We start from the raw sequence: 576,716 nt of genomic DNA on the forward strand, positions 1-576,716 counted from the left end.
GGGAAAGTCCCAGGTTGCAAAGATTGAATCACCTCTCTGGTAATTTCCTGTGATATCGCTTTATCTGATATATGCCTATTTGACTGCTTTGAACTGAGAAACTGGCCCTGTTACAGGTGCCACATAATACTTATTCTGCATTTGGAAGAAATCAATATTTTAGTGTGGCAGCACCAGCTCTTTGGAACTCCCTGCATATTGACACCAGGCAGGCACCTTCACTGTACTCTTTGGCACCTGCTAAAAACGTTTTTGTTTAGACAAGCCTATACAGACATGGAGAAGGCTGATGTTTTTAGCCTATTGATGATTTTACCCTTTGAATGTTTTAAAGAGTTACTGATCATTTCATTGTTTTCATTGCCTTGCATAGGCACACGCTCTCTGAAAGTTTGTTTCCGTTCATGTGAACCTGCTCAGGTTCTGAGATCTTGGGGAAGGCCCTTCTCTTGGTCTAGGGTGCTCTTGGGCACATTTGGTGGGGAAGCGGGAGAGGGTCTTCTTGGTGGCTGCTCCCAGGCAACTTGGGAACTCCCTCCCAAGAGAAGCTACTGGCTTCCACTGGCAGGTGACATCAATATCTTCCTCTTTCAAGAGACCTTGGATAACTGATTGCATTTAGTGAGGCTCCTGCTGCCATGCTGTTTTTGTTGTAATTACCCATATGTGTGTGTGTAATTTGTGCTTAATTGCTTGTTTCCCCCCTCTATGTTTAGCTGTTTTTATTTTATCTGTAAGCCACATTGAGCCCTAATCTGGTGAAAAAGCATTATTATTATTATTATTATTATTATTATTATTATTATTTCATTCTCTGTGTCAACCTCCTTGGGGCTTTAAAAAAAATAAATTTTATGAAATAAGTAAATGCTGCAAATAAATTTCCAGTGAGGCCTCAGCAGCTGGCCAGTTGTGTGCAGAGCCCAGGCAGCCCAGTTCTTCTACACACACCAGCCTCTGCCTGCTCTTGGAGACACGTCATGCCTTCATCAAGCAGCAGCTCTTCTCTGAGCTGCAGGGGCTCTGCGTGTCCTTCGCTAAAATCCCTGCTGACTCAACTGGGAGGACAGAGCAACACAGAGAGAGAGGCAATCGATAGCTGGGATGCAGCAAAAGATGGGCTTTGTTGTCCCATTTTTTGTAGGCCAAATTGTCTTGCTGAGGAAAGCGCTTGGGATTTGCCAAGGAGGGATGCAGACATCCTGCCAGGGTCACTGCTGCCATATCAACATCTCTTTTTTGTTAACACACTGTAAAATAAAATGAAATAAAACCTCTCCTTTCACTCTAGTACTTCTTATGTTGCTCATTCATATCCTGTAAACAAGTAAAATAATACAGGTAACAGTATTTTATTTTGTTTTAAGAGCAGAAAACATTAATGTCACTGTAGCAGAGGCACATTGCATCTCTGAAGCTAGGGACGGGGAACCTTTTCCAACCTGAGGGCCACCTTCCCTTCTAGGTGACTTTTTAAGGGCCACATGCTGGCAGTGGGAGGGGTCAGAGGCAAAAGTGGGTGGAGGAAAGAAGTATGCTCATTTCTACACACACGGTGGCATCCCTTTCTAGCCTCCACCCAGCAAGAAGCACAATCCGAGTTCCAGGACCCATTTATGCATGTGTCCTAGTGGCAGAGTGTCTGCCTTGCATGCTGAAGGTCTCGGGTTTAATCCCTGGTGTCTCCAGGTAGGGCTGGGGAAAGCTCCTGTTGGAAACCCTGGAAAGATTATGCCAGTCAGAGTAGACAGGACGGAGCAAAAGAGGCCTATGGTCTGACTTGGGACAGACAGCTTCCTGTGTTCCTATTCTAGCCAAGCAGCAACTCTCAGGAGAGTACATAGAGCAAGGCCAGGGAGGGGTCTAGCTTAGGAAGAGTCGTGAGCCAGATAGAAATGGGGGCACAGTTGAGTTTTCCATCAAGCCAATAAAGAGCCCCAACGTCATCAAAGAAGCCTGCTAAAGTTTTTCAGAGAACTTACATCTGTGTTAGTCTACTGCAGCGTCAAAGAATACCTTAACACCTGGTGGGGGGGTAATGCCAAGTTTGGGGACCTGATAATAAATCTGCATCTGATGAAGTAGACTGTAGTCCAGGGAAGCTGATGCCATAATAAATGTGCTAATCTTTAAAGTGCAACAATACGCCTGATGGTTTTTGCTGCCAGAATGAGTCTCTTGCCATTGGCCTGTATCTTAGCTTCACTTGATTGGCCCACAGGCTTGCCTTCAAAGTGAGAAGATGGAGGAATTTCTCTCTTGAGGAGCATTGTGGCCTCAGGTGGGAGCAGGATCTCAGAGTGAATTCATATGACCAGGTTGCGGTTCAGGGAATGATGCAACATGCACTGATAAATCTAGTTCTCTCTCATTTGCCCAGTTTGCCCAAGAGATGCCTTGCATGCTCCATACCTCCAACTGGAGCTTCTGAGACCCGCCTTGCACACCAGGCTGTGCCTTGACAGCACTTTAAGGTTTGTGCCACTTTTGCAAGAAATGTATACTTTTTGTGCATTCTGCAATTTCCATTTTGTGCTGTGCATGTCCCTGCGAGTTCCCCATGTTTTCTCCAACATGATCTAGGCTAGGTTAGAACTGGGTCACTAGACTCCCACCCCACTCACTGAGGATGCTTGCTCACCTCTGGGCCCAGCTTGTGACCACTTTCCATCAGATTTCACCATGGTTTTCCCTCCCCACTCTTTATTATCTTCTCTCTGGCATTGTGTGAGTTACACTTTTCTTTTTAAGAACATCTTGCTTTGTTTTTTCTCTTGTTTTAAGTAGTGATGCCATTTTTCCTTTCCTGAAGAAATCCATAGTCTTGAACACATGTTTCCTGGCTCTCTGCTCTCTGACTGCATATTTTCAGAGCTCCTGATGACTCAATTGATTCACCTGTAAAAGGCCTGACAAGAAATCAAACATAGTGCTTGTAAGTTTTTAGCAGGACTGCCTCTAGATCACCACCTTGCTTTAAGAAATCCTTTAAGTCCTCCCTCTCCTTTTCCCACCAAAGTGTGCATGAAGCAGGCAGAGTGCACTTGATTCCTCTTTCCTTTTGTTTCTAACTTAAAGCTTCTGAACTATTCCTTTGCAATGGATGCAGAAGCCAGTCCAAGAACTCTGCAACTGCACAGCAGCCTCCAAGAATTTTGCAGGACTCAACCCAATAGGTCTCATCCACCAGGCAGCTCTGGACAGAGTCTGTACCCCTTTTCTCAGTGTTCCCATCTTCTTTCTGCGGGATCCCCAATGACAATGTAGGTTCCTGTAGCTCAGTCTATTCTGCACGGACTGGCAGCAGCTCTTCAACCCCTCTAGGATATGCTGCTGGGCACTGCCCTGTCTGCAGGCAGGCAGGTGTTCAGCCACCAAGCTCTGCCCATGAGGTCTCCCATTCTTCTTTTCTCCACCTGGATAAACAAATGAACTCCATGGGTGAACATCCATGGCCCTGCCCTTTGTGACAAAGGCAAATAAGATGAAAAAGACTTTGCATGTGGGGAAGGCCTTTCCACAGATCTGTCTCTATCATCATCTATCATCTATCTCTATCATCTATCTATCATCTATCTATCATCTATCTATCTATCATCTATCTATATCTATATCTATATCTATATCTATATCTATATCTATATCTATATCTATATCTATATCTATATCTATATCTATATCTATATCTATATCTATCTATATCTATATCTCTATCTATCTATCATCTATCTATCCATCCAGCTTAGGCCAAAGCTATCTGAAAGACCGTATTCCCTCACACAAACCTGCCTAGGCACTGAGATTTGTTTGGGTTTTTTTTGGGGGGGGAGGCCCTTCTTTTAGCTCTGCCACTCTCTCAGGGATGCTCACAGGGGAGGACCTTCTTAGTGAGCTGCTCCTTCCTTCCCTCTTTGCTGTCCTTCTGCTGGCAGGGGAAGACCTTATTGTTCCAACAGGCTTTGGGGAATCAACTGCTTTTCAGGAAAGGGCTGCTGCAGTGCTGTTTTTGCTGTGATTACCTGTATCTTTTAAGCAGATTATATATCTATCTATTAATGTTTAATTGTTTTTTTAATGATTTTCCCCAGTGTTTTTAGTTGTTCTTATTTTATCTGTAAGCTGCCTTGAATCCCTGTCAGGAAAATGGTAGGGTATATTATATTTATTTGCCCTCATTTTTCCCCTTGATGGGACTCAAGGCAGCTTACAGAAAACAGCAAGAATCATTAAAAACATTTTTTAAAACCATTAAAGAACAATCAAACATTAATAGAATTAAAACTAGATATATCTGTTTAAAACATACAAATAATTACAACAACAACCTATCTATCTAGATATAATATCCCAATGCAAAAAAGGAACTGCCTTCTATCCGCCTTCTAGCCACTGCCACTAGCTCAATGCTCCAGCCAAGCGCTGGAGATGCATCCCTGGCTCACAGTACAAAGCCAGAGGAGAAACAGGTGAGCTGCCTTGTCCAGGTCCATCCTGATATTTTATGTGAAATATTAACACCTACACACAGGCAGAGTCTAAGGACCTGTGTTAGAAAACCTGTTTTTGATGCTAGATTTGTTGTTTTGTGAGGATACTTAGTGCCCATAGCAGAGCAAGAATTTTGGATTTCTCCTCCATGGATGCTTATGGACAACTATCACCTCCATCCCACAGAAGGGCAACCGAGGAGGGAAGGGGAGCCTGCAGGTGTGTGTTGGTCTAGCCATTCAGGTGCTAGCCAGCTTCATTTTTGGGTGACTTAAAGTTCTAGAAGGAATAATGGGGGGAGGGAGTCACAGATGGCAGTGTGTTGCACTTTAATCCACGAACCCCAGTATCCTGTCCCAGGGCCAGGAGGAGAGCACTCCACCCCCCCCCATACACTCTCAGACCTTTTCCGGTGCAGATGGACTTGTTAAAATGCTCAGTGGGTCACAAAGCAATCTTTAATAAAAATACATTTTAAAAAACAAAACAAAGGAATTTATAGCAGTGGTGTCTCTACTAAAAATCCAGACCAGAATTGCAACAAAGTCCTCGGACCAGGAGGTAGTGGGGGCTGGAGCAGGGAAAACACAAGAGTGACGGAGCCAGGGAAATGCCCTGGAAAAGCAGGATGGGCTCAGCTAATGTACTGAAAAGGATGCCAGCCATCTCCCAAGGAAAATGTCTTTCCACTCCCACCAAATGTAAATCTTTTACTGCCTCATTGGCTGGTTAATGTGTGCCTTTAACTCTTTAGTTGCCCTTAGCTGAGAAAATGCTAGATGAGGTTCGGAAGCTGCAGTAAGTAAATGTTTGGAAGAGAAGATTCGGGGAAGAGCTCACAAGCAAAAGCTCTTTGGGTCTTGCAGTTGGAGCCTCGCTGGTTCAGGCACCTGAGAGGGGACAAGAGTCCATGAAATACAGGGTGCCAATCTGAACCTTTTGCATAGCTTATTACAGCAGACCATGGCATTGGTACAGTTGGGATCATTCAATATAAAATGTACCCTTAAATGAACTGTCCTGACTCTGGCCTTATCTCACTGGAAGGCCTGGGAAAGACTTCCTGAGCTCCAAAGACTTTATGTAAAGATCAGCACAAGTAATCTGGTTACCAGCAAAATTTAATTAACACCTCCTGTAAAACCGTGGGTTCCACATATACAATAATAAGATAACCTTAAAACAAAGATAACCAGTTTACTTATTTCTCACTAGGATGAGATTTTTTCAACTCCCAATTCAGCAGAGCAAATGAAATGGGAAATACTCAGAAACCTGCAGAGACAGTAGAACAATAAAATTTACGTATTATAAACTACTTACTCATCTCAAAGGCCGGGGATGCCAACTTGAATAAAATATTGGAGGGGGGGCAATAAGCCCCGTTCCATAAAATCGATCACATGACATGGCATAGAAACACCATTTGAATACCAATGCCCATCAAGTGGGGAGGAATTGTCACTTCAATGGGGGGGGGGGGGCTGAAGGGACCTCCTGTGCCCTCTCCATTGGGATGCATTGGCTAAAATGAGTACACTCCCCAATGGCTCCTCCAGCAAGAAATTTCATTTACTCGAGTCCCTCAGGGGACCAACACACATTTACCACACAGGGCAGGTTCCCCTCCCTCTCTTTCTCACTTTGTTGTTAGTTTGGATTCTGTGCCAATATTGTCACACGCACTTTCTTTAGGCTTTGGGGAATAGATAGGAACTATTTTACTTTTTAGGTCAAAGCATGTTTCTGTTGTAAGATTTGCTGCCTGCTTATATTGTCATTTTGCTGTAAATCCAGGACTGCCCCTGGAAAATAGGAACATTTGGAGGGTCTGCTTCTGAGCTTGTGTGCAGGGCCTGTTCTTACAGGATCAGGATTTATCCCCTCCCCCCCCAAAAATAGCATATTTAAAAAAGAAGAAGAAGAAGAAACAAAAATATAATAGCCTGGTCCAGCATCCTGTTCTCACAGCAGCCAGCCAGATGCCTCAGTGGAAAACCTGCAAGCAGGACCCAAGAACATGAGCCTTCTCCCCTCCTGAAATTCCCAGGAACTGATAGGAAGGTAGGAAGAAATATTTTTGGGGGGGTTGGGGCTTTTTTTAAAGGGGGGATTATAGGGTTCAGGGACATTTCTAGGTTGTTTTGTGACAGGGCCGTGCTACAAATTTGCAAAAAGTTTGCATGTGTGAATTTATATGCATAGATGTCTCTCAGAAATTCAGATGGCACGTGTCTAAGGTCTGACTTGCTCTGTGTTTTGCATCCAGTTGCTCTATAAGGATAGGGTGTTGTGTTTTTGTTTTTTTAAAAAAGAATTTATGTTTCATAAAAGGAAGGAGGGCACGCAATCTGGAGCCCACCACAACATCATAAATAATATTAATTATTTTTATTGTTGCAAAGCCTACTGGTTTGACGTGGCCTTTGGAACTGGGGCTTCAGCTGAAGGAAAGGGTGGGGAATTTCATGGAGCCACATCCCTCCTTCCACTGCCTCCTTTAACAGCAACCTGACATGGAAAAGGATAAGAATTGGAAAGTGTGCCACCTGCTCTGTCATCTCTCCCACATGAACTCTCCCTTCTGTTCTTAATCAGCATCCATTTCCCTGAGCTTCAGCTGAATGTTGGAGGACTCAGGACAGAGAAAACAAAACCCTTCTTCAGACAACTGTGGAACTCGCTATAGTCTACAATCTTTGTGCTCCCACAGGAGGCAGGGATGGCCCCCCACCTGGATGGCTTTCAAAGAGGACTGGGCAAATACATGCAGGAGAAGGCAGTCAGTGGCTACTAGCCAGGCTGGCTGAGCTCTGCCTCAAGGATCACAGGAAGCAATGCTTCTGAACACCAGTTGCTGGAAACCACAGGAAGATGGGAGACTGCTCTTGTGATCAGGTCTTGCTTGCCGGTTTCCCACCATGCGCTTCTGCTGGGCCACCATGAGAAAACAGGGGGCTGCCTGGACTAGATGGGCCACTGGCCTGATCCACCAACCAGGCTCTTCTGATGTCACTTGCTGTTGACAAGAAGAAGAAGAAGAGGAGGAGGAGGAGGAGGAGGAGGAGGAGGAGGAGGAGTTTGGATTTGATATCCCGCTTTATCACTACCCTAAGTCTCAAAGCGGCTAACAATCTCCTTCCCTTCCTTCCCCACAACAAACACTCTTTGAGGGGAGAGACTTCAGAGAAGTGTGACTAGCCCAAGCTGCATGTGAAGGAGCAGAGACACAAACCTGGTTCACCAGATTACGAGTCCACTGCTCTTAACCACTACACCACTTGGTTCTTTTCTTTAAACTGTCCTCGGAAGTTCTGCTTCCTGATCTGGTACTACCACCCAGCACCTCACCCCACCCCCATCCTGTATTACTCATGTCAGTCTTTTCAAAATGCTGCTATGCTGCTTTGCCATACTAACAAGGGCATTACATTTGTAAAAAAGAAAATGAAAAGAAAGTTCCTGCCAAACCTTTGAAAAGCTGACATTTCTCCATACTGCTCAAGGGACACTGCAGAGCAGCTAAAGCACAATTAAACAGCTTCCACAGCCTGAGGATGTTGGAGGGTGACTGTACCCAACAGAATGACATTACAAGATACTGGAAATTGGCTTGCACCAATCTATAGCTTTTTATTTTGTTTTGTTTTATTATCACTTATCTCATTGTGACTGCCCCTCAGTTCTTTTTCCCATGCAGCTCATTACAACATGAACTAGCAGACCTGGCAAAAAAAAAAAAAAAAAAAAAAAGGAAAAGGAAAAGGAAAGAAAGACATGAGATGAAAACATAGGGACACAAAATTTCAGTTCCAAACTTGAGATTATACTATGAGGCATCCTGTCTGTGCTGGATAAAAGAATGGATAATCTTAAAGAATACTGACTTGCTAGATCTCGAAGGATACAGTAATAGATAGGGTTGGCATTCCTATCTGTGGCAAAACAAGGTGAAAATACATAAAGGTTTTACAAATCACATCTTTAGGGGTCCCGTATATGATGTATGGGACAAAAACAAATCTCTGCTAGAAAGAACCACACCCTGGTGGCTATCCCCGATAGATGTGTTAACAATAAAAAAATTAAATATGGAGGGAAAGAGAATAACCTATGAAGATATATTAGTGAAAACAGAACAAGGGTGGAAAATTAAACCATATGAGGAAATAAAAGATGGGCTCACAGGATGGTTACAGTACCATCAAATAAACGGTTTATTAAAAGAAGACACACAAAAAGGGATTTAGCGAGGAAAAATCTAAATTTCAAACAGATATTTTGGAAAGTAGATCAAAACTTTTATCCAAAATGTACAATTTCTTGCTGGAATGGGACACTAAGGATGAGATGGTTAAAGAAGTTATGATAAAGTGGGCAATCAATTTTGGCTACAATATCGATTACGATAAATGGGATAAATTGTGGAACAAAGGGATGAAATTTACAGTATGCTCCACCTTAAGAGAAAACCTAGAAAAAATGGTATACCGGTGGTATATTACCCCGGTCAAACTGGCCAAAATGTATAAACTGAAGAATAAAGCCTGCTGGAAATGTAAATCCAAAGAGGGGGATCTCTATCATATGTGGTGGGAGTGTGAAAAGATGAAAAAAAATTGGGAGTCAATATATAATGAATTAAAAAAACTTCTCAAGTATACATTTCCTAAAAAACCCGTAATCTTTTTATTAGGGATAATAGGGAAGGAAGTAAAAAAGGAAGATCATAAATTATTTCAATATGCTACTGCAGCAGCGAGAATACTCATGGCTCAAAAATGGAAACTAAAGGAGACTCCCACGGTAATGGAATGGCAGGCTAAATTTTTTGAATATACAGAATTAGCTAAAATGACATATAGAATAAGAGACCAAAAAGGGACAATGTTTGATGAAGAATGGTGTAAATTTATGGCATATATAGGAACAAACTGTAGAAGCTTAAAAACTATGGCAGGGTTAACATAATTCCTGTGATGTGCGTAGAAGGGGAATAAGAACCTACAGGAGGGGATATATCTCAAGAAAACCAAAGCAGGGAAGGAAGGAAGTCGAGGTGTGAGGACACGCAGTGTAAATATGATGACTTAAAATATTGATTGTAAAAGATTGCTTTCTTTTCTTGTTGTTTGTTTGTGAAAAACCCAATAAAAAAATAAAGAAAGAAAGAAAACATAGGGACACAGACTTAAAAATTAATATGAGTGACCCCATCTGCTGCAAGTGCATGTTGAGGACATCTTGCTGGATCACCTCGATCACTGTCTAACAGGCTACCAAACAAGACAAGGTCTGTGTTCTGGCTTGGTTGTTGGAAAATGGCTACATGTCAGGATTCTTCCTCCTGCTTTTTTGCTGAAGGACAGCAAAATTGCTGCCTGTCAGGGTGTTCTAGTGTCAATTTGCATATGGAGTTTGTTAAGAAGAGGTTGTGTGTGTGTGTGTGTGTGTGTGTGTGTGTGTGTGTGTGTAATGCAAGTTTTGTTAGGGAGTTGGGCCAACAGAGGCACACAGAAGCACCAGTCCCATTAGCAGCACATCTTCCTAACCTGCACATGTCCCTGGAAGGAGACATGGGTGCTTGGCGCCCTCTGTGACCTGCCCTGGAAGGGGATTTTAGAAATCTGGGATGTTTATCACAGTCAAACCAACAATTCATGTTTTGCCAGACAGGCACATGAAGGGGCTGAGGCTCACAGAACTTGCTAGAGAGAACTCTGTGAGATCACTTTCCTCATGTGTAAGAAAGAGGTGTAACTATCTATGCTCCTGCCGGTCTTATGAATCATAGAATCATAGAGTTGGAAGAGACCACAAGGGCCATCGAGTACAACCCCCTGCCAAGCAGGAAACACCATCAGAGCACTCCTGACATATGGTTGTCAAGCCTCTGCTTAAAGACCTCCAAAGAAGGAGACTCCACCACACTCCTTGGCAGCAAATTCCACTGTCGAACAGCCATTACTGTCAGGAAGTTCTTCCTAATGTTTAGGTGGAATCTTCGTTCTTGTAGTTTGGATCCATTGCTCCGTGTCCGCTTCTCTGGAGCAGCAGAAAACAACCTTTCTCCCTCCTCTATGTGACATCCTTTTATATATTTGAACATGGCTATCATATCACCCCTTAACCTCCTCTTCTCCAGGCTAAACATGCCCAGCTCCCTTAGCCGTTCCTCATAAGGCATCGTTTCCAGGCCTTTGACCATTTTGGTTGCCCTCCTCTGGACACGTTCCAGTTTGTCAGTGTCCTTCTTGAACTGTGGTGCCCAGAACTGGACACAGTACTCCAGGTGAGGTCTGACCAGAGCAGAATACAGTGGCACTATTACTTCCCTTGATCTAGATGCTATACTCCTATTGATGCAGCCCAGAATTGCATTGGCCAGAATTGCTACAAACATACCCATAAAAGCCTTTTTTGTTGCTTTTAACCTCTCTAGCAAGCCTAAGTTCATTCTGTGCTTTAGCTTTTCTGACTTTGTGTCTACACGTGCTGGCTATTTGTTTGAATTCCTCTTTCGTGGTTTCCCCCCTTTTCCATTTTTTGTACACATCCTTTTTTAATCTTAACTCAGTTAAAAGTTCTTTAGACAACCACTCTGGCTTCTTTAGGCACCTTCCATGTTTCCGTCTCATTGGTATTGCCTGAAGTTGTGCTTTTACTATCTCTCTCTTAACAAACTCCCAGCCATCATGAACTCCCTTTCCTTTTAGTATTACTGTCCATGGGATCTCACCCAGCACTTCCCTAAGTTTTATGAAGTCCGCTTTCTTAAAGTCAAGAAATTGAGTCCTAGTATGCTTGGCTGCTCCTTTCCGCTGTATAGTAAACTTCAGAAGAGCATGATCACTCGCGCCTAATGATCCTTCCACTTCTACCCCACTAACCAGGTCATCAACATTGGTTAGGACCAGATCTAAAATGGCTGTTCCTCTTGTTGCTTCTCCCACTTTCTGGACAATGAAGTTGTCTGCAAGGCCAGTGAGGAATCTGTTTGACCTTAGGCTCTTGGCTGAGTTTGACATCCAACAAATATCCGGGTAATTGAAGTCCCCCATTACTACTATCTCCCTTCCTTTTGCATGCTTGGCCATCTGTTTCAGGAAGGCATCATCTATGTCCTCCGTTTGGCTTGGGGATCTATAGTAAACTCCCACAATGAGGTCACTGTTATTCTTCTCTCCCTTAATTTTGACCCAAATGCTCTCACTTTGGCTTTGAGGTTCTAAATCTTGGATCTCTTCACAGGTATACAGATCCCTGACATATAATAATAAATAATAATAAAATTTTTTATTTATATCCCGCCCTCCCCAGCCAAAGCCAGGCTCAGGGCGGCTAACAACAATCAAATAATCAAACAATCAAATAATCCAACATTCTAAAACATTTCATTATAAAAATTAATTAAAATCAAATTAATGGCAACCTTTAAGCAAAATTCTGTGCAGGTTGCCAGAGGAGGGAGCCAGGCTGGGCCCTGACTAAAGGCCTGGTGGAACAACTCTGTCTTGTAGGCCTTGCGGAAAGATGTCAGGTCCCGCAGGGCCCTAGTCTCTTGTGACAGAGCGTTCCACCAGATTGGAGCCGCAGCCGAGAAAGCCCTGGCTCTAGTTGAGGCCAGCCTAACCTCTCTGAGGCCTGGGACCTTCAGGATGTTTTTATTTGCAGACCGTAGGTTCCTCTGTGGGGCATACCATAGAATCATAGAATCATAGAATCATAGAGTTGGAAGAGACCACAAGGGCCATCGAGTCCAACCCCGCTGCCCTGCAAACTCTGATAAGCTCCTCCCACAGCTAATCACCTGCCTCAACAGAAACCCTGCCCCCTCTGACCTTTGCACAGGAAGAACAGCTAATCAGCCACAAAGAAACACACACACACAAGAAAACCCTTTTTGCTCCTTCTTCAACTGCTGCCCTGCAACCAGGAGAGGCGGTCCCGTAGGTACGAGGGTCCTAGGCCGTATAGGGCTTTAAAGGTTAAAACCAGCACCTTAAACCTGACCCTGTACTCCACCGGGGGCCAGTGCAGCTGGTATAGTACCGGATGAATGTGACCCCATAAGGAGTCTCGCCGCGGCATTCTGCACCCGCTGGAGTTTCTGGGTCAGTCTCAAGGGCAGCCCCACGTAGAGCGAGTTACAATAATCCAGTCTGGAGGTGACCGTCGCGTGGATCACAGTGGCTAGGTCAGGGCGAGAGAGATAAGGGGCCAACTGCTTAGCTTGGCGGAGATGAAAAAATGCCACCTTTGTTATAGCTGTAATCTGTGCCTCCATAGAGAGGGAGGTATCGAAGATTACACCCAAACTCTTAACGGACGGTGCTGGCACTAATTGCACCCCCGCAAGAGATGGGAGTTGCCCCCCCAATCCCATATCGTCCCGTCCCAGCCAGAGGACCTCTGTCTTCGAAGGATTTAACTTCAACCGGCTTCCATGTAACCATCCAGCCACAGCTTCCAAACATCTGGTCAGAGTGTCTGGGGCCGAGTCAGGATGGCCATCCATCAACAGATAGAGTTGGGTGTCATCGGCATACTGATGGCAACCCAGCCCAAAACTCCGGACAAGCTGGGCGAGGGGGCGCATAAAGATGTTAAAAAGCATCGGGGAGAGTATTGCACCCTGAGGCACCCCACACACCAAGGAGTGGCGCGATGACAATTCCCCCCCAAGCGCCACCCTCTGTCCCCGACCAGAGAGAAACGAGTGCAGCCATTGAAGGACTGTGCCCTGGATCCCCACGTCGGCAAGGCGGTGGTCCAGGAGTTCGTGATCGACCATGACGAAGGCTGCTGACAGGTCTAGAAGAATCAGCAGCCCCGACCCGCCTCGATCCAGCTGCCTGCGGAGATCATCTGTTAGGGCGACCAGAGCCGTCTCGGTCCCATGACCAGCGCGGAAGCCGGACTGGAATGGATCCAGAGCCGATGTTTCATCCAGAAACCTACCAAGCTGTTCAGCAACCGCACTCTCAATCACCTTACCCAGGAATGGAAGATTCGAAACCGGGCGGTAATTGGATAGATCTAAGGGATCTAATGATGTTTTCTTTAAGAGTGGGCGCACCACTGCCTCCTTCAATTCCCCTGGAAATATCCCGGTGCCAAGGGACAAATTGATGATATCCCCCAGGGGGCCCCGCACCTCGTCTGGACACACTCTAATCAGCCAAGACGGGCACGGGTCAAGAGGACAGGTGGTGGGCTTTCCAGCTCGGAGGAGTCTGTCCACATCGGCTGGGGATGTCCGATCAAAGTGGTCCAATACTGGACCCGAGGACAGTCGAGGGGCCTCCAGTTCCTTTATTGCATCCAAATTGACAGGGAGGTCATGGCGGAGCAACAGGACCTTCTCCACAAAAAAGCTCGCAAATGCCTCACAGCTGTGTGTCAGATTGTTATTTAAATTTGGCTGTCTTTCAAGGGACGTTAAAGACCTAATTATACTAAATAATTGCACCGGGCGAGAGCTAGCGGATGCAATGGAGGCCGAGAAGTAAGACTTCTTAGCGGCCTTCACCGCCATCTCATAGGTTTTCATAAAAACCCTATAAGATGTTCTTGAGGCTCCGTCACGGGCACCCCGCCATACTCGCTCTAGCCGTCTGAGGTCCCACTTCATTTCCCGAAGCTCCTCGGTAAACCAGGGAGCCCGGTTTCTGCGGAGTCACAGAGGGCGCTTAGGTGCGATCTCATCTATGGCTGCCAGGAGCTGGATATTCTAGCCCTCAACAAGCTCAGTCAATGAGTCGCCAGGGGGAGCAAGGTCCCACAAGGCTTGACGGAATCTATCCGGGTCCATCAGCCTCTGCGGGCGAGCCCAAATCGGCTCGCCACCTAAGCAGGGTGGGGGTGGAAAGTCAATCCTGGCTTTCAGAGCGTAGTGATCAGACCATGGCACCTTAATTGAAGGAGACATGATCACATCTATACCTACGCCAAAGATCAAATCCAGCGTGTGGCCTGCTTGATGTGTGGGGCCTGAAACAAACTGGGAGAGCCCTAGTGTTGCCATGGAAGACACCAGGTCCAGAGCCTGTGAGGAGGGAGTGGCATCAGCATGGATGTTGAAGTCCCCCAATACCAATACGTTAGGAAACTCCAAGGCCCAGCCGGCCACCGCCTCCAGCAGGCCTGACAGGGTGGCTGCTGGTGCACTAGGTGGCCGGTACACCAGCCAGACAGCCAAGCTCACCTCAGAGCCCCACACTAGGCCAACACATTCAATGCCGGGGATCGATGGCGATGGTAGAGCCCTGAAAGAACAATCTTCCCGGATTAATAATGCCACCCCTCCCCCCCGGCCCACAGTCCGCGACTGGTGGAGGACGGAGAAACCCGGGGGCGCCATCTCTCGTAAGGTAACTGTTGCCCCTTCGCGTACCCAGGTCTCCGTCACACAAGCCAGGTCGACCCCCTGCGAGGTAAAGAAATATCGCAGAGTGGCGGTTTTGTTGCCTATAGACCTGGCATTGCACAACACCAGTAACGAAGGTGAGTAATCCTTGCTCACCCTACCCTCGTCTCTCGTGACGGGGCGCAGATTGGAACGGGTACGAGCATATCCGTATCTCGATCCCCTTTGTCTATAACATCTGCCCCCACCACCATACCTCCCTCGCCCCTCCACGGTAGCAATCCCAAGCCTCATACAAGCCTCCATTTACAAAATAGAAAAACAAAACAAACCAAAACAATTACACCTAAACAAAACCAATCCCCACCCCAAACCACAATAAAACGGAACAAAATAAAAATACATAGATAAAAACCACTGTTCATGGTGGTACAACAAAGTAAAAAGTAAAAACACCTTTAAAATACTTTAAAATATATAAAAACATTTTTAACATTTGCTGCAGCAGCACCAGTGTCCTTAAAACTGTAGCGGAGGTGAGTCTGGGCCCCGCCCCCTAGGCCAGGTGGAATTAGCCTGAGGAGGGAGCGGCCTTCCCCAACACTCACGGTGCAGCAGCAGCGATGTCCCAGTGCCTCAATGAGGCCTCTTAAAGCTGTGGCGAAGATGAGTCTGGGCCCCACCCCCTAGGCCAGGTGGAGTTAGCCTGAGGGGGGAGCGGCCTTCCCCAACACTTACGGTGCAGCAGCAGCCACTCCTCCTCCTTTCTTGTCTGGTCTGTTTCTCTGAAATAGATTGTATCCCTCCATTATTACATTCCAATCGTGGGACTTATCCCACCAGGTTTCAGTGATGCCTATTATGTCATATTTAGTTTGCTGTACCAAGAGCTCAAGCTCATCTTGTTTATTTCCCATGCTTTGTGCATTAGTGTACAGACACTGAAGTCCATTAATCATTCCCCCGTGTCTCTTATTTAAGGATTTTTTCCTCCCACCACTAGGTCTGCGTGCTGTTTGCTCCATTTGGTCTATGACATTTGGATGATCATCTTCATCAATTGATAGACTCCTACCTTCAGGAGCACTGTCTCCCTCCCCCACATTAGTCAGTTTAAAGCCCTCCTGATGAGGTTTCTGAGATTTTTGGCAAAAACATTTCTCCCAACCGTTGTGAGGTGCAGCCCATCGCTTGCCAGAAGTCCATCTTCAAGAAACTGCAGTCCGTGATCTAAGAATCCAAACCGTTCCTGTTTACACCATTTGCGAAGCCAGCTGTTCACTTCCACTATTTTCCCCTCTCTCCCTGGGCCACGTCGTTCAACTGGGAGGACAGATGAGATGACAATTTGTGCATTTAATTGCTTCAATTTCCTGCCCAGAGCCTCGTAGTCTCCTTTGATCTTCTGGAGGCTATTGCTTGCAGTGTCATTGGTTCCCACATGAACCAAGAGGAAGGGGTATTTGTCAGTGGGTTTTATGATTCCTTGCAGTCATTCAGTTACATCTTGGATCTTAGCCCCAGGGAGACAGCATCTTGGATCTTAGCTCCGAGACATCTTGTCAGGCCCACAGATCACTGCTTCTGTTCCCCTCAGTAGGGAATCCCCTATCACCACTACACGCCTCCTCTTAGGTTTGGTTGGGGTTCTTCCATGAGCTGTCCATTCCAAGGTCGCCTGCACATTCCCTGAGGACTGACTTTGCTGCTCGTCTTCATATACCTGATCGACTGTAATGAGGGAGAGATCCTCAAATGGAGTCTGCTCTTCGTCTTCCATGCTAGGGGAGAGGACCTCAAAGCGATTGTGTATTTCTAAACAATCAGAGCGAACCCTGGGCCTCCTACTTCTTTGAGTCACGTTTCTCCATATATCTGGCTCCTGTGTTGGTGAACTAGCGTCCTTCTCAGGGGAGTCCCCTGTCTCCTCCTTGGTGGAGACGGTGTGCTCTGTTGCTTCCAAGAAGAGCTCCAGCTCTCTAATTCTTTGGAGCGTAGCATGCAATTGCTGCAGGTAAAGCTGCCTGCAACCTTTGGCAAGATGGCAAACATTGCGCAGGAACCGCAGGCGACTGCAGCTGTTCCCTCCCCCTCCATCTTGAGAACGTGTCGTTGGGGGTGGCTACAGCGGTCGTCCATCATAAAAAGCGTGAAGACAGGACAAATAACTCCCCCCCACCCAAAAAAACCTAGGTCTCCCCCAACAAACGTTTGAGACTAGCTCCCCTAAATCTAAAAGATGGATCAAACTGCGCGCGCCGTTAGGCGTGCGCCGCTGCCCTGCAAGCTCTGATAAGCTCCTCCCACAGCTAATCACCTGCCTCAACAGAAACCCTGCCCCCTCTGACCTTTGCACAGGGGGAGCAGCTAATCAGCCACAAAGAAACACACACACACACACACACACACACACACACACACGAAAACCCTTTTTGCTCCTTCTTCAACTGCTGCCCTGCATTGCAGGGCGTTGGACTAGATGACCCCTTGCGATACCTTCCAACTCTACAAATCTATGATTCTATGAAATGCAGCAAAGCATCCAGGAAGAATAATCTTCTTCTCAGGGCTCTGCATTTGTGCTCTCAATCTCCCCTATTCCTGTACCCCAAATTCAGCAGGCCAAAATCCAGATATTCCACACTGAGGATAACATTTCTGCAGATTGGGAGCAATTAATTTAACACTCATTCTGATGCATGTTGAATTTGCACAATGGAGAGTTCTGCCTGCAAAACGCGGAACTGCCTCCATGATCAAGTGTGCCCTTTGGTGCACAAGTATTAACCCCATGTAGCCTGCTAGCAGGTTATGCTTAAAATTCTACAAGGAAGGCTCAAGCAGTATGTGGACCGAGAACTCCCAGAAGTGCAAGCTGGATTTAGAAAAGGCAGAGGAACCAGAGACCAAATTGCAAACATGCGCTGGATTATGGAGAAAGCTAGAGAGTTCCAGAAAGACATCTACTTCTGCTTCATTGACTATGCAAAAGCCTTTGACTGTGTCGACTACAGCAAACTATGGCAAGTTCTTAAAGAAATGGGAGTGCCTGATCACCTCATCTGTCTCCTGAGAAATCTCTATGTGGGACAAGAAGCTACAGTTAGAACTGGATATGGAACAACTGATTGGTTTAAAATTGGGAAAGGAGTACGGCAAGGCTGTATATTGTCTCCCTGCTTATTTAACTTATATGCAGAATTCATCATGCGAAAGGCTGGGCTGGATGAATCCCAAGCCGGAATTAAGATTGCCGGAAGAAATATCAACAACCTCAGATATGCAGATGACACAACCTTGATGGCAGAAAGTGAAGAGGAATTAAAGAACCTTTTAATGAGGGTGAAAGAGGAGAGCGCAAAATATGGTCTGAAGCTCAACATCAAAAAAACGAAGATCATGGCCACTGGGCCCATCACCTCCTGGCAAATAGAAGGGGAAGAAATGGAGGCAGTGAGAGATTTTACTTTCTTGGGCTCCATGATCACTGCAGATGGTGACAGCAGTCACGAAATTAAAAGACGCCTGCTCCTTGGGAGAAAGGCGATGGCAAACCTAGACAACATCTTAAAAAGCAGAGACATCACCTTGCCAACAAAGGTCCGTATAGTAAAAGCCATGGTTTTCCCAGTAGTGATGTATGGAAGTGAGAGCTGGACCATAAAGAAGGCTGATCGCCGAAGAATTGATGCTTTTGAATTATGGTGCTGGAGGAGACTCTTGAGAGTCCCATGGACTGCAAGAAGATCAAACGTATCCATTCTTAAGGAAATCAGCCCTGAGTGCTCACTGGAAGGACAGATCGTGAAGCTGAGGCTCCAATACTTTGGCCACCTCATGAGAAGAGAAGACTCCCTGGAAAAGACCCTGATGTTGGGAAAGATGGAGGGCACAAGGAGAAGGGGACGACAGAGAATGAGATGGTTGGATGGTGTTCTTGAAGCTACCAGCATGAGTTTGGCCAAACTGAGGGAGGCAGTGGAAGACAGAAGTGCCTGGCGTGCTCTGGTCCATGGGGTCACAAAGAGTCGGACACGACTAAACGACTAAACAACAACAACAAGCCTGCTAGCAGATTATTGCTCTGATGCATAGCTAAGCCCTGCAAGAGAGTCATGCAACCTCCGGCTGAGAACCACCGCCTCCCTCTGTGGGCTTTTCAGCCAGGTCCATGGTTGAAAGCAGCCTCCTCTCCTGAAGCGTGACTTTCTATGGTTGGCTGAGCCCACCCCCTGAAAGCCAACATTAGCAGTACATCCCTGAACACACTGAACAGAAAGCAAATTAAGGGTGAGACATTCCCCGCCCCCTCTTACAACTAGGCTAGAGGTTTAGTGCTGCTTCTTTCAGGCAAATTCAGGCTCTTGCAACTTTATTTGTTTATGTATAAGGTGTGTGTGTGTGTGTGTGTGTGTGTGTGTGTGTGTGTGTGGTTTTGGAGGTGTGAAAACAGCAGGCTCTGTGCTGCATCCATGGTTTGAAACTGGGACAAGCTGGGCTTTTGCTCTCCTCTTCTCTTTCTCCTCCTCGGTTTTCAAACACAAACTGGCAGCCGACCCACAAAGTCTTGGCTGATGTCTGTTCCTATTATCATGGGTTGTAAATCTCCCTGTTTAATGAAAAAGTGTGTTGTAGTGCCAATTTGAGGCGAAGTGCCTATATGAAGGAGACTGAAAGCATCAATTCCTTTTAGTAAAATGAGAAAGGGGGGAGGGGAAAGAAAGAATACATTGTTTTCAAGTGAAGCTGGCAAATCTATCAATTACTGCAGCAAGATACTAATATCTTTATGGAATTCTAAATTTGGGTTTGTTTCATCACTCAAGAAAGCTCTTGTAGAAATGTGCATGTTCCCTGCTCCCCTTTCCGTTGACATCCCCTGCTCCCCTTTCCGTTGACATCTCAGTAAATAACATTTCCCTGAGCCTTCCACTTGACTGAGTCTTCAGTGGTAAGGATGGAGGCAGTGGCCGTGGTGGTGATGGGGGGTTTCTCACAAAAAATGACTGTCTCTCTCTAGGTGTGACGCACACAGGCAGCACCAGCAGGCTGCTTTTGAATGCTGCCTTGTGTCTGGGGCTGCAAATGCAAGAGGACCACTCAGCAGTCCCACTGTTCCCATGGCAACCCCATCACTAGGCGAAATGGCAATTAAGAGGACATGCACCTGTCTTGGCATTGCGATGCAAACAAGCCATCTCTGTTGTTAAAACTAGGGCACCTTCCCCCATCTCCCCAGGCCCCCCTCACTGCTATTACTGTTATCTCTTTCATAGCACTAAGAAAACAACCACCACACAGGAATTGAGACAGAAGCAGGGTCTCTTCAATTGGAGGAGGGGAAAGAGAAGAGGGATGTGTTATTGTTTAGAAGAATCAAACAAGGGAGGGGATTTTGCTTTCTCTTTTCCTTCAGGGTTCCTTGATGGTGGAAAGGAGAAAAAGACCTGACCCTAGAACCGCAGGGCATCCTGAGAACCAAACCCAGTGGTGGGGCAGCCCCTGGCTTCATCTGCAATAATCCCCCCACCTTCCCATGGTTGCACAGATGGGTGGGGATCCAAAAGGGTGGTGAAGACAGCAGGTATTGACTATTTATTTATTTATTTGGAGAGACACTTTTCAAATAACTAAATATATTGACATCTCATTCGTTTTTGTTTTTAAAAATAAGCAGTCATATTCCACACACCTTCTCAGCCCACTTCTAAACTCCCACTTCCAGACAACAGACACTGTAATTGGGAATATTGTCAACATAAAATTGCTTTGACTCTGCCTCCTGATTTCAAAGTCTCTTTCCCAATCAAATATGACACTTTCAGGTGTGAGCAATTAATCCTGGTTGTGAGTCCTCATCCTCATCCTTGGGTGGAGAGAGGTGGGGGCTGTGAGTCCATCTTCCACAGAGTTCATTATATTCATTATCTACATGAACCATCACCAAACTGCAGATGCTTTGGACTACAGTTCTCATCAGCCACAGCCAGCATAGCCATGACTTCACTGGCTCTCCAGGGTTTCAGACATGCCACATTCCCAACCCTATTGGAAGAGAGGCAGTGTTGCATAGCGGTCAGAGTGTCAGACTCGGACCTGGGAGAAACCAGGGTTCCAACTTCCACTCAGCCATGAAGTTCCTGGGTGACCTTGGGCCTGTCACTGCCTTTCAACCTAACCTACCTCACAGGGATGTTGTGGGGATTAAATGATGAGGGGGAGAGCCATGTGTGTCACCTTCAGCTCCTTGGAGAAAAGGGTGAGATAGAAATGAATAAATAAAAAAAGTAAGATGCTTCTGGGAATTGATCCTGGGATCTGCATGCACAGCAGGTCCTCTGCCACTGACCTTTCCTCTTGCTGCCCGTGTCTTTCTCGACATTCAAAAAACATCTGTGTGGTAGGTACATTCACACACAGACACACACAACTCCTGCCTTCCCTTTCCCAGGTCTAAGCAGATAAAACAAACAGTGGCCTGGATTGCTTAATGCTACCCCAATATCTGAGCAGGGAGAGAGTGCAGGCTGCCTCAGCTTCGTTCTCCTTGGAATGAAGGCAGCAGACACTGTAGGGCTGGGAGGGGCCCAAAGGTTTCACTGGCCCAACCCTCTGCGCTGCAGCCAGGCAATCCTGCTTTGCCAAAGCAGGAGCCTCAAATCCAGCACAGAGCAAGACAGGCTTCTCTGTGTCCAGCTTCCAGCATCAGCCCAGACTTTCTCCCATACACAGCCCCCCACCCTTTACCTATTGCTCTCCATCAAAGGATGAGGTTGCATCCAGCCAGGGGAAGTGCAAAAAGGCCCACCCATTCCATAAACTCTATAGAGTTGGAAAGAACCCTGAGGGTCTTGTAGTTCAATGCTCTGTAATGGAGGCATCTCAACTACATCATACGTGACAGATGGCCAGCCAACCTGTTTATAAACCTCCAAGGAGGGAGAGTGCACAACTTCTCGTAGGAGTCTGCTCCACTGCTAAGCAGCTATTGCTATCAGAAAGTTCTTCCTGACGGCAAGAATGTTCTTTCTTGTAACTTGGAGCCATTGGTTTGATTCCTACCCTCCAGAGCAGGAGAAAACAAGCTTGTTCCTTCTTCCATGTGGCAGCCCTTGAGATATTTGAAGATGGCTCTTATATCTCTTCTTAGTCTCCTCTCTACCAGGCTAATCCTACCCAACTCCTTCAACCGCTCCTCATAAGGCAGACCTTTGATCATCTTGGTTCCCGTCCTTTGTGCACCTTCCAGCTTGTCAACATCCTTCTTAAATTGGGGTGCCCAGAATTGGACACAGGACTCCAGGTGTGGTCTGACAATGGCAGCAGAGCAACCTCTTTCTAAAGTTAAATTGCAGTTCTGTACTTAACTGGCTGGCCAAAGCCATTGCCTTCCAAAGAAACTTGTCCAAACAGTTCAGGGGCCTCTTCTGCTATATTCTAAGCCTCCTTGATACAGAATCACAAGCCACGACTAACCCCCACCCAAACTCATAATAATATTTTAAAAGGATCAGTCAAGAGCCGGTGCCACACATAAGCTGCAAGAGCCACACACACACACACACACACCCCTGCTGGGAGAGAGGTGCTAGGAATAGGGGGCTTCTGCTCTGTGGCAAGAAGGTGAACTCCTCCTGCTCTGGCAGTTGCAGCTCCTGCTCCTTTCTGCTCCGCAGCCAGCTAAGCCAGACTCCTCTGCACTTCAAATCCCCACACATCTATTCCCTTGTCCTTAAGAGCCCTTGACTCATAAGGCCAGGCTTGTAAGTCTCTATCCTGGGCTAAATCCCCTGGGCTTCTCTCTCTCTCCCGCCTCTCCTCCATTCATTCTTTCCTAGCAAAAGGAGTGTGGCGTGCCCATGTGTTCTTCTGCTGCTCTCCAACATTCACCTCAGGCAGCATTCACCTCAGGCAGTGGAAGTGCCAGAGGTGGCCCTCCAGTCGTCCCAGCCCACTGCTTCTGCTGCCGATGGTGAGAGGGAGGAATTCCAGTGCTCCATGTTGTTGTTTGTCTCCCTACCTCCTGGGCAGAGAAGCCAAGCCGCACTGCTTTGCCCAATGTCCTAGCTCTCATGGAGTTCCAGCAGCAGAAGTGTTGGGGGAGCAGGCAGTGGGGGCAGTGTGTGTGTTTGCAGTAGGTGGCAATTGCAGTTTTAGAGGTGAATTGGGATGGTTGCCCCTGGTTCACACCACACCCCTGTTGCATCTGTGAAAACAGCCTGTTGCCTTCAGAAACTGGTAGAACCACCACAAAATAGTTGGCAGCATTGATTGATTGATTGATTGATTGATTGATTGATTGATTGATTGCTTTTATAGCCCACCTTTTTCTCCAAGGAACTCAAGATGATGAACATGGTTTCTTCCCCTCCTTATTTAACCCCTCACAACAACCCTGGTTGGGTTAGGGCTGAGAGTGAGTGACTACCCGGTGAACGTCAGGGCTGAGGTATTCTTTGAAGCCTGGTCTCTCTCCCCAGTCCTAGTCTGACACTCTAACTGCTACCTCACACTGTCTAAAATGCACAACTGGGAGGAGATGAGATAGAGTCATAGAACTGAAAGAGCTCATGAGTATAACTGAACCCAACCCCTTGCAATGCAGGGATCTTTTGCCTAATGTTGGGCTTGAACCCATGACCCCTAGATTAAGAGTCTAATATCAGAGCACACTGATACTCTGCTTCCCAGGCATGCACCAGCATGGTTTGCTCAAACAGAGCCAAGCTACACCAAGGATCCAGGCAGTCGCCCTAGGAGTCAGCAGAGGGAACAGGAGGGAGCAGCAGCCAGAAGTGACCACTTTGCCAGGCCTCACCTGCACCAGACTTTCTGTCAAACAGGAAAAGGCAGCCTCAACCCAGAGCAGGAGAACCATGGCACGAGTCAGCCTGTGCCAGCAAATGGAATTGTGGAAGGGAAGGAGGGCTTCAGTGGAGTGTTTCTCAAGCAGGGTTGACCTGAAGTCTCCAAGTTTGCCTGGCCTCCCCAAGGGGGCAGGGAGAGTGCTTGAATCTCCAGGTGGGTGGTAGCATCTTATTCATTCATTCATTTTTTAAAAACAAAGAATGTGCACAACTTCTGAGCTTCAGCCTAACAATCTTTTGAAGTGGAGTGGAGATTGGAAGGGTCATTTCAGGGGGGAGTGGGGGAGGTTGCCTCGGTGGCAGAAAGGGAGGAAATGCTGAATTTGGACATTTCCCAATCGCCTTCCAGCACTTCCCTCATTCTGCCTCCAGGCAGCCCCCCTCACTCTTCCAACTGGGAACCCTAGGAATGAGAGCTCCTTCCCCACCCAGGCTCCCTAAGCAGGTGAGGATCTCGTTACTTCAGCAGGAACTGGGAGCACAACCTTTGGCCAAGGTTTCTCTCTTAATTTCCAGCCAGTGACACCATACCTTCCAACATTTCTCTGATAAAAATAGGGACGTCCTATTCCATCATCATCATCATCATCATCATCATGTTACTGGGTTGCCCCAGCCACTCTGGGCAGCTTCCAACACACCTTGATTGTCAAGCAGCTTGTCTCCTGAACAAATCGGTTTCCGAACATCGCAAACCCGGAAGTGAGTGTTCCGGTTTGCGAACATTTTTCAGAAGCCAAACATCCAACACAGCTTCTGCGGCTTCTGGTTGACTGCAGGAAGCTCGTGCAGCCAATCGGAAGCTGCGCTTTGGTTTTCAAACCACTCCAGAAGTCGAATGGACTCCTGGAATGGATTAAGTTTGACAACCAAGGTACCACTGTTTTAATTAAACATTAAAAAAAAATCCCTATACGGGATTGCCTTCAGACAGCTTGGGAGCTGAATAACTCCATACCCTTCCACATTTCTCCAATGAAAATAGGGACATTCTAAGGAAAAGCGGGACATTCTGGGATCAAATCAGAAACCAGGACAGCATCTCTAAATCAAGGACGTCCCTGGAAAATACGGATATTTGGAGGGTCTCTGACACATTAGCTCACTTGCTATACTATGTCCTTTCTGTTTGATTGACATGCTTAATGATATCAACAGGGACCACACCAAGGTCTAAGGATTGGGCCCTGAAATCTCAGGGTCTGGTCTGTTTCTGACCTGGCAACCTGAGTTCTGAGGCCACACTGCTTCCTGGAGTACATTTGTCCGAGACAGAAGAGAGGCCTTTGGATTCACTGCTGCACGCAGAGCCTCCCTCTGCTCAAGGTACCCTTTGCCAAACAGGGTGCCTTCCTGGGACTATAACTTCCACCAGTTTCTGCAGTCATGGAATGTCAGCCACTCTGCAGCCTCCAGGCCTTTGGACTTTGCGGCATCTTCTACATCTGGGAATTGATTGAGAAATGCAGGCTGCAGAACACACCAGGAGGAACAACCACAGACCCAAGCAGAGAATTTAATCACTTGCATTATCAGCTTAATTGTTCTGGCAAGTGAGCTGCTTCCAAAACCTCTGTGGTAATTGTCTGTAAAACAATCCTCCTCCTCCTCCTCCTCCTCCTCTTTTCTAAAAATATAGTTGCTCCAAGCAGGATGCCGTCATCCAAGTGTCCCTTTATGTGCGGCAGAGGGAGAAGCAGAAGGTTGGAATGACCGCGGAAGCAGTGGGGGAGGGCAGTGAACCTGAAGCTTCAGCAGGTGCTCCCAACAGGTTGGGGGCTCCCAATAGCACACCCAGGGTGGGTGTGCTTAGCTCAGGAACATAGCTCAGGGCTTCCCCTCCCAGCAGCCCCAGCAGTGCCAATGGTCAAAAGATTCTAGGAGTCATGGTTCACAACCTCTGTAGCCACAGGTTGCCCATCCCTATGGGGGGTCAGGGGACACTAGCCAGGCCCCCCAAGTCTAAGTATGTGCAGGGAGGGGTGGTCTTGTCAATCATGACACCAGAGGAAAATGGAAACCAAGCTCTGCCCACAAATAATTAGTGGGGTTGAAGGTGGCAATGGATACAACGTTAGAGTGTTGAACAAGTACCCAGGACAGACCAGGGTTCAAATTTCCCCTCAGCCATGAAGCTCACTGGGTGGCTGGGACCAGTGGCACCAGCTTGCCCCCATGACTGTGGGTGCCCAGGGTTGCACGCCTCAGGCCGTGACACACTTTGAGAATGCCTTGCCCCCTGATTCAAAATGTTGTGGGAGCCACAGCACACAGGGCCCCTGGGACCTGGCACCTATGGCTCGGACAGTCACTGCCTCTCAGCCTAACCTCCCTCACAGGGTTGTTGTGAGGATAAAAGGAGGGGAGGGACCATCATGGATGCCACCTCGAGCTCCATGGTTTTTAATATTATTATTAATGATAAATGTGTTTGAAAGCCAGGAGATTTCAGCATAAAGTCTTTGCACTTAAAAGTTGATGGCAGGTGTCATCACTCTATGTTTTATTGATTTATGGTTTTCACATATCCTGACAAAAGTGCAGGGCTGTCTTTACCCGGGGGTGCAAGGGGTGCAGGGCACCCCGACGTCGAATTCTGGGGCGCGCGGGGCGCCTGCCGCTGAAGCTGCCAAAGTGTATTGTATGAAGCTGCTATGCGGCCGCGGGGTCAGCGGCACCTTTGACACGACTGATCTCGCGCCGCCTGCCTGCCTGCCTGCCTGCCTTCTCCCATTCGGGGCAGGCGTCATGAGGTGCCGGCACGAGGGGGGGGGCTACTGGCTTCATTTTGGGGGAGCCTCTGATTTGGCCACCGGGAGGAGGAGGAGGCGCCGCTGCCTTTCTTTCCCTCCAGAATCTTGGAAGGAAAGGCGGCAGCGGCGGCGGCGGCAAGGGCGCCAGAGCGAGAGGGGCCGAGAGGCGGCCACCTGCTGAGGCTCGGCTTGCGCGTCTCCCCACCGAAGAGCAGCGCTATGGCTGGGGATGGGCTTGGCCGAGGCACTGGCAGTGGCGGCAGCAGCGGGAGCTCCCTGCAGCCCCGGCTTGCCCGCTGTTAGCCATGGCAGATGGCGGCGGTGGCTCCAGTATCTACTACTCAGGAGGAGGAGGAGGCGCCAGCAGCAACCTGAACGCGGACTTGTCCTCGGCGCCCGCCCAGGCGATCAATGCGGTCATCATCAACAACTAAATTTGGGGGCACTGGGCGGATCTTTGCACCCCGGCACCACATATGCTAAAAACGCCCCTGCAAAAGTGATGTGTGTCTTATCTCTGCTTTTGGTTTGACCAAGGCTCTTGGGAGGACGCAACATCCTTTCGCCTTTCTTGCTAGGAGTGCTGATCGGATGAGGGCGAGCAGCAGTAAGAAATCCAAAGGAGGCCTTTATTAGGCCAGCCATACTATGTGCAAGCTTTAAAATCCCCCAGGTAAGCAAGGCAGTGAGTCTTCTGCTTCCTATGCTTCCTATGACCAGCCCCGGGCCAAGAGTCTGGCTGCAGCTCTCTGAGCCCTTTTCAAAGGCAGTGCCATGTAAGGCAGGAACAGGTGCACTGGCACTCTAGCCTCACTTGTCCTCCTGGCCACTGCAGAAACTGGAGCATCCCCACTCAGGGCTGAGTCTAAGAGCACACCCAAACTGCAATCTTGTTTCTTCAGTACAGGCTGAATCTATTCTGACTGAGAACCTATGTCTTGTCTGGACTAATTTAAATGTCTCCACCCTCATCCAGTCCATTACTTTGGGTTAGAACTGGGACAGCTTCCTTGGATTCCTAGGCATGGCGTGAAGAAGGACTTTATTGTATCTTCCAACATTCAGCTTCATTGGATGGCCATGAGTTCCAGTGTTATGAGAGAGAGAAAACATTTTCTCTGTCCACTTTCTCCATGCCTATGCACAGCATTTTATAAAATTCTACCATGTCAGTCAGAAAAGCTGTCTGAGGTGTGGATGGAAGCTGCTCTTCATCACAGACTTCAGACTAAATGTGAGGGGAGACAGAAGACATTCAAATGAGCTCCATCAGACGGCCAATTTCATATGTTCAAAAAGACATGTCCCCATCCTTAGCCTAAAATCAAACAGGTTCCTTGGCAGGTAGAGAGCAAGAATAAGGAGAAACGAGGTGGTTTTTCTGTTAACAGAGCTGGAGATTAGTTTTAGATGGTGTGCTCCGTAATTAAACAAAGCCGCTAGAAGCCCAGTTGTGCTGCTGGTGGGGTTGTCTGTGTTTAATGCCTGTGTTTGGGAAACAGGATTTGGTGTTCAGCTATTAAGGTGCTGTTGAAAATCAAACCTTACATTTCTTTGCTTTCAAGCATGAAACCTACTGCAATTAATTTAAAGAACTGAAATAATTTGGGGGGAGGTGCAGGACAAGGAGAGAGATAGGCAAATTCTTCCCTGTCTTTCTCACAGGGGAAGAGTCCATCCCTCTGCATGCAGAAGGTTCCAGGGTCAATCTGTGGCACTTCTGGGTTTGTTTGTTTTTAAAAAAAGAAAAAGAAAAAAGGGCCAGGTAATGGGAAAGAGACTTCCGTTTGCCAGAAACCCCAAGAAACCACTCCTGATCAAAAGAGATAGGCAAATACTGTAAAATAGCAGCTTATAGAATCCTAGAGTTGGAAGGGATCCCCCAAGGGTCATCTCCCCTCCAATCTCCTCTTCACCCTTCAGGGGAGTCCATCTTGCAGTTAAATGGCTCTTACCATCAGAAAGTTCTTCCTAAAATTTAGTTGGAATCTCCTTTCTTTTAATTTGAATCCATTGGTTCAGGTCTCACTCTCTGCAGCAGCAGAAAACAAGGCGGCTCCATTGTGACAGCTATTATCTCACCCCTCAGTCTTCTCTAGGCTAAGCATCCCCTGTTCCCTCACATGTTCCTACTAAGGCTTGCTTTCCAGACCCTTGATCAACTTGGTCGCTTTCCTCTGCATCCATTCCAGCTTGTCAATATCCAGTGCCCACAGGACTTCAGGTGGGGTCTGACCAAGGGAGAAAAGTGTAGGACTATGACTTCCCTTGACACGGACACTGGACTTCTGTCTAGAATACCATTAGCTTTTCTTGCTGCTGTATTATACTCTTGAGTCATGTTAAGCTTATGGTCTACTGAGACCCCTAGATCCTTCCCAAATGGTCTGCTGTCAAGCTAGGGGTTCCCCATTAGGGGTTCCCCATTAGGGTTCAGGTTCGGGTTTGGGTAAGTCCTAGGAGAAGGGATAAATGGCAGATATGATGTGTATAAAAATTGAAAAAAATGTATTTTAAAAGGACTATATGTAGGCACTGAGTCCACCAAGAGAGCATGATAGGAGCTAATCAGGGTCCATTAATGCATGTAGTAGACTTGGACAGCATCCGTCATAGCAATATTTTCCAGGCTGGCTCAAGGGAACCTCCGTTCTAGATTTCGGGAGCCTGGAACCTGGTAGCATGTTACCTGAATTGAAATTGAAAGGACCGGAAATGTTCTCACTCCCACTAAGTACAGCCACATTTCATTTCCATTTTTCACCCCACTTTATCAATTGTGGCAGCACAGTTGCTAGGATCCAGGGGTAGCAGAAGAGTTCCCCCAAACAATCAAATCTAATAGACTGTGAACGAGGAGGCACTGTGTTGGGTGGGTCTTTCACAGTACTGAGCAAGGAAGACTGCAGCCCTGGATGAAAAATGCTCCTGGGAGACAGGGAGACAGGAAGCTGCCTTCTGCTGAGTCAGAACATTGACCCACCTAGTTCAGTATTGTCTACACACACTGTCTGGCAGCAACTTTCCAGTTTTCCAGGCAAGAGGCTCTGCTAGACCTACCTAGAGATGACAGAAATTGAACCTGAGCATTAAGAACATAAAATCAGGAGAGCCTGCTGGATCAGGCCAACAGCCCATCTAGTCCAGCATCCCGCTCTCACAGTGACCAACCAGATGCTCCTATGGGAAACTTGCAAGCACAAGAGCACACTCTCTCCCCAGTCCTTTGGGTTTGCATCAGCTGATATCCAGAAGCATGGCTGCCTCCAACTCTGGAGGCAGAGAAGAGGCCTCATGGCTAGTAGGCATCCATGGCCCTTTCCTCCTCCATGGATTTGTCTAATCCTCTCTCAAATCCATAAGGCTCCCATAGTAGAGCAGTAAGGCCCTTACTGGGATGCGGGTGGCGCTGTGGTCTAAACCACAGAGCCTAGGGCTTGCCGATCAGAAGGTTGGCGGTTCGAATCCCCATGACGGGGTGAGCTCCCGTTGCTCTGTCCCTGCTCCTGCTAACCTAGCAGTTTGAAAGTACGCCAAAGTGCAAGCAGATAAATAGGTACCACTCCGGTGGGAAGGTAAACCGCATTTCCATGCACTGCTCTGGTTTGCCAGAAGCAGCTTAGTCATGCTGGCCACATGACCTGGAAGGTGTCATAGAATCATAGAATCATAGAGTTGGAAGAGACCACAAGGGCCATCGAGTCCAACCCCCTGCCAAGCAGGAAACACCATCAGAGCACTCCGGACACATGGTTGTCAAGCCTCTGCTTAAAGACCTTCAAAGAAGGAGACTCCACCACACTCCTTGGCAGCAAATTCCACTGTCAAACAGCTCTTACTGTCAGGAAGTTCTTCCTAATGTTTAGGTGGAATCTTCTTTCTTGTAGTTTGGATCCATTGCTCCGTGTCCGCTTCTCTGGAGCAGCAGAAAACAACCTTTCTCCCTCCTCTATGTGACATCCTTTTATATATTTGAACATGGCTATCATATCACCCCTTAACCTCCTCTTCTCCAGGCTAAACATGCCCAGCTCCCTTAGCCGTTCCTCATAAGGCATCGTTTCCAGGCCTTTGACCATTTTGGTTGCCCTCCTCTGGACACGTTCCAGTTTGTCAGTGTCCTTCTTGAACTGTGGTGCCCAGAACTGGACACAGTACTCCAGGTGAGGTCTGACCAGAGCAGAAGACAGTGGCACTATTACTTCCCTTGATCTAGATGCTATACTCCTATTGATGAGGCCCAGAATTGCATTGGCTTTTTTAGCTGTCGCGTCACACTGTTGGCTCATGCCAAGTTTGTGGTCAACCAAGACTCCTAGATCCTTTTCACATGTACTGCTCTCAAGCCAGGTGTCCCCCATCTTGTATTTGTGCCTCTCATTTTTTTTGTCCAAGTGCAATACTTTACATTTCTCCCTGTTAAAATTCATCTTGTTTGTTTTGGCCCAGTTCTCTAATCTGTCAAGGTCGTTTTGAAGTGTGATCCTGTCCTCTGGGGTGTTAGCCACCCCTCCCAGTTTGGTGTCATCTGCAAATTTGATCAGGATGCCCTTGAGTCCATCATCCAAGTCGTTGATAAAGATGTTGAATAAGACCGGGCCCAAGACAGAACCCTGTGGCACCCCACTAGTCACTCTTCTCCAGGATGAAGAGGAACCATTGATGAGCACCCTTTGGGTTCGGTCAGTCAGCCAGTTACAAATCCACTGAGTGGTAGCATAGTCCAGACCGCATTTTACCAGCTTCTTTACAAGAATATCATGGGGCACCTTGTCAAATGCCTTGCTGAAATCAAGGTAGGCTACATCCACTGTGTTCCCTTCATCTACCAGGCTTGTAATTCTGTCAAAAAATGAGATCAGGTTAGTCTGACATGACTTATTTTTCAGAAATCCATGCTGACTATTGGTGATCACAGCATTCCTTTCCAGGTGCTCACAGAGTGTTTGCTTAATGATCTGCTCCAGAATCTTCCCTGGTATTGATGTCAGACTGACTGGGCGGTAATTATTTGAGTCCTCTCTTTTCCCCTTTTTGAAAATAGGGACAACATTTGCCCTCCTCCAGTCTGCTGGGACTTTGCCTGTTCTCCAGGAATTCTCAAAGATGACTGTCAGTGGTTCTGAGATCACATCTGCCAGTTCTTTTAATACTCTTGGATGCAGTTCATCTGGCCCTGGAGACTTGAATACATCTAAACTAGCCAAGTATTCTTGTACTATCACCTTAGTTATTCTGGGCTGTGTTTCCTTTGCTGAATCATTTGCTCCAAATTCTTCAGGTCGGGCATTGTTTTCTTTATCGGAGAAGACTGAGGCAAAGAAGGCATTGAGGAGTTCAGCCCTTTCTGTGTCCCCTGTTTGCATTTCACCATCTTCTCCTCTGAGTGACCCCACTGTTTCTTTGTTCTTCCTTTTGCTACAAACATACCCATAAAAGCCTTTTTTGTTGCTTTTAACCTCTCTAGCAAGCCTGAGTTCATTCTGTGCTTTAGCTTTTCTGACTTTGTGTCTACATGTGCTGGCTATTTGTTTGAATTCCTCTTTGGTGGTTTTCCCCCTTTTCCATTTTTTGTACACATCCTTTTTTAATCTTAACTCAGTTAAAAGTTCTTTAGATAGCCACCCTGGCTTCTTTAGGCACCTTCCATGTTTCCGTCTCATTGGTATTGCCTGAAGTTGTGCTTTTAGTATCTCCCTCTTAACAAACTCCCAGCCATCATGAACTCCCTTTCCTTTTAGTATTACTGTCCATGGGATCTCACCCAGCACTTCCCTAAGTTTTATGAAGTTGGCTTTCTTAAAACTTAGGGAAGTGATGGGTGAGATCCCATGGACAGTGTCTGCGGACAACGCCAGCTCCCTCGGCCTGTAAAGCGAGATGAGCGCCGCAACCCCAGAGTTGTCTGCAACTGGACTTAACGGTCAAGGGTCCCTTTTGTAAGGCCCTTATAGTAAGGGAAGGGTGGCGCTGTGGTCTAAAGGTACCCTAAGTCAGGGGTACCTTTACCTTTATCTTTAAGGCCCTTTTAATCTTCTCGCTTGGCTGCAGAGGGCTTCTGAAATGGACCTGGGCTGAGGGATCGGATCTTATTTTCAAGCTATGGAAAGGTGACTAATTTCTTTCCACTCTTGACTATGGTTCTTCCAATAACTATTGTGTGCAATTGCATTATATTGCAGTCATGCAGAAGTTGCCCACATGGAAGCCCTCTAGAGCCAGCCTGGCTAGGGCAATCCAGACACCTTCAGAAAGATTTCCAAAGGCTGTGCAGTGCAGACAGCCATTCCTTAGATCCATGCCGTATTAACTTAGCATGCAGATATACTGCTTCTGAACATGGGGAACTACTCCTGGATATTTCAGCCACCAACCACTGTTATTTTACTTGGGACTGACTTACTGATGGGCTTATCAAAATGACAATAGAGCTGCAGCCCTGAAATTTGGTATAAAATCTTGTCTCAATGACTTTCCTTTCATGTGTGGACCAGCAGGCATTGAGTCTTTTCTTTTTCTTTTTCTTTTTCAGTCTTTCAGTTATGTTACCTGCCATGATGCTTCCTCCATACACCTCCATATTCACAGCTTTTAAGATTAGTTTGCTGCCTTTTCAGGAAGGATGGTGTTTCCTAGTGGAGATAGTGATTAGAGTGTCAGACCCAGGGAGACCAGGGTTTGAATCCCCCCTCAGTCATGAAGCTCACTGGGTGAATTCACTGTCTCACAGTGCAACCTACCTCACAGGGAGGTTGATTGTTCGGGGAATTTAATGATCAACTGGAGCAAATGGAAACTCAAGTTTTCTCTGAATTGATATTTGGTCTGAATGAGCACTAGAGAGCAGGTTTTCCTTGGTTTAGTGGGGTTGAGTGGTTGAGTGGGACAAGAAGTAAACAACTCAGACCCATGTCTAGAAAGCATGGGGCAAGTGGGAAACAGATTGGACCTGTGCTTTCTAGGCTCAGGACAAGTGTGGATGAGCCCAAAGCTCTGACTTCATATAAGGTACCTTAACTTTCATCTAGGGTGGGGGTGTGGGGAGAGTGTTGGAGACTAATCTCCACTCAGTCGTTGGGCCACTCACTGACTCTCAGCCTAACGTCCCTCACAGAAGCTGCAGGGTCTCCATGCTAACATGGCTTTATTCCATCAGCCTGAATCACATGGCTCAGGGTCATTTGTGGGTTTGACCCCCACATTGGGCAAAGGATTCCTGCACTGCAGGCTGTTGGACTTGATGACCCTCGTCATCCCTTCCAAGTCTACAATCTATGATTCTAGGAATCATCTCTTGCCCAAGTCCTGCATATGTTCATTTTTACTTTGTGGCCTTTCCTACCACATCTTTTGATCTGGCCTGCTGGGAGCCTGAGGGCCCCATTCTCTCCACCTGGCCCAGGGTGGGGCCTAACAGGCTTCATAAGAAGTGCTGCTGCTGCTGCTGCTGCCCAGCAAGGACTGGGGTATTTTGGGGAAAGTTTTGTTGGGAGTTTTTGCTGTTACTGATATTAATTTTTTGTATCTTTATTTTTATGTGGAAATTGTTCAGTTTGGTTATGTAGCTTTTGATGTGTTTTATTTATTTTTATGACTACTTTGCTATGTTTGTAACTATGTACCGTAAATCTTTTCATATTGTAAGCCACCTTGAGCATTGTTTTAACTGTGGAAAGGCGGCAAACAAATAAAATGATGATGATGATCTTTTTCTGTCTTTTAATGCTATTCTTAACATTGCAAGCTCCATGACATGTTGTGTTGCTATTTGCACTTATGATGTTCCTGTTTCTCTGTTTCACAGTCCAGTTCTATGCTCCATGGCACATCACAGGCAATATGCACATATTGAACACTTTAGCTTTCAAATACAGTGGTACCTCTGGTTATGAACTTAATTAGTTCTGGAGGTCCTTTCTTAACCTGAAACCGTTCTTAACCTGAGGTACCACTTTAGCTAATTGGGTCTCCCACTGCTGCTGCACCACTGGCACGTGATTTCTGTTCTCATCCTGGGGCAAAGTTCTTAACCCGAGGTACTACTTCCAGGTTAGCAGAGTTTGTAACCTGAGGTGTTTGTAACCTGAGGTACCATTGTATAAGGAAATATTTTTATTATTATTATGAAGCTGGGTTTTCCTAAGGCAATAAATAAATAATGAATGAAAAAGGTTTTTGTTGTAAAGGGGAAAACGCAACAACAATGAATTTTTTTGGCTTTGTAAAGTGTATCAAGCAACCACTCGCTGGCTGGAGCTCTGCCAACAGGCAGGCAGTGCTGCAGACAGAAGCCAGGCACAGGACTAACTCTCTGTGATTTAAACAAAGCACATCACTGCTAAGCAAAGCCGGGCAATTTTTGTCTCAGTCAGAAATCCTTTGGTAAGAGGCCCTGGCTTGGCTCTGTTCCTCCCAGTGATGCTCATAGATACACACCGACCTTTCCCTTCACCTCATTGCTAAGCCCTGCTTTAATACATAGGACAGTGACAGATTACCTCATTAAGCCAGGTGTGTTGCATAGTGCAGGTACAAATGGCTTGGCAATTTCTTGCAGGCTTGGCAAGAATGATATGAGACGCATTTGCTTCTTGGAAAAGAACTGGGATTGCTCTGAGACATTGGTCATGGCTCATCCCCAGTCCTGGAGAGACAAAAATGGAAAACTCTCTTTCCAGCTGAACCATCTCCGCTTCCAGAGTTGCATCCTAAGTGGTTGAGGGACGCGGGTGGCACTGTGGTCTAAACCATGAGCCTCTTGGGCTTGCCAATTGGAAGGTGGGCAGTTTAAATCCCCACAACAGGGTGAGCTCTTGTTGCTCTGTCCCAGTTCCTGCCAACATAGCAGTTCGAAAGCATACCAGTGCAAGTAGATAAATAGGTACCTCTGTGACGGGAAGGTAAACAGTGTTTCCATGCGCTCTGGCAGTGTTTCCATCATGGCACTGGCAGAGGAAGAGGAGTGCGGGGGGAGCGCACCACCCCCGGCAGCGCAATCCTGGTGGGGTGCCATCGCGGATGCCCCCCTGCGCTGGGTGCCACACCCCCACAGCACGCCATGCCCCCAGGATGCGTGCCACCCCTGCACCAGCCCCGCCCCCGCCTGCTCTCCGCCCCCTGGAGCATGAAGCTCCGCCACTGTATCATGGTGTCCTGTTGTAGCAGAAGCGTCATGTTGGCCACATGACCCAGAAAGCTGTCTGTGGACAAATGCCAGCTCCCTCAGCCTGAAAAGCGAGATGAGCGCTGCACCGCATAGTCGCCCTTGACTGAACCATCCAGGGGTCCTTTACCTTTGCCTAAGTGGTTAGAAGTCTGAAATGATGAAATCACCTCCTCTTACCTTTAATGCACTTTCCAATAAGATGATCCCTGCTGGATCAGGCCTTCAAGTCCAGCACCCTGTTCTCACAGTGGCCAACCAGCTGCCCATTATGGGAAGATCACAAGCAGGATCTATTCACAACATCCCTCCTCACTCCTGCAGTGAGTGAATCTGGGATTCAGAAGCATCACTGCCTCCGACTGGAGGAGGCAGAGCAGAGCCATTGTGGCTAGTGACCATTGATCACCCTCACCACCATGAATTGGTGGCATAGCTTGGGTTGCCAGCATCTGGGGCCATGTGGAGGGCAGGTGGGAGGGAGGGAAACAGACGGAGTACGCATGTGCATTCAACTGCCCAGGAGACCACTGCCACATCATCCTTCTCAGAATCCATCCAAAGTTTTTTGGTGTCTCTCCAGCGGCTAACGAGATCCTGCTTCTTTCTAATATCAATATTTGGAGAGTCTTTTATCTTCTTCCAAATGTTTCAAAAAACAAAAGCTTTAGTTATATAGTATTATTATTTCCATGCAGTTTATATTTTCCCATTTCACTTGCTGTAAATATTGTAAACGGTTCTTTGGGGGGGGGGGGTTGTTAGGTATTATCGTAGTAGGAAAAAAAAGTTTTATTCCCCCTCCTTTCCATTACGTTCCAACATACCGGCTTAGATGTTATTCTTAGATGCTATCTTTCTTCCTCTCCGTCACTCTTGCAATCTCAGTGGCTGGCTTAATTGGAAGATTAAATCCAATTTTTTATCTTAAGAAATGGAACTTGGTGCGCTCACAGAGACAGCGTCCAGGAGATCCGAACTCCCTTGGGGGCTTTCCATCCAGTGCCCCCACCCCCTCCTTCTTTACGAACTCGGGGGTGGTTTGTTGGGCACCGCAGATGAGACTGCATCTTCCCTTCCACCTGGAAGAATTTGGGAGGCTGATTACTCCCATCTCAGCCTCTAAATTACTTCGTGGGAGCTGGAGAGATAGTATTGTCGGCCATCTCCCATGGCGCCCCTAGCGGAGCCACCGACCACTGGTGTTTTGTTGTTTTTGTTTTAATTATTTACTTGTGTTTTTATCTTGTATTTTATTCTGTGAACCACCCTGAGATCTTGTGATGAACAACAACAACAACAACAACAATTGGGTCTCTCTGGGGACAGTCTGAGCTCCCACTGGGCCACCATCTGTTTCAGGGTGACCAAGCTGAGAATTCAACAGAAAGTTATCTCGGGGCTCATCTACACCTCAGCTTAATGCAGAATATGTACTACCTAGTTATTTGTTTTATTACATTTACAGCTAACCTCCCAGCCCCTCCCAAGGAACTCAGGGCAGCCATCCTCAAATCTTGTGGCAGTGAGTTCCACAAATCTTGTGTTGCGTGAAGAAGGACCTGAGCGGTAAACTTTGGATAGGGAAACAATTTCCTTGCATAGCCTTGAGCTCCAGTATTATGGAGGGGAAGGGAGGTGGAAACAGAGCATCCCATGCACAACTTCTCCCACCCACCCACACCCCACCGGGGCTGACCCACCCACGAGGCAGGGTGAGGCAACTGCTCAAGCTGCAGGATCCACAGGGGCAGCAGATCTGGTCTCCCAGGAAGGCATCGCTTGCTGTTCCTTGGAAGCTTCCTTCCTCTGCAGTGGCCTCTTGGCAAATAGGAGTCGCTGCTGATCTCCTCCCACCCTTCATCCCCATGTAGATCTTTATTCCTCCCTTGTTCCTGATGTAGACCTTCTCTCACCCTTTCTTCCAGGGTGGCAGGGAGGCCCCATTTTGTGGTTTGCCTCGGGTGCCACAATATATTGGGCTGTCCCTATGCACCATACAATCCACATGCAATGGAGGTTCCTGGATGTGGGGATCCCTCCCGTGTCCTCTTCTGTTCACGCTGGTCCAACAGTCTTTGTGTTTTGGGATAGTGACAGCAAACAGCCCCTGCAATCCTATACAGTACCCACTTCACTGAGAAAGCCCCGTTGAACTCAATGATTCTTCCTTCCTCCAAGTAGATCTGCTCTGTTGATTTGCCTTTTTTGTTGGAAAGATAAACTCAACACACACACACAAACACACAGAGACTTTGCATCATAAAAGTGGTGGTTTAATGTCTACGTGCAGAACACTGTGAGGAGGAGATGGTGCTACCGTCTGCTTACTCGTGAGTAGCTCAGTCCCTCCAGATGGGTTGAAGACAGGAAAGGATGGGGCCTGGGAGTGGCTGCAGGCATGGACTGACCCAACAGGGACTTCTGGCTCTCTCTTCTGGCCTTGCTAATTCCATTGCCAGTGAGGCTTCTGGCCAAGCCAGTCTCTTAGCAATTCCTTCACACCATGTTCTTGTTCTATGATTAATTTTTTACATGGCCATCCTGGTTACACCAACACACTCCTTTATTACACAAGAACCGACACAACAGATTAGCATTGTCTTCCCTGTTGGCAGGCACAAGGAATGGAATATATATAATGTGTGTGTGATTAGATACAAGCACACAGATCTACACAGATCTGTAGATCTAAGAGCGGTGGTTAGGGTAAATCCAGGAAAAGGTGTTAAGAGGATATTGCAGCCTTCTCTTAGCCATCCACTGGGGTCTTACAAAGTGACTCCTAGTGAAGATGCTTCAGAGTATCTTACCAGGCTGTGCCTCCTGGCCAAACCACAGAGGGGTCTGTGAATGCGCCCCATTGACTTCCAATCTGGTCCCCTCTGGATCATAAGGCTGTGCTGCCTTGGGCTGATGGAGTTGTCCTTGCTCCAGACCTCTGGGAGGCACCAGCACCGGAGGCTTAATTTTAGTTCACAGCAATTCTTCATGTTCCCCTTAGGTTTTGGAACAAACCTTTCCAATGTGACCATCAGGGCATCTCTGCTTCTGGATGCAGATGCCACACCAATGCCAATGGCTCTCTGCCAGCTTTCTGTGTTGATTACAGATGTGGGCAAATAAGAGTGCAAATCTACTCCCCCCCCCTGCTTCCGTGCTTTGGATTGGGCCCCTGATTGAGTCGCTTCAGTGAGGGAGGGGCTCGCCTCATCCAAAGCAATAACTGGAAAAACAGTTCTTCTGTTGATGCACTGGGAAAGAAAGCAGGGAGCAAGGGAGGGAGGGAGGGAGGGAGGGAGGGAGGTAGAATCTTGCCTAGGCCAGAAATTCTGTTGTTCCACTCCCCTCCTACAAGTAGGATCCTTCTCCTGCTGGAACATCCACAGGCCTGTGTGACAGAATAACAATACATAAACTTCCCAGGCTGTTTCTCCTACACACTGCTGACAGGAAAGAGAGCAAGTGCAATTATTTCTATTTTTAAAAGCACAGGAGGCATCAGGGAGTATCTTGAACAAGTTCCTATAAACAAGGGAGTGTGCGGGTGGGACAGAGAGAAGAGTGGCAACTTGCTTTTGTGCGTGTGTCTCCCTTAATTGTGTAAGTGGATCCAGAGGGTCTGGAACACTATGAAAGGGAAGTCAGAAAAAAGACCGCAGCTGGTAGCTGTGTCAGCAGTGGTGAACCCATGAACCTCTCTAGTCTGGGGCCCTGAATGCAGCTCTCTGAGCCTCTTCATCTGGCTCTCAGACTCTTCCCAGTCTCATGGCTTGAAAGGCCGTCTAGAAGAAGGAACATGGAGCCCTGTTCTCTTGTATCACCCAAACAGGTGCCTCTCTCAGAATCCCTGTTTTTGCACAGGGGGTGGGGATCTCACTTGGCAGTAGAGGCCAAGTGCATCATCTTGAATTGTAGAGTTGAAGTCATCATCCAGCTCCCTGCAATGCAGAAACACAGCTAAATAATCTTGGAAGATGAAATATACTCAGAGTCGCAAAGTGATTTCATGCTCTTTATTCAGCTCATAGTGGTGAGGAGGAATGAATGAATGTCCCCTCAAAGTATCTGCTTTATACATTATTTACACAATGGGCTGCACATGATTGGCTAATTCCGGAATTCTACTGTAAGCCAATCAGGTTGTGGATTCACTTCTATCTGGAGCATGATTGGGTGGTTCCTGCCAACCAATCATACTGCTGCATTGTTCTAGGACCAATAAGACTGCTGCAGTTTGGATCCTATTCAACTCAGTACATAACACCCCTCCCCTCTAAGTTCCAGTCCTGCCCGGGAGGTCGCATTCATAGTCCTCAAGGTACGCCGGCGGCCTACGTATGCGTTGCGGCCTGGGGTGTTCCCTGGTCCGGGGTTCAGGTTCTGGCTCATGTTCCAAGGATGCTGGCTGTGATGGGGCTGTTTGGTCTGGCGCAACCGGCTTGCTCAATCGTGGTTCTGGTTCCGGTGTCCTTTCGGCCACGCGGGTCCTCTCTGTATTTACTGATTCTGCCTCTCCTGCTGGCCCCTCCTGTTCTATGGGCCTCACTGCCCCACTGTTCCCTTGGGACTCCTCTGACCTATCCTCCTCCTGGTTTTCTCCCAGGAATCGTCACCGTATCTGGACACAGTGGCGGCGCCAGCATTGCCCCCCATCCGTTAGCACCTCGTACGACACGGGGCCAGTGACCCTGGTGACTGTGGTGGGTACCCATGCTGGGCCTGCCCCAAAATTATTTGCGTACACTGGGTCCTGGTCCTCGAAGGTCCAGGGGTTCCTGTCTTCCCCCACCACTACCTCATCCTGAGCTCTATCGGGGTGAAGGCGGTCCAATCTGATTGCAAGGCATTAGTAGTTCAGCGGGGCTCCGGCCAGTCATAGAATCATAGAATTATAGAGTTGGAAGAGACCACAAGGGCCATTGAGTCCAACCCCCTGCCAAGCAGGAAACACCATCAGAGCACTCCTGACATATGGTTGTCAAGCCTCTGCTTAAAGACCTCCAAAGAAGGAGACTCCACCACACTCCTTGGCAGCAAATTCCACTGTCAAACAGCTCTTACTGTCAGGAAGTTCTTCCTAATGTTTAGGTGGAATCTTCTTTCTTGTAGTTTGGATCCATTGCTCTGTGTCCGCTTCTCTGGAGCAGCAGAAAACAACCTTTCTCCCTCCTCTATGTGACATCCTTTTATATATTTGAACATGGCTATCATATCACCCCTTGGGACTTCTGGGGAGGCGCCTCCGGCAATGGCTGGATTCCTCTGATCGGGAGGAATCAGCTCCGTGGAAATCTGGGTCTGGCCACCACGGCGAAGGCGGAGACCTGTTAAAAATCACAGGTGGGATAAGCCTGTGAGCGTGGGATTCAGCGGGCACCCTTTGCGCCTCCCCCACTCGCGGGGAAACCCGGTTTCAGGGATCCGGAGCGACGTGGGGTGAGCGGCGCGGTGCTTCGAATCATCTGCTTCTTCCATGGAGCGAAGCCGCATAGCTGTTGTCGGAGAGCGCTGACTTTTCCCTGTGGACAATTTGACTCTAAAGTAACTACCCGTGAGTAGAGCTTAATTGGGAAAATTGGATTTTTTAAAAAAACAACGTCTAATTTGGCATCTAAACGGGGAAGGTTCAATACAGGAAGTCCGCCTTCCCCTTTTGTAAATAGACTGAAGCAATGGAGGCTGCAAGCTGAAGTCTTGGAAAGCCTTTTGTAAAAGACTAAATTTCCATAAGTAAAGAATATAATCCCCCCCTTGGAGGCAGGAGAAGAGGGGGGAGGGAAGTTGTCAACTGAGTTTGCCTGCGGAAGAGACCAAGAGAGGTAAAACACCGCCGCTCGGACCCTGGGAACGGGCTGCTAGAAGGTCCGACGTTTTGGTGAGACGTTTATTGACAGTGCTTGGATCGTGTTGACAGCTAGCATAAGAGAAGATACATTGTTTCTACTGCTTCCAGCAGTGAAAATAACTGAAAATTGAAATTATTTTGGGGTCGTTTGAACTGTGCTTTAAGAGGATATTACTTATCAATACAAATAGAAACTGTTTCCCTCTAGTGGAAGTTCTTGAAACTGGTGGCAACCTAAGATCTGGGCTGGGAAATTTCCAGTTGTAAGATAAAAACCGTGAGACTGTGAGTTGACCTTGAACCTATTGAGTGTTATGGCAGATGCGAAAGACGGAATGTCGCCAGAAGAGGCCTTAGTGATTGTGCTAGTGAAAATAAATGATTCGCTGGAACAGCTTCACAAGAAAATGGATGTGATAAATATGAAAGTGGATGCTGCAAATATTAAAAATGATTTAATGGAAGAAAGTTTAAATAACCTGGGACAAAAGGTGAATATCAATACAGAAATCACCCAGAAATTGATACAGGAATCTATCCTGATACGGCAAACTGCGGATGAAGTTAAGGAGGAAACCCTCGCTGCTGAAGTTAAAGTAATTTAACTGGCGAGAGAGAGAGAGTCCCATCCATACAAGGATGATTTGATGAATATGAGCTGACACCTGATATGACTGAACTTAAAGAGAAACAGATGAAATTGAGGATCAGAGCCCTACCCGAGGAAAAGGAAACCCTGATAGAGTTTCAGGAGGAGATAGGACTAACATTGGTTGAGAAAGAGAGGTATTGGGGGGTTAGTATGACCTCCAGAAATGTGAATTTATTCAAGGGCAACTGTGAAGGACGCTGGCTTGAAGAGAAGGGGGATTTGGAAATAGGGCTAAATTGGAAGTTGCACTTCCGGAGGCGGCGCGAAACAGCAATGGCGGTCCTCCTCAGCTGCTGAAGAGGGGCTCCGCGGAAAAGGGTCGTGCGCTGCGGCACAGCGACGACCCATCCAGAAAAACCACGGGTAGAGTGAGCCCGTGGCCGTGGGACTCGGCGGGCACCAGGAGCGACCCCAGAAACGTTGAAGGGACCCCGTAAGGAGCCCTGGAACGTGGAAGGGGGAGCGGTGCTGTGAGTTCATCGCTCTTTCCGCGGAAGTGAAGCCGCGCGGCTGCTGCTGATGAGCGCTGTCCTTTCTTTCTGAAACATCAGGCTCCAAACTTCATACTCGTGAGTAAGGACCATAAGAATTTGGTTGGGACTAAAATATTAAAATTCGGCTGAAAACGGGAGACGAGAAACAGGAAGTCCGTCTCCCGACTCTGCTTAAAGATCAAAGCAAAGACTCTGCCAAGCGTGAAGCGCTTTGAAAGGGAGCTTAAAAAGAGGTTCTTTTCTTCGTGCAAAGCTCGAATTGGCTATCTAGAAGGGCAAAGAAATTGACTGGATTTGAACTGAAACCCCCCTCTACTGAGTGGATTATAAAAGTTTAAAATCCGAATCGCTGGCCTGCCGGGTTACTAAAGAACTGTCAAACTGTGGAAACTGTATCAGGTGGAGCAGTTACTTTGAGCGCTGGTGGATACAAGTAAGAAACTGTTACCTGCATCTTTATTGAAACTTTGTTTTATTTGGGGGAAACTTTGCAGCTTTAAAGGGACAAAGAAGGTTCCCCTGCAACTTTTTTTTTTTTTTTTGGATTGCTGGATTAATGGCGGAAAAAGTTCCTTCCTTTTCTTGAGCTACAGGGAAGCTCCCTCTAGTGGATTTGGGATTAATAAGTCTCTGGGAACTGTTTTTTATTTGGACTATCTATTTGGTGGTTGTTTACATTCTGGACTGTCTTTCCCATGGGATCTACAATTTGACCTTGACACATAGACAGCTGTGGAATGAGTGGCACAGGGAAAACAAGGGCTGCCAAGTCGAAAGCAAAACAAACCGTACAACAATTGATACAGACAACATTAACTGTTCAGCCACGTAGATCATCTGTCCCTACTGTTTTGACATTGCAAGAAAGAGAAACTGCTCAGCCAGCCCAAGAGCCAACTTCAGAGGATATGGCTTCAGGAGGGTCTGACGCAATTTCCAAACAAATTTTGGAACAGTTGGCAGCTTTAAATACAAAATTTGATCAAGTTACAACTACTATTAATAAACTGACTGAGCAGGTTTCCCAAAATACACAAGTAATTGGGAATCTTCAAACAACAACTTTAGAAAATCGCAAATTGGCTGAGCAAGCAAACCAAAAAGCAGAACAAGCTAACAAGAAGGCTGAGGAAGTACAAAAGGAAGTAAGGCCACTATGCAGGCAGATTAACGAACAGCAGGCCTATCTGTCTATGGTGGAATTGAAAAATCGGGAAAATAATCTTAGATTAAGAGCAATTCCAGAACTTGAAGGAGAAGATTTGATTGGTTATCTGACATCAGAACTATCAAAGTTCTGGGGTATAGAAGAAGATAAGGACTTTAAAATTGTCACCGCTTTCAGACTGGGAAGATTGGTGAGAAAAGACAGATCTAGAGATTGCCTGATCATTTTGAGATCCAGGCAAGAAAGAGACAAAATCCTAGGCCTACACTTTAAAAAACCACTGGTGATTCAGGACAAGAAGGCAGAAATCTACAGAGATATTCCGAAACAACTTTTGGACTTAAGAGCTACATATACAGATCTAGCAAGATTACTGAGAAACAACTCAATTCCCTATAGGTGGGAGTTTCCCCAAGGACTATCTTTTAACCTTAAAGGAAAGAAGGTTAAAATTAGAACACCAGAGGACCAGCAAAAGTTTTTACACGACTACGGAGAGGACCTTCAGAAGGGAATAGCAGGGGCTTGGCCGCCACCCCAGCCTGAATCAACACCTGTGCCAGCCCCGGACGAAAAGGAAGACACATCCCTATAGGACTTATAGATTAAACCAGGATGTCTCTGCAGCTCCTTAGTTGGAATATAAATGGCGGGAATTCCCCGGAAAAAAGAGGAAGGATCTTTCATATATTGAAAAAAGAACAATTGGACATTATTTGTTTGCAGGAAACACACGTGACTAGGCTCCACAGGAAAGTTTTAATCAACAAAAGACTAGGCCAAGAATTTATCTCATCAGACAAAGTCAAGAAGAGAGGCGTAGTGATCTATGCAAAGGAGAACCTGTCACCGAAATTTTTATTTAAAGATGAACAAGGAAGAATTTTGGCAATTGAAATACAAATACAAGGAGAAAATTTTTTGATATTAGGAATTTATGCACCAAATGAGGGGAAATCGGAATTTTATAAGAAGCTGCATGAGATAATGCTGGACTATCTGGACTATACCAACATCATTATGATGGGAGATATGAATGGGGTGGTCTCTACCTACATGGATAAGTCACAGAACCAAAATTTAACTAAGGATGGCAGACTACCTAAGACTTTCTTTGAACTAACTGACAGTATGGATTTGATTGACATTTGGAGGACAAAGAACCCCTTAGGTAAAGAAGGAACATTCTTCTCTGAGGCCCACCTGTCATGGACACGAATCGACCAAATATGGACAACTAGAGGGCTGGCTCCTAAGACTAGAAAAGTGGAAATCTGCCCAAAAACCTGCTCCGACCATAACGCTCTGAAAGTGGAATTGAGACTTACTCCAACCGGTTCCTTCAGATGGAAAATGAATGACACCCTACTAAGAGATCAGGAGATTGTAAAGAAGGCCCAAAAAACTTTAAAAGACTACTTTGAAATTAACCTGAACACTTCGGTGGAAAAGAGAACAATCTGGGACGCAAGCAAGGCAGTAATGAGAGGGTTTCTGATACAACAGAACACAATTAAGAAAAAACTCTGGAATGGAAAAAAGGATAAGATATTAGAGAAGATAAGAGAAGGTGAGAAAAAACTGAGGCTAAAACCAAAATCTAAAGAGATCTTAAGAGAAATTAAGTTTCATCAAGCACAGTATGCGAAATTGATAAATCAAGAAGTGGAATGGAAAATTAAACAAATGAAACAAAGATCATTTGAATCAGCGAATAAGTGTGGGAAACTGCTAGCATGGCAGTTGAAAAAAAGACAAAAATTGAACTTTGTTACCAACCTAGAGGTGGAAGGAAGAAACATCCAGAAACCAGAGGAAATTAGAAAGTGCTTCCAGAGATACTTCAAAAAACTTTATACGCAAGGGCCTCAGGAAGTGACTGAGATAGACCAATTTTTAAAAACTAATGGACTCCCCAAACTATCTCAGGAAAAGACAGCAATCTTGAATCACAGAATAACACAACAGGAAATTGAGGATGCCATTCAGAATATGCAACTTGGCAAATCTCCAGGCCCAGATGGACTTACCTCCAAGTACTATAAGACATTAAAAGACTATTTGATACAACCACTAATGGAGGTTTGTAATCAGATTATGGAGGGGAAGAGGGCACCGGAAACGTGGAAAGAAGCTTTCATCACATTGATACCTAAACTGGAAACTGAAAAGACTCAACTTAAGAACTACCGTCCCATCTCACTCTTAAATGTGGATTACAAAATTTTTGCAGATATTTTGGCAAGTAGATTTAAAAAAGTGTTAAATGAAATAATTCACAAGGACCAGGCAGGCTTTCTCCCAGGCAGACATTTGTTTGATAACACCAGGAACATTATTGACATTTTGGAACTTTTACAAACTAATATTAACACTAAGGCAGTGTTAATTTTCATTGACGCGGAGAAGGCCTTTGACAATATTTCTTGGAAGTTTATGAAGAAAAATTTGGAAGGGATGGGAGTGGGACGGGGGGTTGAAAATGGCATAGAAGCAATTTATTCAGAGCAAAAAGCTAAATTGATAGTGAACAATGTGGTGACAGAAGAGTTGAAAATTGAAAAAGGAACACGACAGGGGTGCCCCCTATCCCCTCTTTTATTTATTTCAGTCCTGGAGGTGTTTTTGAACATGATTAGGGAGGACTGGTTGGTACAAGGAATACAGGTCGGAGTGAAACAATATAAACTGAAAGCTTTTGCAGATGACTTGGTTTTAACATTACAGGAGCCAGAATCTAGTACAAAAAGAGTTTTAGAATTGATTCATGAGTTTGGTCGGGTGGCGGGATTTAAGTTGAATAAGCAAAAAACCAAGGTTTTGGGGAAAAACTTGACATCTTCAGAAACAGATGGGTTTCAGAAAGAGACAGAATTAAGTGTGGTAAAAAAAGTGAAATACCTAGGGGTTCACTTGTCTGCTAAAAATTTGAATTTATTTAAAGACAATTATGAAAAATGTTGGTCGGAAATCAAAAAAGATTTGGAAATTTGGTCAAGACTGAAACTTTCCTTGTTGGGTAGAATTGCAGCTATAAAAATGAATGTATTGCCGAAAATGTTATTTCTGTTTCAAACCCTACAGATTGTGGACAGAGTGGAATGTTTTGGAAAGTGGCAGAAGGATATATCCAAGTTTGTTTGGCAGGGCAAAAAGCCCCGGATAAAGTTTAAAATACTAACTGATTCGAAAGAAAGAGGGGGGTTTGCCCTGCCGGACCTGAGATTATATTATGAAGCTGCGCCCTTCTGCTGGATGAAGGATTGGTTACTTCTTGAGAACACTGATGTCCTAGATCTGGAAGGGTTTGACAATGCCTTTGGTTGGCATGCATATTTGTGGTACGACAAGGCAAAGGTTCATAAAATGTTCAAAAATCATATTGTCAGAAAATCAATATTTATGGTCTGGACAAAATACAAGGACTTATTAGAAGGTAAGACTGCGAGGTGGCTATCACCAGCAGAGGCCAAGGCCTGGAAAAAACCCAATATGGAGGTTGGTTGGCCGAAATATGGGGAAATTATAGAAAAAGTTGGAGAAACTTGGAGGCTGCAGAGTTATGAAAAATTAAAGAATAAGGTGCAAAATTGGTTTCACTATGCTCAAATTCAAGAGGTTTTTAAGTTGGACAAAAAAACAGGTTTCCAGGTGGAAAAATCGAAACTAGAGACAGAATTGTTGGAACCAAAGACCAAGGTACTTTCGAGAATGTATAACTTGCTGCTTAAATGGAACACTCAGGATGAGACAGTCAAATCAGCAATGATAAAATGGGCTCAGGACATTGGGTACAACATTATGTTTGAAGACTGGGAAAGGTTATGGACCACTGGCATGAAATTCACGGCATGTAATGCCTTGAAAGAGAATATTATGAAAATGATATACAGGTGATACATGACCCCAGTCAAGCTGGCTAAGATATATCATTTGTCTGATAATAAATGTTGGAAATGTAAGGAGGCTGAAGGGACATTCTTTCACCTCTGGTGGACTTGCCCAAAAGTGAAGGTCTTCTGGGAAATGATCTATAATGAGTTAAAAAAGGTGTTTAAGTACACCTTTCCCAAGAAACCAGAAGCCTTCCTCCTGGGCATTGTCGGCCAGAAGGTGTTAAAGAAAGACAGAACTTTTTTTATGTATGCAACGACAGCAGCAAGAATACTTATTGCAAAACACTGGAAGACACAAGATTTACCTACACTGGAAGAGTGGCAGACGCAATTGATGGATTATATGGAATTGGCTGAAATGACCGGCAGAATCCGAGATTTGGGAGAAGAAATAATGGAGGAGGATTGGAAAAAGTTCAAGGACTATTTACAAAAATATTATAAGTTATATGAATGTTAAGAATTTGCATGATTTGGAAAATCTAGCTTCAGCAACAAGATTCGGTGATATGGGAAATTAAGTTATAATTATGAAGGGACTAAGGTTTAAAATGACATTACATTTATATTAAGGCAAAAGTAAATTGACAATAAGTATTTTAAACCTAAAACATAACTATTTGAAAGTACAAAGGAATGCATGAAACAAGGTAATAATTTGTTGGTATTTTTATTATAAAGAATGCAGGGTGAGGGGGACGTGGGGAAGTCCGGTTGGTGATGAAAAAATGTCTTGGAAAGATGGATTTCTTTCTCTTTTTCTTTTTTCTTATTACTGTTATTTCTCTCATATATCTGACTTCATTTCTGTATCTGAGAAAAGCAATAAAAAATATTTAAAAAAAATAATTGGAAGTTGCTATTGTTGGGCCGAGTTGCTGTGGTGGGGACGAGGGTTGCGGTGAGGTCGGGGATGTTGCTTTTGTTTCAAACATTGCAAGTTTTGGATGGGAGGGATTGTTTCAGGAGGTGGCAGAGGGATGTCTCTAGATCTGTATGGCAGGGCAGGAAGCCTCGAGTAAAATTTAAGATATTAACGGATGCTAAAGAAGGAGGTGGACTTGCCCTGCCAGATCTCTAAATTTTGTTGTGAATCATCTGCTTTTTGCTGGCTAAGAGAATCGGCAGAATCCGAGACCAGGGAGAAGAGCTGGTGGAAGAAGACTGGAAGTTTAAAGACTATTTATAGAAATATTGCAAAATTAATGAATGTTAGAACAAAGTGGGAATGAAGTCATATGGCTTTAGCAGAAATGTTATAAGGAATTAAGTATAAATAGATTAATTGAGCATTAAAGGGAATAAAATAAGGTTAGAATGTGCTAAGATAATTATAGGATAGAAAACAGAGGAAGATGGAAAGGAATTGCTGAAATAATTAATTGATGTGGAATACAAAAAGGGAGGTGTGAGGAAGTTGTTGAAATAAGCTAATGAAAGATATGACATTGAAATTGTTTAAAATGGTCTTTGTTTTGTTTTATTTGTATTGCATTGTATTGTGTTGTTTTTTGTTTGTTGTTTCTTTTTGCTTCTTTGCTTGTTTAATTTTTTTTCTTTTTTTGTAACTTTTAAACTCTTAATAAATATTATTTTTTTTAAAAAAATCATATCACCCCTTAACCTCCTCTTCTCCAGGCTAAACATGCCCAGCTCCCTTAGCCGTTCCTCATAAGGCATCGTTTCCAGGCCTTTGACCATTTTGGTTGCCCTCCTCTGGACACGTTCCAGTTTGTCAGTGTCCTTCTTGAACTGTGGTGCCCAGAACTGGACACAGTACTCCAGGTGAGGTCTGACCAGAGCAGAAGACAGTGGCACTATTATTTCCCTTGATCTAGATGCTATACTCCTATTGATGAGGCCCAGAATTGCATTGGCTTTATTAGCTGCCGCGTCACACTGTTGGCTCATGTCAAGTTTGTGGTCAACCAAGACTCTAGATCCTTTTCACATGTACTGCTCTCAAGCCAGGTGTCATCCATCTTGTATTTGTGCCTCTCATTTTTTTTGCCCAAGTGCAATACTTTACATTTCTCCCTGTTAAAATTCATCTTGTTTGTTTTGGCCCAGTTCTCTAATCTGTCAAGGTCGTTTTGAAGTGTGATCCTATCCTCTGGGGTATTAGCCACCCCTCCCAGTTTGGTGTCATCTGCAAATTTGATCAGGATGCCCTTGAGTCCATCATCCAAGTCGTTGAGCTGGGGGTGCTGTGCTGTGCTAGAAGGAATGTGGCAAGGCGGTACTCCCAATCCCCTTGTGTCATGCGGCGAAGGGTGTCCTTGGTGGCCCGCACCATGCGTTCTGCTTGGCCTTTGGTAGCAGGGTGGAATGGCACCGAACGGATGTGGCGGATGGCGTTCTGCGCTGTGAAGGTTTGGAATTCTCCTGACGTAAATGCAGTCCCGTTGTCTGAGACAAGAGTGTCAGGGAGCCCGTGGGTTGCAAACAGCCTGCGTAGTACCCGGATGGCTGCGGATGTAGAAGTGGACGGTACCAGTGCGACTTCCAGCCATTTGGTGTAGGAGTCCACCACTATGAAGAATGTTTTCCCCTGAAAGGGGCCAGCGAAGTCCACATGCAGGCGTGACCATGGTGCTCGGGCGGACTCCCAGGACTGGACTGGGGCCCTTGGGGGATCTGGGCAGGATTCTTGACAGGCCTGGCAGTGTTTGACCCAGGCCTCTATCTCTCCGTCGATCCCCGGCCACCACACATAACTCCTGGCAAGGGCCTTCATTCTTACTACCCCAGGGTGTGTCTCGTGTAGGGCTGTGAGGACCCTTTTGCGGAGGGGCTGGGGAACCACGACCCTGCTTCCCCATAACAGGCACCCCTTGTGGGCCGACAGTTCATGTTTGCGGGTTGTGTAGCTGGCGAATTCTGGCCTGGGGCTGCTGCTGGGCCATCCCCTCCACACCCAGTCCAGGACCCGGGAGATGACCCTATCTTTCTTGGAATGGTGTGCAACTTCTTGTGCCTGAATGGGGTGGTCGGGAAGCAGCTCCAGGCTCATAACCTCTTGTGCAGGTGCTGGGTTGGGGCCTGTTTCCGGTAGTGGTAGCCTGCTGAGGGCGTCTGCATGGCCCGTCGCCTTCCCAGGGCGGTGAATCAGTGCGTACTGGTAGCTGGCAAGGAAAACTGACCACCTGAGGACGCGAGGAGACAGCACTTGGGGGGTTTGCTTTTTGGGGGCAAACAAGCCAAGCAACGGCTTGTGGTCAGTCACCACAGTGAAGGGCTGCCCGTACAAGAAATCATGGAATTTTTTTACTCCCTTCACGATTGTCAGCCCCCCTTGTCGATTTGCGAGTAGTTCCGCTCGGTTGCGTTGAGTGTCTGGGAAAAGTATGCCACTGGTACCTCTCTTCCATCCAGGAGTTGGTGTCCCAGGACAGCACCAATGCCATAGGGCGAGGCGTCGCATGCTAGCACCACCGGCAGCCTCTCGTCGAAGTGTGCCAAGACCAAGTTTGAGACAAGCAAGTCCTTGACTGCCTGGAATGCGGCCTCCTGGCGCTGGCCCCACACCCAAGGGGCCCGCTTGTCCAGGAGTCTGTGTAGGGGCTCCACTACCGCCGCCTTGTGGGGAAGGAAGGAATGGTAAAAGTTCAATAGTCCCAAGAAGGCCTGAAGTTCAGTCTTGCTCTTGGGCGCTGGGGCATCACAAATGGCCCGTACCTTGTCCCCAGTTGGGTGGACCCCTTCTGCGTCCACCATAAAACCCAGAAAGTCCACCTGAGGCACTCCTAGTAGACATTTTTCCTGCTTCACCTTGAGACCCGCCATCTGGAAATGGTGCAGAACGGTGCGGAGGCGGTCCTCAAACTCCTCTGGTGTGGGCCCGGCAATCAACACATCATCGAAGAAGGGGGTGACGCCAGGAATCCCTTTAAGGAGAGAGTCCATTAGATTCTGGAATATGCCTGGTGCCACACTGACACCGAATTGCAGCTGCTTTACCCTGAACGCTCCTCTGTGCGTCACAATCGTCTGTGCCTCTGCTGTGGCCGCATCTACTGGCAACTGTTGGCGGAGAGAGGTCACAAACCCAGTTATGGTTTCCCCAGGGGCTTGCCGCTTTGCGTAGAAGGCATTTCGACGAGCCACCACTGAGGGCTGCGGCGAAAAGTGCCCCTTTAGCTGTTCCTATTATTGTTTTGTATGGAACAGTAGCGACGTCTTCAGGCGCAAGGAGAGCCCAGGCGATTTCAAACATCTCCTTTCCGCAGACGCTGAAGAATATCGTCCTCTTCTTGGCGTCCTCTTCGTCGGTGACCCCTTTGGCTTCTAGGAGGAAGGTGAAACAGGAGGCATACTGTCAGAGCTGGCTCCAGGTCCCAGCTCACAGAGGACCAACGCTAGCCGGCAGTAATGTACAAAAGTCTTTATTGAAGTACAGTTTCCATTTTCAAGCCGCAGCGCCCCAGCTCTACGTCTAGGGGTTAGATCGGCGAAGCTCCATCTGAGTCTCCGCCCCCTGTACACCAGTTTAAGATTCTAGCCTTACTCCACCTCTTACGTCTCTCCTTTCTCCTCTGGGTCCTGCTACCCCCCGGGGTCCCTTCCTTCCTGGATTCTTCTGACGCTGACGTTGACCCCCCTGACTCCTCCCCCTCTTTTCGGCGGGCTTTGGGACCTGGCTCCCTATCCGGGCTGCCAACTGCGCCGCCCTCCTGTACATTTGAACTTGGCGCGCGCGCCCAGCCTTCAACCTTCCTCTCGACCGTTTCCTCGCTCCCCGATGGAGGCGTGGCCAATCCTGACTCATGTCCTCCCACTGGCAGTGCGCCGCCTGATCCCGATGCCTGGGACTCCTCCCCCCTACTGCACTCTGGTGTGGACGCTGGTCCTGATTTCCAACTGCTGCTCTCTGAGTCCCCTCTGGCCCCTTCTTCCTGGGGTGTCCCCCTCGGCACCCCCCTTGCTCTGACCATGGGAGCCCCTTTCTGTGAATCTTCCGATTCGCTGGAAAGACTCAGAGACCTCGGACCGCTGTCATCGCTAACATTTCCTTCGGACTCCTCCCCCTCGCTCTCTATTTCCTCCCTTTCCTGTGCCTCTGCTCCTGAACCCCTGACATCCATCCCCCCCTCGAAGCCCCCCCTTCCCCCCTCCCCTCCTTCAGGTGTGGGTACTGGGTGCTCCGTCGTTGTGGGGGTGAGTGCCGGATACAGTTCGTCCCCCGTGGCGTGCATCCAGCCGGATAAGTCCGGCTCGTCCTCCGTGCTCTCGCCGACCTCAATTTCCTCTGCTTCCATCTCTTTGCCGCCGTGCTCGAACCCAAGGTCCTCCCCCAACACGTCCATGTCCGTCTCTCCCCCGGTCTCCTCCGGGGACGTTGCCTGCCAAGGACCCCCCAGCCACTTCCTGCGCCACTGCTCCTCTGGTCGATTGTCCCACCAATAGGAACGGTCTGAGGCAGACCCCGAGGGTGATCCCTCCGGGGAACGTGTTTCTAGTGCCGGTTCCTCGTCCGAGGTGAACCCCTGGAATGTGCTAGCTGAAAATGTGGGTGTGAAAAGCCAGTTGTCGAAATACTCGGCTGGCATGGGCCTGTGTGGGAAAAGGGCATGAAACTCGTCCTTGAGAAGAGGTTCGTCCAAGGCATAGTCTGGCACCCAACTGTTGGCGCTGGCCGGGGTACCTTCTCTGGCGAGAAGATATTCTACTCCCTCTTCCCCCCATCTCGAGTCTAAAATCTCTGTGACTTCGTTGACGGGTTCCCGCCTTGGCGACCCCCCCCTTGTGGGCGTTTCCCTGAACGGGTCTGGTGCCGTGCCTGGCTCCTGAAATCTATGAGGTGCTTTGTAGGGCGTGAGCACTGATCTATGGAACACTGGGTGCATTCTGGATCCCTCCGGCAGTGTCAACCGGAAGGCCACTGGATTGACCTGTGCCTCGACTTGGTAGGGTCCTAGCTGCTTATGCCCTAGCTTCTTCTTCGCTAACGATCTGGCCGGCACTGCCTGGGCTGCTAACCAAACCCAGTCTCCCACCTGTATGTCTTCCCCAACCCTTCTGTGCTTGTCAGCCTGCAGTTTGTATGCGTGCTTTGCTAGTTCTAACTGCCTCCGAAGCTGTTCGTGAACCTCCTGCAACTCTGATGCTAAGGCTTCCGCTGCCTGTGGCTCCCCCTCCCCCGCTCTCGCTAATCCCGGGAAGGTTCTGGGATGCCTCCCGTTGTTGGCGAAGAACGGTGTCACCCCCGTGGACACGTGCTTCGTGTTGTTGTAGGCGAACTCAGCGAGCGGCAGGTAGTCCACCCATGTTGCCGGCTGCTGACTTGCGTAGCATCGCAGGTACTGCTGCATGATGGCGTTGACTCGCTCCGCTTGTCCGTTCATCTGCGGGTGTCTCGCCGACGCTAGGTTGATCTTGACGTTCAGGAAACCCATCAGCTTCTGCCAGAAGTTCGAGATGAACTGTCGCCCCCGGTCGGACAGGATAGACCGTGGCAGACCGTGAACCCTGAACACGTGGTCAATGAACAGTTTGGCGGTCTGTTCCGCCGTGGCCACCTTCGCGCACGGAATGAAGTGGGCCATTTTGGTGAACATGTCCACCACCACTAGCACTGCCGTCTTGCCCCTCGAGCTGGGTAGGTCCGTGACAAAGTCCAGGGCCACCCTCTCCCACGGTTCGAGCGGTGTCTGCAGCGGTTCGAGCAGTCCCGCCGGCGGTTTGTGCACTGACTTGGCCCTTTGGCAGGTGTCGCACCTCGAGACGTAATCCGCGACTTCCCCCCGCATCTTGGGCCACCAAAAATCTCTGGCTACTAATTCTACCGTCTTCTCTTTGCCAAAGTGCCCGGCGGTGGGTGCGTCGTGCAACTGCTGCAGTACTTTCGCGCGGAGGTCGTCTCCCGGTACGTAGAGGGCCCCTCTGCGGATGAGCAATCCGTCGCGTATCTGGAACTCGTCGTCCTCCGCCGTGCCCCTTTGCACCTCCTCCATCTTGGCTTGTGCGAAGGGGTCCTTCTGCAGTGCTCGACGTACAGCATCCAGGTCCACGGTTGCTGAAGCGCACGCCCACGCTTTCGGTGCGAAAATGTGCTTGGCCGCTGCTGGTGCCGCCTCCTCGAGGTATTGCGGCTTTCTGGACAGTGCATCCGCCATGATGTTGTTGTCGCCTGGGATGTACTCTATCCTGAAGTCGAAATCCGCAAAGAACTCCGCCCATCGTATGTGCCTCTGGTTCAGGAACCTTGCCGTGCGCCAGTACTCCAGGTTTTTATGGTCCGTGCGGACCTGCACTGTGTGTTTGGCTCCAATGAGGAAGTGCCGCCACGCCTTGAATGCTGCATGAATGGCCAGCAACTCCCTGTCCCAGATGGCGTAGTTCTGCTCTGACTTGCTGAGCTTCCTGGAGTAGAAGGCACACGGTCTCCAGTCCCCATGCGGGTCTTGCTGCAACAGTACTGCCCCCACGGCTCTGTCTGAGGCGTCCGTTTCAACCCTCATCGGTCTGCTGGGATTCACATGCAGTAGCTGCTCTTCGGACGAGAAGAGACGCTTGAGTTTCTGAAAGGACTGCTCCGCTTGCTCCGTCCAAATGAACTTCTTCTTCTTGGAGCTGAGCGTGTCGGTAATGGCCGCCGTCTGCATCGCGAACCCCTTGATGAACTTGCGGTAAAAGTTGGCGAAACCGACAAACCGCTGGACCTCCTTCCGATTGCGCGGGCTCTTCCAGTCCAACACTGAGCGAACCTTGGCGCTGTCCATGGCGAGCCCCTTGTCCGACAACTTGTAGCCCAGGAAATCTACCTCCTTCATGTCGAACTGGCACTTCTCCAGCTTGGCGTACAGCCTGTGCTCCTGCAGTCTCTGCAGAACTTCCTTGACGTCTCCCTCGTGGGTCTCCTCTGATTCTGAAAATATCAGGATGTCGTCCAGGAAGCAGACGCATTTCTTGTAGAGGAGACCCGCCAATACGTGATGCATGAAGGCTTGAAAACAGTGGGAGCCATTTTGTAATCCAAAGGGCATAACTCTGTATTCATAGGTGCCCAGGGGCGTGAACATGGCAGTCTTCCATTCGTCGCCCTCCCGTATGCGAATCAGGTTGTACGCCCCTCGCAGATCCAACTTTGTGAAAACGCGTCCTTTCCTCACCGTTGCGAGCAGGTCATCTATCTTGGGCATGGGAAAGGCTGTGGGCTTGGTTTTCGAGTTCAAAATTCTATAGTCCACCACAAGCCTTTTTTGGGGCGTGTCCTTCTTCTTCACAAAGAATACAGGACTGCCCCCCACTGCCTTCGACTCCTGGATGAAACCGCACTTCAAGTTGAGGTCTATGAACTCCCTGAGTTCCTGCAGCTCGTCTTCAGACATGGAATACAGTTTCCCGGTTGGCAGCGTCGCCCCTGGCAGGAGGTCAATCTTGCAGTCATAGGACCTGTGGGGAGGCAGCTTGTCCGCTTCCTTCTCGCAGAAAACCTCCAAAAACGCTGCGTACTTGAGTGGCACTGCTTGCAGCGTGCCTAATTGTAGCTGCGGGTCATCCTCTTCCCCTTCCGGGCTAGGCAGAATGCAATGTTCCGCACAGTATGAGGAGCCGAAGGTCAGTTGTCGCTGGTACCACGCCAATGCTGGGCTGTGCCTGTGCAGCCAACTCATGCCTAATACTATAGGCGTGTCCGACAGTTGGGTGACATTGAAGCTGATGACTTCTCGGTGATTCCCAATTTGCATCACCATCGGAGGCGTTTGCTGCACCACCTGCCCCCCCAGCAATTCCCTGCCATCCACCGTGACAACCTTCAGAGGCAGCGTGGCTGGCAGGAGTGCTATGTTGTGCTCTTGAATGAAATCCAGTCCTATGAAGTCTGCGTTACTACCAGAGTCAATGGTAATCGGCACTTCCATAGTGAGTCCATTGGGTAGTTGGAGCGATGCTGTGAGCTGCACCACTGGTTTGGGCGGGAGGGGGTCTGTGGGCTGCAAAATCTCTGGGGACGGCTTCATTGACTTGTCTGGCTGGGCCCCAGTGCCTCTTCCTCCAACCAGACTCTGTCGTTTCCCTGCTGTGGTTCTCTCTGCTGAGTTGCGTCTGTTACTGTTGCTGAGGCTGCAGTGTGCTTGTGGAGCCTCTGGGGACACTCTTTCGCCATGTGCTGAGCACTGTCGCAGATGTAGCACTTCCTGTTCCCTCTAGGAGGCTTCGCTTTGACTGCTCCCGGTGTTAGGGCTCTGGTTGCTGACTGAGCCCTGGCGCTTCCAATCTCCATCGGTTCCTCTCCCCCTCCCTGCGGAGGTGTGGATTGCGCACGCGCTGCATCCTTGGGAAAGAGGGGAGGTGCTCTCACTGGCGTACGTCCCCAACGTCCTTCTTCTCTGTTCCATGGACGTTCTTCCAGACGCACCCCAATTTGCAGCGCCCGCCGGACAACCTCCTGAGTGCTCTTTGGTCTCTCCCCCCTTGCAATCTCATCTTTCACATTTGCATTCAAGCCTTCCCAAAAAAGGTCTCTGGCTGGGGCAGAATCCTTCTCCCATCCCAGCGCATGGACTAACGCAAAAAAGCGGGAATGGTACTGCCTTACACTGGCTCTGCCTTGTTTGAGCCCATGTATGTCTTTTCTGGCGATATCAATGTCTATATTTGATAAAAAACACGAATCCATCGCTTTAATGAATGCATCCGCATTTTGGAGCGCCGGATCCTTATCTCTCCACAGATTGCGCAGCCACGCTTTAGCTTCCCCATGCAAATGGGACAAGATAAACCCCACCTTCTCTTGCTCATCTCTAAAGTCTTTATCCAGCAGTTCCAGCGCAAACAGCACGTCTGCTCGGAAGTTAGGGTACTGCTGCAAATTCCCATCGAAATGAGATACCAGGCTGCCTCCTCTTTTCGCCAGCCCAATCCCCTCTGATTTGGGTCCCGGTTGCCCCTGCTTAGCAAGCACTTCCAACCTGGCTTGGAGATCCCTGCAGGCGGCAGCCGCTTCCTCTTCCCTTTTCCTGGATGCGAGTACCTCCGCGTTGAGTTGTGTCACTGCATCTTGCAGGGCTGCTAGTTGCTGTTCTGTAGTCATCTTGCCTGACTTTTGTGAGCTCGCGAAGCACCAATCTTCTTCCCTCGCTGCGTCCACTCCCGTTACGAGGTTTTTGGTGCAAAACTTTTAGAGATGGAGCTTACTGTCAGAGCTGGCTCCAGGTCCCAGCTCACAGAGGACCAACGCTAGCCGGCAGTAATGTACAAAAGTCTTTATTGAAGTACAGTTTCCATTTTCAAGCCGCAGCGCCCCAGCTCTACGTCTAGGGGTTAGATCGGCGAAGCTCCATCTGAGTCTCCGCCCCCTGTACACCAGTTTAAGATTCTAGCCTTACTCCACCTCTTACGTCTCTCCTTTCTCCTCTGGGTCCTGCTACCCCCCGGGGTCCCTTCCTTCCTGGATTCTTCTGACGCTGACGTTGACCCCCCTGACTCCTCCCCCTCTTTTCGGCGGGCTTTGGGACCTGGCTCCCTATCCGGGCTGCCAACTGCGCCGCCCTCCTGTACATTTGAACTTGGCGCGCGCGCCCAGCCTTCAACCTTCCTCTCGACCGTTTCCTCGCTCCCCGATGGAGGCGTGGCCAATCCTGACTCATGTCCTCCCACTGGCAGTGCGCCGCCTGATCCCGATGCCTGGGACTCCTCCCCCCACTGCACTCTGGTGTGGACGCTGGTCCTGATTTCCAACTGCTGCTCTCTGAGTCCCCTCTGGCCCCTTCTTCCTGGGGTGTCCCACTCGGCACCCCCCTTGCTCTGACCATGGGAGCCCCTTTCTGTGAATCTTCCGATTCGCTGGAAAGACTCAGAGACCTCGGACCGCTGTCATCGCTAACATTTCCTTCGGACTCCTCCCCCTCGCTCTCTATTTCCTCCCTTTCCTGTGCCTCTGCTCCTGAACCCCTGACACATACGCTTCCCAGTCTCCAGATGCTGGGTTGAACAGCAAGAAGCTGCTGTTGGTTGCCATTCTGAGTTCCTTGTGTCCCGGAGCTGAAGCCTGGATACACGGTGCGAGGCAGCGGTGCGGCAGGTGGCGGTGCTGCGGTGCTGTGTGTGGCAGTCAGCTCAGCGGGATCCCACCTTCTTCGCCAGTGAAATATACTCAGAGTCGCAAAGTGATTTCATGCTCTTTATTCAGCTCATAGTGGTGAGGAGGAATGAATGAATGTCCTCTCAAAGTATCTGCTTTATATACATTATTTAAACAATGGGCTGCACATGATTGGCTAATTCCGGAATTCTACTGTAAGCCAATCAGGTTGTGGATTCACTTCTATATGGAGCAGGATTGGGTGGTTCCTGCCAACCAATCATACTGCTGCATTGTTCTAGGACCAATAAGACTGCTGCAGTTTGGATCCTATTCAACTCAGTACATAACAGAAGATATGAAGCAGCAATGCAGGACAGAGTTTCTCTGAGCATACGCCAAGTCCTACTTCTTTTTTCTTGGTAGCCAACCCTCATCCTCCAGGCATCTGCCAAGTTAACTTGAAGGAAGTTTCTGTGTCACTTGATCCATCCATCAAGGGAGACCTTGAACCACAGCAGTCATGCCAAATCCCACATGTGGAGAGGAGGCATTTTTGCAAATTCCCGTACCAGGATAAATTTCATTTCATTTCATTTTCCTCAAGGGAGGGGTGAGAAATGCCAAATCTGCCTCCACCTCTCTGAAATGGGTTGGCCCAAACAATGCCAGCTGCAATCAATACACTCAGTTTCTCCACTTGCAAATTGCATTATTTGTTCTGAAGAAATGTGCTTACAATAGCAAAAAGTGATTCAATTAATTGAAAGCACAGCCAGCATCTTAATACAGCCAGCTATAAAGAGGATGTAAATACGCACATTTAAAAAGGGAGTGGGAAGTTTCATCTTGGGAGAATGGCTTTGTGCTGCTCACAATTGGGTAGAGTGACTCTTGAACACACCAAGCAGATACAAGCCTGGTGCTGCCCATCAGATGAAAGGTCCACCCACAGAGACCAGGCAGGTCTAGGATGCCCTCATGCCAGGCTTGTTTGTCAACAGAAGCTGCTATTCAGAGACAGGCTGAGCCAGCCCACCCAGGAGGCAAAGTGAGGTGACTGCCTTGGGGAGCAGGATCCACAGGGGCATCAGATCCAGCTGTGGTCACCTCTTTGGAAGCCGGGTCTGGTTCCTCCTTATTAAATACAATTGTTCAATTGACATTGAAAGTAGCTTTGCGCAATTGAATGTTTATTGACATGGGTTTTTTCCATTATAGCATCCTGAAGCTCTCTCTGAGCTTCCACAGGTTGTTGCTGCTCTCTGCTCCATTGGTTGCCTGACTCAGATCACATGAAAGAGATAGGATCACACGCTATGCACATGTTAATCTGTGGGTCTCCATTTTGTGTGAGTTAAGTCTTTTTTCTCAAGCAACCAAACACAAAGGATGTGACAATGAGCCTTTCTTGGAGTAAATGGCCTTGGTCTGGAAGGCAGGCTAAGGGCATCTGTGTGTGGAGAGAGAGATCTCTGCCTTTCAGTCTCTTAGATTATTTCATAATTTGTAGAAAGCTGAGCCTGTGCTGGACACACACAAGATGTTGTATGTGACTGTTTTGGATGTATCACTATTGTTTTTGTTCTGTTTTGAAGGAAGTAAAGTTTTGAAAAACATGTATGGGTCTGGACAATTTTTGTTCCAAAAGGAGTCTGATGCATCTGATTGCTTCATGCTGTGAAATATTAATATTGGCAATGCTCCTCAGCCCTGCCCCCAATGCTGCCTCCACAGTGGCCTCTTGGTGCTGTTGGCTCTTCTCACCCTTGCTCCTGACGTACACCTTCACTCTTCTTCCCTGGTGGAGGGGTAGGAAGGCGAGGTAGGCAGTACCATTTTGTGGTTCACCTCAGATATCAATATGTCTTGATCCAGCCATGGAGGCAGATAGGGGCACCTGACAATTTCATGTTCCCCTGCACACCCAATTTTGTGCATTGTCCCATCCTATGGTTGGCAACAACTGTATCTTGTGGGAGCAAGTTTAACTATGTGCTGTGCAAAGAAGTTCTTTCTTTTGTCGGTCCTGAATTGTCCAACACTCCAACAGCTGCCCTGAGGTGTCCCTGAATTCTCACATCATCAAAAAGGGAAAAAAACTTTTCTCTATCCAGTTGTTCTGCACCATGCATCATTGTATACACTTCTACCATGTTCCTCTTAAAGGTAAAGTTAAGGGACCCCTGACCATTAGGTCCAGATGTGACTGACTCTGGGGTTGCGGCGTTCATCTCGCTTTATTGGCCAAGGGAGCCGGCGTACAGCTTCCGGGTCATGTGGCCAGCATGACTAAGCCGCTTCTGGAGAAACCAGAGCAGCGCACGGAAATACCGTTTATCTTCCTGCCGGACTTGTACTTTGAGGTGCTTTCGAACTGCTAGTTGGCAGGAGCAGGGACCGAGCAATGGCAGCTCACCCCGTCGCGAGGATTCGAACCGCTGACCTTCTGATCGGCAAGTCCTAGGCTTTGTGGTTTAACCCACAGTCCCACCCACGTCCCATATGTTCCTCTTACCTTTTCTCTTAAATAAAATCCCCCCAAACTCTTTCTCATAGGAGAGTTGCTCCATTCGCTTGATCCTTTTGGCTGCTCTTTTTTGACTCTTTTCCAGCTACACAATATCCTTTTTGAGATGAAGTGACCAGAGCTGCACACAGTATTCCAAACACTACAGATTTAATGACATTATTCTATTGGCAATTTTATTCTCAATTCCTTTCATAATCATCCCTAGCATGGAATTTACCTTCCTCATAGCTGTTGCACACAGGGGACCACAGACCCCACAAGTGTTTATGTGAAATTAAGATTTTTTTCTCCTGATGTGCATCACTTTACAAGGAATTGTGCTTGCCATTGTGCTTGGAAAGATTCGTTTGAAACTCTTTGCCAGCCTCTTTTCATTTTAACACTTTTGCTTATAAAATTTGGGCTGCAGGATTGAAGTTCCCCATTCCTGCCTTAGACCCAAGATTTTTGGCCCTGGGATTTTTTGACCCAGAGGGGCGCCATTGAGGCTACCAGCCTGCATGTGTGTACACAATGGGTGTGGGACTTTGACTGGGCCTTTGACCTGGGTGAAAATGAGCCTCGTTTCACCCCTGCCTTATGAACCAAAGGAAGGTGCTTTTCAGTTTTGTTAGGTGCCAAGTATTTGTATAACTGAAAAGCTTACGTGTCCAAAGGATGGTGAGAAAACCTGCCCCCATGACTTCATAACAGTCTGGTCAGACTTATTGGGGACCAGCTGGATGGATTACTAGCAAAGGAAAAAGAGATATAACCAAAAGGTGGATGGCAAGATCCAGAGGTCTTTTGCTTAAGCCCTTCTCCCAGGCTAAACTCCCTTAGAATCCACATTGGCAGAGCAGATCACTCCAGAGGATTTAGCTGGATCAAGGAGCTTGGTTAATTTATATTTTTTAAGTCATATCGCATCTGGACTAATTTGTTATTCAAATCTGTGGCATTAATACCCTCTGGCTTTGTCTGTGTCTCTGCAGCACCAGATGGGAATGGTGAGGGGCTTAGATGCTGCCGTCCCCTTGCAGACAGCTTGATGCTGGGCTCAAGCGGGTTGTGGGTGTGCGGATGGCAAGAAAGGGAGAGGGCAAAGTTGTCCAGATCATTTCCAGTGAGGGCAGCAACAGCCACAGCAAAAGCCTAGACATGTCTACTCACAAGTAAATTCCACACCTAATTATATTTAATTATTTAATGGTTAGATTAAATTAATTTTAAAAACTGAACTGATTAAAAATAAATTTAAAATTAATCAAGCAGCAGGCCTTCCATGTCATCTGATGTGCTTGAGCCGGTTGTGATTGCCTACTTAGCTTTTCACAAAGTACCTCAGCAAAGACTCCTGAGTAAGCTTAACAGCTTCTCACAGGAGAAGAAAAGAGGCATCATCATCATCATCATCATTTATATACCCCACCCACCTGTGATTTGGTAACTGGTTAGGAAACAGGGAGCAGAGAGCAGGAATAAATGGGCCGTTCTCCCAATGGAAGTGGGTATTTGTTCACAAATGAGCCGGAGTTAAGGGTAAGCAGTAGGTGGCCAAGTCTGCTGAGGACGTCCAATTGTTTGGGGTGATGAAGACAAAAAGGGATTGTGAAGAGCTGAAAAACATCTTTCTAGCTGAGTATATGGGCAATAAAATGAAATTCAGCAGCAACAAGTGTAAAAGGATGCACATGGCAGGGTAGGGAACCTAAATTTCAAGGAGCTCTTTTGGCCAGCTGGGACCCAGAAAAGCAGGAGCTGAAGGAGAGCCCCCACTGCAGCAAACAGGGAGCCAGAAGAGCCAGACCAGGAGGCAGTGAAGGCAGAGCAGAGAGAGATAAGAAAGTTAGACCCCGCCTGGTTCTGGCTGGGAGCTTGAGAGTAATTTGCAGCAGGAGTGGAGCTAAGCAAACAGAAGAAGGAGTGGGCCAGAAGCCCACCATTTAGACATTTCTGGACAAAAGCTTCAAAGCAAATTCACAAATGGATTGGTGTCATTTCTGGACCACCTTTCCTTTCCTATGCTTGGTACAGCAGGACACTTATTGACAGGCTGGTGAGGGTCCCCACCCGGAGGGGCTTTTTTCTGCAGAGGCAAGTGGTGTAGAAGCTGTGCTGAAGAAACTTTAAAAAATCATGTGGACAATATTGGAGTAGAGGGCCTACCAGGATCTTGTAGCTTGCAGCCTCCCAACCTGAAGATGATGCCTCTCCTGCTCACCCACCAGCCAATTCCACGTACAGAAGCTAACTGGATTGGTGGTTGAATCTGACTTCAGCACTGGTAAGAAGACTAGAAAAGCCTGCTGGATCTGGCCAATGGCCCATTTAGTCCAGTATCCTGTGAGAAACCTGCAAGCAGGATTTGAGTACAAGAACCTGCAGTTCCTCCTGCTTCCCTGTGGCCAACCAGATGCCTCCTCTGGGAAGCCAACAATGAGGCTCTGAGTGCTCTCTCTCACTGTGGTTCCCCAGCAGCTGGTATTGAGAAGCATAAATAAACAAGGTCATGTTCTGGGGGTGTTCACTCCCAGGTACTGCTGCTCACCAAGTTTCCCTGCATGACTTCTCCAAGGGAGCTCTGGCTCCATCCTCCTCACCTGTACCTTGGAGAAGGCAGGCAACAAAATGGAAGACATGAGCAGGATCCAGAGGATCCAGAGACTGGGCAGTGGGACCTCTGCAGGAGTGGGTGCCATGGCAGATGCCAGGTGATGCCGACTGACTATGAGGATGCAAGTGGTCATTTGTAAAATTTGCTGTTAGCAGCAAGATTCCTTTGGGATGAGCCACCGTCTGCTTCAACGGAATTTATAGAACATCCTGCAGAGCTGGGAGCTTTCCAAAGAAGAAACCAGTTCTCTGATGGACATTCTCTGAAAGTGAATCCATTGCAGACAAGCATGGTCCTTAAAGGTGTTAATTAATTAGAAATTTGGCAGGCTCCAGTAGCTGGCCTTTTATTTTTCAGTCTGATGGGGGTGACATTTCACATCTCTGACGTGTCTGCCTTCCTGGACCTGGAGTGTGAATCATGATGGAGACTGTTATGTGATTAATTACATTCTTCCTTCTTCTTTTTATATATTTTTATTTGATTTTCAAAAATAAAGAAAAGAACAAATAAGAGAAGAAATAAAGTTACAGCAAAATATAATAAAAACTCCACATGTCAAGATTACTCTGAATCTCCTGACTTCCCCCATCCCATCCATGGGTCCTATTGATTCATTTTTCAACTGCATGTCAATATTTCTCTAATTTTTCATATTCCTAAATTATCTATACTTTCTGTTACATTACAAGTGTATTTAGAATCCTGCTAATGTTTTGACCTGTTTACAATGATTTTGTAAAGGTAAAGGTAAAGGGACCCCTGACCATTAGGTCCAGTCGTGACCGACTCTGGGGTTGCGGCGCTCATCTCGCTTTATTGGCCGAGGGAGCTGGCGTTTGTCCGCAGAAAGCTTCTGGGTCATATGGCCAGCATGACTAAGCCGCTTCTGGTGAACCAGAGCAGTGCACGGAAACGCTGTTTACCTTCCCGCTGGAGCGGTACCTATTTATCTACTTGCACTTTGACATGCTTTCAAACTGCTAGGTTGGCAGGAGCAGGGACCAAGCAATGGGAGCTCACCCCGTCGTGGGGATTCGAACCTCTGACCTTCTGATCGGCAAGTCCTAGGCTCTGTGGTTTAACCCACAGCGCCGTACAAATGATTTTGTACATACGTAATAAACATTTCCCATTCTTTTTTTTTTTGAATAATTTTTATTAAGGTTTCAATCAAAAATTAAACAGAAAAAAACATAAAAAAGATACACAAATACACAATGCAAATCCCAGAAAAAAAGAAAAAAAAAGAAAAAAAACGAAAAGCAAGAATCAACAATAAAAAAAGAAACATAACAATTAAAAACAATATCTCTTTTCCATTTCCGTATTTGAATTTACTTATTTTCTGGACTTCCTCATACCTCCCTCTTTTGTATTCCAATCCAAATTGTTTGTCCAGCAATTTCTTTTCCACTTTTTTAATCCCAATCTTTAATCTTAATATAATATGTAACACTTAGACTTCTTTAATCCTAATCTTTAATCTTAATGTAATATAACATTAAATTTTTACCTCTTAAGTACCAAATTTCCATTTCCTTAAACATCTTTAATCCTAATCTTTAATCTTAATCTATCAATAACTTTAACCTGTACAACTGGAAACCACTTATTTTCAATCCAACATCACTCTAACATTCCTTAATTTTGCAATGTTTCTGAAGATAATCTTTGAATTTCTTCCAATCTTCCTCCACCAACTCTTCTCCCTGGTCACGGATTCTGCCAGTCATTTCCGCCAGTTCCATATAGTCCATCAGTTTCATCTGCCATTCTTCCAGTGTGGGTAGGTCTTGTGTCTTCCAATACTTTGCGATGAGTATTCTTGCTGCTGTTGTTGCATACATAGAGAAAGTTCTATCCTTTTTTAACACCATTTGGCCGACTATGCCCAGGAGAAAGGCCTCTGGTTTCTTAGGGAAGGTATACTTAAATACCTTTTTTAATTCATTATATATCATTTCCCAGAAAGCCTTAATCTTTGGGCACGTCCACCAAAGGTGAAAAAATGTACCTTCAGTTTCTTTACATTTCCAACATTTATTATCGGGCAAATGATAGATTTTTGCAAGCTTGACTGGGGTTATGTACCACCTGTATATCATTTTCATAATATTCTCTCTTAAGGCATTACATGCCGTAAATTTCATACCTGTGGTCCATAACTGTTCCCAGTCAGCAAACATAATGTTATGTCCAACATCCTGTGCCCATTTAATCATAGCCGATTTTACCGTTTCATCCTGAGTATTCCATTTCAGCAGCAAGTTATACATTCTTGACAAATTCTTAGTTTTGGGTTCTAACAGTTCTGTTTCTAATTTTGATCTTTCCACCTGGAAGCCAATTTTCTTGTCCAATTTAAATGCCTCCATTATCTGATAATAATGAAGCCAGTCTCGCACTTTGTTTTTTAATTTTTCAAAACTCTGCAATTTCAGTCTATCTCCATCTTGTTCCAAAATTTCCCAATATTTCGGCCATTTGACCTCCATATTGACTTTTCTCAAGGCTTTCGCTTCCATTGGTGACAGCCACCTTGGGGTTTTGTTTTCTAACAGATCCTTATATCTTATCCAAACATTAAATAGCGCTTTCCTGACAATGTGGTTTCTAAATGCTTTATGTGCTTTGACCTTATCATACCACAAATATGCATGCCATCCAAATACATTGTTAAACCCTTCCAAGTCCAAAATGTCAGTGTTTTCAAGAAGTAGCCATTCTTTCAACCAGCAAAAGGCTGCTGATTCATAGTAAAGTTTGAGGTCTGGCAGGGCAAATCCGCCTCTTTCCTTTGCATCCGTTAAAATTTTAAATTTTATTCTGGGCTTCTTGCCCTGCCAGACAAATTTAGAAATATCTTTCTGCCACCTCTTGAAACAATCCATTTTGTCAACAATCTTCAAAGTTTGAAACAAAAACAACATTCTAGGCAATACATTCATTTTTATCGCAGCAATACGGCCTAGCAGTGAAAGCTTCAAATTTGACCAAATTTCTAAGTCTTTTTTCACTTCAGACAAACATTTTTCATAATTATCTTTAAATAAATTCCCATTTTTTGCTGTCATGTTAGTCCCCAAGTATTTAACTTTCTTAACCACTGTTAAACCTGTCTCATTCTGAAACCTCTCTCTTTCAAACGGTGTTAAATTTTTCTCTAAAACCTTGGTTTTTGACTTGTTCAATTTAAACATTTCCCATTCTTTTTTGAATTTATTGTCTGCGATTCTTCTTCTTTCTGACTGGGTCCAGATACCACACTGGCTGACAGTATTAGCATCCATGAATGTAGGGACAGGATATTGTGACTTCTGTAAGTCACTCTGGGTTAATTTTCATTAAAAAATAAAAAAGAAAGAAGAGCAACTAATACGTGTAAATAATACTAGACCCACTCACTAACCTACCAAATTTGCAGGTACTAAATGAGATGGGGAAAATTTAAAAAATAATGAAGGAGACAAATGAAGGTCCTAAAAGAAACAGAGAATAACAAAATCCCTGTATTTCCATTGTTATGAGAATTATAAGGTCTAAGACATAAAATAAATGTTCATAAATGTACCAGGTAAACATATACATAAATATATACATAAATAAATATATAAACCACATCGAATCATAGAATCATAGAATCATAGAGTTGGAAGAGACCACAAGGGCCATCGAGTCCAACCCCCTGCCAAGCAGGAAACACCATCAGAGCACTCCTGACATATGGTTGTCAAGCCTCTGCTTAAAGACCTCCAAAGAAGGAGACTCCACCACACTCCTTGGCAGCAAATTCCACTGTCGAACAGCTCTTACTGTCAGGAAGTTCTTCCTAATGTTTAGGTGGAATCTTCTTTCTTGTAGTTTGGATCCATTGCTCCGTGTCCACTTCTCTGGAGCAGCAGAAAACAACCTTTCTCCCTCCTCTATGTGACATCCTTTTATATATTTGAACATGGCTATCATATCACCCCTTAACCTCCTCTTCTCCAGGCTAAACATGCCCAGCTCCCTTAGCCGTTCCTCATAAGGCATCGATTCCAGGCCTTTGACCATTTTGGTTGCCCTCCTCTGGACACGTTCCAGTTTGTCAGTGTCCTTCTTGAACTGTGGTGCCCAGAACTGGACACAGTACTCCAGGTGAGGTCTGACCAGAGCAGAATACAGTGGCACTATTACTTCCCTTGATCTAGATGCTATACTCCTATTGATGCAGCCCAGAATTGCATTGGCTTTTTTAGCTGCCGCGTCACACTGTTGGCTCATGTCAAGTTTGTGGTCAACCAAGACTCCTAGATCCTTTTCACATGTACTGCTCTCAAGCCAGGTGTCCCCCATCTTGTATTTGTGCCTCTCATTTTTTTTGCCCAAGTGCAATACTTTACATTTCTCCCTGTTCAAATTCATCTTGTTTGTTTTGGCCCAGTTCTCTAATCTGTCAAGGTCGTTTTGAAGTGTGATCCTGTCCTCTGGGGTGTTAGCCACCCCTCCCAGTTTGGTGTCATCTGCAAATTTGATCAGGATGCCCTTGAGTCCATCATCCAAGTCGTTGATAAAGATGTTGAATAAGACCGGGCCCAAGACAGAACCCTGTGGCACCCCACTAGTCACTCTTCTCCAGGATGAAGAGGAACCACCCTTTGGGTTCGGTCAGTCAGCCAGTTACAAATCCACTGAGTGGTAGCATAGTCAAGACCGCATTTTACCAGCTTCTTTACAAGAATCTCATGGGGCACCTTGTCAAATGCCTTGCTGAAATCAAGGTAGGCTACATCCACTGCGTTCCCTTCATCTACCAGGCTTGTAATTCTCTCAAAAAACCTGTGGAGCCCCCTGAATATTTAAATACAATACACTTATCTTGGGGGTATTTTTTAAAAAAACCTAACTACACTGTTAGTGGTAATGATGTATGTAAATGAATATAATATAAAATCAGGAATGACATCTGATTTTGTCGTCAAAACACACATCCTTAAATATGCAGAAGTTTTAAAGAAATGGTGCTTCTGCATCCCTGGAGACTGTTATCTTACAAGACACTGTTCCATCGATGTGACAGGGAAGGTGAGATGCCTCTTCTGAGCTGCTGACTGCCTCTTTTATTCGAAGTACTTACAATGATGGGTTGCTTTTAAAAAAATACATGTGCTGACCAATAAATCTGGAGCGTTTTATAATAAATAAAAAAAATGCAATTGGTTCTTCTCACCAATTCTCATTGACTAAACATCCTCACCCTATTTTGTTTTTATATCTTGGCCTCTGTTTACCCATCAGGCAATCGCCATCCCTCTCAGCCTTGATTTATTCCTCTCACCCAGAGCTTTGATCAGGTCCTTTGATGTTTTATGTAACATCCTCTGTGTTGCCAGAGAAATGAGCAGAGACTATTTAAAGTTTAATCAGATTATATTGGCTTTCCCAGCTCAGGGCCATGGATCAATCAACTTAACAAGGTCTACCACTAGGGGCTCTTGCGATGGGTGCTCATGCAAAAAAATAAAAATAAAATAAATTCCTGGCCATTGGCACCAGCTCATATTTTGAGAGAACTTTGCACAGCACAGAGCACACCAGGAACCAATCTGTTGCTCCCAAATGACAACTGATATGGCAAAGATATACAGGGGGAGATGGATGTGAAAGCATTTGAGGTTACTAGACAGCAAATGCCAAGGGAAAGGAAGTTTGTTTGGCTCACAGCCATATTAACGATGTCAATGTCATTGGCCTGAGGGCGTTAGAGGTGCAGCAAGGCACATGCCCACAGACAGGAAATCCTACAACAGATGCCCTGTCCTCTGCTTAGGAACTAAGCCAGGGAAGAACACACAAGTTGGCATCAAGGAAGTGCTTAAGGCATCAAGGACATTTCTTTTTAGATTATATGGGCAAGTCACAATCCATAGATTTGAGACGCAGACTCATAATATTATTATTTCAAAATTGTTGTTCATGTTTCAATAGGTGAAGATGATGGTTTAGCATATACATGTTGGGAAAAGAGTTGCCTCAGGAGATGGCATAATGGCCCCTGCTTCCTCCCTGCACCCCACCCTGGGGCACATTTTCCACATAGCTCTTGACACATCTTCTTAGGCTGCAATCCTATATCCATTTTACTGACCCACTGCCACTGGGGAAAGGGGTTAAACAGGGCTGTTTGTTAGCGCCGTTCCTCTTTAATTTCTATATAAATGACATTGTTCAACATATGGCAAAGTATAAGTCATCAGCTCCTGCCCTGGAAGGCAAACACCTGAATATATTACTATATGCTGATGACATGGCTGTCATGGCACTTACTCGAAGGGGCCTACATAGCATGCTGGAGGGGCTCGCAGCTTATTGTTCCCAAAACTCTCTAAAGATAAATTATGACAAAACAAAAATTGTGGTATTTACTAGAGCTCGCCACACATTTAGATGGTCTTTAGATGAACACAAAATTGAACAGTGTCTTTTTTTAAAATATCTTGGTATCACTTTCCAAGCTACATCTAGCTGGCTTGCCCACTTCAAGACTGTAGCCCTTCTAACACGTAGGACAATCGGTGCTCTGCTCAGCTTTTTTTATTCGAGGGGAGGGCAACTGGTGATCCCGGCACTAAAAGCTTTTGTTGGAAAAGTGATTCCCCAGATGCTATATGGAGTAGAACTCTGGGGATGGAATCAGAAGCTGTTAGAACGGCTTGAAATCTTCCAAAATTTTTACCTCAGAAGAATTCTAGGCCTCCCTCAGAGTACTCCGGCAGCTCTCCTAAGAGTGGAAGTAGGATTACCTTCTGTGTCTGCCAGGGCCCACTTAAGATTCCTGCGTTTTTTCACCAACCTCACAGATGCCCCGAACACCTTATTGGCTAAACAAGCCTTTGTATCATTACAAAATAATACTACTTGGCATAAAAACCTACTAGATATCCTATCCAGATACAATCTACCTGAGTTTAATACCCTTAAATTGTGGAGCCCTGATAAAGTTCGGGAATGGATCTTTGAAAAAGACGCCTTTTTGGACTCCACAAAGATAAAAAACTCTGGGTTTTCCTACTGGTTTCCCCGAGTAAAAGCAGTCAAAATCTGTGCCAACTACTTGGTGGAGATCACTGATCCCACCCTTCGGAGAGCTTTCACTATGGCACGGTTTCAAACACTGCCAACTGCATATCTGACCGGTAGATTCACAAAAACCCCAGTAGAACATCGTTTATGCCCTTGCCTTATGAAAATTAAAGAGGATCTTACACATTACCTCCTCTATTGCCCCATCTACTCGGGCTTTAGAGACGCATTGCTGCAAATTATACCCAACTCTATAACCAATCCTGAAGATAGAGTAAAATTTTTGTTAGTTGATGCAAACCCACGTATTACCCATGTGGTAGCGGTTTTTGTGATGAAGGCCATGAAAGCCAGGGAAAGATTTATGGATGACAATGTAAAGACCCCTTCATCGTCTGTTTAACTCGTTGCTTGTTTTCCCTCTCTTTCTATTTTGTGGAATGAAGGTTTTGTTGGCGTAGTATGTAATGAATTTTAATATTTTTTAACTATTGTTGTGTTAATGTTTGTGTACAGGCATGGTCCTCACAATAAACGGATTTGAGATCTATATCCATTTTCCTGGGAGCAGAACCCACTGAACACAAAGAGACCTTCTTCTGAGTCTCAGTGTATATGATTGTTTTAGAAGTGCCAAAGCTGGGATCATTCAGTTTGTAATGGAACGGTTAATTCTGTATGTTTCTTGCGAGTAGGCCTGTATACACTGCCTATGTAAATAATAAGAATAATAGTATTTCCTGCTTATTCAAAAAATATGTTTCACTCAGGCTGTAGGTTTAAGAATACCACCATCATATTATCAGATGATGCATTCTGTGTCCTTGTCCATGAATAGACTATTCAGCCAATTGCTCAAGTGATGTACAGCAAAGTCCTAATCTGCATAATGCCCATATGTCCTTCTGAAAACAAGTGTCACAGGGACTGCTGCTGTCACTGTTTGTGGCCTGGCCTGATTCTTGCTTTTGCTCCAGCTGCTGGTGTCTTGCTTCCAGGGGAAATGCTTTAGGGCATCCACAACCTCAGTCCTGAAAAGAGCCCCATAAGCTCAACTAAAGGATGCCTCTCCACTGGTCCCTGGAATCAGAACAGCAGCAAAGGTGGGCCTGAACAGATGCCCTGCTTTTCTCAGTGCTCTGGATTTAGTGAGCTTCTTGAGAAATCCCAGGTATGCTTTTGCTGCTGCTCTAATGCCAACAGAATTGCTGCAGCCCTGCCACTGCAAGATGGATCCGTCCATCCCACCCCCCACCCCACCCCCGCCAGTTCTGCCAAGCTGAGCTTCTGGAAGCCTCTCCCTGCTGCAATGTATTTTCTTATTCAATCCAACTGGAGCAATATTCTGGCCTGATGTGTATGGGATCAGCAGGCAATTGTTCTTCTGCAGAGAGAAAAAGCAAAAGAAAGGGAAGCAGAATTCTCCAGCGAGTCAGGGTGATGGATTGATCTACTGACAAACACACTTGTGTGTGTGTTATAATGCCGCAGTAAGCAATGAAACACACACACAGGTTGCAACATTTCAGCAGGACTACAAATCAGGATGGTCCAATGAGGAAGCAGCATTATACTGAATAAAACCATCTAACTCAGTATTATCAACACTGACTGGCAGCAGCTCTCCAAAGGTTTCAGGCAGGGGGCCTCTCCCAGCCATGCCTGAAGATGACAGCCCAAGGATCTCACCTGTGCCCATCTGCAGGTAAAGCAGGTGAGCTGCAGCCCTTCTGCCATCTTCTTCCTGTATTTGAACTCCTCCAGTCCTTCATTCTCTGGCCACTTGTCCCCCCACCCCACCCCACCCCACCCCTGCCCCCCCCACCCCACCCCTGCCACCACCAACTTCATCCCTCCCACCCTTAACTGCCATATTTCTATCATGAGCATCCAGCAACCATAACCCTCCGATTACGAGCTTTCATTTAAAAAAACCACGTAGGTTTCTAGCAGTTGCAAGACCTGAAATATGGGGCAAAAGGTACAGGCATTCTTCATTCTGTTATGAGAAACCAACCAACTCCCAACCCCCATCCCGACCTGCCCCACTCCTACCAGAAAGATTCCTCTGTAAGGTAGATCTAAGCCCCGCTGAATAAGAAGGGCATTTCTCTGGGGCCCCTGACAGTCGGTAAAGAAGGTAAAGGACCTCTGGACAGTTAGGCCCAGTCAAACTCATCTCGCTTCAGCCCGAGGGAGGCGGCATTTGTCCACAAACAGCTTTCGGGGTCATGTGGCCAGCATGACTAAAGTGCTTCTGGCGCAATGAGACACCTTGACGAGTGCCAGAGAGCATGGAAATCTATTTATCTACTTGCACTGGCAGGTTTTCAAACTGCTAGGTTGGCAGGATCTGGGACAGAGCAACGGGAGCTCACCCCGTTGCACGGACTTGCACTGCTGACTTTCTGATCAGCAAGCCCCAGAAGCTCAGTGGTTTGGACCACAGCGCCACCCGCTCCAGTAGCGGGCACTGGCTGGTGATGCAGGTCTGTTGCTCACTGGCAGAACATCTGCTTTACCTGCAGAAGCTCCCAGGTTCAATCTCCAGCATTTCCAGGAAGAGCTGGGCAAGAACCCTGCCTGGCACCTTGCACAGCTGCTGACAGTCAGTGTGGGCAATACTGAACTAGATGGACCAGTGGCCCGACTCAGTATAATGCAGTTGCCTAGGTTTCTATCACGTCATGTCCATGGTTGGCTCTTCCTAATCCCAATAGGATTTTTCAGAGCATGAAGGGTTCCCTGAAGCCATCTTGAGCACAGACAGGAAAGAGGGAGGAGGAAAAACTCAGATGCAAGAAGCAAAATGTTTTATTTTGTATAAATCAAAGAGATAGCACAGCCCGCTTCTCTTACATACACATGTGTTGTTGTGCCTTGTTGGGTTAGGAAACTCAGGTGCCTCCAAAGCAGGTGGGGAAGCCAGAGCCTGGAACCGACAAGGATGCCTGGATGGTGATGATTCAGACAAAAGCTTGGCTCCTGGAGAGGGGAAGGAGAGGGGGAGGGAGGGGGGAATGTAGATACCAGAAATACTGAATTGAAATTTATTCACATTTGCCAGCACCTCTTTCTAATTTAAAGACTCAGTTTCCTCCCTGTTTCTGTCCATCTCATTTTGAAAATCTGATCTCCCACCTTCATTGGGATTCAGACCTAATGTTGCAATCATCATCATAGGTGAGCTTACCAAGATGTGCGCTTCCACAAGAAAAGCCAAATGTTCAAAGCCATCTCAGGTCCCCTGTAAACATCACACAACTTGCATTTAAATAAAAACATTTGCAAAAATCTGAGCTGCTCAGATTTAATTTCTTAACTGGCTCTTAATGAGCTCATCTGCCAGCAAGCTAAGGAGACGAAACTACAATTGATATTAGGAATATTAAAGCATGGCAGATGGAACAAATCATCTCATCTCAGCAAAGTGGATGCCAGCTTCACCAACCAGGTGCCCTCCAGATGTTTTTGACATCAGCCCCAGCCAGCAATGATTTTGACATAGTGGACAGATCACTAGCAGTCATACTCCTGTCCTGTCAAGTTTTGGGCATCACATTTCAAGAAGAACAGTGACCAACCCAGATGTATCAAGAGGTGGGATGCCAGAAGGTGGAGAGTCTGGAAACCAAGTCCCATGAAAGAGCTGTGCAGGTTGCTTAATAGTATGAGCAGCTGGAGAGTGTGTGAGCCAATGGCAGATGGCCTTAAGTATATGAAGGGCTGTCACAAGGAGGAGGGAGCAGGCTTGTTCTGAGTGGAAATTGCAGCAAGGAAGCTGATTTCTTCTAGGCATGAGGAAAACTTGCTAACAGGAGGAGTTTCTTGGCAGAGTAAGAACCTTCACATGCATTTAAGCAGAGGCCAAGCAGCCATCTGTCAAGCGGGTTGAGCTGGATAACCTCCTAAGGTCCCACCCAGTTCCAAAATGCTATGGAGGCGGGTGGCTGAAACTATTTTAAAGATACCCACTCCAGTTGCCTTGCTTTTCACATTTCATCCGGGGTGAATGCAAAGGACACAGGGGCTGCATCGTCCAGACTAGAATGGAGGGAGCTTACAATAGCTGGTGGGTTTGAATCACTGCCTAAAGCCAGCTTTGTGTGCTGTATTGTGCTATCTCACTCATAAGACCTGCTGTTCTGCCCCCCCCCAATATTTGTAGATTCTTCAGAGCTTCTGTAACAAGGATCAGAAGCACCGTAGTTACGGGGTGGGGGACATTGCAAAATGTACATTCCAACTTCACTTGTATATTTTGTTTTGCATTTTTTTAAAAAAGAAAAATCCCTCCACAACTGCTTTGGGCTGCCCTTTCCATCTTTACACTTTTGGGGCAACAGATTCCAGGGATGAGAGTAAGTTTCCATCTCCTCCCCACTAAAACCCCAGTTCCCTGCAACTGACTTCAAACAAAAGTCACACACACACAAACACGGCTCTTTCAGTTATGTAGACGGTGTTTCCTATAAAGAAATGTTTTACTAACACATCCAAGCTGCCTGGTGTTGCTTCAGCAGTTTTGATCACAGCAGGACCTGTGAAAATGTCCTCCAAAGGCAGCCTCCTCGCAAAATGTTTTCTAATGTGTTTTAAGCACTTAACTGCAGCAGTGGGGTGTCCATCCATCTGGGAGCTGGAGCTTCAACCGAAGTTGGAGAAATAAATCCTCATGGCAGACATGACCAAGAAATGGAAACATTTGGAGCTGGTGGACACTTTGAGCAAAAAAACCCAACCAACTCCAATGTGTGTGATGCGACACCTCTAGAGCTTGCTTTCCCATATAAAGCTTTGTGTGTACAGAAGAGTACTGTACTTCTATTTATGTGCACATTGACTTATATGGCCACCCCCACCCCAGTCTTTGGGCCTGCAGGGAAGAGCTATAAAAATGCAAATTTTGAAACTAAGTCAAAACTTCCCATGGAACTGCATCCACACAAAAAGTATAAAAGTATAAGAACATAAGTAGAGCCCGCTGGATCAGGCCAGTGGGGGCCCATGTGGCCCAACATCCCCTTCTCACAGGCAAAAGAGCCCTTTCCCACCCTGGGGGCCCCAGCAACCGGCAGTCAGAAACATCGCTGCCTTCAACTGTGGAGGAAGAGCATAGACTCCTTTGGGACCTTCAATAGTCCTCTCCTCCTCCATCCATTTGTCCAATCCTCTTTTAAAGCCGTCTAGGTTGGGAGACATCACGGCCTCCTATGGGAGAGAGTTTCCTAGTTTAACTATATACCGTGTGAATAAGTACTTTCTTTTTCCCTGTCTTAATCTTCAAACGTTCAGCTTCATTAACATTAAAAAATTCAGGCCAAACCAGAAGATCTTGCAACACTTCTTAGAAAATGCTCCGGCGGTGGAGCTGTGGAGAAACTACTGAGACTATGGCTGGGTACACACTCATTCAAAGCACGTTCTTTCTATCAAAGAATCCCAGGCACTGTAGTTTGTTGTGTGGTTGTGGGAATTGCAGCTATGTGAGGGGTAAATTACAGTGCCCATAATTCTTTGAAAGGAAGAAGGTGCTTTGAATAATGGCATCGTGTGGATGCAGCCGTTGCCCCCTTGCTGCACAGATGGTGCAGGCCAAGAAAATCACTCTGTAAAGAACGCAATTGGGCACATGAATCCCTGCCTAAGTATGAAGGACCTGGAGATATTTGGTAAAAGCTAAAGGTAAAGGGACCCCTGACCATTAAGTCCAGTCGTGACCGACTCTGGGGTTGCGGCACTCATCTCGCTTGATTGGCCAAGGGAGCCAGCGTACAGCTTCTGGGTCATGTGGCCAGCAGGACTAAGCCGCTTCTGGCGAACCAGAGCAGCGCGCAATAGTTGCACCAATATTGGTATTGGCACAAGTCAACACTTATTAGAAAGGAAAACTGGTGACCAGAATCCACTCATCTCTCCTTTACTAAAAGGACAGAGGAATGCAAACCTGCATGCAAACCAACTTCCTGGCTGGAAGTTGTTTGGAAAAGTCTACAAAAAGAAAACCTATAGAAAGACTCTAAAGTAATCCAGTAGAAGTCTGCTTCCTCAGTGAGGAAGTGCAAAGAAGGGAGAAAGAGCCTTGCCTCCCCAACCTCAACCAAGCCCAGCTGAGCAAGTAGCCTCTCCTAGGGCAGAACTGTAAGAACAGCAGAAGCAGCTGGGAAGGGGAAAGGGGGAAATAGTTTTGTGGGTCTTTGTTGCTCAATTTGTGCTATTTTATGCATTGTGGTATTTTATGCATTGTGACTTGCAGTCATTTTTATTTATCATAGTTTAGTAATCATTTATTGTAATGGTTAAGAGTGAATTTCTGTTTAATTATTATTTGCTGGTGGTTTGAGAGTTAATTTTATTGTGTACTATTTTAACAGATTGTTGAATATTACTTTATTTGATATAAGTCATTCTATTTTAAAGTTATGTTTTACTGTGACTTTTTGTATTGGATCAGATTATTATAAGGTGTGTTCCTTATATATCGCTCTAAACTGCCTTGTGTATAGTAATATAGAAAGAAATTAAAAGTGAAATGAAAAAAATGAAATGAAAGATGCCAGCACTTTACCTTAGTCTTTTCCTAGGTATTTCATCATGATACTGTTTACATCATCTTCCTTCCCCTCGGCTTCAGACCGCCAGTCATCTTTCGCGCCCTCCGGGCTTCTTTTCCCAATGCATCCTTCCCCTTCCAGCCTTGGGATCCTTGGCCGACTCTTGATGCTGTCAGCACTTTTGAAAGATACAACTGAGCCAGAAGACGAAGACGAGTCAGAGAGGTTTCCAGGGTCCTCTTGGGGTTTTGGACTTGGTGATAAAGTGGCCTTTATCTCAGAGAGGAAAGTGTGGCTGGGCGAGACTTGGTCTTCAAAACGGACACTCATGGGCCTCTGGCCTTCTCTCCTCTCTTTGGGACCTCTGGCCAGGCTGCTGGTTGACTGGCCTTTCCGGACGGCTGGAAGGAAGTCATCTGAATCATTATTCGTTTTCCTCTCATAGCTCAGAGTTGGTATTTTCCAAGAGAGTGGATCAGTTTCCTTTCCCTCACTTGGAACATCACCAAATCTTCTGTTCTGAAAGACCAGAGGTTCTTTTCCTAGATCTGTGTCTGTCGTTTCTTCCAGGGATGCCTCCAGGCAACTTCTCCATGGTTTAAGTCGCAAAGTGCTGAACATTTCTCCACCCAGGGCTGGGGAGCTGAGCTTTGAGTAGGTGTCATCTATGTTCTGAATGAGAGAGTCATAGGACCCAAACTTGGAGACCCTTTTCAGAGCTGGGGAGAGGTTTGGCCGTGCCATGCTCTCAGATGATATGCTCCTCAAACTAGAGGAGCGGACCAGGCCAGCTCGAGAACTTTCACCAATTCCCTCCAGAGTTACTGGGAGATCTTCATCATCCTTCAAAGTCTTGCATCTTCTAAGGGATGAGGCTCCTGTTGTTTGGTAAATAGGCATAGAGGAGACATCATCTAACACTAAGTTCCCTGGCTCTTTGTCCTTCAGTCTTTTTCTTCGCAGCTCTTCAACATATTCAGAAAGTGCAGAGGAGGAGCGTGACAACTTGTCTTCTGCTGAAGGGGACACCCTTCTGAGCACAGAAGGGGACAAAGGACTTGATAACATCTCTTCTGCCACTGCTGGAGAGGACATCCTTCTCGTAATGGATGGAGACACAGCTCCTAACTTTTGGAGAGTGAAAAACTCATTTGAAATGGGTTTCCCATAATCTGGTCTTTGGGTACCGAAGGAAGGGCTTTGATTAGCTTTGTCAAAATCAGCACCCCCTGCACTCCTTCCATATCCCCTTCGTTCTGCACCTAAGGGAGACAGCTGCTGGCTTGTTTCTTGATCCTTGTTTATCCTGGGACAAAAGGTGAAACAACAGCCACTGAGTAAAGCATTACATGGGACAACAGACTTCAACATCCATCATTTATTTTTAAAACTAAAAAAGAAAAGAAGTCTTTATTGAATGGCTTCATATCACATTTACAAATTCACTATGGAGTGGTCCAGACTTAGTCCGGTAACTTAAGGCCTACTGATTTCAGTAGGTCTACTATGAGTTATGTAAGTCTGAATCCAACCCTATGATTTCAAGAAAAGCAAACAGGAATGCAAATACAGTAATTGATTCCTATGGATAGTGTCCCAATTTAACCTTTCATATTAGATTTTCAAAAGGTCCATAGACCAGGGGTGAAGTGGAGCCCTTGTCAGCCCAAGGGTTTTAGCTCCTCCCAGGAGCCACGTGTTGGTGATGTGCAGGGCTGGAGGGCAAAAGTGGGTGGGGCCAATGGCAAGCAGTGGGCGGGCAGCAGATGTATCTCATGCAGTAGGTGATATTGGAAGCATGCAAAAACCAGAGGTTTTTAAGCACAGCAAGACATTCCCTGCACCTCCATCCAAGAGACATATAAATTTAGTTTCTACATGAACCAAGCAGTGCTAGCCATTTCCACAATGTTCTTGTGGAAAGTGGGCACAAAATCCTGGTTTTGCCAAGTGTTTTTTAGAGAATTAATTTGATTAAGTGCTGGTCATGTGTTCTGCGTTTTATGATTCTATGATATGTAAATGATTTTACTCAGTGCTTTTGTTCTTTTAGGAAAAAAGGTGCCGGTACTCTCCATTAAGTTGTTACCGTAAGTGTCACACTTTAAACATTTGGGGGCAGGAGAGGTCCTGGTACTACATACCCTTGAGCAATCCCAGAAAAACGCACTGCACACACCCATAATATATTTTTTTCAAACAAGTTGGTGGTTTAAACAATCTCTTATAAACAATCAAACATTATTCAAGGACACATTCAAGGCAGACAAAAACTGCTCAAGGAGCACAGAAAATAGTTTGGGCTGGGAAGAGTCCTGAAAGGCTCGAAATCTTCCACCACCTGGGTATAACTGTTTCAGAATTGTACAAACTCCAGTTTTTCCTGAAAGATTTCTGCAGAATTATTCCTACCTTCCCAGAAAACTGTCAGTTTGGTTTGGTTTCTCAAAAAAGAAAAGGGGAAACAAATAACTTTAAAGGGAAACTGAGGCAACAGAGAGACTCAGAAGGTTGGGCATCAGGAAGTCCTGATCATCCTCAACAGCAGCAGTGCAATCCGACTCAGTATATCAGCCCAATATAACTCATTATTTGGGGATACTCATAAGTGATGCATGCCCCCAGCAAATGTTCCCCTTCCTCTTTTGAATTGGACACTTCAGGTACAAAAAAATAACAATTCTTCTGAGGGCGACAACAGCCAGTTATTTTGTGTTTTGTGTGTTATTATAAGCCAATCCTTTTCTGTCGTTTTGTTCATACCTTCCCTTTCCCAGCTTTGTTTCACATATTCATTGTAGCTATTAATATTTTCTATACTTTTTACATAAATACTCCACCCCCCCTTCTGACAACCTTTTTGAAAGATCTCAGCAGCCCATTGATATCTGTTCCTCTTGTAAGACTTTGAATGTAGCTGCTGAGCATCAGAACAGCCCGGCAGTAGGATCAGGCCAAAAGTGCCTCATCTAGTCCAGCACCTTGTATCTCGATTTCCTGAAGGCTTTTGACAAAGTCCCCCATGATATTCTTGTGGAGAAGCTAGCAAAATGCAGGGTGGATGAGGCAGCTGTTGGGTGGATTTGTTCCTGGTTGACTGACTGAACCCAAAGAGTACTCACTAGTAGCGGTTCCTCATTATCCTGGAAAAAAGTAGCAAGTCCTGCCCTGGGCCTGTTGTTCAGAGTCTTTATAAACAACCTGAACCAATGGATTCACATTACAAGGAAAGAAATTTCAACTAAACACGAGGATGAACTTTCTGATGGTAGGGGTTGTTCGACAGACTCCCTTGGAAGGAAGGTGGTGGACTCTCCTTTCTCGGAGGTTTCTAGGCAAAGGTTGGATGGCCATCTGTCAGGGATTCTTTAGCTGTGATTCCTGCATTGCAGGGGGTTGGACTGGATGGCCCTTGGGGGTCCCTTCCAACTCTACAGTTCTGTTATTCTATGATTCTACGGTTGTCCAAGTTGGTGTCCGTCAAAATACCTTGAGATTTGCAAGTAATGAACACTACCCCTTTTGTATCACTTGGTCATATAATAGAATTTTACTTTGAGATAAACTTTTAAAAAAGATTTGGCAATACCTCCTCTTATCCAGCAACTGAAAATTTCTCTCACACACACTCTCTGAAAACCCATTTATTTCTGATGCTAGAAGTGAGATGGCTGAGGCTAAGGCTATCCTGTCAATTCTGGCTACTATCTCTCCAATCTCTCCAAATTCCGCCACACTCCTGATGGCTGCCCTACGTCCCATCTGAGAATGGCATGCCTGCCCCAGGAGTGGGGAGCCTCAGCCTTCGCAGCCTGTCTATCCAGCCTCCAGGACTCTTGCTTAGTGGTGCCCACTGTGCAGGGCACATGCCTCCTCCCCAGCTGTGCGGTGCATCCACCTCCAGAACCTTTGACTCACTGGGATGTGTCCTTGAACTTGCTTGTCTGGAAGGAGAGAGGTGTGAGTGGGGTCTTCACAAAACCCTCCAGCTTTTGTGTGGACAGAAGGTGTCTCATTGCACAGAGCTCCGCATTACATGCACTGATCCACCTACTTTTCCCTGTGACCACACCCTCCATTGGCCTCTGGCAGAGACCCTTCGGCTGGTTGAAGGGGATATGCTGAAAGGAGCCTCTCCCACCCCTTCCTTTGTCCAACTGCAACACAACAGCCCTGCAGTGCTGCCAGTGGGCTTTACTCTCTGGTAGTGGCTGCAGCCCAGACGGGAGGGAACCCGAGATGAACATGAAAAACCATTGAACAAACGGCACCGTGGTTGATAGCTGAGTGCTACATTTGGTGAGGCTATCCTACCTCTGAATGCTTTCAGTGCTTTGAATCCTCACAATCCAAGTACATGTACAGAATTCTCAGAGGAAGCCTAATATTTAAATTTAATATTTACATTGGAAATGGCTCTCGGTGTCTGCAGTTTGTTCCTTGTGTTGTAGAAAGTAATTTCTAACATCATTAAGCTAATCACAAATGGCTGAATTATTTATTTGACATATTTATATCCTGCCTTAATCTTAATCTTCAATTAGAATAGCTATGAAAAAGAGTGCCAGAGTTGGAGAAAACGCCTCCCGTCCCCTGTGGGCATTTTATTTATTAAAAATGTGCCTCCTTTTCAAGTCTCAAGGAATATTGTATTCTAAAAAAACACACCCAGCTAAGCAATTTTTTTAAAAAAAAATTCTTTACCGCTTTATATTTTTTTAAAAAACCTCAAAGCGGTGTACAGCATATTAAATCAATAAATCAATAAAACAATAGCTGGGCAATGTTCCTCTGGCCTCATGAGGAGCCTCTTCAGTAGGGCTGGTGAGTCTGGGCCTCGCCTCCTAGGCCAGGCGGAAAGGGCCTTGCAGGCAGCGGCCCCCATGCCTCACAAAACCAACAAGAAGGTAAAACACTGACCATCTGTCAAGGGGTTTGTGACCAAGTCAGTGACCAACTCAGAGAAGCCTCAGAAAGTGAATGGAAACAGGAGCATCCTGCAGAACTCATGGAAGAAGATGACAGACATTTGTGGGCAGAGATGGGGAAGATATTGGGTTTGGTTTGCTGACTTGCTCTTCCTGAAGCAGTATGTGAACCAAAACATGACTAGGCTTCAAAATTCCCAACTCTCTGAATTTTCAGATGCAATTCTCCTGATGCAATGTAGCTTGTACACAAATGTGTATAAAACTGGAAATATTAGTGGAAGTTACATAAAAAATGAATTGTATTAGGATAACCTGCTTGCATGTATACATGTATTAGTTAAAATTGCATACAACATACAACAAATTTCAAGAGGACTTTTTAAAAAAATTGCAACAGACTGCTAGTAATTAGGAAGCAATTCCTTCCTTCCACTTGCCAATTCTGTATGTGAACCCCTCAGATTTATGAAAAATTGTGTAACTGTTTCATCTTCTCTTGATGAGTCTTATGTTGCATCTGATTTTAGTGCTTCTTTGTTATTTTATTTGTATGGAAATGTTTCTCTTTCTGGCCATCTTTTTTTTTTATGCAACCTGATGCAAAATAACAACAACAACAACAACAACAACAACAACAACAACAATAATAATAATAATAATGTTATTTATATCCCGCCCTCCCCAGCCGAAGCTGGGCTCAGGGCGGCTAACAACAATCAAAATAATCCAACGTTCTAAAAACATTTCATTATAAAAATTAATTAAAATCAAATTGGTGGCAACCATTAAGCAAAATTCTGTGCAGATTGCCAGAAGGGGGGGCGGGTCAGGCTGTGCCCTGACCAAAGGCCTGGTGGAACAGCTCTGTCTTGCAGGCCCTGCAGAAAGATGTCAGGTCCCGCAGGGCCCTAGTCTCTTGTGATAGAGCGTTCCACCAGATTGGAGCTGCGGCCGAGAAAGCCCTGGCTCTAGTTGAGGCCAGCCTAACCTCTCTGTGGCCTGGGATCTTCAGGATGTTTTCATTTGCAGACCGTAAGTTCTTCTGTGGGACATACCAGGAGAGGCGGTCCCGTAGGTACGAGGGTCTAGGCCGTATAGGGCTTTAAAGGTTAAAACCAGCACCTTAAACCTGATCCTGTACTCCACCGGGAGCCAGTGCAGCTGGTATAGTACCGGATGAATGTGGGACTTCCGGGGGCGGCGCGAACGGCAATGGTGGTCCTCTTCTGACCGGGAGAGGAGGCTCCGCAGACACCGGGTCGTCCGCTACGGCGAAGCGGAGACCCACTCCGGAAAACCACAGGCGGCAAGAGCCTGTGGTCTTGAGGCTCGGTGGGCGCCTAAAGCGACCCTCCAAACGTCAAAGGAACCCCGTAAGGGGCTCCGGAGCGTGGAGGGGGGTTGCGGCGCTGTGAGCCGTTTCGCAATCTGCGGAGCGAAGCCGCGCTGCTGCTGCCGGTGAGCGCTGATCCCTTTTCCTGTCAAATTCGGATTCGGAACTAAAATCAACTTACTCGTGAGTAAAGACTGAATCACTTGAAATTAGAGACTTTAAATTAAAAGATTTGAACTTGGCTGAACTTGGCTGAGAGCGGAGAGACGTGGAAACAGGAAGTCCGTCTTCCGCTGCCATTGAACTTGAAAAAGCGAATACCTGGAGGAGTGGAGGCTGAAAAAAGAGCCTTTAAACTTTACGGATCTAAGCATCCACTGAACCTGCAATCTAAAGTAAAGATTCTAAGTTAAAGATTTGGAATTATTATTTGTATTTGACCTTCCTCCTTTTATTGGATTATAATTAAAAGGTGAAACCCAGGGTCCGGAGCTGCCTGAGCTTTGAGAGACTGAGCTGTCAGTACTGCAGATTTGGATACTGTATATTGGAACTTGCAACAATCTGAGGGTATTGAGACCTTCTAACTTGAAACATTTCTTTGGAGACAAGTAAGCACTGCTTGTAACAAAGTGATTATTAATATCAACTCTGCTAAATATTTGTATCTGAAGGTTCCTGGATATTAAATTAGACTCTGAAAGACATTTTAAGCTCCCTCTAGAGGATTGGATTAAAACAGTGACTTTACATTTACTTTCGATTCCCTGGTTGTTTGCTTTCTCTGGGCCTTTCTATTCCCATGGGAATAACTCAGTGTGACCTTGACTGATAGATAACGTTGGAATGAGTGGCACAAGAAGAAGAGGAAGAGTTAGACAAACAACTTTGACAACTCTAACCTCAGCCTCACAGACACGCAGATCATCTGTACCTACTTTGCCTTCAGAAGTAGAAGTAGAAGAAGTTGCCTCGTCACAGGCAAAAGAGGGAGAGGGAGAAATAGAGCAGTTACAATTGGAAGATATGGCCTCAGGAGCATCTGCTTCTGTTTTAGACAAAATTTTTGAAAAATTGGAAGCTTTGGACAAGAAAGCAGATGAGCAATCAGCAAAGATTGACAAAAATACAGAATGCCTAAATAAATTAACTGTACAAGTGGCACAGAACACACAGGCAATTGGACAGTTAACGGAGGCCACAGCAGAAAATCGGAAATTGGCTGAGGATACCAGACAAAAATTAGAAAATTTAGAACAAGAGGTAAGACCACTCACCAAACAAGTTGGGGAATATCAGACTTATCTTTCTATGATAGAACTGCGAAATCGTGAGAATAATTTGAGGATTAGGTCACTACAAGAGGCAGAAGAAGGAAACCTAGCTGAGTTTTTGACCAAAGAATTCTCCAAGTTCTGGAATTTGGAGGAAAAGGACTTTAAAATTGTGTCAGCTTTCAGACTTGGAAGATTTATAAAGAAGGAGAGGCCCAGAGACTGTTTGATAACATTGAGATCAAAGGAGGAAAGGGACAAGATTTTGGGCCTACACTACGGAAAGTCACTGGAGGTTCTGGACAGAAGAATTGAAATCTACAAAGACATTCCAAGACAACTGTTGGACCTTAGAGCCGCCTACTCTGAACTTGCCAAATTATTAAGGAGCAACGCAATTGCATTTAGGTGGGAATTCCCCCAAGGAATATCTTTTACCTTTAGAGGGAGAAAGGTCAAAATCAGAACATTGGAAGAGAGAGACAAATTTCTGTCTACACACGGAGAGGACCTTCAAAAAGGAATTGAACTACCTTCTGGGCCTGGGGCAACGCCAGTACCAACACCAGCACCTGGGGAACCTGAAGATTCTGTGAACAAGATACCACCCCTGGAAAAATAACCAGATTAATTCAGGATGTCTCTGCAACTGTTGAGCTGGAATATTAATGGTTGTAACATTCCGGAAAAAAGGAAGAAAATATTTCATATATTAAAAAAAGAACAATTGGACATTATTTGTTTACAGGAAACACATGTGACGAGGCTCCATAGAAAAGTGTTAATAAATAAAAGATTGGGCCAGGAATTTATATCGTCGGACAAAGTTAAGAAGAGAGGTGTGGTGATATATGCGAAAGAGAGCCTGTCACCTAAATTCTTATTTAAAGATGAACATGGAAGAATTTTGGCAATTGAGATACAACATCAAGGAGAGAAATTGTTGATATTAGGAATCTATGCACCTAATGAAGGGAAATCGGAATTTTACAAGAAGCTGCAGGAGACAATGCTGGATTACCTGGACTACAACAACATCATAATGATGGGAGATATGAATGGGGTCGTATCAACTAACATGGACAAGTCACAAAGCCAAAATGTTACAAAAGACGGCAGACTACCTAAAACCTTCTTTGAAATGACAGACAATATGGATTTGATTGACATCTGGAGGGCAAAGAACCCACTAGGAAGAGAGGGAACATTCTTTTCTGAAGCCCAACTGACCTGGACAAGAATCGACCAAATATGGATATCTAGAGGCCTGGCACCTAAGGTCAGAAAAGTGGAAATCTGCCCAAAGACCTGTTCCGACCATAATGCAGTAAAAATGGACATGACACTACTACCAACTGGATCCTTTAGACGGAAGATGAATGACAATTTGTCCAGAGATCAGGAAATTACCAAGAAGGCCCAAAAAGTTTTGAAGGATTACTTTGAGATAAATATGAATACTACGGTGGAAAAAAGAATCGTCTGGGACGCAAGTAAAGCCGTAATGAGGGGATTCTTGATACAACAGAATGCAGTAAAGAAAAGAACACAAAATGAGAAAAAAGATAAAATCTTGGATAAAATAAAAGAATTAGAGAAGAAGTTAAGAGTGAATCCGAAGTCACAGCCAACTCTGAGAGAAATTAAACTTTATCAAACACAATATTCTGAACTGATAAATCAGGAAATTGAATGGAAGATTAAACTAATGAAACAAAAAACGTTTGAGTCGGCGAATAAATGTGGAAAACTGCTAGCTTGGCAGTTGAAGAGAAGACAAAGATTAAATACGGTTACAAACTTAGTGGTTGAAGGAAAAAACATTCAGAATCCGGTGGACATTAGAAAGTGTTTCCAGAGATACTTCAAAAAACTATACACCCAAGGGCCGCAAGATGAAGTTGAGATTAAACAATTTTTGGCAAAAAATGGACTATCCAAATTGTCACAAGAAAATAGGATAATCCTGAATTCTAAAATAACACGACAGGAGATTGAACAAGCCATTCAGAACATGCAACTGGGCAAATCTCCAGGGCCAGATGGGCTGACCTCCAAGTACTATAAGACATTAAAAGACTATTTGATACAACCTTTGATGGAGGTCAGCAATGAAATTATGGAGGGGAAGAGGGCTCCGGAGTCGTGGAAGGAAGCGTTTATCACATTAATACCAAAGTCGGAAGCTGAAAAGACACAACTTAAGAACTACCGTCCCATTTCCCTTCTAAATGTGGATTACAAAATATTTGCAGACATTTTGGCAAGTAGATTTAAAAAAGTTTTAAATGAAGTAATCCATAAGGACCAGGCAGGCTTTCTCCCAGGTAGACATCTGTTTGCTAATACAAGGAACATTATTGACATTTTGGAACTTTTGCAAACAGATATAAACACAAAAGCAGTTTTAATCTTTATAGATGCGGAGAAGGCCTTTGACAACATCTCCTGGAAATTTATGTTGGGAAATTTAAAAGAGATGGGAGTGGGATGGGGTTTTGAGAATGGGATTGAAGCGATATATTCAGAACAGAAAGCTAAACTGATAGTTAATAATGTGGTTACAGAAGAGTTTAAAATTGAAAAAGGAACACGACAAGGTTGCCCTATATCCCCTTTGTTATTTATTTCGGTTCTGGAAGTGCTATTGAATATGATTAGAGGGGATCGGTTGGTGGAAGGAATTCAGGTCGGACAGAAACAATATAAATTAAAAGCTTTTGCAGATGACCTGGTTTTGACCCTGCAGAAGCCAGAGCCTAGTACGAAAAGAGTATTACAACTGATTAATGACTTTGGTCGGGTGGCTGGATTTAAATTAAATAAACAGAAAACTAAGGTTTTGGGGAAAAATTTGACAGATACAGAGTCAGAACGGTTTCAGAAAGAGACGGAACTTAATGTGGTTAAAAAAGTAAAATACCTAGGGGTTAACATAACAGCAAAAAACCTAAGTCTATTTAAGGACAATTATGAAAAATGCTGGGCAGAAATTAAGAGAGACTTAGATAGTTGGTCAAAATTGAAACTTTCTTTGTTAGGCCGAATTGCTGCTATCAAGATGAATGTATTGCCAAGGATGTTGTTTTTATTTCAAACACTTCAGGTTTTGGACAAGACGGAGTGCTTTCAGAAGTGGCAGAGAGATATTTCTAAGTTTGTCTGGCAGGGCAAAAAGCCCAGAATTAAGTTTAAGATATTAACTGATGCAAAACAAAGAGGGGGCTTTGCCCTGCCAGATCTAAAGTTGTATTATGAAGCCGCAGCGTTCTGCTGGCTAAAAGACTGGCTACTTCTTGAAAACACTGATGTGTTAGATTTGGAAGGGTTTAACAATGCTTTTGGATGGCATGCATATTTATGGTATGACAAGGTTAAAGCAAATAAGGCCTTTAAGAACCATATTGTCAGAAAATCACTGTTTAATGTCTGGACAAAATATAAAGACTTGCTGGAAAATAAAACCCCAAGGTGGCTTTCACCTTTGGAAGCTAAGGCCCGAAAAAGACCCAATATGGAGGCCAAATGGCCAAAATATTGGGAAATTTTAGAAAAAGATGGAGACAATTGGAAACTGCAGAGTTTGGAGAAAATGAAGGATAAAGTGCGAGATTGGTTACATTACGCTCAGATTAAAGAAGTTTTTAAAAATGACAAGAAATTAGGGTTCCAGGTGGAGAAATCGAAAATAGAAACAGAATTGTTAGAACCTAAGAGTAAGGTACTTTCAAGGATGTATAACTTGCTGTTAAAATGGAACACACAAGACGAAACGGTTAAATCGGCTATGATAAGGTGGGCGCAGGACATTGGGCATAATATTATGTTTGAGGACTGGGAAAGGTTGTGGAGTACTGGATTGAAATTTACTGCATGTAACACTTTGAAAGAAAATGTAATGAAAATGATATATAGCTGGTATATGACCCCAGTCAAACTTGCAAAAATTTACCACCTGACTGACAATAAGTGTTGGAAATGTAAAGAGTGTGAAGGAACATTCTTCCACCTCTGGTGGACTTGCCCTAAAGTGAAGGCGTTCTGGGAAATGATTTATAATGAACTGAAAAAGGTATTTAAATATACCTTCACTAAGAAACCAGAGGCCTTTCTTTTGGGTATTGTCGGCCAAGGGGTGGTAAAGAAGGACCAGACATTTTTTATGTATGCAACAACAGCAGCAAGGATACTACTCGCAAAGCATTGGAAAGCTCAAGATCTACCCACACTGGAAGAATGGCAGATGCAACTGATAGACTACATGGAACTGGCTGAGATGACCGGCAGAATTCGTGACCTGGGAGAAGAGAGGATTGAGGAGGATTGGAAGAAATTTAAGAATTATTTACAAAAATATTGCAATTTGAGTGAATGCTAAACAGGATGCTAGATCAAAATAACTGAGCACCACTAACTTAGATGATTTTAAGAAAATAAGTGAGATTGAGAAAATATAACTCTTTTTGAGAACTAGAAGATTATGAAACATAGAAGGGATATAAGAATGTAAATAAGATAATAAATTGCTGACAAAATGTTATAACGATGAAAGTGGGAGCGGGAGATGTGAGGAAGTCCAAAGAAAATGTGAAATTATGTTAAGATATATGTTATATTGTTTATTATGTTTATTTCTATTGTAAAACCTAATAAATTTCTATAAAAAAAATAATAAAGGTTAAAACCAGCACCTTAAACCTGATCCTGTACTCCACCGGGAGCCAGTGCAGCTGGTATAGCACCGGGTGAATGTGATCTCACAGCGAGGACCCCATAAGGAGTCTCGCTGCGGCATTCTGCACCTGCTGGAGTTTCTGGGTCAGTCTCAAGGGCGGCCCCACGTAGAGCGAGTTACTATAATCCAGTCTGGAGGTGACCGTCGCGTGGATCACAGTGGCTAAGTCAGGGCGAGAGAGATAAGGAGCCAACTGCTTAGCTTGGCGGAGATGAAAAAATGCCGCCTTTGGTATAGCTGTAATCTGCGCCTCCATGGAAAGGGAGGTGTCAAAGATTACACCCAAACTCTTAACGGACGGTGCTGGCACTAATTGCACCCCCGCAATTAGTGACAAACTGAACTTCAGATTGGAAATATTGAGAGAAACTAAAACAAGCTGACTTCTCTGTCCCTTCTTCTCAAATGGTTTCAGTCTGTCTGGCTGCTAACCAGAACGCTGGTGGTTTGAGCCCACCCAGGGACAGCTGTGGACATGGATGTAGCCAGGGGGGCAAATACCTATCTGACCAATTGCATCACAGATGATGCTGCCCCCCACTAACATAAAGCCTGCCTCCCCAATAAATCCTGGCTATGCCCATGGCTGTGGACAGGATTCTTGCATTGCAGGTGATTAGACTAGATGACCCCCAGGTCTCTGCAACTCTACAATTCTATGATTCTAAGTATGGTTGGGGTGTGTGGAAATCTTCTCAGCATTCAACGGTATGCTGGAGGTATTTAGGGTGCTGGCTGGCTTGGAATCTTACAGGGAGCATTTCCTGATACTTGATGTGCCCAAAGGTCCACACAGCGCATACATGAGACTCTGGATACCCAGGGAATCTCTCTCCCACATGAGGCCAGGCTAGAGAGGTCAAGGCCCCGTGTGGGGGTGGGTATGAAATTTCAGGGGGGAAACCACTTTCTCATCCCCCCCCCTTTGAAAAACTGTTGTTTGGGTGGGATTTTGAAATATTAGATATTATGAAATATTTAGAATGTTGAACAAAATAAAATAAAATAAAATAAAATAAAATATTATTTATACCCCGCCCATCTGTCTGGGTTTCCCCAGTCACTCTGGGCAGCTTCCAACAAAACATTAAAATGTACTAATTCATGAAATATTAAAAGCTTCCCTAAACAGGGAAAATATAACAAGTAACAATGTGACTTTCAATAGGTAAGGAGTACTTTTACAAAGTATTGCATTTTCTCAATGTTTAGGACAATTTCCATTTCCCCCCAAACAAAGGATAAAATGTATCCCCCCACACCATTGCTTCAAAATTTCTGGAGACAGTACACCTTTAGGCAAGGCAGAGGCGATTGGGGAGGTTCAGTCAGCTGCAGGGGTGCCAACTTGAATAAAATATTGGGGGGGGGGGAGGTAAGCCCCACCCTGCATAATCAACCACATGACGCAGTGCACACACACCATTTGAATGGGAATGCCCATCAACTTTGTGGGGACCCATCCCCTCAAATATTTTATTGTTGGTGACAAAGCCCCCATGGCCCCTAGAAATTGGCTCCTATGGTCAGCTGAGCTGCATAAGGAGATGAGGATTTCCTCCTGCAAATTCTGCACATTGAGAGAGGTTTGGGCCAAGGCCTTTGTTGACAAGGACATTTTTGCTGCCTTTTGCCTCTTGCTAAATCCAAAACATGCCGCCCCCCAATAAAAGAATCAGTCTTCTGTGTTTGCAGGAAAGTGGGCTGGCCTATCCTCTCCTTTGTGTCATCTTTTTAATATGGGAGATGCTCTGAAACCATTCCCCCATTCCCCAGAACAAGCACTTTGCTGCTTGGAGAGGAGCCTCGATCCAGAAATACAGTTGTTCAAGATTTAGCCTTGACAGTAATCAACACTTCTAGCTAAGGAGAAGAGATGTAGTTGCCATAGCAACCTTATGCCACCCTGCAATCTCACAGACAATGGTGGGCACATTGAGACCCAGCAGGGTTGACCTGGAAGGAAATTTACATGCGGAAACCTCTTGAGACAACACAAAGACACACACACACACACACACACACACACGGAAATGGATCTGGCTCAGCAAAGGGCAGAATAAGCAAACAGATGGGGAAATTCCCCTCTGGATGCACAGCAAACAAGAGGCATTTCTTGGGCACCATAGTGGCAAGAAGCACCCAACGATGAAAACGAACCCAGTCTTTACCAGGGCTGGGTAAAACGCACAGAGTTTGACTGTGCCCAAAGCCAGCAGGGTCCCCTGGACTCATCCAAGTTGTAAGGGGGTGGGAGAGGCTATAAGCCAAAATGTGACCCCAATCCCTGCCCCCTGCAATTTCTCTGAATGAGCTTGTCTGGTGTACCTGCTCCAACTCTGCACCTTCTGAGAAAGCCAGAGCTGTGGGTCCCTCACAGCTACTCACCCAATGCTGAATATGCACATTTCCCTAATACACACATTTTTGTAAGCCATTTCCTTGAACACACACATTTCCACATGTAATTCCCCCATAAACAAAATAAAAGGTTACCTTCATGAATACATGCATTTTCAGGCACACTTTCCCCTAATCCACACATTTTTGCACAATTTTTGGTTAGAGAACTGCACTGTCAAACTGGGAGAAGTGCAAATTTCTAAGGAGGGCTATATTTTTAGTGTTGTTTTAAAAAATTGCTAATTAAAATATGAGCTGAACAAATCCCCTGCACTCCCATCTCTAGTGACGCATGCTCTCTCCCCACCCCCACCCTAATGACTGTGCAAGATGCATTTCTGAAGCAGTCTGGCCAAATCAGGACATACCCACCTGGCCATTTCAAGAAATCTCCTGTCATATCATGAAATCAGCCTGTCGTTCCTTTCCTGTTCTTTGTTTGTTCAGACACTATGCTAGGTACCTTCTCTATCCTTCAGGGAGGAAAGGCATAACTTGCCTTTCTTTAAACTAACCCACAGCACACGTTTTGAGTGGGTGGCTAGTCTTTTCTGGGCTAGTGGAGAAATGTACAGTACAGCAGGCCAGCAGCTTCCAGGGATCATGACTAAAGCCAACATCATGTATAGTCAAAACCCATTGGGTTCAATGGCAGGTGGGATTGCCAAAGTCATATTTTCCAGAATCCTGCTCCTTTTCTGCCTTCTTTTTAATTTTTCTTATTTTTTGCCACATACATAAAACTGAATGTACATAAGTTAAATGTACGAAAGTTCTGAGCTCACTGTCTAGAAGTGGATGTGGCTGAACCAAACCTATGCTCTGATTTTCATTAACATTTTTTTCTCAAAGTGCCAAACGATGCCTTCGATTTTCACCAGGAGTGTCAAATGAACCACCTCTGCTTAAAATGCCCTCACTAGCCCTCAGTGATGGCACTGCACACCCAAATTTGGTCAGTTACCAAGCGGTGCTACATAATTTCTGTTTGAGTGGGAGGCAGAAGCAGTAGCATCCTTGGAATATGAAGACCAGTGCTGAGCAGAAAGGTTTAAACGTTACATTTTTTAAAAAATACAAAGTAATTCTGGGAAGCAAATCTCCACATTGCTAGGTCTGATCTCCCCAAAATGACCATGGCACTGTAGAAATCCCTCCGCCTCTATAGCTTCATACAACCAAGATCTCATGCCAAGGATTGAAAGCCCTGGAAGCTGCTTTTCAGCTTAAAGTCCCACCACCCCCAGTCTGTGCACATCCAGAATCAGATCTACCCTTGTCCCCTTGCTGCTCAGTGTATGTTTTGGACTACAACACCCGTCAGATGAGAGTTGCAGTCCAACACATCTGCAGGGCACCAGGCTGGGGAAAGCTGGAACAGATTAAGGGTCACGGTTGTGGGTGGGGGAAGAAAGATCTCACCCCTGGGCTGAGGAAGGGCAAATGGGCAAAGGCCCCCCCATGGGTTTTGTGGTTGTGTTGGGGCTTCATGGTTAGTTCTTCCTGCCAGGCTCCACCAGCTCTTTGACCATCTGCACACACTGCTCATGTCTTGTAGGCAAGGAAACCTAGATTTCCATCTTCGCACATGCAACACATAAACCAGGGAAGCCCATTGTCATGCAGTGGAAGTTACTGCAAAAGCAGTTATTAAGCTGAAATTACTTGGTGGATGAAAACTTCCTCCTCCTCCTCCTCCTCCTCCTCCTCCTTCTTCAGATGTGGGCTTAAAAAGCCATGCAGTTCTTTATCATGCAGAAATGGATGAGCTGCAATCCTTGGATGTGCAGGTGTCATATTTGCATTTGGAGCATGCTCCAGAGACCGCCTTGCTCAAAAATCCCACCATGCTTGTCAGGGTATATGTGGAGCAACCTGGGAGGAGGGCATCTATGGGGTGCAGTTAGAGAATGACTTCTGCTGCATCTCAGATATGCATAAAGCATGCCCAGCATCAAATGCTAAGCAGACTCAGTGATGCTATTATAAAGAGCCGTTGAAGAGGATTAGCTGAAAGCCAGCACCAAAAAAATAGTCTCCTCAGTGTGGAAATGGGTATAAGGCCTCCTACGGACTTCTCTCATCTCAGGCATGATCCTTGCAACAGCCTAGAATGAGAAATACTTTTGGAACGCCCATAAGAAGAACGCCTGCCTTCTGTGCCAGCAGTTGTGATCATAAGCACTGAGTTTCTGCAAGAGGTGTCCAGGCCACTTCCATCTTGCTGCAGACAAGAGGTTCAGTCATGTAAGGACTCCACATGCTCTGGAGCCTGGGCAAGGCATGTGTGTGCAGTGCATCTTCTGCCCATCAAAGCATGCATTGCAGACTCCTTTACACCTCTGTTGCCTTAGTAACCATTTCAGGCCTCATCAGATCCAAGGCAGAACAGGAGGATGAGTGGGTCTATTCCTCCCCACTCAGCTTGTCAATGATAGTATTCTCAGAGCTAGCTGGAGACTTCACTAAGCAAAGAGAAAGATGCTCTTCTTTGCTGCTCACATGTAATCTCAAAAACCTCTCAAAGGCAGGCTGTTTGCTTCAGACCAACACAAACAAACTATGAGAGGTACGCGCGCGCACACACACACACACACACACACCCTTGAGCACAGCAGCCATCTGTACCCCTTGTGACAAGAGCCTGCTTCCCTTGATCACCTCTGGGACCCAACGAAGAGAGTGGTGAACCCAGATAGAAGCCACCATTAGAAAGTGGGCTACATGCCTAACATCATGCAGCATGGGCCCCACACCTTAAGGTGAGACAGAACACAAGAAGAACACTGGTGGATCAGGTCAATGGCTCATCTAGCTCAGTATCCCGTTCTCACAGGGGCTGACTCACAGGCAGGACCTGAGCACAAGAGCAGCACTCTCCCCTCCTGTGGATTCCAGCAACTGATAATCAGAAGCATCGCTGCCTCTGATCATGGCCCCTCCAGTGCTCAGGTAAGGGCAAGGTAAGGTGAAGCCACAAGGTCTGCCAGAAGATGAATAGGTTTGTTCAGCTGGTTGTTTAGCTGTAGTTGGGCTCCAATTTCAACCAGCCCCAACCAGCATAGACAATAGTCAGGAGTGGCTGGGCAGATGGTGTAGGAAGCCCCCGAAGGGGAGAAGGCAGTGTTGTGCTGCTCCGAGAAGCTGGAATGGTGAAGATGTGTATTCAGCAGTGGTATCTGGATACCCTTTTGAAAAGCCTCTGTGGAAGAGAAGGAATGATTTATGCCTGCAGAGCCCATCCGATCCTTCCACCTGAAATCCGTGGGTGGCTGGGGTGAAACTGTGATGCAACAATGAAATGGAGCTCACTGCATTTCTCTCCACCCTGCAGAGCTCCCTCATAACAAGGTAGCACAGGAGGGCTGCCAGGTAGATGCCAGCTAGTGGATTCATCTGATAGGGAGACAGAAGAGGGAGGGAGGGAGGCACTGTGGCGAAAGGGGGGAGACACTAGAGTTGGCAGCTCTTCTTTGCAGAAACAGCTTCTCTTCCTGGTGAATTAGTTTGTGGACCACCTGTGGTTTGAAGCTCTCCCCTTATAACAGGCTTCCCTAACCCCTGTCAAGGAAGGACCGTAGCTCAGTGGCAGAGTATCTGCCTTGCATGTAGATGGTCCTAGATTCAATCCTGCTGCTCCTTTTTTTTTTTTTTTAATAATATTTTTTATTGCTTTTTTCCAGGTACAAATATATAGTCAGATATATAACAGAAGCAACAAAACAAAAAAAGGAAAAAGAAAATAAAAAAATTCATCTTTCCAGAGCATTTTTTCATAACCAACCGGACTTCCCCACATCTCCCTCAGCCTGCATTCTTTACAATAAAGATATCAGCAAATTGTTACCTTGTTTCATGCGTTTTTTGTAATTTCAAATAATTATACTTTAAATTTAAAATACTTATTATCAAATTACTTTTATCCTAAAATAGGCATAAAAATTACTTTAGATTTTGGTCCTTTCGTAGTTATAACTTAGTTTCCCAAATCATCAAATTTTATTGCTGAAGCTAGACTTTCCCAGCCATGCAAATTCTTAACATTCATATAGCTTATGATGTTTTTGTAGATAGTCCTTAAATTTTTTCCAGTCCTCCTCCATTGTTTCTTCTCCCAGATCTCGGATTCTGCCAGTCATTTCAGAATCCTGCTGCTCCTTTAAACCCCAGGTAGGGGTAGGAGAGGCTCCGTCTGAAACCCTGGAGAGCTCCTGCCAGTCAGTGTAGACCAGAGATTTTCAATCTTTTTGAGTCCAGTGCTCCTTTGACCAACTACATTCTTTCTGCAGCTCCTCTGTGGGATACTTGCTTTCAAAGGTTTAAAGGAGCAGCGGGGGAGGGGGAGGGGGGAGAGGTGTCAGTGTGCTTGCAAATCCCTTTGGAAGCTGCCTTCTGCTGCTCCTTTAAACCTCTGAAATTGAAGATTTAAGGAGCAATGTGAAGAGGGAGACATGGTTTCCACTGAATTGAAATGGATTCCCCCTCCTTGATCAAGGCACAAAGCTGTCTCCAAAGGGCTTTCAATCAGCCCAGCTCTGCGCTTTGAAGCACAGTATCATCTGAGGCTACCCTGATGTCGAGTTTGGTCCACCAAGGAGAGGGGAGATGACTATCTGGCCCACTGGCCAGGAAAGGTTCCCCACTTTTGCCTCACAGGATGCCGTGAGAGGGGTTGATGGAGACCCTGGGGTAGCTGGCTGAACTGCCATTGTGACACAGAAGGTTGGGTGGGCTGGCAGGTGGCGGCATGTAAAAGGTCACTTAAGAAGAGCCTGCAGGATCAGACCAGTGGCCCATCGAGTCCAGCATCCTGTTCTCAGAGGCCACCCAAATGCCCACAGGAAACGGACATGCAGGAATCTAGCACAAGTCCACTCCCTTCTCCCAGGGTTTCCACCCATTGGGACTGAGAAGCATTTCTGCCTCCAACTATGGAGGCAGAGCTTGGCCAACATGGCCAGTAGTCTGACCCTCCACAAAACAGCCCAATCCTCTTTTAAAGCCATCCAAGCTGGTGGCCACCCCTGGTTCCTCTGGGAGGGAGCTCTATCCTTCTAGTTGCTGATGGCTACGTTGCTCTTGTCCTCAGAAAGTAAGAAGTGGGGAATGGAGAAATCCGCCCCCTGAAGGAAGCCTAGGCCAGGGAGTAGTAAAGAAAGGAAGGGGAGAAATGAGAGTGGAAATGGGCAGAGATAAGGAGAGGGGCACAGAGCCAGGGACTTCAGAGGCAAGGGGAGTTTATGCTGATTTCAAATAAATGCATCCTTGAGGCCTCCAGAGCTGAAAGAATTCTTGCTTTCTATTGGAGCTATGTTATATTGAAGGGGAAAATGTTTCTCTGCTCAACCAAGTGACACTTCCTCTCCCCCCTCTCTTTCTGCACATTGTCATTACATCCTGTCCCCACCCCATGCAGAATCATGGCTCATCTCCTTTTGTCTCTGGACATGCACTGTGCTTCAATTTAAGTACAGATATTATTGCATAAATTATTTCGACTAGCATAAGCGTAATCACCCTAATTGCTGTGTAATCTTCGTTAATTACTGTTGTATGTCATTTGCTTTGGTGCAGATTGCTCACTACAAAAATTCTGTTTGGCTTAAGGATGTTTTTGCATTCTCCCATTAGATCTAGCTTGAACTTAAAAGGGAGGAATTGGGTGTGTGTGTGTGTGCAAAAGACTTGTTTTGTATGAAGAAAAAGTTGTTAAGCATGGGTGCGCTGTCAGGATCATTAAAGGAGACGGATTAGCCTTACTGGATCCTAAATAAGCAAATCTACTTTGTAAATTCACAGTGTCCACTGGTGGGTCATGAGCACTGTAGTTCTCAAGAGGGATGGGTAAGTCTTAGGTAATGCAACATGGATGTTTGCTTATCCTTGCCTTAGACAAGCCCTGCTTAAGGAGAGATGGGAAATGGAACCAAGTTAAGGGAGGAGCTGGTACGCAGTGTCAGAGCACAGCTGTGCATCTGGAATGTCCCAGGTTCAATCCTCAACAGCATTATCGGGAACACATTTATAGAGCTGAGGTCCGGAAGTGCTGTTGCCAGTCAGAGTAGACCACACTGGTCCTATGTGGCACCTCCCTATCATGTCACTGAAATAACAACTTGATAACCAGGAGTGCAGTCATTCATATCACCAGCACCCACTTCCCAACAGTGTTCTCCTTCATTGCACAAAGTGCTTCTTAGGTTCAGTAGTCCTTACAACAACCCTGTAAGGCAGGTTGGTAGCGTGTGGATGGCATGCCTGATGCTGCCACCTAGTGAGAAGACAATGAACTTGTACTGGCTCAGCTAGACTCAGAATGGTCAGGCTCCAGAGAAGGCAGCCTTAAATGGCAGCCGTCTCACACCTGGAGTCCATTTGGGGAGGCCCAGGTCCCACCACCCTTAAGTATTGGCCATGCTGATTGGGACTGATGGGAGTTGGAGTTCAAGAAGATCTGGAGGACACCAGGTTAAAAACTTAAGAACATAAGATGGGCCTGCTGGATGAGGCCAATGCTCCATGTCGTTCAGCATCCTGTTCTCACAGTGGCTAGCCAGATGCCCATGGGAAGCCCACAAGTGGGAGCTGAGCACAAAAGCAGTCCTCTCCCCTCCAGCATTACTGCCTCTGACTGTGGAGGCAGAGCAGGGATGGATCAAGACCTTTAGAGGCCCTAAGCACGTAAAATATTTTGGTGCCACCGTATACAGTATATCTAACTCAAAGTATAAACAAATTTTATTTTTTTGAAATGAAACAAAACCTACAGTAAAATGGAAAATAATGTTTGTTTTTGTATACTTCCACTTTATTTATATTTGAATTTTTTCTCCCACTTTTCTAATTGCAAAATCTTTGATCAGATCCTCAAAACTAATCTTATGTAGTGCATCTGCTTCTATACTTAGTAGTTACAGATAGGTAGCCGTGTTGGTCTGCCATAATCAAAATAAAAAAAATCCTTCCAGTAGCACCTTTAAGACCAACTAAGTTAGTTCTTGGTATGAGCTTTCGTGTGCAAGCACACTTCTTCTGAAGAAGTGTGCTTGCACACGAAAGCTCATACCAAGAACTAACTTAGTTGGTCTTAAAGGTGCTACTGGAAGGATTTTTTTTATACTTAGTAGTGATAAGGCACCCTGCCTTGTTGCATAGTTGTTCTGTTGGGGTCTTTAATATACTTCAACTGAGAAGATGAACACCCAGCTGAGCAATTTGTGACCATTAACGTTAAAATTCTGGCCATAGAAAATTTCTGTGGTGCCCCCTTCCCTTGATGCCCTAAGCACTTTCTTATTTTGCTTAATGCGTAATCTCCTTTATGAATTTTGCCGGTCCTCATTTAAAGCCATCGAAGTTGGCCTCTTATAGGACCAAGTTCCATAGATTAATTATGTGCTGCATTAAGTAGTCCCTTCTTTTAGAAGGACTTCCTTTTCTCTGTCTTGAGACAGATGTCCATGTATTCTAGTGTTATGAGAGGAGAAAAAGATTTCTCTTTCCATTTTCTACATGCCACTTTCTACATGCCTTTGCTCTGAACTGAAAAGCCCAAATGCTCCAGCCTTTCCTCATAGGGGAGTCACTCCATTCCTTTGATCATTTTGGTCAGCCTTTTCTGAACCTTTTCCAACTCCATAATATCCTTTTTGCGTCAAGGTGACCAGAGCTGTCCCCAATACTCTACCTGTGGTGGGTACTTGGAGGGCATCAGCATGGGGAAGGGAACATGTGATCCAGCCAGGGTGGGGGCTAACGATGCACAGAAGCCAGCACATCCCACAGATAAATGTGGAAATAGACCCACAGAATGTGACCATGAGAGAAACTCACAAGTCCATAAAATGGGAGGCCTAATGTCTTGTGCAGGGTTGTTGTCAAGATGACACGGTGCAGGAGGGTGGGCCATGCATGCTGCCTTGAGCTTCTTAGGGCGTGAGAGGGAACTTAGACAAATTTGAGGTCCAAGGCCTCGAGACTTGGGCATATGTACCCTGGTCCTCAGAGGGCCGCCAGTCAGACAGCCTCCCTTCATCTTGTTTCACTCTCCTCTGGGGAAGCTCACATTTTTGCCTCCCCATCAAAAAGTACAGCCGTACAGCCATGCAGCCCTCACTCTTCTCTGGCAGCAACAGACAGAGCATATGGTACAAATTCTCAAATACATTACATTATCTCTTTAAATTATCTCTGGAGAACACATCAAGGCACATTATCTCACTTGAAGTAGGGTGTTTTGATGTGGCATCTTTCATCTAACATTTGACTCATTCCAGTCTAGCAGCAGCCACCTTCCTCGGCTGGATGCTGTGTGACCTTAACTCCTGCACACATCACCACTTTGACTTTCCCACGGGTCGAGATCCAGCCTCTTGCAATGCTCTGTACAAACTCCTATGGTTGTGTCTTTATTGGGACCAGGGCCAACTGCACTGTGTGTTCTTTAAAGGTCTGCTGCAGTTCATTAAAACTAATGACACAACAGCAGCAATCGTGATGGTGACCTCTTCATGCCAGACTCTCCGTGCTTGAATTTGGCTCTTTCTTCTTTCATGTCTCTGGGAACAAGATGTTGTAGGAGCCAGACATAAAGGAAGGGGTTAATTTCCTTCATGAGCACAAATCACCCCATGATGTTCTGACGGAGAAGCCTTTTAAAACCAGCCAAGCTGGTGTCCATCCCAACTTCTGTACCAAATTCCAGAGTTTAACTATGTGTGGTGTGAAGAAGACCTTTGGACTCTCTTGAATCTTCTAGCGTTTATCTTCATTTGAAAAGGAATATGGGAAGGTGCCTGATACAAAGTCAGACCCCTGCTCTGTCCAGCTCAAGACTGTCTAACTGCAAAAGGCAGTGGCTATGCAGGGTCTGAAGTAGGGATCTTTCCTCACCTTGTCTGAAGATACAAATGTAAGAACTTAAGAAGAGCCTGCTGGATCAGGCCAATGGCCATCTAGTCCAGCATCCTGTTCTCACAGGGGCCAACCAGATGCTTGTGGGAAATGCACAAGCAGGACCTAAGCATGAGAACAACCCTCTCCCTGGTATTCAGAAGTATGGCTGCATGGATGTCTCCTCCATGAATTTGTCCTTAAAGCCATTTAACTTGATGGCCATCACTGCCTCCTGCAGGAGGGAGTTCCACAGTTCTAACTAATGAGATGTTTTGCATGCAGAGTCTGTGTTTTACCACTAAGCCATCATCCTTCCCCAAAGATAACTGTGGATTTCATGAGATCTCCAAACTGGCTGCCTCACTTTGCTTAATGGTCAGGTTGCTCTCCCTGCTTGTCAAAGTATTTTGCCAGGACCACTCTCTTCTTCCCCAGGCAGATAAACTGTGCTAGCTTCATATGAGTAGCAAAAGTCCACAGTTGCCAGCTGGTGGCTCCCCTCCCCTCCCCTGAAGTTGACAAACTACGCTACAGGTTGGAAGGCGGCATAAGCCCTCGAAAGGAGCACATGCAAGTTCTTTAGCTGACAACGATATTTTCTGAATGCTCTAATATGCTCTGTGTTATGCAAACTTTGCAAAACTACCCAGAACTCTGCAGAATTTCATGGCACAGCAGGTACCAGGGAACTAATAAAGGGGCATTGTTACTTGGATAAATCTAGCAGAAATGCTTGAAATTGATTCCCTGCTCCTTCCACTGCCCCTCCCTGCCAATGAATGCACGTGCAAACACACACACAGCCAAAATTATGTTTGCTGGAGAGAAACGAAAGCAATCAATCAATCAATCAATCAATCAATCAGCACTACTCTGTTTGATGCTGTTTTAGGACAACTGCTCCCTCTCGCAAACCCCACACCAGGCTTAGTGCCAGACTTCAGGGGACCCTCAGCACAGGGATGCTAAAGCCCCTTCCCCCCCTGTTCCCCAACACATACACCCCATCACTCCGCGGCTGGTGCATGATTTTTCTTTCTGTTGCTGCTACAGAAAAAAAAGGTGAATAAAGGCAGGGGGGACATGATTGAGGGGTATAAAATTATGCAGGGCATGGGCAAAGTGACTAGGGAGACATTTTTCTCCCTCACTCAGAACACGAAAACTCGGGAACATCCAACAAAGCTGATTCTGGACAGGCACACTTTTTTTAGTGTGTCCTGAATCAATGTATTTCTTCATGCAGCACATGGCTAAACTGTAGGGTTTGGTAACGGAAGATGTCATGAGTGCCACCAGCATGGATGGCTTTCGAAGGGCACTGGGTAAACACATGGAGCCTATCAATGGCAACGCGTCATGATGGCTGTGTGCCACTTCCAGTACCATAGGCAGTGGCCACCAGCAAGGTGCGTCCTGCTGCATTTGGTTTGTGGGCTTCCCACTGTTATTTGGTGGACCACTGTGAGAACAGGATGTTTGACTAGGTGGCCCCCTTGCAGGACTCTTATGTGCTCTCATGCCATGGTCGTAGTGGAAACATCATTTACTGCTAGGCCCTCAGGTGGCCTTTTAGCCAGGGGCATGGCATGGGGGAGCCAATGGGGCCGTGGCCCTGAGCACAGATTTTTGAGGGGCTGCAAAGCAGGCACCCTCTTCATGGATCACTGCCTTGCCGTGGCGAAGGGACTTGAATAACTCAGAGAAGCTACGAGCTATGCCGTGCAGGGCCACCCAAGATGGACAGGTCATAGTGGAGAGTTTTGACCAAATGTGATCCACCTGGAGCAGGAACCGGCAAGCCACTCCAGTATCCCTGCCAAGAAAACTCCATGGACAAAGGCAACAGGCATATAAAAGTTATGACGCTGGAAGATGAGCCCCTCAGGTCGGAAGGCGTCCAACATGCTACTGAGGAAGAGCGGAGGACAAGTACAAGTAGATTCAGAGCTGATGAAGCGGCTGGGCCAAAGCCGAAAGGACGTTCAGTTGCGGATATGCCTGGAAGCGAAAGGAAAGTCCAATGCTGTAAAGAAAAATATTGCATAGGAACCTGGAATGTAAGAACCATGAACCTGGGTAAGTTGGATGTGGTCAAAAATGAGATGGCAAGAATAAATATTGACATCCTGGGCATCAGTGAACTAAAATGGACGGGAATGGGCGAATTCAGTTTGGATGACCATCATATCTACTACTGTGGGCAAGAATCCCGTAAAAGAAATGGAGTGGCCCTCATAGTCAACAAAAGAGTGGCGAAAGCTGTACTGGGATGCAATCTCAAAAATGATAGAATGATCTCGATACGAATCAAGGCACACCTTTTAACATCACAGTAATCCAAGTTTATGCACCAACCACTGGTGCTGAAGAAACTGAAATTGACCAATTCTATGAATACTTACAACACCTTACAGAAATGACACCAAAGAAGGATGTTCTTCTCATTATAGGGGATTGGAATGCCAAAGTAGGGAGTCAAGAGATAAAAGGAACAACTGGCAAGTTTGGCCTTGGAATTCAAAACGAAGCAGGGCAAAGGTTAATAGAGTTCTGCCAAGAGAACAAGCTGGTCATCACAAACACTCTTATCCAACAACACAAGAGATGACTCTACACATGGACATCATCAGATGGGCAGCATCGAAATCAGATTGATTATATTCTCTGCAGCCAAAGATGGAGAAGCTCTATACAGTCAGCAAAAACAAGACCTAGAGCTGACTGTGGCTCAGATTATCAGCTTCTTATAGCAAAATTCAAGTTTAAACTGAAGAAAGTAGGAAAAACCACTGGGCCGGTAAGATACAATCTAAGTCACATCCCTTATGAATACAAAGTGGAAGTGAGGAACAGGTTTAAGGATTTAGATTTGGTGGACAGAGTGCCTGAAGAACTATGGATGGAGGCTCGCAACATTATACAGGAGGCAGCAACAAAAGCCATCCCAATGAAAAGGAAATGCAAGAAAGCAAAGTGGCTGTCCAACAAGGCCTTACAAATAGCGGGGGAGAGAAGGCAAGCAAAATGTGAGGGAGATAGTGAAAGATACAGGAAACTGAATGCAGATTTCCAAAAAATAGCAAGGAGAGACAAGAAGGCCTTCTTAAATGAGCAATGTAAAGAAATAGAGGAAAACAATAGAATGGGAAAAACCAGAGATCTGTTAAAGAAAATTGGAGATATGAAAGGAACATTTTGTACAAAGATTACCATAATAAAAGACAAAAGTGGAAAGGACCTAACAGAAGCAGAAGACATCAAGAAGAGGTGGCAAGAATACACAGAGGAACTATACCAAAAAGAAATGGATGTCTCGTACACCCCAGATAGTGTGGTTGCTGACCTTGAGCCAGACATCCTGGAGAGTGAAGTCAAATGGGCTTTAGAAAGCACTGCTAATAACAAGGCCAGTGGAAGTGATGGTATTCCAGATGAACTATTTAAAATTTTAAACGATGATGCTGTCAAGGTGCTACACTCAATATGCCAGCAAATTTGGAAAACTCAGCAGTGGCCAGAGGATTGGAGAAGATCAGTCTACATCCCAATCCCAAAAAAGGGCAGTGCTAAAGAATGCTCCAACTACCGCACAATTGCACTCATTTCACATGCTAGAAAGGTTATGCTTAAAATTCTACAAGGTAGGCTCAAGCAGTATGTGGACCGAGAACTCCCAGAAGTCCAAGCTGGATTTCGAAGGGGCAGAGGAACCAGAGACCAAATTGCAAACATGCGCTGGTTTATGGAGAAAGCTAGAGAGTTCCAGAAAGACATCTACTTCTGCTTCATTGATTATGCAAAAGCCTTTGACTGTGTTGACCACAGCAAACTATGGCAAGTTCTTAAAGAAATGGGAGTGCCTGATCACCTCATCTGTCTCCTGAGAAATCTCTATGTGGGACAAGAAGCTACAGTTAGAACTGGATATGGAACAACTGATTGGTTCAAAATTGGGAAAGGAGTACGACAAGGCTGTATATTGTCTCCCTGCTTATTTAACTTATATGCAGAATTCATCATGCGAAAGGCTGGGCTGGATGAATCCCAAGCCGGAATTAAGGTCACCGGAAGAAATATCAACAACCTCAGATATGCAGATGACACAACCTTGATGGCAGAAAGTGAGGAAGAATTAAAGAACCTTTTAATGAGGGTGAAAGAGGAGAGCGCAAAACATGGTCTGAAGCTCAACATCAAAAAAACAAAGATCATGGCCACTGGGCCCATCACCTCCTGGCAAATAGAAGGGGAAGAAATGGAGGCAGTGAGAAATTTTACTTTCTTGGGCTCCATGATCACTGCAGATGGTGACAGCAGTCATGAAATTAAAAGACGACTGCTCCTTGGGAGAAAGGCGATGGCAAACCTAGACAACATCTTAAAAAGTAGAGACATCACCTTGTCAACAAAGGTCCGTATAGTTAAAGCCATGGTTTTCCCAGTAGTGATGTATGGAAGTGAGAGCTGGACCATAAAGAAGGCTGATCGCCGAAGAATTGATGCTTTTGAATTATGGTGCTGGAGGAGACTCTTGAGAGTCCCATGGACTACAAGAAGATAAAACGTATCCATTCTGAAGGAAATCAGGCCTGAATATTCACCGGAAGGACAGATCGTGAAGCTGAGGCTCCAATACTTCGGCCACCTCATGAGAAGAGAAGACTCCCTGGAAAAGACCCTGATGTTGGGAAAGATGGAGGGCACAAGGAGAAGGGGACGACGGAGGACGAGATGGCTGGACAGTGTTCTCGAAGCTATGAACATGAGTCTGACCAAACTGCGGGAGGCAGTGGAAGACAGGAGTGCCTGGCGTGCTCTGGTCCATGGGGTCACGAAGAGTCGGACACGACTAAACAACAACAAAGCAGGCACCCCCCCCATGCAGGCACCCCCAGCAGAGCCTAGCGCTCGTCTACTGGCATCAGAGAAACTAACGCACACGGAGAGGAGCATTGGGCCGGGCTGTGCTGGGGGCACTGGCGTGGGGGCAGCTGGTTCATGCCCGCCAAGTGCCACATTGGCTGGCCAGGCTCCCCCCTATGCAGGCAGACAGGTGGCACAGCATGACCCTGCTTGGCTCCAGTGCTGTGCGGGATCGTTCCAGCGATGTCAGTGGTGAGGGCTGGAGTGCCATGGTGGCCTCCTTCACCCTCCATGCACACACACCCGGCGCATGCATGCACACCCTCCAGAGTGCATGCACCTGCCCTGGGCACCATAAGCTCATGCAACGCCACTGCTTAGATGCGTGGCTAGATCTTTGTGGCAACATTTTCCCAATGGTCAATTCTTTAAAAATGAAGACCGTTTTTCACAGAGAGGTGCATGTTGAGCAGAGGTGGGATTCATCTTTTCACCTGGTGCTGATTGTTTTTAAACTGCAAGTCTTTCCTCCTGCTGCCGCCACCACTTATGTTCCAAAGGCATGTTTAGTCCTGAAAATACCCACCTAGGAATCTGAGGGCAGGGAGAGATAATCTGGAAGGGGGATGAGCTGGAGCACAAGAACAGCCAGTGGTTAAGCGCAGCCTTACTGCAACAACTCCTCGGTTAAAATCTCAATCTCCGCCCCACCTCATATTAGCAGTGCTGTTTAAAAAATGGCATTTGAGGGGCTGCTGCTTTGGGGGGCTGGGGGTCTTGCTAAGTGACTCTCCTGCTTTGGAGCCTTTGAAACAGAGAGAAGAAATCCCCAGAGGAGAATCGCCTGCATACATTCAAGATGTTTGTTCCCTGAAAGGACCTGCAGACCTTTATTAGAGCTGAATATCAGCAAGTGACCCACGTTGTGAGTAAATGCCATTGCTTGGAACTGGTCTTTGAAAAATTAAAGTTGAAGAGACCTCTAAATATTTGACATTTGCAGGGGGGAGAGAGAGAGAGAGAGAGAGAGAGAGAGAGAGAGAGAGAGATTTTATATATGGTTTGCTTCTCTTCCAGAATGGCAAGGATTAGGAAGATGATCCATGGAGAAAATAAGCAAATGAAGTCAGCTCAAGACAGACTTCGTTCAAAGCTGCAGCTACTGGCTGCTGAGCAGCCTTCCAAGTCAGCCTGAGGTAGTATGTGCTAAGAATGGAAGGATCCTTTGGCTGGATCAGGCCAAAGGCTAATAATAATAATAATAATAATAATAATAATAATAATAATAATAATTTATTGTCAATATACAACCTGTGTACAATGAAATGAACCAAACCTGCCCCCCAGCAAACACTCAATCTCATTGCACTCTGTGTGCTTGTTGCACAAGGCACCAACCCCAAAAGTCAATTGCACTATATTATTTTCCGTTCAGCAGCCTAACAGCCCATGGATAAAAACTGTTTTTTAGCCTGTTGGTACGACTGATTATATTTCTATATATCCTGCCAGAGGGTAGAAGATTAAAAAGGTGCTGGCCAGGGTGTGAATCATCCCTGAGAATTTTTCTCGCTCTCCTAAGGCATCTATCCCTTGCGATATCATCTAGCAGGCTCAGGGGACAGCCCATGTGCTGTGTTCATCTTTATTTATTTATTTTTATTTATTTATTTACGGCTATTAGCCCATAAAGTATGTACAAACATAAAAGCACAGAGGCATAAAGCCGGTATATTCGGCATCAGAAGGTGAAAACCAGAAGGTGAGCACCATGATGCAGGGGTGGGTCATTGAGCAGAGCCAGGTAACAGCTTGGGGCCCGGATAGCTCCAAGGGACGGATCCCAGAAAAAGGAAAACTGAAGACGAGATCCGACATGCACTCTCTTCAAAACTGTCCGATTAGTTTTTGATGTTGTTGTTGTTTTTGGTGGTTTTTGTGTGTGAGATAACCGCATTCAGGAATCTCGCCACCTGCAGAGTTACAGAAGGATCTGTATCCTGCAAAAGTAGTGCGGCATGTGACTCAACAGGCCTGCCAACCAAGCGTAGTAAAGCAGGACCCAGGAATTTAGTCCTGGCTATGCTATGTAGGGGGCAGTTGAACATTATATGTGGGAGAGAATCAACAGTTTTCCCGTCACACACGCATAGCGGAGACACCAAACCCTTGGAAAATCTGTGGCTCAGCAGGTTCGATGGAAGGACATTGAACCTTGCACGAATAAATGCAAGTCGGTGTGGTACAGATGAAAGAGATGACATGTATGATGGAAGGCCAAGTGGTGGGGTTATTCCGTGATATCTGGGGGAGCAGACACCCCCACCCCCGGCGAGGTTGTGTTGGTTTTCAATGTCTGCTAATCTTTGCTCAATAAGGCTTTTGGCTGAGCGTAAGTTCATCTTTAAGGAGTCTGCTGGAGAAATTCCGATGCTCAGAAGTTTGGCATGGATTTTTCCTACCCACGGATTGACAAAGTCGTCCCGCCAGAGGCACTGAAAAAGGTAATGGTCGGGAAGCCTATGCCAGCTGGACAGCCAATAACCAAAGACTCGCTTCCAGATGACAGTCTCCAATGATGCAATCCTTAACTCCAGACGTATGGCTGCGTTGCTCACACACATGGGGAGTTTCAGGAGGCGACGGAGAAACTGATTCTGCAATGTCCCCAACGATGTTAAATTGGACCCTGGGGCCCAGAGCGGGGCAGCATAACAGAGGGTGGAAACCACTTTTGCATGGTACACCTTCAATGCAGAAGGGATGTGGGAGGCTCCGTCGGCCGCAAAAAATTGGAGTAGAGTATAAAGTATTGTTTTCCCTTTGTTTAGTAAATACTGTATCTGTGGCTTCCAGCTTAGGTTGTAGTGAAAAAAGACTCCCAGGTATTTAAATTTGAAAACCTGTTCTAATTGGACTCCATCTAACTTCCAGCTGTAAGTTTTCCGAGACCTGGTAAAGACCAGGACTTTAGATTTCCCATGATTAATTGTCAGATGGTTGAGTTTGCAATAAGCCGCAAAAATCTTTAGAGCTCTGCATAAACCGACTCTAGAGTAGGAAAGGATCACTGCATCGTCGGCATATAGGAGCAGAGGGCAGCGAAAATCAGCTAGGCGGGGGGCATGAATGTTGGCTTGAGACTCATTCAGAAAGAGCTTCATATCGCTAATAAACAAGTTGAAGAGGAGTGGGGCCAAAATGCAGCCTTGGCGCACACCTCTATTTATTGGGACCTCGTTGGATAGGTTTCCCGCCGGTGTGAGTCTCACTCTAGCCGACGACCCATGGTGTAATTGGGTTATAAGCCATAACAGCCTTCTATCTATGCCCCATCTCTCTAATTTCTTCCATAGACAGTTTCTTGGGATACTATCGAAGGCGGCCTTTAGGTCTATGAAAGCGACACATAGGCGCCCCCGACTCGGGGCAGAATATTTTCTGGCAAGATGATACATAATTACCATATGGTCAGTGGTCGAATAATTGTTCCTAAAGCCCGCTTGCTCGTGGCCAATCAAATTTGAGTCGTTTGCCCAATGGGACAGCTTAGACAGCAAAAATTTTGCATAGATTTTCCCGATGATAGACAAAAGGCTGATGTTCCGATAGTTCTCCGGGTCAGCAGGGGGACCCTTTTTATGGACTGGCACGATCACGGCCTCCTTCCATGACCTAGGGATAAGCCCCGTAGAATTAATTGCATCAAAGACTTTGGCCAGGATTTCAGCCCACCACCTCGGTTGCGCAACAATAGCCTCAGCAGGGACTAGATCCGGCCCAGGGGCTTTGCCCGTTTTCAGATCTAATATCAAGTTCATTATCAGGTCTGGGTCGGTAGAGGGCCACAAAGGTAGATGGTCGGCTCGGAATTCCGTGGATGAGTTGGATTCCTCTGCCAAGGAGAAATATTTACTCAAGAATTGTTCCCATGTGGGCGCAGGGATAATCATCAGTGGGTACTTCCTTCCTCTTTTGTTTATCAAAGCCCAAAATTCCTGTGGTCTGCGGGATCTAGAGGCCGCAATCAAGGCTCGCCAACGCTTTAGATACCACTCACGTTTGGCCAGCTTTAAAGTCTGTTTGTATGCTCTTTTGGCTTGTAAATAGGAGGATGGTAGAGCCTGGGCATAAGAGTTTTTGTATTCATTATAGATGGAACGAAGAAGGGATCTTGCTTGTTTGCAAGAGGTGTTAAACCAAGGGGCCCCAGCACTGCAATGCGCCACTTTCGCCTTTTGGGGAGGTAATGTAAAAAAAGTGGTAAGGTTTGTTGTAAGAAGGTTAAAAAGTTTCAAAACCGAATTGGAATCTTGTAAATCAGTAGTTATTTGAGGTAGATAGGCAGTGATTTCCCTATGGAAAAAATCCTGGTATTTTTGGGCCACAGCCTCCGACCATTTGATCCCTCTTATTTTGGTCGCTGATGAGGTTTCCAGAGGGACTGAGTGTTTATAGTCCTTCTGGTACCGGAACAATGACAAAGTGGTCACTATTGGGAGGTGATCACTGAAATGTTGGTTTTCAACTTGGAAGGAAAGTACATTGAGGGTGTTCATCACCCTCTGTAAAGACTTTCTGTCCGTGGCTGTCAAGCCAACGTACCACACTGTGATACAATATGAGAGGACACTTTCTATTGTGGACCAGTAGAAGGAGGTCATCAGTTGTTGTTTAACATTGTTCTTTCGCAAGACCCTGAGGAACTGGAGTCTCTGTTGGGCCTTCCTAACAACCTGAGTTATATTGTTTTTCCAAGTGATGTCTTCACTAAGGTAAACTCCCAGGAATTTAAATGGACTCTCTCCACACAACCCCCCCTCCCCCGGATATACAACGGGGCTAGTTCCCCTCTCTTCCTCGAAAGTCCAACACCATCTCCTTTGTTTTGCTAATATTTAGGTGCAAGTTATTCTTTAGGCACCATGTAGATACTTTTTGAACCTCCCCCCATACACTGATTCATCTCCACCTGTAATTAGACCCATTATGGTAGTATCATCTGCAAACTTAATAACTGCAGTAGATGGATCAGATGAAACACAATTGAGTTCACACAATGGGTCAGACAGAGGCAGGGCCAGAGCACAGCAGCAGCTCCCAGGATCTGGGATCCAGCAGCACATTGGCCCTGATTTTGGAGGCTCTACCCCTCTCCTCTATGCTAGCCAGGGTGGAAGGGATGGTTGCCAGGTCCAACCCACAGAGAGAAGGTCCACCCTTTGTATCAGAGGGGGGGGGGGCTGGATAGCATTGCCAGAATTTACACAGCCCCCGTTGCCCTGCTCAGCACACCAGGGGACTGACTCCTCAGCAACTAAAAAAAAAAAAATCTCTCTCAAGTTAAAAAGATCACACATAAAGTGTTGCAACTTTTAATTACAGTACTATATAAGGTGAACACCAGGGGAAGGAGGGGAACTGGGGTTTGCTCACTGACAGATCTAGATTACAATTCAGGGCTAGAATCTCCCTAATTAGTGTGTTTGGGGGAAGGGAAGGTAACGTCTCAAAATGTAGCAAGCTCACATGGCCTCCATTTTCCAGATCACGCTCCAGTCGGAGGAGTCAGGTCAGGTCTGGATTGTCTCAAATTGGGGCTGATCTGAATTGGATCCAGGGAATGGAGGTGGACATGCACAGCCCTAGTTTCTACAAACCTGTTGCATTGCTCAGAAGACACCCCTTTTCGTACACTTAAGAATGAGTCTCACCTCAGGCTCTGGGTACCACGGCTGTCCACGGTTTGCCTGGATGGAGAGGACCATGCCGATGCCAAACTGGACCACGATTTGACGCTTTCTTCAGGTTCCAAGTTCAAGCTCATGGTTGACCCCAGACTCAGCTGACTCTCGCTGTAAGTGGAAGAACACGGAAGGGTTGTTGTGAGGCTAAATGGGCAAGGAGAGAGGCCTTTGCCCACCTGATGCCCTCTGGGTGTTTTTTGACTACAACTCCCATCAGCTGTAGCCACCATGGGTTGTGGGGCAGTGCATGCACGCCACCCTGAATTGCCTGGAGGAAGGGTGAGATGGCACAAATGGAAGTTCATAACAAATTTGAAAGAATCTAAGAATCAAGAAGCTGTTTAAGAAAACTGCAAATATTTATTTCCACAGTCACAACAATTATGCACAATCAGCTCCTGTGCTTTGCAAGTGCATTTGCTTTGAACATTTGTGGTCTTGCATAACATATTCATATGATTTTTCCATATATGATTATTGATAGGTAATGCAATTATTGTTTATGTTGTCTCAAGCCCTTGATTAGTTGCATCAGGTGTGCCTGAGACAACACCTGTTGTATTTGTGCTATTGTGAGGGATTCTATTCAGGGGGTTGATGACTAGTGAGAGTGGAGAAACTAGTTAAAGTTGCATTTTCAGCTGAATTTGGGGAAACCATTTGAAGCATCTGTTGTGTTGAGCTACTTCAATTGCTTTTGTTTGATTTGCTCACTGCCAACTACTGAAATTCTGTAAATTTTGATAATAAACCTGATTTGCAATGGGGGTGGAATAATTTTAATTGCAACTGTAGATGAACTTGGGCAGGCTGTGGGCTGGAGACACATCCCTTCCACCCTGGCTATAACAACAAAGTATAGTTTGCTATAAACCAGAAAGTGAAGCTTGAAATCTCTTCCCTTCAAGTGCAAAGTGGAGATGTTATGTCTGAACCAAGCCAAATTATGGGGGCCTTTTTACAGACAGGGCTTTTTACAGATAGGACAGAAAAGGGGTTCTTGCACCAATCACTTTGTGGATGTAAAATCTGCATTGTTGGGAATGGGGGGGGGGGGATAGCTCAATGGAGAGTCCCTGTCCTGCATGCAGAAAGTCTCTGCTTCCATTCCCAAAGGCATCTCCTGCCTGAAACCCTCGAGACCTGCTGCCAGTCCATGTAGGCAACACTGAGATACACAGGCCAATAGCCTACGCATCTGCCTACGCTGAATGCTCAACTGCACCACATATATCCCAACTTTGTTTTCTCTTCTACGTGGACAATTATAACAATCCAAATGCATAGCCATATATAGAGATTACCCTGAATCTCACAACCTCCCCCCACCCCCTCCATGGGTCCTATTATTGTTGCAGGAATTTATGTATAGGTTGGGGGGGGTTACCCCTCCAGCAATATCATGCACATGCAGCCCACTACCAAAACCAGCACAATTGCTTTTGTGACTTTTGTGAATTGTCCCCACAAAACACCCCATCACAGTTTCAAAGGGCCTCTGCTGCACGATACCAAATGTAACAATTCGCTGATAAATGTATCTATGTACTGGCTCACTGGGAAAACTTCAGAAATTCCTATAGACATGTGAGCTCAGCTACTCAGCAGCCCCTCTGCCTGAGTGATAATTCCTGGCATCCTGATACCTGAGTGCCAGACAGGTAGCCATTCCAGAAATAACAAACCCAGATGAAGACAAAAGGGTGTGATTAACTTGGCTGGGAAACAGGGAAATGTAAATATCTCTTTTGTTACATTGATGGGTGTTTGGTGGAGGGCAAGGAGAACCATGGGGTAGGGTCCAGGATGCTCAAATTACTGCCACCAGACCTCCCCTTTCATGATATAACCATGATGTATGAGTGATGTAGTTTGGGGGGGGGTAACATGGGGATTAGCAGCTAATAAAAGTTTGGGGGCTCTTTTGTTCACGGCTTCCATCTTGTTCCACCTGGTGGCAGGTGGGAGTCCTGGTGCCACAGTCTTCAATAAAGACCAAGCCTACTGGCTGCTGTTTTGTTTTTGTTTTTGTTTTTGTTAAAATGATATTTATTAATCATTTTAAAATTACAGAAAAAACAAAGAGACAAAGAAGAAAAAAAACAAGGAAAAAGCAAATAACAGACAATACAAATCGATAAAAATCAAAATAAAAAAACAAAACACATAACACATCAAAATCAAAAAGCAAAAGTAAACCACAAACATTTAAAAACAAAATAAAAAATATTCCTTCTAGTAGCACCTTAAAGACCAACTAAGTTAGTTCTTGGTATGAGCTTTCGTGTGCATGCACACTTCTTCAGATACACTGAAACAGAAGTTGCCAGATCCTTCTATATAGTGAGAAAGTGGGGAGGGGTATTACTCAGAAGGGTGGTGGGAATGGGTGATTGGCAGATAGCTGGGATGAGCCTGTTGACGACTCTTAACGACTGCAATAGGTCTTACAGGAAAAGGCAAGGGGTGAGAAGGTGAGAAATGGCTTAGTCATGTATAATGAGATAAGAATCCAATGTCTTTGTTCAAACCAGGTCTCTCCATGGTTTTAAGTTTGGTAATGAGTTGCAATGCAGCAGCTTCTCTTTCCAGTCTATTTCTGAAATTCCTTTGTAGCAAAACAGCTACTTTGAGATCTTGTATAGAATGTCCTGGGAGATTGAAGTGTTCTCCTACTGGTTTCTCTGTTTTGTGATTCTTGATGTCTGATTTATGTCCGTTTATTCTTTGGCGTAAGGTTTGGCCTGTTTGTCCAATATAGAGAGCTGAAGGACACTGTTGGCATTTGATGGCATACACAATGTTAGACGATGAGCAATTAAATAGTCCTGAGATGGTATGTGTGATGTTGTTGGGGCCAGTAATGGTGTTGTCCGGGTGTATGTGGCAGCAAAGTTGGCATCTGGGTTTATTACAGGCTCTGGTGCCAGTGTCGGTGTTAAGTCTGGTTGTAGTATTATTGTGGGTTAGGAGTTGTTTAAGATTGGGCGGCTGTCTGTAGGCAATGAAAGGTCTTCCTCCCAGAGCTTGAGAAAGAGAACTGTCATTGTCCAGGAGAGGTTGTAGATCTCTGATGATGCATTGTACTGTTTTAACTTGGGAGCTGTATGTGATGACTAGAGGTGTTCTGTTATTTTCTTTTTTGGGTCTGTCTTGCAGCAAGTTCTCTCTGGGTATCAGTCTGGCTCTGTTGATCTGTTGTCTAACTTCATCTGCTGGGTATTTTAGTTCTAAAAAGGTTTGCTGTAGATCTCTTAGGTGAGAGTCTCTGTCTGTAGAATTGGAACAGATGCGGCTGTAACGTAGTGCCTGGCTGTATACAATGGACTGTTTGGTATGTTTGGGATGGTAGCTAGAGGCATGTAGATATGTTTGTCGGTCAGTTGGTTTACGGTATAAGGTGGTGTCTATGCGCCCATCCTGTATTTTTATAGTAGTGTCCAAAAAATGTATTTCTTGCATAGATTGATTCATTGTTAGGTTGATTGTGGGGTGAAAATCATTAAATTTCTGGTGAAAGGTGTCCAGGGTCTGTTGACCATGTGTCCAGATGATAAAAATATCGTCAATGTATCGCAGGTACAAGAGAGGTTTGAGTGGGTAGGAGTTTAGGAAACGTTGTTCTAAATCTGCCATGAAGATGTTGGCATACTGTGGGGCCATGCGGGTGCCCATTGCTGTGCCGCTGATCTGAAGGAACAGGTCATCACCGAGTTTGAAGTTGTTGTGGGTAAGGACAAATTGGCTTCAATCTCCCAGGACATTCTATACAAGATCTCAATACAAGATCTCTTGGTTTGAACAAAGACATTGGATTCTTATCTCATTATACATGACTAAGCCATTTCTCACCTTCTCACCCCTTGCCTTTTCCTGTAAGACCTATTGCAGTCGTTAAGAGTCATCAACAGGCTCATCCCAGCTATCTGCCAATCACCCATTCCCACCACCCTTCTGAGTAATACCCCTCCCCACTTTCTCACTATATAGAAGGATCTGGCAACTTCTGTTTCAGTGTATCTGAAGAAGTGTGCATGCACACGAAAGCTCATACCAAGAACTAACTTAGTTGGTCTTTAAGGTGCTACTAGAAGGAATATTTTTTATTTTGACTATGGCAGACCAACACAGCTACCTATCTGTAATTTAAAAACAAATCCAATATTCCCAAATCCTTAACTGTCATTGCCTTATTTCATCGACCTCCTCACACCTCCCTTTTTTGTATTCCAGTTATTAATTATCACAGCAAATCCTTCCCATTTTTCATAATATTCTGTCATTATATTACCTTAATCTATTTTAACCTTATCTTGCTATAAAAGTCCCTAAAACTTAAAACTAAATCTTATTTATACCAATTTCTCATAACCATAACATATTCTTGCAGAGTTCTTTTTAACATTTCTGCTAAAGCCAAATAGTTTCGTTCCAACATTTTTCTAATACTCATTAATTTTACAAAACAATCCTAAATAAAAAATTTTAAAAATTTTCTTCCAATCTTCATCCAACGTCTCTTCCTCCTGGTCCCGGGTTTTGTCAGTCCTTTCTATCCCATCCATCTGGTTCATTAACCTGGTAATCTTATGTCCGAGGCCCTTAAGTCTCTTCCATGTCCCTTCCGCAGATCTTCTTCATATTTATACCTGTACTTTACTTTGTCTCCTGGTCCTTTCACTCGTGGAAACTCCAACTTGACAGTATTTTTGTCCCTTCTCGATAGATCGGCCCCTTTTCCATAGTCCACACTGAACTCCATATAGTATTTAAAAGCATGTTTCAAGGTCCCTCCAAAGTTGAGGACCCCCACAACCCCAAACTCCTCACGGCCCATTGCCAGACTTGAAAAGTCAAGACATCCCTGCATAGGGGGGTCTATCCAGCCCCCCATCTCCAAGCCCAACAAAACTCTATCTCTCCAAATCTGGCTTTTTCCAAGTTCATTTGTCAAATCCAACAACTCATGTTCCTGCTGGGCCACAGCTCCCTCCATCTCTGCCACCCGAGGTCCAACAACAGCCTCCTCCCTCATCTGATCTGTCAGAGGACACTCCTGAGTTGATTCCTGGGTGGGTTCTATATAGATACCCACTACCTGTCCAAAATTTCTAATCGCAACAGTCATCAAATCCGTCTTCTCATGTAACTGTTCCAATAAAGCACTTGTCTTGCAGAAAGCACGCACCAGAGTCTCTGAATACATTGTTATGCAAGGTCAGAAGTCTGCTCCCACGATCTTAATCTGTTTGCAGCTGCGAAGCTCCCCAGTTCAAGTTTAATAACAGTTTCACAAGCTCCCTCTAGGAACTTCTATTTGTATCAATCTCTTTTCTTTTCTTTTTTTTTAACAGCAGATCTAACAACAAAGTTTCCTTTTTCAGATATTATGTCAGTATTTGTTCCTTTAAAATGCGAAAGAGAACAATGGAATCACTATGTTTCTCTTCTTTTAACTATCTGTCAAAAACATTTGTCTATAGTCAATGAACTTCCCAAAAACGTCTGTCCTGACACCCCGCTCCCAGGTTCAAGACGGTGGAAAATTACTTTTCTTTACACTCTCTTCTGCAGGTTTAAACAATCCGGAAAAAAACCCCCCTCTTCTCCTGCTTCCGAAGGGGGGTTCAGTAGTTTTAGATGATGAAAGTTGATCCTTTACAAACGACTTTCTAAACTCTAGTTTGCCATGTCTTTGCTTTAATCTATCTACAAGAAACGGAAGGCTGACTTCCTGTTTAGACCTTCCCGCTTCAGTGCCAAATTAAGAGGAATTTCTCAATCCAATTTTCCGTTCTACTCACAGATCGTTGTTTAAAGTCCAATTGTCCAAATTTGATCTGCTCACAGGTAGTTGTTTTTGTAGCCAAATTGTCCCAGGAAAAAGGTAGCGCTCTCCGGCAACAGCTGTGCGGCTTCGCTCCATGGAAGAAGCAGTTGACTCTCAGAACCACGCCACTAGCCCCTCTTCGCTCCGGAGCCCGTAATTGGGTTCCTTTACGAATTGGGGGGGCACAAATGGTGCCCGCCGAGTCCCATGGTCACAGGCTTCATCCGCCTGTGATTTTTTAAAGGGTCCCCACTTCGCCGTAGCGGAACAGACCCGTTTTCCGTGGAGCCGGTCCCTCCGGATCAGAGGGAATCCACCATTACCGATGGCGCCACCCCTGGTATTCTGGTATTCCTGGCTGGTGTCCTTTTTTTTTTGTCCAAGGGAGCTCTCAGATTTCTCTGTTAACAGTTTCCGTTAACATTATCAACATTTACAACTGCATATTATTCCATACTCTATTTTATTTCAATCCAAATTATCAATAGTATCTGTTACATTACAAGTAGATTAAAATCCTGCTAGTTGTTTCCATTTGCTTGCAGTGGTCTCCTAGATATGTTATAATTTTTTCCAATTCTTTTAAAAGTTTTTGTCCTCTTGGTTTCTGAGTTTACCAATCAGCTTTGCCATTTCAGCATAGTCCATCAGCTCAACTTCTCATGAACTTTTGAGGTATCTCCTCCTTCTTTATGACCCATTGAAAAATCAAGCTGGTTCTAAAAACCTGAAGACTATCTCACTACTGAACCTACTGAGACAATAGAAACTCCCATTTATTTGCAGAGGCAGGAGGGCAGAGATTGAAGAAGCTGTTAATATCTGCTGTATGTTAAGAGGCATAACATTTGGGAAGATCAATGTGGGCTCAGCAAACGTAAAAGGGGATAAATCTGAAAAATTGATTGGAAACAAATGGAAGGACATGGCCCATCTCTCTCACCCCCCCCATATTTTGGCTGCTGTTCAATGAGTGTACTTTTTGCAGTTGTTAATCAATGTGTTTTATCCTCTAGTCCCACGTAAGCTTGAATCAGGCATTTCCCGTTGGAGTTCACTTACGTGTCTCCTCTTGAGCTGAGCGATTCTCGAGCCGTCTGAACACTACAAGGGAGAGAGGAGAGAAAGACAGGGATCAGTCACTCTTCCCAGTGAGGACTAATATCTGTCCATCCCTTCTGCAGCAGACTCCCCTGAAACAGAGACATGCACTTGCCCCCGGCAGCCCTTTTGCTGGAGGAAATGTTCAGAAGGATCTTCCTTTAAGGAAAGGGTGGGAGCAAAGAACCTTCACTTTTTAAAAAACCTGTGGGGGAGTCTAAGTGATTGTTTTTATTTAGGAAAATCTTATCATAAAGCAAAGGATCCCTGTGGTACCTTTATTTGCACACAAACACGCAAATACACACACACACACACACACACACACACACACACACATGCACACAAACATCCCTGCTTTCTGCTGCTCCAGAGAAGCGGACACGGAGCAATGGATCCAAACTACAAGAAAGAAGATTCCACCTAAACATTAGGAAGAACTTCCTGACAGTAAGAGCTGTTTGACAGTGGAATTTGCTGCCAAGGAGTGTGGTGGTGGAGTCTCCTTCTTTGGAGGTCTTTAAGCAGAGGCTTGACAACCATATGTCAGGAGTGCTCTGATGTTGTTTCCTGCTTGGCAGGGGGTTGGACTCGATGGCCCTTGTGGTCTCTTCCAACTCTATGATTCTATGATTCTATCCCTCCTTTCGTCCAAGGAGCTCAAGGTGGCATACCCTCATTTCATCCTCACAACCACCCCGTGAGGTAGGTTAGGCTGAAAGAGGCCATGATGGGCCCAAGGTCACCCAGTGAGCTTCACGTCCGAGAGGGGATTTGAACCTGGGTCTCCCAGGTCCTAGTCTAACATTGGCTCTCCTAGACCTTTCCACAGAACTTTATAACAGTAACACTTTTTGCTTTGCTAACCAACCCCAGGATTAGGGTTGCAATAGACCAGGAGTCAGCAACCGTTTTCAGCCGTGGGCCAGTCCACTGTCCCTCAGACCTTGTGGGGGGCCGGACTATATTTTGGGAAAAAAATATGAACGAATTTCTATGCCCCAGAAATAACTCAGAGATGCATTTTAAATAAAAGGACAAATTCTACTCATGTAAAAACATGCTGATTCCAAGACCATCCGTGTGCCGGATTGAGATGGTGATTGGGCCGCATCCGGCCCCTGGGCCTTAGGTTGCCTACCCCTGCAATAGACAGTCCTCGTCCGACACTCTAAACACGACACCATATATACACATCCCTAATTTGAGGTGAAAGAAAGACACAGCTACAGATGAGTGAATGTGTCAATTTCAGTTTCCCTCAGCTTCTCATTTTCCTAATATTAATTTCAGTTTGCCACATTTACACAGTCCAAAGTGCAAAATTCACCAGCATTTTAGTATGGAATTCTCCTAACATACACATTTTGCAAGCAATCTCCCTTATATAATGAAGATTTGTATACTATTTTCAGTATGATGTGCATTCCAAAAGATAGATGCATTTCAGTTAGTGAACTGTTTTCCATTAGCACCAGGGAATGGTGGAAAGTTATTTTACAGAGGCCAACAGAGCATGGGAAATGGAGCATGTGATCCCTTTGTGGTGCCCTTTCCCTGCAACCTGCTATCACCCACAGGCAGGGAACCTTGAGGCCTCCAGATGTTGCTGAACTACAACTCCCATCAGCTTCAGTGAACATGGCCAACGGCCACAGACGATGGGAACGGCAGTCCAGCAACATTGGGAGGAGCCCCTCTGGTGCTGTAACTCCACCAACCCCTGGAAAAGCTGAGATAGCAAAGATGTTCTGGGTTGGGCTCCTGGAGGATGGCTCAGCATCCCTCCAAGCGTGCAGGGGAAGCAGAGCCCAACTTTGAGCAAGGCAGGCCTGCGTGAGAGGAATTTGCTGGCTGCTCCTGGGCAGGGTCGGAATAGTTTGGCTGCTCACAGAAAGTTTACATTGTGAGTGGCCCCTGCTGTCATGTTTGCCTTCACTTCATGTCATTCGTTTTATGCATTTTATTTGACAGAGAAGAAAGCACCCAACTGCCAATGAGAGAGGGAGAGAGAGGGAAAAACCACAACCAAATTGGGAGTGAGAGGGGGAGACACACAAAACAAACTGCTTTTCCTTTGAAGCCTGGCTGCTCAGAAACCATGCCAAGGCATACGCTTCTGAATAGAAGTCTGTTAATTATGGCAGCTGCAAGCCAAATCACTTACGCAGTGGCCTCCATCCATAAATTCTCGCCGGCTGAGGAGAGCTCCTCAGCCGGCCACTTGCAAGGCTCAGCTTGGCTTGGCTCTGGGCTCGTGTTTGCCAAAGTATTCTCTTACCTTGCAAAGGAGCTGATATACTGTTGTTATATCTGTCTGACTTGAGAGACAATGGACTGAGCCTCTGGGGTTGAAATCAAACTGCTGTGTTAGCACCGGTGACCTCCCTGGGGCACAAGCCCAGGTAGGGTGTCTGGAGGTCCTGAGCTGCCCAAATGACAAGACCTCCTCTCAGTCTTGCTGATGTGATCCAAAGGAATGCAGAGCAAGACATTTGCACCAGCTTAGTTGCAGGAGTTGCTAATAACAACTGGACAGCCCTCCCTGGGGTGCATGACAAATCTGTCAAGTTCAGTCTTCGTTTCACTTTTTTCCAATATTAAGGTCACTTTGCCATGTTTCCACATTCCATCTGCCTTTTTTTAAGGCCTCATGAAAATTTGTCGGCATTTTATTTTGCACTTCTCCCAATACACACATTTCTTCAAACAAAGCTCACAATAGTGCATGCTTGTGGGATATTTTAATAAATATATGCATTTCATACATAATACCTTGTGGGGAAACTGCACAAAATTCAGATACAGTGGTACCTCGGGTTAAGTACTTAATTCGTTCTGGAGGTCCGTACTTAACCTGAAACTGTTCTTAACCTGAAGCACCACTTTAGCTAATGGGGCCTCCCGCTGCTGCCACACCGCTACTGCATGATTTCTGTTCTCATCCTGAAGCAAAGTTCTTAACCCGAGGTACTATTTCTGGGTTAGCGGAGTCTGTAACCTGAAGCGTATGTAACCTGAAGCGTATGTAACCCGAGGTACCACTGTAATTTAAATTCTACAAAAAGTGTCTTAGCTACAAGGTGAGGGGCATTGCCCCCTCCTTCAGGCTTCCCTCAATAATCCTTCTGCATCCCCCCAAAATTGGTGTATTCCACAGCTCAACCTGTGTATCAGTGTATGATGGTGTATCAGTGAAGGAATTAGCCCTCTGGTTTAGCTTGCCTCTGGGCACTGAATCCTCTGTTTGTCTGGGTGGTTTGTAGAAAGTTCTTGCTATGAGCATGGCTGGGACAGTTTAGATTTCAGCATCATCTCACCCACCCACTACAGGTTGCGATGAGGTCATCACAAGCCTCTTCTTTCTTCCTGAGATTTCCAGCAATGCCTTATGGCCTGTTTGTACAGGTCAGTTCACACAGAAAGATGGCTTCATTTTGGTTCACACACAGTTTCAGAGACCAGGAATCAGGCAGGTTCACATTAACATGAGAATTGACCCATCTTCATTTCCGCTCTACCTGCCATGGATTACTCTAACCCTTTTTAAAAACTACCTTAGCCAAAGGCCAGGAACATGTCTTGTGGCAGTGAGTTTCATAGTCTCATCTAACTTTGCACATCTATGACCTTCAGGGGGCAGGAGCAGCTTCAGGTGGACTCGATGCAGCACATGTCTCAACCTCACGGCTCCTGATTATGCACAGTGGAACCCCAGGAGGCATCAGATTGAGGCCAGGTTGCTCTCGCTGCTTTTGTTTTGCTTTTTTAAGGTTCTTTTGTTGTTTTCAGCTCCTGGGACCAGTTCCCTTTCCTGCTCAATACCCTCACCCCAGAGTCAAACACTAAAGGTCGAGTTCCCATCCACCAGGAGGAAGCGTGGAAATGCACTGGCTCCAGACTGGTTTCTCTCCACCTCGTGCACTGAGTCATCCCTCTGCAAAGTGAGTCCATCACGTGATGCTGCCACAAAGATGAAAGGTTTTCAGCAGAGACTCAAGGAGCTGCTCTGCTCTGGCCTTTGACAAATTAGGAGGGGAAACCTCACTGAGAGAACTTGCCTAGCCCTACACTCAAGAAGCCACAAGAAAAGCCTCCTGGATCAGGCCAATGGCCCATCTAGTCCAGCATCCTGTTCTCTCAGGGGCCAGCCAGATGCCCATTATAGGAAGCCCTCTCCTTTCCTGTGGTGTCTAGAAACTGCTTTGCAGCAGCATCACTGCCTTCAACTGTAGATGCAGAGCATGGCCATTGGCAGCCCCCTTCGCCATGAATTAGTCCAATCCTCTCTTAAAGCCATTTAACTTGATGGCCATCACTGCCTCCTGTGGCAGAGAGTTCCATAGTTTAGCTATGCACAGCATGAGGGACTCTACCAATATTTAGCTACACTGGATAACTCTCTCTCTCTCTCTCTCTCTCTGTGTGTGTGTGTGTGTGTGTGTGTGTAGTTTATATTCTATTAATGTTTAATTGTTTTTAAGTGATCCCCACACACACTGTCTTTGTTTTTAGCTGTTCCTATTTGATCTGTAAGCTGACTTGAGTCTGTCAGGGAAAAAGGCAGGACAACAACAACAATAACAATAACATCCATGAGTTCCAGTGTGACCAGGGGAAAAACCTCTTCTTCCACTCTCTCCATGCAATGCATCATTTCATGGAGTGTGGTTTGTTCCATGCTCAAGTTAGATCAGGCAGCGGGGAAGCTCTAAAAGGACACCCCTGTCCTAAAAGATGAAAGCTGTATGGATGTGTATCTGCACACAACACACCATAGGAATCTGCCTTCTGCTGAGACAGATCAGTGCTGTCTGCATTGACTGACAACGGTTCTCCAGGTTTTCAGGCATCACATAATCGTACAGCTGGAAGGGAACGCCCAGGGTCACCTAGTCCAGTCCCTGCAAGGCTCTTCATCGGGGATTGGACCGGGAGCCTTCTGCAGGCCAAGCAGATAGCCTCCTGCTGAGTTTTGGGCCTTTCCACACACAGCTGGCCAGACAGTATGTGCCACAGCCACCATTCCCTAGCCGCACTACTTCACAGGGGCACTGAGATGTGAAAGCGCACCCACCCAGAGCACCCAGCTCCAAAGCCCCAACTCCACCCCACCCCTTGACCTGGGAAGGCTCTCTGGGGCTGTGCCTTCTGGCTTTTCTTCACACACTGCACTGGGGGCTCCACCCCCAGGCACTTTTTAAAAAAATAAATAAATAAATATTGATTTCACAAGTTTTGATTTTTTTCACCCTGCCAGGAGCCTGGAGTCTGAAGAGGAAGGGCGCGGGGAAAGCAGCAGGCTGGCTTGAGAGGCGGAGACCCAGTCCTGCCAGCACACTCACCTCTCCCTATCACTGTCGTCACTCGACTGCACTTCTTCCAGAGCCACCTGCAAGTCCGCAATGCGGCGGATGGAGGTCTCCAGGTCTGCCTGCAACGTCTGCCTCACTGCAGAGAGCTCATCCACTTGCTTCTCCTGGAGAAACAGGAGCACAGGGTGAGGGGGGGGGGAGGGTTAGTGGTGGCCCAGGAAGCAACACGCAAGCAAGGCAGTCCTGAACAGGTCAGCTCAGCAAATCATTTGTTCAATGCATTTCTGTTAAGGTATTGTGCTTTATTCTAGAAAGTGGAAGGTGGTTTGAAAAAATACAATGTAGTGCAGTGGTTAGAGTGACAACCCAGGTCACTCATTAAACCAGGGATGGAGAACCTGCAGGCCTCCTCTTGGACCACAACTCCCATCAGCCCTAGCCAGCATAGTCAATGGCCAGAAATGATGGGAGCTGCAGCTCAACCACATGTGGAGGGAACCACTTTCCCCAATGCCAGCACTGCAAAGAAAGCTGCCTCACACCAAGTCAGGCTCTGCCCTGTATTGTCTGCACTGACTGGCAGCAGCTGTCCAGGATTCCAGGCCAGGTGCCTTCCCAGCCCCACCTGAAGAGCTTGGGGATTGCACCTGCAACCTCCTGTATCCAAAACAGATGCTTTGCCACTGAGCTAAGTGCGAAACAAGATTCCATTTTCATGGTCTGGCATAAAGGGCTAACTTTAAAAGGAACAGGGATAGCTGCCTTACGCTGTGCTTTGTGACCTGGGCTTTGCTCTGAAAGCATCCAGAAAAAGGTGTGTTTCGAAAATGGATTTGAAGGAAGAGAGAAAGGTGGCAACGTGAGGCATTCCCAAAAACAAAACTAGGCTATTTATGTATGCAACGTCAGCAAAAAGGGTTATAGTGGCAAAACACTGGAAAGATAAAAACGTGAGGCATCCAAGAATAGGTATCTACCCAAGGACCTCTATGCAATAACAAAACAATCTCTAACCCTGGACCCAGACAGAATTAGCTCTCCTGCCAGGCTGTTGAAAGTGACTTTCCCTTGCTCACAAAGGGTTGCTAGCTCTGCTGCAGCCAGACTCAAAATTGCCAAACATTGGAAGTCTGCATGAGGTCCCTCTAGGGCTGGGTGGTTTGAGAGGATGTGGGACATTGTCTTGCTTGAGTATGTAACCCATCACAAGGGTTATGAAATGAGGCCATCTGGATGCTGTATGGTTTCTGTTCCTATGATTTATAAATAAAAATAGTGCACTGCACAGCCCTCAACAACACATGTCTTCAAGGTACAAGAAAAGTTACAAGAATCTGACTCACAAAGAACTTTCTGGCAGTAAGAGCTGTTTTGCAGGGGAATGGATTCCATCAGAAGGTGGTGGACTCACCTTCCTTGGAAGTTCTTAGGCAGAGGTTGGATGGCCATCTTTAGTTAAGATACTTTAGTTGAAATTCCTGCATTGCAGGGGGTTGGACTAGATGACCCTTGTGGTCCCTTCCAACTCTACAGTTCTATGACTCTTGAAATGTCCCTTTGCAGAATCTATTTTATTACAGTCTGCAAAGTGTCCTGAACGTTCTGTTCATTTTATTCCAACTGCAATAATTTGCTTCATACATTCATTGATCTTTGTTTTATTGTTTCTTTGTTATTCCTGAAAACTATGGTAAATGAAGATATCTCTACTATCATTATTTCTTTTTTTTTTTTTAAAGGACAGTTAAAAGTGAGGGTCAAATCAGGTAAGTGTTCGGCCAGGCAGGAGGCTGGAAGGAAGGAATTACAGCAGCAGGAAATTGACTGAAAGTGCACTGGAAGGCAAATTCGCATGGGTGGCGCTTTCCACCTCCCTAAATGCCTTGATCTGATGGCTGTGCTGAGGAGGGTGGCTGGAGCAGAGAAAGGTGAGCTGCCTGCTGGGCAGATGAGACATTGGCCTCGGTTAAACTCCTAACATTTCTCTGATATTGCATCCACCTTTCCTGTAGGGAAGGAGTGATGTATGCTGAACAGACAGGAGGCAGAAGCCGGCTGCAAAAGGCTCCTAGGATGGGCAGGCTTGGCCTTCTGGGGTTCACCCTTGAAGGCCCTTGATCTGTTTGCTTCACATGGTTCCCTTCACTTGCTGAAGTGGGAATCTTCTCTAATCGAACGCTCCCTGTCAGGACAGGTAAAAAAAGGAAAAAAGAACTTCTCCATGCAACGCATCGCTGAACTATGGAACTTGCTCCGCCGGGAGGCAGGGATGGCCTCCAACTGGGATGGCTTTAAAAGAGGGTAAGATAAATTCATGGAGGATGGATTTCAAGGAGCAGGGACAGGCCCTCTCAAAATTCCCCAGTGGCCATGCACGCACACTTCAGGGTGTGCTCACAACATGCACACAAGTCGTGGGGCATGTGCACATGGCATGCTGACATTGGAGGGCCAGGCAGTGTGCTTGAAGGACTCGGAAGCGATCGGTGGCTGCCACCCATGATGACTATACTCTGCCTCCACAGCTGGAGGCAGCAATGCTTCCAAAAAAACAGTTGCTGGAAGCTACAGGTAGGGAGAGTGTGTGTGCTCGGGTCCAGCTCACGGGTTTTGCAGGGGCATCTGGCTGGCCCTGTGATAACTGGATGGTGCTGGACTAGATGAGCCATTGGCTCTTATGTTCTTCATTGTTGCTTGGATTATTGTCCCAAAGCACAGTCAGCACTGCAATCAAATATACTGCAATCCAATATGCTGACCGCCATAACATAAATTATGTGCACATGCGCGTGCACACACACACACACACACACACACGGTCCTTAGGCAGGAGAGGAGACTTTTAGGACTGCAACTCCCATCAGCTTGACCATTGCACAGGCTTGTGGGCTTCCCAGAGGCATCTAGTTGGCCACTGAGCTGGGTATGCTTAGCCTGGAAGAGAGGACCCTGAGAGGAGATAGGATAGCCGTCTTCAAATACCTCAAGGGCTGTCCCATGGAAGAAGGAACAAGCTTGTTTTCTCCTGCTCTGGAGGGTAGGACTCCAACCCATGGCTTCAAGTTACAAGAAAGGAAATTTTGACTAAACATCAGAAAGAACTTTCTGGCAGTAAGAGCTGTTTGACAGTGGAACGGTCTCCCTTGGGAAGAAGTGGACTCTCCTTCCTTGGAGGTTTTTAATCAGAGTTTGGATGGCCATCTGTCCATTAGTTGATATTCCTGCACTGCAGGAGGTTGGACTAGATGACCCTCAGGGTCCCTTCCAACTCTACAATTCTATGATTCTAGGATGCTGACATATGGAACCTGGAACGTTATGACACTGGGATTGGGCTGGAGTTTCTATCTTGTGTCACTCCCTTACTGGAAGTCTAAAAGAGCAACCTGAAGAATGGCTAGGCAAGCGTTAAAAATGTTTTTTATAACTGACACCTTTGTGGAATGCATGACCCACTTTTATAGCGACAGAGGCAAGCGCTGAAAGATTGCATCTCCCGGGGAGAAAAAATGCAATGTCGGACAGGTAACAGTGGCTGTAATTGGCAATTTGTAAATGAGAATCAGGAAGGCAAACAACTTATTGATTCAGAACAAACTCAGCCCCTCCAACATTTGGATGACAACATATATTAAAATAATTTTCCTCCCTCTCCCAAAGATGAAGCTCAATTCATCCCAACTCTGTTCTTTCAGTCCCCCTACCCCTTTTCTTTCTCTCTTCCTGACAACCAAGAGTGTCTGCCTGCCAACAACGTTGAGCAGGAATTATTTTTGCAAGATCTGGGAAGTGTTGCTGCCTCCTTCGCTCATGACTGCGCTCAAAATGTATTTTTAAAAGACCCACGAGCAGTTTTCTCAATCTGGATTTTATAAATTATTATTAACAAACAATGCAAGTTCCCCCACAGCAGATGCCTCTCTATGTCAGCATATGCCCCCCCTTCTTTGCATGGTGCTCACACATCTTTTTTATCTGGGAGGAGGGGTGCATGGCAGTTGAGTTATTGCCTTCTGGTGGAACTTGAAAGCTGAAAGATTTTCAAACTGTCACAGGGATTTAGAAGCTCTGGGGGTGGAAAAATGGATGGGTCCACTGAGGTGTAAGGCACTGCCATGGCTGACCCAGAGCAATCATTCTGGAGTGAGGCAGAACAAAAGGTTTCAGCTCAAGTGCAGAAGCCATGTTGGTAGCAGGTGGCCTGGGACCCCCAAGTCCTGGGCCTTTTCTGCTGGGCTTTGATTGTATGTTTATTTTAAACAGAACTTGGCCTCCAGGGCTGCCATGCATCCTGCAAAGCCAGAAAGACCCCAGGAACCCACCCTTTTAATTTGCTCCTGGGCCTAACATCCCTTGTGTGGGTCAAGAACTAGGATCACTGAGAGGCAAAGTTTGAAGCCAAATAGGTGCACTTGGATGGTGAATGGAAAGTCCTGTGAAACTGGGTCTGTGAGCCCCCTTCCTTCACCAGGCATTTTCAGGGGGCTGCATCTGCCTGCAGCTTGCTCCAATTTCTGCAGCTTTATGGTGGATAACAGGTTTTACTGCATTGTTCTTTGTGTACACAGCCCTGGGGTCTGTCTGGATGAAGTGCAGTTTAGAATTTTTAAAAATAAAAATCTGTTGTGGATTTGGCCTGGCCAAATCACCTAGCTCATGATGTCAGAGAATTCTGATGGAAACGGGAGCAGAAATTGCCAGAGGTGTTTATTTGCCCTGTGTCTGGAACAAAAATCAGTTCAGTGAATACAACTGATATCTGCTGTTGTTTATTTCAGTCCAGAAACAATGCATAATTGATTATGCCCCCACCATTTGCTTTGTGTTTCCTTGCATTGAAATGAATGGGATGCAATAATCTAATGACAACATAAGTTACAGAATTTCACCATGCTGGACAGTGACAATAATAACACCAACCTCCTTGGGGTTGTCAACAAATAGGTCCTCCAACGGCCCCCTCCTCATGCTGAGCCGGCCAGCACTTTCACAATGTCTCCTAGGAACTTATGACATTTCGGGGAGCTGGACTAGGTGACCCTCAGTATATGTTCCAACTCAACAATTCTGTGATTCTATGACATCCAGGTGAACCTCCCTTGAGGTTGCCTGGCTTGCATTTCTAGCCTTGCTCTTGACTCCTGGCTGGCGCTCTGATCCTGACTGCTCTCTGGTCCTGCCCTCCTGGCTGCCTTTCTGGCTGCCCTCCCCTCCTGGCTCCCAACTCCTGATTCCTGGCTCTCTGCCCTGCCCTGCCAGCTTCAGACAAGCTGACTGCAGGACAAAGGGGGCAGTATGTGTGTGTGGAGTTCAATTGGTAGGTTTCAATATGGTACTCTTGACAGTAGCTGAAATATTTACACTCATCCTGACCAACATGCCCCAGATACCTCTTCAGCTCTCTGTTTGGCCTTGGGACAAAGGAAAGACTGAGTCTTTTCTAAGGGCCTAGGTGGGAATAGGATTTTGGTTTTGAAACAGGGAGCTATTGTTAAGAGTTGCCTGCCATAGAGCTCCCTGCTTTGCATTCAGGAGACATCAAGTGATGATGATTATTACTCTGTCTGTTTGAAAACCCGGGAAGTTTTAAGTGTCAAAGCAGTTATTTTGGGTATAAAAGATATTTTAATGCCATCGCTAAGATGGGAGTCACACAAGGTTATATGGTATGTGAGCGAGAGATGCTGCTTTAAAAGATAAAGGGGGGTGTTCAACATAATTGCACTCTTCTGAAGATGTATAATGTACCACATTTCTGGCTCCCCCCTTGATATTTTAAGCATACCTTGAGTACTTGGCTCAAACCTGCATCAGGATTATTGATGACAGAACTTGGGTATTTACAAGAAATTGAATGATGATTGAAATGGACTTTTATACAGGAAGATTTTGGCACAATCTCACAGGAAACCGACATCACGAAAGAAGAATTGGCTACATCCTGCTCCTTTTTTCATCTGGGATTCTAACACTGAAGCCTTGCTTGGAAAGTAGGAAGACTCATTTAAAAAACACTGAAATTCTAAGCCAACATTTGTCCTTTCTGATCCAGAGATTTCCTGTGCAGAAAAACAACCAGAGAGCAGTGGTGTAGTGTGGGAGGTGCTGACCCCCCCTGGTCCTGGGTGCCCCCATTACAGGCTCAATCATTGGAGCCTGGCTCTGGTGTGCAAGGGAATGGCCGAGGCAGCTTTCTCACACCCAGCCTCAGCAGATCCACTCCCGGGTCAAGCCTGACCCGGGGCAGAGTGTGGGATAGTCATTGGCAGCATTGCAGCAACTCTGCTGGGCTGCACATGCGAGGGAGCTGGCTAGGCAGCTTCCTTGCTCCCAACTACAGCTCCGTCGCTGGGTCAGGTCTAACCTGCAGGGCGAAGAGGAGGAGAGTTGGCAGCAGTTGCAGTCCTTCTCCTCTGCTGGGCTGTGGCATGCGAGTGCACTGCACACGCTGCTTTGCAAGGCAAGATGCAGAGGGCTTCCTCTGTGCTCTGCCCCCTCGGTGGACCACCCTGCCCACCCTGGGCAGTTGCATTTTATGCTCTGCCACTGCCAGAGAGTGTTAACTTAAGAGGAAACATTGTCTCCTGGCCCCCTCCCTTGGAAACAGTGCGTGGGCTCCCACCTCAAGGAAACATGAAAGCTTTATTTTAAGAAGTCAGGATACATGGTTCAAATGTCCACAAGCAGAGTTTTGGTATACATGGCTTGTTGTTGTTTAGTCGTTTAGTCGTGTCCGACTCTTCATGACCCCATGAACCAGAGCACGCCAGGCACTCCTGTCTTCCACTGCCTCCTGCAGTTTGGTCAAACTCATGTTGGTCGCTTTGAGAACACTATCCAACCATCTCGTCCTCCGTCGTCCCCTTCTCCTTGTGCCCTCCATCTTTCCCAACATCAGGGTCTTTTCCAGGGAGTCTTCTCTTCTCATGAGGTGGCCAAAGTATTGGCGCCTCAGCTTCAGAACCTGTCCTTCCAGTGAGCACTCAGGGCTGATTTCCTTCAGAATGGAGAGGTTTGATCTTCTTGCAGTCCGTGGGACTCTCAAGAGTCTCCTCCAGCATCATAATTCAAAAGCATCAATTCTTCGGCGACCAGCCTTCTTTATGGTCCAGCTCTCACTTCCATACATCACTATAGTGGTACCTCGGGTTACAGATGCTTCAGGTTACAGACACTTCAGGTTACAGACTCCGCTAACCCAGAAATAGTACTGTCAGGGGTTCAGGGACAGAGGCACAGGGTAGGCAGGAGATGGAGAGCGATGGGGATGAATCCCAGGACAGCGAGGAAGAGGATGACAATGACTCTAGAGATTCCATGAGTCTTTCCAGCGAATCAGAGGATTCCCAGAAGGGGGCGCCGGTGGTCAAGGCCAGGGGAGCCCCAGGGGGGACGTGTCAGGAACAGGGGGCCAGCGGGGGATCCCAAAGTGGCAGCTGGGCGTCAGGACCAGCCTCCCCGCCAGAGTGCAGCGAAGGGGGTGGAGGTTCCAGTGTATCAGGGGAGGCGGCTCCGGCAGTAGAGAAAGGAGGGAAGTCGGAGCAAGCCACCCTCCCGGAAGGGGAGGGGAGTAGTGAAGCGAGTAGCGTAGCTGTCAAAAGGAAAGTTAGAGGTTGGGCGCGCGCGCCAAGTTCAAATGTAGAGGCGCGCGGAAGTACAGGGAGCCCGGAGGAGGGGCCAGGTCCCAAAGCCCGCAGGAGGGGGCAAGAGCAGTCTGATTCCGCGTCGGAGGAATCCAGGAGGGGCGAAACCCCAGCGGGCAGAAAGACCCTGCGGAAAAGGAGAGAAAGAGGTGGAGCAGCGCAAGCCTCTTAAACTGGTGCAGGGGAGGGACGGATTCAGAAGGGACTTCAGCGGTCTAAGCCTAGCAGACGTAGGGCTGCGCGCCTCGGATCTGAAGCAAACAATGAACCGCAATAAACACTTTTGTATATAAGAAAAGAAAGGCGTTGGTCTTTTGTGAGCTGAGACTTGAGGCAGCCCTGACAAGTACCTTTGGTTAAGAACTTTGCTTCAGAATGAGAACAGGAATCACCAGAAGCGTTTCTCTTGGGTATTGTTGGAAATGAAATAAATAGAAAGGAATGTAAGCTTTTTCTATATGCAGTAACAGCAGCAAGAATACTATTGGCCCAAAAATGGAGGCAAGAAGAATTACCAACGATGGAAGAATGGAGGATGAAATTAATGGACTATGCGGAACTTGACAAACCAACGGGAAGGATCCGAAACCGGTGGGACCAGAAATTTACCGAAGACTGGAGTAAATTTATGGATTATTTGAAAAGTATTTGTGATGAACAGATGACGTTTGTAGGTTTGCAAGAGGTTCTGTGAGGAATAATATTATTATTAGTTTCTATTAACAGTTTCTATGCAAATGCAATTCTGGTTCTAAACGCAGCATAAGGGGTTTCTACAGTATAGTGTATTTTAAAATAGGGTTTTAGAGTTTTTAGGGGTTTTTGAATGTTTTATGTAGTTTTATGTAGTTTTGTGGTAGTTTTATGTAGTTTTGTGGTAGTTTTATGTAGTTTTAATGTAGTTTTATGTAGTTTTGCAATTTCATTGTCCTGCATGGGACAATGACAATAAAGATATATCTAATCTATCTAATTAGAAATATTGTAAAAATGGAGGAGAGACGATAAGTTAAGAGATGTAAAGGCAATATTAAGTTAGGAAATGCATAAGAAGTGATTAAGACGGAGGATTATCAGAGGTGCTGATGGAAATCCAATAAGAATGTATTTGTGATAAACTGTGTGGTATGTTTTATAATTCTGTATTTTAAAACCAATAAAAATATTTATATAAAAAAAGAGGAACCGCGCGGCACCGGTACAGCGGGCCCCAGTAGCTAAAGTGGTACCTCAGGTTAAGAACAGTTTCAGGTTAAGAACAGACCACCAGAATAAATTAAGTTCTTAATCCGAGGTACCACTGTACTGGGAAAACCATAGCTTTAACTATACAGATTTTTGTCGGCAAGGTGATGTCTCTGCTTTTTAAGATGCTGTCTAGGTTTGTCATCGCTTTTCTCCCAAGAAGCAGGCGTCTTTTACAGGGGACTAGGAAAGGGAGGGGGGCGGCAGGTCGCCCCAGGTGTCATCATGGAGGGGAGGGGGTGAAAAATTATCAAGGAACAATTACTGCCCTACTAGGGCGGTTCACAAAAAACTTTTTTAAAAAAATGCCTGCTCCAAAGGTCTTATCTTACTACACTAGGGATTATATAGCTACATATGAAATTTTATGCATATCAGTTAATATCTTGACCCTCCTCCACGAAAATAGCTGTTTTCTTGGCTGTTTTCCTATGTCGTGAAGGCTGAAATTTCAACAAAACATGTGCCTTTGCTAGACTCTTTTTGGGCACCTGCTAAAAGCATTCTTCTTTAGGCAAGCATACCTAGATGCTTAGGAAGTTGAAGTAATTTTAATCTTAATATTTTAGCTTTTGTATGTTTTAAAGTAGGATTGTTAATTTTTCTTGATTTTACTGCTGTGGTGTGTTTTTTTCTTTTGTTTTGGAAAACCACTTTGCAGGTTTTTTAAAATAAGTTTTATTAAATAAATAAACAATAAATATAAATAAAATAACACAAGCCAAAACACAATTCATCCTGTAAATTTAGGTATCTGTCACCTACTTGTTATCAGAGGCTCCGAATCCACATTCCTTTGTAAGAAATTATGAAATAACGTAAAACCATTTTTGCAGGCAAAAAAAAATCAATAAAAAAATCAAAGGGGGCGTGACAAGAAATTTTCCGCACTGGGTACCACCTGACCTTCCTACGCCTCTGGTCTTTTAATTTCGTGACTGCTGTCACCATCTGCAGTGATAATGGAGCCCAAGAAGGTAAAATCTGTCACTGCCTCCATTTCTTCCCCTTCTATTTGCCAGGAGGTGATGGGACCAGTGGCCATGATCTTAGTTTTTTTGATGCTGAGCTTCAGACCATATTTTGCACTCTCCTCTTTCACCCTCATTAAAAGGTTCTTTAATTCCTCCTCACTTTCTGCCATCAAGGTTGTGTCATCTGCATATCTGAGGTTGTTGATATTTCTCTATAATCCAGCACATGTTTGCAATTTGGTCTCTGGTTCTTCTGCCCTTCGAAATCCAGCTTGCACTTCTGGGAGTTCTCGGTCCACATACTGCTTAAGCCTGCCTTGTAGAATTTTGAGCATCACCTTGCTAGTGTGTGAAATGAGTGCAATTGTGAGGTAGTTGGAGCATTCTCTGGGCTAGATCTAAGCAAATATGTTGTCCAAACACCTGACACACACCCGAGCTCCACTTTTAAAGAGCCAATGATGTAGAAAATAGAATCGGGATTCAAAATGCCCTTAACAAATTGGAGACCTGGGCCCAAACGGACAAAATCAATTTCAGCAGGGACAACTGTAAGGTTTTGCACTGAGGCAGGAAGAGCCTGATGCACAAATATGATGGGGGACACATGGCTTACTGGCAGTACATGTGAAAAGGATCTAGGGATCTTGGTGAACCATAAGCTAATTTGTCGAAAGTGTGCTGCTGCAGCAAAAAAAAAAAAAAAAAAAAAAAAAAGCTAATACTATTCTAGGCTGCACCAGAGAAGTATAGTGTCCAGATCAAAGGAAGTAATAGTACCACTGTATTCTGCCTTGATCAGACCACACCTGCAATATTGTATCCAATTCTGGGCACCACAATTTAGGAAGGATGTTGACAAGCTGAGATGTTTGCAGAGGAGGGCAACCAAGATGGTCAAGAGTCTGGAAACCAAGCCTTATGAGAAATGGTTGAAGAAGCTGGGTATGTTTAGCCTGGGAAAAATGGTACCGAGAGGAGATATGATCGCCATCTTCAAATATATCAAGGGCTATCACAAGCTTGTTTTCTCCTGCTGTGGAGGGCATGACTCGAGCAATGGCTTCAAGTTACAGGAAAGGAGATTCCAACTAAGCATCAGGGAGAACTTTCTGACAGTAAGAGCTGTTCGGCTGTGGAACGGACTCTCTTGGGTGGTTCTGGACTCTCTTTCTTGGAGGTTTTTAAGCAGAGATTAGATGCTCATCTGTCGTGGATGCATTAGTTGAGATTCCTGCATTGCAGGGGGTTGCCCTAGATGACCCTTGGCATCCCTTCCAGTGTTATGATTCTGTGTGAGCAAGGAGAAAGAGCTCGCAAGGAAGTGCTTCTAGGGGGGGGGGGCTTTGCTGAGTCTGTTCATGCCAGTGCAGGTGATGGTGCCTCCCTGAGTTCAATCCTCTGGGTCTCCCTTCACCTCTGCAGATGGGTTCAGTGACCCTGAGGGTATTTTGGGTGGGATTCTGGGCCTTATGCAATGGGGCTTTCCCTCCTCTCCTCCCTCCACTCTCTGAGTTTGACCCCCAGAAGAGCATGTGTGTCGAGGGGAGGCTGTTCCATCTGACAAACTGATACTCTTGAACAGTCAGAACATTTACAATAGTGCAATGTTGGAATCCACCCTTTGTTTTATGAATGTGGTTTTACTGTAGATTTTATGCTGTTCACCACCAGGATTGGCCCCCCCCCCTTAATGCTGGTGGCACATTTTTCAAAATAAATATCTCCAAGATCACTTTTAGTAAATATGTATCTTGTAATATTTTCCTCCAGCCCAGATGTCTATTGGCAAAATACCCTAAAATCAAAAGGCGTTCAGGCATTTCTACAATCCCATCAGTCAGCAAAGTTAAAGACTAACCAAAATCCGGGAACAGAAGCCCAAAGCACCCAGCAATTATTACCTGAAAAGGATTAACAAAGAGCTCTGATTAACAAAGAGGCTTTGCTGGTGATTTTTTCACCCAAGGAAGGAAATAAAGAAGAACTGGATTAATTGGCTCAGCTTTGACAAATGCAGTCCAAGCTCCATCAAGGGCTCCACACCTCATAAATGCCAGCCTTTCATTTAAATGTGGGGATGAGATGTTGCAGTCCCCACAAGATGCTCTTCCACCTGTTTTCCACCTGCAGGGAGTTTGCTTGAAAGAAAAAATGGCTACTCACTCAATTTACTTTTTAAAAATGGAAGGCAGGTGAATTTTGCAAAGGGGGGGGGGTGTTATTTTAAGCAATGTCCCACATAAAAACTCAGGTGGTATAATCCCCACCCAAAGACTATACCACCTAAAATCTACGTTGTTGGAATGAACCTCAAGCCTGCCTTTTCTCTAGAGCACTGGGAGCATAACAGCATGCCTGGGAATTGTCGTTTTGCCTGCCATGGAGGCATATCTGAACTGCAGCAATGCATCTTGCAAGCTTGCATGGAGGCTCGTGTGTGTGTGTGTGTGTGTGTGTGTGTGTGTACATGTACAGGAACCCGACTTTTGCATTACCAGAATGTAGCCTACAAACTCTACTGCACAGCCATAAGAGCCACATCAAGTGCTTTTCCTGCTTGTGGCTTTGGATCCACGACCCACCAGCAGCATACTATTCGTATTCATTAAATGTCCATCCTGCAGGTGCCCAGGGCGGGTGCAGCCCCCCAACAAATTTGGCCTCCAGGCTGAACAAGCTTCTCCATCCCTACAGGGGCAACAGATGGATTCTCATTAGTCTCCAGGGCCAGATGAACTGCATCCAAGAGTATTAAAAGAACTGGCAGATGTGATCTCAGAACCACTGGCAGTCATCTTTGAGAATTCCTGGAGAACAGGCGAAGTCCCGGCAGACTGGTGGAGGGCAAATGTCCCTATTTTCAAAAAGGGGAAAAGAGAAGACCCAAATAATTACCGCCCAGTCAGTCTGACATCAATACCAGGGAAGATTCTGGAGCAGATCATTAAGCAAACAGTCTGTGAGCACCTAGAAGGGAATGCTGTGATCACCAATAGTCAGCATGGATTTCTGAAAAATAAGTCATGTCAGACAAACCTGATCTCGTTTTTTGACAGAATTACAAGCCTGGTAGATGAAGGGAACGCAGTGGATGTAGCCTACCTAGATTTCAGCATGGCATTTGACAAGGTGCCCCATGATATTCTTGTAAAGAAGCTGGTAAAATGCGGTCTTGACTATGCTACCACTCAGTGGATTTGTAACTGGCTGACTGACCGAACCCAAAGGGTGCTCATCAATAGTTCCTCTTCATCCTGGAGAAGAGTGACTAGTGGGATGCCACAGGGTTCTGTCTTGGGCCCGGTCTTATTCAACATCTTTATCAACGACTTGGATGATGGACTCAAGGGCATCCTGATCAAATTTGCAGATGACACCAAACTGGGAGGGGTGGCTAACACCCCAGAGGACAGGATCACACTTCAAAACGACCTTGACAGATTAGAGAACTGGGCCAAAACAAACAAGATGAATTTGAACAGGGAGAAATGTAAAGTATTGCACTTGGGCAAAAAAAATGAGAGGCACAAATACAAGATGGGTGACACCTGGCTTGAGAGCAGTACATGTGAAAAGGATCTAGGAGTCTTGGTTGACCACAAACTTGACATGAGCCAACAGTGTGACGTGGCAGCTAAAAAAGCCAATGCAATTCTGGGCCTCATCAATAGGAGTATAGCATCTAGATCAAGGGAAGTAATAGTGCCACTGTATTCTGCTCTGGTCAGACCTCACCTGGAGTACTGTGTCCAGTTTTGGGCACCACAGTTCAAGAAGGACACTGACAAACTGGAACATGTCCAGAGGAGGGCAACCAAAATGGTCAAAGGCCTGGAAACGATGCCTTATGAGGAACGGCTAAGGGAGCTGGGCATGTTTAGCCTGGAGAAGAGGAGGTTAAGGGGTGATATGGTAGCCATGTTCAAATGTATAAAAGGATGTCACATAGAGGAGGGAGAAAGGTTGTTTTCTGCTGCTCCAGAGAAGCGGACACGGAGCAATGGATCCAAACTACAAGAAAGAAGATTCCACCTAAACATTAGGAAGAACTTCCTGACAGTAAGAGCTGTTTGACAGTGGAATTTGCTGCCAAGGAGTGTGGTGGAGTCTCCTTCTTTGGAGGTCTTTAAGCAGAGGCTTGACAACCATATGTCAGGAGTGCTCTGATGGTGTTTCCTGCTTGGCAGGGGGTTGGACTCGATGGCCCTTGTGGTCTCTTCCAACTCTATGATTCTATGATTCATAAGACCACCAAAGCCACTTCTTCCTAGGTGTGAGGTCCTCCTGGTGACAAGTCCTGCCTGTCTTCCTCCCCCAGAGAGAGTTTACCATCTCCCTTCCAGAGACCAAGGACAGCTCTGGTTCAGCCCCAGTCCAACTTCCAACACCAACAGTGTTGCAATAAAGCTAATGATGCTCAGCATGCACAGAGTGCCACCCCCACCCAGCACGGAGAAGCCAGGAGACATCAGGGATTCAGAACCTCCAGCTCTTTTTGAAAATGGCACCATGAAATATTAAAATTATGCATGGCATGGGGAAAGTGGGCAAGAGAAAACTAGAACTCATGGGCATCCAATGAAGCTGAACATTGCAAGATTTGGGACAGATAAAAGAAAATCCTTCTTAGTTAAACTGTGGAACTCCCTCCCATAGGAGGGCTGATGGTCACCAACTTGGATTGGACAAATCCACAAAGGAGAATATTATGGATGGCTCCTAGCCAGGATGGCTCTGCTTTGCCTCCACAGCTGGAGACCGTGATGCTTCTGAATACCAGTTGCTTCAAACCACAAGTGGGGGGGGGGAGGAGGGATGCTCTTGCACTTGGGTCCTGCTCACAGGTTTCCCACAGGCATCTGGTTGGCCATTGTGAGAACTGGATGTTGGAGTATTATTAGATAGATGATAGATAGATAGATAGATAGATAGATAGATAGATAGATAGATATAGATTCACTGCCCTTCATCCAAAGAGCTCATCAGAAGGTGGGCTAATGGCCAGAGGCAGCAGCCTCTTTTTAGGTCTGCATGCAGAGCGTTCCAAGCTCCACCTGTGTGGGTGGGGTACCTCCGTCAGATGGGCCGCATATAAATAATAAAATTTGTATTATTATTAATCTCCAATGGGATCTCATTGGGCCACAGAATCTGGGTCCTAGCCAATGGCGACTGGCCATGATGCTCTGCTCTGCTTCCACAGCTGCAGCTTCCAGTGCTTCTGAATAGCCAGTTCTGCTTGAGGGTTTTCCATAATGGGCATCCGGCTGGCCCCAATGAGAGCAGGATGCTGGACTCCACAGGCTCTTATTGTGTTCTTGAATTTAGCACTGTTTCTTCCCCATCACTCATTCATGTGATATTCAGCCAGCCACACTTGTAAAATGAAAATAGAAGTGGCTCCGTTGCCTCTAATGTGCAAGAGACAGAGTCTGGAACCTGGGTTTGAGGGGTGGGGGGTGGAGAGAGGAAGAAAATGGGCTGTGATTTGGAGGGCAGCTCAGCAGCACAAAGCCCAGAGGAGATTAAAGAGGCAAACAGTGAGTAATTTTGCCTGCTTTCTTCCACATTAACAGCAACATCATAGGCGCTTTTGTGCTGGGGCTGGCATGGTGCTGAAGAGCTCCGTGGGCGCCTCTGATTGGTGGCAGAGTCTTTCCCTCCGTCCTCAGTGCAAACCCCTCTAATGACCTGGGCTGATGAATGAGGATCCATGAAGTAATTGTTGCCAAGGCAAAATACCCCTTTTCTGAGAAAGACTCCTGAGTACTAATGCAGCTGCCTTTCCGATAATGACCGTGGCTTAAGACGGTTATTTCCAGGCCTCTGCTGCTACACCTTCTGCGTCTGCTGGCTCTGTCAGCAGCTGTTCCCTGGCCCAACGAGGAAAGCATCACTTTGCCCTCTGGCTTTGTTTCTCTTGGGCTCAGACTCAATGATAAATACAGCTGGCCCAGTCAGGGGCCCCTCCACTGTCCTGGGGGAGAGGAGCTGAGAGAGGAGGCAAGGACCCTTCTGTGTGGGAAGTGGCACCTTTCTGGGAAGTGCATCCAACCAGTCCTGGGGGTTTCTCTTCCTCCTACTTCCCAAATGCTCAGTAGGAAATGTCTGTGGCTATTCCATTAAGCTGCAGAGAGTAGGGCTATTCCATCAGGCTCTGCCAAGAGACCAGCCACCTTGGCCTCTCCCCAGCCATCCCCTTGCATACGCAGGCATCGCATCAAGTGACCTGAACTGCTTCTATCCCAGCAGCCCTTGACCTGAGGAGCTTTGATACAACCAGTCAATTTCTCACTGTGATTTTACTTCTCTGATCTGTGCATAGATTCCCAAAGCAATTCTGTCCCATGAGCCCATGTCCTTCTGAGGAGCTGTGCCCCAGACGGAGCTCTAGGGGAAGGCAGAGACCACAAGGGCCAGGCAGAAGGCAGAGAAGTCCAAACCAAGTGAGCTCCTGCCTCAACTGAGGCTGGCTCAATAATAAAATATTCGCATGAATATTCTTCTTGGCTTCTTTCATGGCTTGCTTATTTATCATTCCCATCTGCACTGTCAAGCTTCCCCACCTGCCCCCTTTACTACACTATAAACCAGGGGTGCCCAAACTTTTTTCAAAGAGGGTCAGATTTGATGAAGTGAACACGAGTGAGGGCCGACCAAAGTTCTTCAGCTTTTTTTTAGGATTTACAACTTCCTGAGCTTTTTTTTGGATTTAAGTTGCTGAGCTTTTTTTAGGATTTTACCCCATAGACCGTCTTAAATCGACCCGAAGGCTAGATTAGGCCCCCGAAACAGACTTTGGACATGCCTGCTATAAACTAATTAAAGTTGTTTGAGATTAGTGTGGATTCTATTTCTGCAATTTACTGTACACTAGCACCCCTCTGTTAATATATTAAGTAATATTCATCAGAGCTGCTTGCCAGTTTTGAAGTGACAAAACCTCCACAAAACCTCTCAGGTGAAATCTCTTGCAAATCCATCAAGCAAAGGCTGTAATTGGTATTAGCTGATCTTAAGTGCTGATAAACTGCTGTTGGGCTGATAGAAAGCCGCCATACTTTTTATTTCCCACAAAACTCAGAATTTACTAAGTAGGGTAAGATAACTTTCCCCCACAAAGAACCACAGAGTTTTATCAAGGTATCCTCAGTGAAAATTTCCCAGCTGAATCTTGTGGGGTGGTTTCCTCCCACCTTTTCTGCAGGAAAAGAATGCCCAAATCTCTCAATTTCCACCTTGCTGTCACAGCTTGTAGTCAGAGGGGATCAGACCTTTTCAGGAGTCATGAAATTATTACTATGCTCCTTCTTCCATCAAACTCACAACCAAAGCTGGGAAACTATTAAGGCGTGCAAAGCGTGAACAGTTTTGCAAGCGCCAAGGCAGAGAAGTGCAAGACTGCCTGGGGAAGGCTTTGTGATAACAACTTCTGCAATTAGGAAGGATGTCTGCTGTCAGAAGGGACTCTGTGGCACCAGCATTCAGAGCCGCAGAACTAAAAGGCCTAAAATAAATTACACAAAGGATAGGAGGGCATTTTGCATTTCATTTTTTTTAAAAAATAAATAAATCCAGCTTTCATTTGCTCTCCAGTTACGTTTTTGTTTTAATGCCTTCTCTAAGAACGTAAGAAGAGCCTGCCGACTAATGGCCCACCCAGTCCAGCATCCAGTTCTCACAGTGGCCAAGTGTCAGGGGTTCAGGGACAGAGGCACAGGGTAGGGAGGAGATGGAGAGCGATGGGGATGAATCCCAGGACAGCGAGGAAGAGGATGACAATGACTCAAGAGATTCCATGAGTCTTTCCAGCGAATCAGAGGATTCCCAGAAGGGGGCGCCAGTGGTCAAGGCCAGGGGAGCCCCAGGGGGGACGTGTCAGGAACAGGGGGCCAGCGGGGGATCCCAAAGTGGCAGCTGGGCGTCAGGACCAGCCTCCCCGCCAGAGTGCAGCGAAGGGGGTGGAGGTTCCAGTGTATCAGGGGAAGCAGCTCCGGCAGCAGAGAAGGGAGGGAGGTCGGAGCAAGCCACCCTCCCGGAAGGGGAGGGGAGTAGTGAAGGGAGTAGTGTAACTGTCAAAAGGAAAGTTAGAGGTTGGGCGCGCGCGCCAAGTTCAAATGTAGAGGCGCGCGGAAGTACAGGGAGCCCGGAGGAAGGGCCAGGTCCTAAAGCCCGCAGGAGGGGGGAAGAGCAGTCGGGGGATAGCGCGTCAGGGGAATCCAGGAGGGGCGAAACCCCAGCGGGCAGGAAGACCCTGAGGAAAAGGAAAGAGAGAAACAGGTGGAGCAGCGCAAGGCTCTTAAACTGGTGCAGGGGAGGGACTGACTCAGAGGGGACTTCAACGGTCTAAGCGTACAGACGTGGGGCTGCGCGCCTCGGATATGAAGCAAACAATGAACTGCAATAAACACTTTTATATATAAGAAGAGATTGGCGTTGGTCTTTTGTGAGCTGAGACCTGAGGCAGCCTTGAAGTAAGTCCCCTCTCAACAGAAACCGCAAAATTTTTTTTTGCAAAGCTCACGAAGTTTGGCAGACATGACTACTGAGGAGCAGATAGTGTCCCTGCAAAACGCAGTCGCCGAGCTCTCCACTGCGGTAGTGGTCTCTCAGAAGACAGTTGCCGAAGCAGAAGCGCGATGCCAGGATCTGCAAGCCAGGTGGGATCAGGCGTGCAAACAGGGGTTCCCGGGGTCCAGATCAGAGGGAATCGGACTCGGACGGAGGGGGGGCAATTTAGTAGCCCACTTCGATGGGAACCTGAAGCATTATCCCAATTTCAGAGCAGACGTCGTATACGCGCTGCATTTGCTTCGGAAGGACTTCAAAGATGAGGAGGAGAAAGTAGGCTTTATTGTGTCCCATTTGCATGGGGAAGCTAGAACCTGGTTACGCAATTTGTGGCGCGAAGATGGTCTTGCCCGCAGGGACTCTGACGAATTTATCAAAGCCATGGATGCTTGCTTCCAATCTACCGTTGACGTTGATGTGGCGCGCCAGGAGATGCATGGATTGCGGCAGGGCAAGGCTACAGTGCGTCAGTACCATTCTCGCTTTTTTGCATTGCTGAATGTGCTGGGCTGGGAAAAGGACTCCCTGGCAGTGAGAGACTTGTTCTGGGAGGGGCTTCATGGCTCCGTAAAAGATGAGTTGGCCAGGGGGGACAGACCTCAAACCCTAGCAGACGTCGTGCAGAGGGCACTCACGATAGGGGTGCACCACGAAGAACGCCCTTGGCACAGTGAGGAGGGGCGTCACGTCCGCACACCAGCTAGAGCACCTCCTTTTCTTCCCAGGGACCTGGGACGTACGAATCCCTCGCCTATGCTGAGGGAGGGGGAGGAACCAATGGAGCTGGGTGGTGCAAAGGCTCAGACAGCTGCCGGAGCCTCAGCGTCCGGAGCAGTCAAGGCGAAGCCTCCTAGAGGGACCAGGAAGTGTTACATCTGTGACAGTGCACGGCACATGGCTAAAGAGTGTCCCCAGAGGCTCCAGAAGCACACTGCAGCCTTAGCAACAGTAACAGAAGCAGCGCTACAGGGAGAGCAGTTTCAGGGAAACGACAATGCCTGGCTGGAAGCAGGAATGCTGGGGCACAGCCAGGCGAGTCAGTAAAGCAGTCCCCAGCGCTTTTGCAGCCTACAGATCCCTTACCACCCAAGCCAGTGGTACAGCTCACTGCTACTCTCCAGCTACCTAATGGACTCACCCTGGAAGTCCCCATTACAATTGACTCAGGGAGCAACGCAGACTTCGTGGGGATGCAGTTCATCAAGCAGCATCGCATAGCGCTTCTACCAGCCACGCTGCCTCTGAACATCGTCACCGTAGATGGCAGGAAGTTGCTGGGCGGGCAAGTGGTACAGCAGTTGCCACCCATGGTGCTGCAGATCGGGAATCATCGCGAGGTCATCAGTTTCAACGTCACCCGCCTGTCAGACACGCCTATAGTGTTAGGCATGAGTTGGCTGGATAGACACAGCCCATCATTAGCGTGGTACCAGCGGCAGCTCACCTTTGGCTCGTCCTACTGCACACAACATTGCATCCAGACCGGCCAGGAGGAGGAGGGCCAGGAGGAGGGGCAGCAGTTGCATCTCGGCATGGTGCAGGCGGTGCCCCACAAGTACAAGGGGTTTTTGGAGGTCTTCTGCGAAAAGGAAGCTGACCAATTACCACCCCACAGGCCCTACGACTGTGCAATTGACCTCCTACCAGGGGCGACGCTGCCGACTGCGAAGCTGTATTCCATGTCTGAAGATGAGATGCAGGAACTCAGGGAGTTCATAGATCACAATTTGAAGCGGGGATTCATCCGAGAATCCAAGGCAGTGGGGGGCAGTCCTGTGTTTTTCGTGAAGAAGAAGGACACGCCCCAAAAACGGCTCATTGTGGACTATAGGGCCATAAACTCGATGACAAAGCCCAAGGCCTTCCCCATGCCCAAGATTGACGACCTGCTCGCAACGGTGAGGAAGGGGAGGATCTTCACCAAGTTGGATCTACGCGGAGCATACAATCTAATACGCATGAGGGAAGGTGACGAGTGGAAGACGGCCATGTTCACGCCGCTGGGCACCTATGAATACAGAGTTATGCCGTTTGGTCTCCAAAATGGCTCCCACTGTTTCCAAGCATTCATGCACCACGTGCTAGCAGGACTCCTCTACAAGAAGTGCGTATGCTTCCTCGACGACATTCTGATCTTCTCAGAATCACAGGAGACTCACGAGAGAGACGTAAAGGAGGTCCTGCAGAGGCTACGGGAGCACAGACTCTACGCCAAACTGGAGAAGTGCCAGTTCGACGTGAAGGAGGTGGATTTCCTGGGCTACCGGCTGTCCGACAAGGGACTAGCCATGGACAGCGCCAAAGTCCGCGCGGTGTTGGACTGGAATAGCCCGCGCAATCGGAAGGAGGTCCAGAGGTTCGTCGGCTTCGCCAACTTTTACCGCAAGTTCATCAGGGGTTTCGCGAAAGAGACGGCAGCTATCACGGACACCCTCAGTTCCAAGAAGAAAAAGTTCACCTGGATGGACCAGGCGGAGCAGTCCTTCAGGAGACTTAAAAGCCTCTTCGCGTCCGAAGAACAGCTGCTACACGTGAATCCCGGCAGGCCCATGCGGGTTGAGACTGACGCATCTGACAGAGCAGTGGGGGCCGTCCTCTTGCAGGAAGATCCGCAAGGGAACTGGAGGCCCTGCGCTCTCTATTCCCGGAAGCTCAGCAAGTCAGAACAGAACTACACCATCTGGGACAGGGAGTTGTTGGCCATCCACGCGGCTTTCAAGGCGTGGCGGCACTTCCTCATCGGAGCCAAGCACACCGTGCAGGTCCGCACGGACCACAAGAACCTAGAGTATTGGCGCACGGCGAAGATCCAGAGCCAGAGGCACATAAGATGGGCGGAGTTCTTTGCGGATTTTGATTTCAGGATAGAGTATATCCCGGGAGACAACAACGTCATAGCGGATGCGCTCTCCAGGAAACCGCAGTATCTCGAGGAAGCGGCACCAGTGGCAGCCAGGCACATTTTCGCACCGCAAGCGTGGGCGTGCGCTTCCGCCGCCATGGACCTGGACGCGGTACGACGCGCGCTACAGACGGATCCGTTCGCACAATCCAAGATGGAGGAGGTGCAAAGAGGGACAGCAAAGGACGGCGAATTCCAGATACGCGACGGCCTGCTGACCCGCAAAGGTGCTCTCTACGTGCCGGGAGACGATCTCCGCGTGAAGGTTCTACAGCAGTTACACGACGCACCCAGCGCGGGTCACTTCGGCAAAGAAAAGACAGCGGACTTAGTAGCCAGAGACTTTTGGTGGCCCCAGATGCGGGGAGAGGTCGCAGATTACGTCGCCAGGTGTGACACTTGTCAGAGGTCCAAGCCAGTGCACAAGAAGCCAGCGGGATTGCTGGAACCGCTGGAGACGCCACTACAGCCGTGGGATAGGGTGGCGCTGGACTTTGTTACTGATCTGCCCAGTTCGCGGGGCAAGACGGCGGTGCTTGTGGTTGTAGATCTGTTCACCAAGATGGCGCACTTCATTCCTTGCGCGAAGGTGGCAACAGCGGAACAGACCGCCAAGCTGTTCATAGACCACGTGTTCCGGGTGCACGGCTTACCGCGGTCCATCCTGTCCGACCGGGGTCGCCAATTCATTTCCAGTTTCTGGCAGAAGCTCCTGGGCATCCTGAATGTCAAGATCAACTTAGCGTCAGCGAGACACCCGCAAACCAACGGCCAAGCGGAGAGGGTCAACGCCATCATGCAGCAGTACCTGCGATGTTACGCCAATCAAAAGCCTGCAACTTGGGTGGACTACTTACCGATGGCCGAGTTTGCCTACAACAACACGAAGCACGCGTCAACGGGGGTGACACCGTTCTTCGCCAACAATGGGCGACATCCCAGAACCTTCCCGGCGTTGGAGACAACGACGCAGGGGGAGTCGCAGGGAGCTGAGCATTTAGCAGCAGAATTGCAGGAGGTCCACGAGGAGCTACGACGGCACTTGGAACTAGCTAAACACGCCTACAAAGTGCAGGCAGACAGGCACAGGAGGGCAGGAGAAGACATCCAGGTGGGGGACTGGGTATGGTTAGCAGCCCAGGCGGTGCCGGCCAAGTCGTTAGCTAAGAAGAAGCTAGGACACAAACAGCTAGGGCCATACCAAGTTGAGGGCAGGATCAATCCCGTAGCTTTTCGGTTGACCCTCCCAGAAGGTTCCCGAATGCACCCGGTCTTTCATAGGTCGGTGCTTACACCCTACAAGGCCCCACACAGATTTCAGGAGCCAGGGACGGCACCAGACCCACGTAGAAAGTCACCGGGGGGGGGGAAGTCACCGAGGACCCCGACGCTCAACGAGGTCACGGAAATTCTGGACTCGAGATGGGGGGAGGAGGGAGTGGAATACCTCCTCGCCAGGGAAGGTACCCCGGCCAGCGCCAACAGTTGGGTGCCAGATTATGCTCTGGAGGAACCTCTTCTTAAAGACGAGTTCCATGCACTCTTCCCACACAGGCCCATGCCAGCGGAGTATTTTGACGACTGGCTTTTTACGCCCACACTTTCAGGCAGCACCTTCCGGGGGTTCTCCTCCGCAGAGGAGACCACGCCGGAATCGAGCCCTCCAAGGGGATCGTGCTCGGGGGTGGACACGGACCGCTCTTATTGGTGGGACGATCAACCAGAAGTGGGGTGGCGAAGGGGGCCTTGGCAAGCAGCATTGCCTGAAGTAACAGGGGGAGGGAAGGGTTTGGATGTGTTGGGGGAGGACCCCGGTTTCGAGCACTCATACACTGAACTGGAAGCAGAGGAGATCGACGTCGATGAACTGTATCCAGCATCTACCCCCGCTACAACGGAGCTCCCGGAACCTGCGCCCGAGCAGCGGGAGGGGGGAAGGGGGGGCTTCGAGGGGGGGATGGATGTCAGGGGTTCAGGGACAGAGGCACAGGGTAGGGAGGAGATGGAGAGCGATGGGGATGAATCCCAGGACAGCGAGGAAGAGGATGACAATGACTCAAGAGATTCCATGAGTCTTTCCAGCGAATCAGAGGATTCCCAGAAGGGGGCGCCAGTGGTCAAGGCCAGGGGAGCCCCAGGGGGGACGTGTCAGGAACAGGGGGCCAGCGGGGGATCCCAAAGTGGCAGCTGGGCGTCAGGACCAGCCTCCCCGCCAGAGTGCAGCGAAGGGGGTGGAGGTTCCAGTGTATCAGGGGAAGCAGCTCCGGCAGCAGAGAAGGGAGGGAGGTCGGAGCAAGCCACCCTCCCGGAAGGGGAGGGGAGTAGTGAAGGGAGTAGTGTAACTGTCAAAAGGAAAGTTAGAGGTTGGGCGCGCGCGCCAAGTTCAAATGTAGAGGCGCGCGGAAGTACAGGGAGCCCGGAGGAAGGGCCAGGTCCTAAAGCCCGCAGGAGGGGGGAAGAGCAGTCGGGGGATAGCGCGTCAGGGGAATCCAGGAGGGGCGAAACCCCAGCGGGCAGGAAGACCCTGAGGAAAAGGAAAGAGAGAAACAGGTGGAGCAGCGCAAGGCTCTTAAACTGGTGCAGGGGAGGGACTGACTCAGAGGGGACTTCAACGGTCTAAGCGTACAGACATGGGGCTGCGCGCCTCGGATATGAAGCAAACAATGAACTGCAATAAACACTTTTATATATAAGAAGAGATTGGCGTTGGTCTTTTGTGAGCTGAGACCTGAGGCAGCCTTGACACCAAGCATCTGTCGGCTGTGGATTTCCCTCTCCTGTGCTTTCCAGGAATTGCTCTTTAGAAGCATCGCAGCTCTGTCCATGGAGGCAGAGCAGCCATAGTGGCTGAAAGCCATTGTAGCCTTCTACTGCTCCAGGAAAGTGTCCAGTCCTCTTTTACAGCCAGCCATTGCTGCCTCCTCTGGGAGGGAGTTTCACATTTTAACAATGTGCTGCATGAAGAAGGACTTTCTTTTGTGTGTCCTGGATCTTCTCTACAGGCTTGGAGACCTCCTTTGACCTAAGCCTAAGTCTCGCCGTGTGCACAGGCCAGCACCCTCCTCTTGGCTCTGCCTACCATTAGTACCCTGGCTTTCTGTCCCACCAGTCCTGTTGGCCACGACTGATCCCTGTATCCTAGCATGACCTTTGAGGTGACTCCATAGTCTTATCACCACCACTAGCGTACACAGGGTACACAGAAAAGCAGGGTCTCTAGGCATAAGGTTGGATGCAGATAACATGCTAAACCCAAGTGTGTCTCAGTGGGGGCCTCTCTGAAGCGATCCAAGCAGAAGCTCTTGGGAATCTTCAAAAAGGGGAAAAGAGAGGACCCAAATAATTACTGCCCAGTCAGTCTGACATCAATACCAGGGAAGATTCTGGAGCAGATCATTAAGCAAACAGTCTGTGAGCACCTAGAAAGGAATGCTGTGATCACCAATAGTCAGCATGGATTTCTGAAAAATAAGTCATGTCAGACTAACCTGATCTCGTTTTTTGACAGAATTACAAGCCTGGTACATGAAGGGAACGCAGTGGATGTAGCCTACCTTGATTTCAGCAAGGCATTTGACAAGGTGCCTCATGATATTCTTGTAAAGAAGCTGGTAAAATGTGGTCTTGACTATGCTACCACTCAGTGGATTTGTAACTGGCTGACTGACCGAACCCAAAGGGTGCTCATCAATGGTTCCTCTTCATCCTGGAGAAGAGTGACTAGTGGGGTGCCACAGGGTTCTGTCTTGGGCCCGGTCTTATTCAACATCTTTATCAACGACTTGGATGATGGACTCAAGGGCATCCTGATCAAATTTGCAGATGACACCAAATTGGGAGGGGTGGCTAACACCCCAGAGGACAGGATCACACTTCAAAACGACCTTGACAGATTAGAGAACTGGGCCAAAACAAACAAGATGAATTTTAACAGGGAGAAATGTAAAGTATTGCACTTGGGCAAAAAAAATGAGAGGCACAAATACAAGATGGGTGACACCTGGCTTGAGAGCAGTACATGTGAAAAGGATCTAGGAGTCTTGGTTGACCACAAACTTGACATGAGCCAACAGTGTGACGTGGCAGCTAAAAAAGCCAATGCAATTCTGGGCTGCATCAATAGGAGTATAGCATCTAGATCAAGGGAAGTAATAGTGCCACTGTATTCTGCTCTGGTCAGACCTCACCTGGAGTACTGTGTCCAGTTTTGGGCACCACAGTTCAAGAAGGACATTGACAAACTGGAACGTGTCCAGAGGAGGGCAACCAAAATGGTCAAAGGCCTGGAAACGATGCCTTATGAGGAACGGCTAAGGGAGCTGGGCATGTTTAGCCTGGAGAAGAGGAGGTTAAGGGGTGATATGATAGCCATGTTCAAATATATAATAGGATGTCACATAGAGGAGGGAGAAAGGTTGTTTTCTGCTGCTCCAGAGAAGCGGACACGGAGCAATGGATCCAAACTACAAGAAAGAAGATTCCACCTAAACATTAGGAAGAACTTCCTGACAGTAAGAGCTGTTTGACAGTGGAATTTGCTGCCAAGGAGTGTGGTGGAGTCTCCTTCTTTGGAGGTCTTTAAGCAGAGGCTTGACAACCATATGTCAGGAGTGCTCTGATGGTGTTTCCTGCTTGGCAGGGGGTTGAACTCGATGGCCCTTGTGGTCTCTTCCAACTCTATGATTCTATGATTCTATGATTCTATGAATCTAATCTAAGCCAAGTAGCCCATCTCAAAAATTACAGAAATAATGTAATCGGCACCATAATGGGAAATGGAAGGGGAGGTGCTGGAGTATGCTGGCAGTTTTCACGTCCAATCACGGAGGAAAGCTAATTCTTTAAAACCTTTCTCCCAGTGTCTTCTTTGTCACTCCTTCCTAGCTCTCTGAAAGTTTTACAAAGAGTATTTTGGTGGCATTTTGAGTCCGTTTATCTCTTGTTTATCCTTAATCCAGGCTTTCCACTTGTTTATTTTCTCCCAATTCTTTTCTATCCTTCCCAATGCAGTGTGTGTGTGTGTGATTTCACGTTTGTCTCGTAGACTCTATACACATCCTACACATCCTGCTTTAATTTCTCTTGTTTACCGGATGATGCATTTGTTTAGTTGTTTATTGGTCCTGTTTATAAGATTCCGTAATTTTGGCATATTATTTTTCTTTTGTTTTTAACATCTTTATTGAAAGTTCAAAAAGTACATAAATATATGTGCAATAAACATTGTGAGACGTAAACAAAAGAGAGAAAAAGAGAAAGAGAAACAGAACCCATGTAGAAGGGAAAATAAAGGGGGGAGGGGGGAACCCAAAACTGTATGCTTTACAAGGTTGTTATTGTACTTCACCAGATCTTAACCTATTACAGTATTTCTAAAAATGCATTCCAAATATCATTGAATTTGGCCGTGGCAAGTCTGCTTTTATATGCATTCATATGTTGCAAGTTTGTATAAGTAATTTTGGCATATTTCCCCCCTCTTTTTTACTGCTTTGTTCCCTGCTCTGGGATTGGAAACATTCAATGAAGAGCCAACTGAAAATAAATAAATCCATTCTCCCTCCTGCCACCCCCATTCCTGGCCCTCTTACCAGTTCCACCCGCCTGCGATTGGCCTCCAGCTCCCTCTGGCCCAGCTCACTGAGGTCTGCTTTCATCTCTTCCATCCTCATCTGGTAGTAACTGGTCTTCTCTCTTTCCCGCGCCTCCCCTTCCTTCGCCTTCTCCAGCTCCTCTCCCATCTTGATCACACTGTCCCGAAGACGGAGAACCAGCATCTGGGGAGAGAGAAGAGTTAGGAGGCAGTGGGGGGGGGGGGGAGTCGAACAGAAACCCATCACAGAATCACAGAACTGGAGAGTAGAAAGTGACCCCAACAGTCATCTAGTCCAACCACCCTTCTTTCTTTTCTTTTCTGCCTTCTACAATGACAGATACAACACCAGCAGGATGCGATGCACAAGTGAAAATTGTGCCATGGACTTGCACTCCCCAAGAACCTTAAAAGGAAGGTTTCATTCCTCATGGATGCAGAGATATGCCTGTAAGTACAGGGCATCTATTGTTAGGCAGAGAGTTTACCAAGTATGGCTTGTGTATTTGGTTAGACAGCAGACTTCGTTGCTTGCAATCACACATAGTATGGATGGATGGATAGATAGATAGGTAGATAGATGCTGCCCATCTGACTGGGTTGCCCCAGCCACTCTGGGTGGCTTCCAATAAAACCACAGTAAAACATCAAACATTAAAAACTTCCCTTCAGATGTATTCTAAAAGTCAGATTTTTTTTATTTCCTTGACATCTGACGGGAGAGCCTTCTTCCTTTTAGCCTCTCAATATGCCGGGGGGGGGGGCAGTTAGGCTGAGAGTCAGTGACTGGCCCAAGGTCACCTTATGAGCTTCATGGTCCAAGAGGGATTTGAATCCATGTCTCCCATTCCTATTCAGACGCTAAAACCATTAATGCCACAATTGCTCTTCTTATAGAAAATAGTTCCCAGGATTCTCTGGGTGGTTGGAATGAAAATTAAATAAGTTAAAGTCTGTAGCATAGTGTTTAAAAAAAGGTAAAGGACCCCTGACAGTTAAGTCCAGTCGCAGACGACTCTGGGCCGAGGTAGCCGGTGTTTGTCCGCAGACAGTTTTTCTGGGTCATGTGGCCAGCATGACTAAGCCACTTCTGGCAAAACCAGAGCAGTGCACAGAAATGGTGTTTACCTTCCCGCCAGAGTGATACCTATTTATCTACTTGCACTTGTGTGCTTTCCAACTGCAACGTTGGCAGTAGCAGGGACCAAGAAACGGGAGCTCACCCTGTCGCGGGGATTCAAACCGCCGACCTTCTGATTGGCAAGCCCAAGAGGCTCAGTGATTTAGACCACCGCGCCACCCACGTCCCATAGCATAGTGTTTAGGAACACGCAAAGCTGCCTGACAGGCACCCCCCCCCAATGTACCTGTGTTCAATTTATGCGTGACCACATGGATGTGAGGCTCCAGAAACTTGGAAGTGTGTGGGGAGACCTGATGAGCCTCAGCAAAGCTCTGCTTTGCCTCCAGCTGGTGAGGAGACCCTCCCCAGAGCCCAAAAGGGACATTTTCTTTGGGCTCCAGGGTGGGTCTCCTCGTGAGCTGGAGGTGCAGCGGGGCTCTGCTGAGACTCCCAGCTAACAGCAGCTGACACACAGAAAAGCTGCACTTTCCTGCATGCCAGCTGTTAGCCAGAAAGCCCCCTGTGCCTCATGTGAGCCAGAGGGGCAGCGGGTCTTGTTGACAGGTTCAGCTGATTAATAGGGAAGCTTCTTCCTCACCCATCAGCGGGGCTTTTATGGAACAGACAGACGACTCCTCATTTTACGCAATTTCCCTGACATGCACGCAGGTTCAGAACGTAACCCCTGTGCAAATGAGGAGTTGCCAATGAACCAATGGTGCATCTAGCTCAGTGTTGTCTGCACTGACTGGCAGCAATGGCTCTCCCGGGTTTCAGGCAGGGGTCTCTCTGAGCCCTCCCTTGGGGACTGAGCCTGGGACCGAGCCGGCATGCAAGGCAGTGGCTCTGCCCCTGGGCTATGGCCCTGTGGTTTGTTCTCTGGGGATCTTGATCAACATCCTCCCCAGTCTGCCAAGGGCAAGGCCATCCAAACCTCAAAGCGCTTGATCTGCACACTCTGGAACTCCATCTTGTTCTCCAGGTCACAAATCAGGGCCTCCTGGCGGCTGACGATGGACCTCTCCACCATTGATTGCTCCAAATAGACAACCCGGGCCTGGGACACCTGCAGCTGTTTCCAGACAAGAGATCATTTAACTCAATTCCTGCCATTTTATTTAATTTCCACAATTTATATCCTGTTTATATTCAGGCCAGGGGCCTCTCACAAGCAGTGCACAGTTAAAAGCTACAACAGTGAAATCAATAGGAAGAATACAAATCCACCTCTAAGGTGATAAAGCACAGCAAGGCCGTAATCAACAGCAACCCATTGGGCGCAGGTGGAATTGCTCAACTTACACATTTGAAGAAGAATTCAGCCAGGTTTGATGCTAACCCTCACGCTTTGCCCATTTCTTTCCACAAGTCCTGGCACCTTGCAATCCAATTAACACAACTTCCCTCAAGCACCCAAAAGTCAATGTAGTATGACTCACTGACCATAGGAGTCAGCACTGACAAAAATAAATACTTCGTGGATCACCAGCAACTCTGCCACAATGGGGATGGCTTTTTGGGTAGAAGATTTCACAATGGGATTAGACATATTGTCTGCAACAGCTAAAGCAGAACCTCCACCTACAGAGGCACTTTACCTCTTAGTATTAAATGATGATGGTGATGTATTAAATTTCTGTACTGCCCTTCACCCAAGGATCACAGGGCAGTTTACAATATGAAAACACAAAAATACAAAGCATAGTAACAAACATGAACAATAACCCCCCCACACACAGTTCAAAAGGCCATAGATTGTTCAGTTAGCCAAAGGCCTGGTTGAAGAGGAATGTTTTCTCCTGGTGCCTAAAGATGTATAATGAAGGTGCCAAGCGAGCTTCCCTGGGGAGAGCATTCCACAAGCAGGGAGCCACCACAAAAAGGCCAGTTCTCGGGTTGCTGCCCTCAGACTTCTTGCGGGGGGCACAGACAAAAAAGGCATGTGATGCTGAGGGCCAGCCAACAGGGGACTGTCACCTTCACTTTCTGCTGTTGGGACTCCCAGAAGTCCCTGTTTCACCTCTGTGAGAAGCTGGAGGCTGGGATGGAGGGGCCATTGATCACTGATCCAGTGGGGTTCTCCTTAAGTTCTTACAGAAAAGATAATCAGAGCCATGTCTCTAGCATTGCCACAAGGCAGACTCTGATCCAGATGGCTCGCAAGTCACCCACTTGGGGTAGATCCCTCAGCACCCCATTCCACAGGGCTCTGGCCTGAGCATGCTCTCCCAGCAGCCTTGGAGATGGAAGAAGACTCCCTGGGAGCTTCTGCTGCTCCACAGCCATGCAGCTTTGTGCTCCTGCAGAACTGACTAAGGACCCGTAAAAAACTGCAGACAGCTCGCGTGGGGCAGGGCAGAGTCACTAGAAGGGAAGGCCCTGCCAGGCACCTCCATAACTCTGGTTCTGAGCTCAAATGATGGCTTGCCCTTCCGTGAACTGAGCCCACCTGATGCTGTCCAGGGTCCTGATTTGCCACACCTTCCTCAAAGAGGCTTTGGGAATGAACACAAGAAGAGCCTGCTGGATCAGGGCAATGGCCCATCCAGCCTCCTGTTCTCATAGTCAGATGCCTCAGTGGGAAACCCTAAAACAGGACCTGAGCACAAGAGCCCTCTCCCCTCCTGCTTCCTCTGACGTAAGTGGGGCTGAGAGACTTCAAAGAAGTGTGACTGGCCCAAGGTCACCCAGCAGCTGCATGTGGAGGAGCGGAGACGCGAACCCGGTTCCCCAGATTACAAGACTGCCGCTCTTAACCACTACACCACACTGGCTCTCATGTGCTGCATGAAGAAGTAATTTCTTGTTTTATCTGTTCTGAATCTTTCAACATTCAGCTTCATTGGATGTCCTTCCAGTTCAAGTGTTGGCTCTGGCTACAACTTCCTCAGCAGAACAGGAAAATTAGACAAATGTACTCAGGAGAAGTCTATCAGTGGATATTAGCCACCAGAGCTATCTAGAGCGTCGACATGCAGTGGCAAACACATGCCTCAGAAGACCAGTCACTCAGCATAAACAACAGGAGAGAATTGCTGCTTCCAGATGCTGGACCAGGAAGGGCATTCCTCTTATCCAGCGTCAGGGCTCTCAGGATGTCCTCACTCTGAGATTCTTCAGCATTAGAAGAGTTAAGTTCTGCATTTGTACTGGAAAGGGGGGGAGGACTCACTTTTTCTTGCAGGCCATGCTTTTCCTTCTTCATCTCCTCCAACTGGGTCTGCAGCTCTCGGATCTGGGTGATATCTGTTGCAGACTGCAAAAAGGAAGAGCCTCAGAAGAGAGTCAGACAAGGCAGGGGCTCCTTTGAAGACTGGAGCACCTAAGTCATATAGGTGTGTGCATGCTGGGAATTGCCTTCTGGATCCTGCAAACCTTGCAAACCTTTACAGGAGGTGCTGAGATGGTATCACTGGAAAGGGAGGAGCTCCCTAAGGGAAAAGAGGCTACTGGAACCATTTTGGTTGAATCAGCTGGCTGTTGAATTAGTGGCACAGTAGCCAGAGCGTCAGACTAGGACCTGGGAGGCTGAGATTCAAATCCTCACTTAGCCATGAAGCTCACTGGGTGGCCTTGGGCCTTGCTTCTCAGCCTAACCTACCTCACAGTTAGGAAAGAGGAAACTGTGTGCCACCTTGAGCAGTTTGGAGAAACTGATGGGATAGAAATGGAATAACAGCTAACAGAGTGACAGTAAGAGCTGTTCAACAGTGGAACGGACTCCCTCAGGAGGTGGAGGATTCTCCTTCCTTGGAGATGTTTAATCAGAAGTTGGATGGTCATCTCCCACAGATGCTTTACTTCAGATTCCTGCATTGCTGGGGGTTGAACTAGATGACCCTCAGGGTCCCACACAACTCTACAGTTTTATGATTCTGTGGGTGCTGACTAGCAAAAGAAGGTGGAGGGAATGAAGCCAGTCAGGGCTCCAAGCCTTACAAAACTGGAAAGCTAAATTGTGCCACCAGGGCTCAACCAGGGCTCCTGGTCCAAGCACCCCAAATAAGGCAAGGCCACTCTGAAGGGTGGGCCTCCCTCTCCACCCCCCCCTTTACCTGAGCAATTAAGGCCTTGTGCTTGGCCATCAGTTCATTCAGATCCTCCTGGTCTTCATCAATGCGCTTGAGGAGATCAGCTTTCTCATGCTGGAGCTGGTATAACTGCTCATCAACCTGCAGCAAAACAGAAAAATAAAAAACCTGGGGTGCAATAGTGTGAGGCAGCAGCAAAAAAAAAAAAAAAAGCCAATGTGGTTCTATGCTGCAACAACAGAAGTATAATGCAAAGATGAAGGGAAGTAATAGTACTGCTGTATTCTGCCTTGGCCAGATCACACCTGGAAGACTGCCCAATTCTGGGCACCACAATTTAAGAAGCACATTGACAAACTGGAACATGTGCCAACCAAGATGATCAAGGGTCTGGAAACCAAGCCTTATGAGGAACGCTTGAAGGCGCTGGGTATGTCTAGCCTGGTAAAGAGAAGACTGAGAGGAGATATGATAGCTGTGTTCAGGTATCAAAAGGGATGGAAGAGGTAACAAGCTTGTTTTCTCTTGCGTTGGAGGGCAGAACCCGAACCAATGACATCAAGTTACAACTAAGAAGATTGTGACAGAAGAACATTCTGATGGCAAGAGCTGTTCAACAGTGGAATGGCCTCCCATTCCTTCATTGGAGGTTTTTAAGCAGTGGTTGGATGGTTGTCTGTCATGCATTGCAGGGGGATAAGCCACAGGGTCTGTTCCAACTCTATAATTCTAAGATTCTAAGGTTTTCTGCTGCTCCAGAGAAGAGGACCCAAACCAATGGATTCAAATGACAAGAATGGATATTTTGACCAAAAATTAGGCAGAACTTTCTGATAGTAAGAGCTGTTCAACAGTAGATCGGACTTCCTCAGAAGGTGGTGTGTTTTCCTTCAACATTTGAGGTATGGTTACTTACTCTTGAAGTAAGACTCAGCTGCCAATCTAGTTGGATTCAGGCGTGGAAATGGGAAGGGTACCACCTTGTCCTTTCTCTCAGGGCCTGGCCTATGCCCTGCAACCCTAGATACAGAGGAATGGTTGCTTATCCAGAGGTGAGGGGACTCTGCACATGTTCAGAAACACTCTCCTATTGATGGCTATCATGCCATTGCACAACTCTCATTCATTTCAACTCGGTCCACACAAGAGTAATTCCAAGTGGCCTTTGCCCCATGCTGGTGCATGAGGGTGCCATGCTTGTTTTGTTTGCGTCTGCCCCTGAAGAGCTTATAACTGAATCCTTGGGCCACAGCAACAACTTCCGGTACTTCCTGCCTTAAATGGATGCAGCTCCCACACTAGTGGAGACCATTTGTGGAGGAAAACAAGGATGATTTGGGAGTAATTGTTCTTACAAGCTCCCCCCAGGGCCCGTGAGGAGTGAGCTTCACTCACAGATCATCTTGATAACTGACTCTCACTTTGGTATGGAACTCGAGAGGCAGGAGATGCTGAGTGGAAAAGCGCTTCGCGTATCGGTAACCCCCAGGCACAGCCATTAAGAGCAGAGGTTCTTCTGTATATTAGGATGAAATTAGCTTTAATTTACAGACGTGTACAGGATGAAGGGGACAAGATTACAAACTGCCAAGAGAATCAGCTACTGGGTTGCAACATTTCAAACCAGAAAAATTTCCTTCGTTGAAGAATATGGTATGTCAGGGGGGAGGGGAGCCTTTACCCTTTTTAAAATTAATACTATATTTGCTATATAAATGACTTGGCAAACCTCCTCCTAAACGCTAACAACTGATAAAAAGCAAAAAGAGAAAATAAATGTTGGAAATGTAAAGAAAAGGAAGGGACTTTTTATCATATGTGGTGGGAATGTAAGAAGGTGAAAGGCTTCTGGGAAATGATATATAATGAATTGAAAAAAATGTTGAAATATACATTTGTTAAGAAACCAGAGGCATTTTTGTTAGGAATGGTAGGAAATGAAATAAACAGAAAAGAGCATAAGCTTTTTTTATACGCAGTAACAGCGGCAAGAATACTGCTAGCCCAAAAATGGAAACAAGAAGAATTACCGTCGATGGAAGAATGGAGAATGAAGTCAATGGAATACGCAGAACTTGATAAATTAACAGGAAGGATCTGAGGCCTACAAGACCACAGATTCACTGAAGACTGGAGTAAATTTGTAGACTATTTGAAAAGTATTTGCGATGAACAATTAACGTTTGCAAGAGGCTCTGTGAAAATAATATTAGAAATATTGTAAAAAAGGGAATCAGAGGGAGGAGGTTTTTAATAAAAGGCAATATTAGATTAAGAAATGCGGAAGAAGGACTAAAACGGAGGATTTGCAGAAGAGCGGCGGGAACTCCAAAAAATGTATTTGTGAAAAATTGTGTTACGTGTTTTTATATTTTGTATTGCAAAATGAATAAAAAAAATTTATAATAATTTTTTATAAAGCAAAAAGAGAAAAAGAGAACAGAATTATATCTATGGATAAACATGAAAATAGAACTGTGTGAGAACACTGAAATGATTTAAAGCATCTAATTTCCATTGGACGGTAATTTGGACTATGGTCTTTGATGTGCAGTAGCTCTGGTGGGACCAGTGGCGGAGGAAGTCTCTCCGGCACCTGGGATGGTGCAAGCCGCCCATAGGGAGAGACAGGACGGGGAGCGCGGTACCCATTCCTGCCCCCCTCCGTTGTTTGCTCGCCTGCCTCCTTCCTATCCTCTCCCCTGCCTGCCTGCCTCCTCCAGCCAGGAGTGCAGGGTAAAGGTGCGCCACTCCGCGCAACTCCCGACCCAGGGGGTGGGACAATCACGCCCAGCCGGGGGGGGGTGCAATTCACCACAGCGGCCCAGCCAGGGGGTGTGATCCGGCTCAGCAGCCAGGCTGGGGGGTTGCGCTCTGGTGCGGCCGGGGGGGGGCGGGTTGAGATCTGGCATGGCCAGGATTTTGTCACACACCCAGGATGACACTTGGGCGGACCGCACCAACCTTGCTCCATCTCTGGGCGGGATGCCAGATCATTAGAGATAAGAATTAGAGGAGAGGGATCTCTTCCTCTTTCACTATGATTTTATTTATTGTGCTTTGTTCTTTTCTTTTCTTAATCTGCCAGGCAAGCCATTTTCCTGATTTATTCGCAAATTCGAAGTTCTTTTGTCTCAGTCTTTGAATGTTCCGTTCCACCTCTTTATTGATTAGCATTGCAAATTGGGTTTGCAAGGTCTTAATACTTTGTCTAATTTTTGTGTTGTTAGGTTTTTGAATTAACTTTTGTTCCTTATCCATAATTTGTTCTAGAATCTCTTTTTTCCCTTTCTCTCTGTTCTTCTTTCTAATTGAGTTTTGTTGTATGCAAAATCCCCTCATCACAGCCTTACTTGCATCCCACACTATATTCATATTTGTTCCTTTATTACAATTGTCGGCAAAGTATTCTTTCAGTTTCTTCTGAGCCCCTTGCGCAAATTTTTGATCATCAAATAAATAATCATTCAATCTCCATCTGAATGTTCTTTCTTCATACCCTTTGATTTCTAATCTAATTGGGCTATGATCTGAGATTACTCTTGGTTCAATTTCTACTTGGTGAACTCTTGGTGTTAGCTCCCCTGATATCCAGATTTGATCAATTCTCGACATTGATTGGTTAGGTTCCGAATAGAAGGTGAATTGTCTTTCCAATGGAAATCTTAGCCTCCAGATGTCCATTAAATTACAATTTCTGACCAGTTCAAAGAATGATTTGGGTAGTTTACCTTCTTTTGTTCCACCATCTCTCAATCTGTCCATTTCTATCGAAACTACCCCGTTCATATCTCCCATCAGAATTATCTTTTGATCCACATATTCCAATAAAAGTTCTTCCAATTTTTGGTAAAAGACATTTTTATTTCCATTAGGTGCGTAGATCCCCACAATTATTAGTTTCTCCCCTTGCCAATTGATTTGAACCCCGATAACTCTCCCTTCTTCATCCTTAAAGATTTGTTTGGCTTCTATTTTACTTTTTATATATAGGACCACTCCCCTCTTCTTTTGTTTGTCTGAGGATATGAATTCGTTTCCAAGTCTTTTATTTATCAGAATTTTTCTATGCCTTTTTGCCACGTGCGTTTCTTGCAGACAGACTATATCTAAGTTCTTTTTCTTTAAGAATTGTTCCACCTTGTTCCGTTTTTTTTTGTCGTTCAGACCATTAATATTCCAGTTCCATATTTTTAATGCCATCTTGTTATCAAATTATAAAATTATCTTTCCCTTCCAATATTTTGTTATAATCTTTCCTCCTCTTCCTCCTCCTCCGCCTCCTCCTCCTCCCCCTCTTCCTCTTCCTCTGGTTTCCCTTCAGTCCTCCCACTCTCCCCCACCTCCTTCACTCCCTTTATCTCCACTCCACCTGTTGCTCCTTTAATTCCTTCCTCCTCCTCTATCCATAACTCTTTGTATTTTCTCTGAAATTTGCCTATTTCTCCTGGGCTGGTCATCCTATGTTTTTTGTTTTTGTAAGTGAAAGAGATCCCTTCCGGATATTCCCACTTAAATTCTATATTATTCTTCTTAAGAATTTGCACTTGTGATTTGTAAGGGTCTCTCCGTTTCAACAGTCTGATTGGAATATCTTTAAAGATAATTATGTAGCTACCATCAATATACAATCTTTTTTCTCTATTTTTTCCCAATACCAGATTTCTCATATCTCTATCCTTAAATGTTATGAGGCAATCCCCTGGAAATTTTTTTGCTCTAGTCGTTTTTACTTTCATCCTAAAAGCATTTTGGATCGTATTTGCCACCTCCTCTGCTTGAAGCTCTAACCACTTAGCCAATTCTTCTATCAGTTTTTGCCTTATATTCTCCCCTTGATTCTCTGGTATTCCCCTCAACCTTAAATTAACTTCCCGTTGCCGAAGTTCGTTCATAGAAATCGCGTCCCACATTTCTTCTTGAGCTTTACTAGCTTCTAATAGTCCTGCTCTAGTTTTATCCTCCTCCCGTCTCAGATCTTTCACTTCTAATTTGGCCCTTTTCAGCCCTTCTTCTAATACATGTGTCCTTCTGGATACCTCTTTTATTTGTCCTTTAAGCTCATTTACTGTTTCATCTATTGCCCGCTCTCACCCCTGCTGTTCATATTGGTCCTAGAAATCCTTATGAATTCAATTAGGAAAAATGAAAGGATAAAAGGGGTGAAGGTAGGCCAAAATGAATACAAAACCAAAGCCTTCGCTGATGATTTGATCATTACGGTGGAAGACCCGATGACCAGCGTAAAGGAAGTGTTAGAGGAAATTGGTAAATTTGGGGAAGTGGCAGGCTTCACATTAAATAGGAAAAAAACTAAAATTCTAACTAAAAATATGGAGCAATCAATGATTGAAGAGTTCCAACAACAAATGGGAATTGAAGTTGTTAAAAAGGTTAAATATCTCGGAATTTGGATTACACCAAAAAATATTGATCTGTACCAGAATAATTATGTTATGATATGGAAAGGAATTAAGAAGGACCTGGAAGGATGGGGAAGGTTAAAACTATCCTTTTGGGGTAGAATAGCAATGATCAAGATGAACGTGCTACCCAAATTACTATTTTTATTTCAGACGATCCCAATATTAAGAGGAGTTAAAATTTTTAAGGAGTGGCAGAGATCGATTTCAAGATATATCTGGCAGGGCAAAAAACCGAGAATTAAATATAAATTGTTAACGGATGCAAAAGAGAGAGGAGGATTTGCCCTGCCAGACTTGAAGTTGTATTATGAGGCATCATGTCTTTGCTGGGTAAGAGATTGGATAAAGCTCAAAAACACGAAATTATTGGACTTAGAGGGATTCGACAATAGGTTCGGGTGGCACGCTTATTTATGGAAGGAGGGCAAAAAAGGTCATCAATCTTTTGGAAATCATATATTCCGGAAATCGCTAATCGAAGTATGGATCAGATATAAAAATATATTAGAAAGGGGGGTACCACATTGGCTATCCCCTTTAGAGATGATGGGAATTAAGCAACTCAATATGAGAAGTAATTGGGTCACATATGGAGACCTGGTATTTAAAGAAGGGGACAAATGGACAGTTAAACCATATGAACAAGTGAAAGAACATGTACGGGACTGGTTGCACTATTGGCAGATAAGTAATATGTTTAAAAAGGAGGTGAAAGAAAAAGGGTATGAGGAAAAGGATTCGAAGTTCCAAACAGAAATTGTTAATAACGATCATAAAATCATATCAAAAATGTATAAAATCCTACTAGAATGGCATACGATGGATGAGGAGGTGAAAGAGGTAATGATCCACTGGGCCAGAGATCTAGGGTACAGTATAGAGCTGGAAGAGTGGCAAAAGATATGGAATCAAAATCTGAAATTCACAGCATGCATAACACTAAAAGAAAATGCCATGAAGATGGTATATAGATGGTACTTAACACTGGTTAAATTGGCCAAAATGTATAAGATCTGTAATAAATGCTGGAGGTGTAGAGAGAAAGAGGGCACGTTTATGCATATGTGGTGGGAATGCGAGAAAGTGAAGGGCTTCTGGGGAAAAATATATGATGAAGTAAGGAAAATGCTACAATATAGCTTTGTTAAGAAACCAGAGACCTTTCTACTAGGGATAACCAGAAGGGAAATTAAAAGGAAGGATTTCAAACTTTTCCAATATGCAATAACTGCCGCGAGGACGCTGATAGCTCAAAGGTGGAAACAAGAACAAGTACCGACTCTGGACGAATGGAGAAATAAACTAATTGATTATGCGGAACTAGACAAACTAACGGGGAAAATTAGACTTCAAAGAGATCATAAGTTTTTGGAGGATTGGGGAAAATTTAGAGAGTATTTGAAAACTATATGTGAGGAGAATACAACGCTAGTGTGTTTTAAAGAGGCTTTGTGAAAAGTGAGGAATATCGCAAAAATGTAAATAAGGATATAAAGAAATTACTTAAAGGTGATACTATATATTAAGAAATGTGTAAATAGGAGAATTATTATGGATGACTGTCAGAGGAGTGGAGGGAGGTTCAACAAACTAAAATACGTGATGTGGAAAATGGAAAGATGGAAGTTTTTATAGAAAATGTAATAAAAAATATTTGCAAAAAAAAAAAAAAAGAATTAGAGGAGAGGGAGAACTGGAAAATTGCCTGGAGCTATGGCGGGACGCCAGATTACTCCCTTACATAAACAACAAAGATGGCGTAATGACGTAGCTTGAATTTCAACAGTAGAAAGAAAGATTGGAAAAGTGGGAGCAGAGATGCCATGTAAGACAGGATTAGAACAATGAAGAAACAAATGAGGGGGAAAACCTATCACAAAGGGAATTTACAGGAAACAGAACTCTTTTTGTGGAAATTTTTCAGTATAGGTTCATCCTGTTGTCCTAATAATAATTGGTAATACTGAAAAAAATATGAAGAAACTAAAGGGCAACTAACAGACTGGCTGCAATATTTTCAAATACATCAAAGATTGTTGTTGTTGTTGTTGTTGTTGTTTAGTTGTTTAGTCATGTCCGACCCTTCGTGACCCCATGGACCAGAGCATGCTAGGCACTTCTGTCTTCCACTGCCTCCCGCAGTTTGGTCAAACTCATGCTGGTAGCTTTGAGAACACTGTCCCACCATCTCGTCCTCTGTTGTCCCCTTCTCCTTGTGCCCTCCATCTTTCCCAACATCAGGGTTTTTTCCAGGGAGTCTTCTCTTCTCATGAGGTGGCCAAAGTATTGGAGCCTCAGCTTCAGGATCTGTCCTTCCTGTGAGCACTCAGGGCTGATTTCCTTAAGAATGGATAGGTTTGTTCTTCTTGCAGTCCGTGGGACTCTCAAGAGTCTCCTCCAGCACCATAATTCAAAAGCATCAATTCTTCGGCAATCAGCCTTCTTTATGGTCCAGCTCTCACTTCCATACATCACTACTGGGAAAACCATTGCTTTAACTATACAGACCTTTGTTGGCAAGGTGATGTCTCTGCTTTTTAAGATGTTGTCGAGGTTTGTCATTGCTTTCCTCCCAAGAAGCAGGAGTCTTTTAATTTCGTGGCTGCTGTCACCATCTGCAGTGATCATGGAGCCCAAGAAAGTAAAATCTCTCACTGCCTCCATTTCTTCCCTTTCTATTTGCCAGGAGATGATGGGCCCAGTGGCCATGATCTTTGTTTTTTTGATGTTGAGCTTCAGACCATATTTTGCGCTTTCCTCCTTCACCCTCATTAAGAGGTCCTTTAATTCCTCCTCACTTTCTGCCATCAAGGTTGTGTCATCTGCATATCTGAGGTTGTTGATATTTCTTCCGGCAATCTTAATTCCGGCTAGGGATTCATCCAGCCCAGCCTTTCGCATGATGAATTCTGCATATAAGTTAAATAAGCAGGCAGACAATATACAGCCTTATCGTACTCTTTTCCCAATTTTGAACCAATCAGTTGTTCCATATCCAGTTCTAACTGTAGCTTCTTGTCCCACATAGAGATTTCTCAGGAGACAGATGTTGTGATCAGGCACTCCCATTTCTTTAAGAACTTGCCATAGTTTGCTGTGGTCAACACAGTCAAAGGCTTTTGCATAGTCAATGAAGCAGAAGTAGATGTCTTTCTGGAACTCTCTAGCTTTCTCCATAATCCAGCGCATGTTTGCAATTTGGTCTCTGGTTCCTCTGCCCCTTCGAAATCTAGCTTGCACTTCTGGGAGTTCTCAGTCCACATACTGCGTAAGCCTTCCTCGTAGAATTTTAAGCATAACCTTGCTAGCATGTGAAATGAGTGCAAATGTGCAGTAGCTGGAGCATTCAACTACACTTCTTTGGCACTGCCCTTCTATGAATTGGGATGTGGACTGATCTTCTTCAATCCTCTGGCCACTGCTGAGTTTTCCAGATTTGCTGGCATATTGAGTGCAGCACCTTAACAGCCTCATCTTTTAAAATTTTAAATAGTTCAGCTGGAATATCTTCACTTCTATTAGCCTTGTTATTAGCAGTGCTTTCTAAGGCCCATTTGACTTCACTCTCCAGGATGTCTGGCTCAAGGTCAGCAACCACACTACCTGGGGTGTGCGAGCCATCCATATCTTTCTGGTATAATTCCGCTGTGTATTCTTGCCACCTCTTCTTGATGTCTTCTGCTTCTGTTAGGTCCTTACCACTTTTGTCCTTTATTATGGTAATCTTTGTACGAAATGTTCCTTTCGTATCTCCAGTTTTCTTGAACAGATCTCTGGTTTTTCCCATTCTATTGTTTTCCTCTATTTCTTTGCATTGCTCATTTAAGAAGGCCTTCTTGTCTCTCCTTGCTCTTTTTTGGAAATCTGCATTCAATTTCCTGTATCTTTCACTATCTCCCTCGCATTTTGCTTGCCTTCTCTCCCCTCTATTTGTAAGGCCTCGCTGGACAGCCACTTTGCTTTCTTGCTTTTCGTTGGTGCCTCCTGTATAATGTTACGAGCCTCCATCCATAGTTCTTCAGGCACTCTGTCCACCAAATCTAAATGCTTAAACCTGTTCCTCACTTCCACTGTGTATTCATAAGGGATGTGACTTAGATTGTATCTTACCGGCCCAGTGGTTTTTCCTACTTCCTTCAGTTTAAGCTTGAATTTTGCTATAAGAAGCTGATAATCTGAGGTGTTGTAAGTCTTCATAGAATTGCTCAATTTCAGTTTCTTCAGCACCAGCAGTTGGTGCATAAACTTGGATTATTGTGATGTTAAACGGTCTGCCTTGGATGCGTATCAAGATCATTCTATCATTTTTGAGATTGCATCCCAGTACAGTTTTCGCCACTCTTTTGTTGACTACGAAGGCCACTCCATTTCTTTTACGGGATTCTTGCCCACAGTAGTAGATATGATGGTCATCTGAGCTGAATTCACCCATTCCTGTCCATTTTAGTTCACTGATGCCCAGGATGTCAATATTTATTCTTGCCATCACATTTTTGACCACATCCAACTTACCAAGGTTCATGGTTCTTACATTCCAGGTTCCTATGCAATATTTTTCTTTACAGCATTGGACTTTCCTTTCACTTCCAGGCATATCCACAACTGAGCGACCTTCTGGCTTTGGCCCAGCCACTTCATCAGCTCTGAATCTACTTGTACTTGTCCTTCGCTCTTCCTCAGTAGCATGTTGGACACCTTCCGACCTGAGGGGCTCATCTTCCAGCGTCATAACTTTTATATGCCTGTTGTCTTTGTCCATGGAGTTTTCTTTGCAGGGATACTGGAGTGGCTTGCCTGTTCCTCCTCCAGGTAGATCACATTTGGTCAAAACTCTCCACTATGAACTGTCCATCTTGGGTGGCCCTGCATGGAAAACTCATAGCTTCTCTGAGTTATTCAAGCCCCTTCGCCATGGCAAGGCATTAATCAAAGATTAACCATTGATAAAAAAAAGCAGGACTTGCTAAAGAAACATCAAAACTTGAAAAAGAATTGATACAAAGTAAAGGAAAATATATCTCAAGGGTATACAACCTCCTATTGCAATGGGAGGTAAAGGAATAATAAGTGAAAGCTGTAATGGTGAGATGAGCGCAAGATTTGGGTTATAATATTTACATGGAACAATGGGTAAAATTATGGCGGGAATTCATGGCCTGCTACAATCTCAGGGAAAACACAATGAAGATGATGTATAGATGGCACCAAACTCCAGAAAAACTTGCTAAAATGTATAAGAACAGATCACCTATATGTTGGAGATGTAATAAAGAAATTGGGTCTTATTTGCATATGTGGTGGAAATGTACAGATATTTGTGTTATTTGGAAAAATATATGTAGAACTTAAAAAATTATTTAAATTAACATTCAAAAAGAGGCTAGAAATATTTTTATTAAGCATTTTGCCAAAAGAAATAGGGAAATCGAAAAGAACATTGTTCATGTACGGAATAACGGTGGCCAGAATTTTAGTAGCAAGAAATTGGAAAAACACAACAATACCCAACACGGAAGATTGGCAAATCCTAATGGTAGAATATCTGCAGCTAGTGAAAGCGACAGGAAGAGTAAGAGGCCAACTGAAACAAAATGTCTACAAGGATTGGAGAATCTTTAAAGAATATTTAGAAAACTATGGAATAAAAGGAAACATATTGGCAGAATTAGACTGATCCCTGTATTGTATAAATATAAGTTTGTAGGGAGGTAAAAAGAAATGATATAAGAAATATGCAACTGTGCGGTATAAAGTAATGGATAGACAAAGTACAGTGAGATTGATTGGAAGTCAGTTTTAAATTTCTTTTCTATAAATTTTATAATTGTGTTCAATACCAGGAGTATAGATGATGATAATTATATTAATCTTCTTATATCTTATAGTGTGGTGGTTTGTTTGATTTTTCTGTTATTTGTTTATTTGATTGTATGTTTGTTTGTTTGTTTGTTTGTTTACTTGTATGTACATCTGTTTTTCATAAATATATTTATTTTAAATTAATAAAGATAATTTTTTTTTAAAAAAAGGATTTTTTTTTGTTATTAAATATCTCAACACAAATGGAGCTCAAGAAATCAGTAGCTGTTGATAAGGGACTAAGATCAGGACTGAATGCAATTGGATTAACCAAGATATTGGAAGCAGGAAGAAATAAGAACTTTGCACTCCGAAATCCAGCACACGGGAAGTCACTAAAACGATCTATATTTGGATGGGAATTGTAATTTGATATTGATAAAATGTGGCTGTCATTGGTTTTTAATATTTGAAAATCAATAAAGATTATGTATAACCATGGGCCACAGCAACTTTCATTGCGGAGTCCTACCAAGTTCTTGTTCCTGCTGAACGTCTCCAGCTCAAGGTGCAGGTTCTCGAGCTCCAGAGCTAGCATCTTTTGTGCCTTCTCAGCCTCTCCACATCTGGCTGTGCTCTCTTCCAGCTGCAAAATGCATAGCGAGAAGCAGTCAATGCATCACCGGGGAAACCATTTAGCTAGCTTAGCTTTCTCCCTCTGCCCTTAAGCAACATTTATTTACATTTCACTCCAAGAGTGTTTCTACATTTTGAAGCCCATCACAACTCTGCCTGCTTACAGCTATGTTCCTCTGAGGACTGGCGACACTGATTTCATACACATGCAGCCCACGAAACACAGCTCTAGCTAGAGACACAAGAGTACCAAGCATCTCACAGTAGGAAAACTTGCTTTTCTTGCAATCCCATTCCTTTCCCATCTCAGCGACAATAGTTGGAAGGCAAAGAGAAATTGTTGCTTTTGCACAGCAAGCCTGAGCCCACTTCTTATGCCAAACCCCTGACTTTATTTCAGGCAAATCTTGCAGTAAATCTAGGCTCATTAATTAGCCAAAATATGCAAATTGTATGTAGTTTGCAAAGATGTGAGTTATTTACAAGTGGGGTTCACAAATGATTTTTTACCAAACAGCTCTAATTGCACTTTGCAGACACACCCCACCCCAAAAGGGAGCATTTTGCGAGTGTTAATTTGCTGCTGGGGCTGCTTGTGGTTTCTTCAACTGCTAGCAGCCAAACTGGGCAGAACAAGAGAGAATTAACTCCAATATCCTCACTCTCTTCCAGCATTGTTTGGTGGTTGTACTTCCTGCTGCTTTCTTTCTTCCAACAACGATTTTTTAAAAAGCTTTTACACTACTTTTAATTTTTTTAACATACATAAAAAAGCAGCTCCATGCATGTAGAAAATAAGCAAATCAGTAGAAGGCCATTTTGTCCTAGTTTTCTAAGTGTAGGGAATATTTGTGGTGTTGGTTTGGCTTTTTAAAAATGCATATAGGGGGGATTCATGCCTGCAATCTAGTGATACAATGCAAGAAAGGCTTTAAGACTGTGCATAACAGTACTCTACACTACAAGATTGGGGAACGGGGTGGGTGGGAGGGTGAGCTATATAACTCACTGCACTGCTCCACAGTGATCCCATCTACCTCTGTCCTTTCTTTCTTACTTCTTGTTTGTGCTACTCTCCAAAAAGAAGGTCTTTATTTGGGTGGAGGGGGTAGAGGGTGCAGTGGCTTTTGCTTGCTCAGTTTACTCAATCCAAAAAATGGTCTGCAGCTCCAAGAGGAGGGCAGGTAGGGATAGAGGAGATATTTGATTGGTAAATGTGAATTTATCACACCCACACTTCCTAAATCAATAGTTTCTCCTTTGAAATTCACTCTTTTCCAAATTTTGTGAATCAGTACAAAAATAATTGTACTGGGGTGTTGGAATTGTTTCCAAAAATGCATAGGCTATGGCAAAATTGTGTACAAAAATGCATATATTGAGAGAAATGTGCATGGACTTTCAACTTTGTACACTCATTTACAAAAGACGCACCACACCAGTGGCGGCACTTGTCATTCACAACGGCAGCATTCAGCAAGTATAAGTGTATTGTAAATAAATGATCAAATAAAAAAGTTTCTTTTTCCTCCTTTCACAAACAAGAGATAAGGCATCAGTGTGGTGTCTGACATAAGCATAATAAAAGTTAATTTGGGGGCTAAACTAAATTTGGGGGCGCTGGGCAGATCTTTGCACCCCGGCAGGACATATGGTAAAGGCTCCCCTGCTCTCATCTTTGCTGAATGGCACAACACTGAGAGAAAGGAGGAGCAAGGAGTGTCGTCGTCCCCCCCCCCCCCCGACTGGTCGAAGTAGGCAGGTGGGTGAGTAGGTGGCTGGGTGGGAGCTGAGGGCGGGCTGAAAATGGTGAGGCAGACCAGCCTCATGATTTCCATTTTGGACCTTGCAGAGGAGACCATGAGGTTTGAAAGACTTGCTTGGGGGGCGGGGGGGGGGGAGTGCTTCTAAGCTTCAAGCCTCCCTTTTCCGTCATCCCTCGGCAGTTTCTGTCTTGAGTGTAACATGCTCTCAGAAGAAGCATCTTCAAAATACATAGCTGGAACTTTTCAGAACAGGATAAGCCAGCTGGGCTTCTGATCACATCAGTCCCAGGTAATCCATCTCCGTCAGAGGCATCAAGCACCAGGATCCCCTCTGGGCCCCGCAAGTCATAGTGAAATACAACACAAACATCAACAACCAGGCCAGAGAAGCATTTAGCTTTTCTGAGAGCTGTGATATTACTACAATGATATTGCTGTGCCTTTGGTGATATTTTGATGAAACACCTTGTAATTTACCATCAATCCACAGGCAGGTCTTGGGGGAGAATTATAGCTTAGGCAGACTCATGGCAAGCAGGAATCCCTTTCCATGCAGGAGCTGAAAACAGCCTTGTCTTTTTATGCAGAACACTTTGCAGATGATAATTAAATTCTCCTACCCTGGGGAATGAGGTGGGATTAAATAACATGGGTGGGAATAACCGTGGCTGGTTATTCAAGGGGAAACTTGGAGCCTCAGGTGAGGTGACCCCTCCCCCCCTCGTTTGGCCTGCGTCTTGTGCTGAATCCAGCCCTGAAGGGGGGTGGGGAGTCTCAGCATGACTGGTCCTTCCAGAAGAACCTAAAAGCAGTCCTGCTGGATCAGACAAAAGGCTCATCTAGTCCAGCATTCTGTTCCCATGACCAGATGCCTCTTGAAAGGACCCCCAAGGCCAAACTGCTTCTCTCTGGCTGGACAGTCCCACACAATGAAATGGCTGACCAGGAGATTGAGGGCAGGCCAGAGAAAGGTCTTCTTCATGCAACATGGAGCTGACTTAGAAAACTCTCTGCTGCATGATATGGGGATGGGCACCAACTCCTAAAGCTTAGAAATGTGGCAGACAAGTTCACAGAGGAGGAGAGACCTCTTGATGGTTATTAGCTATGATTGTCATATGCTGTATCTCCAAGATACAGAAGCAGTGTATCTTTAAGGATAACTGATGACAAAATAGAATGGGGGAAGGTTCTTTCCTGCCTGGTATGTCTTGTTTGTGGGCTTTCCAGAGGCATCTGCTTTGCCATTACTGAAAACAGAATTTTGGACTCTTTAGTTCTGATGGGGCATATCCAATAACTAGTAGCCACCAGACTTCAGGGCCCATTAATCTTATGTAAGCATCTTCTAGTCACCAGCAACAACTGAAAAAGTCTCTTTAGCTGTAAAAAACCCCCCAAAACCCAAGCTTTGTTTAACAGCTATAGCTGTACCACCCTTCCTCATCCTTAATTCAGGTTATAAACACAGATAATTTATCTGTTTCTTGCTTCCTCCCCTTTCTGCAAGGTTGTTCACACACACACACACACACACACACACACACAGAGAGAGAGAGAGAGAGAGAGAGAGAGAGGTGCTCCCTTGGTCCCAGCCCCCATCTCTGTTGCTCTTTCCTCTTTTCTTTTCTTTTTTGCTTCTTACATCTGTATAATGGAATCTTCCCACTTGGGAACAAACAAATTGAAATTCCCATCAAAAAAGATGCATAATGTATGAACAGATCAACAGTGTTAAGTTGGCAGCGTCCTGCCATCTGTTAAATACCTGTTTAAAATGAATGCCTCAGACTTACCAAACAAAACTCTAAAGAGATTTTGATTCTGATGAACATACAGATTGTGGGTTAAAAAAAAAAAAAAATCAAAGTTGGGGGATTTCTCTCCCCTTCCTCCGAAAAAAACACCCTTTCTCCTGTTTGTTGAATTCTCCTGGTTATTGCAATTTGCAGAGCTGATTGTGAGACACTCTTGGAAATCATGATGGTCTTAAACTAAAAAGAATGACAATGTGTTTTCAAACGTAATGCTGCCCTTCCTATGCATAACAGAGAGATGAAGGCTGCAAAATGTGCTGGCTTTCTGGCAAAGCTCTGTCCCAAGTTGGATCCTCTTCGTCTTTTCTAACTTCTGCAAGGCACCTGCCCCCATCAGCCCCATAGGCCAGCATCATATGGTTGGGGTGACTGGGGCTGATGAGAATTGAAGTCCAAAAAAAGATTTGTGAAGCCTCTTCTAGATTAATGCTGCCATAGGAGCCAACACTCCTATGAGCTGAGGATTCTTCAGCCTCCCAAATAAAATATTTGAGGGGGCCACCCACCCAAGTTGATGGGTATTGCCATTCAAATGTTGTGTATGCACCATGCTATGTGACTGATTATGTGGAGTTGGGGCTTACCTGCCTCCCCCAATATTTCATTCAAGTTGGCACCTCTGAATGCTACACCACAGCAAGAGGAGATCTCATTTCGGTTTCTTTTACTAAGAAGTTGGAATAGCCTAACTTCTGTCTCCTATGCCTTGGCAACCTCGAGGTTAGATTACTGCAATGTGTTATATATGTGGTTACCTTTGAAGACAGTTCGGAAACTGTAGCTGGTGTAGAGGCCAGGTTGCTCACTGGGGCAAGACAGTCTCAGCATATAACACAAATCCTGGCTCAACTGCTACCAGTTAGCCGCTGGGCCTAATTCAAAGTAAAGCCATTTGCAGCTCAAGACCCCAGTACCTCAAGGACCACCACTCCCCATATGACCCTTCCTGGAATCTGTGGTCATCATAAGAGTCGCCCTCTTTCTGCCCTCTCCATGGGAGGTCCAGAAGGTGGCCACACGGAATGGGACTGTTATGTACTGAAGTTCTCACCCTGGGCCAGCAGGGGGATACTGTAGATAGTTATGCAAATGAAGGATCGAAAGTGACGTTCAGTGATTGGATAGTGTGCATGTAAATGAAGGATTGAAAGTGACGTTCAGTGATTGAATAGTTTTAGAAAGTTGCAACAGTTACGCTGTTCTGGAGCTCTATATAAGCAGGCTGACTGAGCTCTTCAGTTCAGTTCTGTTCTGGCCTCGGAATAAACAAGAGCTGTTTGAAGAATCACTGTGTCGTCTGATATGTTCACCCACAACTTAACAGGGACCTTTTCAGAAGTGGCTCCCCACTTGTGCAATGCATCTTGAAAGGTCCAGTCGCGGATGACTCTGGGGTTGCGGCACTCATCTCGCTTTACTGGCCGAGGGAGCCGGCGTACAGCTTCCGGGTCATGTGGCCAGCATGACAAGCCGTTTCTGGTGAACGAGAGCAGCGCACGGAAATGTCGTTTACCTTCCCGCCGGAGTGGTACCTATTTATCTACTTGCACTTTGACGTGCTTTCGAACTGCTAGGTTGGCAGGAGCAGGGACAGAGCGACGGGAGCTCACCACGTCTTGGGGATTCAAACCGCCGACCTTCTGATCGGCAAGTCCTAGGCTCTGTGGTTTAACCCACAGCACCACCCGCGTCCCTTGCAATGCATCTTTAGGCACCAGGCAAAAACATTTGTTTTCCACCAGGCCTTTTGCTTTTAATTATCTGTGGCCTCCTTGGGTGGTAGGTTGTTTTAATCCTGCATTTTAAAAATATGAATTTATTTTAGATTTTTCTATGCTCTGTTTTATGATGGTCTAAATGTATATTATTTACATATTGTTTTAATTCACTTTAGGCTGCACTAGCAAAAAGAGTGACTAGTAAGTTTATTTAAAATAATAATGATAATGATAATGATAATGATATTTTAAGGCCTTTATATACCACTCAGTCATTAGCATTTCTAAGCAGTGGGCCTAAGAATAAACTATATAGAAAATAAAACAATAAAGATCCATAATAAAACCAAACATTATTTTTAAAATATAATAATAATAATAATAATGTCTACTGGATTTACCTGTATTGTCTTACCTATAATATCCACTTAAGAGGGCAGCTTGGGTGCTTCTCATTTATTTGCTACTCTCCTGCAGCCACAATTATGGTCATATGACCAGCTTGACCAGCATTACAAAACTAGGGCATTTACCGTATATCTCACTGCCCCCCTGGCATATGCAGGGTTCTCCCCCTCCTCCTGTAATTCCCACAACAACCCTGAGAAGTAGACCAGCCTGAGAGGCAGTGTAGTCACAAGGTCACATCCACTAAGTTTCATAGCTGAGTGGGGATTTGAACCCTGCGCTCCCAGGTCCTAGTCAGAAACACTAACCACTATCCCACATGGTCTCTCTCCCGCAGTCACAGGGTGCAAGAGAAACTTCCTCTGGCAGAAAGTGTGACTTTGGAACACCCCCACCCCCCTGCCCACCCAAGGATTTGGCAAAGGATTTACTCCCACAAAACCCAGCTCCAAAAGCCTCTTAATGAACAAATCCCAGCCATGAGCTATTGAGCTGCGGGGGGGGGGGGGGGCTAATGCACCATGCCTGCTAAAACCCATTTCATCCAGCAAAAACACCTTGTCCTTTAAAGTTACTGCAGCTTTCTATTTTTTATTACTCATCTGGGGCTTGAGAAGCCATTATTGTCATTAGGAGATTTTCGAGGTTTAACCCTCTGCTGTTAGCATTTAGTTCCACTGCCAGGAATTCGCCAGCTCTCATATTTACTGGAAAAGCAGGCAAATATACATTGTACACAGAGACATGAGATGCCTGCATGCCAGATCCTAGTTTCCACCCATCCTCTCTTAAAAACTGCAAATTCCGCCACACTCCAGCCAATAAGCAGAGTGGCAGGGGAAACCCAGCCAGATGGGAGGGGTATAAAAAAATAAATTATTCTTAAATTATTATTATTATGAAGGCAGGATGACACAGATGGAGCCAGCGCCATTGTCAACTGCTCCCTTCCCCATCATCATCAGTGCAGAAATATGTTAGCCTGCAACTTTTAAAAAGAAAGAAAGAGAAGAGAAGAGACAGTCCAAGGAGGACAGAGCGTGCTCATTCAGGGGCCACAGAGTGTTGAAGGCAAACATTTGGGGAGGGGAAGGGAGGAAGCAGACAGGGAGGGAGTGCGAGCACTGGAGTCCCTGACAACTAACAGCATCTTGGGTGGAGGGGTATTTTATTGTTCTCTTGGTGGTGGATACTTAGGTGGTGAACTGAATCTGATAACAGGGATGAATGATGGACTCATGTTACTGTGCAGATTCCCTTCTTCTTAGTGACACGTTGGTGATATATCTGGAAATGTATTATGGGAAGGGAGGGAGGTCTTAAAAGTCCATGCAAGCCCATGCTAGGGGTTCCTACTCTTTGTGTGTTTGAACCTTGTTGCAACAAATAAAGATCAGGTCTACTGACCGCTCTTTGCTTCTTTAACTTGGCAGGAGATTCCTTCTTTTGCTGACCAGGAGAGACCTGTGGGGAGTGGCACCCCAACAAGCTGGGCAGCAGAGTAAACTTACACCCAGAAGTATTATAACTGTATAACCAAAGGGAAAATGAGCAATAAATTGTTTGTCAAAAGTAGAGCTTCCATGTGCAGCAACAGTGAATTTTTCAGCATGTTATACCCTAATGGAGAATTTATAAAAAAGGATGTATAGATGGTAACTCTGTGCAAACCCTTTCAAGGAGTTTTGACGTGTAAATTTATTATTGAGCAAGCTTCCTTCAATTGTATTTTGGTTTGATTACTCATTTCAGGAAATGATACTTTTGTAATCATGCTAGGTTCCAGGTAAGGTGAAGAAATGCTTTTTGCAAGTCTTATTTCAAGTAGAAAATGTCCTTCCATTGCAATCCTATCACAACCTGGCTGACTAGCTTGCATTTGGCAGGGAAATTGTTCACCCCCTTACTTTCCTGTGTGTAGCTCAATGAAACAACCGACCGTAGTTATTTGAAATGCATTCCAAGTTCTGAATGGAGTGAAATGCTTGCATATAATATTCATTACTTGGGGGTGGGTGTCTGCCTGTATGATGAAGGCATGAGTGTATGATGAAGACATACATGTGTTTGTACGATAGCAGACTGGTTTGGAAAGACTTTGTGGGCGTGGAAGAATTTAACAATCACTTTAAAATACCTGGCTGTCTTTTGCCTAATTTATCCTGTTTTCCTAAGGTTATGTTGCATATCTAGGGTGATCGGGAAATTAGCAATTATTTTTCAGACATTAGTTTTGTGTATGTATTTTAAAAATCTTTATAAGTTTTAAAAATCTTTAAAAGTGTATGTATTTTAAAAATCTTTAAAAGTTGTTACACACTGCAAGTGTTTCCCCAGTATAAGGAATTAAAAGTAGCATAGTTATTTACTTCTTTGTTCCCTTTTCTCCACCCAAGGTTTGCAGTGTAAGTCTCAATTTACAGCTTTGCTGCATTGCTTTTGCGGGGTGGATGGTTGGCTCAGTGCATATTAACCATGCCTGCCTTCCTAACGTAAGAGAAAGGGGGCTGAAAGAAAACATAAGGAATCAATAAACATAGTATAAAAAAATAAAACTTTGTATTCAAATAATATATTGCTGACTTTTATGCCTTTTAAAACAAATCTGTTGAGGTATGTGTGTGCAAACACGCATGGGGTGTGGGGGCCAAACTGAGTCTTTGACTCGGGTGAGAGAAAGCCTGTTTTAGTCTGGCAACAGCTCCCAGAAAGGTCAATGTTGCAGAAAAAAACTCTTTTTGGGGGGTGTTAAAAAAAAGCAAGCAGTGTTTCGTAAAAGCCTTTGTCAAATCATAACAGATTGCCCAATTAAGCCCAAATGAGATGAAGGGAAAATGAAAGTCAATGAACATCATCTGTCTTTGGTGTCAAAGAAGAGCCCAGCAGACCAGTGGAGATTAATTTTTAAATGTGGCATTAACACCCAGAAAAAACAGAGGGGAAAATTCTCCTCAGGCCAGATTAAAAGTGAAAGCCATCATGTCAGATGAGGGAAGCTGCCAAAATGATGGCAAAGGGAGCACTGGAGAACAATGCTCTTCATCCTAGGGAAATGTGGGAAACCCTTTCAGAGAATCATAGAACTGTACAGTTGGAAGGGACGAGAGGGTCTCTTTGACAGGCTCTGCTTATGTTTTGCTTTTGCATTTGTTGATAAACAGTTCTGCCGTGCAAAATATTTAAGCCAGAGCTGCAGATGATTCAGGAAGGATCAAGTGAATCTTTCAACATTCAGCTTCATCTGATATCCACAAGTAACAGTATTGGGAGAAAACCTTTTCTCTCTCTCCTTTCTTTGTAAAGGAGCTGCTCCATTCCCTTGATTAAAGGCTTGTGGTGAGAAGACTAATACCTCCAGTCATCAGCATGGATTTCTGAAAAATAAGTCATGTCAGACTAACCTGATCTCGTTTTTTGACAGAATTACAAGCCTGGTAGATGAAGGGAACGCAGTGGATGTAGCCTACCTTGATTTCAGCAAGGCATTTGACAAGGTGCCCCATGATATTCTTGTAAAGAAGCTGGTAAAATGCGGTCTTGACTATGCTACCACTCAGTGGATTTGTAACTGGCTGACTGACTGAACCCAAAGGGTGCTCATCAATGGTTCCTCTTCATCCTGGAGAAGAGTGACTAGTGGGGTGCCACAGGGTTCTGTCTTGGGCCCGGTCTTATTCAACATCTTTATCAACGACTTGGATGATGGACTCAAGGGCATCCTGATCAAATTTGCAGATGACACCAAACTGGGAGGGGTGGATCACAGAGGACAGGATCGCACCCCCTGGGAGGGGTGGATCACAGAGGACAGGACCCCAGAGGACAGGATCACACTTCAAAACGACCTTGACAGATTAGAGAACTGGGCCAAAACAAACAAGATGAATTTTAACAGGGAGAAATGTAAAGTATTGCACTTGGGCAAAAAAAATGAGAGGCACAAATACAAGATGGGTGACACCTGGCTTTAGAGCAGTACATGTGAAAAGGATCTAGGAGTCTTGGTTGACCACAAACCTGACATGAGCCAACAGTGTGACGCGGCAGCTAAAAAAGTTAATGCAATTCTGGGCTGCATCAATAGGAGTATAGCATCTAGATCAAGGGAAGTAATAGTGCCACTGTATTCTGCTCTGGTCAGACCTCACCTGGAGTACTGTGTCCAGTTCTGGGCACCACAGTTCAAGAAGGACACTGACAAACTGGAACGTGTCTAGAGGAGGGCAACCAAAATGGTCAAAGGCCTGGAAACGATGCCTTATGAGGAACGGCTAAGGGAGCTGGGCATGTTTAGCCTGGAGAAGAGGAGGTTAAGGGGTGATATGATAGCCATGTTCAAATATATAAAAGGATGTCACATAGAAGAGGGAGAAAGGTTGTTTTCTGCTGCTCCAGAGAAGCGGACACGGAGCAATGGATCCAAACTACAAGAAAGAAGATTCCACCTAAACATTAGGAAGAACTTCCTGACAGTAAGAGCTGTTTGACAGTGGAATTTGCTGCCAAGGAGTGTGGTGGAGTCTCCTTCTTTGGAGGACTTTAAGCAGAGGCTTGACAACCATATGTCAGGAGTGCTCTGATGGTGTTTCCTGCTTGGCAGGGGGTTGGACTCGATGGCCCTTGTGGTCTCCTCCAACTCTATGATTCTATGATTCTATGATCTATTATGGGAAACAGAGGTGGAGCTAGCTGCTCCGGCCCCCAGAACGGCGCGCATGCTGCTCACCCAGGGGCAGGGCTAGCCACCCACAGGGCAGGGCGAGGCAAGCATCCCAGGGGGTGCCACCCGTGACGAGCGGCTCAGGGGGGCGGGGGGCAATGTCACCCCCCCTCAGAGATGACACCCAGGGGGGCCCGCACCACCGCACCCCCTTCCTCTGCCAGTGATGGGATACACACTTTTTAAAAAATGTAGAGCTTATTTTGCATGCTGAGTGCAAAGGAGGAAGTCTAGCAATCACAGCTTCAGTATCCAAACGACCAAGACAGAAATGAGGTTAAAATCCATGCTGTAGTCCAATACAGATGCATGTATGAACAGGAGTCAGTATTCTAGTTTTATCAAATAATCACATAAAAATCACATAAAAAAATACATGGATTGAGAAAACTCACCCACAACTGTGAGATTTTGGCAATGCTTGCCACCCTCACAGTATTTTCAGAATGGGGAGAATATATCTCATAGCAGTTCAGGTGTTTTTAGTTCCCACTTTCAAATATATGCATGCAGCTCAGTTTGGGGAAAGAGTTTTATCAGGAAATGCAGAAGGCAGGGAAACGGCTTAGATTCCCTCCTCCCAACATTTTTCTTCATTGTTAACCATCCCTCCCTAACCCTGCTTTTCTGCAAAGGAGCCAGACACCTGGACTTTCCTGCACATAATGGCATGGCAAGTAGAGACTGGCTGTGAGGACAGCATTTGCTGCAAACACACAGCCAAGGGCATCAGCCCAGAAAAGGTTTGACCATCTATTTCCTCCTGCTGCCTCCTCCCATCAAGCCAGGTAGAAACAGCTGCAGCTCACAGATGCTATTTACCCAGAATTATTATCCTAATTATAGATGTGTGCTAGCTGTAATTGCCTACGTCTCCAGAATGGCATGTTTTCAATGGAAATAAGCAAAGCAGATTATTGATATAATGGCTCTGGAAGACTGGTGTCACTAAATTGCCATTACCCTCCATGCAATTCTTCTGTCAGGCGTAGGGATGTGCTTTGCAGGACTGAATCAGAGTAGCTGTGAGCAGTCTCCATCACCCCTTCTCCCCACACACCACCTGCTAATCCCATTCTCACATGCCTCCAATCTGTTGCGCCTGGATTGCTGGCTGAGGAGCCTTCCACACAAACATTATTGTTTGGGTATTTACAAAGCACAGCACTTATGTTACCTGAATAAAGTCATTGTGCCCTTACCAACACCTGCAGCTAGTCTTGACTTTATCATCACATGCCAAACTTTTCTACAACAACTTGTCAGGTTTTTTTTCCATTTAGGGGATGCCATCAACCAGCATGGTTGGGCACCTGCTGGAGGGGGGACCTGCACCCCAGAAAGAAGTCCACTATCTAGTGTTCCCTTGGGTCTGCACCTCCCCTTGTCCATTGCAACATGGCTTGCTTGCTCACCCGCCTCTTGCTCTGATCCAGGCTATGGTGGTGGCAACAAAACTTCTGACTACCAGTAGGGCCGGCCCAACCATGAGGCAAGGTGAGGCGAATGCCTTGGGCAGCAGGAGCCACAGCATTTTGCAGTTTCCCTTAGGTGCCAAAACATCTTGGGCAGCCCTGAATACCCATTGCTAGAAAGTGAAGGAGAGGAGGGGCTCTTGTGCCTGAATCCTGCTTGCGGGTTTCCCAGAGACATCTGCTTTGCCACTGTGAGGAGAGGAGGCTGCACTGGGGGGTAGGGATTGGCCTGACCCATCAGGACCCTCCTTATGTTCTTAACTGGCAGCGAGGGCTGGAGCCTGGATAGAAAACTTCCAGTGTTTGACGCCAGGAGTTCCACAACAGCCAAAGGAAAGGCAGCATATAAATGGAAGAACACATTGTGACTCTTCTCATTTCCCGAAAAGCATTTAGCAACACATGTGGGGCTCTGCATGTTTAAACTGAATGATTTCTACACCCCCACCCCACCCCTTTGACTCTCTCTCCTCCCCCACCCCACCCCGTTCCTAATCTAAGGAGATCCATCTCGGGATTCTCTCCCTGCAGCTTCTGGTCCACAACACCAGGCCCCTCCAGGATCCCTTTCCCCCTCCAACAACAGATGCTGAAAGCACAGCTTGGCGATTGCAAGCAGTAGAAAGGCAGAAGCAAACACACAGAGGAGAGACTAATTAGTGTGGTCCAAGGAATTAAAGACAGAAACAATCTATTTAACTAATTGCCTTAATTAAATTCTAAATGCTTCCTGTGAAAGATGCCTGTCTATACTGAAGGCACTTTAAAAAATAAAGAATGGGTTGGGGATGTAGATTAATTATTTTACTTCTATTATTGGGTTATTGTTTTCTCTTTTTATTTTATATATTGTGATCTGTTTTGCGAACCACCCTGAGACCTCTGGGTATAGGGCGGTATTTAAATTCAATAAATAATAAATAATAATAATAAATGCAGTCAACCAATCCATCCATCCATCCAGCTTCTCACCTTGCCACGAAGCTTCTCCAGCTCCTCCCTGCCCCCGGACGACCCTGCATCTGCCCCTGAGGTCTCCAGCAGGAGCTGCATGTCAGCCAGCAGAGCATGAGTCCTCTTCAGGTCACGCCGGAGTCGCTTCTCCACATCAAAATCTCGATGGCCAATCTGGAAAGGGGGTGGGAAGAGAAAGCAGGGGCAGGCTTAGGGTGGACAACTTGCACCAAGCCCCAAATCTCATGCCCTTTTCCCTTTGCACCCATAAGTATAAATTAGCATATGCAAATTTTGTGCAGAGGGGAGCATTGGGCTGTGCCTCAGGCACAGACACGCCCCCCCAGCACTTGCCAAGGCCTCTTCCACCACCCCACCCAGCTTTTCTTAAAATGAAGGGTTTCTTTTTTCTTGCTTGGTTGGGGATGGCTTTGTTTTGGGGACTGTTGCCTGCTTTCATTTTATCTGTCTTCTCTTCTATTTGAGGGGGAAATGTAGATATTTTCCTAGATTTCTAGATGTGCCCCTCAACCCCCAAAAAGACTGGGGACTCCACAGAATAGCTGGTCCTTCCTTCCTTCAATCAATGTCGTTAATTAATTTCCTGCTTCCTCTCACAAGACCTCAAGGCAGCCAGCCACCAATCAAGTACAATTAAAATTCAAAAACAATTTTTAAAAACAGAGGCAGCAGTCTCAGGTGGCAGAGTATGAGGGGGTAGCACCATCATGGTCATCACACCCATCCTCCACTGCTGGCAGAGAAGCTGTGGCAGCAGCTTCTGGTGAGCTCTCATGAGAGCCCCAAGGAATCTTGTGGAATCTTGCAAGATCTTGCAAGAAGCCACGATCACTTCTCCTCACTTATACGTAAATCTGGCACTGCTCCCATCCCAGGAAGCGGAAAGGAAGTGTTCAGGAAGTTCCCGGGGGGGGGGGGAGTTGTGTGCCATCCTGTCCTATTGTGAAACAGACATGCAGCTCCTCTTCCAAATAAACCCCAAACAGATGTGGTCCAAGAAATTTTAGAGTAGGCTTGTTAGAGGTTTCAAGCTTAGAAAGGTTTTTATTTTTTTTAAGTTGGAGAAGAACGATGAGAGAAATTGGGTTCAGATGGTGAGGCTTAGACTAACGGATGATAACCTCATCAGCACATATGTCAGAAGGTGAGGATATTTGGAGTATTTTATGAGGGCCTGGCTCAACCTAATAATAATAATAATAATTTTATTATTTGTACCCCACCCATCTGACTGAATTGCCCCAGCCACTCTGGGTGGCTTGCCATGATAAGGGTATGTAACATAGAGTTAGGATATCCTCTTATATGCTTACCTGGAAGTAAGCCTCAATGAACTCACTAGGATTTACTTCTGAGCAGGACAGTCATAGCATTGCACTGCCCAAAACACAAATCCTTGCACAGAGAAAGCTAACGTCTTAGGGGCAAAGTGACCAGGTCCACATTTGCTCTTTCCCTTGGGCAGAAGATATAGAAGTATGCTTAGTCACACCAATAGGGTAAAGAACAGCTTCTATCCGTGGGCTGTTAGGCTACTGAATGAAAATATAACAACAGGGCAACTGACTTTCGGGTTTGGTGGATGTGCGTCAGTAAACGAGGGGAATTAAGACTAAGAGAGCTGAGTGGGGGGTGCTCGTGTAATCTCACTGTATACAAGTTGTACAAGTGACAATAAAGTATTTCAGTTTCAATTTTCTATAGGCAAGGATTGTGATTTCATTTTATTTTAGGAAACGAAGGGCATTCAGTTATGTGAGTTCCCTTCTACACCCTGAAATTGCACAATCAGTTGGTTTGCCATTAGCTTGTGAGCATGAGATCGATTCTAGACACTTTGGAGCTCTTTGGCATTTAAAAGGCTTTGTGATTCTGCACTGTTTAGATTGTGTGGTGACAATTGCCTGTGTGCTACTGCCTTGGCTTACACATTTATTTTATTCTGTAAGGGTGAAAGGAAGGCATTGGAGGCTGTGCTCCTCCAAGTGACCCCCTTGCCGCCCTGCATATGGCTCCAGGAAAGGAGATGGCAGGGTAGAGACAAGCCACCTGTTCCACTGCTGGCGTTCTACATTGTTTCCCCAGGGCCTAACGGTGACATCCTTCCAAGTCACTGACAGATTGCAGTTCCCTTACCTGTTCACAGAGTGTGGCAATCAGCCCTTCCAGGTCCCGCTTCTCACAGAGAATTGCCTGCTTCTCTTCGCCCTCCTGCTCACACTGCATCTCCAGCTGACGCAGCTGTAAAAGAGGCCAAGGAACAGAGCGATGTCTGAATGGACTGAGCGGAACTGAGAGGGGAGCCAGCGAGTAGCAGCAGCCTGCAGCCATTGCTAATGCCATCCTTTCTTCACCAGAACAACTTTTCTTATGTCCAGAAACCTGAAATTGCACTGGTGGTATTTTTGTTTTTAATTGCTCTTTGTTTTATGTTTCAAAGGCAGCTCCTGACTGGGAAAAACTGACCCAAGAAAGAAAAACAAATACAGCTTGACCCTTTTTGATTGATTGGATTGGCAGTGTCATTTATAAGAATTGAAACTATCCTCTTACGGTTTCTGGGTTAATTTGGGATTCTTTGCATGTTGTTGTTGATGTTGTTATTATTGTCATCATTATCTTTGATTATCATCTTCTAAACCAATGCCTCAATGTGATTTGCAAATAAGATAATTAAAAACATTTTAAAACACAAAACATCAGATGCATTTAAAATAAGACTAAAGTCCCAACACGTGGGCACTTGCAGAGATGACCATCAAAGGTGTCATTAAAACCGACACCTTCAAGATCGGGGCCACAATCTGAGGCCCATCATTTTATCTCTTAATCCCAGCCCATAACATGCATGCCGATGCTGTCCCCACTCACCCATATCATGATTTATTTGTAGTTCTTTAAAATAATGTCTCTTTTCTGTGAAAAGATCAATAGCAGCCCAAGGAAATGGAAATCCATGAAGATTCATGCATACCAAGCAGCAGACCTTAACATTACGTGTTAGATTCAGATTTCTAATATATCACTATAATTTTGAAAACAAGCTTTGCCTAATATTTTTAGTGCCTCTGAAGCATCATAGGCAGAAATAATTATATAGTTAATTAAAAAGAAATTAATTTGAATCCAGTCTTGCTTTTACTCAGTGGGACCAGAAAGCATATATAATCAGCCACAATTCTCTCTAATTTATAGAAGCAGAACTAATCCCACCTATATATCAATGAGATCTGCCTTCCAATGACAGCGGTCAAGCTCCAGTGTCCATTGTGCTCCGCATTCTGTATCCGACAAGACAGAACGGTCCGTGGGACAAATCAGCTGAACACAAGACCATCCGAAGAGACTGCTGGGTCAGGCCAACAGCTCATCCAGCACAGCACCCAGCAAACAAGACCTGAACACAAGAGCCCTCTTCCCTACAGTGGCAACTGGGATTCAGAAGCATTACTGGCGTCAGCTCTGGAGGCAGAGTTTTGCCAGTATGCCTGGTAGTCATTGATGGCCTTCTCCTCCATGAATTTGTCTAATCCTCTTTTAAAGCCATCCCACTTCTTCCTGAGGGAGGGAGTTACATAGTTTAATATGTGCTGCGTGAAGAAGTCCTTTCTTTTGTCTGTCCTGAATCTTTTAACATTCAGCTTCATTGGGTGTCCATGAGATTTGAGTATTATGAGACAGGGAGAATAACTTCTCGCTGTCCAGTACTTTCTCCATGCCACACATAGGTACTTAGCCATTATTCACTGCAGCTGCTTCCTACGTGAAATGAACAGGACGGCCTTCAAGGGCAGGAGTGGAGAGCTCTGTCTGCTGGAATGCCCAGAGCTACAGAAATCTGCCAGACTAAGGACACACAAGGACAAAGGTGGCTGCCTCCCCATGCCATACCCTTTTCTGGCAGGACTGCCGAACATCCTCCAGCTCTTCCTCCTTGTCCTCCAGCTCCTTCTGGTGAAGCTGTTTCATCCTCTCAATTTCCAGTTCGAGTCTCAGGTGAAGCTGAAAGGAAGCACCAGGACAATATGAAGATGAAGGTGATGAATTATCCACCCTTCACTGTGAGGTCCTGGGGGGCAGGTTTACAACAACCTGAGCACTCAAGATGGTCTGCAGGGAAGGAGGGGGGGTCTTTCAGATATTTGGGACCTGAGCCGTTCGGGGTTTTGAACACTAACACAAGCACCTTCAGTTGGGGAGGGTGACTTGTTGAGGGTTTCTGTTGAGAGCCACATTCACTTATGGAAAATTTGTTGGGAGCCACTGATCTGTAGTGGGTGGAGCCAAACACCACTGAAGGCACCCTCCCTCCTCTCTTTCTGCTACTCCCTCATCTTATTTTCTCCTCCTTGTAGTCCATGGCTGGGGGGGGGTGTAGGTTGCTTGCCCCCTGCATCACCTTTCTGTGCTCCTTAAAAGAACCCTGTAATTGAGGTCAGTCCTGTTGACTCTAGATGGGGGGGCGGGAGACTGAGGGCTGTGGAGAAGAGAGTTTTGCATGGTCCTCTTCTTCCCAAGCTCTTGTTCCTAGCTCAGTACTTCCTAGCTGGTGCTCTTGGAACAGAGGGAGGGCAAGGTTGCACCCAAAGTGCTGATGAAAGCCAAATCACTTCCTCCTCAGGAGGCCACCTTACCTGTTCCAGCTGTTCAATGGTGCTTGCTTGGGAGCTTAGCTCCTTCTGCTGCTCAGAGGCTCTTGACTCCAGGTCCCAAAGTTTCTTCTGGAGGGCAGCCAGCGAGTTGGCATCCAGGTCCTTGGGGGCGCTGAGCTCCTGCACCTGGCTGCTCAACAGCACAAGCCGCTGGTTGAGCCTGGCATTGTCCAATTCTTTTTGCTGGGGTCGGCAGGGGGGATCGTGAAGTTGGGGGGACATAGAAGACAAGGGAAAAAATTGACACATCCACAGTTTAGTCAACTGTATCATTTATTTATTTGCCATCTATATATATGTGCAATCAGGCAACAACATTCTCTGGGCAACTTACAATATCAATAAAACATTAAAATGCAGCATCCATAAGGCAGGAGAGTTAAACGATTTCAGATACTGTACCTTGAAAAAGGTCTTGGAAAACAATACAGGTACCATTTCTTGGTGCTGATAGAATTTAAAATCAGAAACTAGGCAAGATGTGCTTTCTTTTTAAAGTGCATCTCAAAAATAAACATTTCAAAATAAAAATTTTGAGATCCTGAATTCAGAAGCCATTTTTGAATTTTTTTCTTCAAAGGTTTTTATGTAGCTGTTTTTTGAATTGTCCTTATTGATAATATTAATGTTTCGTTGTTTTGCAAACCGCCTGGAGGTTTTTCTTACAACCAAGTAGTATATAAATTTCATGAAATTAAATCAATTAATAAAAACTTGGGAAGGTTGGCTTTCGAATTCAGACTTTGAGATTCTGAAAGATTTGTGCAGCTGTCTGACCTGTGTATGTGCCCCAGCAGTTGCATATCTGGATGCATTTTGCCGTGGCTCATTTCACAGAACCATAGGATTGTAGATTGGAGGGGACCTCAAGGGTCATCTAGTCCCACCACAGAACCCTTGTGCCCTTTGCTCCTCTTCCTTCCTTCTGCCCTGCCCTGCCTTACCTCTAAGCTCCGCTGCAACTTCCCCAGCTCAAACTGAAGGCTGGTGCTCTCTTGTAACACTTTCTCCCGAAGGCTCTTCTCGAAGGCGGATTCTCCCAAGGCCTGAGCCAGCTGCAGGTCAAATCTGACAGAGGCAAAAGGTCTCATGAGTTGGCCCTCCATCACTCCCAGCAGGATGTCCCACAGCAGGGCAAAGATGCAGGCCGGGAGCTGCCGGGTCTTGGCCAGAGCTGTAGATGGCCACACATGAATTTTGACCTGGAGAGGATGATCGTGGCCTCAAAGTCCTTAAGGACAGTTGCTGGAGCCAGGACCAGCTTGCAAGCCCAGCTTTATTGCAATTTTGTTTCATATATTTTAAAATGAATATGAAATATAGAATCATAGAATCATAGAGTTGGAAGAGACCACAAGGGCCATCGAGTCCAACCCCCTGCCAAGCAGGAAACACCATCAGAGCACTCCTGACATATGGTTGTCAAGCCTCTGCTTATATATTAAGTGGGTTTAGGAACACAAACACACAAACACACATATACACACATACCACCTTTTTGAGTATTATTATTATTATTATTATTAGCAGCAGCAGCAGCAACATTTATATCCCACCTTTTCTCCAAGGAGTTCAAAGTGGTGTACATAGTCCTCCTCGCCCCCATTTTATCCTCACAGCAACCCGGTGAGGTAGGTTAGGCTGAGACAGGCAGATACAGGCCCAAGGTCACCCAGTGAGCTTCACGGCCGAGAGGGAATTTGAACCTGGGTCTCCCAGGTCCTTGTCTAACACTCTTAACCACTAGACCACATTGGCTCTCCTAGACCAGGCCATAAACCTTTCCACAGCACCTTATGTAGCCTAACCAACTGCAGGATTTGGGTGGCAACTACAGCAGGCTGAAGCAGAAGCTTTGCTGGGGACTTAGAAGATTTGGGGCACTGACCCATAGACTGACCTTTGAATAAAATGTGTATATGCTGCTAGCTTAATAGGTATAGATGTAGATTTAGAGTGTGAATGTCGTAGGAGGAAACAACTAATTTCCAGTCCAAATTCGCCCAAATATAATCACCTCAGATCACCGCCCCCAAAAGCTTCTCTTCAATCTGCTTTCCCCAATGAATTTCCTAGCAGATCCTGTTCCAAATCAATTTGACTAGTTTTTCATTACCCACCCCCAAATAACCTCTAGATAAGGTCATCTTAAATGCATTTATTTCTCCAAAACTGTACAACAATCCAAATTCATTACCTACCCAGTAACACATTGGGTGCTCAGGAAGAGATCTGAGGACCCTGCTGCCTGGCCCCAGCACCCTAGCAGTATCTCAGGGTGCAAGCAGAGGAGAGATGAAGCAGGTAGGCCTTGAGGTGGGGAGCAGGGATCAAAGGTCAGTGGCAGACCCTCAATCCTTGAGTTTAAAGGATCTACTTGCAGTGCCTGCAACGATCTCTGCCTGAGACCCGAGAATCGGTTTCTGGATGGATGCCAACACTGAGACTCCCATACACCCCCCCTTTTTATTTTAAAAAAGGATGCTCTGATAAAGAACTTAAAGCATCCAATATCTGAGCTCTTCTAAAAAAGTTGAGCATCTTCCAATAAATGGTATGAGATTTGAATTGTTTGATTAAATTAGCAATTCACGAGCTCCCCCATTCATAATTAATGGCTTTGCCATTTAGAATTCAGTGCCAAACTTCCACAGACTCAGAGATAGATTGGAAGTTTCAGCGTCTTCAATGAAGCATGTGCTATAAAGACTTAAAACTGCATTACTGAAGTCAGGGGCATGCTGGGGAAAGGGCAGGGCAGCTGCACCTGAGAAGACAGGCTTGTGAAGCATTGCACCTGGAAGAACTGTGGAGCGTAGGGGAGCAAATTTCAACCCACTTTTGGTGCTCAGTTTCTTGGGTGGAAAGAAGTGGGATTCATCTCTGGCTACTTCCCAGCATAGTTGTACTTCAGTGTGTGTGTGTGTGTGTGTGTGTGTGTGTCACTGGATAGAATGTTGTGTTGTGAAAGAAGTCACCTCCTGCCTGGCCATGTGAATAAGCAATGAAATAATGCAGCTGAACGATCAAACTTCCAGGTGTAGGAGAAGCCAATGAAAACAAACCTCCAGTTGAAAAAATAAACTAGATGTCAAGCTAAATCTCTTTAGGGTAAATCTGATGAAATGGCCTTGACTGCAAAAAAGTTTTAATGTGTTATTATCACCAGTTCCTTCCTGAAAAGCATGCCGTGTTGAGCATGTTCTCAGAGGAACCCTGATCCTGCTCTAAATGCACAGCATAATAGAGTTGTAAAGCTGGAAGGGACCTTCTTAAATCGTGGCATCCAGACACAGTATTCCAGGCCAAGGCAGAATACTGCCTTGAATTCCCTTGATAGGGACACTAGATCTCAGTTGATGAGGCCTAGAAGAGCATTCCCCTTCATGGATCACTGCCTTGCCGTGGCGAAGAGGCTTGAATAACTCAGAGAAGCTATGAACTATGCCGAGCAGGGCACCCAAGATGAACAGGTCATAGTGGAGAGTTTTGACCAAACGTGATCCACCTGGAGGAGGAACCGGCAAGCCACTCCAGTATCCCTGCCAAGAAAACTCCATGGACAAAGACAACAGGCACCAAAAAGTAATGACGCTGGAAGATGAGCCCCTCAGGTCGGAAGGCGTCCAACATGCTACTGAGGAAGAGCGGAGGACAAGTACAAGTAGATTCAGAGCTGATGAAGTGGCTGGGCCAAAGCCGAAAGGACGCTCAGTTGCGGATATGCCTGGAAGCGAAAGGAAAGTCCAATGTTGTAAAGAAAAATATTGCATAGGAACCTGGAATGTAAGAACCATGAACCTGTTAGGATATTTCCGTTCCACCTTAAAAGGGAGCAGGCTTTGAGAGTCAGAGTCTGTGCATTTCCTGTTCACAGGATGTTTATGTTTTCTGTTGCTTTCGTTTCTCTGTGTGTGTCTGGAGACACTGATGCAGGCAGTCATGTTTTTCTTTGTTCTGATCAACGTTGAATAAAACTTGTAAATAATGCTCTCCTGAGTGCGACTTCTGCTGTGCATTATCTGCTGATAAAGAGTGTGCATCGGCTCTAGAATGTTCCGGAGCTCATGTCGCTAATTGCTGATACTGCGTGTCTACGGGAGATCGATGGATCGTCCGGCAGCCGGCTTGGGGGCCATGATGGACTTTATCTCCCTGGCAGTATCCCAACAGCAGGTTTTGGGCCCAGATTCACGGCACTTACAGGAGAGTAAGACTGCGACGGACTGCTGAGGTATGTGGAGGAAAAGCGAAAATAAGGCTTTTCTGTTTGCCGCAGCAAGAGCTTTTGATGTCCGGCTGGCTTAATTGGCCTGGGAGCTGCGCCAAAGGCTTCGTGATTAATGAGCTGCCGAGATAAGAAGTCTCTGAAGTGAAATAGACTCACGGCTCAAGTAAAAAGCTGGAATGGAGTTTTTCCAAGCCTCTGAAGGCACTGAGTGCCCAAAGCTAAATCGGCACAATTATAAAACCTGGGCTGTGTGGTGTGAGAGTTTGTTGCAACAGTTCGGAGTGTGGCATACTGTGTCTGAAGCCCCTCCAGTTCCTCTGACAGATAGATGGAGAGCCGAAAATTTGAGGGCCATAGACGTAATAGTCTTGTCCGTCTCTCTGGAGGAGATTAAAACATTAGCTGGCAACGTGACTGCACGTAAGATGTGGAATGCTTTGAAGATAGCCCATCTGCCAGTCATCCCAGGCCAGAGTTTGACTGCATCGGAGGTCCTGGCTGTTTCCCAGAATGCGAGTGAATGCAGGGATGCCGAGGGCACCGGTTGCAAGCTGCAGGGGGAGCTGACTGTGATGTCATCCCAGGCAGCATTCCAGCCTCCAGGGGGAGCCAAGGAGTCGGCAGCTGAGAGCTCTGTTTCTCATGGGAGCCAAGGTCATCCTCACAGATACCGGAAGGCTAGAAGTAAACAGAGACAGATGCCTGCAGATGGCCAGAAGCAGAGGGAGGGTGAAGAGCCCACGCCAGTGGAAAACAAGGCTTTGTTTGCTGGCACAGCTTCACCAAAGGCTAAAGGCAAGTCTGATGGCCAGGAGCAGGGGGGCAAGCTGCAAAAGCCCACGCCGGTGGAAAACAAGGTTTTGCTTGCTCCAAAGGCTAAGGCCAGGTTTATTATTGATTCGGGGTGTACCCGCCATGTTGCAAAGGACCACCACCTATTTATCTCCTTCAAACCTCAAGATGGTGAGCTCCACCTGGCTGACAGAAAGACGTTACGAATTGCAGGAGAAGGGACTGTGAGACTGGCAAGTCTGCACACGACCATCAAAGATGTACTATATGTTCCAGGCGCTGCAGACAATTTGCTCAGTGTCCCACAGTTGACTGGGCGTGGCTTTGAGATTTCCTTCAAGAGGAGCGTCTGTGTCATCAGAAAAGGCAAAGAGGACATTTTGCATGCAAAGTTTATAGATGGATTGTTCTGTATAACTTATGATGACAATGGTGCTGTTGTGTCTAATGTTGATTCTTGTTGTGTTGCAGAAACTAACAAAGTTCTTCATGCAGGATGCATTCATGATGCACACAGAAGGTTTTGTCACCTCTCTTGGAAGGCACTGGCCAAGATGCCAGAGATGGTTGAGGGTTTGAACATCAAACCCTGTAAGTTTCACATGAAATGTGTATCTTGTGCAGAGAACAAGGTGAAGGTTGCTCCAAAAGGCAAGGAGTCTAGCAGGCAGGCTTCCAAACCCTACAAGCTAGTGCACGCAGACCTGGTTGGTCCACTTGCGCCCTCTTTGGGAGGAGCAAGGTACTTCATGGTTCTAATTGATTCTTTTTCCAGGTACATTCATGTGTTTATGCTCGAGCAGAAATCGCAAGCGTTTCCTAGGTTCAAGGCATTCTGTGCTTGGTTGGAGAATGTTCACAGTAAGCATATCGGCTGTCTCTTTACTGATCGGGGCGGGAAGTTCACTTCTCAGCAGTTTGAAGCTTTTCTGACTGAGAAGGGAATCCAGCATGACTTGTCAACGCCTAGATCGCCATGGATGAATGGACTTGCGGAGCGAGCGAATCAAACGTTGCTGCAAGGAATGAAAACATTGTTGCATGATGCCAATCTCCCTGATAAGTATTGGGGGGAGGCTCTGTCGAATTTTGTTTACACTTATAATCGCAGATTGTCATCACCTATTGGTTGTACCCCCTATGAGAAGATGTTTGGTAAGAAACCCAACATCAAGCACATGAGAATCTTTGGTTCTGACATGTGGGTACACACCCCACAAAGCAACAAGCTTGGGAAGCGTGGGGCACATGGTTTGTTCATGGGGTACGAAAAAGGTGCATACAGGGTATGGATGACTGACTCTAAGTCCCTTAAGTTCACAAAGAGTGTTGAGTACAATCCTAAGTGGGGGGAAAATGTGGGAATTTTCCAGAGTTACCCAGAGGAGGATGAAGGTGATGTGAAAAAAGCAGATGAAGCTGAGGAAGCTGAGGATGATGATGATGATGATCAGAGTTCGGATTCCAGCTCAGTGGGCGGCGCTACTGCTGATGTCGGTGACAGTGATGACACAGCAGACTACAAGACTGCAAAGGCCTCAGTCAGACCATCTGATGCGTCTGACAATGAACTGGAAGAACCACTGTTCACCATTGGTCACTTTTCTCCTAAGAAGGAGGAGATGAGTCCAGAAGACTTGTGTCTAGTACGCAGATCTGAAAGGGCGACCAAAGGCAGACCTCCAAAGAGATTTGCTGATGAGTTTGCTAACACAGCAACTGCTGTTCTTAGTAGCTCAGAGAAGGTGTGGGAACCTTCAAGCTTCAAAGAGGTTCAGGAGTTAACCTCTAAAGATGCTGAGCCTTGGCTTAATGCCATGAAGGCTGAAGTTGATTCCTTGAATAGGAACCAAACTTGGGAGTTGGTACCGGTAGTCCCAGGAATGAGACTGGTTGGCAGCAAATGGGTCTTCAAGGCCAGACCAGAATGGCAAGGTAGTCAGACACAAAGCCAGATTGGTTGCCAGAGGTTTTTCACAGGTACCAGGACAGGATTACCACGAGACCTACTCTCCCACCGTCAAATATGAGAGCATTCGGCTGATGCTCAAGATCGCTGTGGAGGAGAAACTGCATGTTTCCCATCATGACATTAATACAGCTTTTTTGTACGGGATTTTGGGGGAGGAGCTGTTTATGCTTCCACCTGACGGGATGCAGATACAGAAGGGGATGGTCTGTAAACTGCGGAAATCCTTATATGGTCTCAAGCAGAGTGCCAGGTGTTGGAACACAAAGCTCACTGAGACATTGCTTTCTCTAGGTTTTCACCAGGGCAAAGCTGATCCATGTGTGTTTGTCAAGGAGGAGGGGCAAAATAAACTGTATTGTTTATGTTTTGTTGATGATCTTCTGATGTTTTGGAAGAATCAGGCTTTGTACCAAAGCACCCTAGCTCAGCTGAAGGAGCACTTTGACATGAAGGATCTTGGTGAGGTATCCAACTATCTTTCTCTGCAGGTGGAGAGGGACCAAGCAGGTAATTTTCTGGTACACCAAACACAGAAAATTGCTGATGTATTAACCAGGTTGAATTTGGTTGATGCAAACCCAGCAGACACACCGATGGTGACAGGTTACCAGGTAGACAGTACTGCTGAAGCGTTTTTTGACACAACGCTGTACAGATGCATTCTAGGCAAGTTGAATTTCATTGCTAGATGTTCAAGACCTGACATAGCTATAAGCACGAACCTGCTTAGCAGACATGCGAATAATCCTACTGTTCAGGATTGGAAAGCTCTGAAGCGCATAGCCCGCTATTTGAAAGGGACTTTGCACTACAGGCTGAGGTTCACCAGTCAGAAGACTGGAGGTCTTGAAATCTTTGCAGATGCTAGTTTTAGAAGTGACACCACGGATGGTACAAGCACTTCTGGAGTACGCTACATGTACAACCACTGCCTGTTTGACTGGTTGTGCAAAAAGCAGACGACAGTGAGCCTAAGTTCCTGTGAAGCAGAACTCAATGCTCTGTCATTTTCACTCATGGCTTGTGAATGGTTGATGCAACTGTTTAAGGACATCGGAGTTTCTGTGAAATGTCCTATACAAGTGTATCAAGACAATAGATCGTGTTTGACTTTGCTGAACTCAGAGAGTTGCAAGCAAAGAACCAAGTACTTACAGATTAAGCTACATCATGCAAGAGAGTGTATTCAGAAAGGACTCATTCAGGTGTCCTACATGCCAGGAAATGAAATTCCTGCTGATCTGTTGTCTAAGGTTGTTAACAGAAAACAACTTAAGGTTTACGTACAAAGGTTGCAACTGGGTTGAACCACAGGTACTACAGGTTACACGGAAAGGGGGAGGATGTTAGGATATTTCCGTTCCACCTTAAAAGGGAGCAGGCTTTGAGAGTCAGAGTCTGCGCATTTCCTGTTCACAGGATGTTTATGTTTTCTGTTGCTTTCGTTTCTCTGTGTGTGTCTGGAGACACTGATGCAGGCAGTCATGTTTTTCTTTGTTCTGATCAACGATGAAACTTGTAAATAATGCTCTCCTGAGTGCGACTTCTGCTGTGCATTATCTGCTGATAAAGAGTGTGCATCGGCTCTAGAATGTTCTGGAGCTCATGTCGCTAATTGCTGATACTGCGTGTCTACGGGAGATCGATGGATCGTCCGGCAGCCAGCTTGGGGGCCATGATGGACTTTATCTCCCTGGCAGTATCCCAACAGAACCTTGGTAAGTTGGATGTGGTCAAAAATGAGATGGCAAAAATAAATATTGACATCCTGGGCATCAGTGAACTAAAATGGACGGGAATGGGTGTATTCAGTTCGGATGACCATCATATCTACTACTGTGGGCAAGAAACCCATAAAAGAAATGGAGTGGCCTTCATAGTCAACAAAAGAGTGGCGAAAACTGTACTGGGATGCAATCTCAAAAATGATAGAATGATCTTGATACGAATCCAATGCAGACCTTTTAACATCACAGTAATCCAAGTTTATGCACCAACTACTGGTGCTGAAGAAACTGAAATTGAGCAATTCTATGAAGACTTACAACACCTTATAGAAGTGACACTAAAGAAGGATGTTCTTCTCATTATAGGGGATTGGAATGCTAAAGTAGGGAATCAAGAGAAAAAAGGAACAACTGGCAAGTCTTGCCTTAGAGATCAAAACGAAGCAGGGCAAAGGCTAATAGAACAAGAGAACAAGCTGGTCATCACAAACACGCTTTTCCAACAACACAAGAGACGACTCTACACATGGACATCAACAGATGGGCAGCATCGAAATCAGATTGATTATATTTTCTGCAGCCAAAGATAGAGAAGCTCTATACAGTCAGCAAAAGCAAGACCTGGAGCTGACTGTGGCTCATATCATCAGCTTCTTATAGCAAAATTCAAGCTTAAACTAAAGAAAGTAGGAAAAACCACTGGGCAGGTAAGATACAAATTTAAATCAAATCCCTTATGAATACACAGTGGAAGTGAGGAACAGGTTTAAGGATTTAGATTTGGAGGACAGAGTGCCTGAAGAACTATGGATGGAGGCTCGCAACATTATACAGGAGGCAGCAACGAAAGCCATCCCAATGAAAAAGAAATTCAAGAAAGCAAAGTGGCTATCCAATGAGGCCTTACAAATAGCGGGGGAGAGAAGGCAAGCAAAATGCGAGGGAGATAGTGAAAGATACAGGAAATTGAATGCAAATTTCCAAAAAAGAGCAAGGAGAGACAAGAAGGCCTTCTTAAATGAGCAGTGCAAAGATATAGAGAAAAACAACAGAATGGGAAGAACCAGAGATCTGTTCAAGAAAATCAGAGAAGTGAAAGGAACATTTCGTACAAAGATTACCATAATAAAGGACAAAAGTGGTAAGGACCAAACAGAAGCAGAAGACATCAAGAAGAGGTGGCAAGAATACACAGAGGAATTATACCAGAAAGATATGGATGGCTCGCACACCCCAGGTAGTGTGGTTGCTGACCTTGAGCCAGACATCCTGGAGAGTGAAGTCAAATGGGCCTTAGAAAGCACTGCAAATAACAAGGCCAGTGGAAGTGATGGTATTCCAGCTGAACTATTTAAAATTTTAAAAGAAGATGCTGTTAAGGTGCTACACTCAATATGCCAGCAAGTTTGGAAAACTCAGCAGTGGCCAGAGGATTGGAGAAGTTCAGTTTACATCCCAATCCCAAAGAAGGGCAGTGCCAAAGACTGCTCCAACTACCGCACAATTGCACTCATTTCACACGCTAGCAAGGTTATGCTTAAAATTCTACAAGGAAGGCTTAAGCAGTATGTGGACCGAGAACTCCCAGAAGTGCAAGCTGGATTTAGAAGAGGCAGAGGAACCAAAGACCAAATTGCAAACATGCGCTGGATTATGGAGAAAGCTAGAGAGTTCCAGAAAGACATCTACTTCTGCTTCATTGACTTTGCAAAAGCCTTTGACTGTGTAGGCCACAGCAAACTATGGCAAGTTCTTAAAAAAATGGGAGTGCCTGATCACCTCATCTGTCTCCTGAGAAATCTCTATGTGGGACAAGAAGCTACAGTTAGAACTGGGTATGGAACAACTGATTGGTTCAAAATTGGGAAAGGAGTACGACAAGGCTGTATATTGTCTCCCTGCTTATTTAACTTATATGCAGAATTCATCATGCGAAAGGCTGGGCTGGATGAATCCCAAGCCGGAATTAAGATTGTCGGAAGAAATATCAACAACCTCAGATATGCAGATGACACAACCTTGATGGCAGAAAGTGAGGAGGAATTAAAGAACCTTTTATTGAGGGTGAAAGAGGAGAGCGCAAAATATGGTCTGAAGCTCAACATCAAAAAAACGAAGATCATGGCCACTGGGCCCATCACCTCCTGGCAAATAGAAGGGGAAGAAATGGAGGCAGTGAGAGATTTTACTTTCTTGGGCTCCATGATCACTGCAGATGGTGACAGCAGCCACGAAATTAAAAGATGCCTGCTTCTTGGAAGAAAAGCAATGACAAACCTAGACAGCATCTTAAAAAGTAGAGACATCACCTTGCCAACAAAGGTCCGTATAGTAAAAGCTATGGTTTTCCCAGTAGTGATGTATGGAAGTGAGAGCTGGACCCTAAAGAAGGCCGCTCGCTGAAGAATTGATGCTTTTGAATTATGGTGCTGGAGGAGACTCTTGAGAGTCCCATGGACTGCAAGAAGATCAAACCTCTCCATTCTGAAGGAAATCAGCCCTGAGTGCTCACTGGAAGGGCAGATCGTGAAGCTGAGGCTCCAATACTTTGGCCACCTCATGAGAAGAGAAGACTCCCTGGAAAAGACCCTGATGTTGGGAAAGATGAAGGGCACAAGGAAAAGGGGACGACAGAGGACGAGATGGTTGGATAGTGTTCTCAAAGTTACCAGCATGAGTTTGACCAAACTGCGGGAGGCAGTGGAAGACAGAAGTGCCTGGCGTGCTCTGGTCCATAGAGCACGAAGAGTCGGACACGACTAAACGACTAAACAACAACAACAAGAAGAGAATTATCTTTTTTGCTGCAACACACATCTGATTGTTTTTTCACTCACACCTTGAGATCTACCAGCCCAAGTAAATCTGTCCAGCCTGGTCTGTCCACCTCTGTCTAATATCACCTCAAATACTGTTTCTTCCGTCCAACACGCTTCTAATGCTCTTAGTTCATGAGACAAAGGTTCTTGAGAGCAGAGCAGTAAGGCCTACAAGGCCTACACAATTATTCAAGCCTGCTAACTGCTGTTAACAGCAAACTGCTAAGTCACTGTGATTCTTGACTCATCTTGAGTCTCCCTATAAAAGTAGCCAGCCTCTCTATGGCCCTCAGTGTTTGTGTCCCAGCCAGTGTGTGTGTTGTGTTGTTGCAGACAGAGTGGCTCCAGGACTCTAGTAAATCAGTAACTAAGACTGTGCCTCTGTGAAGAGTCAGATAGCTGCTATGAGCACTCTGTGTATGCTCTTTAACTATGCCGTTTCTGAACAACACTGTTTATGAAGAAGACTCTGCATTGATTAATTTACTGCTGCACGACATTAGTTGGTGAAATAAAGCCACACTATTTCCTTTGAAAGAGGGCCCATAGGAAATGGGGTGTTTCCTTAGCTTCCCCATTGCCCCGCTGCAGGTATGTTCAAATTGTGTTGGGCTGAATAAATAGCAGATCTCAGAAAGTCTTTAAAAGATCTAACTCCCCAGTCCAACACCCACATCTTACTTCTTCTGCTTCTTCTCCAGCTCATGGTTCCGGCTTTGCTGGCTTTCCATCAACACTCGTGTATCTCCCAAATCACACGTCAGCTGCTTACACTTTCTTTTCAGCCGCTGCGCTGTCCGCCTGGCACCTTCATACGCCTTCTGGGCCTCACCTAGCTGCAAAGCAGGGAGTGTGGTGGGTTGAGAAGTGAAAACAAGAGAGACCCGCACAGGAGTGTCACATGCTCACCCAATGGATGTGGGCCCCGTAAAAGCCCATTGCCACTTGCCCAGTTGCCAAGCAGATGCCTGCAGAAAAAACCACAAGCAGCTGGTATTGCCCTCTCCCACTGCTTGCCAACAGCAGCTGGAATTCAGTGGTAGCTGCCTCAGACCATGGAGGGTCCATTGGGACAAAACTAGAACTGCGCTAGATCAGGCTAAAAGGCCATTCTGCTTCCCACAGTGGCTGGCCAGGTGGCTGGGAAAACCAGAAGCAGGGAACTTAGCCAGTGGCTTTACTCTTCTCTTTTTTCCCAACACCTGGTATAATAACAATAATATTTTTTAAATTTATATCCCACCTATCTTGCTGGGTTTCACAGCCACTCTGGGCTTACAACATAGATAAAAACACAACAAAGCATCAAACATTAAAAAACAAAATATCCTATACGAGCAACAAACAAACCAATAAACCAATAGAAACCAACAACAACAACAACTATAAACAATTTACAATTATACCCAAATTAAAATAACCGCCAACTCCAACTAAACATTTAACCAACATCAACCTGATAAAAACAGAGGAATCAAAATTAGAACCATTTAAAATATTTTAAAACATTATAGCCAGTTTAGCCATTTTAGCCAGTTGCCCCATTCCAAGAGTTGTTCCAGCAATGTCCTTCCGGCCTCCCAGGAGCCTCTTTTAGGAAGGATCCCTGAGTAATACTCAGGGATAAACTGCTCCTGAACAGGAGGGTTCTGTCTAGTTATTACAGTATTACAGTCCATCATATAGTTATTACAGTCCATAATTGATTGTTTCATGCGGGTGGAGGTTTCCTGACTATTTATTGAACCATGGCTGTTTTAACATCATGTTGGTAAGCTGCCTAGTGTTTTCTTGGAATAGAAAGTGCAGGTTGTAGATCTAGGTTGAAAACACAAGTTTAAAAAACCCTCCATGCATTTCTCAAATCCCTTTTTACAAAAGAGTAAGATGCTTGTGTATCCACAGCAGTGACCAGAGGAGGAATGACCGCTGGGAGAAGAAACGTCCTGGTGCATCTGCAGCAGTACAACTGGACACCTTCATCTGCCCCGGCTGCAGCAAAGCATGCCTCTCCAGCATTGGTCTCTACAGCCCCAGCAGGCTCTGTATCTTTCCAACGGTTTGACATCACCCCCAAAGAAGCACCCCTCCACTGTCTCCCATGACAGACAGGTGCAAACCATAGAGAAAATATACAGAAATAAGTCTTTCTCCCTCTCTCATCATAATACTAGAGCCCAATGTGATAATCCAATGAAGCTGAAGAGTTGAAGACAAAAGAAAGGACTTCTTCATGCAGTGGATTTGCTCCCACAAGATGTAGTGATGGTCACTGACCTGGACGGCTTTAAAATAGAATTAACCAAGTTTATGGATGGGAAGACTGTGGACAGCTACTAGTCCTGAGAGCTATAATCTTTCCTGCCCAAGTACCAGCTGCTGGGGTTCAAACAGGTGGCTGGACGAGATGAGCCTTTGATCTAACTTAGACGGGCTCTTTTCTGTCCTTATGCAACCTCTTTTGTGTCTGGGACCCTGGAGAGTTGCTGCCAGTTACAGTGGATGATGCCAGGCTAGATGGGCAAATAGTCTGGGCTGGTTATCAAGCAGCCTCTATCTCCTTCGAGTAGGAAGCCACATTTCCTGGTGCTTCACTTGTGGGCCAGAATGAAACAAGTGTTTCTTAGGGAGGTCAGGTCTCCCCTTTTCACTAGAATTCATGTCCTCCAACCTCTGCAAAGAAGGTGACAGAGAGAGCAACTGCTATTAAGGAGTCCCTTTAAATAAGCTGAATGTTGAATTAATGAAGCCTGTAATTCCAGACAAGTGCCTGAATGCAAATGGGTTGTTTGCCTTCACCACAGCCCTCCAGAATGACGGAAGCTTCATTACTTTTTAATGTGCCATGAATTTATGTAGTTATTCTTGCCCATTCCTTCAGCCTGGGGATCATCAGCAGTTCTTCAAGGCGGCTTTGGGCTGGAAAGCAAACCGCAAGTCCACCCAGGTTTATTTTTAGAAGGCAGGCATCTGCCCTACACGGAGTCAGAGCATCAGTCCATTTAGCTCTGCTTTTGTGCTGTCTGCTCCCTGGGCTCTCAGGCCGGGGTCTTTTCCCAGACCTCCCTGGAGATGCTGCCACGGATGGAACCGCAGGAACCAGGGACTCTTTGCATGCAAAGCAGGTGCTCTAAACTCTGAGCTACAGTCCTTCCCTAAAAGCAAAGATCCCAGTGCTCATGGTTCCAAATAAAAGGCTGATTTGAAAAGGGATCTCAGAAGCTGCCTTCTCCTGAGTCCAGCAATTGGCCCATTTGCCTCCACTTTGTCTGCAACGACTGGCAGAAGCTGCTCTCCGGGGTTTCCTGCAGGGGACACTCCCAGTCCTTCCTGGAGATGGAGACAGGGATGGAACCTGTTACTTTCTGCATGCAAAGCCAGTGCTCTTCCATGGAGCTACAGCCTTCTTCATCACAGATGCCCTGAGGTGATCTCACGGCAATGCTTGCATTATTTGAGAGGGGCTTTAATGAAATCTGCAAGCCCCAGCCCTAAACATGTTTCTCTTTTCACACACACACTTAAAAGTCCTCTAAAACGGTACCTAAAGGAGCCAGCAATGCTTATATTTTGTGCAATATTAAGAACATAAGGAGAGCCTACTGGATCAGGTCAAGGGCCAATCCAGTCCACCTTCCTGTCTCACAGTGCCTCACAGGATGCCCCAAAAGGAAACCCTCAAGTAGGATTTGAGCAGAAAAGCAACTCTCCCCTCCTCTCTTTTCCAGCAACTGGTATCCAGAAGCATCACTGTTTCTGACCATGGAGGCAGAGCAGAGCCATCTTGACATCCTGACAAGCAGCCACTGGCAGCCTTTTCCTCCATGAACTCGTCCAAGACTCTTTTAAAGTCATCCAAGTTGGTGGCCATCCCATCCTCCCGCGGAAGGGAGTGCCCATGTGCTGCGTGAAGAGGGACTTCCTTTTATTGCTGTTTTAATCATTAATCATTTAATCTTGTTGGTGCATTTATTATAGCTGCCTAGCCATTGCATAGGGAGGCCCTCTTGTGAGGAGCTACCCCAAAGGTGGGACAGAAAAAAATGATAATAATAAATGTATTACTGCTTTCCTCAGTGTGCTTTTATTGATGCTCCTCTCTCTTTGATTGCTCTGCCTCTGCTTTTATTATCCCCTTCTTCCACTCCTTTCCTGCTGCTGTTTTAAAAGGGGTTAATAGTCTTGTTTTATTGCTGCTTATTGATCTTTGTATTCACTGGTATTTTTATGCCTTTTTGTCATTAACTGCTTCGCAAACATTTAAAGTTGAACGGCAGGGCAGAACATCATCTAATTAATTAAGACCAATTAAAATTAAATTGATTCTGCTGCATCAAGCACTTCTGAATGAGCCAGTCGTATCCAATCTTGAAGCCCACCAGGTCCCTCCAAATGTTTTGGACGAGAGATAGCGCAGTTGGAGGAGGAGAGGGCAGAGGCTGGAAAATGAATTGTGAGTGGAGGGGCACCCTTCTTCCATCATTGGGACCCCCTGGGGAACTCACCAAACCTGCTGCACCAGGAATTGGGTGTGGAGAGGGCAGCTGGCTGCTGAGTGGGACACACCTGTGGGCAGCAGCCTGAAGAGGCTCCCTCCACCTTGGGCCTGCCCATAAAAAGCATACATGGAGGGAGAGACTAGGGCGATGGCAGGAGCTTCTAGGAACCTTCCCCTCTGTGGGAGCTTTCTGAGGAACAGCTGTGAGTTAGTTTAGGCCCTGGGTGCAGGTGCCAGGGCAAGTAGAGCCCTGGATGAGGCCGAGAGGGGTGGGTATGCCAGGAGCAGGAGGAACTGATATTGGCTTACATGTATTTAGAATTTTTGCTTTACTGTAACATTTTTATAAGTAACTCTGTATTTTTGTAAAACCCGTTGTGGTTCAAGCTGTCTGTTGTTGCTTTGGTTTTTTGTATACCACTTAGAGAAATGGTCTTAAATATAAAAACTAAAATATAAAATATGCTCTCATTAAGTGCTAGCTGGGGCTGGTGAGAGTTGCAGTCCAAAACATCTAGACAGACAAGGTTAGGGAAGGTTGATCTATACCAATTGTTTGCACTGGGAGTTGAATCATTTCTTCTATAAACTGTGGGCTTCTATAAACTGTGGTATACAGAATAGTCCAGGCCAGTGGGCACCATTAACTACTGTGTCAAAGGCATAAAGCCAACAGGGACTAAGACCCAGAAGGAGTAGCAAGCCAGCAGGGAGAGAATAGCCCTTTTCTCACTGTGGGAAGTCCACAGACAGGAGCTGAGCACAAGAGCAGTCCTCTCCCTTCCTGTGGTTGCCAGCAACTGGTATTCAGAAGCATTGCTGCCTCTGACTTTGAAGGCAGAGCATAGCCATTGTGGGTAATAGCTATCAAAAGCCATGAATTTGTCCAATTCCCCTTTAAAGCCATCCAAGCTGATGGTCATCACTGCCTCCTGTGGGAGTGAGTTCCCTAGTCTAACTATGCACTGCCTGACATCCAAGGGCAGCTTCAGGAAGACTCTCATGACAGGCTCAGTGATCTGCACATGGGAGCCCACTGGGGGGAAATGTAAACACATGGCCCCACCCCAGCCAATGCTCCCTGGCCTGCCTTTTGTTCCAGCTCCTTTTTGGATGTCTGCTCCGCCTCCAGCCTTTCCTCCAGCTGTGTGATTCTTTTCCGGAGAAATCCAATCTCAGTCTGTGCACAGTCCAGGCGCATCTGCCATTCATCTCCTGTTAATGCCAAAAGAGACACATTTACATTGCACATCCAAACTGCTCAAATAAAGTCCACGCAGATGCTGCTGCACCCAAGCAGGCACAACAAAATGGCTTGTGGTCACAGGATTTTCAGGGGACCTAGTGAAGTGCTGTGTTATTAGAGAAGTGTCAACCAGGGTCCTGAGCTGTAAAGGGCAGCTGTTTACAGGAAACTGTTTAGTTTAGAGAAAAAGTGAGAAGAGGTAACATGATACGAAAAGTGTTGGATGTAATTCATTGGTGCAGTCAAATGCAACGTTCTTTGTTTCCCTAGAGTGGGCACGGGCAGGGGGACATCCAGTCTGGGTAACTTCCTGTCCCACTCGTCTGGAGCTTTCTCCTCCTGCATGTGACCTGGGAGATGGACGTGGCTCTGACTGACTCCATAAAAGAGCCGAGTCACAGAGCCATTTTCTCAGTCTGTTTTGTCTTTCTATTGTCTTGCTGCTCTTTTGCTGCCGTGCTGCTGTCCTGCAGCCATTTTGTAATTTAATTACATTTTGTAATGTAATTTTGCTGTCTGCTGACTCTCAGCCAACAGTGCATGAGTTCAGTCTCCATATGAGATGAACTCACACTTTGTTTGTGTAAGTACCAAGTAAAACCTGCCTTTCAGGGATCAAATCATGAACTGAAATGTGAGTAAACTTTTTGTTACTTTACTCAGACTCTTGTGTCTTTATTCTTTTAAGAGGGATCAAAGGGGACACCAGGAAATAATCTTAACTAAGAGATTCAAAGGAATCCCCAAACTAGCTTTTAGTTATATTGAGGGGAATCTGCTCTGCTACAGCACTTACTAGCGTGAGTGAAGGAAGGATAATAGTTATTCAATATGTCCTTTCCTACTATCCTTAACATTGCCACAAAAAGTGGATAAAAAGTGGATAGAGGGGGGAAATTTCTCCACCTCTTAGAGCACCAGAATGTGTGGATGTCTAATGAAGCTGAATGCTGGAAAATTCAGGACAGATAAAAGAAATAATTTTTTTGGGACACCTTGGTTAACCCAGTAAAGGTATTGTCCTTATACAATTTCTAACATTTTAATTTAATGGTTCTGATAAAATGGAGCACTCTGCTTGAAGGCAGGGTACCCAGCCTGGTCCCCTGAAGATGATGCTGAACTACAACTCCCATCAACACTGACCACTGGGCATGCTAGCTAAGGGGCTGATGGGAGTTGGGATCCAACAATATCTGGCTTAAAGGGGCATCCTGTTTTCCTTTCAAAATAGCCCCATTGATTTGAAATGGCCTTGAACAGAGATGCTGAAAGGTAACAGAATCATAGAATGGTAGAATTGGAAGGTATCCCCAAGGGTCATCTAGTCCAAGTCCCTGCAATGCAAAAATCACAGCTAAAGAATCCCTAACAGATGGTCTTCCACACTCTGTTTAAAAACCTCCATGGAAGGAGAATCCACCACCATTCAAGGGAGTCCATTCCACTCCATGGTGTCATGGACTGGGGGGGGGTGTAGAGAAGTGGTGGGAGGCACCAACTGGGGAAACCCCAGGGGAAGAAGGCTCAGAGCCAGGGGGTTGGTGGTGGGACAATGAGTGGTTGGAAGAAGAAGAGGGAGCAGACTGGGAGGAGGAGGTGTCAGAGGCAGAAGACGTAACAGGGTTTAGTGAGCAGGAAGTGGCTGTGGCAGAGAGCAGTTCAGACTCTGAGGCTGAAGTGGAGGTGGAGAGGAGGGTGGCTAAGAAGCAGAGCTGAGTCAGGCAGATGAAGAATCCAGGGAGTCTCCCCCTCCTGCTACAATCCAACCCCCTGGTCTCCTAGAACATGCAGAGAAGTGAAAAGAGCAGAGCAGAGATTGGTTGTGCACAGAGGCAGTTGGCGACTGCTTGGGAAAGACCCTGAAGAGCAGGAGCCTCAGAGAGCAGTGGGAAGAGTGCTGCCTCACTGAGGCAATACCTACTGGAAAGAGTGCTGGGATCACTAGGCCTGCACAGTTTTGGTTTTTTTGAATAAAGAGTTTTCACTGAAACCATGTTTTTTATTGCTGACCTACGCTTGACTCCAGCTCTTGACACATGGCTCTTACTGTCAGATAGTTCTTCCTACAGTTGAGTTGGACTCTCCTTTCTTGCAATTTGTATTCATCTTTCCCTCTGAAGCAGCAGCAGCAGCAACAGAAAACAAGCTTCTTCCACCTTCCAGGCGACAGCCCTCCAGGTATTCAGTCTCCTCTTTTCCAGGCTACCCATACACTCCCTCAACTGTTCCTCATAAGGTTTGCTTTCTAAACCCTTCATCATCTTGGCCACCTTCCTCTGCACAAATTTCAGCTTGTCAATATCCGTCTTAAATGATAGCAATGATGCTGACACATCAGAATCCGCTGCACTAAACTTGTGAGATAGTTTGATGGAGTTCCTTGATCTACATGGCTGCAGGGCTTAAGCACATGTGGTGGGAACACAACTGAAAGCTAATGGCTTAAAATGGTATGACTTCAGAAGCTGGTGCAAATTGCTGAATGGTACCACCTGTATCACAGACGTAGTGTTTGGATTGAAATATCGCAGGCCAGCTCTATCATTAGGCAGAGTGAGCAAGTGCTTCAGGGGGTAGATGGTGGGGGGACAGTGGTGGCATCCCTTAACTGTTCCTTCTGAACTTCCCGGCCATTCATCTCCATCAGCAGACAGAGCTATGCATGTCACACAGTTTGCTATGCACCCCCTAAATTAGTCCACTGCTTCAGGTATGAATCCTGTTGCTTGTGCTGTTGATGTAAGATTCAGGTGCCAGCACAGTTGGCTTCTGTATGCAGGAAGAAGGCCTTTGCTCCCATTTTGAAGTGGATTTGCCATAACTTCAGCCACCTAAAGCAATTTCCCCACAAATTAGGAGTCTTTGCACAGTCTTGGTACCGGGGATTGCGGGGGGAGGGGGAGTTGAGGAAATAAAACTCAGCTCCTTTCTCTCTCAACCTTAGCTGTTGTGTGCGGACACTGAAACACCAATTCGCAAGGCTTCCTGAGCAATCTGCTGCTACAAAATCTGCCTGACTTATCTGGAGCACAAATTCTCCAGGGCAGCCAAGATGAGGTTTTACGCAAACTGACATACTCTCAGCACCACCCTGCTGCCTCTCTCCAGTCAGAATGACGAGGAGAGACAGATGTCACTCCTGAGAACTGTTGGATGGAGCAATCTGGAATGATGGCAGAGAGAAAAGAACAGGGGAGGGAAGCAGGCGACTAAGTTACAAGGAGGCTGAAAATTAAGGCTTAAGGGAAGGAATGGATTTGGAAGGAAGGAAGAAAACGACACCTCAAAACACAACTTTTTGGTTACCTAAAATATGGTCCAGAATTTCAGAGAGTGAACTTAGACTTGGAGGAAGGAGATGCCATGAAGTAAGAAAGCCTGCCATTTGAAGGATGCCCCCTACCTTTGCCAGAGCTGCTTGCCCCAGTTTCGTGCAAATGAAGCTGCTGCTGTGCCTCTTCCAGCTGCTTCTCTGCCGACTCCAGCTTCTTCTGCAGTTGGTCATGCTTGGTCTGAAACAGAAGAGTGACTCAGATGGCCTGCTCCACATGCTGCACAGCCATTGTGCTCCTTGCAGGCTCTCAGGGACCAGGGTTTCCCACAGCAATCCCAGAAGAGCCCAAGTGCCAAGTGTGTGTCCTTAAAAGAGAGCTCCAGTCAATCCCTCAAAAATATACACAGGTGTTAAAGGGAGGGCTGGTACATTTGAACCCACATTCATGTCCACCACTCACAGCTGCTCCCACGGAGCCTCTCAAGAGGTTAAGGATCTTTTAAAAATAAAATAATAACAATAATAATAATAATATAACAACAAAACAATTTATTCTTTATACCCCACCCATACCGCTGGGTTTCCCCAGCCACTCTGGGTGGCTCCCAACAGAATATTATTATTATAAATATTAATAATAATAATAATACAACAAACATCAAACATTAGAATCATAGAATCATAGAATCATAGAGTTGGAAGAGACCACAAGGGCCATCGAGTCCAACCCCCTGCCAACCATCAGAGCACTCCTGACGTATGGTTGTCAAGCCTCTGCTTAAAGACCTCCAAAGAAGGAGACTCCACCACACTCCTTGGCAGCAAATTCCACTGTCGAACAGCTCTTACTGTCAGGAAGTTCCTCCTAATGTTTAGGTGGAATCTTCTTTCTTGTAGTTTGGATCCATTGCTCCGTGTCCGCTTCTCTGGAGCAGCAGAAAACAACCTTTCTCCCTCCTCTATGTGACATCCTTTGATATATTTGAACATGGCTATCATATCACCCCTTAACCTCCTCTTCTCCAGGCTAAACATGCCCAGCTCCCTTAGCCGTTCCTCATAAGGCATCGTTTCCAGGCCTTTGACCATTTTGGTTGCCCTCCTCTGGACACGTTCCAGTTTGTCAGTGTCCTTCTTGAACTGTGGTGCCCAGAACTGGACACAGTACTCCAGGTGAGGTCTGACCAGAGCAGAATACAGTGGCACTATTACTTCCCTTGATCTAGATGCTATACTCCGATTGATGCAGCCCAGAATTGCATTGGCTTTTTTAGCTGCCGCGTCACACTGTTGGCTCATGTCAAGTTTGTGGTCAACCAAGACTCCTAGATCCTTTTCACATGTACTGCTCTCAAGCCAGGTGTCACCCATCTTGTATTTGTGCCTCTCATTTTTTTTTGCCCAAGTGCAATACTTTACATTTCTCCCTGTTCAAATTCATCTTGTTTGTTTTGGCCCAGTTCTCTAATCTGTCAAGGTCGTTTTGAAGTGTGTTCCTGTCCTCTGGGGTGTTAGCCACCCCTCCCAGTTTGGTGTCATCTGCAAATTTGATCAGGATGCCCTTGAGTCCATCATCCAAGTCGTTGATAAAGATGTTGAATAAGACCGGGCCCAAGACAGAACCCTGTGGCACCCCACTAGTCACTCTTCTCCAGGATGAAGAGGAACCATTGATGAGCACCCTTTGGGTTCGGTCAGTCAGCCAGTTACAAATCCACTGAGTGGTAGCATAGTCAAGACCGCATTTTACCAGCTTCTTTACAAGAATATCATGGGGCACCTTGTCAAATGCCTTGCTGAAATCAAGGTAGGCTACATCCACTGCGTTCCCTTCATCTACCAGGCTTGTAATTCTGTCAAAAAACGAGATCAGGTTAGTCTGACATGACTTATTTTTCAGAAATCCATGCTGACTATTGGTGATCACAGCATTCCTTTCTAGGTGCTCACAGACTGTTTGCTTAATGATCTGCTCCAGAATCTTCCCTGGTATTGATGTCATACTGACTGGGCGGTAATTATTTGGGTCCTCTCTTTTCCCCTTTTTGAAAATAGGGACAACATTTGCCCTCCTCCAGTCTGCCGGGACTTCGCCTGTTCTCCAGGAATTCTCTTTTTTTTAAAAAAAAGATATTTATTAAGCATTTTAGAGTTACAGAAAAAACAAAGAGACAAAGAAGAAGAAAAAAAAAGGGGAAAGCAAACAGCAGTCAAACAATACAAATCAATAAAAACAAAAAAAAACAAAGACAAAACACATCAAAATCCAAAAAACAAAAGTAAACCACAAACATTTAAAAACAGATCCAATATTCCCAAATCCTTAACTGTCATTGCCTTATTTCATCGACCTCCTCACACCTCCCTTTTTTGTATTCCAGTTATTAATTATAACAGCAAATCCTTCCCATTTTTCATAATATTCTGTCATTAAATTACCTTAATCTATTTTAACCTTATCTTACTATAAAAGACCCTAGAACTTAAAACTTAAATCTTATTTATACCAATTTCTCATAACCATAACATATTTTTGCATAGTTCTTTTTAACATTTCTGCTAAAGCCAAATAGTTTTGTTCCAACATTTTTTTAATACTCATTAATTTTACAAAACAATCCTAAATAATTTTTTTTTTAAACTTTCTTCCAATCTTCATCCGACGTCTCTTCCTCCTGGTCCCGGGATTTGTCAGTCCTTTCTGTCCCATCCATCTAGTTCATTAACCTGGTAATCATATGTCCGAGGCCCTTAAGTCTCTTCCATGTCCCTTCCGCAGATCTTCTTCATATTTATACCTGTACTTTACTTTGTCTCCTGGTCCTTTCACTCGTGGAAACTCCAACTTGACAGTATTTTTGTCCCTTCTCGACAGATCAGCCCCTTTTCCATAATCCACACAGAACTCCATGTGGTATTTAAAAGCTTGTTTCAAAGTCCCTCCAGAGTTGAGGACCCCCACAACCCCAAACTTCTCACGGCCCATTGCCAGACTTGAAAAGTCAAGACATCCCTGCATAGGGGGGTCTATCCAGCCCCCCATCTCCAAGCCCAACAAAACTCTATCTCTCCAAGTCTGGCTTTTTCCAAGTTCATTTGTCAAATCCAACAACTCATCTTCCTGCTGGGCCACAGCTCCCTCCATCTCTGCCACCCGAGGTCCAACAACAATCTCCTCCCTCATCTGATCTGTCAGAGGACACTCCTGAGTTGATTCCTGGGTGAGTTCTATATAGATACCCACTACCTGTCCAAAATTTCTAATCGCAACAGTCATCAAATCCGTCTTCTCATGTAACTGTTCCAATAAAGCACTTGTCTTGCAGAAAGCACGCACCAGAGTCTCTGAATACATTGTTATGCAAGGTCAGAAGTCTGTTCCCATGATCTTAATCTGTTTGCAGCTGCGAAGCTCCCCAGTTCAAGTTTAATAACAGTTTCACAAGCTCCCTCTAGGAACTTCTATTTGTATCAATCTCTTTTCTTTTTTTCTTTTTTTTACAGCAGATCTAACAACAAAGTTTCCTTTTTCAGATATTATGTCAGTATTTGTTCCTTTAAAATGCGAAAGAGAACAATGGAATCACTATGTTTCTTTTCTTTTAACTATCTGTCAAAAACATTTGTCTATAGTCAATGAACTTCCCAAAAACGTCTGTCCTGACACCCCGCTCCCAGGTTCAAGACGGTGGAGAATTACTTTTCTTTACACTCTCTCCAGCAAGTTTAAACCATCCGGAAAAAATCACCCCTCTTCTCCAGCTTCCGAAGGGGGTTCAGTAGTTTTAGATGATGAAAGTTGATCCTTTACAAACGATTTTCTGAACTCTAGTTTGCCATGTCTTTGCTTTAATCTATCTACAAGAAACAGAAGGCTGACTTCCTGTTTAGACCTTCCCACTTCAGTGCCAAATTAAGAAGAATTTCCTAATCCAATTTTCCCTTCTACTCACAGATCATTGTTTAAAGTCCAATTGTCCAAATTTGATCTGCTCACGGGTAGTTGTTTTTGTAACCAAATTGTCCCAGGAAAAAGGTAGCACTCTCCGGCAACGGCTGTGCGGCTTCGCTCCATGGAAGAAGCAGTTGACTCTCAGCACCGCGCCACTAGCCCCTCTTCGCTCCGGAGCCCGTAGTTGGGTTCCTTTACGGATTGGGGGCGCGCTAAAGGTGCCCGCCGAGTCCCATGGTCACAGGCTTCCTCTGCCTGTGATTTTTTTGAAGGGTCCCCGCTTCGCCGTAGTGGAACAGACCCGTTTTCCGTGGAGCCAGTCCCTCCGGATCAGAGGGAGTCTGCCATTACCGATGGCGCCACCCCGGAAGTCCTGTTCTCCAGGAATTCTCAAAGATGACTGCCAGTGGTTCTGAGATCACATCTGCCAGTTCTTTTAAAAACTTCCCTAAACAGGGCTGCCTTCAGATGTCTTCTAAAAGTAATATAGTTATTTATTTCCTTGACATCTGATGGGAGGGCGTTCCACAGGGCGGGCACCACTACCAAGAAGGCCCTCTGCCTTGTTCCCTGTAGCCTCGCTTCTCACAGTGAGGGTATTGCCAGAAGGCCCTCGGAGCTGGACCTCAGTGTCCGGATAGAACAATGGGGGTGGAGACGCTCCTTCAGGTATACTGGGACGAGGCAGTTTAGGGCTTTAGAGGGCAGCACCAACACTTTGAATTGTGCTTGGAAACATACTAGGAGCCACTGCAGGTCTTTCAGGACTGGTGTTATATGGTCTCAGCGGCCACTCCCAGTCACTAGTCTAGCTGCTGCATTCTGGATTAGTTGTGGTTTCCGGGTCACATTCAAAGGTAGCCCCACATAGAGTGCACTGCAGGAGTCCAAGTGAGAGATAACCAGAGTATGCACCACTCTGGCGAGACAGTCCCCAGGCAGGTAGGGTCTCAGCCTGCGTACTAGATGGAGCTGGTAGACAGCTGCCCTGGATACAGAATTGACCTGTGCCTCCATGGACAGCTGTGAGTCCAAAATGACTCCCAGACTACGCACCTGGTCCTTCAGGGGCACAGTTACCCCATTCAGGACCAGGGAGTCACCCAAACCTGCCCACCATGTCCCCCCAAAACAGTACTTCTGTCTTGTCAGGATTCAGGCTCAATCTGTTAGCCACCATCCATCCTCCAACCGCCTCCAGACACTCACTGTGCTGGTCCCAGGGGGAGGTTACCGTGAGGCGTGGTCAGAGTCCGGTCCTGGGTCAAGGCTCTAGAGACAGTCTACAAAGGGCGAAGCGGGATCCGAAGCAAGAAGCAGGGCGTGGTCGGGAACTCCGGAAGAACAGGACTGGGTGCTGGCAGAAGCAGGTTTCCAGTGACGTTGCTCCCGCAACCTGGGACCGGGCTGACTGGCCTTTATCTTCTCTGAGGCCAGGGGCGGTCCTGGCCCACAGGTGACCCGCCTCTCCTGGCCTTAAGGCTAGCACTCCTCCTGAGAGAACCCAGTTCCCTCCGCCTCTCTGCCCTGAGCCTCTGCAGCTCAGGAGAGGCTGGAGGGTTACTGGACCCAGGGGGAGGCTCACCTTCCCCTGACAGGGCTGGGAGAGGCGCACCTGTAGGCAATGGGTCCTCAATCACCTCCGGAGCCTGAGTGGATTCATCAGGTGTCTGCTCCTGAGGATCCGGAACAGGTGCAGGCGCTTCAGATTCAAGGCCCTGCCCTGGCTCAGCCAGCCCTGGAGGCAGGGACTCCTGTGCAGGCTGGGATTCCTCCGGTTCAGCCTCTGAATCAGATTCCCAGGCCATCACACTCACACAGGACCTTCATCACCTTCACTGGTTCTGATTTAGAAGAGAGACAGAGCTGGGTATCATCCGCATACTGATGAACACCCAGCCCAAACCCCCTGATGATCTCTCCCAGCGGCTTTATATAGATGTTAAAAAGCATGGGGGAGAGGACAGAACCCTGAGGCACCCCACAAGTGAGAGCCCAGGGGTCTGAACACTCATCCCCCACCACCACTTTCAGAACACGGCCCAGGAAGAAGGAGCAGAACCACTGTATAATAGTGTCCCCAGCTCCCAGCTCCTCTAGACGGTCAAGAAGAATGCTATGGTCAATGGTATCAAAGGCCACTGAGAGATCCAGCAGAACTAGGAAACAGCTTTCACCTTTGTCCCTAGCCTGCCAGTGATCATCAACCAGTGCGACCAAGGCAGTTTCAGTCCCATGATGAGGCCTGAATCCTGACTGGAAGGGATCCAAATGGTCCGCTTCTTCCAGGCGTGCCTGGAGTTGTTCAGCAATCACACACTCAATCACCTTGCCCAAGAATGGAAGATTTGAGACCGGGTAATAGTTGGCCATATTGTTGTTGTTGTTTAGTCGTTTAGTCGTGTCCGACTCTTCGTGACCCCATGGACCAGAGCACGCCAGGCACTCCTGTCTTCCACTGCCTCCCGCAGTTTGGTCTAACTCATGCTGGTAGCTTTGAGAACACTGTCCAACCATCTTGTCCTCTGTCGTCCCCTTCTCCTTGTGCCCTCCATCTTTCCCAACATCAGGGTCTTTTCCAGGGAGTCTTCTCTTCTCATGAAGTGGCCAAAGTATTGGAGCCTCAGCTTCACAATCTGTTCTTTCAGTGAGCACTCAGGGCCACTCAGAGCTTGCAGGGCAGCGGCAGTTTGATCCATCTTTTAGATTTAGGGGAGCTAGTCTCAAACGTTTGTTGGGGGAGACCTAGGGTTTTTTTGGGTGGGAGTTATTTGTCCTGTCTTCACGCTTTTTATGATGGAGGACCGCTGTAGCCACCCCCAACGACACGTTCTCAAGATGGAGGGGGAGGGAACAGCTGCAGTCGCCTGCGGTTCGTGCGCAATGTTTGCCATCTTGCCAAAGGTTGCAGGCAGCTTTACCTGCAGCAATTGCATGTTGATTGCCCTCTTAGAAGACAAAGTCCAGCAACTGGAGGAACGTGTAGCTACGCTCCAAAGAATTAGAGAGCTGGAGCTCTTCTTGGAAGCAACAGAGCACACCGTCTCCACCAAGGAGGAGACAGGGGACTCCCCTGAGAAGGACGCTAGTTCACCAACACAGGAGCCAGATATATGGAGAAACGTGACTCAAAGAAGTAGGAGGCCCAGGGTTCGCTCTGATTGTTTAGAAATACACAATCGCTTTGAGGTCCTCTCCCCTAGCATGGAAGACGAAGAGCAGACTCCATTTGAGGATCTCTCCCTCATTACAGTCGATCAGGTATATGAAGACGAGCAGCAAAGTCAGTCCTCAGGGAATGTGCAGGCGACCTTGGAGCGGACAGCTCACAGAAGAACCCCGACCAAACCTAAGAGGAGGTGTGTAGTGGTGATAGGGGATTCCCTACTGAGGGGAACAGAAGCAGTGATCTGTGGGCCTGACAAGATGTCTCGGAGCTAAGATCCAAGATGCTGTCTCCCTGGGGCTAAGATCCAAGATGTAACTGAATGACTGCAAGGAATCATAAAACCCACTGACAAATACCCCTTCCTCTTGGTTCATGTGGGAACCAATGACACTGCAAGCAATAGCCTCCAGAAGATCAAAAGAGACTACGAGGCTCTGGGCAGGAAATTGAAGCAATTAAATGCACAAATTGTCATCTCATCTGTCCTCCCAGTTGAACGACGTGGCCCAGGGAGAGAGGGGAAAATAGTGGAAGTGAACAGCTGGCTTCGCAAATGGTGTAAACAGGAACGGTTTGGATTCTTAGATCACGGACTGCAGTTTCTTGAAGATGGACTTCTGGCAAGCGATGGGCTGCACCTCACAACGGTTGGGAGAAATGTTTTTGCCAAAAATCTCAGAAACCTCATCAGGAGGGCTTTAAACTGACTAATGTGGGGGAGGGAGACAGTGCTCCTGAAGGTAGGAGTCTATCAATTGGTGAAGATGATCATCCAAATGTCATAGACCAAATGGAGCAAACAGCACGCAGACCTAGTGGTGGGAGGAAAAAATCCTTAAATAAGAGTCACAGGGGAATGATGAATGGACTTCAATGTCTGTACACTAATGCGCAAAGCATGGGAAATAAACATGATGAGCTTGAGCTCTTGGTACAGCAAACTAAATATGACATAATAGGCATCACTGAAACCTGGTGGGATAAGTCCCATGATTGGAATGTAATAATGGAGGGATACAATCTATTTCAGAGAAACAAACCAGACAAGAAAGGAGGAGGAGTGGCGTTATATGTCAGGGATGTGTATACCTGTGAAGAGATCCAAGATTTAGAACCTCAAAGCCAAAGTGAGAGCATTTGGGTCAAAATTAAGGGAGAGAAGAATAACAGTGACCTCATTGTGGGAGTTTACTATAGATCCCCAAGCCAAATGGAGGACATAGATGATGCCTTCCTGGAACAGATGGCCAAGCATGCAAAAGGAAGGGAGATAGTAGTAATGGGGGACTTCAATTACCCGGATATTTGTTGGATGTCAAACTCAGCCAAGAGCATAAGGTCAAACAGATTCCTCACTGGCCTTGCAGACAACTTCATTGTCCAGAAAGTGGGAGAAGCAACAAGAGGAACAGCCATTTTAGATCTGGTCCTAACCAATGTTGATGACCTGGTTAGTGGGGTAGAAGTGGAAGGATCATTAGGCGCGAGTGATCGTGCTCTTCTGAAGTTTACTATACAGCGGAAAGGAGCAGCCAAGAATACTAGGACTCAATTTCTTGACTTTAAGAAAGCGGACTTCATAAAACTTAGGGAAGTGCTGGGTGAGATCCCATGGACAGTAATACTAAAAGGAAAGGGAGTTCATGATGGCTGGGAGTTTGTTAAGAGGAAGATAGTAAAAGCACAACTTCAGGCAATACCAATGAGATGGAAACATGGAAGGTGCCTAAAGAAGCCAGGGTGGCTATCTAAAGAACTTTTAATTGAGTTAAGATTAAAAAAGGATGTGTACAAAAAATGGAAAAGGGGGGAAACCACCAAAGAGGAATTCAAACAAATAGGCAGCACGTGTAGACACAAAGTCAGAAAAGCTAAAGCACAGAATGAACTCAGGCTTGCTAGAGAGGAGAAAAGCAACAAAAAAGGCTTTTATGTGTATGTTCGTAGCAAAAGGAAGAACAAAGAAACAGTGGGGTCACTCAGAGGAGAAGATGGTGAAATGCAAACAGGGGACAACAGAAAGGGCTGAACTCCTCAATGCCTTCTTTGCCTCAGTCTTCTCCGATAAAGAAAACAATGCCCGACCTGAAGAATTTGGAGCAAATGATTCAGCAGAGGAAACACAGCCCAGAATAACTAAGGAGATAGTACAAGAATACTTGGCTAGTTTAGATGTATTCAAGTCTCCAGGGCCAGATGAACTGCATCCAAGAGTATTAAAAGAACTGGCAGATGTGATCTCAGAACCACTGGCAGTCATCTTTGAGAATTCCTGGAGAACAGGCGAAGTCCCGGCAGACTGGAGGAGAGCAAATGTTGTCCCTATTTTCAAAAAGGGGAAAAGAGAGGACCCAAATAATTACCGCCCAGTCAGTCTGACATCAATACTAGGGAAGATTCTGGAGCAGATCATTAAGCAAACAGTCTGTGAGCACCTAGAAAGGAATGCTGTGATCACCAATAGTCAGCATGGATTTCTGAAAAATAAGTCATGTCAGACTAACCTGATCTCGTTTTTTGACAGAATTACAAGCCTGGTACATGAAGGGAACGCAGTGGATGTAGCCTACCTTGATTTCAGCAAGGCATTTGACAAGGTGCCCCATGAGATTCTTGTAAAGAAGCTGGTAAAATGCGGTCTTGACTATGATACCACTCAGTGGATTTGTAACTGGCTGACTGACCGAACCCAGAGGGTGCTCATCAATGGTTCCTCTTCATCCTGGAGAAGAGTGACTAGTGGGGTGCCACAGGGTTCTGTCTTGGGCCCGGTCTTATTCAACATCTTTATCAACGACTTGGATGATGGACTCAGGGGCATCCTGATCAAATTTGCAGATGACACCAAACTGGGAGGGGTTGGACGTCCGGGGTGGCGCCATCGGTAATGCCGGATTCCCTCTAATCCGGAGGGACCAGCTCCACGGAAAACGCGTCTTTCCCGCTACGGCGAAGCGGGGACCCTTTCAAAAATCACAGGCAGATGAAGCCTGTGACCATGGGACTCGGCGGGCACCTTTAGCGCCCCCCCAACCCGTAAAGGAACCCACTTACGGGCTCCGGAGCGAAGAGGGGGAAGTGGCGCGGTGCTGAGAGTCAACTGCTTCTTCCGTGGAGCGAAGCCGCACAGCCGTTGCCGGAGAGCGCTGCCTTTTTCCTGGGACAATTTGGCTTTTAAAACAATTACCCGTGAGTACTTTAATTTCGGACAATTGGACTTTAAATAATGACCTGCGAGTAGAAAGGAAAATTGGACTAAGAAATTCATCTCAATTTGGCACTGAAACGGGAAGGTCTAAACAGGAAGTCAGCCTTCCGTTTCTTGTAGATAGATTAAAGCAAAGACATGGCAAACTAGAGTTCAGAAAATCGCTTGTAAAGGATTAACTTTCATCATTTAAAATTGTCGAACCCCCTTCGGAAGCAGGAGAAGAGGGGGGATTTTTTCCGAACTGTTTAAACCTGCAGAAGAGAGTGTAAAGCAAAGTAATTTTCCACCGTCTTGATCCTGGGAGCAGGGTGTCAGGACAGACGTTCTTTGGGAAGCTCATTGACCAGAGACAAACGTCTTTGACAGATAGTTAAAAGAAGAGAAACATAGTGACTCCATTGTTCTTCTTCGCATTTTAAAGGAACAAATATTGACAAAATATCTGAAAAAGGAAACTTTGTTGTTAGATCTGCCTTTAAAAGAAAAGAACAAATAGAAGTTCTTCCCCTAGAGGAAGCCTGTGAAACTGTTACTAAATCTGAATCGGGGAGCTCTGCAGCTGCAACAGATTACGATCGTGGGAATAGACTTCTGACCTTGCAGAACAATGTATTCAGAAGCTCTGGTGCGTGCTTTCTGCAAAACAAGTGCCCTACTGGAACAGCTACATGAGAAGACGGACTTGATGACTGCTGCGATCAGAAATTTTGGACAGGTAGTGGGAAACTATATAGACCCCACCCAGGAATCAAATTAGGAGTGTGCTCTGACAGATCAGATGAGGGAAGAGGATGCCCTTCTTTGGGATTGGGATGTAGACTGATCTTCAATTCTCTGGCCACTGCTGAGGTTTCCAAATTTGCTGGCATATTGAGTGGAGCACCTTAACAGCATCATCCTTTTAAATTTTAAATAGTTCAGCTGGAATATCATCACTTCCACTAGCCTTGTTATGAGCAGTGCTTTCTAAGGCCCACTCTCCAGGATGTCTGGCTCAAGGTCAGCAACCACACTACCTGGGGTGTGCGAGCCATCCATATCTTTCTGGTATAATTCCGCTGTGTATTCTTGCCACCTCTTCTTGATGTCTTCTGCTTCTGTTAGGTCCTGACCACTTTTGTCTTTTATTATGGTAATCTTTGTATGAAATGTTCCTTTCATATCTCCAGTTTTCTTGAACAGAACTCTGGTTTTTCCCATTCTATTGTTTTCCTCTATTTCTTTGCATTGCTCATTTAAGAAAGCCTTCTTATGTCTCCTTGCTCTTTTTTGGAAATCTGCATTCAATTTCCTGTATCTTTCACTATCTCCCTCGCATTTTGCTTGCTTTCTCTCCCCCGCTATTTGTAAGGCCTCGTTGGACAGCCACTTTGCTTTCTTGCTTTTCATTGGGATGGTTTTCATTGCTGCCTCTTCAGTTTAAGCTTGAATTTTGCTATAAGAAGCTGATGATCTGAGCCACAGTCAGCTCCAGATCTTGTTTTTGCTGACTGTATAGAGCTTCTCCATCTTTGGCTGCAGAGAATATAATCAGTCTGATTTCGATGCTGCCCATCCCATCTGGTGATGTCCATGTGTAGAGTCGTCTCTTGTGTTGTTGGAAAAGCGTGTTTGTGATGACCAGCTTGTTCTCTTGGCAGAACTCTATTAGCCTTTGCCCTGCTTCGTTTTGAACTCCAAGGCCAAACTTGCCAGTTGTTCCTTTTATCTCTTGACTCCCTACTTTAGCATTCCAATCCCCTTATAATGAGAAGAACATTCTTCTTTGGTGTCATTTCTATAAGGTGTTGTAAGTCTTCATAGAATTGCTCAATTTCAGTTTCTTCAGCACCAGTAGTTGGCGCATAAACTTGGATTACTGTGATGTTAAAAGGTCTGCCTTGGATTCGTATCGAGATCATTCTATCATTTTTGAGATTGCATACCAGTACAGCTTTCGCCACTCTTTTGTTGACTATGAAGGCTACTCCATTTCTTTTACGGGATTCTTGCCCACAGTAGTAGATATGATGGTCATCCGAGCTGAATTCCCATCCGTTTTAGTTCACTGATGCCCAGGATGTCAATATTTATTCTTGCCATCTCATTTTTGACCACATCCAACTTACCAAGGTTCATGGTTCTTACATTCCAGGTTCCTATGCAATATTTTTCTTTACAGCATTGGACTTTCCTTTCGCTTCCAGGCATATCCACAACTGAGCGACCTTTCGGCTTTGGCCCAGCCGCTTCATCAGCTCTGAATCTACTTGTACTTGTCCTCCGCTCTTCTGCAGTAGCATGTTGGACGCCTTCCGACCTGAGGGGCTCATCTTCCAGGGTCATAACTTTTATATGCCTGTTTTGTCCATGGAGTTTTCTTGGCAGGGATACTGGAGTGGTTTGCCAGTTCCTGCTCCAAGTGGATGACATTTGGTCAAAACTCTCCACTATGACCTGTCCATCTTGGGTGGCCCTACATGGTATACCTGATAGCTTCTCTGAGTTATTCAAGCCCCTTCGCCACAGCAAGGCAGTGATCCATGAAGGGGGTTGGCCATAATGGCTGAGTCTAAAGATGTTTTTTTTAAGAAGTGGTTTAATGACCACCTCTTTCAGCGGGTCTGGGAGGGCTCCCTCACAAAGGGAAGCATTCACCACCCCGCAGAGCCCATCGCCCAGCCCTTCCCAGCTCGCTTTTATGCGCCAGGATGGGCAAGGATCAAGGAGACAGGTGGTCGGTTTCACTTGTCCAAGCAGCCTGTCCTCATCCTCAGGGGTAACAGATTGAAACTGATCCCATACAATTTGACTAGACAGCACTCTCTCACTCCCATGGTAGAGTCTACCTCTGGTAGAGTCTACGTCTTTCTGAATCTGAGCGACTTTATCTGCAAAAAAACTTTGCAAAATATTGTAGGAGATTTTGGGGTCCTTACTGGGCCCCAATGGCGAAGGTGGTTCCGTTACATTGTGAACCACCTGAGAGAGTCTCCTGCTGCTGTTTTCTGCAGATGCAATAGAGGCGGTGAAAAAGGTCCTCTTTGCTGTTGCTATCGCCACTTGGTAGGCTCGATGTTGAGCTCTAACCTGTGTCTAGTCCAATTCAGAATGAGTTTTCCACAATGATAAGGAAGAATTTAAAAAATACTGGGAACCCTTTATGTTGTATTTACAGAAATACTGTAAAGAAATGGACTCACTAGCAGGGTTTGATTAAACACTTACAAGTGAGAAAATAAGACCAAAGGTTAAGTAAGGATAACATGGAACGAAATTGAAATGTAAGATGTAATTATGAAAGAAATTTTGACATAAAACTGAAAAGAAATTAAGAGCATTAAGGTATATGAATATATAAATAAGATAATAATTAAGCAGAAGTAGTAAATATTTAAAGAACCAGAAGGCGAAGTTGAGGGAAGTCATGGTGGGGTGGGGTGTCTTTTTCTTTTACAGTATATGACAAATGTTACATTGTGTTGTTTGAGTGACTATAAAATTGTAAAAATCCAATAAAATTATTTTTAAAAAAAACACAGAGTGAGAGTCTGCCACCGCCGTTCTAACCATCTCAAAGTGATTATTTCATCACCCTCAGCCCTGGAGAAAACCACGGGGCTGTCCGGGCTCCGTGCAATCGGAACTAGACAGTCAATAGCCCTGGTTAGCTCCGCATTCCAGCGGGCCACCAGGGAATCAGCTGAAAGGCCATCAACATGGGATAAAGAATCCCCTACCACTCTCTGGAAACCATTTGGATCCATTAAGTGGCAGGGGCGGACCATCCAAATCGGTCCCACCTCCCTGCAGAGGGGAAGGGTCACAGAGAAGTCCAGTTGCGCCAGGAAGTGATCCAACCATGGCACTTCTTTAGTTTCACTTTTACTCGGTGTCACCCACATCCATAGAGGTGAACACCAGGTCTGAGGCATATCCACGACTATGAGTTGGGCCAAACTTATTCAGGGACAGCCCCATGGAGGTCATGCTTTCCATGAAGTCCCGAGCGGCCCCTTGTAAGGTCATGTTGGCATGGATGTTAAAACCCCCTAGAAAAACCAAACTAGATGTCTCCAGGAGAACATACGCAATGACCTGAAGCAGCTCAGCCAGGGGATCCTTGGTGCAGTGGGGAGGTCATTACACCAAAAGGAATCCTGTACTGCCCCTATTGCCCAACTTCCAGAGCATGCACTCAGAAAACTGGGTCTTCCCAATAGGATGTCTGGTGTAAACTAATGACTTCCTAAAAGTCACTGCAATCCCCCCTCCCTGCTCACATGACCTGGGTTGCTGTGCGTAAAAGAAACCTGGTGGACAAGCAGCAGCAAGAACAGACCCATCTGCTTCATCCAACCAAGTCTCTATTACACATGCAAGGTCAGTCCCAAAGTCACCGTCCAGTGGAGTTCCCTGAAGCAGCCAAGCCATGGTTCATCAACAGAGAAAACTGAGCAAACAGAGAGTCTCTGGATTGCTTCCCTGTGGCTCTCCACTTGACAAAGAATATGATCCTCACCTGCCCTGAGCCTCATCCAGCTGAGTGCCCTCAACCTCCTTCCAGACCTAACATGATCTTCATCTGGTCCACTAGTGAGTTGGGCTGTGTTCCCTTGCCTGCTTTAGTTTCCTTGAGTGCACTTTCTGCTGTTTCCAGAGCCTGCCGTATCTGTGGATATGGGGGTACCTCTGGTTCTGGTGATGTGTCTCATCCCCTGGCTCCTGTGAATTGTCCACTAGCCACTCAACATCCTCTGAAGCCCCATGAGTACCTCCTAAGTCCCCAATCTCCCCTCTTCAGCTGTGCACCAAACATGGCTGCACCCCTCACTGGGATCCGTCTCCCTTTCCTTGGTGTCTTGCCAGCTCATGACACTGGCTTTCTCAGTTGAGCCCCTAAGATCAGCAGATAAGGCTTTGACCTTTATCTGGATCAAGACTATTTGGAAGTGCACCAGCACTATAGAGCACCATTCCCAGGGAAGTTCTACTCCCTCTTTGAACATCAAGCATAAAATTGATTCCCTGCCCCCAGCAGCATATAGGAGAGGAGCCTGGTTTCCAAGTGGCTTGTCAGATGCTGGAAATAGTAAGTGATGGGACTTTAAAATTATTATGACTGAGGGTTCATACAGACTTCCTTTTGTGCCATGTTTTTAGGCAAAGGTCAGGGCTTTAAGGTGCCATGTCTGAGATTTCCTTGCAAAAACCTGTTCTTTACCGCTGAATCAGAGCAAATGGCAATCTGTAGAAAACCAAAATTGCTGTTTGTTCCAATTCAGCATTAAAGAGCAGGTTTCCACTCTGGATTTTTAAATGTCATGCAAACATATCTTCTTTCTCCGACAATGTATAAATGGACATCCCAAGGGGAGGGTCTGCAAAATGTCTTGGGCTGGCCCTGCAGGGCTGTTTGGGTGAACAGGTTGCTTTTCCTCCATGTCCTGTGGAGAAATTGTGCAAAGACACAACATACAAGTTCCATCTCGCTGCCCCCCCCAGCCCTCCCGTTGGGCACATACCTGCAGCTCTCTGACCTCTCTTGACCCTCTCAGTCTTTCAGCTCGTTCACCTTCCAGGACCTGACAGGCAACATCACCTTTCAAGCGTTCATCTGACAGCTCCGTAGTGAGGTCTATGATCTGAAGTGGGGGGAAGAAATGCAACAGGTTGCATGAGGCAGCTCTGAACTTGCTTCAATCAGGCAAGCGGGGGGGGGGTGTTGTGCAGTCAAGGGCTCTCTCAAGCATTCCTCATGTTCAGAAGTACCCAAAATTTAAGCTGCTTTCTTCTTGTTGTATTGCAGGAGATTGGACTAGATGACCCTTTTGGCCCCTTCCATCTCTACGATTCTATGATCCAGTGTCTTTCATTGCTCTCCATTCGACCCCAGCAGAATCCAGAATGAGCTAAGGCTGCAAATGTTCTTTTTCCAGACATAAAAAGTAAATCCTCCCCAAGGCCAAACCCTTCATGCAAGTCCCACTCTCTCCCCAATGCATTTTCAAGGACCCCAAATGAAGCGATGACAATGAGGAAGCCCCACGTCTGGGTCTCCATTAGGCTCCAGATGCTGCTGCCAATATCTAGGGACCCTGGGAACAAGTGAAAATACATTTCCCATGGTTCCCAACATCCCTAGAGCAAACTGGGGAAAGGCAGGTTAGCCCACAATGGCCTTTATGTAAATAAACAAATGAGCATCTATTTCTATAAGTTAGCTTGTGCAAATATTACACAAATTTCTGTGGTGTGTGTGAGTGAGAGGGAGGGAGGGAGGGAGGGAGGGAGGGAGGGAGAGTGTCATGGGACAGAGGGAGATATGCCTAAGTGGCCACCTTAAGTGAACCTGAGTCTGGATGGGTTGAGGTGGAGTGAACTAGGAGAAATCCCTTCTGCAAAATAAATAAATACAGTGGAAAAACGTTATTCAAAAGCATAGACTTCTGCATAATAAATACAGAGCCAGTTGTAACTTCACTTCAGGGTTGCTGCCATCAGGTGGGGTGCCTACTCTTTAGAGCACCACCCCGCTTCCTGGTGAGAACTCAAACACTCTCCCAAGTTTCTGGACAGACTTGGAAGGCGGTGGGGTATGAGATTCACTGCTTTGATGCACCAAATGAGGGGAAATCTGACTTTTTTAAAAAGTTGCATGAGACCTTGATGGACTATTTGGATTATAATGTGATTTTGATGGGAGACATGAATGGAGTGGTATCTACACACATGGACAAGGCACAAAGACAGATAGTCACTAAAGATGGTAGACTACCGAAAACCTTTTTTGAGATGACAGACAACTTGGACTTAGTCGATATTTGGAGAACAAAGAACCCCTTGGCTAAAGAGGGAACCTTCTTCTCTGAAGCCAAAATGACATGGACAAGAATTGACCAAATATGAGTAACTAGAGGAATGGCACCAAAGACAAGAAAAGTGGAAATCTGCCCAAAAACCTGCTCCGACCATAATGCTGTTAAGATGGAAATGAAACTAACACCAATAGGTTCCTTCAGATGGAGGATGAATGACACCTTATTTAGAGATGAAGAAGTGTTTAAGAAGGCCCAAAAAACCTTGAGAGATTATTTTGAGATAAATATGAGCACCAATGTGGAAAAAAGAGTAATCTGGGAAGCAAGTAAAGCTGTTATGAGAGGGTTCTTGATACAACAGAATGCATTAAAGAAGAGAATTCAAAATGAGAAGAAGGATAAAATCCTGGAGAAAATAAAGGAAAGTGAAAAAAAATTGAGAACAAAACCAAAGTCGCAAGAGATTTTGAGAGAAATACATGAAAATGATGAATCAGGAGATAGAATGGAAAATTAAACAAATGAGACAAAAGACATTCGAGTCGGCTAATAAATGTGGGAAATTGTTGGCTTGGCAAATGAAAAAAAGACAAAAATTAAATACAGTTACAAATTTAGAAGTGGAAGGAAGGAATATACAGAACCCAACTGAGATTAGAAATTGTTTCCAGAGGTACTTTAAACAACTATATACACAAGGGCCACAGAAAGAAACTGACGTAGACCGATTTTTGAAAACAAATGGATTACAAAAAATCTCTCAAGAAAATAAATTAATGTTGAACTATAAAATAATTGAACAGGAGATAGAAAGCGCCATTCAGAATATGCAATTGGGTAAATCTCCAGGACCGGATGGACTGACTTCTAGATACTACAGATCTTTAAAAGAATGGTTAGTACAACCTTTGAAAGAGGTCTGCAACGAAATAATGGAGGGGGAAAGGGCACCAGAGTCGTAGAAAGAAGCGTCTATCACACTTGTACCGAAAACAGAGACTGAAAAGACGCAGCTTAAGAACTACCGCCCCATATCATTGCTCAATGTGGATTACGAAATTTTTGCAGATATTTTGGCTAAAAGACTAAAAAGAGTGTTAGTGGAAGAGATACATAAAGACCAAGCAGGCTTTCTCCCAGGTAGACATCTATCTGACAATGTGAGAAACATAATCAATATTTTAGAAAAATTACAAGTGAATATAAATACTAAGGCAGTTTTAATATTTGTGGACGCGGAGAAAGCTTTTGACAACATTTCTTGGAGTTTTATGAAGAAGAACCTACAGGGGATGGGGGTATACCAAGGCTTTGAAAACGGTATAAGTGCAATATACTCTGAACAAAAGGCTAAATTAATTGTAAATAATGTGGTGACGGAAGAATTTAAGATAGAAAAAGGGACATGACAAGGTTGCCCAATCTCCCCATTGCTTTTTATATCGGTCCTGGAGGTTTTGCTGAATATGATTAGAAGGGACCAGTTGGTTAAAGGTATACAGGTCAGAGCCAAACAGTACAAATTGAGAGCATTTGCAGATGACTTAGTATTGACGTTACAGGAGCCAGAATCTAGTACCAAAAGGGTTTTAGAACTGATTCAAGAATTTGGTCAAGTTGCAGGATTTAAATTGAATAAGTTAAAAACCAAGGTTTTAGAGAAAAATTTAACACCAATGGAGAGAGAGAGGTTTCAGAATGAGACAGGTTTAACAGTGGTCAAGAAAGTTAAATACCTGGCGATTAACATGACAGCAAAAAACGGGAATTTATTTAAAGACAACTATGAAAAATGTTGGGCTGAAGTGAAAAAAGATTTAGAAATCTGGTCAAATTTGAAGCTTTCACTGTTGGGTCGTATTGCTGAGGTAAAAATGAATGTATTGCCTAGAATGTTGTTTTTGTTTCAAACATTGCAAATTGTGGACAAAATGGACTGTTTCAAGAGGTGGCAGAGAGATATTTCTAGATTTGTCTGGCAGGGCAAGAAGCCTAGAATAAAATTTAAGATATTAACTGATGCAAAGGAAAGAGGTGGATTTGCCCTGCCAGACTTTAAACTTTATTATGAATCAGCAGCTTTTTGCTGGTTGAAAGAATGGCTGCTTCTTGAAAACACTGACATTTTGGATCTAGAAGGTTTTAACAATGTATTGGGATGGCATGCATATCTGTGGTATGACAAGGTCAAAGCACATAAAGCATTTAAAAATCATATTGTCAGGAAAGCACTGTTTAATGTTTGGATAAGATACAAGGATTTATTGGAAAACAAAACCCCAAGGTGGCTGTCACCGATGAAGCGAAAGCTCTGAAAAGGCTCAATATGGAGGCCAAATGGCCAAAATATTGGGAAATTTTGGAACAAGATGGGGATAGACTGAAATTACAGAGTTTTGAAAAATTAAAAAACAAAGTGTGAGACTGGCTTCATTATTACCAGATAATGGAGGCATATAATTTGGACATGAAAATTGGCTTCCAGGTGGAAAAATCAAAATTGGAAACAGAACTGTTAGAACCCAAAACTAAGAATTTGTCAAGAATGTATAACTTGCTGTTGAAATGGAATACTCAGGATGAAACGGTGAAATCTGCTATGATTAAATGGGCACAAGATGTTGGACATAACATAATGATAGCTGACTGGGAACAGTTATGGACCACAGGTATGAAGTTTACGGCATGTAACGCCTTAAGAGAGAATATTATGAAAATGATATACAGGTGGTACATGACCCCAGTCAAGCTTGCAAAAATCTATCACTTGCCCGATAATAAATGTTGGAAATGTAAAGAAACTGAAGGTACATTTTTTCACCTTTGGTAGACGTGCCCAAGGATTAAGGCTTTCTGGGAGATGATTTATAATGAAATGAAAAGGGTATTTAAATATACCGTATTTTTCGCCCTATAGGACGCACTTTTCCCCCTCCAAAAATGAAGGGGAAATGTGTGTGCATCCTATGGGGCGAATGCAGGCTTTCGCTGAAGCCTGGAGAGCGAGAGGGGTCGGTGCGCACCGACCCCTCTCGCTCTTCAGGCTTCAGGAAGCTATCCGCAAGTCTTGCAAGCCCGGCGGGATGTCCCGCGGGCTCGCAAGGCTTGTGGGCAGCAGCCTGCAGCCCAAAAGCTCGGGGGACAGCGGGGAGGCGCAGCGCCGCCACCCCGCTATTCCCCGACCTGATCTGGAGGCTGGCGGGGGGGAGAAGCAAGCTTGCTTCTCCCCCCCGCCAGCCCCACAAGCTCGGGGGATAGTGGGGAGGCGGAGCGCCGCCACCCCGCTATTCCCCGACCTGATCTGGAGGCTGGCGGGGGGGAGAAGCAAGCTTGCTTCTCCCCCCTGCCAGCCCCACAAGCTCGGGGGATAGCGGGGAGGCGGAGCGCCGCCACCCCGCTATTCCCGGACCTGGTCTAGCCCCACAAGTCGGGGGATAGCAGGGAGGCGGAGCGCTGCCACCCCGCTATTCCCCGACCTGATCTGGAGGCTGCGGGGGGGGGGGAGCAAGCTTGCTTCTCCCCCCACCAGCCCCACAAACTCGGGGGACAGCGGGGCAAGCCGCTGCCCCACGGAGGCTAGAGAGGCTGTCCCTGAAGGCAGAAGAGTCTGCATTCATCAGACTTACTGGCCTTGAGAGACCAGTGTATCTCATCTATTTCTGACCCCTTTTCAACATTTCAGCAGGTCTCAGAGTCGCTCTTCCCACTACTCACGAATTCCAACCCTCCCAAAAAACAAAACAACTCGAGGGCCTGGTTCGACAAAGACTGTAGGAATCTAAGATCTTTGCTTAGGAAATTACAAAATAAGGTAAAACAGGAAGGGACCCTGTCCTCATTGGAAAACCTGCACAGGTGGCGTTCTCATTATAAAAATACTCTAAAATTTAAGAAATCCCTCTACAGAAAGGAACAATGGGAGGCACTTGACAAAGCGATCAAATTGCGGGACGACAAAAAGTTCTGGGAAATAATTGCTCAGGGAGTTTCACCCAAAGGGAAAATTGTAACCAACAGTATTTCATCTAACTTATGGTACCAACATTTTTCCCGGCTATATACAGCTCCAAACATTGCTAAACCGAGCCAGTTTCCTCCTCTTAAAAACGATCTATTAATGGGCTGGGATCCTGTTACCGAATCAGAATGTTTACAGCTAATTAAAACACTCAAGAATGGCAAAGCTCCCGGTGAGGATATGATTCCTCCTGAGGTGTTTAAACTAAATGCCCAGTGGTGGGCTGCTATTTTGGCCCAACTTTTTACGGTAATAAATGATATATGCAAAATCCCAGAAAACTGGAAACTGAGCCTGGTAGCCCCCATCTATAAGAAGGGAGACCCCCAAGACCCCTCAAACTATCGCCCCATAAGTCTCCTGGACATTGTGTATAAACTTTATACTCGCTACCTGCTAAATAAACTGGTTGACTGGGCTGACCACTCTAACCTGCTTAATCCGGAGCAGGCAGGGTTTAGAAAGGGCCATAGTACAACAGGCCATTGTTTGGTACTACAGACAATGATAGATAAGTATACAAAGGTACATAAGAGCAAACTTTTTGTGGCTTTTGTAGATCTCACATCCGCTTTTGATTCAATCTGTAGGGACAAATTATGGCAAAAACTATATGAAACAGATATTGATAGACGACTTCTCAAAATACTTAGAGAGTTACATTCAGACACCACAGTTAAAATCAGAACTGGGATGTCAGGCAACTATACTGACCCACTGCCACTGGGGAAAGGGGTTAAACAGGGCTGTTTGTTAGCGCCGTTCCTCTTTAATTTCTATATAAATGACATTGTTCAACATATGGCAAAGTATAAGTCATCAGCTCCTGCCCTGGAAGGCAAACACCTGAATATATTACTATATGCTGATGACATGGCTGTCATGGCACTTACTCGAAGGGGCCTACATAGCATGCTGGAGGGGCTCGCAGCTTATTGTTCCCAAAACTCTCTAAAGATAAATTATGACAAAACAAAAATTGTGGTATTTACTAGAGCTCGCCACACATTTAGATGGTCTTTAGATGAACACAAAATTGAACAGTGTCTTTTTTTTAAATATCTTGGTATCACTTTCCAAGCTACATCTAGCTGGCTTGCCCACTTCAAGACTGTAGCCCTTCTAACACGTAGGACAATCGGTGCTCTGCTCAGCTTTTTTTATTCGAGGGGAGGGCAACTGGTGATCCCGGCACTAAAAGCTTTTGTTGGAAAAGTGATTCCCCAGATGCTATATGGAGTAGAACTCTGGGGATGGAATCAGAAGCTGTTAGAACGGCTTGAAATCTTCCAAAATTTTTACCTCAGAAGAATTCTAGGCCTCCCTCAGAGTACTCCGGCAGCTCTCCTAAGAGTGGAAGTAGGATTACCTTCTGTGTCTGCCAGGGCCCACTTAAGATTCCTGCGTTTTTTCACCAACCTCACAGATGCCCCGAACACCTTATTGGCTAAACAAGCCTTTGTATCATTACAAAATAATACTACTTGGCATAAAAACCTACTAGATATCCTATCCAGATACAATCTACCTGAGTTTAATACCCTTAAATTGTGGAGCCCTGATAAAGTTCGGGAATGGATCTTTGAAAAAGACGCCTTTTTGGACTCCACAAAGATAAAAAACTCTGGGTTTTCCTACTGGTTTCCCCGAGTAAAAGCAGTCAAAATCTGTGCCAACTACTTGGTGGAGATCACTGATCCCACCCTTCGGAGAGCTTTCACTATGGCACGGTTTCAAACACTGCCAACTGCATATCTGACCGGTAGATTCACAAAAACCCCAGTAGAACATCGTTTATGCCCTTGCCTTATGAAAATTAAAGAGGATCTTACACATTACCTCCTCTATTGCCCCATCTACTCGGGCTTTAGAGACGCATTGCTGCAAATTATACCCAACTCTATAACCAATCCTGAAGATAGAGTAAAATTTTTGTTAGTTGATGCAAACCCACGTATTACCCATGTGGTAGCGGTTTTTGTGATGAAGGCCATGAAAGCCAGGGAAAGATTTATGGATGACAATGTAAAGACCCCTTCATCGTCTGTTTAACTCGTTGCTTGTTTTCCCTCTCTTTCTATTTTGTGGGATGAAGGTTTTGTTGGCGTAGTATGTAATGAATTTTAATATTTTTTAACTATTGTTGTGTTAATGTTTGTGTACAGGCATGGTCCTCACAATAAACGGATTTGAGATAATTTGGACATGAAAATTGGCTTCCAGGTGGAAAAATCAAAATTGGAAACAGAACTGTTAGAACCCAAAACTAAGAATTTGTCAAGAATGTATAACTTGCTGTTGAAATGGAATACTCAGGATGAAACGGTGAAATCTGCTATGATTAAATGGGCACAAGATGTTGGACATAACATAATGATAGCTGACTGGGAACAGTTATGGACCACAGGTATGAAGTTTACGGCATGTAACGCCTTAAGAGAGAATATTATGAAAATGATATACAGGTGGTACATGACCCCAGTCAAGCTTGCAAAAATCTATCACTTGCCCGATAATAAATGTTGGAAATGTAAAGAAACTGAAGGTACATTTTTTCACCTTTGGTAGACGTGCCCAAGGATTAAGGCTTTCTGGGAGATGATTTATAATGAAATGAAAAGGGTATTTAAATATACCGTATTTTTCGCCCTATAGGACGCACTTTTCCCCCTCCAAAAATGAAGGGGAAATGTGTGTGCATCCTATGGGGCGAATGCAGGCTTTCGCTGAAGCCTGGAGAGCGAGAGGGGTCGGTGCGCACCGACCCCTCTCGCTCTTCAGGCTTCAGGAAGCTATCCGCAAGTCTTGCAAGCCCGGCGGGATGTCCCGCGGGCTCGCAAGGCTTGTGGGCAGCAGCCTGCAGCCCAAAAGCTCGGGGGACAGCGGGGAGGCGCAGCGCCGCCACCCCGCTATTCCCCGACCTGATCTGGAGGCTGGCGGGGGGGAGAAGCAAGCTTGCTTCTCCCCCCCGCCAGCCCCACAAGCTCGGGGGATAGTGGGGAGGCGGAGCGCCGCCACCCCGCTATTCCCCGACCTGATCTGGAGGCTGGCGGGGGGGAGAAGCAAGCTTGCTTCTCCCCCCTGCCAGCCCCACAAGCTCGGGGGATAGCGGGGAGGCGGAGCGCCGCCACCCCGCTATTCCCGGACCTGGTCTAGCCCCACAAGTCGGGGGATAGCAGGGAGGCGGAGCGCTGCCACCCCGCTATTCCCCGACCTGATCTGGAGGCTGCGGGGGGGGGGGAGCAAGCTTGCTTCTCCCCCCACCAGCCCCACAAACTCGGGGGACAGCGGGGCAAGCCGCTGCCCCACGGAGGCTAGAGAGGCTGTCCCTGAAGGCAGAAGAGGGAGACGGAGCGCTCCGTCTCCCTCTTCTAGCTTGGGGATGGCTGCGCAAAGCCTCTGCAGGGCAGCGGAGTGCGCTGCCCCACAGAGGCTAGGGAGGCTGTCCCTGAAGGCAGAAGAGGGAGACGGAGCGCTCCATCTCCCTCTTCTAGCTTGGGGATGGCTGCGCAAACCTGGGAGGGAAATAAAAATTTTTTCCTTGATTTCCCCCCAAAGAAACTTGGTGCGTCCTATGGGCCGGTGCGTCCTATAGGGCGAAAAATACGGTACCTTTCCGAAGAAACCAGAGGCCTTTCTCCTGGGCATGGTCGGCCAAATGGTGACAAAGAAGGACAGAACTTTATTTATGTATGCCACAACAGCAGCAAGAATACTTATTGCAAAGTATTGGAAGACACAAGACCTACCCACTCTGGAAGAATGGCAGATGAAGGTGATGGACTACATGGAATTGGCGGAAATGACTGGCAGAATCCGAGACCAGGGAGAAGAGTCGGAGGAAGAAGATTGGAAGAAATTTAAAGACTATTTACAGAAATATTGTAAAATTAATGAATGTTAGAATGATGTTGGAATGAAGCTAGGTGGTTTAAGCAGTAATGTTATAAAGGTGTAGGTAAAAAAGGACTGATAACAGATGAAAATTTAAAGTTATAGTATATTAAGTTAAAGAATCATGAGAAAACAAAGAGGGAAAGAAATTGCTGACTTAACTAATTGAACTGGAATACAAAAAAGGGAGGTATGAGGAGGTCAGGGAACCAAGGATATGAATGTAAGTTATGGAAAGAATGATCCAATTTTCTTTTCTTTTCTTTTTTTAAGTGTCTTTTACTCTTTTTTTGTAATTTGTATCTTGTATTTTCTTGTATTTTTACTTTTCGTTTTTGCGTAATTCTTGTATTCTCTGAAATTTTAATAAATTTAATTAAAAAAAAGAGAGATTCACTGCTTTGCACTTTGATATTATGGCCAGCCAATTTATTGGAGCTGGTAAAATGCGGTCTTGACTATGCTACCACTCAGTGGATTTCTAACTGGCTGACTGACCGAACCCAAAGGGTGCTCATCAATGGTTCCTCTTCATCCTGGAGAAGAGTGACTAGTGGGGTGCCACAGGGTTCTGTCTTGGGCCCGGTCTTATTCAACATCTTTATCAACGACTTGGATGATGGACTCAAGGGCATCCTGATCAAATTTGCAGATGACACCAAACTGGGAGGGGTGGCTAACACCCCAGAGGACAGGATCACACTTCAAAACGACCTTGACAGATTAGAGAACTGGGCCAAAACAAACAAGATGAATTTGAACAGGGAGAAATGTAAAGTATTGCACTTGGGCAAAAAAAATGAGAGGCACAAATACAAGATGGGGGACACCTGGCTTGAGAGCAGTACATGTGAAAAGGATCTAGGAGTCTTGGTTGACCACAAACTTGACATGAGCCAACAGTGTGACGCGGCAGCTAAAAAAGCCAATGCAATTCTGGGCTGCATCAATAGGAGTATAGCATCTAGATCAAGGGTAGTAATAGTGCCACTGTATTCTGCTCTGGTCAGACCTCACCTGGAGTACTGTGTCCAGTTCTGGGCACCACAGTTCAAGAAGGACACTGACAAACTGGAACGTGTCCAGAGGAGGGCAACCAAAATGGTCAAAGGCCTGGAAAACGATGCCTTATGAGGAACGGCTAAGGGAGCTGGGCATGTTTAGCCTGGAGAAGAGGAGGTTAAGGGGTGATATGATAGCCATGTTCAAATATATAAAAGGATGTCACATAGAGGAGAGAGAAAGGTTGTTTTCTGCTGCTCCAGAGAAGCGGACACGGAGCAATGGATCCAAACTACAAGAAAGAAGATTCCACCTAAACATTAGGAAGAACTTCCTGACAGTAAGAGCTGTTTGACAGTGGAATTTGCTGCCAAGGAGTGTGGTGGAGTCTCCTTCTTTGGAGGTCTTTAAGCAGAGGCTTGACAACCATATGTCAGGAGTGCTCTGATGGTGTTTCCTGCTTGGCAGGGGGTTGGACTCGATGGCCCTTGTGGTCTCTTCCAACTCTATGATTCTATGATTCTATTACATTTGGGGAGCACAGGGTTCTCTCTGAAAAGTGTTTCAGCCACTGCTGTGAATATTTGCCCTCCCTTTCTGTGATCCCCATAAGAGTTATCAGTGAGAATGGTTAAGAGCGGTAGACTCGTAATGTGGTGAACTGGGTTTGCGTCTCCGCTCCTCCACATGCAGCTGCTGCGTGATCTTGGGCCAGTCACACTTCTCTGAAATCTCTCAGCCCCACTCACCTCACAGAATGTTTGTTGTGGGGGAGGAAGGGAAAGGAGAATGTTAGCTGCTTTGAGACTCCTTGTTGTTTAGTCGTTTAGTTGTAAAAGTCCTTTACCTTTACCTTTACCTTTACCTTTACCTTTACCTATCTTTTCAAGCAATTTTCTCTGATATAACGTATTTTTTAAGTTTATGATTACTTTTATACTCCACCTTCCCTTGAAGCAGCTCAAGGCGGCACACACAATTCTCCCTCTCCCTATTTTATCCTCTGCCCCGAGGTCACCCAGTGAGCTTCATGACTGAGCAGGGGCTGCTTGAACCCTGTTTTTCCAAGTCCAAGTCCAGCAGTCTAATTATTCCGCTGAGATTTTTAGTATTACTTTCATTAATATATGCATTTAGCATTTTGACAGAGAGCTGTGCTTGGTATGCATATTGTTTCAGGAGCGTAAATTTAGGAAGGTTTACATTTTAATGGAAGCCAAACCAAATATCTTCACCATCCCTAGGGAGTGATTACATTAGAAATGTTCAATCCAAGTCGGTTTTCTTTTCTGCCCCATCATAGTTGCTTTTGGGATTCTAGCTGCTCCCTTCTCTAGCACACCTTCATGGGGACACAGCGTATGGGGTATAGGAAAGGCCATAACTCAGCTGCAGAGCATGTCTTCAGCAAGTCCCTGGTTCAGTCCCTGGTATCCAGGGGGGCATAGCATGGGGGCTGCTAGGGTGAGCGCCCCAGGCCCATGGGGGGGGGGCGTGCTGCTCATGCCACCCTCCCCAAGCCAGCCCTGTGCCATTTTATGATCAGATCCCAGTCTCCCAAACGGCTTAGGGAGGGAGGTGTGAGAAGGATGCAACAGCCTTGCACCCTTCGATCCCAGCCTGAATTGGGTGTGCTAGGCATCTCCATTTGGCCAAACCGCCCTCATGTGCCCCCCTGACATCACAATGGCTTCAGGAATGGGAGGGTAGATAAAATTCTGACTGTGCCAAAAGGGAGATCAGCAGTTTCAGGCGTGATCACGGAATAGTACTTCCTCCTGAGATAATAATAATAATAATAATAATAATAATAATAATAATAATAATAATAAAAAAATTTATTTATATCCCGCCCTCCCCAGCCGAAGCCGGGCTCAGAGCGGCTAACAACAGTCAACAGTTTTAAACCACGTAAAATAACAGAAATAAGGTGAGTCCTGGAAACATACATACAGTAGTTTTCCAAGTGTCAGAGGCAGAGGCACGAAGTTGCATCTTGAGCATTTGCCAGAAGCTGAGTGTAGACTAATCTATACTGGTGAGTTAAATGTTAAAAATGTGTGGTAAAATGTGACACCAGAGGGCACTGCAGAGCAGTGATCTGTTGCCAATGAGAAATTGCATTGGGGACTATAGTTTTTTAATAGTGTGTTTTAAATAGCATTTTCCAGATCAGTGTAAATCCAGCCTGTATTATGAAGATGCTAGATGCACCTCTGTGGGAAGGAGTTCCACAGCCCAGGGTTGCCATGGAGAAATGCACACTAAAAAGCTGCTGAATTTTCATTAGGACTTCTCTTTTTTTTAATGTGAACTGTGCACTGCTCTGGTTTCACCAGAAGCGGCTTAGTCATGCTGGCCACATGACCCGGAAAAACTGCTCCCTCGGCCAGTAATGTGAGATGAGCGCCGCAACCCCAGAGTCATTCAAAACTGGACTTAACTGTCAGGGGTGCCTTATCTTTACCTTTTTGTGCAGAACTGAACTTAAGATGAGAAAAGCACAAAATGGACAGAAACTGAAATTGCCAGGGCCATCCATCCCTGCAGGCTCTGTCATCCAAAGTTTGGGAAAACAGAGGAGTAATTATTATGCATGTTGCATTCAACAAGAGGCCTGTCACATTTCGATGTACAACCATGTCAAGCACAGTTTCACTGCTGCAACTTGTTCTCCCAAAGGAGGTTGGGAGCCACTGCTGCAGATGAGCCTTTTCAGGTTGATTCAGCAAGTCTCTTCATTTTATTTATTTAATGAGAGCATTTGAACTGGGCTGTTCACCCAAAAAAATCTTCCAGAGCAGCTTACACACAACCAGCAAAAACAAGACAGTGCCTGCCTGCAGGCCCAAAACTAAAAAGCAGAAAGGAACAGGGAAGGAAGGCAGGGGAGAATCACTCTCAAACGCCAATTCCTAAACAGTTGTTCTTATAAGGACCAGCTTGAATTATTGTTGTGTGAATTAAGAAAAAAGCAATCTTTGTTTAAACACCTCCAGTGAGGAAGAGTCCACTGCCTTCATTGGAGGTTTTCAAGCTGAGGTTTTAGCTGAGATTCCTGCATTGCAGGGGGGTGGACTAGATGGCTCTTGAGCTCCCTTCCAACTCTACAAATCTATGATCTTGCAACCAGAAGCAAGGACAGAACCTCACACGGTTTCTATTTCTGACCTTGCTTTCCAGCTGTTCTGTGCTCTGCCGAAGCTCCTGCCGTGAAAGTTCTGAATTTTCCAATTTCTTTCGCAGCAATGCCAACTCCTCCTAAAAATGGGGAGAAAGAAGAAAACACACCCTCTTTGAGCCTTCCTGTGCCCTCCATTTGTTTATAGGCTTTGATTCCGTACTTCTCCCCCTCTCAACTGTAAAATCTTTGACTGTATGCTCCTTTTAGGTAGATACCCCCCTTTTGCTTTGCTGTACCTCATGATGTACTTTGATAGTGCAGTATGGATAGAAACTATACATAAACATGAGCACAACAGGCTATGGGAGAATGTGATGCTAGCATCCAATACCGGGATGAAGGTCTACCAGGCTTGTGTGTTGAGCACGTTGCTTTATGGAAGTGCAAAACAAGGATGTGCTCTCACAAGCCCACATTCCCAGCATGTTCACACTCCTGTCTCAGTCATGTCTACACTAGCATGGTCATATCCACAGAATGGAAGATGTCAGGATCCCCAAGGACGTGCACTATGTGGAGCTGACTTCAGGCACCAGGCCAACTTTGTGTTACAAAGATGTCTGCAAACATGACATGAAGGCTGGCAATTTCAACCATGCCATGTGGGAATCCCTTGCAGACAACTGACAGTGCCAGGAGACACACAAACAGGTGACCAGAGGTGGAATAACTGCTGGGAGGAGCCGCAGAGAGAAGAAACGCCATAGTGCATTTGCAGCAGCACAACTGGATGCCTTCATCTGCCCCGGCTGAAACAAAACATGTCTCTCCTGCATTGGTCTCTACAGCCCCAGAAGGCTCTGTAACCTTCTAACAGCTTGATCTCATGCCCCCCCCCCCCAGCCAAGGCACCCTGCTCCATTGTCTCCAGAGAGAGACAGATGCCAGCAGAATACAACATGCATGCATAAATGACAACACTATCCTAGACAATTACGTCCTTGAGCGCCACCAGTTCTACATGCTACATAGTGACAGGATGGTCACAGAATAATTCCCTGATTACTAGTCACCATCACATTATGGAAGGTGTGTGTGTGTGTGTGTGAGAGAGAGAGAGAGAGAGAGAGAGAGAGAGAGCAGTTGTGTGCTTCAATGATCCCTAGTTGTGTGTCTGGGGTGTGTGCAGGTACAACCACAATGTATACTTCAACAGCACCACCAATGCACCCCCACTTCATGCAATGATTCTTGGAGGTGATGGGACCACCAAGCATCAGCCTTGACAGAGAGGTTTTGAACTTAGTGTGAGCAGAAGTTGGCACTGTGACAAAACCCCACAGCGTTGAATGCTCCTGTTCAAGTGTCCAGCCAGCAGCTGTTCCATTCACTTCCCTTCCCATTTTCCATTTCCTTTTCCACAAGGAGTCAGCATTCCATGGTGTCATGTTAGCTACATAAGGAAAACTGAGGTTGCTATGGGTGGATAGCAAGGGTGAGAGTCCTGTGGGCCCCTCCAGGGGTGGCTGGGCCCCAGCTCCTATCTTCCTCAACAACCAGCCCATTTGGCTGCTGGGAAGTGGGAAGCCATCACCCACTGAAGGGCAAAGTGCTGGGCGGCAGCCACCTACTGCTAAGAGGGGAGAAATTAAATGGGGTGCACTCGGGGACATCACTGAGGCAAAACGTAAACTAGCCCCTGGGGACTCGCCAGTGAGAATCAAGTCCACCTATTCATTTGCCACATGGGTTCTGTCAGGCTTGGTCACACCACAATGCGACAGGATGCTGTGATGAAGGGAAAGTGACATATTTCATTTACAAAATGTTTTAGGTTCAGCAGTTGGCTGGTTGGTCAAATGGCAACAGGTAAGATATAAACAGGCAGGCAGGCAAAGATGCCTTGTATTGGCTCAGATTATTTGTATTTCATCAGAACATAAGAACAGTTTGCGGGAACAGGCCAGCATCCTGACCTCAGAGTAGCCACCCAGATGCCTATTATGGGAAACCCCCAAGCAGGATCCAAGCACAAGAGCCCTCTCCTCTCCTGGGGTGTCCAGAAGCATTGCTGCTTCCAGCTGTGGAAACAAAACTGCAATGGGCAGTAGCCAGTGACAGCCCTCATGTTCTTGAACTTGTCTAATCCTTTTGAAATTGTCTCTTTTGCATCAGCCTGTGACCTGATCCTTCTAACTGAAGTTGTTGCAGATCAAACCTGGGACTTCTGCATGCAAAGGAAGTTCCCTTGCCTGTCACAGATCTATGGGCCCTCTGAGACAGCATTTTTTAAGCACTGTTCTAGTAATTACTGAAGTACTGAACATGATGACTTTGGGGTTCTATAATTTCCAGTTCCATATCTCTATTCAGTCAATTTCCCCAATAGAGTTGGTGCCGAAAGTATGGAAAAGAATGATATGGACAGTGGCTTTGCTTTGTGGCTCATGGGAGTCCCTGCAGAACCCCTCAGAGGTCTACCTCACCATGTCTGTCCTCACCTGTCCTTCACAGTTGTCACCTACCTCTCTGACTCGGAGCTGACCTTCTGCAAGGCTGGTGCTCAACAGTGGCCGGATGCCACACATCAGTTGCCACCAGGGCCAGCCCTTCACAGCTAGGAAGATGGCCAAGTTCTTCTGGATGCACCGAGCAGCCAAACGCTGAATCTGAAAGGAGAGCAGGAGTCCCACTCAGAGCCCAGAGGGAGCAAACCATCCCAGGCAGCTGTGGAGAGAGGGAAGTCTGCCCTGGGCTAGCCTGGGCACTGGGGCTCAGGTTCAACTACTAAACAGTGGCAGCAAGCATTCCCTCCGGCCAGGCCAACCCCCAACACTGCATGGGGCAGAGAAGAGAGGGGAGATTGTTCTGTCTGGGAAACAGAAATGCTTGTGCTGATGGAGCAAGCATAACAGCACAATTCCTCCCTATTATTTATTTCATAACATTTATACACTGCTTGATTGCTTTTTATAAAAAGCTTGAAGTGATTTACAAAAAGGAGATAACAATGAACTTATCAATAAGAAAAAATAATAGCAATAATTTAAGACTTTCAAAATGTTAAAATAACAGTAGACTTTGTAAACATCTGGGTAGGTTTTCCTATACAAATATGTTTTTAGCAGATGCCAAAAAGAGCAGAGCAAAGGCGCCTGCCTGGTAGCACTAGGCAGGGAGTTCCAAAGTGTAGCTGCTGCCACACTAAAAGACAGAGTTCTTATAAATGCAGAACAGGGATTATGGGGCACCCAGAACAATGCCAATTCCGCAGATGAAAGCAGTTGAGTAGGTGCATCTGGCAGCTAAACTGATCCCAAGTTAAAATAAAAAAAATCCTTCCAGTAGCACCTTTAAGACCAACTAAGTTAGTTCTTAGCACACGAAAGCTCATACCAAGAACTAACTTAGTTGGTCTTAAAGGTGCTACTGGAAGGATTTTTTTTATTTTGACTATGGCAGACCAACACGGCTACCTATCTGTAACTGATCCCAAGTTGTTAAGGACTTTATGTAGTAACAGTAACACCATGAACTTGGCCCACTAGCAAATGGGCAACCAGTGCAGACCTCTGAGCACAGGAATCATATGCTGACAAGGCCTCCCTCCTCTCCGCAATCGTGCTGTAGCCAACTGCAGCTTCCAAGCAAGCACAAGGGAAGCCCCTGAAGTAACTGACGCAGGAAAAGAGCTGGTTCAGAGTGGAGCAGATGGCCTTCACAGGTGCTGGATGCTATTTCATTAGGGAGTCTTAAGCTAGGGTTCCCGTATTTCAAAAATTGATTTTTAAATTTTTTTTGCCCAAAGTTGTTTACGACAGCAGAATCACAGCTATGAAGAAGCTGTGGTGGTGGATTTGCTCAGCAGCATCCCAAGAGATGTTAACATTTACCATGACAACAACCCCTGGCTTTGCTAATCTTCAAAGAAGAGGTTACCTTTAATTTCTTATATTTCTGACGGGAGAGAAACCCCTTGCAAGCTGCTTGGAGGAAAATCAGATTCTGAGACACCAGTTTTTCCCTCTGCTTTTCTAGCCTAGAGAGGACTCCAGCTTTCAGGAACACCTGCCCAGAAAGAAAGAGAGAGAAAATCAAGCCACAGGATCCGAGCAGGATAAAAGTCGGGGATGCCAAAGGGACAACTCAAAAGCTGGCATTCATCACAGGGTGAGCTCAGGACCCCCTGTTGACTTCCCCTGTACCTGAGTGCGACCCACAGCAATGGTCTTCTTCTCCAAATTGAGGGCCTGGATGAGCTCCTCCAGAGCCTGAAGAGAAAGGGAGAAGACATAGGAATGAAACTCTCCACATCCCCTTTTCTACCCAATAAGCAGAAGCTGGGGGGGGGGGGGGAGAGAATGGGGGCTTGTCCCCCATTATTGATCTCTGCATTATCCAAAACCCCTTGCAACCTTCCAATGAGCCCCAGAAGTCTGTGACAGAAGTCAAATCAAACACCAACGGAGCCAAATATTTCTGTAGGTAAGAAAGGGATTGAACATGGGTCTTCAAGAACAGACCACTTAAAAAATAATAGTTAAAACACATCAAAACACATTTAGAATCAGCAATTAAAATGCAGTTTGACCTTACAGATGCTCAGTGTTCAGGACTGTCTGCACCTCAGTTTCCAAAGTCCTGTCTGGACAGGAAGGCCTTAGCCTGCTGGCAGAAGGATGAGAAACTGGGAGCCTGTCTAGCCTTCCTTGGGATGGGATTCCACAGCATGGAAGCGGCCACAGGAAAGGCTTGCTCTCACTGTGCCTCTGATGTGATGGGACCAAGGGAATTCTGACATTCGTGGGACCAACATGACTATCTTGCCTGCCTTATGTAACCAGCCCAACCCACCAACAGCCTGGCAAAACTTCCAATGAAAGAATAAAACTAAGAATAGGGACAAGCTGCATTCCTCCACCCATACCCTTGATTTCCCCGCAGCATCAAGTAACAACATTGACCTTTTCTGACTGTCAAGATTTTCTTTTTGAAACCTGAAGTCTTAACTGAAATGCGCATGTACAGCCTTTGTTGCCTCATGCAGCGCTCTCTCATGCTCTCTCTCTCTCACACACAATCTGCAATTCAGCTCCCAGCTGTGTGATGCCCCCTGAATACACATCAGAAAGTTGGTTCACGCACAGCCTCATTGCAATTGGGATTTGTAAGCGGGGGAAGAATCTGTGAAGGAGCTTCCAAAATCCCTCAGAAAATTAGGAGAAGGAGATCAATTTTGCACAGAGGCTTCCATTATGCAGAAGCGGGGGGGGGCTGAATTTTCAAGAATTTAGCCACTGTTCTTCATCCCTCCTCTTCTTCTTTGTAAGTGGCTGTTTGCTTATATTATAGCCTCTGATCTCTCTGGAGAAATGTATTTTTTGACAGCCACTTGATTATTAATGTCACCTAGTAGTATCAGTTAACACAGAAATAATAAATAATAATAATAAAAGTTAATTCATTCTCGTTTATTTAATCCATTTTGTCTGATTTAATCAGTATAATTGGGGAGGGAGTTGAATTAATAGAATTTGGAATTACTTTAATCTTACATGAAATTTTTAGCTTGTAATTTGTCTGCAATTAATCTAACTATGCAATTTGTATTTTCTGATTCTCCTTTTCAGTTATCTTTTCAGTGATTTCCCCCCCATATTAATATATATTACTTTCTTTTTTGAGTATAGATATATTTCTCCTCCCCCCCCCTTTTTAAGGGATTTATGTTAACAGGTTCTTAATATTCTAACAGATGGTTTCATGATGTCTGTTTATATGGTCTTCCTTATATAACAATCTCTTTTTCTTCCCATTTATTTTTTCTTTTTTATTAGATAGGCACCTTCATAACACAATGATGAGCCAATGCTATTACACCTATAACAGCAGGTAAATAACAATATTTCAGGTGAATGATGATATGGAAGTACATTTCTGAACCTTTATATAACAAGCAATATTTGTTTATTATTGTTATTGTTATAAGCAGCAGCAGCAGCAAAAACAGCAGCAACTTAGCCGACATATATTAATATTTCTAAAGTGCCTCTGCTGCCTGTGGTGTCTTTGCTCATCCTCCGCCCATGGCTCACCTTATTTTCATCTGTCATCTCATAGGCTGAGCTGTATTTTTTCATCATTGGCTGAGCCAGGATCTGGAACTGGTGTCGGAACTGCATGCGCACCATACGATCCGCGTACCCTGCAAGGCAAGCAAAAGGGGCATTTGCTGAGGGGCTGAGCAGATTTGGCAAAGGAGAGTCTGGTTCCTCCCAAGGCTCACTCAGTTGCCAGAGGATAAGAAGCCACTGAGGCCACCTCCCAAAGACGGGCAAAACCATCTGTTTCTCTTTCAGTTTCTCATTTTTATAATCTTAAATTCAGTTTGCCACATTCCCACATCAGTTTGCAATTTTAATTTTTAAAAAGTCTCCCTCCAAATTTGAGAGTGTATCTTTCCTAAAGTGCATATTTTCATATGCTGTTTGGCCTTCTGTTCATTTTTGCAAGTAATTTTCCTCAGCATAATGCATTTTCTACATTATTGTCACTAGGGTTTTCATTTTTTTACGCACAGGTATCCCTAATATGTTCATGTTTCATTATCAGGAACCCCTGGCAACCTTCTGGGAAGCCCCAGGAGCCTGTGACATGCACTCAGATCAAACACCAACAGTCTCAAATAGTTCCACAACTAAGTAAGGATTTGAATGTGGGTCTTCCACACTGCCACCAGCAACTAGTGCTCTGACTGCCTTACTTATCCAAACCAACCCACCAGAAACCTGGCAAATCCTCAAGACCTAACAAATCCTTTTTAAAAGAAATTATTTAGAAACTATATTATAAAAATATTTGTTGGAAATGTAAAGAACATTAAGGGACATTTTATCATGCTTGGTGGACACATAAAAAAGCAAATAAAAAAAATTAGATAGAAATACATACACTGATATGGAGAACATTGAAGAGTAATTATCAGCTGGAGCCAGAACTCTGTCTGCTGGGACTTATGGATATACAGTTACAAAAGGAATATGGAACTTTATTTCAATATATGATCACAGCTGCGAAACTTTTACAGGCACCAAGCTGGAAGGACCCATCATTTCCAACAATGGAAGAATGACTGTTAAAACTAAGAGACTTAGCTGAGATGACGAAAATGACATGTTTAATCAGAGAAAAGTCATTATTAACGTTTGTTAAAGACTGGAAACCTGTCATAGACTTTTTGCATGAAAAAGAAAAAGAAATAATGATATTTGGATTTGAGGATTGAACATAATGTTTGTGTATAGAAAGTGGCTTTGTTGGGTGTTATATTGGATTGGACAAAGTGAATACTGTTTTTATATAGCAGAAGTACTTTACTTTCTAAATCTTATTTTTCTATCTTTTTCTTTTAACCTCCTTTCTATTCTTTTCCTTTCCTTTTCTTTTTTTCTTTCTCTCTCCTCCCCTTTTTATGTTTTCACTGCATCTAGATAAAAGTCTTAGTTTGGTTTAAAAGGGGGGGGGGAGAAATTAAGTTTTTTATTTTTCTCTATAAACCTTAATAAAATTTATTACAAGAAAACAAAAGAAAAGACCTCACACATCTGATGAAAACATAAAACTGAGAGCAAAGATGAACCGTCTCCTTTCCATGCTCCTTCTCTCTTCCCTGCAGTGCAGTGTGATGAAACTGGTGCAGCAAGCACCTCTTTAAAGTAGGTTGACTTCACCACCACTCAGCTGATCCTGGAACTTTGACAGGTGTCAATCACCCAGTGTCATCAGTCCCACCCACCTGCCAAGGTTGGGTCACAAGGAGATGGGGTACTTAGGAATCCAGCCCACTGGCTGGATCCAATTCTCTACTCATGCTACAGCCCTCCAACTTGCATCATTCCTGCCCACAGGCCATGCTGGTTGGGGCTGATGAGAGATGGGAGTCTAACAACATCCAGAGGGCAGCAGGTTCTCCTGCCCTGCTGCAGAGGAGCTGTAACACTCCCTGCACCGAGTCAAGCACCCTAAGAACATAAACAGAGTCTGGCTTCTAGGTCAAGCAGAAGGCAGCCCATCTAGTCCAGCATCCTGTTCTCACAGTGGCCAACCAGTGGCCTCAACGGGAAATCTGTAAGCAGGATCCATGCATAACATCCCTCTCCCCTCCTGTGGCTTCCAGAAACTGGCATTCAGAAGCATTTCAACCTCCAACTATGGAGGCAGAGCAGAGCCCTCCTGGCTAGGAGCCCTCGATAGCCCTCTCCTCCTCCATGAAATTGACTAATTCTCTTCTAAAGCCATCTGGACTGGTGGCCATCACTGCCTCCTGTGGGAGGAAGTTCCGTAGTTTAACTATGTGCTGCATGAAGAAGGACTTTCTTTCATCTGTCCTGAGTCCTCCAACATTCAGCTTCTTTGGATGTCCATGTGTTCAAGTGTTATGAGAGAGTGAGAGAAAAATATTCTTCATCCACTTTTTCCATGCCATGCCTCTTTTTATAAATGTCTACCCAGTGAGTAGATGCAGGATGCCCAGCCATTCCATGCAACAGAAACCCTCCTGCACCTATCCTGCTGAGCCGTAATGCATCCAATATCTGGCCCCCGGAGAGCTGGGCTCGAAGGGCGGAGATGTCCCATCCTGCTGCTGTTCCCCCTGGCATCAGACAGGACTGCTGAACGGTGCCTCCTTCTCTGTCCATTTCTGTTCTCGCAATGAGGCAATGGACAAAGTGAATCTGGGATCTCTTCACTAGGTTGATGAGAGAATCCTACGGAAGTGGAGAAAAACACAAAGGAATTGAGTTCCTGATCTTCTGCTTGAAGATTATAGACCACATTCACACCATACAAAAGTTGTTATTCCAGAGTTACAATTTCCAGAGAGGGTCAACGATCAATCCCTCTTCACAGGGAACTCTGGACAGTCAACCTCTTTTTCACTTCTCTCTCTTACTCTCTCATCCACCCACCCACTTTTTGCATCTGATTGCAAAGTGCAGGTTTGAATCCCCACTCTGCCATGGAGCTCCCTGGGCCAGTCACTCACTCACAGCCTAACCCACCTCACATAGATAACATTCTTAAGACCACTGTCTGTTCACAGAAAAAGTGGCATCAAGTAAATGGAACTGCTAAGCATCTAGAAACACTCAAATAGAAAAATATTTGTTTTCTGCCTTGTCAATCAGACTCTCAAGTTGCTAATGCTGTTGTTGTTTTTTAAAAAACACATTGGAGAAATAATAAAAACCTAGCACTCTTAGCGTTACTTGGTTTTCCCTGGTGGGGTTTCAAAAGCTGCCTCCATCCTCTCTTACAAACCATTGTGCATAATACTCTTTAAAAAAATCATAGAATGGGAAAAGCTCACTAACTGAACACTCCCTGGAAAAATACCAAGGATCACATCCAAAACACCGTATTTACTTGAGTCTAATGTGCCATCGAATCTAATGCGCACCTCAATTTTCAGAACCTTGAAACCAAAAAAAGTATTTGCTAGTGAATGTCAATGTGCCATCGAATCTAATGGCATCTTAATTTTCACAGTGTAATTTGGCCAATAAAGGTGAGCATTAGATTTGAGTAAATATGGTATGTACAACAACTTTCTGTTTCCGTGCGCTGCTCTTAGTCATGCTGGCCACATGACCCGGAAGCTGTACGCCGGCTCCCTCGGCCAATAAAGCGAGATGAGCGCCGCAACCCCAGAGTCAGCCACAACTGGACCTAATGGTCAGGGGTCGCTTTACCTTTACAACAACTTTCACCACGTGGTGCCCTCCAGAGGTTTGTCAGCATAGCTGTATGATGCTGAGGCTGATGGAAGTTCGAGTAAGAAAATATGGAAGGCCCCAGGTTGGGGGAGGATAAATGTATTGGTTTGATTGCAGATCCCAAATCTGTGATCTACTGTGTGTGGGGTTAGAATCTATGAGAGGAAACCTGCTGAACCAGTCATAGTAGTTCCTCGGTTAAGGTAAAGCCCTTGGCTGGCCAGTTAAGTACTGTCATTTACTTGCCCAAAGTGATTGCTCTATTGCCATAGAGGAAAATGGGCAGGCCTTTCCCACCTCACTTGGCTGGATGCCACATCATCCTTGTGGGGAGAACAATAAGCCAAGACGTGTGGGGTGGGGGGAAGAGTTTTGGCTCATGCTGGAAATTGGAGATTCAAAGCTGTGAGTTTGGGGGTCCCCTGGAACCCTATGGGGAAACAAAATCTGTTGGGGAGTTAACACTATGAACCCATGCATCCTGTGCTCAGGTGTATACATGTGAAAATAAAGCCCTATAGCCTAAAGACTTTCACATTGACATGGCTGAACTTCATTCCAAGGAAACCAAACCCCGGGAAAGTGCAGGCACCCCTGGAGCCTCATGCCACTTGGGGACTGGGGGGCATACAACAGCATAATAACTGAATAACTAAAGCAAAACTGGACTTGATGCATAAAAAAGTCCTGGGCCCCTCTGCCAGTTCTAGGCAACCCTTTTGCTCACCAGCTGAAGCTTGATCTGAGCACACACAGACTTCTTCTTCACAGCTGCAAAGCTGCTAGTGAAAGTCTTCCTCACGCAGCCAACTCGCTGCAGTGCTTGCTGGGAGTTCCCCTCCAGCCCCGCAACAGACCGGCATATCAGGGGCACTTTGGACCGCAACAGAAACAGTTTCTTCAGAGGGTCTCTGTGGAGAGGGAAATGCATCACCCAACCTCAAGAGCTGCCCTTGTATGATATAAGATGGGCCTTGGTTAGTGTGTGTAAGGGAGGGAGGGAGATCCTTGTGCATCTCCAAAATAGGGTTGCAAGGTCAGAAGCATCCCAGAGCCTGAGATTTCAGGGCCCAAACCTGAGACCAAGGGGCAGCCCCTAGCAATGTCACAAGAGTGATGTCATTATACATGACCCATTAATCATTTAAGAAGACCGTCCAGGAGTTGCTGTGGGCAGCAGAGGCAGCAGGGCTCAGCTCCTGCTGCTCCTCTCCACATGCCCCACTCACTTAGAATCACAGAATTGTAGAGTTGGAAGAGATTCCAAGGGTCATCTGGTCCAACCCCCTGAAATGCAGGAACTCAGCTAAAGCACCCCAGACACTTGGCCATCCAGCCTCTGCTTAAAAACCTCCATTGCCCATTCCACTGTCAAACAGCTCTTACCGTCAGAAGGTTTACCGTATTTTTCGCTCTATAGGATGCACCTGACCATAGGACGCACCTTGTTTTAGAGGGGAAGAACAAGGGGGGGGGAAATCTCCCCCTCTCTGCCCAGCACAGAAGGTGCCATTCAAGGTGCCTTCAGTCGCTTTCAGGTGGCTACCTTGGAAGCCTGGAGAGCGAGAGGGGTCGGTGCACACCGACCCCTCTCGCTCTCCAGTCTTCAGTGAAGGCAACCCAAAGCCTCTGAAGCGCGGCGGGAGTTCCCGCTGCGCTCTGGAGGCTTCGGGTTCCTTTCGACTTGCTCTTTGGGGCTGGTGGGGGGAACCCCCCCGCCAGCCCCAAAGAGCAGGTCGGGGAGCAGCGGAAAGGCGCGTAGGCAGAAGAGGCTTCTGCCATAGCCACGTGCAACCTTTCCAGCTGGGAGAGGCTGCGTGGGGCTAAAGAGGAAGCCAACCATAAATGAAATTTAACTTAAACATTAACATCCTTAGATCTTCACCTTATGGAATTAATATTCCTAGCTGGTTCCCAGCCAACCATAAATGTACATTTTTAAGCCTCTTCTTCTTCTTCTTCTTCTTCTTCTTCTTCTTCTTCTTCTTCTTCTTCTTCCTCCTCCTCCTCCTCCTTTTTTGGGATTAATGGGAGGAGGACCAGGGGCCACAGGCTGCCTTCTGAAAGCGAATCACTTTCCCCTCCAATCATGGAGCTTTCAAATTCCCAGGGGATGTTCCAATTCCAATTAAAGTTCTATTGTTCATTAAGGGAAAGAAGGCAACCAGTGCAGAGAAAGGGGAGAAAGTGCTAAATGGGAGGACTTCCGGGTTGGCGCCATCGGCAATGGCGGAATTCCTCTGACCGGGAGGAATTTCCCCTGCGGGAAATTGGGTCTGCCCACCACGGCGAAGGCAGAGACCCGCAAAAAATCACAGGCGGGAGAAGCCTGTGAACGTGGGATTCGGCGGGCACCTTCTGCGCCTCCCCTACTCGCGGGGAAACCCGATTTCGGGGCTCCGGAGCGACGTGGGGTGAGTGGCGCGATGCTTCAAATTGTCTGCTTCTTCCACGGAGCAAAGCCGCATAGCTGTTGCCGGAGAGCGCTGACTTTTTCCTGTGGACAATTTGATTCTAAAGTAATTACCCGTGAGTAGAGCTGAAACGGGAGAATTGGATTTCTAAACGTATAATTTGGTATCGAAGTGGGGAGGTTCAATACAGGAAGTCCGCCTTCCCCTTTTGTAAATAGACTGAAGCAATGAGGCTGTAAGCTGAAGCCTTGGAAAGCCCTTTGTAAAAGACTAAACTTTCAACGGTAAAGAACATTTAACCTCCCCTTGGGGGCAGGAGAAGAGGGCGGGAAGTTGTGGACTGAGTATGCCTGCAGGAGAGAGTGAAGAGAGTCAGAATACTGCTGCTCTGACCCTGGAAACGGGCTGCTAGTAGGACTGACGTCTTCTGGAATGTCCATTGACAGCGTTTAGAACGTTCACTGACAGCTAGCTAAGTAAGAGAAACACATTGTTTCTACAGTCTCTGGCTGTTTCTAAAAAGGAGTAAATAGTAACAGAAAACTGAAACTAACTTTGGATTGTTTGAACTGTGTTTAAAAGAGGACATTATTGATTAATACAAAATAACATAAATAGAAACTGTTTCCCCCTAGTGGAAGCCTTTGAAACTGGTTGTTTTACAATAGTTTTACAAGAGTTGGGCTGGGGGAATTTCCAGCTGTAAGATAAAAAACTGTGAGACTCTGGGACTGACCTTGAATCTTTTAAGTGTTATGGCAAATGGAAAGGAAAAAACAGATCTGCCAAGTGCTGAAAAAATATTAAGGTCTGGGAAGATTAGGCAGCAACCCAGGAGAGGTTCAATACCAGATCCTCCTGCTCCGGCTGCAAGAGGAATGTTGTCAGAAGAGGTATTAGCGGTTGCATTGGTAAGATAAATGATTCATTGGAACAGCTTAATAAGAAAGTGGATGTTGCAACGGAAAGCATAAACAATCTGGGACTAAAGGTGAATACCAATACAGAAACTATTCAGAAATTGATACAGGAATCCACTTTGATACGGCAGACTGCGGAGGAAGCTAGGGAGAAAGCTGCTGCTGTTGAATGTAAAGTAACACAAATGGAGAGAGAGAGAGTCCCAGCCTACAGAGGCAACTTGATGAACATAAGTTGACGCTTGCTATGATTGAACTTAAAGAAAAACAGACGAATCTGAGGATCAGAGGCCTACCTGAATTCGAGAAGGAAAGTTTGATAGACTTTCTTACACAGGAATTTGCTAACTTTTGGGACTTGGACTTGGGACAAGAAGAGTTTAGAATTGTGAGGGCTTTCAGACTTGGAAGAGGAGGAAAAAAAGAGAAGAATACAATAAGAGATTGCTTGATTACCCTTCGAACTAAAGAAGAGAGAGACAGAATTTTGGGTTGGCACTACCAGAAGAACCTAGAAGTACAACAGTCAAGAGTGGTAATTTTTAAAGACGTCCCGAAATATCTTTTGGATCTTAGGCCTGACTATGGAGATATTGTTGCCCTGCTGAGAAAGAATAAAATTATCTTTAGGTGGGAGTTTCCCCAAGGTTTATCTTTCAGTTTCAAAGGTAGGAAAATAAAAATAAGATCAGTAGAGGATAAAGCGAAGTTTCTGTACGAATACGAAGATCTGCAGAAGGGATTTGGAAAAGAGCCAAGAGTATCGGACAGAAGATCACCAGATAGAGGACTAGAGCAGAGAGCATTGGATAGAAGATCATCAAATAGGGGAATATTGGATATATCAACATTGCCTTTTGGATTGGACTCCCCACTGAACGTGCCAGCATTACCACCAACAGAAGAAGAGCAAGCATTGGGTGCAGTTGGAGGAACATCAGCGTAATTACATGATGGCGTTGCAGGTCTCAAGCTAGAATGTGAATGGACTAAATTCCCCAGAAAAAAGGCGGAGAGTCTTTCATTTATTGAAAAAAGAACATTTGGACTTGATTTGTTTACAAGAAACACATGTAATAAGGCTACACAGGAAGATATTGAGTAATAAAAGATTGGGCCGAGAATTCATTTCATCAGACAAAGTTAAAAAAAGAGGAGTGGTCCTTTATGCAAAGGAGAGCCTATCACCGAAATTCTTATTTAAAGACGATCAAGGAAGATTTGTAGCAATTGAAATTCAATCACAAGGAGAGAAATTCTTGATTCTAGGTATTTATGCACCAAACGAAGGAAAATCGGAATTCTTTAAGAAGTTACATGAGATTCTGATGGATTATATGGACTATAATATGATCTTGATGGGAGATGTGAATGGAGTGGTGTCTACAAATATGGATAAGGCACAGAGACAGGTAGTCACCAAAGATGGTAGACTACCAAAAACTTTTTTTGACATGACTGAAAATATGGACTTAGTTGATATTTGGAGAATGAAGAACCCTCTGGGAAGAGAGGGAACTTTCTTCTCTGAGGCTAAAATGACATGGACAAGAATTGACCAAATCTGGGTAACCAGGGGATTGGCTCTGAAGATCAGCAAAGTGGAGATTTGCCCCAAAACTTGTTCTGACCGTAATGCGGTGAAGATGGAAATGAAATTGACGCCAATTGGTTCCTTTAGATGGAGGATGAATGACACTTTGTTTAGGAATGAAGAGGTGACCAAGAAGGCCTAAAAAACTCTAAGAGATTACTTCGAGATAAACATGAATACTACAGTGGAAAAAAGAGTACCGTATTTTTTGCTCTATAAGACTCACTTTTTCCCTCCTAAAAAGGAAGGGGAGATGTGTGTGCGTCTTATGGAGCGAATGCAGGCTGCGCAGCTATCCCAGAAGCCAGAACAGCAAGAGGGATTGCTGCTTTCACTGCGCAGCGATCCCTCTTGCTTTTCTGGCTTCTGAGATTCAGAATATTTTTTTTCTTGTTTTCCTCCTCCAAAAACTAGGTGCGTCTTGTGGTCCGGTGCGTCTTATAGAGCGAAAAATACAGTAATTTGGGATGCAAGCAAAGCGGTTATGAGAGGATTCCTAATACAACAGAACGCAATTAAGAAGAGAACTCAGAATGAAAAAAAGGATAAAATCCTGTGAAAGATAAAGGAAGGAGAGAAGAAACTGAGAGCAAAACCAAAGTCACAGGAGATTCTGAAAGAGATAAAGTTATATCAAGTACAATATGCGAAGCTGATGAATCAGGAAATAGAATGGAAGATTAAACAGATGAGGCAAAAGACATTTGAATCGGCAAATAAATGTGGGAAATTGTTGGCCTGGCAAATGAAAAAAAGACAAAAACTCAATACTATTACGAATTTGGAAGTGGAAGGAAAAAATATACAGAACCCAGTGGAGATTAGGAAGTGTTTCCAGAGGTATTTTAAACAACTTTATACACAGGAGAAGCAGAAAGAAATGGACATTGATCGATTTTTGAAAATAAATGGACTACACAAAATCTCTCAGGAAAAACAACTAATGTTGAATTACAAAATAATGGATCAGGAGGTGGAAGGGGCTATCCAGAACATGCAATTAGGTGAATCTCCAGGACCAGATGGTTTGACTTCAAGATATTACAGATCTTTGAAAGAATGGTTAATACAACCATTGAAGGAAGTCTGTAATGAAATATTGGAAGGGAGAAAGGCACCAGAGTCGTGGAAGGAAGCTTACATTACACTTATACCGAAAACAGAGACTGAAAAGACACAGCTCAAGAACTACCGCCCCATATCGCTACTAAATGTGGATTATAAAATTTTTGCAGATATTTTGGCTAAAAGGTTAAAAAAAGTGTTAGTAGAAGAAATTCATAAAGATCAAGTGGGCTTTCTCCCGGGCAGACATTTGCCTGACAATATGAGGAATATAATTAATATTCTAGAAAAACTTCAAGTGAATATCAATACTAAGGCTGTCTTGATAAAGGTATCTGAAGAAGTGTGTATCTGAAGAAGTGTGCTTGCACACGAAAGCTCATACCAAGAACTAACTTAGTTGGTCTTAAAGGTGCTACTGGAAGGATTTTTTTTTATTTTGACTATGGCAGACCAACACGGCTACCTATCTGTAACTAGAAAAACTTCAAGTGAATATCAATACTAAGGCTGTCTTGATATTTGTGGACGTGGAGACCGAGACCAGGGAGAAGAGTCGGTGGAAGAAGATTGGAAAAAAATTAAAGACTATTTACAGAAATACTGTAAAATTAATGAATGTTAGAAAAATGTGGGAATGAAGTTATATGGCTTTAGTAGAAACGTTATAAGGAATTAAGTATAGATAGATTAATAGAGCATTAAAGGAAAAAATAAGGTTAGAATGAGTTAAGATAATTATAGGATAGAAAACAGAGGAAGATGGAAAGGAATTGCTGAAATAATTAACAGAAGTGGAATACAAAAAGGGAGGTGTGAGGAGGTCGTGGAAATAAGTGAATGAAAGATGGGATAATGAAATTGTTTGATTTATCTTATTGTTTTTGTTTTGTTTTGTTAGTTTAATGTATTGTATTGTATTGTATTGTATTGTATTGTATTGTATTGTATTGTATTGTATTGTATTGTATTGTCTTTTTAGTGTTTAAGTTTCTGATATCAAAGAATTCATCAGAAGAGAGAAAGTGCTAAATGGGGACAGATGCAGAACTAATTTTGCAGATATTAATTAAATTAAATTTTAAAATGTTCTAAGCTGTTTGGCTGAGGTGTCCTCGCCCTACCCACCACCCTCCAAAAATTAGGTGCCTCTGCCTCTGCCTCAGTTTACCTTGCAAAGGTGCTTCTTCTCCCTCTGGTGCAACATCCCCCATTTTTCCTGACTGCTCCCTTAGAGATGGGATTCTCTGTGGCCTCCTGAGGAGACCTGCATTGGCTTCCAGTACATTTCCAAGCACAATTCAAAGTGTTTGTGCTGACCTTTAAAGCCCTAAACGGCCTCGGCCCAGGATACCTGAAGGAGTGCCTCCACCCCCATTGTTCTTTCCGGACACTGAGGTCCAGCTCCAAGGCTTCATCAATAGGAGTATAGCATCTAGATCAAGGGAAGTAATAGTGCCACTATATTCTGCTCTGGTCAGACCTCACCTGGAGTACTGTGTCCAGTTCTGGGCACCACAGTTCAAGAAGGACACTGACAAACTGGAACGTGTCCAGAGGAGGGCAACCAAAATGGTCAAAGGCCCGGAAATGATGCCTTATGAGGAACGGCTAAGGGAGCTGGGCATGTTTAGCCTGGAGAAGAGGAGGTTAAGGGGTGATATGATAGCCATGTTCAAATATATAAAAGGGTGTCACATAGAGGAGGGAGAAAGGTTGTTTTCTGCTGCTCCAGAGAAGCGGACACGGAGCAATGGATCCAAGCTACAAGAAAGAAGATTCCACCTAAACATTAGGAAGAACTTCCTGACAGTAAGAGCTGTTTGACAGTGGAATTTGCTGCCAAGGAGTGTGGTGGAGTCTCCTTCTTTGGAGGTCTTTAAGCAGAGGCTTGACAACCATATGTCAGGAGTGCTCTGATGGTGTTTCCTGCTTGGCAGGGGGTTGGACTCGATGGCCCTTGTGGTCTCTTCCAACTCTATGATTCTATGATTCTATTCTATGATTCTAAGGGCCTTCTGGCAGTTCCCTCGCTGCAAGAAGCGAAGTTACAGGGAACAAGGCAGAGGGCCTTCTCGGTGGTGGTGCCCGCCCTGTGGAACACCCTCCCATCAGATGTCAAGGAAATAAGCAACTATCCTACTTTTAAAAGACATCTGAAGGCAGCCCTCTCTAGGGAAGTTTTTAACATTCAGTGCTGTATTGCGTTTTTAATATTCAACTGGGAGCCACCCAGAGTGGCTGGGGAAGCCCAGGCAGATGGGTGGGGTATAAATACTAAATTATTATTATTATATTATTATTATTATTACTTGTAAATAAAAGACTATTTTTTCTGCTTGCTTTTACCAAGTCATTCATATAATTTAACAAAAAACTGGGGTCTTGTGGGATTGCATCTCCTAATATATTTTCCACTTGGTACTTAAATTAAATTCCAATACCTTTTTTGCTAGTTAACAACCCCACCACATGTGATAGCAATCTCCCTCTTGCTCTGGGGCATTTCCAACACATAGCTGAATAAGTTCCACTTATTTATGAATCATGGTGATGGGAGACTGCCATGTCATCATGACTTAATAGCAGTTTCCACTTGTGTTCCTGTCCTTGTGTGGGCCTTCAATTCTCCCCGATGCTGATCCCTTTTAAAACCAGCCATCAGCACACCACTGGGCATTGAATTTAATCAAGTAATTCTGAAGCACAATATGAACGACTGCATCTCCTCCCTCTTAGCTTTATTGGGTGAGGAGTTCAAATTCCAATATCAAGTGATAAATAGCATGAAATAAAACTAAACAGATAAACTTCCCCCAGGAACTGAGGTTGGCGCTGCCTCTGGCATGGAATTCTGCATGCAGAAGAACTTACATTTTCGACTCCTGCAGGACTTGGATGGCATTCTGCACTGAGAGGTTCCACTTGGCTTTGTTCACCCAGCCAGTGGCATCATAGCGGACGGGGTCCTGGCCGAGCTGGTGAGCGATCTCGAACTGCAGGGCCTGCTCACACTTGCGCAGGGATCCCTGTCCTGCAGTGAAGAGACATCAACGAAATAGGAGAGGGTTACTTAAGTGGGAAGAAAGGAAATGAGCAAATGGCAGGTGCAGGCCAGGGGAGGGGTAAAAGGACTTTCCAAGGAATGGCAAGGGAAATCTCCAAAATGGTGTGAATGAGTGACCTGGGTGAAATCTTGCCGTGCACCACTTGGGAGCTCTCAGCAAGGGTTAGAATCCACACAGGGAGTCCCATTGTCCCTTAAAACATAGAATCATAGAATCATAGAGTTGGAAGAGACCACAAGGGCCATCGAGTCCAACCCCCTGCCAAGCAGGAAACACCATCAGAGCACTCCTGACATATGGTTGTCAAGCCTCTGCTTAAAGACCTCCAAAGAAGGAGACTCCACCACACTCCTTGGCAGCAAATTCCACTGTCAAACAGCTCTTACTGTCAGGAAGTTCTTCCTAATGTTTAGGTGGAATCTTCTTTCTTGTAGTTTGGATCCATTGCTCCGTGTCCGCTTCTCTGGAGCAGCAGAAAACAACCTTTCTCTCTCCTCTATGTGACATCCTTTTATATATTTGAACATGGCTATCATATCACCCCTTAACCTCCTCTTCTCCAGGCTAAACATGCCCAGCTCCCTTAGCCGTTCCTCATAAGGCATCGTTTTCCAGGCCTTTGACCATTTTGGTTGCCCTCCTCTGGACACGTTCCAGTTTGTCAGTGTCTTTCTTGAACTGTGGTGCCCAGAACTGGACACAGTACTCCAGGTGAGGTCTGACCAGAGCAGAATACAGTGGCACTATTACTTCCCTTGATCTAGACGCTATACTCCTATTGATGCAGCCCAGAATTGCATTGGCTTTTTTAGTTGCCGCGTCACACTGTTGGCTCATGTCAGGTTTGTGGTCAACCAAGACTCCTAGATCCTTTTCACATGTACTGCTCTCAAGCCAGGTGTCCCCCATCTTGTATTTGTGCCTCTCATTTTTTTTGCCCAAGTGCAATACTTTACATTTCTCCCTGTTCAAATTCATCTTGTTTGTTTTGGCCCAGTTCTCTAATCTGTCAAGGTCGTTTTGAAGTGTGATCCTGTCCTCTGGGGTGTTAGCCACCCCTCCCAGTTTGGTGTCATCTGCAAATTTGATCAGGATGCCCTTGAGTCCATCATCCAAGTCGTTGATAAAGATGTTGAATAAGACCGGGCCCAAGACAGAACCCTGTGGCACCCCACTAGTCACTCTTCTCCAGGATGAAGAGGAACCATTGATGAGCACCCTCTGGGTTCGGTCAGTCAGCCAGTTACAAATCCACTGAGTGGTAGCATAGTCAAGACCGCATTTTACCAGCTTCTTTACAAGAATCTCATGGGGCACCTTGTCAAATGCCTTGCTGAAATCAAGGTAGGCTACATCCACTGCGTTCCCTTCATCTACCAGGCTTGTAATTCTGTCAAAAAACGAGATCAGGTTAGTCTGACATGACTTATTTTTCAGAAATCCATGCTGACTATTGGTGATCACAGCATTCCTTTCTAGGTGCTCACAGACTGTTTGCTTAATGATCTGCTCCAGAATCTTCCCTGGTATTGATGTCAGACTGACTGGGCGGTAATTATTTGGGTCCTCTCTTTCCCCCTTTTTGAAAATAGGGACAACATTTGCCCTCCTCCAGTCTGCCGGGACTTCGCCTGTTCTCCAGGAATTCTCAAAGATGACTGCCAGTGGTTCTGAGATCACATCTGCCAGTTCTTTTAATACTCTTGGATGCAGTTCATCTGGCCCTGGAGACTTGAAAGGTCATTTCTGAAAAGGTCAACTGAAATGATTGAGGGGGTAGAGCAACTCCCCTATGAAGAAAGGTTGCAGTGTTCGGAACATTTTAGCTTCGAGAAAAGAGGAGTAAAAGGTAACATGATAGAAGTGTATAACATTATGCCTGGCAAACAGAAAGTGGATACAGAAAAGCTTTCCACCCTCTCTCATAACTCTAGAAATCAAGGACATCCAACAAAGCTGAATGCTGGAAGATTCAGGACACATAAAACAGGCCTCTGGTCTCCTTGGGTGTAGCAGCAGAGGTGGTGAATGGAGGACAAAGGGCACTTCACCAAGTCCAGCTTTGAAAGGCCTTGACCCCACCCTCCCATGAGTCTTGACTGACAGGCGGTTGTATCCAGCCAATCAAGTGACCAGGAAGACGCCCTGATGCCAATTGGTGGGAGATGGGCAACCCAAGGGTCAATGGGCCAGAGACAGTCCCATTTGCAGACAGTGGAGCCTTGGATGGAGGCTGAGCAGTCTTAAAGAGCCAGGCTGTGGACAGACCTGTACCAACCCAGCCACATAATGTCCCCAACCCCATGTCAACAGGAGCTGAGGGCCCCTCCATTTTACCTTCTTTGATCGGACCCTCCTTCACAAAGTAAGAGCACAGACGGTTGAGCACAGTGCTGTCACTGGAGCCTTGGATCAAGGCCTCCTCATCCAGAATCCAGAACAGGCCCTTGGGGTCTTCTGCCTGGCCCCCAGGGGTGGCATGGACCTAGAGGGGCAGGAGAAACAGACCAGCTATTGTAAGTAGGGTCAGGGAATATTGCTGAGGTCACTGGACTTCCCCTGGCGCCCATGAAGCACCTGAAGCCTCCCCACCCATACTTCTTGTGAGGGGTGAGGGTGGTTGCCTTTCCCGCCTACTTGAAAAGCCCCTAGAGGAAAAGGAAGAAGCTGGAAGTTTGCTGCTCTTTCCAGCTTCTGATTTCAGTTCTATGTGCTTTTCACAACTCAGGTGAGCATTGAAACAGATAGCAGAGCATCCATGAAGGTTGGAAGGAAAGGGATCTGAGAGAAAGAAAGTGGGGTGACTGGAAGGGAGAAAGTGGGGTGCTGAAGGCATGGGGGAGGGGAGCACTGTCAGAGAGAGAGAGAGAGAGAGAGAGAGAGAGAGAGAGAGAGAGAAGCTTTGTGCCCCGACACATACAAATGAAATCCAGTAAGCCTTGCAAGTGCATAGTCTGTGTCAGGGAACTGCCATCAGTGCCGGAGGGAGAGAGCAAAAGCCAGAGGGATTATAGAGAGCCTCCAGGAATCGGGAGAAGCAGCTCATCTTCTGGGGAAGAGAATAAACGCAGCTCCAGTGGAGAGGGGGTGCAGGAGTCGGAAGCGGCGAGGCGGTCCCATGACTCCTTGCCTGGGACAAGCGGGGAGGGAAGGGTTCCTCCGCTGCCCACACCCTCTCTGCCCAGAAGGCTTTCGTGCACAGAGGGAAGGTGGAGACTGGGCGTGAAGGAGCTTCTTTGCTGGAGGAAGTTTAAGAAACGCCCACTCATGGATTCTGCCAGCGATTGAGTCAGTCACGGGTGAGTGGCTCTCCGGACAGCTAAAGTTTACATTAGCAGCCAGCCAGGGAGAGATTTGCCTGCTTGCGCATGAGCAACCCCTTGGAAACCTAACAGTCTGTTTACAAATCTCTGGCACCAAACTGTCACAAAATCACAGATCACAACTGTCACTGCTGATAGAATCATAAAAATCATCCAGCTTTGCCATGGTTCAAAAACATGGATCTGAGACATGGAACCTTCTGGATCTGCATATTTAAAAAAAAAACACCAAAGGATTCCCTCCAAATCCCTACTAAATCATAGGTCACCTCTATGCATGTCCACAGATGTGTCCTGTGATTTGTTGGAAAGCTTGCTGTGAATGTGATCCTATGTAAAAAGCATGAAAATCCTCACTATTCTGCATTTCTGTGCTTTTCACTGTGCGCTTGACCAGTGCAAGCTTTACTTTGAGGGTGTTTTGAGAGGAGCTCCATGTAAAAATTGTGGAACTGCAAGAAAAATACATTTCGGTTCTCCTGGATCAGATATTCATCCACATCCCTTGGAAAAGAAAGAAAGAAAGTCTGTGTGTGCATCCTCAGTCTCCCTCTCTCTCTCTCTATGTCTGGGGGTGACCCTGGTGACAGGAAAAGCACCCAAAGGTGGTGTGCACAGTGCACTCTCAACATTCCAAGCGTGCTCATGGGCTACATGGTGCCCTGGGACCTTTATGGGCAGTCTCTTAGGCTGAAAGACAGGAATGGGTCCTGTGGTCCTACAGATACTGCTGAAGTGGAATTCCTATCTTGCCTTCACCATTCTGCCTGGGGCTGATGGGAGTCCAGCAGCAACTGAGGGACATATGTCCTCCATCTTGATACATAACACAATCCATATACACTTTTCTGTTGATAGTACTCCAAGTAAAGATCATTTGCCACCCACAGGCCACCCCCAGAAACCAAACTGTAATTTTGTCACTTGGAGACAGAGAACCAAGTGTGCCAGCTTCCAATTGGACAGTGCCCGTGACGTCAGTTGTGATGGGTCACCAGACCAATTTAATGTTAGGATTAAGGTTATGTTTTGCATTTACCACCTATGGTGTGGGGTGGTTTGCATTTCCTGCCTTTAAATATATATATATAATTTTTATTAAATTTTCTGTTTTACAATTTCAAATAAACATTTTACATCCTTATTATATCAATGACTTCTCTTCTTCTCTTTCCTTGGTTCATTTCCCTTCTTCATTTCCCTTGGTTCATATCTTAAATCTCTGCATATTTTACAAAAAGTATACCAATCGGTTTTCCACTATTGCATCCATCAAAACATATTTACACTGTTGAATTTATCTTAATGCTGCCTGCATTTCCTGCCTTGGCACCATCATGGTCTTGGGCACCTCCACCCTTCATGCATAAACATGCCATTTCCATGCAAACTCAGAGGGCAGCTCCCAGCATATTCACTGTATACTTTTCAGCACCTGCCAAAAATGTTATTGTTTAAACAAGCCTACGCAGATGCTAAGAAAGTTGAGGTAATTTTACTCTGTTTCAGTATTTTAATTTTGCATGTTTTAAAGTATGATTGTGAATTTTTGCCTTTGATTTCCCAGCAATCCCTCCAGGCTTATGGTGATCATTCTGCTCTTGCCACAAAGACTTCACTCTCTTCCACAGGAAAAGTCTTAATGTAGCAGCAAACACAGCCGCATCCTTCACAGAAAAACAAGATCCCTCAACTGGGTATTCTGCATTGCACTTAAATTCCTGCCAGGCCAAGGCAGTGGCAAAATGGCAGCACTCACCTCCCTCCCCCCATTCCACACCCCCCTTTCATTTCTTAATTACCTGGGATGAGTTTTGATCTGCAATGGCTACTGTGGTTGCTGGGGAGACTTCGGGGAGATCAAATGGCACCTCAATATTTTCCTAGAAGACATGAAGGACAAAGACAGAGTTTATATTTGAGCGATAGAACAAAAGAACCCATCTCACACACTTAAAAAAAAATATATAGTCGTGTATTTTTACTTTTTCTCTCTGCCTTTGGTGGCATTCTGAAGCTTGCTGATCAAAGCAACCTCTTTGAAGTGCCAACTCCTCTGGAGCCAGAGTTGTCACCCGTCTTCCAAGTCATTCTTGTCGCAATGGCGGGGGTGGGGTAAATATTAAGCAGGCTTCATAAGCAATGGGTGCCCTGACAATAAGAGGACGTCGGGAGAATGCACCATACAAGACCTAGTTATTTCCTTAAAATGGGGAGCTTCCCCACGAAAATGTTGTGGATTCTACACCCCATTCATCATATATTCTTTGCAAATGCAGGTGCTGACTAAAGATAATAGAATCATAGAACTGTAGAGTTGAAAGGGACCCTGAGGATCATCTACTCCAACCCATGCAATGCAGGAATCTCAACTAAAGCATCCATGACAGGTGGCCATACAGCTTCTACTTAAAAACCTTCAAGGTCCACAACCTCCCTAGGGAGACAGTTCCTCTCTCAAACAGCTCTTACTGTCAGAAAGTTTTTCCTGATGTTTAGCTGGAATCTCCTTTCTTGAAACTTGAAGCCAGAGCAGGAGAAAACAAGCTTGTTCCCTCTTACATAGAAGAGGGACAGCCCTCTTTTCCAGGCTAAACATACCCAGCAACTGTTCCTCATAAGGTTTGCTTTCCAGATCCTTGATCATCTTGGCTGCCCACCTTTGCACACTTTTCCAGCTTGTCAATATTCTTCTCACCAAGGCAGAATAGAGTGGAACTATTACTTCCCTTGTCCTGGACACTAGACTTCTTTAGATGTAGCCTAGTATAGTATTAGGTTTTTTTGCTCCTGTATCACACTCATGTTAAGCTTGTTGTCCACCAAGACCCCTAGATCCTTTTCATATTTACTGCTAGTAAGCCAGGTGTCCCCCATCTTATATTTGTGCATCTGGTTCTTCCTGCCTAAGTGCAGAACCTTAAGTTTGTTCCTATTGAAATTCATTTTGTTAGCCTGGGCCCATTTCCCAATTCTGTTAAGCTCATTTTGAATCTCAATTCTGTCTTCTGTGGCATTAGCTACCACTCCCAGTTTGGTGTCATCGGCACATTTGATAAGCACCCCCTCAATTCCTTCATTTATAAAAATGATGAACAACAATGGTCCAGGAGAGAACCCTGCGGCACCCTGCTTGTCACTTTTCCCCAAAATGAAGATGGGGTTCGCCCAAGATGGGACAAAAACGGGGGCTTCAAGGGTTGCAGAAGCAGAAAAATATTTGGGGGCAAATCTTAAGGAGGGGGGAAAGCAAGCCCTGAAACAGGCCAGTGAGGATGCTCAGGGGTCAGAGAATGCTGAGTGTCTATCTGGGGAAGGGGAAGTGGGAAAAGGTGTTAATGGGATGGAGTATTATTTGTATATATTTTAGAATTTTATATATGGATGTTTTATGATGGCCTATATTTGTAATTCCTAATGAAGGTTTGACAAAGTAAAAAGTAAGTAAGTGTGAATGGAAAGAGCCTGATTGGCTGGCAGGCAAAATGAATAGCAGTACTCCATACTGCAACTTTTTGTTCCATTCTCAGGGAGAGGACTCTGGGTTTTGAGCTGAACTATCAGAAGGTGCCTGGAGTGGTTTGATCCCATGCCTCACCTCCTGATCCACCCACACTCTGCTTCTGCTGAGCTTGATGTTTCAAGGGCATTTTCTAGGCTGCAGAACCAGCCTGCTTAACCTCAGAGCTCACTCTTCCATCCAACCGATTCACCTCTGCTGTTAGGACAACACTCTGATGCTCCTGCTACCTTCGTTTTATGGCTGCTTTGGATCGTAACCCCTGACTGGCTTTTCCCTCTCAGGGCATCCCAACTTATTCTCATTTGTTGGTCTAGTGATCCCCAGCTTTTCCACGTCCACCTGATCCTGACCCAAACACACACATGCAAAGAGAGAGAGAAAAGCAACTGCTTGGAGCCTGACAGGGAGCGCTGTACGAGGCATACTCATTTTTTTTGGTCAACAGCACAGTAAAAAAAGGTAAAGGACCCCTGACAGTTAAGTCCAGTCACGAATGACTCTGGGGTTTGCGGCGCTCACCTCGCTTTACTGGCCGAGGGAGCCAGCGTTTGTCCGCAGACAGTTTTTCTGGGTCATGTGGCCAGCATGACTAAGCCGCTTTTGGCGAAACCAGAACAGCACACAGAAAAACCATTTATCTTCCCGCCAGAGCGGTACCTATTTATCTACTTGCACTTTGATGTACTTTCGAACTGCTAGGTTGGCAGGAGCAGGGACAGAGCAACAGGAGCTCACCCCGTCGTTCAAACTGCCGACCTTCGATCAGCAAGCCATAGGCTCAGTGGTTTAGACCACAGCGCCACCTACTTACCACAACAGCACAGTTGTTTGCAATAATTAAAACACAGCATTAAAAACAGGTTAAACAACTCACACTCACATTGATTAAGTGGGTCTTTAAAAATACGTGTCTCAAGTGCCAAAGTTCAGAGCAAAGAGCTGCATCTTCAGCATTTTCCAGAAGCTGTACAATGAAGGTGCCAGGTGTCCTCTGTGGGGAGGGATTCCCACAGCTTAAGGGCTGCCACAGAGAAGGCCCTCTCCTGGGCTGCTGACCCCTGAACTTCTGAAAGTAGTGGAACAAGCAAGAGGCCCCCTCTTCCAATCTCAGCACCCAACGGGGTCTGTGGGTGGTATTTTAGGTATTGTTGGCCTGAGTCATTTAAGGCTTTGAACACTGATGTGAGCACCTTAAATTGGGCCTGGAAATGAGTTGGCAGCCAATGCAGCTGTTTTATAGGCAACCCCAGCCAGTAATCTAGCTGCTGCATTTAGGACCAGCTGGAGTGTCCAAGTTGCCTTCAAGGGCAGCACCAAGTAGGGCGCGTTGCAATAATCCAACCTGGAAGTTACCAGATTGTGGAGACTCACCTCCTGGTACCTCTCCAGTGTAGACACAAAGGTTCTCTTGTAGAAGAGGCCCTGAAGCCGCTCCTGTGTATAGTTGTGACAGAACTCCTCAAAAGTCGCTGCACGCTCTCTCTTCTGGTGCCGGGGGTTGTGGAAGCCAGGCGTGTCCACCACCATGATCGAGGCCATGGAGAGGGAACTTGAAGAGAAGGACCTAGGGAAAGGGGTGGTATTTTAGGTATGGTTAGGATAGAGTGCCTTGTTTCCATGCAAAATCCAGGTCTGGTCTTTGACGTTCATTTATTTATTTGTGTACTTCATTTATACCCCTACTTTCTTTTCTCTGAAGAGCTCAAGGTGGTATACATGGTTCTCCCCCCTCCTCCTCATTTCATCGCCACAACAACCCTCTGAGGTAGGTTAGGCTGAAAGGCGGTGACGGGCCCAAGGTCACCCAGTGGGATTATTTGAACCCTAGTCTGCCGTATCGTAGTCCAACCCTCAAATCATAGAATCAGAGAACTGTAGAATTGTAAGGGACCCCAAGGGTCCTCTAGTCCAACCCCCTGCAGTGCAGGAATATCAACTAAAGCACCCATGACAGATGGCCAACCAACCTCTGCTTAAAAACCTCCAATGAAGGAGAAACCATTCCACTGTCAAACAGCTGTTACTGTTAGAAAGTTCTTTCTGATTTTGAGTCGGAATCTCCTTTCTTCTAACCACTGTACCACATCTCTTGTTAAGACTGCCATAGACTTCTGCCTGAAATCATGGAGAGATGATGGGCTAGATGGCCCCAGGGTCTGACCTATGTCTGTAGCATTCTAGTTTAAGAAGGCGGGCAAGACATCCAAAGACTTTGTGGTCCAATATCTGCAGAGATCATCTCAAGGCCTCTGGCTGTGGATGGAACTCCAGGTAGTCTTTTCAATGTTTGGGACCCAAGGAAGGGCTTTTAAAAAGACCTTGCTTGCACAAAGAGCATTCATTCCTTACAAGGTTAGCAGCAGATGTCAAAACTTGCTGACTGGTAGAAGCCAGATACATATTTCATTGAAATAGATGCCACATTTTGGTTTCAGCAGAGCAAGGTAAAAGGAGTGTTTCATCTGGTTGACCAGCTACAGCTGTTCCTGGATGGAGATAGCCCGACCACTGTAATCCATGCCTTGGCATCCTCAAGGTTGGATTACTGCAATGTGCTCTGTGTGAGGCTGCCATTGCACCTGGTGCAGAAGCTGGTGCAGAATCCAGTGGCCAGAATGCTGAAGGGGTCAGCAACATGGAACACCATTGTTAAAATCTCTGCACAGGCTACCCATCTGCTTCCAGACCAGGCCAAAGGTTCTTGCAGGGGTGAAATTAAGGGGGTTTGCCAGGACTTTTGCTCTGGGTGAAGCCTCCAGAGGGTGCCATGGAGGCTCTTAATCCAAGGACTGCCTGGGCTTCTCTCTGGCCCCCTCCTCTCTTTCCCAGGCACCCTCTCATGTAAAAACCTTCCTTGCAATAATTTAAAAAGCAGAAAGCAGGATTGCAGCTCAACAGTACCATCTACTTTCAGCTTCCCACCACCCATGAAAGAAAAGGCAGACATGAACTGGTTCAGGGGCCCAGCAGTGCCCCTCACATGTTGCCATCAGCAGGTTCCTTGTTCCCACTGGCTCCAGTCCAGCACAGCCAATAGTCAGGGTTTATGGGAGTCATAGTCTAAACTTGGTGTTATAGTTTTTTTGGGGGGAGACCCCCATAAACCCTATAAAATTATAAATGGTAGGATTTTGATTATTTGGGATGTGAAGGGAGAAATACAAGCCACAGAGGAACCCCTGGGCTAGCCTATGCAAAATGACCCAGTCAAGCTAGGGTCATTAAGAAATAATACAGGATCATGGAGAGCCATTGGCAATGCAAGAGAACAGTCCTTTCCCTTGCCCTGAGGGGTGAACAGAGACTGGGGGTTTGGAAGGCTGCCAGGGTAAGTGGGAAAGGGAGTTTTGAGTAAGGGCTGCTGGGAAGAAGAAAGACTGGGATTCATTTTGGACAGGCTGGCTGAAGGCATGCTGTAAGAGCTGGACTCCCTCCATGCAGATTGAAGGTGTAAATAAGTGAATAAACCATATTTCTTAAGGCCATGACAGTCTCTGCTGTTTCTCAATACTTTAAAGGAACACAGACTCTGGGTGAGTGCCTGGAACCCCCAGGAATCTTGCAGAGTCAGGGTGGGGGTGGCACACAACTTTTGGAACAATATGAAGGATTAGGGTTGCCATATTTCAAAAAGGGAAACAGAGTTGGGAGGGACCCAACGTGTCATCACAGGCTGATGCCAATGTCCCTTGTAACCTTGTCTATTCCAGGTTCCTCCCACATATGAGCAGGGCCAAAGCACACAAGCAACATTCAGAAAATTGTATATGAGCAGGATAGATCACTCCTGCTTCCTGTGCACATCACCTTCATAGCCCAGACATCACTGAACGGCCATGAAACAACAGCTTTGAAAGAGCCACATTCTTCCCCTTTTGCAAGCTTTACTATGCAGGAATGGTAGGAAATGTCACGGCTAAAAATTGGATGCTGCTTCTTTAATGCTTAAAAAAGCTGGGTCAGCATGAGTCAGCGGCCTGCACCGGGTTGTATATATAGTGTAAGAAATGTTAGTTTGGGTTGTGTTGATTGGTTGGTTAGTGAAAGCTGGTAGTGTTGATGTGTGTGCAGTTGGTCAGTCGCTTTTGCAGAAAGACTTTTAAGAATAAAAGCAGAAAGTACTCTGCAAGGATACTTTTGTCGTGGACTCTTTTATGCCGACAAGGGTCAGAGGGCCAGGCTGAGGCAACAAAGGGAGGTCAGAACCTTTTTTTTGCTTTTTACAAACACTGACAGGAAATGTGGCAGGAAATATCAGCCTGAAACACAGCAAAGTGTACTGGAGACTTGGCCCCACATCAAATTGTGTCCCCACCTTCTCCAGCCTGACTGAACAAGGCAAGAAGCAACATCTGGCTACCTGTGTGCCAATGACAAGTATGAAGGGAAGTTTGCTTTGTTTCAAATGGAGACTGTTAACAAAACATGTTGCCTGCAATGGCTAGAAGCAGGGAGAAGGAGCACCTGTGGCCAGTGCTTTTTTTCTTAAAAAAATGTTTAGGCCGGGGTACTCTCATTTTCCTACTCATATTGAAATACTGCCCCTCAATGAGGCCAAACTTAGATTCACAAAATGTTTAGGGGTATGCATACCCCCAGAAAAAAAGCACTGCTTGTGGCTATCCGCATCACCTCTGCCCAGTTCCCGGAACAAACGAAATCTCTATTTAGAATTAACTCCAGAGAATTTCAAGTCATAGCTAACGATGTGCTCTGCAATTCTGAAAGTGCAGTGACACCCAAAAGCTATTCAAGTTTGTTTTATTTATTTTTTTAAATAATGTTTATTAAGATTTTCAAAAATACAGAAAGTAAAGATTAAAGTACATTCAAAGCCTTATTTTCATACATCCACTTTCCGGGACTCCCCCCTTCCCCCACCCCTACCATATTCCCCTTTCATATTGTTGGCTCCACAAGCTCTCAGTTCTAATTGAAACTTAATTTGTTTAGACCATTATTCGAATTTAAAATTTATACACTCCTCATCAATACCCCTAATAAAAGACAAAAGTTCTCTCCCCAGGGCCCACCCCATTTTCATTCCACAATTTCCCTTTTTTTAATGATAAAGACACCCCACACAATAGAAATATAAGAAATAAGAAATAAAAAGTATAATAGATGAGAAAGAGCCAATTCAGAAAAAAAAAGTTGACAAGCCTTTGGATTTTAGTTCTCCCCCCCCCCCTGTCCCCGGTTTAATTTCCCCCTGACCACCAAACCATGTTATCTGCCTGGAATTCTTAAAGTCCATAAATCACCTATTTCCCCCAACTCCTTGCTGGCTTTTTCTTTTTATAATTATTTTTTAAAACATTTAACTTCAAATCTTTAATAAAACTCCCCCCATTGTTCTTTCCAAGTTGTAGTCCAGTTTCCTCTTGTTCCGCTGCTGAAACGTTCTAATTCAGAAGTTTAGTAACTCTACAGGGATTATTGTTATTCAGGAACAAAAACTTGCGTTCAGTCCCTTCCTTTCTTCAATAGAAAATTCTATTGTCTCCTTTAGCTGAACACCTTGTAGACAAAATATTATTTCCGTTTTGCAGCTTTCCCAGAAGATAACCAGTCCTGTAAAATTCCAATGGTATTTTTCCACTTACGACCATCTTTGTAATGTCCCGAAATTCCTCTAGGGGGATTGTTGTAACTTTGTTTTCTCTAGTCCAAAAGTCCGATTGTTATCCATGTTTTCGCCATTTTGTATCCAAGTTTTAACGAGTTATAGCAAATTGTAACAAATTTAACCAGCAAAGTTCTCATAATAAAATCCTCTCTACTTTCCGACTTTGACAGCTACTTTGACAGCTGTCAAAATCTCCGACTCTTTTCACCAGGCTCTCTCTTCAATCACCCCGGTTCCCAGGGGGGGGGGGGTTACGTTTCCCTTCTCCCTCAATTCTTCCTCCAGCACAGTTCTTGTAGTTCCCCATCGTGGAATTCTTAGTTTTTATCAGCAATACAAATCTTTTTGGACCTTGGTTTCCCCATCCTTGTTTTGGAAGGTTTACAGTAGGGAGGGGGACTGACTTCCTTTTTGGATCCCCCCCCCGCTCGTGTCCAATCCGAAAAAAAATTCTTTTTTTCTCCTTTTGAACCCGGTTTCCAAATTACTCACGGGCTGTTGTTAAGAAGTCCGAATTTTCATTGGAAGAAGTCAGCGCTCTCCGCCGGATGGCATGCGGCTTCGCTCGGCAGGGATAGCAGAGGACTCAAAGCACCACGCTTCTCCCCGGCACCCGATCCGTAGCCTTTAAAAAGGCTCCTTCACGAGTCGGGAGGGCGCTAGCAGTGCCAGCCGAGTCTCCATGTCCACGGCCCCCGTGGCCGTGGTTTTTAAGGGTCCCCGCATCGCCGGTGCGGTAGGACCCAGCCCCTGCCGAGCAGGCTCCCTCCGGAGCTCGGAGGGAGTCCGCCATTCGGCGATGGCGCCAACCCGGAAGTCTGCTATTCAAGTTTGTTTTAAACTCAAAAAGGAGCATCAGTGTTTGGCTTTAAAAGAGGTTTAGTGGCTATTGACTAAGATGGCTCTGCTCTGTCTCCACAGTGGGAGAGGCAGCAATGCTTCTGAATGCCAGAAACCACAGGGCGTGGGACAATGTTCTTGTGCTTGGGTCCTGCTTGTGGGTTTCCCACAATGGGCATCTGGTTGGCCACCGTGAAGAGAGGATGCTGGACTCGATGGGTCCCCATTGGCCTGGTCCAGCTACAGGACTCTCTTCTTACGTTGTTATGACAGGCTGCATTTCCACTTGGGTCACTTAAAAGGCCAAGATGATTCTTTTGCATTTGGTAAAGGAAGAATGCATGCATGCGCAGCACACAGTGAAGGTGATATTCAAAAGAGAAGTTGCCATAAATACCACATTCTCCCAAAGATGAGTGCTAAGACAGAGAATAAACCCTCTAAGATTTGAAGGCAGAAGAAAATCTCTCTGATCTAAGAACTATGTAACTAGGGAAGTGTCAGGGAACTGCCATCGGCTCAGGGGCGAGAGGGGAAAAGCCGGATGGATTACAGAGAGCCCCCAAAGATCGTGGGAAGCAGCACCTCCTCAGCGGAGGAGAGCTTCAGGGCTTGGAGGCGGTGCCAGGACACCTTGCCTGAGCAAAGCGGGGAGGAGAGAGGTCCTTTGTTACCCACGCCCTCCTTGCGCAGTAGGCTTTCGCACAGAGAGGGCAAGCGCAGACTGGGCATCAAGAAACTACTCTGCTGGGGAAGGTTTAAGGACCGCTCACTCTCAGATTCTGCCAGTGAATGAGCGAGCCACGGAATAGTGGCACTCTGCATGGTGAAGGTTTTTTGGCACCAATAACTAGGCTTTACAGCCTACCAGGGAGGCATTTGCCTAATTGCTCTCGAGTAACCCCCTGATATCCTTACAGGAAGGCTGAATCTATCCGTTTTGGTTTCCCTCTTCCCCCTGGACCCTGGACCCTAAATTTAGTTCACCACATTTTTGCATTTATGATTTTTTTTTCTTTTTGAAAAATGCTCACCAGCATTTTAGGTGCATTGCTCCTAACACAAACATTTTCGTATGCAATTTTAGCCAATGTACACAGTTTTTGCAAGCCGTACTCCTTAGATACATGGCATTTTTGCACAAGGAGGTGTGCTCTCTACATCAATGGCTGGTGTGGCATTTGGGAAGAGGATTTGCTAGCACTTTCCAAGCCTGGTCCCAATGAAGCTTTAAGCAGCATTTTCTGCAGCTGTGAAGCCACAAGGAAAAGCCACCCCCAGCCCAGCAACAACAGCAGCAGATTGACAGCACATCTAGTAATTACTACAACCACCACCTTGTTGGGACAGAAGAGGCAACCAAGGCCTCTTCCTCCTGACCTTTGGATCCAGTCTAATGAAGCTTTTTCATTAGGAAGCAAGCCTCTCTGTGTCCCCCCGCCTGCCCCATATGAAGCTTGTTATTTGACTCCCTCAAGTGGGCGCATTAATCTCAACATGCTGGTAACCTTTGTGTCAATCCTGCAAAGTCACATCCATTATTAATAAGTAAACAAGTGTTGCTCTCAGCACACCACAGTTTTCACTCCACATGCTCTCTTTTTTAAAATAAAAAAAGACCAGCAACAAAACAAACAAATGCATCTTTACACCTATGCAGATAACAACAGGGTGTCCCACTTAATGGAAGCAAGGACACGGCAGGAACTAACCCAACTGCTGAATGGGAAAGAGGCTGAACCTATGTGTGGAAATGAGCACTGTCAGGGGAAAGGTCCATTCCAGGAAGCCTGACTCCAAGGCCCACCAACCAAGAGGCCCAACATGCTGGGAATTTCAGGTGCTTCAAGGGGCCAATGAGCTCTGTAGTTGCACCTTGAAGATGGAACTTGCTTCCAAAATTAGATTGCGGGCCTGCCGGGTGCTTGAGAGCTCCCCACATTCTCCTTGGGATTTCTTTGCAAGAAGAATCTAGATTGCAAAGAGGAGAACTGAGGACAAAGTGATGTCAGCATTAGTGGAGCTAAAAGTCAGTTAAGGCATGTGGCAGGTCTGAACTCCCCACCCCTGGCAGCTACTTGATGGCTGAGGCACACACATGATCTTCTTATTTATTTAAAAAACATTTAAATACCACCATTCATTAACATTGACAACAACTGTACAGAAAACCATATTTAAAAGCTATTGTGGAACTATGTTCTCATGCAGGAGGAGGAGAATCTCGAAGGCAAATGAAACTTCACATATAAAAAGGCACCGCTCTTCCCTGATGTCTCCCTAGCTCTCTATGTTCAACATCCAAGAAAACCAGACTAAGATGCTACATATTCTCTCTAACATGTTTGGACAGCAAAAGCGACAGATGATTTAAAGGCACTCACCCTGATGGAGGATCACATAGGAACCCAGGAAGTTGCCTTAGACAGAGTCAGACCATTGGTCCCCCTTGCTCAGTGTTGTCTACTCTGACTGGCAGTGGCTCCCAGAGTATCAGACAGGGGACTTCCCCAGTCCTCCCTGGAGATGCTGTCAGAGATGGAACCTGGGACCTTCTGCATGCCAGGTGGGTGTTCTGCCCCAGAGCTATGGCCCTTTCACATCTTTCTTCCGCTGCAAGCATCCTTCACAAATGGCATTCCCTCCATACCAAACACCCGCCTCTCATTTATTCTCCAACTTTCAACTGAAGTCTTTTTTAAAATGTAGGTGTCATGGGCAGTGGAAAACCCAGAAAGATGCAACAACCCCTCAGCTCTTCCTATAGCTCATCACATCTTTGTGATCTAGCCAAGGAAAGGCCTACTTTTCCAAAAGTGAGTTTGCAGCATTCAAAGACAAACATACCTGTTGATGAGCGACACAACAGCTGCAAACAGCTCCTCATAGAGCCCCGCAGCCATCCCTTCCACGCACTCCACACCTGTCATCTTGGGACCTGAAGGAGAGAGACACAGATTGCTTAATTTTCCTGACAGTGCCTTTGGGCATGGCTGCTCAGCAGTCCTCCCCACATGCTATTAGTTCAGAGCTTTGCGATCAAACCAGAAGCAATTTCTAACCAGGGCAACTGCTGTGTCTGTCTGTTGCAGGAAAAAAACAGCAAAAGGTTTGTTGCACCTGAAGAAAACTAACCATTTGTTATGGCATAAGCCAGTCTTCACCAACCTGGTGCCCTCCAAATGTTTGAGTGACTGCTCCTGTGGACACCAGCCAGCAGGGCTGTCTGATGTTGCGACTGATGGCAGCTGTCATCCAAAATGTCTGGAGGGCATGAATCATAGAACTGTAGCGTTGGAAGGGACTAGTCCAACTCCTCCCTGTAATGCAGGAGGCCACTCCATCAGATGCATGATGTATTCTAACGAGGAGAGGGGCACACAGTCTCCAATACAACCTGCACCCAAACCACCAGCATCACGTTGGAACTTTTCAGCAGGGAATCAGCATGGGACACAAACTATCAAAATTAAAAATCCAAATCATGATGGACAGGTAGAGGCTTGAAGGGAATAGCCCAGCCCACTGCCATTGGCCCATACCTCCCCCAGCTTGTTTTAAAGCCATGTAAGTCCATATCCATCTTGTGGCACTGAGTTCCTGTAGTGGAAACACGGAAGATGGATGAGGAGGCTTGGTGGCCTTGCACAATTAACCCTTCATTTAAGGCCGCTTTAAGTCCTTGCAGGAGTACTTCTACCCTTGAAGAGGGCCCAGTTGGGGCTTGATTACCCAGATCATGGGACTGGGAGGATGTAGACATGACACTAATCAGTATAGGTGGAGGCGGTTGAGGCATTAAGCCTTGCCTATCTGGGCTGGGTATAAATAACAGGGCTTGAACCTAAATGCAGTGTGCCTGGATGTGGGTCAAGGTTGCTGCATTGCAAACCAGACAGAAGAGCCACTCTGCTGTTGTTTCTTAGGCCTAAGGAGGGATTTGGGTTAGTGGTCTGGTACTATGTGTTGGTTGCTTGGGTAAATGTTTGTTGAGGATTGATTATTTGTGTGTGTGTGTGTGTGTGTGTGTGTGTGTGTGTTAAATGATGCACTGAGAGATCTTAAATGTTGCCAACAGCTGCAGGAGCCAGTGTGGTGTAGTGGTTAAGAGCGGTAGACTCATAATCTGGGGAACCGGGTTTGCGTCTCCGCTCCTCCACATGCAGCTGCTGGGTGACCTTGGGCCAGTCACACTTCTTTGAAGTCTCTCAGCCCCACTCACCCCACAGAGTGTTTGTTGTGGGGGAGGAAGGGAAAGGAGAATGTTAGCCGCTTTGAGACTCCTTAAAGGGAGTGAAAGGCGGGATATAAAATCCAAACTCTTCTTCTTCTTCTTCTTCAGGGTTCAGCACCAGGAGCGGCTCTGTCGCTCCTGTTCCTCTTGGGAGGGCAGATCTTTTCCTGGTGCAAAAAACCTGAATTGGGGTAGGGGACTTTGAAATATTGATTGGAGGAGAGTTTAAGGAAGGAAGAAGGGGAAGCAGGTGCCTCTTTGAGGGTTTTACATGCTTGGAACCTGAGCCCGTTGCTAAGGAAACCAACTACAGCTGGCATCTTTTCTAAATTGTTTTCAGGTCCATTCCTTGGCAAATTTCAGCCACGAATAAACACTGGTTGTTACTTAGTGCACAAAAGCAGGTAGCAGTGGGGGGGCGGGAGGCAGTAGATGAAAAGAGTTACAAAAAAGCAGGGGGGGTGTTGTCAAGGCAAAATACAGCAAGAAAGCTGGCCGCAAACAGCTTGTTGCCTGTCCCAGATCTCAGTAGGCAGCTAATATCTTGGTTACGCCTTCCTTCTCCAACCCGCTTTTCCTGCTTTTAAATACCTGGCAGATTTACAATTCAAAGAGCTGTTTGGAAAGCCAGCTGCGCTTAGCTACCTTTTTTTAAAAGGGCTGAAAATCAAAAGGGTTTTATTTTTAAATAACCAATCTCATTGTTTAGTGTTCAAGTGCAAAAAAAAAAAAAATGTTACCTCTGATTGCCCCTGTTGTAGTCAAAAATTTGAAGGCAATTTGCCTCTGACAAGGTAGCTTTGCATGCTGTGGCCCACAGAGTGCTAGTTAGTAGGGAGGGGAGAGTGGTCCTTGGATACGGGGTTGTGAGCACTTCCTCTCCTCCTGCATCACTGCCTGCAAATGTGTACACACTTACCTAATCATTGCATGAGTGCCACAATTAAGAGAGGCAGAACAATAAGGTGTGTGACAGAGAGGCAGAGAGAGAAGTGATACACAGAAAGAACCCAGACCTCAGTGAAAGAGCACTTGGCTTTGCATACAGAAGGTCTCAGGTGCAACTTCCAGGTAAGAAATGTGCTTGGTCAGCAGGCCTAAGCTCAGGCATAGGACAGCTACTGTCAACCAGGGCTTTTTTTCGGCCAGAACTTAATTCCAGCACCTCTCCGGTGGGTGCCATTGCCATTATAAGAGAACAAGGGAGACATTCATGTTGAGTTCTGGCACCTCTTTTTCAGAAAAAAACAGCACTGCTGTCAACCAAAGCAGACTGCATTGGATTTGGTGGGCCATCATTCTCCATAGGAACACAGGAAGCTGCCTGTACTGAGCCAGATCATTGGCTCACCAGGCACAGAGGTATTTCCCAATCCTATCTGGTGAAGCTGGCAGGGATTGACCCTAGCACCTTTCATGTGCTAAGCAAGTGCTCTGTCCCTGAGCCATAGCCCTTCCTTAGACTTCAGTGTGGGGAATCTGCTCATGGTTCAGGGCTTGGAATCTCTAAGGAGGACCTTTTTGGCAGTAGAGCTGAGAATGGCCTCTGTGAGCCTCAGCTGCCTCTTTCTGTTTACTACACTGACAATACTGAGGTCGGGTGAGCAGGGTAGCTTCACAGGTCCCTGTTACAAGGTGAATTCCATGCTATGCAAAGGGATTAAGGGCAAAACTGTTTTTACTATAATGCTGTTATACAAATCTATGGTGTGAACACACTTGAAATATTGTGTGCAACTCTGGCTGCCTCACCTCAAAAAGGACATTGCAAAGTTGAAAAAGGTTCAGAAAAGGGCAAGCAAAATGATAAACTCTCTTATAAAGAAAGGGTACACCAACTGGGTATTTTTTATTCTAAAGAAAAGGAGAGCAAGAGGGTACAGGTCAGAGGTTAATAATGTTATGCATGGTGCGGTGAAAGAGAAGCTTTTCTCTCTCATAAAACTAAAACCCAGGGAGTATCAAACAATGTCTTGTGCAGAAAGAGTGGAGAAAAAAAGTTTTTCTTGTTCTCTCTGAATAGCAGAACCCAAAGGGGTCATCCAGTGAAGTTAAATGGTGGGAGATTCAGAACAGAAACACTTCTTTACAGAGCACATAGCTAACCCTTGGGATTCACTGCCACAAGATACAGTGATGCCACCAACTTGGGTAGCTTTTAAAGTGGTTTAGACAAGTTCATGGAAAATAAGTTTACCATCAACAGCTAGCCATGGAGACAGCGCGTTGCTTCCAGTATGGGAATCATGAGCAGGGAGAGTGCTGCTACTGCACTCATGTCCTGCTTGTGGACTGGCCACTGTGAAAACAGGATGCTGCACTAGATGGGCCGAGGGTAGGGGGGGAATCTATCTGTACCTGTCTGAGTTGTTCCCAAGATGGATTCAAACATGCATATTCAACCCAAGGTTGATGGAGGGAGGGGAATTGTCAAAACGGAGCCTCTCTTTCCCCTGCTAACTTTGCATGAGGAAAGGCCCTTACCATCCGACCAGCCTTGGTCCTGGCTGAGCTGTCCTCCGGCTCCAGACGTGACCTGCTCAATAATCCTCTGGAGGTGGTGCTTGAAGACGGCTGTTGTGAGCTCCTCAAAATCGCAGCCAAGGACTTCCGCTGCCTTGTTGGCCCACTCAAACTGCATGAACTGCTTCCTGCCAACTGAACAGAAAGGAGAGGAAGGGGCTTATGTTCAGGAAGCCTTTGTTTTCCATGACGACTCCTTCTGGCTCACTTTTAATGCTTAAATTTGTGAATTCTGTGATTTGTGAATGACAAATAATTTATTTGTAATTTACAATATATTGATATAATTCACATATGATAGCCATCTTCAAATATCTCAAGGGTGTCACATGGAAGAAGGGAACAAGCTTGTTTTCTACTGCTCCCGAGGGTAGGACTCAAAACAATGGCTTCAGGTTTCAAGAAAGGAGATTCCGACTAAACATCAGAAAGAACTTTCTGACAGTGAGAGTTGTTCATGATGTTGGATGATGGCCATCTGCCATGGATGCTTTAGCTGAGATTCCTGCATTGCTGGGGGTTGGACTGGATGACCATTGGGGTCCCTTCCAACTCTACAATTCTATGATTCTATTTATTTCATATCATTTATATATACACCACCCAATTGTAAGACGAAAAAATGTCAGAGTAGTTTGCAAAAAGAATAAAACAGCAAAATCAATAACAGTTAAGAACAGCTACTGAAAACATTCAAATCATATTTAAGATCAAATATAAACCAACAGATTAAAAACACATGTCAGCATTCTACATATCCATGTAAGCTTGTTGAAACAAAACTGCTTTTAGCAGGTGCTGAAGAGCACAGTGAAGATGCCTACCTGGTGTCAAGAGGCAGGGAGTTCCCTAGGGTGGGTGCTGCCACACTAAGAAATCGATTACTCACAGCGGTACAGTGGTACCTCAGTTTACGAACTTAATCCATTCTGGAAGTCCGTTCTTAAACTGAAGCCATTCTTGAACCAAGGGACGCTTTCCCTAATGAGGCCTTCCGCCGCCTGGGGCCCTTCCACTGTTCAGATTCCGTTCTTAGACCAAGGTAAAGTTCGCAAACTGAGACACTACTTCTGGTTTTGCGGAGTTTGTAAACCAAATAGTTCGTAAACAGGGCTGTTCTTAAACCGAGGTACCACTGTACATGTTTTAAGTGTCCCCTGTAACAAGGCCAGTTCTGCACATGGGCCTATGTGGCTAAGGGGATCAAGTTTGTAGTGTTGATGTTTCCTGGGTGGGCTGTGTTTCCATTAAGAGTGGCCAAAGAAATAGAGCCAGAGGAAAAGAAAACCAAAGCAAGTTCATGAGGCAGACTTTTTTTAAAGAGAGGGGGAGAGAAGGAAACGAATCAGGTCTGAAAATGAATGGCTGTTCACGTACAAAGTGCTGGCGGTAATTAGCTGCAATTTGATGGCAGCCATTCATAAATGAGACAGAGAGCAGAATTAAACTGATGGTAGCAATTAGATTTCATTTCACCTCTGAGCGCTGCCTTCGATTTTGCCCTGCAGGAGTCATATTTCCATGCGCTGAAATGCAGCACAGCATTTGCTGGTGGCTTTGAAAGGGCACCTACAAAATAAGAGCCCACTCCCCTGCCTCCAGCTCTGCCCACTGCTCTCCCCTTTGGAAAGACTTTGTGGGACTGCCCGGAAGGCCTCCTGGAAGGAGCAGCCAATCCTGGAAAGAATGGGGCTACAGCCACCCAGCCACACCCCCACAAAACCAAATGGGTGAATATATTTCCAAGGAAATCGTTTATCCCCTGGGATAATCACTTCAACTTCATGTTTCCCAAAAAGGATCAATAGAGAGTCAAATTGCAGAATGAGCCAGTCTGCAAAGGTTCAGACTGATAAGTTGCAGAACCCACAAGCTGGCAGGAAACCAGATCCTACATATGCAACTTGGAAGCTGGATAGAAAGGCAATGGAGCAAGGAGCAAGGTCTCTCACTGGGTTAAGTCTTATGACATGATGAAAAAAAGACAAGAAGGGAAAGAGTCACCCACATGCTGACCCGACAAACTGAATTAGAGAGCTGGAGCTCTTCTTGGAAGCAACAGAGCACACCGTCTCCACCAAGGAGGAGACAGGGGACTCCCCTGAGAAGGAGGCTAGTTCACCAACACAGGAGCCAGATATATGGAGAAACGTGACTCAATGAAGTAGGAGGCCCAGGGTTCGCTCTCATTGTTTACAAATACACAATCGCTTTGAGGTCCTCTCCCCTAGCATGGAAAACGAAGAGCAGACTCCATTTGAGGATCTCTCCCTCATTACAGTCGATCAGGTATATGAAGACGAGCAGCAAAGTCAGTCCTCAGGGAATGTGCAGGCGACCTTGGAACGGACAGCTCACAGAAGAACCCCGACCAAACCTAAGAGGAGGCGTGTAGTGGTGATAGGGGATTCCCTACTGAGGGGAACAGAAGCAGTGATCTGTGGGCCTGACAAGATGTCTCGGGAAGTGTTCTGTCTCCCCGGGGCTAAGATCCAAGATGTAACTGAACGACTGCAAGGAATCATAAAACCCACTGACAAATACCTCTTCCTCTTGGTTCATGTGGGAACCAATGACACTGCAAGCAATAGCCTCCAGAAGATCAAAAGAGACTACGAGGCTCTGGGCAGGAAATTGAAGCAATTAAATGCACAAATTGTCATCTCATCTGTCCTCCCAGTTGAACGACGTGGCCCAGGGAGAGAGGGGAAAATAGTGGAAGTGAACAGCTGGCTTCGCAAATGGTGTAAACAGGAACGGTTTGGATTCTTAGATCACGGACTGCAGTTTCTTGAAGATGGACTTCTGGCAAGCGATGGGCTGCACCTCACAACGGTTGGGAGAAATGTTTTTGCCAAAAATCTCAGAAACCTCATCAGGAGGGCTTTAAACTGACTAATGTGGGGGAGGGAGACAGTGCTCCTGAAGGTAGGAGTCTATCAATTGATGAAGATGATCATCCAAATGTCATAGACCAAATGGAGCAAACAGCACGCAGACCTAGTGGTGGGAGGAAAAAATCCTTAAATAAGAGACACGGGGGAATGATGAATGGACTTCAATGTCTGTACACTAATGCGCAAAGCATGGGAAATAAACAAGATGAGCTTGAGCTCTTGGTACAGCAAACTAAATATGACATAATAGGCATCACTGAAACCTGGTGGGATAAGTCCCACGATTGGAATGTAATAATGGGGGGATACAATCTATTTCAGAGAAACAGACCAGACAAGAAAGGAGGAGGAGTGGCGTTATATGTCAGGGATGTGTATACCTGTGAAGAGATCCAAGATTTAGAACCTCAAAGCCAAAGTGAGAGCATTTGGGTCAAAATTAAGGGAGAGAAGAATAACAGTGACCTCATTGTGGGAGTTTACTATAGATCCCCAAGCCAAACGGAGGACATAGATGATGCCTTCCTGGAACAGATGGCCAAGCATGCAAAAGGAAGGGAGATAGTAGTAATGGGGGACTTCAATTACCCGGATATTTGTTGGATGTCAAACTCAGCCAAGAGCATAAGGTCAAACAGATTCCTCACTGGCCTTGCAGACAACTTCATTGTCCAGAAAGTGGGAGAAGCAACAAGAGGAACAGCCATTTTAGATCTGGTCCTAACCAATGTTGATGACCTGGTTTAGTGGGGTAGAAATGGAAGAATCATTAGGCGCGAGTGATCATGCTCTTCTGAAGTTTACTATACAGCGGAAAGGAGCAGCCAAGCATACTAGGACTCAATTTCTTGACTTTAAGAAAGCGGACTTCATAAAACTTAGGGAAGTGCTGGGTGAGATCCCATGGACAGTAATACTAAAAGGAAAGGGAGTTCATGATGGCTGGGAGTTTGTTAAGAGGGAGATACTAAAAGCACAACGTCAGGCAATACCAATGAGACGGAAACGTGAAAGGTGCCTAAAGAAGCCAGGGTGGCTATCTAAAGAACTCTTAACTGAGTTAAGATTAAAAAAGGATGTGTACAAAAAATGGAAAAGGGGGGAAACCACCAAAGAGGAATTCAAACAAATAGCCAGCACATGTAGACACAAAGTCAGAAAAGCTAAAGCACAAAATGAACTCAGGCTTGCTAGAGAGGTTAAAAGCAACAAAAAAGGCTTTTATGGCTATGTTCGTAGCAAAAGGAAGAACAAAGAAACAGTGGGGTCACTCAGAGGAGAAGATGGTGAAATTCTCTCATCCTGGAGAAGAGTGACTCCCTGTTCAAATTCATCTTGTTTGTTTTGGCCCAGTTCTCTAATCTGTCAAGGTCGTTTTGAAGTGTGATCCTGTCCTCTGGGGTGTTAGCCACCCCTCCCAATTTGGTGTCATCTGCAAATTTGATCAGGATGCCCTTGAGTCCATCATCCAAGTCGTTGATAAAGATGTTGAATAAGACCGGGCCCAAGACAGAACCCTGTGGCACCCCACTAGTCACTCTTCTCCAGGATGAAGAGGAACCATTGATGAGCACCCTTTGGGTTCGGTCAGTCAGCCAGTTACAAATCCACTGAGTGGTAGCACAGTCAAGACCACATTTTACCAGCTTCTTTACAAGAATATTATGAGGCACCTTGTCAAATGCCTTGCTGAAATCAAGGTAGGCTACATCCACTGCGTTCCCTCCATCTACCAGGCTTGTAATTCTGTCAAAAAACGAGATCAGGTTAGTCTGACATGACTTATTTTTCAGAAATCCATGCTGACTATTGGTGATCACAGCATTCCTTTCTAGGTGCTCACAGAATGTTTGCTTAATGATCTGCTCCAGAATCTTCCCTGGTATTGATGTCAGACTGACTGGGCGGTTATTATTTGGGTCCTCTCTTTTCCCCTTTTTGAAAATAGGGACAACATTTGCCCTACTCCAGTCTGCCGGGACTTCGCCTGTTCTCCAGGAATTCTCAAAGATGACTGCCAGTGGTTCTGAGATCACATCTGCCAGTTCTTTTAATACTCTTGGATGCAGTTCATCTGGCCCTGGAGACTTGAATACATCTAAACTAGCCAAGTATTCTTGTACTATCTCCTTAGTTATTCTGGGCTGTGTTTCCTCTGCTGAATCATTTGCTCCAAATTCTTCAGGTCGGGCATTGTTTTCTTTATCGGAGAAGACTGAGGCAAAGAAGGCATTGAGGAGTTCAGCCCTTTCTGTGTCCCCTGTTTGCATTTCACCATCTTCTCCTCTGGGTGACCCCACTGTTTCTTTGTTCTTCCTTTTGCTACGAACATACCCATAAAAGCCTTTTTTGTTGCTTTTAACCTCTCTAGCAAGCCTGAGTTCATTTTGTGCTTTAGCTTTTCTGACTTTGTGTCTACACGTGCTGCCTATTTGTTTGAATTCCTCTTTGGTGGTTTCCCCCCTTTTCCATTTTTTGTACACATCCTTTTTTAATCTTAACTCAGTTAAAAGTTCTTTAGATAGCCACCCTGGCTTCTTTAGGCACCTTCCATGTTTCCGTCTCATTGGTAATGCCTGATGTTGTGCTTTTAGTATCTCCCTCTTAACAAACTCCCAGCCATCATGAACTCCCTTTCCTTTTAGTATTACTGTCCATGGGATCTCACCCAGCACTTCCCTAAGTTTTATGAAGTCAGCTTTCTTAAAGTCAAGAAATTGAGTCCTAGTATGTTTGGCTGCTCCTTTCCGCTGTATAGTAAACTTCAGAAGAGCATGATCACTCGCGCCTAATGATCCTTCCACTTCTACCCCACTAACCAGGTCATCAACATTGGTTAGGACCAGGTCTAAAATGGCTGTTCCTCTTGTTGCTTCTCCCACTTTCTGGACAATGAAGTTGTCTGCAAGGCCAGTGAGGAATCTGTTTGACCTTATGCTCTTGGCTGAGTTTGACATCCAACAAATATCCGGGTAATTGAAGTCCCCCATTACTACTATCTCCCTTCCTTTTGCATGCTTGGCCATCTGTTCCAGGAAGGCATCATCTATGTCCTCCGTTTGGCTTGGGGATCTATAGTAAACTCCCACAATGAGGTCACTGTTATTCTTCTCTCCCTTAATTTTGACCCAAATGCTCTCACTTTGGCTTTGAGGTTCTAAATCTTGGATCTCTTCACAGGTATACACATCCCTGACATATAACGCCACTCCTCCTCCTCTCTTGTCTGGTCTGTTTCTCTGAAATAGATTGTATCCCCCCATTATTACATTCCAATCATGGGACTTATCCCACCAGGTTTCAGTGATGCCTATTATGTCATATTTAGTTTGCTGTACCAAGAGCTCAAGCTCATCTTGTTTATTTCCCATGCTTTGCGCATTAGTGTACAGACATTGAAGTCCATTCATCATTCCCCCGTGACTCTTATTTAAGGATTTTTTCCTCCCACCACTAGGTCTGTGTGCTGTTTGCTCCATTTGGTCTATGACATTTGGATGATCATCTTCATCAATTGATAGACTCCTACCTTCAGGAGCACTGTCTCCCTCCCCCACATTAGTCAGTTTAAAGCCCTCCTGATGAGGTTTCTGAGATTTTTGGCAAAAACATTTCTCCCAACCGTTGTGAGGTGCAGCCCATCGCTTGCCAGAAGTCCATCTTCAAGAAACTGCAGTCCGTGATCTAAGAATCCAAACCGTTCCTGTTTACACCATTTGCGAAGCCAGCTGTTCACTTCCACTATTTTCCCCTCTCTCCCTGGGCCACGTCGTTCAACTGGGAGGACAGATGAGATGACAATTTGTGCATTTAATTGCTTCAATTTCCTGCCCAGAGCCTCGTAGTCTCTTTTGATCTTCTGGAGGCTATTGCTTGCAGTGTCATTGGTTCCCACATGAACCAAGAGGAAGGGGTATTTGTCAGTGAGTTTTATGATTCCTTGCAGTCGTTCAGTTACATCTTGGATCTTAGCCCCGGGGAGACAGCACACTTCCCGAGACATCTTGTCAGGCCCACAGATCACTGCTTCTGTTCCCCTCAGTAGAGAATCCCCTATCACCACTACACGCCTCCTCTTAGGTTTGGTCGGGGTTCTTCCATGAGCTGTCCGCTCCAAGGTCGCCTGCACATTCCCTGAGGACTGACTTTGCTGCTTGTCTTCATATACCTGATCGACTGTAATGAGGGAGAGATCCTCAAATGGAGTCTGCTCTTCGTCTTCCATGCTAGGGGAGAGGACCTCAAAGCGATTGTGTATTTGTAAACAATCAGAGCGAACCCTGGGCCTCCTACTTCTTTGAGTCACGTTTCTCCATATATCTGGCTCCTGTGTTGGTGAACTAGCCTCCTTCTCAGGGGAGTCCCCTGTCTCCTCCTTGGTGGAGACGGTGTGCTCTGTTGCTTCCAAGAAGAGCTCCAGCTCTCTAATTCTTTGGAGTGTAGCTACACGTTCCTCCAGTTGCTGGACTTTGTCGTTTAAGAGGGCAATCAACATGCAATTGCTGCAGGTAAAGCTGCCTGCAACCTTTGGCAAGATAGCAAACATTGCGCAGGAACCGCAGGTGACTGCAGCTGTTCCCTCCCCCTCCATCTTGAGAACGTGTTGTTGGGGGTGGCTACAGCGGTCCTCCATCATAAAAAGCGTGAAGACAGGACAAATAACTCCCCGCATAAAAAAACCTAGGTCTCCCCCAACAAACGTTTGAGACTAGCTCCCCTAAATCTAAAAGATGGATCAAACTGCGTGCGCCGCTAGGCTCGCGCCGCTGCCCTGCAAGCTCTGATAAGCTCCTCCCACAGCTAATCACCTGCCTCAACAGAAACCCTGCCCCCTCTGACCTTTGCACAGGGAGAGCAGCCAATCAGCCACAAAGAAACACACACACACACACACACACACACACACACAAGAAAACCCTTTTTGCTCCTTCTTCAACTGCTGCCCTGCAAGCTCTGATAAGCTCCTCCCACAGCTAATCACCTGCCTCAACAGAAACCCTGCCCCCTTTGACCTTTGCACAGGGAGAGCAGCCAATCAGCCACAAAGAAACACACACAGACACACAAGAAAACCCTTTTTGCTCCTTCTTCAACTGCTGCCCTGCAAGCTCTGATAAGCTCCTCCCACAGCTAATCACCTGCCTCAACAGAAACCCTGCCCCCTCTGACCTTTGCACGGGGAGAGCAGCCAATCAGCCACAAAGAAACACACACAGACACACAAGAAAACCCTTTTTGCTCCTTCTTCAACTGCTGCCCTGCAAGCTCAGACCTGTTTAAGACCAAGTTCTTTCTATTCTTTCTAGAATATTCCAACAGGGATATGGGGCATTAAAGGAGGCATGAGGAGATGGGGGCAGGGATGAAACCATGCTTCATTTCACCTGGGTCAAAAACCCAGTTTGGCGCCCCCTCCACAAACATTTGCATACACACAGGTTGGGAGCCTCAATGGTGTTCCTCTGGGGCAAAAAAAGAAAACAAAAAACCAGCTAGCCCCCCGTAGCTATGGATGGGGGCATTGGGTGAAGTGCAAATTGGGGGTTGGCAAGCGGGGTGGGGAGTTTGGCAAGGGTGCAGGGTAGGTGGGGCTGGCAAACAATGCAAGGAGGAGCAGCAGGCTCCTTGACTCCAACAGTCCTTACTGGAACATGTTCAAACCACTGGGCTCTTAATGGCAGCTACTGTCCTAGTAGGCTGGAGCGTGGAGCTAGACGGGTGGTGTTGCTCCAGCAATGAAGCCAGTCAGACCAGGGAGCTTATAGAGGAGCTGAAGCCAGGCCCTGATCCACGCAGAGGCTTCCATGCACTTCCACGTTAAAGCTTCTGCCTAGGTCCCCATCTCCACCTGCATGCACACAGAACTGGCCTCCTATTTGGTTGCATAAACAGGGATTAAGCCTTCAACCTAAGGATCTTGTGCCTAGAGGGGCACGTTCCTCATGTTGACTTCTGTACCACTTTTTTTCTTCATTAGGGCAGTTATTTACACATCGCCCCCCACCCCGCAAAAAAAGAGGACACAAAATTGCAAACAATTTTCATGTGCTAATTTATATGTATAGATCAAGGAGAAAGTCAGCTCAGCTCACATTTCAAGGCAACCAAAATTTACACCTATCCAAACTTTGTGATGCAGTTCTCCAGCCAACCAACATTTACAACAACAAAAATGCAAATATTAGGAAAAAAATGTGTATAAAAATGAATATATTTGTGAAAGTAATACACAAATGTGCCTTGTGTTTGGGGAAATTGCTTGCAAAACTGTATAGTATTAGTCAAAACTGCATACAAAAATGTGTTTATTGGGAAACATTAATGTGAACATTCTGATGAATTTTTCAAAAAGAATTTTCCAAAAAGAAAATCACAAATTGCTGTGGAAATGTGGAGGACTGAATTTAAGTTTGGAAAAATGAGAAACTGAAAGAACCAAAAGTAGCACATCTTTCCATCACTAGTAAAGATGCAGATTTTAAAAATCCATGATCATTGAAATAGAAATGCAAAACATCTCAGCATGGTCAAGGAACCTGTGCCCAGGGGACCAGGGTGCCTGCTCAGGCTGCCTTCTAAGTGCCAGCCATGGATGCTCAACCACAAGTCACTGCCACCACTCAACTCTCCCTTCTTAGGGTCCTTTAAACTGGCCAGTGACAGGTCAGTTGTTCACACATCATTGTGAACTCTTTGATCAACTGTTACGGAGCAGTTGTTTGTAATCCATTCCCATTCCCATAAAGCCTGTGGAGGGTTCGAGGCGATGACCTCGAGGGCACTCTGCCCTGCAGAGACCCTCCAACCCCTCCATTGTGTCGCACCAAGCACCACACAAAACTCAAGCCCCGAAATAAAAGTGCCCCTTTTCTCCCTGCGCCCCTAGACTATATAAACTAAGACCCTATTGTTCTCTAATCATCGGTACATAAAATGTGCCTTTCAATGCATGCTCCACTCTGCATGTTTCCCCCCTCCTTTGCCCATATGTTAATCCTGTATAACCCACCCCTTTCCTGATGTAATCATGATGTAGCAATGATGTAGTGATGATGCTTTTGAACTGTATCTGGGGTAATGGCGGGAAGTTTTAAATCTTCTCTAAATTGCTCCGGTCTCTGGCTGCGCTCCTTTTGTTCCGCAGGGACCCGCAGAGTCAGTCCGACAAGCTAGGTGGCAGAGCAGCCTCGCACCTAGATTTTCCGTAACAGTTTGGCGCCCAATGTGGGGCTGCGGTTCTCCCGTGTTGCTGACCGGGAGCCCCGAAGTCTTCAGCCGGCACTGGGCCGTTTTGCCTGGGAAGATCCCTCTGGACCCCTGGCCATCTTCAAGGTGGTAATCGACCAGCCTCAAGGGATTCAGCCGGGGAGCAAAGAGAGATCCGGCCGGCTTATTCAACGATCCCGGGATCACAGCTGAAGGCACGTGAGTATAAGTTAAAATCCAGTGCACTGGTGGGAAGGGGGGTGGTAATCTCCTGGCAACTTAATTCTCTGCCCTCTTATCTATCGTTCTTTCTTACCTTCCTCTTGGTCCGGTTAGTGAGAGAGACAGAGGACCACTGCTTAACCCAAAACGGGGGTTCTGAGCTCTATCTCTTTGTCTTAAACACTCCAGCCAGCCGCACCAATCGAGAGCCCGGAGGTAAGACGGAGAGGACCGGCTTAAACACCCACCTCACCGCAACGGGCATCTCATTGAAAGCAAGGGGTTGGAGCTCTTTTTCCGATCTTCCAGCCAGCCGCCCAGGGGGCTGGAAGGGACTATCTTTCTATCCTTACCGCAGCTGCACCAGTCGTGCCACATAACATGTGTATCATGCGTGAGCCCGCTTCTGAAAGCAAGGGGGGTATTCCGGTTCAAAAACTCTATCCAGGGGTCGCCTGAGCTGGCACCACACTGCATAACATCCCTTTTCCTCAAGTTTGTGATGATAGGTAGGAGGTTGCCAGGAGGGATAGCCTGGGAGGAACTGGGCAGGATTTGGCAGACTGAGGAAACAGGATTTGGCAGACTGAGGAAACATTTGGCAGAGTGAGGAATAAGAAAAAGGAAAGGACGAGTGCCGAGGGTCTGGGGAGGAAACCAGATAGCTAGGGCTCAAAAAAACCCCCCACTAAATTGTTAGGCAACGGAAGATAGAAGAATCAGAGAAACCCCTGTATAGGTTACCCGAAATCCTTACCAACCCCCTTTTCTTTCTCCCCTCTTTATCCCAGACACGCGTGAACTAAGAAAATGGGTACCCAGGCTTCCAAAAATGAGCGGGCTTCCTCTGGGAGGAAGGCTTCACGGAAGCCATCCCAGTCCCAGAGGGACCCTGTCTCCTCTCCTTGAATTTGTCTTAACCTACTGGAAGTCAATACCAGGCCATAAAGTATTGTCCAGACAGAAGTTGGAGGACCTCTGCAGAGAATCCTGGTCCGCCGGTACAGCCTCCGTGAAACCTGAGTTGCGCTGGCCGCCGGGGGGTTCTTTTAACGAAGACTGTTTAAACAATCTAAGAAAGCACTTGATGGAAAAGAAGCCCTGTCTGCTAGAATACCTAACCGCCTTCAAGGCTGTTAGGGGATTACTTTCGGCTCCTCATGGAGCCCCCTCTTTGCAGCTGCCCCTGCTAAAGCCCGGAAAACAGCCCTTGCTCCCCCTACGAGGGACACCCCACAGATGATTCTATCAAACGAGCCCTGATTCCCTTCTATTACCAAGGGGTAACACCATCTGCCCCAAATAATGACTCAGATACCGACATGGAATCAAGGGGAGGAGGAGCGGGGGGGCGGCACTAGCCAAATACTCACTCGCCAGCAAGCCAAGGCGAAAAAGGGCACTGCGCCAGAGAACCTCATTCAGTTAGAAGAACCAGTAGAGCCACTGGGAACCTCTAGCCAAGCAGCGGTTCAGATGCCTTTAAGGGCTCTACCGATCCCACCTCTAGAGCCCAATGGACCCCCCCCCCGGATGGTATACACGCACCAACCCTTTTATACTGCAGACCTAGTCACATGGTCGAACCAAATGCCCTCCTTGAGAGATGACCGAGACAAGTGCCACCATCAAGTTAGTGCCATCTTCTCAACCCACAAACCCACCTGGCCAGACGTTCATGTACTTCTAAACACCCTCTTTAATGAAGCTGAGAAAGCAGACATTCCAACCAAAGCGGGAGAGGCGCTAGAACTCCCAGACTATCAGGCAAACCGGCCCGCAGGGGCAGAAGCGCTCACAACCCAAGTTTTACGGAATGAGCCAACTTGGGACTACAACACCACTGACGGGATCTGGTGTTTAAATTTGTTCAAAAAGGCCATATTAGGCGGAATAAAAGCTGCTGGTCAGCGCATTGTCAATTGGACCAAAGTCCAATCCGTCCTACAAGGACCAAAGGAACATCCCTCGGACTATTATACCAGGCTTGTATCCGCTATTAAAACATGGGGAGGAATAGACCCGGATAACTCCCAGCATGAAGTCATTGTAAAGGGCTTCTTCAAAGATCAAGCCAACCCAGATATTAGAAAAGCTCTCAACCTCCAAATTGGCTATGAAGGGAAAAGTATAAGTGAGATTCTGTCGATAGCCAAGTCTGTCTATAACACGCAGGATGAGAGAAAGTGGAAAGAATCTAGGCAAGAGAGCGAACATGTGCTGGCCCTGAGCATGGAACCCAACCCCTACCAGGGTAGGGGTACCGGGAGAAGAAGAGGGTCCCAGGGAGGAGGACCCCCTAGCGCACTCAGACCATGGGGCCCCACTACAGGAGGATGCTATAATTGCCAAGAAGAAGGGCACATAAAAAAGTTCTGCCCATACCTCAACACAGGAGCCTATGGAGGACAGGAATTCAGGTCTCCTTATGAGAGAAATAACAGCTATGCCCCTTTCCCAACCCATCCTGATACAACCCAGGGATATGGGGGCCAACCTACTGCATCCTATGGTCCGCAAGCACCTCCACTCCCACCACCCCAGAACCACCGGCCCCAACAGAACATGAGATCTCAAATGGCCACCTTAAATCCACCCAACTCCCATTGGACCAACGCTACTGCTCCACCCATGCACCCACCAGAATACCCACCTCCTCCTCGCGACATAATGATGTGAGATGGAGAGCCCTATTGACAATTAAGAGGGGATCCCACCCAAACCCAAGCCATCTGCCCCGTCCTTGCGCTATCACCGGAAGACCCCATTTGCACGATTGAAATCGACGGGCATCCCTATGAACGTTTACTAGATACGGGAGCCACGTATTCAACTTTAGCAAATAGCCACCTGGAACCTGGATCAGAGACCAGAAAGGTCATGGGGCTGGATGGGATACCCCACACTTGTCCGCTCTTCCACCCAGCTGAGGTCAGTCCCTTGCTGGCGGAACACACCTTACTCAGCCTAGTAAACCTCCTTGGCAGAGACTTACTTTGCAAATTAAATGCCACAATAAAGTGTTCAGGAGATGGCATATATCTATACATGCCTGAAGAGTCCGTCCCCACCTTCCAAGGAATAGTGCAAGATGCTAAATTGGAATGCCAATTTCCGGACCTCCCTCCTGATCTAGAGAATGAAATGCCTTCCTTGGCTATGGGGTACTGAGTCCACTTCAGTAGGACTTCTAAAATTGGCTACCCTGGTTAAGATTACTTACAGAACAGACCTTCCTTTCCCTTGCACTAAACAATACCCTTTACCAAAGGAAGCCATAGAAGGATTGACGCCTATGATTGAGGATTTCCTTGAAAAGGGGATCCTGGTTCCTTGCGCGTCACCCTGTAACACCCCCGTACTCCCCATCAAAAAACCTTTGGGGGAAGGGGCCCCAGTTTGTTACCGTTTTGTTCAGGACCTGAGACTCGTCAACCAATTTGTGATACCACACCACCCAGTGGTGGGCAACCCAAATTTCCTTCTAAATGCAATCCTGGCAAGAACTACATGGTACAGAGCTACAGATCTATGCTCTGCATTCTTCAGTATCCCTCTAGCCCCTGAGAGTCAATTCCTCTTCGCCTTCACCTGGGGACCTAGTCAACTAACCTGGACCAGACTACCCCAGGGTTATGCGGAATCGCCCGCTATATTTTCTGCAATATTACACCAGGATTTACAGGATGTACATCTGCCTGGTCTACCTATCTGCTGTATGTAGATGACATTTTAATATGTTCTACTAGCGAGGAAGCGTGTAAATTAGACACAGAACACCTCCTTCTCGAGCTAGCATATAAAGGACATGAGGTGTCCCCTAAGAAGCTGCAATACTGCAAGCAGGAAGTAAAATACCTCGGACATATCCTGGGGATAGGCACCCGAAGCCTAACAACTGACAGAATAGAAGCAGTCACCAAAATTCCCCTCCTCAAAACAAAGAGACAATTGCCAGGCTTCCTTGGTATGGCAGGCTTCTGCCGAGCTTGGATTCCCGGCTACAGCGAAATAACTAAACCCCAGTCCACTATGACCCGCCAAGATCATCCTGATGAACTGGTTTGGGGAGAGGAAGCCTATCACACCTTTGAACGCCTTAAGAGGGAATTACGATCTGCCCCCGCCTTGGGCCTCCCGGACTATCGCATCCCTTTCAACCTATTCATTCATGAACAAATGGGGGTAGCCTCAGGAGTTCTTACCCAGCCCTTCCGAGATCAAGAAAGGCCAGTGGCATATTACAGTCTACAACTCAATACTGCAAAGGGAGCAGTGAGTTGCTTGAGAGCCATTGCTGCCGCTGCACTCCTCCTTCAAAAGGCTCAAGAGACAGTGTTGGGACATAAGATCACAATCCATGTTCCCCACGCGGTCTCAAGCCTTCTAACTCTAAGGGGCTGCCACCACTTCTTGAACCCACGTCTAAACCATTATGAAGCCCTCCTGTTAACTCCATCCAATGTCACTATTAAATGGGTCAACTCCCTAAACCCAGCAACCCTACTACCCCTCCCAGATGATGGCACCCTGCACCATGATTGTACAAAGATAGTCTGCCAAGCTGAGAAACCCCGAGAAGATTTAGACCACCTCCCTCTAGAAAACCCTGATCTAATACTCTACACAGACGGCAATTCCAAAGTCATAAACGGGGAAAGGAAGACTGGATATGCCGTAGTCTCTGACTTCGAAGTCTTAGAAGCCAACCCTATAAACCCTCAATATAGTGCCCAGATGGCAGAGTTAATTGCCCTCATAAGGGCTTGTGAGCTTAGTGAAGGAAGAAGGACAACCATTTACACTGACAGCAAATATTGCTTCGGACTAGTACACACAACTAGTACACACAACTGGCCAGATATGGCTCCAAAGGGGCTTCCTGACCGCAGCTGGTTCTCAGATCTCCCACGCAGCCCTAGTGGAAAGGTTACTAACAGCCATCCACATGCCCAAAGCAATAGCCGTCGTCCATTGCAAAGCACATACAAAGGGGAGGGACTCAGTCTCCAAAGGTAACAGGCAAGCCGATAGGGCAGCCCAAATGGCCTCACTACACCCCCCAGAGGATGAGACTGAGTTCCTTTTTTTAAAAAAAAGATATTTATTAGAGTTTAAGAATTACAAAAAAGAAAGAAATACAAGCAATGAACAGTTACAAAACCTCAAAAACAAAAGAAAATACAATAAAACAAAACATCAATACATCAAAACATTAAAAAAGAAAAAACAGAAACATTTAAAAAACACAAACCTTTTAAAAAAATAGAAGGGAAAAAAACAAAAAAACAAAAAAAGACCCCGTATTTTCATATCCTTATCTTTCATTTGCTTATTTCCTCGACTTCCTCACACCTCCTTTTTTGTATTCTAGTTCAATTACCGTATTTTTTGCTCTATAAGACTCACTTTTTCCCTCCTAAAAAGTAAGGGGAAATGTGTGTGCATCTTATGGAGCGAATGCAGGCTGCGCAGCTATCCCAGAAGCCAGAACAGCAAGAGGGATCACTGCTTTCCCTCTTGTTGTTCTGGCTTCTGGGATTCAGAATTCCCCCCCCCCCCCGCCTTGTTTTCCTCCTCCAAAAACTAGGTGCGTCTTATGGTCTGGTGCGTCTTATAGAGCGAAAAATACGGTAATTGTTCCAGCAAATCCTTTCCCTCTTTCTCAAATTTAGTTCCATAATTTATCTTAACGCAATTTAACCTTAGGTTTTGCACCTTTACCCATTGTCAATCTATTCATACTTAATTCTTTATAACATTTCTGCTAAAGTCATATAACTTCTTTCCAGCATCCTTCTAACATTCATTAATTTTACAATATTTCTGTAAATATACTTTAAATTTTTTCCAATCTTCTTCCACCGACTCGTCTCCCTGGTCTCGGATTCTGCCAGTCATTTCCGCCAGTTCCATGTAGTCCATCAGCTTCATCTGCCATTCTTCCCTGGTAGGTAGATCTTGTGTCTTCCAGTGCTTTGCGATAAGTATTCTTACTGCTGTTGTGGCATACATGAAAAAAATTCTATCCTTCTTTGGCACCAATTGGCCTACCATGCCCAGGAGAAAGGCCTCTGGTTTCTTTAGAAAGGTATATTTAAATACCTTTTTTATTTCATTATAAATCATCTCCCAGAAAGCCTTAATCCTTGGGCACGTCCACCAAAGGTGAAAGAATGTGCCTTCAGTTTCTTTACATTTCCAACATTTATTATCGGGCAAATGATAGATTTTTGCAAGCTTGACTGGGGTCATGTACCACCTGTATATCATTTTCATAATATTCTCTCTTAAAGCATTGCCGTAAACTTCATACCTGTGGTCCATAACTGTTCCCAGTCAGCAAACATAATATTGTGTCCAACATCTTGTGCCCATTTAGTCATAACAGATTTCACCGTTTCATCCTGAGTATTCCATTTCAACAGCAAGTTATACATTCTTGACAAATTTTTAGTTTTGGGTTCTAACAGTTCTGTTTCTAATTTTGATTTTTCCACCTGGAAGTCAATTTTCTTATCCAGATTATATGCCTCCATTATCTGGTAATAATGAAGCCAATCTCTCACTTTATTTTTTAATTTCTCGAAACTCTGCAATTTCAATTTGTCTCCTTCTTGTTCCAAAATTTCCCAATATTTCGGCCATTTGGCCTCCATATTGAGCCTTTTCAGAGCTTTCGCTTCCATTGGTGACAACCACCTTGGGGTTTTATTTTCCAATAAATCCTTGTATCTTGTCCAAACATTAAACAGTGCTTTCCTAACAATATGGTTTTTAAATGCTTTATGTGCTTTGACCTTATCATACCATAAATATGCATGCCATCCAAATACATTGTTAAAACCTTCTAAGTCCAAGATGTCTGTATTTTCAAGAAGTAGCCATTCTTTCAGCCAGCAAAAAGCTGCTGATTCATAATAAAGTTTAAAGTCTGGCAGGGCAAATCCACCTCTTTCCTTTGCATCAGTTAATATCTTAAATTTTATTCTAGGCTTCTTGCCCTGCCAGACAAATCTAGAAATATCTCTCTGCCACTTCTTGAAACAGTCCATCTTGTCCACAATTTGCAGTGTCTGAAACAAAAACAACATTCTAGGCAATACATTCATTTTTATCGCAGCAATACGGCCCAGCAGTGAAAGCTTCAAATTTGACCAGATTTCTAAATCTTTCTTCACTTCGATCCAACATTTTTCATAATTATCTTTAAATAAGTTCCCGTTTTTGGCTGTCATATTAATCCCCAAGTATTTCACTTTCTTTACCACCGTCAATCCTGTCTCATTCTGAAACCTATCTCTTTCACTCGGTGTTAAATTTTTCTCTAAAACCTTAGTTTTTAACTTGTTCAATTTAAAACCTGCCACTTGACCAAATTCTTGAATTAATTCTAAAACTCTTTTAGTGCTAGATTCTGGCTCCTGTAACGTCAATACTAAGTCATCTGCAAATGCTCTCATGAAAGTTGATTTTGCTCCTTCTCAACAGTTCAACCAGATCTCTGAAGTTAAATCTCAAATCTAAAAGATATTTGGGGATATCTTTAAATATCTCCACTCTAAATTGGTGTATTGCCAAGGCCTCCTCATAATGCCAACTCAAGATTTTATCCCTCTCTTCTTTGGATCGGAGTGTAATCAAACAGTCTCTTATTCTGTTCTCCTCCTTCTTCCCTTCTTCCAAGACTAAAGGCTCTCACAATTTTAAACTCCTCTTTTTGCAAATCCCGGTTCCAATAGGCTGCAAATTCCTCTGTAAGATAGTCTATCAAAGAGTCTTTTTCTAGTTCAGGTACTCCCCGAATTCTCAAATTTGTCTGTTTCTCCTTGAGCTCAAACATAGAAAGCATCAGCTTCTGGTCTTGTACTTGTTTCCACACATCTGGGACCTCTATTTCCAGTTGTGCTACCTTCGCTTCAACAGTAACAATCTTTTCCTTAGCTTCCTCTGCAGTCTGTCTAGTTGAGTTAGACTCCTTAACTAATGTCTCTATAGCTTCTGTATTAGAGTTAACCCTTTGTTCCAAGCTTTTTATGCTTTGTGTATTTTGGTCCAATTTTTGTGAGTTTTGGTCCAATTTTTTATTCATTTGTTCCAAGGAATTGTTAATTTTACTCAAAACAAGTGCCCAATCTTCTTCCGAAGGCATTCCTCCTTTTGGTTTAGTATACATTGACACAGCTGCAGAGGGAGCAGGAGGGCCAGATGTAGAAGCTCTCCGAAAAGTCCTCCCAGACCTTGTTGTCTTTTCTTGTAAAGAAGGATCTATTTTTTCTTTCCCATCTGCCATAACACTCAAGGCCCTCAAGGTCAGGTAGAGTCCCAGAGTTTTATCTTTAAAACTGGAAAATTCCACTCCTTGTAGCAGTTTCAAAGTCCTCCTCTAGAGGGAAATAGTTATTGTTTATCTTGTATTAGTCCAAAGTATCCTTTTTCTTTTTCTTTTTTTTGAATTACAATAGCAAGTTGTGCCAATATAATTAGTATCAAGCCTTAACTTTAGTTCAGAAAGAAATAGTTGAAACTTTTAAACCAGGAGAAAATAGTTGAAACAAAGTTTCACTCACTGACAGTCAAATAGTCTATTCACAGTCAATGCGGAGCTCCACAGTGCAGCGATTTTAGTGGCTGCCGTTCCCAGGTTCCGAGTGGTGAAAAGTTAACTTTTCCCTCTTTTTCTGCAGGCAAATAATGTCCACGAGTCCTCCCCCTTTTCCCCTGCTTCCAAGGGGGGGGGGTCGCTATTTTTATACTGGAAATTTAAACATCAGACTTTTCAGGCTTTAGTTTAAACCTCTTTGCTTCCAACTATTTACAAAAAGAGGAAGGCGGACTTCCTGTTTTGCGCCTCCCCCGTTTGTAGCCTAATTCAGCTTTTAAAGATCCAATTTCTTCACTTTAGTCACAGGTAATTACTTTAAATCCGAATGTCCACAGGAAAAAGTCAGCGCTCCCCGGCAATGGCTGTGCGGCTTCACTCCGTGAAAGTAGCAGTCAGTTCGCAGCACCACGCAGCTCACCCCACTTCGCTCCAGAGCCCCTAAATGGGATTCCCCGTGAGTGGGGGGGCGCTCCTGGTGCCCTGCCGAACCCCCACGTTCCCAGGCTTCCTCCACCTGGAATTTCTAGCGGGTCCCCACCTTCGCCATGGCGGGCGACCCAGTTTTCACGGAGCCGGTTCCTCCGCTTAGAGAAACTCTGCCATTCGCCGCTGGCGCTGACCCGGAAGTGCAGGATGAGACTGAGTTCCAAGGTATACAACTCCCTGCCGACATTGACTTCAAACAAATGTACCAATCGGCCACTGAAGAGGAAAAAACAATGTGGGAATCCATGGGCGCCAACAAAACGGATGGCGTCTGGCTCCTCCCAGACGGCAAAACCGTCATGCCAAAAGCCTGGACTCCAAAATTTGTGAGGGTCCTCCACCCACAGACTCATTGGGGAAAGGGAAGACTAATAGACCATGTCCAAAGGTGCTGGTATGCTCCAGGGATAGCGGCTGCAGCCACAGCAGCCTCAAAGAATTGCATAACATGCCAAAACGTCAACCCCAAACGGGAGCCTAAAAGACCCCCAGGAGCCAGGCCTTGGGCTTTTGTTCCCTTTGAGAGTTTACAGCTGGATTTCATCGACTTACCCCAGTGTCAGGGGTTCAAACATGCCCTAATCATAGTGGACAAATTCTCCTCCTGGGTGGAGGGATTCCCTTGCAAGAAGGCAACCGCTTCAGTACTTGCCAGGGCCCTTTTACAAGATATCATTCCCCGGTATGGAGTACCCCGTCGACTGGACAGTGACAGGGGAACCCAATTTACTGCGGAGGTAGTCCAACAGGTGGCCCGAGCTCCAAAGTGGGAACTCCATACACCCTACCACCCAGCCTCATCAGGACAAGTAGAGTGCATGAATCAAGAGGTAAAGGTACAACTAGGGAAACTTTGTAGTACCACCGGACTAAAATGGGTAAATGCGCTCCCACTAGTTCTCCATAATATTCGGAGTGCCCCCACTGGACCGTTAAAACTGTCCCCCTTTGAACTTCTGTTTGGGAGACCCCCTCCCCCTGTTTATAACACTTTATTTCCCCTCTTGGAACTTGAGGTGGGGGAAGCAGAACTTACTAATTATGTCATTCAGCTCCAAAAACAGCTACAACATCTCCACAAGTATGCTGCCATAGAGGGACAGAATCTACCAATCAACGTCCCAGCACACTCCTTCCACCCGGGGGACTGGATCCTGGTTAAAGTGTACCAGAAGCTGCCCCTTCAACCTGCCTGGGAGGGCCCGTACCAAGTACTTCTAACCTCGCCTACAGCTGTGAAGGTGGGAGAAAAGAACGCCTGACTACATCACACTAGGTGCAAGGCAACACCACCGCCCCAGGAGGCGAGGGAGGGCCAGGGAGAGGACTACATCTTTGATGCCCCGCCTCCCGCCGCAACCTCCTACATCAATGAGGACGAGGACCAACAGACCAGACCAGATCGGGGTCAGGATCGGGCCCAACAGACCGGACCAGATCAGGGTCAGGATCGAGCCCAACAGACTGGACCAGATACCACCTCCAAGCCCATCTGGACCTCCAAAGTTGTCCTGGACACAACTGCCATTAAACTACGCCTCAAATGTGTTTGACAGCTCAACTGACAGCTCCACTGACAGCTCATTGCTTCATCATTTTCCTTCAGTGCTCCGTTTGACAGCTCAACTGACAGCTCCACTGACAGCTCATTGCTTCATCATTTTCCTTCAGCACTCCGTTTGACAGCTCAGCTGACAGCTCCACTGACAGCTCATCGCTTAGTCGCTTTCCTTCAACGCTCCGTTTGACAGCTCAACTGACAGCTCCTCTGACAGCTCACCGCTTCATCGCTCAACTCCTTGTTTCCGAGCGCCAACCCAGCCATCCGTTCATCCGGTTTACTACCCCGTTGCTGAACATGGAATTATTCCCCACCCTTTTTATCCTCTCCTCCCTGACCAGGATCTCTGCTTTCGCGTCGAGCCACTGCACTGGACTACAAACAAACTACCATTTCTTGGACTTTCACAGTATCGAATCTGGGGGGAAATCCAACCCTGACTGAATGGGGGACTTTGACTTCTGTCTCCCTGAGTCACTGACTCTGTTGCACCATTCATTAGTACCCAGACTTACCAATAACTAGTACTGGGAACTCTTTATATGAGACCAAAATCTCCAACGTATAGGGTCAGCCGTCCTCACTCTCAACCATCAGTATTACTCTCTGAGATGCAACAATGGGACTTACCTACTTTATGGCCAAGGAGAGATCTCTAGAAATCCGAACTGGACCGAAATCGAAGCAGGAGGGGCTACACACGTGTACACAGACTCACACCACCCTTCCGAAAATTTGATCTTTGGTTTCCAATGCCTTTTTATGACCCCTGAGCAACGAAAACCCTAACTACAAGGACTCCGCCTAAGGCGATTCTGTTGCCTATTGAACCTTGGACTCACTCACGACTGTAGAGGGGCAGAGTACCTGGAGGGTTGGCACCATCCTATACACCCCTCCCACACCTCTGTGTGGGACAACACCGGTCCTTTGAGATGTAGCGGGATTGCTAAGGACAGACGGCTCCTGAATACCACTGACCCACTATACCCGGTTGGCATCGCGCCCCGGCAGCTTGGCACAGACCTCTCCTTCCTGGGAGAAGATCTCCTTTCATCCTGGGAGCAGAACTCTTACATCCAACTTCTTAGCCAGGTGGCTAAAGAAACTCCCTACCTGAACTGTTGGATCTGTGCCCACGCACCCAGCCACCTCCAGCAAAGTCTTCCGCTAGTTCCAGTAGCCATAACACTGGAGCAATACCATTCCAGAGATGTTGCCTCCTGGAACTTAACCGCTTTAAACCTTACCCACCAATATCTGTACCTCACAGGTCCCACCAAGGGACCCCTCTGTCACTGCTTCACCGGAGAAGGGACCTCTATCAGAACTAGCACCTGCAATGTCAACCTCGAGATTCTAGCCACAGGACAAGTGACTGTCACTAACCCAACGCGTTCCCAGACCTTTCCAAACCTCACCCTCGCCTGGTCCATCGCAATCGGCCACCAACCCACTTGGAAGCCACAACACTTGGACCTTATGTGATTGCAGACCTTTGCATCTGGCAGAATGGAATCGTTCCTCAGTGGCTTGTTCTGGGTGTGCGGACACTGGGCATACGCCTGGATAAGCCCACACATGTCTGGGTCCTGCTTTGTCGGATACATTGTCCCTGGGATTAGGGTCACCCCGCATCTACCCCCCGGGAGACAGAGGAATAAAAGGGAACCAAAGGACCTGTCAGATCTCTCCGACATCGCTGCCAATGGAGAGACTGTGGCTCGGGCACTGTTCCCTGCTTACGGAGCTGGATCTAACCACGTTGATATTCTCAGACTCACCGACATCCTCCTGAAGTTCACGCAAGAAGCCACTCAGCCACTAATTTTAAAATAATTATAGTTGATTAATGGTGCTGTGACATGCTACAGAGATGTATATAAATGCCCCCCCCCAGCTGATTTCGCAACACCGCAGTCCCAAAGTGCTTAGAATCCAAAGTACATAAATCACCAGGAGCTGCCTTTAGGTTAGAGCACATCTTAAAAAAAATTATGAAGAGCACCACCTTCTCCCTCCTTAATGCCCTCCCCACTCTCACTTTCTCTGCATTTAAATAAAGTCTTCACAAGCACGACTTCCACTGAAGATTCTTCTTGCTATAATTCAGACACAGCAACACCAAATCATAATCAGAAGAAAATAAAATACAGTTGCAAGGCCAGGCAGTGTTGATGGCACCTGGGAGACTGATGGGTAGGAGCTGATAGAGGAGCCAGCAGTATCAGACTCAACTCTGTTTATTACCATAATAAAATGGTAATGAAGGCTGAGGGTGCAAATTCAAAATGGAGCCAGATGGATAAACAAGTGCATAGGCACAGTGGCAGAGATTCATGCTCCGGCACTGAGGGCAGAGAGCAGGCAGGGGCAGGGCTGGCACGCGTCCTGGGGGCGCGGTATGCCACCTGTGGGGGTGGGGCGCCCAGTGTGGGCGGGGGGGGCAACCACGATGGAACCCCACTGGGATTGCTCTGCCGGAGGCGGTGCGCTCCCCCCGTCCCCTCTTCCTCCACAGTGCATAGGCAGCACATGACTCTGCCTCTGGAACAGAAGCATTGCTTGTAGCCATCTCTGATAATACACTTTCATGATCCTTGTATGATTTTGCTATCCTCTTGGACTACTGTTGTGCTGAATATTTAGCCCACATTTTAATTTTAAGGGAGCCAAGGGGTGGCTGTGAGAGTCCCTTCTCTCATTCTAAAATTATCACCCCAGGGATTTGCATTCTGCAGCTTTCCTAGGCAACCACTCTTCAAAGCCCAGGGAAAGCCACAATAAGGGAACTCCTACTAGGAGGCATATTCAGATCAGGAAGTGTGCGCAGCCCGGGAGGCTGAGGGGTGTTGAGGAAATCATAGCATTGTAAAGTTGGAAGGGCCACCCCAAGGGTCATCTAGTCCAACCCCCTGCAATACAGGAATCTCAACTGAAGTATCCATGCCAGATGGCCATCCAACCTCTGTTTAAAACCCTCCAAGGAGTCTGTTCCACTGTTAAATGGCTCTTATCTTCAGAACGTTCTTCCCAGTTTAATCAGAATGTCTTCTTTTGTTATTTGAATCTGTTGGTTTGGGTACCACTCTCTGGAGCAGCAAAAAACAGGCTTGTTTCCATGAGGCAGCCCTCTACAATTCTATGGTTCTATGTAAGATAGCAAGTGGCTTAACATTTTGCCAACTCTGCAGTGGGTGGCACACCCTGCTTGCTGGCTCAGACAGAACACATATTGGAGGGTCTTGCACTTTCTCTGGCTCTCCTCCCACTCCAGGGATCTCCAAGAGCAGGCCTTGTGCAAGACCAGCATTATATGAAAACAGCAGCCTCTCAAGCAGAGAGGCTGAACTGAGATCCATTGACTTTCTGTAATGCTCCTAGAAGGATAGGCTAAAAGGGGGCAGGGAATTCAGACAAATGAGCCCAGGCAGATGGCTTGATTTTCTGAAATGCTGCACCATGCAGCCTACAAAGCAGAGATGAGAGACAGGGACATCTCCATCATCTCCTTTCTCAGGCTGCAGCAGATGGATCCAGCACAGCAGTCTCCTTGTAGAACCACCCAGCCCAAAATGCCACCTTTGCCAGCCGTTAGTCTTACCTTTGCAAGCCCCTGCAGCACCCAGGTGGTAGATGGCGGCCAAAACTCGCCAGATGGCCTTCTGCTCCTCCACCACAATTCCCAGGATCTCCATGGCAGCCTGGAGCTGAGCAAATGCAGCTGAGGCCTTCTGCTTCTCTTCAGCCTGCAAGGAGAGAAAGGAACAGCCAGGTCTATGGCATGAGGGCATGGGTTGGGACCAGAGATACCAAGGTGCCTTCAGAAAGAACGGCAGCATTCAAAGCACCCTTAAAAAGAACCCGACAGGGCCAGAACCTCTCCAAAATACATCACCTACATTGATTATTCTTAAACCAGCATGTGAACATAGGAAACTAAGAAAAACCTGCTGGGTCAGGCCAATGACCCATCTAATTCAGGATCCTGCTCCCACAGTGAATGCCCCAAAGGGAAACCCATAAGCAGGACCCAAGCTCAAGAGCCCTCCCCTCCCCTCCTGCAGCTTCCAGACCCAGGTTGGCGAAGGTTCCAGTAGAAGGAACCCCCAAGCTACAGAACTGAATGAGAGATAGTGCCTAGGTTACTTCCCTTGTAAGGATGGTGGAATCTTTCAGTTTCAGTTTCTTAAGTCACAGGCAAAAATACATCATAAATAAGACATTGTGGGGGCCAGGCTTCTGCTGAGGGGGAGCAGAACCTCAGATAATTGAGTACTTTCAATGCTTTTCAATAATATTTGTGGATCTGCCCCTCCTTGGCTATACCCATGTCTTAAGTTTAGCTCTCCTCATTTCCATGTCACCTTAAAAATATTTTGCCACATTCCCACATCAGTTTGCAATTAAAAGAAAAAATCACCAGCATTTTTAGTGCAAATTTCTCATAACATGCACATAGTTTGTATGTATAACTTGCCTAATGTATTTTTGTAAAACAATTTAAATTAATGTAATACATTTCTGTATGTTATTTCCCTAATACATGCATTTCTGGACACATGGCTTGACTGGAGGACAACCTTGCAAAATTCAGCAAGTGTGGATTTCAAACAATGGCTGCACTTCAGTACTCATTTTGTTTTGGGAAGTGCAAATTAAGTAGGTTTGCCTTTAAATGCAAATTGAATCACATTTCTCCTCCATCCCTAGTCCCTTGTTGTGTTTGAGTGTGATCAACAGACAGAATTCAGTATGGCTGGGCTAAGCAGTTGGGAGGAGGTGCAATTCCTTATTCCTCCTCCCAATAAAAACATTACAAGTGGCAAGACTATCGGTATTTGGGGAGACAAAATATTCTCATTACTAAATACGCTAGCTTTGTGTTCTCCTGGGGAGGTGGTGGTGGTGTCAAAGGCTGCCCCTGTCAGGAGCAACCATGACTCTTCTGCACATGGTTGTGTGGAGGCAAACATGACCCCTCCAAGGCACCTACAATATATGGGTCTCCTCTTTTGCCTTATCCACTTTTCTGAGGAAAGGCTTTCTGAGGAAAGGGGGAGCCATTAAGATTCCAAACAGAAAACTGGATAAAATAAAGGAACCAATGAGCTAAAACCTGGCATCATTCATACAAGAGAAAAGGTTTGTGCATTTTCAGAAGATGTGCATAAAAGTTGAAAACCTGGAGGCAGAGATGACCCTACTTCAGAGCAGTAGATGGAAGTAGGGCTTCCATTTGATGAGCACCTACAGCTCTTGACCACAGACAAAGTTGCTGAAAGAGCACAGGGTGGTTAATCCTGCCATGTCTCTCCCACACTGGACATGACTGGGGTCATTCCCCAGCACTGGGCAGCTTTTTCTAATTTCAGAAAAGGTTCTCCGTTGCATCTCTGCATGATTGATTGTTGTTGAATTCCGTACTTCCAAGCAGTCTCTGCTAGGATGATTAATTCTAACTCTGGCAATTCTCTGCGTTGTGATTACTGACTCAGATACATGGCCAGAATCACCAGTCCTCCTCCAGTGAGGTTGCCTGACGCCTCTCTGTATGTCATAGCTCTGTGCTTCTTTCTACCCATTCAGAATGGATGAGTGACCGACAGGTGAGTGACTCTGACAGTCACAGGTGAGTGACAGAAACCCAAGGAAGGGGCTTCTCCAAGGCTGAGTAATTCCTACTTAAATGTATTTGAAAAGTAAACCTTTCAATAGTGTTTCCAGTTCTAATTAAGCCATGCTCTTGGCTACCAAACATTTGAGACTTGAGATCTTGAAGCTTTCAAAGGGGAGTGTGTTTGGCTCAAAGCAACTTTCTGAAACACTAGACAGAAGGGCTGAGCATCCGCTGAGGACGGCAGAAAATCCCATTAACCAGCAAGTCCCAGAACTCTTTCAGACATCTAAGGGCCCCTCCCCATTCAACTTCAACAGACAGCATGTGTCACCAGATCAGAGAACACACAGCAAAGCTCCAATCTGTCACAGTCCTCCTCAGTGCTTCCTTGGAGTAGAGCCTCTGGGTGTGAGGCAGACCATTTCATTGGGAATCCTGTTTTGCTAAGGTTTTTTTTGTGTGTTTATTTTTTTGAGCGCAGTTTATTTTTTGGCTTATATAACGAAAGCGCCGGACAGAACACAGCACACTAGAGAAATGTTATGCTGCGCAATTGGGGACAAGGAGTGCTCTGGACCAAATCCGATCCAGGATTTAAAAATATCCCTCTTTCTTCACCTTCTGAGGATGGCAGTGGCGACCGCCTAGGCTTTGTCTACAAGGTGGGAGCCAATATTACAGTGGGCAGGGGGGTGGGAATTCCCATTTGCATGCAGAAGTTTGCCCCCTAGAAGGGTCTGTAGTGTATGGGGGTCTCTCAATTCGTAGGTGTCATAAATGAGCCAGCCCTCAAGGGAAGTTTGCAGCTCCTAGTGAAGAAAGGAACCAGGAAGAGTGAGGGTTAATTGCAAGACAGGAGGATTATAGCCCATAGCGAACTCCCCCTCCCTTAGGAATGTCAACTGATAGCATTTCGGAAAGTTGGCAGCAGTGCCAGTGCGCCAGTGAAGGATAAAATGCAGGAGCTAGAAACGGAAGCAGCTCAGAGAGCGGGAAAGACCACGGAAGTATACTCTCAGAGAATGAGGAAGGGGTGGGAGCTGACCCCCTTAGCCCACGGTCTAGGCATATGGGGGGGTCTTCAAGACAGAATACGTCACAAGAGGAAGTTAAGCTGTTTCTGGTCTCACGGGAAACACCCTCCTTAGAAGGGACATCTTTGATTTATGAACGGACGGCTGTGATCACCACTCTGGTGAACTTTGTTTTTGCAATAAATCTTTTTTGAAAAAATTAACTACACTCGTTTGTTATCAAGACTCCCTGACAGTGGGGCTGCTGAAGGGACAAGACTTCTGTCAGAATCCTTGGAGAGTCACTGACTGTGACAAATACAGGACAGAATAGAAAACAATGACCATCCTACAGCCCTACTTCTGAGGCAAGATTGACGGCAAGAGGTGAGAGGACTTTTTCCACGGTGGTGCCCTGCCTATGGAACTCCCAGCCTCAGGAGGTCAGGTCATCTTACTTTTTCTTTGCATCACACATGCAGTTGGGGAGAACAAAATCCTTTCTAACTAAATAAAACCTGACCCTGTAGAAGCCAGCTACTTGGATCCAAGCATTTGGTCTTCCACCAACAGAAAGAGGGATGCCACTGGCTGGGAGTGGGAACATTGGAAGCCGCCTTATATGAAGTGAGCCCCTTGACTGGCAGCAACACCTCTCCAGGGTATGCATAGCTATGTACACTCCAGGTTTCTTGGGTAACCAGCCCATAAACAGATGCATTTGACAATGCATATAACTGTATGAATAGGCACATCAAATTATCCTGCAAAGATATCATGCAGGATTTGATTCTAGGAAGGACCAGACACTTCAGGGCCCATGAGCAAAGGCCTGGGACTCTAGCTACCCACTGACAAAGCTCCTGGACCCAGCTGACCAGGGATCAAATCCTGATTCAGCCATGAAGCTCACTAGGTATCCTTGGACCAGTCCCCGCCTCTCAGCCTAGCCTACCTCACAGAGTGGCTGTTGTGAGGATAAAATGGGGGGACCATGTATGCCATCTTGAGTTACTTGGAGCAACAAGTGGAATATGAATGCAATAAACAAACAAATAATAATATGCCTTGAGCCAGTCCTGGCTGGTACTATTCCCCCAAGCACATTGTTCTTTCCCATCCTACCCCACCACCGGTCCTGCCCTCCTTTCTCTCCCATAATCCTCATCCCTTTTTCATTAGAAACGCTAACCAGCATGCCTCACTTTTTGCATCAAAACACAGGCAATACAACAAAGGAGTTCTACCCCCCCAAAGGAAAGCAAGTTCCTTGGGGCAGAGACCTGGTCTCAATGCTACTGAAATTAACCTCCATACTTTGTGCTCAAGGATTCATATAGCAACGGGGTGGGGAGGAGGAAGGCTAATTCAGCTGCCTACCTTCTGACACGGTCTGATGCCAAAGGTGCTGTTCTCCGCCATCTGATGCAAATGCAGCATAGTCCTAGTTGCGGGGGAAACACACACACATTAAAAAATAAATCCCTCACATCAGATGCAGCCGCCTAAAGTGTAATTTTTTTAAAAAAAAAACCTGGCTGCTTGGTCAGATCAAAGACCTCTCGAGTCCAGCACCCCATTCCCAGCAGTGGTCAATTTTGGTGCTTCCGAGGTGGAGAACTGATCCCAGATGGAGAGACAAATCAAGGCAGATCATCCATTGACCTCAAACTTTGGGCATGGTTGTTGTTGTTGTTGTTGTTGTAATATTTATTTCCCCACCTTTTCCCCAGACTGAGACTCAAGGCAGCTTACACAAACTATAACAACACAGATAAAATAAAGCCAAGAGTGTTACTTTTAGGCAAAGAGGATAGCTCTATCCAACAGAGGTTTCTCTCTTTGGGTCTATTCGCCAGTGATTTCTGCTGATCTCTCAAACGTCATTTACTCCAAGAGCAAAGGAGAAACCTCCGGGAATGGAATGCATGGCACTGCCCCTGACTGAGTCATTGTGACCCAAATAACTGAAAATGGCACTTGGGTATAAGAGCACTGGATTCAAGTCCCATGGCGGCCATGGCATTATCCTGGGGGACTCAGTTCTGTCCTTTGTAAAATGGGAACACAAAGCTGACCTTCCTCCCAGAGTTTCTTAAGAGAACACGAATTAAATGATAATGGGTGGTCTGCTCCTGCATAGTTTTCAAGGAAGAGAAGAACAATTTCATTTGCTTTGTTCTTCTGTTGAACTTTTGACTCTGCCTTCCATTCCTCCTGAATTCGGATTTAACTAGAAGTATTTTGGAAAATGAATTCCAGAACCAGAGCATGCATCATCTTGCACAGCTCCAGTTCATTTGCATAAGAACAGAAGAAGAGTCTGGGCTTGGTATTTGAAGCTGCAGCTCAGAATCTGTCCTCACACACAAGGCGTGTGAGGCAGGAAGGAGGCAGAGCCCAGCCACAAGGCCAAGTGAGGCAGAGAACATTCAGGACAAGGGGTCCTGCTCAGCCAACTAAAAACATAAGAACATATGAAGACTCCTGCTGGATCAGGCCAATGGGGGCTCATTTAGTCCAGCATCCTGTTGTCACACTCACCACCCAAGATGCCTGTGGGGAACCAGCAAGCAGGACCCAAGCACAAGAACCCTCTCCCTTACTGTGGTTTCCAGCATCTGCTATTCAGAAGCATAACTGCCCCTGACTGTGGCTAGTAGCCTTCGAGTAGCTTTATCCTTGGTGAATTTGTCTGAGGGTGGATCTACTCACAGGGGGGGAAAGCTGTAAGTCAGAAATTAAATCATTATTAAAAAAAGGAAAAAACCGCTATGAAAAATTGCATAGATTTTTTTTTGCTCTCTGGTGCCATCTGGTATTGCATGTTTATAATGCATTCAAAACATTTTTTTTTTACAAACATAGCTGAGTCCTTGATCTCTTTTAAAGCCATCTGAGTTGATGCATCCTTCCCCTTCTCTGTGCTTCCTATGGAACATGTGTGAAATATGTGTGCATTAATAACTCACAAATAAAAGGCAGTCCAAAACCTTGCTCTATGGGAGGTCTAGAACTCCAACCCCATCCTAAAAAATAATCTCTATACAACTACATATGGTAACATTATTTTAAAAGGGGGCGGAGTCTTTTTATCAATGGGCAATGAACCCACTGATGGCCTAGAGCATGGGTAGGCAAACTAAGGCCTGGGGCCTGGATCCGGCCCAATCGCCTTCTAAATCCGGCCCACGGACAGTCTGGGAATCAGCGTGTTTTACATGAGTAGAATGTGTCCTTTTATTTAAAATGCATTTCTGGAATATTTGTGGGGCCTGCGTGGTGTTTTTACGTGAGTAGAATGTGTGCTTTTATTTAAAATGCATCTCTGGGTTATTTGTGGGGCATAGGAATTCTTTCTTATTTTTTTTCAAAATATACTCCGGTACCCCACAAGGTCTGAGGGACAGTGGACTGGCCCCCTGGTGAAAAAGTCTCCTGACCCCTGGCCTAGAGGCAATGAGCAGGTGGATGGCACACACTCCAAAACCCAAAACGAACATGCAGTATGGAATGAATTAGCCCCACTCTGGAAGCCCATTCTACGATAGCTGTCTGGAAGTATCAGGAGGATCGTCGTGTAGCTGGAGGAGGAGAGGGCGGAGGCTGGAAAATGAATTGTGAGTGGAGGGGCACCCTTCTTCCATCATTGGGACCCCCTGGGGAACTCACCAAACCTGCTGCACCTGGAATTGGGTGTGGAGAGGGCAGCTGGCTGCTGAGTGGGACACACCTGTGGGCAGGAGCCTGATGAGGCTCCCTCCACCTTGGGCCTGCCCATAAAAAGCATACATGGAGGGAGAGACTAGGGCGATGGCAGGAGCTTCTAGGAACCTTCCCCTCTGTGGGAGCTTTCTGAGGAACAGCTGTGAGTTAGTTTAGGCCCTGGGTGCAGGTGCCAGGGCAAGTTGAGCCCTAGGTGAGGCCGAGAGGGGTGGGTATGCCAGGAGCAGGAGGAACTGATATTGGCTTGCATGTATTTAGAATTTTTTGATTTACTGTAACATTTTTATCTACATCTAAGTATTCTTGTAAAGGGACGCGGGTGACGCTGTGGTCTAAACCACAAAGCCTAGGGCTTGCCAATCAGGAGGTCAGCGGTTCAAATCCCCGCGACTGGGTGAGCTCCCGTTGCTCGGTCCCTGCTCCTGCCAACCTAGCAGTTCGAAAGCACATCAAAGTGCAAGTAGATAAATAGGTATCGCTCCAGAGGGAAGGTAAATGGCGTTTCTGTGTGCTGCTCTGGTTCACCAGAAGCGGCTTAATCATACTGGCCACATGACGCCGGCTCCCTCAGCCAATAAAGCGAGATGAGCGCCGCAACCCCAGAGTCATCCACGACTGGACCTAATGGTCAGGGGTCCCTTTACTTTTATTCTTGTAAAAGTAATTGTAGTTCAAGTTGTCTTTTGCTTTCCTTTTCTGTACACCACTTAGATATTTGTAGTAGGTTAGATATGGTAAGGTTGCCAGACGTCCCTGTTTCCTGGGGACAGTCCCCAGATTTACAGCTTTCTCAGCATTCACATGTACATAGTGAACAATAAGTGTCCCCGGATTCATTGAAAAAAATCTGGTAACCTTATGATATGGTCTTAAAAAAATTAAATTATGCAGAAGATTGAACAGGCGTGCTTTCTCTGTTACTCCAGGAGCAGGGCAGGAGCAGAACTGTGGGGTGCAAATTGCAGCAAGGAAGCAGATTTTGGCAAAACGTTATGAAAAACACCCTAATGTCATTGGAAGGAGCTGCCTCAAGAGATCATAGGAAGTGCCCCTCCCCATTGTCCCCCAGCAACTTCTTGCCATTTTGGATTCTTTTTACACCTTAGAGAAAGGCTTTGGGCTACTTCAAATTAAACACAGCAGGAATCCAATGGTGCACAAACCAAGGAGTTAAAACAAAATGTATCTCCCTCCCTGAGTAACAACACATTTGTTTTTGTTTACCAACTGCTGCATTCAAATCCTAGTCATCAGACAATGGATTGTGTATGTGTCACTGGAACTACGTGTCCAGATCTTGCACTGGGAACAATAACTGCCTCTCCTCTTCCTGGGCAGAGTAAAGTAAGATAGCTGGCTTCCAAAAGAGATTGGCAGGATGCCACCAGGCCCTGCTTGCGTCTCATTACCTGCTTCAGGTAGCAAAATGATGGTGAGCCTAGGCCAGTCCTGGGAGGGTTTCTCAGTCATCTTGTGCCCTCTACAGGTGAAATAAGGTTCCTTCATAATCAGACCAATCCTTTGCCTACATCAACTATGGATTGACAAATTTGTCGATTTGGGGTTTTCCACTTTTCCTGTCTTAAATTCAGTTTGCCACACTTCCAAATCAGTTTGCAATTCAATTATTTTTAAAGCCTCTCACAGAAATTTGACAGCATTGAAGAGCACGGTTCTCTTTATGCAGTGCATAGTTAAACTATGGAACTCCCTCCCACAGGAGGCAGCGATGGCCACCAACTTGCATGGCTTTAAAGGGGGATGAGAGAGGCAGAAAGCTATTGTCAGCTATTCCCCACAAGTGACACCTCTGTAGAACAGGGGAGGCTGGCATATACCATTGGTTCATCTCTATACGGACTGGCAGAGGCTCTTTCAGACAGGGGTCTTTCCCTACTGATCTGTCTGGAGATTGAACCCAGAACCTTGTGTGTGCAGAGCTTGTGTTCTGCCACTGAGCTATGGTCACAGAGGCAGCCTTCCTCTGCAGATTAGAAGTTGGGGGCAACCCTCCCCACTGCCTGCATTTTCTTCATCCATTCTGGTTGGGCCCTGTTAGAAGGGGGATAGTAGACTAGATGGACCCTTGGCTTTGATTCAACAAGGAGATCTTTATGTACCTTCTGAAACTGAATCTTCCATGCTTAGAATTCTATCACTGAATCCAAGTTGCTGAGGAGCAACAGCAGGTCTTGCTTTGGGGCTTCCCTTTGGGGCATCTGGGTGGCCATGGTGAGGATAGACTAGATGGGCATTTGGACTGCATCCAGCACAGCATCACTCACATTCTTAGTGCCCAAAATATCACAGTGTGAGCCACTTCAGGCATATCTGAATAGGGTGCAGGTGTCATTCCCACAACCTCCACTTCCATGGGATGCAGGTGTCATTCCCACAACCTCCACTTCCATGGGATGCAGGTGTCATTCCCACCACCTCCATTCCCATGGGATGCTCACCAGAGCATCAGACAGAGACCAGCCTCTCCCCCTTCCCTTTGAGCAATACCTCTGATCCAGATCCAGCCCTGCAAGCATCTGAGAAAAGACATTGAAGGTGCTCTCTCCCTCTGGCTGCTGCACCACACGGATCCTTTCCAGCAGCATTGTCTGGGCAGAGAAAAGAAGAGAGAATGCCAGCATCCATCCCATTGCTTGCCACCACTCAGAGGATGCCACTCAATGGTGGTGGTGCAATTGACTTTCAAGCTTTCCTTGGTCTACTCTAGAGTTCAGGAAGCAGACAGAGACCAAAGGAGAAGATCACAAACCTTCCACTCCTCAGCTTCCTTCTGCCATTGGTGTCCCCATCTCGTCAACTCAGAGAGAGAGAGAGAGAGAGAGACACACCACTTCCAAGGGAGGCAACAGAAGCATTACCTGGAGATGAGCAGCTGTGATGTGGCCAGTGGCGCTGAAATCCAGTGCCATGACCATGGAGAAGCGGGTGGAGGCTTTGTTGTGGCTGGTCGTCACTGTCCCAAAGGCTCTCAGCACCCTGAACATGGCCTGGATTTTCTCCACTGCAAAAATCAAGCACTCAATGTCTGTTTTCTAAACAATTTCATCTCATCCCTCCCACCTCCAGCCTGCAGACCATCATGCAATTTGCCCCAAGGAAACACCCACCATGCCCTGCACGTGCCTTTCTTAGAAACCTTGTGCCCTCCAGGCGATGCTGGACCAAGCAGCTTTGTCTGCAAGGCCAGTGGTCAGGGATGATGGAGGCCCAGAGAAAGATGTCCTGCACATGGAGGCCCCTGCCTCCTTAGCACATCACCTGCTGCCTCAAGCAAAGGCTTACCTGTGACTCGGTTGTCCATGCTCCCCACAGTGGCCACTAGGTATTCCAGGGTGTTCTGGCAGCAGGTGGTCTTGCCAGAATTGTTCCTGCCCAAGGGCATGATGGTCTGATCCTGCTGTTGCATAAGCATGCGCCAGTAGGCCCTCTGTGCCACGGAAAAAATGTGTGGGGACAGTCCATCCCGCTTGCCCTTGAATGCCTGGGAAAAGGTGAACAGAAGCAGTATGCCTGTGAGAACTTAGAAAAGACCCAGCACAGAACAAGTCATGCCTGACAAAACTCATTTCTTTTACAAGCTTGGTACACCATGGGAATGCTTTGGACATAATATATCTTGATTTGTAAGGCTTTTGACAAGGTTTCCTATGAAATTATTGCAAGGAAGCTGGTAAAATGTGGGCTGAATGAGGTAACTGATAGGTGCATCTGTAGCTGGTTGACTGACTGAACCTAAAGAGAGCCCATTAATGGTTTCTCATTATCCTGGAAAAATGTTACATGTAAGATGCCACAGTATTCTGTCCTGGGCCCTTTGTTGTTTAATGTCTTTATAATTCCTTTATGGACAAAGGAATTGAGGAGATGTTCATCAAATTTGAGAGGGGAAGCTAATGCTGTAGTAGACAGATTGGAAAACTGGGCTCAAACTAATAAAATGAATTTCAACAGGAACAAATGTAAGGTTCTGCACTTAGGCAGGAAGAACCAGATGCATAAATATAAGATGGGGTCACCTGGCTTACTAGCAATAAATGTGAAAAGGAGCTTAACATGAGTCAACAGTGTGATGCAGCAGCCAAAAAAAAAAAAAAAGCTAATTCCATTGTAGGCTGCATCCACAAAAATGTAGTGTCCAGGTCAAGGGAAGCAACAGTACTACTCTAGTCTGCCTTGGTGAGACCACACTTGGAATACTGTGTCCAGTTCTGGGCACCTCAATTTAAGAAGGATGTTGAGAAGCTAGAATATGTGCAGAGGAGGACAACAAAGAAGCTCAAGGGTTTGGAAACCAATGGATTCAACTTTGGAAGGAGTTGGAAAAAGATTCCAACTAAACATCAGGAAGAACGATCTGACAGTAAGAGCAGTTCAACAGTGAAATGGTCTCTCTTAAGAGGTTGTGGACTCTTGCTTCATTGGAGGCTTTTAAGCAGAGATTGGATGGCCATCTGTAATCATAGGCACCAACTCTAGGGGGCTGGGGTACCTTTCCTATCCCCCCCATAATTTTCCTCTCGGAGTCCGGCCCCCTCAATACTTCTCCCACCCCACCTGTGCCCGCCACCACTGCTGCACATCCCTCCTTCCTCCGCTTGCTTGCTCTTTCCCTCTGTGTGGCTTGGCATGCAGCAGCCAAGCAGAAGCGCACGGACAGGCAGGTGAGCCAGCAGAGATGGCTCCTCCCTATGGCGGGAACAGTGGCCCTCTCAGGGGCCACCCCCCAAAATACCACGGTTGCAGCCAGAGTGCTGAGCATGTCTGGTCAGTGGGTGGTGGCAGAGGAAGTAGGAGCAGGAGATGCAAGTGCCCAGCTGGCAGTCCAGGTCCCATGGGCAAGAACTGAGATTCTTGCATGCTCTTGTCCTTGTCCTTCAGAGCAGGGAGTCAACTAGACCAGGAAGGGCCAAGTGGTGGCTCCAGATGCAGAGTCATTCCTTGAAGTAATCTTATTTGGGCCCTGATCCTTGGCAACACCATAAATTATAAATGAACGATGGTAAAACATTTCACTGTAGCTTTACAGATAAGGTGCTGGAGCAGGAGTTGTTTGCAAGTGATATGAAATATGTACAATATATTCCATACCCTCCTAGATGAAAATAGGGACATTTCTCCCTCACTCTAACTAACCATCCTCAACCCCCCATTATGCCCCCCCCCCGAGCATTTCCTATCAGAAGAAGAGCAAGTGCCACCACCACTATACCAGTGGGACACAGCACACCCCCTCTACCATCCTGAGAGAACCACTTAATCTATTTATTTTATTTTATTTGGTAGATTTACAAAAAGAAAAACACACACTAATAAAGAAATCTTAGAAAGGGCCAAGATTAGACAGAGAAGCACAAAGCATTTTTTAAAAAAGGACTTTTTGCTCTCCGCTCCCGCTTTCTTCCCACCCTGCCCTCTCCCTGCTACTCAGAGTCAGCGCATCAGGGCTGGGCCTTGGCATCTGTGGCTTCTCCTCCTCTTTGCCTGCTATCCAGCAACCAAGGGAGGAGGCAGGCAGCGGTGACCATGAAGAAGCAGAAAGAGGCAATGGGATGCTCCCTCGCAGTGGTCACTGAGGCAGCACATCCTCCTCCCCAAGCTCAGCAGTGGTGGCACTGGCAAGGGAAACAGGGCCATTCCAGGATCAAATCAGAAGCTGGGATAGCTTTTGTAATTACAGGACTGTCCCTGGAAATGACGTTAGTATGATAACTGCAAAAAAAATGCCTAGTATGGATGTGGCCTAAAGCCGCAAACACTATACACTTTTAAAGCACATTCGAAGCACATTCCACCCCACCAGGAATTCTTCGGGACTGTTGTTTATTGAGGGCTGCTGGCAATTGTCTCTCGGGGGGGGGGGGGTAAACTGCAGTGCCCAGAATTCTTTGAGGCAAAGAATGTGCTTTAAGGTGATAAGAGTAGAAAATCTGGTGCATACTCAGTCTAAGTGGATTAAGAGGGAGTGCAGTTGTACAGCAATACTTCAAACACCTTTGCCCTTCCTTTGATTCCCCCCACCCAAAAAATGGCAGATTGCAGATGAAGGGGAAGCATGTTTCTGTACTGAAAGAACTTTAACAAAAACTTAGAATCATAGAATCATAGAGTTGGAAGAGACCACAAGGGCCATCGAGTCCAACCCCCTGCCAAGCAGGAAACACCATCAGAGCACTCCTGACATATGGTTGTCAAGCCTCTGCTTAAAGACCTCCAAAGAAGGAGACTCCACCACACTCCTTGGCAGCAAATTCCACTGTCAAACAGCTCTTCCTGTCAGGAAGTTCTTCCTAATGTTTAGGTGGAATCTTCTTTCTTGTAGTTTGGAGCCATTGCTCCGTGTCCGCTTCTCTGGAGCAGCAGAAAACAACCTTTCTCCCTCCTCTATGTGACATCCTTTTATATATTTGAACATGGCTATCATATCACCCCTTAACCTCCTCTTCTCCAGGCTAAACATGCCCAGCTCCCTTAGCCGTTCCTCACAAGGCATCGTTTCCAGGCCTCTGACCATTTTGGTTGCCCTCCTCTGGACACGTTCCAGTTTGTCAGTGTCCTTCTTGAACTGTGGTGCCCAGAACTGGACACAGTACTCCAGGTGAGGTCTGACCAGAGCAGAATACAGTGGCACTATTACTTCCCTTGATCTAGATGCTATACTCCTATTGATGAGGCCCAGAATTGCATTGGCTTTTTTAGCTGCCGCGTCACACTGTTGGCTCATGTCAAGTTTGTGGTCAACCAAGACTCCTAGATCCTTTTCACATGTACTGCTCTCAAGCCAGGTGTCCCCCATCTTGTATTTGTGCCTCTCATTTTTTTTGCCCAAGTGCAAGACTTTACATTTCTCCCTGTTCAAATTCATCTTGTTTGTTTTGGCCCAGTTCTCTAATCTGTCAAGGTCGTTTTGAAGTGTGATCCTGTCCTCTGGGGTGTTAGCCACCCCTCCCAGTTTGGTGTCATCTGCAAATTTGATCAGGATGCCCTTGAGTCCATCATCCAAGTCGTTGATAAAGATGTTGAATAAGACCAGGCCCAAGACAGAACCCTGTGGCACCCCACTAGTCACTCTTCTCCAGGATGAAGAGGAACCATTGATGAGCACCCTTTGGGTTCGGTCAGTCAGCCAGTTACAAATCCACTGAGTGGTAGCATAGTCAAGACCGCATTTTACCAGCTTCTTTACAAGAATATCATGGGGCACCTTGTCAAATGCCTTGCTGAAATCAAGGTAGGCTACATCCACTGCGTTCCCTTCATCTACCAGGCTTGTAATTCTGTCAAAAAACGGGATCAGGTTAGTCTGACATGACTTATTTTTCAGAAATCCATGCTGACTATTGGTGATCACAGCATTCCTTTCTAGGTGCTCACAGACTGTTTGCTTAATGATCTGCTCCAGAATCTTCCCTGGTATTGATGTCAGACTGACTGGGCGGTAATTATTTGGGTCCTCTCTTTTCCCCTTTTTGAAAATAGGGACAACATTTGCCCTCCTCCAGTCTGCCGGGACTTCGCCTGTTCTCCAGGAATTCTCAAAGATGACTGCCAGTGGTTCTGAGATCACATCTGCCAGTTCTTTTAATACTCTTGGATGCAGTTCATCTGGCCCTGGAGACTTGAATACATCTAAACTAGCCAAGTATTCTTGTACTATCTCCTTAGTTATTCTGGGCTGTGTTTCCTCTGCTGAATCATTTGCTCCAAATTCTTCAGGTCGCGCATTGTTTTCTTTATCGGAGAAGACTGAGGCAAAAGAAGGCATTGAGGAGTTCAGCCCTTTCTGTGTCCCCTGTTTGCATTTCACCATCTTCTCCTCTGAGTGACCCCACTGTTTCTTTGTTCTTCCTTTTGCTACGAACATACCCATAAAAGCCTTTTCTGTTGCTTTTAACCTCTCTAGCAAGCCTGAGTTCATTCTGTGCTTTACCTTTTCTGACTTTGTGTCTATACATGCTGGCTATTTGTTTGAATTCCTCTTTGGTGGTTTCCCCCCTTTTCCACTTAGAAGTTCTTACAGGGGCTTTGCACTCCCCTAATCCCCACCTAAATTTCACAACAGAGAAAGTAGGCAACAGGCAAGTAGGCACTCTTTACAGTACCTATCCATGCAAAGTGACCCTAAATCTCTAGATAAGGAGGGCCTCACTAGTCCAGATTGAAATCCATCTTCCTGGTCATTCTTCACACCACCTGATGACCACTGGTTTTGTTGCTGCCCGGATGGTGTTATAGGTTTGGGGGAGAGGTTTCCCCACTAAACCCTGGAAATTAATAAATGTTAGGATTTTGATTATTTGGAAAATACAAGGTGCAGAGGAATATCGAAGCAAAATGACCTCACCAGGCTAGGGCCCTGAAGAAACAATGGCCTGGTCTTTGCGGGCCATTGGGAATGCAAGAGAACTGTCCTTCCCTGTTGCCCTGAGGTTTGAATAGAGACTGGTGATTTGGAAGATCACAGCCTTTGGGATGGCTGAGAAAAGCCAGAATGATCTTGGCTGGCTGGCTGAAGGCTGCCTGGGAGAGATTGCTTTGACTCCAGTGCTGCCCTGTTGTGGGGAACAAGCCCCTCTTGAGATGACCATGCTGTACTCCCTCAATGTAGATTAAAGGTGTAAATATGTGCAATTAATCCACATTTCTAAAGGCACAACAGTCTGTGCCACACCTTGATTCTCACTGGAACACGGGCCCTGGGTGAGGGTCTACAACCCTCTGGAATCTTGTCACAGCTTGCCAGAAATTGGAAGTAGCCTCCAACTTTTGCACCAATGTTATCTAGCTTTTAAGACTCATTTTCTGCTGTATGGCAGTTGCCCAGGGTGGGCTATGCAATTATTTGTGTTGACCTCTCCTCGTCACCTGGGTGTAGAAGTCACATCCACTGCTCCTGCTCATCAGCGGCATACAGCCCCTGGCAGGTGGCTCCTGAAGAAATGCAGTCCACAGGCTGATAAAGGTTTCCTCACCCCAGTGCTAAGCAGTGCAAGAACATCCTCCGCCAAGCATCTCAGACAGCCCTCCTCATAAAAGCGTCTGGAGATGCAGGGAGGAACGTTGTGGCTGTAGCAGCAAAAGCCACGAAAAAGTCACTTATGGTGCCATAAAGGTGCACAGAGTAAGGATAAAGCTGTCATTTAAGGTGCCACAAGCCCTTGGTTTTATTTACCACCAGTAGTACAGGGGTCTGGGGTCATAGGGGATCAAAGACTTGCTTTTATTTCTGCATCAGGGTCCCTTGCTCACGCACCCTAGAGCCACCCAATCAACATGGAAGGGGAGCTTTTTGTCCATAGAGACAAAGTCTTCTCACCCTCTGTGCTGCTCAGAGTGATGAGTCAACCACTGAGGATGGGCTCCAAGGAGAAGGTGCAACAGAAGAACACCGAGAAGGAGTTGTTCCATGTGCTCAAAAGCTAAGTGTTTAGAACACAGAAAACGTTTTCACGAGAATGGTGTGAAAGTTCTGTTACATACAATGGAACTTGAAGAAAATGCAATTTAAGTCACTCTGAAAGGAGATAATGGAGCATTCCAAATGATTTGCCCATGTGCATGTCTGGAAAATAGCAGAGCTAGCTGAAAGGCAATGCATTGTTGCAATGCATCTCTAATTATTTTTATGATTGTGTAATTATAAGACTATTGTGTAATCTTAGAAGGGGGCATGGCTATGACCACCATGAAGGGTCTCTGCACTTCTGAGTGTCATTACATCACTGGTTGCCACAGGAAAGGGCAGGTCTCCTCTGCCAGGCAATTATCCTAACTGGGTAGAGAGGTCCTTGTTAAGCGATGCCACCCCAGACTCAACCCCGTACCTTTATTGAACAAGTGGAAACAGAAGACGATGGTTCGATGGCGATCAGATCAGGACCACTGTGGGTGTAAAGCAGCTGAGACTGGTACCGGCGGCACAGAGTGTGGATGACGCTTGACTCATTCAGGCTGACTAGGGAGGCCAAGTCTTCGGCGTAGTCAAATTTTGAAGGATTGGTCTGGGGGATAAGTGTTATAAGAGCTCAACACAACGCTGCCTGCCAACCATGGTGAAATTGCTGTTCACATGAGTTTGCTCCCACTCCCTCCCCCACCCCCACAATTTTAGGAGGGGAGAGGATTCTTGTGCTCAGATTCTGCTTGAGGGCTTCTCATTGGGGCATCTGGTTGGCCACTGTGAGAACAGGAAGCCTGGTCTAGAAGGGCCAGCAGACTCTTCTTATGCTCTTCTTTCTTTGTGGCAGAACCAGCCTGCTCCTCTGCCTGTATTCTTTCAGACCAGCTCCCCCTCTCCTACAGACTGCCTGGGCTTCATTCAAAACAGCTGGCAAGGGTGGGTGGGTGGGAGGCAAACAACCTCTGCTCATCATTTGCATGGTGGAATGTGCCCTCAAACTGCCCTATCACAATGGGCAACAGGATAGCGTCCTCCACCACATACCTAAGGGCATGTTTAGGAAGAAGACTGCTTGGAGGCACCCAGCACCTCCCCATCACCTTACCCTACTTCATAGCAGGGCTAGCCCTGAAAGTCAGGGACTGTGAGGAAAGCAAGGGGACTCCTGAGGAGAAAGCCTCCCCAGTCCAGAGGCAGCCCATGTATCTGAAGTAGGCAAGGAAGGTGCCTCAGAACTAGACCAAGTAGGGATGGTTCGCTGCAGCCATGGGCTCTGCTGGAAGCTTGAGGAAGGGAGAGGCACAACAACTCACTCTCTGGACCTTTTCTTCATCCACCTCCATGATCGAGCCATCAGCTTCCACTCGGACTCGGACTGTCCCTGGAGGCAGCTCAGGAGTGCCCTCATCTGGCTTCAGTTCAGTAGCTGCCAAAGGGGGGGGGGGATGGAGTAGTGAGAGGGAAATGACTCTTCAAATACTTGAAGGCTCTTTGTTCTCTCCTCTTTGGCTTGGCCACAGATCAGTGGCAGTCCAAGGGCCTTTCTTGTAGACAGAAAGTCCTCAGGTTCAGTTCCCAGAGTCTTCAGGTTGGGCTGGAAATGCTCCTGCCTGACCTGGGAGAGCCACTGCTGCCAGCCAGCAAAGGCCAGCCTTCACCAACTCCATCAGCTCCAACCAGCACACTGATGCTGGCTGGGGCTGATGGGAGTTATAGTTCAAGCTCTCTGGAAGACAGAAGGTTGCAGAAAGCTGGTGTAGACCCAGATAGACCAGCTGTTTGACCAGCTGTGTATAAGGCAGTCTCTCAACACAGGGGCTCCCAAGGCCCAGTGGTAGAGCATCTGGCTTTCATTGCATGCAGAAGTTCCTGAGTTCAATTCCCAATGGCATATCCAGGGAGGGCTGGGAGAGGCTCATGCCTGAAACCATGGAGAGTCACTGCTGGTCACTGTACAGAATACTGAGCTAGATGGACCAAGGGTCTGACTTGGTATAAAGCAGCTTCCCATGCTCCTAAACTCTCCCCTCCTGCCATCCTCAGGTCATGGATAATCTCATGCAACTCTACACATTCTGCACCCAGTGGGACCATTTCTGTAGCCATTCTTTCCTGTTCCTCCTTGGTCACACCTTTTCTGCCACCACTATCCCTTTAATAGAAGGAGAAGCCTCTGCTGTAATGCACCCCTATTCACACACATGATCATGTGCACTATTGTGATCTGGAGCACATGCACCACCAACAAAGAGCAGCTTCCCACCTTGACATTCTCTCACCCTCGTAGCTACAAAGTGTAAAGGCTGGAGAAAACCACGGCCACCTTACCAAGAGTGAATCCATCTTTTTGTAACAGCCAAACTTTCTCTGTTTCATACCAGACATCATGGTACACCTGGGTGAAGGAAGGAAGAGTGAGGAAGGGGAATAATTGTGCACAATAGTTGTGGATCATTTTTGCTTTTCATCCAAATTCATTCATCTGTCAGGGATCTCCCACAGTCAAAGTTATTCCTTCCTGATTTGGTCCAAATGTTCAAAGCAATCTCAGATTTGAGATGGCTGAAGATTTGACATTCAGTGAAAGAATCTTCACTCAGTGAGGGAATGAATGAACCAAGGAGAGGAAACAAGCGGGATTTCTACTGCAGAGGTTCCACTTTGAAAACCAGCATAGCTGAGACAGAACTCCAAATTCCAGGGAAGAAAAAATAGCCATGCAAGGAGAAGTTAGGAATCTTTGGGAGGCCTTGTCCAGGACACATGCAGAGTGCTCTACACTAGGTAAAACCACCAAGGGTGCAGGATGAAGCCCTTCCCCAGCAAAGGGATATACAGCTGAAACCCTAGGAAGTGGGCCCATAACACCGAATTCAGCATCAACCTCACCTTGTCCGAATCTGTGCTTTCTCCAAGTTCTTCTTTGTTTTCTCCTGTCAACACTTCCTTAATTTCCTCTGGTTTCTCCTTCATTTCTGCTACTGGAGATTCTTGCTTTCTTTTTCCTCCCTTCCGAGACAGTTCCTCTTCCATTTCTCCCTGTTCCACCTTCAATTCTGCTAATACTTTCTCGGTTTCTACATGCCTCTCTTTGGGTTCTCCTGGCTGCTTCCCACTGTCTGTGGCCTTTTCTTTATTTTCTCCAAGCTCTTTCCCCTTCCCTGTAAATTTTGTCTTATTTCCTGGCTTGCTCACAGCCTCTTCCTTGGTCCTCATTTTCCAATTCTCCTTTCCTGGGCTTTCAAAGTGTTTGTTCCAGAGTAAATGGCCCTTCTTTTCATGTTCTGTTCCAGACCCAGGTAGATCCTTAGCACTGCTGCTTTTGATTTGATCTGGAGCTGCAGGAACTTTAGGAGGCTGAGATGCATCCAAGTGGACCTCCTCGCCCAGTGTTGGAACTGCTGGTGCTGATTTTGGAGTGGCCGGTGCTAATTCAGGCACAGGCAGTACTGGTTGCTGGGTGTGGCCCCTCTGGGCAGTTCTCTTGAAAGGCAAAGGCTTCCTTTCTGGAATCTCAGACTCACCTTCCACTCCATGCTTCTCACCATTCAATCGTCCTTGCAGCAGCTGTCCCTTGTTGGCCATGTCCTCTCCCACTTCCAAAATGTTGGTGTCCCTGATTACAAACTCCTGCACGGGCCCGTCAACCTGCTTTCCTGGAGGCTGGGAAACAAACACACACTCAAGGACATTAGCACCAGAGGAGTCAGTCATGCCCATTTCCAAACAAAGCAGAGGGGTGTTTCCTAGAGTGCAGCAGCATCAGTTGAGACATGGTCATCTCAAGGGCCTTTCAAAGGTATTTGTGTCTGGTAGGGTTTGTTGCCTTTAAATAGGTTATATTAGATTCTTACAACATATTACAACATCATGCACACATAATAATAAAATATCCCATACCAGTCCAGAAGATGGAGTTAAGGCCATACATCCAAAATAACATCCAGATTGCATCATACTGTGAGTTCCTATCCCAGACAACCATTTGTACAGAAAGCAATATTCAGTTTATGCCAACCAAGACATTTTATAACGTGAGGGGAGCCGTCTAGTTTCATTTTGTTACTGTGTGTCTATACTGTTTGGTATAAAGCTATACCAAACAGTTACAAAGGAGTCTTTATGCCTCAAATTTTGTGCCAATTTTTCCACAAGTGCTATTCCCATATTTTATTGGACCAGTCTGTCGAAGAAGCACTCTCTGAATTCTTCCAGTATACTGTATAATTATCAGCCTGGTATTTGGACTCAGCTGGGTCCTCCTGCCAGAAATTAAGTATTTCATGGTCATTGCACACATTACACAGGGAAGACCTGGATTTGCCAACCAATGTGGGCACCTAACAGGCCACTGAAGCCAATCACTGTTCACTGCTGAGAATTCATGTCCATAGTGGGTCCATTGTGTTCTCTCTACATTTTTAGATGTATATCCAAAATGGTGGTGTGTGAAGGGACCTGGAGGCCATCTCCTTTAAAAGTTTGTGTACATCTTATTTGTGAGTTTCAGTGGAAAGTAAGACATAAATTGGCAGGGGCTAAACCAAGGCATGCCTTCTGACCTTCTCAAAGTCTGGCAAAAGCTTCCCTCTTGTAAAGGGTTTTTAGGGCATGATCCTGCTTGCCTCTCTGCTTGATAGATGTTTCAACATCAAACCAGTGTAACTGTAGCAACTGGCTGACTTGTCATTTGATATGGTGGTTATGATTTTATCACTGTGAGCTACCCAGAATAGCTATTTGGACTGGGGGGGGGGTAGGGTAGGACATACATTTTAGCCATTGACATTAATTTCCCTAAAAATTAATGCAAGGTGATGTGATGTCAGCACTAGGTAAAGGTAAAGGTACCCCTGCCCGTACGGGCCAGTCGTGTCCGACTCTAGGGTTGTGCACTCATCTCACTTAAGAGGCCGGGGGCCAGCGCTGTCCGGAGACACTTCCGGGTCACGTGGCCAGCGTGACAAAGCTGCTCTGGCGAGCCAGCACCAGCGCAGCACACGGAAACGCCGTTTACCTTCCCACTATAAAGCGGTACCTATTTATCTACTTGCACTTAGGGGTGCTTTCGAACTGCTAGGTGTGCAGGAGCTGGGACCGAAAGACGGGAGCTCACCCCGCCGCGGGGATTCGAACTGCCGACCATGCGATCGGCAAGCCCTAGGCACTGAGGTTTTACCCACAGCACCACCCTACTCTACTGTAATTATTTCCTCTATTGCGCCAAAATCTAATTCAATAGCAAAACGGAATATATTTCATATTAAGGCAATACCTTTATTAGACAAATGAAAATGTAAAAAAAATAGTGTGCAAACTTTGCAGTTCCCCAGAACTCTTCATCAGGTCAGATGGCAAAAATGCAAAGTGGGGAGGGAAAGGAAGAGAAAGAAAAGGCTGCTGTTCAAGCACTTTTCTCTCCCCCAGACTTTGATGATGATAATATTACTACTAATATTAATAATATTTCTATACTGTCCTTCACTCAAGGATCACAGGGCAGTTTACAATATAAAAACACAAACATTTATACCATAATAACAAACAATCACACACACACACACACACACACACACACACACACCACACAGTTTAAAAGGCCATAGATTGTTTAATCAGCCAAAGGCCTGGAAAAAGGGGAATGTTTTCGCCTGACACCTAAAGATATTTAACAAAGGTGCCAGGCGAGCCATTTAAGGCTTTATAGGTCAAACTAGCACTTTGAATTGGAAACTAAATGGTAGCCAGTGCAGTCAGCCCAGGGGTGGTGTGAGATGCCAGTCTTTCTTTTCCTTTTCCTTTTTTCTTTCTAGTCTGGTGAAGTATTTTGGGGGATTCAAAAGCTTATGCACCATTTTGTAACATTTCTGTTGGCTGCATAATAAAACTATTGGCCCAATATCTTTTGATTTTTGTCCTTAGGTGCCAATACCTTTACATTTCAGACAGCAATTGTCAGTCTGTATTACTTCTCAAGTGTTGGGTTTGGAATAATTGTCCAAATCTATTCAATTGTTTTCATTTACCATTTATCCATTTGCCTTGGGGGGAAAGTAGATTATCACCTAACTAAATATGCATAAATATGGACAGGCCCAAGGATTCAGCAGTGCAGAGACTGCAGATGAATGTTTGAATTCTCAGTGTTGTTTTCTTACTCACATCTTCTTTGGAAATTAATTTCTCTTTTAATTTTGCTTCTTTGGACTCCTTTTCTGTTTCCCGCACAAGTTGCTTGATGAAGCCTCCGGGAATGACCGAGAAAAGTGGGGGTGGCGAGGTGGGTGGGGGGCTGCGGTCTTCTTCCCTAATCTGTATACACAAGCAAAAATGGAGTTATTGTACAGCGCTGGCAAAGGCATTCCACAGAACCCTCTGCCACAAGGGCCAGAGACCACACTAGCCAATTACACCCATCTGCTGCTTCTCTGTCAGGATTTTGAAAAGGGAAATAAAATCTGCTCTCACTGAAGATTTCCTAAGAGGAGCTACAAGGACAGAAAAGATGCTCAAAGGAAACCAAGATGTGGCAGCGCAGGGGTGAAATTGGCACATGCAAACCCTGTAAAGCAACTTTGGCAGCAGGTGGGCAATTGGGTTCAAGAGGGAAAAGGATGGTGAAAAGGATACTTTTCCATGCTGCACACATAACCATTTCTTTCCTCCCATGCACACAGGTTGCAAATTTTAAAGCAATGCAAGGACCTGCCAGCCCATTAGACCAGAGGTAATGTGGGATGACTGGGCACATCTCCTTTTTCAAATTGCATTGCCTTCAATTCTGGGGAGGCAGGGAGGGTTAGAATCAGCCTCCCGGCAAATACAGGAGGAGACTTCTAAGCAGAGAAGCCCGGAAGAAGAAACCAAAAGCAGCAGAATTCTATATGGAAAGCAAAAATCTAAAATTAAATTGTGCTGGTGATAAGCTATTTAGTATTGGGCATGGGTTAGCCACAGCAACAGGGAACCAGGAGACATTTGCAGTGCTTTCATTGGGTTTGTAAAGGCCTGGATTTCAAGGAGAGGGCAAAGCTCCTCCCTCATGCCATAGGCTCCAATCTCTCTGCATGCAGAAGGGCTAACAGTGTGGTAGGGGAATGGCACTTTCCTTTTGTTCCCACAGAGCCAGACGTGATGAGATGGCCATGCTGATGTGGTGAGGGTGGCTCAGAGGTTATGGTGCTTCAAAAGATGAGACACAAGGAATGATGCTTTATGGAGATGAGGACACTGGCCTGCCTCAGGACCAGAAACACACATAGTGCAAGGAAGAAAAAGAGAGAGAAAGACTTTTCAGACATCTGCAAACACAACCATTTCATTCACTCTACAGGGTTGTTGTTTTTTCTTGGGCGAGGTGAGAGACTCTGGGTAGAACCTGAATTGTTCAGTTTTTACATCCTAGCATGGCCCCAGGTCATAGTACAATGTGAGTCACAATACAGCACAGAGTAAAATATAAAACCAAACAAAATAATACTATGCAGTCATTATAAAAACAGCATGACCACACTTACTTTTCATTTGCTTTTTTCCAGGCATAATTCAGGATTTAAAGCTCACAGTCTGAGCACCCTTTTTGTTTTTTGCTCCAGAGCTTTCCCCACAAAACCTCACTCTTTAAAGCTCAGTCAGAGCAAACCTGAATTGATGTTTGTTCCGATTCAGCTTTAAAGAACAGGTTTTCATGGGGAAAGCTCAGGGCAAAAAGTGTGTGTGTGTGTGTGTGTGTGTGTGTGATCAGGTAGTGGGCCTGGGCAAATAAATATGTTTTTACTGAAAAAATAAAAGACTTTTACATATCTATGTGATGACACAGGGTGCAGCTTGCACCCCAAGAGGGAACGAAAATAAGCCAAGCAGGCAACCCAACCCTTCTTTGTCTTCACTTCATCACTGCAACAAAGTTGATCTCTCTGTTTTCAATGCAAAACCTTTTATCTATACTCATTAGCTTTGAGAGAGAACACATGCACAAGACAAAAACTAGCAGTAGCACTCTCCTCTCTTATTCTTAAGACAGGTAATTTTTTAATGCAGCTCAGCTGAGACATTCATCCCATTACCAAATGAAGAACCTGGATATCATGGAAAGCAGCAGCTGGTGAAGGCTGTGATTTGGAATGGAACCAGGACTATACAGACATTTATTTAGTTAATAAAGTTATATGCCACCTGTCAGGGCAAAACAGCCTCTTGCAAGGCAGCGAACACCATCCTGAGCTATCCTGTCCCCACCCATTTGCAGACGCAGTGGAATGTTGATATAAATTCACTGAACACTAGAATACCAAAACTCAATATAAAAACATTGAGAAGGTTATACTGAAAACAGTGTAAACCTAGTTTGCATTATACTTGAACATAGGAAATTCTAAGCTCTGAACAGGTAAGATGCATCCCCTTTATTATATCAATGCTATTTTATTATTATAGTGAAGACTCTCTGCCACGATAATGTGTGTCAAACCTTATAATGAAAAAAATGTTTCATTTGCTATAAATACAAATAAATACCGTATTTTTTCCATGTATAAGAAAATGTTTTTTATTATAGAAAAATCTAAAAAATGGGGGCACATCTTATACACGGATAGTGCAGAGGGGGTACGAGCGACTAGTGTTAGCCGCGAGCATGAGTTTGTAAGTGGCAATTCGTGGCTGCAGCAAGGCCTGCTAGTGATTGACTGCTGCAGCGGCGATTGGGTGGGTGATTGGTGGCTGTATCTTATACACGGGCGCATGTTATACACAGAAAAATACGGTACCTTGTTTTTGAAAGGAGGACACTGACAGCGCTCTCCTGTCTTACCCATTCCCAGCTTCCAGACCCAAAAGCAAGACAGGCAAATTATGACTATAGGGAGATGGGTAAAGAGTCCCTCTCACTGGGGTTCTAGTCTGGATCAGGGCCCTCACACTGGCAACATGTACTTTTAAAAAACAGATTTTCATGGATGAAAATAAAGCTGCAGATGACTCAGTTATGAACCTTATCAGTTCCTTGGTAGACTCCTTTCATTCTTCTGTCCAACTGAAGATAAATAAGCAATTATACTTCCAATTAAATTAAATTCCAAGTCCTCTTAGCATTATTCTGTTCACTCCGTAAATAATAAAGGATGGGGAAGAGTCAGCTCTAAGTTTCCATTGTAAACTTTTTGCAAAATAGAGCTTCCCTCCCTTTATCCATTTTTTTTACACACACAAAATTATAAAGGAGATGGGGCAACTCTCATATGAGGAAAGTTTGCAGTGTTTGGGACTTTTTAATTTAGAAAAAAGGCAAGTAAGAGACAACAGGATAGAAGCTTATAAAATTATTGTGGGGATGATTAGGGAGGCAGGAGAGGATATATTATTTAATGATACCCTTCCTAACTTGCGCTAGCAAGTTCCATATTCTAGCAGAGTTCCACACATTCCCCTTTTTAAATTACGCAGCAATCAGCTTGTTGCTGACTCATCTGAGTCTTACTATTAAAGATTCCTTCCTGGTAAAATCCCTTCTAAAAAGGAATAAACACAAGAATCTGATTAATGCTAATATAAAAGTAGTTTACTCAGATTCATTTAGGTTCACAGACATATCCCTGAAGGCAGAATTAGGTTACATAACAACTAGAACTATTCCATAAAGAAGTTAGTCCCAAGTGACTACGACTAAGCAGTCACTTCTCCAAACACACAGCAACATACAAAATGGAGAAGACAAACTGATCTGAACATGGAGGCCGTGGGCTCCTCCATGCTAGTACAATAGACCTTACCCTCTTCAAGTCTGCCCCAGCTTAGGAGGAAATAGGAAGTCTTCTCCTGAGTGGGACAAAACATCCCCTAAAATGTCCACTGTAGGAATGTTGTACTTGACTGCATTTTTACATCCCACAATTATGCATGAAATGGAGAAAGCAGATAGAGAAAACATTTTCTCCATCTCTCCTAACAGTAGAATTGTTGGACATCCAATGAAGAGTCAGGACTAGGGTTGTAACTTTTTTACTTCCTCCTCCCCCCCAAAAAACACCCGTTTTCCTCTATCATAACGGGATGAACTTTTGCTTAGAAATATTGTAAAAGGGACTAATTCTTCTTAGTTCTGAAAAAAGGTCACCCCAAAATGAAAAGTTGGAATCACCGTATATGTAACGTTGCTACTTGTCAGGTGCTGGTGGTGGTTGCTCGCGAGTAACCAGGCAGGACTCTGACCTGTCTTTTACAGGTTTTATTGGTGCAAACTATTTACAGTGCAGAACCCCAAAGTTCATGTCCGTCTTAGTCACTTGCAGATTCCGGGAGTGGCCCCTTCCGGTTTCCCCCCCAACATAAGAACTTAGACACCCCAAATCTCCGCCTCCCCTCCGTACATTTCACCCCTCTGCACACGCTGGGCGACGGAAACGGCATGTCTGTTTCCTGGCCAGCTGGGCTAGGTGAGGGCTTGGGCTCTCAGTCGCATCTTCGAGCCCTCCCCTCGCCTGCTACCCCCTTTCCCCACCGCTGGACGAGGAGCTGCTCCTCAGCAGCGTCGGAGGCTTTCTGTATTCCCCTACCCCTCTCCCCTGTTCCGATGACAGTCCCCTGAGACTAATCATAAGTAATAGCACTTTAAAAAACTTTATGGAACTGTTTAGAACTTTTACAGGTGTCTGGGGACTCAGCTATACAGCTGCAAATAAAACTTTTTAAATGTGTTGTGTAGTGCAAAATATAAATGTGACCCTAGATGGCAACAGTGAGCTATCCCAAATTCAATGTATTTGAATTTTATTTTATTTTTAAGCATTATCACAGCATTTTTTATATGTGTGTAGCTTCCACCTTGAACTCCTAAAACTGTATTGGAGAATCCTGGAAGCAGGAGCCATCCGTATTCCAGATACTCAGAAGTAATAAGTGCACATCACACAATCAAAGTGATGGGGGAACTTTATGGTGCTTGCAGCATAAACAAAGATTTATTCTAAGCAATAAGAAGTGATGTACAATGTACAAAACATTGTACAGTGGTACCTCAGGTTACATATGCTTCAGGTTACATACATTTCAGGTTACAGACTCCGCTAACCCAGAAATAATACCTCGGGTTAAGAACTTTGCTTCAGGATGAGAACAGAAATCATGCAGCAGCAGCGGGAGGCCCCATTTGCTAAAGTGGTGCTTCAGGTTAAGCACAGTTTCAGGTTAAGAACAGACCTCCGGAACGAATTCAGTACTTAACCTGAGGTACCACTGTACAAATATTAGAAAATTTGCAAGCTCTGTTTTTCCTGTACAGTGCTACCTCTCGATACGAACGGGATCCGTTCTGGAGCCCCGTTTGCATCCTGAAGTAAATGTAAGACGCAACTGCACATCTGCACATGCGCAGGTCGTGTTTCGCCGCTTCCGCACATGCGTGTGACGTCATTTTGAGTGTCTGTGCATGCGCAAGCAGCGAAACCCGGAAGTAACGCACTCCGTTACTTCTGGGTCACCGCGGAGCACAACCCAAAAATACTTAACTTGAAGCTACTTCAACCCGAGGTATGACTGTATTGTAATACATGTATATGCTATGAACGTTACATAATACATTATACAGTTACAGATACAAATATTGATTTATTGATTTTGGGGTGACCTTTTTTTAAAGATTTGGAAATGACAGTTCATTCCTTTGTTTTTAGGCAAAAGTTCATCTAACTAAGCTGCAGGAACATTTGGTTGTAAAAAAAGATATAGCCCTATTCGGCATAGATAGGATTTCTTCACACGGCACAATGCCGACCTATGTAACTCGTTCCTACAGGAGGCATTGGGCAGTGGTGGCTACCAATTTGGATGGCGGATGGCTTTAAAAGAGAATATATATACACACACACACACACACACAGTGGTACCTTGGGTTACATACGCTTCAGGTTACAGACTCCGCTAACCCAGAAATAATGCTTCAGGTTAAGAACTTTGCTTCAGGATAAGAACAGAAATCGTGCTCCGGCGGTGCGGCAGCAGGAGGAGGCCCCATTAGCTAAAGTGGTGCTTCAGGTTAAGAACAGTTTCAGGTTAAGAACGGACCTCCGGAATGAATTAAGTACTTAACCTGAGGTACCACTATATGTATGTTTGTGTGCGTGTGTGTATGTATATATATATATATAATTTGCTTTATTAATTTCTACAAAAAAACAAACATACAACAAATAAATAAAAACCCTTTAACACAATACATCTAAATATAATAATTTCCTAATACATATCTTCTATAATGACTTCCCATGACAAATTCATGAAGCATAAGACTATCAATGGAGGCTATAATCCGTTTCTAAAGTTATTTAATAAATAAAGCAGCTCTCCCCAGGGAGGCTTGCTTGGCACCTTTATTACATATTTTTAGGTGCCCGGCAAAAACATTTCTCTTCTCCCAGACCTTTGGCTAATTAAACCATCTATGCGCTTTTAGGGGGAGTGTTATTGTGTTTATGTGTTACTATGGAATCATAGAATTGTAGAGCTGGGAGGGGCTATATTAAGCATGTCTGTGTTTTTACATTGTAAACTGCCCTGTGATTCTCAGATGAAGGGTGGTATACAAATTTAACGTATAAATAAATATAAACAAAACAGGTGGAGCCTGCTGTGTGGAAATACAAGATCAAGTCTTCTTGGTAATGACCAGATCTTTTTTTCAGCCGGAACTCACCAGAACTCAGTTCCAGCAACACTCAAGTGAGCACAATTACCATTATAAGAGAACAAGAGAGGTGTTTGTGGTGAGTTCTGGCACCTCTTTTTCTAGAAAATTAACACTGGTAATGACACCCTGGCTACAGAATTCCCTCCTGCTGGAGGTGTGGAGGACCCCTTTTTGCTATGGGGCCTTCTGGTGTCAAGTAAAGACTTCTCTTTTCATCCAGGCTTCTGCAGAAAATTAATGTTGCAAGTCAGGGTGATTATGAGGACCACAGCAGTGCGCTTCACACACAGATACTTTTAGTCAGCTTCTTCCCTATAAGTCAAGGAATGCATCTTCGCTTTTTTCCATCCATAATATCCCACAGAGGTATCACTATCAAGAAACAATCTATTCCTTTCCTTTTCCATTTAGCTCCCATAAAGAGGCCCTTACCGACCATCAAGGAACACCCTCCAATCATTTTGTTGGTGGCAACACTCTTTTGTTCAAACCCCAAACTCTGGCCAAGCATTGCTTCCCTGTTCGCTGTTACCTGCAGTAGCCACTCCAACCAAGGGGCAGAGGGGTGGGAAGGGAAGAGGGTCTGCAGAGCCTCTCCTTCCCTTCTGCTGCAAGAGAAGAAACTTTGGGCTCCTATTGTCCTTGAAATCTTCCCATTCCAGCAGATCATCACAATTACTCTGCGGCTAATAAATCTTTTTGCTTCCCTCCTCCCTCCCCAACCACTCTCCTTTTGCATCGAGACTGTAAAAGCTGAAGGGCAGGGACTGTTTTATCAGTGGCATTTGTAAACCATCTTGGGAAACTTTTTTGGCTGAAGAGCAGGATTGAAACTGAGTTAAATAGTAGGCCTCTGGGCTGTTACAAGGCATCGCACCTGCCCAGCCACTGGTGCTCAGGCAGCCCCTCTGCCTGCAGCCTGCAAAAATGTGTCCCAGGGGAGCACAGGAGACAAGCAGGTGACCTTTTCCTGCTGACGCTTTGGAAATCTGGCCTCCCCGGATCCTTCTTGCAGCCACCTGGCAGAGCTGGGCAGCTCACATACCTCTGTGTTAAAGTCACTCTACTGTACATCACACAGGGAGGGGAAGGCATGGCAAAGGACACCCCCCCCCGCACTAGGGGGGGCACTGCTGCTAATATTGGGTGGTGCAGACTTTGCCAACTCCTGCTGGGGAAGAACAGCTTTGGTGTCTCTAAACGCTCCACAACACCCCTTCGTCTATAGAAGGCAACATCGGCAACATCTCCAGGGTGGAAGGGGCAGAGTCTGGATAGTTGCTACTAAAAAATTAGATGGGAGGGGGTCTGCACATTTTTTCCAGAAAAAATGGAGTTTTTATTTGGAGTTCTTGAACTAGGATGGCCAGACATGCACTTTTGAGAGGCAATGTGATGCGACTTCCAGTCGATCGCGGAGCAAAAAGCAAGCGGGAATACTCTCGGAGAGAAATTCCAAGCTTTCGGGAGGAAAAAAGGGGTGCTGCAAGGGCGCCGCAGCCCCCAATTCCCCCTTGGAGGAAAATCCAGGGGGCCAGGTTCCCGGCAAAGCCTTTTTGCGGACCACCCGGCCATCAGGTAGCCCTTAAAAGGGGTGAAGAGTACGGCAGAGTGAAGAAGCAGGCTAAGGGAAGCCATTTTCTACCCTCCGAAAGCGCAGCCCCAGGCTTGCACGGAAAAGCGATCGATTCTCAATCAATAAGAACTTCGGACCTAAATTGAGGTATTTAACGAAAATTTTAATTGGGAAAGGATTCGGAACAGATGAAGTGAAGAAAAAGGAGGTCAGCTTCATCTGAAATCGAACTTATACGCAAAGGGAATTCGCAGAACGCAGAAGAGTGGAGTGTGAGTTACCGCAAGCAGTTTTTCTTCTGTTTTTATAATATTTGGACATATACTTAAATAATAAGGATACTGAGAGCAAAGGAGGAGTGGAAAGATACTGTTTAATATAGTTTGAAGTCTTTTTGGTGAAACGGAGGAGACCATGGGAAAAGAAGTGACTAAGAAGGCCCAAAAAACCTTGAGAGACTATTTCGAGACAAACATGAACACTAATGTTGAAAAAAGAGTAATTTGGGACGCAAGCAAAGCGGTTATGAGAGGGTTCTTGATACAACAGAATGCAATAGAGAATCCAAAATGAGAAGAAAGATAAAATTTTGGAGAAAATAAAGGAAAGTGAGAAGAAATTGAGAGCAAAACCAAAGTCGCAAGAGATCTTGAGAGAAATAAAGTTATATCAAGTACAATATATGAAAATGATGAATCAGGAAATAGAATGGAAAATTAAACAAATGAGACAAAAGACATTTGAGTCGGCTAATGAAAAAAAAGCCTGGCAAATGAAAAAAAAGACCAAAACTAAACACTATTATAAATCTAGAAGTGGAAGGAAAGAACATATAGATGTTGAATGGCTTTTTTAAATGTAAAGGTTCATCACTGTTCCACCCGATGTGTATGTCTTTAAGGGGCCAGAGCAAGGGCCAGAGCAAGATAACGAGACCCAGCGTTACAGCTGTGAAACATAGCAGGTGCTGCCGAGTTGTACTGATTAAGCTGTGTTGGCAATTGGGTGTAGTATATAAGGAGCAGCACCTAGCTCTCCCATTACCCTGGGGGATGGGTTGGTGGTTGGGTCATGTTTGTTTGTTAATGTATTTAGTGTAAAAGGAGTTTTTGTTTTTCTTATTAAAACCTTGTTTAAATTATTTTTGAGTCCCTTTTTAATGCATGGTCTCCCCAGCAAGCTCTCTGCAGCGCTACCATACTGCAAAAAGCCAACATCTTTGGTTATGGGCCCAGCTGCTGAGTGGATGACTGCATATTTTTGGACTCTGAGAAAGGTTTGAAAACTCCTTCTCCTGTTAGCGTAGTTTCTGTGGGTCTGGAAGAGTTCCAGAATGGTTGACCGGGTTCCTGAAGCTGAGAAGGCTCTGGTCTTCCCACAGCTGACAGATGAGAACTATAGTTTATGGTCTTTTCGGGTGGAGGCGCTTTTGACCTCTAGAGAAGTATGGACCTATGTAACTGATGACCCTCCTGACCCTGTGACTAATGCTTGGTCGAAAGGAGATGCGAAAGCCAGGGCGATAATTAATTTGGCAGTCAGCGACCAGCAAGTAGTCTATATAAGAAATAAGAAAACTGCCAAAGAAATGTGGGACAGTCTTGCAGCAGTGCATGTTAGAAAAGAGTCAGCGTCTGCATTGATGTTTTTCAAGCAGTTGTACCAGACGAAGTTGCAGCCTGGTGGTGATTTGGCAGCACACTTGAGACGTCTGGAGGCAATACGCGGCGAATTAATTTGAAGGGACATGGAGATACCTGATATTCAGTATGTTTTCATCATCCTTTGTTCCCTTAATGAGGACTTTGATGGTATAGCTAGCCAGATATCTGCCGTTCCACCAGCACAATTAACTGTGGAAGGGGTAACGGCAAGATTAATGGGCGAGTTGGACAGAAGGGAGGCTTGTGCCATAAGCACTCCTATTTCCAGAAAGAATGAGGAACGCCATATGCAAACTTGTGGTGATACAACTGCATTTAAAGCTGCAAAGCGTTGTTGGTTCTGCAATAAGCAAGGACATTTTGCAAAGGACTGCAGATCCAAAAGAAAGCAAAGTACTCCCAAGTCTGTTTCTGGTCGTCAGTCACGGTCGTCAGCTCAGCAGCCGGCATCGTACCGTAAAGACAGAAACGAGCCGCGAGCTTTTCACGCTAGCACAAGAGATCGTAAAAGAATTAAAGGTGCCAAGTGGAATTCTTTTATTGTGGACTCAGGAGCATCTCAGCACGTTTGCAACGATCGAAGCTTGTTTATTTCTTTTGAAGAGGAAATTGGTAATGTACATTTAGCCAATTCACAAGTCTTGCAGTCGCTTGGCAGGGGTACTGTTAAACTTGACTCTTTAAACATTACTATAGCGAACTGCATTTACTGCCCATCAGTGGACAATTTATTGTCAGTAAGGTGTTTTGCTCGTCAAGGCATAACTGTGCGTTTCTTAAAGTCAATGTGTGAGTTTTTCGAGGGGAACAAACGTCTATTGTATGCCCGGGAATCTGATGGTTTATATAGACTGTATTTTCGCACCTACTCCCAATCGCCTATAAATTGCAGAGCAGCACAGTCAAGCCAGGGGTTGAGGAATGTAAGGCCACATTCTGGGTGTGTCCACGAGGCGCACAGAATTCTGGGACATCTGAATTTTGCTGATGTAATTAAGACCAAGAATATTGTTAATGGCCTCAACTTAAAACCATGTAAATTCTTTATGCAATGTCTATCCTGTTGCAAGAATAAGATTAAGGTTGCACGCAAGGGTAGGTGCTCAGATAGGAAAGTAACTGAGCCATTTGAGCGTGTACATTGTGACTTAGTTGAGCCACTCCCACCATCATTAGGAGGTTCTAAGTACTGGCTTACCCTGATAGACCAGTATAGTAGATACTGTTGGACTTATGCAATAGCTGAGAAGTCCCAAGCATTTGAGAAGTACAAAGTTTTTTGCAACTAGGTAAAAACACATTTTAACAAACCTATTAAGAACCTTTTTTCTGACCGGGGCGGGGAATTTGTTTCTGAGGATTTTGAGAAATTCCTGGAAGCGCAGGGGACTACTCATGAGTTATCTTGCCCCCGAAGTCCCTGGCAAAATGGGCTTGTTGAAGTTGTGCAGCGTGACCTGCAGGCAGGGGTTAAAACTTATCTGCACGATGCTAATCTGCCCAAAGACTTTTGGGCTGAAGCGCTCAATGCCTTTGTTATGTTAGGAATCGCAGTTATCATTCTGGTTTAGATGTCACCCCCTATGAGAAGCTGTTTAAAAAACGCCCTAATCTGAAATACCTACGCATTTGGGGTTCAGATGTAATAATGAATTATCCCGCTAAGCAGAAATTGGGTGAACGTAGTGTCCAGGGAAAATTAATGGGCTACCAGCAGGGGGCGTACAGAATTTACATACCAGCAACTGGCAAATTTCATATTACCAGAAGCATGATACAAACTGTAAATTGGAATGGCGTTGCTATTTTCCAAGATACTAACGGTATAGATAATACTGAGGAAGAAGAGGTAGAAGAAGAAGCAGCAGCAGCAGGAAATGGTGCTTCTGAATTAATGGGAAAAGACGAAAAGCCTGTTGAATCTGATAATTTGTTTGATGATTTAAAGTCACAGGCACCCGAGGGGAGGTTAGATTCTCTTGAGTTTTCTGACCGTGAGCTTAGCCAACAGGCATCTCTTCAGTCTGACAATGATGATTTACAACCTGAAACTAGTGGTTCACTTAGTCCCATTAAGTCTGAGGAGTCTGACTCTCCTTCTGGACTGAGATGTTCAGATAGAAAGAGACAGAAGCCACAACGTTTTGCAGATGAACATTTTAATACTGTGTATGCCAATAAGGCAGTTTTTGAGCCAAAAAGCTACAATGATGTTCAGAATTTACCTAAGCACCAAGCTGTAAATTGGTATAAAGCTATGAACTCTGAAATAGCTTCTTTAAAAGAGCATAACACTTGGTCTCTTGTACCACAAACCCCAGATATGAGACTTATTGATTCAAAATGGGTTTATAGAGTTAAAATGAATGACAAAAATGAAGTTGTAAGGTACAAGGCTAGATTAGTTGCTAGGGGTTTTCAACAAATTTCAGGCGAAGATTATGATTTGTGTTATTCACCAAGTGTAAAATATGAAACAGTTAAGCTTTTGTTAAAAGATGCATCACAACGTGGACATTCTGTTTATCACCTAGATATAAAAACTGCATATTTGTTTGCAGATTTAAAAGAACAAATTTTTATGCGTGTCCCTGAAGGCATAGACGCCGCTGAAGGTTTGGTATGCAAATTAAATAAATCCCTTTATGGTCTGCACCAAAATGGAAGGAACTGGCACCAAACTTTAGCAAAAGAATTGCTGGATATTGGTTTTTCACAGGGAAAGGCAGACAGTTGTGTGTTTATAAAGGAAAGGGCAAACTCTGTAGCAAAAATATGTGTGTATGTAGATGACGTGTTAATTTCTACAAAAACTAAACAGGAATATGAACAGGTAGTAACACAGTTACAGAAGAAATTTGATGTGGTGGAATTAGGCATAGCTAAAAATTACTTATCCATGCAAATTGAGAAAGGCAAAAATGGATCTTTTCTGGTTCATCAAACTGCAAAAATTGATGATCTTGTTGGAATGCTACGTTTAGAAAATGCAAATGGGAAGGAAACGCCCATGGTGTGTGGTTTCACTTTTACAGGTGAAGATAAGCCATTTCCTAACAAATCTTTGTATCGTTCTGCTATAGGCAAGCTAAATTTCATTCAAAGAATCTCAAGACCAGATATAACTTATGCCTTTCACTTTCTGGCAAAATTTGTGGAAAAGCCCACTATACAATGTTTCTCTGCTCTTAAGAGAGTGGTAATGTACCTTAAACATACCAAACATTATAGGTTGCAGTTTACAACATGTATTGACAAAGGTTTTGAAATTTTCTGTGATGCATCTCATGCAGTGGAACAAAATAATTGCAGGGGTGTGTCTGGTATGGTGTCCCATTTGAATGGAAGTCCCAGACACAAAACATTATTTGTCTCTCCACAACAGAGAGTGAATTATGTGCATGCGTTCAGGCCACTCGTGATGTGGAATGGTATCTGCAAGTATTTGCAGACCTACAGATGCAAGTAACACTACCAGTAAAAGTTTACCTTGATTCCCAGAGTGGACTCGCTATCCTATGTTCAGAAACCAATACGCAGCGCACTAGAGTCTTAAGATTACGTTTGCAGTTTGTAAAGAAACTAATTGCTGATGAAATGGCTGTATTTGAATATGTTCCAGGTGACAATCAAATTGCGGACATTTTTACAAAAGCACTTCCAAAGGTTACACATGAAAAACATGTAAAAAGTATGCTTTATGTTTTTGTTCCACAATGATGAACCGCAGGGGAAATGTTGAATGGTTTCTTTAAATGTAAAGGTTCATCACTGTTCCACCCGATGTGTATGTCTTTAAGGGGCCAGAGCAAGGGCCAGAGCAAGATAACGAGACCCAGCGTTACAGCTGTGAAACATAGCAGGTGCTGCCGAGTTGTACTGATTAAGCTGTGTTGGCAATTGGGTGTAGTATATAAGGAGCAGCACCTAGCTCTCCCATTACCCTGGGGGATGGGTTGGTGGTTGGGTCATGTTTGTTTGTTAATGTATTTAGTGTAAAAGGAGTTTTTGTTTTTCTTATTAAAACCTTGTTTAAATTATTTTTGAATCCCTTTTTAATGCATGGTCTCCCCAGCAAGCTCTCTGCAGCGCTACCATACTGCAAAAAGCCAACAATAGAACCCAGTTGAGATTAGAAACTGTTTCCAGAGGTACTTTAAACAATTATATACACAAGGGCCACAGAAAGAAATTGATATAGATCGATTTTTGAAAATAAATGGATTACAAAAAATCTCTCAAGAAAACTAATGTTGAATTATAAAATAACTGAACAGGAGGTAGAAGGTGCCATTCAGAATATGCAATTAGGTAAATCTCCAGGACTGGATGCTACAGATCTTTAAAAGAATGGTTAGTACAACCTTTAAAGGAAGTCTGTAATGAAATAGTGGATGGGAAAAGGGCACCAGAGTCGTGGAAGGAAGCGTATATCACACTTATACCGAAAACAGAGACTGAAAAGATGCAGCTCAAGAACTACCGCCCCATCTCACTGCTTAATGTGGATTATAAAATCTTTGCAGATATTTTGGCTAAAAGACTAAAAAAAGTGTTAGTGGAAGAGATTCATAAAGATCAAGCAGGCTTTCTCCCGGGTAGACACTTGTCTGATAATATGAGAAACATAATCAATATTTTAGAAAAATTACAAGTGAATATTAATACCAAGGCAGTTCTGATATTTGTGGACGTGGAGAAAGCTTTTGACAACATTTCTTGGAGTTTTATGAAGAAGAACCTACAGGGGATGGGGGTAGGTCAAGGCTTTGGAAATGGTATAAGTGCAATTTATTCAGAACAAAAAGCTAAATTAATTGTTAATAACGTGGTGACGGAGGAATTTAAGATAGAAAAAGGGACACGACAAGGTTGCCCAATCTCCCCATTGCTTTTTATTTCGGTCCTGGAGGTCCTGCTGAATATGATTAGAAGGGACCAATTGGTTAAAGGCATACAAGTCGGAGCTAAACAGTACAAATTGAGAGCATTTGCAGATGACTTAGTATTGACATTACAGGAGCCAGAATCTAGTACTAAAAGAGTTTTGGAACTGATTCAAGAATTTGGTCAGGTTGCAGGATTTAAACTGAATAAGTTAAAAACAAAGGTCTTAGAGAAAAATTTAACAGCGATTGAGAGAGAGAGGTTTCAGAATGAGACAGGTTTAACAGTGGTTAAGAAAGTGAAATACCTGGGGATTAACATGACAGCTAAAAATGGGAATCTATTTAAAGACAATTATGAAAAATGCTGGACTGAAGTGAAAAAAGATTTAGAAATTTGGTCAAATTTGAAGCTTTCACTGCTAGGCCACATTGCTGCGATAAAAATGAATGTACTGCCTAGAATGTTGTTTTTGTTTCAAAAACTGCAAATTTTGGATAAAATGGATTGTTTCAAGAAGTGGCAGAGAGATATTTCTAGATTTGTCTGGCAGGGCAAGAAGCCTAGAATAAAATTTAAAATACTAACGGACGCAAAGGAAAGAGGTGGATTTGCCCTGCCAGACCTTACACTTTATTATGAATCAGCAGCTTTTTGCTGGCTGAAAGAATGGCTGCTTCTTGAAAACACAGACATTTTGGATTTAGAAGGTTTTAATAATGTATTTGGATGGCATGCATATTTGTGGTATGATAAGGTCAAAGCACATAAAGCATTTAAAAATCATATTGTCAGGAAAGCATTGTTTAATGTCTGGATGAGATATAAGGACCTACTTGAAAATAAAACCCTAAGGTGGTTGTCACCGATGGAAGCGAAGGCTCAGAAAAAGCTCAATATGGAGGCCAAATGGCCGAAATATTGGGAAATTTTGGAACAAGAGGGAGACAAATTGAAACTGCAGAGTTTTGGAAAACTAAAAAATAAAGTGCGAGATTGGCTTCATTATTATCAGACAATGGAGGCATATAATTTGGATAAGAAAATTGGCTTCCAGGTGGAAAAATCAAAATTGGAAACAGAACTGTTAGACCCCAAAACCAAGATTTTGTCAAAGATGTATAACTTGCTGTTGAAATGGAATACTCAGGATGAAACGGTGAAATCTGCTATGATTAAATGGGCACAAGATGTTGGACATAACATAATGATGGCTGACTGGGAACAGTTATGGACCACAGGTATGAAGTTTACGGCATGTAATGCCTTAAGAGAGAATATTATGAAAATGATTTACAGGTGGTACATGACACCAGTCAAGCTTGCAAAAATCTATCATTTGCCCGATAATAAATGTTGGAAATGTAAAGAAACTTTACATTTACATGTACATTCTTTCACCTTTGGTGGACGTGCCCAAGGATTAAGGCTTTCTGGGAGATGATTTATAATGAAATGAAAAAGGTATTTAAATATACCTTTCTGAAGAAACCAGAGGCCTTTCTCCTGGGCATGGTTGGCCAATTGGTGTTAAAGAAGGATAGAACTTTCTTTATGTATGCTACAACAGCAGCAAGAATGCTTATTGCAAAGTATTGGAAGACACAAGATTTACCCACTCTGGAAGAATGGCAGATGAAGGTGATGGACTATATGGAACTGGCGGAAATGACTGGCAGAATCCGAGACCAGGGAGAAGGGTCGGTGGAAGAAGATTGGAAGAAATTTAAAAACTATTTACAGAAACACTGTAAAATTAAAGATTGTTAGAATGATGTTGGATTGAAGTTAAGTGGTTTTTAGCAGCAATGTTATAAAGGAATATGTAAAAATGGATTGTTAACAGGTGATAATCTAAAGTTATAATATACTAAGATAAAAGATTAAAATAATATCAAAGAGGGAAAGGAATTGCTGAACTAACTAATTGAACTGGAACACAAAAAAGGGAGGTGTGAGGAGGTCAGGGAAACAAGCAAATGAATGATAAGATATGGAAAGATTGATTTGTTTTTAACTGTTTTACTTTGTATTTTCATTTTTTTTTGTTTTCTTTTACTTTTTTCTCTTATTTTTGTAATATGCTGAAACTTTAATAAATATCTTATAAAAAAAAAAGAGACCGTGGGAAAAGGATCACTAGGAGTTTTTTAGTTTCGGTTTTAAAAGTAACTGCGCAACAGGATTGTAAGTTTTTCTTCTCCATTTTTATTTTGTTAAAAAAACTTTTCTGGTAGCAACTGGTGGTAAAAAGGGTTAAAGAAAGAACTGACTGGCTGAAAAAGAATCGAAATTTCAAACAGAAACGCGAAATAATGATTACAAAATTTTATCAAAGATGTATAAACTGCTGCTAGAATGGTATACTAAAGGTGAAGAAGTTAAATCGGTTATGATACATTGGGCCAGAGATTTTGGATACAATATACAGCTAAATGAATGGATAAAATTATGGAATGAAAGGTTAAAATTTATGGCCTGTACTGCGATAAAGGAAAATGTTATGAAAATGATATATAGGTGGTATATCACCCCTGTAAAGTTAGCAAAAATGTATAAAATGTGTAATAAGTGTTGGAAATGTAAAGAAAAAGAAGGAACTTTTTACCATATGTGGTGGGAATGTAAGAAGGTGAAGGGCTTCTGGGAAATGATATATAATGAATTGAAAAAGATGTTGAAATATACATTTGTTAGGAATGGTAGGAAATGAAATAAATAGAAAGGATTGTAAACTTTTCCAATATGCAATAACAGCGGCAAGAATATTAGTGGCCCAAAAATGGAAACAAGAAGAATTACTGACGATGGAAGAATGGAGAATGAAGTTCATGGATTATGCAGAACTTGATAAATTAACAGGAAAGATCCGAAATCTACGGGATCACAGGCTCACTGAGGACTGGAGTAAATTTACAGATTATTTGAAAAGTATATGCGATGAGCAAATAACGCTTGTGGGTTTGCAAGAAGCTCTGTGAAAATATCTGGAGTATTGTAAAAAAGGGAATAGGGAGGGGGAAGGTTTGATAAAAGGCAATATTAAAATAGGAAATGCGTAAAGAAAGAATCAAAACGGAAGATTTGCAGGAGAACTGAGGGAAGTCTAAAAGAATATATTTGTGATAAAAAATTTTGGTATGGTTTTATAAATTTGTATTGGAAAATCAATTAAAAAATTTAAAAAGAGAGAGAGAGGCAATGTGATGCAGTGTTTAGTGTGTCAAACTAGGAGCTGGGAGAGAACAGGGTTCAAATCCACACTCTGCTATGAAGCTCACTGGCTGATCATGGGCTAGTCACTGCCTGCCAGCCTAACCTACCTCACAGGGAATTAAATGAGGGGTGAGAAAACAGTGGTGGACCTTGGCGTTTGCTGTAGCACCCTAGAAGCTCCACACCCAGTATGACTGAACTAGTTGCACTCCCCTAGATCTGCCTTTGGGAAGTAGCATGTACCTTGGAAGAAAAGGTGGGATATAAATTTAACAAACAAACAAAGCACACTGGGCTTGGACCAGGCAGCACTCCAGACAGAAGACTCGTTCAAATAGAGGGTTATCCTCTGTAAAGTAGAACACAAGCACACAATCAGAACTAGGAGTGGGAGAGGTATTCAATTCAGTTCACATTAAAGTTGAACTCAGTGGCGGAGGAAGGTGGGTGTGGGGGTGCGCTCCACCCCAGGTGTCATACCTGAGGGAGGTGACATCGCTGCGGGTGGCACCCCCCTGGTACACTTGCTCAGGACACTCACCACCGGTGGCACCGCCCCTTGGGGACACTTGCCACGTGCGCCACCGCCTCTGTGCTCACCGAGCCACACCCCCCCCCAGGATCACCATGGGCACCGGAACCCCCGTGGGTGGATCACCCCGCCCACAGGTGCACCGCTCCAGGTGCCAGAGCAGCTAGCTCTGCCTCTGGGTGAACTTACCAAATGTGCACTTCTCCAAAATACACAGAAACTGAAACCTAAAAAATGTTTTGTTTAGGTATAATTGTTTTTGGTTTGTTTTGTTTTTCTATTTTGTAAATGGAGGCTTGTATGAGGCTTGGGATTGCTACTGTGGAGGGGCGAGGGAGGTATGGTGGGGGGGCAGATGTTATAGGCGAAGGGGATCGAGATACAGATATGCTTGTACCCCTTCCAATCTGCGCCCCATCCCGAGGGACGAGGGTAGGGTGAGCAAGGATTACTCACCTCCGTCACTGGTGTTGTGCAATGCCAGGTCTATAGGCAACAAAACCGCCACTCTGCGAGATTTCTTTACCTCGCAGGGAGTCGACCTGGCTTGTGTGACAGAGACTTGGGTGCGCGAAGGGGCAACAGTTACCTTACGAGAGATGGCGCCCCCGGGTTTCTCCATCCTCCACCAGTCATGGACTGTGGGCCAGGGGGGAGGGGTGGCATTATTAATCCGGGAAGATTGTTCCTTCAGGGCTTTACCATTGCCATCGATCCCCGGCATTGAATGTGTTGGCCTAGTGTGGGGCTCTGAGGTGAGCTTGGCTGTCTGGCTGGTGTACCGGCCACCTAGCGCACCAGCAGCCACCCTGTCAGGCCTGCTGGAGGCGGTGGCCGGCTGGGCCTTGGAGTTCCCTAACCTATTGGTATTGGGGGACTTCAGCATCCATGCTGATGCCACTCCCTCCTCATAGGCTCTGGACCTGGTGTCTTCCATGGCGACACTAGGGCTCTCCCAGTTTGTTTCAGGCCCCACACATCAAGCAGGCCACACGCTGGATTTGATCTTTGGCGTAGGTATAGATGTGATCATGTCTCCTTCGATGAAGGTGCCATGGTCTGATCACTACGCTCGGAAAGCCAGGATTGACTTTCCACCCCCACCCTGCTTAGGTGGCGAGCCGATTTGGGCTCGCCCGCAGAGGCTGATGGACCCTGATAGATTCCGTCAAGCCTTGCGGGACCTTGCTCCCCCTGGCGACTCATTGACTGAGCTTGTTGAGGGCTGGAATATCCAGCTCCTGGCAGCCATAGATGAGATTGCACCTAAGCGCCCTCTGCGACTCCAAAGAAACCGGGCTCCCTGGTTTACCGAGGAGCTTCAGAAAATGAAGCGGGACCTCAGACGGCTAGAGCGAGTATGGCAGGGTGCCCGTGATGGAGCCTCAAGAACATCTTATAGGGTTTTTATGAAAACCTATGAGATGGCAGTGAAGGCCGCTAAGAAGTCTTACTTCTCAGCCTCCATTGCATCCGCTAGCTCTCGCCCGGCGCAATTATTTAGTATAATTAGGTCTTTAACGTTCCTTGAAGGACAACCAAATTTAAATAACAATCTGACACACAGCTGTGAGGCATTTGCGAGCTTTTTTGCGGAGAAGGTCCTGTTGCTCCGCCATGACCTCCCTGCCAATTTGGATACAATAAAGGAACTGGAGGCCCCTTGACTGTCCTCGGGTCCAGTATTGGACCACTTTGACCGGATATCCCCAGCCGATGTGGACAGACTCCTCCGAACTGGAAAGCCCACCACCTATCCTCTTGACCCGTGCCCGTCTTGGCTGATTAGAGCGTGTCCAGACGAGGTGCGAGAACCTGAGCTTACAGGGTTAAACAGCTCAGAGTGTACGCCCTGCCTACTGTTGAGAGGAGGGGGGAAATTCTGCGTCATTTCCGAGAACCTCAAGCCTTTGTTCTTTCTCTCTACTTTCGCTTTTGAGGAGAGAGGACATGTTTTCACGATGCTGTTCGCTGTGATAGATAATGGATAGTCTGCTGTAAATAAAACTGTTTTTAGCTGCTAAGATCCTGAGTGGACTTTATTTAAGCACACTGAAGAATGCACTGGAGTTTTTGCGGTCTTTCTCTTGCCGCTGTCGATCTCTGCTATGCTATGCTCAGAGCATCGGAATGTGGACTTTGGAATGCAGAGGCCTGCGCAGCAGAAGTGTGCCGGACCTCAGGCTTATCTGAGCAATAAATCAATCTGCCGACAATCATCAATTTGTCCCTTGGCATCGGGATATTTCCAGGGGAATTGAAGGAGGCAGTGGTGCGCCCGCTCTTAAAGAAAACATCATTAGATCCCTTAGATCTATCCAATTACTGCCCGGTTTCGAATCTTCCATTCCTGGGTAAGGTGATTGAGAGAGCGGTTGCTGAACAGCTTGGTAGGTTTCTGGATGAAACATCGGCTCTGGATCCATTCCAGTCCGGCTTCCGCACTGGTCATGGGACCGAGACGGCTCTGGTCGCCCTAACAGATGATCTCCGCAGGCAGCTGGATCGAAGCGGGTCGGGGCTGCTGATTCTTCTAGACCTGTCAGCAGCCTTCGACATGGTCGATCACGAACTCCTGGACCACCGCCTTGCCGACGTGGGGATCCAGGGCACAGTCCTTCAATGGCTGCGCTCGTTTCTCTCTGGTCAGGGACAGAGGGTGGCGCTTGGGGGGGAATTGTCATCGCGCCACTCCTTGGTGTGTGGAGTGCCTCAGGGTGCGATACTCTCCCCGATGCTTTTTAACATCTTTATGCGCCCCCTCGCCCAGCTTGTCCGGAGTTTTGGGCTGGGTTGCCATCAGTATGCCGATGACACCCAACTCTATCTGTTGATGGATGGCCATCCTGACTCGGCCCCAGACACACTGACCAGATGTTTGGAAGCTGTGGCTGGATGGTTACGTGGAAGCCGGTTGAAGTTAAATCCTTCGAAGACAGAGGTCCTCTGGCTGGGACGGGACGATATGGGATTGGGGGGGCAACTCCCATCTCTTGCGGGGGTGCAATTAGTGCCAGCACCGTCCGTTAAGAGTTTGGGTGTAATCTTCGATACCTCCCTCTCTATGGAGGCGCAGATTACAGCTATAACAAAGGCAGCATTTTTTCATCTCCGCCAAGCTAAGCAGTTGGCCCCTTATCTCTCTCGCCCTGACCTAGCCACTGTGATCCACGCGACGGTCACCTCCAGACTGGATTATTGTAACTCGCTCTACGTGGGGCTGCCCTTGAGACTGACCCAGAAACTCCAGCGGGTGCAGAATGCCGCGGCGAGACTCCTTATGAGGTCTTCGCTGCGAGATCACATTCATCCAGTACTATACCAGCTGCACTGGCTCCCGGTGGAGTACAGGATCAGGTTTAAGGTGCTGGTTTTAACCTTTAAAGCCCTATACGGCCTAGGACCCTCGTACCTACGGGACCGCCTCTCCTGGTATGCCCCACAGAGGAACCTACGGTCTGCAAATAAAAACATCCTGAAAGTCCCAGGCCTCAAAGAGGTTAGGCTGGCCTCAACTAGAGCCAGGGCTTTCTCGGCTGCGGCTCCAATCTGGTGGAACGCTCTGTCACAAGAGACTAGGGCCCTGCGGGACCTGACATCTTTCCGCAAGGCCTGCAAGACAGAGTTGTTCCACCAGGCCTGTAGTCAGAGCCCAGCCTGACTCCCTCCTCTGGCAACCTGCACAGAATTTTGCTTAAAGGTTGCCATTAATTTGATTTTAATTAATTTTTATAATGAAATGTTTTAGAATGTTGGATTATTTGATTGTTTGATTATTTGATTGTTGTTAGCCGCCCTGAGCCCGGCTTCGGCTGCGGAGGGCGGGATATAAATAAAATTTATTATTATTATTATTAAAATCCATACTTTTCTGAATTTTGCAATGTTATTCAGCCAAGGCACATGCACAAAAATGCATAGATAGGGGTGAAGTGTGCATAAATATACATATATTCCTAATAACAGCATCCAAAAATCCATAACATTAGGGGAAATTGTTCTGCAAAAAAAAAAGTGTACCTTGGGCAAAATTGCATACAGGCATATGTCCATTAGCAAAAGGTAGAAGAATCTGAAATGTGAATTGATGAATTTTCATTGACTTTTTAAAAATGCTGTGAAAATGTGGAGAACTGAACTTATGCCTAGAAAAATGAAAAAAAGAAGAAGAAGAAGAAGAAGAAGAAGAAGAAGAAGAAGAAGAAGAGGAGGAGGAGGAGGAGTTTGGATTTGATATCCCGCCTTTCACTCCCCTTCAGGAGTCTCAAAGCGGCTAACATTCTCCTTTCCCTTCCTCCGCCACAACAAACACTCTGTGAGGTGAGTGGGGCTGAGAGACTTCAAAGAAGTGTGACTGGCCCAAGGTCACCCAGCAGCTGCATGTGGAGGAGCGGAGACGCGAACCCGGTTCCCCAGATTACGAGACTAACGCTCTTAACCACTACACCACACTGGCTCACCAAACTGAGGAACCAAAATTGGCATATTTGCCTCTCTCTCTAATCAGAAGCCCTCAAGCAGTGCTGATTGCAGGCAAGTCCCTCACCTGTGTGCATAGCAGCAGTTTGGGGGTAAGAGGAACATCAGCGCCAGCTCTTGAGGTCACAGAATCACCGAGCAAGAGAAGCCCACAGGCCAAGAAACACAATGAACCATTCCTGCATGAAGCTAAAGGCTGTTCACGCGGATCCTTTGATTTGTACAGGTACTGGGCCTCCCTCCACAGAATGCCAAGGCATCAACCCTGCACTGCCTCATTAAAAAAAGTCATGCTCTGGTTGCTTTCTACACTGAAAAGGATATATCAAGAACTCTGGCCAAAAGTTTCAATATAAGGAATAATTCCTACTCAAGAGTTGAAATGAAAAACGTGTGTATTCTGCTAAGAATAACAGTTTGAAGCTAGTAGTAGATTTAAACACAACGTATAAGTATGATAGTTTTAAAGTAATGGTAAGTTTGGATACAACGTTTAAGTGCAGAAATAATGTCGTTTCAAATATACAATGATATAGTACAAAGGTACATGAAATACCAGTGCACAACAATTGTTTTATACAAGTCTTAGATAATTGCATCCAAGTTTTCTTGCGTTTCTCTGTGCGTTTTCTCTGTGCGTTGAGAAAACGCACAGAGAAACGCAAGAAAACTTGGATGCCATTATCTAAGACGCATGTCAAAATAGAAACATAAAAGAACTAAATGATACAGACTCCCAACAGATTTATAGTCGTCAAAAAACCGAGCTGAAGAAGGCGTGTACTCCGAAACAGGGCCCTGTCCTGGTTACCACCACTGAACCGTACATCTGATTCACACTCCGGATACTCCTTTTTGGCCCCATTTGATCCTTCATTCTTTATTCTTTATTCTAATTTTATATAATGTGGACCCGTTTTGACTGCTATTGAGACTTGTATAAAACAATTGTTGTGCACTGGTATTTCATGTACCTTTGTACTATATCACTGTATATTTGAAACGACATTATTTCTGCACTTAAACGTTGTATCCAAACTTACCATTACTTTAAAACTATCATACTTATACGTTGTGTTTAAATCTACTACTAGCTTCAAACTGTTATTCTTAGCAGAATACACACGTTTTTCATTTCAACTCTTGAGTAGGAATTATTCCTTATATTGAAACTTTTGGCCAGAGTTCTTGATATATCCTTTTCCTGGTTGCTTTCTAGACAGCTAGAGCTGAGAACCGCTCAAATATTTTCTATATGTCCTTATAGACTTATCCGGGCAAAGTCCATCCAGAAGCAGGCCTGATTTTATCAAGGTTCATGGGAAAGGGGGACTTCCGGGGGCGGCGCGAACGGCAATGGCGGTCCTCTTCTGAACGGGAGAGGAGGCTCCACAGACATCGGGTCGTCCGCTACGGCGAAGCGGAGACCCACTCCGGAAAACCACAGGCAGCAAGAGCCTGTGGTCTTGAGGCTCGGTGGGCGCCTAAAGCGACCCTCCAAACGTCAAAGGAACCCCGTAAGGGGCTCCGGAGCGTGGAGGGGGGTTGCGGCGCTGTGAGCCGTTTCACAGTCTGCGGAGCGAAGCCGCGCTGCTGCTGCCGGTGAGCGCTGATCCCTTTTCCTGTCAAATTCGGATTCGGAACGAAAACCAACTTACTCGTGAGTAAAGACTGAATCACTTGAAATTAGAGACTTTAAATTAAAAGATCTGAACTTGGTTGAACTTGGCTGAGAGCGGAGAGACGTGGAAACAGGAAGTCCGTCTTCCGCTGCCATTGAACTTGAAAAAGCAATTAGCTGGAGGAGTGGAGGCTGAAAAAAAAGAGCTTTTAAACTTTACAGATCTAAGCATCCACTGAACCTGCAATCTAAAGTAAAGATCCTAAGTTAAAGATTTGGAATTATTATTTGCATTTGACTTTCCTCCTTTTATTGGATTACAATCAAAAGGTGAAACCCAGGGTCCGGAGCTGCCTGAGCTTTGAGAGACTGAGCTGTCAGTACTGCAGATTTGGATATTGTATATTGGAACTTGCAACAATCTGAGGGTATTGAGACCTTCTAATTTGAAACATTTTTTTGGAGACAAGTAAGCACTGTTTGTAACAAAGTGATTATTTATCAACTCTGCTAAATATTTGTATCTGAAGGTTCCTGGATACTAAATTAGACTCTGAAAGACATTTTAAGCTCCCTCTAGAGGATTGGATTAAAACAGTGACTTTACATTTACTTTCGATTCCCTTGTTGTTTGCTTGCTCTGGGCCTTTCTATTCCCATGGGAATAACTCAGTGTGACCTTGACTGATAGATAACGTTGGAATGAGTGGCACAAGAAGAAGAGGAAGAGTTAGACAAACAACTTTGACAACTCTAACCTCAGCCTCGCAGACACGCAGATCATCTGTACCTACTTTGCCTTCAGAAGTAGAAGTAGAAGAAGTTGCCTCGTCACAGGCAAAAGAGGGAGAGGGAGAAATAGAGCAGTTACAATTGGAAGATATGGCCTCAGGAGCATCTGCTTCTGTTTTAGACAAAATTTTTGAAAAATTGGAAGCTTTGGACAAGAAAGCAGATGAGCAATCAGCAAAGATTGACAAAAATACAGAATGCCTAAATAAATTAACTATACAAGTGGCACAGAACACACAGGCAATTGGACAGTTAACGGAGGCCACAGCAGAAAATCGGAAATTGGCTGAGGATACCAGACAAAAATTAGAAAATTTAGAACAAGAGGTAAGACCACTCACCAAACAAGTTGGGGAACATCAGATTTATCTTTCTATGATAGAACTGCGAAATCGTGAGAATAATTTGAGGATTAGGTCGTTACAAGAGGCAGAAGAAGGAAATCTAGCTGAGTTTTTGACCAAAGAATTCTCCAAGTTCTGGAATTTGGAGGAAAAGGACTTCAAAATTGTGTCAGCTTTCAGACTTGGAAGATTTACAAAGAAGGAGAGGCCCAGAGACTGTTTGATAACATTGAGATCAAAGGAGGAAAGGGACAAGATTTTGGGCCTACACTACGGAAAGTCACTGGAGGTTCTGGACAGAAGAATTGAAATTTACAAAGATATTCCAAGACAACTGTTGGATCTTAGAGCCGCCTACTCTGAACTTGCCAAATTATTAAGGAGCAACGCAATTCCATTTAGGTGGGAATTCCCCCAAGGAATATCTTTTACCTTTAGAGGGAGAAAGGTCAAAATCAGAACATTGGAAGAGAGAGACAAATTTCTGTCTACACACGGAGAGGACCTTCAAAAAGGAATTGAACTACCTTCTGGGCCTGGGGCAACGCCAGTACCAACACCAGCACCTGGGGAACCTGAAGATTCAGTGAAGATACCACCCCTGGAGAAATAACCAGATCAATTCAGGATGTCTCTGCAACTGTTGAGTTGGAATATTAATGGTTGTAACATTCCGGAAAAAAGGAAGAAAATATTTCATATATTAAAAAAAGAACAATTGGACATTATTTGTTTACAAGAAACACATGTGACGAGGCTCCACAGAAAAGTGTTAATAAATAAAAGATTGGGCCAGGAATTTGTATCGTCGGATAAAGTTAAGAAGAGAGGTGTGGTGATATATGCGAAAGAGAGCCTGTCACCTAAATTTTTATTTAAAGATGAACATGGAAGAATTTTGGCAATTGAGATACAACATCAAGGAGAGAAATTGTTGATATTAGGAATCTATGCACCTAATGAAGGGAAATCAGAATTTTACAAGAAGCTGCAGGAGACAATGCTGGATTATCTGGACTACAACAACATCATAATGATGGGAGATATGAATGGGGTCGTATCAACTAACATGGACAAGTCACAAAGTCAAAATGTTACAAAAGACGGCAGACTACCTAAAACCTTTTTTGAAATGACAGACAATATGGATTTGATTGACATCTGGAGGACAAAGAACCCACTAGGAAGAGAAGGAACATTCTTTTCTGAAGCCCAACTGACCTGGACAAGAATCGACCAAATATGGATTTCTAGAGGCCTGGCACCTAAGGTTAGAAAAGTGGAAATCTGCCCAAAGACCTGTTCCGACCATAATGCAGTAAAGATGGATATGACACTACTACCAACTGGATCCTTTAGATGGAAGATGAATGACAATTTGTTCAGAGATCAGGAAATTACCAAGAAGGCCCAAAAAGTTTTGAAGGATTACTTTGAGATAAATATGAATACTACGGTGGAAAAAAGAATCGTCTGGGACGCAAGTAAAGCTGTAATGAGGGGATTCTTGATACAACAGAATGCAGTAAAGAAAAGAACACAAAATGAGAAAAAAGATAAGATCTTGGATAAAATAAAAGAATTAGAGAAGAAGTTAAGAGTGAATCCGAAGTCACAGCCAACTCTGAGAGAAATTAAACTTTATCAAACACAATATTCTAAACTGATAAACCAGGAAATCGAATGGAAGGTTAAACTAATGAAACAAAAAACGTTTGAGTCGGCGAATAAATGTGGAAAACTGCTAGCTTGGCAGTTGAAGAGAAGACAAAGATTAAATACGGTTACAAACTTAGAGGTTGAAGGAAAAAACATTCAGAATCCAGTGGACATCAGAAAGTGTTTCCAGAGATACTTCAAAAAACTATACACCCAAGGGCCGCAAGACGAAGTTGAGATTAAACAATTTTTGGCAAAAAATGGACTATCCAAATTGTCACAAGAAAATAGGACAATCCTGAATTCTAAAATAACACGACAGGAGATTGAACAAGCCATTCAGAACATGCAACTCGGCAAATCTCCAGGGCCAGATGGGCTGACCTCCAAGTACTATAAGACATTAAAAGACTATTTGATACAACCTTTGATGGAGGTCAGCAATGAAATTATGGAGGGGAAGAGGGCACCGGAGTCGTGGAAGGAAGCGTTTATCACATTAATACCAAAGTCGGAAGCTGAAAAGACACAACTTAAGAACTACCGTCCCATCTCCCTTCTAAATGTGGATTACAAAATATTTGCAGACATTTTGGCAAGTAGATTTAAAAAAGTTTTAAATGAAGTAATCCATAAGGACCAGGCTGGCTTTCTCCCAGGTAGACATTTGTTTGCTAATACAAGGAACATTATTGACATTTTGGAACTTTTGCAAACAGATATAAATACAAAAGCAGTTTTAATTTTTATAGATGCGGAGAAGGCCTTTGACAATATCTCCTGGAAATTTATGATGGGAAATTTAAAAGAGATGGGAGTGGGACGGGGTTTTGAGAATGGGATTGAGGTGATATATTCAGAACAGAAAGCTAAATTGATAGTTAATAATGTGGTTACAGAAGAGTTCAAAATTGAAAAAGGGACACGACAAGGTTGCCCTATCTCCCCTTTGTTATTCATTTCGGTTCTGGAAGTGCTATTGAACATGATTAGAGGGGATCGGTTGGTGGAAGGAATTCAGGTCGGACAGAAACAATACAAATTAAAAGCTTTTGCAGATGACCTGGTTTTGACCCTGCAGAAGCCAGAGCCTAGTACGAAAAGAGTATTACAACTGATTAATGACTTTGGTCGGGTGGCTGGATTTAAATTAAATAAACAGAAAACTAAGGTTTTGGGGAAAAATTTGACTGATACAGAGTCAGAACGGTTTCAGAATGAGACGGAACTTAATGTGGTTAAAAAAGTAAAATACCTAGGGGTAAACATAACAGCAAAAAACCTAAGTCTATTTAAGGATAATTATGAAAAATGCTGGGTAGAAATTAAGAGAGACTTAGATAGTTGGTCAAAATTGAAACTTTCTTTGTTAGGCCGAATTGCTGCTATCAAGATGAATGTATTGCCAAGGATGTTGTTTTTATTTCAAACACTTCAGGTTTTGGACAAGACGGAGTGCTTTCAGAAGTGGCAGAGAGATATTTCTAAGTTTGTCTGGCAGGGCAAAAAGCCCAGAATTAAGTTTAAGATATTAACTGATGCAAAACAAAGAGGGGGCTTTGCCCTGCCAGATTTAAAGTTGTATTATGAAGCTGCAGCGTTCTGCTGGCTAAGAGACTGGCTACTTCTTGAAGACACTGATGTGTTGGTGTCAGGGGTTCAGGAGCAGAGGCAAGGGCAAGGGAGGAAACAGAGAGCGAGGGAGAGGAGGCAGAAGAAAAGATGAGTGATGACGACGACCCGAGATCTCCGAGTCTTTCCAGTGAATCAGAAGATTCACAGAAAGGAGCACCAGTGGCCAGGGCAAGGGGGGAGCCTAGGGGGACACCCCAGGAAGATAGAGCCAGAGGGGACTCAGAGGGGAGCAGTTGGAAATCAGGACCAGCGTCACCGCCAGAGAGCAGGGAAGAGGAAGGGCGCCAGGGATCAAGCGCTGGCAGCTCACAACAGGGGGGAGGGCACGAGTCAGGAGTGGCCACACCTCCATCGGGGAGCGAAGAAACGGTCAGACGGAAGGTGGAAGGTTGGGCGCGCGTGCCAAGTTCAAATGCACAGGAAGGTGGCGCAGTAGGCAGCCCGGAAAGGGAGCCAGGTCCTAAAGCCCGCCGAAAGGAGGGAGAAGAGTCAGGGGGGTCAGCGTCAGCGTCAGAGGAATCCCGGAAGGAAGAGACCCCGGGGGGCAGAGGGACCCAGAGAAGAACAGTCAGGCGGAAAAGGTGGAGCAAGGCTAGGATATTAAGTTGGTGTACAAGGGGCGGAGACTCAGATGGAGCTTCGCCGATCTAACCATGAGACGTAGAGTTGCACGCAGCAGCTTGAGAATGGAAACTGTAACTCAATAAAGACTTTTATTTAATGATCGCTGGCTAGCGTGATCCTCTGTGAGCTAGGATCTGGAAGCAGCTCTGACAGTAAGCTCCATCTCAGAATTGTGGGCATCTACGTCCTCGCGGAGAGGAGAGAAAGCGGGTGCCTACTAGCGAGCTCACGAACGGCAGACAACATGACGGCCGAACAGCAGATAGTGGAACTCAGAGAAGCAGTGACACGACTGAATGCCGAGGCTCTTGCATCCAGGAAGAGAGAGGAGGACGCAGCTGCCGCCTACAGGGATCTCCAGGTCAGGTTGGAAGTGCTTACGAAGCAAGGGCAACTGACACCCAAACCGGAGGGGATTGGGTTGGGGAGACGAACAGGCGGTCTGGTCTCTCACTTCGATGGGAATTTGCAACAGTACCCCAACTTTAGAGCAGATGTAATGTGTGCACTGCAACTGCTGAACAAAGACTTTAGAGATGAGCAAGAGAAGGTGGGATTCATCATGTCCCATTTGCATGGAGATGCTAAAGCATGGCTGCGCAATTTGTGGAGAGATAAGGATCCGGCGCTCCAAAATGCGGATGCCTTTATTAAAGCGATGGATGGGTGCTTTTTATCAAGCATTGACGTGGATCTTGCTCGGCAGGAGATACATGGACTGAAGCAAGGGAGGGCCAGCGTAAGGCAGTACCATGCCCGCTTTTTCGCTTTGGTCAGTGCCCTGGAATGGGACAGAGATTCGGCTCCTGTAAGAGACCTGTTTTGGGAGGGATTGCACGGCTCGGTTAAAGATGAAATTGCGAGGGGGGAGAGACCCCGGACCACGCAGGAGATCGTTCAGAGGGCGCTGGCGGTGGGGGTGCGGCTGGAAGAACGTCCGTGGAGCAGGGACGAAGGGCGTGGAGGGTGCGAACCAGCCAGGGGCTCCTCCTTCCTTCCCAGAGAAGCAGCGCGTGCGCAATCCACGCCTCCGCCAGGAGGAGGAGCGGAACCTATGGAGGTCGGAGGTGCAAGGGCTCAGTCAGCAGCAAGAGCCCTAGCACCGGCAGCAGTGAAAGCGAAGCCTCCTAGAGGGAACAGGAAGTGTTACATCTGCGATGATCCACAGCATATGGCGAAAGAGTGTCCCCAGAGGCTCCACAAGCACACTGCAGCCTCAGCAATGGTAACTGCAGCAACGCAGCAAGGACAACCACAGCAGGGAAACGAAGGAGTCTGGTTGGAGGAAGAGGCACTGGGGCCCAACCAGACGTGTCAGTGAAGCAGGCCCCAGAGATTTTACAGCCCATGGACCCCCTCCCGCCCAAACCGGTAGTGAAGCTCACCGCGTCGCTCCAGCTGCCCAATGGAATCACCATGGACGTGCCAATCACCATTGACTCCGGAAGCAATGCGGACTTTATAGGGCAGGACTTTGTCGACCGGCACGCTATACAGTTGCTGCCTGCCACGCTGCCCCTGCAGGTTGTCACGGTGGATGGCAGGGAGCTGCTAGGGGGGCAAGTGGTGAAGCAGACGCCACCAATGGTGATGCGACTTGGGAATCACAGGGAAATCATCAGCTTCAATGTCACTCAACTATCGGACACGCCCATTGTATTGGGCATGAGTTGGCTGGACAAGCACAGCCCGACGCTGGCTTGGTACCAGAGGCAGCTGACCTTCGGCTCTTCCTTTTGCGCTGAACACTGCATCGTGCCCCGGCAGGAAGGAGAGGAAGAGGAGTCACAGCTGCAGCTAGGCACGCTGCAAGCGGTTCCCCACAAGTACGCAGAATTTTTGGAGGTTTTCTGCGAGAAGGAGGCAGACAGGCTACCCCCCCACAGACCATATGACTGCAAAATTGACCTGCTGCCGGGGGCGGCGCTGCCCAAAGGGAAGCTGTATTCCATGTCTGAGGACGAACTGCAGGAACTCAAAGAGTTCATAGATCATAATTTGGAGCGCGGTTTCATCCGAGAGTCCAAGGCAGCGGGGGGCAGTCCGGTATTCTTTGTTAAGAAGCGGGACACGCCCCAAAAAGGACTTGTAGTGGACTTTCGCATCTTGAACAGTGTGACCAAGCCATCGGACTTCCCCATGCCCCGAATCGACGACCTCCTCGCAAAGGTACGGAAGGGCAGAGTGTTCACCAAGTTGGACCTGCGAGGGGCATACAACCTCATTCGCATGCGGGAGGGAGATGAGTGGAAGACAGCCATGTTCACGCCCCTGGGCACCTACGAATATAGAGTTATGCCTTTTGGATTGCAAAATGGCTCCCACGTTTTTCAAGCTTTCATGCATCACGTGTTGGCGGGGCTCCTCTACAAGACGTGCGTCTGTTTCTTGGATGACATCCTGATCTTTTCGGAATCGCAGCAGGAGCATGACAGACACGTCAAGGAAGTGCTGAGCAGGCTACAGCAACATAGGCTTTACGCCAAGCTGGAGAAGTGCCAATTCGACGTGACCGAGGTGGATTTCCTGGGCTACAAGTTGTCTGATAAAGGGCTCGCCATGGACAGCGCCAAGGTCCGAGCAGTGTTGGATTGGAAAAGCCCACGCAACCGGAAGGAGGTCCAACGGTTTGTCGGCTTCGCGAACTTCTATCGCAAGTTTATCAAAGGCTTTGCGATGCAGACAGCGGCCATCACGGACACGCTCAGCTCCAAGAAAAAGAAGTTCATCTGGACAGAGCAGGCGGAGCAGTCCTTTCAGGCACTCAAGCGTCTCTTCGCGTCGGAAGAGCAGCTGCTTCATGTCAACCCCAGCAGGCCGATGAGGGTGGAGACAGACGCTTCGGACAGAGCCGTGGGAGCAGTCCTGCTGCAGAAAGACCCGCAGGGGGTTTGGAGGCCGGGAGCGTTTTACTCAAGGAAGCTCAGCAAGTCCGAACAGAACTACACCATCTGGGACAGGGAGTTGCTGGCCATTCATGCAGCGTTCAAAGCGTGGAGGCACTTCCTGATCGGCGCCAAGCACACGGTGCAGGTCTGCACGGACCACAAGAATCTAGAGCACTGGCGCACGGCACAGTTCCTGAACCAGAGGCAGATACGTTGGGCTGAGTTCTTTGCGAATTTCGACTTCCGAATAGAGTATGTCCCGGGGGACACCAACATCATGGCGGATGCTCTCTCCCGTAAGCCACAGTATCTGGAGGAGGCAACGCCAGCGGCCGCCATGCACATCTTCGCACCGACAGTGTGGGCGTGCGCGGCGGCGACAGTTGACCTGGATGCGGTGCGACGAGCGTTGCAGGATGACTCCTTCGCGCAAGCAAAGATGGCAGAGGTGCACAGGGGCACGGCAGCGACCGACGAGTTCCAGCTGCGAGATGGTTTGCTCATCCGTAAAGGGGCCATCTACGTGCCGGGAGACGAACTTCGCGCCAAGGTACTGCAGCAGCTGCACGACGCGCCCACTGCCGGGCACTTTGGCAAGGAGAAGACGGTGGAATTAGTAGCCAGAGACTTCTGGTGGCCCGGAATGAGAGGGGAAGTCGCGGACTACGTGGCGAGGTGTGACACCTGCCAGAGGTCCAAACCAGTGCACAGACCGCCGGCCGGACTGCTGGAACCGCTGCAAACTCCGTTCGAGCCATGGGAGAGAGTGGCCCTGGACTTTGTCACGGATCTGCCCAGCTCGAGGGGCAAGACGGCTGTGCTGGTGGTGGTGGATTTGTTCTCCAAGATGGCACATTTCATTCCGTGTGCGAAGGTGGCCACGGCGGAACAAACCGCCAAACTGTTCATAGACCACGTGTTCAAGGTTCACGGTCTGCCGCGGTCTATTCTGTCCGACCGAGGGCGACAGTTCATCTCAAACTTCTGGCAGAGGCTGATGGGCTTCCTGAACGTCAAGATCAACCTGGCGTCGGCTAGACACCCGCAGACCAACGGGCAAGCGGAGCGGGTCAATGCCATCATGCAGCAGTACCTGAGATGTTATGCGAATCAACAGCCTGCGACGTGGGTGGATTACCTGCCTCTCGCCGAGTTCGCCTACAACAACACGAAGCACGTGTCCACGGGGGTCACGCCGTTCTTCGCCAACAACGGGAGGCACCCTAGAACCTTCCCGGGACTGGAAAGAATGGGGGAGGGGGAGCCGCAGACAGCAGATGCGTTCGCGTCGGAGTTGCAGGAGGTCCACGATCAGCTGCGGCGGCACCTGGAGCTGGCTAAACACGCATACAAGGTACAAGCGGACAAACACAGAAGGGTTGGCGAAGAGATCCATGTGGGAGACTGGGTCTGGTTAGCAGCCCACGCAGTGCCGGCCAGGTCGTTGGCGAAGAAGAAACTAGGGCATAAACAACTGGGGCCCTACCAAGTCGACGAACAGGTCAACCCGGTGGCTTTCAGGCTGGCTCTTCCGGAGGGTTCCAGAATGCATCCGGTGTTCCACAGATCGGTGCTCACTCCCTACAAGGCACCTCACAGGTTTCAGGAACCAGGAACGGCACCGGGTCCGCTCCGAGAGAGAACCGGGCAAGGGGGAGTGGCACAGGAGGAGCGCATCAACGAAGTCACGGAGATTTTGGACTCCAGATGGGGGGAAGAGGGGGTAGAATACCTTCTCGCCAAGGAGGGCACCCCGGCCAGTGCCAACAGCTGGGTGCCGGGCTACGCTTTAGACGAACCTCTGCTCAAAGAAGAGTTTCATGCCCTCTTCCCACATAGGCCAATGCCAGCAGACTTTTTCGACGACTGGCTTTTCACGCCCACGCTTTCAGCCAGCACGTTCCGGGGGTTCGACTCGGACGAGGAACCGACACGAGACGCCCGTTCCCCAGAGGGGTCACCCTCGGGATCTGCTTCAGAACCCTCGTATTGGTGGGATGATCGACCAGAGGAGCAGTTCCGCAGAAGGTGGCTGGAGGGTCCAGGACGAGCAACGTCTCCAGAAGGCAACGAGGGAGAGACGGACATGGACGTTTTCGGGGACGACCCGGGTTTCGAGCACGGCGGCACAGAGATGGAAGCGGAGGTGACCGTCGTCAACGAGAGCAGGGAGGAAGAACCGGAAGACTTCGGATGGCGGCCCGCCACGGGAAGCGAACTGTATCCGACATTCGTCCCCCTGACACGGCAGCACCCAGATCCCGCACCGGAAGGAGGGGAGGGGGGAAGAGGGGGCTTCGAGGGGGGGATGGATGTCAGGGGTTCAGGAGCAGAGGCAAGGGCAAGGGAGGAAACAGAGAGCGAGGGAGAGGAGGCAGAAGAAAAGATGAGTGATGACGACGACCCGAGATCTCCGAGTCTTTCCAGTGAATCAGAAGATTCACAGAAAGGAGCACCAGTGGCCAGGGCAAGGGGGGAGCCTAGGGGGACACCCCAGGAAGATAGAGCCAGAGGGGACTCAGAGGGGAGCAGTTGGAAATCAGGACCAGCGTCACCGCCAGAGAGCAGGGAAGAGGAAGGGCGCCAGGGATCAAGCGCTGGCAGCTCACAACAGGGGGGAGGGCACGAGTCAGGAGTGGCCACACCTCCATCGGGGAGCGAAGAAACGGTCAGACGGAAGGTGGAAGGTTGGGCGCGCGTGCCAAGTTCAAATGCACAGGAAGGTGGCGCAGTAGGCAGCCCGGAAAGGGAGCCAGGTCCTAAAGCCCGCCGAAAGGAGGGAGAAGAGTCAGGGGGGTCAGCGTCAGAGGAATCCCGGAAGGAAGAGACCCCGGGGGGCAGAGGGACCCAGAGAAGAACAGTCAGGCGGAAAAGGTGGAGCAAGGCTAGGATATTAAGTTGGTGTACAAGGGGCGGAGACTCAGATGGAGCTTCGCCGATCTAACCATGAGACGTAGAGTTGCACGCAGCAGCTTGAGAATGGAAACTGTAACTCAATAAAGACTTTTATTTAATGATCGCTGGCTAGCGTGATCCTCTGTGAGCTAGGATCTGGAAGCAGCTCTGACAGTTGGATTTGGAAGGGTTTAACAATGCTTTTGGATGGCATGCATATTTGTGGTATGACAAGGTTAAAGCAAATAAGGCCTTTAAGAACCATATTGTCAGAAAATCACTGTTTAATGTCTGGACAAAATATAAAGACTTGCTGGAAAATAAAACCCCAAGGTGGCTTTCACCTTTGGAAGCTAAGGCCCGAAAAAGACCCAATATGGAGGCCAAATGGCCAAAATATTGGGAAATTCTAGAAAAAGATGGAGACAATTGGAAACTGCAGAGTTTGGAGAAAATGAAGGATAAAGTGCGAGACTGGTTACATTACGCTCAGATTAAAGAAGTTTTTAAAAATGACAAGAAATTAGGGTTCCAGGTGGAGAAATCGAAAATAGAAACAGAATTGTTAGAACCTAAGAGTAAGGTACTTTCAAGGATGTATAACTTGCTGTTAAAATGGAACACACAAGACGAAATGGTTAAATCGGCTATGATAAGGTGGGCGCAGGACATTGGGCATAACATTATGTTTGAGGACTGGGAAAGGTTGTGGAGTACTGGATTGAAATTTACTGCATGTAACGCTTTGAAAGAAAATGTAATGAAAATGATATATAGATGGTATATGACCCCAGTCAAACTTGCAAAAATTTACCACCTGACTGACAATAAGTGTTGGAAATGTAAAGAGTGTGAAGGAACATTCTTCCACCTCTGGTGGACTTGCCCTAAAGTGAAGGCGTTCTGGGAAATGATTTATAATGAACTGAAAAAGGTATTTAAATATACCTTCACTAAGAAACCAGAGGCCTTTCTTTTGGGTATTGTCGGCCAAGGGGTGGTAAAGAAGGACCAGACATTTTTTATGTATGCAACAACAGCAGCAAGGATACTACTCGCAAAGCATTGGAAAGCTCAAGATCTACCCACACTGGAAGAATGGCAGATGCAACTGATAGACTACATGGAACTGGCCGAGATGACCGGCAGAATTCGAGACCTGGGAGAAGAGAGGACTGAGGAGGATTGGAAGAAATTTAAGAACTATTTACAAAAACATTGCAATTTGAGTGAATGCTAAACAGGATGCTAGATCAATATAACTGAGCACCACTAAACTTAGATGACTTTAAGAAAATAAGTGAGATTGAGAAAATATAACTCTTTTTGAGAAGTAGAAGATTATGAAGCATAGAAGGGATATAAGAATGCAAATAAGATAATAAATTGCTGACAAAATGCTATAACGATGAAAGTGGGAGCGGGAGATGTGAGGAAGTCCAAAGAAAATGTGAAATTATGTTAAGATATATGTTACATTGTTTATTATGTTTATTTCTATTGTAAAACCCAATAAATTTCTATTAAAAAAAAGGAAAGGGGGCCCAGGAAGAATGGAATCAAAACGGTCACCATTCTCTGCCTCTCTCTCATTCTCTATCACACAAATGCCACATGCATCCCAAATCAGCAAGTGTCTTGCAAAATACTTAAGTCAGTTCCGAACATCCTGCACACTTCACAACCACAACGAAAGGATAATTAAATGCCATCAAAATTGTGATGTTATGTGATATTATGACAAATATAGCTCACACAGTTCTAGTGTTCATGCTCACAGAATTATAGAATGGGAGAGTTGGAACGGACCCCAAGGGTCATTTAGCCCAAGCCCCTGCAAATGCAGGAATTGCTTCTTCACACAGTGCATAGTCAAAGTATGCAGCTCACCACCACTTCCTGTGTTAAAAGGGGTGTAAGGGAGAAGATGCAGAATTTTAAGAGGCAATTCAAATCATTCAGAGGTGCTCAGAGGTTCAGAGGCATTTGTATTTAGCGGGAAAGGAGGGGCTTTAAAAGTTGGTATTCTTTTCACAGGCATCTTCTAGAGCTGAAAGGGTATTAAAGGAAGGTTTTGCACACAAACAAAAAGAGGTTAAACACACCTTTGAAAGCTCTTGTAAAAGTTGGATAAATGTCTAAAACACTTCTTCCTAATTAGAAAGTACATCTGGCTCATAGGGATCAGTTTGTGCTATATCCAATTCAACCCACCTGTCGGCATTAGCAGCCTAAAAGTGTTCAAAGAGAGCAGCAAGGTGTGAGCGAAGAAAACAAGCTGCCCTCTCTGCTGAAGAGCCTGTCCTGAGGTTCTAGTTCCCATTCCACTTGCTGCAAGTCCAAAGGTGAACCCATGGCATACGGGTTCATAGCTGCATGCACTTTATGATCTAAGAAGGCAGAGGACCTTCTCAGTAGTGGCACCCACCCTGTGGAATGCCCTTCTATCAGATATCAAGGAGATAAGTCTTATACAATCTTTAGAAGACATCTGAAGGCAGTCCTCTATAGGGAAGTTTTTAATGTTTAATGTTTAATTATGTTTTTGTATACAGGACTGCCTTCAAATGTCTTCTAAAGGTTGTATAATTAATTATCTCCTTGATATCTGAAAGAAGGGCGTTCCACAGGGTGGGTGCCATGGACTGCAAGAAGATCAAACCTATCCATTCTTAAGGAAATCAGCCCTGAGTGCTCAATGGAAGGACAGATCCTGAAGCTGAGGCTCCAGTTCTTTGGCCACCTCATGAGAAGAGAAGACTCCTTGGAAAAGACCCTGATGTTGGGAAAGATGGAGGGCACAAGGAGAAGGGGACGACAGAGAACGAGATGGTTGGATAGTGTTCTCGAAGCTACAAACATGAGTTTGACCAAACTGCAGGAGGCAGTGGGATACAGGAGTGCCTGGCGTTCTCTGGTCCATGGGGTCACGAAAAGTCGGAAACGACTAAACAACAACAAATGTTTTCGTATATGCTTGAAGCCTCCCAGAGTGGCTAGAGCAACCCATTCAGAACTGGGGGTAGAAATAATAACATGCTCATCTTCATCATGATCATCATCACCGTCATCACTGGAACCTGCTAGATCAGGCCAATGGCCAACAGTGGACAACCATATCCCCCAATAGGAAACTCACAAACAGGACCTGAGCACAAGATCCCTCTTCCTTCCTGTGGCTTCCAGCAACTGACATTCAGAAGCATTTACTGCCTCTGAACATAGAGGCAGGGCAGAGCCATCTTGGCTAATAGCCAATGATAGCCATATCCTCTATGAGTTGTAAGAACTTAAAAAAATACTGCTAGATAAAAAGATCCTGTAGCTCAGCTATTGAATGGAGATGTTGTAAACCATTCCTCGAAGACCCTCTGTCTTGCCACTTTCAATTGTTGCCATCTTAGGGAGAAAAGTAGCTGCATTAGTAAGATCATTGGCTCCATTCGTCTGCAACTGCCTTCCCCAACCTGATGTCTTCCATAAATTGTTGGTCTCCAACTCCCAATATCCCTGATCACTGGCCAGGTTGGTGGGAACTCATGGGAGTTGGAGTCGAACAGTATCTGGAGAACAGCAGTTTGGAAAAGGCTGCTCTACACCATGGGTAGGAAAACGAAGGCCCGGGAACCAGATTTGGCCCAATTGTCTTCTAAATCTGGCCTGCAGACGGTCTGGGAATCAGCATGTTTTTACATGAGTAGAATGTATCCTTTTATTTAAATGCATCCCTGGGTTATTTGTGGGGCCTGCCTGGTGTTTTTACATGAGTAGAATGTGTGCTTTTTAAAAAAAATGCATCTCTGGGTTATTTGTGGGGCATAGGAATTCATTCATTATTATTTTTTTCCAAAATATAGTCCAGCCCCCCACAAGGTCTGAGGGACAGTGGACCGGCCCCCTGCTGAAAAAGTTTGCTGACCCCTGCCACTGATTAGTAGAGCAGGAATCCCTGGAATGGTCATTCTGAAGATGCAATGCCATCACCAAAAATGCCCCATCTCTGGCCGATTGAAAAAGCACCTGGTGGACTTCCGGGTTGGTGCCATCGCCGAATGGCGGACTCCCTCCGAGCTCCGGAGGGAGTCTGCTCGGCAGGGGCTGGGTCCTACCGCGCCAGCGACGCGGGGACCCTTAAAAACCACGGGCACGGAGCCCGTGGACATGGGTGACTCGGCTGGCACCGTTAGCGCCCTCCCGACTCGTGAAGGAGCCTTTTTAAAGGCTACGGATCGGGTGCCGGGGAGTAGCGTAGTGCTGTGAGTCCTCTGCTTTCCCTGCCGAGCGAAGCCGCATGCCATTCGACGGAGAGCGCTGACTTCTTCTATTGAAAATTTGGACTATCAACAACAACCCGTGAGTAATTCGGAAACCGGGTTTAAAAGGAGAAAAAAAAGATTATTTTTTTTTCGGATTTGGCACGAGCGGGGGGGATCCAAAAAGGAAGTCAGCCCCCTCCCATCGTAAACATTCTAAAACAAGGACTGGGTAACCAAGGTCGAGAGAGAAGCGTATTTCTGACAAAAATTAATAATTCCACGATGGGAAATTACAAGAACTGTGCTGGAGGAGAAGAGTGGAGGGTGAGAAGGAAAATGTAACCCCCCCTGGGAACCGGGGCGATTTGCGAGAGAGCCTGGTGAAGAGAGACGGAGACTTTGACAGCTGTCAAAGTAGCTGTCAAAGTTGGAGAATTTAAAGAGGACTTTGCCATGAGGACTTTGCTAGTTAATTTTGTTACAATTTGCTATAATTTGGATATAAACTGTCGAAAATAAGGAACAACAATCGGACTTTTGGATCAGAGGAAACAAAGTTATCACAATCCCCCTAGAGGGGTTTCGGGACATTACAAGAACGGTCGTAAGTGGAAAAATACTCTTGGAATTGTACAGGACTTGTTATCTCCTGGGAAAGCTGCAAAACTGAAACAGTATTTTGTCTACAGGGGTGTTTATATTAAAGGAGACAATAGAATTTTCTATTGAAGAAAGGAAGGGACTGGATGTAAGTTTTTGTTCCTGAACAACAATAACCCCTGTAGAGGTACCAAATTTCTGAATTAGAACGTTTTAGCAGCGGAACAGGACAAGAAACCTGAGAAAGTGAGAAAAAAAGAACAAAGGACTGACTACGACATGGAAAGAACAATGGGGGGAGCCTTAAAGACCAAGGAAGCTAAAGGCCCTTTGGGGCCGTTTTTAGATTGGATGCTTGAAGTTAAATATCATAAAAATAAATAAATTAAAAAACTGGCAAGGTGGAACTGGGGAAAATCTGATTATGGATCTAAGATTTCCAGGCGGACAACAGACAAACTGATGGACATGGGGAATTCAAACCGGGGAAGGGGGGGGAGATTTAGAATCCAAAGGCTGTGTAACTACTTTTTGAATCTTTTTATATTTTTTATTTTTTCTATCTTTATATAGCTTTTTGTATATCATCTTATTTTGACTGGACGTGTTTATTAAAAAAAGGGAATTCGTGGAAGGAAACTGGGGCGGACCTCGGGGAAAAAATCTTTTTTTCTTTCTGTTAATGATGAGGGATGGTGGAATGATTGTATAATTTAAATTTGAATAGTGGGTTAAACAAATTAAGTTTTAAATTGGGAGTGAGAGCTTGTAGAACCAAATTAATGAAAGGGGAATGCGGTAGGGAGGGGGATGGGGGAGTCCCAGAAAGTTGGTAATGAAAGTAAGGTTTCAAATGTATTTTATTTTTATTTATTTTTTTGGTATTTTTATCTTTTGTATCTTGGAAACTTTAATAAATATGATTTAAAAAAAAAAAAGAAAAAGCACCTGGTGCAGGGATCATCTCTGGGATTGTCCAAAGATCTAGGTCCATTCTGGACAGAAGCAGCCTAGGTTTCCTGCTTGAAACCCTTGAAGCTGTCAGTACTGTTATAGAAGGGGGGAGGGTTATTGGGTTGTCTCTGCTTTTATTTTTATAATGTATTTTGTGTTTTCTGTATTGTAATTTTATGTTGTAAACTGCCCTGAGATCCATGGGTATAAGGTGATATAAAAAAGAAAGAAAGAAAGAAAGAAAGAAAGAAAGGGCTGTCTCCCACTGATTCCCCACCTACCACTTTTAGTGGAGAAAGGGCATGGGGGAGGCTCTGCATTACCCTTTCCCGTCTGTCATTTGGAAGCTTCATCAGTCAGTCAGTTGGTTTAGTCCGTCAATTGATTGATTGCTTCTGGCTGGTGTAGATTCAGGTCTTCAAAACCAGCCTACCAATATGCATGGTTGGAAGGCAGGGGAGAACATTCCCATATCGTCTCCAGTGGTAAAACGGGTTGGGCTGCGCCTGCCTCGGGTAAGCCCAAAGCTGATCTCTGATCCCGGTGCCTCTACCAATTGTGGTACAATAGATATGTTGGGAATCTGAATACGTGCAGCTACTCACACAGAGTCAATTAAGGTTTGGCAGACAGCCAGAAGGCAATCTGAAGGAATAAGTCTGCCTGGTGCTACAGAGGCATGGAGACAGCTCCATGATTGGTCAAGCTCTCTCAAGGGAGTGATAATTAATGGCCTACTAACTGGAATAGTTCAGTGTTCTGTGTATCAGTGTAGGAGTTGGAGGTTGGGAGCTGTGAGTCGTGTATGAGAGAGCAAGCTAAAGATCCATATTTTGTTCCTGTATATAAAGGTAAAGGTACCCCTGCCCGTCAGGGCCAGTCGTGACCGACTCTAGGGTTGCGCGCTCATCTCGCTCAAGAGGCCGGGAGCCGGCGCTGTCCGAAGACACTTTCGGGTCATGTGGCCAGCATGACAAAGCTGCATCTGGCGAGCCAGCACCAGCGCCGCACACGGAAACGCCGTTTACCTTCCCGCTATAAAGCGGTCCCTATTTATCTACTTGCACTTAGGGGTGCTTTCGAACTGCTAGGTTGGCAGGAGCTGGGACCGAACAACGGGAGCTCACCCCATCGCGGGGATTTGAACCGCCAACCTTACAATCAGCAAGTCCTAGGCACTGAGGTTTTACCCACAGCGCCACCCGCGTCCCGTTCCTGTATATAGTCCACTGTATATAATAAACACCTACTACAAGTTCCTGGTTCCTGCTTCATCTATCCTGTCTGCAGCCAAATTGCCAATTGCTTCCGTGGATTCTGCGTTTACTTTGCTAGGTCTGGCTAAGGTCCTGCAACTAGTCAGAAAGTTGCGAAACACCAATAGGTTTTGCCAATAGGATATTGATCAGAAAGAGGGCATACTGGTGGTGGCACCACACCTTTGGAATGCCCAGCTCAGTGGAGATTAAAAACTGCTCCACCAAAAGTATTTGCTTCCATGCAAGGATACACACAGACCAGCACTGAAACCTCCCAAAAAGGTCTCCATGAATGTAAAGCACTAGGCAGATAGAAGGGAGAGAGGCAGAGGAAATGGGTGCAATTCTGTTACTGATTCCTCAAGCTGCTAGACAGAACAACTTGACCCAGTCTCTCTTTCAATTTCCAGTCACAACAATGACAGGAAGACTGTGGCTTTGCTGCAATCTGAGCAGAAAACAAAATAACTAAAATAAAATGGGGGAGAATTGGTTCTCCCCCATAGCACCCTCCCCCAACTCCTTTCTCTATGCTTCTGAAATTTTACAGGGAACTTGACTAGATTTCTTTTCTTTCTTTCTTTTTATTAAAGATTTTCTTGTTTTACAGAAGTATGTGTAATGTCTCTCGTATTTTTTCCATGTAACATTTTTACAAATCAGTTTCATTTGTTGAGACATTTGGGGGGGAAGGGGGGAGATGGGGGGATGTCACATTCAGGCAAATTGCGCACAAAGAAGAGCAATAAATCATTCTTTTAAACACTCAAACTTTAACGGTACTTAGTACAAAAAGAAAATGCATCTCTTTGACTGAAATTTTGCAGGCTCTGCCCCCTCTGAACAGACTGCTGTGCTGGAAAATTTCATCCAATTCTGCAAAAATACACACAAAAAATGAAAGGCTTCTCTTGATTTCCACCTTGCAGTAAATGAGGAAGACATCCAAGTTTTTGCCCCTGTCACCTGACTCAGGAAAGTGAGTTTGGAGGTAAATATCTTATCTGTGCACAACCCTATAGTTTTCTCTTATGCTTTTCATATATTGAAAATTGTTGATTTCATTATTAATTGGGGGAGGGATGTTTTGCTTTATGTATGCTGCTTTCAGCCCTATCTGAGAAAAGGCAGGGGTACAAAAATGTAAATAGATTAAAACAAATGGGCAGGCATGATTTTTGGATTTTGGAATATTGTAACTTTCCTATGCAATCTATATTAGGTTATTTTTGCTCTGTTTAGAATACTGAATACACTTTATAGTGCAAGAAATATATCAAGAAAATTAAATAATATTGTGCTGTTGGCCCAATGAAATTAATGGAGATGGCTGGTTGGTTGGTTGGTTGGTTGGTTAGTTAGTTAATAGTTAGTTGGTTGGTTGGTTGGTTGGTTAGTTAGTTAATAGTTAGTTGGTTGGTTGGTTGGTTGGTTGGTTAGTTAGTTAGTTACCGTATTTTTCGCCCCATAGGGCGCACCGCCCCATAGGACGCACCTAGGTTTTTTTTTTGGGGGGGGGGAAATAAAGAAAAAAAATTTATTTCCCCCCCAGGCGTGGGGCTGGCGCGGGGGAAGCCCGAGCTTCCCCCGACCCCAGCCCCTAGAACAGCCTGCTATCCGCAAGCCTAGGGAGCCCGGCACGAATTTGCGCCAGTCTCCCCAGGCTTGCGTAGAGGTATGCGAAGCTGGGCGCGCTCTTCAGCGCGTCCCAGGCTTCAGAATACAGGCAGCTCTGCGCAGCCGTCAGGAGGGCTCCGGAGGGCTCCACAGAGCTGGGTGAAGCCCGGGGCTGCAGGCACCTCCGAGCAGCAGTCGGGAGCCCAGTGCGACTTCACGCCGGGCTCCGGAGGGCTGCGCGGAGCTGCGCGGAGCCCGGGGCTGCAGGCAGCTCCGCGCAGCAGTCGGGAGCCCAGCGCGACTTCACGCCGGGCTCCGGAGGGCTTCGTGGAGCTGGGCGAAGCCCGGGGCTGCAGTCACCTCCGCGCAGCCGTCGGGAGCCCAGCGCAACTCTGGAGGGCTGCGCGGAGCTGGGCGAAGCCCAGGACTGCAGGCACCTCCGCACAGCCATCGGGAGCACAGCACGACTTCGCGCAGGGCTCCCGAGGGCTGCACAGAGCTTCCTGAAGCCTGGAGAGCAAGAGGGGTCGGTACGCACCGACCCCTCTCGCTCTCCAGGCTTCAGCGAAAGCCTGCATTCGCCCCATAGGACGCACACACATTTCCCCTTCATTTTTGGAGGGGAAAAAGTGCGTCCTATAGGGCGAAAAATACGGTAGTTAGTTAATTGGTTGGTTGGTTGGTTGGTTGGTTAGTAAGTTAGTTAATTTATTAATTAATTAATGGAGATTGGGCCTACTCTAGGTAGAACTTCCTTGGCTACAATCCTTTGTGTTTGATTTCCTATATCAGTCATACTATCACAAGTATGTGGGTGGCTTCTTCTCATGAGCTTGTAATGAGGACTGCCAATCTGGATAGCTTTAACAGAGGATTAGACAAATTCAGGGGTGCCATGGGGGGGTAGATAAGCCCTGCCCTCTGTAATTGATCACATGACACAGTGTACACACACCTTTTGAATGACAATGGCTATCAACTTGGGGGGAGGGGCTCAAATATTTTATTGGGGGAGTGAAGCCCCCTAAGCCCCTAGGAGTTGGCTCCTATTGATAAATTCATGGAAGATAATATTAATTATTATTATAATTATGATAATTATTTATTATTATTTATTATTATCATATTATACCCCGCCTATCTGGCTGGGTTTCCCCAGCCACTCTTGGCAGCTCCCAACAGAATAATAATAAATAATAATAATACTAATACTACTACTAATAATAATAATAAAGTGACAAAACATCAAACATTAAAAACTTCCCTAAACAGAGCTGCCCTCAGATGTCTTCTAAAAGTCAGATAGTTGTTTATTTCCTTGACAACTGTTGGGAGAGCATTCCACAGGACAACATTCCACAGGAGGGCATTCCAAGAAGGCCCTCTGCCTGGTTCCCTGTAGCTTCACTTATTGCAGTGAGGGAACCACCAGAAGGCCCTTGGAGCTGGACCTCAGTGTCCAGGCAAAACAACGGGGGGGGGGGGAATATGCTCCTTCAAGTATACCGGGCTGAGGCCATTTAATAATAATAATAATAATAATAATAATAATAATAATAATAATAAATTTTATTTATACCTCACCTTCCCTAGCCAAGGCCGGGCTCAGGGCAGCTAACAACCAATAATAAAAACAAGTTGAATGAATACAACTTAAAAACAAGATTAAAATACAACATTAAAACGTTAAAATGCAGCCTCATCACAGGAGGTGAAAGGAAAAAAGAAAGAGGGGGAGGGAATCAAATTGACTCGAAGCAAAAGGCCAGGCGGAACAACTCTGTCTTACAGGCCCTGTTTAGGGCTTTAAAGGTCAGCACCAACACTTTATGGGACGTGGGTCGTGCTGTGGTCTAAACCAGAGCCTAGGGCTTGCCGATTGGAAGGTCAGTGGTTCGAATCCCTGTGCCAGGGTGAGCTCCCATTGCTCGGTCCCTGCTCCTGCCCACCTAGCAGTTCGAAAGCATGTCAAAGTGCAAGTAAATAAATAGGTACCGCACCAGGAAGGTAAACAGCGTTTCCGTGCACTTCTCTGGTTTCGCCAAAAGTGGCTTAGTCATGCTGGCCACATGACCCGGAAAAACTGTCTGTGGACAAACATCAGCTCCCTCAGCCAGTAAAGCGAGATGAGCCGCAACCCGCGAGTCATTCACGACTGGACTTAACTGTCAGGGGTCCTTTACCTTTACCTTTTACCAACACTTTGAATTGTACTCAGAAACGTAGTGGGAGCCAATGAAGGTATTTCAGGACCGGTGGCATATGATCTCGGCAGTCACTCCCAGTCACCAGTCTAGCTGCCACATTCTGAATTAGTTGTAGTTTCCAGGTCACATTCAAAGGTAGAAGAGAGTGCATTGCAGTAGTCCAAGTGGGAGATAACTAGAGCATTCACCACTCTGGCGAGACAGTCCGCAGGCAGATAGGGTCTCAGCCTGTGTACCAGATAGACAGATAGACAGCTGCCCTGGACACAGAATTGACCTGTGCCTCCATGGACAGCTGTGAGTCCAAAATGATTTCCAGGCTGCGCACCTGGTCCTTCAGGGACACTGTTACCCCATTCAGAGCCAGGGAATCCCCCAAATCTGTCCACCCCCTGTCCCCCCAAAACAGTACTTCTGTCTTGTCAGGATTTAACCTCAATCTGTTAGCCACCATCCATCTTCCAACTGCCTCCAGACACTCACACAGGACCTTCATCACCTTCACTGGTTCTGATTTAGAAGAGAGATGGAGCTGGGTATCATCCGCATACTGATGAACACCCAGCCCAAACCCCCTTATGATCTCTCTCAGCGGCTTCATATAGATGTTAAAAAGCAAGGGGGGAAGGACAGAACCCTGAAGCACCCCACAAGTGAGAGTCCAGGGGTCTAAACACTCATCCCCCCAAAACCACTTTCTGGACACAGCCCAGGAGGAAGGAGCAGAACCACTGTATAACAGTGCCCCCAGCTTCCAGCTCCTCTAGAAGGATGTCATGGTCAATTGTATCAAAGGCCACTGAGAAATCCAGCAGAACTAGGAAACAGCTTTCACCTTTGTCCCTAGCCTGCCAGAGATCATCAACCAGCACCACCAAGGCGGTTTCAGTCCCATGATGAGGCCTGAATCCGGATTGGAAGGGATCCAAATGGTCTGCATCTTCCAGGTGTGCGTTGAGTTGTTCAGCAACCACCCACTCAATCACCTTGCCCAAGAATGGAAGATTTGAGACTGGGCAATAGTTGGCCATACTGGCCGGGTCCAAAGATGGTTTTTTAAGAAGCAATTTAAATTTCGCCTCTTTCAGTGGGTCTGAGAAGGCTCCCTCACAGAGGGAAGCATTCACCACCCCGCAGAGCTCATCGCCCAGCCCTTCCCAGCTTGCTTTTATTAAGATAAAGCTGGCAATGCATACTAGCCACAATGGCTATGCACTACATCTAGAAACAGGGGCAACATGTCTCTGAATCCCACTTGCTGGAAATCACAGGTGCTGGGAATGCTGTTGTGCTCACAGCTTCCTTTTTCCCAGTGGGATCTGGTTTAGTCCCTGTGAGGACAGGATGAGAGCCTCTAGTCCGATCTGCTGGGCTCCTGCTATGATAAACAGAAGCAGACCTTCCCAAATCTAGAGAGAGCGTATTTCAGAGTTGTGAGAGATTGCAGACAAACATAACTATGCATGAGCGCTAGTTAGTGCATGAAGGGGTTAACAGCAGAGTTCTGTTCCTAGACTCAGCTAGGTCATGGCCCCTCACCCCCACAAGGGAGGAAGTGAAGTGTCTTCTATTTCCTTTCCTCATGTAACCAAGTAGGATGGGCATGTCTGAACTTGCTCCAAAGTTCAGACTGCATGTTTGAAACTTTATGCTGTATTTTAAACCCAATCTATCTTTGTGCTCCTTGCTGCTGCATGGAATAACGGATGAACCAGACCTTTGGATTTAGTAAGAAAATAATTTTAAACTTACTTAACAGTGTATGGTCTGTTTATTGCTAGAGGGGTAGAGAGGAGGGGCAAGCATCTTAAGGCAGACTAAATGGGATATGCAAAAGGGTTTAACAACCTATATTCCACACTATGCGGCTGCTGTTAACTCTGAGAGTGTTTTTAAATCTGGAGGCTCTCTCCCACTGAAGAGTGTGCAAATCCCCATTTTTTAATCTAGACACCCAGCTGATTTTTTTGTTAATTACCCACCCATGGGTCAGATCTATATTTCCACCTCTTTTGGACCCAGACCCCCTCTTTCACTTGATCTCCCCACCCAAACGGGTTCAAACCACTAACAGCCATCATTGCTTTGACAGGCAAATGTAGAACGTTCCTTACTCACAGCTTCATCCATGCAGCCCCTGCTTTGGGACTAAGGATCTGCAGATTGAGAGTGTCACCTAACAATGGAATTAGGGCTAGAGCAAAGCATCTGATCTTTCCTCCTAAAACCTGCCAGCCCTAAGAGAAGGCTTGGGAGTTGCCTCCTTCTCTCTGCAGCTCCTGTAAGTATCACCACAGTTCCTGCAACTTGTTTTGTCTGTTGTCCATCCCTCTGTCCCCAAAGGTCTCTTGCAGGAAGCTGTCTTATGCCCATCCAGTTCAGTATTGTCAACAACAGCAGCCTTTTGTTTGCCAGATGCTTTGGACTACAGCTGCTATAAGTCCCAACCAGCACAGCTTACTATCTTTAAGATAATAATCCACTGTCCTTGATTGCCATGTTGCTGAGCTAGACAGACCTAGAACAGCAGCTCCGACGTGCATTTGAGTTAGTCATACCTGCGTCTTTGGAAAAATGTCCAAGGAGAAGAAAAGCATGTGCTATCCAGTGGCTCCACACATTGCCAAACTCAGTGCTATAGCATCACACAACCACAGAAAAGCCAGCATATTTTGCCTCCACTTACCCCAAGCAGTCTACCCCCATTACCACCATTGCACCCTTTGTTGATCCAATCTGTGTGGCCCAGTGTAAAAATCACCCAGGGCTGCAGAGCTCAGCACATCTGCCAGGAAGGATCAGAAGCGCCTGAGACCCTGAAATTGGAGCCACCTGGACATGCCCTGGCTGGCTGGCTGGATTCCACAGGGATGGACTTTCAGGAGAAATCTGATCATTCCAGGGATTCCTAGCTATAGAAACTGCAGTCAGCTCAAGCACCTTTTCCAGAAAGCAACCTGGACTGTCTTCTTGCAGATGGGTGACTAACAACCATGGAGAATTGCTGCCTACAAGTCAGTTTGATCAAAGTCTAGCCAGGGAGCAAATCAAAAGCATATTTCCTTACCAGGAATCTGTGAAGAAAGACATGGTTTGCAGATCCTTCCTTCCTATGGGGCAGTCGTTCAGTGGCAGAGCATCTGCTTTGCATGCAGAAGGAAGGACTGCAGTTCAATCTCTGCCAGCTCCAGGTAGGATCCAGGGAAAATCCCTGCCTTAAACCCCATAGAAATCCAGGGTTTCAGGCAGAGGACATTCCCAGCCCCATCTGGAGCTGTCAGGGATTGAACTGGAGAGCTTCTGTGTGCAAAGCAGGTGCTCTAGCACTGAGCTATGGCCCCTCTCCCATAATACTTATACTGTTAAAGATGTTAAAGCTGTTAAAGATTATGAAGGGCAACATGCTTTCAACACTTGAAAGACCATTATTTATTTGCCTTAACCCTGAACACCAGAGACTCTCTGAAATTTTGGTCAAGTCATTTTCCCAGTAGCCTGTCTCAAAAAGCAGGCACAGGGAAGCTCAGGCCTGGAGGATTGTTCCCCAGGCTTGGCCCTTCCTCAGGCCCATCCCCTCCCCTGCTTCTGGCTGGCCGGAATGTCCCCTTGAGCTCTGATCATGCCTGGATGGATAATATTTATTTATTGCATTTATATCCCACTTTTTTCCTCCTAGGTGGCCTCCCCATTTTATCCTCATAACAACCATGCGAGGTAGGTTAGGCTGAGAGAAGCAAGGACTGGTCCAAGGTCACTCAGTGAGCTTCATGGTCAAGGGGGAGAATTTGAACCCTGGTCTCCTGGATCCTGGTCCAATACTCTAACCACTACACAACACTGCTTCTTATCACATTAATAAATAGGGGAGGGTGTTTATGTTTAGGAACCTTTGGCTTTTGAGTGGTTACCTAGTGGAGTCACCCTTTTTTTCCTATGGGCCCCACCACCACTGCTGGCATGCAGCCCTTTGGAGGGTGCCCTTTGGAAGGTGCCCATTGGGCTAAAAAAGGCTTCCGACTCCTTCTTTAAAGGGCTTTCTATCTAACCCTGAGCAAAGCACATCTCCACATGCCCTACACCACGGTGGGTCCTTTCTGAAAAACAAGGAAAGCAGAGTAGGATCTCTTGAAGGAGACTCATAGGGTAGGACTCAAACTAATGGCTTCAAGTTACAAGAGAGGAGATTCTGAGTAAACATCAGAAAGACCTTCTGGTCAACAGCTGAACGATCTCCCTCAAGGAAGGAGAGGCTGTGGACTCTCCTTCCTTGGGGGGTTTTAATCAGAGGTTGGATGCTTTAGTTGAGATTCCTGCATTGCACCTAGTAAGGTGACCCTGGGGTCCCTTCCAACTCTACAATTCTATTATTCTAAGTCAATGTAATGCTGTTAACATTCTCTCCAGTTTCTGTCTCAATAGGAGCAATGAGACAACTACGGAAAAAGTAGAAGCACAGAGTTGTAGAGTTGGAGGGAATCATAGGGGTCATCTAGTCCAACCCCCTGCAATGCAGGAATCTTTTGCCCAACATGGGGCTCCAACCCACAACTGTGAGATTTAGAGTCTCATGTTCTCATTTATTCCAACCCCCTGCAATGCAGTAATTACTGTATACTGTGCTTAAAATGAAATACGCCACTCAAAGCACAATGCCCATGAAATGACTTCACCCGCCACCCCCCTACCCACTTGGCTTCCTCCTTCAGGGTCATGGCCTCTTTGCCCCCTTGCCTTTCACATACATATACACAGGTACATGCACCTAGATGAAGCTTTTCCCACCATTGCACCTCCATACCAGGAATAGCTTCACCTTTCAGTTTCTGACTTATGCAGCTGTTTGAAGCACAAGGGACCTCTTTTGCTCTCTCCATAAAATGGTTACAAATTTTCAGATTCTTAGTTTTCCTCACACCATGGATTTCCTGGTAGGGCCTTCTCCACACAAATCCACGGCCGTTTCCCTCTGCTGAGAGCTCTCTGTGTGAGTGGCATTAAGCGAAAGAAAGGAAAGGAATGAGGAATTTGGATCTCACAGTGTTCAGCTGTCAGGATCACAGTCGTTCAATGCCGGATTTTCTCCAGCACTTGCATCCAGCAAACCAAAATTCAGACACTCCCGATCAGCAGATTCAAACTCATTCAGACATGCCTTGCTATGATTAAATTCTCATGCACCAATGGATATGCTGAATATATGAATATATATGACTGCTTTGCTAGCAGTCTCTATAGCATTTCAGAGCTCAAAGACTAAATTTCTGCATTTCCTATCAATGAGTAAGTAAACACCACCATTACAGTCCCCCCATTTGATTTCTTTAAAAGGAAACATTCCTTCATCCCACCAAGTTGGGCTTCTGGGATTTTTATTTTTATTTTATTTTCATAAAATTTAAACATAGCTTGATTGTAAAACAACAACCTCAAAACAGTTTCCAAAAAAAGACAACTTAAAAATATCAGTGAAAAGAACAATATTAACAACAATAATTTAAGACTTCCAAAAAGTTAAAGCAATGTTAACACTAAAAGCAGATTAAAACTTGCATCAGGATTTATTTCATTTTCACACTTTAGATCTTGCTCTCTCCATCTTTGTCAGTTCCTAGATTATGTATTTATTGCATTTCTATCCTTCTCCTCCCCCCCAAGGAACTCCTCATTTAATCTCCACAACAACCCTGTGAGGTAGGTTAGGACTGAGAGAGTTCAGTGTGGCTGACCTTCAAGGTCACCCAGTGAGCTCCAAGGCAATTTGAACCCTGGTGGCACTCTAAGCAACTACACCACACTGGCACTCTTCTCAAAACGTCTTGGTTCCAGAAGGGGCCTCAATGCCACCTTTGCAAAAACAATCAATATTCAGAAAACGAATTTTCCATCCCTACCTAACAGGATGCTCCTAGTTTCATCAGTGCCTGGCAGCTCACTTCTGATGAATGGATAATTCAGAGAATCAATAAATGAACATTCCTGCCCACTTAAATCATGTCTTGCTCAACATATATGATCCTATGGTGTGCGCACACACAGCCATATGCTGAAGGGATCAGCTCCAGCCATTTGATGGCCCCTCGTGTTCCTCCAGGCCTTCTTCATACCTGGCTAAAAATAGCCCCTCACACCCAGCAAGCAGCACACTGAAAGAAAGACATTTTGTATCCCAAAGCAGCCCCCTGCCCAATTAATCCCCTTCCCAATCACTCCCCAAGAACCCACTCCCCAATTTCCTCCCCAACCAAACAAGCCCAGGGATTGTCTACCTTCTCTATTTTCAGCACTGCCAGCAACAGGAGGGGGACAGTTTCTACACAAAGAGCCTCCCAGGCTCTAGGAGCAGCTACAGGTTCCTACCAAGCACAGGAAAAGCGGAGAGGAGGAGGGCAGAGGCTAAGAAGGAGGCCCCTCCCTTCCCTCCCACCGCAGATGAGAGCCAGCAGCTGAGTCGAGGGGACAGGTCATGGCTATAAATATGCCCAGGCATCAGGACCAGGGGATGGCTGAGTGACAGGGCCAGGAAGAGCCAGCCAGCCAGCTGACTGAGCCAAGCCCTTGCTCTCCTCCCCTCTGAGCACATCTCAAGGGTCAGCTTGATCCTCCAGGCCCGCACACAGCGAGCCCTTGCTCAAGCACCAAAAACAAGGATGACTCACTAGCGCAAGCCTAAAGCACATGAGGAAAGCCTCATTAAACAGAATGGAGTTCACTCATGAGTAAGCATGCAGATAATGAGACATATGCAAACATACACAAGAGCACCACAAACCGACCCTCTACTATAGCTTATTGTACTTTCAAGAGTTTCCTTGTCCAAACTTATGATGGCCTAGCTAATGGAACATACTACTAAACCTTAGGTTATGTAAATACAATCCTGGTTACAACACACACAATGTAATAGGCTGTTTTTGACTATGTAACTTCTATTTCAAACACAATTCAACATATAATATCTCACAAAGTGTAATTCCGTAGACCAACACATCATGCAAACAGAACATATCAAGAGAAATAAAAGTCCAATGAATGGTCAGGAGATAAAGTCCATTCGGTTCCTAAAGTGGCATATTGGCAATAACCACAATATGGTATGCTTATTTTATGATGTTCCACGTGTCGCTGCTTTGAGGAGTCTAACATGCATTGTATGTAGATATCAGATCAGATGGAAAACTTGAAGGTATGGCACAACAAGGATTCTGGGATAATACCTTGTTTCGCCCAACCGGGCTTCGTCAGCCATGTATACTCTAAATTAAACAAACATGATGTACCTACAAACTATGCAACATAACATACAAATTACCGTATTTTTCACCCTATAGGACGCACTTTTCCCCCTCCAAAAATGAAGGGGAAATGTGTGTGCGTCCTATGGGGCGAATGCAGGCTTTCACTGAAGCCTGGAGAGCGAGAGGGGTCGGTGCGCACCGACCCCTCTCGCTCTCCAGGCTTCAGGAAGCTATCCGCAAGCCTTGGGAGCCCTTGGGAGTTCCCGCTGGGCTCCCAAGGCTTGCGGACAGTAGCCTGCAGCCCAAAACCCGGGGAGTGCTACTCAGCGCGCCCCAGGCTTCGGGCCTCGGGCAGCTCTCCGCAAGCCTGGGGAGCCCGGCGGGAGTTCCGTTGCTTGGTCCCAGCTCCTGCCCACCTAGCAGTTAAAAAGCACATCAAAGTGCAAGTAGATAAATAGGTACCGCTCCTGCGGGAAGGTAAACGGCGTTTCCGTGCGCTGCTCTGGTTCACCAGAAGTGGCTTAGTCATGCTGGCCCCATGACCCGGAAGCTGTACGCCGGCTCCCTTGGCCAATAAAGCGAGATGAGCGCCGCAATCCCAGAGTCAGTCACGACTGGACCTAATGGTCAGGGGTCCCTTTACCTTTACCTTTACCAGAAAGAGACCATGACACGAAGACATTTACTATTGATATTTGTGAAGTAATGTCCAGTGTGCATTGGCCCCTAAGGATTAACACCTTCCCCAAATTATGTAAAAACCATAAAATCATATGGAAGGGGGATGTGTCATTACATTCCAGCCAACTATCACAATATCGTTACTCATCTTCTCAGGTTCAATAATTTGTACTTTGAATATCTGCTCTAGAAATACGATCGTATCACAACAAAAGTACTACCTTCTGGGGAGATGTGAAACACAAAAGGCATTGCTCTGCGCTGCAGGGGGCAGGGTGGGGAGAGGAGAGGAGAGAAGGTGACAACTGCAAAAATCCCACCCCACCCCCAAAAAACCCCTCAAAGGAAGCCAAGGTTCCCTGGAGCCAGTCCTACCTGGCAGCTCCAGGGGGTCCCAAGGCAGACCCTGCGCCCTAAAGGGCCAATGCAGGCGCCTGCCTTTGGACCTCGTTGGGGCTGGGGCAGGGCAAGGGGAAAGAGGTTTTTGAAGAGAGTCCCCGCGGACAGGGAGGAGATCGAAGGAAGCCCAGTGCCAGGGCTCCGCGCTCGGTGGGTAGGCGGTCCCTGCTTCGAGCCCCGGCGGCGAGGGATGGGACCTTAGGCAGAAATCGCCGCGGGCACCATATTAGGAGAGGGAAATAGCCAACGGAAGTGCCTCCATGTTGGAAGAGGGCACAAAGCACCGCCAGCGCCATTTTATGAGAGGGAAATAGCCAGCAGAAGTGCCTCCATGTTGGAAGAGGGCACAAAGCGCCACCAGCGCCATTTTAGGAGAGGGAAATGATCCCAGGGCAGCAATTGCTCTGTTTCCAGTCAATAAAAATTGATTGCAATGTGTGCTTCATGGCATAGCTTGCAGATGCAGTAGAGGCCTCAATCCTCTGTGGATGTTATCTCCTAGGATGTGGACAGGCTGCTTGGATGAGTGAAACCAACCACCTGTCTCCTTGATCTTTGCCCATCCTGGTTTATAAAAGCTAGCCGGGAAGGGCTAGGTGATGGGCTTCGCGGGGTGGTGAATGCTTCCCTCTGTGAGGGAGCCTTCCCAGACCCGCTGAAAGAGGCAGTTATCAAACCGCTTCTTAAAAAACCATCTTTATTTTTTTTTAATACACTAATAAAACAAAAAAGATAAAACAAAAGAACAAAAAGGAAAAGAAGAACATTACATAACAAAAAACACCGACAAATTAAACATACAATAACTAAATAACACGACTGTCAGAGCTGCTTCCAGATCCTAGCTCACAGAGGATCACGCTAGCCAGCGATCATTAAATAAAAGTCTTTATTGAGTTACAGTTTCCATTCTCAAGCTGCTGCGTGCAACTCTACGTCTCATGGTTAGATCGGCGAAGCTCCATCTGAGTCTCCGCCCCTTGTACACCAACTTAATATCCTAGCCTTGCTCCACCTTTTCCGCCTGACTGTTCTTCTCTGGGTCCCTCTGCCCCCCGGGGTCTCTTCCTTCCGGGATTCCTCTGACGCTGACGCTGACCCCCCTGACTCTTCTCCCTCCTTTCGGCGGGCTTTAGGACCTGGCTCCCTTTCCGGGCTGCCTACTGCGCCACCTTCCTGTGCATTTGAACTTGGCACGCGCGCCCAACCTTCCACCTTCCGTCTGACCGTTTCTTCGCTCCCCGATGGAGGTGTGGCCACTCCTGACTCGTGCCCTCCCCCCTGTTGTGAGCTGCCAGCGCTTGATCCCTGGCGCCCTTCCTCTTCCCTGCTCTCTGGCGGTGACGCTGGTCCTGATTTCCAACTGCTCCCCTCTGAGTCCCCTCTGGCTCTATCTTCCTGGGGTGTCCCCCTAGGCTCCCCCCTTGCCCTGGCCACTGGTGCTCCTTTCTGTGAATCTTCTGATTCACTGGAAAGACTCGGAGATCTCGGGTCGTCGTCATCACTCATCTTTTCTTCTGCCTCCTCTCCCTCGCTCTCTGTTTCCTCCCTTGCCCTTGCCTCTGCTCCTGAACCCCTGACATCCATCCCCCCCTCGAAGCCCCCTCTTCCCCCCTCCCCTCCTTCCGGTGCGGGATCTGGGTGCTGCCGTGTCAGGGGGACGAATGTCGGATACAGTTCGCTTCCCGTGGCGGGCCGCCATCCGAAGTCTTCCGGTTCTTCCTCCCTGCTCTCGTTGACGACGGTCACCTCCGCTTCCATCTCTGTGCCGCCGTGCTCGAAACCCGGGTCGTCCCCGAAAACGTCCATGCCCGTCTCTCCTTCGTTGCCTTCTGGAGACGTTGCTCGTCCTGGACCCTCCAGCCACCTTCTGCGGAACTGCTCCTCTGGTCGATCATCCCACCAATACGAGGGTTCTGAAGCAGATCCCGAGGGTGACCCCTCCGGGGAACGGGCGTCTCGTGTCGGTTCCTCGTCCGAGTCGAACCCCCGGAACGTGCTGGCTGAAAGCGTGGGCGTGAAAAGCCAGTCGTCGAAAAAGTCTGCTGGCATTGGCCTATGTGGGAAGAGGGCATGAAACTCTTCTTTGAGCAGAGGTTCGTCTAAAGCGTAGCCCGGCACCCAGCTGTTGGCACTGGCCGGGGTGCCCTCCTTGGCGAGAAGGTATTCTACCCCCTCTTCCCCCCATCTGGAGTCCAAAATCTCCGTGACTTCGTTGATGCGCTCCTCCTGTGCCACTCCCCCTTGCCCGGTTCTCTCTCGGAGCGGACCCGGTGCCGTTCCTGGTTCCTGAAACCTGTGAGGTGCCTTGTAGGGAGTGAGCACCGATCTGTGGAACACCGGATGCATTCTGGAACCCTCCGGAAGAGCCAGCCTGAAAGCCACCGGGTTGACCTGTTCGTCGACTTGGTAGGGCCCCAGTTGTTTATGCCCTAGTTTCTTCTTCGCCAACGACCTGGCCGGCACTGCGTGGGCTGCTAACCAGACCCAGTCTCCCACATGGATCTCTTCGCCAACCCTTCTGTGTTTGTCCGCTTGTACCTTGTATGCGTGTTTAGCCAGCTCCAGGTGCCGCCGCAGCTGATCGTGGACCTCCTGCAACTCCGACGCGAACGCATCTGCTGTCTGCGGCTCCCCCTCCCCCATTCTTTCCAGTCCCGGGAAGGTTCTAGGGTGCCTCCCGTTGTTGGCGAAGAACGGCGTGACCCCCGTGGACACGTGCTTCGTGTTGTTGTAGGCGAACTCGGCGAGAGGCAGGTAATCCACCCACGTCGCAGGCTGTTGATTCGCATAACATCTCAGGTACTGCTGCATGATGGCATTGACCCGCTCCGCTTGCCCGTTGGTCTGCGGGTGTCTAGCCGACGCCAGGTTGATCTTGACGTTCAGGAAGCCCATCAGCCTCTGCCAGAAGTTTGAGATGAACTGTCGCCCTCGGTCGGACAGAATAGACCGCGGCAGACCGTGAACCTTGAACACGTGGTCTATGAACAGTTTGGCGGTTTGTTCCGCCGTGGCCACCTTCGCACACGGAATGAAATGTGCCATCTTGGAGAACAAATCCACCACCACCAGCACAGCCGTCTTGCCCCTCGAGCTGGGCAGATCCGTGACAAAGTCCAGGGCCACTCTCTCCCATGGCTCGAACGGAGTTTGCAGCGGTTCCAGCAGTCCGGCCGGCGGTCTGTGCACTGGTTTGGACCTCTGGCAGGTGTCACACCTCGCCACGTAGTCCGCGACTTCCCCTCTCATTCCGGGCCACCAGAAGTCTCTGGCTACTAATTCCACCGTCTTCTCCTTGCCAAAGTGCCCGGCAGTGGGCGCGTCGTGCAGCTGCTGCAGTACCTTGGCGCGAAGTTCGTCTCCCGGCACGTAGATGGCCCCTTTACGGATGAGCAAACCATCTCGCAGCTGGAACTCGTCGGTCGCTGCCGTGCCCCTGTGCACCTCTGCCATCTTTGCTTGCGCGAAGGAGTCATCCTGCAACGCTCGTCGCACCGCATCCAGGTCAACTGTTGCCGCCGCGCACGCCCACACTGTCGGTGCGAAGATGTGCATGGCGGCCGCTGGCGTTGCCTCCTCCAGATACTGTGGCTTACGGGAGAGAGCATCCGCCATGATGTTGGTGTCCCCCGGGACATACTCTATTCGGAAGTCGAAATTCGCAAAGAACTCAGCCCAACGTATCTGCCTCTGGTTCAGGAACTGTGCCGTGCGCCAGTGCTCTAGATTCTTGTGGTCCGTGCAGACCTGCACCGTGTGCTTGGCGCCGATCAGGAAGTGCCTCCACGCTTTGAACGCTGCATGAATGGCCAGCAACTCCCTGTCCCAGATGGTGTAGTTCTGTTCGGACTTGCTGAGCTTCCTTGAGTAAAACGCTCCCGGCCTCCAAACCCCCTGCGGGTCTTTCTGCAGCAGGACTGCTCCCACGGCTCTGTCCGAAGCGTCTGTCTCCACCCTCATCGGCCTGCTGGGGTTGACATGAAGCAGCTGCTCTTCCGACGCGAAGAGACGCTTGAGTGCCTGAAAGGACTGCTCCGCCTGCTCTGTCCAGATGAACTTCTTTTTCTTGGAGCTGAGCGTGTCCGTGATGGCCGCTGTCTGCATCGCAAAGCCTTTGATAAACTTGCGATAGAAGTTCGCGAAGCCGACAAACCGTTGGACCTCCTTCCGGTTGCGTGGGCTTTTCCAATCCAACACTGCTCGGACCTTGGCGCTGTCCATGGCGAGCCCTTTATCAGACAACTTGTAGCCCAGGAAATCCACCTCGGTCACGTCGAATTGGCACTTCTCCAGCTTGGCGTAAAGCCTATGTTGCTGTAGCCTGCTCAGCACTTCCTTGACGTGTCTGTCATGCTCCTGCTGCGATTCCGAAAAGATCAGGATGTCATCCAAGAAACAGACGCACGTCTTGTAGAGGAGCCCCGCCAACACGTGATGCATGAAAGCTTGAAAAACGTGGGAGCCATTTTGCAATCCAAAAGGCATAACTCTATATTCGTAGGTGCCCAGGGGCGTGAACATGGCTGTCTTCCACTCATCTCCCTCCCGCATGCGAATGAGGTTGTATGCCCCTCGCAGGTCCAACTTGGTGAACACTCTGCCCTTCCGTACCTTTGCGAGGAGGTCGTCGATTCGGGGCATGGGGAAGTCCGATGGCTTGGTCACACTGTTCAAGATGCGAAAGTCCACTACAAGTCTTTTTTGGGGCGTGTCCCGCTTCTTAACAAAGAATACCGGACTGCCCCCCGCTGCCTTGGACTCTCGGATGAAACCGCGCTCCAAATTATGATCTATGAACTCTTTGAGTTCCTGCAGTTCGTCCTCAGACATGGAATACAGCTTCCCTTTGGGCAGCGCCGCCCCCGGCAGCAGGTCAATTTTGCAGTCATATGGTCTGTGGGGGGGTAGCCTGTCTGCCTCCTTCTCGCAGAAAACCTCCAAAAATTCCGCGTACTTGTGGGGAACCGCTTGCAGCGTGCCTAGCTGCAGCTGTGACTCCTCTTCCCCTCCTTCCTGCCTGGGCACGATGCAGTGTTCAGCGCAAAAGGAAGAGCCGAAGGTCAGCTGCCTCTGGTACCAAGCCAGCGTCGGGCTGTGCTTGTCCAGCCAACTCATGCCCAATACAATGGGCGTGTCCGATAGTTGAGTGACATTGAAGCTGATGATTTCCCTGTGATTCCCAAGTCGCATCACCATTGGTGGCGTCTGCTTCACCACTTGCCCCCCTAGCAGCTCCCTGCCATCCACCGTGACAACCTGCAGGGGCAGCGTGGCAGGCAGCAACTGTATAGCGTGCCGGTCGACAAAGTCCTGCCCTATAAAGTCCGCATTGCTTCCGGAGTCAATGGTGATTGGCACGTCCATGGTGATTCCATTGGGCAGCTGGAGCGACGCGGTGAGCTTCACTACCGGTTTGGGCGGGAGGGGGTCCATGGGCTGTAAAATCTCTGGGGACTGCTTCACTGACACGTCTGGCTGGGCCCCAGTGCCTCTTCTTCCAACCAGACTCCTTCGTTTCCCTGCTGTGGTTGTCCTTGCTGCGTTGCTGCAGTTACCATTGCTGAGGCTGCAGTGTGCTTGTGGAGCCTCTGGGGACACTCTTTCGCCATATGCTGTGGATCATCGCAGATGTAACACTTCCTGTTCCCTCTAGGAGGCTTCGCTTTCACTGCTGCCGGTGCTAGGGCTCTGGCTGCTGACTGAGCCCTTGCACCTCCAACCTCCATAGGTTCCGCTCCTCCTCCTGGCGGAGGCGTGGATTGCGCACGCGCTGCTTCTCTGGGAAGGAAGGAGGAGCCCCTGGCTGGTTCGCGCCCTCCACGCCCTTCGTCCCTGCTCCACGGACGTCCTTCCAGCCGCACCCCCACCGCCAGCGCCCTCTGAACGATCTCCTGCGTGGTCCGGGGTCTCTCCCCCCTCGCAATTTCATCTTTAACCGAGCCGTGCAATCCCTCCCAAAACAGGTCTCTTACAGGAGCCGAATCTCTGTCCCATTCCAGGGCACTGACCAAAGCGAAAAAGCGGGCATGGTACTGCCTTACGCTGGCCCTCCCTTGCTTCAGTCCATGTATCTCCTGCCGAGCAAGATCCACGTCAATGCTTGATAAAAAGCACCCATCCATCGCTTTAATAAAGGCATCCGCATTTTGGAGCGCCGGATCCTTATCTCTCCACAAATTGCGCAGCCATGCTTTAGCATCTCCATGCAAATGGGATATGATGAATCCCACTTTCTCTTGCTCATCTCTAAAGTCTTTGTTCAGCAGTTGCAGTGCACACATTACATCTGCTCTAAAGTTGGGGTACTGTTGCAAATTCCCATCGAAGTGAGAGACCAGACCGCCTGTTCGTCTCCCCAACCCAATCCCCTCCGGTTTGGGTGTCAGTTGCCCTTGCTTCGTAAGCACTTCCAACCTGACCTGGAGATCCCTGTAGGCGGCAGCTGCGTCCTCCTCTCTCTTCCTGGATGCAAGAGCCTCGGCATTCAGTCGTGTCACTGCTTCTCTGAGTTCCACTATCTGCTGTTCGGCCGTCATGTTGTCTGCCGTTCGTGAGCTCGCTAGTAGGCACCCGCTTTCTCTCCTCTCCGCGAGGACGTAGATGCCCACAATTTAGAGATGGAGCTTACTGTCAGAGCTGCTTCCAGATCCTAGCTCACAGAGGATCACGCTAGCCAGCGATCATTAAATAAAAGTCTTTATTGAGTTACAGTTTCCATTCTCAAGCTGCTGCGTGCAACTCTACGTCTCATGGTTAGATCGGCGAAGCTCCATCTGAGTCTCCGCCCCTTGTACACCAACTTAATATCCTAGCCTTGCTCCACCTTTTCCGCCTGACTGTTCTTCTCTGGGTCCCTCTGCCCCCCGGGGTCTCTTCCTTCCGGGATTCCTCTGACGCTGACGCTGACCCCCCTGACTCTTCTCCCTCCTTTCGGCGGGCTTTAGGACCTGGCTCCCTTTCCGGGCTGCCTACTGCGCCACCTTCCTGTGCATTTGAACTTGGCACGCGCGCCCAACCTTCCACCTTCCGTCTGACCGTTTCTTCGCTCCCCGATGGAGGTGTGGCCACTCCTGACTCGTGCCCTCCCCCCTGTTGTGAGCTGCCAGCGCTTGATCCCTGGCGCCCTTCCTCTTCCCTGCTCTCTGGCGGTGACGCTGGTCCTGATTTCCAACTGCTCCCCTCTGAGTCCCCTCTGGCTCTATCTTCCTGGGGTGTCCCCCTAGGCTCCCCCCTTGCCCTGGCCACTGGTGCTCCTTTCTGTGAATCTTCTGATTCACTGGAAAGACTCGGAGATCTCGGGTCGTCGTCATCACTCATCTTTTCTTCTGCCTCCTCTCCCTCGCTCTCTGTTTCCTCCCTTGCCCTTGCCTCTGCTCCTGAACCCCTGACAACGACAATAATTGACTTCCCTTCAACTCAGTTTTGGACTATGTTACAAACGTTTTCTTTCTGCAGTTTCACTTTCTTAAATCTCTTTACGTCGCAGGCGCTATATCGAGCCTACTGTGATTTTTAAATTTCTTACATCTGTTTCAATATATGTCAAAAATTTATTCCATTCATTGTTAAACTTTGTACCTTTTTGGTTTCTTATTTTTTGTGTCATTTTTGCCAATTCTATGTACCGTATTTTTTGCCCTATAGGACGCACCGGCCCATAGGACGCACCTAGTTTTCAGGGGGGGGAATCAAGGAAAAAAATATGATTTCCCCCCCGCAGCTCTGGGAGCAGCGGACAGGCTGCACGCAGCCTGTGCGCTACTTCAAGACCTTCTTCCTGCTTTTGAGGGAGGTGGCGGAATTCCCCCACCTCCCGCAAAAGCCCACAGGAGCCACGCGCGACTCCTGCGGGCTTTTCGACCAGGAGGGAGAAGGGACTGAAAAGGCCAGTCAGTCCCTTCTCCCTCCTTGGGGAAAAGCCCCAAAGAGCGGCGCACTCTTTAAAGGCTGCGCGGCTCCTACGGGCTTTTCTACGAGGTGGGGGAATTCCCCCACCTCCTAGAAAAGCCAGCAGAAGCCGCGCTGCCCCTTTAAAGAGCGCACGGCTTTTGCCTGCTTTTGCGGGAGGTGGGGGAATTCCCCCATCTCCCGCAAAAGTCCACAGGAGGGAGAAGGGACGGACTCGGACCGTCAGTCCCTTCTCCCTCCTTGGGGAAAAGCCTGCTTTCCCCCACCGCCAGTCTCAAAGCCGGGTTGGAGAGTAGCGGGAAGGTGTCGTGCGCCTTCCTGCTGCCCCCCATCCTCTGGGGCTGGCGATGGGGGAAGCGTTGCTTTCCCCCACCGCCAGCCTCAAAGAGCAGACTCTCCTGGCTTCAGCGGAAGCAACGCGAAGCCTCCGGAGCGCAGGCTTCGGAGGCTTCGCGTTGCTATCGCTGAAGCCAAGGAGCCTGCATTCACCCCATAAGACATACACACATTTCCCCTTCATTTTTGGAGGGGGGAAAGTGCGTCTTATAGGGCGAAAAATACGGTATTCAAATAATTTAATTTGCCAATCATTTACAGTTGGGGTTTTTGGTGTCTTCCAATTTTGTGCTATTAATATTCTAGCAGCTACTGTTGCATATTGGAATAATATTTGGTCTTCCTTTTTAATTTCTTCTCCAATTATCCCCAAAAGGAAGGCCTCAGGTTTTTTTTGTGAAGGTGGATGTCAGGGGTTCAGGGACAGAGGCACAGGGTAGGCAGGAGATGGAGAGCGATGGGGATGAATCCCAGGACAGCGAGGAAGAGGGTGACAATGACTCTAGAGATTCCATGAGTCTTTCCAGCGAATCAGAGGATTCCCAGAAGGGGGCGCCGGTGGTCAAGGCCAGGGGAGCCCCAGGGGGGACTTGTCAGGAGCAGGGGGCCAGCGAGGGATCCCAAAGTGGCAGCTGGGCGTCAGGACCAGCCTCCCCGCCAGAGTGCAGCGAAGGGGGTGGAGGTTCCAGTGTATCAGGGGAGGCGGCTCCGGCAGTAGAGAAAGGAGGGAGGTCGGAGCAAGCCACCCCCCCGGAAGGGGAGGGGAGTAGTGAAGGGAGTAGCGTAGCTGTCAAAAGGAAAGTTAGAGGTTGGGGGCGCGCGCCAAGTTCAAATGTAGAGGCGCGCGGAAGTACAGGGAGCCCGGAGGAGGGGCCAGGTCCCAAAGCCCGCAGGAGGGGGCAAGAGCAGTCTGATTCCGCGTCGGAGGAATCCAGGAGGGGCGAAACCCCAGCGGGCAGAAAGACCCTGCGGAAAAGGAAAGAGAGAAAGAGGTGGAGCAGCGCAAGCCTCTTAAACTGGTGCAGGGCGGGGACAGATTCAGAAGGGACTTCAGCGGTCTAAGCCTAGCAGACGTAGGGCTGCACGCCTCGGATCTGAAGCAAACAATGAACTGCAATAAACACGTTTGTATATAAGAAAAGAAAGGCGTTGGTCTTTTGAGAGCTGAGACTTGAGGCAGCCCTGACAGTATATTTAAATATTTTTTTTTAATTCATTATAAATAAGTTCCCAAAACTTTTTAATTACCTCACAAGTCCACCACGTGGTAGAAATTGCCTTCCTTAATTTTACATTTCCAGCATGTTTTATCTCCGGTTTTATACATTTTTTCTCATTTTACAGGTGTGATGTACCACCTGTACATCATTTTTTCCATGTTCTCTCTAAGTGTTGTACAAGCTGAAAATTTCATGCCTTTATTCCAAAGTTTCTTCCAACTATCGTAGTCTAGATTGTATCCAAAGTCTATCGCCCATTTCACCATTACTTCTTTTATTTCTTCATCCTTAGTATCCCCTTCTAGCAGCTGGTTGTACATTTTGGATAGGAGTTTTGATTTGCCTTCCAATATTTCTACCTGGAATCTGGATTTTTTTTCGTTCATCCCGATCTTTTTGTCTTCGGTCCACAAAGCATTAATTTGATGAAATTGAATCCAACCTGTTAGTTTATTCTTTATCTCTTCATATGGTTTGATCTTCCATCCAGATCTTCATAAGTCCATCTTTTTCCTTCAATATTTATTTTTGTTGTTGTTAAGATGTCGATTGGCGATAACCACCAGGGAGTGCTTCTTTCCAATAATTTTTTATTTCTCTCCCATACTTCCAGGAGTGGCCCTCTAATAATATGATTAGAAAATCCTTTGTGGACCTTTTCCTTATTGCGCCACAAATATGCGTGCCAGCCGAATCTGATGTTGAAACCTTCCAAGTCCAACAGGTCTGTGTTTTTTATAACAATCCAATCTTTAACACAGCAAAGGCACGGGGCTTTATATTATTTATATTATAGCTTCAAATTAAAAAACCATCTTTAGATATGGCCAACTATCACCCAGTCTCAAATCTTCCATTCTTGGGCAAGGTGATTGAGCGGGTGGTTGCTGAACTCCAGGCACGCCTGGAAGAAGTGGACCATTTGGATCCCTTCCAATCGGATTCAGGCCTCAACATGGGACTGATACTGCCTTGGTCGCACTGGTCGATGATCTCCGGCGGGCTAGGGACAAAGGTGAGAGCTGTTTCCTAGTTCTGCTGGATCTCTCAGCGGCTTTTGACACAATCAACCATAACATCCTTCTGGACCGTCTAGAGGGGTTAGGAGCTGGTGGCACTGTTATACAGTAGTTCCACTCCTTCCTCCTGGGCCGTGTTCAGAAAGTGGTGGTGGGGGATGAGTGTTGAGACCCCTGGGCTCTCACTTGTGGGATGCCTCAGGGTTCTGTCCTCTACCCCATGCTTTTCAACATCTACATGCAGCCGCTGAGAGAGATCATAAGGGGGTTTGGGCTGGGTGTTCATCAGTATGCGGATGATACCCAGCTCTACCTTTGTTTCAAATCAGAAGGTCCTGTGTAAGTGTCTGGAGGCGGTTGGAGGATGGATGGCAGCTAACAGATTGAGGTTGAATCCTGACAAGACAGAAGTACCCTTTTGGGGAGACAGGAGGCGAGCAGGTGTGGAGGACTCCCTGGTTCTGAATGGGGTAACTGCACCCCTGAAGACCAGGTGCGCAGCCTGGGAGTCATTTTGGACTCACAGCTGTCCAATTCTGTGTCCGGGGCTGCTGTCTACTAGCTCCATCTGGTACACAGGCTGAGACCCTACCTGCCCGCAGACAATCTCACCAGAGTGGTGCATGCTCTGGTTATCTCTCACTTGGACTACTGCAATGCGCTCTACGTGCATGCTCTAGCGTGCTATGTTGCTCTAGTGTGCTATGAAAACAGTTATGAAAACAGATTGATTTGGTGAAATATACTCAGATTCGCAAAGTGATTTCATGCTCTTTATTCAGCTCATAGTGGTGAGGAGGAATGAATGAATGTCCCCTCAAAATATCTGCTTTATATACTTTATTTACACAATGGGCTGCACATGATTGGCCAATTCTGGAATTCTACTGTAAGCCAATCAGGTTGTGGATTCACTTATATCTGGAGCATGATTGGGTGGTTCCTGTCAACCAATCATACTGCTGCATTGTTCTAGGACCAATCAGACTGCTGCATTCTGAATCCTATTGTTCTAGGACCAATCAGACTGCTGCAATTTGGATCCTATTGTTCTAGGACCAATCAGACTGCTGCAGTTTGGATCCTATTCAACTCAGTACATAACATTTGGGATGATGTGAAAAGACCTTTTTTTTACTTCTTATAATTTGTTGTTGTTGAATTTTTACTCCCATGGAGTGGTACTTGTGAAATTTCCTATCCCAGAGGCCAACGTATCTCAATCAGTCTTGGCCACTAGGCACCTTGTTTGGAGACAGCACCATTCACTGTTCTACCCCAAGATGTCCTGGGCCAGTCCTGTTGGTAAGCATATCAATTTTCTGATCCAACACAATGAAATACTTCATCTCCCATTCTCCCTCAGAGAGGTACTCCCAGGGAACTCTAGGAAATATAGCACTGTGAAGGGTGAGACGCTCAGTGCCCTACAGTTCCCAGAATTCTTTGGGGAAGATGACTATTTATAGTTGTACTGTTTTAAATGTATAGTGCAGAAGGGGCCTAAAATGTCGCTTTGAGGTAATCTCTAGAAATCAAATTTCAGCACTGAAAATAAACTTTTTTGAAATGCTTCTGCTACCATATCTGCTTCAGTCCTTGTGTCTCATTCTCACACAGACACTCAAATACTCCACATACTGTTTTACAAAATACTCCACGGCTTTACGTAAGGAGTAAGTGTGCACTGCCACCTAGTGGCATGCTTTTCTTTTTCAGGATATAAAACAGCTTTAAATTTACCGGTATAGTGGTAGCCTAGTTAGGTGTTGCCAACCTTTTGGGCCCAGGGAAAACTGCTATGGGTAACATACACATGCTGCAATCAAGCATATATTGCAGCTTATTTTGTTGACTCCAACAGAGTGGTTCATTCTGGAAGGCACCAGAAAAGACCTCTGCGGTTGCTGGTGCCCCCTTAGGCACTGTTTTGGTGACCCCCTAGCTTAGATGATGAAATTTCCTGCCTGATGAGATTTACCCTGCCTCTTCATTTGCAAATATTCGCCAGCAGGTGAAGAATCTTTCTGCTTAAGCAAGCATTTGGCTTTCATGCTGTTCAATTTTAGTCTCCAGGTAATGCTTTATATTGCCATGATAGGGGCAATAGCAGCAGCTGTGGTAAGGGCAGAGCCACCCAACCAGCATCAGCATCACTGCAGCCTATCTGGGCAGGAGAAGAGCAAGGAAATTGTAAGGTAAGGGTTTGTGCAGATGCACCAGTGGAAGCAATCCAGTACTGGGCATCTACAGAGCCCTGACCTCACCAGCCCTCTGGTAAGCTGCAAGGAAGATGTGTCAGGAGGGTAGCTCAGCAGCTGTGCCCCAGTGAAGGTCCCCACACCTGTTGCCTCCCCATGTACATTTCACAGCACTTTCCCCAGTGTTCACATCATCAGGGCTTCCTTTTGTTACTGTCTGTATACACACATGAGCCATTGACGCTGATAGGACAAGGATGTATTTACACTATGCAAAGGTGTTCATACTTTAGCTAGAAGTAAATTAATAATGGAAATTGGCATGAAGCTGGTTTGGAAAACAACTCATCAAACAGTAGCATTTTATAATGCATCTGCATTTTCAACAATCCATGTGACTATGGATGAAAAATCCAGCACTGCAAATGCAGTGAGTGCAGTGAACAGGAGGGTGAAGAGAGCATTAGTGTGCACTCCTTGTACTGTTTATATTTAAAATACTGCAAGTTGACATGAGCATTCCTCTTGCAATGGAAACCTGGGGGTAAAATAAATAAGTAGATAAACCAACAAGTTTATCAAGTCAGCATGCCAGCTTTGAAATAAGTCTAGTAAAATAAAAGGGCAACCATTTCACAAGATTATACATATTTAGAAGTGCCAAGTAAACAATGAGGCCGAAATCGTATGCGTAAAGAGTAAGCATGCATATCATCAGGTGGTATGTCACTTTGAATACTGGACAACATACAGCATCTTAGAATCTAAGGCCCTCATTTACAAAATCAAATGCCTTCTGCTGGTCAGGAACAGCAAGGGTGTGTACATTCGTGTGCATGTATTTGTTATAGCTTAAACCGCCATCTAGCTCAAAGAGGCTTTTATCAGTTGATAAAGAGAAATGAGGTTAGGTTTTGTAGCCTTATTGGAGTTCATCGATTGGGTCTGCGTTGCTCCGGGACAGGAGGAAGGAAGTCAAATGACACCGAGTTGGTTCAAAGAAAGAGTTTATTCTGCTCTCCGGATAGCAGAAGACACTTGCGTGGTGAGTCCACAGCAAGTCCAAAGAAATGACAAGTTTCATGCAGTATATATATCCTCCAGGCACCCTCTCCCCCTTCCCCAGCCACGTCAGCTTGTACACACAGGTTGACATCACAGATGTTCCTGCTCTGGTATTCTCAACCATAAAAGGATCTTCCTTCCTGTACTTCTGACCATAAAAGGATCTTCCTCTTCCTACTCTTATCTGGGAGGAATAGGTCATCATCTCCGGGAACACGCTTCTGGCGTTTTCCCCGGACATCGGTCTGCACGTATTTTGTGGTCAGCACATAAGATAAGGTACTGACGTGTTTTCTCTGCTCCCCTAGAGAGCCAGGGTCATCCCTTGCCGTGACTGATAAAGGAGAGAGCTTGTTTATGCAGCAGTGCCCTTATTATGCTTTTGCTCAACAGCTCAAGTTTTACGCATTTTAGAGTGCTCTCTTTTGAAAGAACAAAGGGGGGGGGGTTGAGACAGTTTTAAACTTACTGCACAGAAACCCATTCCTTCAGTTTGGTCATGAGAAACACACAGCTGCATGGAAACAGGAAGCATCTGGAGTATTGTTCAGGCAGAGGGCGCACTGTTTTGTGACAAAAAGGGGGAAACTGGGAATTTCCCAAATGATGCCTGAGAATATACACTGGAGTCCATCTAGTCCATGGACAGATGAAGTTGATGGACTATATGGAACTGGCAGAAATGACTGGCAGAATCCGAGACCAGGGAGAAGAGTCGGTGGAAGAAGAGTGGAAGAAATTCAAAGATTATCTACAGAAATATTGTAAAATTAATGAATGTTAGAATGATGTTGGATAGAAATTAAGTGGTTTCCAGCTGTAATGCTTTAAGGGAATATGAAAAAAGGGTTATAAATAGGTAAAAATCTAATGCTATTATTTTTAAGATCAAGGATTAGGATAATTAAAGAGGGTAAAGATTTGCTGAACCAACAGATTGAAGCGGAATACAAAAAAGGGAGGTACGAGGAGGTCCGGGAAACAAGCTAAAGGAAAATAAGTAATGGAAAATCTGGGTGTTTTTAACCATTTTTATTTTGTATTTTTGTTATTTTTTTCACTTTTATTGTAATATTTTAAAAAATCTTAATAAATATCTTATAAAAAAAAGAGAGAGAATATACACTGGAGAAGAAATCACTTTGGTTCACATGTAAGGAAGGCCACATATGATTATTTTTCAGGAGCACCTCATATTTCCAGTCTTCTCATTGGTTCTACACAGTGAATGACTACTATTATTATAAATAGTGAAATGGGGCTTATGTGTACCAGTTGTGCATGACAAAAGGAACAAATCCCTTTGAATAAAAGTAGTTGGGGTGATAATTTGAACAGCATTTGCAATATTGCTATATTAAAGGTAAAGGTAAAGGGACCCCTGACTGTTAGGTCGTCGCGGACGACTCTGGGGTTGCAGCACTCATCTCGCTTTACTGGCCGAGGGAGCTGGCATACAGTTTCCAGGTCATGTGGCCAGCATGACTAAGCTGCTTCTGGTGAACCAGAGCTGCGCACGGAAACACCATTTACCTTCCCGCCGGAGCGGTACCTATTGATCTACTTGCACTTTGACGTGCTTTCAAACTGCTAGTTTGGCAGGAGCAGGGACCGAGCAACGGGAGCTCACCCCGTCACGGGGATTTGAACTGCCGACCTTCTGATCGGCAAGTCCTAGGGGTCTGTGGTTTAGACCACATGAGGTATTAAAAGGGTAAATGCAAGGAAGGTTCCTAATGCACACTGCTTTGCATCAAATTCATCTTAAATATATCCACAAGCAGGCTTTAAAATCTTACAGAGAATCTTGTGCTGCCCTCCCCTCGCTGAAGTTTGAACTGGCACCCCTGGAACACTAAACCAAGGCAGCAGAGAATCAAGGCAGATGCCAATAACAGCTACACAAATTTGTGGAAGCGAGGTTCTGATGCCAGCAAATCATCCCAACTCTGTAATTGCATCAAGCGTACCTCAAGAAAGGTGACAAAGAAGTGTGCTCTTGCCTTTCTGCTCAAGCGAGGACCTGACATTCATGCTTCATTCAAAGTAGTTTCTGCCAGAGGCTGCTTGCCTGGTGAGGTGGAGCCACAACTCTAGTTTCCTAGTAGGAAAGTTGCTGCTGCTTACCAATTGGGGCAAGGCAGTGGGGAGGTCAACACAATACAGTACAAGTGCACTGATGGGAGCATTGGACTGGCTCCACTGATGCAACAATGCCACATTGACCTTTCCACTGCTTTGCCTTCTCCCTCCTGGAAAGCCAGAGCAAAACACTGCTATCAGGGTGAGCCACTTCTGATTTCTTTTTTCGTTTCTTTTTTAAAGGCTCTGAACACAGGACTTATTTTAAACATTTTATGGTTTGGAGGAGGTTTTTTTAATGCATTGTTATTTCTCTCACAATCTTTTCCTCACCATCTTCCCTGTCTCCTTTTACCCATTATCTCCCCTTTGCTGAAAAGAGGAAAAGAAGCAAAATGCATCAGTGCTGCTGGTGTGACCCACCTTAGGTTGAACAGTCAGTCTGCCTTCAGCCGGCAGGTCATGATCCTCAGCCTACTTAGAAGGCAAGATTTTAGCCTTTGTTTTGGCCAGGATGGTTTACAGAGCTCCAGTGAATGAGAAAACAGATTGTTTTTCTTAGCAGAGGAGGCCATGTTTAAGAGGATGTAACCAAGGAAAACACACACACACAGACGCACACACCACAATAGTTAAGATAGTCTCTACACATATGTCTTACTGAAATATGCAGCAGCTCTTGACATAAGCAGAAAAATCTATTACAGCAAAGATGATGTTTCCTCCACTTAATCTGCAAACTCCTGGTTGCCTCCAAAGAATACAGGCTCCTGCAAAAATCCAAATAACAAAACGGCAATAGATTACAAGTGCCAAACCTGCCGATGCTGCTCATAGAGTTGTTTATTCTTTGTTGTCAGGGGTTCAGGAGCAGAGGCAAGGGCAAGGGAGGAAACAGAGAGCGAGGGGGAGGAGGCAGAAGAAAAGATGAGTGATGACGACGACCCGAGATCTCCGAGTCTTTCCAGTGAATCAGAAGATTCACAGAAAGGAGCACCAGTGGCCAGGGCAAGGGGGGAGCCTAGGGGGACACCCCAGGAAGATAGAGCCAGAGGGGACTCAGAGGGGAGCAGTTGGAAATCGGGACCAGCGTCACCGCCAGAGAGCAGGGAAGAGGAAGGGCGCCAGGGATCAAGCGCTGGCAGCTCACAACAGGGGGGAGGGCACGAGTCAGGAGTGGCCACACCTCCATCGGGGAGCGAAGAAACGGTCAGACGGAAGGTGGAAGGTTGGGCGCGCGCGCCAAGTTCAAATGCACAGGAAGGTGGCGCAGTAGGCAGCCCGGAAAGGGAGCAAGGTCCTAAAGCCCGCCGAAAGGAGGGAGAAGAGTCAGGGGGGTCAGCGTCAGCGTCAGAGGAATCCCGGAAGGAAGAGACCCCGGGGGGCAGAGGGACCCAGAGAAGAACAGTCAGGCGGAAAAGGTGGAGCAAGGCTAGGATATTAAGTTGGTGTACAAGGGGCGGAGACTCAGATGGAGCTTCGCCGATCTAACCATTAGACGTAGGGTTGCACGCAGCAGCTTGAGAATGGAAACTGTAACTCAATAAAGACTTTTATTTAATGATCGCTGGCTAGCGTGATCCTCTGTGAGCTAGGATCTGGAAGCAACTCTGACAGTAAGCTCCATCTCATAAATTGTGGGCATCTACAGCCTCGCGGAGAGGAGAGAAAGCGGGTGCCTACTAGCGAGCTCACGAACGGCAGACAACATGACGGCCGAACAGCAGATAGCGGAACTCAGAGAAGCAGTGTCGCGCCTGAATGCCGAGGCTCTTGCATCCAGGAAGAGAGAGGAGGAGGCAGCTGCCGCCTACAGGGATCTCCAGGTCAGGTTGGAAGTGCTTACGAAGCAAGGGCAACTGACACCCAAACCGGAGGGGATTGGGTTGGGGAGACGAACAGGCGGTCTGGTCTCTCACTTCGATGGGAATTTGCAACAGTACCCCAACTTTAGAGCAGATGTAATGTGTGCACTGCAACTGCTGAACAAAGACTTTAGAGATGAGCAAGAGAAGGTGGGATTCATCATGTCCCATTTGCATGGAGATGCTAAAGCATGGCTGCGCAATTTGTGGAGAGATAAGGATCCGGCGCTCCAAAATGCGGATGCCTTTATTAAAGCGATGGATGGGTGCTTTTTGTCAAGCATTGACGTGGATCTTGCTCGGCAGCAGATACATGGACTGAAGCAAGGGAGGGCCAGCGTAAGGCAGTACCATGCCCGCTTTTTCGCTTTGGTCAGTGCTCTGGAATGGGACAGAGATTCGGCTCCTGTAAGAGACCTGTTTTGGGAGGGATTGCATGGCTCGGTTAAAGATGAAATTGCGAGGGGGGAGAGACCCCGGACCACGCAGGAGATCGTTCAGAGGGCGCTGGCGGTGGGGGTGCGGCTGGAAGAACGTCCGTGGAGCAGTGGCGAAGGGCGTGGAGGGCGCGAACCAGCCAGGGGCTCCTCCTTCCTTCCCAGAGAAGCAGCGCGTGCGCAATCCACGCCTCCGCCAGGAGGAGGAGCGGAACCTATGGAGGTTGGAGGTGCAAGGGCTCAGTCAGCAGCCAGAGCCCTAGCACCAGCAGCAGTGAAAGCGAAGCCTCCTAGAGGGAACAGGAAGTGTTACATCTGCGATGATCCACAGCATATGGCGAAAGAGTGTCCCCAGAGGCTCCACAAGCACACTGCAGCCTCAGCAATGGTAACTGCAGCAACGCAGCAAGGACAACCACAGCAGGGAAACGACGGAGTCTGGTTGGAGGAAGAGGCACTGGGGCCCAGCCAGACGTGTCAGTGAAGCAGTCCCCAGAGATTTTACAGCCCATGGACCCCCTCCCGCCCAAACCAGTAGTGAGGCTCACAGCGTCGCTCCAGCTGCCCAATGGAATCACCATGGACGTGCCAATCACCATTGACTCCGGAAGCAATGCGGACTTTATAGGGCAGGACTTTGTCGACCGGCACGCTATGCAGTTGCTGCCTGCCACGCTGCCCCTGCAGGTTGTCACGGTGGATGGCAGGGAGCTGCTAGGGGGGCAAGTGGTGAAGCAGACGCCACCAATGGTGATGCGACTTGGGAATCACAGGGAAATCATCAGCTTCAATGTCACTCAACTATCGGACACGCCCATTGTATTGGGCATGAGTTGGCTGGACAAGCACAGCCCGACGCTGGCTTGGTACCAGAGGCAGCTGACCTTCGGCTCTTCCTTTTGTGCTGAACACTGCATCGTGCCCAGGCAGGAAGGAGAGGAAGAGGAGTCACAGCGGCAGCTAGGCACGCTGCAAGCGGTTCCCCACAAGTACGCAGAATTTTTGGAGGTTTTCTGCGAGAAGGAGGCAGACAGGCTACCCCCCCACAGACCATATGACTGCAAAATTGACCTGCTGCCGGGGGCGGCGCTGCCCAAAGGGAAGCTGTATTCCATGTCTGAGGACGAACTGCAGGAACTCAAAGAGTTCATAGATCATAATTTGGAGCACGGTTTCATCCGAGAGTCCAAGGCAGCGGGGGGCAGTCCGGTATTCTTTGTTAAGAAGCGGGACACGCCCCAAAAAAGACTTGTAGTGGACTATCGCATCTTGAACAGTGTGACCAAGCCATCGGACTTCCCCATGCCCCGAATCGACGACCTCCTCGCAGAGGTACGGAAGGGCAGAGTGTTCACCAAGTTGGACCTGCGAGGGGCATACAACCTCATTCGCATGCGGGAAGGAGATGAGTGGAAGACAGCCATGTTCACGCCCCTGGGCACCTACGAATATAGAGTTATGCCTTTTGGATTGCAAAATGGCTCCCACGTTTTTCAAGCTTTCATGCATCACGTGTTGGCGGGGCTCCTCTACAAAACGTGCGTCTGTTTCTTGGATGACATCCTGATCTTTTCGGAATCGCAGCAGGAGCATGACAGACACGTCAAGGAAGTGCTGAGCAGGCTACAGCAACATAGGCTTTACGCCAAGCTGGAGAAGTGCCAATTCGACGTGACGGAGGTGGATTTCCTGGGCTACAAGTTGTCTGATAAAGGGCTCGCCATGGACAGCGCCAAGGTCCGAGCAGTGTTGGATTGGAAAAGCCCACGCAACCGGAAGGAGGTCCAACGGTTTGTCGGCTTCGCGAACTTCTATCGCAAGTTTATCAAAGGCTTTGCGATGCAGACAGCGGCCATCACGGACACGCTCAGCTCCAAGAAAAAGAAGTTCATCTGGACAGAGCAGGCGGAGCAGTCCTTTCAGGCACTCAAGCGTCTCTTCGCGTCGGAAGAGCAGCTGCTTCATGTCAACCCCAGCAGGCCGATGAGGGTGGAGACAGACGCTTCGGACAGAGCCGTGGGAGCAGTCCTGCTGCAGAAAGACCCGCAGGGGGTTTGGAGGCCGGGAGCGTTTTACTCAAGGAAGCTCAGCAAGTCCGAACAGAACTACACCATCTGGGACAGGGAGTTGCTGGCCATTCATGCAGCGTTCAAAGCGTGGAGGCACTTCCTGATCGGCGCCAAGCACACGGTGCAGGTCTGCACGGACCACAAGAATCTAGAGCACTGGCGCACGGCACAGTTCCTGAACCAGAGGCAGATACGTTGGGCTGAGTTCTTTGCGAATTTCGACTTCCGAATAGAATATGTCCCGGGGGACACCAACATCATGGCGGATGCTCTCTCCCGTAAGCCACAGTATCTGGAGGAGGCAACGCCAGCGGCCGCCATGCACATCTTCGCACCGACAGTGTGGGCGTGCGCGGCGGCAACAGTTGACCTGGATGCGGTGCGACGAGCGTTGCAGGATGACTCCTTCGCGCAAGCAAAGATGGCAGAGGTGCACAGGGGCACGGCAGCGACCGACGAGTTCCAGCTGCGAGATGGTTTGCTCATCCGTAAAGGGGCCATCTACGTGCCGGGAGACGAACTTCGCGCCAAGGTACTGCAGCAGCTGCACGACGCGCCCACTGCCGGGCACTTTGGCAAGGAGAAGACGGTGGAATTAGTAGCCAGAGACTTCTGGTGGCCAGGAATGAGAGGGGAAGTCGCGGACTACGTGGCGAGGTGTGACACCTGCCAGAGGGCCAAACCAGTGCACAGACCGCCGGCCGGACTGCTGGAACCGCTGCAAACTCCGTTCGAACCATGGGAGAGAGTGGCCCTGGACTTTGTCACGGATCTGCCCAGCTCGAGGGGCAAGACGGCTGTGCTGGTGGTGGTGGACTTGTTCTCCAAGATGGCACATTTCATTCCGTGTGCGAAGGTGGCCACGGCGGAACAAACCGCCAAACTGTTCATAGACCACGTGTTCAAGGTTCACAGTCTGCCGCGGTCTATTCTGTCCGACCGAGGGCGACAGTTCATCTCGAACTTCTGGCAGAGGCTGATGGGCTTCCTGAACGTCAAGATCAACCTGGCGTCGGCTAGACACCCGCAGACCAACGGGCAAGCGGAGCGGGTCAATGCCATCATGCAGCAGTACCTGAGATGTTATGCGAATCAACAGCCTGCGACGTGGGTGGATTACCTGCCTCTCGCCGAGTTCGCCTACAACAACACGAAGCACGTGTCCACGGGGGTCACGCCGTTCTTCGCCAACAACGGGAGGCACCCCAGAACCTTCCCGGGACTGGAAAGAATGGGGGAGGGGGAGCCGCAGACAGCAGATGCGTTCGCGTCGGAGTTGCAGGAGGTCCACGATCAGCTGCGGCGGCACCTGGAGCTGGCTAAACACGCATACAAGGTACAAGCGGACAAACACAGAAGGGTTGGCGAAAAGATCCATGTGGGAGACTGGGTCTGGTTAGCAGCCCACGCAGTGCCGGCCAGGTCGTTGGCGAAGAAGAAACTAGGGCATAAACAACTGGGGCCCTACCAAGTCGAAGAACAGGTCAACCCGGTGGCTTTCAGGCTGGCTCTTCCGGAGGGTTCCAGAATGCATCCGGTGTTCCACAGATCGGTGCTCACTCCCTACAAGGCACCTCACAGGTTTCAGGAACCAGGAACGGCACCGGGTCCGCTCCGAGAGAGAACCGGGCAAGGGGGAGTGGCACAGGAGGAGCGCATCAACGAAGTCATGGAGATTTTGGACTCCAGATGGGGGGAAGAGGGGGTAGAATACCTTCTCGCCAAGGAGGGCACCCCGGCCAGTGCCAACAGCTGGGTGCCGGGCTACGCTTTAGACGAACCTCTGCTCAAGAAGAGTTTCATGCCCTCTTCCCACATAGGCCAATGCCAGCAGACTTTTTCGACGACTGGCTTTTCACGCCCACGCTTTCAGCCAGCACGTTCCGGGGGTTCGACTCGGACGAGGAACTGACACGAGACGCCCGTTCCCCGGAGGGGTCACCCTCGGGATCTGCTTCAGAACCCTCGTATTGGTGGGATGATCGACCAGAGGAGCAGTTCCGCAGAAGGTGGCTGGAGGGTCCAGGACGAGCAACGTCTCCAGAAGGCAACGAGGGAGAGACGGACATGGACGTTTTCGGGGACGACCCGGGTTTCGAGCACGGCGGCACAGAGATGGAAGCGGAGGTGACCGTCGTCAACGAGAGCAGGGAGGAAGAACCGGAAGACTTCGGATGGCGGCCCACCACGGGAAGCGAACTGTATCCGACATTCGTCCCCCTGACACGGCAGCACCCAGATCCCGTACCGGAAGGAGGGGAGGGGGGAAGAGGGGGCTTCGAGGGGGGGATGGATGTCAGGGGTTCAGGAGCAGAGGCAAGGGCAAGGGAGGAAACAGAGAGCGAGGGGGAGGAGGCAGAAGAAAAGATGAGTGATGACGACGACCCGAGATCTCCGAGTCTTTCCAGTGAATCAGAAGATTCACAGAAAGGAGCACCAGTGGCCAGGGCAAGGGGGGAGCCTAGGGGGACACCCCAGGAAGATAGAGCCAGAGGGGACTCAGAGGGGAGCAGTTGGAAATCGGGACCAGCGTCACCGCCAGAGAGCAGGGAAGAGGAAGGGCGCCAGGGATCAAGCGCTGGCAGCTCACAACAGGGGGGAGGGCACGAGTCAGGAGTGGCCACACCTCCATCGGGGAGCGAAGAAACGGTCAGACGGAAGGTGGAAGGTTGGGCGCGCGCGCCAAGTTCAAATGCACAGGAAGGTGGCGCAGTAGGCAGCCCGGAAAGGGAGCCAGGTCCTAAAGCCCGCCGAAAGGAGGGAGAAGAGTCAGGGGGGTCAGCGTCAGAGGAATCCCGGAAGGAAGAGACCCCGGGGGGCAGAGGGACCCAGAGAAGAACAGTCAGGCGGAAAAGGTGGAGCAAGGCTAGGATATTAAGTTGGTGTACAAGGGGCGGAGACTCAGATGGAGCTTCGCCGATCTAACCATTAGACGTAGGGTTGCACGCAGCAGCTTGAGAATGGAAACTGTAACTCAATAAAGACTTTTATTTAATGATCGCTGGCTAGCGTGATCCTCTGTGAGCTAGGATCTGGAAGCAACTCTGACATTTGTACTCTGCTGCAAGTCTCTCAGGCCCAAAGGGGAGAGTGGCAATGTTTAATAGAGGCCTCTCGAAGGAGAGACTCAGTCACCTTTTTCGAAAATAGTTGCAAAGTGATGGCAAGACTCCCCCTCCAAAGTAGAATACTCTATCCCTGTTGGAGCTTGGGAGTCATATGTTCATACCTTATGTTGCGTCCGCTTCATGTTGCGTCTTTTCGCATTACATCCCGCGGCAACCCGGAAGTACCGGAATCGGTTACTTCTGGGTTTCGCCACTCGCGCATGTGCAGAAGCGCCAAATTGCGCCGCACGCCTGTGCAGACACAGCACATCGAGTTGCGGGCATTTCACGTTACAGACGGGCCTCTGGAACAGATCCTGTCCATAACACAAGGTACTACTGTACTTCCAATCCCTATACACAACTAATCAACATCTACAGGCTCAGTCCCTACCTCTAAGTGATACCAAGGCTGAGTGGCCCCCGGTGTCAACTGAAGAAGTCCACAGGCTTAGCAGGTTAAAAATGCTATTGCAAGTGCTCAAAGATCTACCAAAGCTATTATAAGGTATTTCTATGGAAAAGGGGGCCAATATATTCCGGCAGCCTCTCAAGTCTTTGTTACAAAAGTATTAACACAGCTGACATACGGGTCACAGATTTGCAGCTTCCTAAATCTTGGTCCCTTAGAATCCTTCCAAACTAAGTTTTATTGCTGCCTGTTAAGGATCCCTTCTTGCGTGTCTAACATAGCTGTCCGCTTGGAGGTTGGGAAAATCCCTGTCAGCACTCGGATATGGACCCTGAAGATCCATTATTGGTTAAAACTTTATTACCTTGGTTATGAAGGCACCCTAAAGACGTTAAAGCAAAGATTATGGGATAATACACACAGTGACTTGCGATCTCGATCACACGCAGTCTGTAGACTGCTGGCAGTAGGAGTACAATATGGGCATGTCTTTAAGTTAACACCTTACATTAAAAACCTGACAGTACCAAATTATCGAAGGTTATTCACCAAAGCCAGACTAAACGTCTTTCCTTATGCAGTGTTGGATGGCAGGTTGAGAGGAGTTCCCTACCAGGACAGACTTTGCTCGTGTGCTCAAGACATCAATTCTATAAAACATATTTTGCTGTACTGTGCAAAATATGAGCAAGCCAGGGCTGAACTGATACTACCCTTGTTGGTACCTTTCCTGGGAAAATCAGAGGCTCACTATGTCAGGTTCCTATTGGAAGACCGGACGGGGGAGCTTCCGGTTGTGAGCGACGCCATCGCAAGCGGGGATTGCTTCCAGGTGGAGAATCCTGGGTTTTTCGGAGGATTTAGGGGGGTCTTTGGGCGCAGTGACCCCCTGAAGCAGTGTCTGGAGGGTGTTCAGACACTCAGGTCCCCGCGGAGAGCCAAAACGCAGACCACCCGGCCGCCAGGTAACTCCACGGAGCGAAGAGAGCGGCGGGGAGGAGAAGCGGGCTGAGGGGAAGCCATAGCTAACTCCGGGAAACGAAGCCCCGAGCTTGCCGGGGGAGCTCACAACTCTCGAAACCAAGGAATTCGGGCTCAAATTAACATCAAAACAAATCAGAACTTTAAGGAAAGCACCGGAGGACAAGTAAGCAATTGCGAGACCGGCACTTTCTCCAGTCAATTTGTGCGCATTGGGGAAGCAAAGTTGCCAAAAGTGAAAGTGTGTTGCCACTAGCGGCTATTGTTTCTTTTTCCCCTTTAAGTTGCTACAAACTATCTGATAAACTAACTCTTTGACTGTGAAAGAAGAATTCAAGCTAGAAGGGGGAAACAGAGGGATAAGATTAGTTACTTCAAGGTCCTCTTTGGAATTTTGAAAGAGGAAGCTGAAAGCAGAACTGCAATCTTTTTTTAAAAAAAAAAGTCTGCGCAGCAGAGGAAGTGCTTTCGACTCCATTATATGGTCAGCCTTTTGGGTTTTCTCTTTTCCTGCCTTTGCCTTGTTTTGTAAAAATTTTTCTCTGGTGCCCCTCAGATAGTTTTTTTTTGGACTCAATTTACAATATTGGCTCTCCAACTGGCATAGGAGAGTTGAAGAACTGGCTTGGCAGTTTGAAATACCCCTCAGTTTTACTGCACCACGTCTCATTTTTTCCCCTCCTCCGTACTTTGCCCAGTCAACCTTCAGGGGCTCCAGCCACCCAGTGGTCAGGAGGATAATTACAACTTGTTTTCTATCTCTTCTCTTCAATTAGTCTTGCACCTGTTATTTGTGCTCCACTGGACCCCTCTGTCTGGAGGTCGGACTTAACAAGGTTTTACAACTATTCCACAAGATCTTATAAGGATTAGCCCAATTGGGGGCAGAAGGCTTTTTTCTTTTTTTTTTCTTTTCTTTTTCTTCTTTTTTCTTTTTCCTGTGACTGGAACCTTGAACTCTGAATTTTTTTTCTCCCTTTTTTATTCTTTTTTTTCTTTGTTTCAGATATTTGCTGGCACTCCTTTGCAACACAACTGGACTATAATTGGGGAATTGTGATATCTAAAGGGAGTAGCCTAATTTGTGGCAAGAAGAATATTTTCCCTCTTTACTTTTTATTTCTCCCTTTTCTTTCTCTTTTCTTTTTTTGGAGGCCTTCTGGATGTAATTAACCACCCTCCCTTGATTCTAAAGAGGGGAGGAATCTGAAACTTTTGGTAAAAAGGTTTAATATCGAACTTTTGGTAAAAGGTTTAATATTGATACTCCCAAGTTAAACTTAAAGGGACTAGTGATCTTGAATTGGACTTTGAATATTGTAATTGAATAAGGTGGGAACCTATAAAAAGTTGAGTAACATTAGGGTTGTGTCAACCCCTATTAAAGGTTATTAAAGGTTATATTGGAAGGATGTCCCACATACCTAAGAAAGGCGGGGAGGGTGGAACACCAGGAGATAGGAGAGGGTCTAAACCAGATACAGACTTCAAGGCAGAAATTTTGAAAATGTTTGCTGAAATTAGACAGAGCGAAAAGAATATGGAGGATAAATTGGAGCATGTGAATACAAGAATAGAACAGGTGGATACGAGAATTGGGAAAATGGACCAAAAGATTGATGAAACTGTAAGAGAGCTAAGAGGTCAAATTAAAGATGTTTCTAAAAGAACACAATCTCTGGAAGAAGGAATGAAAAAAACAAGAGTAGAAATGAAGGAAGTGAAACGGGAAGAAGAGAAATTAAAAACAGGATTATTCGAAGTTAACAAAACACAAGAAGAAGTATGGGACGCAATCGCGATGAATGAATTGAGGCAACGGGAGGTGAACCTCAGGCTGAGAGCAGTCCCTGAAATACAAGGTGAAAACATCAGAGAGAAACTGACAATAGAAATAGCACAATGGTTGGCGATACAAAAAGAAGAAGTGGAAAGATCAGTTCAAAATGCGTTTAGAATAAGATCAAGAACAACTAGAACAAAGAAAATGCCTGGAGACTGCCTGATTACCTTCAAAGACAAAGATATGAGAAACTTAATTCTGCAAAAAATAGAGAAAGAAGATTAAATATAGATGGGAACTACATAATCATTTTTAAAGATATTCCAGTGAGATTGTTGAAACGAAGAGACCCATATAAGCCATTGGTCCAAATTCTCAAGAAGAACAAGATTGAATTTAAATGGGAATTCCCTCAAGGGATCTCATTTACCTATAAAAGCAAGAAACATAGATTGATTAGTCTGGAGGAAACAAGTAAATTTCAGAGACGTTATAAGGAGCTGACGGCAGAAGAAGAAGAAGAAAGAGGAGCAGTAGGAGGAGTCGGTCTATTGGAGAGGAAGTATTTAGAAGAAAAGGGAAAGGAAAACGGAGAATCGGAAGATGAAGAGGAAGAGGAAGAAGAAGAGGAGGGAGAAGAACAGGAAGAAGCCAGATCATAATTAATTAGATAAATCTTTAATTGGGAAGGAAAGATGGCATTAAAATTATGGAATTGGAATATTAATGGAATGAACGATAGGAGGAAACGTAATAAAATCGAACAATACTTTAAAAAGAAAAATCTTGATATCATCTGTCTTCAAGAAACACATGTGGCAAAAAAGCATAGGAAAATTTTGATTAATAATAGACTGGGAAATGAATTTGTATCTTCCGATAAAGGGAAAAAGAGAGGGGTCGTACTATATGTAAAAAAGAAGATAGAGGCGCAACAAATTTTTAAAGACGAAGAAGGAAGAATAATTGCAATACAGATCAAATGGCAAGGCGAAAAAATAATAATTGTCGGGATCTATGCACCTAATGGAAATAAGACGGACTTTTATAAAAATTTGGAAGAAAAGTTGTTTGAATATATGGACCAAAAAATGATACTTATGGGGGATATGAATGGGGTGGTTTCACTGGAAATCGACAGGTTAAGAGAAAAAGATGTAAGCAGAGAAGGGAAACTGCCTAAGACTTTTTTTACTATGATAAAAAACTTCAACCTAATTGACATATGGAGACTGAGACATCCGCTGGAGAAGCAGTTTACGTTTTATTCCGAACCAAATCAATCTCTATCAAGAATCGATCAAATTTGGGTCTCTAATGAGCTAACCCCAAGAATCCGACAGATTGAGATACAACCAAAAACAATATCAGACCACAGTCCAATAAAAATGGAGGTTAAAGGATACGAAGAAAGATCATTTAGATGGCGTCTTAACGATTATCTCATGGATGATCAAAAGCTTATTCAAGAGGCAAAGAAAAAACTGACAGATTACTTTATGGATAATATGAATAAGGGTACAAAAATGAGCATAGTTTGGGACGCAAGCAAAGCAGTAATAAGAGGATTCTTTATTCAACAGAATGCGATTAAGAACAAGAACAGGGAGAAAGGGAGGAAGGAAATTTTAAAACAAATAATGGACAATGAAAGAAAATTAATTAAGAATCCAAACAGCTTAAAAATAAAAGAGAATATTAAAGTCCTGCAGACACAATTCGCAATGATTATTAACAAAGAGGTGGAATGGAATATCAAAAGGCTTCGACAGAAAAACTTTGAATTTGCTAACAAATCTGGCAGATGGCTTGCGTGGCAAATTAGGAAAAGGAAGGAACAAAGCACAATTAATAAAATTATCCTAGATGGAGAAGAAGTGGAAAACCCTAAAGCTATCAGGAAAGGATTCTTGGATTTTTATAAACATTTATATAACAACAGAGAAAAGAACAACATGAAGAAAATAGAAAGATTTCTAAAGGAAAAAAGAGTGCAAAAGATCCCGACAGATAAGAAAGACCGACTGAATGCCCCAATTGTAAATGAGGAAATAATCGAAACAATAAAAGAATTGAAGAAAGGGAAGGCACCAGGACCAGATGGTTTAACACCCAGTTATTACAAAGAATTGAGGCACGCCCTAATAGTACCAATAAAGGAAGTTATGAATAACATACTGCAACAACAGGAGATTCCCGGAACGTGGAAAGAGGCCTTTATCACACTCATTCCTAAGCAAGACTCTGATTTGACACAAGTAAAGAATTATAGGCCAATATCTCTGCTGAACACAGACTATAAGATTTTTGCTGGAATACTAGCAAAAAGATTAAAGAAGATACTGCAGGAAGTAATACATGTAGACCAGGCAGGCTTCCTTCCGAGCAGACAGATGAAAGATAATGTTAGGAACATAATAAATATCCTGGAATATCTGTCTGTAAGGAATGAGAAGCAAGCTCTATTAATGTTTGTGGACGCAGAGAAGGCTTTTGATAATATATCGTGGGAATTTATGTTAAAAAATTTAGAAATGATGGAAGTTGGGAACGAATTTTATAACGGAATAAGGGCAATTTATTCGGAACAGAGAGCTAAATTGATTGTGAATAACATACACACTGAAGAATTTAAGATATCAAAAGGTACTAGACAGGGGTGTCCCCTCTCGCCGTTATTATTTATAATAGTCCTGGAAGTCCTTTTAGGCTCAGTAAGGAACAATGATAAAATAAAGGGGGTGACAGTCGGTAAAAATGAATACAAGATTAAAGCCTTTGCCGACGACATAGTAATAACGATTGAAGAACCCATAAGCAGTTTAAATGAGGTATTGGAGGAAATAGACCAGTTTGGTAAAGTGGCCGGATTTACGTTAAACAAAAAGAAAACAAAAATAATGGTCAAGAATATTGACCAGAGTCTAGTGGATGAATTGCAAAGAGAATCAGGGATTGATGTGACCAAAAAGGTAAAATACCTGGGAATATGGCTGACCCCAAAAAACATCGATTTATATCAGAACAACTATATTCAAGTGTGGAAGGGAATTAAGAAAGATTTGGAAACCTGGGGTAGAATGAAACTGTCCTTTTGGGGCAGAATATCAACAATCAAAATGTGTGTGCTCCCAAAGATGATATTTTTGTTTCAAATGATCCCTATAATCAGAGGAATAAGTGTGTTTAAAGAGTGGCAAAGAACGCTTTCGAGATATATCTGGCAGGGCAAGAAGCCTAGAATACAATTCAAGTTATTGACAGATGCCAAGGAAAGAGGCGGTTTTGCCCTGCCAGACCTAAAACTATATTACGAGGCGTCTTGTCTTTGCTGGCTAAAGGAGTGGATAAAGTTAAATAACAACAAACTACTAGATCTAGAGGGTCACGATAATAGGTTTGGATGGCACGCCTATTTGTGGTTGGAGAAGAAGAAAGTCCATAAAGGTTTCACTAACCATGTTATTAGGGGTTCTTTAATAGAGGTCTGGGACAGGTACAAAAATATTTTGGAATTTAAAGTCCCGCACTGGTTGTCACCACTAGAGATAATGTCAGTAAAAAAGATTAATATGAGACCAAATTGGATAACATATGGCGAATTGGTAGTGAAAGAGGGGGAGAAATGGAAACTGAAGCCATATGAACAAGTCAAGGACCAGGTTTATGATTGGATGCACTACTTTCAGGTAAATGCAATGTTTAACAAAGATCTTAAAGAAAAAGGTTATATAGAAAAAGTGTCTAAATTTCAATCAGATATAATTGATAATGATGTTAAGATAATTTCGAAAATGTATAAATTACTTTTGGAATGGCAAACAAAGGACGAGGAGATTAAGTCGGTCATGATTAAGTGGGCCAGAGACTTTGGTTACAGTATACAATTAGAGGATTGGGAAAAGGTTTGGAACGAAAACATGAAATTTACTGCATGCACAGCACTAAAGGAAAACATAATGAAGATGGTGTACAGGTGGTATATTACACCGGCAAAATTAGCAAAGATGTACAAGACATGTAATAGGTGCTGGAAATGCAAAGAAAAAGAGGGATCTCTCTTTCATATGTGGTGGGATTGCAGGAGGGTGAGGGGATTCTGGGAATTGATCTATTGTGAATTGAAAAAGATGTTTAAATACTCGTTTGTGAAGAAGCCAGAATCCTTCCTGCTAGGTATAACAGGAAGAGAGATAAAAAGACAGGACTACAAACTGTTCCAATACGCTGTTACAGCGGCAAGAATACTGATGGCCCAGAGGTGGAGACAGGAGGAAATGCCGACTTTGAACGAATGGAGGATGAAACTCATAGATTACGCAGAATTGGACAAAATGACTGGAAGAATAAGATATCAGAAAGATCAAAAATTCATCGAGGACTGGGGAAAGTTTGCGGCATATCTGGAATCTATATGTGATCAACAAACAACGCTAGTGGGGTTTAAAGAGACTTTGTAATACTGTAAGGCATATTGTATGACAGAATTAGAGAGGTGTAAGATAATGGTAAACCAGCAATACTATATAGAAAATGCGGGAAAATAAGAAAAATGGATGATTGTGGGAGGTGCTGGTGGAGGTTCAAAAACTGTAAATTTGTAATCATGGTTGCAGCCAATATAAGCAAAAGGAAAATTGAATAAAAAATTTATTATCAAAAAAAAAAAGGAAGACCGGACAAATGCTAGAACATTAGCAATGGCAAAGTTTTTATCGGTGGTTGCAAGAACCAATGATCCCTATCTGACCAAGGCTGAACAAAATGCTTGTTTAACCTGGAGGTAGGCTGTCTGAATTGTGCATTGCTTTGTAACAATTTGTTGGGTCTCTGGACCATAATAAATAAAGATAGATAGATGATAGATAGATAGATAGATAGATAGATAGATAGATAGAACTTATTTTTTTCCCTGTCGGGATAGCACCTGTAACCCTATTGGATTCCTACAAATCCAAATGGAAAGCTACACTGCACAAAAAGCTAAGAGGCTTGGGGTTTTCCCCACAGGCCCTGCTAGCTGTAGGTTATGAGAAAGCGAGAGCAATAATCCGCCAACAAATCTGGGATGTGTTGCATCCCATTTGCAATGTCATTTGAATGAGAGGAATAAACACCCAGCGATAAAAGACAATGGGAGAGGGTTTACCTCAGCAATATCTGTCCAGATTACAAATACCTAAATACAGACGGTCGTTTACCCTTGCCAGGTTCCACGTGCTGCCATCTGCCTTATTGCAGGGTAAATTCGAGGGTTAACCATACGTGGGACAAGTCTGCCCCTGCGGCTTGATGGAGGTAGAAACTGTTTCTCATGTCTTGTTACGCTGCCGTTTCTACAGGGATATATGCTCGGCATTTATCACCCCTGTTATACAAAAATCTCCAAATGAGTCCGAACTTCAATGTCTAAAACTCCTGGTAGAGGACAAGGATCCAGAGATCACGCTAAGGGTGGCCAAATTCAATCCCCTCTATACAAGACTGGATCCAAAAGCTGACAGACTATGCCAAATTAGATGGTCTATAAGAAAAAATAAAGAATAAATCAAAACAGGAATTTGTTTCAAAATGGGAGGTTTTCAAAGAATATCTGAAAAATAAATATAGTAGTGTAAGCGCTGCCTCAGGTCCTAGCTCACAGAGGACCAACGCCAGTTGCTCTTTATAAACAAAAGTCTTTATTGTGGTTCATTGTTGGTTTGACATCCGTGGCGCGCAGCGCTACGTCTGAGTCCTTAGACCGGCGAAGCTCCGTCTGACTCCTCCCCTCCCCTACACCAGTTCAAGACCCGAGCTTTGCTCCACCTCTTCCTCTCCTCCTTCTGCTCCTTTCTCCTCCGGGTCCTCCTGTCCTCTGGGGTTACCTCCTTCCTACTTTCTTTGGAGGCGGATTCTTCTGACTCCTCCCCACCCTTCCGGCGGGCTTTAGGACCTGGCTCCCAATCCGGGTTTTCTGCTGGCCCGCGCGCCTCCACATTTGACCTTGGCGCGCGCGCCCAGCCGCCTACTTTCCTCCTAACGGCTACACTGCTCCCCTCACTGCTTTCTCCTTCAGGGAGGCTGGCCGGACCTGCTCTTCCCTCCGCCCCCCCACTCTCTGACGGAGGCGTGGTCAGTCCAGCCTCACTCTCTCCTCCTGCAGGAGGCTCTTGTTTTAATCCTTGGGATTCTTCCCCCCCGCTACGCTCTGGTGGGGAAGCTACCCCTGATTTCCAGCTGCCGCTTGGAGACTCCCCACTGGCCCCCCTTGCCCTGCCTCTGGGGGCCCCCTTCTGGGAATCCTCTGATTCGCTGGAGAGACTCATGGAATCTCTCTGATCACTGGCATACCCTCCTGAGCTCCCCTCAGATTGTTCCCCTTCGCTCTCCATCTCCTCCTTCCCCTGTGGCTCAGCCCCTGAGCCCATGACATCCATCCCCCCCTCGAAGCCCCCCCTTCCCCCCTCCCCCTCTCCGGGCGTGGGTTCCGGGCGCTCCAGTGCTTCGGGGGCGAGAGCTGGATACTGTTCGGTGCCCCTGTCGTGCAGCCCTCCCGCTGGCTCCAGCCAGTCCGTACTGTGTTCATCGACGTCTATCTCCTCCGCTTCCATCTCTTTGCATTCGTGCTCAAACCCCTGTTCCTCACCCCACTCATCCATGTTTGTCCCACCCTCCGATACCTCGGGTGACTCTGCGTGCCAAGGTCCCCTCAACCATTTCCGCCTCCATTGCTCCTCCGGTTGATCGTCCCACCAATAGGAGTGGTCTGTGTCGACCCCCGAACAAGATCCCCTTGGTGTGCTCCGTCCCGGCTCCGCCTCCTCGTCTGATGAGAACCCCTGGAACGTGCTGGCCGAAAGTGTGGGTGTGAAAAGCCAGTCGTCGAAAAAATCTGCTGGCATGGGTTTTTGGGGGAAGAGTGCATGAAACTCGTCCTTGAGATAGCGCTCTTCCAGGGCATAGTCCGGTACCCATCTGTTGGCGCTAGCCGGGGTACCCTCCCTGGCGAGGAAATATTCTACTCCCTCTTCCCCCCATCTCGAGTCCAAAATCTCCGTGACCTCGTTGATTGGTGTCACCCTCTGTGACTCCCCCCCTGCAGGTGATTTTCTGCTTGGGGCTGGTGCTGACCCTTGTGCCTGAAACCTGTGTGGTGCCTTGTAGGGTGTGAGCACCGACCTATGAAAGACCGGGTGCATCCTGGAACCCTCCGGAAGCGCCAACCTGAAGGCTACTGGATTGATTTGTGCCTCCACTTGGTAAGGCCCCAACTGCTTGTGTCCTAGCTTCTGCTTGGCTAACGATTTGGCCGGCACTGCCTGGGCCGCTAGCCATACCCAGTCCCCCACCTGGATGTCTTCCCCTACCCTCCTGTGCTTGTCTGCCTGCATTTTGTAGGCGTGTTTGGCTAGTTCCAAGTGCCTCCTGAGCTGCTCATGGACCTCTTGTAACTCTGCTGCCAAATGCTCAGCTCCCCCTCGTGACTCCCCCTCCCCCTTCTTCTCAAACCCCGGGAAGGTTCTGGGATGCCGCCCATTGTTGGCGAAGAACGGTGTCACCCCTGTGGACCCGTGCTTCGTGTTGTTGTAGGCAAACTCGGCCAGCGGCAGGTAGTCCACCCAGGTCGAGGGCTGCTGATTCGCGTAGCATCGTAGATACTGCTGCATGATGGCGTTGACCCTCTCCGCCTGCCCGTTGGTCTGCGGGTGTCGCGCCGACGCTAAGTTGATCTTGACGTTCAGGATGCCCAGGAGCTTCTGCCAGAAACTCGAGATGAACTGGCGCCCCCTGTCAGACAGGATGGACCGTGGCAAGCCGTGAACCCTGAACACGTGGTCTATGAACAGCTTGGCAGTTTGTTCCGCCGTGGCTACCTTCGCGCATGAGATGAAGTGCGCCATCTTGGTGAACAGGTCTACGACCACTAGAACCGCTGTCTTGCCTCGCGAGCTGGGCAGATCCGTGACAAAGTCCAGGGCCACCTGCTCCCATGGTTCGAACGGCATCTGTAGCGGTTCCAGCAGTCCCGCCGGTTTCCTGTGCACTGGTTTGGCTCTTTGGCACGTGTCACACCTGGCGACGTAATCTGCGACCTCCCCTCGCATCTGGGGCCACCAAAAGTCTCTGGCCACCAATTCCGCCGTCTTGTCCTTGCCAAAGTGTCCAGCACTGGGCGCGTCGTGCAACTGCTGCAGGACTTTCGCGCGGAGGTCATCTCCCGGCACGTAGAGCGCCCCTTTGCGGGTGAGCAGTCCGTCACGTATCTGGAACTCGCCGTCCTTCGCTGTGCCCCGTCGCACCTCCTCCATCTTGGATTGCGCGAATGGATCCGTCTGTAGCGCTCGACGTACCGCGTCCAGGTCGACGGTGGCTGCAGAGCACGTCCACACTGCCGGTGTGAAAATGTGTTTAGCTGCCGCCGGCGCCGCTTCCTCCAGATACTGCGGTTTCCTGGAAAGTGCATCCGCCATGACGTTGTTGTCTCCCGGGGTGTACTCTATCCTGAAGTCGAAATCCGCAAAGAACTCCGCCCAGCGGATGTGTCTCTGGTTCAGGAACCTCGCCGTGCGCCAGTACTCCAGGTTTTTATGGTCTGTGCGAACTTGCACGGTGTGTCGGGCTCCTACGAGGAAATGCCGCCACGCTTTGAAGGCTGCATGAATGGCCAGCAACTCCCTGTCCCAGATTGTGTAGTTCTGCTCCGACTTGCTGAGCTTCCTGGAGTAAAATGCGCAGGGTCTCCAGTTCCCTTGCGGATCTTGCTGCAACAGGACCGCCCCCACCGCTCTGTCTGATGCGTCAGTCTCAATCCTCAGCGGGTTGCCGGGGTTGACGTGCAGCAGCTGTTCCTCGGACGCGAAAAGACGCTTGAGCCTCTGAAAAGACTGCTCCGCCTGTTCCGTCCAGATGAACTTCTTCTTCGTGGAGCTGAGGGTGTCCGTGATAGCCGCCGTCTCCTTCGCAAACCCCTTGATGAATTTGCGGTAGAAATTGGCGAAGCCGACGAACTTCTGGACTTCCTTCCTGTTGCGTGGGCTCTTCCAGTCCAGCACCAAGCGGACTTTGGCGCTGTCCATGGCGAGTCCCTTGTCCGACAGCTTGTATCCCAGGAAATCCACTTCCGTCACGTCGAACTGGCACTTTTCCAGCTTGGCGTAGAGCTTGTGCTCCCGTAGTCTCTGCAGGACCTCCCTGACGTCCTCCTCGTGAGCTCCCTGCGATTCCGAGAAGATCAGGATGTCGTCTAGGAAGCAGACGCACTTCTTGTAGAGGAGCCCCGCCAACACGTGGTGCATAAATTTTTGGAAAGTGTGAGAGCCATTTTGTAATCCGAAAGGCATGACTTTGTATTCATAGGTGCCTAAGGGTGTAAACATGGCCGTCTTCCACTCATCGCCCTCTCGCATGCGTATCAGATTGTATGCGCCTCGCAGATCCAGCTTGGTGAAGATTCTCCCCTTCCTCACCGTCGTTAGCAGATCGTCTATCTTGGGCATGGGGAATGCAGTGGGCTTTGTCCTTGAGTTTAAAATTCTGAAATCCACCACAAGTCTCCGTTGGGGCGTGTCTTTTTTCTTCACGAAGAACACGGGTTCTGCCCCCTACTGATTTGGATTCTTGGATGAATCCCCGCTTCAAATTGAGCTCTATGAACTCCTTGAGTTCTTGCATTTCGTCCTCAGACATGGAATACAGCTTCCCCGTTGGTAGCTTCGCTCCTGGTAGGAGGTCAATCGTGCAGTCGTAGGGCCGATGAGGAGGTAGCTTGTCAGCTTCTTTCTCGCAGAAAACGTCCAAAAACTCCTTGTACTTGTTGGGTACCGCCTGCACCATGCCGAGATGTAGCTGTTGTGCATCCTCCTTTCCCTCCTCTTCCTGACTGGTCTGGATGCAATGTTCCGCGCAGTAAGAGGAGCAGAAGGTCAGTTGCCTCTGGTACCAGGCTAGCGCTGGGCTGTGCCTATCCAGCCAACTCATGCCCAACACTATGGGCGTTTCGGACAGGTGGGTGACATTGAAACTGATGACTTCGCGGTGATTCCCAATTTGCATCACCATAGGTGGTGTCTGCTGTACCACTTGCCCCCCCAGCAGCTTCCTGCCATCGACTGTGACGACGTTCAGGGGCATCGTGGCAGGTAGGAGTGCTATGCTGTGCTGCTTGACAAATTCCACCCCCACAAAGTCTGCATTGCTGCCAGAATCGATGGTAATAGGAACCTCCAAGATGAATCCATTGGGCAGTTGAAGTGATGCAGTGAGCTGCACCACTGGTTTGGGCAGGAGGGGGTCTTTGGGCTTCAGAATCTCTGGGGACTGCTTCAAAACCTTGCCTGGCTGGGCCCCAGTGCCTCTGCTTCCAACCAGGCTTGGTCGTTTCCCTGCTGCTCCCCCTCCTGCTGAATTCCCCCTTTAATAATTGCGGAGGCTGCAGTGTGCTTCTGGATCCTCTGGGGACACTCTTTGACCATGTGTTGTGCACTGTCGCATAAGAAACACTTCCTGTTCCCTCTAGGATTTTTCGGCTTGACTGCTCCTGGCGTTAGGGCTCTGGCCGCTGTCTGAGCCTTAGCAACACCCAACTCCATTGGTTCTACTCCCTCCCCCAAAGGAGGCGTGGAGTGGGCGCGTCCACTCTCCCTGGGCATGAAAGGAGGTGCTTTGGCCGGTGTGCGTGCTAAGCGACCCTCATCTCTGTTCCATGGGCATTCCTCCATTCTCACTCCTATTGTGAGTGCTCTCTGGACCACTTCTGCAGTGGTGCTAGGTCTATCGCCCCTGGCCAGCTCATCTTTCACGGAAGCGTTTAGCCCCTCCCAGAAGAGATCTCTTACAACCACAGAGTCCTTTTCCCAGCGCAGCGTATTTACCAACGCAAAAAACCGGGCATGGTATTGTCTTACTGTTGCCTTCCCCTGCCGCAAACCGTGCATCTCCTTTCTAGCCACGTCCACATCAGTGGTTGATTGGAAACAAGCGTCCATAGCCTTTATAAAGGCGTCCGCATTCTGGAGGGCTGGATCATTGTCGCGCCACAAATTGCGCAGCCAGGATCTTGCTTCTCCATGCAAGTGCGTTATGATAAATCCTACTTTCTCCTCCTCATCTCTAAAGTCCTTCCGAAGCAGCCTGAGCGCAAAAACTACATCTGCTCTGAAGTTAGGATACTGCTGCAGGTCTCCGTCAAAGTGGGCTACTAGGCTGCCCCCCCTCTTTCCGAGGCCAATTCCCTCTGTTGATCTGGGTCCCGGCAGCCCCTCCTTGCCCAATCTTTCCCACCTGGTCTGCAGATCCTCGCAGAACTTCGCTGCTTCCTCCTCTCTCTTCCTGGAAACTGCCAGTTCTGCGTAAAGCGCCTCAACTGCTTTTTCCAGCTGTTCCATCTTCCCTTCTGAAGTCATCTTTGTCTCTCTTCGTGAGCTCACAAAACACCAAGTTTTGCCCCTCGCTGCACCAACTCGCGCTGCGAGGGTTAACTTTTAGGTGAGACGGAGCTTACTGTCAGCGCTGCCTCAGGTCCTAGCTCACAGAGGACCAACGCCAGTTGCTCTTTATAAACAAAAGTCTTTATTGTGGTTCATTGTTGGTTTGACATCCGTGGCGCGCAGCGCTACGTCTGAGTCCTTAGAGCGGCAAAGCTCCGTCTGACTCCTCCCCTCCCCTACACCAGTTCAAGACCCGAGCTTTGCTCCACCTCTTCCTCTCCTCCTTCTGCTCCTTTCTCCTCCGGGTCCTCCTGTCCTCTGGGGTTACCTCCTTCCTACTTTCTTCGGAGGCGGATTCTTCTGACTCCTCCCCACCCTTCCGGCGGGCTTTAGGACCTGGCTCCCAATCCGGGTTTTCTGCTGGCCCGCGCGCCTCCACATTTGACCTTGGCGCGCGCGCCCAGCCGCCTACTTTCCTCCTAACGGCTACACTGCTCCCCTCACTGCTTTCTCCTTCAGGGAGGCTGGCCGGACCTGCTCTTCCCTCCGCCCCCCCACTCTCTGACGGAGGCGTGGTCAGTCCAGCCTCACTCTCTCCTCCTGCAGGAGGCTCTTGTTTTAATCCTTGGGATTCTTCCCCCCCCCGCTACGCTCTGGTGGGGAAGCTACCCCTGATTTCCAGCTGCCGCTTGGAGACTCCCCACTGGCCCCCCTTGCCCTGCCTCTGGGGGCCCCCTTCTGGGAATCCTCTGATTCGCTGGAGAGACTCATGGAATCTCTCTGATCACTGGCATACCCTCCTGAGCTCCCCTCAGATTGTTCCCCTTCGCTCTCCATCTCCTCCTTCCCCTGTGGCTCAGCCCCTGAGCCCATGACAAGTAGTTTAAATTCTGTTGCAGCATTTGAGGAACTTCAGTAATAGTTGCAAGGTAGATATAAGAAATTAGATTTATTAAGAATAAGTTTAATTATGATAAAGGTGTGTATTGGCAATAAGTAATATGAAATTGAAATATGGAATATGGAATAGACGGGAGGTTGGGTCTTTAGTGTTAAGACCAATATATGTTTTATTGTTTGCTAGGAAAATTATGTGTCTATGATTATTCTTGTGTGTAATTTGGTATTTGTTTTTTTTTTTCCTTTTTTCTTGTTGTATCAATAAAAATCTTTTTTAAAAAAATAAAAAATAAGGGTGGCCAAATTCTGTGTGACTGCCATAAAACTTAGGGAACATGCTGTACTACCAAAATGATGACAATTTTTAAATGACAATTTTATGTTATATTTTAGTGATTAAGATTTAACTTCTATATTTTTAACTGCTGCTGTATCTGTATTGTCCCTGTTATACCCAATTGCAATTCAATGTATCCCTATCATGTTTTATGATTTTTCTGATATTGTAAGTGAGCCGGAACTGGTCTGTGACCGTAATAATAAATTCATTAATTCATTAAGTCAACAACCAATTAAGGTCATATAATAATTCTCGAGGGTAAAAAGATCCTACTAAATGTACTAATTACAAGACAGGAAGTGGAATACGCAATAAACTCAATGCAACTTGGCAAGACCCCAGGACCAGGTGGTTTATCAGCAAAATACTATAAGATACTGAAAGACTGGCTTATTCAACCATTGTTAGAAGTTTGCAATAAGAGTATAGGAGGGGGAAGAGCACCTGAAACCTGGAAGGAAGCTTATATTACTCTGATCCCAAAACAAGATCAATCAGAGGACCAGCGAATCAGAGGATTCCCAGAAGGGAGCCCCCAGAGGCAGGGCAAGGGGGGCCAGTGGGGAGTCTCCAAGCGGCAGCTGGAAATCAGGGGTAGCTTCCCCACCAGAGCGTAGCGGGGGGGGAAAGAATCCCAAGGATTAAAACAAGAGCCTCCTGCAGGAGGAGAGAGTGAGGCTGGACTGACCACGCCTCCGTCAGAGAGTGGGGGGGCGGAGGGAAGAGCAGGTCCGGCCAGCCTCCCTGAAGGAGAAAGCAGTGAGGGGAGCAGTGTAGCCGTTAGGAGGAAAGTAGGCGGCTGGGCGCGCGCGCCAAGGTCAAATGTGGAGGCGCGCGGGCCAGCAGAAAACCCGGATTGGGAGCCAGGTCCTAAAGCCCGCCGGAAGGGTGGGGAGGAGTCAGAAGAATCCGCCTCCGAAGAAAGTAGGAAGGAGGTAACCCCAGAGGACAGGAGGACCCGGAGGAGAAAGGAGCAGAAGGAGGAGAGGAAGAGGTGGAGCAAAGCTCGGGTCTTGAACTGGTGTAGGGGAGGGGAGGAGTCAGACGGAGCTTTGCCGGTCTAAGGACTCAGACGTAGCGCTGCGCGCCACGGATGTCAAACCAACAATGAACCACAATAAAGACTTTTGTTTATAAAGAGCAACTGGCGTTGGTCCTCTGTGAGCTAGGACCTGAGGCAGCGCTGACAGTAAGCTCCGTCTCACCTAAAAGTTAACCCTCGCAGCGCGAGTTGGTGCAGCGAGGGGCAAAACTTGGTGTTTTGTGAGCTCACGAAGAGAGACAAAGATGACTTCAGAAGGGAAGATGGAACAGCTGGAAAAAGCAGTTGAGGCGCTTTACGCAGAACTGGCAGTTTCCAGGAAGAGAGAGGAGGAAGCAGCGAAGTTCTGCGAGGATCTGCAGACCAGGTGGGAAAGATTGGGCAAGGAGGGGCTGCCGGGACCCAGATCAACAGAGGGAATTGGCCTCGGAAAGAGGGGGGGCAGCCTAGTAGCCCACTTTGACGGAGACCTGCAGCAGTATCCTAACTTCAGAGCAGATGTAGTTTTTGCGCTCAGGCTGCTTCGGAAGGACTTTAGAGATGAGGAGGAGAAAGTAGGATTTATCATAACGCACTTGCATGGAGAAGCAAGATCCTGGCTGCGCAATTTGTGGCGCGACAATGATCCAGCCCTCCAGAATGCGGACGCCTTTATAAAGGCTATGGACGCTTGTTTCCAATCAACCACTGATGTGGACGTGGCTAGAAAGGAGATGCACGGTTTGCGGCAGGGGAAGGCAACAGTAAGACAATACCATGCCCGGTTTTTTGCGTTGGTAAATACGCTGCGCTGGGAAAAGGACTCTGTGGTTGTAAGAGATCTCTTCTGGGAGGGGCTAAACGCTTCCGTGAAAGATGAGCTGGCCAGGGGCGATAGACCTAGCACCACTGCAGAAGTGGTCCAGAGAGCACTCACAATAGGAGTGAGAATGGAGGAATGCCCATGGAACAGAGATGAGGGTCGCTTAGCACGCACACCGGCCAAAGCACCTCCTTTCATGCCCAGGGAGAGTGGACGCGCCCACTCCACGCCTCCTTTGGGGGAGGGAGTAGAACCAATGGAGTTGGGTGTTGCTAAGGCTCAGACAGCGGCCAGAGCCCTAACGCCAGGAGCAGTCAAGCCGAAAAATCCTAGAGGGAACAGGAAGTGTTTCTTATGCGACAGTGCACAACACATGGTCAAAGAGTGTCCCCAGAGGATCCAGAAGCACACTGCAGCCTCCGCAATTATTAAAGGGGGAATTCAGCAGGAGGGGGAGCAGCAGGGAAACGACCAAGCCTGGTTGGAAGCAGAGGCACTGGGGCCCAGCCAGGCAAGGTTTTGAAGCAGTCCCCAGAGATTCTGAAGCCCAAAGACCCCCTCCTGCCCAAACCAGTGGTGCAGCTCACTGCATCACTTCAACTGCCCAATGGATTCATCTTGGAGGTTCCTATTACCATCGATTCTGGCAGCAATGCAGACTTTGTGGGGGTGGAATTTGTCAAGCAGCACAGCATAGCACTCCTACCTGCCACGATGCCCCTGAACGTCGTCACAGTCGATGGCAGGAAGCTGCTGGGGGGGCAAGTGGTACAGCAGACACCACCTATGGTGATGCAAATTGGGAATCACCGCGAAGTCATCAGTTTCAATGTCACCCACCTGTCCGAAACGCCCATAGTGTTGGGCATGAGTTGGCTGGATAGGCACAGCCCAGCGCTAGCCTGGTACCAGAGGCAACTGACCTTCTGCTCCTCTTACTGCGCGGAACATTGCATCCAGACCAGTCAGGAAGAGGAGGGAAAGGAGGATGCACAACAGCTACATCTCGGCATGGTGCAGGCGGTACCCAACAAGTACAAGGAGTTTTTGGACGTTTTCTGCGAGAAAGAAGCTGACAAGCTACCTCCTCATCGGCCCTACGACTGCACGATTGACCTCCTACCAGGAGCGAAGCTACCAACGGGGAAGCTGTATTCCATGTCTGAGGACGAAATGCAAGAACTCAAGGAGTTCATAGAGCTCAATTTGAAGCGGGGATTCATCCAAGAATCCAAATCAGTAGGGGGCAGAACCCGTGTTCTTCGTGAAGAAAAAAGACACGCCCCAACGGAGACTTGTGGTGGATTTCAGAATTTTAAACTCAAGGACAAAGCCCACTGCATTCCCCATGCCCAAGATAGACGATCTGCTAACGACGGTGAGGAAGGGGAGAATCTTCACCAAGCTGGATCTGCGAGGCGCATACAATCTGATACGCATGCGAGAGGGCGATGAGTGGAAGACGGCCATGTTTACACCCTTAGGCACCTATGAATACAAAGTCATGCCTTTCGGATTACAAAATGGCTCTCACACTTTCCAAAAATTTATGCACCACGTGTTGGCGGGGCTCCTCTACAAGAAGTGCGTCTGCTTCCTAGACGACATCCTGATCTTCTCGGAATCGCAGGGAGCTCACGAGGAGGACGTCAGGGAGGTCCTGCAGAGACTACGGGAGCACAAGCTCTACGCCAAGCTGGAAAAGTGCCAGTTCGACGTGACGGAAGTGGATTTCCTGGGATACAAGCTGTCGGACAAGGGACTCGCCATGGACAGCGCCAAAGTCCGCTCGGTGCTGGACTGGAAGAGCCCACGCAACAGGAAGGAAGTCCAGAAGTTCGTCGGCTTCGCCAATTTCTACCGCAAATTCATCAAGGGGTTTGCGAAGGAGACGGCGGCTATCACGGACACCCTCAGCTCCACGAAGAAGAAGTTCATCTGGACGGAACAGGCGGAGCAGTCTTTTCAGAGGCTCAAGCGTCTTTTCGCGTCCGAGGAACAGCTGCTGCACGTCAACCCCGGCAACCCGCTGAGGATTGAGACTGACGCATCAGACAGAGCAGTGGGGGCGGTCCTGTTGTAGCAAGATCCGCAAGGGAACTGGAGACCCTGCGCATTTTACTCCAGGAAGCTCAGCAAGTCGGAGCAGAACTACACAATCTGGGACAGGGAGTTGCTGGCCATTCATGCAGCCTTCAAAGCGTGGCGGCATTTCCTCGTAGGAGCCCGACACACCGTGCAAGTTCGCACAGACCATAAAAACCTGGAGTACTGGCGCACGGCGAGGTTCCTGAACCAGAGACACATCCGCTGGGCGGAGTTCTTTGCGGATTTCGACTTCAGGATAGAGTACACCCCGGGAGACAACAACGTCATGGCGGATGCACTTTCCAGGAAACCGCAGTATCTGGAGGAAGCGGCGCCGGCGGCAGCTAAACACATTTTCACACCGGCAGTGTGGACGTGCTCTGCAGCCACCGTCGACCTGGACGCGGTACGTCGAGCGCTACAGACGGATCCATTCGCGCAATCCAAGATGGAGGAGGTGCGACGGGGCACAGCGAAGGACGGCGAGTTCCAGATACGTGACGGACTGCTCACCCGCAAAGGGGCGCTCTACGTGCCGGGAGATGACCTCCGCGCGAAAGTCCTGCAGCAGTTGCACGACGCGCCCAGTGCTGGACACTTTGGCAAGGACAAGACGGCGGAATTGGTGGCCAGAGACTTTTGGTGGCCCCAGATGCGAGGGGAGGTCGCAGATTACGTCGCCAGGTGTGACACGTGCCAAAGAGCCAAACCAGTGCACAGGAAACCGGCGGGACTGCTGGAACCGCTACAGACGCCGTTCGAACCATGGGAGCAGGTGGCCCTGGACTTTGTCACGGATCTGCCCAGCTCGCGAGGCAAGACAGCGGTTCTAGTGGTCGTAGACCTGTTCACCAAGATGGCGCACTTCATCTCATGCGCGAAGGTAGCCACGGCGGAACAAACTGCCAAGCTGTTCATAGACCACGTGTTCAGGGTTCACGGCTTGCCACGGTCCATCCTGTCTGACAGGGGGCGCCAGTTCATCTCGAGTTTCTGGCAGAAGCTCCTGGGCATCCTGAACGTCAAGATCAACTTAGCGTCGGCGCGACACCCGCAGACCAACGGGCAGGCGGAGAGGGTCAACGCCATCATGCAGCAGTATCTACGATGCTACGCGAATCAACAGCCCTCGACCTGGGTGGACTACCTGCCGCTGGCCGAGTTTGCCTACAACAACACGAAGCACGGGTCCACAGGGGTGACACCGTTCTTCGCCAACAATGGGCGGCATCCCAGAACCTTCCCGGGGTTTGAGAAGAAGGGGGAGGGGGAGTCACGAGGGGGAGCTGAGCATTTGGCAGCAGAGTTACAAGAGGTCCATGAGCAGCTCAGGAGGCACTTGGAACTAGCCAAACACGCCTACAAAATGCAGGCAGACAAGCACAGGAGGGTAGGGGAAGACATCCAGGTGGGGGACTGGGTATGGCTAGCGGCCCAGGCAGTGCCGGCCAAATCGTTAGCCAAGCAGAAGCTAGGACACAAGCAGTTGGGGCCTTACCAAGTGGAGGCACAAATCAATCCAGTAGCCTTCAGGTTGGCGCTTCCGGAGGGTTCCAGGATGCACCCGGTCTTTCATAGGTCGGTGCTCACACCCTACAAGGCACCACACAGGTTTCAGGCACAAGGGTCAGCACCAGCCCCAAGCAGAAAATCACCTGCAGGGGGGGAGTCACAGAGGGTGACACCAATCAACGAGGTCACGGAGATTTTGGACTCGAGATGGGGGGAAGAGGGAGTAGAATATTTCCTCGCCAGGGAGGGTACCCCGGCTAGCGCCAACAGATGGGTACCGGACTATGCCCTGGAAGAGCGCTATCTCAAGGACGAGTTTCATGCACTCTTCCCCCAAAAACCCATGCCAGCAGATTTTTTCGACGACTGGCTTTTCACACCCACACTTTCGGCCAGCACGTTCCAGGGGTTCTCATCAGACGAGGAGGCGGAGCCGGGACGGAGCACACCAAGGGGATCTTGTTCGGGGGTCGACACAGACCGCTCCTATTGGTGGGACGATCAACCGGAGGAGCAATGGAGGCGGAAATGGTTGAGGGGACCTTGGCACGCAGAGTCACCCGAGGTATCGGAGGGTGGGACAAACATGGACGAGTGGGGTGAGGAACAGGGGTTTGAGCACGAATGCAAAGAGATGAAAGCGGAGGAGATAGACGTCGATGAACACAGTACGGACTGGCTGGAGCCAGCGGGAGGGCTGCACGACAGGGGCACCGAACAGTATCCAGCTCTCTCCACCGAAGCACTGGAGCGCCCGGAACCCACGCCCGGAGAGGGGGAGGGGGGAAGGGGGGGCTTCGAGGGGGGGATGGATGTCATGGGCTCAGGGGCTGAGCCACAGGGGAAGGAGGAGATGGAGAGCGAAGGGGAACAATCTGAGGGGAGCTCAGGAGGGTATGCCAGTGATCAGAGAGATTCCATGAGTCTCTCCAGCGAATCAGAGGATTCCCAGAAGGGGGCCCCCAGAGGCAGGGCAAGGGGGGCCAGTGGGGAGTCTCCAAGCGGCAGCTGGAAATCAGGGGTAGCTTCCCCACCAGAGCGTAGCGGGGGGGAAGAATCCCAAGGATTAAAACAAGAGCCTCCTGCAGGAGGAGAGAGTGAGGCTGGACTGACCACGCCTCCGTCAGAGAGTGGGGGGGCGGAGGGAAGAGCAGGTCCGGCCAGCCTCCCTGAAGGAGAAAGCAGTGAGGGGAGCAGTGTAGCCGTTAGGAGGAAAGTAGGCGGCTGGGCGCGCGCGCCAAGGTCAAATGTGGAGGCGCGCGGGCCAGCAGAAAACCCGGATTGGGAGCCAGGTCCTAAAGCCCGCCGGAAGGGTGGGGAGGAGTCAGAAGAATCCGCCTCCGAAGAAAGTAGGAAGGAGGTAACCCCAGAGGACAGGAGGACCCGGAGGAGAAAGGAGCAGAAGGAGGAGAGGAAGAGGTGGAGCAAAGCTCGGGTCTTGAACTGGTGTAGGGGAGGGGAGAAGTCAGACGGAGCTTCGCCGGTCTAAGGACTCAGACGTAGCGCTGCGCGCCACGGATGTCAAACCAACAATGAACCACAATAAAGACTTTTGTTTATAAAGAGCAACTGGCGTTGGTCCTCTGTGAGCTAGGACCTGAGGCAGCGCTGACAGGCACCTTGTCAAATGACTTGCTGAAATCAAGGTAGGCTACATCCACTGCGTTCACTTCATCTACCAGGCTTGTAATTCTGTCAAAAAACGAGATCAGGTTAGTCTGACATGACTTATTTTTCAGAAATCCATGCTGACTATTGGTGATCACAGCATTCCTTTCTAGGTGCTCACAGACTGTTTGCTTAATGATCTGCTCCAGAATCTTCCCTGGTACTGATGTCAGACTGACTGGGCGGTAATTATTTGGGTCCTCTCTTTTCCCCTTTTTGAAAATAGGGACAACATTTGCCCTCCTCCAGTCTGCCGGGACTTCGCCTGTTCTCCAGGAATTCTCAAAGATGACTGCCAGTGGTTCTGAGATCATATCTGCCAGTTCTTTTAATACTCTTGGATGCAGTTCATCTGGCCCTGGAGACTTGAATACATCTAAACTAGCCAAGTATTCTTGTACTATCTCCTTAGTTATTCTGGGCTGTGTTTCCTCTGCTGAATCATTTGCTTCAAATTCTTTTTTTTTTTTTTTTTGCAAGTAAATTTTTATTCAGAATTTGTACAAAAAAAAAAAGAAAAGAAAAAAGAATTAACAAATACAAAAATAAACATTTTAACATAAATTATTCATCCTATTTTCATACTATACAAAAAGAAAGCATACAATCATACAAAAAATAATAATATAACCATTAGGCTCTCCTTAGCCTTTGACTTCCCTTCACCCTTTTGGTAAGTATCAAATAAATCTCGGGTTGCGTAATTAGTTTATTAAAGTTTATAGTTATTAGCTGATAAAGTTTTTCTAATACCACCAGTTCCTCCTATATATCCGTTCCAATATATTTCCAAAATTTACTCCAATTTTTTTGAAATTTCTGGTCGTCTTGGTCTCGTATTCTGCCTGTTAATCTATCTAGCTCGGCATAGTTGATCATTTTGACCTGCCAGTCACTTATGTTAGGAATAGTTTCTATTTTCCAGTTTTGTGCCAGCATAATTCTTGCGGCTGTGGTGGCATAGAGAAATATTTTTTTATCTTCATTTTTTATTTCCTTACCCATTATTCCCAGCAAAAAGGCCTCAGGTCTCTTGGGAAAAGTATATTTAAAAACTTTTTTAAGTTCATTATAAATTGCTTCCCAGAAAACCTTCACCTTGTTGCATTGCCACCACATATGGTAGAGGTCTCCCTCCACTTCACCACATTTCCAGCATGTCTTATTTTCTGATCTATAGATTTTAGCCAATTTTGCCGGCGTAAGATACCATCTATAGAGCATTTTCCAAACATTTTCTCTCAAACTCGTACAGGCCGTAAATTTAATATCTCTATTCCACAATTTCAACCACTTTTCAAACTCGATGTTATAACCGAAGTCAATTGCCCATTTAATCATTGCCTCTTTGACTTCCTCGTCTTTTGTATGCCATTCCAGTAATATGTCATATAGTTTAGACAATGTTTTGTTTTTGCCTTCTATTATTTCTATATTGAATTTTGATTTCTTGTCCTCAAAGCCCATTTTTCTTTTATCTTGTTTTAACATATCATTCACCTGATGATATTGTAGCCAACCGGTGAATTGATCCTTTATTTCCTCATACGGTTTAAGTTTAAGCCCTTGTTCTGATTTTCTTACCAAATCTTCGTAGGTGGCTGTCTTCCCTTCCATGTTGTTTTTTTTTATTGTTAAGACCTCTACTGGTGAAATCCACCATGGTGTTTTTCTTTCGAGAAGGTTCTTATTTCTTTCCCAGACCTGATATATTGGTCCCCTGAAAATATGGTTTAAGAAAGCCCTGTGGACTTTCACCTTCTCGTACCAGAGATATGCGTGCCACCCATACCGATTATTGAAACCTTCTAAATCCAGTAGGTCTCTGTTCTCCAATTTTATCCAATCTTTTAGCCAAAGTAGGCACGCTGCTTCATAATATAGGCTCAGATCTGGGAGAGCAAAACCTCCTCTTTCCTTTTTATCAGTTAGTATTTTCAGTTTAATCCTTGGTCTTTTCCCCTGCCAGATGAATTTCATCAGGGTTCTCTGCCATTCTTTACATTGTTTTAAACCTTTAATAACTGGAAGAGTTTGAAATAAAAACAACATCCTCGGCAAAACGTTCATTTTAACCACTGCTATCCTCCCTAAAAAGGAAAATTTCATCCTCCCCCATATTTCCAGATCTTTCTTTATTTTTTTCCATGTAACTTCATAATTATCTTTATATAGGTTTATGTTTTTTGCCGTGATCCACACTCCCAAATATTTCACTTTTTTCACCACCATGATTTCCACTTTTTGTTCTAGGTCTTTCGTTTCTTCCTTAGTTAGATTTTTAACCAGCATTTTAGTTTTATTCTTGTTTACCTTAAAACCTGCCACCTCTCCAAATTCCTCAATTTTTTGTAATGCTTCTTTTACACTATCTTGTGGATCTTCCAAAGTCAGAACAATATCGTCGGCAAAGGCTTTAATTTTGAATTCCTTCTTTCCTACTCTAATTCCTTTCACTTCTGTTGCCTCCCTCAGTCTCTTATTAAGTACTTCCAAAATTACAATAAATAATAAGGGGGACAGGGGGCAACCTTGTCTGGTCCCTTTATAAATGTTAAAATATTCTGTTGTATTATTATTTATCACCAGCTTTGCTTTCTGTTCTTTGTATATTGCTTCTATGCCTCTTCTAAATTTTTCGCCAATTCCCATCCTTTCCAAAACCTTCTTTAGGAAGTTCCAGGAAACATTGTCAAATGCCTTTTCGGCGTCTATGAAAACCAGTGCGGCTTTTCTGTCTATTTTCATGTCCAGGTATTCAATAATGTCAATCAAATTCCTTACATTATCCCGTAATTGTCTCCCTGGGAGAAATCCTGTTTGATCACCATGAATTTTATTAATCAAGACCTTCTTTAATCTTTCCGCCATTATGTCTGCAAATAGCTTATAATCATTATTTAATAATGAGATTGGCCTATAGTTCTTTACTTCCATAGTGTCCACCTCTTTTTTAGGGATCAATGTAACATAGGCTTCCTTCCAGGTATTAGGTATCTTTCCTTCTCTCAATATATTGTTCATAACCTCTCCCAGCACTGGTGATATTTGGTTAATTAATATTTTATAATATTTGGCCGGAAGGCCGTCCGGTCCCGGCGCCTTCTCAGCTTTCATCTTTTTAATAGCCTTTTTTATCTCTTCCTGTGTTATTTTCTCCTCTAGTGCTGCTCTTTCATCTTCTACAATTTGTTCCAGATGGTGTTTTTGCAGAAATTGATCTATTTCTTGTTCTGTTTCCTCTCCTCTTTTGTACAAATCCTTATAATATCTTTGGAATATTCTTTTTATTTCTTTTGGTTCTTCTATAATCATATCTCCTTCTTTTATTTTACTGATCGTACTCAACTTCTTCCTTTCTCTCAACTGCCACGCTAGATATTTCCCTATCTTATTTGCGGACTCAAAGTTCTTTTGATTCATCCTCTTAATTTTCCACTCTATCTCTTGGTTAATTATTGTAGCAAATTTAGCTTGTAGTAGTATTTTTAAGTTCTGTTTTAAACTTTCTTCACTAGGGTTAACAGTTAATTTTCTTTCATTTTCCATAATCTGTGTTAAAATCTGCTCTTTCTTTTTCTTTTCTTAATTGGGTATTTTTCTGAATCAAAAAAAAACCCCTCATGACCGCTTTTTCTGAATCAAAAAACCCCTCATGACCCTCATTTGCTTCAAATTCTTCAGGCCGGGCATTGTTTTCTTTATCGGAGAAGACTGAGGCAAAGAAGGCATTGAGGAGTTCAGCCCTTTCTGTGTCCCCTGTTTGCATTTCACCATCTTCTCCTCTGAGTGACCCCACTGTTTCTTTGTTCTTCCTTTTGCTACGAACATACCCATAAAAGCCTTTTTTGTTGCTTTTAACCTCTCTAGCAAGCCTGAGTTCATTTTGTGCTTTAGCTTTTCTGACTTTGTGTCTACATGTGCTGGCTATTTGTTTGAATTCCTATTTGGTGGTTTCCCCCCTTTTCCATTTTTTGTACACATCCTTTTTTAATCTTAACTCAGTTAAGAGTTCTTTAGATAGCCACCCTGGCTTCTTTAGGCACCTTTCATGTTTCCGTCTCATTGGTATTGCCTGACATTGTGCTTTTAGTATCTCCCTCTTAACAAACTCTCAGCCATCATGAACTCCCTTTCCTTTTAGTATTACTGTCCATGGGATCTCACCCAGCACTTCCCTAAGTTTTATGAAGTCCGCTTTCCTAAAGTCAAGAAATTGAGTCCTAGTATGCTTGGCTGCTCCTTTCCGCTGTATAGTAAACTTCAGAAGAGCATGATCACTCGCGCCTAATGATCCTTCCATTTCTACCCCACTAACCAGGTCACCTTTTGCATGCTTGGCCATCTGTTCCAGGAAGGCATCATCTATGTCCTCCGTTTGGCTTGGGGATCTATAGTAAACTCCCACTATTATTCTTCTCTCCCTTAATTTTAACCCAAATGCTCTCACTTTGGCTTTGAGGTTCTAAATCTTGGATCTCTTCACAGGCATACACATCCCTGACATATAATGCCACTCCTCCTCCTTTCTTGTCTGGTCTGTTTCTCTGAAATAGATTGTATCCCCCCATTATTACATTCCAATCGTGGGACTTATCCCACCAGGTTTCAGTGATGCCTATTATGTCATATTTAGTTTGCTGTACCAAGAGCTCAAGCTCATCTTGTTTATTTCCCATGCTTTGCGCATTAGTGTACAGACACTGAAGTCCATTAATCATTCCCCCGTGTCTCTTATTTAAGGATTTTTTCCTCCCACCACTAGGTCTGCGTGCTGTTTGCTCCATTTGGTCTATGACATTTGGATGATCATCTTCATCAATTGATAGACTCCTACCTTCAGGAGCACTGTCTCCCTCCCCCACATTAGTCAGTTTAAAGCCCTCCTGATGAGGTTTCTGAGATTTTTGGCAAAAGCATTTCTCCCAACCGTTGTGAGGTGCAGCCCATCGCTTGCCAGAAGTCCATCTTCAAGAAACTGCAGTCCGTGATCTAAGAATCCAAACCGTTCCTGTTTGCGAAGCCAGCTGTTCACTTCCACTATTTTTCCCTCTCTCCCTGGGCCACATCGTTCAACTGGGAGGACAGATGAGATGACAATTTGTGCATTTAATTGCTTCAATTTCCTGCCCAGAGCCTCGTAGTCTCTTTTGATCTTCTGGAGGCTATGGCTTGCAGTGTCATTGGTTCCCACATGAACCAAGAGGAAGGGGTATTTGTCAGTGGGTTTTATGATTCCTTGCAGTCGTTCAGTTACATCTTGGATCTTAGCCCCAGGGAGACAGCACACTTCCCGAGACATCTTGTCAGGCCCACAGATCACTGCTTCTGTTCCCCTCAGTAGGGAATCCCCTATCACCACTACACGCCTCCTCTTAGGTTTGGTCGGAGTTCTTCCGTGAGCTGTCCGTTCCAAGGTCGCCTGCACATTCCCTGAGGACTGACTTTGCTGCTTGTCTTCCTATACCTGATCGACTGTAATGAGGGAGAGATCCTCAAACAGAGTCTGCTCTTCGTCTTCCATGCTAGGGGAGAGGACCTCAAAGCGATTGTGTATTTCTAAACAATCAGAGCGAACCCTGGGCCTCCTACTTCTTTGAGTCACGTTTCTCCATATATCTGGCTCCTGTGTTGGTGAACTAGCCTCCTTCTCAGGGGAGTCCCCTGTCTCCTCCTTGGTGGAGACGGTGTGCTCTGTTGCTTCCAAGAAGAGCTCCAGCTCTCTAATTCTTTGGAGCGTAGCTACACGTTCCTCCAGTTGCTGGACTTTGTCTTTTTAGAGGGCAATCAACATGCAATTGCTGCAGGTAAAGCTGCCTGCAACCTTTGGCAAGATGGCAAACATTGCGCAGGAACCGCAGGCGACTGCAGCTGTTCCCTCCCCCTCCATCTTGAGAACGTGTCGTTGGGGGTGGCTACAGCGGTCCTCCATCATAAAAAGTGTGAAGACAGGACAAATAACTCCCCGCACAAAAAAACCTAGGTCTCCCCCAACAAACGTTTGAGACTAGCTCCCCTAAATCTAAAAGATGGATCAAACTGCGTGCGCCGCTAGGCTCGCGCCGCTGCCCTGCAAGCTCTGATAAGCTCCTCCCACAGCTAATCACCTGCCTCAACAGAAACCCTGCCCCCTCTGACCTTTGCACAGGGAGAGCAGCTAATCAGCCACAAAGGAAACACACACACACAAGAAAACCCTTTTTGCTCCTTCTTCAACTGCTGCCCTGCAAGCTCTCAATTCTGGGCTTCTGATAACAAGTAGGCAACTGTCGACAGATACTTAAATTTACAGCTTGCATTGTGTTTGGCTTGTGTTATTTTATTTATATTTATTGTTTATTTATTTAATAAAATTTATTTTTAAAAAACCTGCAAAGTGGTTTACCAAAACAAAAAACAAAAAAACACCAAAGCACTAAAATCAAGAAAAATTAACAATCCTACTTTAAAACATACAAAACATTAAGATTAAAATTGCTTCAACTTCCTAAGCATCTAGGTATGCTTGCCTAAAGAAGAATGCTTTTAGCAGTTGCCCGAAAAGAGTCTAGCAAAGGCATGTGCTTTATTGCAATAGATGGGGAATTCCAAAGTGCAGGTGCTGCCACGCTAAACAATGCAGTACAGATATTATGTGGAACGTGTAGTAGTGCTTGAAACAACTGAAGAGGAGGTTTTATTTATTGTGATTTCACCATGCTCTGTATTATCTGAAAAGGAAAACATTTATTTAAAAAACAGGACTGCACAGCAGCAATCTACTCGCCTGTGAATCTCATCATGATCAGTGGGACTTATTCCCAAGCAGACGGTGCATAAGATGGACTGCAATCCTATGCACCCCTTACATCCAACTTGTACCTAAAACTCTGCACAAACCTGCACCAGAGAATTGTAGAGTTGGAAGGGATCCCTGAGTGTCATCTAGGGGCAATGCAGGAATCTCAACTAGACCATCCCTGACCGATGGCCATCCGTCTCCTGTTTCCCCCCTCAGCCAAGACACACAACAACGGAGACTGGAGGTGGGGGGAAAGATAAATTTTGACAATGGGGCAGATTTGTAAGGCGCATGCAGGCCCAGCTTGAAGACTTTACACAGAGGAACCCCACCCGCATGTAACGTAACAGGCAGGGAGCCAGATCAGATAGAGAGAAAGACATGGGGGGGGGGAGGACAAAAGAGTACCAAAGTCTGTTCATTTTATCCTCTTTGCGATGGTGGCACTAGGGCTCTGGGATGCAGCCAGAGCTCTGGGACCACCCTCCCCAAAATACTTACTTGTCTTCAATGTATTGCTACCACTGTTATTCTATAGTACTGATCCTTTTTAAATTAAACACTTTCTCTAAAATTAAAATGGCAGAAGTAATCAGTAGTGTCAGGGGTTCAGGAGCAGAGGCAAGGGCAAGGGAGGAAACAGAGAGCGAGGGGGAGGAGGCAGAAGAAAAGATGAGTGATGACGACGACCCGAGATCTCCGAGTCTTTCCAGTGAATCAGAAGATTCACAGAAAGGAGCACCAGTGGCCAGGGCAAGGGGGGAGCCTAGGGGGACACCCCAGGAAGATAGAGCCAGAGGGGACTCAGAGGGGAGCAGTTGGAAATCGGGACCAGCGTCACCGCCAGAGAGCAGGGAAGAGGAAGGGCGCCAGGGATCAAGCGCTGGCAGCTCACAACAGGGGGGAGGGCACGAGTCAGGAGTGGCCACACCTCCATCGGGGAGCGAAGAAACGGTCAGACGGAAGGTGGAAGGTTGGGCGCGCGCGCCAAGTTCAAATGCACAGGAAGGTGGCGCAGTAGGCAGCCCGGAAAGGGAGCCAGGTCCTAAAGCCCGCCGAAAGGAGGGAGAAGAGTCAGGGGGGTCAGCGTCAGCGTCAGAGGAATCCCGGAAGGAAGAGACCCCGGGGGGCAGAGGGACCCAGAGAAGAACAGTCAGGCGGAAAAGGTGGAGCAAGGCTAGGATATTAAGTTGGTGTACAAGGGGCGGAGACTCAGATGGAGCTTCGCCGATCTAACCATTAGACGTAGGGTTGCACGCAGCAGCTTGAGAATGGAAACTGTAACTCAATAAAGACTTTTATTTAATGATCGCTGGCTAGCGTGATCCTCTGTGAGCTAGGATCTGGAAGCAACTCTGACAGTAAGCTCCATCTCTTAAATTGTGGGCATCTACAGCCTCGCGGAGAGGAGAGAAAGCGGGTGCCTACTAGCGAGCTCACGAACGGCAGACAACATGACGGCCGAACAGCAGATAGCGGAACTCAGAGAAGCAGTGTCGCGCCTGAATGCCGAGGCTCTTGCATCCAGGAAGAGAGAGGAGGACGCAGCTGCCGCCTACAGGGATCTCCAGGTCAGGTTGGAAGTGCTTACGAAGCAAGGGCAACTGACACCCAAACCGGAGGGGATTGGGTTGGGGAGACGAACAGGCGGTCTGGTCTCTCACTTCGATGGGAATTTGCAACAGTACCCCAACTTTAGAGCAGATGTAATGTGTGCACTGCAACTGCTGCACAAAGACTTTAGAGATGAGCAAGAGAAGGTGGGATTCATCATGTCCCATTTGCATGGAGATGCTAAAGCATGGCTGCGCAATTTGTGGAGAGATAAGGATCCGGCGCTCCAAAATGCGGATGCCTTTATTAAAGCGATGGATGGGTGCTTTTTATCAAGCATTGACGTGGATCTTGCTCGGCAGCAGATACATGGACTGAAGCAAGGGAGGGCCAGCGTAAGGCAGTACCATGCCCGCTTTTTCGCTTTGGTCAGTGCTCTGGAACGGGACAGAGATTCGGCTCCTGTAAGAGACCTGTTTTGGGAGGGATTGCACGGCTCGGTTAAAGATGAAATTGCGAGGGGGGAGAGACCCCGGACCACGCAGGAGATCGTTCAGAGGGCGCTGGCGGTGGGGGTGCGGCTGGAAGAACGTCCGTGGAGCAGTGGCGAAGGGCGTGGAGGGCGCGAACCAGCCAGGGGCTTCTCCTTCCTTCCCAGAGAAGCAGCGCGTGCGCAATCCACGCCTCCGCCAGGAGGAGGAGCGGAACCTATGGAGGTTGGAGGTGCAAGGGCTCAGTCAGCAGCCAGAGCCCTAGCACCGGCAGCAGTGAAAGCGAAGCCTCCTAGAGGGAACAGGAAGTGTTACATCTGCGATGATCCACAGCATATGGCGAAAGAGTGTCCCCAGAGGCTCCACAAGCACACTGCAGCCTCAGCAATGGTAACTGCAGCAACGCAGCAAGGACAACCACAGCAGGGAAACGACGGAGTCTGGTTGGAGGAAGAGGCACTGGGGCCCAGCCAGACGTGTCAGTGAAGCAGTCCCCAGAGATTTTACAGCCCATGGACCCCCTCCCGCCCAAACCAGTAGTGAGGCTCACCGCGTCGCTCCAGCTGCCCAATGGAATCACCATGGACGTGCCAATCACCATTGACTCCGGAAGCAATGCGGACTTTATAGGGCAGGACTTTGTCGACCGGCACGCTATACAGTTGCTGCCTGCCACGCTGCCCCTGCAGGTTGTCACGGTGGATGGCAGGGAGCTGCTAGGGGGGCAAGTGGTGAAGCAGACGCCACCAATGGTGATGCGACTTGGGAATCACAGGGAAATCATCAGCTTCAATGTCACTCAACTATCGGACACGCCCATTGTATTGGGCATGAGTTGGCTGGACAAGCACAGCCCGACGCTGGCTTGGTACCAGAGGCAGCTGACCTTCGGCTCTTCCTTTTGCGCTGAACACTGCATCGTGCCCAGGCAGGAAGGAGAGGAAGAGGAGTCACAGCGGCAGCTAGGCACGCTGCAAGCGGTTCCCCACAAGTACGCAGAATTTTTGGAGGTTTTCTGCGAGAAGGAGGCAGACAGGCTACCCCCCCACAGACCATATGACTGCAAAATTGACCTGCTGCCGGGGGCGGCGCTGCCCAAAGGGAAGCTGTATTCCATGTCTGAGGACGAACTGCAGGAACTCAAAGAGTTCATAGATCATAATTTGGAGCGCGGTTTCATCCGAGAGTCCAAGGCAGCGGGGGGCAGTCCGGTATTCTTTGTTAAGAAGCGGGACACGCCCCAAAAAAGACTTGTAGTGGACTATCGCATCTTGAACAGTGTGACCAAGCCATCGGACTTCCCCATGCCCCGAATCGACGACCTCCTCGCAGAGGTACGGAAGGGCAGAGTGTTCACCAAGTTGGACCTGCGAGGGGCATACAACCTCATTCGCATGCGGGAAGGAGATGAGTGGAAGACAGCCATGTTCACGCCCCTGGGCACCTACGAATATAGAGTTATGCCTTTTGGATTGCAAAATGGCTCCCACGTTTTTCAAGCTTTCATGCATCACGTGTTGGCGGGGCTCCTCTACAAGACGTGCGTCTGTTTCTTGGATGACATCCTGATCTTTTCGGAATCGCAGCAGGAGCATGACAGACACGTCAAGGAAGTGCTGAGCAGGCTACAGCAACATAGGCTTTACGCCAAGCTGGAGAAGTGCCAATTCGACGTGACGGAGGTGGATTTCCTGGGCTACAAGTTGTCTGATAAAGGGCTCGCCATGGACAGCGCCAAGGTCCGAGCAGTGTTGGATTGGAAAAGCCCACGCAACCGGAAGGAGGTCCAACGGTTTGTCGGCTTCGCGAACTTCTATCGCAAGTTTATCAAAGGCTTTGCGATGCAGACAGCGGCCATCACGGACACGCTCAGCTCCAAGAAAAAGAAGTTCATCTGGACAGAGCAGGCGGAGCAGTCCTTTCAGGCACTCAAGCGTCTCTTCGCGTCGGAAGAGCAGCTGCTTCATGTCAACCCCAGCAGGCCGATGAGGGTGGAGACAGACGCTTCGGACAGAGCCGTGGGAGCAGTCCTGCTGCAGAAAGACCCGCAGGGGGTTTGGAGGCCGGGAGCGTTTTACTCAAGGAAGCTCAGCAAGTCCGAACAGAACTACACCATCTGGGACAGGGAGTTGCTGGCCATTCATGCAGCGTTCAAAGCGTGGAGGCACTTCCTGATCGGCGCCAAGCACACGGTGCAGGTCTGCACGGACCACAAGAATCTAGAGCACTGGCGCACGGCACAGTTCCTGAACCAGAGGCAGATACGTTGGGCTAAGTTCTTTGCGAATTTCGACTTCCGAATAGAGTATGTCCCGGGGGACACCAACATCATGGCGGATGCTCTCTCCCGTAAGCCACAGTATCTGGAGGAGGCAACGCCAGCGGCCGCCATGCACATCTTCGCACCGACAGTGTGGGCGTGCGCGGCGGCAACAGTTGACCTGGATGCGGTGCGACGAGCGTTGCAGGATGACTCCTTCGCGCAAGCAAAGATGGCAGAGGTGCACAGGGGCACGGCAGCGACCGACGAGTTCCAGCTGCGAGATGGTTTGCTCATCCGTAAAGGGGCCATCTACGTGCCGGGAGACGAACTTCGCGCCAAGGTACTGCAGCAGCTGCACGACGCGCCCACTGCCGGACACTTTGGCAAGGAGAAGACGGTGGAATTAGTAGCCAGAGACTTCTGGTGGCCCGGAATGAGAGGGGAAGTCGCGGACTACGTGGTGAGGTGTGACACCTGCCAGAGGGCCAAACCAGTGCACAGACCGCCGGCCGGACTGCTGGAACCGCTGCAAACTCCGTTCGAACCATGGGAGAGAGTGGCCCTGGACTTTGTCACGGATCTGCCCAGCTCGAGGGGAAAGACGGCTGTGCTGGTGGTGGTGGACTTGTTCTCCAAGATGGCACATTTCATTCCGTGTGCGAAGGTGGCCACGGCGGAACAAACCGCCAAACTGTTCATAGACCACGTGTTCAAGGTTCACGGTCTGCCGCGGTCTATTCTGTCCGACCGAGGGAGACAGTTCATCTCGAACTTCTGGCAGAGGCTGATGGGCTTCCTGAACGTCAAGATCAACCTGGCGTCGGCTAGACACCCGCAGACCAACGGGCAAGCGGAGCGGGTCAATGCCATCATGCAGCAGTACCTGAGATGTTATGCGAATCAACAGCCTGCGACGTGGGTGGATTACCTGCCTCTCGCCGAGTTCGCCTACAACAACACGAAGCACTTGTCCACGGGGGTCACGCCGTTCTTCGCCAACAACGGGAGGCACCCCAGAACCTTCCCGGGACTGGAAAGAATGGGGGAGGGGGAGCCGCAGACAGCAGATGCGTTCGCGTCGGAGTTGCAGGAGGTCCACGATCAGCTGCGGCCTGAAAGCCACCGGGTTGACCTGTTCTTCGACTTGGTAGGGCCCCAGTTGTTTATGCCCTAGTTTCTTCTTCGCCAACGACCTGGCCGGCACTGCGTGGGCTGCTAACCAGACCCAGTCTCCCACATGGATCTCTTCGCCAACCCTTCTGTGTTTGTCCGCTTGTACCTTGTATGCGTGTTTAGCCAGCTCCAGTTGCCGCCGCAGCTGATCGTGGACCTCCTGCAACTCCGACGCGAACGCATCTGCTGTCTGCGGCTCCCCCTCCCCCATTCTTTCCAGTCCCGGGAAGGTTCTGGGGTGCCTCCCGTTGTTGGCGAAGAACGGCGTGACCCCCGTGGACACGTGCTTCGTGTTGTTGTAGGCGAACTCGGCGAGAGGCAGGTAATCCACCCACGTCGCAGGCTGTTGATTCGCATAACATCTCAGGTACTGCTGCATGATGGCATTGACCCGCTCCGCTTGCCCGTTGGTCTGCGGGTGTCTAGCCGACGCCAGGTTGATCTTGACGTTCAGGAAGCCCATCAGCCTCTGCCAGAAGTTCGAGATGAACTGTCTCCCTCGGTCGGACAGAATAGACCGCGGCAGACCGTGAACCTTGAACACGTGGTCTATGAACAGTTTGGCGGTTTGTTCCGCCGTGGCCACCTTCGCACACGGAATGAAATGTGCCATCTTGGAGAACAAGTCCACCACCACCAGCACAGCCGTCTTGCCCCTCGAGCTGGGCAGATCCGTGACAAAGTCCAGGGCCACTCTCTCCCATGGTTCGAACGGAGTTTGCAGCGGTTCCAGCAGTCCGGCCGGCGGTCTGTGCACTGGTTTGGCCCTCTGGCAGGTGTCACACCTCGCCACGTAGTCCGCGACTTCCCCTCTCATTCCGGGCCACCAGAAGTCTCTGGCTACTAATTCCACCGTCTTCTCCTTGCCAAAGTGCCCGGCAGTGGGCGCGTCGTGCAGCTGCTGCAGTACCTTGGCGCGAAGTTCGTCTCCCGGCACGTAGATGGCCCCTTTACGGATGAGCAAACCATCTCGCAGCTGGAACTCGTCGGTCGCTGCCGTGCCCCTGTGCACCTCTGCCATCTTTGCTTGCGCGAAGGAGTCATCCTGCAACGCTCGTCGCACCGCATCCAGGTCAACTGTCGCCGCCGCGCACGCCCACACTGTCGGTGCGAAGATGTGCATGGCGGCCGCTGGCGTTGCCTCCTCCAGATACTGTGGCTTACGGGAGAGAGCATCCGCCATGATGTTGGTGTCCCCCGGGACATACTCTATTCGGAAGTCGAAATTCGCAAAGAACTCAGCCCAACGTATCTGCCTCTGGTTCAGGAACTGTGCCGTGCGCCAGTGCTCTAGATTCTTGTGGTCCGTGCAGACCTGCACCGTGTGCTTGGCGCCGATCAGGAAGTGCCTCCACGCTTTGAACGCTGCATGAATGGCCAGCAACTCCCTGTCCCAGATGGTGTAGTTCTGTTCGGACTTGCTGAGCTTCCTTGAGTAAAACGCTCCCGGCCTCCAAACCTCCTGCGGGTCTTTCTGCAGCAGGACTGCTCCCACGGCTCTGTCCGAAGCGTCTGTCTCCACCCTCATCGGCCTGCTGGGGTTGACATGAAGCAGCTGCTCTTCCGACGCGAAGAGACGCTTGAGTGCCTGAAAGGACTGCTCCGCCTGCTCTGTCCAGATGAACTTCTTTTTCTTGGAGCTGAGCGTGTCCGTGATGGCCGCTGTCTGCATCGCAAAGCCTTTGATAAACTTGCGATAGAAGTTCGCGAAGCCGACAAACCGTTGGACCTCCTTCCGGTTGCGTGGGCTTTTCCAATCCAACACTGCTCGGACCTTGGCGCTGTCCATGGCGAGCCCTTTATCAGACAACTTGTAGCCCAGGAAATCCACCTCCGTCACGTCGAATTGGCACTTCTCCAGCTTGGCGTAAAGCCTATGTTGCTGTAGCCTGCTCAGCACTTCCTTGACGTGTCTGTCATGCTCCTGCTGCGATTCCGAAAAGATCAGGATGTCATCCAAGAAACAGACGCACGTCTTGTAGAGGAGCCCCGCCAACACGTGATGCATGAAAGCTTGAAAAACGTGGGAGCCATTTTGCAATCCAAAAGGCATAACTCTATATTCGTAGGTGCCCAGGGGCGTGAACATGGCTGTCTTCCACTCATCTCCTTCCCGCATGCGAATGAGGTTGTATGCCCCTCGCAGGTCCAACTTGGTGAACACTCTGCCCTTCCGTACCTCTGCGAGGAGGTCGTCGATTCGGGGCATGGGGAAGTCCGATGGCTTGGTCACACTGTTCAAGATGCGATAGTCCACTACAAGTCTTTTTTGGGGCGTGTCCCGCTTCTTAACAAAGAATACCGGACTGCCCCCCGCTGCCTTGGACTCTCGGATGAAACCGCGCTCCAAATTATGATCTATGAACTCCTTGAGTTCCTGCAGTTCGTCCTCAGACATGGAATACAGCTTCCCTTTGGGCAGCGCCGCCCCCGGCAGCAGGTCAATTTTGCAGTCATATGGTCTGTGGGGGGGTAGCCTGTCTGCCTCTTTCTCGCAGAAAACCTCCAAAAATTCTGCGTACTTGTGGGGAACCGCTTGCAGCGTGCCTAGCTGCAGCTGTGACTCCTCTTCCCCTCCTTCCTGCCTGGGCACGATGCAGTGTTCAGCGCAAAAGGAAGAGCCGAAGGTCAGCTGCCTCTGGTACCAAGCCAGCGTCGGGCTGTGCTTGTCCAGCCAACTCATGCCCAATACAATGGGCGTGTCCGATAGTTGAGTGACATTGAAGCTGATGATTTCCCTGTGATTCCCAAGTCGCATCACCATTGGTGGCGTCTGCTTCACCACTTGCCCCCCTAGCAGCTCCCTGCCATCCACCGTGACAACCTGCAGGGGCAGCGTGGCAGGCAGCAACTGTATAGCGTGCCGGTCGACAAAGTCCTGCCCTATAAAGTCCGCGTTGCTTCCGGAGTCAATGGTGATTGGCACGTCCATGGTGATTCCATTGGGCAGCTGGAGCGACGCGGTGAGCTTCACTACCGGTTTGGGCGGGAGGGGGTCCATGGGCTGTAAAATCTCTGGGGACTGCTTCACTGACACGTCTGGCTGGGCCCCAGTGCCTCTTCTTCCAACCAGACTCCTTCGTTTCCCTGCTGTGGTTGTCCTTGCTGCGTTGCTGCAGTTACCATTGCTGAGGCTGCAGTGTGCTTGTGGAGCCTCTGGGGACACTCTTTCGCCATATGCTGTGGATCATCGCAGATGTAACACTTCCTGTTCCCTCTAGGAGGCTTCGCTTTCACTGCTGCCGGTGCTAGGGCTCTGGCTGCTGACTGAGCCCTTGCACCTCCAACCTCCATAGGTTCCGCTCCTCCTCCTGGCGGAGGCGTGGATTGCGCACGCGCTGTTTCTCTGGGAAGGAAGGAGGAGCCCCTGGCTGGTTCGCGCCCTCCACGCCCTTCGTCCCTGCTCCACGGACGTCCTTCCAGCCGCACCCCCACCGCCAGCGCCCTCTGAACGATCTCCTGCGTGGTCCGGGGTCTCTCCCCCCTCGCAATTTCATCTTTAACCGAGCCGTGCAATCCCTCCCAAAACAGGTCTCTTACAGGAGCCGAATCTCTGTCCCATTCCAGGGCACTGACCAAAGCGAAAAAGCGGGCATGGTACTGCCTTACGCTGGCCCTCCCTTGCTTCAGTCCATGTATCTGCTGCCGAGCAAGATCCACGTCAATGCTTGATAAAAAGCACCCATCCATCGCTTTAATAAAGGCATCCGCATTTTGGAGCGCCGGATCCTTATCTCTCCACAAATTGCGCAGCCATGCTTTAGCATCTCCATGCAAATGGGACATGATGAATCCCACCTTCTCTTGCTCATCTCTAAAGTCTTTGTTCAGCAGTTGCAGTGCACACATTACATCTGCTCTAAAGTTGGGGTACTGTTGCAAATTCCCATCGAAGTGAGAGACCAGACCGCCTGTTCGTCTCCCCAACCCAATCCCCTCCGGTTTGGGTGTCAGTTGCCCTTGCTTCGTAAGCACTTCCAACCTGACCTGGAGATCCCTGTAGGCGGCAGCTGCGTCCTCCTCTCTCTTCCTGGATGCAAGAGCCTCGGCATTCAGTCGTGTCACTGCTTCTCTGAGTTCCACTATCTGCTGTTCGGCCGTCATGTTGTCTGCCGTTCGTGAGCTCGCTAGTAGGCACCCGCTTTCTCTCCTCTCCGCGAGGACGTAGATGCCCACAATCTAGGGATGGAGCTTACTGTCAGAGCTGCTTCCAGATCCTAGCTCACAGAGGATCACGCTAGCCAGCGATCATTAAATAAAAGTCTTTATTGAGTTACAGTTTCCATTCTCAAGCTGCTGCGTGCAACTCTACGTCTCATGGTTAGATCGGCGAAGCTCCATCTGAGTCTCCGCCCCTTGTACACCAACTTAATATCCTAGCCTTGCTCCACCTTTTCCGCCTGACTGTTCTTCTCTGGGTCCCTCTGCCCCCCGGGGTCTCTTCCTTCCGGGATTCCTCTGACGCTGACGCTGACCCCCCTGACTCTTCTCCCTCCTTTCGGCGGGCTTTAGGACCTGGCTCCCTTTCCGGGCTGCCTACTGCGCCACCTTCCTGTGCATTTGAACTTGGCTCGCGCGCCCAACCTTCCACCTTCCGTCTGACCGTTTCTTCACTCCCCGATGGAGGTGTGGCCACTCCTGACTCGTGCCCTCCCCCCTGTTGTGAGCTGCCAGCGCTTGATCCCTGGCGCCCTTCCTTTTCCCTGCTCTCTGGCGGTGACGCTGGTCCCGATTTCCAACTGCTCCCCTCTGAGTCCCCTCTGGCTCTATCTTCCTGGGGTGTCCCCCTAGGCTCCCCCCTTGCCCTGGCCACTGGTGCTCCTTTCTGTGAATCTTCTGATTCACTGGAAAGACTCGGAGATCTCGGGTCGTCGTCATCACTCATCTTTTCTTCTGCCTCCTCCCCCTCGCTCTCTGTTTCCTCCCTTGCCCTTGCCTCTGCTCCTGAACCCCTGACAGGCGCGCCAGGAGATGCATGGATTGCGGCAGGGCAAGGCTACAGTGCGTCAGTACCATTCTCGCTTTTTTGCATTGCTGAATGTGCTGGGCTGGGAAAAGGACTCCCTGGCAGTGAGAGACTTGTTCTGGGAGGGGCTTCATGGCTCAGTAAAAGAAGAGCTGGCCAGGGGGGACAGACCTCAAACCCTAGCAGACGTCGTGCAGAGGGCACTCACGATAGGGGTGCGCCACGAAGAACGCCCTTGGCACAGTGAGGAGGGGCGTCACGTCCGCACACCAGCTAGAGCACCTCCTTTTCTTCCCAGGGACCTGGGACGTACAAATCCCTCGCCTATGCTGAGGGGGGGGGGGGAGGAACCAATGGAGCTGGGTGGTGCAAAGGCTCAGACAGCTGCCGGAGCCTCAGCGTCTGGAGCAGTCAAGGCGAAGCCTCCTAGAGGGACCAGGAAGTGTTACATCTGTGACAGTGCACAGCACATGGCTAAAGAGTGTCCCCAGAGGCTCCAGAAGCACACTGCAGCCTTAGCAACAGTAACAGAAGCAGCGCTACAGGGAGAGCAGTTTCAGGGAAACGAAAATGCCTGGTTGGAAGCAGGAATGCTGGGGCACAGCCAGGCGAGTCAGTAAAGCAGTCCCCAGCGCTTTTGCAGCCTACAGATCCCTTACCACCCAAGCCAGTGGTACAGCTCACTGCTACTCTCCAGCTACCTAATGGACTCACCCTGGAAGTCCCCATTACAATTGACTCAGGGAGCAACGCAGACTTCGTGGGGAAGCAGTTCATCAAGCAGCATCGCATAGCGCTTCTACCAGCCACGCTGCCTCTGAACGTCGTCACGGTAGATGGCAGGAAGTTGCTGGGCGGGCAAGTGGTACAGCAGTCGCCACCCATGGTGCTGCAGATCGGGAATCATCGCGAGGTCATCAGTTTCAACGTCACCCGCCTGTCAGACACGCCTATAGTGTTAGGCATGAGTTGGCTGGATAGACACAGCCCATCATTAGCGTGGTACCAGCGGCAGCTCACCTTTGGCTCGTCCTACTGCGCACAACATTGCATCCAGACCGGCCAGGAGGAGGAGGGCCAGGACGAGGGGCAGCAGTTGCATCTCGGCATGGTGCAGGCGGTGCCCCACAAGTACAAGGGGTTTTTGGAGGTCTTCTGCGAAAAGGAAGCTGACCAATTACCACCCCACAGGCCCTACGACTGTGCAATTGACCTCCTACCAGGGGCGACGCTGCCGACTGCGAAGCTGTATTCCATGTCTGAAGATGAGATGCAGGAACTCCGGGAGTTCATAGATCACAATTTGAAGCGGGGATTCATCCGAGAATCCAAGGCAGTGGGGGGCAGTCCTGTGTTTTTCGTGAAGAAGAAGGACACGCCCCAAAAACGGCTCATTGTGGACTATAGGGCCATAAACTCGATGACAAAGCCCAAGGCCTTCCCCATGCCCAAGATTGACGACCTGCTCGCGACGGTGAGGAAGGGGAGGATCTTCACCAAGTTGGATCTACGCGAAGCATGCAATCTAATACGCATGAGGGAAGGTGACGAGTGGAAGACGGCCATGTTCACGCCGCTGGGCACCTATGAATACAGAGTTATGCCGTTTGGTCTCCAAAATGGCTCCCACTGTTTCCAAGCATTCATGCACCACGTGCTAGCAGGACTCCTCTACAAGAAGTGCGTATGCTTCCTCGACGACATTCTGATCTTCTCAGAATCGCAGGAGACTCACGAGAGAGACGTAAAGGAGGTCCTGCAGAGGCTACGGGAGCACAGACTCTACGCCAAACTGGAGAAGTGCCAGTTCGACGTGACGGAGGTGGATTTCCTGGGCTACCGGCTGTCCGACAAGGGACTAGCCATGGACAGCGCCAAAGTCCGCGCGGTGTTGGACTGGAATAGCCCGCGCAATCGGAAGGAGGTCCAGAGGTTCGTCGCCTTCGCCAACTTTTACCGCAAGTTCATCAGGGGTTTCGCGAAAGAGACGGCAGCTATCACGGACACCCTCAGTTCCAAGAAGAAAAAGTTCACCTGGACGGACCAGGCGGAGCAGTCCTTCAGGAGACTTAAGAGTCTCTTCGCGTCCGAAGACCAGCTGCTACACATGAATCCCGGCAGGCCCATGCGGGTTGAGACTGACGCATCTGACAGAGCAGTGGGGGCCGTCCTCTTGCAGGAAGATCCGCAAGGGAACTGGAGGCCCTGCGCTTTCTATTCCCGGAAGCTCAGCAAGTCGGAACAGAACTACACCATCTGGGACAGGGAGTTGTTGGCCATCCACGCGGCTTTCAAGGCGTGGCGGCACTTCCTCATCGGAGCCAAGCACACCGTGCAGGTCCGTACGGACCACAAGAACCTAGAGTATTGGCGCACGGCGAAGCTCCAGAGCCAGAGGCACATAAGATGGGCGGAGTTCTTTGCGGATTTCGATTTCCGGATAGAATATATCCCGGGAGACAACAACGTCATAGCAGATGCGCTCTCCAGGAAACCGCAGTATCTCGAGGAAGCGGCACCAGTGGCAGCCAGGCACATTTTCGCACCGCAAGCGTGGGCGTGCGCTTCCGCCGCCGTGGACCTGGACGCGGTACGACGCGCGCTACAGACGGATCCGTTCGCACAATCCAAGATGGAGGAGGTGCGACGAGGGACAGTAAAGGACGGCGAATTCCAGATACGCGACGGCCTGCTGACCCGCAAAGGTGCTCTCTACGTGCCGGGAGACGATCTCCGCGTGAAGGTTCTACAGCAGTTACACGACGCACCCAGCGCGGGTCACTTCGGCAAAGAAAAGACGGCGGACTTAGTAGCCAGAGACTTTTGGTGGCCCCAGATGCGGGGAGAGGTTGCGGATTACGTCGCCAGGTGTGACACTTGTCAGAGGTCCAAGCCAGTGCACAAGAAGCCAGCGGGATTGCTGGAACCGCTGGAGACGCCACTACAGCCGTGGGAAAGGATGGCGCTGGACTTTCTTACTGATCTGCCCAGTTCGCGGGGCAAGACGGCGGTGCTTGTGGTTGTAGATCTGTTCACCAAGATGGCGCACTTCATTCCTTGCGCGAAGGTGGCAACAGTGGAACAGACCGCCAAGCTGTTCATAGACCACGTGTTCCGGGTGCACGGCTTACCGCGGTCCATCCTGTCCGACCGGGGTCGCCAATTCATTTCCAGTTTCTGGCAGAAGCTCCTGGGCATCCTGAATGTCAAGATCAACTTAGCGTCGGCGAGACACCCGCAAACCAACGGCCAAGCGGAGAGGGTCAACGCCATCATGCAGCAGTACCTGCGATGTTACGCCAATCAAAAGCCTGCAACTTGGGTGGACTACTTACCGATGGCCGAGTTTGCCTACAACAACACGAAGCACGCGTCAACGGGGGTGACACCGTTCTTCGCCAACAATGGGCGACATCCCAGAACCTTCCCGGCGTTGGAGACAACGACGCAGGGGGAGTCGCAGGGAGCTGAGCATTTAGCAGCAGAATTGCAGGAGGTCCACGAGGAGCTACGACGGCACTTGGAACTAGCTAAACACGCCTACAAAGTGCAGGCAGACAGGCACAGGAGGGCAGGAGAAGACATCCAGGTGGGGGACTGGGTATGGTTAGCAGCCCAGGCGGTGCCGGCCAAGTCGTTAGCTAAGAAGAAGCTAGGACACAAACAGCTAGGGCCATACCAAGTTGAGGGCAGGATCAATCCCGTAGCTTTTCGGTTGACCCTCCCAGAAGGTTCCCGAATGCACCCGGTCTTTCATAGGTCGGTGCTTACACCCTACAAGGCCCCACACAGATTTCAGGAGCCAGGGACGGCACCAGACCCACGTAGAGAGTCACCGGGGGGGGAAGTCACCGAGGACCCCGCCACTCAACGAGGTCACAGAAATTCTGGACTCGAGATGGGGGGAGGAGGGAGTGGAATACCTCCTCGCCAGGGAAGGTACCCCGGCCAGCGCCAACAGTTGGGTGCCAGATTATGCTCTGGAGGAACCTCTTCTTAAAGACGAGTTCCATGCACTCTTCCCACACAGGCCCATGCCAGAGGAGTATTTTGACGACTGGCTTTTTACGCCCACACTTTCAGGCAGCACCTTCCGGGGGTTCTCCTCCGCAGAGGAGACCACGCCGGAATCGAGCCCTCCAAGGGGATCGTGCTCGGGGGTGGACACGGACCGCTCTTATTGGTGGGACGATCAACCAGAAGTGGGGTGGCGAAGGGGGCCTTGGCAAGCAGCATCGCCTGAAGTAACAGGGGGAGGGAAGGGTTTGGATGTGTTGGGGGAGGACCCCGGTTTCGAGCACTCATACACTGAACTGAAAGCAGAGGAGATCGACGTTGACGAACTGTATCCAGCATCTACCCCCGCTACAACGGAGCTCCCGGAACCTGCGCCCGAGCAGCGGAAGGGGGGAAGGGGGGGCTTCGAGGGGGGGATGGATGTCAGGGGTTCAGGGACAGAGTCACAGGGTAGGGAGGAGATGGAGAGCGATGGGGATGAATCCCAGGACAGCGAGGAAGAGGATGACAATGACTCAAGAGATTCCATGAGTCTTTCCAGCGAATCAGAGGATTCCCAGAAGGGGGCGCCAGTGGTCAAGGCCAGGGGAGCCCCAGGGGGGACGTGTCAGGAACAGGGGGCCAGCGGGGGATCCCAAAGTGGCAGCTGGGCGTCAGGACCAGCCTCCCCACCAGAGTGCAGCGAAGGGGGTGGAGTTTCCAGTGTATCAGGGGAAGCAGCTCCGGCAGCAGAGAAGGGAGGGAGGTCGGAGCAAGCCACCCTCCCGGAAGGGGAGGGGAGTAGTGAAGGGAGTAGTGTAACTGTCAAAAGGAAAGTTAGAGGTTGGGCGCGCGCGCCAAGTTCAAATGTAGAGGCGCGCGGAAGTACAGGGAGCCCGGAGGAAGGGCCAGGTCCTAAAGCCCGCAGGAGGGGGGAAGAGCAGTCGGGGGATAGCGCGTCAGGGGAATCCAGGAGGGGCGAAACCCCAGCGGGCAGGAAGACCCTGAGGAAAAGGAAAGAGAGAAAGAGGTGGAGCAGCGCAAGGCTCTTAAACTGGTGCAGGGGAGGGACTGACTCAGAGGGGACTTCAACGGTCTAAGCGTACAGACGTGAGGCTGCGCGCCTCGGATATGAAGCAAACAATGAACTGCAATAAACACTTTTGAATATAAGAAGAGATTGGCGTTGGTCTTTTGTGAGCTGAGACCTGAGGCAGCCTTGACAGATAATAACAATAATACTGTAAACAAAAAACCCAAACAAATCCATATAAATTGCTACACATGTCATCTAGAAATGAGAAACCTAAGGGAGGTTGGGATCCACAACAAATTGGGTGTAAATTTAGCCTAACAGAGCAGCTGGACATTGTACGTCCAACAAACAAGACTCACATTGTTTTACGTCAATACCGCGAAAGCCATCCAGCCCCAGGTCTCTCAGCTTGTAAAACAATTCACAATCCTCAAACTTCCTTGTCTTGTTTGCTACCATGAGCAGGCAGAATGACAGAAGGTGAAGTGTCTTCATTGCCGCACGTCTCTCAAGTCCAGAGCCTCAGCTTTTTATGGCCCCTGCCTTTGGACTGTAGGCTGCCCAATCCATGTTAAATTGCATCATGAGTTAGTTCCTGTTAGTCCTACTTCAAATAGCTCTTCTGAAATCATTACTTTCAGTGGCCCCCTCACAGATGTTTGTGATTCTTTTCTTTTTTTCTTTTTAATATGAGCAAATTTTTTAAAATTATCAAAGTATGTCCAAATGAGCCAACCCTTCTCAGGCATCTGATACCTTGTGGTCACATCCCTGGAACTAGAGACAAAGCATGTGTCAGGGGTTCAGGAGCAGAGGCAAGGGCAAGGGAGGAAACAGAGAGCGAGGGAGAGGAGGCAGAAGAAAAGATGAGTGATGACGACGACCCGAGATCTCCGAGTCTTTCCAGTGAATCAGAAGATTCACAGAAAGGAGCACCAGTGGCCAGGGCAAGGGGGGAGCCTAGGGGGACACCCCAGGAAGATAGAGCCAGAGGGGACTCAGAGGGGAGCAGTTGGAAATCAGGACCAGCGTCACCGCCAGAGAGCAGGGAAGAGGAAGGGCGCCAGGGATCAAGCGCTGGCAGCTCACAACAGGGGGGAGGGCACGAGTCAGGAGTGGCCACACCTCCATCGGGGAGCGAAGAAACGGTCAGACGGAAGGTGGAAGGTTGGGCGCGCGTGCCAAGTTCAAATGCACAGGAAGGTGGCGCAGTAGGCAGCCCGGAAAGGGAGCCAGGTCCTAAAGCCCGCCGAAAGGAGGGAGAAGAGTCAGGGGGGTCAGCGTCAGCGTCAGAGGAATCCCGGAAGGAAGAGACCCCGGGGGGCAGAGGGACCCAGAGAAGAACAGTCAGGCGGAAAAGGTGGAGCAAGGCTAGGATATTAAGTTGGTGTACAAGGGGCGGAGACTCAGATGGGGCTTCGCCGATCTAACCATTAGACGTAGGGTTGCACGCAGCAGCTTGAGAATGGAAACTGTAACTCAATAAAGACTTTTATTTAATGATCGCTGGCTAGCGTGATCCTCTGTGAGCTAGGATCTGGAAGCAACTCTGACAGTAAGCCCCATCTGCTAAATTGTGGGCATCTACAGCCTCGCGGAGAGGAGAGAAAGCGGGTGCCTACTAGCGAGCTCACGAACGGCAGACAACATGACGGCCGAACAGCAGATAGTGGAACTCAGAGAAGCAGTGACACGACTGAATGCCGAGGCTCTTGCATCCAGGAAGAGAGAGGAGGACGCAGCTGCCGCCTACAGGGATCTCCAGGTCAGGTTGGAAGTGCTTACGAAGCAAGGGCAACTGACACCCAAACCGGAGGGGATTGGGTTGGGGAGACGAACAGGCGGTTTGGTCTCTCACTTCGATGGGAATTTGCAACAGTACCCCAACTTTAGAGCAGATGTAATGTGTGCACTGCAACTGCTGAACAAAGACTTTAGAGATGAGCAAGAGAAGGTGGGATTCATCATGTCCCATTTGCATGGAGATGCTAAAGCATGGCTGCGCAATTTGTGGAGAGATAAGGATCCGGCGCTCCAAAACGCGGATGCCTTTATTAAAGCGATGGATGGGTGCTTTTTGTCAAGCATTGACGTGGATCTTGCTCGGCAGCAGATACATGGACTGAAGCAAGGGAGGGCCAGCGTAAGGCAGTACCATGCCCGCTTTTTCGCTTTGGTCAGTGCTCTGGAATGGGACAGAGATTCGGCTCCTGTAAGAGACCTGTTTTGGGAGGGATTGCACGGCTCGGTTAAAGATGAAATTGCGAGGGGGGAGAGACCCCGGACCACGCAGGAGATCGTTCAGAGGGCGCTGGCGGTGGGGGTGCGGCTGGAAGGACGTCCGTGGAGCAGTGGCGAAGGGCGTGGAGGGCGCGAACCAGCCAGGGGCTCCTCCTTCCTTCCCAGAGAAGCAGCGCGTGCGCAATCCACGCCTCCGCCAGGAGGAGGAGCGGAACCTATGGAGGTTGGAGGTGCAAGGGCTCAGTCAGCAGCCAGAGCCCTAGCACCGGCAGCAGTGAAAGCGAAGCCTCCTAGAGGGAACAGGAAGTGTTACATCTGCGATGATCCACAGCATATGGCGAAAGAGTGTCCCCAGAGGCTCCACAAGCACACTGCAGCCTCAGCAATGGTAACTGCAGCAACGCAGCAAGGACAACCACAGCAGGGAAACGACGGAGTCTGGTTGGAAGAGGCACTGGGGCCCAGCCAGACGTGTCAGTGAAGCAGTCCCCAGAGATTTTACAGCCCATGGACCCCCTCCCGCCCAAACCGGTAGTGAGGCTCACCGCGTCGCTCCAGCTGCCCAATGGAATCACCATGGACGTGCCAATCACCATTGACTCCGGAAGCAATGCGGACTTTATAGGGCAGGACTTTGTCGACCGGCACGCTATACAGTTGCTGCCTGCCACGCTGCCCCTGCAGGTTGTCACGGTGGATGGCAGGGAGCTGCTAGGGGGGCAAGTGGTGAAGCAGACGCCACCAATGGTGATGCGACTTGGGAATCACAGGGAAATCATCAGCTTCAATGTCACTCAACTATCGGACACGCCCATTGTATTGGGCATGAGTTGGCTGGACAAGCACAGCCCGACGCTGGCTTGGTACCAGAGGCAGCTGACCTTCGGCTCTTCCTTTTGCGCTGAACACTGCATCGTGCCCAGGCAGGAAGGAGAGGAAGAGGAGTCACAGCTGCAGCTAGGCACGCTGCAAGCGGTTCCCCACAAGTACGCAGAATTTTTGGAGGTTTTCTGCGAGAAGGAGGCAGACAGGCTACCCCCCCACAGACCATATGACTGCAAAATTGACCTGCTGCCGGGGGCGGCGCTGCCCAAAGGGAAGCTGTATTCCATGTCTGAGGACGAACTGCAGGAACTCAAAGAGTTCATAGATCATAATTTGGAGCGCGGTTTCATCCGAGAGTCCAAGGCAGTGGGGGGCAGTCCGGTATTCTTTGTTAAGAAGCGGGACACGCCCCAAAAAAGACTTGTAGTGGACTTTCGCATCTTGAACAGTGTGACCAAGCCATCGGACTTCCCCATGCCCCGAATCGACGACCTCCTCGCAAAGGTACGGAAGGGCAGAGTGTTCACCAAGTTGGACCTGCGAGGGGCATACAACCTCATTCGCATGCGGGAGGGAGATGAGTGGAAGACAGCCATGTTCACGCCCCTGGGCACCTACGAATATAGAGTTATGCCTTTTGGATTGCAAAATGGCTCCCACGTTTTTCAAGCTTTCATGCATCACGTGTTGGCGGGGCTCCTCTACAAGACGTGCGTCTGTTTCTTGGATGACATCCTGATCTTTTCGGAATCGCAGCAGGAGCATGACAGACACGTCAAGGAAGTGCTGAGCAGGCTACAGCAACATAGGCTTTACGCCAAGCTGGAGAAGTGCCAATTCGACGTGACGGAGGTGGATTTCCTGGGCTACAAGTTGTCTGATAAAGGGCTCGCCATGGACAGCGCCAAGGTCCGAGCAGTGTTGGATTGGAAAAGCCCACGCAACCGGAAGGAGGTCCAACGGTTTGTCGGCTTCGCGAACTTCTATCGCAAGTTTATCAAAGGCTTTGCGATGCAGACAGCGGCCATCACGGACACGCTCAGCTCCAAGAAAAAGAAGTTCATCTGGACAGAGCAGGCGGAGCAGTCCTTTCAGGCACTCAAGCGTCTCTTCGCGTCGGAAGAGCAGCTGCTTCATGTCAACCCCAGCAGGCCGATGAGGGTGGAGACAGACGCTTCAGACAGAGCCGTGGGAGCAGTCCTGCTGCAGAAAGACCCGCAGGGGGTTTGGAGGCCGGGAGCGTTTTACTCAAGGAAGCTCAGCAAGTCCGAACAGAACTACACCATCTGGGACAGGGAGTTGCTGGCCATTCATGCAGCGTTCAAAGCGTGGAGGCACTTCCTGATCGGCGCCAAGCACACGGTGCAGGTCTGCACGGACCACAAGAATCTAGAGCACTGGCGCACGGCACAGTTCCTGAACCAGAGGCAGATACGTTGGGCTGAGTTCTTTGCGAATTTCCACTTCCGAATAGAATATGTCCCGGGGGACACCAACATCATGGCGGATGCTCTCTCCCGTAAGCCACAGTATCTGGAGGAGGCAAAGCCAGCGGCCGCCATGCACATCTTCGCACCGACAGTGTGGGCGTGCGCGGCGGCGACAGTTGACCTGGATGCGGTGCGACGAGCGTTGCAGGATGACTCCTTCGCGCAAGCAAAGATGGCAGAGGTGCACAGGGGCACGGCAGCGACCGACGAGTTCCAGCTGCGAGATGGTTTGCTCATCCGTAAAGGGGCCATCTACGTGCCGGGAGACGAACTTCGCGCCAAGGTACTGCAGCAGCTGCACGACGCGCCCACTGCCGGGCACTTTGGCAAGGAGAAGACGGTGGAATTAGTAGCCAGAGACTTCTGGTGGCCCGGAATGAGAGGGGAAGTCGCGGACTACGTGGCGAGGTGCGACACCTGCCAGAGGTCCAAACCAGTGCACAGACCGCCGGCCGGACTGCTGGAACCGCTGCAAACTCCGTTCGAGCCATGGGAGAGAGTGGCCCTGGACTTTGTCACGGATCTGCCCAGCTCGAGGGGCAAGACGGCTGTGCTGGTGGTGGTGGATTTGTTCTCCAAGATGGCACATTTCATTCCGTGTGCGAAGGTGGCCACGGCGGAACAAACCGCCAAACTGTTCATAGACCACGTGTTCAAGGTTCACGGTCTGCCGCGGTTTATTCTGTCCGACCGAGGGCGACAGTTCATCTCGAACTTCTGGCAGAGGCTGATGGGCTTCCTGAACGTCAAGATCAACCTGGCGTCGGCTAGACACCCGCAGACCAACGGGCAAGCGGAGCGGGTCAATGCCATAATGCAGCAGTACCTGAGATGTTATGCGAATCAACAGCCTGCGACGTGGGTGGATTACCTGCCTCTCGCCGAGTTCGCCTACAACAACACGAAGCACGTGTCCACGGGGGTCACGCCGTTCTTCGCCAACAACGGGAGGCACCCTAGAACCTTCCCGGGACTGGAAAGAATGGGGGAGGGGGAGCCGCAGACAGCAGATGCGTTCGCGTCGGAGTTGCAGGAGGTCCACGATCAGCTGCGGCGGCACCTGGAGCTGGCTAAACACGCATACAAGGTACAAGCGGACAAACACAGAAGGGTTGGCGAAGAGATCCATGTGGGAGACTGGGTCTGGTTAGCAGCCCACGCAGTGCCGGCCAGGTCGTTGGCGAAGAAGAAACTAGGGCATAAACAACTGGGGCCCTACCAAGTCGACGAACAGGTCAACCCGGTGGCTTTCAGGCTGGCTCTTCCGGAGGGTTCCAGAATGCATCCGGTGTTCCACAGATCGGTGCTCACTCCCTACAAGGCACCTCACAGGTTTCAGGAACCAGGAACGGCACCGGGTCCGCTCCGAGAGAGAACCGGGCAAGGGGGAGTGGCACAGGAGGAGCGCATCAACGAAGTCACGGAGATTTTGGACTCCAGATGGGGGGAAGAGGGGGTAGAATACCTTCTCGCCAAGGAGGGCACCCCGGCCAGTGCCAACAGCTGGGTGCCGGGCTACGCTTTAGACGAACCTCTGCTCAAAGAAGAGTTTCATGCCCTCTTCCCACATAGGCCAATGCCAGCAGACTTTTTCGACGACTGGCTTTTCACGCCCACGCTTTCAGCCAGCACGTTCCGGGGGTTCGACTCGGACGAGGAACCGACACGAGACGCCCGTTCCCCAGAGGGGTCACCCTCGGGATCTGCTTCAGAACCCTCGTATTGGTGGGATGATCGAACAGAGGAGCAGTTCCGCAGAAGGTGGCTGGAGGGTCCAGGACGAGCAACGTCTCCAGAAGGCAACGAGGGAGAGACGGACATGGACGTTTTCGGGGACGACCCGGGTTTCGAGCACGGCGGCACAGAGATGGAAGCGGAGGTGACCGTCGTCAACGAGAGCAGGGAGGAAGAACCGGAAGACTTCGGATGGCGGCCCGCCACGGGAAGCGAACTGTATCCGACATTCGTCCCCCTGACACGGCAGCACCCAGATCCCGCACCGGAAGGAGGGGAGGGGGGAAGAGGGGGCTTCGAGGGGGGGATGGATGTCAGGGGTTCAGGAGCAGAGGCAAGGGCAAGGGAGGAAACAGAGAGCGAGGGAGAGGAGGCAGAAGAAAAGATGAGTGATGACGACGACCCGAGATCTCCGAGTCTTTCCAGTGAATCAGAAGATTCACAGAAAGGAGCACCAGTGGCCAGGGCAAGGGGGGAGCCTAGGGGGACACCCCAGGAAGATAGAGCCAGAGGGGACTCAGAGGGGAGCAGTTGGAAATCAGGACCAGCGTCACCGCCAGAGAGCAGGGAAGAGGAAGGGCGCCAGGGATCAAGCGCTGGCAGCTCACAACAGGGGGGAGGGCACGAGTCAGGAGTGGCCACACCTCCATCGGGGAGCGAAGAAACGGTCAGACGGAAGGTGGAAGGTTGGGCGCGCGTGCCAAGTTCAAATGCACAGGAAGGTGGCGCAGTAGGCAGCCCGGAAAGGGAGCCAGGTCCTAAAGCCCGCCGAAAGGAGGGAGAAGAGTCAGGGGGGTCAGCGTCAGAGGAATCCCGGAAGGAAGAGACCCCGGGGGGCAGAGGGACCCAGAGAAGAACAGTCAGGCGGAAAAGGTGGAGCAAGGCTAGGATATTAAGTTGGTGTACAAGGGGCGGAGACTCAGATGGGGCTTCGCCGATCTAACCATTAGACGTAGGGTTGCACGCAGCAGCTTGAGAATGGAAACTGTAACTCAATAAAGACTTTTATTTAATGATCGCTGGCTAGCGTGATCCTCTGTGAGCTAGGATCTGGAAGCAACTCTGACAGCATGTTTCTCATTTACAGTCAAAATAAATTAAAACAATTCTTTAAAAAGATAGTTAAAAAGACTCTTCTTAAAAACCAAAAAATTCCCTTAAAAGAATCAAGTCTTCAAAAAAGTTATATGATCTAAGAAAGTTTAAAAGAATCCTTCCAAAAGAATTTAAAAATTATAATGTAGCACCTTAGAGACCAACTGAGTAGTTTTCGTGTGCATGCACACTTCTTCAGATACACTGAAACAGAAGTCACCAGACCCTTCTTCAGGTATACCCAGAACAAACTTAGTTGGTCTCTAAGGTGCTAGTGGACATTTTTTTAAATTTTTTAATTTATTTCTCTCAGTAGTTAGAGAAATAAAAGAAGCAAATCCTCTTTGCCAAAATCCGCAAAGCATGGGAAATAAACAAGATGAGCTTGAGCTCTTGGTACAGCAAACTAAATATGACATAATAGGCATCACTGAAACCTGGTGGGATAAGTCCCACGATTGGAATGTAATAATGGGGGGATACAATCTATTTCAGAGAAACAGACCAGACAAGAAAGGAGGAGGAGTGGTGTTATATGTCAGGGATGTTGTCAGGGGTTCAGGAGCAGAGGCAAGGGCAAGGGAGGAAACAGAGAGCGAGGGGGAGGAGGCAGAAGAAAAGATGAGTGATGACGACGACCCGAGATCTCCGAGTCTTTCCAGTGAATCAGAAGATTCACAGAAAGGAGCACCAGTGGCCAGGGCAAGGGGGGAGCCTAGGGGGACACCCCAGGAAGATAGAGCCAGAGGGGACTCAGAGGGGAGCAGTTGGAAATCGGGACCAGCGTCACCGCCAGAGAGCAGGGAAGAGGAAGGGCGCCAGGGATCAAGCGCTGGCAGCTCACAACAGGGGGGAGGGCACGAGTCAGGAGTGGCCACACCTCCATCGGGGAGCGAAGAAACGGTCAGACGGAAGGTGGAAGGTTGGGCGCGCGCGCCAAGTTCAAATGCACAGGAAGGTGGCGCAGTAGGCAGCCCGGAAAGGGAGCCAGGTCCTAAAGCCCGCCGAAAGGAGGGAGAAGAGTCAGGGGGGTCAGCGTCAGAGGAATCCCGGAAAGAAGAGACCCCGGGGGGCAGAGGGACCCAGAGAAGAACAGTCAGGCGGAAAAGGTGGAGCAGGGCTAGGATATTAAGTTGGTGTACAAGGGGCGGAGACTCAGACGGAGCTTCGCCGATCTAACCATTAGACGTAGGGTTGCACGCAGCAGCTTGAGAATGGAAACTGTAACTCAATAAAGACTTTTATTTAATGATCGCTGGCTAGCGTGATCCTCTGTGAGCTAGGATCTGGAAGCAACTCTGACAGTAAGCTCCGTCCCAGAAATTGTGGGCATCTACAGCCTCGCGGAGAGGAGAGAAAGCGGGTGCCTACTAGCGAGCTCACGAACGGCAGACAAAATGACGACCGAACAGCAGATAGCGGAACTCAGAGAAGCAGTGTCACGACTGAATGCCGAGGCTCTTGCATCCAGGAAGAGAGAGGAGGACGCAGCTGCCGCCTACAGGGATCTCCAGATCAGGTTGGAAGTGCTTACGAAGCATGGGCAACTGACACCCAAACCAGAGGGGATTGGGTTGGGGAGACGAACAGGCGGTCTGGTCTCTCACTTCGATGGGAATTTGCAACAGTACCCCAACTTTAGAGCAGATGTAATGTGTGCACTGCAACTGCTGAACAATGACTTTAGAGATGAGCAAGAGAAGGTGGGATTCATCATGTCCCATTTGCATGGAGATGCTAAAGCATGGCTGCGCAATTTGTGGAGAGATAAGGATCCGGCGCTCCAAAATGCGGATGCCTTTATTAAAGCGATGGATGGGTGCTTTTTATCAAGCATTGACGTGGATCTTGCTCGGCAGCAGATACATGGACTGAAGCAAGGGAGGGCCAGCGTAAGGCAGTACCATGCCCGCTTTTTCGCTTTGGTCAGTGCCCTGGAATGGGACAGAGATTCGGCTCCTGTAAGAGACCTGTTTTGGGAGGGATTGCACGGCTTGGTTAAAGATGAAATTGCGAGGGGGGAGAGACCCCGGACCACGCAGGAGATCGTTCAGAGGGCGTTGGCGGTGGGGGTGAGGCTGGAAGAACGTCCGTGGAGCAGGGACGAAGGGCACGGAGGGCGCGAACCAGCCAGGGGCTCCTCCTTCCTTCCCAGAGAAGCAGCGCGTGCGCAATCCACGCCTCCGCCAGGAGGAGGGGCGGAACCTATGGAGGTTGGAGGGGCAAGGGCTCAGTCAGCAGCCAGAGCCCTAGCACCGGCAACAGTGAAAGCAAAGCCTCCTAGAGGGAACAGGAAATGTTACATCTGCGATGATCCACAGCATATGGCGAAAGAGTGTCCCCGGAGGCTCCACAAGCACACTGCAGCCTCAGCAATGGTAACTGCAGCAACGCAGCAAGGAGAACCACAGCAGGGAAACGACGGAGTCTGGCTGGAGGAAGAGGCACTGGGGCCCAGCCAGACGTGTCAGTGAAGCAGTCCCCAGAGATTTTACAGCCCATGGACCCCCTCCCGCCCAAACCAGTAGTAAGGCTCACCGCATCTCTCCAGCTGCCCAATGGAATCACCATGGACGTGCCAATCACCATTGACTCCGGAAGCAATGCGGACTTTATAGGGCAGGACTTTGTCGACCGGCACGCTATGCAGTTGCTGCCTGCCACGCTGCCCCTGCAGGTTGTCACGGTGGATGGCAGGGAGCTGCTAGGGGGGCAAGTGGTGAAGCAGACGCCACCAATGGTGATGCGACTTGGGAATCACAGGGAAATCATCAGCTTCAATGTCACTCAACTATCGGACACGCCCATTGTATTGGGCATGAGTTGGCTGGACAAGCACAGCCCGACGCTGGCTTGGTACCAGAGGCAGCTGACCTTCGGCTCTTCCTTTTGCGCTGAACACTGCATCGTGCCCCGGCAGGAAGGAGAGGAAGAGGAGTCACAGCTGCAGCTAGGCACGCTGCAAGCGGTTCCCCACAAGTACGCAGAATTTTTGGAGGTTTTCTGCGAGAAGGAGGCAGACAGGCTACCCCCCCACAGACCATATGACTGCAAAATTGACCTGCTGCCGGGGGCGGCGCTGCCCAAAGGGAAGCTGTATTCCATGTCTGAGGACGAACTGCAGGAACTCAAAGAGTTCATAGATCATAATTTGGAGCGCGGTTTCATCCGAGAGTCCAAGGCAGCGGGGGGCAGTCCGGTATTCTTTGTTAAGAAGCGGGACACGCCCCAAAAAAGACTTGTAGTGGACTATCGCATCTTGAACAGTGTGACCAAGCCATCGGACTTCCCCATGCCCCGAATCGACGACCTCCTCGCAAAGGTACGGAAGGGCAGAGTGTTCACCAAGTTGGACCTGCGAGGGGCATACAACCTCATTCGCATGCGGGAAGGAGATGAGTGGAAGACAGCCATGTTCACGCCCCTGGGCACCTACGAATATAGAGTTATGCCTTTTGGATTGCAAAATGGCTCCCACGTTTTTCAAGCTTTCATGCATCACGTGTTGGCGGGGCTCCTCTACAAGACGTGCGTCTGTTTCTTGGATGACATCCTGATCTTTTCGGAATCGCAGCAGGAGCATGACAGACACGTCAAGGAAGTGCTGAGCAGGCTACAGCAACATAGGCTTTACGCCAAGCTGGAGAAGTGCCAATTCGACGTGACGGAGGTGGATTTCCTGGGCTACAAGTTGTCTGATAAAGGGCTCGCCATGGACAGCGCCAAGGTCCGAGCAGTGTTGGATTGGAAAAGCCCACACAACCGGAAGGAGGTCCAACGGTTTGTCGGCTTCGCGAACTTCTATCGCAAGTTTATCAAAGGCTTTGCGATGCAGACAGCGGCCATCACGGACACGCTCAGCTCCAAGAAAAAGAAGTTCATCTGGACAGAGCAGGCGGAGCAGTCCTTTCAGGCACTCAAGCATCTCTTCGCGTCGGAAGAGCAGCTGCTTCATGTCAACCCCAGCAGGCCGATGAGGGTGGAGACAGACGCTTCGGACAGAGCCGTGGGAGCAGTCCTGCTGCAGAAAGACACGCAGGGGGTTTGGAGGCCGGGAGCGTTTTACTCAAGGAAGCTCAGCAAGTCCGAACAGAACTACACCATCTGGGACAGGGAGTTGCTGGCCATTCATGCAGCGTTCAAAGCGTGGAGGCACTTCCTGATCGGCGCCAAGCACACGGTGCAGGTCTGCACGGACCACAAGAATCTAGAGCACTGGCGCACGGCACAGTTCCTGAACCAGAGGCAGATACGTTGGGCTGAGTTCTTTGCGAATTTCGACTTCCGAATAGAGTATGTCCCGGGGGACACCAACATCATGGCGGATGCTCTCTCCCGTAAGCCACAGTATCTGGAGGAGGCAACGCCAGCGGCCGCCATGCACATCTTCGCACCGACAGTGTGGGCGTGTGCGGCGGCAACAGTTGACCTGGATGCGGTGCGACGAGCGTTGCAGGATGACTCCTTCGCGCAAGCAAAGATGGCAGAGGTGCACAGGGGCACGGCAGCGACCGACGAGTTCCAGCTGCGAGATGGTTTGCTCATCCGTAAAGGGGCCATCTACGTGCCGGGAGACGAACTTCGCGCCAAGGTACTGCAGCAGCTGCACGACGCGCCCACTGCCGGGCACTTTGGCAAGGAGAAGACGGTGGAATTAGTAGCCAGAGACTTCTGGTGGCCCGGAATGAGAGGGGAAGTCGCGGACTACGTGGCGAGGTGTGACACCTGCCAGAGGGCCAAACCAGTGCACAGACCGCCGGCCGGACTGCTGGAACCGCTGCAAACTCCGTTCGAACCATGGGAGAGAGTGGCCCTGGACTTTGTCACGGATCTGCCCAGCTCGAGGGGCAAGACGGCTGTGCTGGTGGTGGTGGACTTGTTCTCCAAGATGGCACATTTCATTCCGTGTGCGAAGGTGGCCACGGCGGAACAAACCGCCAAACTGTTCATAGACCACGTGTTCAAGGTTCACGGTCTGCCGCGGTCTATTCTGTCCGACCGAGGGAGACAGTTCATCTCTTCTGGCAGAGGCTGATGGGCTTCCTGAACGTCAAGATCAACCTGGCGTCGGCTAGACACCCGCAGACCAACGGGCAAGCGGAGCGGGTCAATGCCATCATGCAGCAGTACCTGAGATGTTATGCGAATCAACAGCCTGCGACGTGGGTGGATTACCTGCCTCTCGCCGAGTTCGCCTACAACAACACGAAGCACGTGTTCACGGGGGTCACGCCGTTCTTCGCCAACAACGGGAGGCACCCCAGAACCTTCCCGGGACTGGAAAGAATGGGGGAGGGGGAGCCGCAGACAGCAGATGCGTTCGCGTCAGAGTTGCAGGAGGTCCACGATCAGCTGCGGCGGCAACTGGAGCTGGCTAAACACGCATACAAGGTACAAGCGGACAAACACAGAAGGGTTGGCGAAGAGATCCATGTGGGAGACTGGGTCTGGTTAGCAGCCCACGCAGTGCCGGCCAGGTCGTTGGCGAAGAAGAAACTAGGGCATAAACAACTGGGGCCCTACCAAGTCGAAGAACAGGTCAACCCGGTGGCTTTCAGGCTGGCTCTTCCGGAGGGTTCCAGAATGCATCCGGTGTTCCACAGATCGGTGCTCACTCCCTACAAGGCACCTCACAGGTTTCAGGAACCAGGAACGGCACCGGGTCCGCTCCGAGAGAGAACCGGGCAAGGGGGAGTGGCACAGGAGGAGCGCTTCAACGAAGTCACGGAGATTTTGGACTCCAGATGGGGGGAAGAGGGGGTAGAATACCTTCTCGCCAAGGAGGGCACCCCGGCCAGTGCCAACAGCTGGGTGCCGGGCTACGCTTTAGACGAACCTCTGCTCAAAGAAGAGTTTCATGCCCTCTTCCCACATAGGCCAATGCCAGCAGACTTTTTCGACGACTGGCTTTTCACGCCCACGCTTTCAGCCAGCACGTTCCGGGGGTTCGACTCGGACGACGAACCGACACGAGACGCCCGTTCCCCGGAGGGGTCACCCTCGGGATCTGCTTCAGAACCCTCGTATTGGTGGGATGATCGACCAGAGGAGCAGTTCCGCAGAAGGTGGCTGGAGGGTCCAGGACGAGCAACGTCTCCAGAAGGCAACGAGGGAGAGACGGACATGGACGTTTTCGGGGACGACCCGGGTTTCGAGCACGGCGGCACAGAGATGGAAGCGGAGGTGACCGTCGTCAACGAGAGCAGGGAGGAAGAACCGGAAGACTTCGGATGGCGGCCCGCCACGGGAAGCGAACTGTATCCGACATTCGTCCCCCTGACACGGCAGCACCCAGATCCCGCACCGGAAGGAGGGGAGGGGGGAAGAGGGGGCTTCAAGGGGGGGATGGATGTCAGGGGTTCAGGAGCAGAGGCAAGGGCAAGGGAGGAAACAGAGAGCGAGGGAGAGGAGGCAGAAGAAAAGATGAGTGATGACGACGACCCGAGATCTCCGAGTCTTTCCAGTGAATCAGAAGATTCACAGAAAGGAGCACCAGTGGCCAGGGCAAGGGGGGAGCCTAGGGGGACACCCCAGGAAGATAGAGCCAGAGGGGACTCAGAGGGGAGCAGTTGGAAATCAGGACCAGCGTCACCGCCAGAGAGCAGGGAAGAGGAAGGGCGCCAGGGATCAAGCGCTGGCAGCTCACAACAGGGGGGAGGGCACGAGTCAGGAGTGGCCACACCTCCATCGGGGAGCGAAGAAACGGTCAGACGGAAGGTGGAAGGTTGGGCGCGCGCGCCAAGTTCAAATGCACAGGAAGGTGGCGCAGTAGGCAGCCCGGAAAGGGAGCCAGGTCCTAAAGCCCGCCGAAAGGAGGGAGAAGAGTCAGGGGGGTCAGCGTCAGCGTCAGAGGAATCCCGGAAGGAAGAGACCCCGGGGGGCAGAGGGACCCAGAGAAGAACAGTCAGGCGGAAAAGGTGGAGCAAGGCTAGGATATTAAGTTGGTGTACAAGGGGCGGAGACTCAGATGGAGCTTCGCCGATCTAACCATTAGACGTAGGGTTGCAGGCAGCAGCTTGAGAATGGAAACTGTAACTCAATAAAGACTTTTATTTAATGATCGCTGGCTAGCGTGATCCTCTGTGAGCTAGGATCTGGAAGCAACTCTGACAGCATGAAACTCTTCTTTGAGCAGAGGTTCGTCTAAAGCGTAGCCCGGCACCCAGCTGTTGGCACTGGCCGGGGTGCCCTCCTTGGCGAGAAGGTATTCTACCCCCTCTTCCCCCCATCTGGAGTCCAAAATCTCCGTGACTTCGTTGATGCGCTCCTCCTGTGCCACTCCCCCTTGCCCGGTTCTCTCTCGGAGCGGACCCGGTGCCGTTCCCGGTTCCTGAAACCTGTGAGGTGCCTTGTAGGGAGTGAGCACCGATCTGTGGAACACCGGATGCATTCTGGAACCCTCCGGAAGAGCCAGCCTGAAAGCCACCGGGTTGACCTGTTCTTCGACTTGGTAGGGCCCCAGTTGTTTATGCCCTAGTTTCTTCTTCGCCAACGACCTGGCCGGCACTGCGTGGGCTGCTAACCAGACCCAGTCTCCCACATGGATCTCTTCGCCAACCCTTCTGTGTTTGTCCGCTTGTACCTTGTATGCGTGTTTAGCCAGCTCCAGGTGCCGCCGCAGCTGATCGTGGACCTCCTGCAACTCCGACGCGAACGCATCTGCTGTCTGCGGCTCCCCCTCCCCCATTCTTTCCAGTCCCGGGAAGGTTCTGGGGTGCCTCCCGTTGTTGGCGAAGAACGGCGTGACCCCCGTGGACACGTGCTTCGTGTTGTTGTAGGTGAACTCGGCGAGAGGCAGGTAATCCACCCACGTCGCAGGCTGTTGATTCGCATAACATCTCAGGTACTGCTGCATGATGGCATTGACCCGCTCCGCTTGCCCGTTGGTCTGCGGGTGTCTAGCCGACGCCAGGTTGATCTTGACGTTCAGGAAGCCCATCAGCCTCTGCCAGAAGAGATGAACTGTCTCCCTCGGTCGGACAGAATAGACCGCGGCAGACCGTGAACCTTGAACACGTGGTCTATGAACAGTTTGGCGGTTTGTTCCGCCGTGGCCACCTTCGCACACGGAATGAAATGTGCCATCTTGGAGAACAAGTCCACCACCACCAGCACAGCCGTCTTGCCCCTCGAGCTGGGCAGATCCGTGACAAAGTCCAGGGCCACTCTCTCCCATGGTTCGAACGGAGTTTGCAGCGGTTCCAGCAGTCCGGCCGGCGGTCTGTGCACTGGTTTGGCCCTCTGGCAGGTGTCACACCTCGCCACGTAGTCCGCGACTTCCCCTCTCATTCCGGGCCACCAGAAGTCTCTGGCTACTAATTCCACCGTCTTCTCCTTGCCAAAGTGCCCGGCAGTGGGCGCGTCGTGCAGCTGCTGCAGTACCTTGGCGCGAAGTTCGTCTCCCGGCACGTAGATGGCCCCTTTACGGATGAGCAAACCATCTCGCAGCTGGAACTCGTCGGTCGCTGCCGTGCCCCTGTGCACCTCTGCCATCTTTGCTTGCGCGAAGGAGTCATCCTGCAACGCTCGTCGCACCGCATCCAGGTCAACTGTTGCCGCCGCACACGCCCACACTGTCGGTGCGAAGATGTGCATGGCGGCCGCTGGCGTTGCCTCCTCCAGATACTGTGGCTTACGGGAGAGAGCATCCGCCATGATGTTGGTGTCCCCCGGGACATACTCTATTCGGAAGTCGAAATTCGCAAAGAACTTAGCCCAACGTATCTGCCTCTGGTTCAGGAACTGTGCCGTGCGCCAGTGCTCTAGATTCTTGTGGTCCGTGCAGACCTGCACCGTGTGCTTGGCGCCGATCAGGAAGTGCCTCCACGCTTTGAACGCTGCATGAATGGCCAGCAACTCCCTGTCCCAGATGGTGTAGTTCTGTTCGGACTTGCTGAGCTTCCTTGAGTAAAACGCTCCCGGCCTCCAAACCCCCTGCGGGTCTTTCTGCAGCAGGACTGCTCCCACGGCTCTGTCCGAAGTGTCTGTCTCCACCCTCATCGGCCTGCTGGGGTTGACATGAAGCAGCTGCTCTTCCGACGCGAAGAGACGCTTGAGTGCCTGAAAGGACTGCTCCGCCTGCTCTGTCCAGATGAACTTCTTTTTCTTGGAGCTGAGCGTGTCCGTGATGGCCGCTGTCTGCATCGCAAAGCCTTTGATAAACTTGCGATAGAAGTTCGCGAAGCCGACAAACCGTTGGACCTCCTTCCGGTTGTGTGGGCTTTTCCAATCCAACACTGCTCGGACCTTGGCGCTGTCCATGGCGAGCCCTTTATCAGACAACTTGTAGCCCAGGAAATCCACCTCCGTCACGTCGAATTGGCACTTCTCCAGCTTGGCGTAAAGCCTATGTTGCTGTAGCCTGCTCAGCACTTCCTTGACGTGTCTGTCATGCTCCTGCTGCGATTCCGAAAAGATCAGGATGTCATCCAAGAAACAGACGCACGTCTTGTAGAGGAGCCCCGCCAACACGTGATGCATGAAAGCTTGAAAAACGTGGGAGCCATTTTGCAATCCAAAAGGCATAACTCTATATTCGTAGGTGCCCAGGGGCGTGAACATGGCTGTCTTCCACTCATCTCCTTCCCGCATGCGAATGAGGTTGTATGCCCCTCGCAGGTCCAACTTGGTGAACACTCTGCCCTTCCGTACCTTTGCGAGGAGGTCGTCGATTCGGGGCATGGGGAAGTCCGATGGCTTGGTCACACTGTTCAAGATGCGATAGTCCACTACAAGTCTTTTTTGGGGCGTGTCCCGCTTCTTAACAAAGAATACCGGACTGCCCCCCGCTGCCTTGGACTCTCGGATGAAACCGCGCTCCAAATTATGATCTATGAACTCTTTGAGTTCCTGCAGTTCGTCCTCAGACATGGAATACAGCTTCCCTTTGGGCAGCGCCGCCCCCGGCAGCAGGTCAATTTTGCAGTCATATGGTCTGTGGGGGGGGTAGCCTGTCTGCCTCCTTCTCGCAGAAAACCTCCAAAAATTCTGCGTACTTGTGGGGAACCGCTTGCAGCGTGCCTAGCTGCCGCTGTGACTCCTCTTCCTCTCCTTCCTGCCTGGGCACGATGCAGTGTTCAGCGCAAAAGGAAGAGCCGAAGGTCAGCTGCCTCTGGTACCAAGCCAGCGTCGGGCTGTGCTTGTCCAGCCAACTCATGCCCAATACAATGGGCGTGTCCGATAGTTGAGTGACATTGAAGCTGATGATTTCCCTGTGATTCCCAAGTCGCATCACCATTGGTGGCGTCTGCTTCACCACTTGCCCCCCTAGCAGCTCCCTGCCATCCACCGTGACAACCTGCAGGGGCAGCGTGGCAGGCAGCAACTGTATAGCGTGCCGGTCGACAAAGTCCTGCCCTATAAAGTCCGCATTGCTTCCGGAGTCAATGGTGATTGGCACGTCCATGGTGATTCCATTGGGCAGCTGGAGCGACGCGGTGAGCCTCACTACTGGTTTGGGCGGGAGGGGGTCCATGGGCTGTAAAATCTCTGGGGACTGCTTCACTGACACGTCTGGCTGGGCCCCAGTGCCTCTTCCTCCAACCAGACTCCGTCGTTTCCCTGCTGTGGTTGTCCTTGCTGCGTTGCTGCAGTTACCATTGCTGAGGCTGCAGTGTGCTTGTGGAGCCTCCGGGGACACTCTTTCGCCATATGCTGTGGATCATCGCAGATGTAACATTTCCTGTTCCCTCTAGGAGGCTTCGCTTTCACTGCTGCCGGTGCTAGTGCTCTGGCTGCTGACTGAGCCCTTGCACCTCCAACCTCCATAGGTTCCGCTCCTCCTCCTGGCGGAGGCGTGGATTGCGCACGCGCTGCTTCTCTGGGAAGGAAGGAGGAGCCCCTGGCTGGTTCGCGCCCTCCACGCCCTTTGCCACTGCTCCACGGACGTTCTTCCAGCCGCACCCCCACCGCCAGCGCCCTCTGAACGATCTCCTGCGTGGTCCGGGGTCTCTCCCCCCTCGCAATTTCATCTTTAACCGAGCCGTGCAATCCCTCCCAAAACAGGTCTCTTACAGGAGCCGAATCTCTGTCCCATTCCAGAGCACTGACCAAAGCGAAAAAGCGGGCATGGTACTGCCTTACGCTGGCCCTCCCTTGCTTCAGTCCATGTATCTGCTGCCGAGCAAGATCCACGTCAATGCTTGATAAAAAGCACCCATCCATCGCTTTAATAAAGGCATCCGCATTTTGGAGCGCCGGATCCTTATCTCTCCACAAATTGCGCAGCCATGCTTTAGCATCTCCATGCAAATGGGACATGATGAATCCCACCTTCTCTTGCTCATCTCTAAAGTCTTTGTGCAGCAGTTGCAGTGCACACATTACATCTGCTCTAAAGTTGGGGTACTGTTGCAAATTCCCATCGAAGTGAGAGACCAGACCGCCTGTTCGTCTCCCCAACCCAATCCCCTCCGGTTTGGGTGTCAGTTGCCCTTGCTTCGTAAGCACTTCCAACCTGACCTGGAGATCCCTGTAGGCGGCAGCTGCGTCCTCCTCTCTCTTCCTGGATGCCAGAGCCTCGGCATTCAGTCGCGACACTGCTTCTCTGAGTTCCGCTATCTGCTGTTCGGCCGTCATGTTGTCTGCCGTTCGTGAGCTCGCTAGTAGGCACCCGCTTTCTCTCCTCTCCGCGAGGCTGTAGATGCCCACAATTTCTGGGACGGAGCTTACTGTCAGAGTTGCTTCCAGATCCTAGCTCACAGAGGATCACGCTAGCCAGCGATCATTAAATAAAAGTCTTTATTGAGTTACAGTTTCCATTCTCAAGCTGCTGCGTGCAACCCTACGTCTAATGGTTAGATCGGCGAAGCTCCATCTGAGTCTCCGCCCCTTGTACACCAACTTAATATCCTAGCCTTGCTCCACCTTTTCCGCCTGACTGTTCTTCTCTGGGTCCCTCTGCCCCCCGGGGTCTCTTCCTTCCGGGATTCCTCTGACGCTGACGCTGACCCCCCTGACTCTTCTCCCTCCTTTCGGCGGGCTTTAGGACCTGGCTCCCTTTCCGGGCTGCCTACTGCGCCACCTTCCTGTGCATTTGAACTTGGCGCGCGCGCCCAACCTTCCACCTTCCGTCTGACCGTTTCTTCGCTCCCCGATGGAGGTGTGGCCACTCCTGACTCGTGCCCTCCCCCCTGTTGTGAGCTGCCAGCGCTTGATCCCTGGCGCCCTTCCTCTTCCCTGCTCTCTGGCGGTGACGCTGGTCCCGATTTCCAACTGCTCCCCTCTGAGTCCCCTCTGGCTCTATCTTCCTGGGGTGTCCCCCTAGGCTCCCCCCTCGCCCTGGCCACTGGTGCTCCTTTCTGTGAATCTTCTGATTCACTGGAAAGACTCGGAGATCTCGGGTCGTCGTCATCACTCATCTTTTCTTCTGCCTCCTCCCCCTCGCTCTCTGTTTCCTCCCTTGCCCTTGCCTCTGCTCCTGAACCCCTGACAACAACCATATGTCAGGAGTGCTCTGATGGTGTTTCCTGCTTGGCAGGGGGTTGGACTCGATGGCCCTTGTGGTCTCTTCCAACTCTATGATTCTATGAAAACAGCCCCTATTGGAATCAATGATTCATTCATTCACTTATTCAAGTTATATCCCACTTTGCCAACTCTATAGGGAGAGATTGACTATATCATTAAGTTATTATTAATTGAGATTAGGAATACACTAGGGATTAGGAGAGAAATTCAGTTCAGTTCACATTTAAAGACAAACCTACCAAATCTGCACTTGCTGAAACAATACAGAAACTGAAACATCCATCCTTCAAAATTCGTCCTTCTCTGAATTGCAGCTTTCCAGCCAAAGAATGGACACAAAAATTCATATACCAAGGTAAGGTGTGTCTAGAAATGCATAAATTAGTTTGTTTGTTTTTTAAGCATCATGTTAGGGCCAGTGTGGTGTAGTGGTTAAGAGCGATAGTCTCGTAATCTGGGGAACCGGGTTCGCGTCTCCGCTCCTCCACATGCAGCTGCTGGGTGACCTTGGGCTAGTCACACTTCTCTGAAGTCTCTCAGCCCCACTCACCTCACAGAGAGCTTGTTGTGGGGGAGGAAGGGAAAGGAGAATGTTAGCCGCTTTGAGACTCCTTAAAAGGGAGTGAAAGGCGGGATATCAAATCCAAACTCTTCTTCTTCTTCTTCTCTAGGGGAAATTGGTTTGCAAAAATGTGTATATTATCATGAGGGTTGTTTTTAATGGCAAACTAATATGGAAATGTGGATAACTGAACCCAAGCTTGGAAAAATGACAAAAAGAGAGAAACCAAGACAGATCCACCCGTCCTTAGAACACACAGAGAGAGAGAGATCTCAAGAACAGGTAGTTTCCAGCAACCTTAGCAGCCTTTGAAATTATCAGGAGCAAAATTGGTTTTGTTTTGTTTTAAAAAGAAACAGCACATAGGTTAGGAGTCTATGGTAAGCCCTCAAGTTTTGTAATTTGGAAGACTGTAGTTTTTTGAGATGTTTCTTCAGTAGACTTTCCGAAGGGGTTTCGTCTTTGTGCTATTTCAGGTAATAATTTTGGGCTCGCTCTCGCTCTCCCCACTCCATGTCAGCTGACTTCATCTATTTAAAAATAACAAGCTGGTGCTGTCATATTCTCTTATCAGCATACTTTCACCATTTATCTGAGTATTCCGTGGGATGACCCGCAGGTTGTTCTCATTAGAGGCCTTTCATCTTTTTTCAGAATCTTCAAATCAAGATCAGTTAAGCTGAAGTATTTAATCTAGAGCCGTCTGCATTATTTGGGAGGAGATGCCACTTTATGTTCTGTCTGACTAGTGTTAAGAGCAGCATAATTTGTGCAGAGACTCAAAGAGATAGACAGAATGTGCTGGTAATCAGATGGAATACTGTTGTGGTTCCTGGGTTTGAAATGATCACTTAAAAGTCACATCGTGGACTTGTGGCATGACTGCTTCTCTACAGGAGCTTTGGCGAGAAAAACTCTAATGTTTAAAGTAAAAAAAACCCAGTTATGTTAATATGAACCAATATGACTGAGATATGTTAACGTTGAAAAATGGTCTACTGACTCAAGATAGTAAATTAGCTAATATACAGGATGTGATGGCTTGTGAATGCTCTTCGCAAGAAATGCTTCTGCTCACTCAGAGATACATATATACCGTCTTTATTTTACATATGTACAAGCAGCCCATTACAATCATGCATCCGAATCCTCCAGCTCAGATTCTGGGAGTGGCTTGTGCCAGCTCCTTCTTCAACAGAAAAGGCAGGGAAGTTTCACGTGACGCCTCTGCCCCCTCCTCTTTAACACTCTCCTTTCCTTGGCAGACGGAATAGGCATTGTTTCACTGTCTGTGCCAGAACTTCCTGTGGCTCTGGTTCAACATCTGTGAGCTGTCCCACCTCCTGGCTTTCCCCTCTTTCCTCAGTCGCCACTTCCTGCCCCCCTCCCTCTGCCTGTCTCTGCTCCTCCCCTGCATTCTCTGGCAATACCATGACACAGGATTATTATTGTATGCAAGTAACAGACCAGGCATATTATCTGCCTGTTATTTGCCTTATCCATGCTTCCTTCCCAGACCCAGTGGCATAGGAAGGTCAGGTGGTACCCGGTGCAGAAAATTTCTTGTCTCCCCCCCCCCCCACATTGATTTAAAAAAATAAAAAAAAACATTTTTTTGCCTGCAAAAATGGTTTGACTTTATTTCATTTTTTTTACAAAGGAATGTGGATTCTGGGCCTCTGATAACAAGTAGGTGACTGTGGACAGATACTTAAATCTACAGGATGGATTGTGTTTTGGCTTGTGTTATTTTATTTATATTTATTTAATAAAATTTATTTTTAAAAACCTGCAAATTGGTTTACCAAAACAAAAAACACCAAAGCAGTAAAATCAAGAAAAATTAACAATCCTACTGAAACACAAAACAAAACAAAAACAACGAAAAACATCCCAATGAAAAGGGAATGCAAGAAAGCAAAGTGACTGTCTAACGAGGCCTTACAAATAGCAGGAGAGAGAAGGCAAGCAAAATGCGAGGGAGATAGTGAAAGATACAGGAAATTGAATGCAGATTTCCAAAGAATAGCAAGGAGAGACAAGAGGGTTGTCTTAAAGAGCTATGCAAAAAATGGAGGAAAACAATAGAATGGGGAAAACCAGAGATCTGTTCAAGAAAACTGGAGATGTGAAAGGAACTTCTCGTACAAAGATTTCCATAATAAAGGACAAAAGTGGTAAGGACCTATCAGAAGCAGAAGACATCAAGAAGTGGTGGCAAGAATACACAGAGGAATTATACCAGAAAGATATGGATGTCTCGTACACCCCAGGTAGTGTGGTTGCTGACCTTGAGCCCGACATCCTGGAGAGTGAAGTCAAATGGGCCTTAGAAAGCACTGCTAATAACAAGGCCAGTGGAAGTGATGGTATTCCAGCTGAACTACAGTGGTACCTTGGGTTAAGTATTTATTTTGTTCTGGAGGTTCATTCTTAAACTGAAACTGTTCTTAACCTGAAGCACCATGTCAGGGAACTGACATTGGAGCTAGAGGCGGAGGGAAGGCTCTCAAATGATGCTGGAGAAGGGCCCAGCAGGGAGAGAGGCAGCTCAGCAGATGGGGAAGCAATTCAGCGCAACACCAGGAATAAAGAGGGGCAGATGGGGGAATCGGCGAGAGGGCTCCCAGACTCTTCACCGGACACCAGCGGGGAGAGCACGGGTCCTCCGCTACCCATGCCCTCCCTGCGCAGAAGACTTCCGCGCAGAGAGAGTAGGAGGAGACTGGGTGTCAAACAACTTTTATGTTGGAAAAGGTTTAAGAAACGCCCACTGACGGATTCTGCTAGCGACTGAGGCAGCCACGAAGTGAAGAGCTGTCCAGACTGAAAGGTTTAACAAGGCAACAAAGCCAGGAGAGGCGGCAACTTACGCACGAGCAACCCATACTCATTACAGCAATCCGTCAGTCCATGACGTCGCTCATGCACAGTGACAGGCAGGCAGCATTATGAGCAAAACCGGAGAAGCTGGCGCCACGGAGGGAGCAACTGGAGTGCAAGATCTGGTGGAGAGGAACCGAGATTTGGAGCAGCATGTGACTCTGCTGACGGCGCGGCTGGACGAAAGGCGGTCTCAGGATGCTCAGGTCAGACCCACCCCCCCGTAGCAAGGAAGGTACCGGGAATGGTACACAAGTCTGGAGGGAAACCCCAGGACTACAGTGCGTTCCGAACGGAAATAGAGTATGCGTTAGAACTGCAACAGAATGATTTTGCAGAGAGGGTTGCCTATATTGTCGGACATCTGCAGGATGGGGCCAGAGAATGGATCAGGCCCCTAATGGCAACACAGAATGCCGCCTTGAAAGACCTGAGGAAATTCTTCCAGGCGATGGATACGATGTATTCCAGTGATGTACAGCAAAGTGGGACTCGGCGGGAACTGATGGGCTGCAAACAGGGGAACCAGTCAGTTAGAGACTACTGGTCACGCTTTGCCATGTTAGTCCACCGGCTCGGGTGGGATTTGGACTCTGAACCCATTCAAATGCTGTTCAAGGAGGGGTTGTCCCCAACGGTGAAGGACGAGCTTTCCCGCGCACCCCGCCCGCAGTCGATGGATCAGCTGACCAAGGCTGTGCTTGCAATTGGTGTAAGGCAGGAAGCGCGGGCCCAGAAGAAGCGGGAAGGGAGAGAGCAACGTTACCATGACTACCACATTCCTGAAATACCAAGGCAGCCTTCCCCGCCGGCGGAGCCAATGGAAATAGATGGGGCGCGCGCGCGGGAGATTTCAAACTCCAGTGAAGGTCGCAAGAGGGAGGGAAAGGATGGGAAAACCACCAAGAAGTGTTTTCTCTGCCAGAGACCAGGACATTTTGCCAGGGTCTGCCCGCAAAGAAAGGCGTGGCAAGGGATGGTGGGAGCTGCAGGGGGTGAGGAGGAGATGGTAAAGGAGCAGGGAAACGCCAAAGCTTGGCTGCCACTCAGCGGGCACAGCAGCCAGGCCAGCAACCAATAGAAGTGCCCCAACCAGACCCCCCCAGGGCGGCTATAGCCATAGAAGTGGTGCTAGAACTCCCAAATGGGCACCCAGTCAAGGTGAAAGGGCTTCAGGCAGTTCCTGCAATTTCTTCAGCAAGGACTTTGCACTAGAGCACCAGCTCCACCTGCTGCCCCTGGATTTCCCCTTGCAAGTAACCACCATTGATGGCAGGGAGCTTCTGGGAGGGGAAGTGACGCACCAGACCCCACCAATGAGAATGAGGGTTTCCAGGCACACGGAGACCATCGCCTTTCACGTAGCCTCACTGGCAGGGCCCCCAATAATATCAGGGATGAGCTGGCTAGCACAACATGATCCAGTGGTGGCATGGCATCAGAGAATGGTCACCTTTGTGTCCGCTTACTGCTTGGAACACTGTCTGGGGGGGGGAACCCCAAGAATGACCGTGGCCAGGGTGGCTGGGATAGCTGTGGAGCCGAAAGGGGAGGTGCCACCACAATATGCTGACCTGCAGGAGGTCTTCAGCGAGAAGGAGGCAGATAGACTACCCCCACATAGGCCCTTTGACTGCCAAATCAACTTGCTCCCTGGGGCGCAGCTACCGGTGGGTAAACTGTATGCCATGTCGGACAGGGAGATGAAGGAGCTGCGGGAATTTATTGACAAGAACCTGAAAAGAGGCTTCATAAGAGAATCAAAAGCGGTAGGGGGCAGTCCAGTGTTCTTTGTGGACAAAAAGGACACTAATTAACCCAGGCTCGTTGTGGACTATAGGGGGGGTCAATTTGGTATCGGAACCAGTGACCTTCCCAATGCCCAGGATTGACGACATTTTAACACAGGTGAGGAAGGGGAAAATTTTTACCAGGCTTGATCTCAGGGGGGCATACAACTTGATTAGGATGAGGGAGGGGGACGAATGGAAGACCACAATGTTCACACCCCTGGGGGCCTTTGAGTACCTAGTTGTGCCTTTTGGATTACAGTCGGGCTCCGCCTGTTTTCAAGCTTTCATGCACTATGTGTTGGGGTCCCTGCTGTACAAGAACTGCGTAGCCTTCTTGGACGACATCTTAATCTATTCGGACAATGAGGAGCAACATGTCAGAGACGTCAGGGAAGTGCTAAAACGACTGCAGAAGCACCAGTTGTGGGTCAAGATGGAAAAATGTCAGTTTCACGCCAGAGAAGTCAAGTTTCTGGGGTACAAGTTGTCAGACAAAGGCTTAGCGATGGACCCAAGCAAGGTGCAGGCAGTGCTGGAGTGGAAGACGCCCAAAACCCGGAAGGACGTGCAGAGGTTCCTAGGGTTCAGCAACTTCTACAGGAAGTTCATCAAGAACTTCGCCCACTTGACAGCACCCATCACAGATTGTCTCAGTAGCAAAAGGAAGTTCGTCTGGACAGAGGAGGCCCAGCAGTCCTTTGAAAAACTGAAAAGGGCGTTTGCATCGGAAGAGCAGCTCCTGCACGTGGATCTGGAGAAACCCATGAGGCTAGAGACCGACGCGTCCGACAGAGCCATTGGGGCGGTTCTTTTGCAGCCAGGGAGGAGCAAGCAGGAATGGAGACCGTGTGCCTTTTTCTCGAGAAAGCTGAACAAGTCAGAGCAAAATTATACTGTGTATGACCGCGAACTGCTTGCGATCTATGCGGCGTTTCGTCGATGGCGACATCTACTAATGGGGCGCAGCACAAGATCCAGGTTTGTACAGATCACAAGAACTTGGAATACTGGAGGACCGCACGAGTGCTCAACCAGAGACAGATTCAATGGGCACAGGAGTTCTCCAAGTTTTCCTTCGAAATCCGATACGTGCCAGGAGAGGAAAACGTGAGAGCAGATGCTCTCTCCCGGAAGCCGGAGTACTTGGAAGGAGAGGGGCCGCCAGAGATACACACGTGATCCCCGAGGACCGATGGGTGTGGGGGGGAACCTTGGTGGGGAAACAAGAATTGGCTGGACTTACTAGAAATGACGTTGTCAGGGCTGCCTCAAGTCTCAGCTCACAAAAGACCAACGCCTTTCTTTTCTTATATACAAAAGTGTTTATTGCAGTTCATTGTTTGCTTCAGATCCGAGGCGCGCAGCCCTACGTCTGCTAGACTTAGACCGCTGAAGTCCCTTCTGAATCCGTCCCTCCCCTGCACCAGTTTAAGAGGCTTGCGCTGCTCCACCTCTTTCTCTCTTTCCTTTTCCGCAGGGTCTTTCTGCCCGCTGGGGTTTCGCCCCTCCTGGATTCCTCCGACGCGGAATCAGACTGCTCTTGCCCCCTCCTGCGGGCTTTGGGACCTGGCCCCTCCTCCGGGCTCCCTGTACTTCCGCGCGCCTCTACATTTGAACTTGGCGCGCGCGCCCAACCTCTAACTTTCCTTTTGACAGCTACGCTACTCCCTTCACTACTCCCCTCCCCTTCCGGGAGGGTGGCTTGCTCCGACCTCCCTCCTTTCTCTACTGCCGGAGCCGCCTCCCCTGATACACTGGAACCTCCACCCCCTTCGCTGCACTCTGGCGGGGAGGCTGGTCCTGACGCCCAGCTGCCACTTTGGGATCCCCTGCTGGCCCCCTGCTCCTGACACGTCCCCCCTGGGGCTCCCCTGGCCTTGACTACCGGCGCCCCCTTCTGGGAATCCTCTGATTCGCTGGAAAGACTCATGGAATCTCTAGAGTCATTGTCATCCTCTTCCTCGCTGTCCTGGGATTCATCCCCATCGCTCTCCATCTCCTGCCTACCCTGTGCCTCTGTCCCTGAACCCCTGACAGACGTGTTCGCACAAACTAAAATCCGGGAACTCCGAGACGGTAGAGAAACCCAAGGAGGGTTTGAGGAGAAGGAAGGGGTGCTGTACTATAAGGGGGTGCTGTATGTACCGGGGGAGGCTCTACGGGGGAAGGTACTCAAACAACTCCACGACAACCTGACAGCTGGGCACTTTGGACGGCACAAAACCATGATGCTCGTCACCAGGCAGTTCTGGTGGCCCAGGGTGAGGGAGGATGTATGGGAATATGTGCGGGGGTGCGACCGCTGCCAAAGGGCAAAGGGGGAGCGGGCTGCCCCCGCAGGATTACTGGAACCCTTACCCACGCTGGGGAAACCGTGGGAGGTGGTGTCCATTGATTTTATGACCGATTTGCCCAAATCCTGGGGGAAGACAGCGGTCATGGTAGTGGTCGATCAACTAACCAAAATGTGCCATTTTATAGCTTGCTCACATGCGGTCACGGCAGAGGAAACAGCCAGGTTGTTTGTAGACCACATCTTCAGGTTGCATGGGGCTCCTTCGAGGGTTATCTCCAACCACGGGTGTCAGGGGTTCAGGGACAGAGGCACAGGGTAGGCAGGAGATGGAGAGCGATGGGGATGAATCCCAGGACAGCGAGGAAGAGGATGACAATGACTCAAGAGATTCCATGAGTCTTTCCAGCGAATCAGAGGATTCCCAGAAGGGGGCGCCGGTGGTCAAGGCCAGGGGAGCCCCAGGGGGGACGTGTCAGGAGCAGGGGGCCAGCAGGGGATCCCAAAGTGGCAGCTGGGCGTCAGGACCAGCCTCCCCGCCAGAGTGCAGCGAAGGGGGTGGAGGTTTCAGTGTATCAGGGGAAGCGGCTCCGGCAGCAGAGAAAGGAGGGAGGTCGGAGCAAGCCACCCTCCCGGAAGGGGAGGGGAGTAGTGAAGGGAGTAGTGTAGCTGTTAAAAGGAAGGTTAGAGGTTGGGCGCGCGCGCCAAGTTCAAATGTAGAGGCGCGTGGAAGTACAGGGAGCCCGGAGGAGGGGCCAGGTCCCAAAGCCCGCAGGAGGGGGCAAGAGCAGTCTGATTCCGCGTCAGAGGAATCCAGGAGGGGCGAAACCCCAGCGGGCAGAAAGACCCTGCGGAAAAGGAAAGAGAGAAAGAGGTGGAGCAGCGCAAGCCTCTTAAACTGGTGCAGGGGAGGGACGGATTCAGAGGGGACTTCAGCGGTCTAAGCCTAGCAGACGTAGGGCTGCACGCCTCGGATGTGAAGCAAACAATGAACTGCAATAAACACTTTTGTATATAAGAAGAGATAGGCGTTGGTCTTTTGTGAGCTGAGACTTGAGGCAGCCTTGACAGTAAGTCCCCTCTCCTGCACCGCAAAAAAAATTTTTTGCAAAGCTCACGAAGTTTGGCAGACATGACTACTGAGGAGCAGATAACGACCCTGCAAAACGCAGTCGCTGAACCCTCCGTTGCAGTACGGGTCTCTCAGAAGACAGTTGCCGAAGCAGAAGCGCGATGCCAGGATCTGCAAGCCAGGTGGGATCAGGCGTGCAAACAGGGGTTCCCGGGGTCCAGATCAGAGGGAATCGGGCTCGGACGGAGGGGGGGCAATTTAGTAGCCCACTTCGATGGGAACCTGAAGCATTATCCCAATTTCAGAGCAGACGTCCTATATGCGCTGCATTTGCTTCGAAAAGACTTCAAAGATGAGGAGGAGAAAGTAGGCTTTATTGTGTCCCATTTGCATGGGGAAGCTAGAACCTGGTTCTAGCTTTTGTGGCGCCAATTTGTGGCGCGAAGATGGTCTTGCTCGCAGGGACTCTGACGAATTTATCAAAGCCATGGACGCTTGCTTCCAATCTACCGTTGACGTTGATGTGGCGCGCCAGGAGATGCATGGATTGCGGCAGGGCAAGGCTACAGTACGTCAGTACCATTCTCGCTTTTTTGCATTGCTGAATGTGCTGGGCTGGGAAAAGGACTCCCTGGCAGTGAGAGACTTGTTCTGGGAGGGGCTTCATGGCTCAGTAAAAGATGAGCTGGCTAGGGGAGACAGACCTCAAACCCTAGCAGACGTCGTGCAGAGGGCACTCACGATAGGGGTGCGCCACGAAGAACGCCCTTGGCACAGTGAGGAGGGGCGTCACGTCCGCCCACCAGCTAGAGCGCCTCCTTTTCTTCTTCCCAGGGACCTGGGACGTACAAATCCCTCGCCTATGCTGAAGGGAGGGGAGGAACCAATGGAGCTGGGTGGTGCAAAGGCTCAGACAGCTGCCGGAGCCTCAGCGTCCGGAGCAGTCAAGGCGAAGCCTCCTAGAGGGACCAGGAAGTGTTACATCTGTGACAGTGCACAGCACATGGCTAAAGAGTGTCCCCAGAGGCTTCAGAAGCACACTGCACCCTTAGCAACAGTAACAGGGGAAGCGTTCCAAGGAGAACAGTTTCAGGGAAACGAGAATGCCTGGCTGGAAGCAGAGATGCTGGGGCTCCGCCAGGCAAGTCAGTGAAGCAGTCCCCAGCGCTTTTGCAGCCTACAGACCCCTTACCACCCAAGCCAGTGGTGCAGCTCACTGCTACTCTCCAGCTACCTAATGGACTCACCCTGGAAGTCCCCATTACGATTGACTCAGGGAGCAACGCAGACTTCGTGGGGATGCAGTTCATCAAGCAGCATCGCATAGCGCTACTACCAGCCACGCTGCCTCTGAACGTCGTCACGGTAGATGGCAGGAAGTTGCTGGGTGGGCAAGTGGTACAACAGACGCCACCCATGCTGCTGAAAATTGGGAATCATCGCGAGGTCATCAGTTTCAATGTCACCCAACTATCAGACACGCCTGTAGTGTTAGGCATGAGTTGGCTGGATAGACACAGCCCATCATTAGCGTGGTACCAGCGGCAGCTCACCTTTGGCTCGTCCTACTGCGCACAACATTGCATCCAGACCGGCCAGGAGGAGGAGGGCCAGGAGGAAGGGCAACAGTTGCATCTAGGCATGGTGCAGGCAGTGCCCCACAAGTACAAGGGGTTTTTGGAGGTCTTCTGCGAAAAGGAAGCTGACCAATTACCACCCCACAGGCCCTACGACTGTGCAATTGACCTCTTACCAGGGGCGACGCTGCCGAATGCGAAGCTGTATTCCATGTCTGAAGATGAGATGCAGGAACTCCGGGAGTTCATAGATCACAATTTGAAGCGGGGATTCATCCGAGAATCCAAGGCAGTGGGGGGCAGTCCTGTGTTTTTCGTGAAGAAGAAGGACACGCCCCAAAAAAGGCTCATTGTGGACTATAGGGCCATAAACTCGATGACAAAGCCCAAGGCCTTCCCCATGCCCAAGATTGACGACCTGCTCGCGACGGTGAGGAAGGGGAGGATCTTCACCAAGTTGGATCTACGCGAAGCATACAATCTAATACGCATGAGGGAAGGTGACGAGTGGAAGACGGCCATGTTCACGCCGCTGGGCACCTATGAATACAGAGTTATGCCGTTTGGTCTCCAAAATGGCTCCCACTGTTTCCAAGCATTCATGCACCACGTGCTAGCAGGACTCCTCTACAAGAAGTGCGTATGCTTCCTCGACGACATTCTGATCTTCTCAGAATCGCAGGAGACTCACGAGAGAGACGTAAAGGAGGTCCTGCAGAGGCTACGGGAGCACAGACTCTACGCCAAACTGGAGAAGTGCCAGTTCGACGTGACGGAGGTGGATTTCCTGGGCTACCGGCTGTCCGACAAGGGACTAGCCATGGACAGCGCCAAAGTCCGCGCGGTGTTGGACTGGAATAGCCCGCGCAATCGGAAGGAGGTCCAGAGGTTCGTCGGCTTCGCCAACTTTTACCGCAAGTTCATCAGGGGTTTCGCGAAAGAGACGGCAGCTATCACGGACACCCTCAGTTCCAAGAAGAAAAAGTTCACCTGGACGGACCAGGCGGAGCAGTCCTTCAGGAGACTTAAGAGTCTCTTCGCGTCCGAAGACCAGCTGCTACACATGAATCCCGGCAGGCCCATGCGGGTTGAGACTGACGCATCTGACAGAGCAGTGGGGGCCGTCCTCTTGCAGGAAGATCCGCAAGGGAACTGGAGGCCCTGCGCTTTCTATTCCCGGAAGCTCAGCAAGTCGGAACAGAACTACACCATCTGGGACAGGGAGTTGTTGGCCATCCACGCGGCTTTCAAGGCGTGGCGGCACTTCCTCATCGGAGCCAAGCACACCGTGCAGGTCCGTACGGACCACAAGAACCTAGAGTATTGGCGCACGGCGAAGCTCCAGAGCCAGAGGCACATAAGATGGGCGGAGTTCTTTGCGGATTTCGATTTCCGGATAGAGTATATCCCGGGAGACAACAACGTCATAGCAGATGCGCTCTCCAGGAAACCGCAGTATCTCGAGGAAGCGGCACCAGTGGCAGCCAGGCACATTTTCGCACCGCAAGCGTGGGCGTGCGCTTCCGCCGCCGTGGACCTGGACGCGGTACGACGCGCGCTACAGACGGATCCGTTCGCACAATCCAAGATGGAGGAGGTGCGACGAGGGACAGCAAAGGACGGCGAATTCCAGATACGCGACGGCCTGCTGACCCGCAAAGGTGCTCTCTACGTGCCGGGAGACGATCTCCGCGTGAAGGTTCTACAGCAGTTACACGACGCACCCAGCGCGGGTCACTTCGGCAAAGAAAAGACGGCGGACTTAGTAGCCAGAGACTTTTGGTGGCCCCAGATGCGGGGAGAGGTTGCGGATTACGTCGCCAGGTGTGACACTTGTCAGAGGTCCAAGCCAGTGCACAAGAAGCCAGCGGGATTGCTGGAACCGCTGGAGACGCCACTACAGCCGTGGGAAAGGGTGGCGCTGGACTTTGTCACTGATCTGCCCAGTTCGCGGGGCAAGACGGCGGTGCTGGTGGTTGTAGATCTGTTCACCAAGATGGCGCACTTCATTCCTTGCGCGAAGGTGGCAACAGCGGAACAGACCGCCAAGCTGTTCATAGACCACGTGTTCCGGGTGCACGGCTTACCGCGGTCCATCCTGTCCGACCGGGGTCGCCAATTCATTTCCAGTTTCTGGCAGAAGCTCCTGGGCATCCTGAATGTCAAGATCAACTTAGCGTCGGCGAGACACCCGCAAACCAACGGCCAAGCGGAGAGGGTCAACGCCATCATGCAGTAGTACCTGCGATGTTACGCCAATCAAAAGCCAGCAACTTGGGTGGACTACTTACCGATGGCCGAGTTTGCCTACAACAACACGAAGCACGCGTCAACGGGGGTGACACTGTTCTTCGCCAACAATGGGCGACATCTCAGAACTTTCCCGGCGTTGGAGACAACGACGCAGGGGGAGTCGCAGGGAGCTGAGCATTTAGCAGCAGAATTGCAGGAGGTCCACGAGGAGCTACGACGGCACTTGGAACTAGCTAAACACGCCTACAAAGTGCAGGCAGACAGGCACAGGAGGGCAGGAGAAGACATCCAGGTGGGGGACTGGGTATGGTTAGCAGCCCAGGCGGTGCCGGCCAAGTCGTTAGCTAAGAAGAAGCTAGGACACAAACAGCTAGGGCCATACCAAGTTGAGGGCAGGATCAATCCTGTAGCTTTTCGGTTGACCCTCCCAGAAGATTCCCGAATGCACCCGGTCTTTCATAGGTCGGTGCTTACACCCTACAAGGCCCCACACAGATTTCAGGAGCCAGGGACGGTACCAGACCCACGTAGAAAGTCACCGGGGGGGGGAAGTCACCGAGGACCCCGACACTCAACGAGGTCACGGAAATTCTGGACTCGAGATGGGGGGAGGAGGGAGTGGAATACCTCCTCGCCAGGGAAGGTACCCCGGCCAGCGCCAACAGTTGGGTGCCAGATTATGCTCTGGAGGAACCTCTTCTTAAAGACGAGTTCCATGCACTCTTCCCACACAGGCCCATGCCAGCGGAGTATTTTGACGACTGGCTTTTTACGCCCACACTTTCAGGCAGCACCTTCCGGGGGTTCTCCTCCGCAGAGGAGACCACGCCGGAATCGAGCCCTCCAAGGGGATCGTGCTCGGGGGTGGACACGGACCGTTCTTATTGGTGGGACGATCAACCAGAAGTGGGGTGGCGAAGGGGGCCTTGGCAAGCAGCATCGCCTGAAGTAACAGGGGGAGGGAAGGGTTTGGATGTGTTGGGGGAGGACCCCGGTTTCAAGCACTCATACACTGAACTGGAAGCAGAGGAGATCGACGTCGACGAACTGTATCCAGCATCTACCCCCGCTACAACGGAGCTCCCGGAACCTGCGCCCGAGCAGCAGGAGGGGGGAAGGGGGGGCTTCGAGGGGGGGATGGATGTCAGGGGTTCAGGGACAGAGGCACAGGGTAGGCAGGAGATGGAGAGCGATGGGGATGAATCCCAGGACAGCGAGGAAGAGGATGACAATGACTCAAGAGATTCCATGAGTCTTTCCAGCGAATCAGAGGATTCCCAGAAGGGGGCGCCGGTGGTCAAGGCCAGGGGAGCCCCAGGGGGGACGTGTCAGGAGCAGGGGGCCAGCGGGGGATCCCAAAGTGGCAGCTGGGCGTCAGGACCAGCCTCCCCGCCAGAGTGCAGCGAAGGGGGTGGAGGTTTCAGTGTATCAGGGGAAGCGGCTTCGGCAGCAGAGAAAGGAGGGAGGTCGGAGCAAGCCACCCTCCCGGAAGGGGAGGGGAGTAGTGAAGGGAGTAGTGTAGCTGTTAAAAGGAAGGTTAGAGGTTGGGCGCGCGCGCCAAGTTCAAATGTAGAGGCGCGTGGAAGTACAGGGAGCCCGGAGGAGGGGCCAGGTCCCAAAGCCCGCAGGAGGGGGCAAGAGCAGTCTGATTCCGCGTCAGAGGAATCCAGGAGGGGCGAAACCCCAGCGGGCAGAAAGACCCTGCGGAAAAGGAAAGAGAGAAAGAGGTGGAGCAGCGCAAGCCTCTTAAACTGGTGCAGGGGAGGGACGGATTCAGAGGGGACTTCAGTGGTCTAAGCCTAGCAGACGTAGGGCTGCGTGCCTCGGATGTGAAGCAAACAATGAACTGCAATAAACACTTTTGTATATAAGAAGAGATAGGCGTTGGTCTTTTGTGAGCTGAGACTTGAGGCAGCCTTGACAGCGGGAAACAATTTACTTCCCGGTTCTGGAGGAAGCTCATGAGCTTGCTGCAGGTCGAAGTGGGCTTCCTGACGGCGAGACACCTGGAAACCAACGGGCAAGCAGAAAGAGCGAACAGTATACTCCAGCAATACCTACGCTGCTACGTCAACGAGAGGCAGAACGATTGGGTAGAGAAACTAGCGCTGGCTGAATTTGCGTACAATAACGCTGAACATGTGTCAACGGGAATGAGCCCATTCCTGGCCAATTATGGTCCTCCCCAGGGCCTTCCCGGGGAGTGGGGAGGACGGTTGGAGCGTACCGGCCGCAGAGCAGTTTGTGGAAGAAATGGAAGCCCTGCAGCAGCAACTTAAGATGAACTTGGAGCAGGCCAAGGAAATTTACAAGAGGCAGGCAGACAAGCGCCGTAGGGAAGGGGAGACCATAAGGGTGGGAGATCGGGTGTGGTTGTCAACCCAAGGGTTACCTTTTAAGGGGGGGTGCAAGAAGTTGCAGCCCTGGCGGCTGGGACCGTTTGAGGTAACACAGCAGGTGAACCCAGTGGCATTCAAGCTCAAATTGCCTGACAGCATGAAGATACACCCGGTGTTCCATAGGTCCCTACTCTCACCGTACAGGGAAGGACGGGGGTTCCCGGGGTGAGAGGGGGAAGTCACCACACACCCGCAGGTAGAAGAGAGGGAGCACTGCAATTTGGCCACGGAAATACTTGATTCAAGGTGGCGAGGGCGCCAGGTGAAGTACTTGGTGGCTTGGGAGGGAGAACCCGGGTCGGAAAACACATGGGTTCCCGCGGAGGCAATCACTGACTGGTATCTGGTGGAGGAATTTCACCGCCTGTTCCTGGACAAACCCAAACCACTAGCGAGATTCTGGGAGGAGCAATTTGGAACCACAGACAATGAAGAGGATTTTGTGGGTTTTTCTGCCTCCGAAGGGGAGGGAGAAGAGGCTTCGGAGGAAGAAGAATCAGACTGGGAGGCCCACCCCGAGGGAAGGGATCAGAACGGGTGAGAAGCGGGTTTTGAATCCTCAGAGGATGACGACAGCTCCTTCCGGGGGTTCCCCGCATCGTCGGCCGAAGAAAGGGACGAGGTTGGATCAACAGGTTGGGCCGGGGGTGGAGGGGGTCCTGGGGGGGAGGTGGATGTCAGGGAACTGACATCGGAGCTAGAGGCGGAGGGAAGGCTCTCAAATGATGCTGGAGAAGGGCCCAGCAGGGGGAGAGGCAGCTCAGCAGATGGGGAAGCAATTCAGCGCAACACCAGGAATAAAGAGGGGCAGATGGGGGAATCGGCGAGAGGGCTCCCAGACTCTTCACCGGACACCAGTGGGGAGAGCACGGGTCCTCCGCTACCCACACCCTCCCTGCGCAGAAGACTTCCGCGCAGAGAGAGTAGGAGGAGACTGGGTGTCAAACAACTTTTATGTTGGAAAAGGTTTAAGAAACGCCCACTGACGGATTCTGCTAGCGACTGAGGCAGCCACGAAGTGAAGGGCTGTCCAGACTGAAAGGTAACAAGGCAACAAAGCCAGGAGAGGCGGCAACTTACGCACAAGCAACCCATACTCATTACACACCGCTTTAGCACTGCTGTTGGAGCACAATTTCTGTTCTCATCCTTAAGCAAAGTTCTTAACCTGAGGTAATATTTCTGGGTTACCGGAGCCTGTAACCTGAAGCGTATGTAACCTGAAGTGTATGTAACCCGAGGTACCACTGTATTTAATTTTTTTTAAAAAAATTTTTTTTATTAATTTCAACATATAAATTATAATACATACCACAAAACTTCACCACTTATACAATCTTTTTTGGACTTCCATCAGCACCTCTGATGATCCACCGTTTTAACAACTTCTTATGCATTTCTTAAATTCATATTGCCTTTAATTATCTTAACTAACCATCCTCCCCTTTATCCATTTTTGCAATAGTTCCAATAATTCTCCTCACAAAACTTCTTGCAAACCTACAAACGTAGTCTGATCATTACAAATACTTTTCAAATAGTCTGTAAATTTACGCCAGTCTTCTGTGAATTTCTGGTCCCACAGATTTCGAATCCTTCCTGTTAGTTTATCTAGCTCTGCATAGCCCATTAATTTCATCCTCCATTCTTCTTTCATCAGTAATTCTTCTTGCTTCCATTTTTGTGCCAATAATATTCTTGCTGCTGTTGTTGCATATAAAAACAACTTACATTCCTTTCTATTTATATCACTTCCTACAATGCCCAGTAAAAATGTTTCTGGTTTCTTTATAAATGTATATTTCAACATTTTTTTCATCTCATTATATATCATCTCCCAGAAGTTTTTCACCTTTTTACATTCCCACCACATGTGATAAAATGTTCCTTCTTTTTCTTTACATTTCCAACATTTGTTGCTAACTCTACATTTTGGCTAATTTAACGGGTGTAATATACCATTTATACATCATTTTCATTACATTTTCTTTTAAGGCATTGCATGCAGTAAATTTTAAACCTTCTTTCCATAATTTTACCCAATCACTCAGCTGTATATTATACCCAAAATCTTTAGCCCAATGAATCATAACCGACTTTACCTCCTCATCCTTCAAATGCCATTCAAGCAGCGATTTATACATTTTAGACAAAATTTTACAGTCGTTGCTTAATATCTCTTAATTCAAACTTTGATCTATTTTCATCAAATCCCCTTGCCCGCATGTGGTGCTGGGAGGAGCAGCCCCTTTGTCCCCAGCCTCCCTTGCATGAAGGTAGGATCCCCCTTCCTCCGCCATCCCCCTGCCAGTCTCTCTTGCATGGATAGGATCCCCCTCCCGCTGCTGTTGCAAACCTGAAGGCTGAAGGAAAAACTCCACACAGCAATGGAAAAGGAAAGGTGTTTATTTTGTGCTAGCTAGCAGAATGTCTCAAAGGAATTATTTCCAAAGTCTGAGCCCAGAACACAGGGCTGAAATACCTTTTACAGTACATTATGTATCAATCAAATCACCCCATGCATTTCTAACAAATTACCACCTGCCCTGTAATACCTTAACTGTTGCTTTCCGAATAATATATCGCTTTTCCAAGTTTTTCTTTTTCTAAAAAAACATTTTTATTAGCAATTTCAACATATCAAAGTATCAGAACATATCCTATTCATTTCCCCCCTTTCCCCCCTTTATTTCCCCCCTTTCCTCCCACCTCCCCATCAAACCCCCCCAGAGACTTCCCTCAGCAACTCTCTCTGATTTCTCCACACATATTATTTTCTGCAGATTGTAAAATTGTATAAATCTTTATATCTGTCAGGCCTGGTCGTTGTCCTCTTCAACGCTTCTTGTTCTTTTATAACTTTTTATTGCGTATTAATTACGCAATAATTAGAAAACAATTAGAAAGAAGCAAATGCACATATTTCGAGCGAAGATCGAGTTAAGACTGCTAAATGAAGTAACCTCAGTGAAGTGGAGCAACAGGTTGGATTCAACAATAAATAAGGAAGAAGACACATCAAAGGGTCGGTATATCGGAACGGGACTGAAAGGGGGGAGGGAAAAACTTTTCTTTTTTTTATCTTGAAGGACACTGACAAACTGGAACGTGTCCAGAGGAGGGCAACCAAAATGGTCAAAGGCCTGGAAACGATGCCTTATGAGGAACGGCTAAGGGAGCTGGGCATGTTTAGCCTGGAGAAGAGGAGGTTAAGGGGTGATATGATAGCCATGTTCAAATATATAAAAGGATGTCACATAGAAGAGGGAGAAAGGTTGTTTTCTGCTGCTCCAGAGAAGCGGACACGGAGCAATGGATCCAAACTACAAGAAAGAAGATTCCACCTAAACATTAGGAGGAACTTCCTGACAGTAAGAGCTGTTTGACAGTGGAATTTGCTGCCAAGGAGTGTGGTGGAGTCTCCTTTTTTGGAGGTCTTTAAGCAGAGGCTTGACAACCATATGTCAGGAGTGCTCTGATGGTGTTTCCTGCTTGGCAGGGGGTTGGACTCGATGGCCCTTGTGGTCTCTTCCAACTCTATGATTCTATGAGTACCTAACAATCCTCCCCCCAAGAAGAATCGTTGCAATTACTGATTACAAGCAGGATGATTAAGAACTGTGTGGAAATAAATTACTAATCAAAGATACGGTTTGTGGGAATATCCGGAAAGGAATGAAATGCCTTTGTGACGCAGTTATAAAAAGAGACTTCTCAGGGCAGGCCTGGCTACAGGTTTTATGATCGAGGGGGAGGAGACCAGGGCTTGTTATTTTATCAGACTGTGAGTTTGATCTGGCAGAACCCCCTTAGAAGATTGATGAGAGACTGTCAGGCCTGTGTCTGTCTGTCTGATATGGCTCTTGGAGGAATGCAAAATCCACACAGGATATAACAACGTTTGTTTTTAACCCGCTTGCGGAGACTACCAGAGGTCACAAAAAAAGAAAGGAATATATGACAACAATAAGAAGATGAGGAAAATAATAAAGAGAAGATGGAACTGCACTGTGAATATTATTTGGACAGAATTGTGAACATCAAAGCAGCAGCAAGAGAGATGTTTGGATCCCTTTCCGAGCTCGAAGCATGGGTACCCCCAACAAAAATTTAAAAATTTGGCTGTGTAATTTGGAATTAATGTGATTTGATTGATTGGTTAATAAAAATTATATAAGAAGAAGAAGAAGAAGAAGAAGAAGAAGAAGAAGAAGAAGAAGAAGAAGAAGAAGAAGAAGAAAGGACACAGTATGGTATGGGTAGTAGTAGAGGGATAATAACCTCACTCCTCAAATCTTTATAAAGAGTGAAATCTAGAAGCACATGAGCTACAGATTCAATACTGCCATCTCCACATGGACATAATAAGCATTATACATGCAACAGCCTATTGAGATACCGGTATTTGAAGATATGAATCTCCTCTCAGTCTCCTCTTTTCCAGGGTAAACATATACAGCTCCTGCAAGGATTCCTCATAAGGTTTGGCTTATAAGCTGCCATTTTCAGACCCTTAATCATCTTGGTTGCTGTCTTCTGCACACATCCCAGCATGTTAACATCCTACTTAAATTATGGTGCCCAGAGCTGGACACAGTATTCCAGGGGTAGTCTGACCCAGGCAGAATAGAGTGGAACTATTTCTTCTCTTGACCTGGACACTATATTTTTGCTGATGCAGCCTAGAATAGCATTAGCTTTTTTGCTGCTGCATCATATTATTGATTCATGTTAAGCTTGTGGTCCACCAAGACCCCTAGATCCTTTTTACATGTACTGCTGGTACATTTTCCTTGTTACCATCTGCAAAATAGTGGAGGGTATACCGTATTTTTCGCTCCATAGGATGCACTTTTTCCCCTCCAAAAATGATGGGGAAATGTGTGTGCGTCCTATGGGGCGAATGCAGGCTTTCGCTGAAGCCTGGAGAGCGAGAGGCATCGGTGCGCACCGACCCCTCTCGCTCTCCAGGCTTCAGGAAGCTATCCGCAAGCCTTGCAAGCCCGGTGGGAGTTCCCGCGGGCTCACAAGGCTTGCAGGTAGCAGCCTGCAGCCCCGGCGAGTGTCCGCAAGCCTTGCACGCCCGGCAGGAGGTCCCGCCGAGCGCGCGAGGCTTGGGGCGGCAGCCTGTCGCCCGAAGCACGGGGAGCCCTCCGGAGGGCTCCCCGTGCTTTGGGCGAGTGTCTGCAAGCCGAGCGCGCCCGGCAGGAGGTCCCGCCGAGCGCGTGAGGCTTGGGGCGGCAGCCTGTCGCCCGAAGCACGGGGAGCCCTCCGGAGGGCTCCCCGTGCTTTGGGCGAGTGTCTGCAAGCCGAGCGCGCCCGGTGGGAGGTCCCGCCGAGCGCGCAAGGCTTGGGGCGGCAGCCTGCAGCCCGAAGCACGCGGAGCCCTCCGGAGGGTGCCCCGTGCTTCTTGCAGGTGTGCACAAGGCTTGGGGCGGCAGCCGCGGCGGGGGGGGAATAATTTTTTTTATTCATTTCCCCCCCCAAAAAACGAGGTGCATCCTATGGGCCGGTGCGCCCTATAGAACGAAAAATACGGTATATTATTTGAGTGCCCCACCAGGAAAAGCATCATGTGCAGCATATCAGCATGTTGAATAAAGAATGAAGAAATGTCTCATAAAATACTTCTTGAGAGGCAAGGCATCTCCCTTTGGTCCTCCCTTTGGTCCTCCCCAATACAAAGAATAAGAGACATGGGAATCAATGTTTGAGTGAAATCAGGCCACAACTTTATTGACAACAGATGTAAGAGGGCTTAAAACAGATGTACCCAGGGCTTAGGCACTGGGTAGCCCCATCCCTTCCGGCTCGCTGGTTGGAAGAACTTGCATTTTGGGGTCAACTGGTGGGTGGAATAGATATGGGAGGATACTGGTGGGTGGAATAGATATGGGAGGATGGCTCAGTCCCATGAGACTCTTCCTCTGTGGGTTTTGGGTTCCAGCCAAAAAGATTGGGTTGGATTGGATGACCCTCAGGGTCCCTTCCCATTCTCCCATTCCCATACCCACAGGTCTCAGGGCAGTTCACGAGACAGAGAGAGAGAGAAACTCACTCACACATACACACATATATATGACCCATATAAAATATTTTTGAAGAAAGAATTATCATAAAGAGAACGGGAGCCTTATTTCTACTCCTTTTTTCCTTACTGCATCGCTGCATGCAACCAGGAGACAGGATCATCCAGAGCAATGCTGCTTTGGGGATCCCTCCCAATGGCACCCTCAAGGAAAATATTTCAGCTCCTTCTGCCAAGGGACATTCTGCTTTCCCCCTATTTATATCGCAGAAGTGCTCTAGGAAGGCAGTGTGGTGTCAGACCTGGGAGATCAGGGTTCGAATCCTCACTCAGTCCAGAAGCTCAATGGGTGACTTTGGTGTCAGTTGCCTCCACTTAGCAAACCTCGCAGGGTTGTTGTAGGGAATAATTAGTGGGGTGAATCACAGACTCCTTGGAGAAAAAGGGGGAGACCAAGGCAATAAGAATAAGTTGGAATCTAGTTACAAATGTCTGTAAATTTCTTATCAAAATAAATGCAATAGAAATGTGCTTAAAACTTTTGTTGACTTCTTTGGGTTAACTGTTCATATCTGCTGCTTTGTGAATGTGCTTATGTAACATTGATGCAAATCCGTGATTGCGCAGAAGGGGCTTTGGGTTGCATTCAGGAACATTTCCATGAGCTTGGTATGATCAAACATCCACAGATGAAGTTTCATAGATACCCATACATACATACATACAGGCGACATTGTGTTGACAATGCAATATTGTGAACTGGCTTTTAGAATTTTGGAGAAAACACAAAGCTGTTTTCTCTGTGCGTGCACATGTCGATTTATAATAAAATATCTGTTTTTCTGCAAAGCCACTTCCGACGTAGAAGGAGGTGGGGTTGAGGCTTCACCCTCCCACCATGCACGCGCCTCAGCCTCCGCAGGATTGCGGGAATCCCGATCGCATCATCCCCTGGCCAGCCAATCGGATGGCCTGGGGGCGTGGCCTGCTCCATTTAACGCAGGGGTGGCGTGGGATCTCCCTCTTTGCCCCTTCCAGCTGCTCCTGTTTGTCGGAGATCTTATCTCCGCGTCGCCTGCTCTGGAGCAGGTGCGCCTGCTTGTTCTTTTGCTTTAATCTTCCCCTTTGCTTTTAGTTGCTGTGCCTGCTGCTGCCTGCCTTTTCCGGCTGCTGCTTTCCCCCTTAAGAGCTGTTGTTTGCCAGCCCGAGCCCTTTCTTTTCCTGTGAGTAGCGCTTTGTCCTGCAGCCCTCTGCTGCAAGTCTCTTTCCCCGGCTTTGGAGCCCTCCCCTCATTTCACCCTGAGTGCTTTGGAGCCGCCGCTTCCTAAGGTTTGGAGTTGGTGTGGGCTGACCAGCAGGGACTGCAGAACTAGTTGGGGAGTAATTTGCTGCAGCAGTTTAAGCTGTTGGTGGCTGGGTCGCCCAAGGGCAAAAGCCTGTTTGCTGTTGCTAGGGGCAGCGCAGCACGTGGAGCTTTTAAATTGGTCACTGTAGAACAAGGTCAGGGAGCACTGGGGTTGCTTTGTGTGTACATTATTCTTGCTTGGGGGGAGAGTGAGGCAAGCAGGAAAAAGGGATTGTTCTGGGGACTGCATTACCAGCCCGTTTATCAGGTTTCAGCCTAATTCCCCTCCCCGCCCCCATGGGTCTCGTGCTGCTGGTTGTTTATTGTTGTCAGGGTTACGGCTCCCTGGCCGTCACCATTTTTTCGCCACGTGGTCCAGCACGGGCAGCCATTTTAGGAGAGGCAGTTTCTTGCAAGGCTGGCCCCTTTTTTCATGTCCGATGCATTTTGGGGCTTTTTATTAAGCTCCGTTGCATGCGAGCCCTCTGGGAACTTGAATTTATCTGACCATCACCTTTACTTACCTCCTGTGGGCTATATTGTTTATAATCTAGCTTAGTTTCTCCGTGCTAGTAGCTTTATATTGTGACATAGCTAGCTACATCGGTATTTAATTGCATCACGTTTCTTAGCCTGCAGTCCCTATCGTTACATTGCGGCTTGCCTTCAGCTTGTTGCTACTCAAGTGATACATTGTTGGTTCTGAATGCTTGGGTAGTTGGTGGTTGTGGCACAAATTGATAGCACGCGTGGGTTTTCTGGGGCTGATTGTGGGGCTAAAAATAAATAAATAGATAATATATATATATATATATTAAAATGATACACACACACACACATATATATACTACAGTGCTTTTCATTAAAGTTAATAGGGAGAAACGAACGCAGCTGACTGCACAGCATAAAAATAAAATAAAATAAATTTAGCAATAATAGTAATAATAATAAAATTTAATTTTATCATTGCAATTTTATTGCCTTACGCCTGGCACAGTTTACTTGAATACATTAATTTATTATAAGTGATTTGGAGTTATTTGTTCATGTAGCAGGAACCCCCCCCCCCCATCATTCAGTTTGTACAAACTTCACACACACTCACACACTACATATGCTACACTTCTGTTATAAATTCATAGAAAATCAACCATACATCGGATTTGCACTGTTCCACTTTTATTTTACTCCATGAAGGAAAGACTACAAAATGGGGTAGGTTTGATACAGGGCACCATAATCCCTTCACCATACCAGCACATCCACAGGGGCCATCCCAGTTGCTATGCCAACCCTGATGGTCCCAGACAGAAGACAATCAAGATCACAAAGAACTGGCATATGGGAGTGGATTCAGCACAGACTGGAACAAAGGACAATAATCAGCTCTTCCCTCTGGGGGCAGGAAACTGCAAAGTCCCGTCTGTCACCTGGAAAATGACTCATGGGGAGGGGGAGAAGGGAACCAGCCAGGTGACAGAACACTCAGGTTACCACCACCACCTCAACCCCTCCTTTCTGTGATGTATGCATGATGTTTCTGGGGGTGGGCTTGACCTGCAGGATGGGAATTTCAAAAGTTTTTATAAGGCCTTGCACACCATTTTCCGTGTCTTTTCTCTCTCCTGCAAGTGAGGGGAACATCCTGTTGCAACAGTTCAATAAAGGCCAAGCCTACAGGCTGCTGTTTTGCTCCAAGTTATCCTGGTTGGTGTCTTTGTTTTGTCCAAGGGAGCCCTCAGATTTTTCCGGTAACATTCATAAAGGCCAGTGTTTGTTTTAGTATCTTTCACGTCCCCTTTTGGGGGGAAAGGTAATATAATACAACTCTGTTCAATATTGAGTTGTTTATAAACTTGAAGCAGCTGGGTTAGCTCAGTCAGTAGAGCATGAGGCTCTTTTTTAAAATAAATATTTTTATTGGTTTTTAACATACAAAATTATAAAACATACCACACAATTTATCACAAATACATTCTTATTGGACTTCCATCAGCACCTCTGATAATCCTCCATCTTAATCACTTCTTACGCATTTCCTAACTTAATATTGCCTTTACATCTCTTAACATATCACGTCTCCTCCATTTTTGCAATATTTCTAATATTATTCCTCACAAAACTTGCAAACCTACAAACGTCGTCTGGTCGTCACAAATACGTTTCAAATAATCCGTAAATTTACTCCAGTCCTCGGTAAACTTCTGGTCCCACCGGTTTCGAATCCTTCCTGTTAGTTTGTCAAGTTCCGCATAGTCCATTAATTTCATCCTCCATTCTTCCATCGTTGGTAATTCTTCTTGCTTCCATTTTTGGGCCAACAGTATTCTTGCTGCTGTTCCTGCATATAGAAAAAGCTTACATTCCTTTCTATTTATATCGTTTACAACAATACCCAAGAGAAATGCTTCTGGTTTCTTTATAAATGTATATTTCAACATTTTTTTCAACTCATTATATATCATCTCCCAGAAGCATTTCACCTTTTTACATTCCCACCACATGTGATAAAATGTTCCCTCTTTTTCCTTACATTTCCAACATTTATTACTGACTTTATACATTTTTGCTAACTTCACTGGTGTAATATACCATCTATACATCATTTTCATCACATTTTCTTTTAGTGCATTACATGCAGTAAATTTTAAGCCTTCCTTCCATAATTTTATCCAATCACTCAACTGTATGTTATACCCAAAATCATTGGCCCAATGAATCATAACTGAATTAACCTCCTCATCTTTCAAGTGCCATTCAAGCAGCAATTTGTACATTTTGGACAAAATTTTTAAATCATTATTCAATATCTCTTGTTGAAACTTCGATTCTTTTTCATAAAAACCTTTTTCTTTAAAGTCTTGTTTAAACATTTCATTGACCTGATAATAATGTAACCAATCATTAACATACTCTTTCACTTCTTCATAGAGCATGAGGCTCTTAATCTCAGAGTTGTGGTTCGAGCCCCATATTGGGCAAAAGATTCCTGCCTTGCAGGGGGCTGGACTAGATGACCCTTTTAAAACACGCAAATAATAAACAAGTTGTTCTTCCGTTCGCAATCTAATTAACCTAATTTCATTGGCTATTGTATTATTTTTTTTTAAAATACAGTGGTGCCTCGCAAGACGAAATTAATTCGTTCCGCGAATTTTTCGTCTAGCGAATTTTTCATCTTGCGAAGCACGGTTTCCCATAGGAATGAATTGAAAATCAATTAATGCGTTCCTATGGTCAAAAAAAGTCCAAACAAAGCCAAATTTGGTACAACAAGAGTTTATTAAGTGCTCTTTAAAGTCACACATACTGTAAAGAGCATTTCAAAATTCAAACCCAGAATTTTTTAAAAAAAACAGCAGAGTTGCCCAATGGTCACAGAAAATCATAAAAATGCAGGAAAAAAACACAAGCTTCCAGATTCTTGCAAACCCCTCCCCAACTGTTCCCCCAGCCACGCAGCACACAGAAATTCAAATCCAGAAATTTTTTTAAAAAACAGCAGAGGGGCCAAATGGTCACAGAAAATCATAAAAATGCGGAAAAAACACACACAAGCTTTCAGATTCTTGCAAACCCCTCCCCAACACCAAGTCCTTGAATTCCAAACACCCCAACCCAAAATCCAAAACCCCCCAAAAAAGTTTTAAAAGCTTAACTTACCAAATGGCTGCAAAAGAAGTTTTGGAAAAGCTTCAAAAATCACCAAAGTCTTTAAAAACCTCAAAAAAGGCTACTATGTACACTGCGTTCTATGAGTTGCTCCTCGAAGTCAAGTCGCAACTGTATTAACGGTGTTAAGAAAAAGGAAACAAACTTGCAAGACGTTTTCGTCTTGCGAAGCAAGCCCATAGGGAAATTCGTCTTGCGAAGCAGCTCAAAAAACGGAAAACCCTTTCGTCTAGCGAGTTTTCCGTCTTGCGAGGCATTCGTCTTGCGGGGCACCACTGTAGTATTTATTAGGGTTTTAAGTTTACAAAAAGGCAAAAGAAAACACACCAAATTAAACAATGGCAAAACAACACATCACAATAAAAAAACATAAAGATAGAAACAATTAGAAACAAAAAAAAACCCAAACAAATCAAACCTTCCCATAACTTATCTTTCATTTGCTTGTTTCCCTGACCTCCTCACACCTCCCTTTTTTGTATTCTAAGTCAATTATCCATTTCAGCAAATCCTTTCCCTCTCTTCAAAATTTTTATCCTGAAAATTTATCTTGATCTTAATATAAATTTACTTTCCCTCTTTTCACCAATTAACAGTCTATTTTTCTTAAATCTTTGTTACATTTTTGCTAGAATCACATAGAATCATTCCAACATCGATTGATTGATTCTAACATTCTAACATCATTCTAACATTCATTAATTTTACAATGTTTCTGTAAATAGTCTTTAAATTTCTTCCAATCTTCCTCCACCGACTCTTCTCCCTGGTCTCGGATTCTGCCAGTCATTTCCGCCAGTTGCATATAGTCTATGACCTTCATCTGCCATTCTTCCAGAGTGGGTAGATCTTGTGTCTTCCAATACTTTGCAATAAGTATTCTTGCTGCTGTGGTGGCATACATAAAGAAAGTTCTGTCCTTCTTTGGCACCAATTGGCCAACCATGCCCAGGAGAAAGGCCTCTGGTTTCTTCAGAAAGGTATATTTAAATACCTTTTTCATTTCGTTATAGATCATCTCCCAGAAAGCCTTAATCCTTGGGCATGTCCACCAAAGGTGAAAGAATGTACCTTCCGTCTCTTTACAGTTCCAACATTTATTATCGGGCAAGTGATAAATTTTTGCAAGCTTGACTGGTGTCATGTACCACCTGTATATCATTTTCATTATATTCTCTCTTAAGGCATTACATGCCGTGAACTTCATACCTGTGGTCCATAACTGTTCCCAGTCAGCCATCATAATGTTATGTCCAACATCCTGTGCCCATTTAATCATAACAGATTTCACCGTTTCATCCTGAGTATTCCATTTCAACAGCAAGTTATACATTCTTGACAAATTCTTAATTTTTGGATCTAAAAGTTCTGTTTCCAATTTTGATTTTTCCACCTGGAAGCCAATTTTTTTATCCAAATTATATGCCTCCATTATCTGATAATAATGAAGCCAATCTCGCACTCTGTCCTTTAATTTTTCAAAACTCTGCAGTTTTAATCTATCTCCCTCTTGTTCCAAAATTTCCCAATATTTCGGCCATTTAGCCTCCATATTGAGCTTTTTCTGAGCCTTCGCTTCCATTGGTGACAGCCACCTTGGGGTTTTATTCTCAAGCAAATCCTTATATCCAAACATTAAACAGTGCTTTTCTGACAATATGGTTTTTAAACGCTTTGTGTGCTTTGGCCTTATCATACCACAGATATGCATGCCACCCAAAGACATTATTGAAACCTTCCAAATCCAACACATCCTTATTTTCAAGAAGCATCCATTCTCTCAGCCAGCAAAAAGCGGCTGATTCATAATAGAGTTTTAAGTCTGGCAGGGCAAATCCACCTCTTTCCTTAGCATCAGTTAATATCTTAAATTTTATTCGAGGTTTCTTGCCCTGCCAGACAAATCTAGAGATATCTCTCTGCCACTTCTTGAAACACTCCATTTTATCTAATATTTGCAATGTTGAAAAAAAAACAACATCCTTGGCAATACATTCATCTTTATCGCAGCAATTCGGCCTAGCAATGATAACTTCAGATTTAGACTTCCGGTCAGCGCCATTAGCTAATGGCGGATTCCCTTTGATCTCAGAGGGGATCGGCTCCGTGGAGATCGGGTCCTGTGCACTGCGGCGGAGCGGGGACCCTTAGAAATCGCAGGCAGTGAAGCCAGCGAATGTGGGGACTTGGTGGGCACCCTTCAGCGCGCCCCCCAACTCGCGAGGAAGCCTTTTTCGAGGCTTCGGAGCGGAACGGGGGAGAGGCGCGGTGCTGTGAGTCGATTGCTGCCTTCACGGAGCGAAGCCGCATTGCCGTTGCTGGAGAGTGCTGATTTCTATCCTGGAACAATTGGATTTTAAAGGATTACCCGTGAGTAGGCAGAATTTGATTGCTAAAAGACGGACTAAACTGGGCTTATTTTAAAAAGACTGATCGAATTGGGTTCACTGGAAAGGAAAAAAAGGACTTAATTGGCTACCGCGGCGGGAGGTATAACCAGGAAGTCTGCCTCCCGTTCTGTAAATAGAGTAAAGCATAGAGACTTTAGAGCTAAAGCGCTGGAATCAAGTTTGAAAAGAGCTGTTTTCCGACTAGAGAACTTTTCTGAATCCACCCTTCTAAAAGCAGGGAAGGAAGGGGGTTTCTTTGGACTGTGTAAATCTGTATAAAAAAAGGAGAAGTGTAAAAATCACCTGGGAACGGTCTGCCAGTGAGACGTCTCAGCTGTCAAAAGCTGTCAAAAGAAGGATCTGCTTACAGCAAGGTGGATACATTGTGGCCAGCTTTGGTGAAAAAATAACTGGAAGGTAATTTAATTGGAACTGTTTTCTTTCTTCGGCTGGAGTTCCCTTTGTTACTTTAAGAAGGAAAGTTACTTCTTTGGACTATTGCAACAGTGTCCACCTAGGGGGACTTCTAGAAATTGCAACAAGGGGAATTTTCCACTGGTAAACAGGAATAGCCTATCTGAGAGTGACCTTGGCTTCTCTATTGTTATGGCAGATGGGAAAGAAAAATTAGACGCGTCAGTTTTGAGGTCTGGGAAAGCTTGGGGGCACCGAAGGCAATCATCTGCTGGCCTTCCTACGACAGTAACACAATCTAAGTCCAGTGGAATGGCAGAAGAAGTTTTAGCGAATGCATTGGCTAAGATTAATGAAACTCTATTACAACTCAGCACGAAGGTCGATGAGACGAACAAAAAGGTTGAAGAGATGAATAAGAAAGTTGATACTGCAAATAAAAAAATTGATCTAAACACAGAAACATTAGACAACTTGGGGGAAAAGGTGAATAGCAACACAGAATCTATCCAGAAATTACTGCAGGAATCGAAATCGACACAGGAAAAAACTGCTGCCGTGGAATTTAAAGTAGAGCAGCTGGAAACTGAGAAGGTCCCAGGCCTACAGAAGGAAATTGCAGATCATAAGTTGACACTGTCTATGATCGAATTGAAAGAAAAACAGACGAATTTAAGGATTAGAGCTATCCCTGAGTTGGAGACGGGCACCCTGACAGATTTCTTGACACAAGAATTTGCAGAATTTTGGAAATCAGAATTGAAACAAGAAGATTTTAAGATCGTGAGGGCCTTCAGGCTAGGAAAAGGAGGAAAAAAGATTAAAATAAGGGATTGCCTGATTACCCTCCGATCTAAAGAAAAAAGGGACAAAATTTTGGGTTTGCACTACCAGAAACCTTTGATAATTCTGCAATCAAAAGTGGAAATCTTCAGAGATATACCGAAACATCTTTTGGACTTAAGACAAGACTTTGGAGATTTGGTGGCCCTGTTGAGAAAAAGTAAGATCCTCTTCAGGTGGGAATTCCCTCAAGGCCTATCTTTTAGTTTCAAAGGAAGAAAGATAAAAATAAGATCAGTGGAGGAAAAAAATAAGTTTCTGAGCACATACGAAGAAGACCTACAGAAAGGACTCGGAAAAGAGCCTGCTGCACTGGACAAGAGTCTACAAAAAAAAGGAAAATCAACGCCACCGACAGATATAGACAAATTGTTGGGGGCCGCGGGGGGAGAAGGAGAGTAAGTACATTATGACACTGCAAGTATTAAGCTGGAATGTTCATGGACTGAACTCCCGGGAAAAAAGGGGGAGAGTATTTCATATTGTCAGAGCTGCTTCCAGATCCTAGCTCACAGAGGATCACGCTAGCCAGCGATCATTAAATAAAAGTCTTTATTGAGTTACAGTTTCCATTCTCAAGCTGCTGCGTGCAACTCTACGTCTCATGGTTAGATCGGCGAAGCTCCATCTGAGTCTCCGCCCCTTGTACACCAACTTAATATCCTAGCCTTGCTCCACCTTTTCCGCCTGACTGTTCTTCTCTGGGTCCCTCTGCCCCCCGGGGTCTCTTCCTTCCGGGATTCCTCTGACGCTGACGCTGACCCCCCTGACTCTTCTCCCTCCTTTCGGCGGGCTTTAGGACCTGGCTCCCTTTCCGGGCTGCCTACTGCGCCACCTTCCTGTGCATTTGAACTTGGCACGCGCGCCCAACCTTCCACCTTCCGTCTGACCGTTTCTTCGCTCCCCGATGGAGGTGTGGCCACTCCTGACTCGTGCCCTCCCCCCTGTTGTGAGCTGCCAGCGCTTGATCCCTGGCGCCCTTCCTCTTCCCTGCTCTCTGGCGGTGACGCTGGTCCTGATTTCCAACTGCTCCCCTCTGAGTCCCCTCTGGCTCTATCTTCCTGGGGTGTCCCCCTAGGCTCCCCCCTTGCCCTGGCCACTGGTGCTCCTTTCTGTGAATCTTCTGATTCACTGGAAAGACTCGGAGATCTCGGGTCGTCGTCATCACTCATCTTTTCTTCTGCCTCCTCTCCCTCGCTCTCTGTTTCCTCCCTTGCCCTTGCCTCTGCTCCTGAACCCCTGACACATATATTAAAAAAAGAACATTTGGACTTGATTTGTTTACAAGAAACGCACGTGACAAGGCTACATCGGAAAATTTTGACAAATAAAAGATTGGGAGAAGAATTTATTTCATCAGACAAAGTTAAAAAAAGAGGAGGAGTACTTTATGCAAAGGAAAGCCTGTCACCGAAATTTTTATTTAAAGATGACCAAGGAAGATTTATTGCAATTGAAATACAATTACAAGGCCAGAAGTTTTTGACATTAGGCATCTATGCACCGAATGAGGGAAAATCAGAATTCTTTAAGAAACTGCATGAAATTTTACTGGACTATTTGGATTACAACATGATCTTGATGGGAGACATGAATGGAGTAGTGTCTACGAATATGGATAAAGCCCAAAGACAAACGGTGATGAAAGATGGCAGACTACCAAAGACATTTTTTGAAATGACTGACAATATGGATCTTGTTGATATTTGGAGAACAAAGAACCCCTTGGAAAGAGAAGGAACCTTCTTCTCTGAAGCCAAAATGACATGGACAAGAATAGACCAAATTTGGATAACTAGGGGACTGGCCCCGAAGATAAAAAAAGTGGAAATTTGCCCTAAAATTTGCTCTGATCATAATGCAGTGAAGATGGAAATGACATTAACGCCAATTGGATCTTTCAGATGGAGGATGAATGACTCCTTGTTTAGGAATGAGGAAATTATTAAAAAGGCCCAGAAAAACTTGAGAGACTATTTTGAGATAAACATGAATACCACGACCGAAAAAAGAGTGATTTGGGATGCAAGTAAAGCAGTTATGAGAGGGTTTCTGATGCAACAAAATGCAATTAGGAAAAGAGTTCAAAATGAGAAAAGGGAAAAAATCTTGGAGAAAATAAAGGATGGAGAAAAGAGACTGAGGATGAAACCGAAATCACAGGAGATCTTAAAAGAGATAAAGCTATATCAAGTACAATATATGAAACTGACAAATCAGGAAATAGAATGGAAGATCAAACAGATGAGACAAAGGACATTTGAATCAGCGAATAAGTGTGGGAAACTGCTGGCATGGCAAATGAAAAAAAGACAAAAAATAATACTACGAATTTGGTAGTAGACGGAAAGAACATACAGAATCCTGCGGAGATTAGAAAGTGTTTTCAGAAGTATTTTAAACAGTTATACACGCAGGAGACTCAGAAAGAAATAGACATTGATCGGTTTTTGAGAGCAAATGGATTACAAAAAATCTCTCAAGAGAGTAAATCAATGCTAAATTGTATAATAACTGACCAAGAGGTGGAAGGAGCCATCCAGAACATGAAATTGGGCAAATCTCCAGGGCCAGATGGCTTAACTGTAAAGTACTATAAATCTCTGAAAGAATGGTTAATACAGCCTTTGAAAGAAGTTTGCAATGAAATATTAGGTGGGGGAAAAGGCACCCGAGTTGTGGAAAGAAGCTTATACCGAAAACAGAAGCGGAAAAGACACAGCTTAAGAACTACCATCCCATATCTTTACTTAATGTGGATTACAAAATTTTTGCGGAAATTATGGCTAAAAGATTAAAAAAGGTATTGGTGGAAGAAATTCCTAAGGACCAAGCGGGCTTTCTCCCGGGGAGGCATTTGTCAGATAATACGAGGAATATAATTAACATTTTAGAAAAATTACAAGTCAATATTAACACTAAAGCAGTTTTAATATTTGTAGATGCGGAGAAAGCCTTTGATAATATTTCTTGGAGCTTTATGAAGAAAAATCTACAGGGAATGGGGGTAGGCCAAGGTTTTGAAAACGGTATAGGTGCAATTTACTCAGAACAAAAAGCTGATTGTAAACAACGTAGTTACAGAAGAGTTTAAGATTGAGAAAGGAACAAGACAGGGTTGCCCAATCTCCCCATTGCTTTTTATATCGGTCCTGGAGGTTTTGCTTAACATGATCAGGAAAGACCAATTGGTTAAAGGTATACAACTCGGAGCTAGACAGTATAAACTGAAAGCTTTTGCTGATGATTTGGTTTTGACATTACAGGAGCCAGAATCCAGTACTAAAAGAGTATTGCAATTAATTCAAGAATTTGGTCAAGTAGCAGGATTTAAGTTGAATGTTGAAAACTAAGGTGTTAGAGAAAAATCTTACAGAGATTGAGAAAGAGAGGTTTCAGAAGGAGACAGGATTAATATTGGTTAAGAAAGTGAAGTATCTAGGGGTTCATATGACTGCTAAAAATGTGAATTTATTTAAAGATAATTATGAAAAATGCTGGATGGAAGTGAAAAAGGATTTGGAAATATGGTCAAAATTGAAGTTATCATTGTTGGGCCGAATTGCTGTGATAAAGGTGAATGTATTGCCTAGGATGTTGTTTTTGTTTCAAACATTGCAAATTTTGGACAAGATGGACTGCTTCAAGAAATGGCAGAGAGATATTTCGAGATTTGTCTGGCAGGGCAAGAAGCCCAGAATAAAATTTAAGATTTTAACTGATGCTAAAGAAAGAGGTGGATTTGCCCTGCCAGATCTTAAACTTTATTATGAATCAGCAGCATTTTGCTGGCTGAAAGATTGGCTGCTTCTTGAAAACACGGACATTTTAGACCTAGAAGGTTTTAACAATGTCTTTGGATGGCATGCATACTTATGGTATGACAAGGTAAAAGCACATAAGGCCTTTAAGAACCATATTGTCAGGAAAGCATTGTTTAATGTCTGGGTGAGATACAAGGATTTGTTGGAAAGTAAAACACCAAGGTGGCTGTCACCAATGGAGGCTAAGGCTCTGAAAAAAATCAATATGGAGACAAATTGGCCAAAATACTGTGAAATTTTAGAACAAGATGGAGATAGATTAAAGCTGCAGAGCTTTGACAAATTAAAAACTAAAGTACGAGACTGGCTGCATTATTATCAAATAAGGGAGGCCTATAATTTAGATAAGAAAATTGGTTTCCAGGAGGAAAAATCAAAATTGGAAACAGAATTGTTAGATCCTAAAACTAAGAATCTATCAAGAATGTATAACTTGCTGTTGAAATGGAATACACAAGATGAAACGGTTAAATCTGTTATGATTAAATGGGCACAAGACGTTGGACATAACATTATGTTTGCTGACTGGGAACAGTTATGGACCACAGGTATGAAGTTTATGGCTTGTAATGCCTTAAGAGAAAATATAATGAAAATGATATACAGGTGGTACTTAACCCCAGTCAAGCTAGCAAAAATCTATCACTTGTCAGATAATAAATGTTGGAAATGTAAAGAGACTGAGGGCACATTTTTTCACCTTTGGTGGACATGCCCAAGGATTAAGGCTTTCTGGGAAATGATATATAATGAATTGAAAAAGGTATTTAAATATACCTTCCTAAAGAAACCAGAGGCCTTTCTTCTGGGCATGGTTGGCCAATTGGTGCGAAGGGAGGATAGAACTTTTTTCATGTATGCCACAACAGCAGCAAGAATACTCATCGGAAAGTACTGGAAGACACAAGAACTTCCCACACTGGAGGAATGGCGGATGAAAGTGATGGACTACATGGAACTGGCTGAGATGACTGGCAGAATTCGAGACCAGGGAGAAGGGTCTATGGAAGAAGATTGGAAAAAATTTAAAATATATCTTCAAAAATACTGTAATATAAAAGACTGTTAGAAAGATGTTGGAAAAAGAAAATTAGGGCGTTTTGGTAGATATGATATAAAGGATTAAGCAAAAATGAACTGATGAAATTGATGAAACAGAGGATGTTTAACTATATTATTTTAAATTAAAATACGTAAATGAAAATAAGGTTAGAAGGATTTGCTGGAAATACGATCTGAACTAAATACAAAATTGGGAGGTGAGAGGAGGTCATGGAAATAAGTAAAGGGAAAAGGTTATGTAAAGGTTTAATCTGTTTTTGTTCTACTTTAATCCAATGCATTTTTATATCTTTTGTTCTGTTTTCTTTTATACTCTCTTTTATTGTTCACTTTTTCTTGTTACTTTTTGCTTTGTTATGGTTAAATTTTTCCTTGTATTTTGTATTGTTTTTTTCCCCTCTTTTTGTAAACTTGGAATAAATATCATTTTTTAAAAAAATGATAACTTCAGATTTGACCATATTTCTAGATCCTTTTTCACTTCCGTCCAACATTTTTCATAATTATCCTTAAACAGATTCACATTCTTAGCAGTCATGTTAACCCCTGGGTATTTCACTTTCTTAACCAATGTTAACCCTGTCTCCTTCTGAAACCTCTCTCTCTCCGTCACTGTTAAATTTTTCTCTAAAACTTTAGTTTTCATCTTATTCAACTTAAATCCCGCTACAAATTCTTGGATCAGTTCCAGTACTCTTTTGGTACTAGATTCTGGCTCCTGTAATGTCAATACCAGATCATCAGCAAATGCTTTCAGTTTGTACTGTTTAGCTCCTATACCTTTAACTGTTTGGTCCCTCCTAATCATGTTTAAAAGAACTTCCAGGACCGATATAAAAAGCAATGGAGAGATTGCACAACCTTGTCGTGTTCCTTTCTCATCCTAAATTCTTCCGTCACTACATTGTTCACAATTAATTTAGCCTTTTGTTCTGAATAAATTGCACCTATACCGTTTTCAAAACCTTGACCAACCCCCATCCCCTGTAGATTTTTCTTCATAAAACTCCAAGAAATATTGTCAAAGGCTTTCTCCGCGTCCACAAATATCAAAACTGCTTTAGTATTAATGTTCACTTGTAACTTTTCTAGAATGTTAAGCATATTCCTCGTGTTGTCAGACAAGTGTCTGCCCGGGAGAAAACCAGCTTGGTCTTTATGGATTTCTTCTACTAACACCTTTTTTTATCTTTTAGCCAAAATATCTGCAAAAATTTTGTAATCCACATTAAGCAAAGATATGGGGCGGTAATTCTTAAGCTGTGTCTTTTCAGACTCGGTATAAGTGTGATGTAAGCTTCCTTCCACGACTCTGGCACCCTTTTCCCTTCCAATATTCCATTACAAACTTCTTTTAATGGCTATATTATCCATTCTTTCACGGATCTATAGTATCTTGAAGTCAGTCCATCCGGACCTGGAGATTTACCCAATTGCATATTCTGGATAGCCCCTTCTAGCTCTTGCTCCATTATTTTGTAGTTCAACATTAGCTTATTTTCTTGAGAGATTTTTTTGTAATCCATTTGTTTTCAAAAAAACAAGCAATGTCCATTTGTTTCTGAGTTTCCTGTGTATATAGTTGTTTAAAATACCTCTGAAAACACTTTCTAATCTCCACTGGAAGCTGTATATTTTTCCCTTCTACTTCCAAATTTGTGATAGTGTTAAGTTTTTGTCTTTTTTTCATTTGCCAGCAGTTTTCCACATTTATTTGCCGATTCAAATGTCTTTTGTCTCATCTGTTTAATTTTCCATTCTATTTCCTGGTTCATCATTTTCATATATTGTACTTGGTATAACTTTATCTCTTTCAAAATCTCCTGCGACTTTGGTTTCACCCTGTTTCTTCTCTCCTTCCTTTATTTTCTCCAATATTTTATCTTTTTTCTCATTTTGGACTCTCTTTTGAATCGCATTCTGTTGTATCAATAACCCTCTCATCACCGCTTTGCTTGCATCCCAGATTACTCTTTTTTCTACAGTGGTGTTCATATTTATCTCAAAATAGTCCCTCAGAGTTTTTTGGGCCTTCTTAGTCACTTCTTCATTCCTAAACAATATGTCATTCATCCTCCATCTGAAGGAACCAGTTGGTGTTAGTTTCAATTCCATCTTTACAGCATTATGGTCGGAGCAGGTTTTCGGGCATATTTCCACCTTTCTAGTTTTTGGAGCCAGCCCTCTAGTTACCCAAATTTGGTCAATTCTTGTCCATGTCATTTTTGCCTCAGAGAAGAAGGTTCCCTCTCTTCCCAAAGGGTTTTTAATTCTCCAGATGTCAACTAAGTCCATATTGTCAGTCATATAAAAAAAAGTCTTTGGCAATCTGCCATCCTTAGTGACTACCTGTCTCTGTGCTTTATCCATATTTGTAGACACTACACCATTCATATCCCCCATCAAAATCATATTATAATCCATATAGTCCATCAGAGTCTCATGTAGCTTCTTAAAGAATTCCGATTTTCCCTCGTTTGGTGCATAAATACCTAATATCAAAGACTTCTCTTCTTGCGATTGGATTTCAATTGCTACAAATCTTCCTTGATCATCTTTAAAAAGAAATTTCGGTGATAGGCGCTCCTTTGCATATAGTACTACTCCTCTTTTTTTTACTTTGTCTGATGAAATAAATTATTGTCCCAATCTTTTATTTACCAGTAATTTCCTATGTAGCCTTATCACATGTGTTTCTTGTAAGCAAATCAAGTCCAATTGTTCCTTTTTTAATACATGAAAGACTCTTCGTCTCCTCTCGGGGGAGTTCATCCCATTAATATTCCAGCTTAGTATTTGCAGTGCCATAATGTAATTACTTTGTCACCTCCAACTGCACCCAGTTCTGCTTCTTGTTCTGACGGTGGTGCTGGTATTCCTTTCGCTGGGAAGTCCAATCCAAAATTTAACTTTGCTAAGTCCAATATAGGTGATCTTTTGTCCAGTACTCCTTGCTCTAGTACTCTGTCTGGTGATCTTCTGTCCGGTACTCCTGGTTCTTTTCCAAGTCCCTTCTGTAGGTCCTCTTCATGGGTACTCAAAAATTTGTCTTTATCTTCAACTGATCTTATTTTTATTTTTCTTCCTTTAAAACTGAAAGATAGGCCTTGAGGAAATTCCCACCTAAAGATGATCCTGTTCCTTCTCAGCAGAGCAACCAAATCTCCGTAATTGGCCCTAAGGTCCAAAAGATATTTCGGGATATCTTTAAATATTTCCACTCTTGACTGCAATATTCCCAAGGGCTTCTGAAAGTGCCAGCCCAAAATTTTATCTCTCTCCTCTTTGGATCGAAGGGTAATCAAACAATTTCTTACTCTATTCTTCTTCCCTCCTCTTCCAAGCCTGAAGGCACTCACGATTTTCACTCCTTGTTCCAAGTCCAACTTCAAAAACACTGCAAATTCCTGCGTAAGAAATTCTATCAAAGTATTTTTCTCCAGTTCAGGTACACCTCTTGTCAGGGAACTGCCATCGGAAGGAAGGGAAGTGAAAGGGCTCACACAGGTTGGGAGAGACTCAGCAGCTGAAGAGGGAACCAGTAGGGGGAGAGGAGCTGAGCTGAGGGAAAGGGAGCTGGAGGGATGGCTCAGAGACACTTCCAGCGAAAACAGTGGGGAGGTTTCAGGACCTCCTGTAGGGACACCCACTCCTCGCCGGAAACTGTCACGCAGAGAGTCCAGAAGACGTGTTTCCGTTAAGGAGCTTTTATGTTGGAAGCGATTCCGAAAGCAACCACTGTCGGAATCTGCCAGCGACTGACGGAGCCATGTTTAAGGGGCTCCGTTACAGACAGAGGTTTGCAAACTTGACCAAACTCTGAGGGACTAGGATTTTACACACAAGCAGCTCATCGTCCCATCACAGCATTCCGACAGTCTTCGTGAGCAGCTTGTGCAGGAGAAGGCATCATGAGCAACCCAGCCGGAACCGGAGAAGCAGGAGCTGGAGCGGGTCCAAGCCTGGAAGAAAGGTACCGGGTGTTGGAGGTCCAGCTAGCGCTGCAGACGGCGAGGCTTGAGGAGAGGAGGGCTCAGGATGCAGACAAAAAGGGGAAAGACACCCAGCTCGTCAGAAAGGTAACAGGATTGGTGCAGAAGTTTGGGGGGGAGCCCAAAGACTATCATGGCTTTCGGACAGAGATGCAATATGCCCTCAATCTGCAGTTTGATGAATTCCCTGACGAGGAATCACGAGTGGCTTTCGTGATTGGGCATCTTGAAAAGGGGGCGAGAGACTGGGTTAGACCCCTGATGGCAGCGAATAGTGACGTCCTAAAGGACACGATGAAGTTCTTTCGCGCCATGGATCTGATGTTTTCCAGCGATATTGAACAGGGAGTGGTCCGCAGACAGTTAATGGCTTGCAAACAGGGGAGCCGATCTGTCCGTGAGTACTGGACTGAGTTCACCATGTTGATCCATAAATTGGGGTGGGATCTATCGGCGGAACCCATTCAAATGCTCTTTGAAGAAGGGCTTTCTTCGGCTGTGAAAGACGAACTTTCCCGGGCGCCCAGGGCGGAGTCTATGGACCAGCTGACCAAATCAGCGCTGACCATAGGAGCGCGCCAGGAGGCGAGAGCATTGGAGAGGCGGGAAGGGAAGGGGGAACGTTGGAAGGAGTTCCGCATTCCAGACATTCCAGAGCCAACTTTCCCGCCGGCAGAGCCGATGGAAATCGGAACAGCGCGCGCGCGCGCGCAGTTTCAAAGCCCAGTGAGGGGGGAAAGAAGGAGGGAAAAGGCGCCCGGAAATGCTATCTCTGCCAACAGCCAGGTCACTTTGCCAGAGTCTGCCCCCAGAGGAAGGAATGGCAAGGGATGGTAGGAGCTGTGGAGGGAAGAGAGGAAGAAATACCGAAGCAAGTAAAAGCCAACGCCTGGCTGCCACCGTCGGGGCACAGCAGCCAGGCCAAAGAGCAGTGAAAGTGCCCACGCCAGAACCTCCTAAACCCGCCCTAGTGATAGAAGTGGCGCTAGAGCTGCCAAACGGACACCCTCTAAAGATAAAGGCGCTGTTGGACTCAGGCAGCTCCTGCAATTTCATGAGCAAAGAGTTTGCAGCTGAACACCAGATACAGACGATCCCTTTAAGCAACCCCCTGCAGGTGACCACGATCGATGGCAGGGAGCTGTTGGGAGGAGAAGTCAGCTTGCAGACCGTCCCAATGATAATGAAGGTGGCAAGGCACACCGAACTGATAGCGTTTAATGTGGCCACCTTGGGAGGAGCTCCCATTATATTGGGGATGAGCTGGCTAGCGTTACATGATCCGCTGGTGGGCTGGCATCAGAGTGGTTTCTTTTGGTTCAGCACATTGCTTAGAACACTGCAAAGAGGGAAAGGGTTTGGCAGGGGCCCAAGCCACCCTAGCAGGGACTGAAGTAACGGAGAACGTGAAGGTACCACGACAATACGCAGATCTCCGCGACGTCTTCAGCGAAAGGGAAGCTGACCAACTACCCCCGCATAGACCCTTTGACTGTCAAATCAATTTACTCCCTGGGGCACAGCTCCCTGTAGGCAAGCTGTACGCCATGTCAGACAGAGAGATGCAGGAGCTAAGAGAGTTCATTGACAAGAACCTGAAGAGAGGGTTCATCAGAGAGTCCAGGGCGGTGGGGGGCAGCCCAGTGTTTTTTGTGGATAAAAAAAACACGAACAAGCCGAGGCTTGTGTGTGACTTCAGGGCCTTAAATGCAGTGTCAGAACCAGTGGCTTTCCCTATGCCCAGGATTGACGACATTTTGACAAGGGTCAGGAAGGGAAAGATTTTTACTAAACTGGACCTAAGGGGGGCGTACAACCTGATACGAATAAGGAAGGGGGATGAATGGAAAACCACCATGTTCACCCCTTTGGGGGCATTTGAATATTTAGTTATGCCCTTCGGCCTACAAGGAGGCTCCGCGTGCTTTCAATCGTTTATGAACCATGTCCTGGGGCCTTTGCTTTACAAGAATTGTGTGGCCTTCTTAGACGACGTGTTGGTGTATTCTGAGAATGAGGAGCAGCATGTGAGAGACGTCAGAGAAGTGTTGAGCAGGCTGCAAGCCAACCAGCTGTGGGTGAAACTGGAGAAGTGTCAGTTTCATACCAAGGAGGTGGAATTCCTGGGGTATCGCCTGTCAGACAAGGGATTGGCCATGGATCCCGGCAAGGTCCAGGCGGTGCTGGAATGGAAAACACCCAAAACAAGGAAGGATGTGCAGAGGTTCCTAGGATTTGGGAACTTCTATCGTAAGTTCATCCGAAACTTTGCCCACCTGACGGCGCCCATTACGGACTGTCTCAGCAGTAAGAAGAAGTTCGTTTGGACTGAGGAGGCGGAGCGAGCATTTGAGGAACTAAAAAGGGCCTTCGCCTCGGAACAACAACTCCTGCATGTGGATTTACAAAAACCGATGAGAGTGGAAACTGACGCATCAGACAGAGCGATTGGGGCGGTGCTTCTGCAGCCAGGGAAGGAGGAGTCAGAGTGGAGACCGTGTGCCTTTTTTTCGCGAAAGCTGAACAAATCCGAGAGGAACTACACGGTGTATGACCGAGAACTACTAGCCATTCATGAGGCGTTCCGGAGATGGAGGCACCTGCTAATTGGCGCACAACATAAGGTGCAAGTGTGCACTGACCACAAGAACCTAGAGTATTGGAGGACGGCACGAGTGCTCAACCAACGGCAAGTGAGATGGGCCCAGGAGTTCTCCAAATTTAACTTTGAGATTTGTTACGTGCCAGGCCCAGAGAACATTAGGGCGGACGCTCTCTCACGCAAACCTGAATATTTGGAGGGGGAGGGAGCACCCGAAGAGAGACATGTCATTCCAGAGGACCGCTGGGTGTGTGGGGCGGCATTGGTGGGACAAAGAGAACTGGTAGAGGAAACAGAGAATGATGAATACGCCCAGAATAAGCTCAGAGGTCTTAGGGGTGAGGGAGAGGAACCAGGGGGTTTCGAGGAAAGAAATGGAGCTTTGTATTACAAAGGGGCACTGTATATCCCTGAAGGAGACTTAAGGGGGAGGGTACTCAAGCAGTTGCACGACAGCCCCACGGCGGGGCATTTTGGACAACACAAAACCATGTGGTTGGTCACCAGGGAATTTTGGTGGCCTAAGGTGAGGGAAGATGTACGGGAGTATGTAAGAGGGTGTGAGCAATGCCAGCGAGCCAAAGGGGAGAGGCGGGCACCGGCGGGGCTATTAGAACCCTTACCAACCCCAGAACGACCTTGGGAGGCAGTGTCGATAGATTTTATGACTGATCTGCCGAAGTCCAAGGGGAAAACAGCCATCATGGTGGTGGTAGACCTACTAACAAAGATGTGCCACTTTGTAGCCTGCTCGCATGCAGTCACGGCGGAAGAGACAGCGAAGTTATTTGTAGAACACATTTTTAGGTTGCACGGGGTGCCATTGAGGGTGGTCTCAGACCGAGGAAAACAATTTACTTCCAGGTTCTGGAGGAAGCTCATGAGCTTACTGCAGGTGGAGGTCAACTTTTCGACTGCCCGGCACCCTGAAACCAACGGGCAGGCGGAAAGAGCAAACGGGGTCCTCCAGCAATACCTGAGGTGTTATGTCAATGACAGAGAGAATGACTGGGTAGAAAAGTTGGCGCTGGCGGAATTTGCCTACAACAATGCCGAGAATGTGTCCACAGGGATGAGCCCCTTCTTGGCTAATTATGGGTGTCATCCCAGGGCTTTCCCAGGGGGAGAAGGGGAGAGATGGGGTGTCCCGGCAGCCGAGCATTTTGTAGAAGAAATGGAAGCAATCCATCGTCAGCTCCAACTCAACTTAGAAAGGGCGAAGGAAGAATACAAGAGGCAGGCAGACAAGAACCGAAGGGAAGGTGAAACCATAAGGGTGGGAGATAGGGTGTGGCTGTCAACCCAAGGGTTGCCGTTCAAAGGAGGTTGTAAGAAATTAAGACCCAGGAGATTGGGTCCCTTTGAGGTCATTCAACAGGTCAACCCAGTGGCTTTCAGGCTCCGGTTACCCAACCACATGAAACTGCACCCAGTATTTCACAGGTCGTTACTGTCACCGTATGAGGGGGGACGAGAAGGGATGGCCACTCGGGGACCGGTCATAGAAGAAAGGGAATGCAGCAGCCATGTGGCAGAAATCCTCGACGCCAGATGGAAGGGGGATCAGGTGGAGTATTTGGTAGCGTGGGAAGGAGAACCGGAGTCAGAAAACACTTGGGTAATGGCAGAAGATATCAATGACGAGGTATTGATAGAAACGTTCCATCAAAGGTTCCCAAGGAAACCTCAGCCTGTGGAGAGGTTCCGGAGGGAATACTTTGGGACCACCGATGAGGAGGAGGAGTTGGAAGGATTCTCGGAATCGGAAGGGGAAGGGGAGATGGACTCTGAGGAGGAGGAGTACTTCGAGACCAGGAACCGCAACAGGTGGAGAGAAGTGTTCGGGACATCGGAAGATGAAGGAAGTTCATTCCGGGGTTTTGCCTCCTCACCGCCCGTAGAGGAGGGGGCGAGAGGGGTGAAGGGGGCCCTGGAGGGGAGGTGGATGTCAGGGAACTGCCATCGGAAGGAAGGGAAGTGAAAGGGCTCACACAGGTTGGGAGAGACTCAGCAGCTGAAGAGGGAACCAGTAGGGGGAGAGGAGCTGAGCTGAGGGAAAGGGAGCTGGAGGGATGGCTCAGAGACACTTCCAGCGAAAACAGTGGGGAGGTTTCAGGACCTCCTGTAGGGACACCCACTCCTCGCCGGAAACTGTCACGCAGAGAGTCCAGAAGACGTGTTTCCGTTAAGGAGCTTTTATGTTGGAAGCGATTCCGAAAGCAACCACTGTCGGAATCTGCCAGCGACTGACGGAGCCATGTTTAAGGGGCTCCGTTACAGACAGAGGTTTGCAAACTTGACCAAACTCTGAGGGACTAGGATTTTACACACAAGCAGCTCATCGTCCCATCACACCTCTGATCCTCAAGTTCGTCTGTTTTTCCCTAAGCTCAACCATAGAAAGAATCAGCCTGTGATCTTCAACCTGTCTCTGAATATCTGGAACTCTGTTTCCAACTGTGTTACTTTGGCTTCCACAGCTTCCACTTTTCCCTTTGCTTCCTCTGCAATTTGACGGGTCGAGGCAGACTCCTGTATCAATTTCTGTATTGCTTCTATATTAATATTCACCTTTTGTCCCAGACTATTTATGCTTTCTGTATTAATATCAATTTTGGCATTTGCGGCATCCACCTTGACATTAGATGCATCAACTTTTATATTTGTCTCATCTACTTTCCTGCTGAGTTTTTCCAAAGATTCATTTATTTTGCCCAGCACCGCAGCTAGAGCCTCTTCAGAAGACATTCCTCTTTGTTTAGATTGAGTTGGCACAGCTGCAGATGGTGCAGAAGGACCAGATGCTGATGCTCTTCGCTGCCAAGGCTTCCCAGATCGCGTTGTTGATAAATCTACTTTCTCTTTCCCATTTGCCATAACACTCAAAGAGTCCAAGGTCACTCCCACAGTCAGACAATTTTATCTTTTTAATGGAAAATTCCCCTGGCCCAGCTCTTACAACAGTTTCCACTACTACCTCTAGGGGGAAACAGTTGCAATCTGTGCTTATAATTATCCAAAATAACTCCTTTTGAAACGTAGCTCAAAAAAGAAATTGTTTCAATTTTCCGTTACTTTTTCTCCCCCTTAAGAGTCAGAAGGGCAGTTAGAAACAATTAAGCAGAATGTATCTCTCTTTTGACAGCTAACAATCAGAGCGCATTCCAAATACGGCAGCCTTATTGTCTATTTGCAGCCCGTTCCCAGGGTCTGAGCAGTGGAGTTTTAAATTCCTTCCCTCTCTCTCACAGGTATGAAAAGTCCAAAACTTCTCCCCCCTCTTCTCCTGCTTCCGGGGGGGGAGTTTTCTAATTTAGAAATTGGGGTTTTAATCCTTTCCAGTCGGCTCTCCAAAACTCTAGCTTGCAGCCTCTTTGCTTTGTTCTGTCTACAAAAACGGAAGGCAGACTTCCTGTTTATCCCTCCCCGCTACAATTCCAAAATGCAGATTTCTTCCTTTAAAAAGTTCCAATACGATTGTTCTTAAATAATATCTTTGAGATCCAATTGTTCTACTCACGGGTAATGTCTTTTTAAGTCCAATTGCTCACAGGAAAATGTCAGCGCTCTCCGGCAACGGCTCTGCGGCTTCACTCTGTGAAAAGAGCAGTCGATTCACAGCACCGCGCTGCTCACCCCACTTCGCTACGGATCCCGCGAACGGGTTTTCCCGTGAGTAGGGGAGGCGCTGAAGGTGCCCGCCGAATCCCGCGTTCACAGGCTTCACCCGCCTGTGATTTCTGAAGGGTCTCCGCCTTCGCCGTGGCGGCCAGACCCGATTTCTACGGAGCAAATTCCTCTTAGTCAGAGGAATTCTTTTTTTAAAAAAAAAATAGTATTTATTAAAGTTTCAAAAGAAGAAAAATCACATTAATAAGAAAACTAACAATAAAAATAAAAAATACAAAGTACAAAAAAGAAAAAAGTTAAAAACAATTCCATCTTTTCATCACTTCTTTTACGTTTACTTGTTTCCTGAACCTCCTCATACCTCCCTCTTTTGTATTCCAATTCAATTTGTTGATCCAACAATTCCTTTCCCTCCTTTTTAATCCTAATCTTTAATCTTGATATATTATAACATTAAATTTTTACATATTAAAAACCAATTTTTCCATATTCTTTTATACCAGTACAGCTAGAAACCACTTAACTTCAATCCAACATCATTCTAACATTCATTAATTTTGCAATATTTCTGTAAAAAAGTCTTTAAATTTCTTCCAATCTTCTTCCACCAACTCTTCTCCCTGGTCACGGATTCTGCCAGTCATTTCTGCCAATTCCATGTAGTCCATCAATTTCATCTGCCATTCCTCCAGTGTGGGTAAATCTTGTGTCTTCCAATACTTTGCAATAAGTATTCTTGTCGGTGTTGTAGCATACATAAAGAACGTTCTGTCCTTTTTTAACACCGATTGGCCGACTATGCCCAGGAGGAAGGCCTCTGGTTTCTCCAAGAAGGTATATTTAAATACCTTTTTTAGTTCATTATAAATCATCATAAATTCAGCCATTAGCCGATGGCGCCAACCGGAAGTGGCTATTGTATTTACTAGTTGTTGCCTATGAATTCTTACCTATATTTTGCCTATAAGCAGTGTAAACGGTGCTGAACTAGGCTTGCTGGTCTATAGTGTATTCTTAAAAAAAAAAAAAAAACAAACAAAAGCAAGAATAAAAAGAAAGAAAGAAAGAAAGAAAGAAAGGGGGGATTGGTTTGGGAAGGGAAGGTGAAGGGAAGGTGAAGGCCTGCAGCCTTTAACCTGCACACCTGGTCTTAACCTAGTTTCATTGGCCATTGGGGATTATTGGTTTTTGAATCTGATTTCTTTCCAAGTGTGGTTAGTTTAATCAATCCTGGACTTCCAGGGTGGCGCCATCAGTAATGGCGGATTCCCTCTGACTCGGAGGGGACTGGCTCTGCAGGAATCGGGTCTGCACCGCTACGGCGAAGTGGGGACCCTTCAAAAATCACAGGCGGGTGAAGCCTGTGACCGTGGGACTCGGCGGGCACCTTTTGCGCCCCCCCAACTTGCAAAGGAGCCCGATTACGGGTTCCGGAGTGAAGCGGGGAAGCGGTGCGGTGCTGTGAGTCAACTGCTTCTTCCGTGGAGCGAAGCCGCACAGCCGTTACCGGAGAGCGCTACCTGTGTCCTGTGACAATTGGACTACAAAACAACGATCCGTGAGTAGGTTAATTTGGGAAATAAAGGAGAGAAAAAAAGAAGTAATTGGATACCGAAGCGGAGAGGCATAAACAGGAAGTCTGCCTTCCGTTCTTTGTAAACAGAGGAAAGCAATGAACTTGTAAGCTAAAACCTTGAAAGACGCTTGAAAAAGACTATAATTCTATCATCTAAAACAAGCGATTTCCCCCCTTGACTGCAGGAGAGGAGGGGGGAAAGGTTTGAACTGTATTTTCCTGTAAAAAGAGAGAAAAGGAAGCTAAGAATCCACCGCTTAAACCTGGGAACAGACTGCCAATGAAAAATAGAACGCCGTACTGTGAAATGCGCTGTTGGTGAAAGTGCTTTTTGACAGCTAACTCCGCAAGTCTGATACAAGTGAGATACAATATTTCTGGCTGGTTTCCCCTGGTTTCAAAGTAACTGGAAAATAACTGAATTTAAAACTGTCGTCTATTTTGTGAGCTGGGGGATTAAAAGAAAAAGGACATTTATTTTAAAGTAACAACTGTTGCCTGTTACTGTGCCCCCCTAGAGGAAGTTTGAGATTGTTACAATACAACTGGGCCAGGGGAATTTTCCACTTCATAACAAACTCTGATCGTGGGACTGACCTTGAGTATTATCTAGACTGTTATGGCAAATGGAAAAGAGAAGATAGATTTGCTTCAGGAAAAAGCAACGAGGTCTGGTAGAGTGTTACGCACAGACGTTGGGCTGCAGTGAAGAGCATCAACATCTGGCCCTCCTGGTTTACCAACAGGAGCTGCATTGGCACAATCTAAACCCAAAGGAATGGCTTCCGAAGATGTTTTAGCTCAGGCACTTGGCAAAATTAATGAATCTTTGGAAAAATTAAGTAAACAAGTAGCTGAAGCATCAAATAAAATTGATCAAAATACCACAAGCGTTAACAATTTGGGACAGAAGGTAAATACTAACACAGAAACTATTGAGAAATTACTACAGGAATCTACTTCGACCCGAAAGACAGCTGAAGAAGCAAAGGAAATAGCAGTTGCTGTAGAAGAGAAGTTACCACCAATACACAAGCAACTGGAAGACCATAGGTCAATACTGTCTATGATTGAATTGAAGGAGAAGCAAACGAATTTAAGAATCAGGGCTGTACCCGAACTTGAGAAAGACAACTTGATTGATTTTCTTACACAGGAACTTGCAGACTTTTGGAACCCAGATTTGGAGAAGGATAACTTCAAGATAGTGAGTGCTTTTAGGCTTGGAAGAGGAGGGAAGAAGAACAGGGTGAGAGACTGTTTGATCACCCTCCGAACAAAAGAGGAGAGAGATAAAATCTTGAGTCTGCACTTCCAGAAGACTTTGGTAATACATCAGTCAAAAGTGGAGATATTTAAGGACATTCCGAAATATCTTCTAGACCTTAGGTCCAATTATAGAGATTTGGTTGCCCTGCTGAGAAACAACAAAATCATCTTTAGGTGGGAAGTCCCCCAAGGCCTTTCTTTTAGCTTCAAAGGAAGAAAGATAAAAATAAGATCAGAGGACGACAAAGCAAGATTTTTGAGAGACCACGGTGAAGACCTGCAGAAAGAAGCTGGAGAAGAGCCAGGAATACTAGAAAGAGGAACTTTAGACATACCAAAACTACCTTTTGAATTAAGAGACCGCCTGGAGAAGGTGATACCACCTACAGAACAGGAACAAGCACTTGGTGCAGTTGGAGGAAAGTAAAGTAACTACATCATGGCTCTGCAACTACTAAGCTGGAATTGTAACGGTTTGAATTCCCCTCAGAAAAGGAAATCTGTGTTTCATTTACTAAAAAAAGAACAATTGGACTTGATTTGTTTACAGGAAACACATGTAATAAGGCTACACAGTAAAGTATTGATTAATAAAAGACTGGGTCAGGAATTTATTTCTTCGGATAAAGTTAAAAAAAGAGGTGTAGTGATTTATGCAAAGGAGAGACTATTACCGAAATTTATCTTCAAAGATGACCAAGGAAGATTTGTGGCAACTGAAATTCAAATACAAGGAGAGAAATTTTTAATAGTAGGAGTTTATGCACCAAATGAGGGGAAATCCGATTTTTTTAAGAAGTTGCATGAGACCCTGATGGACTATTTGGACTATAATGTGATTTTGATGGGAGATATGAATGGAGTGGTATCTACACACATGGACAAGGCACAAAGACAGGTAGTCACTAAGGATGGTAGACTACCGAAAACCTTTTTTGAGATGACAGACAACTTGGACTTAGTCGATATTTGGAGAACAAAGAACCCCTTGGTTAGAGAGGGAACCTTCTCTGAAGCCAAACTGAAGCCAAACTGACATGGACAAGAATTGACCAAATATGGGTAACTAGAGGAATGGCACCAAAGACAAGAAAAGTGGAAATCTGCCCAAAAACTTGCTCCTACCATAACGCTGTTAAGATGGAAATGAAACTAACACCAACCGGTTCTTTCAGATGGAGGATGAATGATACCTTATTTAGAGATGAAGAAGTGATTAAGAAGGCCCAAAAAACCTTGAGAGACTATTTTGAGATAAATATGAACACCAATGTTGAAAAAAGAGTAATCTGGGACGCAAGCAAAGCTGTTATGAGAGGGTTCTTGATACAACAGAATGCAGAAGAGAATCCAAAATGAAAAGAAGGATAAAATATTGGAGAAAATAAAGGAAAGTGAAAAGAAATTGAGAGCAAAACCAAAGTCGCAAGAGATCTTGAGAGAAATAAAATTATATCAAGTACAATACATGAAAATGATGAATCAGGAGATAGAATGGAAAATTAAACAAATGAGACAAAAGACATTTGACTTGGCTAATAAATGTGGGAAATTATTAGCTTGTGTCAGGGGTTCAGGGACAGAGGCACAGGGTAGGCAGGAGATGGAGAGCGATGGGGATGAGTCCCAGGACAGCGAGGAAGAGGATGACAATGACTCAAGAGATTCCATGAGTCTTTCCAGCGAATCAGAGGATTCCCAGAAGGGGGCGCCGGTGGTCAAGGCCAGGGGAGCCCCAGGGGGAATGTGTCAGGAGCAGGGGGCCAGCGGGGGATCCCAAAGTGGCAGCTGGGCGTCAGGACCAGCCTCCCCGCCAGAGTGCAGCGAAGGGGGTGGAGGTTCCAGTGTATCAGGGGAAGCAGCTCCGGCAGCAGAGAAGGGAGGGAGGTCGGAGCAAGCCACCCTCCCGGAAGGGGAGGGGAGTAGTGAAGGGAGTAGTGTAGCTGTCAAAAGGAAGGTTAGAGGTTGGGCGCGCGCGCCAAGTTCAAATGTGGAGGCGCGCGGAAGTACAGGGAGCCCGGAGGAGGGGCCAGGTCCCAAGCCTGCAGGAGGGGGCAAGAGCAATCTGGGGATTCCGCGTCAGAGGAATCCAGGAGGGGCGAAACCCCAGCGGGCAGGAAGACCCTGCGGAAAAGGAAAGAGAGAAAGAGGTGGAGCAGCGCAAGCCTCTTAAACTGGTGCAGGGGAGGGACGGATTCAGAGGGGACTTCAGCGGTCTAAGCGTAACAGACGTAGGGCTGCGCGCCTCGGATGTGAAGCAAACAATGAACTGCAATAAACACTTTTGTATATAAGAAGAGATTGGCGTTGGTCTTTTGTGAGCTGAGACTTGAGGCAGCCCTGACAGCTTGGCAAATTAAAAAAAGACAAAAATTAAATACTGTTACAAATTTAGAAGTGGAAGGAAGGAATATACAGAACCCAGTTGAGATTAGAAACTGTTTCCAGAGGTACTTTAAACAATTATGTACACAAGGGCCACAGAAAGAAATTGACGTAGACCGATTTTTGAAAACAAATGGATTACAAAAAATTTCTCAAGAAAATAAATTAATGTTGAACTATAAAATAACTGAACAGGAGGTAGAAGGTGCCATTCAGAATATGCAACTAGGTAAATCTCCAGGACCGGATGGATTGACTTCTAGATACTACAGATCTTTAAAAGAATGGCTAGTACAACCTTTAAAAGAAGTCTGTAACGAAATAATGGGAGGAAAAAGGGCACCAGAGTCGTGGAAAGAAGAGTATATTACACTTGTACCGAAAACAGAGACTGAAAAGACTCAGCTTAAGAACTACCGCCCCATATCATTGCTCAATGTGGATTACAAAATCTTTGCAGACATTTTGGCTAAAAGACTAAAAAGAGTGCTAGTGGAAGATACATAAAGACCAAGCAGGCTTTCTCCCGGGTAGACATCTGTCTGATAATGTGAGAAACATAATATTTTAGAAAAATTACAAGTGAACATAAATACTAAGGCAGTTTTGATATTTGTGGACGCGGAGAGAGCTTTTGACAACTCCATTTCTTGGAGTTTTATGAAGAAGAACCTACAGGGCATGGGGGTAGGCCAAGTTTGAAAACGGTATGTGAAATTTATTCAGAACAAAGGGCTAAATTAATTGTAAATAACGTGGTGACGGAAGAATTTAAGATAGAAAAAGGGACACGACAAGGTTGCCCAATCTCCCCACTGCTTTTTATATCGGTCCTGGAGGTTTTGCTGAATATGATTAGAAGGGACCAGTTGGTTAAAGGTATACAAGTCGGAGCTAAACAGTACAAGTTGAGAGCATTTGCAGATGACTTAGTATTGACGTTACAGGAGCCAGAATCTAGTACTAAAAGGGTTTTGGAACTGATTCAAGAATTTGGTCAGGTTGCAGGATTTAAACTGAATAAGTTAAAAACAAAGGTCTTAGAGAAAAACTTAACTGTGATGGCGAAAGAGAGGTTTCAGAATGAGACAGGTTTAACAGTGGTTAAGAAAGTGAAATATCTGGGGATTAACATGACAGCTAAAAATGGGAATCTATTTAAAGACAATTATGAAAAATGTTGGACTGAAGTGAAAAAAGACTTAGAAATCTGGTCAAATTTAAAGCCTTCACTGCTAGGCCGTATCACTGCTATAAAAGTGAATGTATTGCCTAGAATGCTGTTTCTGTTTCAAACATTGCAAGTTTTGGACAAAATGGACTGTTTCAAGAAGTGGCAGAGAGACATTTCTAGATTTGTCTGGCAGGGCAAGAAGCCTAGAATAAAATTCAAAATACTAACGGATGCAAAAGAAAGAGGTGGATTTGCCCTGCCAGACCTTAAACTATTATGAATCAGCAGCTTTTTGCTGGTTGAAAGAATGGCTGCTTCTGGAAAAAGCACATTTTGGACTTAGAAGGTTTTAACAATGTATTTGGGTGGCATGCATACTTGTGGTATGATAAGGTCAAAGCACATAAAGCATTTAAAAACCATATTGTCAGGAAAGCATTGTTTAATGTTTGGATAAGATATAAGGATCTACTTGAAAAAACTCCAAGATGGCTGTCACCGATGGAAGCGAAGGCTCTTAAAAAGCTCCATATGGAGGCCAAATGGCCGAAATATTGGGAAATTCTGGAACAAGAGGGAGATAAACTGAAATTGCAAGTTTTGAAAAACTAAAAAATAAAGTGCGAGATTGGCTTCATTATTATCAGATAATGGAGGCATACAATCTGGACAAGAAAATTGGCTTCCAGGTGGAAAAATCAAAATTGGAAACAGAACTGTTAGATCCCAAAACTAAGAATTTGTCAAGAATGTATAACTTGCTGTTGAAATGGAATACTCAGGATGAAACGGTGAAATCTGTTATGATTAAATGGGCACAGGATGTTGGACATAACATGATGGCTGACTGGGAACAGTTATGGACCACAGGTATGAAGTTCACGGCATGTAATGCCTTAAGAGAGAATATTATGAAAATGATATACAGGTGGTACATGACACCAGTGAAGCTTGCAAAAATCTATCATTTGCCCGACAATAAATGCTGGAAATGTAAAGAAACTGAAGGTACACTCTTTCACCTTTGGTGGACGTGCCCAAGGATTAAGGCTTATTGGGAGATGATTTATAATGAAATGAAAAAGGTATTTAAATATACCTTTCTGAAGAAACCAGAGGCCTTTCTCCTGGGCATGGTCGGCCAAATGGTGCCAAAAAAGGACAGAACTTTCTTTATGTATGCTACAACAGCAGCAAGAATACTTATTGCAAAGTATTGGAAGACAAGATCTACCCACTCTGGAAGAATGGCAGATGAAGGTGATGGACTACATGGAATTGGCGGAAATGACTGGCAGAATCCGAGACCAGGGTGAAGTTGGTGGAAGAAGATTGGAAGAAATTTAAAGACTATTTACAGAAACATTGTAAAATTAATGAATTTTAGAATGATGGCAGAATGAAATTAAGTGGTTCTAGCAGCAATGTCATAAAGGTGTATGAAAAATGGCTGGTTAATAGGTGAGAATTTAAAGCTATATTAAGTTAAAGGACTAAGACAAAAACAAAAAGGGAAAGGAATTGCTGAATTAACCAATTGAACCGGAATACAAAAAAGGGAGGTGAGAGGTCAGGAAAGCAAGGAAATGAAATTAAGATACGGAAGAATAAATTTGATTCTAAGTGTTGTTTCTATATATTTTTTCTATACTTTGCATTTTGTATGTTTTCTCTTTTTTTTTTCCTATATTTTTCATTTTTATGTAATTTTTTGTTTTTGAAATCTCAATAAATATCATAAAAAAAAAAGTTTAATCAATACTGAACTAGGCCGGCTGGGCTAAAGTGTCCTCTTGTAATAAAGGCTTAATTTTAAAAGGGAAAGACTCGGGCTTGTGGGTCTAAACAGTGCACAGCCTGCTTGACCAATTTGCACAATTAAAGTTTGGAGTACAAGGGTTACTGTTGCAGCCGATATAACGGCTTCCAAGAGGACCCAACAGGCACGATTTTCTGTTCCTCCCCAAGAACTCCCCAATATGTGGGTCCTGTATCCAGGATGGGTCAGGGTAGCCTCCTGTGCCCTGCAACCCACAGGCTTTGTCGCAGTTTTTTCTGCTTTGAAACCCTTTACCAACAATTCAGGCCCATGGTCACTTCGTCCTCTTCCCAGATAGTGAGTACTCCTGATTTCATACCCGTTACTGTGCCCAACAATCAGGAGCTCCCTTGCACTTCGGCCTCCTTATTTAGTGTTCCACATTCAGGTAGCAATCCATCTATGCGTCCTCACATGCAATCACAGTCTACGCGTCCCCAGGCTTCCAATGCCAGATCCTCAGGTGGTAGGGTTCATGCTTCCAATAATAATAATAATAATAATAATAATGAAATTTATATCTCGCCCTCCCCAGTCGAAGCCGGGCTCAGGGCGGCTAACAACAATAAAATAGTACAACATTCTAAAATCATTCCATTATAAAATTAATTCAAATCAAATCGATGGCAACCATTAGGCTAAAGTTCTGTGAAGATTGCCAAAGGAGGGAATCAGGCTGTTCCCTGACCAAAGGCCTGGTGGAAGAGCTCTGTCTTGCAGGCCCTGCGGAAAGATGTCAAGTCCCGCAGGGCCCTGGTCTCTTGTGACAGTGTTCCACCAGATTGGAGCCATAGCCAAAAAAAACCTGGCTCTAGTTGAGGCCAGCTAACCTCTCTGTGGCCTGAGACCTTCAGGATGTTTTTGTTTGAAGACCGTAAGTTCCTCTGTGGGACATACCAGGAGAGGCGGTCCCGTAGGTACGAGGGTCCTAGGCCGGGTCCTAGGTCATATAGGGCTTTAAAGGTTAAAACCAGCAGCTTAAACCTGATCCTGTACCCCACCGGGAGCCAGTGCAGCTGGTATAGCACCGGGTGAATGTGATCTCGCAGCGAGGACCCCATAAGGAGTCTTGCCACGGCATTCTGCACCTGTTGGAGTTTCTGGGTCAGTCTTCAAGGGCAGCCCCACGTAGAGTGAGTTACAATAATCCAGTCTGGAGGTGACCGTTGTGTGGATCACAGTGGCTAGGTCAGGGCGAGAGACGTAAGGAGCCAACTGCTTAGCTTGCCGGAGATGAAAAAATGCCACCTTTGTTATGCAATCTGCACCTCCATGGAAAGGGAGGTGTCGAAGATTACACCCAAACTCTTAACGGACGGGGTGCTGGCACTAATTGCACCCCCGCAAGAGATGGGAGTTGCACCCCCAATCCCATATCATCCCTTCCCAGCCAAAGGACCTCTGTCTTTGAAGGATTTAGCTTCAACTGGCTCCCACGTAACCATCCAGCCACAGCTTCCAAACATCTGATCAGTGTGTCTGGGGCCGAGTCAGGATGGCCATCCATCAACAGATAGAGTTGGGTGTCATCAGCATACTGATGGCAGCCCAGTCCAAAACTCCAGACAAGATGGGCGAGGGGGCGCATAAAGATGTTGAAAAGCATCAGGGAGAGTATCACATCCTGAGGCACTCCACACACCAAGGAGTGGCGCGATGACAATTCCCCCCCAAGCGCCACCCTCTGTTCTCAACCAGAGAGAAACGAACGCAGCCATTGAAGGACTGTGCCCTGGATCCCCACGTCGGCAAGGTGGTGGTCCAGGAGTTCATGATCGACCATGTCGAAGGCTGCTGACAGGTCTAGAAGAATCAGCAGCCCCGACCCGCCTCGATCCAGCTGCCTGCGGAGATCATCTGTTAGGGCGACCAGAGCCGTCTCGGTCCCATGACCAGTGCGGAAGCCGGACTGGAATGGATCCAGAGCCGATGGATCCAGAAACCCACCAATTATAACCTTTCTGCCTCTCACTATACCCCAGACTTTCCCAGTATTCTACAGGATTCACAACCTTACCACGGAAGGGGACTCCGAAACATCATCGGGGGAAGAGATGCAGGGGCAACAGGAAGTGTCAGCGGCTGCAGAACACCATCGGTCTTCAATGATGGGCAAGGGAGAAAGAAGTCTAACAAGAAGCATTCGGCCAAGAAGAGCATGAGAAGTAAGCCTTCTGATTCCGAGGACAATTCAGAAATGCTTCCCTCCTGCCCACCACCTGCTGGGACCTGAGCTACCAGAATTACTGGATGGCACACGTGGGTCCCTATGTGGAAAAGAAGCAGCCAGATCCCTCTAAGTTTGGAAATTCGAAGCTAAGTGAGTCCCTCGCCGTGAGGTTTGCTGGGTGTGTGCCAGGGGCCAAATTGTAAGTATGCGCATGAATCTGAAAAGTGCCTAGGTAACTACCCGGCGTCCTCATGTTTTAAAGGTAAACAGCCCTTTCTGGGTGGTAGGGGGCATTTCCACCAGGGGTCTTGAAATGCTCACAAACCCGCCCAAAGAGCAGCCACAAACCGGTATTAATTCAGCCACAAACCGGTATTAATTTGGCCCATGGTTTGGGCGTTCTCTTCTGTTAAGCTCTCACCTCTTAGATCCCTCCTAACTCAGGGGACCCCCTAAACCAACCAACCAACCAACCAAACAAACAAACAAACAAACCAGTTAGGGAAATGCTAGCTATTGCAAAAAGAAAATAAACAAATAAATTCTGGCTGGGAGGGTGGCTGGCCCCTTCAGGGAGCCGCCTATAGTGGCTTTACACATTTCACCTTTAGGCATCGTCCCTAAAAAGACTCAAGGAGAGTATCGTATGATCCACAACCCATCCTACCCTAGAGGTGGCTCAGTCAATGATGCAATACCACAGGAGCCTTGTTCTGTGAAATATGCCTCTTTGATCAGGCTATAAAGCTTATTCGCAGGTTCAGCAGGGGGGCGCTCTTGGCTAAGTGTCATTGAGTCAGCCTTCCGCCTCCTGCCAATTCACCCAGAGGACTTTCTGTGGCTAGGTTTTAGGTTTAGGGCTTATTCATAGATAAATTTATGCCCATAGGGTGCTTGTGCAGCTTTTGAGTCATTTAGTACAATTTTAGACTGGGCCCTTCGCTTTAGAACTGGTTCTGAAAGGGTGACCCATTACCTCGATAACTTTTCTCTCATCACTAGTAATAGCCCTGATTGCGCTTCTCTTTATTATTTTTTTAAATGATATTTATTAAGGTTTCAGATAAAAAAAGACACATCAATAAAAAAGAATTTAAAAGTAAAAAGAAAAATACACAATACAAAATATAAAAAGAAAAAAAAGAAAAAACAGTTAAAAACAATTCCATCTTTTCATCACTACTTTTGAATTTACTTATTTTCTGGACCTCCTCATACCTCCCTCTTTTGTATTCCAATTCAGTTTATTTGTCCAGAAATTCCTTTCCCTCTTTTTTAATCCCAATCCTTAATCTTAATATAATATAAACATTAAATTTTTATCTATTAATAGCCAATTTTCCATTCTTTTAACCTTTTTATTCCTAATCCTTAATCTTAATCTATATATAACTTTAAAGCCTGTGCAGCTAGAAACCACTTAATTTCAATCCATCATCACTCTAACATTCTTTAATTTTGCAATGTTTCTGTAGGTGATCTTTAAATTTCTTCCAATCTTCTTCCACCGACTCTTCTCCCTGGTCACGGATTCTACCAGTCATTTCCGCCAGTTCCATATAGTCCATCAGTTTCATCTGCCATTCCTCCAGTGTGGGGAGCTCTTGCGTCTTCCAATACTTTGTGATGAGTATTCTTGATGCTGTTGTTGCGTACATAAAGAAAGTTCTATCCTTTTTTAACACCGTTTGGCCGAATATGCCCAGGAGAAAGGCCTCTGGTTTCTTCAAGAAGGTATATTTAAATACCTTTTTTAATTCATTATATATAATTTCCCAGAAAGCCTTAATCTTTGGGCACGTCCACCAAAGGTGAAAAAATGTACCTTCAGTTTCTTTACATTTCCAACATTTATTATCGGGCAAATGATAGATTTTTGCAAGCTTGACTGGGGTTATGTACCACCTGTATATCATTTTCATAATATTCTTTCTTAGGGCATTACATGCCGTAAATTTCATACCTGTGGTCCATAACTGTTCCCCGTCAGTGAACATAATGTTGTGTCCAACATCTTGTGCCCATTTAATCATAGCAGATTTCACCGTTTCATCCTGAGTATTCCATTTCAACAGCAAGTTATACATCTTTGACAAAATCTGTTTTGGGTTCTAACAGTTCAGTTTCTAATTTTGATTTTTCCACCTGGAAGCCAATTTTCGTGTCCAATTTAAATGCCTCCATTATCTGAAAATAATGAAGCCAGTCTCGCACTTTGTTTTTTAGTTTTTCAAAACTCTGCAATTTCAGTCTATCTCCATCTTGTTCCAAAATTTTCCAATATTTCGGCCATTTGACCTCCATATTGAGCTTTTTCAAGGCTTTCGCTTCCATTGGTGACAGCCACCTTGGAGTTTTGTTTTCTAATAAATCCTTGTATCTTATCCAAACATTAAACAGTGCTTTCCTGACAATGTGGTTTTTAAATGCTTTATGTGCTTTGACCTTATCATACCACAAATATGCATGCCATCCAAATACATTGTTAAAACCTTCTAGGTCCAAAATGTCAGTGTTTTCAAGAAGCAGCCATTCTTTCAACCAGCAAAAAGCTGCTGATTCATAATAAAGTTTGAGGTCTGGCAGGGCAAATCCACCTCTTTCCTTTGCATCCGTTAGTATTTTAAATTTTATTCTGGGCTTCTTGCCCTGCCAGACAAATTTAGAAATATCTCTCTGCCACCTCTTGAAACAATCCACTGTCCACAATTTGCAAAGTTTGAAACAAAAACAACATTCTAGGCAATACATTCATTTTTATCGCAGCAATACGGCCTAGCAGTGAAAGCTTCAAATTTGACCAAATTTCTAAATCTTTTTTCACTTCAGCCCAACATTTTTCATGGTTTAAATTCCCATTTTTTGCTGTCATGTTGATCCCCAGGTATTTAACTTTCTTAACCACTGTTAAACCTGTCACATTCTGAAACCTCTCTCTCTCCATTGGTGTTAGATTTTTCTCTAAAACCTTAGTTTTTAACTTGTTCAATTTAAATCCTGCAACTTGACCAAATTCTTGAATCAGTTCTAAAACCCTTTTAGTACTAGATTCTGGCTCCTGTAGCGTCAATACTAAATCATCTGCAAATGCTCTCAATTTGTACTTGTTTAGCTCCAACCTGTATAATTTAACCAACTGGTCCCTTCTAATCATGTTCAGCAGTCAACCTCTTTTGGTAGAACCTCATGTATCCGCAACCTCTTCAAGCCAATATATAAACGTTAAGGAAGCCACTGCGCAAAGAGACAGCTCAAGCTTTATTGAAGACCCTGCTGGCCACATCAATCAAATTACCACCCCTTCGATACCTTCGGCTGTATCACGCCTGGCGCTGTCTCAGACCCTTGGCAATGCTTCTTCCACCAGCAACCAGAGTGACTGACTAGCACATAGTCCCTCCTCAAACTGCTTCAATGTGCTATCCTGGAATGTGGCGGGATGGACGTCCAAACAGGATGGCGGGGATATGATAGAGTTTTTAGCGAAACTCCAGATTATGGGTATACAAGAGACCTGGTGCTTAGAATCGTCACCCCCCCCTTCCCTACTGGGCTATGACGCCTTTGTGATTCCTGCGACCAAAACACATTTGTTTGGGCGCCCTAGTGGAGGCCTGGTAACATTTGTTTCGCAGGAGCTTCAACTTAATATCTCTCCTCTCTTTTGGTTAGAGAGTAATTGCATTCAAACTTTACACATCACTAACAGCCCGGTTGGGGACTTCATATGTGTAAACTTGTACAATCCATCTACCTACTCCTCTTCTCATTCAAATCAGCTTTGGGAGGATTTAAGATTTATCCTCGATAAATCTGTGGCTGAATATCCAAAGTCAGAGATCCTTATAATGGGGGACTTTAATGCCAGAATCGGAGCAGATATAAGCTCATTCACCGATAAGTCGCAATTATTCATAGAAGAGGAGTGGTTTCCTACATGGAATTCACATGATAAGACCATTAATAGGGCTGGCATCATACTGCTGGAGTTTACCATAAACTGCGGGCTGCACAGCTTGCATGGCACACCCAAAGACTGGTCCGGGGGATTCTATACTTTTCTAGGATCTAGAGGGGCAAGCGTTATAGACTACATCTGGTCCTCCTCGGCATTTAATGATAAGGCATATTGTTTCAATGTGTTCAACAGAACCGAAAGTGACCACCTTCCAATCGCCATCTCCTTCCTCCACACACAGCTGGGGCTTCCCAGCTCACTCCACCCCCAGGATTCACTGATCTTAGCTCCCGGACGTAAGAAGTGGGATTTCTATCTGGAGCAAGACATAAAAGTCCTCCTAAATTCCCCTGAGATCCTAGCCCTGAAAGCTCAGCTGTTAACAATGAATGTGAATCATTTCTCAACTTTCCAGCAAATTCTAGCCTTCTTGCTTCCTTCACTTACGAAACCTTCCCGTGCGATTCTAACCTGGAAGAATCAAACTTGGTTCGACCAAGAATGCAAACAGTGCAGAAGTAGGCTTAGATTTCTTCAGTCTGATATGAAATCAGACAGCACCCAGAGCAAAATCAGGGAGTTAGCCCAATTCCGTTCATACTACAAGAAGCTGCTCCATCATAAGAAATTGTTCTTTGCGAAAGAACGCTGGACGGCACTGTCAGTGGCCATTAAAACCCGTGACGACAAGAAATTCTGGAATTTAATTAATGCAGGTTTAAGACCCCCCTCACTCATCGCTAATAACATCACAGCAGCCAGTTGGCACTCTCACTTTGCTCAGCTGTATTCCGCCCCAGATCCCGAAGTAAATGTTGTCTCCACTCTTCCAGCATTGCCTTGCCCACCTGGGAGCCAGTCTCCCCAGAGAGATGTATACAACTAATCAGCACGCTTTCAGGGGATAAATCCCCGGGGGAGGATATGATACCACCTGAGGTATTCTTATCGAACCAGACGTGGTGGGCCCCTATTTTAGCATCTCTCTTCACCACTATTAATGCTACTCTTAAGATTCCACCTAATTGGAAACAGAGCATAGTCATCCCAATACATAAAAAGGGGGACCCACAAGATCCGCGTAACTATCGACCTATCAGCCTGCTGGACATATCATACAAGGTCTACTCTAGATTCTTGCTAGAGAAATTAATCGAGTGGGCAGAAGAAACAAAGCTATTCCACCCGGAACAGGCTGGCTTCCGTAAAGGTCACAGCACATCTGGCCAATGTCTTGTTCTATTTACCCTGATTGATAAATACCTAAACAGGTTCAACTGCAAACTACACGCGGCTTTTGTGGACCTGACCTTTGACTCCATCCCCAGAGATAGGCTATGGCAGAAGCTTAGTTACACTAACATAGATAAGAGACTCCTCCACCTTCTTATGGAAATTCATAATGACATATCGGCCAGAGTAAAATTCGGCCCTCTGGGAGCTCTATCTGATCCTTTCCCTCTGAATAAAGGGGTCAAACAGGGCTGCCTCTTGGCCCCTTTTCTATTCAATTTCTACATCAATGACGTTACAACCATGAAGGCCCTAAATCAATCTGCCCCCTCTTTACAACAGCTCAAGATCCCCATATTACTCTATGCGGACGACATGGTGATACTGTCTTTAACCAAGCAGGGCTTAAACAACATGCTCAGAGGGCTCATGACACCAACTCCCTCAAAATCAATTTCGCCAAAACCAAAATTCTTACTTTTGGCATGAAAACTCGGAAGCCTTTCTGGAATTCTGAGGGCCACTCTATTGAATATTGTTCAGCATTCAAGTATTTGGGTATCACTTTTCAGCATGGGCTTAGCTGGTCAGCTCACCTAAATATGACCATCCTGGCTGCCCGTAGAACCATCAAAGCTTTGGAGAAATTCTTCTATGCAAAAGGCGGCCAGTTGGTTCCACCAATCAGAAAAGCATTTATCAGCAAAGTCCTCCCGATGTTACTGTATGGGGTTGAAATCTGGGGGTGGAATTTAAAAACACTACAACGGCTGGAGATTCTGCAAAACTCTTTTGCACGAAAGATACTGGGCCTCCCCAAGGGCTCAGTTGCTGCACAGTTAAGAACAGAACTGGGCCTCCCCTCCATTGTTGCGAGAGCCCACATTAGAATCATTAGTTTTTATTGTAAATTAATCAATGCCCCAGGTTCCCTACTAGCTAGGCAAGCCTTTTTAACTTGTTCTCATACCAACAAATGGTCCAAGGCCATGGAGACTATTACTGCACGCTACTCCCTCCCAGATCTCGACACGCTGTCATCTTGGGACCAACATAAAATCCGGGCCTGGATTCTTACAAGAGACGAGGCCATGGACCGGGCACAGTCCACTACAGCTCGCCTCTCCATGTGGCTCCCTAAAGTGAAAGTGGTAAGATCACTTGCCAACTACTTGATAGACCTGACGGAGCCCAATTTGAGAAGAGCGTTTACTATGGCCCGTTTCCATTCTATACCCACGGCCTTCCTGCAGGGGATTTACTCTAAGACCCCTATTACTCAGCGTTTATGTCCATGCACAATGAATGAAGTAGAGGACTTCATACATTTCTTTTTCTACTGCCCTATTTATGAGCCAATAAGACCTAAGCTCCTCCTCTTGATCCCGTCCACCATTACATCTAAGGAAGACTGTTTGAAATCGCTTCTTGTGGACGCAAATCCCCAAATTTCACGTGGGGTGGCAATCTTTATAGTGCAGGCTCTGAAACTCAGGGCTACTCTGACTGGGTAGTGAGTCCTAGACCTGGACCTGTTTTAATTCTTTTTATTACTTTTTCAACCCAATGTGCCGAGCCTATTTTGGGGCCATTTTATGTTTTATATACATCCGCACTTTAGATTCTTGGCGCTGGCAACTAAATCTTTACATTATTGTCGTAGGGTAATTTAAATGTCATTACGCCAGTAATATCGCTTTGAATTTTGTTTGGTTGCTTGTCTCTAGTATTTTTGTCTTATTTTGCTATGGCTGTATGCTAATGCAATAAAGGTTTTATTATTATTATTATGTTCAGCAAAACCTCCAGGACCGAAATAAAAAGAAGTGGGGAAATTGGGCAACCTTGTCGTGTCCCTTTTTCTATTTTAAGTTCTTCCGTTACCACATTATTTACAATTAATTTAGCCTTTTGTTCTGAATAAATTGCACATACCATTCTCAAAGCCTTGGCCTACCCCCATGCCCTGTAGATTCTTCTTCATAAAGTTCCAAGAAATATTGTCAAAAGCTTTCTCTGCATCCACAAATATCAATGCTTTAGTGTTTATATTCACCTAGTTTTTCCAGAATATCAATTATATTCCTCAAATTGTCATACAAATGTCTTCCTGGGAGAAAGCCCGCTTGATCTTTATGAATCTCTTCCATCAACACTTTTTTAAATCTCTTAGCCAAAATGTCAGCAAAAATTTTGTAATCCACATTGACTAATGATATAGGGCGGTAGTTCTTAAGCTGTGTCTTTTCAGTCTCTGTCTTCGGTACAAGTGTAATATATGCTTCTTTCCACGACTCTGGTGCTCTTTTCCCCTCCATTATTTCATTGCAGACCTCTTTCAAAGGTTGTATTAACCATTCTTTCAAAGATCTGTAATATCTAGAAGTCAATCCATCCGGTCCTGGAGACTTACCCAATTGCATATTTTGATGGCACCTTCTATCTCCTGTTCAGTTATTTTATAGTTCAACATTTGTTTTCTTGAGATATTTTTTGTAGTCCCTTTGTTTTCAAAAATTGATCTAGATCAGTTTCTTTCAGTGGCCCTTGTGTATATAGTTGTTTAAAGTACCTCTGGAAACAATTTCTAATCTCTGCTGGGTTCTGTATATTCCTTCCTTCCACTTCTAAGTTCGTGACTGTATTTAATTTTTGTCTTTTTTTCATTTGCCATGCCAACAATTTACCACATTTGTTAGCCGACTCAAATGTCTTTTGTCTCGTTTGTTTAATTTTCCATTCTATTTCCTGATTCATTTTCATATATTGTACTTGATGTAACTTTAATTCTCTCAAAATCTTGAGATTTTGGATTTGTTCTCAGTCTTTTTTCACTTTCTTTTATTTTCTCCAATATCTTGTCCTTCTTCTCATTTTGAATTCTCTTCTTTGCTGCATTCTGTTGTATCAAGAACCCTCTCATAACCGCTTTACTTGCGTCCCAGATAACCCTTTTTTTTTCCACATTGGTGCTCAAATTTATCTCAAAATAATCTCTCAAGGTTTTTTGGGCCTTCTTAAGCACTTCTTCATCTCTAAATAAGGTGTCATTCATCTTCCATCTAAAGGAGCCAGTTGGTGTTAGTTTCAATTCCATCTGTTAGTTTCAATTCCATCCAGCTGTCGCATTATGGTCGGAGCAAGTTTTCGGGCAGATTTCCACCTTTCTTGTCTTTGGTGACATTCCTCTAGTTATCCATATTTGGTCAATTCTTGTCCATGTTATTTTGGCTTCAGAAAAGAAGTTTCCCTCTTTAGCCATGGGGTTTCTTATTCTCCAGATATCAACTAAGTCCAAGGTGTCTGTCATCTCAAAGAAGGTTTTCGGTAGTCTACCATCCTTAGTGACTACCTGTCTTTGTGCCTTGTACATATGTGTAGATACCACTCCATTCATGTCTCCCATCAAAATCATGTTGTAATTCAAATAGTCCATCAGAGTCATGCAACTTCTTAAAAAATTCAAGTTGTTTATGTAGCGGTGGTATCTTCTCTTGAACTTCTGCAACAGTAGCTGTAGCAATTTCTTTAGCGTCTTCGGCACTCTGACGTGTTGAGGCCGATTCCTGTAATAGTTTCTGAATAGTCTCTGTATTAGTATTTACTTTCTGTCCCAAATTATTAATACTTACTGTATTTTGATTAATACTTGTTGTATTTTGATCAATCTTATCCGATGCCTCTGCTACTTGTTTACTTATTCTATGCAAAGATTCATTAATTTTAGCCAGAACCTAGCAAAGGCATCGTCACTTGCCATACCTTTAGTTTTAGGTTGTGCCGATGAGGTTGCTATTGGAACCCCAGAGGGGCCAGATGTCGAGGCTCTCCTTTGCAATCCACCGTCTGTTCGAAAGTCTGCCAGACCTTGTTGCTTGTAACGAGTCTAACTTCTCTTTTCCATCTGCCATACCCTTCTAGATAAAACTCAAGGTCAGTCACACGGTTAGATTCAATGTTATTTTGAAGTGGAAAGCTCCAGGAAAGCAGTGTGAGAAATTCCTCAGGCCAGCTGCAATTGTAACTAGTTGTAACAAGTTCCAAATTCCACTAGGGAGACACTGTAACAGTCATAAAGTTCTTAAATAATTTACTTCTTCCTTAAGTCCCCCAATTCACCAGAATGATAACAATCTATCTTAAACAGTACTTTGAGACCAGGAGGTACCTGTCAGCAATATTGTATCCAAATTGTATTTCAAATGCAGGACTAGCTGTCAAAATATGTTCAAAGACATTACATTTTATCCAACTTTCTTTTTTTTTAGTTGGAACCCAAAACACCGTTTTGCTTTGGTTGGGGATGATTCTGGTGCACACTCAAAAAACACGATGCGAATTGAAATAAGCCCAATCAAAGCTTATTCGTCTTGTTTCTACGCATATGGAAGCGAAAAGACGGTTTTATGTTATTTTGTTCTCATTACATACACTGCGATTTCTGGGTCAATGTGCATTAACACTAAAGAACACTTGAAATAAGCGAAATCCAAGATTTTCCTTTCTATGTAGATGGAACCCAAAACAACCTTTTTTGCTTTCTTTAGGCTTTGCTGTTTGTGGGTGAATGAACACCGAAAGAACAATCCAAGCTTATATGTCCTCTTTCTATTGATGGAAACAAAGCACCTATGCTTGATTTGGGCTGAAAACAAACATTTCACTCTGCTATATTTGGTTGAATGTGCATTCCAACTACAAAAACACCAATTTTAAATAAGCCCAATCAGAACGTTATTATCTTCTTTTTATGTAGATGGAACCCAAAACACCGTTTTGCTTCTCTTAGGAGTGGTTCTGGTGCACACCCAAAAAACACCTTGCAAATTGAAATAAGCCCAATCAAAGCATATTTGTCTTCTTTCTACGCATATGAAAGCGAAAAGACGTTGTTTTGTTATTTTGATCTCATTACATACACTTTGCAATTTATGGGGTCCATAGAACACGACGAAATAAACGGTCCAAGATTCTGCTGTATATGTAGCAACCCAAGACAACCTGTTTTGCTTTGTTTTGCCTTATTACACTTTGCATTGCTATTTGTCGGTGAAACAATCAAAGGTTATTCGTCCTCTCTCTACTGAGATGCAACCAAAACGCCTATGCTTGATTTGGGCTAACAAACATTTCTGCGATTTTTGGGCGAATGTGCATTCTAACCCCAAAAACACGAGTTTGAAATAAGCCCAATCAGAGCTTAATCATCTTTTTTTTTAGTTTGGAACCCAAAATACCTTTTTGCTTTGGTTGGTGTTGATTCTGGAGCACACTCAAAAAAACACCATGCGAATTGAAATAAGCCCAATCAAAGCTTATTCGTCTTCTTTCTACGCATATGGAAGTGAAAAAAGGTGTTTTGTTATTTTGGTCATTACATACACTTTGCGATTTTTGGGTCAATGTGCATTAGCACCAAAGAATACGACGTGAAATAAGCGAAATCCAAGACTTTCCTTTCTACGTAGATGGAAGCCAAAACAACCTGTTTTGCTTTCTTTAGGCTTATTACAGTTCGCTTTGCTGTTTGTGGGTGAATGAACACCGAAAGAACAATCCAAGCTTATATGCTCTCTTTCTATTCATGGAACCAAAGCACCTCTGCTTGATTTGGGCTGAAAACAAACATTTCACTCTGCTATATTTGGTTGAATGTGCATTCCAACTACAAAAACACCAATTTTAAATAAGCCCAATCAGAGAGTTATGATCTTCTTTTTATGTAGATGGAACCCAAAACACCGTTTTGCTTCTCTTAGGAGTGGTTCTGGTGCACACCCAAAAAACACCTTGCAAATTGAAATAAGCCCAATCAAAGCTTATTTGTCTTCTTTCTACGCATATGAAAGCGAAAAGACGTTGTTTTGTTATTTTGATCTCATTACATACACTTTGCAATTTATGGGGTCCATAGAACACGACGAAATAAACGGTCCAAGATTCTGCTGTATATGTAGCAACCCAAGACAACCTGTTTTGCTTTGTTTTGCCTTATTACACTTTGCATTGTGTCAGGGGTTCAGGAGCAGAGGCACAGGAAAGGGAGGAAATAGAGAGCGAGGGGGAGGAGTCCGAAGGAAATGTTAGCGATGACAGCGGTCCGAGGTCTCTGAGTCTTTCCAGCGAATCGGAAGATTCACAGAAAGGGGCTCCCATGGTCAGAGCAAGGGGGGTGCCTAGGGGGACACCCCAGGAAGAAGGGGCCAGAGGGGACTCAGAGAGCAGCAGTTGGAAATCAGGACCAGCGTCCACACCAGAGTGCAGTAGGGGGGAGGAGTCCCAGGCATCGGGATCAGGCGGCGCACTGCCAGTGGGAGGACATGAGTCAGGATTGGCCACGCCTCCATCGGGGAGCGAGGAAACGGTCGAGAGGAAGGTTGAAGGCTGGGCGCGCGCGCCAAGTTCAAATGTACAGGAGGGCGGCGCAGTTGGCAGCCCGGATAGGGAGCCAGGTCCCAAAGCCCGCCGAAAAGAGGGGGAGGAGTCAGGGGGGTCAACGTCAGCGTCAGAAGAATCCAGGAAGGAAGGGACCCCGGGGGGTAGCAGGACCCAGAGGAGAAAGGAGAGACGGAAGAGGTGGAGTAAGGCTAGAATCTTAAACTGGTGTACAGGGGGCGGAGACTCAGATGGAGCTTCGCCGATCTAACCCCTAGACGTAGAGCTGGGGCGCTGCGGCTTGAAAATGGAAACTGTACTTCAATAAAGACTTTTGTACATTACTGCCGGCTAGCGTTGGTCCTCTGTGAGCTGGGACCTGGAGCCAGCTCTGACAGTAAGCTCCATCTCCAAAAGTTTTGCACCAAAAACCTCGTAACGTGAGTGGACGCAGCGAGGGAAGAAGATTGGTGCTTCGCGAGCTCACAAAAGTCAGGCAAGATGACTACAGAACAGCAACTAGCAGCCCTGCAAGATGCAGTGACACAACTCAACGCGGAGGTACTCGCATCCAGGAAAAGGGAAGAGGAAGCGGCTGCCGCCTGCAGGGATCTCCAAGCCAGGTTGGAAGTGCTTGCTAAGCAGGGGCAACCGAGACCCAAATCAGAGGGGATTGGGCTGGGGAAAAGAGGAGGCAGCCTGGTATCTCATTTTGATGGGAATTTGCAGCAGTACCCTAACTTCCGAGCAGACGTGCTGTTTGCGCTGGAACTGCTGGATAAAGACTTTAGAGATGAGCAAGAGAAGGTGGGGTTTATCTTGTCCCATTTGCATGGGGAAGCTAAAGCGTGGCTGCGCAATCTGTGGAGAGATAAGGATCCGGCGCTCCAAAATGCGGATGCATTCATTAAAGCGATGGATTCGTGTTTTTTATCAAATATAGACATTGATATCGCCAGAAAAGACATACATGGGCTCAAACAAGGCAGAGCCAGTGTAAGGCAGTACCATTCCCGCTTTTTTGCATTAGTCCATGCGCTGGGATGGGAGAAGGATTCTGCCCCAGCCAGAGACCTTTTTTGGGAAGGCTTGAATGCAAATGTGAAAGATGAGATTGCAAGGGGGGAGAGACCAAAGAGCACTCAGGAGGTTGTCCGGCGGGCGCTGCAAATTGGGGTGCGTCTGGAAGAACGTCCATGGAACAGAGAAGAAGGACGTTGGGGACGTACGCCAGTGAGAGCACCTCCCCTCTTTCCCAAGGATGCAGCGCGTGCGCAATCCACACCTCCGCAGGGAGGGGGAGAGGAACCGATGGAAATTGGAGGCGCCAGGGCTCAGTCAGCAACCAGAGCCCTAACACCGGGAGCAGTCAAAGCGAAGCCTCCTAGAGGGAACAGGAAGTGCTACATCTGCGACAGTGCTCAGCACATGGCGAAAGAGTGTCCCCAGAGGCTCCACAAGCACACTGCAGCCTCAGCAACAGTAACAGACGCAACTCAGCAGAGAGAACCACAGCAGGGAAACGACAGAGTCTGGTTGGAGGAAGAGGCACTGGGGCCCAGCCAGACAAGTCAATGAAGCCGTCCCCAGAGATTTTGCAGCCCACAGACCCCCTCCCGCCCAAACCAGTGGTGCAACTCACAGCATCGCTCCAACTACCCAATGGACTCACTATGGAAGTGCCGATTACCATTGACTCTGGTAGTAACGCAGACTTCATAGGACTGGATTTCATTCAAGAGCACAACATAGCACTCCTGCCAGCCACGCTGCCTCTGAAGGTTGTCACGGTGGATGGCAGGGAATTGCTGGGGGGGCAGGTGGTGCAGCAAACGCCTCCGATGGTGATGCAAATTGGGAATCACCGAGAAGTCATCAGCTTCAATGTCACCCAACTGTCGGACACGCCTATAGTATTAGGCATGAGTTGGCTGCACAGGCACAGCCCAGCATTGGCGTGGTACCAGCGACAACTGACCTTCGGCTCCTCATACTGTGCGGAACATTGCATTCTGCCTAGCCCGGAAGGGGAAGAGGATGACCCGCAGCTACAATTAGGCACGCTGCAAGCAGTGCCACTCAAGTACGCAGCGTTTTTGGAGGTTTTCTGCGAGAAGGAAGCGGACAAGCTGCCTCCCCACAGGTCCTATGACGGCAAGATTGACCTCCTGCCAGGGGCGACGCTGCCAACCGGGAAACTGTATTCCATGTCTGAAGACGAGCTGCAGGAACTCAGGGAGTTCATAGACCTCAACTTGAAGCGCGGTTTCATCCAGGAGTCGAAGGCAGTGGGGGGCAGTCCTGTATTCTTTGTGAAGAAGAAGGACACGCCCCAAAAAAGGCTTGTGGTGGACTATAGAATTTTGAACTCGAAAACCAAGCCCACAGCCTTTCCCATGCCCAAGATAGATGACCTGCTCGCAACGGTGAGGAAAGGACGCTGTCAGGGGTTCAGGAGCAGAGGCAAGGGCAAGGGAGGAAACAGAGAGCGAGGGGGAGGAGGCAGAAGAAAAGATGAGTGATGACGACGACCCGAGATCTCCGAGTCTTTCCAGTGAATCAGAAGATTCACAGAAAGGAGCACCAGTGGCCAGGGCAAGGGGGGAGCCTAGGGGGACACCCCAGGAAGATAGAGCCAGAGGGGACTCAGAGGGGAGCAGTTGGAAATCGGGACCAGCGTCACCGCCAGAGAGCAGGGAAGAGGAAGGGCGCCAGGGATCAAGCGCTGGCAGCTCACAACAGGGGGGAGGGCACGAGTCAGGAGTGGCCACACCTCCATCGGGGAGCGAAGAAACGGTCAGACGGAAGGTGGAAGGTTGGGCGCGCGCGCCAAGTTCAAATGCACAGGAAGGTGGCGCAGTAGTCAGCCCGGAAAGGGAGCCAGGTCCTAAAGCCCGCCGAAAGGAGGGAGAAGAGTCAGGGGGGTCAGCGTCAGCGTCAGAGGAATCCCGGAAGGAAGAGACCCCGGGGGGCAGAGGGACCCAGAGAAGAACAGTCAGGCGGAAAAGGTGGAGCAAGGCTAGGATATTAAGTTGGTGTACAAGGGGCGGAGACTCAGATGGAGCTTCGCCGATCTAACCATTAGACGTAGGGTTGCACGCAGGAGCTTGAGAATGGAAACTGTAACTCAATAAAGACTTTTATTTAATGATCGCTGGCTAGCGTGATCCTCTGTGAGCTAGGATCTGGAAGCAACTCTGACAGACGCGTTTTCACAAAGTTGGATCTGCGAGGGGCGTACAACCTGATTCGCATACGGGAGGGCGACGAATGGAAGACTGCCATGTTCACGCCCCTGGGCACCTATGAATACAGAGTTATGCCCTTTGGATTACAAAATGGCTCCCACTGTTTTCAAGCCTTCATGCATCACGTATTGGCGGGTCTCCTCTACAAGAAATGCGTCTGCTTCCTGGACGACATCCTGATATTTTCAGAATCAGAGGAGACCCACGAGGGAGAAGTCAAGGAAGTTCTGCAGAGACTGCAGGAGCACAGGCTGTACGCCAAGCTGGAGAAGTGCCAGTTCGACATGAAGGAGGTAGATTTCCTGGGCTACAAGTTGTCGGACAAGGGGCTCGCCATGGACAGCGCCAAGGTTCGCTCAGTGTTGGACTGGAAGAGCCCGCGCAATCGGAAGGAGGTCCAGCGGTTTGTCGGTTTCGCCAACTTTTACCGCAAGTTCATCAAGGGGTTCGCGATGCAGACGGCGGCCATTACCGACACGCTCAGCTCCAAGAAGAAGAAGTTCATCTGGACGGAGCAAGCGGAGCAGTCCTTTCAGAAACTCAAGCGTCTCTTCTCGTCCGAAGAGCAGCTACTGCATGTGAATCCCAGCAGACCGATGAGGGTTGAAACGGACGCCTCAGACAGAGCCGTGGGAGCAGTACTGTTGCAGCAAGACCCGCATGGGGACTGGAGACCGTGTGCCTTCTACTCCAGGAAGCTCAGCAAGTCAGAGCAGAACTACACCATCTGGGACAGGGAGTTGCTGGCCATTCATGCAGCATTCAAGGCGTGGCGGCACTTCCTCATTGGAGCCAAACACACAGTGCAGGTCCGCACGGACCATAAAAACCTGGAGTACTGGCGCACGGCAAGGTTCCTGAACCAGAGGCACATACGATGGGCGGAGTTCTTTGCGGATTTCGACTTCAGGATAGAGTACATCCCAGGCGACAACAACATCATGGCGGATGCACTGTCCAGAAAGCCGCAATACCTCGAGGAGGCGGCACCAGCAGCGGCCAAGCACATTTTCGCACCGAAAGCGTGGGCGTGCGCTTCAGCAACCGTGGACCTGGATGCTGTACGTCGAGCGCTGCAGGAGGACCCCTTCGCACAAGCCAAAATGGAGGAGGTGCACAGGGGCACGGCGGAGGACGACGAGTTCCAGATACGCGACGGATTGCTCATCCGCAGAGGGGCCCTCTACGTACCGGGAGACGACCTCCGCGCGAAAGTACTGCAGCAGTTGCACGACGCACCCACCGCCGGGCACTTTGGCAAAGAGAAGACGGTAGAATTAGTAGCCAGAGATTTTTGGTGGCCCAAGATGCGGGGGGAAGTCGCGGATTACGTCTCGAGGTGCGACACCTGCCAAAGGGCCAAGTCAGTGCACAAACCGCCGGCGGGACTGCTCGAACCGCTGCAGACACCGCTCGAACCGTGGGAGAGGGTGGCCCTGGACTTTGTCACGGATCTACCCAGCTCGAGGGGCAAGACGGCAGTGCTAGTGGTGGTGGACATGTTCACCAAAATGGCCCACTTCATTCCGTGCGCGAAGGTGGCCACGGCGGAACAGACCGCCAAACTGTTCATAGACCACGTGTTCAGGGTTCACGGTCTGCCACGGTCTATCCTGTCCGACCGGGGGCGACAGTTCATCTTGAACTTCTGGCAGAAGCTGATGGGTTTCCTGAACGTCAAGATCAACCTAGCGTCGGCGAGACACCCGCAGACGAACGGACAAGTGGAGCGAGTCAACGCCATCATGCAGCAGTACCTGCGATGCTACGCAAATCAGCAGCCGGCAACATGGGTGGACTACCTGCCGCTCGCTGAGTTCGCCTACAACAACACGAAGCACGTGTCCACGGGGGTGACACCGTTCTTCGCCAACAACGGGAGGCATCCCAGAACCTTCCCGGGATTAGCGAGAGCGGGGGAGGGGGAGCCACAGGCAGCGGAAGCCTTAGCATCAGAGTTGCAGGAGGTTCACGAACAGCTTTGGAGGCAGTTAGAACTAGCAAAGCACGCATACAAACTGCAGGCTGACAAGCACAGAAGGGTTGGGGAAGACATACAGGTGGGAGACTGGGTTTGGTTAGCAGCCCAGGCAGTGCCGGCCAGATCGTTAGCGAAGAAGAAGCTAGGGCATAAGCAGCTAGGACCTTACCAAGTCGAGGCACAGGTCAATCCAGTGGCCTTCCGGTTGACACTGCCGGAGGGATCCAGAATGCACCCAGTTTTCCATAGATCAGTGCTCACGCCCTACAAAGCACCTCATAGATTTCAGGAGCCAGGCACGGCACCAGACCCGTTCAGGGAGACGCCCACAAGGGGGGGGTCGCCAAGGCAGGAACCCGTCAACGAGGTCACAGAGATTTTAGACTCGAGATGGGGGGAAGAGGGAGTAGAATATCTTCTCGCCAGAGAAGGTACCCCGGCCAGCGCCAACAGTTGGGTGCCAGACTATGTCTTGGACGAACCTCTTCTCAAGGACGAGTTTCATGCCCTTTTCCCACAAAGGCCCATGCCAGCCGAGTATTTCGACGACTGGCTTTTCACACCCACATTTTCAGCCAGCACATTCCAGGGGTTCACCTCGGACGAGGAACCGGCACTAGAAACACGTTCCCCGGAGGGATCACCCTCGGGGTCTGCCTCAGACCGTTCCTATTGGTGGGACGATCGACCAGAGGAGCAGTGGCGCAGGAAGTGGCTGGGGGGTCCTTGGCAGGCAACGTCCCCGGAGGAGACCGGGGGAGAGACGGACATGGACGTGTTGGGGGAGGACCTTGGGTTCGAGCACGGCGGCAAAGAGATGGAAGCAGAGGAAATTGAGGTCGGCGAGAGCACGGAGGACGAGCCGGACTTATCCGGCTGGATGCACGCCACGGGGGACGAACTGTATCGGCACTCACCCCCACAACGACGGAGCACCCAGTACCCACACCTGAAGGAGGGGAGGGGGGAAGGGGGGGCTTCGAGGGGGGGATGGATGTCAGGGGTTCAGGAGCAGAGGCACAGGAAAGGGAGGAAATAGAGAGCGAGGGGGAGGAGTCCGAAGGAAATGTTAGCGATGACAGCGGTCCGAGGTCTCTGAGTCTGTCCAGCGAATCGGAAGATTCACAGAAAGGGGCTCCCATGGTCAGAGCAAGGGGGGTGCCGAGGGGGACACCCCAGGAAGAAGGGGCCAGAGGGGACTCAGAGAGCAGCAGTTGGAAATCAGGACCAGCGTCCACACCAGAGTGCAGTAGGGGGGAGGAGTCCCAGGCATCGGGATCAGGCGGCGCACTGCCAGTGGGAGGACATGAGTCAGGATTGGCCACGCCTCCATCGGGGAGCGAGGAAACGGTCAAGAGGAAGGTTGAAGGCTGGGCGCGCGCGCCAAGTTCAAATGTACAGGAGGGCGGCGCAGTTGGCAGCCCGGATAGGGAGCCAGGTCCCAAAGCCCGCCGAAAAGAGGGGGAGGAGTCAGGGGGGTCAACGTCAGCGTCAGAAGAATCCAGGAAGGAAGGGACCCCGGGGGGTAGCAGGACCCAGAGGAGAAAGGAGAGACGGAAGAGGTGGAGTAAGGCTAGAATCTTAAACTGGTGTACAGGGGGCGGAGACTCAGATGGAGCTTCGCCGATCTAACCCCTAGACGTAGAGCTGGGGCGCTGCGGCTTGAAAATGGAAACTGTACTTCAATAAAGACTTTTGTACATTACTGCCGGCTAGCGTTGGTCCTCTGTGAGCTGGGACCTGGAGCCAGCTCTGACAGCAGATGTAACACTTCCTGTTCCCTCTAGGAGGCTTCGCTTTCACTGCTGCCGGTGCTAGGGCTCTGGCTGCTGACTGAGCCCTTGCACCTCCAACCTCCATAGGTTCCGCTCCTCCTCCTGGCGGAGGCGTGGATTGCGCACGCGCTGCTTCTCTGGGAAGGAAGGAGGAGCCCCTGGCTGGTTCGCGCCCTCCACGCCCTTCGTCCCTGCTCCACGGACGTTCTTCCAGCTGCACCCCCACCGCCAGCGCCCTCTGAACGATCTCCTGCGTGGTCTGGGGTCTCTCCCCCCTCGCAATTTCATCTTTAACCGAGCCGTGCAATCCCTCCCAAAACAGGTCTCTTACAGGAGCCGAATCTCTGTCCCATTCCAGAGCACTGACCAAAGCGAAAAAGCGGGCATGGTACTGCCTTACGCTGGCCCTCCCTTGCTTCAGTCCATGTATCTGCTGCCGAGCAAGATCCACGTCAATGCTTGATAAAAAGCACCCATCCATCGCTTTAATAAAGGCATCCGCATTTTGGAGCGCCGGATCCTTATCTCTCCACAAATTGCACAGCCATGCTTTAGCATCTCCATGCAAATGGGACATGATGAATCCCACCTTCTCTTGCTCATCTCTAAAGTCTTTGTTCAGCAGTTGCAGTGCACACATTACATCTGCTCTAAAGTTGGGGTACTGTTGCAAATTCCCATCGAAGTGAGAGACCAGACCGCCTGTTCGTCTCCCCAACCCAATCCCCTCCGGTTTGGGTGTCAGTTGCCCTTGCTTCGTAAGCACTTCCAACCTGACCTGGAGATCCCTGTAGGCGGCAGCTGCGTCCTCCTCTCTCTTCCTGGATGCAAGAGCCTCGGCATTCAGTCGTGACACTGCTTCTCTGAGTTCCGCTATCTGCTGTTCGGCCGTCATATTGTCTGCCGTTCGTGAGCTCGCTAGTAGGCACCCGCTTTCTCTCCTCTCCGCGAGGCCGTAGATGCCCACAATTTAAGGGATGGAGCTTACTGTCAGAGCTGCTTCCAGATCCTAGCTCACAGAGGATCACGCTAGCCAGCGATCATTAAACGAAAGTCTTTATTGAAGTACAGTTTCCATTTTCAAGCCGCAGCGCCCCAGCTCTACGTCTAGGGGTTAGATCGGCGAAGCTCCATCTGAGTCTCCGCCCCCTGTACACCAGTTTAAGATTCTAGCCTTACTCCACCTCTTCCGTCTCTCCTTTCTCCTCTGGGTCCTGCTACCCCCCGGGGTCCCTTCCTTCCTGGATTCTTCTGACGCTGACGTTGACCCCCCTGACTCCTCCCCCTCTTTTCGGCGGGCTTTGGGACCTGGCTCCCTATCCGGGCTGCCAACTGAGCCGCCCTCCTGTACATTTGAACTTGGCGCGCGCGCCCAGCCTTCAACCTTCCTCTCGACCGTTTCCTCGCTCCCCGATGGAGGCGTGGCCAATCCTGACTCATGTCCTCCCACTGGCAGTGCGCCGCCTGATCCCGATGCCTGGGACTCCTCCCCCCTACTGCACTCTGGTGTGGACGCTGGTCCTGATTTCCAACTGCTGCTCTCTGAGTCCCCTCTGGCCCCTTCTTCCTGGGGTGTCCCCCTAGGCACCCCCCTTGCTCTGACCATGGGAGCCCCTTTCTGTGAATCTTCCGATTCGCTGGAAAGACTCAGAGACCTCGGACCGCTGTCATCGCTAACATTTCCTTCGGACTCCTCCCCCTCGCTCTCTATTTCCTCCCTTTCCTGTGCCTCTGCTCCTGAACCCCTGACAACACCAAAGAACACGACTTGAAATAAGCGAAATCCAAGATTCTTCTTTCTATGTAGATGGAATCCAAAACAACCTGTTTTGCTTTGTTTAGGCTTATTACAGTTCGCTTTGCTATTTGTGGGTGAATGAACACCGAAAGAACAATCCAAGCTTATATGCTCTCTTTCTATTCATGGAACCAAAGCACCTCTGCTTGATTTGGGCTGAAAACAAACATTTCACTCTGCTATTTTTGGTTGAATGTGCATTCCAACTACAAAAACACCAATTTTAAATAAGCCCAATCAGAGAGTTATGATCTTTTTATGTAGATGGAACCCAAACACCATTTTGCTTCTGTTAGGTGTGATTCTGATGCACACCCAAAAAAAACCCCTGTTAATTGAAATAAGCCCATTCAAAGCTTATTTGTCTTCTTTCTACGCATATGGAAGCGAAAAGACGGTGTTTTGGTATTTTGCTCTCATTACATACTGTCAGGGGTTCAGGAGCAGAGGCAAGGGCAAGGGAGGAAACAGAGAGCGAGGGGGAGGAGGCAGAAGAAAAGATGAGTGATGACGACGACCCGAGATCTCCGAGTCTTTCCAGTGAATCAGAAGATTCACAGAAAGGAGCACCAGTGGCCAGGGCAAGGGGGAAGCCTAGGGGGACACCCCAGGAAGATAGAGCCAGAGGGGACTCAGAGGGGAGCAGTTGGAAATCGGGACCAGCGTCACCGCCAGAGAGCAGGGAAGAGGAAGGGTGCCAGGGATCAAGCGCTGGCAGCTCACAACAGGGGGGAGGGCACGAGTCAGGAGTGGCCACACCTCCATCGGGGAGCGAAGAAACGGTCAGACGGAAGGTGGAAGGTTGGGCGCGCGCGACAAGTTCAAATGCACAGGAAGGTGGCGCAGTAGGCAGCCCGGAAAGGGAGCCAGGTCCTAAAGCCCGCCGAAAGGAGGGAGAAGAGTCAGGGGGGTCAGCGTCAGAGGAATCCCGGAAGGAAGAGACCCCGGGGGGCAGAGGGACCCAGAGAAGAACAGTCAGGCGGAAAAGGTGGAGCAAGGCTAGGATATTAAGTTGGTGTACAAGGGGCGGAGACTCAGATGGAGCTTCGCCGATCTAACCATTAGACGTAGGGTTGCACGCAGCAGCTTGAGAATGGAAACTGTAACTCAATAAAGACTTTTATTTGATGATCGCTGGCTAGCGTGATCCTCTGTGAGCTAGGATCTGGAAGCAACTCTGACACATAGTTGCTTCCAGATCCTAGCTCACAGAGGATCACGCTAGCCAGCGATCATCAAATAAAAGTCTTTATTGAGTTACAGTTTCCATTCTCAAGCTGCTGCGTGCAACCCTACGTCTAATGGTTAGATCGGCGAAGCCCCATCTGAGTCTCCGCCCCTTGTACACCAACTTAATATCCTAGCCTTGCTCCACCTTTTCCGCCTGACTGTTCTTCTCTGGGTCCCTCTGCCCCCCGGGGTCTCTTCCTTCCGGGATTCCTCTGACGCTGACGCTGACCCCCCTGACTCTTCTCCCTCCTTTCGGCGGGCTTTAGGACCTGGCTCCCTTTCCGGGCTGCCTACTGCGCCACCTTCCTGTGCATTTGAACTTGTCGCGCGCGCCCAACCTTCCACCTTCCGTCTGACCGTTTCTTCGCTCCCCGATGGAGGTGTGGCCACTCCTGACTCGTGCCCTCCCCCCTGTTGTGAGCTGCCAGCGCTTGATCCCTGGCGCCCTTCCTCTTCCCTGCTCTCTGGCGGTGACGCTGGTCCCGATTTCCAACTGCTCCCCTCTGAGTCCCCTCTGGCTCTATCTTCCTGGGGTGTCCCCCTAGGCTCCCCCCTTGCCCTGGCCACTGGTGCTCCTTTCTGTGAATCTTCTGATTCACTGGAAAGACTCGGAGATCTCGGGTCGTCGTCATCACTCATCTTTTCTTCTGCCTCCTCCCCCTCGCTCTCTGTTTCCTCCCTTGCCCTTGCCTCTGCTCCTGAACCCCTGACATCCATCCCCCCCTCGAAGCCCCCTCTTCCCCCCTCCCCTCCTTCCGGTGCGGGATCTGGGTGCTGCTGTGTCAGGGGGACGAATGTCGGATACAGTTCGCTTCCCGTGGCGGGCCGCCATCCGAAGTCTTCCGGTTCTTCCTCCCTGCTCTCGTTGACGACGGTCACTTCCGCTTCCATCTCTGTGCCGCCGTGCTCGAAACCCGGGTCGTCCCCGAAAACGTCCATGTCCGTCTCTCCCTCGTTGCCTTCTGGAGACGTTGCTCGTCCTGGACCCTCCAGCCACCTTCTGCGGAACTGCTCCTCTGGTCGATCATCCCACCAATACGAGGGTTCTGAAGCAGATCCCGAGGGTGACCCCTCTGGGGAACGGGCGTCTCGTGTCGGTTCCTCGTCCGAGTCGAACCCCCGGAACGTGCTGGCTGAAAGCGTGGGCGTGAAAAGCCAGTCGTCGAAAAAGTCTGCTGGCATTGGCCTGTGTGGGAAGAGGGCATGAAACTCTTCTTTGAGCAGAGGTTCGTCCAAAGCGTAGCCCGGCACCCAGCTGTTGGCACTGGCCGGGGTGCCCTCCTTGGCGAGAAGGTATTCTACCCCCTCTTCCCCCCATCTGGAGTCCAAAATCTCCGTGACTTCGTTGATGCGCTCCTCCTGTGCCACTCCCCCTTGCCCGGTTCTCTCTCGGAGCGGACCCGGTGCCGTTCCTGGTTCCTGAAACCTGTGAGGTGCCTTGTAGGGAGTGAGCACCGATCTGTGGAACACCGGATGCATTCTGGAACCCTCCGGAAGAGCCAGCCTGAAAGCCACCGGGTTGACCTGTTCTTCAACTTGGTAGGGCCCCAGTTGTTTATGCCCTAGTTTCTTCTTCGCCAACGACCTGGCCGGCACTGCGTGGGCTGCTAACCAGACCCAGTCTCCCACCTGGATCTCTTCGCCAACCCTTCTGTGTTTGTCCGCTTGTACCTTGTATGCGTGTTTAGCCAGCTCCAGGTGCCGCCGCAGCTGATCGTGGACCTCCTGCAACTCCGACGCGAACGCATCTGCTGTCTGCGGCTCCCCCTCCCCCATTCTTTCCAGTCCCGGGAAGGTTCTGGGGTGCCTCCCGTTGTTGGCGAAGAACGGCGTGACCCCCGTGGACACGTGCTTCGTGTTGTTGTAGGCGAACTCGGCGAGAGGCAGGTAATCCACCCACGTCGCAGGCTGTTGATTCGCATAACATCTCAGGTACTGCTGCATGATGGCATTGACCCGCTCCGCTTGCCCGTTGGTCTGCGGGTGTCTAGCCGACGCCAGGTTGATCTTGACGTTCAGGAAGCCCATCAGCCTCTGCCAGAAGTTCGAGATGAACTGTCGCCCTCGGTCGGACAGAATAGACCGCGGCAGACCGTGAACCTTGAACACGTGGTCTATGAACAGTTTGGCGGTTTGTTCCGCCGTGGCCACCTTCGCACACGGAATGAAATGTGCCATCTTGGAGAACAAGTCCACCACCACCAGCACAGCCGTCTTGCCCCTCGAGCTGGGCAGATCCGTGACAAAGTCCAGGGCCACTCTCTCCCATGGTTCGAACGGAGTTTGCAGCGGTTCCAGCAGTCCGGCCGGCGGTCTGTGCACTGGTTTGGCCCTCTGGCAGGTGTCACACCTCGCCACGTAGTCCGCGACTTCCCCTCTCATTCCGGGCCACCAGAAATCTCTGGCTACTAATTCCACCGTCTTCTCCTTGCCAAAGTGCCCGGCAGTGGGCGCGTCGTGCAGCTGCCGCAGTACCTTGGCGCGAAGTTCGTCTCCCGGCACGTAGATGGCCCCTTTACGGATGAGCAAACCATCTCGCAGCTGGAACTCGTCGGTCGCTGCCGTGCCCCTGTGCACCTCTGCCATCTTTGCTTGCGCGAAGGAGTCATCCTGCAACGCTCGTCGCACCGCATCCAGGTCAACTGTTGCCGCCGCGCACGCCCACACTGTCGGTGCGAAGATGTGCATGGCGGCCGCTGGCGTTGCCTCCTCCAGATACTGTGGCTTACGGGAGAGAGCATCCGCCATGATGTTGGTGTCCCCCGGGACATACTCTATTCGGAAGTCGAAATTCGCAAAGAACTCAGCCCAACGTATCTGCCTCTGGTTCAGGAACTGTGCCGTGCGCCAGTGCTCTAGATTCTTGTGGTCCGTGCAGACCTGCACCGTGTGCTTGGCGCCGATCAGGAAGTGCCTCCACGCTTTGAACGCTGCATGAATGGCCAGCAACTCCCTGTCCCAGATGGTGTAGTTCTGTTCGGACTTGCTGAGCTTCCTTGAGTAAAACGCTCCCGGCCTCCAAACCCCCTGCGGGTCTTTCTGCAGCAGGACTGCTCCCACGGCTCTGTCTGAAGCGTCTGTCTCCACCCTCATCGGCCTGCTGGGGTTGACATGAAGCAGCTGCTCTTCCGACGCGAAGAGACGCTTGAGTGCCTGAAAGGACTGCTCCGCCTGCTCTGTCCAGATGAACTTCTTTTTCTTGGAGCTGAGCGTGTCCGTGATGGCCGCTGTCTGCATCGCAAAGCCTTTGATAAACTTGCGATAGAAGTTCGCGAAGCCGACAAACCGTTGGACCTCCTTCCGGTTGCGTGGGCTTTTCCAATCCAACACTGCTCGGACCTTGGCGCTGTCCATGGCGAGCCCTTTATCAGACAACTTGTAGCCCAGGAAATCCACCTCCGTCACGTCGAATTGGCACTTCTCCAGCTTGGCGTAAAGCCTATGTTGCTGTAGCCTGCTCAGCACTTCCTTGACGTGTCTGTCATGCTCCTGCTGCGATTCCGAAAAGATCAGGATGTCATCCAAGAAACAGACGCACGTCTTGTAGAGGAGCCCCGCCAACACGTGATGCATGAAAGCTTGAAAAACGTGGGAGCCATTTTGCAATCCAAAAGGCATAACTCTATATTCGTAGGTGCCCAGGGGCGTGAACATGGCTGTCTTCCACTCATCTCCTTCCCGCATGCGAATGAGGTTGTATGCCCCTCGCAGGTCCAACTTGGTGAACACTCTGCCCTTCCGTACCTTTGCGAGGAGGTCGTCGATTCGGGGCATGGGGAAGTCCGATGGCTTGGTCACACTGTTCAAGATGCGAAAGTCCACTACAAGTCTTTTTTGGGGCGTGTCCCGCTTCTTAACAAAGAATACCGGACTGCCCCCCGCTGCCTTGGACTCTCGGATGAAACCGCGCTCCAAATTATGATCTATGAACTCTTTGAGTTCCTGCAGTTCGTCCTCAGACATGGAATACAGCTTCCCTTTGGGCAGCGCCGCCCCCGGCAGCAGGTCAATTTTGCAGTCATATGGTCTGTGGGGGGGTAGCCTGTCTGCCTCCTTCTCGCAGAAAACCTCCAAAAATTCTGCGTACTTGTGGGGAACCGCTTGCAGCGTGCCTAGCTGCAGCTGTGACTCCTCTTCCTCTCCTTCCTGCCTGGGCACGATGCAGTGTTCAGCGCAAAAGGAAGAGCCGAAGGTCAGCTGCCTCTGGTACCAAGCCAGCGTCGGGCTGTGCTTGTCCAGCCAACTCATGCCCAATACAATGGGCGTGTCCGATAGTTGAGTGACATTGAAGCTGATGATTTCCCTGTGATTCCCAAGTCGCATCACCATTGGTGGCGTCTGCTTCACCACTTGCCCCCCTAGCAGCTCCCTGCCATCCACCGTGACGACCTGCAGGGGCAGCGTGGCAGGCAGCAACTGTATAGCGTGCCGGTCGACAAAGTCCTGCCCTATAAAGTCCGCATTGCTTCCGGAGTCAATGGTGATTGGCACGTCCATGGTGATTCCATTGGGCAGCTGGAGCGACGCGGTGAGCCTCACTACCGGTTTGGGCGGGAGGGGGTCCATGGGCTGTAAAATCTCTGGGGACTGCTTCACTGACACGTCTGGCTGGGCCCCAGTGCCTCTTCCAACCAGACTCCGTCGTTTCCCTGCTGTGGTTGTCCTTGCTGCGTTGCTGCAGTTACCATTGCTGAGGCTGCAGTGTGCTTGTGGAGCCTCTGGGGACACTCTTTCGCCATATGCTGTGGATCATCGCAGATGTAACACTTCCTGTTCCCTCTAGGAGGCTTCGCTTTCACTGCTGCCGGTGCTAGGGCTCTGGCTGCTGACTGAGCCCTTGCACCTCCAACCTCCATAGGTTCCGCTCCTCCTCCTGGCGGAGGCGTGGATTGCGCACGCGCTGCTTCTCTGGGAAGGAAGGAGGAGCCCCTGGCTGGTTCGCGCCCTCCACGCCCTTCGCCACTGCTCCACGGACGTCCTTCCAGCCGCACCCCCACCGCCAGCGCCCTCTGAACGATCTCCTGCGTGGTCCGGGGTCTCTCCCCCCTCGCAATTTCATCTTTAACCGAGCCGTGCAATCCCTCCCAAAACAGGTCTCTTACAGGAGCCGAATCTCTGTCCCATTCCAGAGCACTGACCAAAGCGAAAAAGCGGGCATGGTACTGCCTTACGCTGGCCCTCCCTTGCTTCAGTCCATGTATCTGCTGCCGAGCAAGATCCACGTCAATGCTTGACAAAAAGCACCCATCCATCGCTTTAATAAAGGCATCCGCATTTTGGAGCGCTGGATCATTATCTCTCCACAAATTGCGCAGCCATGCTTTAGCATCTCCATGCAAATGGGACATGATGAATCCCACCTTCTCTTGCTCATCTCTAAAGTCTTTGTTCAGCAGTTGCAGTGCACACATTACATCTGCTCTAAAGTTGGGGTACTGTTGCAAATTCCCATCGAAGTGAGAGACCAGACCGCCTGTTCGTCTCCCCAACCCAATCCCCTCCGGTTTGGGTGTCAGTTGCCCTTGCTTCGTAAGCACTTCCAACCTGACCTGGAGATCCCTGTAGGCGGCAGCTGCGTCCTCCTCTCTCTTCCTGGATGCAAGAGCCTCGGCATTCAGTCGTGTCACTGCTTCTCTGAGTTCCACTATCTGCTGTTCGGCCGTCATGTTGTCTGCCGTTCGTGAGCTCGCTAGTAGGCACCCGCTTTCTCTCCTCTCCGCGAGGCTGTAGATGCCCACAATTTAAGGGATGGGGCTTACTGTCAGAGTTGCTTCCAGATCCTAGCTCACAGAGGATCACGCTAGCCAGCGATCATCAAATAAAAGTCTTTATTGAGTTACAGTTTCCATTCTCAAGCTGCTGCGTGCAACCCTACGTCTAATGGTTAGATCGGCGAAGCCCCATCTGAGTCTCCGCCCCTTGTACACCAACTTAATATCCTAGCCTTGCTCCACCTTTTCCGCCTGACTGTTCTTCTCTGGGTCCCTCTGCCCCCCGGGGTCTCTTCCTTCCGGGATTCCTCTGACGCTGACGCTGACCCCCCTGACTCTTCTCCCTCCTTTCGGCGGGCTTTAGGACCTGGCTCCCTTTCCGGGCTGCCTACTGCGCCACCTTCCTGTGCATTTGAACTTGTCGCGCGCGCCCAACCTTCCACCTTCCGTCTGACCGTTTCTTCGCTCCCCGATGGAGGTGTGGCCACTCCTGACTCGTGCCCTCCCCCCTGTTGTGAGCTGCCAGCGCTTGATCCCTGGCGCCCTTCCTCTTCCCTGCTCTCTGGCGGTGACGCTGGTCCCGATTTCCAACTGCTCCCCTCTGAGTCCCCTCTGGCTCTATCTTCCTGGGGTGTCCCCCTAGGCTCCCCCCTTGCCCTGGCCACTGGTGCTCCTTTCTGTGAATCTTCTGATTCACTGGAAAGACTCGGAGATCTCGGGTCGTAGTCATCACTCATCTTTTCTTCTGCCTCCTCCCCCTCGCTCTCTGTTTCCTCCCTTGCCCTTGCCTCTGCTCCTGAACCCCTGACACATACGCTTTGCGATTTTGGGGTCTATGTGCATTAACACCATAGAACACGAAATAAGCGAAATCCAAGATTTTCCTCTATGTAGTTGGAACCCAAAACAACCTGTTTTGCGTCGTTTAGGCTTATTACACATCGCTTTGCTATTTGTGGGTGAATGAACAATCAAAGAACGATTCCAAAGTTATATGTCCTCTTTCTATTGAGATGGAACCAAAGCACCTATGCTTGATCTGGGCTGTAAAACATTTCACACTGCTAATTTTGGTTGAATGTGCATTCCAACCCCCAAAACACCAATTTTAAATAAGCCCAATCAGAGCGTTATGATCTTCTTTTTATGTAGATGGACACCAAAACACCGTTTTGCTTCTGTTAGGAGTGATTCTGATGCACACCCAAAAAACACCATGTGAATTGAAATAAGCCCAATCAAAGCTTATTTGTCTTCTTTCTACGCATATGGAAGCGAAAAGACGTTGTTTTCTTAGTTTGGTCTCATTACATACACTTTGCAATTTATGGGGTCCATAGAACACGACGAAATAAGCGGTCCAAGATTCTGCTTTATATGTAGCAACCCAAGACAACCTGTTTTGCTTTTGTTTTGCCTTATTACACTTTGCTTTGCTATTTGTCGGTGAATGAACACCGAAAAACAAGCAAAGCTTATTCGTCCTCTTTCTATTGAGATGGAACCAAAACCCCTATGCTTGATTTGGGCTAACAAACATTTCACTGCGATTTTTGGGTGAATGTGCATTCTAACCCCAAAAACACGAGTTTGAAATAAGCCCAATCAGAGCTCGATCATCTTTTTTTTTAGTTTGGAACCGAAAAGACCTTTTTGCTTTGTTTGGGGATGATTCTGCTGCACACTCAAAAAACACCATGCGAATTGAAATAGGCCCAATCAAAGCTTATTCGTCTTCTTTCTACGCATATGGAAGCGAAAAGACGGTGTTTTGGTATTTTGCTCTCATTACATACGCTTTGCGATTTTTGGGTCAATGTGCATTAACACGACTTGAAATAAGCGAAATCCAAGATTCTTCTTTCTATGAAGATGGAATCCAAAACAACCTGTTTTGCTTTGTTTAGACTTATTACGCTTCGCTTTGCTATTTGTGGGTGAATGAACACCGAAAGAACAATCCAAGCTTATATGTCCTCTTTCTATTCATGGAACCAAAGCACCTCTGCTTGATTTGGGCTGAAAACAAACATTTCACTCTGCTATTTTTGGTTGAATGTGCCTTCCAACCCCCAAAATACCAATTTTAAAAAAGCCCAATCAGAGCGTTATGATCTTCTTTATATGCAGATGGAACCCAAAGCATCGTTTTGCTTCTGTTAGGAGTGATTTTGATGCAGATCCAAAAAACACCATGCAAATGGAAATAAGCCCAATCAAAGCTTATTCGTCTTCTTTCTACACATATGAAAGCGAAAAGACGTTGTTTTGTTATTTTGGTCTCATTACATACAGTTTGCAATTTATGGGGTCCATAGAACACGACGAAATAAGCGAAGTCCAAGATTCTGCTTTCTATGTAGGAACGCAAGACAACCTGTTTTTTTGACTTTGCGATTCTGCGTCAATGTGCATTAACACCAAAGAACACGACTTGAAATAAGCGAAATCCAAGATTCTTCTTTCTATGTAGATGGAATCCAAAACAACCTGTTTTGCTTTGTTTAGGCTTATTACAGTTCGCTTTGCTGTTTGTGGGTGAATGAACACCGAAAGAACAATCCAAGCTTATATGCTCTCTTTCTATTCATGGAACCAAAGCACCTCTGCTTGATTTGGGCTGAAAACAAACATTTCACTCTGCTATATTTGGTTGAATGTGCATTCCAACTACAAAAACACCAATTTTAAATAAGCCCAATCAGAGAGTTATGATCTTTTTATGTAGATGGAACCCAAAACACCGTTTTGCTTCTCTTAGGCGTGGTTCTGGTGCACACCCAGAAAACACCTTGCAAATTGAAATAAGCCCAGTCAAAGCTTATTTGTCTTCTTTCTACGCAGCGAAAAGACGTTGTTTTGTTATTTTGATCTCATTACATACACTTTGCAATTTATGGGGTCCATAGAACACGACGAAATAAACGGTCCAAGATTCTGCTTTCTATGTAGGAACCCAAGACAACCTGTTTTGCTTTGTTTTGCCTTATTACATTTGCATTGCTATTTGTCGGTGAATGAACACCGAAAGAACAATCAAAGCTTATTCGTCCTCTCTCTACTGAGATGCAACCAAAACGCCTATGCTTGATTTGGGCTAACAAACATTTCTGTGATTTTTGTGTGAATGTGCATTCTAACCCCAAAAACTCCACTTTGAAATAAGCCCAATCAGAGCTGAATCATCTTTTTTTTTAGTTGGAACCCAAAAGACCTTTTTCCTTTGGTTGGGGTTGATTCTGGTGCACACTCAAAATGCATCATGCGAATTGAAATAAGCCCAATCAAAGCTTATGCAAAGCTTCTTCGCATATGGAAGCGAAAAGAAGGTGTTATGTTATAACATACACTTTGCGATTCTGCGTCAATGTGCATTAACACCAAAGAACACGACTTGAAATAAGCGAAATCCAAGATTCTTCTTTCTATGTAGATGGAATCCAAAACAACCTGTTTTGCGTCGTTTAGGCTTATTACACATCGCTTTGCTATTTGTGGGTGAATGAACACCGAAAGAACAATCCAAGCTTATATGCTCTCTTTCTATTCATGGAACCAAAGCACCTCTGCTTGATTTGGGCTGAAAACAAACATTTCACTCTGCTATTTTTGGTTGAATGTGCATTCCAACTACAAAAACACCAATTTTAAATAAGCCCAATCAGAGAGTTATGATCATCTTTTTATGTAGATGGAACCCAAAACACCGTTTTGCTTCTGTTAGGTGTGATTCTGATGCACACCCCCAAAAAAACCCCTGTTAATTGAAATAAGCCCATTCAAAGCTTATTTGTCTTCTTTCTACGCATATGGAAGCGAAAACAAGGTGTTTTGTTATATTGGTCTCATTATATAACTTTGCGATTTTGGGGTCTATGTGCATTAACACCATAGAACACGAAATAAGCGAAATCCAAGATTTTCCTCTATGTAGTTGGAACCCAAAACAACCTGTTTTGCGTCGTTTAGGCTTATTACACATCGCTTTGCTATTTGTGGGTGAATGAACAATCAAAGAACGATTCCAAAGTTATATGTCCTCTTTCTATTGAGATGGAACCAAAGCACCTATGCTTGATCTGGGCTGTAAAACATTTCACACTGCTAATTTTGGTTGAATGTGCATTCCAACCCCCAAAACACCAATTTTAAATAAGCCCAATCAGAGCGTTATGATCTTCTTTTTATGTAGATGGACACCAAAACACCGTTTTGCTTCTGTTAGGAGTGATTCTGATGCACACCCAAAAAACACCATGTGAATTGAAATAAGCCCAATCAAAGCTTATTTGTCTTCTTTCTACGCATATGGAAGCGAAAAGACGTTGTTTTCTTAGTTTGGTATTACATACAGTTTGCAATTTATGGGGTCCATAGAACACGACGAAATAAGCGGTCCAAGATTCTGCTTTATATGTAGCAACCCAAGACAACCTGTTTTGCTTTTGTTTTGCCTTATTACACTTTGCTTTGCTATTTGTCGGTGAATGAACACCGAAAAACAAGCAAAGCTTATTCGTCCTCTTTCTATTGAGATGGAACCAAAACCCCTATGCTTGATTTGGGCTAACAAACATTTCACTGCGATTTTTGGGTGAATGTGCATTCTAACCCCAAAAACACGAGTTTGAAATAAGCCCAATCAGAGCTCGATCATCTTTTTTTTTAGTTTGGAACCGAAAAGACCTTTTTGCTTTGTTTGGGGATGATTCTGCTGCACACTCAAAAAACACCATGCGAATTGAAATAGGCCCAATCAAAGCTTATTCGTCTTCTTTCTACGCATATGGAAGCGAAAAGACGGTGTTTTGGTATTTTGCTCTCATTACATACGCTTTGCGATTTTTGGGTCAATGTGCATTAACACGACTTGAAATAAGCGAAATCCAAGATTCTTCTTTCTATGAAGATGGAATCCAAAACAACCTGTTTTGCTTTGTTTAGACTTATTACGCTTCGCTTTGCTATTTGTGGGTGAATGAACACCGAAAGAACAATCCAAGCTTATATGTCCTCTTTCTATTCATGGAACCAAAGCACCTCTGCTTGATTTGGGCTGAAAACAAACATTTCACTCTGCTATTTTTGGTTGAATGTGCCTTCCAACCCCCAAAATACCAATTTTAAAAAAGCCCAATCAGAGCGTTATGATCTTCTTTACATGCAGATGGAACCCAAAGCATCGTTTTGCTTCTGTTAGGAGTGATTTTGATGCACATCCAAAAAACACCATGCAAATGGAAATAAGCCCAATCAAAGCTTATTCGTCTTCTTTCTACACATATGAAAGCGAAAAGACGTTGTTTTGTTATTTTGGTCTCATTACATACAGTTTGCAATTTATGGGGTCCATAGAACACGACGAAATAAGCGAAGTCCAAGATTCTGCTTTCTATGTAGGAACGCAAGACAACCTGTTTTTTTGACTTTGCGATTCTGCGTCAATGTGCATTAACACCAAAGAACACGACTTGAAATAAGCGAAATCCAAGATTCTTCTTTCTATGTAGATGGAATCCAAAACAACCTGTTTTGCTTTGTTTAGGCTTATTACAGTTCGCTTTGCTGTTTGTGGGTGAATGAACACCGAAAGAACAATCCAAGCTTATATGCTCTCTTTCTATTCATGGAACCAAAGCACCTCTGCTTGATTTGGGCTGAAAACAAACATTTCACTCTGCTATATTTGGTTGAATGTGCATTCCAACTACAAAAACACCAATTTTAAATAAGCCCAATCAGAGAGTTATGATCTTTTTATGTAGATGGAACCCAAAACACCGTTTTGCTTCTCTTAGGCGTGGTTCTGGTGCACACCCAGAAAACACCTTGCAAATTGAAATAAGCCCAGTCAAAGCTTATTTGTCTTCTTTCTACGCAGCGAAAAGACGTTGTTTTGTTATTTTGATCTCATTACATACACTTTGCAATTTATGGGGTCCATAGAACACGACGAAATAAACGGTCCAAGATTCTGCTTTCTATGTAGGAACCCAAGACAACCTGTTTTGCTTTGTTTTGCCTTATTACATTTGCATTGCTATTTGTCGGTGAATGAACACCGAAAGAACAATCAAAGCTTATTCGTCCTCTCTCTACTGAGATGCAACCAAAACGCCTATGCTTGATTTGGGCTAACAAACATTTCTGTGATTTTTGTGTGAATGTGCATTCTAACCCCAAAAACTCCACTTTGAAATAAGCCCAATCAGAGCTGAATCATCTTTTTTTTTAGTTGGAACCCAAAAGACCTTTTTCCTTTGGTTGGGGTTGATTCTGGTGCACACTCAAAATGCATCATGCGAATTGAAATAAGCCCAATCAAAGCTTATGCAAAGCTTCTTCGCATATGGAAGCGAAAAGAAGGTGTTATGTTATAACATACACTTTGCGATTCTGCGTCAATGTGCATTAACACCAAAGAACACGACTTGAAATAAGCGAAATCCAAGATTCTTCTTTCTATGTAGATGGAATCCAAAACAACCTGTTTTGCGTCGTTTAGGCTTATTACACATCGCTTTGCTATTTGTGGGTGAATGAACACCGAAAGAACAATCCAAGCTTATATGCTCTCTTTCTATTCATGGAACCAAAGCACCTCTGCTTGATTTGGGCTGAAAACAAACATTTCACTCTGCTATTTTTGGTTGAATGTGCATTCCAACTACAAAAACACCAATTTTAAATAAGCCCAATCAGAGAGTTATGATCATCTTTTTATGTAGATGGAACCCAAAACACCGTTTTGCTTCTGTTAGGTGTGATTCTGATGCACACCCCCAAAAAAACCCCTGTTAATTGAAATAAGCCCATTCAAAGCTTATTTGTCTTCTTTCTACGCATATGGAAGCGAAAACAAGGTGTTTTGTTATATTGGTCTCATTATATAACTTTGCGATTTTGGGGTCTATGTGCATTAACACCATAGAACACGAAATAAGCGAAATCCAAGATTTTCCTCTATGTAGTTGGAACCCAAAACAACCTGTTTTGCGTCGTTTAGGCTTATTACACATCGCTTTGCTATTTGTGGGTGAATGAACAATCAAAGAACGATTCCAAAGTTATATGTCCTCTTTCTATTGAGATGGAACCAAAGCACCTATGCTTGATCTGGGCTGTAAAACATTTCACACTGCTAATTTTGGTTGAATGTGCATTCCAACCCCCAAAACACCAATTTTAAATAAGCCCAATCAGAGCGTTATGATCTTCTTTTTATGTAGATGGACACCAAAACACCGTTTTGCTTCTGTTAGGAGTGATTCTGATGCACACCCAAAAAACACCATGTGAATTGAAATAAGCCCAATCAAAGCTTATTTGTCTTCTTTCTACGCATATGGAAGCGAAAAGACGTTGTTTTCTTAGTTTGGTATTACATACAGTTTGCAATTTATGGGGTCCATAGAACACGACGAAATAAGCGGTCCAAGATTCTGCTTTATATGTAGCAACCCAAGACAACCTGTTTTGCTTTTGTTTTGCCTTATTACACTTTGCTTTGCTATTTGTCGGTGAATGAACACCGAAAAACAAGCAAAGCTTATTCGTCCTCTTTCTATTGAGATGGAACCAAAACCCCTATGCTTGATTTGGGCTAACAAACATTTCACTGCGATTTTTGGGTGAATGTGCATTCTAACCCCAAAAACACGAGTTTGAAATAAGCCCAATCAGAGCTCGATCATCTTTTTTTTTAGTTTGGAACCGAAAAGACCTTTTTGCTTTGTTTGGGGATGATTCTGCTGCACACTCAAAAAACACCATGCGAATTGAAATAGGCCCAATCAAAGCTTATTCGTCTTCTTTCTACGCATATGGAAGCGAAAAGACGGTGTTTTGGTATTTTGCTCTCATTACATACGCTTTGCGATTTTTGGGTCAATGTGCATTAACACGACTTGAAATAAGCGAAATCCAAGATTCTTCTTTCTATGAAGATGGAATCCAAAACAACCTGTTTTGCTTTGTTTAGACTTATTACGCTTCGCTTTGCTATTTGTGGGTGAATGAACACCGAAAGAACAATCCAAGCTTATATGTCCTCTTTCTATTCATGGAACCAAAGCACCTCTGCTTGATTTGGGCTGAAAACAAACATTTCACTCTGCTATTTTTGGTTGAATGTGCCTTCCAACCCCCAAAATACCAATTTTAAAAAAGCCCAATCAGAGCGTTATGATCTTCTTTACATGCAGATGGAACCCAAAGCATCGTTTTGCTTCTGTTAGGAGTGATTTTGATGCACATCCAAAAAACACCATGCAAATGGAAATAAGCCCAATCAAAGCTTATTCGTCTTCTTTCTACACATATGAAAGCGAAAAGACGTTGTTTTGTTATTTTGGTCTCATTACATACAGTTTGCAATTTATGGGGTCCATAGAACACGACGAAATAAGCGAAGTCCAAGATTCTGCTTTCTATGTAGGAACGCAAGACAACCTGTTTTTTTGACTTTGCGATTCTGCGTCAATGTGCATTAACACCAAAGAACACGACTTGAAATAAGCGAAATCCAAGATTCTTCTTTCTATGTAGATGGAATCCAAAACAACCTGTTTTGCTTTGTTTAGGCTTATTACAGTTCGCTTTGCTGTTTGTGGGTGAATGAACACCGAAAGAACAATCCAAGCTTATATGCTCTCTTTCTATTCATGGAACCAAAGCACCTCTGCTTGATTTGGGCTGAAAACAAACATTTCACTCTGCTATATTTGGTTGAATGTGCATTCCAACTACAAAAACACCAATTTTAAATAAGCCCAATCAGAGAGTTATGATCTTTTTATGTAGATGGAACCCAAAACACCGTTTTGCTTCTCTTAGGCGTGGTTCTGGTGCACACCCAAAAAACACCTTGCAAATTGAAATAAGCCCAGTCAAAGCTTATTTGTCTTCTTTCTACGCAGCGAAAAGACGTTGTTTTGTTATTTTGATCTCATTACATACACTTTGCAATTTATGGGGTCCATAGAACACGACGAAATAAACGGTCCAAGATTCTGCTTTCTATGTAGGAACCCAAGACAACCTGTTTTGCTTTGTTTTGCCTTATTACATTTGCATTGCTATTTGTCGGTGAATGAACACCGAAAGAACAATCAAAGCTTATTCGTCCTCTCTCTACTGAGATGCAACCAAAACGCCTATGCTTGATTTGGGCTAACAAACATTTCTGTGATTTTTGTGTGAATGTGCATTCTAACCCCAAAAACTCCACTTTGAAATAAGCCCAATCAGAGCTGAATCATCTTTTTTTTTAGTTGGAACCCAAAAGACCTTTTTCCTTTGGTTGGGGTTGATTCTGGTGCACACTCAAAATGCATCATGCGAATTGAAATAAGCCCAATCAAAGCTTATGCAAAGCTTCTTCGCATATGGAAGCGAAAAGAAGGTGTTATGTTATAACATACTGTCAGAGCTGCTTCCAGATCCTAGCTCACAGAGGATCACGCTAGCCAGCGATCATTAAATAAAAGTCTTTATTGAGTTACAGTTTCCATTCTCAAGCTGCTGCGTGCAACTCTACGTCTCATGGTTAGATCGGCGAAGCCCCATCTGAGTCTCCGCCCCTTGTACACCAACTTAATATCCTAGCCTTGCTCCACCTTTTCCGCCTGACTGTTCTTCTCTGGGTCCCTCTGCCCCCCGGGGTCTCTTCCTTCCTGGATTCCTCTGACGCTGACGCTGACGCTGACCCCCCTGACTCTTCTCCCTCCTTTCGGCGGGCTTTAGGACCTGGCTCCCTTTCCGGGCTGCCTACTGCGCCACCTTCCTGTGCATTTGAACTTGGCACGCGCGCCCAACCTTCCACCTTCCGTCTGACCGTTTCTTCGCTCCCCGATGGAGGTGTGGCCACTCCTGACTCGTGCCCTCCCCCCTGTTGTGAGCTGCCAGCGCTTGATCCCTGGCGCCCTTCCTCTTCCCTGCTCTCTGGCGGTGACGCTGGTCCTGATTTCCAACTGCTCCCCTCTGAGTCCCCTCTGGCTCTATCTTCCTGGGGTGTCCCCCTAGGCTCCCCCCTTGCCCTGGCCACTGGTGCTCCTTTCTGTGAATCTTCTGATTCACTGGAAAGACTCGGAGATCTCGGGTCGTCGTCATCACTCATCTTTTCTTCTGCCTCCTCTCCCTCGCTCTCTGTTTCCTCCCTTGCCCTTGCCTCTGCTCCTGAACCCCTGACATCCATCCCCCCCTCGAAGCCCCCTCTTCCCCCCTCCCCTCCTTCCGGTGCGGGATCTGGGTGCTGCCGTGTCAGGGGGACGAATGTCGGATACAGTTCGCTTCCCGTGGCGGGCCGCCATCCGAAGTCTTCCGGTTCTTCCTCCCTGCTCTCGTTGACGACGGTCACCTCCGCTTCCATCTCTGTGCCGCCGTGCTCGAAACCCGGGTCGTCCCCGAAAACGTCCATGTCCGTCTCTCCCTCGTTGCCTTCTGGAGACGTTGCTCGTCCTGGACCCTCCAGCCACCTTCTGCGGAACTGCTCCTCTGGTCGATCATCCCACCAATACGAGGGTTCTGAAGCAGATCCCGAGGGTGACCCCTCTGGGGAACGGGCGTCTCGTGTCGGTTCCTCGTCCGAGTCGAACCCCCGGAACGTGTTGGCTGAAAGTGTGGGCGTGAAAAGCCAGTCGTCGAAAAGGTCTGCTGGCATTGGCCTATGTGGGAAGAGGGCATGAAACTCTTCTTTGAGCAGAGGTTCGTCTAAAGCGTAGCCCGGCACCCAGCTGTTGGCACTGGCCGGGGTGCCCTCCTTGGCGAGAAGGTATTCTACCCCCTCTTCCCCCCATCTGGAGTCCAAAATCTCCGTGACTTCGTTGATGCGCTCCTCCTGTGCCACTCCCCCTTGCCCGGTTCTCTCTCGGAGCGGACCCGGTGCCGTTCCTGGTTCCTGAAACCTGTGAGGTGCCTTGTAGGGAGTGAGCACCGATCTGTGGAACACCGGATGCATTCTGGAACCCTCCGGAAGAGCCAGCCTGAAAGCCACCGGGTTGACCTGTTCGTCGACTTGGTAGGGCCCCAGTTGTTTATGCCCTAGTTTCTTCTTCGCCAACGACCTGGCCGGCACTGCGTGGGCTGCTAACCAGACCCAGTCTCCCACATGGATCTCTTCGCCAACCCTTCTGTGTTTGTCCGCTTGTACCTTGTATGCGTGTTTAGCCAGCTCCAGGTGCCGCCGCAGCTGATCGTGGACCTCCTGCAACTCCGACGCGAACGCATCTGCTGTCTGCGGCTCCCCCTCCCCCATTCTTTCCAGTCCCGGGAAGGTTCTAGGGTGCCTCCCGTTGTTGGCGAAGAACGGCGTGACCCCCGTGGACACGTGCTTCGTGTTGTTGTAGGCGAACTCGGCGAGAGGCAGGTAATCCACCCACGTCGCAGGCTGTTGATTCGCATAACATCTCAGGTACTGCTGCATGATGGCATTGACCCGCTCCGCTTGCCCGTTGGTCTGCGGGTGTCTAGCCGACGCCAGGTTGATCTTGACGTTCAGGAAGCCCATCAGCCTCTGCCAGAAGTTCGAGATGAACTGTCGCCCTCGGTCGGACAGAATAGACCGCGGCAGACCGTGAACCTTGAACACGTGGTCTATGAACAGTTTGGCGGTTTGTTCCGCCGTGGCCACCTTCGCACACGGAATGAAATGTGCCATCTTGGAGAACAAATCCACCACCACCAGCACAGCCGTCTTGCCCCTCGAGCTGGGCAGATCCGTGACAAAGTCCAGGGCCACTCTCTCCCATGGCTCGAACGGAGTTTGCAGCGGTTCCAGCAGTCCGGCCGGCGGTCTGTGCACTGGTTTGGACCTCTGGCAGGTGTCACACCTCGCCACGTAGTCCGCGACTTCCCCTCTCATTCCGGGCCACCAGAAGTCTCTGGCTACTAATTCCACCGTCTTCTCCTTGCCAAAGTGCCCGGCAGTGGGCGCGTCGTGCAGCTGCTGCAGTACCTTGGCGCGAAGTTCGTCTCCCGGCACGTAGATGGCCCCTTTACGGATGAGCAAACCATCTTGCAGCTGGAACTCGTCGGTCGCTGCCGTGCCCCTGTGCACCTCTGCCATCTTTGCTTGCGCGAAGGAGTCATCCTGCAACGCTCGTCGCACCGCATCCAGGTCAACTGTTGCCGCCGCGCACGCCCACACTGTCGGTGCGAAGATGTGCATGGCGGCCGCTGGCGTTGCCTCCTCCAGATACTGTGGCTTACGGGAGAGAGCATCCGCCATGATGTTGGTGTCCCCCGGGACATACTCGATTCGGAAGTCGAAATTCGCAAAGAACTCAGCCCAACGTATCTGCCTCTGGTTCAGGAACTGTGCCGTGCGCCAGTGCTCTAGATTCTTGTGGTCCGTGCAGACCTGCACCGTGTGCTTGGCGCCGATCAGGAAGTGCCTCCACGCTTTGAACGCTGCATGAATGGCCAGCAACTCCCTGTCCCAGATGGTGTAGTTCTGTTCGGACTTGCTGAGCTTCCTTGAGTAAAACGCTCCCGGCCTCCAAACCCCCTGCGGGTCTTTCTGCAGCAGGACTGCTCCCACGGCTCTGTCCGAAGCGTCTGTCTCCACCCTCATCGGCCTGCTGGGGTTGACATGAAGCAGCTGCTCTTCCGACGCGAAGAGACGCTTGAGTGCCTGAAAGGACTGCTCCGCCTGCTCTGTCCAGATGAACTTCTTTTTCTTGGAGCTGAGCGTGTCCGTGATGGCCGCTGTCTGCATCGCAAAGCCTTTGATAAACTTGCGATAGAAGTTCGCGAAGCCGACAAACCGTTGGACCTCCTTCCGGTTGCGTGGGCTTTTCCAATCCAACACTGCTCGGACCTTGGCGCTGTCCATGGCGAGCCCTTTATCAGACAACTTGTAGCCCAGGAAATCCACCTCGGTCACGTCGAATTGGCACTTCTCCAGCTTGGCGTAAAGCCTATGTTGCTGTAGCCTGCTCAGCACTTCCTTGACGTGTCTGTCATGCTCCTGCTGCGATTCCGAAAAGATCAGGATGTCATCCAAGAAACAGACGCACGTCTTGTAGAGGAGCCCCGCCAACACGTGATGCATGAAAGCTTGAAAAACGTGGGAGCCATTTTGCAATCCAAAAGGCATAACTCTATATTCGTAGGTGCCCAGGGGCGTGAACATGGCTGTCTTCCACTCATCTCCCTCCCGCATGCGAATGAGGTTGTATGCCCCTCGCAGGTCCAACTTGGTGAACACTCTGCCCTTCCGTACCTTTGCGAGGAGGTCGTCGATTCGGGGCATGGGGAAGTCCGATGGCTTGGTCACACTGTTCAAGATGCGAAAGTCCACTACAAGTCTTTTTTGGGGCGTGTCCCGCTTCTTAACAAAGAATACCGGACTGCCCCCCACTGCCTTGGACTCTCGGATGAAACCGCGCTCCAAATTATGATCTATGAACTCTTTGAGTTCCTGCAGTTCGTCCTCAGACATGGAATACAGCTTCCCTTTGGGCAGCGCCGCCCCCGGCAGCAGGTCAATTTTGCAGTCATATGGTCTGTGGGGGGGTAGCCTGTCTGCCTCCTTCTCGCAGAAAACCTCCAAAAATTCTGCGTACTTGTGGGGAACCGCTTGCAGCGTGCCTAGCTGCAGCTGTGACTCCTCTTCCCCTCCTTCCTGCCTGGGCACGATGCAGTGTTCAGCGCAAAAGGAAGAGCCGAAGGTCAGCTGCCTCTGGTACCAAGCCAGCGTCGGGCTGTGCTTGTCCAGCCAACTCATGCCCAATACAATGGGCGTGTCCGATAGTTGAGTGACATTGAAGCTGATGATTTCCCTGTGATTCCCAAGTCGCATCACCATTGGTGGCGTCTGCTTCACCACTTGCCCCCCTAGCAGCTCCCTGCCATCCACCGTGACAACCTGCAGGGGCAGCGTGGCAGGCAGCAACTGTATAGCATGCCGGTCGACAAAGTCCTGCCCTATAAAGTCCGCATTGCTTCCGGAGTCAATGGTGATTGGCACGTCCATGGTGATTCCATTGGGCAGCTGGAGCGACGCGGTGAGCTTCACTACCGGTTTGGGCGGGAGGGGGTCCATGGGCTGTAAAATCTCTGGGGACTGCTTCACTGACACGTCTGGCTGGGCCCCAGTGCCGCTTCTTCCAACCAGACTCCTTCGTTTCCCTGCTGTGGTTGTCCTTGCTGCGTTGCTGCAGTTACCATTGCTGAGGCTGCAGTGTGCTTGTGGAGCCTCTGGGGACACTCTTTCGCCATATGCTGTGGATCATCGCAGATGTAACACTTCCTGTTCCCTCTAGGAGGCTTCGCTTTCACTGCTGCCGGTGCTAGGGCTCTGGCTGCTGACTGAGCCCTTGCACCTCCAACCTCCATAGGTTCCGCTCCTCCTCCTGGCGGAGGCGTGGATTGCGCACGCGCTGCTTCTCTGGGAAGGAAGGAGGAGCCCCTGGCTGGTTCGCGCCCTCCACGCCCTTCGTCCCTGCTCCACGGACGTCCTTCCAGCCGCACCCCCACCGCCAGCGCCCTCTGAACGATCTCCTGCGTGGTCCGGGGTCTCTCCCCCCTCGCAATTTCATCTTTAACCGAGCCGTGCAATCCCTCCCAAAACAGGTCTCTTACAGGAGCCGAATCTCTGTCCCATTCCAGGGCACTGACCAAAGCGAAAAAGCGGGCATGGTACTGCCGTACGCTGGCCCTCCCTTGCTTCAGTCCATGTATCTCCTGCCGAGCAAGATCCACGTCAATGCTTGATAAAAAGCACCCATCCATCGCTTTAATAAAGGCATCCGCATTTTGGAGCGCCGGATCCTTATCTCTCCACAAATTGCGCAGCCATGCTTTAGCATCTCCATGCAAATGGGACATGATGAATCCCACCTTCTCTTGCTCATCTCTAAAGTCTTTGTTCAGCAGTTGCAGTGCACACATTACATCTGCTCTAAAGTTGGGGTACTGTTGCAAATTCCCATCGAAGTGAGAGACCAGACCGCCTGTTCGTCTCCCCAACCCAATCCCCTCCGGTTTGGGTGTCAGTTGCCCTTGCTTCGTAAGCACTTCCAACCTGACCTGGAGATCCCTGTAGGCGGCAGCTGCGTCCTCCTCTCTCTTCCTGGATGCAAGAGCCTCGGCATTCAGTCGTGTCACTGCTTCTCTGAGTTCCACTATCTGCTGTTCGGCCGTCATGTTGTCTGCCGTTCGGGAGCTCGCTAGTAGGCACCCTCTTTCTCTCCTCTCCGCGAGGACGTAGATGCCCACAATTATGTGATGGGGCTTACTGTCAGAGCTGCTTCCAGATCCTAGCTCACAGAGGATCACGCTAGCCAGCGATCATTAAATAAAAGTCTTTATTGAGTTACAGTTTCCATTCTCAAGCTGCTGCGTGCAACTCTACGTCTCATGGTTAGATCGGCGAAGCCCCATCTGAGTCTCCGCCCCTTGTACACCAACTTAATATCCTAGCCTTGCTCCACCTTTTCCGCCTGACTGTTCTTCTCTGGGTCCCTCTGCCCCCCGGGGTCTCTTCCTTCCTGGATTCCTCTGACGCTGACGCTGACGCTGACCCCCCTGACTCTTCTCCCTCCTTTCGGCGGGCTTTAGGACCTGGCTCCCTTTCCGGGCTGCCTACTGCGCCACCTTCCTGTGCATTTGAACTTGGCACGCGCGCCCAACCTTCCACCTTCCGTCTGACCGTTTCTTCGCTCCCCGATGGAGGTGTGGCCACTCCTGACTCGTGCCCTCCCCCCTGTTGTGAGCTGCCAGCGCTTGATCCCTGGCGCCCTTCCTCTTCCCTGCTCTCTGGCGGTGACGCTGGTCCTGATTTCCAACTGCTCCCCTCTGAGTCCCCTCTGGCTCTATCTTCCTGGGGTGTCCCCCTAGGCTCCCCCCTTGCCCTGGCCACTGGTGCTCCTTTCTGTGAATCTTCTGATTCACTGGAAAGACTCGGAGATCTCGGGTCGTCGTCATCACTCATCTTTTCTTCTGCCTCCTCTCCCTCGCTCTCTGTTTCCTCCCTTGCCCTTGCCTCTGCTCCTGAACCCCTGACACATACACTTTGCGATTCTGCGTCAATGTGCATTAACACCAAAGAACACGACTTGAAATAAGCGAAATCCAAGATTCTTCTTTCTATGTAGATGGAATCCAAAACAACCTGTTTTGCTTTGTTTAGGCTTATTACAGTTCGCTTTGCTATTTGTGGGTGAATGAACACCGAAAGAACAATCCAAGCTTATATGCTCTCTTTCTATTCATGGAACCAAAGCACCTCTGCTTGATTTGGGCTGAAAACAAACATTTCACTCTGCTATTTTTGGTTGAATGTGCATTCCAACTACAAAAACACCAATTTTAAATAAGCCCAATCAGAGAGTTATGATCTTCTTTTTATGTAGATGGAACCCAAAACACCGTTTTGCTTCTGTTAGGTGTGATTCTGATGCACACCCCCAAAAAAACCCCTGTTAATTGAAATAAGCCCATTCAAAGCTTATTTGTCTTCTTTCTACGCATATGGAAGCGAAAACAAGGTGTTTTGTTATTTTGGTCTCATTATATAACTTTGCGATTTTGGGGTCTATGTGCATTAACACCATAGAACACGAAATAAGCGAAATCCAAGATTTTCCTCTATGTAGTTGGAACCCAAAACAACCTGTTTTGCGTCGTTTAGGCTTATTACACATCACTTTGCTATTTGTGGGTGAATGAACAATCAAAGAATGATTCCAAAGTTATATGTCCTCTTTCTATTGAGATGGAACCAAAGCACCTATGCTTGATCTGGGCTGTAAAACATTTCACACTGCTAATTTTGGTTGAATGTGCATTCCAACCCCCAAAACACCAATTTTAAATAAGCCCAATCAGAGCGTTATGATCTTCTTTTTATGTAGATGGACACCAAAACACCGTTTTGCTTCTGTTAGGAGTGATTCTGATGCACACCCAAAAAACACCATGTGAATTGAAATAAGCCCAATCAAAGCTTATTTGTCTTCTTTCTACGCATATGGAAGCGAAAAGACGTTGTTTTCTTAGTTTGGTCTCATTACATACAGTTTGCAATTTATGGGGTCCATAGATCACGACGAAATAAGCGGTCCAAGATTCTGCTTTATATGTAGCAACCCAAGACAACCTGTTTTGCTTTTGTTTTGCCTTATTACACTTTGCTTTGCTATTTGTCGGTGAATGAACACCGAAAAACAAGCAAAGCTTATTCGTCCTCTTTCTATTGAGATGGAACCCAAACCCCTATGCTTGATTTGGGCTAACAAACATTTCACTGCGATTTTTGGGTGAATGTGCATTCTAACCCCAAAAACACGAGTTTGAAATAAGCCCAATCAGAGCTCGATCATCTTTTTTTTTAGTTTGGAACCGAAAAGACCTTTTTGCTTTGTTTGGGGATGATTCTGCTGCACACTCAAAAAACACCATGCGAATTGAAATAGGCCCAATCAAAGCTTATTCGTCTTCTTTCTACGCATATGGAAGCGAAAAGACGGTGTTTTGGTATTTTGCTCTCATTACATACGCTTTGCGATTTTTGGGTCAATGTGCATTAACACGACTTGAAATAAGCGAAATCCAAGATTCTTCTTTCTATGAAGATGGAATCCAAAACAACCTGTTTTGCTTTGTTTAGACTTATTACGCTTCGCTTTGCTATTTGTGGGTGAATGAACACCGAAAGAACAATCCAAGCTTATATGTCCTCTTTCTATTCATGGAACCAAAGCACCTCTGCTTGATTTGGGCTGAAAACAAACATTTCACTCTGCTATTTTTGGTTGAATGTGCCTTCCAACCCCCAAAATACCAATTTTAAAAAAGCCCAATCAGAGCGTTATGATCTTCTTTATATGCAGATGGAACCCAAAGCATCGTTTTGCTTCTGTTAGGAGTGATTTTGATGCAGATCCAAAAAACACCATGCAAATGGAAATAAGCCCAATCAAAGCTTATTCGTCTTCTTTCTACACATATGAAAGCGAAAAGACGTTGTTTTCTTAGTTTGGTCTCATTACATACAGTTTGCAATTTATGGGGTCCATAGATCACGACGAAATAAGCGGTCCAAGATTCTGCTTTATATGTAGCAACCCAAGACAACCTGTTTTGCTTTTGTTTTGCCTTATTACACTTTGCTTTGCTATTTGTCGGTGAATGAACACCGAAAAACAAGCAAAGCTTATTCGTCCTCTTTCTATTGAGATGGAACCAAAACCCCTATGCTTGATTTGGGCTAACAAACATTTCACTGCGATTTTTGGGTGAATGTGCATTCTAACCCCAAAAACACGAGTTTGAAATAAGCCCAATCAGAGCTCGATCATCTTTTTTTTTAGTTTGGAACCGAAAAGACCTTTTTGCTTTGTTTGGGGATGATTCTGCTGCACACTCAAAAAACACCATGCGAATTGAAATAGGCCCAATCAAAGCTTATTCGTCTTCTTTCTACGCATATGGAAGCGAAAAGACGGTGTTTTGGTATTTTGCTCTCATTACATACGCTTTGCGATTTTGGGGTCAATGTGCATTAACACGACTTGAAATAAGCGAAATCCAAGATTCTTCTTTCTATGAAGATGGAATCCAAAACAACCTGTTTTGCTTTGTTTAGACTTATTACGGTTCGCTTTGCTATTTGTGGGTGAATGAACACCGAAAGAACAATCCAAGCTTATATGTCCTCTTTCTATTCATGGAACCAAAGCACCTCTGCTTGATTTGGGCTGAAAACAAACATTTCACTCTGCTATTTTTGGTTGAATGTGCATTCCAACCCCCAAAACACCAATTTTAAATAAGCCCAATCAGAGCGTTATGATCTTCTTTTTATGTAGATGGACACCAAAACACCGTTTTGCTTCTGTTAGGAGTGATTCTGATGCACACCCAAAAAACACCATGTGAATTGAAATAAGCCCAATCAAAGCTTATTTGTCTTCTTTCTACGCATATGGAAGCGAAAAGACGTTGTTTTCTTAGTTTGGTCTCATTACATACAGTTTGCAATTTATGGGGTCCATAGATCACGACGAAATAAGCGGTCCAAGATTCTGCTTTATATGTAGCAACCCAAGACAACCTGTTTTGCTTTTGTTTTGCCTTATTACACTTTGCTTTGCTATTTGTCGGTGAATGAACACCGAAAAACAAGCAAAGCTTATTCGTCCTCTTTCTATTGAGATGGAACCAAAACCCCTATGCTTGATTTGGGCTAACAAACATTTCACTGCGATTTTTGGGTGAATGTGCATTCTAACCCCAAAAACACGAGTTTGAAATAAGCCCAATCAGAGCTCGATCATCTTTTTTTTTAGTTTGGAACCGAAAAGACCTTTTTGCTTTGTTTGGGGATGATTCTGCTGCACACTCAAAAAACACCATGCGAATTGAAATAGGCCCAATCAAAGCTTATTCGTCTTCTTTCTACGCATATGGAAGCGAAAAGACGGTGTTTTGGTATTTTGCTCTCATTACATACGCTTTGCGATTTTGGGGTCAATGTGCATTAACACGACTTGAAATAAGCGAAATCCAAGATTCTTCTTTCTATGAAGATGGAATCCAAAACAACCTGTTTTGCTTTGTTTAGACTTATTACGGTTCGCTTTGCTATTTGTGGGTGAATGAACACCGAAAGAACAATCCAAGCTTATATGTCCTCTTTCTATTCATGGAACCAAAGCACCTCTGCTTGATTTGGGCTGAAAACAAACATTTCACTCTGCTATTTTTGGTTGAATGTGCATTCCAACCCCCAAAACACCAATTTTAAATAAGCCCAATCAGAGCGTTATGATCTTCTTTTTATGTAGATGGACACCAAAACACCGTTTTGCTTCTGTTAGGAGTGATTCTGATGCACACCCAAAAAACACCATGTGAATTGAAATAAGCCCAATCAAAGCTTATTTGTCTTCTTTCTACGCATATGGAAGCGAAAAGACGTTGTTTTCTTAGTTTGGTCTCATTACATACAGTTTGCAATTTATGGGGTCCATAGATCACGACGAAATAAGCGGTCCAAGATTCTGCTTTATATGTAGCAACCCAAGACAACCTGTTTTGCTTTTGTTTTGCCTTATTACACTTTGCTTTGCTATTTGTCGGTGAATGAACACCGAAAAACAAGCAAAGCTTATTCGTCCTCTTTCTATTGAGATGGAACCAAAACCCCTATGCTTGATTTGGGCTAACAAACATTTCACTGCGATTTTTGGGTGAATGTGCATTCTAACCCCAAAAACACGAGTTTGAAATAAGCCCAATCAGAGCTCGATCATCTTTTTTTTTAGTTTGGAACCGAAAAGACCTTTTTGCTTTGTTTGGGGATGATTCTGCTGCACACTCAAAAAACACCATGCGAATTGAAATAGGCCCAATCAAAGCTTATTCGTCTTCTTTCTACGCATATGGAAGCGAAAAGACGGTGTTTTGGTATTTTGCTCTCATTACATACGCTTTGCGATTTTGGGGTCAATGTGCATTAACACGACTTGAAATAAGCGAAATCCAAGATTCTTCTTTCTATGAAGATGGAATCCAAAACAACCTGTTTTGCTTTGTTTAGACTTATTACGGTTCGCTTTGCTATTTGTGGGTGAATGAACACCGAAAGAACAATCCAAGCTTATATGTCCTCTTTCTATTCATGGAACCAAAGCACCTCTGCTTGATTTGGGCTGAAAACAAACATTTCACTCTGCTATTTTTGGTTGAATGTGCATTCCAACCCCCAAAACACCAATTTTAAATAAGCCCAATCAGAGCGTTATGATCTTCTTTTTATGTAGATGGACACCAAAACACCGTTTTGCTTCTGTTAGGAGTGATTCTGATGCACACCCAAAAAACACCATGTGAATTGAAATAAGCCCAATCAAAGCTTATTTGTCTTCTTTCTACGCATATGGAAGCGAAAAGACGTTGTTTTCTTAGTTTGGTCTCATTACATACACTTTGCAATTTATGGGGTCCATAGAACACGACGAAATAAACGGTCCAAGATTCTGCTGTATATGTAGCAACCCAAGACAACCTGTTTTGCTTTGTTTTGCCTTATTACACTTTGCATTGCTATTTGTCGGTGAATGAACACCGAAAGAACAATCAAAGCTTATTCGTCCTCTCTCTACTGAGATGCAACCAAAACGCCTATGCTTGATTTGGGCTAACAAACATTTCTGCGATTTTTGGGCGAGTGTGCATTCTAACCCCAAAAACACGCGTCTGAAATAAGCCCAATCAGAGCTTGATCATCTTTTTTTTTAGTTTGGAACCCAAAATACCTTTTTGCTTTGGTTGGTGTTGATTCTGGAGCACACTCAAAAAACACCATGCGAATTGAAATAAGCCCAATCAAAGCTTATTCGTCTTCTTTCTACGCATATGGAAGTGAAAACAAGGTGTTTTGTTATTTTGGTCTCATTACATACACTTTGCGATTTTTGGGTCAATGTGCATTAGCACCAAAGAATACGACGTGAAATAAGCGAAATCCAAGACTTTCCTTTCTACGTAGATGGAAGCCAAAACAACCTGTTTTGCTTTCTTTAGACTTATTACACTTCGCTTTGCTATTTGTGGGTGAATGAACACCGGAAGAACAATCCAAGCTTATTTGTCCTCTTTCTATGGAGATGAAACCAAAATACCAATACTTGAATTGGGCTGATAACAAAGATTTCACTGCGATTTTTGTGTGAATGTGCATTCTAACCCCAAAAACTCCACTTTGAAATAAGCCCAATCAGAGCTGGATCATCTTTTTTTTTAGTTGGAACCCAAAAGCCTTTTTCCTTTGGTTGGGGTTGATTCTGGTGCACACTCAAAATGCACCATGCGAATTGAAATAAGCTCAATCAAAGCTTATTCGTCTTCTTTCTTCGCATATGGAAGCGAAAAGAAGGTGTTATGTTATAACATACACTTTGCGATTCTGCGTCAATGTGCATTAACACCAAAGAACACGACTTGAAATAAGCGAAATCCAAGATTCTTCTTTCTATGTAGATGGAATCCAAAACAACCTGTTTTGCTTTGTTTAGGCTTATTACAGTTCGCTTTGCTATTTGTGGGTGAATGAACACCGAAAGAACAATCCAAGCTTATATGCTCTCTTTCTATTCATGGAACCAAAGCACCTCTGCTTGATTTGGGCTGAAAACAAACATTTCACTCTGCTATTTTTGGTTGAATGTGCATTCCAACTACAAAAACACCAATTTTAAATAAGCCCAATCAGAGAGTTATGATCATCTTTTTATGTAGATGGAACCCAAAACACCGTTTTGCTTCTGTTAGGTGTGATTCTGATGCACACCCCCAAAAAAACCCCTGTTAATTGAAATAAGCCCATTCAAAGCTTATTTGTCTTCTTTCTACGCATATGGAAGCGAAAACAAGGTGTTTTGTTATTTTGGTCTCATTATATAACTTTGCGATTTTGGGGTCTATGTGCATTAACACCATAGAACACGAAATAAGCGAAATCCAAGATTTTCCTCTATGTAGTTGGAACCCAAAACAACCTGTTTTGCGTCGTTTAGGCTTATTACACATCGCTTTGCTATTTGTGGGTGAATGAACAATCAAAGAACGATTCCAAAGTTATATGTCCTCTTTCTATTGAGATGGAACCAAAGCACCTATGCTTGATCTGGGCTGTAAAACATTTCACACTGCTAATTTTGGTTGAAAGTGCATTCCAACCCCCAAAACACCAATTTTAAATAAGCCCAATCAGAGCGTTATGATCTTCTTTTTATGTAGATGGACACCAAAACACCGTTTTGCTTCTGTTAGGAGTGATTCTGATGCACACCCGAAAAACACCATGTGAATTGAAATAAGCCCAATCAAAGCTTATTTGTCTTCTTTCTACGCATATGGAAGCGAAAAGACGTTGTTTTCTTAGTTTGGTCTCATTACATACAGTTTGCAATTTATGGGGTCCATAGAACACGACGAAATAAGCGGTCCAAGATTCTGCTTTATATGTAGCAACCCAAGACAACCTGTTTTGCTTTTGTTTTGCCTTATTACACTTTGCTTTGCTATTTGTCGGTGAATGAACACCGAAAAACAAGCAAAGCTTATTCGTCCTCTTTCTATTGAGATGGAACCAAAACCCCTATGCTTGATTTGGGCTAACAAACATTTCACTGCGATTTTTGGGTGAATGTGCATTCTAACCCCAAAAACACGAGTTTGAAATAAGCCCAATCAGAGCTCGATCATCTTTTTTTTAGTTTGGAACCGAAAAGACCTTTTTGCTTTGTTTGGGGATGATTCTGCTGCACACTCAAAAAACACCATGCGAATTGAAATAGGCCCAATCAAAGCTTATTCGTCTTCTTTCTACGCATATGGAAGCGAAAAGACGGTGTTTTGGTATTTTGCTCTCATTACATACGCTTTGCGATTTTGGGGTCAATGTGCATTAACACGACTTGAAATAAGCGAAATCCAAGATTCTTCTTTCTATGAAGATGGAATCCAAAACAACCTGTTTTGCTTTGTTTAGACTTATTACGGTTCGCTTTGCTATTTGTGGGTGAATGAACACCGAAAGAACAATCCAAGCTTATATGTCCTCTTTCTATTCATGGAACCAAAGCACCTCTGCTTGATTTGGGCTGAAAACAAACATTTCACTCTGCTATTTTTGGTTGAATGTGCCTTCCAACCCCCAAAATACCAATTTTAAAAAAGCCCAATCAGAGCGTTATGATCTTCTTTATATGCAGATGGAACCCAAAGCATCGTTTTGCTTCTGTTAGGAGTGATTTTGATGCAGATCCAAAAAACACCATGCAAATGGAAATAAGCCCAATCAAAGCTTATTCGTCTTCTTTCTACACATATGAAAGCGAAAAGACGTTGTTTTGTTATTTTGGTCTCATTACATACAGTTTGCAATTTATGGGGTCCATAGAACACGACGAAATAAGCGAAGTCCAAGATTCTGCTTTCTATGTAGGAACGCAAGACAACCTGTTGTTTTGACTTTGCGATTCTGCGTCAACGTGCATTAACACCAAAGAACACGACTTGAAATAAGCGAAATCCAAGATTCTTCTTTCTATGTAGATGGAATCCAAAACAACCTGTTTTGCTTTGTTTAGGCTTATTACAGTTCGCTTTGCTGTTTGTGGGTGAATGAACACCGAAAGAACAATCCAAGCTTATATGCTCTCTTTCTATTCATGGAACCAAAGCACCTCTGCTTGATTTGGGCTGAAAACAAACATTTCACTCTGCTATATTTGGTTGAATGTGCATTCCAACTACAAAAACACCAATTTTAAATAAGCCCAATCAGAGAGTTATGATCTTTTTATGTAGATGGAACCCAAAACACCGTTTTGCTTCTCTTAGGCGTGGTTCTGGTGCACACCCAGAAAACACCTTGCAAATTGAAATAAGCCCAGTCAAAGCTTATTTGTCTTCTTTCTACGCAGCGAAAAGACGTTGTTTTGTTATTTTGATCTCATTACATACACTTTGCAATTTATGGGGTCCATAGAACACGACGAAATAAACGGTCCAAGATTCTGCTGTATATGTAGCAACCCAAGACAACCTGTTTTGCTTTGTTTTGCCTTATTACACTTTGCATTGCTATTTGTCGGTGAATGAACACCGAAAGAACAATCAAAGCTTATTCGTCCTCTCTCTACTGAGATGCAACCAAAACGCCTATGCTTGATTTGGGCTAACAAACATTTCTGCGATTTTTGGACGAGTGTGCATTCTAACCCCAAAAACACGCGTCTGAAATAAGCCCAATCAGAGCTTGATCATCTTTTTTTTTAGTTTGGAACCCAAAATACCTTTTTGCTTTGGTTGGTGTTGATTCTGGAGCACACTCAAAAAACACCATGCGAATTGAAATAAGCCCAATCAAAGCTTATTCGTCTTCTTTCTACGCATATGGAAGTGAAAACAAGGTGTTTTGTTATTTTGGTCTCATTACATACACTTTGCGATTTTTGGGTCAATGTGCATTAGCACCAAAGAATACGACGTGAAATAAGCGAAATCCAAGACTTTCCTTTCTACGTAGATGGAAGCCAAAACAACCTGTTTTGCTTTCTTTAGACTTATTACACTTCGCTTTGCTATTTGTGGGTGAATGAACACCGGAAGAACAATCCAAGCTTATTTGTCCTCTTTCTATGGAGATGAAACCAAAATACCAATACTTGAATTGGGCTGATAACAAAGATTTCACTGCGATTTTTGTGTGAATGTGCATTCTAACCCCAAAAACTCCACTTTGAAATAAGCCCAATCAGAGCTGGATCATCTTTTTTTTTAGTTGGAACCCAAAAGCCTTTTTCCTTTGGTTGGGGTTGATTCTGGTGCACACTCAAAATGCACCATGCGAATTGAAATAAGCTCAATCAAAGCTTATTCGTCTTCTTTCTTCGCATATGGAAGCGAAAAGAAGGTGTTATGTTATAACATACACTTTGCGATTCTGCGTCAATGTGCATTAACACCAAAGAACACGACTTGAAATAAGCGAAATCCAAGATTCTTCTTTCTATGTAGATGGAATCCAAAACAACCTGTTTTGCTTTGTTTAGGCTTATTACAGTTCGCTTTGCTATTTGTGGGTGAATGAACACCGAAAGAACAATCCAAGCTTATATGCTCTCTTTCTATTCATGGAACCAAAGCACCTCTGCTTGATTTGGGCTGAAAACAAACATTTCACTCTGCTATTTTTGGTTGAATGTGCATTCCAACTACAAAAACACCAATTTTAAATAAGCCCAATCAGAGAGTTATGATCATCTTTTTATGTAGATGGAACCCAAAACACCGTTTTGCTTCTGTTAGGTGTGATTCTGATGCACACCCCCAAAAAAACCCCTGTTAATTGAAATAAGCCCATTCAAAGCTTATTTGTCTTCTTTCTACGCATATGGAAGCGAAAACAAGGTGTTTTGTTATTTTGGTCTCATTATATAACTTTGCGATTTTGGGGTCTATGTGCATTAACACCATAGAACACGAAATAAGCGAAATCCAAGATTTTCCTCTATGTAGTTGGAACCCAAAACAACCTGTTTTGCGTCGTTTAGGCTTATTACACATCGCTTTGCTATTTGTGGGTGAATGAACAATCAAAGAACGATTCCAAAGTTATATGTCCTCTTTCTATTGAGATGGAACCAAAGCACCTATGCTTGATCTGGGCTGTAAAACATTTCACACTGCTAATTTTGGTTGAAAGTGCATTCCAACCCCCAAAACACCAATTTTAAATAAGCCCAATCAGAGCGTTATGATCTTCTTTTTATGTAGATGGACACCAAAACACCGTTTTGCTTCTGTTAGGAGTGATTCTGATGCACACCCAAAAAACACCATGTGAATTGAAATAAGCCCAATCAAAGCTTATTTGTCTTCTTTCTACGCATATGGAAGCGAAAAGACGTTGTTTTCTTAGTTTGGTCTCATTACATACAGTTTGCAATTTATGGGGTCCATAGAACACGACGAAATAAGCGGTCCAAGATTCTGCTTTATATGTAGCAACCCAAGACAACCTGTTTTGCTTTTGTTTTGCCTTATTACACTTTGCTTTGCTATTTGTCGGTAAATGAACACCGAAAAACAAGCAAAGCTTATTCGTCCTCTTTCTATTGAGATGGAACCAAAACCCCTATGCTTGATTTGGGCTAACAAACATTTCACTGCGATTTTTGGGTGAATGTGCATTCTAACCCCAAAAACACGAGTTTGAAATAAGCCCAATCAGAGCTCGATCATCTTTTTTTTTAGTTTGGAACCGAAAAGACCTTTTTGCTTTGTTTGGGGATGATTCTGCTGCACACTCAAAAAACACCATGCGAATTGAAATAGGCCCAATCAAAGCTTATTCGTCTTCTTTCTACGCATATGGAAGCGAAAAGACGGTGTTTTGGTATTTTGCTCTCATTACATACGCTTTGCGATTTTGGGGTCAATGTGCATTAACACGACTTGAAATAAGCGAAATCCAAGATTCTTCTTTCTATGAAGATGGAATCCAAAACAACCTGTTTTGCTTTGTTTAGACTTATTACGGTTCGCTTTGCTATTTGTGGGTGAATGAACACCGAAAGAACAATCCAAGCTTATATGTCCTCTTTCTATTCATGGAACCAAAGCACCTCTGCTTGATTTGGGCTGAAAACAAACATTTCACTCTGCTATTTTTGGTTGAATGTGCCTTCCAACCCCCAAAATACCAATTTTAAAAAAGCCCAATCAGAGCGTTATGATCTTCTTTATATGCAGATGGAACCCAAAGCATCGTTTTGCTTCTGTTAGGAGTGATTTTGATGCAGATCCAAAAAACACCATGCAAATGGAAATAAGCCCAATCAAAGCTTATTCGTCTTCTTTCTACACATATGAAAGCGAAAAGACGTTGTTTTGTTATTTTGGTCTCATTACATACAGTTTGCAATTTATGGGGTCCATAGAACACGACGAAATAAGCGAAGTCCAAGATTCTGCTTTCTATGTAGGAACGCAAGACAACCTGTTGTTTTGACTTTGCGATTCTGCGTCAACGTGCATTAACACCAAAGAACACGACTTGAAATAAGCGAAATCCAAGATTCTTCTTTCTATGTAGATGGAATCCAAAACAACCTGTTTTGCTTTGTTTAGGCTTATTACAGTTCGCTTTGCTGTTTGTGGGTGAATGAACACCGAAAGAACAATCCAAGCTTATATGCTCTCTTTCTATTCATGGAACCAAAGCACCTCTGCTTGATTTGGGCTGAAAACAAACATTTCACTCTGCTATATTTGGTTGAATGTGCATTCCAACTACAAAAACACCAATTTTAAATAAGCCCAATCAGAGAGTTATGATCTTTTTATGTAGATGGAACCCAAAACACCGTTTTGCTTCTCTTAGGCGTGGTTCTGGTGCACACCCAGAAAACACCTTGCAAATTGAAATAAGCCCAGTCAAAGCTTATTTGTCTTCTTTCTACGCAGCGAAAAGACGTTGTTTTGTTATTTTGATCTCATTACATACACTTTGCAATTTATGGGGTCCATAGAACACGACGAAATAAACGGTCCAAGATTCTGCTGTATATGTAGCAACCCAAGACAACCTGTTTTGCTTTGTTTTGCCTTATTACACTTTGCATTGCTATTTGTCGGTGAATGAACACCGAAAGAACAATCAAAGCTTATTCGTCCTCTCTCTACTGAGATGCAACCAAAACGCCTATGCTTGATTTGGGCTAACAAACATTTCTGCGATTTTTGGGCGAGTGTGCATTCTAACCCCAAAAACACGCGTCTGAAATAAGCCCAATCAGAGCTTGATCATCTTTTTTTTTAGTTTGGAACCCAAAATACCTTTTTGCTTTGGTTGGTGTTGATTCTGGAGCACACTCAAAAAACACCATGCGAATTGAAATAAGCCCAATCAAAGCTTATTCGTCTTCTTTCTACGCATATGGAAGTGAAAACAAGGTGTTTTGTTATTTTGGTCTCATTACATACACTTTGCGATTTTTGGGTCAATGTGCATTAGCACCAAAGAATACGACGTGAAATAAGCGAAATCCAAGACTTTCCTTTCTACGTAGATGGAAGCCAAAACAACCTGTTTTGCTTTCTTTAGACTTATTACACTTCGCTTTGCTATTTGTGGGTGAATGAACACCGGAAGAACAATCCAAGCTTATTTGTCCTCTTTCTATGGAGATGAAACCAAAATACCAATACTTGAATTGGGCTGATAACAAAGATTTCACTGCGATTTTTGTGTGAATGTGCATTCTAACCCCAAAAACTCCACTTTGAAATAAGCCCAATCAGAGCTGGATCATCTTTTTTTTTAGTTGGAACCCAAAAGCCTTTTTCCTTTGGTTGGGGTTGATTCTGGTGCACACTCAAAATGCACCATGCGAATTGAAATAAGCTCAATCAAAGCTTATTCGTCTTCTTTCTTCGCATATGGAAGCGAAAAGAAGGTGTTATGTTATAACATACACTTTGCGATTCTGCGTCAATGTGCATTAACACCAAAGAACACGACTTGAAATAAGCGAAATCCAAGATTCTTCTTTCTATGTAGATGGAATCCAAAACAACCTGTTTTGCTTTGTTTAGGCTTATTACAGTTCGCTTTGCTATTTGTGGGTGAATGAACACCGAAAGAACAATCCAAGCTTATATGCTCTCTTTCTATTCATGGAACCAAAGCACCTCTGCTTGATTTGGGCTGAAAACAAACATTTCACTCTGCTATTTTTGGTTGAATGTGCATTCCAACTACAAAAACACCAATTTTAAATAAGCCCAATCAGAGAGTTATGATCATCTTTTTATGTAGATGGAACCCAAAACACCGTTTTGCTTCTGTTAGGTGTGATTCTGATGCACACCCCCAAAAAAACCCCTGTTAATTGAAATAAGCCCATTCAAAGCTTATTTGTCTTCTTTCTACGCATATGGAAGCGAAAACAAGGTGTTTTGTTATTTTGGTCTCATTATATAACTTTGCGATTTTGGGGTCTATGTGCATTAACACCATAGAACACGAAATAAGCGAAATCCAAGATTTTCCTCTATGTAGTTGGAACCCAAAACAACCTGTTTTGCGTCGTTTAGGCTTATTACACATCGCTTTGCTATTTGTGGGTGAATGAACAATCAAAGAACGATTCCAAAGTTATATGTCCTCTTTCTATTGAGATGGAACCAAAGCACCTATGCTTGATCTGGGCTGTAAAACATTTCACACTGCTAATTTTGGTTGAAAGTGCATTCCAACCCCCAAAACACCAATTTTAAATAAGCCCAATCAGAGCGTTATGATCTTCTTTTTATGTAGATGGACACCAAAACACCGTTTTGCTTCTGTTAGGAGTGATTCTGATGCACACCCAAAAAACACCATGTGAATTGAAATAAGCCCAATCAAAGCTTATTTGTCTTCTTTCTACGCATATGGAAGCGAAAAGACGTTGTTTTCTTAGTTTGGTCTCATTACATACAGTTTGCAATTTATGGGGTCCATAGAACACGACGAAATAAGCGGTCCAAGATTCTGCTTTATATGTAGCAACCCAAGACAACCTGTTTTGCTTTTGTTTTGCCTTATTACACTTTGCTTTGCTATTTGTCGGTAAATGAACACCGAAAAACAAGCAAAGCTTATTCGTCCTCTTTCTATTGAGATGGAACCAAAACCCCTATGCTTGATTTGGGCTAACAAACATTTCACTGCGATTTTTGGGTGAATGTGCATTCTAACCCCAAAAACACGAGTTTGAAATAAGCCCAATCAGAGCTCGATCATCTTTTTTTTTAGTTTGGAACCGAAAAGACCTTTTTGCTTTGTTTGGGGATGATTCTGCTGCACACTCAAAAAACACCATGCGAATTGAAATAGGCCCAATCAAAGCTTATTCGTCTTCTTTCTACGCATATGGAAGCGAAAAGACGGTGTTTTGGTATTTTGCTCTCATTACATACGCTTTGCGATTTTGGGGTCAATGTGCATTAACACGACTTGAAATAAGCGAAATCCAAGAT

At 46.9% G+C, this 576,716-nt stretch overlaps 1 protein-coding gene and 1 long non-coding RNA gene across 2 annotated transcripts; both read right to left on the reverse strand.

Annotated features, from left to right (window-relative positions):
- Positions 1–73,716: 73,716 nt before the first annotated feature.
- MYO18B (myosin XVIIIB) lies at positions 73,717–374,427 on the reverse strand. Its single transcript, XM_080986568.1, has 45 exons — positions 373,848–374,427; positions 373,428–373,812; positions 321,883–322,009; positions 320,937–321,086; positions 317,664–318,437; positions 317,103–317,169; positions 316,088–316,200; positions 315,199–315,375; positions 308,660–308,858; positions 308,236–308,378; positions 307,865–307,965; positions 303,011–303,074; positions 298,602–298,746; positions 273,982–274,155; positions 270,111–270,201; positions 262,166–262,358; positions 259,074–259,154; positions 256,286–256,433; positions 253,755–253,914; positions 245,615–245,798; positions 243,675–243,879; positions 241,207–241,316; positions 239,317–239,382; positions 239,051–239,179; positions 237,637–237,780; positions 235,159–235,248; positions 221,778–221,897; positions 206,071–206,179; positions 202,509–202,633; positions 197,602–197,756; positions 186,324–186,447; positions 185,362–185,562; positions 184,619–184,729; positions 182,864–182,968; positions 180,725–180,880; positions 167,745–167,858; positions 156,012–156,128; positions 155,129–155,212; positions 152,891–153,028; positions 150,832–151,017; positions 123,933–124,066; positions 118,549–118,590; positions 111,624–111,764; positions 77,487–78,778; positions 73,717–73,903 (listed from the first exon to the last, which is right to left on the reverse strand). The coding sequence occupies exons 3-44, from the start codon at positions 321,919–321,921 to the stop codon at positions 77,488–77,490; spliced, it is 7,200 nt and encodes a 2,399-aa protein (XP_080842694.1). The 5' UTR covers positions 321,922–322,009; positions 373,428–373,812; positions 373,848–374,427; the 3' UTR covers positions 73,717–73,903; position 77,487.
- Positions 374,428–536,629: 162,202 nt separating this feature from the next.
- LOC308466096 lies at positions 536,630–547,115 on the reverse strand. The gene is made up of 3 exons (XR_013980665.1): positions 547,085–547,115; positions 539,178–539,258; positions 536,630–537,409 (listed from the first exon to the last, which is right to left on the reverse strand). It is a non-coding gene; the product is annotated as an uncharacterized lncRNA (long non-coding RNA).
- Between the last annotated feature and the right edge of the window lie 29,601 nt (positions 547,116–576,716).

The sequence above is a fragment of the Podarcis pityusensis genome (genome assembly GCF_964106645.2).
Source record: "Podarcis pityusensis genome assembly, chromosome: 16".
Taxonomy (NCBI): domain Eukaryota; kingdom Metazoa; phylum Chordata; class Lepidosauria; order Squamata; family Lacertidae; genus Podarcis; species Podarcis pityusensis.

Excerpts from the sequence above, each read along its gene's own strand:
- MYO18B (XM_080986568.1), bottom strand. The coding sequence starts at position 321,921 with ATGGCCATCTCATCACGTCTGGCTCTGTGGGAACAAAAG. Across the intron at positions 237,781-239,050 it reads AGAAATATAAGAAATTAAAG|ATTCAGCGTTTGGCTGCTCG; the intron begins GTAACCTCTTCT and ends CTCTCCTTTCAG. Across the intron at positions 156,129-167,744 it reads TCAGCAGGAACAAGAACTTG|GTTGATGAGCAGTTATACCA; the intron begins GTAGGACTCCGC and ends GTTTTGCTGCAG.